The 487587-nt window shown below is 36.1% G+C and overlaps 17 protein-coding genes and 2 non-coding genes across 41 annotated transcripts; 6 read left to right on the plus strand and 13 right to left on the minus strand.

Moving 5' to 3' along the window:
* Window positions 1-42675: 42675 nt before the first annotated feature.
* Window positions 42676-176505, plus strand: LOC140742364 (visual system homeobox 2). Of its 5 annotated transcripts, none has more exons than XM_073073284.1 (9): window positions 42676-43403; window positions 83487-83540; window positions 98162-98182; window positions 111233-111322; window positions 112240-112367; window positions 149464-149644; window positions 173954-174084; window positions 174887-175066; window positions 175929-176505. In XM_073073284.1, exons 1-9 carry the CDS (start codon window positions 43106-43108, stop codon window positions 176049-176051), a joined length of 1206 nt encoding a protein of 401 aa, XP_072929385.1. In that variant the 5' UTR covers window positions 42676-43105; the 3' UTR covers window positions 176052-176505. The 5 variants fall into 5 exon arrangements, with proteins under 5 accessions (XP_072929385.1, XP_072929401.1, XP_072929393.1 ...); XM_073073300.1 differs by having other exon boundaries at window positions 175944-176505; XM_073073292.1 differs by having other exon boundaries at window positions 149464-149638.
* A 6685-nt stretch (window positions 176506-183190) lies between these two features.
* LOC140742394 (uncharacterized) lies at window positions 183191-190346 on the minus strand. 3 transcript variants are annotated; one of them, XM_073073334.1, is made up of 5 exons: window positions 190180-190346; window positions 185722-185827; window positions 184760-184945; window positions 183858-184011; window positions 183191-183421 (listed from the first exon to the last, which is right to left on the minus strand). In XM_073073334.1, exons 2-5 carry the CDS (start codon window positions 185800-185802, stop codon window positions 183327-183329), a joined length of 516 nt encoding a protein of 171 aa, XP_072929435.1. In that variant the 5' UTR covers window positions 185803-185827; window positions 190180-190346; the 3' UTR covers window positions 183191-183326. The 3 variants fall into 3 exon arrangements, with proteins under 3 accessions (XP_072929435.1, XP_072929427.1, XP_072929443.1); XM_073073326.1 differs by lacking the exon at window positions 190180-190346 and adding an exon at window positions 186098-186246; XM_073073342.1 differs by lacking the exon at window positions 190180-190346 and adding an exon at window positions 185890-185913.
* Window positions 190347-191210: 864 nt separating this feature from the next.
* On the minus strand, window positions 191211-193853 carry LOC140742450 (uncharacterized). Its single transcript, XM_073073382.1, has 4 exons — window positions 193645-193853; window positions 192069-192236; window positions 191535-191694; window positions 191211-191385 (listed from the first exon to the last, which is right to left on the minus strand). The coding sequence occupies exons 1-4, from the start codon at window positions 193723-193725 to the stop codon at window positions 191255-191257; spliced, it is 540 nt and encodes a 179-aa protein (XP_072929483.1). The 5' UTR covers window positions 193726-193853; the 3' UTR covers window positions 191211-191254.
* Window positions 193854-195928: 2075 nt separating this feature from the next.
* Window positions 195929-213585, plus strand: LOC140757786 (uncharacterized). Its single transcript, XM_073093659.1, has 9 exons — window positions 195929-196190; window positions 196963-197115; window positions 197507-197675; window positions 198000-198118; window positions 206657-207219; window positions 207881-208168; window positions 209563-209679; window positions 212783-212896; window positions 213292-213585. The coding sequence occupies exons 1-9, from the start codon at window positions 196113-196115 to the stop codon at window positions 213518-213520; spliced, it is 1830 nt and encodes a 609-aa protein (XP_072949760.1). The 5' UTR covers window positions 195929-196112; the 3' UTR covers window positions 213521-213585.
* A 4027-nt stretch (window positions 213586-217612) lies between these two features.
* Window positions 217613-225867, minus strand: LOC140742415 (uncharacterized). 2 transcript variants are annotated; one of them, XM_073073354.1, is made up of 3 exons: window positions 225637-225867; window positions 219245-224500; window positions 217613-219028 (listed from the first exon to the last, which is right to left on the minus strand). In XM_073073354.1, the coding sequence occupies exon 2, from the start codon at window positions 224344-224346 to the stop codon at window positions 221884-221886; it is 2463 nt and encodes an 820-aa protein (XP_072929455.1). In that variant the 5' UTR covers window positions 224347-224500; window positions 225637-225867; the 3' UTR covers window positions 217613-219028; window positions 219245-221883. The 2 variants fall into 2 exon arrangements, with proteins under 2 accessions (XP_072929455.1, XP_072929464.1); XM_073073363.1 differs by lacking the exon at window positions 225637-225867 and adding an exon at window positions 224908-225038.
* A 5325-nt stretch (window positions 225868-231192) lies between these two features.
* Window positions 231193-250676, plus strand: LOC140742428 (uncharacterized). 2 transcript variants are annotated; one of them, XM_073073381.1, is made up of 3 exons: window positions 231193-231493; window positions 241708-244319; window positions 250547-250676. In XM_073073381.1, the coding sequence occupies exons 2-3, from the start codon at window positions 241708-241710 to the stop codon at window positions 250656-250658; spliced, it is 2724 nt and encodes a 907-aa protein (XP_072929482.1). In that variant the 5' UTR covers window positions 231193-231493; the 3' UTR covers window positions 250659-250676. The 2 variants fall into 2 exon arrangements, with proteins under 2 accessions (XP_072929482.1, XP_072929475.1); XM_073073374.1 differs by having other exon boundaries at window positions 231194-231472.
* Window positions 250677-252433: 1757 nt separating this feature from the next.
* On the minus strand, window positions 252434-272334 carry LOC140757797 (uncharacterized). Its single transcript, XM_073093671.1, has 20 exons — window positions 272164-272334; window positions 270731-271816; window positions 269841-269892; window positions 269396-269428; window positions 269281-269307; window positions 268645-268835; window positions 268204-268368; window positions 267669-267782; window positions 267189-267289; window positions 266637-266743; window positions 266353-266465; window positions 265916-266012; window positions 265079-265191; window positions 264416-264493; window positions 263310-263432; window positions 256628-256771; window positions 255545-255726; window positions 254556-254691; window positions 253033-253144; window positions 252434-252572 (listed from the first exon to the last, which is right to left on the minus strand). The coding sequence occupies exons 1-20, from the start codon at window positions 272254-272256 to the stop codon at window positions 252535-252537; spliced, it is 3105 nt and encodes a 1034-aa protein (XP_072949772.1). The 5' UTR covers window positions 272257-272334; the 3' UTR covers window positions 252434-252534.
* A 503-nt stretch (window positions 272335-272837) lies between these two features.
* On the minus strand, window positions 272838-288567 carry LOC140742497 (V-type proton ATPase catalytic subunit A). 2 transcript variants are annotated; one of them, XM_073073398.1, is made up of 14 exons: window positions 288431-288567; window positions 286457-286566; window positions 285882-285994; window positions 285202-285429; window positions 284646-284783; window positions 283963-284114; window positions 278214-278338; window positions 277577-277723; window positions 276934-277149; window positions 276113-276272; window positions 275676-275745; window positions 275205-275341; window positions 274589-274778; window positions 272838-273810 (listed from the first exon to the last, which is right to left on the minus strand). In XM_073073398.1, the coding sequence occupies exons 2-14, from the start codon at window positions 286539-286541 to the stop codon at window positions 273718-273720; spliced, it is 1854 nt and encodes a 617-aa protein (XP_072929499.1). In that variant the 5' UTR covers window positions 286542-286566; window positions 288431-288567; the 3' UTR covers window positions 272838-273717. The 2 variants fall into 2 exon arrangements, with proteins under 2 accessions (XP_072929499.1, XP_072929504.1); XM_073073403.1 differs by having other exon boundaries at window positions 288354-288434.
* A 1231-nt stretch (window positions 288568-289798) lies between these two features.
* LOC140742466 (speckle targeted PIP5K1A-regulated poly(A) polymerase) lies at window positions 289799-297784 on the plus strand. Of its 3 annotated transcripts, XM_073073388.1 has the most exons (8): window positions 289799-290097; window positions 290200-290280; window positions 290999-291212; window positions 292211-292511; window positions 293982-294215; window positions 294601-294756; window positions 295375-295495; window positions 295899-297784. In XM_073073388.1, coding segments are annotated over exons 1-8 (2538 nt in total). In that variant the 5' UTR covers window positions 289799-290095; the 3' UTR covers window positions 297328-297784. The 3 variants fall into 3 exon arrangements, with proteins under 3 accessions (XP_072929489.1, XP_072929485.1, XP_072929484.1); XM_073073384.1 differs by lacking the exons at window positions 289799-290097; window positions 290200-290280; window positions 290999-291212 and adding an exon at window positions 293335-293811 and having other exon boundaries at window positions 292370-292511; XM_073073383.1 differs by lacking the exons at window positions 289799-290097; window positions 290200-290280; window positions 290999-291212; window positions 292211-292511 and adding exons at window positions 292737-292793; window positions 293335-293811.
* Window positions 297785-299421: 1637 nt separating this feature from the next.
* On the plus strand, window positions 299422-304322 carry LOC140742539 (speckle targeted PIP5K1A-regulated poly(A) polymerase). 3 transcript variants are annotated; one of them, XM_073073442.1, is made up of 4 exons: window positions 299422-299579; window positions 300393-300443; window positions 301221-301376; window positions 302689-304322. In XM_073073442.1, the coding sequence occupies exons 2-4, from the start codon at window positions 300422-300424 to the stop codon at window positions 303681-303683; spliced, it is 1173 nt and encodes a 390-aa protein (XP_072929543.1). In that variant the 5' UTR covers window positions 299422-299579; window positions 300393-300421; the 3' UTR covers window positions 303684-304322. The 3 variants fall into 3 exon arrangements, with proteins under 3 accessions (XP_072929543.1, XP_072929550.1, XP_072929558.1); XM_073073449.1 differs by lacking the exon at window positions 300393-300443 and having other exon boundaries at window positions 299423-299579; XM_073073457.1 differs by lacking the exons at window positions 299422-299579; window positions 300393-300443; window positions 301221-301376 and adding an exon at window positions 301383-302083.
* Window positions 304323-304434: 112 nt separating this feature from the next.
* On the minus strand, window positions 304435-319324 carry LOC140742516 (acid phosphatase type 7). Of its 4 annotated transcripts, none has more exons than XM_073073425.1 (10): window positions 318993-319324; window positions 316769-316963; window positions 316390-316511; window positions 315135-315319; window positions 314369-314569; window positions 313074-313192; window positions 310664-310799; window positions 306751-306812; window positions 305382-305473; window positions 304435-304939 (listed from the first exon to the last, which is right to left on the minus strand). In XM_073073425.1, the coding sequence occupies exons 1-10, from the start codon at window positions 319111-319113 to the stop codon at window positions 304853-304855; spliced, it is 1320 nt and encodes a 439-aa protein (XP_072929526.1). In that variant the 5' UTR covers window positions 319114-319324; the 3' UTR covers window positions 304435-304852. The 4 variants fall into 4 exon arrangements, with proteins under 4 accessions (XP_072929526.1, XP_072929515.1, XP_072929536.1 ...); XM_073073414.1 differs by lacking the exon at window positions 313074-313192 and adding an exon at window positions 311894-312012 and having other exon boundaries at window positions 318993-319323; XM_073073435.1 differs by lacking the exons at window positions 304435-304939; window positions 305382-305473; window positions 306751-306812 and adding exons at window positions 307677-308120; window positions 309381-309472; window positions 309685-309746 and having other exon boundaries at window positions 318993-319323.
* A 1862-nt stretch (window positions 319325-321186) lies between these two features.
* On the minus strand, window positions 321187-451829 carry LOC140742560 (uncharacterized). 2 transcript variants are annotated; one of them, XM_073073471.1, is made up of 5 exons: window positions 451293-451829; window positions 450118-450250; window positions 449106-449127; window positions 324343-324439; window positions 321187-324100 (listed from the first exon to the last, which is right to left on the minus strand). In XM_073073471.1, exons 1-5 carry the CDS (start codon window positions 451731-451733, stop codon window positions 321437-321439), a joined length of 3357 nt encoding a protein of 1118 aa, XP_072929572.1. In that variant the 5' UTR covers window positions 451734-451829; the 3' UTR covers window positions 321187-321436. The 2 variants fall into 2 exon arrangements, with proteins under 2 accessions (XP_072929572.1, XP_072929566.1); XM_073073465.1 differs by having other exon boundaries at window positions 450103-450250.
* Pits (Protein interacting with Ttk69 and Sin3A) lies at window positions 325802-335357 on the minus strand. Its single transcript, XM_073073531.1, has 4 exons — window positions 333537-335357; window positions 329343-329576; window positions 328601-328842; window positions 325802-328483 (listed from the first exon to the last, which is right to left on the minus strand). The coding sequence occupies exons 1-4, from the start codon at window positions 334201-334203 to the stop codon at window positions 328358-328360; spliced, it is 1269 nt and encodes a 422-aa protein (XP_072929632.1). The 5' UTR covers window positions 334204-335357; the 3' UTR covers window positions 325802-328357.
* On the minus strand, window positions 363793-372213 carry LOC140742573 (uncharacterized). Of its 6 annotated transcripts, XM_073073484.1 has the most exons (9): window positions 369979-370084; window positions 369508-369705; window positions 367930-368059; window positions 367292-367685; window positions 366168-366233; window positions 365612-365938; window positions 365353-365405; window positions 364981-365029; window positions 363793-364643 (listed from the first exon to the last, which is right to left on the minus strand). In XM_073073484.1, the coding sequence occupies exons 3-9, from the start codon at window positions 368040-368042 to the stop codon at window positions 364050-364052; spliced, it is 1596 nt and encodes a 531-aa protein (XP_072929585.1). In that variant the 5' UTR covers window positions 368043-368059; window positions 369508-369705; window positions 369979-370084; the 3' UTR covers window positions 363793-364049. The 6 variants fall into 6 exon arrangements, with proteins under 6 accessions (XP_072929585.1, XP_072929602.1, XP_072929619.1 ...); XM_073073501.1 differs by lacking the exons at window positions 367292-367685; window positions 367930-368059; window positions 369508-369705; window positions 369979-370084 and adding exons at window positions 371533-371604; window positions 371689-371869; window positions 372019-372213; XM_073073518.1 differs by lacking the exons at window positions 367292-367685; window positions 367930-368059; window positions 369508-369705; window positions 369979-370084 and adding exons at window positions 371533-371604; window positions 371689-371869; window positions 372033-372127.
* Window positions 445941-446012, minus strand: TRNAT-CGU (transfer RNA threonine (anticodon CGU)). Its single transcript has one exon. It is a non-coding gene; the product is annotated as a tRNA-Thr (tRNA).
* TRNAF-GAA (transfer RNA phenylalanine (anticodon GAA)) lies at window positions 449585-449657 on the minus strand. Its single transcript has one exon. It is a non-coding gene; the product is annotated as a tRNA-Phe (tRNA).
* Window positions 451830-452344: 515 nt separating the features above from the next.
* On the minus strand, window positions 452345-453328 carry mRRF1 (mitochondrial ribosome recycling factor 1). Its single transcript, XM_073073584.1, has one exon. The coding sequence runs from the start codon at window positions 453207-453209 to the stop codon at window positions 452457-452459; it is 753 nt and encodes a 250-aa protein (XP_072929685.1). The 5' UTR covers window positions 453210-453328; the 3' UTR covers window positions 452345-452456.
* A 302-nt stretch (window positions 453329-453630) lies between these two features.
* Window positions 453631-462453, plus strand: LOC140742732 (poly(A) RNA polymerase, mitochondrial). Its single transcript, XM_073073714.1, has 7 exons — window positions 453631-453790; window positions 453860-454035; window positions 458186-458503; window positions 458714-458842; window positions 459493-459704; window positions 460399-460619; window positions 461162-462453. Exons 1-7 carry the CDS (start codon window positions 453697-453699, stop codon window positions 461827-461829), a joined length of 1818 nt encoding a protein of 605 aa, XP_072929815.1. The 5' UTR covers window positions 453631-453696; the 3' UTR covers window positions 461830-462453.
* A 39-nt stretch (window positions 462454-462492) lies between these two features.
* Window positions 462493-487153, minus strand: THADA (Thyroid adenoma-associated protein homolog). Its single transcript, XM_073073739.1, has 27 exons — window positions 486957-487153; window positions 485802-485979; window positions 485293-485526; window positions 484656-484914; window positions 483723-483904; window positions 482807-483192; window positions 480886-481070; window positions 479668-479858; window positions 478738-478921; window positions 476857-477012; window positions 476352-476566; window positions 475598-475712; window positions 475018-475163; window positions 474074-474238; window positions 472769-472933; window positions 472058-472133; window positions 470482-470675; window positions 470023-470158; window positions 469443-469670; window positions 468815-468967; window positions 467978-468100; window positions 467461-467564; window positions 466375-466459; window positions 466084-466259; window positions 464590-465335; window positions 463302-463552; window positions 462493-463018 (listed from the first exon to the last, which is right to left on the minus strand). The coding sequence occupies exons 1-27, from the start codon at window positions 487057-487059 to the stop codon at window positions 462737-462739; spliced, it is 5418 nt and encodes a 1805-aa protein (XP_072929840.1). The 5' UTR covers window positions 487060-487153; the 3' UTR covers window positions 462493-462736.
* Window positions 487154-487587: the final 434 nt, after the last annotated feature.

Consider the following 487587-nt stretch of genomic DNA (forward strand, 5'->3'; position numbering starts at 1 on the left):
CCTAGGTAACTAAAATTTGCTATTGTTTTCAGATACATTAATCGGAAATCAATGAATCTAGAGTAGTTTGTCTCTTTAATACTCTTTTGGTTATTACATGAGTAACTAAAAATAGGCGTCACGTACCTACTTATACTTTACTGACAAGTATTATTAGACGATAGATGTTTTTAATTTGACTGACATACAAAGGAGATATTTTTAAAGGTGAAACAACATAATGAATCTTCTTAAATTACGATATCAATACGCGTCAATGCTGGCCTTTGAAAGCAATCGGAAATTATTTTATTTAGCTGTGTTTAAGTAATGAGTTAAAACAGGATCTTAATTCTAAAGAAACACCATTAAGAAAGGTTTGCATTTAATCAATCAATAATTGATCCGGTACATTCATTCTCAGACAATACGCATGGACAAAGGTACGCAACTCGATATCGCGATGCGAATTGAAAGGGAATCAATCGATCGATCAAAACAAAACGCGGGAAGTGTTGTGGGTCTCGATGGGTCGTCGCTGTGAAACTTGGCTCCTTCTTCATTACTAAGACGACCTTTGGAGATTAAGAGCATATTTTGAGGTCTGAGACCCGATAAATGATATTTGATTTAATGTCACTTCACATTTTTGCGCATTGATAAGTGATTATATAAACTAATAATAAAATAGGTATTTTTTATATTTATTTTGTGAGTGTGATAAAGTATTTTGTGGTGGAGATCTCTACAACATAACTTTACTTATTAGTAGTGTAAAAGGGAGGTAAGTTCCATGTTGGTTCTATAATATTTTTAACTTATTTCGTAGGCGTATAAACTACTCAGTTGTTAAGGTAAAAGATAATAGAATAGACATATAATAAATAGAAGCAGATTAAAAGTTATAGGAATATGGAAGGCACTTCAATGGGCGTTGTATTGCCACATTTTTCGAAAATTTTCATACTTAATAAGAAATAGAAAATTTGTCTGTAACCTAAATTGGAAGATTACATTTTTTGAACTTAAAAACAAGCAGATATAGATACATATGATAAGACTTAGACATCTTTTACCAATATGTTCATATTTAATATAGGCACATATAACCTACGTATTTTTCGAATATGTCACAAATAAACAAATCGAGTCACAATAAATACAATCGGTGTCTCAACACAACAATTATAATTCGTATTAAAGATGGGTCTACAAAAAGTGATGATTTTCGAAAAAGTGCCACGTCAATTAGAGCTGTCACAACAGGGAGGTGTGACGAGTGGCCGACACGCACACAATGCGGACATGTCTGTAACAATACAATTACCAACACAAAGACACGCCGGTCAGCGGATGGCCTTTTGCAGCTGCCTAGCAGGTATACGAATTGCTGATCGATTTGTTAGTGAGATTGAATGATTGTTGAAGAGGATAACATAATGAGGATAATATTTAATCAATAATAAAAATGACTTTCGATCTTTAGTTGGCAAGAGGATTGTTGATTGAATATTTGGTTTGATATTATTATTAATGACGGGCGTTATTAGTGAGATTGAGTCTTTGCTAAACTTGCCAATGAGTATCAATATTCTATTGTTATATTTAAATTAATTATTGGTTACGGCGTAAGTTTTGATTTAAGAATAGGACGCTCGTTTCTTTTAGTATTTATAAGAATCAATTGTGTAATTAATTAAAGGAGTTAATGCAGTAAATGTTCATTTAACAATCAAAACAGAGCTAACGAAAATGTTCCTTTTTAGAAGAGGGCCTTATTCAACTGTGGACTACTACAATATACGATGAGTATTGTTTCAATGTTTTAATAAGAACAGTGTCTGATCAGATTAAAATGTGTTATGATTTCGGTAAAAATGAATGTAAAGATTAATTTTTATAATTTATATGTAAGGATTAAGACTTTATTATGGTTGAAGCAACAACTAAACTAAACAGGAAATAAAATCTTGTCAAAATAAACACAACTCACCTTAAAATGACCACTTGATGGTCAGCAAAAAATGTGCTAAATTTAGAATTTTTTGCCCATCTCCCACGACAGCCGACAGACTTGTCAATGGGCGAAGTGCGACACGTTCACAAGTGGCTTTGTTACGACACAATGTCTGGTTATTTGAGGTACTTGTGACATGATGAAAGGATGCCCGTCAGCAAAATCCTGCAAGACAATCGCATCAGTTGCAACCTATTCATGGGACATTGTTGGGACATTTTGACGTGTCGGTGTTGATTTGACAATATCGGCTCAGAGTGGACAATGGATTGGAATAAAGATTATTGGATTTGTAAGGTACTTTATACGTTCAGACTTTGCGACGCTTTACTTTTGTAGTATCTACTTCTACTGTATTTTTTTCGTTTCGTGTATATTAGACTACTGTTTAATGGTGAGATATTTTTTTTGGATAATTCAATAATAATTTGTTTTAGTATAAAGTAAACCATGTTAGGTAAAATTTTACAAGTTGAAAAAAAATGAGTTTTTATTGTCATTGATATCAAAAGATAAATTATGCAATTAATATAATACTACTAATCTACATTAAAAATTTGTATTTCAGTTTGCTGAGAAAGCAAATAAAGACGAGCACATACATAATCGAGAGTCAAATCCTCGCCTTCTAGTGATCTGGGTAGATTTAACCACGGCTATAGAGTTCGTTGCGCTACACTGACTCTACGACTGTCGTAACATAGGCAATTAGATAAAGTATAACTGATATATTCTAAGTATTATATTATGATAAATATGTACCAATATATTTCTTTTATTTTAATCGATGAACATAAACCAAGATTGTTGGGAGTGTTAACAAGATGCGTTTTCCAATCCCTGCGATCCAATAAAACCACTCTCAATCAATTTGGGCATTCGATTAACCGTGCGTGTTCCGCCGCCATTTGCAATCGCAATTACAATTATACTTTCCACCCTTCAGCTCCGCGATGACTCCTAATGCCCTTAGGACCTCTGCACAGGGTCCAAATTGGATCAAAATCTTTGCAATTGGCGCGAAAAACCGCGAGCCCAGTGAAAACATGCTGTGAATTCAGCCGAGCATAATTTTTGAGATTCTTTTCTCGAAATTCGAGCTCTCATTGGCGGAGGCGGTTTGCAACGGGGCGCCGCGATTGGTCGAGCGCAGGAAAAAATATGGCTTTGTGCGAGTCGGCGATTTATTCACGACTATTAGTTACGGTCGGATGAGTCCGCTCGGCTAGGGCCGGCCGCTGCACTCGCCCTGTCGATATAATGCACTCGTCGATAGCGAGAATCCTTTTAGGTAATTTATAAAAAAAATTGTCTGCTATTTTTTTCTTTTTGATATTTGGGTACCTACTTTGGTTTGCAGTATTGCTATGCCACAGGCATACTATAGGCTATAGGGCGAAGGAAGCTGAATCATAGTGTATTCTAGATTGACTGAATACTAAAATGTTAATAACACTATTTACTCGTATAAGGTTAAGCATAAGTAAGTCTAACTTATAAATATTGTTTCTTATTCAAAGATAAAATGGTTTTAGATATCTAAATACCGACCAGTTGAGACTGCTCCTCAAGAGCTACATATCATATTACTACCTAATATTCAAATGATTCGCACAGATTAACCGTCGTAGAGTCAACTTGCTCTGATGATGTTCTGTTATAGCACGAAACACGTGTTGGTATGTAAGGTGGTGTATTATTTTTGCATGCACACGTATCCTATGTGGGAGTGAAGGTGGGTACTACACGGTTTAAATATATTATACCTACATACTATGATAGATATTACACAGGGACTGTTTTCATCCAAACTATATAAAATAAATTCCATCTTTAGTACCAAAACATTTACAAAGTACTATTGAAACGACGATACTGACAGCTATTCGGGCGCGGTGACAGCAATTTATCGATATGGCACCGCTCATCACGGCCTGTTTACAGTTCCCGGGGTATAATGGGCCCAGTGGCAGTTGGCAGTTACGTCTCAATCATCCCACCTTGTACTTACCCTTGGAGTGAGACGGCACCACCCTGACTGTGTGCGAGAGAGCGAGATGCAATGCACGCATTCAACCACATTGCGCGTACAATTCTACGTATGTTGTTGATAATGCAACAAAATTCGAATCACATATGAACGGGTTACGGTAGATTTTAGTTTGGAGATCACATGCGTGGTGTTGAAGTCTCGTTATTTAGCATGTATGTTTTCTTTAGATATGAATGCAAATAGTAATGGCGCATTTTTATTCGGAATGTTTACATAGAGGGGCTGCTTCGGGGGGATATGAGCGGGTAAATACGGCCGCCATTTTGAGTGTACTGTCAGCAGAAGTGGGATTATAGTTTGGTGCAAAGGGGTTTGTAAGTAAGAGCTACTGGTGGCGAGAGCTCTCCTGTTCTTTGCTCGAGTGAAGTCCCGTGTTCTGAGCTGGTGTTAGGGGAGATAATCGCGTTTGTCGTTTACTTTCGTTTGCTGCCTTTCTGTTTCGTTTGAGGTATTGTTTTGTTACAGAGAAACACTTGCAAGAGCAACTGTTGCAGCGCTCTGCTCTTTGACATCAGCGTGTCGTAAGTGAAGCATTGTTGTTCAGCAAGAGGACGTGTTTGCAACTTGCACAGTTCATTGTTGTTGCAATATGAAATATATAATTAATATTGATATGCATAATTAGTAAAATATCACCATATAGGTAATATCACCGCCGCTACATATTTCCTTGAGTAGTGCTGCTGATTCTTAATTTCAAGTTGTAAAGATGATACTTACACAACATTATAACATAGACTGGACCAACTTAGTCCTTAAGGATAGCAACGGATCTGTTTTAGTTGATATAAAGTAGAAATTCAATCCTATCTGGTTTATTACATATATCCGCAGATATAAGTGACCTCTTACTAAGTGGACTCCTTGCTCATAAGTTACTTTAACTTCATATGGAAATAAAATTAATATACGAATCATTATGACCACAATAAGCCATGAAGTGATCTCCGGAATACCTGTCATTAAATCAATCCACTTAAACACCTATTTACCCAAGCACTATCTGTTTAAAACATAGATTACCTTTCCTCTTTTTCCTCACTATCCTCCGGACTTTGTTTCTTTGTCTGGAAGAGATCGCTGCTAGAAGCTATAAAGACGCCTATTGCATAGGATTAACTTATATAATTGTGTATTATTGTCTATGACTTAAAACGATAAATTACGATTGATAAAACTATGAGTTTTCTTAACGTTCACTCTATTAAGTACCTAAGTGTACCTTATTCCCTTCGAACTCTACTTAATTTTAATTGTTTATTTTTAAAATTATATAAAATCGAAAGCACATTCATATTTCATCTGCGCCCACAATTGTCTTCCAAGTTGATCTAGTACAAGTTGGTAGCTGAAATATTTCCTGAAAATTTTATTACACACTTTCAGACGTTCCAGCTTTCTTCGGATGATGTTCTTCACCTTTGTGAAGTGATTATTTATTGAGACTCGTATAACTGCGACTGGTATAAAATCACAGTTACGAGTAATATTCGTATAAAATGAGAGATACGTACATATTTAAACCAAGAAATTCCACCAGGGTGGTTGAAGTTCTTGCCTGCGACTACTTTCACCAAATTACCTTTTTGCAATATAGAAGTAGCAAACGATCATAGATAGGTAACTAGCTGACCCGGCAAACATTGTGTTACCATATAAATAAAAAAAACGTTACGAGTAAACAACCCTTATCACTTAGGGTTATGAAAAATAGATACGAGTAGGAGCCGATTCTCAGAACTTCTGAATATGCATATAAAATTTGGTAAAAATCGGTAAAGCCGTTTCGGAGGAGTATGGTAACTAACATTTTGGCACGAGAATTTTATAAATAAGATTACTCTAAAATTGTAGTCATAAATTTGCCCACAGATGTGTTGCTATCCCTATCGGTTTCATTGGAACTCGATCCCATCCGTCAATTCAAAACACATAACTGTTAACACTGCTGTTATTAGGCTGAAATCGGTGTGCTGGCGGTTTGCCTCCTAAGTCGAACCACGAAGCGCTCTACCATTAAACCTTTGTTATACAAATACTTCTCATTTGCAATGTTTACTTGCATGATTCATAGGTAAATGCTCATATGTCGGAAAAGTAAATATCTTGTTAACATCTTATTAATCTTACAGCAGAAACAATCTCTACCATTTTTAATAGCACTTCTAAATTACTCCTTAAAAGCGTTTCACTTTCACAATGTTGCAATTTAATTGTATATTTATATGGCCTAAACACCTTAAGTTCTTTTAAAACTCTTTATGGTACAAATAGCAGGACATGCGGCATTTTAAGTTGTTTTGGCTAAGAAGAATACAGTGTATTGATTCAACAGCAGATTGCTTTTAATGGGTAAATGTATCAATCTCTCTGAGCAGTTTGCTCGATTTTAACTGGTAGTCAATTCAAGTTAAAGAAGATTCTAAAATCCTGTCTAAGATCAATATCATAGTAACCTCTAGAAAAGTGTAATACTTTGCGGTAGTAGTTGGTGGTAGTTGTATTGACATTCAAAAGGTGCTCTGTAAAGAACGTATTTTGAATAAAAAGAAATGATTTCATTTGATTTGATTTGCCTTAACACACGCTTGAACGAGTATAAAGAGAAAGCAGTAAGGCAGCTACATGTATTCCTTTAAGGGGCAGAAAGCCCTAGGCTTGATCTTTAGCCACACTGACGCTCGCAAAATTATGGGTTTCGGTTCATTTTCTTATATACCCACATAAGTCCACATCCTCGACATCGTGAACTCATTGCAGGGCCACTCCTGGCACGATTCTCCTTTCAGAGTGAGAGCAGTTTAGGCCGTAGCCGACCGCCCTGGCCAAGTGCGAATTGATAGACTTCATTATCCTTTTAGAACTTTATTTTTTTTAATCTTCAACGTGAGTAGTTTTCCTCGCGTTTGTGTTTTCATTAATATCTCATTAATTTTTATTGCGCATATAACTTTAAGAAATCGGGGATACGTAACTCGGATTCGTAATCCACGACAGAGGGAATCCTAGGGTAACCTTATGTGTTACTCCTGCAAAATAAATGCAATGGGTATAGCAATAAACACTTGAACATAATTTGTGCTACCAACTGATTCATAAATATAACAAATTTCAGGGAGATTCACATAATACTTAGGATTGCAATTACCTAAATCTATTGTACCGAATAAAGCTCACTGCCTCCAAATTAGAAGATACTTACTCCATATCTACTTAGGTAGCTTCCCATTAGGGGTAAATTTCCATTTAGTTTTTCGTAAAGTTCTGTCTTTATAAGAAGGAGGGTTCTTCGTTCGACTCAAGCAGCACCGCTGTTACACATATTTCTGAGTTTGGTTGTAAAGAGTGTATTCAGATAAATGATTAGGTACACATTTATATTTAAGCTATATTTTTAGACACGGTATAATACATGTGTTTAATTTTAATAAAGAAAAAACAGGTCAAAAATTAATAATTTTGTGTTTAAATTAAAAAGAGAACTTTCTGCTCGTCAAATAAAAATATGTAGTTCTCTTATTTAATCTTCTTCGTAATCATTCGAAAGGTGTGTTAAACAACACTTACAAACGAAAAGAGGTCTTCCTATTTAAATAGTTTTAATAATATTTCCAGAATAGTCTAGTCTACTCGTCTTATTTATATGACGTATGTAAATAATACAAAAAATCATCGAAATGTTTGTATATATTGCCTGTATACTGTACAAAATATTAGATTAATGTTTTTATTTTAAAATATGATCCATGGTTTTAATTCATTTGATTGTATTTAGACCCCGACGCAAATCACCCCCTATTATGAATGAGTACCTATGTCTATTTGCGGCATTTTCTGAAAAAGTTTTTGAATGTTCGGTGTAAGTGTGAGGTCGATTGATTTCTTGAGACTGACTTATTTGAGACCGGCTTAAAGTAGAATCCATGTTTTTCAAGGGCACTGTGTACCTTGTTATTGGCGACTTCATTCTTAAGTTTTAAAAAAATATAGCTTTTTAAAGTATTGATCCTTGAATTAGTTATTATTTGAAAAATCATCTTTTTATTACAACTTTTATCACAATTTTCGCTTTAATTACACTTGGGAGTTTTAATTTTTAATACATTTTGATATAAGTTTTAATTGTACGTTCATTAAATTAGTATCTCATTAAATTGTGTACAGGTACTTTTATTAATCATGGATTGTCTATTTTTACATCTCTTTACATTACAGATTCATGATGGAACACAATCAATTAAAGTTAAAATTTATCAGACATTTCATAGAAAATTACATTACAATACCTATACATTACATACAATTACATTAAAGATATATCTCTTTACTTATACATTCATGTTTGAACACAATTAAAATTAAAATAATCAGAAATTCATAGAAAATTGCTTTAAGAGTAAAGATACTTAAAAGTATCTCCATTTCCAGGGAAAATTACGTTGAAAATCCGTATAAGTGTGAAAGAAGGTTTAATAGGCGCATCCGGAGCGCTGCAACAAAAGGCAAAACGTTATGAAACGGCCATTATGGAGAAATAATGAGTTCTGCGTCACAAAGACGGTAATACAAATGAAAATAGATGAAGCGAAACTGCTTAGAGGTATATAGAGCCTCTGTAATTATCAAAGCTACGGTATATAGGGGTGGGAGGTGCGAAGACATTTTTATTGATTTAATTGTAAGAAAATGTTCTTTATTTATTAGGTGTAGAGTATCTGTATCACGGAATCATATTTATTTATATATTACAAATAATTAAATTATATTGCGTAATCTATTTGTGCAATAGACAAAGATAACGTGAAGGATGTTCTAGTTAAAGTTTATAACTTGGTATTTGAATACAAATGTGTCTTGCATTTTTACCTAATTAGTAGCTATGTAGTATGGTATACTAGTAAATTTTTTCTAATTATTACTATTTGTAACAATAATAATAAGTAAATAATGTGTGTTTTATGGATTTATAGAGAAATAAATATTTATTTTTAATAATGTTTCTTTAAGATAATTATGTGCTATCTGATTGATGACTCTATGTGCTATTTTATACCCGCTGCAATAGAGTCACGAAAAGTTCCCTCTTCTTGGCTTATCTATATCACAAGATTAATCAAACCATACATCTTATAGACTATGAGTTTCAGTTTTAAATTAAGAATTATTTATTTCAACAATATGAATATTGTTTATTAAATTTAAAGAGTTGAAACATATTTCAGTGTTGACAAAGTCTTGACAACTTTTTTAATTTAATTTAGTGTCTGTGGTGGAGCAAATTATGTTTAAGTTAGATACTCGGAATTTCATATTAAGACTTACTCGTAGGTACATGTGTAGGATGTAATAAGTATTACGAGGGCAAGATAGTACCTATTTTCTATTTCTTATGTGTAAGGTTAAGTATAAAAAGAGCTTGCAGGTCGTCTTATAATAGTCAATTCAATTGCTATACTTGAACAGTAAGGTGGACTGCCTCATTTAGTTGCAAAACTCAGTTATTCTTGCAATACCACACTATTCTGTTCAATATAGGTGCAGTAGTGCTGACGGGCGTACTGGGTGCTATTGTTAAAATGCAGAAGTAGGTAAATGTTGCGGTTCGTACTGTCGGCGATAGTCCGTGGACCGTGACCATCAGGAACGTTCGTCAGCGACTTTAGATGCCTGTCCCTGCCTGTCGTTACCCGCTGCCGTCGACAGTGTGTGATGATCATCAGCGAGGACTATTGCTAGTATTTATACTAAAGCCCTAATTCAAAAGACCGTGCTTCTAAGTTAACACAGATTATGTAATAGGTAGGCTAATAATACACGCTGAAATCTCAACCTTATACCGTACTAAATCAACACGAGTATCTTCAAAGTTGAAACGTCAATTCATCACGCAAGCACTCGCGACGGCCAATCATAAAGCCTGTGTCACACAGCCACCGATCGTAGTTCCCAGCCAATCTATAAAGCCGGTGTCACAGTGCGACAAGGCTCGTTAACAAGTAGCCGCCTGACACCCGCTCTCCACTCATTAGCGAGTTGTCCAAACTCGTTATAAGTTGACACCGCGCCCCCCACCCCCCTCCCACTCCACCCCCATCCCCGAATGCCGCGATTGACTCGCTCGTTGTTAACTAATTCGATGGTTGTAGGGCTGCGGATGTTAACAATACAATTTATATTTCTAAATTCCATTGCGGCCATTTTTTAAAGGTCTTATCAAGAATCATGTGTCAAGTGACAAAAGTCCTGCCATAATGATACTGTCACACATGATAAGCTACTTTCTATTCTGAAAATTCTTTGTAAATATAATGTATCCACCGAACTTTTGTTCTTACAATGTTTATTGTTGCTTATAGATTCCTGCAAGAAACCTGTAACACAGAAGTTGTCTGAAAAGTGTGGTAGAATCACACGTACATACGTGAACTCTGTGGGATGAGTAAGTCTACTTTATACATCCATTTACCGTCATCGCCCTCTCTATACCGAGAAAGACAACAGAAATAAGGTACATCCACTATTATAACACGTTTACTATCATCCTACAAATGTATTAAATAAATTAGTAGGATAATTTTTTTCACCTCTGTAGAGGAATAATTTTAATAGGATAATTTCTGTATAAAACTTGAAGCGTGAACGTGAACGTCACGTGAACTTATTCATAGTGAAGCTGTCTGAAGCTTCTAATATGATATCGACCGAAAATAAATTTATAACTTAGCATTAAGTAGATACTTAGAGTATTAGATTCACGAAAAAAGTGAGTTTTAAATAAGGGCTTGCTTGTAATCATATTTCTTCAAAAATACTGGTAAGTAGGTATTTTAAGTAACTTATGTAATCGTTATGCACTAGGAGGTATATAAATCAAGGAATCGTATCTGGAGTGCCTAAGTCACTAATCCTTACATCTGGAAAACAACTGTTATTTGTATTTACAAGCATCTCAAATGAAGAAAAGCATCTGTATTCGAGCCAGGAAAGGACGTGATACTGATGGCGTAACTGTCGAATCACAAACATTTTTACCCAGTGGTAATAATTTACAAAGGTTTAATGTAACAGTTAACATACTGTGTATTTTATTAAAAGTAATTTATATAAATGTTAGGTACCAATTTAAACTGTAACTACTAAAAAAACTCAGAATTTTATAAAATAGAAACATCTTTACCGTGTCACGCATGGCAGCTAAGTAGTTACTATCGCCCATGGTTAATTAGATAGTTATGTACTACGATCCTATAGAGATTATAGGATCATAGTCTTACCTGAGGCCAACGTGCGTTGCTACTCCTAAAGTAAACTGGTATATCATTTACGAGTGTCTTCCTTAGTACACCCTCAAGCACAGCCGCATTAGACACTATTGTTACAGGCAGAATGACCTGTAGCGTTGGCACCTCTAGATACGCTTCAAAAATTACTCTACTACTAAATGGCACATGTAATTATTTAGACAATATGTAAACGAAGGATTCTGTACAACTTTTCGATCAATTATTAAGAGGGTAGATATTATTAGTAGCGAGCCGGCAGCCCTGGCGAGCCCCGGGGCGCGGGCAGTACGTGAGATCGTGACTTTCGACCGCCGCGCGGCCCGCGAATTATTCTATATCGTAATGTGTTGCCGATCGTTTACTGCTGCGCTCCTACAGGGTGATTTTATTTATTAAATTGTCCCTCTCCGTTTGTATTTTATCTTCGTCTATGTAATAAAAGTCTGGCAAACAACCGATAGCTGAATGGGAATTTTTGAAGCATGAATTTTTGCACAGGAATTTGCTACACAAATAAGATATTTTTTATTACTTATGTTACCTTTTCAATATAATATATAATGAGACTAGTAATACCTCTGCTTATTCTCTTTTATATAGTAAAAGAAAGAAAATATAGTCGATTTAATCGGAGATTTTATATGCACACACAAACGTGAAGGTGGTAGAACCCTTTGTGGTTCGACTCCGGCGGCACCACCGCCACACCTATTTCTACCTAATAACAGCAGTGTTAGGCGCAGCTGTGTTCCGGTTTGAAGGGTGTGGTAAGGGAGATAGACTTTTCCGAGGCGTTCCAGTTTAGTCCTTAGGGGTAGCGGCGCATCTGTGACCGACCTCAGGTAGGAATATCTAATCCTATCTGGGGTTGATTACAGATGTCCATGGGCGGCAGTAGTCACTTACCATCAGCTGGACTGCATGCTCGTCTGCTACTCTCATATTATATAAAAAAAAAAAAAAAAACGTAGTGGCGATGCCAACACCTTTAGTTGCTGAGAGGTCGCTGTCCAACAGTGAACTTTAAAATTCTTAAAGATCAACTTATACGATGATCTAGTACCTACATGCTTCGGTACTTTCTGTTGTTTGTTATAATCCATTGAATGAAATTAAACAAATTATTTACTCAATTCGCATTCATACTTTAGTCATAGTTTAGTTTAAGTTTATAAGAAAGAAAAAATCACATAGTTATTAAAAGTGTCACCAATATTAAGGGATTACTTAGTATGTTTTATCCCGTGACATCTTACACACTCTTCTTACACATGTGCCCCATTTAATATTAAAATGTAAATATCAAAGAACACACCATACCATGGATAGGAACATTCATTAACGAGATAGGGTGATCTCGTTCGGTTTGATTGGCGGTGTAATCCGGTTCGAACCAGTGCTTGTTATTTTACGCCGTGACGCCGTGACGCTGTGACGGTAATGAGCATTAGAGTCCTATCACACAAGCGATTTCCGCCGTCATTACACTACAACGCCGCGATGTCATACTGTCAAAGTCGCCAGCGATTTTATCGATTTCGAAAAAGGACACATAAAAATGTATGTAAGAACACTTATGCAGTATTATTCGCCGCTTTTTCTGCGTAGTGAAATATCTTACGAAACGGTGATATATTGTTAACATTAGATCAATTTCAATTAATTTATGTTCGGCTGTATGTATTTTTTAAACGTAGTAGATATTGCAAATCTACATCCCAGTCCTTGTCGATTTCTTCATCGCTGCCCCACAAAACACTTGGATTTTTTTATAATATTGGAGTGGCAGACGAGCATGCAGTCCACCTGATGGCAAGTGGCTACTGCTATCCATGGACATCAACTAATATATCAACCGTAGATATATTAGTTTTCAATATAAAGTCACAAATGCGCCGCTACCCCTGAGGACTGAGCCGGACCGCGGAAAAGTATATCTCCCTTACCACACCCCTCAAACCAGAACATAGCAACGCTTAACACTACTGTTATGAGACAGAAATAGGTGTGGCGGTGGTACCCCGCAATCAAATCAAATATGTATTATATCCATATAATGAATATGGATTCCAATCTAGAAATATTACATGGTATTAGCACTATAGTGTAAACAAAAAAGATATTAAGAAAACGACGCTATAATACAACAGAAAAGGTAAGTACCCAGCGGCGACCAAAACGCCGTGATTCCGTTGCGTTATCGCGGCGATATTATCGCGTTCAAAGTGTAGCAGGAATTTATTTATTTGGCCGAATAAGGCCAACGATAAAAATCGCTAGTGTGATAGCTGCCATAGCGTGACGCGCGTGGAACCCAAGTTGCGGCACACCGTGGCCCGAGGCGCTGCAGCTGGTAATGGGGAAGATCCGAACGAGATGTACGTGACGGTAAAATCAAATGATTGATTATGACAAAACGTTGACACATTTTTTGATTGTGACACGTGATCTTACGCCTCGTTTGAGATAATTTGGGCGTTATATTTATTAGGGCGTAATATTTATTAGTTATGTTCATTTATGAGGCACGGCTGTCATCAACCACGGAATTTAGGCAATAGTTTACTGCGCTGGCCAAGTGCAAACTGCTAGAATTTTAGGTTTTTTTAACAATTTTCAGATGTGTAGCGATAAGCAATACCTACATTCCTTCATCATAAAAGCAAGTAATGATTAATACCTAATATGAATATAACTTTGAACAATCGGAGATGCGTGTTGACTAATTTATATTAGATATAGAGGTATGGAAGAGCGGAGCCTTCTGATACAGGCATTTTTAAAGTGCTTACTAGGATGGCACCAATCAATGCATATATAGAAGTAATATACAAAGAAATGTTTTGCATTCATTATGTTTTATTATGCTCTTGAATAAATTTATTTTATTTTTATTAATTATTAGGTGCCTTCTCTTATTCTTTAGCACCATTTTCAAAAAAACATTTTAATAATATAGGTAAGTATCTATATAGAGATAGCGATCAAACGTTGTAACTGATTGATTTGAATTGTCAGACACTGTGTCTGCAAACTTTAACAACTAAATTGTCGTTACAAACTATGTACGAGTACTTTCAGTTAGGTACCTAAGTAACTGTTGAAATAAATATTTCAGTGTTTTTGGGAAATATTATGGAAGTTTAAGTTTATTGTTCCTTCCGATAAAATTAATTTTAATTATGACTAAGATATTCTTTACTGCTGCGTACCTATAGTTTTTACTGGCTTAATACATATTCATGGTCACCGGGCTGCCGAACATAGAATTTTGAAATTGTTGAGATTGCTGACTAAAAATTAAAATATAAAAATTTGAAAACGAGATGCTTGTATATTATATGCTAAAGCAAATATTTTTCTCTTGGTATCTACGTCACATTATGGAACGTGAACAACAGTTGACGATCTATTAAGTACTCTACGTAATGAAAAAAAATAAGGCTATATTTTATTCATGAATATGTTATAGGTAAGACAATTTAAATATTAGACAATTAGGGACATTTATCCAACTTGTGCGAAAACAATAAATGAAAATAACTTCATACATTTAAAGATGTAACTTTGCCTTCATATATCACAAATTATATTACAAACCTTTTATCAAATACAGTAAAATATAACTCTAACTTTTTTAAAAATTGAAACTCGGAAGATTTTTCTGCAGACCCAAATATATAAGAAAAACTTTTTTTTAAATTTAACATAGGTATTATAATTAAATAAATGCGTATAACCTATAGTGGCCTTTTTTTGTTTACGAGGGGGAAACCTTCAAAAGGTACCCGGTGCCTTGGGAGCGACACAGGGTTATGTGGGACTCTTACCGCACTAAAACCCCCCCGGTGGCCGTCCTCAGCGCTGCGTAGAGGACTCCGGGATCTCGAAAGGAACGCAACCCGAGTCTTCTTAGCGCGTTGCCCGTCGGGCTTCGCCCCGGTGAGCTTATCGCTCACCGCACCGTCTGGTGCGTACGACGGTATGCGACCACACATACCGCTGTCCTTTTCGGGGCCATTGGCCGGGCGGTTCGACCTCCCACTCTTGCAACCCACGACCCCAGAAGCCCCCTTTTAGTCGCCTCTTACGACAGGCAGGGGATACCGTAGCCCTATTCTGGTCCCGGAACTACAGGGATAAACCTATAGTGGCCTATACCTATGCTAGAATCTATAACAGCTAAAACGAATTTGATGATTTCGGCTTCAGATCAAGCCCCTAGTCTATGCAGTTAGTTACTTATGTCCATGGGCGGCAGTGACCACTGACTACGAGTATAAGGTTGACTATATGCTCATTTGCTTCTGTAATTTCGATTAAGAACACGTAACATATGAGGCAAAGTTTAAAGAATGTTATTAACATTCGGTCTTGGTACGCAAATTAGAATCAATCGGTATACACGGAGATCTCCTACGCTGGATTGCTTCGTATCTGCGCGAGCGAAGCCAAGCCGTGGCAATTAAAGGGTTTTGTTCATCTTTCCTCCCTGTCACTTCCGATATGCCTCAGGGATCGCATCTTGCTCCTCTCCTTTTTAATTTATTTATTAATGACATAATCAACATATTTAATTACTCCAATATGTTATTGTACGCAGACGACTTGAACATTTTTAAAACAATTAAGAACCTCACTGACTGCACAAAGTTACAAGAAGACCTGGATAAATTTGTAATATATTGTAAAAATAACAATTTGGAGCTAAATGTTAAGAAGTGCAACATAATAACTTTTACTAGAAATCGAAACTATGTAAAATTTGATTATAACATCAACCATGTCACTGTAACTCGTGTAACTGAGAACAAAGACTTAGGGATAATCTTGGACAGCAAGCTGACATTTAATGAACATTTAAATTATACTATATCCAAAGCCCACCGTATGCTAGGTTTTATTTTAAGAGTCAGTCGAGACTTTAAATTAAGTTCAACACTTTCGCACCTATTTGACTCATACGTCAGACCTCTGCTCAAGTAAATAGAATAGACAGAGTTTTTAATTTATATTTAAAACATCTTAAGTTTAGATTTAACAATGTGCCAGTGCTTACACCCCTTACCCTTAGACGAATTGAGAGAGACCAAATGTTTTTGTGCAAAATATTAAATAATTATATTGAATCCCCTTTCATGCTAAGCATTATTGGTTTGAGATGCCCCCGAATCCATTCTCGTTGTAGAAGTCTGTTTCACGTACCGTTGTGTAAAAAGAAATATACAAGTAATAATTTCATGTATCGTTCCTCTAACTTTTATAACAAACGTCTACAAGAATTGGACATATTTAATTGCTCAATACTTGCATACAAGTGGGAACTGAAACAGACTCTTGAAAATTGCATTATGTAACGTTTTACTTTTTCCTTTCTTTTTTTTTACTTGTATATATATTTTATGATTTCACTATACCTACTCCTAAAAGTGTAAACAATTACATCTTTAATTCTTTATGTATCATTTATTAGTGGAAACTTTGGTGATTTTTGTCATGTCTATGTGAAAGTTACTGTATGTATTAAATATTGTATGTTTCCCAAATAAAAATAAAATAAAAATAAAATTAGGAAAACATTGATTAATTTTGTAGCGATTATATTGAAGAGCACGGTGACAGTAAAGGCACATAAGGCCTAACTGAGTCCACGATGGCAGTAGGTATTATATATTATATACTAGCAAACATTGTGTTGCCATATAAATAAAAAATAAATTAAGGGTGAACAACCGATATATGAAAAATAGATAGTAGCCGATTCTCAGACCTACTGAATATGCATATAAAATTTGCTGAAAATCGGTAAAGCTGTTTCTGAGGAGAACGGTAATTTACACGAGAACGGTAACGGACAGGAGAATTTTATATATAAGATAAATTAGGATTTTTTTAACATACTATAGGCTGCACAATGCACATTATTACTTCGTGTTAAATTAAGATGCAGCTTTGAACAGAACAAAACACGCTTGCCTAGAAATAACTTATTCACCTTTGACTTGAACAATCCCAGATTATCGGGGAACAACGAAGGCGGTGAGTTCCATTCTTTGGCGGTTCGCAGCAGGAATGAGTTGCTGAAACACTTAGTCCGCTTACTTAGACCGACACTTAGTCATCAAATTAGGTAGAATTTTTTATTAAGATGTTTGTAAAATATTATGGTATATTATGAGTTACAAAGTTAGTAGTTAGTTATAGTTAGTTAGTTGTTTATGTATTTATTTCAAATACCCCGTTTAACATGAAAAAGAAAAGGTCCCTATTTCTAGCGCGAAGCAATTCTTGCGTTTCGATGACAGGGTGTGGATGCTAGCTTTTATTATCATCGTCATGAACCCATTACTGTCCCACTGGTGGGCACAGGTCTCCTCTGGGGATGAGAAGGATTAGGCCATAGACCACCGCGCTGGCCAAGCGCGAGTTAGCCCATGGAACCATCCTTGTCCGCAGGAGTGGCAACGTATCTGCGATAGGTTGCTGAAAGAACCTGGTTCATATCAAATTGGTTATAAATATACCCACTTACCAACACTACCTTACCTTACCTAGAAGGTGGTAGAACCCATTGTGGTTCGACTCCGGCGGCACCACCGCCACACCTATTTCTAACTAGTAACAGCAGTGTTAGGAGCAGATGTGTTCCGGTTTGAAGGGTGTGGTAAGGGAGACTTTTCCGAGGCGTTCCAGCTTAGTCCTCAGGGGTAGCGGCGCATCTGTGGCCTATCTCAGGTGGGAATATCTTATCTTATCTTATCTGGGGTTGATTACAAATGTCCATGGGCGGCAGTAGCCACTTACCATCAGGTGGACTGCATGCTCGTCTGCTACTCTTACATTATAAAAAAAAACTACACTTACCATGAGTTTTCAAAACATCCCACAATTTTACGTTACGTTTACTCAATCCATTATTCTATTCTGTTTGCTTCAGTAGACTGAGTACACGTAACAATAAGTAAGTGCTCAAGTCTTTTTGTCTGCCTGACATGTTCGCAAAAAAGAGAGACAAAACATAAAGTGCCATTTTGTCATTTAGACAGTTAATGTTACGTAACTGACACTGACAGTTTTGATACAATCAAACAGCAGCGCATAACACTGCTGTTAACAGGTAGAAATAAGTGTGGCGATGGTTGCGCCGAAGTCGAACCACAAAGGGTTCTACCACCTTCTAAAATAGCATATAATAATATGAACAATGAGTGATAATAAACCCCATTAGCAAAATTGGGTACATTGTTAACGTAATGGGTAATTAATTACGACGGGTTAATTACACCGTGCGACGCCCAATCAATTTAATTAGGCCTCTTACGACTTAGGCTAGACACTTTATATTTCATGTATCAATATTAATATTTAGATTGAAAATTATGTAAAAGATGAAAACGAAGTATGTGTAGGGTGTACTTGATAATAAGTAGGTAATTGGTTAATATCGTCCTTGAATACATAATAATAACCCGAATATACTTAACTCAAATTAAATACAAACTTTACATAAAGTCGATCAAATTTGTTAGGTACTTTCACACGAAATACCTTTCGAATCTACGGTTATTGACGTTGGAAAATAATTCCGTAAAGAATGTACTAGGATCTAGATTATAGATTTTATTTTTTTTATTTATTTACTTTATTCTTCATATACCTAAAATATGGTACAAATGCGGACTTAATGCTTTGATATTGACTTTTCATTTTTAATGGAAGTTATGAAGGTTATAAAACTCTATGACGTAGGAACTTAGGTTTGTCTGAGGTGAAATCATCGCCATACCTACGTATTTCCCATACCTATTACCCTCCTACCATCCCTATACCTATACCTATACCTATTTCCTTTCTTAGTACCAGTGTTTTCATATGAAGGGTGCAAGTAATATTTCGAGGAGTTTTATTTAGCCCTCAGTAACTGCTTAGCATAACATGACTGTTTGTTCTTGTTACCCAACTGCGTTACAAAAGCCTGCGTTATAAAAGGCTTGATATTTTAAATGTTACAATAATTCTATTGGCAATTATCTATGAGAGAATAGTTATGAACCGCAGTAAAATGCACATACCGCTTTTTACTTTGAATTGAATTAGATATTATTTTAATGACTTCATATTTATAATTTATAATTAATATTATTATTTTATTTTGAAGCGATTCATTATCATTTATTTTTAGTTCGATTAGCAATAAAAGTGTGTTTTTTATTTTTTTTACTATTTTTTTTAATTTTTAGTCTGTGTCTAATTCATAAATTGGGGAATTAATTAATCTAATAAGGATAATGGGAAACTGTTATTGAATTTTTGCATGTCATCGGTTCTTGATACGTGTGCAAAGATTAAAATTTATCAAGCTTGTAGAAACGCGTGAAAATTGAGCTCAAAGATTCCGTTACATACATACATAGGTATATACATACAACCCAACCTAATAAAAGCGTGTTATAAATAAGGCATATGACAGAAATATATAGCGGCGTGACCGGTCGCAGTCGAACTACAAATAGCCGTACCATAACTATATATTTATTTCTTCTACCTACAGTATTATGGCTTTTAGTATTTTTTTCAAATTAAGTAGATATTCTAGATTTTAACCATGATTTTTTGACGATGGTAGAACCCGTTGTAGGTGGACTGCATGCTCATATTATGCTACGTGTATATGAGTAAATAACCCCCTTGGCAGTCGGGTAAATATTGACCAGAAGAAAAAAAAACATATGTGGTTAAGATTATTTTTGGAACCCGTAGTACAAAAATTTACACTTCAAAATATTGTAAATTCTTTGCAGTTAAACAGGGGTGGTACTATTGCCACCTCTATTTTTAGCGTGAAGCAGTTTTACAAGTATCTACGTTTTGGTGGAAAGTTACAAATGAGTATAATAGTCCTCATATGTAGCAATGCCACTCCAATCTTATAGAAAATAATGTGGCTATGTAGTCCGTATAATCAATTTCATATGAAAAACCTGATATTAAAAGTCTTAAATCTTTCAAAACTTTCTTTAGCTATATTATTTCTTAAATCGAGTGTCTTATGCCGTTTACTTTTAATAAATCTATGTAACATTTGTCTACCAAATACCTATGTAACTGTTTAGTACCTAAGCACAAAATAACAAATTTCGATAGATTGATTTAATAATAATGGGCAATCGCTACCTGTGATGGTTTATACTTAGGCTTGAAATGTGATTTGAAATTGTAAAGTATAGTTAAATAAATATAATTCTTAAATTTCAAGTAAACCTTTAGAGACATGTATTTTCAGTATTTGCGGAAAGAGTAGGTAGGTATGTAGGTTATGTTTAGGTTCTACCAGTAGTAGTAGTTGATTTATTAATATTTCATCTATTCAAAGTTACCTTTCAACATCTTTTGCACCGTTAGTTAAGTATAAATAGACTTCACTGCCTAACTTTAATAATTTGATGCTTTTCCGTAGTGCAGTTTCAAAGAGCTTTATCGAGGCGTAACGCTAAAATCGATGAAATGGAACCCACAACCACTTACCACTTAACGATTAATTAAATCATTAGTTAACGCTAAAGGGTGCCAGAGTTTTGAATTTGGAACGTCATGAGGTCTGGTGGTGATTGGCCGGCGCGTGTGACGGCCGCAGCCCGCTGATTGGCCGCGGCGGCTGCGCGGGTAATTATTGGCTGCTGGAAAACAATCGGCCGATTTGATTGTCGAACGCTAATATGGCGGGCCGCGGTCCATTGTTTTAAATGTGACGGTTAGGAGTCAGTTGACATGGCCGCGCTCGGTTTGATGGCCGTTAGATATTGGTTTTTCATTAGGTAGATTTTTTATTTTAATATGTGAAGGTAATTTAATTTAGAGCTGTGTAGACATTTGTGAAATTTTCATTCCTGTTGGCAGTTTTCCGGTTTCTACGTGGTAAGATTTCTTTAATTTTTTTTATTTAGTTTCATTTAGCAAGCAGTAAAATTGGGATTTAGGAATATTTCCACATTTTTTTGTTAATTTGATTGAATGAAGTTACAATATGTACTTTTAAAAGGACGCGTTTTAAGCTATAATCCGGCTATTTTATCCGTATTCTATTTAACATGAATGAGGAAATCAAAGGTCCTTACTTTTTAACCTTTAAAAAACCTTTAAAGTGGAAGGTCAAAATCAAGAAATCTACACAGAAATTTAACACAATTCGACGAACATTATATTCCTATCCCAAAAATGTACCTATGAATTTTAATAATAGCTTCGACTGAATTGTTTTTCTCCGATTTTTTAAATATAATATTAAATGGCCGGAATTATTAATATAATTATTACGTACCACAATATCTATTATAGGTATCTACCTTTTCCTATTACAATGATTTATTATTACCTATTAAATTTACAAAAATAAATTTATCCAACAATTTTATCCAACTTCTCCCGTTGATAATTCTATTTGATAGTTCTATAATTCTACACGAAAATAATGCATCTATTGACCTAAATAATACGTATTAAAAAAACAGAATCTGTTGTATGTAACGCATTCTCAGTCTGGTAGTAGATAAAATATTACAAACTTACTAAATCAACCTACATGTAAGTAGTACCTATTATTTCTTAACTTAGAACCTTTGAGTTTGCGGAGGGACATAGGTTCCCTCTGTGTGTTCTACCGACTTTACAATGGTGGGTGTTCCGAGGAACTATTTCACCTGGTGCCTACGTCACCATTCCTCCATCGCACCACTCGCCGTAGGTTGAAGTTCCATCCACACCAAGTTGACTCGTGGCGGTCCGCCACGATTCGGTTTGCACGGACGTTCTTGCCGCGGACGTGTAAGATGTGGAATGAGCTTCCTCCTGAGGTATTCCCAGAGCGCTATGACATGGGGCTCTTCAAAAAAGGTGCAAAAAGAGCTCTCATACAAAGCCGGGCATACATTGGTGACTCGTCCGTTGTTGCAAATGTCCATAGGCGGCGTTGACTACTTTCCATCAGGTAGCACGTCTGCCTAATCGTTAGGTTAAACTATAAAAAAAAACTTAGTTTCAAGTAAGCATGTAGTCCACTCGAGGTGGCCACAATTTAATGTCTATATATAATCTATTCTAAAATTTGTAACCAATACGTCCTCAGGATATAGGCGCAAACTTAATAAATCATAATAGATGTAAAGGCTTCATTCCGTGAAAACATCAGTTAAAATTTGAAAGTTAAGTACGATCCTATGACCTACCTGAAACGAATAACAGATGAGTCTATTACATAAACTACAGCTACTTAAAAGGCCCCAGCAGACAAGCTATGTGAGACCTACATAGTTTAAAGTAGGTACTTTAAACGTTATCGATGAACAATTCAGGTTTTTTATATATAATATATAAGTAGCAGACAAGCAGTTCACCTCATATTAAGTAGCTACTGCTGCACGCGGACATCTGCAATTAACCCCAAACAAGACCAGATTCCCGCTTGAGCTAAAAAGCGCGTTTTTGATACTTAGTCGTAGTTCGCTTTGAGGATAGCATCGCTATATACTATTGAATAGACTAGTAGAGTTATAGTTTACATAAGTATACTTTATGGTCGTTATGCAAAACGATCCAATGTAGTTCTTGTCAGCAGAAATGTATTTAATTCGCCATTTTTCAATCCAAACATCCAGCTGACCTGGCAAACGTTATGTTGCCATATAAATAAAAAATGTTAACGGTGAATAACTCTTATCACTTATGGGCATGAAAAATAGATAGTAGTCGATTCTCAGACCTACTGAATATGCACATAAAATTTCGTGAAAATCGGTAAAGCCGTTTCGGAGGAGTACGGTAACTAACATTGTGACATGAGAATTTTATATATAATATAGCCATGGGCTGCAGTGACAATTTTATACAAAGAATACATGCTTATCCACTATTTCTGTAACTTTTCAAAATATTATAGGTAATATTTGCATACCCATAATCTCTCTCAGGGTCGCAGGTCGCAGGTTGCAGGGTCTCTAATGCAAAAGCATCTCAGTGTCAATTATGACCTAAACCCTCTCACTCTGAAAGGAGAACTGTGCCCAGCAGTCGGACAATAAAGAGAGAGAGAGAGATATATCTTTAAAACATTTCAGCCACTTCGAAAGCTCTATGTACCTACAATTCAGTCGCGGCGCTAAGTAAATACCTGGTAGGTACATAATAAACACAGTAGGTAAACACAGCGCGGCGCAATACTCATAATGAAATTATTTTAAAAAACTTCTAGTATTTACTTCGTAATGAATGATTCAGTGGATACCTATCTATGGGCCTATTCCAATTAAAAAGTTCAGTTGGCTGGCCCCGCTGCCGCGGATTTCATTATCTGTGGTTATCAACCTAACGAATGCACTGCGAAATTAAAATGATAATATATGAGTAGGTAGGTGTTTTAATTGCTGAGGAGCAGGACGCCACGCTATAATGATCAGTGCTGCTGTGATGTATACCATAATTTGATTATATATAATCGAAATGATAGTGTGGAAAATCTTGAATAAGTAGCTATATTTTTGGCAAATTGAACTCGTCACTTTTCATTTTGATGATAAGTGATTGCCGAGAAATTTTGTTATAATGTATTATGATGAATTCAATCTCTCATAGGTATTTGTGTTTATTGTTTTTTCTTCGTTAATTTGTTTAAATATACAATGTATAATGTAGTTATGGTGTCTAATCTTAGTCAATGGGACATTCTCATGGTTGTTAAAATATTTATGGAATGTAGGTGCTATTCCAGTATGATTTGAAGGTGGGAGAAGGTGGGAGAGATATTTTCAGAGGAGTATGTTTTTTAAAATCTCTTCTCATACTCATAATCCTTTATGGTGAAATTCTGTTAAAAATACAAGGCTTATTGGCTTAAGCTGTGCTTCATTTGGCAATTTGTTGGTGTTAGTATGTTATTAAACTAAAAATGGCTGTGGATTATTGACCCGTGGCAATCTGAAACCTTCATATTGTATTGTACCTTTTTATTGTATTTCCGAAAACTTTATATTGGACATTTATTATTGTGTGGTAAGGGAGACGTACGTTTCCAAGGCATTCAAGCTTAGTCCTCAAGAGTAGCGGCAAGTCTGTCGCCGTCCTTAAATAGGAATATCTATTAATATCTGGGGTTGACTACAGATGTCCAGCAGTAGTCACTTACCATCAGGTGGACTGAGTGATCGTCTGCTACTCCCGTATTATATTTAGACAAAGAACAGGGATTCTATCTGAAGCTGGTCACAGATGAAACGCCTGTTCTGAAGATTAAGATGATGGCCTCATATGTATGTCAGTCGGCAGCCCCTTCCGCGAGAAAGCAAGAACTGTTTCACGGTAGAAATTGGTGTGGCAGTGGTACCTTCCTGGCCGTACTCGTAATATTCTACCACCTTTCAGACCAGTAACAAATGGAGCGGCCCCGAACCATCAATGAATAAATTTTCAATTCAAGTGGTAATAGCTCTAATAATAGTCTCGTACGCATAAATTATAATGAAGTTTCAATTTCTTACCATGATTACCCATCTTGTATAACTAATGACGGCCCGCATGGCGGAGCGGTCACAACAACCGGTCTGACGCGCCGGGAGTCCCGGGTTCGACCCCGGCCAGAAAGATAACGGAATAATGAATTTAGATTTCTGTTTCTGGGTCTGGGTGTTTGTGTACTTGTTTATGTGCATCTCCATGGCACCTACAATACAGGGAATCCTAGAGTGGGCCTGTGAGTGTAGAAAACGTTTATTGTTTATTTTTATTTGTACGTTACCATTATGGTCAAATTACAAAACGGTAGATTCACATTGCTATTATAAGCAAAGAATAAGTTTGCGCTTTAATTCTAATAAAATCTGCAACCATTAAAATCGTGGAAGAAAGAAAGCTACGCAATGTTTAACGTTGGTCATATTTGTTCTACAAACAATCGTTACAGTTTAAAAATATCCTTTATTAAATAAATATAACCACGACTTGAGAAATGTCATAATAGAATGTTCCCCATTAAAGGAACAGAGAGCTAGGTTTGCGCAGGTGACTTTAAAGACAAGACCTTTAAATCCTTTTATTCAGGAGGCTGAGTGGCAGCTCGTGCGGCTAAGGCAGCCTTTGTCCAGGCTTTGAAATATTAATACTGCGATAAAGTAAGTAGTAAACGATTCTGCAGTTCATCTGTAATTTGGTCACTGCCGTCCTATTAGGATTTGAATCTAAATATATGTAGTAAAAGGGTTCTACCTGAAACCTCATACCTTCGTTGCCACGTCTGGGAACTAGGGTGGTGGCCTCATAAGTCAGGCGCAATCTACATCCTAATTAAATAATTAGATAATTGATATCCATTCGTATTATCTTCCCTTCGGCGTCAAACTATTGTCCTACTGTTGGGCTGCGTCGCCGAGTGCGAAATGGTTAGGTAACTTTACAAACACTTGGGAACTTTTTTAGAACAGTCAGCCGTGCGGGTTTCTTCGTGATGTTTTCCTTCGCTATTTAAAGAAGTGATAATTAATTTATAATTTCTACTTACATACTTGAAAATCCAGAGGCGCATGCTTCGAACATGGGGCCCCCAGATAAAGAGGCTAAGTTTCTAACCACAACGCGATCACTGTTCTTTTTACCTTACAATATTATTATTATTATTTGGACATAGGATGAGAACCTTTAAGCAATCCTATGACGATTTAATGTTAAATGACTTATATATTATCTTCATAAATCTTTTTTCTAATAAAATTAATGCTTAAAGTTTATTATTTGAATTATTCTTATAAATAGTTAAATAATATTTTGAAACAAAGCAACTTGAGAAGCATATATACCTAATAGTAGGTAGATAATATAATATGTTTTTGGTTAGGTAGGTAGTTAGGTAGGTATTAGGCGTTATTTTGCGGAAGTCCATGCTATTACTACTTACTTGCTTAATAGGTACCTACTACTTCGCAACAATCCGCTACTAATATGTATGATTTTATGTATTTTAAACCATGCAGTATGTACCGCCCTCACTTTCACAAAGGATGTGTGCAGATGTAAAAAATATACACCATCAACACATGTTTCGCTCCAAAACGGAGCATCATCAGGATAAGTTTACTCTGTGACAGGTAATCGTTAATTTAAGACTTACTAATATGTTTTTACTTATAACTTTATAAATAAACACAGAAAAATATCTAAATTATGTAGAAGAAAATGAATTGAAAGTGAAACTTATCTGTTATAACCGTTAAAGAAATTGATATAATAAAATTAATAGTAGTTACTTCTCTAATCAGTTAAAAATGAATGAATATGTGATATAATAATAATTTTTAAATCAATAAAATTGTTAATATACCTACTGCATATTATGAAGTTATGCTGTTTCGTGCTGCAAAATGTGATATCTAATTCTATAAAGGCAACGTTCTAAATAATTCTAAACTTATCAACTATTAAATAAAAATATTCTCATTTGATTTTATAATTATTTTAACAGTGGCTTCATAGATATATGTAATAGGTAAGCGATAAATCTATTTTGAGATTTTAGGTTTTAATACATGAATTAATTACACTTTTTTATTACAATAACATATATCAGAATTGTAAATTAATCTTTGAGATATTTATCCGTTTATTGGGATATTTTTGATTATTTTTTGCGTAATAATTTATTATCTGTCTATTGACCTATTTACTATTATTATTAATCATTATGAAAGTGATTTTGTAATAAATACTTAACATTACCTATATCATCTCATTTACATTTATTAATGATAAAAAAAAATAAAGCATAATATGTTATTATGTTTAAATATTATTTTAAGAAAAATACCAAATGATAAAAAATATATTTATTATTTATTGTCGTGTACCTAAATACCTCCTCTAGATCACTCTCGCCTCACAAATAAAACCGTTATAGCGGCAAGCGCTATGAAATAATAATCTCGCCAACCTTCCAATTAACTGACAAAGACCTCGTAATTAAAATGATAAATCACGTACAAACTATAATTAAGCCAACCGATGCCACCGAGCTCATTAACTCGAGCCCCCAATTACCACGTCTTTGACTCCTCGTGGAAATTGAATGTAAATTACAGATATTGTAAGCACTCGATGAGTACTCGTCAATGTCAAAGGTGAGGTGATTAGAAACGTGTAATATAATTACAGCGGCGGTCCCGGGTGGCAGCCCTGCTCCCGCGGGGTCACCCCACCCCGGCCACCACGCCTTCAACTTAGGTTTTTTAATCAACCGCCCTCTATCATTAGTATTCCGTACTCCGCATAATGGAGTGCACGGACGCGTGCGTGGAGAGGCGGCGGGCGGCGGGCGGCGGGCGCTACCCGCTGCCGCTGCCGCTGCCGCTACCCGCTCCGACCACAACAATACCGTATTTACGAGCAACCTACAAGCGATTCGATGCTCCTGAGGTTACCTATATGTATCAGCTCCACAATAGCTCGTGTGTTGGGGTAGTTTTACGGTCTCATTTTAGAATTTTAGGGCTCGAAATGAAAGATAGCTAGAGACATAGTCACCCACTTGAATAAATGTTACCCTTATGGGGAATAACATGTAGATAAGTACTCTCAAGTAACTAAGGGACAGAGTTATGATGCTTTGATGAATATGATTTTTTTTCAGTAATATTAGGTACAAGAATTATGTCAAAACTTTACAATTAATTAATTTCAAATTTCAATTTCAAATATACAGGCTCTACTATTAGTAAATACTATAATTAACTGAAAGAATTCCTATACCATAGAAACACCAAATTGTACACCAGTAAAAAAATATAGAAGAAATCAAGGAATGAGTAGGACGACTAAATGTTTTACATTCTTATATTACCACTATTTTGTGGTGTAAATATGCAAAAATAAGTATTTTATAATTATTATTGTATTTGTTACAAAAATAATTTAATCTAAGTACCTTTTTAACCACTAGGATCAATCATAACGTTTTATATATATGAACAAATAAAGATTATTAGTGTTAGATTAGTAGTGTTAAAAAATATAAAATTTTTATGACATTCATAGCAATACATTAAAATGATACAATCATAACTTAATTAATTTATTTCAAGAAATGTATGGCTTAATCGACATTTTAGTGCTCTACCAATAAATATTACTTGCTATTATTTACAGTACACTGAATCTGAATCTAACAAAAACAAATCGCTCAACACAAAAAAGGTATTTAGTACAATCACCTTACACCACATTCCTGTCTAGAAAATATCACACAAACATCATAAAGCAAAAAGAATACCAGCGCAGATATGTGGAAGCACTTCAAAGCGACCTCAAAAACCCGCGAAAGTGAAAAGACGAGCAGAGTGGCCTCGAAGCGTGTGGCGAGGAGATTCGCCGCTTTGCCATTTCTTGTAACTCTTGCTTGTCAGACTGCCATTTTGTCGGCTATTCTTTTTTGCGCCAAGAAACTGTCTTTGAGCATTGAAAAACAAAGAGTGAAGCATGTTCTTAGGAATGATGTAGGAGTGATGGTATAGGTATAGGTACAGCATGCTTACTCAGGGTTACTTAAATTAGACGTTCAAAAATAATTATGTGTAAATCTATTCTACGTATTTTTTTCGATGTGATTTGAATATAGCTAAGTAGGTTGATGACAAAAATATTCAATTAATTAAGTGCTATATTCAATTAATTAATGTTGTGTTTAATATTTTTTTATTATACACATTAATCTTTATTAATTAATTAATTTATGTCAATATTATGATAATTTGTTATAATTTAAATATAACAATTTTTGACTAGGACACACACATCCAACAGAAAATGCTCAATTTTAATGTGAAAACATGAATTACTTATGTTCTACTTATCTATGTTATATTACTTTATGTTTAAATAAAATAAGGTAATAACATATGCAGTTATATTATAAGATTCCTTAATTATAAACGTGTATTTTAAAATTTATTATAAAACCTATAACAGTATTAGCTCTACCTGCAGAATATTCCATCCCATTCTCAAAGCCCGCAAACATATTTAGCAGCAGAATGTAAAGTGAATTTAACAGCCTAATAACTTGCAGCGTAAAGCGCTTGATGGCTGACAGCGGAGTAGCCGCACAATGCGTCGCGCGGAGCCGCAAAATGCCTATAACTCGGTTTGCTCCATCACAGGTCGCATAGAGGTGCACCGGCGCGCAATTATGCACCCTCGGGCGGGGGTTGGGGCGGGGGTCGCGGGGGAGGGGGACAACGCGGGCCCTAGGGGGCGTCCACCCCCCTCTCGCGACTCGATAAAAAAGTGTTGCGCGAATTTAAGGCCCCGAGTCGCCGCACTAGGGCTGCCAGTGTTGGCTTTCCTAACAAGTACGAAATTGCGGCCAGACGCAAATGTACGCAAAGCGAAACGCAATTATTTTGTTTACCGCACCTCGGATTACTTCCTTTGTTTGCGTTTTGTTTCATTGCTCGATACGCTGATTGCGCGGCTATTGTACTGCTGGTACATAAGGAGCTGTCTCTACATAAGATACCTGCAACATTTTATTAACATTTTCATATGAAAAAAATATGTTGAAGTAAAAAGTCAGATCATCATTAATATTTCCTGAAAACAAAGATTTCGTTATAATTAATGAAGTAAACATTTTATTTTTAATACAAAGAAATCAAAGTTCATAAAAATACTTGAAACGTAGCAATACTCCGCTTTATCGCGCTCACTACAATGCTGAGGTTTTCAGAAATAATTGAGTTTTCCTACTCATTCATGTCATAAATCATGAATTTTATCCTAACAAACCGCTACAAAATTCACTTGAAAACAAAATAAAGAAGAAGTTTACGCAAATAGAAATAAAATTTTCCATTGGCGTGGAAATGCAGCAATCATCAGCTTTAGCGTGGAAACGTCATGACGAATTGTTTGTTTTATTTCATCGTAATAACAACGCTAAACATAATTAATTCCTGGGAAATTTTAAACACGCTATTGAACAGCAAGTAGGTATGCGCCCACACGTCTACAACCTAATGGTACTTACTTCAATATACCAAATGTCCGTAACAGCAAAATCGTATATCTACTTTAATCAAGAAAAAAGCCATCTCTTAGGGAGCATGTTGCATGGCACATTAACAGCTCTACCTACAGGCCCTCTGGTTCTACAGTGAAGCTTCCTTTGACATACTATTTTCTGTCTTATAAGAAAATTGCTGTACATGGTTAGAGACAGAGGTCTCAAGGGAGAGCCCTTACCTCACCTCTCAGCCCAAATCTCTCATCGCTAACCATATTCAATCATATCTCTATAAGACACTATAAATCATTTAAACTTATTAATGTTAACATCTCAACGGCACCCTTCAGGAAAATGTCTAATCCTATTTGGCATTATTTATTGATTTATATGGGCAGCAGTGACCATTACCAACAAATACTTATTTGCTACTTTCATTGCATCAAAAGTATATAATATGTAAACAAATTTGCTGGTTAGCACTCTTAATATTTAATTAAACGTCATAACGAAAATCTATCGCGATTACGCAATTGTTTAAAAAAAGTTTCGCGATAAAAATCTAAAAACATTATTATGCAGAAAGCACACGCGCTACAAAATTGAAATAATTACATACACAGTTTGCTTGTTATTTTTAACTGAAGTTTCTTTGAAGTTGTAATTTTCAGAGCTTCGAGCGAACGTTTCTTAGAAGTAGATTGAGATCGTTAGCCACAACAAAGTTTTATAAGTGTGTTAAGTATGGAAAGAAATCGTTATAATGTGCAACAAATTATATTATCTACATAATCATCAGCTTCGCAATTAGAGCTATAAATTTCATTGATGAAAATATTTCACTTATGTAAACAAATAAAAGATGAACTTGGAGTAGAATACACTGGAAGAATTTGGAGTAAAATAACTGCATGGATCTGTTAAATTGATTCATTCCATTGGTACGAGTAAATACAGAATTTTCAATTTAATACTTGCTATGACTTGTAAATTATTTACATATAAAATTATCTACTGAAAGGTTTTAACATATTTACCATTTTTTCTTTTCTATCTGTACTTATCTAGAGTCAAATTAATATTTTTAATTCATAAGTTGATTATAAAGTAATTTGTCAAGGAAATCTTTCATATCATAGTAACTGTGATTAATATTTTAACTAATATCTTAACATGATTAAACGTGATACATTCCTTTCGAAATTCGACTAATGTTATTAATAACCAATCGATCCAATGTTTTGCCTACAGCCATCGACATTTACCTTTCTCCTTACTAGAAATTAATCTTGATCTACAGTAAAATTTCGATAGGGGCGTAAATAGACATCTCCGGCATACTTCGTGGTCAAACTATTACGCTTACATCCCACTGCTGGTCACGGGTCTCCTCTCAGAATGAGAAGGATTAGGTCATTGTCTACCGCGCTTCACATACTTTTTGAGAACTTTTTTAAGATCTCTCTGGTATGCAGGTTTCCTTACGATATTTTCCTTCACCGTTAAATGAAGTAATAATTAATTTCTAATACGTACATAACATTGAAAAATCAGAGTTGCGTGCCTGAGATTCCAACCTCGGACTCCTCGATCGGGAGGCCAGATGTCAACCACTAGTCTATAAATGCTTCATACATCCTGATTTAAGTATTATATCAGCAGTGTTAAGTGCCACGGTTCTGGTTTAAAACTTCGGTTTAAAACTTCCAGCTTAGTTCTCAGGTAAAGCCGCTTCTGTGATCAATCTAAGATAAAACTCGTGTGCTACTTGGGGTTGTTATCTCCAACATATAGGTGTTAGTAAATACTGCGCCTTTGTTGCTTCGTGTAAAAAAATGAAATCCCTTATTCCGAATATAAAATGTCATCCTTCATCCCGATAAGTTATGTGCAATTGAAATGATGGCTTTATAAATTTAATTTTGATACATAAGTAGTTTAGCTAATTCTTAAATTTAAAGTAGTGATGTTTGGTACTACTTATTTAAGAAAATGACAATGAATAATACATTACATTTACAATTTAAAAGATAACGATTTACATGATATAATTTTGTAATAGTAGTATCTAAGTAAGAACATGTTACTAATCTGCATTTGGCTCATTCTGATCTACAAAACATACGATGCCTGTCTTATATAATAATAATAATATTTCTTTATTTCTGACCAATTTTTTTTACAGTTTATAGATTTGGTTAGTACATATTTTCTTAAATCTATGTTAGTGTACAATATACATAGTATGTTTGTATGTGTATATACATAGTATTTTTAAATTAAAAGATAAAATGAGAATAAAGAAATAAGTAATTAAATACAATGCCAGAAAAATGCTATTTCTATGACGAACATTTTGTTCATTATTTAAATATTTCTATTAATTCAATGTGCCAAAATATCATTTTCTAAATGTAGAGTTATTTCAACGTTTCTAAATAATGTAAAACACGGCTAGTATATTATTCCTTCTTACGAATGAACTAAAATCCAATTAAAGAATTTAAAATATTTATTTTTTACAGAATTATTTTAGGAAATTCTAAAAATATTGCCCTGAATTTATTTATCTCGTAAGTAAAAAAACAATTGCAGTGAAATTATTTTTCATATTAAAAAGAAAAGAAAATAATAAAAATATATCCTATTCATGTATGTTATGAAAAATATAACTATAATTATATTGTAAGTTTATTAACGAATTTGTAGTTATAACATTCGATACAACAAAAGCTCTAAGCTACAAATAAATAATTAAAGAAACGCGTGGGTTATCATTAAATCAAATGTTTCGTGAAAGCGTGACGTTGTGAATCATTATAACTATTGTGTCGGCCGTCTGTCCGTCTGTCTGAACGGCTAACAATGGACACCTTGTTATACGCAGCTTAGATAATATCTGGGCACAGATGGGTGGTTTCCGTTCGTTTATAGATAGTGGTAGGTCGATAAGGTGTAATAATGTTATTCAGTTTTATAATAGGTATATTATTTAATTAGGTAAACCTATTTAATTTATGTACATAAAGGTTATCTAACTGAATTTAATTTTTCGTTCTTTTTTTTGTTGGCCTAATTCATGTTGCATTTCTCTTGGATCTTCTGGAGATCTCTTGGTATGATAAGTATTTTCAAAATTCCACAAAACATCTAATTAAAAATAAAAAGGAAAAGAGTTTTCCTTTTTGTACTTAATTTTGGAATAGCTTTATAATTTTGTCTTATAATTCCTAGGAATAATTATAGGTACCTATGACAAAAATAAACTCGATTCTTTTATACATTACATAAAATAACCTTACAGTAATAATAAATACATGTTATCTTGTAGAAATACGAAGTTATAAATATTTATGTATAATAACTGAATGATTTCCTTGAACAATGAAGGTTTATTAACAAATCCTGAGCTATAGCACTAATACGAAAGGACTGAGTTTCCATTTTCTGGTCATACCTAAATGAAATCCACATTCGATAATATTTCTAGTAGTAAGGTCTGTATGCACTTGCATATTCGATGAAATTGTATGTAAATATACTATTGTAAATATAGTTTATACACACTTGGATGGAATCCAATCGCATCTCCTGCTTGCATACACATCGCAAGACTCGGGATGTTGTAAATTTATGATAGAAGTAGAAAAATGGGTGTGCATTCTATATTTTTTTATTTAATAGCAAACAATGATAATACCTACCTGATAAGATATAATTACTGCCTAAAGACCAGAGTCAATTATTTAATACTTTTATTTGCATCTGTCTAAAACTTTGATAGAGTTAACAAGTACTGGCACATACTCTCATATCACATACATAGTTCTCTATCGAACAAAATAATGTTGCCAGAGCTCTGGTAACTCATGCTAAAGATATCAATTTGGATCTTTATTATATTTAATTTCAAATATTCTTATAAATTCATCTCATATATCTATTTTTATATTATTATTATATTTGTAATTTATGAAATATATTTTTCTAATTAATGTAGATCTAATAAAAACAAAAAATACCTATAAAACAGAAGTCTAACCTAAAATCCGTTGCTAAGCCTGAGAACTAAGGTAGAGTGCCTTTAATTCGAATCTTCCTTACCTTTACTAATTTTGAAATCAGAACACAAATGCTGGACTTTCACCATAAGTGAAGGTGGTGCCGCCAAAGAGATTCCTCATAGTGTTATATTTCGTAAATAAATGACAATTGCAGCCCATAGATAAGTGCTACCAAATCAAAATAGAACAATTAACAGAAAGTTGATCCTAGTTGCGATATTACCCTAATAAGATAAGGAAATATTCTCCGTGCGACTAGAAGTACCTTACTCTTCAAAACGGGATCGTGGTGGCTATACTTGAACCATGAAGAAATAATGATTGCTTTTTGTCATTGTACTTAGACGAAACATATTTTTTAAATATATGTGTTAATTAGTTTCTATTCCAAAAATTAACAACACCTTATGAAGTGGTGGTATTATTGACATTATAAAAGAATTCTGTAAATGATCTACTCTATTTTCATCTTATTTAATTTCATTTTAGATAAAATTTATTTTAAAGTTATTTAAACTTGTAAGTACTAATTGTACGTTCATCGTTCATATATAACCTTCGTAGTGATTGCGGTCTAAAAAGGGCGGTAGCTTAGAACCTTATTTTAAACTGCTGTACGGTTGTCTCATGATTCACATCAGGAAGAACTGGTGCCAACATATTTCTGCTTTAAAACAGTGTGGATTTCTGCAGTGCGAAGGTTTCAAAGATGAGGGAGACATACTTATTTAAGGCGTTCCAGTTTAGTCCTCAGGGATGGCATTGCATCAGTGGCCGACTTGAAGTAAGATTCTGTACCCTTACTATGAGTTTTCAAAACATCCCACACTTTTACGTTACGTTCACTCAATCCATTAATCTGTTCTGTTTGCTTCAGTAGTCTGAGTAAACGTAACAATAAGTAAGTGCTCAAGTAACAATGAAATTTTAGTCTACCTCACATGTTCGCAAAAAAGAGACACAAAACATAAGGCGCCATTTTGTAAATTTAGACATTAAATGTTACGTTACTGACACTATAGTTCTGATACAATCCGCTAGGGTTGCATTGGAAAATGTATGGGCAAATACGTAAACAAATACCAAAACAGTCATATTTGTCAAAACGTGAAAACTCATGGTAAGGGCACTGATTACTCTGAAATTGAATAAAGATGTCAAAAAACGTATATTTTTTTAGATTTATCATTAGGTGTACATGCACAAGAAAGATTAATGTACCTACAACTTTCTTTGGGTGCTGAAAAATTTACTCGCACTTTTTAAACGAAAACGAAAACGAAAACTAGATTATATTTTAATCGCAATGTCACTAATTTTGAGAACAGCTCATTATAATCTCACAGTTGAGTAGCCTCTTATGAAACTGAGAGAAGGGTTCAAAGATTTATAATTATTATATCTTAATTTAATCACATAAAAACTAGTTTTTAATTTACCGTCATCGTTAACAAATTATTTTTCTATTTCAAAGCGAGTCTAATATTGGAGTTATAATGCTTAAGACATCTTCCGCCACGCTGGCCAAGTGTTTTTCGATAGACAGTCTAATTATCTTTATTTTTATCTATTGCACGACTCATGATGCGAAGCATCAGAGAGTGCTTTACGATCGAAAAATTTTTTTCGCTTCATTTTGGCGGCTATTTTTATTATTATAGCCTTGATAGTTCACGGAATCAAGATATTTTGCATACTATTGTCGAGATAATTTAATGGAGATTAATTCCATACTTTTTAAAAATTGATTTACTGCAATAAAATTGGAAAAAAACACCAAAATAGGTCAAAATTTCCTGTCCGTCATGTGTGAAACCTGAAAACACTGTAACTTGTGAAAAAATCCATCATTTGAGTTAAAATTTTTTAAAAAAAATTCTAATCGACGATTGTAGGTCACTGAATGCGAATGATTAATTAATTCAGTGTCGTTTAATTGCAATTAATAAAAAACGAAAACTACAAGACTGTATAATATACTAATACTGTATATCTATAGATATTATGTACATTTATTCCACCAGGGGCGCTTGTGCAGTACCTTCTTCCTACTGCTGTTTTTTCGGCAATTAATTTTGAACGACTTAAGTTTTTTTTTTTTTTATATTTCATAATTAAATGAGCATTATGAGTCGTGCACTTTTGGATTTTCCAAACTTTTTTCTATCTTTTATGAAAAATAAAACAATAAACTTTATATTTTAAAACAAGTACTGCTGTAAAGTTTTCAATTAGCTGTTATATTAGAGTTCAATGTAGCGTCAAAAAAGCTTTAAAAGGTGGTCGTTCATCATAGTTTCACTCCTAAGGCACCGCCGTCATACCTATTTCTTCTTTAGAATATCTACCAGTGGTAAGCGCTGGTATTCTGCTTTGAAGGATGTGGTAAGGGACAAATATCTATAGGTATCAAGTGTTCCTACTTAAATCTTAGGGGTAGGAAGTTGCAACGTAAGATTGGCCTCTATTAAATGAGGTTGTTGTAAAATTAAATGTCCATGAGTAGCAGTGATTTACCTTGCGGCAGACAGAATCGTACTTCTATAAAGACTTGTGAAAAGAACCCAAAGTTTCGTTTAAGCCAATTCAGCTACAGCTCAATAAAGCTTCACAAACTATCCACTGTACTTACTACGTACACTCGATGATCTAATATGCAGTGGAATAGAGCAATATCGTGAGAGCCCTCGGCCGCGGGCGGAGAGCTGCCGGAGAGCTACCGGAGAGCTACCGGAGAGCCGCCGGAGAGCCGCTGCACTCCACGCCATTGTTGTAAGAACAACGCTTAAAGAACGCTGTTGTTCCACAGATTGCTCTCAGCGTGAGAGGTAATAAGCGGCTCTGTTCTGGAGAGTATGTTAAGATATCTACAGGTTTGTAGCCTTGTTTATTGGGGTAGAGTTTCCGAAGCCCTCAAAAGCTTAAAGAAGTATATTCCAATTTTCTATGTATCTATTTGCCTGATTATTGATACGCTATGTTAAAGTTCAAAGATTCTTTTTTTTAAGAATTAAAAAATCATTTTCCAAAAGTTCAATGAAAAGCAAACTTCATACGGATACTAAACATAATTTTACTTCAATTCATTTATGTACCTAATATTGTTTTGGATTTCCATATTAATTTTTTTTCGTTTTTTACTTTGTATGTAATATTTATACTTAGATTATTGTTTGATATCTAGTCAATTGACAAATCCGCTTGTCTGTGTTTCTTTGTACTATTTGTCGCTTTTGAAATATTGATTAAAATAATCCAAGCATAACTCGAAAATTGTACCTACAACTGATATTATTATAATTTATTTTTGTGTCAAGATCTTATTTTAGTGAAAGCTCCAAAGATCTTAATAGATTAGTTTTCAATGTGTATTTAAATTAAATAAATACTTTTTAAAGACAAACATTTATAACATAAATTTTGACAGATAATGCTAAGTTTTCAATATAAGTGAAGTATTGCCCGTTTCGGAGTTATTTGTGTAGGGGTGTCCGGAAAATGTAATTTAGTAAATAAGAAGAAATGATAATTAAAAAAAAATACATTTTGTTCCTTAAATCAAGTGTTACATTTGTTATATTATATGTTAGTGAAGGCTTTGCACGATTCACATATTATGCTGAACTATAAAATTGTTTGCCTAACTAAAGATAGAAAACAATCCAGATAAAACATTTTTATGAGTATTTCGTATTTATATTATATTTTAAGTAGATAAATAAAGAAACATTAATAATTATATTCTGAAAATATAAATTATGACGGCCCATCTAACCCTTAAACCTAAGACTACACAACAAAAACAAAACGTAAGCATTTTCCTTGCAAAAAGAAAACGCATCATCCGAGAGTCCATTTCAATAAGTATTGAAGAACACAAAGGTTGGGTTGGTGTTGCGCGCGGTGTCGTGTTACAGCCACAAAGACAGCGGCATTGTCCGCTGACAGACGGACCGAACCCAGCACCTTCACACGTAGCACAAAGGAGTGTTGTGTTTACGGCCGGTATCGAATTTGACAGCGAATCTGTTTAGCTGAGAACACGAATTGACGGCTTTTTCTATTTTTTTCTGTTTGTGCGTTTCGTGGGCTTGGATGGAATTGTTAGGTTATCATTGTAGGATTTAAATAGGTATTTAAAGAAAATAAGAAATAAAAAGGTAGGTACGTTACGAAAAATCGTATGTATTTTTAATAATTTAAATAAATTTAAGTAAATAATATGTATTTTTCATCGTATCTAAATTACAATACTTAGTATTGCAGTACTTTAATTGCAAAGGAATTTGTCAACATAGTGAAAATAAAATTAGATACATGATAAATGAAAAAAATACTAAAGTATGTACTAAAATGACTCTACATTTTAGTTGTGATGTATTCAAATTTAGCTTTTATAAATGTGTACCATTTGCTGTCAAAAGTGAATATGCATCTATATTGACTTCAGGTGCAAACTTCTGTCCTATATGAAGTTGTTGATGGACGGCAATGACCACTTACCATCACGTCGGCTGCATAATCATTTACTATCTCAATGTTATAAACATGTTATAAAAAATACAAGTATAGTATTCTTAATCCTTACTCCTTACTATAATATTATAAATCCAAAAGTAACTCTGTCTGTCTGTCTGTCTGGTTGTCTCTTCTTCACGCCTAAACCACTGAACCGATTTTAATGAAATTTTGTACAAAGATAGTCTGAGACCCGAGAAAGGACATAGGATAGTTTTTATCCCGGAAATCGCACGGGAACTAGGGATGGCGATCTAAGATCGATTTATTGGAGAATCGATCTTTTGGACCCAAAACATCGATTATTTTAATCGATATTAGTAAGGATTAAATCGTAAACTATGTATTTGATCAAGTGATGATCTTTAGTAAAGTTGAAGGTACGAATTTACAGTTTTATGTATGTTATATTTAAACGCGGGCGGAGCCGCGGGCATAACTAGTAAAAAATATTTCATTGGATACTGTTATCGAAATCTACATAAAGATTTTAAAAGCAGCTACAATCTATAAAAAAATCTTAAGAGTATCCACGATCTAAAACTAGTTTGTAGAGTAACGAGCATATCTTAAGTGAACTTGTAGAGCAGCAGGAGTCAGACACCGCCCGGGACGTGCCCCTTCATAATGTAGAGTCGGTAGAGTATGAAGAGGTAAATGAATAATGCCTGCTAAGATACCTATTAGACAACAGCTTGCTCTCTCCTTCTTTTTTGTCCTTTTCTCTATTTTATTTTTCTTTTTGACACCCTTTTTAATACCCTTTTTAATACCCGTGGTGTTATACTTGTAAAATTCATTCTAGAGTCTCTTACAGCGATTCTTATAGGTAGAGTTCTATACTACCACCTAAAGAAAGCTGTTGATTTTTGTGATGTTGCCAAGCGCAACGCACAGCCCTTAAGGTCTTTCTACCAACTCTTGAAGAGAAGGAGCAGGATTGATAAAACGTCGTATGTCCCACAAGAACGCATTAGTGCGTTAACCTATGACCAATAATGGAAGCAGTTTCCATTATTGGTCATAGCTACTATAAGGCTAGCTGCTACTATAAGGTAAACGCTATTAATAAATGCAGGTTAAGTGAAAATATAGGCATTTTCAAGATGTAATAATATCTATAGGTATACAATATGATAGAGATATATTTTTATTTATAAAGTTACTGTATTTTGTGGGAGAAACAGTTTTACTGAACCAATTTATCCTATTTTACCCACCAAAGGTCGTAACATTGGTAGGAAAATCTTAAGAGAAGTCATTATAGTCTGAAGTTACTCTGCTATAGATGCTTCACATCAAATAAAGGAATTTCAAGTGCTGAATTATGTTTTCTGTGTGACAATGTTATAAAATATGTTTTGATTAGGTAAATCAATTGTTTGAATAACATTTGTTTTTGTCATAGAGACTATATACAAAATAGGTGAAGAAGGTTAGGAAATGGGAAAGAGAAGTACCAGTATGTATAGCTTTGTACCTATTTGGACTACCAATATTATTTTATAAGAAAGAATATATACCTATTGGAGTAGCTAATTTAGAAATTAAATGAAAAAATATTCACTTTTAGATACTTATTGTTTTTGAATTAATATAAAATATTTTTATAGCAAAAATATTTTTATTTTTATTTGTGATATTTACCAGACTATCATAATATAAAAAGTAACTTCAAACCACAATAGATTTTCATTTTATAATAGTTTTTTATCACAGCTAAAGCTAAAAAAAATTAATTGTAGGAGAATTAGCGCTACAAATAACCAAGCCTGATTCAGTTAAATCTAATTTACACATGTCAATAATATACATGTGTTCTTCATGTCAATATCCATGTAAAGTCGAGGTTATATTATAATTGTTGCTAGTATCTTGGGTACATTTCCTCGGGGCAGCGATTTGGCTCATTTATTTTATTTATAAATTTTTCGTGTTAATCTTAGTATTTTTAGTTTAAATATTGTTTAACTGATTTTTTTATTGTATTGTAGTTCCTCTGAATAAATAACTCTTGTGATTGTCTTCAGATTCCTTGGTTTATATTTATGTTCACGGGTGGTAGTTACCACTTACAATCAGGTGGACTGCATACTCTATTTTTGTTTAAATTTATTTGAATCCTCTATTACTTTTATTTACAATATTTATAATATTTGAATGCTCTATTACTTATATTTACTATTTTTTATAAACTTATTCAGACAAAGATAAAACAGGTAAAGCATAAAACGAAGCAGCGTTCAATAACTCTTGAAATTTTTCTAATAGAGTTATAAACATGCATGTTGAAGGGTCGCTATCTGTTGATGTTGAGAATGGAGGAGGATTGACGATAAGGTATCTGAGTCGTATATTTATTACCTACATCAATCTTTAAATTGGAGAACGGCAGCTATTATAAACCTTGTTGTCCATTTCATCCATGATAGGCATACCTATCTAACAATAAATAACTAGTTATAAAATAAATTAGGTTCCTGCCTATATCAAATTAAGAATAATTTGGTATGATTTAAGTATCAAATGTTTTGACGTGAGGCGCTTAGAATCAGGAAAGTGAAAAAGTTTTTCGTTTCACTAATCGGTTAGCAAAGAACAAGGGCTCTTAAGAAAGTTCCCTGAAGTATCTGTGCAGCAGGTGGCAACAATGAGGTGCATATCTTTACATAGGTGTCTACCTATTGATACCTATAGAAGTAGGTAGGTATATTCTACTTTTATTATAATGGAATGAAATATTGGTATTAAATCTAATACCCGGTAGTAAATATTTTTTTCCGCAACTTACCCCTACTATTATTCAGTCATAACTTAAAAAACATTTCAATGCCTAAGTGAAATGTTAAGTAAGTTAGTTGAGTTTTCTTTTTTAATATTATCTCATAAATTTTGTGCCTTTGAAGAGTCAAAATCAAAATAGAGACTTGTAGAGCCATTATTACCTAAATTGTTGAAAATGTCACTAGTTGTGTCCTAATAGGAAATATGATTATTTTTATGCGTATTTTTATGTACAAAGCAATGCAATCAATACAAGTAGTTATCAAAATAAGTAAAAAATAAACAAAATAATACGAATATTTGAATCCAAGCGCCCACTCTCCTTATATAATGCTCGCATAGAACAAGTTCGGGTCAGGTGTTGAAAAAGGTTTTGTTTGTTTGGTTTATGTGCGCATATAATGGCGGTCTTTACCGAAATTATATCGCGGCGAGGTAATGATTGATAATGGGGCATTATGCACTCGTGTGGGAACGACGCGCGGCCGTGCAGGTAAATTAATACTCCCTCTAGGCCATCGAGACAACTAAATAAGGCGGAGGACACACTCGCTGGGAAATTACGCGCCGAGCCACCTGCCGCGCGGATAATACGCGCCCCCCCCCCGCCGCCGCCGCCCCGCACCCCCCGGACCTATTCATTTCTTACAATTAATCAAAATTAAATCAACCTCCGACCGCGCGATCCATTTCGGAATTTACGGCGCCGTACCCCACGGTCGAGATTCACGCGGCGTCGCGACGAGGGGGCGTGTCCCCCGCGAAGAAATCTGGCCAATAGAGTGCGGTAACAAAATATCCGTATTGGCTATTAACAGGCCCCGCCCGCGCGGGCGCCGGGGGGGCGCCGCGGCTCCGAAGCGGCGTAAGGCGGCGAGCGCCCCGCGCACATACGACGTTCTGGCGCGCGCGCGCCGGGCACGCCGCAGATCCGAAAGGGCCGCCGAGCCACGGGGCGGGTGGTGAATTAAGATTTTTCGACAGCGAAAGCTCCGGGCCGGCGAGTCGAGGGGGGTTTTCTCGTTTTTACGACGCGACGGGCGGCGCCGCGGGCAGAAGCGCTCCGGACGCCGCGGCGAGCGCTCGTGTTGCAGTTCCGAACGAGAGCCGCGATCTGAGAGATTTTCGCGATTTTCCGGCACCCCGGAAAATTTCTCTTTTACTTTTTTTTTTATTTCGACTCGAAATCGGGAGGCCTAATTTTATATTTTACCATTTACGGACGGTTCGAAAAGTGTTTTATTGACTTTGAATTGAGTGAGTTCGTCAAGAGAAGATCGTCTGGCCCGCAACAACCGGCAACTCGTCGCAAGCATCAGATCACGGTACCGGCGTACAGGGATGCAAAGTGAACCCGAGGCCGGAGCAGCATAGAGAATGCAAGCGATGAGCGCGAACGCGAGCGCGCCGCGGGCGCCACAGCGGTCGCCGTTCGCGATCCAGGAGCTGCTGGGGCTGTCGGACAGCCGCGACGGGCGCGAGCGCTACTTCGAGGGGCGCGACGGCGAGCGCGTGCTGAACCTGTCGGAGAGCCGCGAGCCGCGCGCGTACGCGCCGCAGTTCCCGCTGCCCGCGTCCGTGGCCTCGCGCGTGGCCTACGCCGCCGCCTTCAACGCGCAGGCCGCCGTCGCCGCGGCCTTCCTGCCAGGACCGCCGCTCCTACATCACCCACCTGGTAAGTACACAGTTTAGATTCCTTAACCAGTAATAAGACTAGAGGAAAGTTTTCAATTTAGATAAGTAGTTTAAAAGAAGCGTACGGACGTTTCAAAGAGTGAATTGCATGTGTAATTTAGCGGCACCAATAATACACGAAATATAGAGTACCTATGTAGGATAATGTAGAGTTCGTGTAACTTAAATAAAACAACATGTTCTTAAAAACTTTACAGTTTTGTCAGTTGGATAGGTAGGTTGGATACCTACCTACTTTAATAATAATATAGATATCTATATTATTTTTAGGCCCTTACTTAAACCAGGAGTAAAATATCTTAGAGTTTATTTTTTGCATAATTCAAAGTGTTTTAAAAGTTAAACGATAATCACAAGTAGGCATGCATGTGTATAGATTTCAACATAAATAAAATTAACAATGAATACCTTTAATATTGATAAGCTTTAAAACATAACTTAAAAGTAGAGTTTCAAAATTACTTTACCAAAGATACATGTAGAGTATTAAAGTCTGACATCACTTCAATTTAATGCTTAAATTAAATTATTAAACGTGCAAATTAAATAATGATAGAGTGGTGCGGAAACAAAGCGCACGCACACATACACACACGCACAAAAGTTTAGGCCGCAGACACACGGGCAGGCTTCGGTGACGTGCAACGGTTAGGCCGCGTCGCTTTGTGCTTTAATTAGGGTTTTTTATTTTATAATTAGCGTCTTTAGTGCGAGAGACAATGCTCGCTTTGTGCGCCGCGCGGCTCGGGTTACGCCGCTACACAATTCAATCGATCGACGATGTACGTTATTATTATGATTAAATCGATATTTTTTTACTTATAATGTGTTTGAGGACAAATAATATCATGAACTAATAAGTAGAATTATTACAAGCCACCAAACAGCGTGAATATCATGTCATGTCATGTCATCGAATTTGCATTCAATTTATTTAAGATTTTCTGGAATATGTCTTTAATAGACATGCCTAATATTTTTTCCTGGAAAACATTGTTATTTTAAAATTAAAAAGAAAAAATGTGAATTAATGTATCTGAATAAGTAAATGGAAAGTTAATCAAAGGATACAAAGCGTAAAACATACATTGTAAGATGTTTTCACTTATCGATGGCATCATTTAAAGTTTTTCCCTCAATCTGTACATTACAAGTATGTTACCATACAAGTTAAAACCAAATTGGTAACTTCTTTTAATTTGTTAATAAAATGTGTTACCTTAAAGTTGAAAAACTTTAGGTATTGAGAATAAATTTAAACAAAGTATTTTGATTACATATTAGAGACTGGATACTTATCCATCTATACTAGTTTAATTGTTCAGTTTATAATATAAACATTTTATATGAGACCAAACAAAGTGAACTATGATTGATAGATGAAAGTTGAATAAACTATGTATTTATTAAATTGTATTTATATACCACATACCATATTATTAGGTAAAACGTATTATAAAATTTAAATCGTAAATCAATTAACCTTTTACCTCTATTACAAACCTTTGTGTTTTATTTTTCACTCTAATGTTTTACCAACCAGTATATTTAGGTATTTAAAATGTATATTATATAAATGACATCTGAAGTGCAATATAAATAACATATTGGAGATAATCTGAAATAGAATATAATACATTTTATTGGGTTTAAGATAGAGAAACGCGCGCCGTCGGCACAGCGTCATAACATCTCAATACCAATCCGTTGCTCCGCTATTGCCGAAATATTACTATTTATATTACCTAAATATTACTTAATACAATGAATTCAATTATTTATATTTTCGTTTATACATTAAAGAAAATAATGGTAAAGAGATAATGGTATTTGACTCTACATTATGCACTGTACAATGTCATATATAACTTTTTCGTATTTCTTAAGTCATAATGCATGGAATGGAATGCGTGAATATTAGAAATATAAATATACATAAGGGTATGAAATATATTTACCTTATTTTCCTTAAATATATTGACTCTACAAATATTTTCAATTATACGTTTATCTCGATATTTAAATATTTTATTTATATTTTGTCAAAGTACCTTTTCTTTGAATGTTTCACGTATTATACGATAATAGGTCTTATTTTTATTTAAATACTAATAAAAGGAACCTATCTAAAGAGGGTTATGATTTTTTAAAACGGACTGCAAAATATTTTTGTGATTATAATTTGTTTCTGATTGGTAGAGTAGATATAACTATGTTAGTGATGCTTTACTACATACCTATAAGTTATATTATTATATATCAGTGTTTTAATACGAATTACCTTCTAATGTCAGAGGTCTGATATTCTTATAAGTTTATTTTTTAATCGGATAGATCTAATAAGATTTTTGGTGTAAATTAAAAGTTGATTCGTACCTAACTTTTTAATATCGTTACTTATGATAGAGCTGAAACAGTACTCCATACTCTTAATAATAATTAATACTGTTCAGGCAACAAACATGCAGTCTTCATAATGATAAGTTGTTACTGCTACCCATGGACATGCGTGCATGGTAGAGAGGTATCTATAATCCACTCTAGGCAGAACAGAAGTTGTACTTAAAGTTTACGACGGATGCGTTGCCACCCTTGAGTATTAAGATGCAAAGCCTTAAAAACATAATCAGCACCTCTAAAACCTGGACACAGTAGCTCTACATTGCTGTTATAAGGTATTAGTAGGTGTCACAGCGGTGCCTCCGCAGGCAAATGTTAGAGTCCTATCTTCTTCCATTAAAACTTATCAAAAAATCTATTTCAATAGTTAACTTCTTACAAGAAGTTAAATATTATTGTATGTAGACTCAAGTATTTCTTTATTTCCATTTCATTCACATTTCACATTTTGTTAGCATTTACTGTGCACTTAAGAACCTATGTTAGTAAAATTTGATAACACTTATTTGAAATGTGACACAAGTTAGATTTATTACGCACATTGCACAAATATAGATATGCTTGTTTAGTTGTCGTATCTTTGTACGCATACAAGTTAAGATAGGAAACTTCGACCTGATACATCCAATGTTAAGTGAACATTGCTATATATATGTGAATAGCAAAGGAGATATGAATATCAAATAAATAGACAGATAAATTATAATAGTTTACCAAATTCTACAAACCAGTCAATAACACGTGTCTCTATTAACAGCCAGGAATGTGTATATTGCAGTCTAACTACGTTACAGTCAATCTTCCTACAATTTCTACAACTGCCACAGCAACATCTCTTTGTGTCATGTCAGTGGTAAATGAGCATGCAGTCCTGCTGTTAAGTGGTCTTTATTAAGTAGATATCTGTAACTATTTTTTTTTATAATATGGAAGTAGCAGACCAGCATGCAGTCCACCTGATTTAAGTGGCTACTGCTGACCATGCACATCTATAATCAAATCCAGATAGAATTAGATATTCCTACTTAAGGTCGGCCACAGATGCGCCGCGACCCCTGAGGACTAAGCTGGAACGCCTTCAAAAAGTATGTTGGTAAATTAACTGTTGGGAAATTGGACTGTAGTCCTCTCTAAGCTAGTTAATTTTCGTTGCTCCTCCTAAGAAGTCAATTTGAGTGCCACAACACACTCAAACCAAGACACAGCTTAACATCAAGGCAGAAAAAGTTATAATATCTCCCCAATAATGACACGTTTTACCTTAAACCACTTATAACTTATCAGAAGTAAATATGACAATAAATACCTGATCGTGTTCGTTAGTACGCGGTGCCACAGAGCCCTGGGCCCTCGTGGCACTACAGTCTAATCGATTAGCGCCGCCCGGTGGCGCGACACAAAGCGGTGCACAAAGCAGCGTATTATTAATAAGTTCATATTAGAAGCTTTCATATACTCAAGTCAATTGAATTTGCAAATTTGGATTTAGTTGTCGGTAGGGATAAATGTTTGAGGATTGTGGGACGCCATTTGTAGTTGTAGTTTACCTACTTATCACTGATTAGTCAATCACTTTGGAAGGACTAATATAAAGATAGTAACTACCTTTGTCTTCGTTGACTAAATAGTGTAGATGGTGTCATAGATTACAGTGGCATAACAGACGTTTCAACGTACCTACGTTGTGTACCTACACAACAGAAACCTATCGACTTGAGATATTTTTGAATTAAGCAAATCAAATAGTCATGCAATTTTGCATTCATCATGTCTTTGAGTTCATGAAATCTCATGTAAACAGACTAGTCACTTTTTACGTTTAGTAGATTCCTAGGAAAAGAATGTTTCGAAAGTAAATGGGGGCATTATTACATATACAATGTGTATCTTATTTAAATTTAAAATTGAATCTTCGTATTCTTATAGTTACTTAATACGTTTAATCAATTAAATTACCGGACACATATAATTATTTTTAAGTTTCGCATTCTTAGGGATATTAAAGTCTTATGAGAAATAAAGATTCTCAAATCTAAACCTAACCTAAAATTTGGATGAATGCTAACGTATCTAAAATACAAAATTTATATTTAAGGGAGACACTACTGACATCTTCTAAATAAGTAGGTAGGTACGAGTATCTAATACCACTTACATCTGAATTGAATAAATAAGTAAGCATTAGTTTTATTAGGTAGGTATTTTGATTTGACTCATCGTGATATTTCAGCAACAAAAAATAGAAGACCTATACTAAGATAATTTAATAAATGTAATTTAAAGATCGGATTACAACAAGATGATAATATATGGTGATAGAGTCGCTTGTACACTACACTACATAATAGGAAGCATGGAAATACTTACTATGTCGATTTCGTAAAAGTAGCATCATAAAAGGTTTTAGCCTAAAGAATGGGGTAATCTTAAGTAAGTAGGAGTCGATAGACTTGGATATAATTTAAAAGAAAGACTAAGTTAATTGATGTGGTTTAAGGAACACTTCTTGCGTGTTATTATAGAGTTTTGAAAAGTGTGAAACCAGTATGGTTCGACAGGGAGAGTTGCAACCGTCATGTAGTGTGAAGAAGTTCTTGTTGTGTGGGGAAAGGATATGGATTCTGGCTAATTATAAGGCCGTTAGTTAGTTATGAGGTAACCTCTTAGTCTTCAAGAGTGGTAAGGCATCTATGATTGGCTACAGGCAGAAACCCTATTCTATCTAGAGCTGATTACAGATCTTCATCAGGCGGCAGTGATTGTTTACCATTAGGTGGACTGCAAGCTCATTTGCTACTACAATCTTATAAGAAATCTGTATTGGAGCAGAATGGTAATGTTCTCCAAGCGTCCTTCAACCATGGAGACTTGCTACAACCATAATATAGGACCGTATTGAGGAGCAAACAGGAACAGGCCAAACCGCGATGCGTCATCAAATTAATAAAGCGCATAATGAGGTAGTCACCACACGTCAAACAATCAGCGACACCTCACAAAGTGGGGGCACAAAAACCGGCTTTGTCCGCGCCACGTGAAGACAAGACATTGAGGGCTCACACCTCGCAGAAAGGCCTTTTGTGAGCCCATAATGAAGGAGGAACAAAGGGTTTTTGTTTGAAGATTTCCAGTAAAGGGTTAGTTGATACGGTCGTTAGTGGTCACTGGGTTAGGTATTCAGCGCTGGTGTGGCCGGTCTCGTTAGATTCCTCTTGCCAAGTTGCGGGAAGGTCGTCTATTGTGAACACAAAAGATCAATGAGATAGATTGATTTAGCTGTGAATCAATTGTTTTCATTCAAACGCAGGCTAAATATTTTATATAAATGGCTTTGTTCATATATTATGTGTTAACCACTACTAGTTACCTAAATTTAATCTTTTCGGAACAGAGACGAAGAAAAGGGAGAAGAAGGAGCGCTTAAAATGACAATTAGAGATCATCTATAATCAACACTAATCGGAAAGTACTTCGTTCATTATTGTCAGATGTTCTTTTAATTTATAAGGCATGCACAACTAAAGAAATCATAATGTAGCTACTATTGTAAGACATGATAACTGGGCAATGAAAAGTAATTTGGTAGGTAGACTAGTGTGTATGTATTTATGTAGGTTTTTGTATTCATGTAACTTAATAAAACTAGTTGATTAAGTTATATTTAAAAACGATTGTATTCATGTAACTTTATGTAACTAATTAATTAAGTAATATTAAAAAACGATTGACTAAGGTCTGTACGTAATAATCAATCTCAATCAATTTTTGTGAACCACAATTCGATAGAATTGATATTCAAAACTTTAATAGATTGATTATTAATAACGGTTATAATATTAAGGTTCCGTACGTCAATGTGTCTGTGCTATCTTTAAAAGGCTATCTTCATTTATGCCAATAATAATGAATTCGAGCAAAAACACTTGTGTGAATAGAGAGACAGAATTCTTCTAAAATGTAGTGAATTCTACGTAGCACACAAAATTTCCCATTGTATCATCTCTACTCAAATGAAGGTAGGTATATTATATATAGGTACAAACATAATCCCGTGGTTAGGTTCTTATTGTGATAAGTCAAAGAACTGCAATGAAATAATGGATAGAAAGGCTGAATGAGATTATTTATAAGATTGATATATCAATAGCATTAATCCTTTGCTAAGTGGTCACTGCCGTCCATGGACTTCTGTGATGAACTTTATGAAGAACAGAGAACCTATCTGAAGCAGATCACTGATGCGTTACCGACTTACGATTGCTTTGCAACCGAACAAGTACAACAAAACAACTTAAACAAAACTTAATAGGCTGTTTGAATATAAGCTGGAAGTAAAATACTGCATGTGTGTATGGGTCTTTATGGGTATCTATACTTATTATTTAGATTTTAACCAGTACTCGCATGTCCTTCGTTAGTGTAAAAAAAAATACCTATTTAGTTACTTATTTCATTTGAGATTTAATATTGATACGCCCATTCTATCTAAAATTATACTTACCAAAGGTCCAAATTTTACAATTTTTAGTAAGAAGTAATTGTCAAATATCGATCTTTGATAAGTAAACCAACAGATAGATTGATTATTAGCAATGGACGTAAGTTGAAAGCCGCATATCCTTTCTAATTCATTAGGATGTTTGTTGTAACAATGTAGGTACTTACTAGTGAAGTACATATGTTATTTGAAGGGTGAAGGCGGGTTCCGTATCGATCGGAACATTCCGGAACGTAACAAATTAGACAAGCACATTAGCGGGGTTATTAGCGAGCCGCGGACCCCTGCTTAGGCCTGTTCTACATCACCAGATATGTTTACGAGATTACAAACCTCTAATGGATTTGAAACTGATCGAGAGATTATTCTTGTTAAGTGAGTGGTGTTATATGGTAGGGTTTTAAAATAATGTCGCTTAATTTTTAGGGTTCCGTACCCAAAAGCTAAAAACGGAACCCTATTTAAGAATAGTAAAGGATGCAATTACCTAACATTATGTGGTCACTGCCGCCCATGGACATTAGTATGTTATGGCCAATGATGTTTGGAGTTCGATTCAAGGTCGATCGCAGATGCGTCACCTGAGGACTAAGTTGAAACGCCTCGTGTCTCATTTACCGTAACTTGAACACAAAAGCCTGTTATGACACAAAAAGTAGCGTTGGTGAATCCGGAATTCTACTGACTTCTCTTCCATGTAGTGGGACTAAGATATAAGAATGGTTAAGGGCCACCCACACACATTCAAACACGTTTACTAAAACAAAGTAAAACTACATATAAAGGAGCTCTATATCCATATAGAGTTCGAAATATGGTAAGAAACAAACATAAAAATGGTGGTTATTTAAGATAGATTACACTCAATATCTTATGGCTATGGCTTATAACTATGGCTTATTAGTAGGAAAAAATCTAATGGAAGTTGTGTGTATTGTTGTATTGAAGGTGGTAGAACCCTCTGTGGTTCGACTCCGGCAGCATCACCGCCACACCTCAATATCTTATGGCTATGGCTTATAACTATGGCTTATTAGTAGGAAAAAATCTAATGGAAGTTGTGTGTATTGTTGTATTGAAGGTGGTAGAACCCTCTGTGGTTCGACTCCGGCAGCATCACCGCCACACCTCAATATCTTATGGCTATGGCTTATAATTATGGCTTATTAGTAGGAAAAAATCTAATGGAAGTTGTGTGTATTGTTGTATTGAAGGTGGTAGAACCCTCTGTGGTTCGACTCCGGCAGCATCACCGCCACACCTCAATATCTTATGGCTATGGCTTATAACTATGGCTTATTAGTAGGAAAAAATCTAATGGAAGTTGTGTGTATTATTGTATTGAAGGTGGTAGAACCCTCTGTGGTTCGACTCCGGCAGCATCACCGCCACACCTCAATATCTTATGGCTATGGCTTATAACTATGGCTTATTAGTAGGAAAAAATCTAATGGAAGTTGTGTGTATTGTTGTATTGAAGGTGGTAGAACCCTCTGTGGTTCGACTCCGGCAGCATCACCGCCACACCTATTTCTGCCTAATAACTGCAGTGTTAATCGCTGTTATCTACTGGTTTCAAGGGTGCGGTAATGGAGACATACGTTTTGGAGGCATTCCAGCTTACTCCTCAGGTGTAACGGTGCATCTGTGGCCGATCTCAGGTAGGAATCTAATCTTATCTGGGGTTACAGATTTTCATGGGCGGCAGTAGGCACATACCATAAGGTGGACTGCTTGCTCGGCTGCTATTCCTATATTATGAAAAAATAATAAAAAATAAAATACGTTTAGAAACATAAGATTGAGCTCTCGGTTCTCAGGACACTTTTGTTATAAATAACTTGAAAAGTATTATATTACTCGTAGATATTATGTCCAAGATTCGCATTAGCTTCAATTGGACATTTGCCCTTATCGGCGATTGCCGAAAGGGTTGCCGGTTATCGGTCTATAACCGCTCACACACGCACACAGCCGTGCCGTAGCTGTGCATGTGTGCAGTTAACCCTTCGACATGGAACCAGTTTGTTGGTCTGTGGTCCAAGCTAAGAGCTCAAGAGGTTAAGAATTAAAATTTGAAGTAACATCGGGAAAATAATTTCAGAGTGGCAGTGGTCCAAACAATTAAAATATCATGAATAGTGTTTTTAACAAAATCCAATCGCAAACATATCTTGCTTTCAATAATCATTTGAAATAGTAAAATTTATTAGCTATACATTTTTGGAATATAATATTTAGATTAAATTTTATTTTGAAAGAAAAGTATTTTAGTGATTTACCTACCTACTTATAGGTGACTGTATATGTAGGCACCTACTTATTACGCTAGTCCGCTACCGAGCTGAGTAACATTGCTGTCAAATTATAAACACTATGTCAATTAATATCTATTTCTATATATCTTAGTTTTATTTAGTTTTTCAATTATTATTAGGTACACTATCTTGATAAGTCAAGTAAAAATAAAATAACAAACATTTTTTGGAAAGATGTGTAGAAAAGTTTGGTTAAATCTTATAGCCACTATACACACTTACACATTTTTATTATTGAAAAAACTTTCCGCTTCCGCTTTCACTTTTCACCAGCGGCTGTTGAGGCGGGGAGTATTCTTGCAAAGGCGTGAAGCGAGCGCGACACGTTTTGTTGCAGCACAGAACAGAACAGAACAACTAAACTTACAGCGCTAGGAATGTCGCGTATTGTGCTGTGAATGCGGCCCGATGATACCTCCACTGTGAATACGGCTTTACAAGGAAATGTTATATCACTGTGTTTTTTCATGTTAAATTAGCTCTTTGTGATATTATAAATAATAAATTTAAGTATCGCGGTTGTTTCATAGTAGAATATCTTTCTTGTACCTAATCATTCGTATTTTAAAAAACTTCAAATAGTGTCAATTCGAAAAATTTTATACTAAAATAAAAGAGCTTAACATGGGTCAATGTAACTACATATTAATGTAGAGGAACGTGCAATGTATATTAATCAGTGGGTTATGTTAAGTATATGTAACACCTTAGTGATATACATACTTTTCTTTTGTTGCCACATTGATACCAATTAAGATATGACCTTTCCTATCTACTAAGTCTAAAATACTCCTACAACGAAATATAAGTATTTTGATTGTCTCTAAATAGTTAAAAATTTCCACCCGCTACCGCTTATGACTTGGCCCACCATAATCGCAGTCGACGATGGCTGGGAGGTGTGAACCGAGTGCCACTGCACTCCGCGCGGAATATTATTTGCATTTTTATTTGTCGGCGTTGACAAATGTATTTCTTTGTTGTATTGTTCGTCGGTTAATGAGGAACGCTCGGCGGTGACGGCCCAAGTTTTGTCGATCACGGATACGGAATAGTTTGGAATGTTTACAGTTCTGAAATATAGTTACTTAGTTTAGTTAGTTAGTTACTCAGTTTGATTCGTTTAAGTGCATTAGGCTAAGGCGTGATGATCGAATTAGGTGTTAATTGTTTTACTTAGTATGGCTCCTTTAATTGGTAACCGTGCGATCAATATTTTACAATGCAAAATAAAAAATGTCTGTTAAAACTATTGTTCTCAAAGTAATAAATTATTTTGGAACAAACAACGTTTGTACAATGTTTTCACTCTTATCAATGTAATTCTTTATTTTAACATATGTTAAAATACAGAAAATGTTTGTATTAACTTTGTTTCAATGAGCTTTTAAAAATGTCAATACAAACAATAATGACAATGTCAATACGTAATCATATCTATCACCTTTATATTTACGTAACAAGTCGTCTAAAGTAAAGTACTGCACTGTTTTTATTTTCTCGCATAAAACTAACTGCGGTTAATTATTTAAATAGAAAAAGTCAACATTTACATTGTTACACGAAATAATCGTGGAAACGACGGATATTAATTTGAAAGCAACAGTATGTAAGTGTAATTGCCCGATCACTTACCGCTTAGTATTGACGATAATCGTTACAGCCCTCGGGGAATCGATCGCTTTGCCGTACACTGAAATATGTTACAATGATCGTGTAATATTAAACGCTGTCGCCCGTGAATATTTTTATGTACACAATATACCGATAAAAGACAATTTTAAAAGACCTTGCGGTGTAAAAATATTCTTTATTGAGCTATGAATTGTAGAAAATATATTGAGTAATTTTATTGTTTAGTAGGTTAGGTACATTTGTCCTTTCAGGTTTTCGTGATAGGAACTTTAACATTGATAGACTGCTTCAAACTTAATTTAAATATTAAGTGTAGTTTTATGTTCCTACTTCATTCAGTTCAGTCTGACAGTATAATAGGACTGACAGGACTATATGATATAAAATCTTCGTAGTTTTTGTATTAACTGGTAAGAATGTCAGCAGCTCAAATAACGTATCCAATTAATTATGTTTATCAATTATGGGACTTAGTGAACATCAGGTTTGTTGTGTCGTGTCATTTTCAAATGTGTCCTGTTTCATGTAATATGATGTACACACCACTACAGCAATGCACCGGTAGATGTATGGTGCTTCACAAAATAATTGAGTGTTACAAATCGCTTCCGCCTGCACCTTGCAGCGTGAGGTTGTGGGGAGTGCTTCGAAGGTGTGAAGCGAGTGCGCGGACATATTAGACGCGTTGTTTCAAACCACTCCCACGATGAGAGTGGGGTTGCTGGTCTTGGTGCACTATTGAAGGTTATGAAGGCAATAATATGGGGAATGAGTTTTGAGGATTGTTAAGGAAATGGTAAAGTTGTACGGAATGTAGTATGCGTGTGTGTGCTTGAAGGCTCTGAAGACATTTTTATTTATTATTGAATTTAAGGGTAATTAGTGGTATACTTCCATGCCTTTTTACCCGACTGCCAAGGAAGGGTTATGTTTTTCGCGCGTATCTTGTATGTTTGTCTTTCTTTATTTGATCCGATCTAACAAACGGGTGGATGAATTTCAACAGTTAAGGTGTCATTATATTTGTTTCAATGACCCGAGTGTCCTTAGATAGGTGTTAGTAAAAAAAAATCAAAATGGCGGGTTTTTGGCGCGAAATACTAACACATTTAAAAAAAAAAGTTAACCGAACCTATCGAGTAGGGTATCAAATGAAAGGAAATTAAACGGAGATTATAAAAACATATTCGTATATATATAAAACAGCAAGGTGACTGACTGACTGACTAACTAAATGACTTTTTCATTTTTCAGAAATCAACGTACAGCCTAAACTAAGGACCTTAAAGTTATGAAATTTTGCACATAGGTTCTCTATATAGCGTGAATAAGTACTAAGAAAGGCCTTTTGGAAATTCTACCCTTAAAAGGGTAAAATAGGGGAAAACAGTTTTTTTGAAATTCTTTAATTTTGAAGCAACTACTATAAAATTTTATATTTGGCTTTCTGGATAAGAACAAGGACGCACTAATTTATCTCCCTCCAAAAAATCAACCCTTTAGAGGGTAAAATAAGGGTTAAAAGTTCATTTGAACAATCGTCAATTTTGAAGCAAACACTGAAATTTTGTATCAGGCTTGTTAGATAAAAATAATGAAATTCTACCTCTAACGAGGTAAAATAATGACGGAAACTTTGATTTAATGAAGTTACATATTTTATAGACCATAAATGGTGGATTTTTTCGCGAAATAGTAACACGTTTAAAAAAAGTTAACCAAACCTATCGAATAGGGTGTCAAAATAACGGAAATTAAGAGGAGATTACACATACATTATATATCTTATATATAAAATTCTCGTGTTAGTTACCGTACTCCTCCGAAACGACTTTACCGATTTTCACCTAATTTTATATACATGTTCAGTAGGCCTGAGAATCGGCCACTATGTATTTTTTTTACCCCTAAGTGATAAGGGTTGTTCACCCTTAACATTGTTTTATTTTTATGGGAACACAACGTTTTCCGGGTCAGCTAGTACATATATACTCGAATATACACATCGAGATGACTGTCTGACTAAATGAGTGAGTTGCTGTGCCAGAGATCAACGCAAAGGAAAACCGCTGAACTTAAGCGTGCTGGAATTTTACACATAGGTTCTTTATATAGCGTAAATGAGCACTACGAGGATAAAATGGGATAATATTATTTGAACATCTTTTGTTTTTGAAGCCTACTACGCCTTCTATGAAACTTTGTATTTGGCTTTCTGGATAAAAATAATGAAGTGCCTATTTCACCGCTTTTGGAAATTCTACTTCAACCTTTTTGGTGCAGTCGGGTTTTTGATTTTTTAAATTAATTACTTGTTTTATTTTTAGCTGACGTTACGATTTGTGATACTTGCACATTCTAGATTTAACTTTCGATTTTTTTCTTCTAATTAAGTAGGTACCTACAAATATATCGCTTTTAGGGCAGGCTGTAGGCCCTACTAGTAATAACATTATACAAATAACGAATACGTTATATTATGAACTCGTAATCGGTATATAGTCTAAGAAAAAAAATGGCACCTTATATCATTGCCATACGTTCGTGACTGTTCATCCAAAATTTAAGCCAGATTTTGTTTGTATATTTGAAACAGGAAAAAATGAAAAATAGGTACCTAAACAAAGGTACCTTATAATGCAAACAATGTTTATCGTTCCAAAAAAGTTTGGAAACGCAAAACTTGCATAGATCAGAGCACGATTGAGACGTACGAAAACACACGTCAAAGCCGTATTAGACAGTATACGGGTAATTTTTCAGGCTGCGGCCCCGAGGGTGGGGGCGGGCGCTCCGACACCTCCGCACAAAGCGCCGCCTGCTAATAGCTAGTTTCACACCACTACCTTACCGCCCGGATATGTCTGTACACGTTTTGTTATACACACACAATGTAAGATTTTTTTTAATTTAATGGAAATATGTTTTGAGGTTTTAGTGGTAGCCTGTGGATGTGAGTCCCTTTTGGAATGGAAGCAAATGTCTATTACTTGGCCTTAGTAGCAAAGAGTACTGGATGAAAACGAAATCTTTATAGACAGGATGACACTGTTAGAAATTAAAAAAAAAATTTAGCTATTCTTATATTTGCACTACGGTGTAATTAGTATACAACAATGTAAATTTACTTTTTACTTCATCGGTAGTATCGGATTACTTATAGCACTGCAGACAACTACCTCCGAGTGATATACCTAGTTATCTCGTAGGCATCCTTAAATTCCTAGATTTTGCTTCAGATGAGCTGAAACTCGTATTGAAACTTCTTCTTCTTCATTTAATTTTTATAGTTATTTGGCTACATGATAACATACATTTACCAATTTATTAATTAAATATTGTTTTGTTACATGATTACAAACTCATGTAAAGTCAAATAAATTTAAGTATGCGTATTGGGTGTTAGATTTCAAAAGTAATTTCCATCACACCAGCGGCTCGTAGTTTTAAATTGGCGTTCTCACCTCCCAAATCCCCTGTACTCGGGGAAATTATAATAAATCCATTCACCCAGCACTCATCGAACGAGGGCATGCAGTCATGTAAGTCATGTAAAGGACAAAGGGAATCGGTTCGTTAATCCCGTTTTTGTAATTCCTTTGCCGATACATACAGACCGACTTAATTTCCTTCTAGTTGTCGGCACCGCGCACTTCGTAACACCGAATACTAAACCGCGGCTTAATATCACCGCATTAGAGCTCAAATTCGTTTACCCCCACACCTCGACTCCCTCGCCTCTAATTAGCCTGAAAACGAAACTATCTGGTCGATTTTCGAATGTAAACTTTATTTCCTGGATTTTAGATTTAATTTCGGACGATGTCGAAGTAACAATAATAGAGGACACTCGACCTCTCGGTGTCGCGAGATTTCCCGCGGATTTTACTTTTTTCTTTAAGTGCCACTGTGGGTACTTTGTGCTTGTGTTGTAAGTATAAACATGCGGTTCAGTCTATGTCAATTTTTAGTCAGAATAAGTAAGATGTTTTAGAGAAATCACTGTTAAGTAAGCCCTCACTCGGCTGCTTCTAGACTCAACTTACATAGAATCGTTGGTCTTTTTTGTTAAAACAAGAAGCTGATAATAATTTTTAAATTGTTCATAAAATAAACATTGGATAATTAAGGTCAACATGGGGCAACACTACGGGTTATCTCTGCCGAGACGGTCAAACACAAAGCATTGATTAAAAAAGATCCAAAAAAGCTTCCAAATTGTAGACAAAGAGTAAAGCAGGCCCGTAGAGACAGAAGACTCGTATCAAAGACCAAAGCCATGGGCTTATGGAGCCTTCAGTGGTTATGATGACGCCTATAAATGATGTAGAAGCTTCAGTTTTAGTTCTGATTGTGTTGGAGACAGTAAAATGAAATGTTGGTTACAAGAAATTAATCTTTATTATTATGTACCTAACTACAATTTGTAATAGATACCTAAATTTAGACTTACCTATTTTGATAGTAATTATACACATAAAATAATCATAACTAAATTAATTAATAAATTCATATCAGTTAAACTTCAACATTTCAATTTTAGGTATTAATGTATTTAAATATCAAACAATTTAATTTTTTTTCGATACAGATATAAATACTAAACTTCACTTTCAATACAAGTCACTGCTTTAATTATTATTTTATAAATTTTCTCTCGCATTAAAAAGTGTTCACAAACACATCACTTACCCATCCCAAAAGTCAAGGCGCTGACGACAGACGCTGAAAAACAGAGCCTTCCCGGTTACTTTATGACAAACGGAAGACTTTGATGACGCCCGGGTTCCTTCAGCCAGAGTATTTGTACGATTTTGAAAGTATTTTGATAATGAGGGCGCGAATTAAGGGACATTTTAATTAACAGATGTAACAATGACTCCCGAGTAATTACCTGCCCCGGGCGAGGGATGCTTAGGCTGAGAGCGACGATTTAACCCTCAAATTCTAAGCGTATTAGAAAGGGGGTTCAAAATTTCAATTGGTCTTTCGAGTAGAGAAATTATCGCATATTTAGACGGCATTGCTTTAATCTAACTCATATTTTAATTGAGTCGAGCCTCATTAGACATCAGCGACAACTCTAATAAAAGTCAAGTTTTGGCAAACATCTTGGTGATTTCGAGTAGACTTGTTATCTGTCCCTGTCTGTCCCGCGGGAGCGCGGCGCAGGCCGTCCCTGTCGGGGGTGGGAGCGAAGAGCAGCCGATTATGATAATTCTCCCCCGGGCTGAATATAAATTGGGCGCTTATTTACAATGAGTTATTTAATGCGAACGCTGCATGATCTTATTATGGAAATTTTATTAACGTTTATGGAGTACGATGTAGTTATTCCAGCGCTTAATGGCCTTTTACATATCTAGTTAAGCTATGAATTATTAAATAATGAGGGGATCTTCGTACATGTAATGCGCCGGCTCCAATTTATTGGTTTTGGAAAAAGTCGCTCCAGTTTTCGCATGAAACTAGGACGGATATATTAATATACTCGTTTCCTCTTTGTCAATTTATTAGTTTTATCTTTTTTTGTATAAGTATATTAAGTAATAAGAATATGTTATTTAGCATATATGATAATCTAATATTAGTTTCGCAGTACGCCTAAATTAATTATTCTTGAGTAATTTGTAATCTTGAATAGTTTTGTTCACAGTACCAAACAAACAAAATGCAATATTTAATTCCATTAAAACAGTCAAAAAGAAAATAACACCACTTTCGACTCCACGCCACTGTTGTTCTAATTCCGTGCCACTAATACACGGCCTAGTTATACATAAACATCGTTCCTAAACACTTATTTTCGCAGCGGTGAAGCGGGCCCCGAAAAATCCATACCTCACCCCGAGCCGCCCCTCCCTCACTTTTGGACTTTTTAGCCCAAGATGGCTTAATTTTCTTCAGAGCGTTATTCTGTTTCTTAAAAACTCCATTAGGAGGGTCGGCTGCGAAGGGTAGCGTTTGTTTCGGGTCAGACATGTGGATAATACGGTCTTGTCGGGGTGACTTTGGTTTTATTTTTGTAGAGTTGGCAATCTTTTAATATTTTGTAGGTAATTCATATTTATCTCATTTACAAGTCTTTGGTCGTGTATAAGATATTGCAGGCAGATTTTATTAAATGATAGATGTAAATAAAAAAAAAAAAACATCATAACATAGATATGTAAAAATTATATTAGATAATTATAAAGAAATAAAGTAACCAACCGAGTCTCATGCTATATTTTCTCAGTTAAGATCGTTTATTGATTATACCTAAGTGCTCCCGTAGACCCTTAAAATACATTTAATTAGTGAGAAATAATTTTACCTAAAATATATATCTATTAGGTAATATATCTGTAAGTTTTTCAACGTTTCAAAATTTAGTCAAGGTCATAACTGAATTTTAACGTTGCATGTATCTATCGGTAAGAAAGTCATAAGATTGAAAATATGAAAATTACTTTGTACTTTGTTATTTCTGGTATTGGATATTATATTTTGATTGCGTACGCAGAGGCTGTATGCCGAAATCTGTGTAGACGGAACTTTTGTCGGGTCTCGTATGGTCCGCGAGGGGGACATTCGCCGTTTCGAGAGCTTATGTTCCAAGAGCTTAATTACGAGCTTGAGATGTTTTGTGTTTTTGGGTAGCGTGTCGCTGCTACGTGTATGGTGACATTGCCATTTTTAGGCGATGCAAATGGGATTTTATTTTATGGTTTGTGGTTAAAATTGTTACAATGTTACAGAATCTATCTATCTTTAATAATGTGTAGGATATTATGAAAATTTTTTCTTCTTTTTGAAAAATCCTAGGATATCTACAGATGATATTATTGATATTTTAGGAGAAGTTAATTTATAACAGTACAAGGAAATTTTAAGATATGAGAGACATAATTTTAAGATATACTCGTAATAATCTTAAATAAACAAATCTTAGGAACTGAAAAAAACGTAACTACCTTCAATTTTTTTTAATAATTTATTTTTATTAATTTATTAGTTATATTAACTTTGTTTTATACCTTGATGTCACAATCTTCACAAACAATATAATTATCTTATAAGTTTTTTTCTGTCTAGCCAAAACAGGGGTTACAAACGGAGAAGTTAATTCAGTTGTAAGCAGCTAAAGGTAAGATCGTATAGATGTAACCCAATTTAGAGATCCACCTTCATCGTAAAGCGATTTCCTCGAGCACAGAAATGGGTCGTCGTGGATCCGCGCGCCGGCGGAAGGCCGCGGGCCGTCGCGCTCATTGTTAATTAACTTTGCGGCCCACTGCTTGACAATCGCTGCATTAACGGGTGTACTGGGTGTTCTGTGATATTCCAAGAAATAGTCTGGGGTTTTTAATACTTTTTGGGATTTTTAATACTTTTTGGGAATTTTTGATACTTTTTGAAGATTTTCATACTTTTTGGGATTCTTAATATTTTTTTATAATTTTAAGTTATTTAATATTTTTTGATCATTTAACTTTCTAGAATTTTCAATATTCGTGGGGATTTTTAAATTCTTCGTATCTTTAATATTTTTAGTAAATATGGTTTTTGATATTTTTGTGATATTAAACATTTCAGGGGTTCTGAATATACATGGTATTTTTCTAATATTTTTGTTAACAAATTAAAATAACTCTTAGCAGTTTGAGTTTAAAGTAAGCGGTAATAAAGGTCGTGCTAGAGGTGCTCATGTTCGATTTCATTTTGAATTTCGTTTTAATTTGAATCTGCTTTACAAAATATGTCGTATATTATACCTAATTAGATAGTTAGTATCAAAAATCGTATCTCCTTAAATTTATACTAAAAACCAAACACATGTAATCAATGTTTTATAAAAATATTCAACAAGTTAAAGGATAAATTTTCAATTATGTACATTTTAGCTTAATTTAATAGAAGATTACTTATACCTAAACACTAAACATGCATCTCCACGTGTAAACATACTTAATAATAATCATATCTAATCAAATTCACATGAAAACTTTTCCTTTTACCAAATAAAAAATAATCGCCGAGCTCGGTGTACCACAACCTGCGGGAAATCGTTTCATTCCGTCTCCGTATGAAGTCGCATTTTCTTATTAAGTGCGAAACTGAGGCAATCCACCGTTTAATGAGCTTCCCGCGAGATACAAAAAGCTTGCCGGCGCTTCCACTAATAGATTAATTGCACGCAATAAGGCTCGTAATTGCGGCCATTGTACCGTGCCTCCGCGAATGCTTCGCGTTTTGCTTTCGAAGGATTCAAATTTTTGGAAAGTCTCCAATGATACTTTTTTGTTTTAACTTACAATAAATGCACGTGCGTGTGTGTGTACGGTGCGTTTATTTAAGGTAGCACCACCTCTATATTTTTTTCTGCCTAATAACAGCAGTGCTTAGCGCTGCTTTATCTGGAACACAAAGTTCTGCTGTTATCTGCTCTGCTGTTCGAAGGATTTTATGTGGTTCCTACTGATCTAAGGCGTTCCAACTTAGTCCACATAGCCAATCTCAGGTGGGATTCTAATCTGGGGTTGATTGCAAATATGGGCATCAATTACCATCAGGGGAAGTACAAACTCGTTGGTTACATCAATATTATAAAAGGGTTTTATGTATGGCTGGCTTCGTTGTTGATCCGCAATGATCAATATCAGAAGTTGTAGGGTAGAAAGTAGTTTTTTGTGCTTGGATATTTAGCACCTACTTGAGTTTCTGGTACTTTAATTCTATCATGCAAACTCTACTTAGATAAGTATTTTATAAGTAATTAAGTATACCTAAATTATAAAATGTAAGTACCTTTTATTAGGCATACCTATATGTTTATCACCTTAAATAAACCTTCATTTTCATGTTGACTTAAAAATCCTTTTCATTTCAATGTCATTTTATTTAACATCTCGCAGTTGCTTCCATTAATAAATTAATTGCACGTAATAAGGTGTTAATCCGGCGAGCATTGTACGAGTACGGCGTCTCTCAATTGCCTGGCATTTCGTTTCGTTAGTACGATTAAAAAAATTTGGACCTTCTCCAAATAATTTCGACATTGCTGCTATAGAGAAATTTGTTTCGTCATAACTTTAAGGTACTCTACTACAAAATGAAACTGGAGGTTGACCGCTTATTATGTTTACGTTTTAAATACGTTCCTAGTTACTTAAATATTTGTTAAGAAGGTATAAGTTATATTTATAACTTAAACCTAATATTTATTAGGTATAAGTTAATTAACACTTTTCATTTAATTTTCGTGTCAGGAGTGCTACAGACACCTACATAGATAAGTATATCTACCAGCACCCAGACCTATTTCAGAAGTTTAAATTTATTAAGATATTTACTCAGCCTCGAACCTGGAACTTATGTGTTGAAAGCGTTCGATAATTTTAAAATAGTTTAATATAGGTTTATAAGTATAGTACACACTAGGTTTTGCCCACGTCTTAAACGGCCTAAGACTCTTTTACCATAGTAAAGATTATTCTATGTATTAATCTAGATCACAAACTATACCTATATGTGCGAAATTGCATCTAATTCCGTTCTGCCGTTTTTGTGTGAAAAAGTTCGCGTTTATTATATTTGTACCTAATTCAGATAATACAACCACTCGTATGTTTTATATTTCTTATAGAATGTATTAAATTAAAATGATATCGGAACATCACTCTGTGAGGAATTATAATTGCGAAGAGTGACGTCAGCAAGGGTGGTTGATTGTTCGACTGCATCGTACCATAAGGCGGTCAAGGGCAGATCTATTGCCTACTAGTGCTCATCTGTTTGATTATAAACAAATTATTATTGGAAAATGATAAATATTCCTATTTAAATTTAAAACGCAACATATTATTAAAGAAATCGAAACGTAGATATCTTTAATTAAACTTACATGAGTACAAAATTAATTACAACAGGGTCTGTTTTGGATCATAGTCCACCATGCAGCTCCATTCTGATATTTGATGACATTTTTACAAATATACTTCATGAAAAGTTAAAAAAGTTTGCAACTCTATACTAAACTATTATTTAGATAACTTTGCACGTACATTTGCCACATTTTAAAGTTAGCAGACGTAGCCTGGATGCCACGAATTACACTTATTAACAAATTAATTAAAACATTCTTATAAAGCGCCTTGGGTGAGCTCTAAATTGAAGACCCTTAATGACTGAAATTATATCATTTGCTTGGAGTAACAGCTTCATTTGAATTTTGGGTTTGAACCACGTGCCGCAACACACTTCCCGTGGCGTAACTAAACAAAATCGGACGAAACAATCGCCTCCCCGGATCCGCTCGCGGCTCCGTCACCTTGGAGCGGATAACTGTACACACATGTACGTACACTTTCCCACGCGGGATCGACCTAAACCAGATTAATCCTCACACAATTATCACCTCTCCCTTCTCTTAATAAGAGAGACATTGGCCTGGGCTTAACGCTCAGACGTGTGGAAATGATAGAGATGGGGTAAACGAGTCCACAACGCAGGAAACAGGGTAGGTCGCGCTAAACAGGTTTCGCACTTCCATACGTCCAGATTACCTGGAGCTCTCGCTGTCACTGCGATCGCCGCGCTTCGCTGTGCTTTATTTCGATCCGAGGGGAGGGAGGTAGGGCCGAGTACGCCGGTTGGCTCGGAACAGGCCTCGTGTGCCCTAGTGCTCACTTCACACATACTACAAAGCGCCCTAACTGCCTGCTATTAACATTACTCGACCCCCCCTCTCGGGTTAGTGATGTAACCCGATGTAAACGTATTTATTTAATTACATCCCGTTTTCGTGCGTGTCACTACATGTACACACTCTGATACTCTTCAGTGGGGTGATGGGCGATCTATGACACGCGGCGGAGGTGAATATTTTACTTTGCGTTCTATTACGTGTAAGATTTTTCTTGTTAGAATTTATGGCGGTTTTAACGAAAGATGATAAGTAGTGGTTTAGTAACAGTTATTATTTAATTCTTTTAAGTATTATTGTGTAATGAAATTAGCCATTAAGGATACTGAGTGTAACATTTTAAGTCCAAATGAAAAAAATATGATAGGTATTAAAAATAAATAAATTTATTACTTTACAATTACTTATTAAATTTTATCATTAATATTGTTATTTTGTTAATTTGTCATTATTTTAAAACAATCAAGCAATAAGATTGGCTCGCATCACTAGCGCACGCAGCCTGCGGCTTCTTTCTTTTAATCGTTCATATTAAATTAAACCTAAAAATTTTGCAATACGTTATAAAATACCTTGTTTTTTACCATTATTATTTCTACATACTCCCTCAAACTGAATTCAACTTTAAATTCCATACGAATATGGTGGGTTTTCATATGTGGCTCAATTCTGATTTCGGACGATGATTTCGGTGGCAGAAGTGTGAAATCTGGTGCCGACTCTCAAAAGTTTATAAGTGTCCTGCATAAAACTTTTCAAATAAAATCATGGCGCGGAAATAACCAATTACAACTAATTTCGGTACAGTCAGAATAAAATTAGTTTTTGAGAAAAAAATAGCACGAAATTTTGTAAAAAACTTTCTAGTTAAAAATCTAAGTTTGTGAGGTAACCGAGTGCTAATATAAAATTACCTCGTTAGCCAATTCCGAGATCTGAGACGCGCCAAAATCGGAGCTTTTAGCATGCAGAGAGCCACGTACGAGGCGCGCTCAAACAAAGCTCGAGAGGTTTTCCATCACAAAGAGCGCACAGAAAACTAGTTGCCTACTAAATTCTGTCGTACCTCTAAAGGCACTCAGACAAAAATAGCTCGTATCGCGTCGCTGTAGCCCCGAGAATGGGTTAGCTGGAGTTAACCGAACACACCTTTCAATCCAACGAAAAACTTTCAAATGAATTGATAATTGGAATAAGTATAGAACGGGCGCCGCACAAAGGCGTAAGGAGGCGTATTCTGCAACAAAATGCTATTTAACCCTTGCGTGGTCGCCCATTGTCGCAACTATGATTATTCATTCGCGTCACAATATTTTGACAACGGTCACACCTCTGCCTCTATTATTACGAGGGGTTTTGAGAAAGTGTGACACTTCCTCTGCCACAATGCGATGTCTGCTCCATTGACGACGGAATCGAGCGCCCGATTGTAACCCGCTACTGCTTTGTCAAAGGAGTTTTGTGCCAATGAAAGGAATTAATCATCTGATTTTATTTAAATAGGAGCTTGAAGAAGACACCTTTTTATTCTATTTTGGCTGACAGTAACGTCTATTGAGCTATTAAGTGATCATTGTTGTCCATTACATACTGACAATAGCTTGATATTTATTGTTAAACGAAAAGGACAAATTCCCTTTCTATCAACAGAATGTAAATAAAATATTTTGTCTTTATTTTTTGTTAAATTATTAACTTCATAACGTACAAGTTTAAAAAATATTTTTTTACAAAATATTCGTACCGCAACACAAAATTTATCAAGTTTTTAACAGTTTCAAAACTTAAGTGGCCTATAAAAACATCATTAAGTTCCCCGGTGGCTGTGTTTTGACAAGTTTTTGCAAAGACTTCATAGCCGCTTTGTTTATCTAGGTTACCGGTATTACGTATGAACAGAAAAAATGTTTTGTAATAAGAAAAATAAAACTAACCTGCTCAGTCAGTTCCAACAACTGTCCGAAAAGTACTTCTAAAAGAGAATAGGAGATGATTTAAATGGTAGGAACCGTATAGTTTGAGCCATTAGGTACCACTCCACTCAGGTGTGGAGTTTACGATAGTAATAGTACTATCGTAAATCAGTTCTTGTATATACTATTTATTTATTTTAACGCCGTGTACTATTTATTTATTTATTTTATATTTATTATTAAAACATTACATGTGCTAGTAGTCGTAGAAGGATGTGGATACAGGTTGAGTGGCCTACTTAATTATGAGGCGATCATTTTAATCCTCGAGAATGGCAACGCTGAAACGTCGTATAACCTCTGTTATACGAGTATACGGAGATGGTAACAGATGTTCATGGGCAACAGTGACTATTAACCATCTGCTTGTTTGATCCTTAAAAAACTTAAAAAATATTCAATGTTCTTGAAAGGCTAATTTACACTTTGCAAATTATAATACCTAAAACGGTCTTAAACATTATTTTGAAATAACCTTTTTAAAAACTCAAAATTGCGATTGATTGTTACATCACTTACGAAATATTTAACTAGGAATAAAATTAAAAGAGGAAATAAACGATTCGGAGTGGATGAGTGTCGTGGCCGCTTAAAGGGGCATCCACAATTTATTGGTCTTGCGAAATCCGCAATAAAATTTCAATTACCTCCGACCGCCGAGTTGCTTGCATCTCGAATTATAAGAGGCCTTTGTTGGCGGATTAGCTGGGAGTTGGGGGTCGCGGTAATTGAAATAGCGACCGGTATTAGAAAGCATTATCACTACCAGTGTAGGTTGACACTCCTCCCCGCCCGTTACCAATCTATTCCGGGTTTTACAGACGTAAATCCGAGAGATGTGGAGTGTCTGCGTACACTGGTTCGCACGCCACGCTGGCACACAGGGCGCATTCTTGTCGGATTACAAGTTTAGTGTGACAGAGCTCGCTTCAATTAACCAACCCCGCAATACGATTGGATATTAATTTATTGCTTTCATATGTTTCGTACTTTAATGAATTCTTTTAGGATCGTTAAGGAGTTTCATTGTTTTGAGTTTTAATTATATATGCATGTATATAAATAGTTATGAAAAGTCAATGACTCAACCTTTTCATCACTCTTGAGTGATGTATACTCATAAATAATTCAAGTTCTTAAAATCTTGAGAATATTCAAAAATGTTACATTTTCAAATAATAATTCATTTTTCAATACAGAAATTTATTTGCTTATTATAATAAGTTTTGAATCAATTATTATTCAGTAACTTTATGAAAAAACAACATGAGAAGGGATTTAATTTTACACTTTTTTAAAATCCTTCTTTTCAAAATGAAATCTGTGAACGATCTTCTAAACGGCAAATTAAAATTGTGAAGGGATGATACAATGAATTAAAACGCGTTCAGGTAGAAAGTGTAGACAACTTTAGGCTAATATTCTAAGGTCAAGGTTGAAGAAAACAAGGTTCGCAGTACGCAAGTAGGTAACTTGACAAAAAATAAGCTTTTAATAACTTAATTAATAAATGAAAATGAAAATAAACCTCCCAGAACAGAAGAACATGGATTTCCAAACGGTACCTGATGGATGGATGTCTTAGAAATTAACTTATTATATTTGATTAAAATTGTGATAGCCTGGCGGTTAAGAAACTCGGCCTCTCGATCGAAGGGTCGGAAGTTCTGCCTCTGATTTTTACTATCATCACTCGCTAAACGGTGAAGAAAAACATCGTGAGGAAACCTGCACACCTGAGAGATTTATAGAAAAAATCTCAAAGGTATGTGAAGTTTGCCAATACGCACTTGGCCAGCGCGGTGGACTATGGCCTAACCGTGGCCAGCAGTGGGACAGTAATGGGTCGATGATGATTTGATTAAAATTGAAATTCAGATTAGAACATTAAAATTCTTGATTCTACTAAGTAGCACATGACTTGAAAAACATATATTTTTCAAATTTGTTGCGGTTTGATAAAGCTTTTCACAGTAGAATTACATAATATTTTGTTTACGATTTTCCAGGCCATAATTTACAACTAAGTATGTTGATGTCATTCTAATGTCGTTGTGTTCTGCTGAAACATGTATGCAAATATGTTTACATGAGATTTCTAATTAATTATCAGACACATCCAGTTATTTGTGCCTGGGCATGTATATATAATTCATTTCTAAGATCTACGATTAAAATATTTAGATCACATAAAGGAATGTCGAGGTTCAGCATAATGTGTCATCATATTTAGCAGCATACTAAATAAATTCGTATTTAATTCGCAATAACATACAGTCATGGAACCTATTAAAAAGCTAAGAGTCTATCTATGGAAAAGCTATGAATTTTAGAAATGTATGCCTACAAATTAACTGATTTTCAACTGTGGTTCAAATAGGCACTTGTAATTTGTTGAGCAGCTTTTCTAGTGTCTGCTTGTTTATTGAATAACTTATTATGATTTTCTATGACTGGTTTCGACATCTTAATTTAAAGGCGGTAGTGACTAATTCGGATCAAGAAATTTCATCTACTTTTTTACTTTAATAACAAGTTTAACTTTACAAATAATTACAAAAGTTTGACTTTGGTTTCCAAACCACGAACATTTTCTTGATTAATAGATAGAAAATATCTATATTTAAGTCAAAGAAAAGAATTAAATCTGTATTAAAAAATGTCGCCTCTACGGCTAATCTTACAAAAGATTCGCCCTTTTTGACGTAACACTCATAAAAGATAGAGAGCTCTACCACATACAAATATGTATGTTACTGAATGAACAGTACCCTTCGTATGAGTAAGTTTTGACAAAAATGACTGTTTTGTATTTGTTTACGTATTTCCCATACATTTACAATCTGCTCTGATTGGAAATGTATGGGCAAATACGTAAACAAATACAAAAGCAGTCATTTTTGTAAAAAAAATGTGAGCCGTCACGGGACGCCTGGCAGATGTGAAACATCGACATTATTTTGTAAAAGTAGGTAATATGCAGAAAAAAACATATTAATTTTTTAATGTTCATATTTATAACAAATAAGAAAAAACTTTCGTGCGCTGCACGCCATCAGCTGATTTTGAAATACAATTCTGTCAGTCTTAATAAATTTATTCTCTGAGAAGAATGACATTAAAATTAATTAATAATTTAAAAACATTGTATGCAATGAAATTTATGTGAATTTTAATCTACCAAGATAGTAGATTTTACATTTGCTGGCGCTCAAAACACACCAAATATACGCGTGCTTAATGCACAGATAAATGCATACTTTAATTATAAAAAAATAATTAACTTACTGATGACTTGATGGTGTGTCATAGTGTGATTTTGCTTTCTTTGCAGAAGGCTGATCACTTTCACTCTCTAAATTATCACGGTCAGACATTTTATTATCAGAAAAATAAGCGGGCAATACTTAAAACATACAAAATACGTCAAGTGGTGTAAAACGAGTTAAAACGACTCCAGTCGCTCTCGCGCGGCGTAGTAATACACACGAATGTCACTGAACACGTTAAACGTCATTATTTTGAATTTTAAGCCTCAAAATGCCTTCTTGTGCAATGCATAAATGCAAAAATTATGCTCGAAAAAGAAACAAGATTCATGGAATCACCTATCACACGTAAATGAAGAGAAATTATTAAATTTTGTTTATTTTTCGTGTTCGATCCGCCACGATTACATGAGTAACCAGAAAGAGACAAAGTATGTTTTTGTCAATGAAAGTGATAAAGACGCAAAATGCATGACCATGCATTTTGCGTCTTTATCACTTTCATTGACAAAAACTTTCATTGATTGAATTGAACTGTCATAGATCAATGAAAAAATTTTCATTGATCTATGACCATAGATCAACAGAACAGAAGTGACATTTTATTGAAGCTCACGATGTTCATACGTGTATGTTATAGTTTAAGATCCCACTGCTTAATTTTTATATTAGTGTGTTTTAGTCAAAATATAACTTTTTATAGTTTATTTTAATAAAATAAATCGATATATGGGAAATTCTGTATCCTAATCTCTAAATTTTCTTCGATATCTGTGGTAAATAATAAAAAATATTACCAATAAATTTATATAGGATAGTATACGGTATTTTAAAATTTCTTTAACACGTTCACTGCGGTTCACCCACAATCGGCCCGACGCGGTGCCAAACCAATATGCGCACAGGAAAAATAGGTCTTTCTCGCTAGTGCGAAACCTGTTTCTTGGGTATTTTTACGGCAGGCCTTTTTCGACCTCCGCCGCATAGAACGTAAAAAAAGTTATCTCAGTGCGGGGGCAGGCCTGTTTTGGTGGATGACCGCTCGCGACCTGTTGCCGCACTGTGCAGATGCGTACGCGTTGACCCGCTAGTAGTGTTGTGCTAGCTTCGAGAGGAGGACGCGCTCGCGCTACTCGGTTTCCTGCAAGCTTCGTTACAATGGCGCATTGTAAAAACAAAATAGTACTAGAAAATGATAGTGATAACGAAGAAGAATACGGTGGTTCATATTTCGAAATCCCTAAGAAAAATCTTTGTAATTATATAAAATTTTGGTCTACCTTTATAATTACTATTTTTGACTTATGTGTAACACATTAAAAAGGCTCGGCTTGTGTTTATTAAAATTTAATAAAATTAATGACTCGATATTTTCTTTTCTTTTACTATCCCATCACTACAGAAATTACACTCTAGTGCGGTATCGGGCCTTATCGACCAGACATTTTTGATTGCTAATTTCTAATTTTCTATTTGGAGGAGCCAGGGGCGGGACTAATGTATAGACAAGTGATTCATGAGGATTTTAAAAGTATAAAAATTTATAATGTAAAATGCGCCTTGACTAAGATAATAGGGCTTCAATACCACCCAGAGGTGTCGGGTCGAAAAGGCCTGCCACGCACAATAAGAAAGTCAAGTGGATGCATTTTTGGACTGCCGTCGCACTAGCTGAAAGTTACTGTTTTTTTTTACGCAGCGAACGTGTTAATTGAATAAATTAACCTAAACATAATTTAATAAACAATCTTTGTATAGCCAGAAATTAATCCTCAAAAAGACCACGGTAAGATTATATAAAATTCGCATGTCACGATGTTAGTTACTGTACTCCTGCGAAACGCTCTTACTGATTTTCATCAAAATTTATATGCATATTCAGTAAGTCTGAGAATTGGCTACTATCTATCTATTTTTCATATCTCTTAAGTGATAAGGGTTGTTAACAACACCCTTAACATTTTTTTTATTTATATGGCAACACAATGTTTGCTGGGTCAGCTAGTACAATTATAAAATGTACACAACTTTGCAATTAATGGTCGTGTGTAAAATAAAACTGAAAATAATAAACATAAATTAGTAAAGATACTTCGCCGCCTTGAAATTGAATGAAGCCACAAACGGCTTATTAGTAAGTTTTTTTTGAATTCTTGACAAATAAAAACATTTTTAGAGAAAATTTACAAATAAATAACTAATACTGCGTAATTTACATAATAGATAAATAATTATTTCAAATATTTTAGGGACATTTTAGCACGGAGACGTGGCAAAACTTTTTTACGCAACTATTTCAATTCTCAAAACTGGGTACATTTTCTTGTTAGGAGTGAGTAATCTTTACTAATATACGATAATAAATATAAACAATTTTTAAATCGTATATTTTAAACCAGTCGATACATCTGTATAGATACATTCTTTCATCAAATTATATATTTATATAATAATAATTTATTTAGTTAAACTGTACTATAACATTTCTACGTAAACGATGTACTAAAACTATTATCGACAGTTCTGGACATTTTTTACCTTCTGTTCCATTATTTCATTGTCTTTGACAAGCATGAGTATCAATGAGAAATATACGTCCATACGTCCCGTTTTTAACGGGACAGTCCCTTTTTTCGATGCTTCGTGCCGTTGTCTCCGAAATGAACCGTTGCCATTGTCAATTAAGTAACAGTAAATATTATAATTGTGAAAAAAACATGGGGTGCTCCATTTATCAATTTTCATAAAGCGCCCCACATTTTTTGCACAATTATACTGTTTACTTTTCCTTAAATGATACCTATATTGAAAATTATTTTCTACTTTTTAGTTAATTTTATCATAAAAGCGCGTTTTTTATTATTTCTAACTATATTTTTTCAAGTAAAAAGTATTTGACATAAAAAAATCGATGTCCCGTTTTGACTGAAGTAATCATTGGTCACTATATTCCATGGTCAATATTTACGTTTGCGTACACTTGAAACGCAAGGTCAAACACTAGTTGTCTTTTTTTATCACATTGTTCTAATAGCTCTGTCCCTTAAAGAACATTTGTCTATGTAGTTAAAGGTAATCGTCGCCACGCCAGAAATCTTTTTTACGTGCGGCTATAGATGTTTCACATCAAAACTCATACTAAGGGTACAGGTTTCTTTAATACACAGAAGAGTCATTGGAACGGATGCTCGTATGTCATAATTCCACTCATTCTAAAAACAAACACAATCCGAAACTCGTTTCAAATTCACGTACGTCACTGTCACAAACAGTACATAGGCACTCGTCTACTAAACGCGCGGCATAAGCAGTGCGTGCAATAACAAGTCGCGAACGTGTTGTGAATTTAAATGTGACTGACGGTTGAGCCAAGATGGCCGCCGTGTGCGCGCACCGGCCCGCGATTAACGAGCTCGATAGCCTCGTTAACGTTACAACGCGTTTCCATAATAAGGGGGTGTGACGGTGAATTGGCGATTTGATTTACGCTGTAGGTACGATGCTTTGGGATTGGTGACCGGTCGATGGTGGGTCGATATGCTCCGCTCTAAGGGTTGTATTGACTTTTAAGTTAATGTCTTGTAGTTCGTCAATTTCTACTTAAAGAAAGTGAACATTTAGAATGTCTATTCGCCAGAGATGTGCAAGGTAGCTTATTTTATGGATGTATCAAATCCACCAATAATATTATTGTTTTTATTCAATATAATTTCCTTCAATCATGATCATGTTATTTGACAATAGCTTGCATGTCTGTAGTGGAAAGACACTTTTAAGCCTTTATAGACTAGATGCCTGAAATTTTAGGTCTTAGCCGCCGTGTGCGCACCGGCCCGCGATTAACGAGCTCGATAGCCTCGTTACCCTTACAACGCGTTTCCATAATAAGGGGGTGTGACGGTGAATTGGCGATTTGACTTACGCTGGGTGCCTTGGGATTTGTGACCGGTCGATGGTGCGTCGATACTCAATATACTCAGCTCTAAGGGTCTTATTGACTTTGTGTTGGTGTATCACAAAGTCAACTTGAAGAAAGTTAATCCTGGCTATCTGTCAGACAACGCTCTAAGCTTTTATTATTAAATTGTTAACTTTACCAGTATTGATTGTGCGCATATGTCCTGTCACAGTATAAGGATATTTGTACCCCATATCATAAATGAGTAGATCTCAACTTAAGAAAGGGTCTTTAAAAATGTATCTCTTAAGGAAGCTAATAAAAAATGACAGCTTGTCTTGCATAAGACAAAAGCTCCACCTAAATACGAATTTTAGAAAAATTGGTTGACTCCAGAGGCACCATCGTCTCACCTATTTCTGCCTCATAACAATAGTGTTAAAAGCTACTGTGCTCTGGCCTGAAGGGTGTTACCTCGGAAAAGTATGTCTGCTTTACCAGGCAGACATACATTTCCGAGGTGTTCCAGCGTAGGTCTCAGGGGTAGCGGCGCATCTGTGGCTGACCTCAGGTAGGTTTAATCAGGGGTTGATTACAAATGTCAATAGGCGGCAGTAGCCACTTACCATCACGTGGACTGCATGCTCATTTCCTACTCCTACATTATATAAGAAAAACTTAAACAAATATTAAATGATTATGATTGTCGCTTTTTACTATTGATTTGTTAGTTTAGTATGTTAACGATATATTTCTATGTATAAGATGTTCTTGAGTATTTCGTAATATACTTAGCTAATTGGCTACTTTACCAAGTATGTCATCTTCCTTTCAGACAAAGGTAGAGTTGAATTAGCTGCAACTCTCATAGATCTTATTCATAGCGTTACATTTAAGAATAAATAATTAAAGGAGTTTCACATTTACAATACATTACAATTAAATTTTATTTATTTGTTTACAGTATTATGCATTTTATCTACAAATTGCACCTCACACGCCTCGCTGTAAAAGCAATGATTCAAATTGAAAACGAATGATTAAGTAACGTAGGGGCGGAGTAACGGGTGTCTATTCATCATGATTCATTACTTCATCATTGACCCAGGCCTTGTTAAGACAGCCCCACTTGACGCAGAAACACACGGGATGATATTTTGTACAGACCTGTAGCGATTAGTGACTGAGGAGTTTGTCATAGAGCAAGTTTTTAATTTTATTGTAAGCAATGCTCTAGATTGTCGAGCAGTACGATGACTGGTAGGTACCTATTATTTTTAATATTTTAGTGAAATAACTGCATTATTCTTGTTTCTTTATAATAAAATCGACGAAACTAAACAAGAAAAACTAAAAAAGACGATTTATTATTCGATATATTATATTAAAAAAGGTGGTCAATTTTTCTATATCTGAAGATAACTGCTTGCTTGTACTTTTGTGATTGAATGCAGAAAGACTAAAGTTTATTTTCATACAAAAAATATTTTGTATTTATTCCACATTCCATAACTTATTTTCATAGTGAATATAGGTAAACAGATATACTTATCCAAATGAACCGATACAATTCTTATTCTCTGTAGGTATAGTCATTTTGATGTTATAAACGTTTGACTAGTTCCTTCAGTTACAAACACGATATCTCCCCGTATGTCCCCATTGTTACGGCTGTTAGATAACGTTTCTATTAATTGTAGAAGAATTCATAGGCGAGTGGAATTTGATACGAATTGACAATATTGGGCCTCATTAGGCGGGCTGTTAACAGTCCCTTGCGCAACTAGTAACATCGAGTACCATCGATGTCATGTCAACTAATTGGTATATTCTTATCCATTAACTATGCCATAATGGTTACATTTATAAGGCTACATGTTTTAATTTGGGATGAAAACTCATTGACACTTCAATTTAAAAAATACGCTTATTTATCAAAGAATATTTACAAGAATAATAATAATTATTTGTTGTCTTTATATCTTATTTTTTATATTTATACCATGTAGGTATTTTTCCTTTCTATCATTAAATTTGTCGATATTGACAGGTTGAATGAAAAAAATGACAATTGAATAAATGTTAATCTATAACATATGTTAATAATGTTAACCTGGATAATTTCGGTATACTTCATAATTTTTATATCATCACTGACTCATCCTAGACATGGGCCTCTTAAAAACAGTGTAGCTCTTAACCCTTTTTCATCTCTTTAAATCAGCTACTTTTGAAATTCATAAAACATCCACTAAATACTCTTGCATTGAAAGACTGTGTAGATTATATATTTTATAACTTGTAAATTCCTATTCCACAAATCTGTTATGCTCGTAGCTAGCCCACTAAGCCTAGGCAAGACCGCAACATTAAAGTGAAGCCTAAGTGGCCACTTCACCTTTTTCTCACATTTCTTAGCTCCGGTTGTGTAGAAAAAATCCAACAATACACTATGTCGCAGCTGAGCACGCGTATTGTGCGTGCCGGATTACGACACTTTATCACTCATATTGGCACACCCCATGCAAGACACCATGAGATTAACTCCTAAGGATGTCGATTTTCGAAGTAAAAGTGATTATGATATGTGGCTGCTCTACCGTAATATTTGAAATGATTACCAAATTGGACTGAAGTCCTGTACGAAGCCGATAATACACTATTTTAGTTGTAAACTAGCTGACCCGGCAAACTTTGTGTTGCCATATAAATAAAAAAATGTTAAGGGTGAACAACCCTTATCACTCAGGGGTATGATTTCTATGATTCTTTTGTATGAAATAGTTAATACTGTTAACTTTTTTAATTAGGGATGACTGAGAGTGTTATAAACGTAGGAGTAGACAAATATAATCAGAAAGCTATGAACTGCTAAGCTATCGGGAATTACACGTGTTATTGTGATTCAACCATAAAAGGTACACATATGCTGTCGTGGGATAAGTTTTATATAATTTTATGGAGAACATTTCCGTCATACATGATTTCTGTGTAGCTTTAACTATTTAGGTTGCACACGCGACGGAAGTGTAAAAATGGAGTAACTTCTCCCGTTTTCCCAACATTTCCCTTCACTGCTATGCTCCTACTGATTGTAGCGTGATTAAAAGTATACTATAACCAGCTCAGGAGTATGAAAAATAATTGTACCAAGTTTCGTTAAAATCCGTCTAGTAGTTTTTGTTTCTATAGGGGTTATACATACAGACAGACAGACAGACAGACGGACAAAAATTTTACTGATGGCATTTTTGGCATCAGTATCGATCCCTAATCACCCCCTGATAGTTATTTAGGAAATATATTTCATGTACAGAATTTACCTCTCTACAGATTTATTATAAGTATAGATAGTATAAAAAAAACACTAATAGGTATCTATTATAAACATAAAAACTCGACTGCCTAAAATATTTCGCTGAAGGGAAGTAAAGTAACATAAATTATATTGCGCATACAATTAAGATGAATTTAACGACACCTCATGTCAAAACCAGCCAAGCTATTTCAGGTTGTAGAGCGTGCCAAAGAAGGAGACATACATACGCTTAAAAACCGTTACCCTTCGCAGTGGGGTAATAATGTGTAAAACTGTTTCAGTCAAATGAACTACTGTTAATTAAATCAGTTCTGATACAGTCCGCTGGGGGCGCTGATTGGAAATGTATGGGCAAATATGTAAACATTACAAAAACAGTCTTTTTTGTTAAAACGTAAAAACTCATATTAAGGGTACTGTTTTCAACTTCAAATTTAATCACATCAACAAAATATCAAAAATTTAGTTATCTATAAAATTTAAAGTGACACTGAAGCTTAGTGTCGCCACTTCACCGATTTTTTCTCACCTCTTCTAAGCGCCGATTGTGGTGAAAAAACCCAACAATAGGGCATCGGGTTCCGGCTAAACAAAGCGGATTACGGAGGAGCACTCTGCCCTGACATTGGCCCACTCGATACGTCAAGTTCACTTCGTCAATGGATGCCTGGATTATCTATTCAGTACTCTATTATTAGCCTTTTGAACTGTTTTATAAAGGTACACTTAACATGAAATGGTAAAGTCTTAAAATATCATCAGCTCATATCAATTAGGTATCTACTGTTTATTTTGTAAACCAGCAGCGGAAAATGGGTGTATAAAATTAAATGAAATAAAATATTTTTATTTTCTAAACGAAAGAACGGGAGATTTATGTCCGTAGACAAAGGTCCCAAAATTTATAGATTTGTCTCCATACAAACTAGCCATGATAATCTATATGAATGACTTACCATTTAAAATATTGTAGTGTACTTAGCGCTGTTCATACCTTAGCATTTAATATGTAATTGTATTTGTTGCCTTCAGGCATATGACGTCACAGATATTGTACGCGACGTACGACGTCTTGGGAGTTACCACAAGAATTGATAAAACAACACTGTTATTAACATGAATATATGACATGGATTCAATTAAAACATTACTTCCCAGGCCACCAATTGGGTATCTACCATTAAGTCAAACATGTACAGTAACTGTAGTTACATAATTACATAACCTACCCCACTAACCGCACACCTGACGCACCTAATTCTGTTATCCTAACACACATTGTGTTTATTTTGCTCCGACGTTGTTCAACGTCAAAATGGCTTCATGCAAGAATTAAGCTGTCCATTACCTTAATGTTTGTCATGGGCCGTGAAAGCAGAAACGGTCAGCCGCGTCCGGGCGCGCACAATGGCGGCATTACACGCACCAATTCATTTATTTATTTTCCCGCCACCGCACATAATTGAGGAAGTCTTTAACTCGCGCCTTTGTGCTTTTTTTCTTAATATCGTTAAAATTGGACGACAATCGGCTTAGCTCGGGTGTTCCAAAAAAATAATAGACCCGACTGAATGTACCGTTGTCTTCGCTCGATTGTTTCGCCTCATTGTCTATGCTCGCGAAATTCGATTTAGTCTGTGCCGATACGATTACGCGCCTTTTCTGCGCGCGTGTTTTTATAATCCCCAGTGGAACTTGATAGCTCTCTGAATTCAAATTTTAGTGAATAGCGCCTAAAATTGGTTTTCGGTGTTGTTCAAATATTTCAAGTTCTATCATACATTACCTATTATTTTTATTTGATAATTTTATAATCTCTTACGAATCACATTTTGTTATTCAAAATGTGTAAGGAATACTTTGCGTATACTCATACCTATTGAATTTTATTTTGTAATTTTCTTATATATAAAATTCTCTTGTCACAATGTTAGTTACCGTTCTCCTCCGAAACGGCTTTACCGATTTTCACCAAATTTTATATGCATATTCAGTAGGTCTGAGAATCGGCTACTATCTATTTTTCATACCCCAAGTGATAAGGGTTGTTCACCCTTAGCATTTTCTTATTTATATGACAACACAACGTTTGCCGGGTCAGCTAGTGATATATAAATGTGCAGATTATAATTTATTTTGTTGGTTTAACTTCAAATCATAGTTTAATAAAATTATGTTTTACCTCAGGCCATCAATATGCACAAAAGAATTTAAACATAAAAAATATTACAAAAAATAATATAAATAACTAATACTATTTAGTTGAAGCTTTTTGAATAAATATGACTTTTAATGTGAATATTCGTGTTATGAAGTTTTTTTCAGTCGTGACTTAATACATAATTCATGTCGGTTTGAATATTTTGAGGTTATTTAAACACAAAAATATAGAGTCTTCAAAAAGAGATTTATACATTGACTGAGTTTATTTCTTTTATAACATTAGTTTAAAAATTGAACTAAGCAGGTATAAGTTTAGTATGAATCATTTATATATTACGAATGTGTTTACAAATTAACCTACATACCTACACTAAGATAAGGCGTATTATGGGTTACGAATACAACTTTTTTTTTATAATAACCAGTAGCAGACGAGCATTTAGTCCACCTTATGGTAAGTCGCGACTGCCGCCCATGGACATCTGTAATCAACCCCAGATAGGATTATTTATTCCTACCTGAGGTCGGCCACAGATGCGCCGCTACCCCTGAGGACTAAGCTGGAACGCCTCGGAAAAGTGCCTGACACTGCTGTTATTAGGCAGAAATAGGTATAGCGGTGGTATCGCCGGAGTCGAACCACAAAGGGTTCCACCACCTTCAAAACTATACACATACACTCAAACTGTTAAAAATATCATATGTAGGTAAGAAAGTAAGTATGAGGAAAAAATCCACAATCAAATTCCCACAACACCTGAGACCTAAGTTGGAACAGCCCGAATGAAATACCGCTGTGGTGACCACGAACTTACATGTTACATAACTTTTATATAGATACTGTGAAGTAGAGAAACATTCGGATATCTATTTTATATTTTTGATACTCAATTCAGGCGTGGGTTTGGACCGAATTGTGCATACTCGGTTTCTTAGGGCTCTTCACGAAACACCCCGCAAATTACTCAAAAATAGGGGTAGTTTGAGCAAATAGGGGTCCTAACAATTACATTTGAATATTACATACTACAGAAAATATACCTTTTTGTCACACGTCGGCTGAAATTAATTTTGTTTGGCAATACTGCGGAGCTGCTTGCGCTGGCTTTTGAAAAACTGAGAACTTTTTATTTATGGACAATTATATACAAATGGAAAGTATATATATTATCCCTATGGAAAGTAGGAGAAAATACTTAAAAATTAGGTCACTTTTAAGTTATTGTTAATAATATGTATCCAATATTCAGGTCTTTATATTCCTCCACAATTTCATATGATTATATTAGAGTAAACAAGATTAAAAAGTTTTAATAAATAAGTAGGTATTTAGGAATGTTTCAGTATAATGACATTTATGAGTCTAAATATTTGCTAGGCTTAGATAATGACCAAATCTACGAATTATAGAGTGTTTATTTCTAAATTTTTATGATTACTTTTACATAAAACGTTCTATAAAACAATCATTTTTAAATCACTAAAGCTATTTTAGAATCATATATGAACGACTATTTATCAGATATCCGTAAAGTAGGTATTTTCACTCAGTTTATTAAAGTACCCACTTCAATTATTTTTTAACGAAACTTCTAAAAAATAAATTGGCTTACATGCTGCCAATCATCAACTACCAAACGATGCCATAAAAGCAAGGCTATGATTGATAGATAGAATTGATTGATTAATTCAATTCAGTACCCTTAGTATGAGTTTCTACGTTTTTACAAATATGACTGTTTTTGTATTTGTTTACGTATTTTCCCATACATTTACAATCAGCGACCCTAACGGGCTGTATCAGAACTGATTGGAAATGTATGGGAAATACGTAAACAAATACAAAAACAGTAATTTTTGTAAAAACATAAGAACTCATACTAAGGGTACAGTAAGGTACGTAGTTTTTACGTACGTATATTAATAGTCACCATATTTTGACTGTTAAGAGAATACATTTTTGATAGGTCGTTACCGAACATACTGTGTAACTTTGAAGTGAAGTCGAATATGTTATGAAGTACAATAATTTTGATGCCAAGTATATCAAAGTCAACGATATGTATCTGTTAAGATACGATAAAATAAAACATAGATATGTTTTTATGATAAAATATTAGGTAAATTATGTGTAGGTATACTATAAATAATGGCAATTGTGAGAGCATTTCACTTTAGCCCACTTCACTTTATTAATTTTACTGGTGCATTTTGAATGCATTTTGTTTATTCACGAACATTTTTAATAATTAATTTTATACTTGCGATTTTATACCTAATACTAATGCTTATGTTATAGTTACTTTATATTTTACACAATAGTAGCATTAATATCATAATAATTTAAATAAAAGACTAAAGGATAACCTCAACTAGAGCTAGATTCATACCTGGAAATTGTATAAAAAGCAAATTGTAAAATGATTTATAACTAGACATCGGATTATATGCGATTGCATATTTGCATATGCAAATGCATAAAATGACACTTTTTTGGTGTTACTGCATATTTTAGCGCTTTTCATTGATAGTGCATATATCATTAGTTATATGTATTCGGCGTTTTGTTTTTAGGTTCATAACTGTAAGATTACAGTTGGGTGATGCCCCATTTATATTATTTTCCGAAAATAAGTAAAAAAAAAATTCAAAATACCACACCTATAACCTTTGTACCATAAATATAACATTTATATTACGATTAGTTACGAAATACTAAAGGTTTAGATGACGATGACCATGATTTTTCAGAAATTCGGAAAAGTTAAAAAAAATAAACAGTTATATAAAATTTATATTTTTTCAATGTTCCATTTTGTTCATTGTTTACAGTCACTTATTAAAAAAATGTCTTCATAAATATTTTTTTTAGTTTGGTAGATAGTTAGATACCAAAAAATATTCTCATATGTTCACACTTTAATAACATGAAAGTAAGGCTGTAATTATATGATAATTCGACAAAAATGAAAAATAATTCTAGATGTGTCGATAAAATTCGATCGTCATGCCAATAACTAAAGGCAATGGATTTGCGTAAAAAACGTAAAACTTAATAATAAATAGTAATTTGATAGTGCATATTTTGGCCATATTTTGCACTTTTAGTACATATTTCGTCCCTTTTTGTGCATATTTGCATGCATATTTCGGCATTTTAATAGTACATATAATTCGATGTCTATTTATAACTGATGTAAATGTGGATTAATTGAGAATGTATTGAAAATTGATTACTTAATTATTCAAAACATATTATGGTATCTATTCCATGTAACATATTTGATGTATCAGGATTTAATTACTTTTAAACCATTTAATACAATGTAAGTTAATTTAAAATACCCATAATCAGACTGCTATGCAGTTTAACTGATTGGTTATTGCAGTCCACGGATCTTTATAATGAGATAAATTAAATCTGAAAAAAAAATGGTTCTTGTTTATAAAATTGCAATCAACTTACTCTACTTTACTCAACTTTTCTCAATATTAAGTAATAGCTGACTAATATATGAAGCAAAAATCTTAGTCTTCTAAAGTGGCTAAACATCTGTGATTGACTTCAGCTAGAATCCTTGGTCTGTATGGAGTTGATAGGAGGACAGCAGGCATGTTTGTTTACTACAATATTAAATTAACTAACAATTAACTGAATATTTTAACCAAAAATTGATAGGCTAGCGAGGATACTAATGAAGCTACAGTATCATAATTATATCTATCAAATAGCTACATCTGAGTAACAATAGTAGAACATAGTCTGGAGTTCGTAAAACATTTTCATCCGAAACAGGCGACGTAACGATGCCCCGGCGGTATCGCTCTATCGCGAGCACTTTTAAATGAGAATTCCTCGGGGATGCGATTGTTTTGCTTAATTAATATAATTGTTTGTTGCAGGCTTCCCGCAAATCAAGTCGCCGTACAGCCCCTCCGCACAGCCGCACCTCACAGGTAAACACGGTTTTAATTAGTTATTTCGCTCATTTTGTTACTGCCACGTTTATTTTCGCTCGGAATTTTCTCACAGTGAAAAATACAGAGTTAATCCACCATTGGCCACTGTTGCCAATGATTACCACACCAGTCTGACACATAGGTTCCGGGTTCGATCCTCGGCCTGACAGACGACTAAATGATGAGTTTCGATTCCTGACGTATTTGTCTTTGAGTGCGTTTATGGCACCCAAGACGCAAGTAAATCTTAGTGTGGGGCTATAAGTATAGAAATAGTTATTTATTTTTTATTATCCCTGAAATTAACTTGATTTTAATTAAGATATGATTAAAGTTATATCTAAGGTTTGCCACAGGTGCATTGTTCGAAGACTAGTTTGGAATGCCTCGAATGAGTATCTCTAAACTAAAAAACAACAACGTTTAAAACTGCAAATAAGCGGAAAAAGGTATAATACGGTAGTGCTTCCGAAGTCCACTTAACCAACCACTAAAAATGGATAATAATTCCTTTATTATTTATAATAATAATATTAGTTAAAATATAATAGAGAAAGGAAAATAGTGATAGAGTAGTCATATAGAATTTAGGAGTTTCAGAATTTTAATCTATGCAAATCTATAACTATGCGAGTATTCAATCATCATCATCAACCTATTACTATCCCACAACTGGGCACGAGTCTTCTCTCATAATGAGAAGGATTAGGCCAAAGTCCACCGCGCTGGCCAAGTGCGTATTGGTAGACTTCAAATAACTTTGAGATTATTTTTTTTTTATAAATCTCTCAAGTATGCAGGTTTCATCACAATGTTTTCCTTCACCGTTTTAGCAAGTGATAATTAATTTCTAATACGCACATAATTTTGAAAAATCAGAAGTGCGCGCCTGGGATTTGAACCTCGGACCCCTCAGTCGAGAGGCCGAGTTTCTTAACCACTAGGCTATCACTGTCTTAAGTATTCAATACATAACATCAAATTAATTTATTAACAAATGAATCATTATAGTGCTCTATACTATGGATATAAATGAAAAAAAAACTATTGATTGGAACTTTTCTAGCGCTTTTTAATTTCATTTATATCTTAGGGTTTGGTTTTTTACTGACTAAATTAATAAAGAGGCACCACACAGACAAATTACTAGATAAGTAAAAATACATTCCTAGAGCCTAACATTATACAACAACTTTTTTGAAGTCGAGTAAAAGTATAATATCAGTGAGGTAATATGTAGTCACTACCGTTTCTGATATCTGTTATCTTCTGAAGACTAAATTGTATATTTAGTTAAGATTTAAAGCAATAATTGCCTAATGAGTCTCTACGATGATTGGAGAAATGGATTATCTTTTTATCAGCGCAGTAACATCGTGAGAGAACCTACACTCCTAAGAGTAAAAGAAATTTCAAAGGTGTGTTAATTCTACCAATTCTTTGCAATATTTAATATCCATCTCATTTTATATCATTTAATATCCATTTAATATCATCCAAATTCATCATCATCATCATCATCAACCCATTACTGTCCCACTGCTGGGCACGGGTCTCCTCTCAGAATGAGAAGGATTAGGCCATAGTCCACCGCGCTGGCCAAGTGCGTATTGGTAGACTTCTCATACCTTTAAGATTTTTTATAAATCTCTCAGGTATGCAGGTTTCCTCACGATGTTTTCCTTCACCGTTTAAGCAAGTGATAATTAATTTCTAATACGCACATAAATTTGAAAATCAGAGGTGCGTGCCTGGGATTTGAACCTCGGACCCCTCGATCGAGAGGCCGCGTTTCTTAACCACTAGGCTATCACTGCATCATCCAAATTACTCTTATAATTTTCCCAAACGTCTCAAAAGAAAAATAACTTCAAGATAAAGTAAGTTTGAAGGTGATAGAACGTTTTGTGGTTTGACTTCTACAGCACCACCGTCACACCTGTTTCCGGCTATTAAAAGTAGTGTTAAGCGCTGTTGTGTTCTGGTTTGAGGGTGTGGTAAGGAAGACATACTTTTCCGAGGCGTTCCAGCTTAGTCCTCACGAGTAGAGGCGCATCTGTGGCCGACTTCAGCTAGGAATATGTAATCCTGTCTGGGGTTGATTACAGATGTCCATGGGCGGCAGTAGCATCCACTTACCATCAGGTAGACTGCATATACGTCTGCTATTTCTATATTATAAAAAAATAATCCTATATATGAATATCATCCTTATCTCTAAGAATAGATATCAAATTCTAATACTAATGTTTTCGTTATAAGATAACAACACTATTCCATGTAGTTAGTTACCTATAGAAGTGTTGAGTGTAGTTATTTGTTTTACTTAGTTCTTATATATATGTTGTAATCAAAGTTAATCAATGTAATCAAAATATTAAGTATTTGTAGAACTGCAGTTGAACCTTTTTCAAAATTTTCAACGATGTTTTTCCAAAATGTTTTCTTAAAAGATTGATCTTATTGATACGAAAACGTGTGGGTAGAGCTATGTTAGTTTACCTTCTCTTCTTAGATTCTAAGACAGTTCTTCAACTCTTTTATTAGTTTTTGTTTGTTTTTTTTTTATAATATAGGAGTAGCCGACGAGCATGCAGTCCACCTGATGGTAAGTGGCTACTGCTGCCCATGGAAATCTGTAATCAACCCCAGATAGGATCAGATATTCCTACCTGAGGTCGGCCAGATGCGCCGCTACCCCTGAGGACTAAGCTGGAACGCCTCGGAAAAGTATGTCTCAAAGTTTAGTTTCAAAGACACCGAGATTTCTGAAAGACTCTCTCTATATCAAAAGTTGAAACAAGGAAAATGTGATGTACAAGATACAGGTTGAAGCAATTTGAATATTAATGTTATGTTTGCAACTCCCAAGGATTTTTATTATTTACCTAATATTATATATCGAAACAGTCCTTTAGGGATTATGAGAGATGAAAATTCATTCATCAATCACCATGAGGTACAATATTCTTTCTATATTTAAGTTTTTTTTTAAAGTGGTACAATACTTACACCCCCCGCCATACCTATTTCTGGCTAACATCAGTGTTAATTGCTGCTGTGTTCCGCTTTAAGGGCGATGTTTACTTATCCCAGGCGTTCCACTTTAGTCGTGAAGTCGTCGGTAGCCACGCATCTTTGGACAAGCTCACGTAGGCCTCTTATCTGGTGTTTATTACCTACAAATATCTATAAGTGGCTGTAGTCACTTACCGTCAGGTTGTCTACATGCTCGATTATGACTTCTATATTTAAAAAAAGGTAGGATTATAATAGGAATGGAGTAGATAAGGATTTACCTATAATAATTATTTCTTCCTGTACCTATAGCTATTTTGCTTCAGTAGCGCCTAAATTTGTATCTCTGTTAGCGACTATTCCCATCCCACATATGAGAGGATCCGTTATATGAACACAGATTTGCGTGGTGTCTTGAGTATGCAACAAGCATTGATGATAGTGTATTCTTATTATAATAATTTCAAAATTATTTTCAATAAACAAAAAGTTCAGTTACTAACTACTCGGTGTATAATGTATATTTTTGAAGATTTTCAATGTTATATTCTCAGTCATTCACACTTGTTCCTGGTCGGAGAATTGATTTTTAAGATTCTTTATATTAAATTGTACTTTGGTATACACAGATCCAATAAAGTATTTAAATTGTTTTGAAAGAAAGGTTGTGGTGTGTTTTTAGTGTCTGATTATCTTGAAATGTTATTTATATTTTTTCTTATGTGTATGAAAGAGTGCAACTCGGGGCGCATTCGAGGGCAATTACGTGAAATGACGAACGATGCATTTCAAAATGAAACCGTGGTCTCGATCCCGGCGTCTAGAAACTAATATCGAACAATACATGCCAGTGATTTAGAAAGTGGCTGGTGGTCGGGGGCGCTCCGGCCCTCCGGCCCCGCGCCCCTCCGCCTTTGTCTCAGTAATGAATCCGCCAAACGCCAAACGTCACCGCGCACGCTCCGGCCGGCGATGCCACAAATCATACGCCAAACCTACACCCAACGGAAACTCGACCTTTTAACCCACTCCGCTAAAACTAATTTCCTTACGACCCACCGCAGACATGATACCTTCCGGCGCGCAACGGCAACTTGCTTAGGTAGAACCTGAGCTTCAGAAATACGTTAAATGCAAATTAGAGAGGTCGCGATGGAAATATAACAGTGGAATTGCTTAGGATCGGCTTTGTGCCGGCATCGAACCGTATCGTATCCATGTAGGGTCGTGTAGTGCGTGGTGCGTGGTCCGTGGCCGCGAAGCCCGCATCTGAAAGGCGCTCGCAGAAAACAAACCACCTGACAGACGGGGGCCCGGCAGCCATTTGTAAAAATTGCCTTCGCCGCCATTTCTGCGCGGGAATTTCATATTTGGAACGTCGCGGGGTGGAATTCGCGAGTAGATTTGACATTTTCACCATCATGGCCGCGCCATTTTATTGTTTCTAAAACAATGCACGCCGATGGTCGTTTCGCCTTCCATTGTTTAGGCCGTCGCCATTTTTAATTCGAAAATTAGGGGTTGGGTCGTTGTTGTTATATACAGGGAACAAAGGCAAATTGTTGATACGCACAGTCGTCAGGTTATAAATAATTCATCCCCTGGAAGGTCGGTTTCGCTTACATAAAGAACCCTGAAAGCTAGGAAAGATACTTTCAAGTGACTGTAACATACCCACCTAAAATCTCGTTATTGTACACGCTTTAGTTTAGTTTAAGGTCAACTTATCCTCCATGTAGGAATTAGGCATCTTTCTTATACGATTGGAGTAGTAGAGGAGGAGTACCATCTCCGTAAAAAACAGATTCTATTTGAAGTCGACCACAGATGCGTCGCAACTCACAAGGACCTAGACGTTCGCCTCACATGTGAGTCTGCCGATTTCCACATTCTTATACAGAAACGCAGAACTGCTTCACGCTTGAAGTGGGTGTGGCGGTTGTACCTTCCAGGTCGAACCACGTCTGAACTGGCTCTACCAGCTTTGAAACGTATTAATATCCTGAAAACAGCAAAGTTACTCATTGCCCAAACATTATATTTAATACCAAACCACCGCAATACAGTTCAAAGTGACTGAAATGTAACACCTGCTACAAATTCAGATCCAAATGTTGCCGTTTCAAAACAAACATCCTCTCGGCTCGGAGCCTTTGAGCGCAGACAGATGTGTTACTACACTCGATACACTGAAAATTAACACGTTATTAACTGGTTACAAGCATCTCGGTTTAACTGTAGGAAGTTAGTTTTTGCTGTCAACGTTTAGGTGACAAACGCCTGATGGTGGAGCTCGTACGCTGTTTTATCACTTATGTTTTGACATCAAGGGTGGTTATAGTGTGTATTGTGGTTCATTATTGGACGGTGTTGGGTGTCAGAGGCGCCGCTGTTGGCTAAGTGGCGACAGTAACAATAACAACGTTAATATTCACCGCGGCCACTTCGTGTATCGGATTCCGTTACTGATTGAGCATGGGATTGCTTGATATTTTAGGATGTGAGAATTTGGCATGTGACATGTTTAGTACGGAGTAATTTAAGTTTGGTAAGTAGCGGCACGGTTTTATTTCCTAAATTGATATTATATAAGAAATATAGACAGTGATTCTAATTGTTGTGACGCAAATAGACATAAACATTTGTCTTAAAGTGGACACATATAGAGCAACTTCTTATTACAACGATGAGTGGTTTTTAAGTCTTTGCTCGAAACTATATATTATGCTGCCATTGAGAATCAGGTTGAATATGCTAATCGGCTATAAAAGGCTGTAAAAGTTTTTTAAAATCCATCATCAGCAATCTGTTTTTCTACGCTGTCCTGGAATACATCAGAAGCAGTGATAAGTGGAATGGTGGTACTTTGATGTCTAAGATGACTCCTGTATTTCTGTTCCGGGGTAGTATGTTTGAACTTTTTACTTATGTAAATATCTCTACTTAATCACACCCTTACAACCAAAACACAACAGCTTAATACATGGACAGAAGTAGTATTCTACTACTAGTTTGTTTATATTCGTGAAGACAAACCATTGACTTACATTATTGCAATTAACTTTTTGGAATGCTATCGATACGTAACCGCTCGATTTCGTCGAATTTAGTCTCTTTCAGCACAATTTCGTCAATATCGCGTTGCATCAGACACACCAATGTAAGGGAATACCGAAAACTAGTGGACTAATTAGCGCCGGGTCTGAAGTGGCGTGCAAATACGTGCGCAGCGGACACTCGAGCCGCGCGGAGTGGCGCGGAGTGCCGCGGAGTGGCGCGGCATCGCGTTACGCATTCAATTAGACCGGCCGAGGGATGACGTGTTTGCTTACATTGATTCAATTGCTAAATGAAGAGTATCGGCATTTGTTACATAGCTTCAGCCATCGGTGATAGGTACCTACATGACGGAGTTGTTAGGTACGCAACTTATATTTGGTTTTTACTGCCACTATAACGTACCATACATATGGATCCTCTATTTTCTGGGCAACTATTGTGAAAGAGAAGAAAATGTAGCACCACCGTTTAAACTATTTCCGCCTAATAACAATAGTGTAAAGCGCTACTGTGTTCTGTCACCAGAACAATGCGACGTAGAATTAAATCCAGCTGTCAAATCCATCAATAGGATTGCTTGACTTTCATTCCGTGCATTACCTCTCAAACAATATCTATTTCCAATACTACACTCCTGTACTGACTCGCACTTCTCTGGAAAGGCAAATCAACTTAATCCTCTGGGGTAGCAACGCATTTACGACGCTCAAATCTTTTTTGCGATGACAAATCTTCATGTACATTAGCGAGATAAGAAAAGAAGAAGTCATGTTTCCTATAACAGTTGAAAATCCCCAATCAAGTTGACCAAGAAATGTATCTACAATATCTCGTGCAGTTTTAAATAGCATTGTCTAATTTCTAACAATAGAATCCAGGACAGAAAATAATTTAGAGTATACAACAACAACAAGTCTAAACAATCTTCCTATTATCTACCAATTATTATATTTAGCGAGGAATTGCAGTGAACAAATATGTGCAGAGCGTTCACTGAGTGGCGAGGAATCACGTTACAGATTCAATTAGACCAGCGAGGGATATATGTTTACATCGATCCTAGCGATCAAGATACCACTTAGACTGACGAAACCGAAAATAATGTGGTCATTACCCTCAACTTAATAGGTACTTGTGTGTTCCCATCTATTCTATTAAATTTTTTTATAAGGTAAGATTGATTAGTGACAAGATCTCAACGTCTTGATCGAGCGGTGCGAGGTTAAAATCCCAGTTCAAATCTCTGATTTTTTAAAATTATGTGTGTATTACAAATTAATTGTCACTTGCTAAAAAGGTCAGGGACAACATCGTGAGGAAACCTGCATATCTGAGATATCTTTAATAAAAAATGTTTACAAAGGTATGTGAAGTCTATCAATTCGCACATGTCCAGCGCTGTGAACTATGGCCTAATCTTTCTCATTCTGAGAGGAGACCCGTGCCCAGTAATGGGATAGTAATGGGTTGATGACGAAGATTGACTAACGAACATGAAATTCCAAATTCCATTTCTATTTCTAGCGTATCAGTTTTTGTGCTTCGATGGAAGGGTGGGGATGAAGGCATATATATGAGATATCCATCTTAGTCCTCAGGAGTAGTTTCAAGTAGTACCTACCCCTGTTCTGTATGAAATTGGTTACATATGTCCACGGGCGGCAGTGACCACCTACGATCGCCATGCAAACATGTTTGCTATTTCAAGACAGTTTTTGCCAGTTGAAGGTGGTAGAACCCTTTGTGATTCAACTCCAGTGGTACTACCGCCACACCTATTTCTGCCTCATAACAGCAGTGTTCAGCCTTGCAGTGTTCTGGGAAGTTCTTGAAAGGTATGCTAAGGGTGACATAGTTTTCCGAGGCATTCCAGCTTTGTCCACAGGGGTAGCGGCGCATCTGTGGCTGACCTCAGGTAGGAATCCTATCTTGGGTTGATTACGGATATCCATGGGCGGCAGTAGCCACTTACTATCACGTGGACTGCATGCTCGTCTGCTACTCCTTATTTAAAAACAAAACTTCAATATTATGCATGAAAGAAGATTTCATTAAGTAACCAGGTTAATATAATTCACCACCAAAGACTTGCCCAGCTCCAAATTTAAATTACCCCAGCGTCTTAAAGGCGACAAAAATGATTTGTTAAATGACAGACAAACTACGTAGCTGTAGATTGGAGTCGGTGATATTTCGCCGTTTAAAGGCTAATGGTAATTGCTCCCGCCCATGGTCCTCCAGGAACAAAGGCTACCGGGCACCCTCCGACCCGCCGCCCGGCGCCCGCCGCCCAGCTCGCGACAGATACAATTAAAATGTTGCTACTGATTTTATATCAATTGTATTTAGCAAAGTTCCACTAAGAGCCCTTTTGAGTGCAGCAAAAGACGCAGGTCCATTGATTTTGGGCAGTTTTTGGCCCCAAGATAGGAGCTCTTTCTGACATAGATGAAAGATACGTTGCTCTCACCTCACATCGTATATCCTAACGACAAATCTCTAGTGCAGAACTAAAAATGTAAGACCAGGTTCAGTATGGATTAAATACGGGTCTTGATTTGCCTACCTCCTAATTTTATATGAACTAATATTGTTCATGTACTAACTTATATGATAAGGTGATCGTAGACTAACACATACTGCAAATCAGGACAAAGCAACTTCACATTAATATTATTCGACAGATCTAATCACAGACAGCATCACGGTGAATTTATTAATCAATAAGGAATAATTATGAGCCTGTAATAAAGAGTAAAGTAACAAACAAAACAAAACTTTCTACGTTTTTCCAAGTTATTCTTCTATATTTATTTAATATTATGATATAGTTAGTTGTCACCATATCTTATTGTTTACTTATTAGATTTTGGTAAATAGAGTCTATCGCGATAAGTAGGAAAATCTAAAAAGTATTCATAAAAAATATTAGTTTTTTAATTATATTTTCAACAGGAATATTCCAAATGGATGTATTACTAAACGTCGAGTACTAAGGCATTTTTTTGTTACAAATAATTTGATTGCACAATCAAAAATGCTTGTTCCCTCGTAGCATCCTCAAGACACCACGCGAATAAGCATTTTCGCTTTTTGCAAGCTAAAGAATAAATTGGCAACCATTTTCGTGTCATCTTGGGAGTTTCTCCCAAATTGCTGCATTGGATTTTTCAGTGAAATATAGTAAAGTAGAGTCAGCAGTGTTGGCAGCAAAATTGCGAATTATCTACCCCAATCAGACCGGGTCCCTTGGCTCTACCTGACTCTACCGAAACGGTGAGAACGCTTTTAACTTAGTATTGTTTGTCCCTGAGTGAATTATGAATTTGTCACCATTCATTCAACAGAAAATTGATGATCGAAGTGTAATTTAAATTGATGTGAAGACCGATTTTGAATAGATAGAAATTTTGAGTAGACACGCAAAAAATGATGATTCAGATGTATTTTACTTGTTATAGTGTATTTATTTTATGTAATTAAGAGTTCATGAAACCTCATCTTAACTTTCAAATCACCTAAATGCCTTATAACAAAGAATATCATGGAATCTTTCAAGAAAAATGGCCTAACTACAACTATATCGCACCTTAGCAAAAAAAGTTGTTAGTTAAATATTTGGAATATCCGTAGGCCGTCTAGTCCAACGCTAAGTCTAAAGCGCTCCTGAGCCCAGCCGGAGCGCCGGGAGCGTCAGGCGTCAGGACATAATGAGCAGGCACTTAAGACGGACAGTAGCCATTATAATTGCTAATGGCTCCACACTTCTCTTTGATATTTCGGAGAACGCCTCCGTCAACTTAATTGGAACCCCTCGTTCCTCTTATCCTGATGGGATAAGGTCTAATTTTCCGTATTCCACGGGTAATATAAAGGTGGTTTTATCGGTACTTAATTCATTATACGATCAGTGGCCTAGAGTGATGGGGGGTGGGTGGGGAGGACGGTGCGGGTGGCTGCTTCTAATCGTAAAATATTATTGTTGCCTTGTTATATACGTAACGAATCGATGAATGTTTCCTTTGTTTCTTTTGGATTAGCTACTGTTTTTAGTTTAGTTCTGTTTTTAAATTCTGTTGTATCTAATCGACTCTCGGTGTTATTTGAAGTAGGTTTTTTGGTATTTGCTTGATAAAAATTATACCTACTTAAATGTTTTTATACGTTACATACCTAGAAAAATATACCTTAACATTCTATTATTTCATTTCATTTACACAAGTTGCATGATAAATGGCGTAATAGTAGATTTTTGAAATGTTCGAAAATAGATATCAATATACCTAATGTGAAGATTGTGATAGATAATTACCAAAATTGTAAAAAAAGTTGAAATAAAATTTACTCACAATAAAATCTAGTGATAATAATAAATTACAGCAACAGAGATGATTAAATATCTCTATTATCCTGTATAATATTCAACGTTAATATTTAATCAAAAAGCTCTATTTACATATTTCCGTTTTAGATAAATATTTAAAATAGGTACTCTCTCAGTAAATAATGATTAAACAGAACTGCACGTTCGTTCCACTTCATTTCCACGGAAAAGAAAAGTAGTGGGCCCAGAGCGCCGCCTTGAAGAAACCTATAATGTTATTACCCCGCCATTATATTTCTTCGCTCCGCTGCGCGCCTGATCCCCTGGTACTTCGTCGTTGTACCTCCTTTTAATTTTGTACTTAAAGATTTTAGCATATTAATCTTGTTTCGTAGAATAGGTAGGCTACACTTAAACTATGATTGATTAAAATGACCTAAGCGTATTTTTTAGATATAGGAGTTATTGCTAACGTAACGAAATATAAAGACTTACCGAAAAAATCTAGCAATAGGATAGGTAAGCATCAAGATGCTTACCTATCCTATTGCTTAAAAAGTGATGGAAAACACCGTGAGGAAACCTCCTGAGAAATCTTAAAAAAAGTTTTCAATGGTATGTGAAGTCTACCAATTCGCGGTGAACGATGGCCTAATCCTTCTCATTCTGATAGAAGACCCGTGCCCAGCAGTGGGAGAGTAATGGGTTGATGATGATGATGATGATAAAAGTGATGCAAAATGATCTTCATTAGTGTCTATGTATGTTTAAACATTGTATGTAAAATCTAATAAGGAATAAATACCTACCATCGAAGAAAATGGTAGAAGAAGCAAGCCACTGATCACATAAATACAAAAAGGTTCCTGATAGAGCCTTTTTAAATTGTCCCGGTGTATCCAGGCGCAAGTATTTAATGAAACATGTCGCGTTGTGTGATTATGATGCTTTTTAAAATATTCCTCTCTATTGCTCTCGGATTTGGTTTTCCCAAAATTTTGTAGCTGTCAATGTGCCTAATGTTCTGATTATAATTATATGTGTATACCGACTTCTGTGAAATAAAAACAACTAAAGGAACTCAATTTGATATTAATTATTTCGTATATTATGGTAAGTATATAGATTTTTATAGTGAACAAACTGTGACATTTTCGGAAATTGTGGTACTTACAAATGATGAAAATTTGTTTCAAAAAATGTGATCTATAATCTACATAGAAGGGTTATTGTATCTTTTCTCACGTTTTATTTTTTCCTATTATTCCGATTTGATTGTAATAAAATCAGATTCTGACAAATTCGACCATAGTATAGGTCAATCTTCTGTCACTATATCTTCAATACAACAAATACCTTCAAACAAATGTATTTTTTGATGATTTAACAATTTTGATACCTATCTAACTTAAAAAAATATTTTGGGTAACATATTATAAAATGACCCTAATGCAGTCAAGAAAAAATAAGAATTTGGAACACGACAGTAACAAACAATAAAAAGAACAAACGCATATTAATCAAGGTGATTGACCTTTCAAACCTTTAAATACAAAATGCGTTTGAAAAGCTCGCAACTGGAAGCAACAATCAAGAAAGTTCAAGACGTCGCATTAAAAATAATAGGCGACATCCCCCACAATGGAATCATTAAAACTACACTCACCCCAAATTGGATAGCGTAATACAAATCCAAGTACATCCTTACATCATTATCGCGGCCCTACAACAATATCATTTTCAAAAAAAGGCACGCCCTCGAGCCCCGAGGTCGACCCCGAACCCGGGACCCCGGAAGCCCCCCGCCTACGTACCGCTCTAGCTAAATACACGATAATGTTGTAATCGTCTTACACACTAGAGAAGCAATTTCAAAATTACCGTCTAGTGAAATAGGTGAGTTGGTTAGGAAACTGTTATAATTGTGGCGACACACAATTGCCTGTTTTAAACTCTGTATTACTTTTACATTACCTTTTAATTTTTACTCGTGAATGTTTTACGATTTTTTAAATGAAATATTATGTATCTACATTATTATTTTGATACGATTTAAATAAATAGGTAAGTACTTACACTATTTTTGATAGAGATCTACTAACTTACAATTGAGGTAATACATCTTATTCCTTTGGCTTAAGATAAACATTACTATTCTAACAAAATAGGTGGGTACCTACTATAAAACGAACGATTGGCAATATAACATTCAAATATTAAAAAGACATTAATGTTACAAACATAATATCATATTCCTAACAAAATATTTATCCAAACTTTTTAAACCTTATGGCCTTCTAGAGGAGACCCCTGGCCAGCAGTGGGACAGTAATGAATTGATCACAGGGATACCAGTAGCCAATATTTTGTCGAAAAAAGCCCAATTTCTAATTTTAACTAAATTTATTGTTCGGGTTTTAACTTTACCTAAGTTTACATAATTCGAGTACCTACCAAATGATCATCCCAAAAATCGACAGCCCTGAATAAGTAGGCGTATAAAATAGGCAGCCAACGAGAAGCAAACAGTTGTAATAATTAAATAAAACCCAATAATAGCTTCATAGAACAATACGTAATTACACCGCCATCTTGTTTACGCCACACGCAACATGTTTCGGCATTGCAATAATTAAGCCATATTGTTTCTGAAAAAAGAATTGGTAATATACCACTAATTAATATATTCATACTTGTTTATGTGGTAACAATGGATTCTCACATCGACAAATTATTAACAACTGTATTAACTAAAGAGACAATTAAGCTCGAACTAAATTGTAAAGTAGGTAATAGAAAATTAATTATTCCATAAATGTTATAGGTGTTATGAGTGTGTAGATAGGTGTAGGGGTTTGAGTGTATTTAAAAAATAATTAAATTAAAGTCTACTTTGATGAAGTTAAAATCTACTGCTACGGGCGCTAAGAGTAAAAAAATCAATAGCAAAAAAATGTTGTTCTAATATTTACAAAAATAAGGTTTTGAGAAAAGTCCTCAACTATTAAATAAGATATCAGACACGCCTTGTTTTTATTCATTTCTTTTTCATTTAATTGGTAAGAAAAATCCCTACAATTAACTATAACTGAAAAAAAAAATCATGTGTTGCAAAATTAAAATTAAACATAGTTAATATAAAAAACTATTATGTTAAATGTCTTCGATAAACAAAAAGTAAATTCTTGAAAATTGAAAAAATAATAAATAAACGGCTTCAACCGCACTTACAGGCACTCTAGAATTGCCTGTTTTGTGGATTTTTCTTTTGTGAATCGAAACGAAAGTAATTTTTGCTTTGTTGTGTTCCGATATTTAAACATGCTTACCTGAGGTATATCAGCATCCTCCTCGGATTATCACTGCTTATACGAGCGTAGTCGAACCAGTGATAATAAAATAGAGACTAATAAATTCGCCAAATCCCCACGAAATCATCACAAAGCCAGAAGACGTGAACATTTGGACGAGGCAAAAAGCGAGATCACAATATCGCACAAAACCCGATCGCGAGTGGCCGCTGACAATCGCGTCATTGTTCGACCACTCTTGCTCCATTTTTGTTAACACCCGCGCCGTGTGAACGAAACGCGATACCGGACAGGGACAGATTATACGAGTGTTGTACGCTTTGTACGGCTCCTTTAGTTTTGATATCACGGAATAATCACGAATGATGGTTGACGATGGCTTAGGTAAATAGATTCGGCCGTAAGTCCTGCTCTGTTGTGCTCCTTTGTTTGTGGTCTCCGTTTTGGTGGATCAGTGCCATGTGTGTAGAATTTAATATATTATTTTACTTCTACGATTAACTGAGTAATTTTGATACTGAAGTCCAGTAGTCATCAGTAGTATTACAACAGTTTCTATTAAATTTGTCACAGTAGATAATATTTCCTATCTTGTTCATATTATTATCAGAAAATAAACGATTGTTGAAGATACAGTAAGATTTATAATATTGGCTAATACACAATTATTATTCCCAATCACCTTTAATTCTTCTTATAATCATTACATTCAAAAATATATTTTATTACTAAGTATATTGTTCTTAGTTATATGGATAGTAATAGGACCATTGAAATAACCAGTTTGTGATCTTCTGTTTAATATAAAGTAACTCATATACTGACTTGAATGTGTGCTTATTTTTCTGTTTTATTTGTTTGCTGCTATAATTGTGTTGTTTTTGTTTCATGTACCTACTTTGTAGCGGTTCGACAACTATACTCAGGTAACCTTTTTTATATTATTAAGATTACTGAGTCAATCGGTGGTTTTAATAAATTAATTATATTTTATCTCTATTTATTTAATTGCTCACTTTGTGTTATAATTGATTTGCATATTATTAAAAGCTTTCTATATTCAGCGTTATCATACTTTTTTGCTGTGTGAGTTAAACTCGTAAACAATAATTGTTATGAGAAGCTATTGCTACCAATGAAAATATAAACTGTAAGAGGGTATACATGTATCCATTATGGTAATTGTGATATTTTAGCAACAGTTCGGGGGTACGAAGGTACTTCTCAATTGTGAACTAATGTACTTGTATCTTTTTATTCTAATAAATAAAGTCATAAAAATACTTATTAGTATTACCTACATAAAATATAAAGTATGCTGATACTATTAGTATCAGCAAAATGCTCTATTGGACGACCAGTAAAGTTCTTCATACTGCTAATAAAAGGTTTTATTTGATTTTGCTGCCCTTTTTGACCTGGCCGTGTGAATCTCATCAGCAAGTGGTCACATTGGAGGGCGAAGGTCAAGTCAATCCAATGAATCCAGTATTATTAGTATTATTAAAGCATAGTCTGACCTTGTTGAAGGCAGAGTGGATGGTTCAAGAATGTCGGAACATATAATAGTGTAGTTAAGAAAGTAGATTTTAACGTTAACACTTTATTCAAATTTAAGATTAATTCTAAGTTAAGATTTTCTTTATCAAACTCTACCTACATTTACGTCTACAATCAGATGTTGTTATATTTACTTTCGTGAATATCACATAGGAACTAATTATGCTATATTAAACATACTTACTCTTATTAACTTAACAATTGACTTGACAATTCACTTGACTCTTATTAACTTGACAATTTAGATCTACATCCTTACACATAATTTGTCTTCAAAAATCATTTACATTTCCTATAAAATCTTTGGAATGAATACTAAATACTATTTGCCATCAAAAGCTGCATATTTATTATAATTAAAAGGCTCACTACCGGGGAAACCTTTGACAATATTAATCACTACTCAATCTCTAATTACCATGTGCGGCGTCTGGGGCGAGCTCGGCTGTGGCGAGCAACGCCATCTATTGTGTGGCCGCGCAACTCGTACTAATTTTACGCTTTGCATACTCGTGTCGCGTAATGACTTCGGTTGGTTCTAGTTTTGTTTTTGATGTGGTATTTTTATATGTACTACTAGATGTATGCAATATAAAATAATACGTTGATTTTTACCCTTTGATTTAAGGTATATCTTTTTAAATATTTTTACGGTACTATTAACAGCAAAATAATTCAGGATACCTACGTAAATTCATTGCCGAATTTTAATTTTGAATTTATTTTTATAATAATCAATAGTAGCCTATAAAATGTATCATATATTTCAATATTACATTTTTCCTAATAGGGAACTAATAATTATTGTATACATATCATTTGTGTGCTACTTTTGTATGAGCTGAGCTGAGGTGGAGCTGTTATATAAAGACATACCTACATACATATACTTAAAGATGTGTAATAATTTGGACATAAAATAATAAGTTTATTTAGGTACTTATGCCTGGCGTGCAGTTAATTAAATTGTACTAAAATAATGTAGACTACACAAACATAAGTTTTTCTACGCATATTGTATTTTACCGTAATCGGTAAATTTTTCAACATATACGTACCTAAAAGTTGCTCGTAAAAGTCGTTTCGTTACGTTTGTTTAATTTCACGCCTTTCAAGATGTCTATTCAGTTATCATATCTCACATCTAACAGTAAGCTACCACATAAAATATCTTGTAAACAATGTATCAACTATAATATTTTCCTAACCATCCAGTAAACAATCCAGATTTTTCAAGAAATCTCGACTAGAATTTTCAAGTAAATTATCATCCGCAAATAATTATTTTTAAAAACATGTTAATGTAGAGACTTGTGCAGATTTCACAAATAGACAATCTTACGCTGACGAATATATATGTTTGCACGTACCGCGATCTTGCTTCGAAGCTAAAAAATATCCTCAAAACATTATTTTAAAAACATCGTAATGTAGATACTCGTGTAAATCTCGCAAATAGACAATCTGTGTACGTGTATGTTTACACGTGCCGCATCTTGCCGCCGGTGGCAAATCAAATATTCTGCGCGGCGGTTCTCAAATTGGCTTCTTGCGGCAAAATTGGCAATTTCTTTCACTCGCACCGTTAATTGTACACCGCTACGAGCGATTGCCAAATTGGTTTTTAATGGCGTTCGCTCATATTGGGGATCGTGGCGAGCAATTGGCTGCAGCGGATATCTCATTTGCGAATTGCTAAAACGCCAAGTTAATGTTGATATGAGTGGGTATCTAGATCGTATAGATGGATATTTGAAGGCAAAGTAAATTGCTCGCACAAGATTGCTTGCACACGTTTTTACGTATCTAATCGAATTAAGGTGTCTTATCGCGATAATGGTGTACCAAATAGTGGAGTTAAGTAGTTTCAATTGTATGTGTCTAGGTGTGGGCATTTATAGATGACTGTAGGTATATAGGTATAGCCAGGTATATGGTATTTGTAACCATCAAAACATGTAATGAAATTATACTTTTCCTTTTAACATGTTCTAGTTTTTATGAGCTTTTGAATTTATACCATTATAAATAGGCAAGCTTCCTGAAGTAAAGTCCTTAATTAATGCTTACTATTTATTTAATTATAATTTTTGAAAATCTCGCGAAATTCTGATACTTTTTCAACATTATCTACTACAAATACTCGAATAGGTAGACAAAGAAATATGTTTTGAATAATTCAATACTTTATGAATTTTTGGAGACAAACATAGAGAAGCAGATTTGTTAAACGTAATACATTTTTTAAATGTTTTCACATACCTATATGTTAGCTCTCTTTTACTTGTGAAAACAAAACGAACACATCTATAGATAGTTAGTAAAGTCATCTCCATGCTGTCAGAGGGTGTGTGGAGATGTTATCTGAAAGGCATCAGTCATCTGCAAAGTGGGCTAGTTTGCGCGAGGCCATTTTCTTACAGTCTCAAAGAGTGGCCCTGCATCCGGTGCATTCTTTTGTTTTGTAATACACTGAAAAACTAGAACAGTTCTTTTCAAAGGTGAACTTAAAAGATAATTTTGAAATCGTTGACTAATTACCGAATAAAAAATAACATCTTTATCTATAAACAATTTGTTCAGGTATAAATGAAAGCTTTACATTTAAAAGGTTTAACGTGAATGATTATCTATGGTTTAATCATCGCCACAAGAAATTAATAGGTATTTTTCCGTATAACAGTAAAATAGTGCAGTAGCACTACCATGAGTTGGCATAGAAACGCCACTATAGAAATTGTAAATAGAAAACTATTGTCATTTTACTAGTGAATAACATAACTACTATCGTTACGGTATTTCTTGACAACGTCTGTCAAATTAATGACTCATGGGACCGAATTTGTATGGCAATAGATCATAATGACATTCGCTAGCGATTTGATTTCGATAGGTTTTTTACGTTACGATTGGCTCACACTACGGAATTTAGTTCTACGAGTAACCACCAGAGGCGCTGTACAATTTTTCATACATTTATTTTACGCAGTCGCTAGCGAGTAATACTTTTGTAAACTCATGGTAGTGCTACTGGTGTATTTACTGTACCTACTATTACTACTACGGCCAAATAATACTCTTATCATTAGCGCTTATGTGTTCAAGCGGACGTCAAAAAGAATGAAAGACATATTTTAATCATTCGACCGGAACACCTATTTATTCAATGATTTTACCTACCAAAGTCTGACATTTGACAATTCCTGCATACTGGAAATTGACAAATTGTAATCAACATCAACCCATTATTGTCCCACTGCAATGCACGGGTCTCCTCTCATAATGAGAAGAATAGACCATAGTCCACCGCGCTAGCCAAGTGCGTATTGGTGGACTTCACATATCTTTGATTTTTTTATAAATCTCTCAGGTATGCTCCTCAGGTATGGTTTCCTCGACGTTTCCCTTCACCGTTTAAGTAAATGATAATTAATTTCTAATACGCACATAATTTTGAAAAATCAAAGGTGCGCGTGTCTGGTGTTTGAATCGCAGACCCCTCGATCGAGAGGCAGAGTTTCTTAACCATTAGGCTGTCACTGCTGCTAATTTTGATCATTGGTACGCAATCATTGGATAGACTGAATATTAACATAGGATCCAACATATACGTTGTTTAACTCAACTTAATTATTAATTACTTGTTAATAACATGTTTCCTTTGTGTTTTTAATATTTTTATAGGTAATTGAGAAGTGGAGATAACAACTCAACGTGCATCTAGTAAAATATATTTAATGAGCACAAAGTTCGTTAAATATAATATGTTTTCTTAATGACCGAATCATTCATTTATATGTTAAAAGTTGCTTAAATTAATTATCGCATTTACTTAATTTTAAAATTTCAGTATTAACTTTATGTCATAAAATAACTGGTAATACAAAATATTTTCGTTTATTTTTTCTGTGTATTAGTAACATTTAGGTACTTAGACGGTTTAAGGAAATGATAAGAAATTTCAAACATACACTTACGTAAGTTACCTACCTGTCGTAATCTAGTAACAACTTAACAACAATATCGGATACGTTCCAACTTAGTTCTTACTTCAGTACCAACGTATGATTGATATTTTTAAGAAGAAATATATTGGGTTTATTATACAAAATTTCATCATAGATAAAACATGATTGATTGACTAATAGGTATTTAAGCCTTAGTACCTTAGTAGAGCTTAAGTACCTACCTACACTCAAACCAGACATTGATCGTATGCATCATTTCGGTTTTATCTTCGATATAAAGATATTCGATATACACTAATTAATAAATTGAGAACATTTAGATAATATCTAACTTTAATAGGTATTTATCGTGCGAGATTCATCCGAAACCATCTATATTGGATGTAGAGTGATCGATAGCGATATGGCTGTGAAATGGCATGGATTGTCAAACCGTAATTAAATGTAATTGTAAATTAAATGTAGCAAATCCTAAGATCGATAGACACAGTACAGAGACGTGGAAAGCGTGAGTTCTCAATCTTCGCTACAGAAAACAAGCTTAAACGAGCCGAGGTACGGTGATCCCATCACACGCCGCCAACAAATCTAATCGCGAAGACGTGTCGCAAATTGCCAATAAGACCAATTCGCGCGATTGGCCCAATACATGGCGCGAGCGATCAGCGCTCAGCCATCCGATATATTTTATCATATTTGAGAGCTCAAGAGAGTCCTTTGTGCGCCAATTTTCGCACTCTACGTCTGCTGCCTGCGAGCCATTTTGCTGATGTAGTTGGCCATATATTTATCACCCTAATAATGTTCTATCTATTCTGATTCTTGCTTCCTTACGTTTGTACATACGAGGTTAATTTACTTATGAAAATTATAAAGGAAAAATTAAATATTTATTTATTAACCTCGTACAACTAATGTGCCTTAGTTAGGTAACATTAACGGAACTAGTTTTATTTATCCATTCTTATTTGCCATTAAATAGTGAAAGAGGTTCTCTTGTATCTTAGTCCTGCTTATTCTATAAGTAAGATGAAATAAAATTTTATAGTGAGCTCCTTTAAAACCAATACATCTCCGTTTAAACATTCTACCAAGCCTAATAGCTTATTTCAAAAGTGTAGCGAAAATTCTTAGTATATGATTTTAATTCATTACCTGTTTTCCCGTAGTTATAACTTAAATAGGATTGTGATCTTCTGTGTTTAGAAATGCATCTATTTATTATTTTATGTCTTAAGATCCTAAACGAAATTGGGTACATAGACATTACTGCCTATGGACAGTAATTTCAGAGTAAGTGGCAAATATATTTTGTCGTTTTGATATAACTGTGCGTATAACTGTTGGATTTGGATTATTTAGAGGATCTGATTTTATACCCAAAAATGTTCCAATATTTTCTTCTATTCTTATAGATTTGGTTTTGGTTAATGAAGAACTTTCATATTCGTTATTTTATGAGCCATGTATAAAAAAATTGAAAATTTCTCTTGTAAAGTCCTGATAAAACATATCAAGTCAAAATTCAATCAACATAATGAAAGATGAAAATATTTTTGCGAAAACATTTTACATTGTAAGTCTGATTTAAAAACTAGCTCTCGCATAGACACCTTTAACAAAACTAGTTGCCTTAACAAAAAGGCTATCTACTAAGCGTTGCATTCCCAAAGAAACATATACCAACACGACATAACGCTTTATGTACTCACAATGTTGTAAAGTGGCATATCTCCACGACAAGTAGCTTTCCTTCCCGCAACTCATTTCCCCCTGAACTCTCCCTACTCTACAAAGTGTACACGATATTAAACCTTATACAGAAAATGTAGAGTGCGTTTTGTCAATTTGGATAGAGACGTGGCTACGCATACATTAAGAAAAGGTTTAGGTTAGCGTTTGTCGATAATAATTTATGCTCAAGACTCTACGTTGTTTCTTATACATCTGTAGGGATATAAAGTAGGTAATAAAACATTATTTTAGTTCGTAACTTAATCGACTACTTACTATCATATACATACTGCTAATACAAAATTTACTTTAATAATATTTAGCTGTTATGTACGGGCAATAAATATATTTTTAGAGAAGCCATAAAAATAACTCTCTATTAATTGAGTTTGACTTAAATTCGATTTTATTCCAATAGATTAGACAATGAGGCAGTAGAAACTTTTGGGACACCATTGTCACAATTATTTCTATTTTAAAACAGCATTATTTAACACTTTTATGTCCTAGTTTGAAGAATTTAACAAGGCAGATATTCTTACAAGAGACACTAAAATTTAGGCCGTAGTGCCTATCCCTAGGGCCTTAGGGCCTAGGAAAATCCCATTCCACATTTTATACCAATGACCCTTTACTCTGATTGATAGCTTAGCGATTGGAAATCGGGCTCCCAATCGAGTAGCCCGTAGTTCGAATAGAAATTAATTATCACTCGTTAACGGTGATATAAAACATCGCGAGGAAACCTCCACGTCAAAGTGTTCCTAAAACGTACTTAAGTGTGTAAAATCTCTACGTCTTTAGCTCTAAGAGAAGAACTGTGCTCAATACCCCTAAAGATTTTACGTTTTGACAAATATGACTGTTTTGGTATTTGTTTACGTATTGGCCCATACAAATTCCAAGTTCTAACACAATCCGCTAGGGGCGCTGATTGGAAATTGTATGGGCGAATACGTAAACAAAGACCAAAACAGTCATATTGGTCAAAACGTAAAAACTCATGGTAAAGGTACAGGAATGGACATGGGTTAACGACGGCATATTTTGAAACCAGTAATCATCTACCTACCATGAAATAAAATAGACCCTACGTCATAAAAACCTAAACCATGCCCGAATGTAGAGTCAATCAATCATACCATACGAGTCAATATCGATAAGTAGTGGTGTCTTGAAGTCGGGACACTTGATCGGCGCGAGGCAATCACTTACGTGACGTGCAATACACTTCGCCGTCCCGCGGGACGTCAGCTGTAGGGATGTCCCGGGACAACTAAACTCGAACATTTATAGAAACACCATGCGAACGTATGTGAAATGTACATGTGTCTCTTATATACTTTAACGAATGGACTATCTAGTCAATAAGTCCAATTAAATTAAAATAATAATATTATAAATCTTGTTGATGATGTGTAATGACATGTAATGGTATTGTTTTGTTAATGAAAACTGGTTGGTACTAAGCAAAAGAAAGAGATATGATACTATTTTTTAATAAATAACTATTCTGAAAGAAGTAGTTACTAATATTTTATTTTAATGTCGCATTTTCGCAATCCCAAAGTACCTATTGGAATTCTTCACAATATTATTTACTTATTTATTTCAAATAAATAGTTATTTATCACTAAAAATAATAAATTAACACAACGTGAGTTAAGTTATATAAGTTATTTATGACAAAACTTTATTTTGAATATACGAACAGAGGTTCCAAGGAAACATTTCACAAAAATGGAGTTTTTAGAAAATATAAAAAAGTTTAAGAATATTACAAGCTCTATTTCACACGGGTACGTACTGTATGTTTTACCTACATTTTTATAATTTTGGTAACTTGCATTCGTTTAAAAGTTAATAGATTAAAATAAATTTTATAAATCTAAGGAGATTAGAAATTAATTATCACTTGCTAACGGTGAAGGTAAACATCGTGAGGAAACTTGGATACCTATGAGATTTATAAAAAAAATCTCAAAGGTATGTGAAGTCTACCAATACGCACTTGGCCAGCGCGGTGGACTATGGCCTAATCCTTCTCATTCTGAGAGGCGACCCGTGCCCAGCAGTGGGACAGTAATGGTTTGATGATGAAGGAGACCTATGTCGAGTAGTAAACTTGCAAAGACTGGTTGGATGGAAAAACTTCAAAAGAAATATAATAGGAAACAAAAACAACTTGCTATCTGTCCATTAAGAAACTAAGCCGCAAACTCTATGTTACTATTTTTCCTCTCTATATTTCTCTTATTCTATTCTATTCTATTCACCTTCTCTTTTTTTCTACCTGTCTCTGACTCTCTCGATATATGCCATAAATATTTAAGTAAGAATCAACTCTACATAAATAAAAATACAGCAAGCAACTAACGTACCCTTTTATATTTGCGTTTTGAAATATCGGCGCAGCTTTGACATTTTAAATAAGCCTTTGAAGCTCTATCCCTGTTGGATTTGAGGTGCGTTTTCATTTTACCCTGGTTCATAGAGCAGAGCGTCAGTGAATTTAATACCTAAATTATTTCAAATGTAGAGTCGCTTAATTGCTTTCTAGATTGTTGGGAACTTTCATGGAACTATTAATGCAAATTTGATTTAGTCTTGATAGAGATTCCATTTTATTAATCAATTTCATAATTAATATCTACTATTTATTTGTTACAATATTTCCATATTCCAATATACAAAGTTTCCATTGCACGCGTTAAAATCAAACTATTTTATAATTGACGTTAGACATAACATTATTTATTTATTTACTCTTTATTGACCATGTTAAAACAATGTGGTGCAAAAGGCGGACTTAATGCTAAATAGCATTTTCTTCCAGTCAATCTTAGGGATGTGCAGAAATAATTAAATACGAGAATATTTTTTACAGGAAGAATAATATAATATAGGAAGTAATATAAAATAAGAAGTAGGTCTTCCTGAAATAAAAGATTGAATTAAAGTTCAGACAATTCCTTCGTTACAGCGTATTATGATTGTAAACAAAACGCAAGAGATCTCAGGGGATAAGCAGGATTGATACATCGTGTAATCGGTCTAATCGCGTGTAAATTCACAAAAAATATACCAGCGCTTTTAAGTTGATAGCTACTTTGTAACTCATTCATTAAAATATTTGAAAGAAGCTTATTTTGATATCAATGATACGTGTTTTTTAAATAATATTTACTAGTTTTTCTTAACTTTTTTATACAGAGCTCGGCATCTAAATTCTGCTTATTACTTTTTATATTAGCAGTACCTACACTAAGCTGCCTAGATATTTTTTCTTCGCAACCTTCGCTGTTTTGACTGACTTTTCTTGATGAAATAATTCTGCCGTGTATTGCTATATGATACACTGAATTTTTTCACATACTATTTTATTTATAATATTACTATTACAATAAATTGAGTAATTGGGGCATGAAATTTGAATTTGAATTTTTAGAGTATTAATGTTATTGTTTTAATTCCTGATTTATTATTATTGTTCCTATCGTATTTTATATTCTTTTTTGTTAATTGTCCATCATTTTAATTAATGTCTTGATGTTTTAGTACGTAGTTGCTTCCAACATGTAGTTTACACCGGTAATTGAGGTGACACATAGATTTAAGTTTAATGTGATATGTCTAGACAATGTACAAGTGTTCACTTTGTTGGTGTAACCCAATAATAAATTAATAAAATAAATATTATGAGTAGGTAAGATCTCATTTTGAAAATAATAAAAAACACGAATTTAATCTTACCTCTGGAACACTGCATAAAAATATACGTGCCTGAATAGTTTCGATATAATATCAAATTAAAACAGATACCCCCAAAATTCAATAAAATGTAAAGGGATGTAGCTAGTTACGGTATTCTTAAATAAACTAAAAAAGCGAAGGTACAAGCATAGTGTACGCGCGCCGATCGCTGCGTGACCAATCGATTGGCCGGCCAGTCCGGATTGGTCGCACTCTGACCGCGACGTGTTTATTATTTAAGGTATGACTGACGCCTGGATATTGGGTTATGTAACATTGTTCTTATTCTTGAGAGTAAAAAATAAAATTTGGAGGCTCGTACATAATGTTCTTGAACGTAGCTAAAACGTCCAGGAGAAATATTCTTGTGTCGCTACGATCGGCGCGTGACCAATAGATTGGTCGCACTGTCCCGACTGTCATAATGTGAACAGGTGTCTGCACTGACTTGGAATTTTTTTTATCTAACATTGTTCTCACTCTTGACAGCAAAAAAAACGTAAAGTATGTATACTTTGTGGTTCGTATGCAATTACAATGTTAGTGTTATAAAGCTAGAATCAACGAGCCCGATCTTGTCACTTGTCTGATTGTCGGTGTCAACTGTCAATCGAGCGCACGGTCTATATTTGTCGTATTACGATGACCGCGAACACGAGTTTGTTAACTTGTAACGCTTAGACATTGTGTTATGTTAAACTGTACTCGTTCCTTCAATCGTTAAAATAAATAAAAAAATCGTTAATAAATACAATTTGTAAGCCCTTAGATAGGTATTATCCGCGCCAAACTGCTAGTTCGCTCTGAAGTTGTTGCGAGCAGGTTGTACTATTCATAATGTATGGTCATACAATTTGTTGTGGTGACGCCATTCAGAGCGGAGTATCCGTTTTACACGAACTATATTGTGTTTTTAAATATATCTGAAAGAAAAGGAGCAACAATCTTGTGTTACTAGGATCGCCGCGTGACCAATCGATTGGCCGGACAGTCCGGATTAATTGCACTCCTACAACCGCGGATACGTACCGATCTGCTACTTAATTTATAACACTTCGAGATTGCTTTATGTAACATTATTCTCATTACTTAATATATAAAAATATATTTTTTAATAACCCGCGTAACGGAGTGGACGCAATACCGGTCTGATGTACAAATAGTTCCGGGTTTTCTGGGCCACTCACATATCTAAATGGTAAATTTAGTTATCTATTTTTTGTCTGTGAGTTTCTGTATTTTTCTTTGTGTGTTTATGGCGCCCACGACACTGGAGGTTCCAGTGTAGTGCTGTGAGAGTAGAAAACGTATTTTTAAAGAAAAATATAGGCTCGTGAGCAGTTGTTATTTTCTTGAAAATTGCTAGAAAGTATAGGAGCAATAAACTTGTTTTGCCCCGATCGCTGCGTGACCAATGGATTGGCCGGACAGTCCGGATTGGTCGCGCGCCGACGACCGCGAACACGTGGTGGACACTTAATTTATAACACTTGGACATTTTGTTATGTAATTTAATTGCTTTTCATGCTTGAAAATAATTAATTATTCAAGTGCCTTACTAAGTAGTTGTTGATGCTGAAGTTTCTATAATAACCAATACTGCTAAAAGAATTTGAACTTACATTTTGTTTGTGTTCATAAAATAAGTACGTATGTAGATTATAGATACGTACGTTGTGTGTGTTTTTTTAATGTTCTAGTTAAATTTAAAGTATATTTCCATGTTTTGATAGCCGCTTATGCGTTAAACTGTTTGGTGACAAAAAACATTAGGTACCTATTTAATGAAATGTTTGTAGAAAATGGTTTCTATTCCTTTTAATCGTCTTGTAGGTAGGTATGTTTTTGAGGTGTTTTTAAGTTATTCTTAATCATTCGTTTCCAGTAATCTTATAAACATTTTAGCTTGTAACCAAACTGGATAACTAGTACCATGTAACAGCAAACAAACACCATAACTCGTCACCGGCCAATAAACACGTCACCCTGTAGCGAATAACATTCGCCACGCCGCCGACACCACGGACGTTTCAATTGGACAGCATTCATTGCACGTACAACTGGCCAAACGGCGCAAATAGTTGGCACAGTCTCAGTAATGTACGCCGTGCGGCGATCGTTGACCCGCTAAGTGGATAACGTAGTACAATTTACGGCGGTACCCTTACGGAGCCGCTCTAAATTTAATAATTCATTGTCGTATTCATTGGCACCAAATTCAATTACCCGGCGTCCCGAGGGATCACCCCTCCCGCCCCGCGCGCCTCCCCCACCCGTCTCCGGGGACGCCCGATCTATTCTGTCACCGCTCCACTGTTTACTAATTCATTCGGCAATCACATTCGGTAATTATGTGACAAATCCCCGGGAGCCGGCAAACTGTTTTCGGATCCGGCGAGGGCGAGGCCTGTTGATTCCGCGAATTAGGATAGTGGCCGGATTATCCTGTTAAATCGTTTGACCTTACAAAAGGTTAATAGCCTGATTTGATTTCAGTTTGTTTTGGTTGGTTTCCAATTTTCTCACAGACAGTTTATAGACTTTATGATTAACAATGTTGTTTTATTAGGAACATGTTTATGAAAATGTTATGAATTATTTTCATATTTTACTTTTGAAGATGGTAGAACCCTCCGTGGTTCGACTCAGGTATTAAAACATTTAATTTTCTCTACGAAACAATATCGTAACCCAGGTATGTTCTGGCTTGACGGATATGAGAAAGGACACTTAGGTATATGAGGCGTTACAATTTGGTTAAATCTCGGTTTAAGAACACAATCCTATCTAGGATTTATTACAATCATATCCATCTCCATAGCCGACATTGACCACTTACCATCAATTGAACAGCGTGCTTTATTGCCTCTAGTATATTATGTAATTAGTTTTAAGTACTAGAAAAGTGCTTGTTTGTGTAATGCTGTTGTGTTAATTGGTTACTTACTGGTTTGTCATCAGGTGTGTCGTCATTGGAGGCAGCAAAAGACTTCACTGTAGACGGCTTAACGGGCTACAACGGCAAGAAGAAGAAGAAGAAACGCAGACATAGGTAACTATCAAACTCTTTAATATGTAACTTACTTTATTTCATAGGTATCTTTCTTAAATGCCTTATTAACAACTTAACGCACTTTGTATGCTACACTGGACGTAACTGAATTTATAATCTTATATATAAAATCCTCGTGTCACAATGTTAGTTTCCGTACTCCTCCGAAACGGCTTTACCGAATTCCACCAAATTTTATATGCATATTCAGTAGGTCTGAGAATCGGCTACTATCTATTTTTCATACAACTAAGGGATAAGGGTTGTTCACCCTTAATTTTTTTTATTTATATGGCAACACAACGTTTGCCGGCTCAGCTAGTAATAGTTTTAAAAATGTAATTAAAATGAATATCCCTTCAGGTTCCTAGAAGTCTTTTTCAAAAACGTAGATACATAATCTAAACCAATGGGTTTTGGAACATTTCAGTTCTAAGTACATTACATAATTTTGCATATATCTAGCAACTTTTTAAGGTTTTCCACTCTTCAGTTTGTTTTCACCAGCGCCACTCATTTTTCAGACTTAAGGTCCTTATAAAGTTATTAAACTAATTAATTTTTCTAATTAATCAAATTTGATTTGATTAATAAATTTAATGAATGTTAAGTACCTAAACAAATGAATTAATTGAATATGATTTTAATGATTATGATTATTTTTTTTAATTTGTTTCATTTTTCTTTAAGTTCTGGAATTTAACTCTAGTAGGCCCAGGTAGATTATCCTACCTAAAAAACCTAGATCTCGATAACTGCGCCATCTATCGGCTCCAAACGATACTTTCTTACTTAATATTTCTAGTACACAACATTTAATTAAAATCTCTTGACTAGTTTCGCAGTCAGTCTTCCAATGACTGACCGCGACCCGTTGTTGTTATCCAAGTCTACCCCTCTGTGTTCTGTTTCTGCGGCAGGACGATCTTCACGTCGTACCAGCTGGACGAGCTGGAGAAGGCTTTCAAGGACGCCCACTACCCTGATGTTTACGCGCGCGAGATGCTCTCCCTTAAGACCGACCTGCCCGAAGACAGGATACAGGTAAGTCTAGATACTTAGATTTGATATTCATGAGGCGTTATTGTTTATTATTCTAAGGTGACTTAGCAAAATATATTTTGTAGAATGTAGTTACAAATATATTTTGTAGAAGAAACAAGTATGACATCGAAGTATTTTAACAGAACAAAGAAATTATTTGTGTATATTTAATTTGAGGGTTAAATGACCTGACATGAAACTTTTGTATTTGACTACTCTACTTTACTCTGTGAAACATTTGAAACATTTATTTATTTTACTTCATAAGGTGTGTTACATTAATAAATGGCTAGAGGCTCCTTTTAAGCACACAGTGCCTTTAAGTTAATTTACCTAATTTAGCATTAATTAATAACATAAGTATGTAAATGTGTGAATGATCATCATAACTTTTGAGTCCGTCTATATCATAATGAACTAGATAATTATCTTGATTTCTTCAAGAACATGTGAATCTTCTCTTAATGTTGTGAAAACTTTATAACCTAAAACAATTTACTACATAATTTCAAGTTTTCAACATTATGATACATTGTTTACTTAAAGTAAGTAAGTAAATAAAAACATAACGAAAAAAATGACGTCACTTTTATCCAATAAATGCAAGAACTACTTTGGGGCAAGGGTTTAAAGATTTTTAAAAACATGAACAAAACATTATTGAAAAAAAAAAAACAATCGAATATTGGATTTGTGTACACAATTGAATGATTAATAATTTTAATAGACAAAGCCACATTTATTGTTTAGCTAACAACATAATGAAATTAGCGCGCCTTTCAGCTTTCAATCAAACTTTAAGCATTGCAATTCCTTCACAACAGCACGCACTACACTATCCCAGATTAGTAAACGTAAACGTGCACGCTCGATTGCTTATTGATCGTGTAATTGGATTAAAAAACCCGGTGTCGGGTATCGTACAACAAAAACGCCCAGGGTCTATTAATACGTCAATTGCATCGATTGTAATACGACACTCTATTTTCGATTTTGCGGGAAACGATCCGAAGGAACGGCCGAGACTCCAAACATTGTGGTGAGCTCACTGCCTTAGTTGTTAAGGATATATGGTATTTTAAGTTATTCTAACTCATTATAAATGCGAATGTGAACCTGTTTGGTTTCAACATTTTCAAGCCTTAACTACATATCCTTTTTAATGAAATTTTGTAAACACGTTAAAAAGCGTTTCAAATAAGGACATAATGTATATTATATCCCGAAAAACGTACCTACTGATCCCAAAGGATAGATAAAAGCTTTGACTGCGAGCGGAACCGCCGGTTTATTACAATTATAACTGATTTCTTGTGGTACTAGAGATATATTTTTAAAAAGTATGATTAATATAGGTATCCTATATTACTTTCACTATTTTAAATGAATCCTAAGGTACCTCATATGTTAAAATCTATCTAGCTGTTTGAGCTGCAGATCCAAAGAATGAATATAGATACATATGCTCTGAAAAATATTACCTTCTGCAGTGTATAATTTTATATATTGATTTTAAAAGAACTAATGTAATTATTAAAATAATTTTAGGCGGAAAAAGAGAATAATAAATTAAAAGAATTGCGGTACATATCATTAGTGCTTACATATTCGTTTTTAAAACACAAGTGCAAGAAAATAAGTAATGTGAATAAATATTTGTTGTACATAAATGCAGTAAATAGTATTAGGTAGGTACTTACATAGCTACTCATTAATAAATACCTATTGTTTTAGACATACTCGTAACAATGTCAGTTTAGGTTTTCGACATTTTTTATTTAAGTATTAGCCAGGAATCATTTCTATATAAAGTTAATTGGATTTATCTTTTTGCTATCTATATAAATATCAGTATATAACTGTACTAAACCGACTCTTTCTATGCACTATGCATAGTTTATTAATATATAAATTATACTGTTTATTTAATTAGGTAACTTAACAAAAAGCTCTACCTACTGTATGTAACATTACCTTAACTTTTAATTAATTATTCTTATTACATTAAGTAAGTATTCTTAATTAAAGCCTTTCTTAAAGTAAATATTCTTAAACAATTCCCGAAAAGTCTCAAAAGCTACCCACATGATGAACACACTAGCATCTTACAGTTGAACCTGACACCGGGTCGCAACACGATATTTTGCACCGAATGCTTAGAGCAGTTCACAATTCGCGGAAGGAAGTCCTACGATTATTTTTTACTTCAAGTGAAGTACAATTTGAACGTTTTGTATTTCGCTGGCTATCGGATGAATTGGATTTATTGGCTATTTAGAAATTAATAAATATAGAAGTAGAAGTAGAAATGGCAAGTGATAAAGGTAGTGGAATCTTTCGTAGTATTAATCCTGTGGGGCCACCGCTATACTTATTTCTGCTTAATAGCAGCAGTTTTTATTCGTATTTGTCTTGGTTTGTTGGGTGTAGTAAAGATAGTCATTTTTATACAAGTCGTTCCGACTTACATAGTCCAATTCAGATAGTTACTCACCTTTCCGACTTACATGGAGTGGTAGCTATGCATCTGTGGCTGACATCAGGGAGGACTCCGATCCTTTCTGGAGTTGATTACGGATGTCCACGACCGGAAGTGACTATTTATCGTCAGGTGAACTACTGAACCTTTTGCTGCGTTATAGGAAAACGTGACAAAATATCCAAATTAGACATAATAGGTACCTATATGGTACTGTAATCTTCCCCATGGATGTGTAATGTCAAATAAATACCACTAAATGTGAAGGTGGTAGAACCCTTTGTGGTTCGACTCCGGCGGCACCACCGCCACACCTATTTCTACCTAATAACAGCAGTGTTAGGCGCTGCTGTGTTCCGGTTTGAAGGGTGTGGTAAGGGAGGCAGACTTTTCCGAGGCGTTCCAGCTTAGTCCTCAGGGGTAGCGGCGCATCTGTGGCCGACCTCAGGTAGGAATATAATCCTATTATAATCCTATCTGGGGTTGATTACAGATGTCCATGGGCGGCAGTAGCCACTTACCATCAGGTGGACTGCATGCTCGTCTGCTACTCCTATATTATAAAAAAAAACCTGTACATTGTGATTTAGTTCTTGGCTTTAGAAAAAACTATGTAGAGCTTGTGAATTCGTACCAAACCAAACCAAAATAAAATATCAAACCGATTGCTATCTCCTTGAATTCGATTTCTTTAATACAACTTTTGATACAATCAACAATATGTAGATGTATAAAATTATTTTTGCATTATTATTTTTAAAACCAAGCATATTTCTAGGCAAGAATTTCTACCAAGATAAGAAGGATACCATAAATGAAAAGAAAATCAGGATCACAACCTAATCAATTGTAATATTTTAATCAACATACTTTACTTACAGCAACGCAAAGTAAATGGATCTCTGGGTCTCAACAATTTTGGGTAAAGGGCGCATCTTGACTGACCCCAGTTTATAACAGATCTCAGCAGTTATAATTAGACCTCGGCGCTCAAACGAAGTAATTGCCAGTTATAATTGTAACGCTGTAAATGTAACGGAGATGCGTGATCTCTAATTAGTAGAGTCGATAGAGACGCAGATAGCACGACGCTGAAGAGGGAGCGAGAGGGGAACGGTTACACTCACACCCGCCAATGATACCTAACCTGTCCATGTATACCTACTGCAATAATTACTCAGTACTAGAACCGTAATTATTATTAATAGTTTTTCCGTTTGCTAGCTACACACAACCGCGCTCAAGTATCGCCTTCCCTCGGAAACTGCGGGGAAACACAAATACCCCCCCGACCCCCGCCGCCCCCGCGCCTAACGCCCCTCTTCCCTTTTACGCATTTATGAAAATTTCATTTCCAAACTCAATGCGTCCACAATCTAAACTAAGCCCTAATCTGACCGCGTAAAGTTTATTACCACTTAATTTTCGCTGCAAACAAAATTTCGTGTGCCGCCACACTGAAATGCAATCTGTTGGTACAAGTTAGAGCTGGTTTTGCAGTTTCTGTGGCGGTTATGAGTGATGGTCGTTGAATTTTCGGTATAATGGCTTTCTGGAGATTAGGTTTCCTCGTCCGGGGCGCAGTTCGTGAGACGTTGCAATGAACGGATATTATGCAATCACCGCCACTGTTTCTACAGCTACATTTCTATTTCAAGAGCCTGCATAAACGATTGCATGTTATGAATAAGTAACGCGGCTTAGATTGAAAATTAGAATCCAAAAGCGTCTAAGTGCGATCGCATCAAAGGGAATACTATTTATTCTTAAACGGCATATTTAAAAAAATGTAGACATTTTGTAAAAAAATGTAGACATTAGAAAAATGTAGAAAAAAATGATAAGCTAGAAGCTAGAAACGTTTCTAGCTTATCATTTTTTTCTTTATAAAAATTATGAAAGTCTCAAAATATTTGCTACACTCTTGCCAAACAAGCAAGTAGCGCCATCTATCGGGCGCCGGAGGAAACGCGTTGTGGTAACCGCTCGCTGATTGGCCACTTTTGCAATCACGGCGCGGGGCGAAACAACGTAAGCGCCGTGAATGGCCACTCAAATTCTTGTCTTACTTCTTTTAATTTAGAGTTTAACTCCATTAGTGAGTAGTGGAGTAGTTATGGCTGTGTTACGAGCGATTGTTTTATTAGCCCCGCCCTCTGCAGCGGCATGGCGGCCGGTTTTGTTTCGGGCTTGTCTTTTTGCCACCGTTTTGTTTGTTCTCGCTCCGAGCTTGAGCATACAATATAATTTATACTCCATACAAGTAGTAATTCTATTTACACGGTGAAGGAGTGCACATTTTTTCGCAGGCGCTTACGTCAGGTTGTAGTGTAATGGAAATTGTTTTGAGTATTAGGCAGGTTATGTAGGTATGTTGAAACTACTTAGGTATGTAGTGAAGTAGGTATTTAAGAGTATGTGTAATCTATTCCAGTAGTACAAAATCATCTACACTAATATCTAATGTATCTTACAAGTGAACTCTACATTTTTATTGACTCTACTTAAGTAACTTCTAAATTATAAACGATCTGTTTACATCTCATTTTTTTAAGATACAATTTCCTATTGCGATTGCACAGATCTAGATAGGTATATACATATTATTAAAAACTTAAGCCTTCATATAAGCTAACAAAAAGCCAAGATGTGGAACAATTAAGAAATGTTAGATATTGATTATGAAATTATAGTTAGTTGATACCTACATATCTAATACAGAATTTAATTGAAATGAACGTACCTACCTACTTTGTTGTTTATTTTTTTTACTCTAGTTCTTTACATGTAGTTACGTGTATAATTTCCACCACAAAGTGAACATAGCCGGTTATCCGCGCGGTAATAGCCGAGAAATGCAATCGGCTCGATGTGACTGCTGCCTGCAGCGGCCGGCGTCTCGACCGGCTTAATATCCGGGCGCAATAGATACCACCGACATATTAACCTATTTATAACTAGTTTCAATAGTTTTGTATAGCTAAATTACAATATACCCGTATAAAGATTGAGCGTATCAGAGTTGTTCTAATTTAATGTTCAGGTGGCAAATAATATGTGGAATTCCGGAAAAACCCTTTTCTTATCTATGGTTAATTATAGATGACCATGGGCGACTGTAGCCCATTATTAGGTGGACTGCATGTTTTATACTTCTATATTAAGTACATAAAAAATCACACAGATCATAGATGATACAATGAATATGATAGTCGATATTAATCCATTAACACATTATTATTCGGTACATGAATACTACGTGAACCATGAATTAATTTCAGAAAGTGTAGCAAATTTCCCATTATCCTATCTAACGCAGGATTCTTAAAAGCTTTTCAAATTCAAAAACAGCCAGCGATTCCAGCGGGTCGAGCGCAGACAATGTCATTAACGACGCGAGACAATAAGCCGCTCGGCGAATTTGGCAATTAGCGAGCGCGTTCCGCTCCTAATGGCCACCTAGCGTCCGACACACATACACATCGTACGAATTTGTAAATGAGCATGTAGACTTTAGTATATTTCTAATCACTGCAAGGAGGAAAAAGAATTCCAGTTTTTATGGTGAAAAAATTACTGATGTGACTGCAACTGGTAATGATATCTTTCTGCCGTTATCCAGTGCACAGTAATTGCCGATAAATGCAATCAGCTCGATGTGACTGCAGCCTGCAACAGCCGGAGCCTCGGAAATAGATTAATATCCGGCTGCAATACACACCGCCGACGTTTAACCGTATTAAGATGATACCTATCTGTAACCAGGTTTCAATAGTTCGGAAGCTGACTGACAAATTCAAAAACAGCCAATGTCTCCAGTAGGAAAGCAGACAATGTCATTAACGACGCGAGACAATAAGCCGGCCAACGAATTTGGCAATTAGCGAGTGCGTTCCGCTCCTAATGGCCACCTAGCGTCCGGCCGGGTACACACACACACCATAGACATGTACGTACGTATCACCGTATAAACTTTTGTATCTTTTAGACGTAGTGAACGAACATACAGTCGACATATATCCAATCTTAGACACAAATCTAATCAATCATTGAAATACGTTCTGGATACCCTTCTGTCGTTGAGTACGATAGAGAGTTATACTTAAACACCATGGTGTTTCTCGCAGAGTGTCGAAGACTGCGGGCAAGAGGATTGGAAAGCTTACCTAAAGTTGCCCAAAGATACGTTACTACTCTTGAAGACTAAATTATAATTACCGTAGAGTCTTGCCCTAACAACAGCCTACAAATCTTGAATGTTTATTTTTAGATATTCTTTGTAAAAAGCAGTGATAGCCTGGTGGTTAAGAAAACTCGACCTCGATTGAGGGTCCGAGGTTCAAATCCCAGGCACGCACCTGTGATTTTTCAAAGTTATGTGCGTATTAGAAATTAATTATCACTTGCTAAACGGCGAAGGAAAACATCGTGAAGAAATATTTATAAAAAAGAAAGTCTCAAAGGTATGTGAAGTCTACCAATACGCACTTGGGCACCGCGGTGGACTATGGCCTTAACCTTCTCATTCTGAGAGGCGACCAGCAGGTGCCCAGCAGTGGGACAATAATGGGTTGTTGACTTTTTTTGTAATAATAGGTAGATAAGAAAATGCATTTTAATAACAATTTTATAACTTCTACTATTAAATGTTAAAATCATCGTATTTGATTTGATTTGCTGGCCACACTGCGAATTGATAGATTTCGCACACGTTTGAGATTTTTTTAAGAACTCCCAGTATAGCTATTACCAAAGTTAGTTGTTTAAATTTGTTAAAAATTGTGTACTCCACTTGACAGTAAAGTCAACTATTATATTTTAAGGCCCTTCATTATGTGTACAAAATTAAAGTAAATTCATTTAAAGTGTCTATTGAAAACCCGTCGTATAGGGGATAAAGAACTACTAAATTTAAATAAGATTTTCACTTTAAATATTAGAATTACACAAAAAATGTTTAAACTGAGGAAGGAATATATGTTGGATTGAAATTTTGGAGAGAGAATTAATTAGCTAAGTAAATAAAGCTAGTAAAATTAAAATCCATTAAAAAAAGAACAGCTCTATCAACTGAATGTTTGTACACTTACTCGTAGGTACATATAATATGATCTGCCGTTTATTTCACTGATTTGCACTGTATAAGGCGACTCCGCCCTTAATAAAATTCATACAGAGTTGGGCAAAAGTACAAAATGCTACAAGTTAATAGGGTTGTTTAAAAGCCAACACAAGCCAATGCTTATCCCTTAATAATCCCTTACAAGCTGTAGATTATGGCGACTCGAGTGGCTTTTTCATTACAAAGCCATATGTGATACTTATAACACATATAATACCTATTACAACGCACATGGGCAGTGGTCTGTTAAAAAGATTTTTTCTTTAATTAATCGTATAATTTTTCATCTTTCCTTTATTTAAAGATTAAGTAAAAACACGTTAAAATTAAAGTAGAAAAAAAGAACTAATTTTATTTCACTAATTACTTTTTTTTTCGTTTTTTCGTATGCTTGCTTTTTCTTTTAGGTTAAATATTAGAATTAACAATAACAAGCAGATATCTATTACAAAGTTGCTTATTTTAGTAGATACACAAACAAAATCATATGCCAAAATACTTTTGTCCATTAATCACAATTACAGAGAAACAAACCTCGTCCGACGTACTCACGTTATTAAGACAAACGACACACGCACCGGACCACTGATCATCGCATAAAAATGTACAAAAACAATTTAATAAGGACCGCAAACGCCGGCGCCGGGTGTGCGAGCCCCCTAATCCGATTACAGCTGATTTATCCCCGTACTCCATGTGTAATAATCAATTTATGAGATGAACTATAAATTACACCACCGCAACATAATATTTACATGTTTAAAGTACGTTATTTTGAAGGAATAAGCGTTAAAATCGAATGCTCCAAGTGTATAATACCGTCCACGCCCTCCGAAGCCGGCGCGGGATGCTCGGAGCTCGTTGCCCCAAACGTGTAATAATGACTGGTCCAGTGGCTCAAAGTTGTTTGTTTATCTAAAATTGGTGCTTTTAATAGGACCCTGTTTTTTGTGTTTTGTTTGGTTGACAATTTGTGTAAGTGTGTACTCGTATCTACTAACCATCATGTGACAAGTGGCAACTTAGATTTACGTTTTACTTTTAACTATTTTATGTTTGTTGATTAACTGGTTATAACACAATACACAAGTGGATATATTATAAGTTCTAGTCCTTCTCTTACAAATTTCGATAGATTAGGTACATAGACATAGTTTCTGCCCATGCATGCATATAGCAAATAGAATGAAATTCTGTTCTCTTTCTGTATTTTGCTATATTATATAAATATAAATTCTATTAAAAGTAATAACAAGTATAGGTTTAAATTTCTCTTGTAAAAATATGGAACTTTTTTTACTAAGATAAGACGGCTAAAAACCTGCACTATAGTTGTATGAAAACATTTCGAAACCAAATAGTGGTAAACAAAGTTCTATATTAATATTCGTTCCCCCGAACACTCATTTGGTAAATCTATTAATCACGATCGTTGGCGACCTCGTTCACAATGACTATAATTACCATAAACGCTCTTAAGGGAGAGTCGACTCCCTTGCTAATCGTTAATGTGAGAACTATGCATTTATGAGTATTCACATATTATTAGATTAAATTCGCATATTATAAGCAGTGATAGCTTAGTGGTTTCAAGTTCGACCTCTCACGGTGGGAATTAAAATCCAAGGTTAAGTTCCTTTGATTTTCCGAAATTATGTGAATTTTAGCGGCTATTTTAAAACGACATTTATTTTTATTTAGAAGTTCATTTTTTTTTCAATATATAGGTAAATTTTTAAGAACATTATAACACATATTATGGACATTCACCCGATTAAAAATAAACTGGCCCTAATTCGTTGGGTTTCAACGTGGTTGCAGTTTTCAAGTTACTACACAAATCCCTAAATATATAACATGTTTTCAGAGGTTTATGAAAACAAAATATTTATAACGAAGACAACAACGATTTACGAGTTAAAAGTGCCCGCAAACTACATGAAAACCAATAAAAATGCTACTCATTTATCCATAAACATTTCGCTTACGCGTGTCGTGTCGTCCCTACTTGTCGTCTGCACTAGCCCATAATGTCTACTATTAATATTCATTATCGTACCCCCTGCAACACAAACTCTAATAACATCCCCGAAGGACACACACTATTATCATCCCTATATGTTAGACATTACATACTATAATAGCGTGCAATATATTGAATCGAGGAACATAATTGTGTTGGCGTATGCAACGTTATGAGTGCTTACAAATCGAATTTTAAATGCGTTATGTTTTTAAAAGTTTAATTTGATTTCCTGACAGTTAGTTTAAACGTGTCAGAGATAATGGACAAAGTCATCGCATTATTCATCCAACAAATGTTACAAGTCAGCATAAACAGATAAAAAAAAAACTGCTTTGCTTTTATTATACTTACTACTATTATACTTAAAAGCTTTTCATAAATTAAAATATATAGTTAATATACATATTTGTGAAGTAACTGAGCTTACCACTATAAAATAATGTAAAAAACAGATTAGTAATCTAATTATGATTAATACAAAAAACTTAGGTACATATAAAGCCTAACTATCTAACAGTTTGAAATAAAATCAGTGCGAAGAATTGGACTGAACAAAGATTTTAAGAGAATATGTATGAAATGTGATAACAATAGTGGAGAATTTGAAGAAAGGATTCGCGCAGCGGGCGACCGTCTGGCTAGCTGCCACCCTCCTGATTAAACTGTCTATGTGCACTATCTAACCTATGCTCTGTCTCGCCATTATAGTATTAAAGTTGCTATAATACCAGTTTAAGGAATATACTGGCTTGTAATTGCATTGGCTTGCAATTTGCAGTAATACTTAGGTAATGGTAATACATACATTGAAACTCAACTACGACATTTATATAATACATCTTATTAGAAGAATGAAGGTTAAAAACTAATTTATAGAGAAATATAAAATTTAATAGAATTATTATGCATTTATAATATGGGCTTTTTATATCTCCCTGTTGGGCACGAGTCTTTTCTTAAATATAAGGAAGTTTACTTCAACACGTTTAATCTAGAAAGACTAATAGGTAGAGACATTTATAATCCATTTCATATGCAATTTTTTGTAAAAACATAAGTAGTATCTACAAACTATAACTCAATAGATACATGTTATAAGTAAACGCATACTTACAAAAAAGTAAGTAAACAATAATATAATAGCTATTATCACGCTCGCACAAGTATAAACCCGGAATCAGCGGGGCGTTGCGCGTGCGCAGCCACTAATCCACCGCTAATGATGACGGATCACACAAGAACTCTTGTAATTTGGGTTAAAAACTGATTCACCAATTTATTTGGTGATTTGTAATTTGTTTAGTTAAAAAACATGTTCAACCCACAGCTATAACTCATTTCTGGTTGATGGTAACTTACCGAAGTGGCGTTCTTTAATTTCAATTTTAAATAAAACACCAAAGTGTTCCAAAATATCAGATACCTGCACCTGATTGATTTAGCCACAGGGAAGCTTCTAGACCAACGTTGATTTTCGAAAAACCAGACATGCGTGAAGTACGCAGTTTCAGCACGCAGCGTGGACAATCAAAAGGGACTCTGAAAAAAGTCTTCTCTAACAAACAAGCACCCAATCGGCCGCTAGAAGCAACGTCGCAAACGTGCTAAAGGACTCCAAAAAGCGCTCCATCGCTCCACGGGCATAATTGCCGCGTCGCCACGTGGCGGCGAGTGTGTCCGCCGCGTAACGAGACGGGTTCCGAAGCCGGCGCCCCGCGGAGAGATACACGGTTACTGTTCTGTTGCTTTGCCATTAAATTATCATATAATATCTCTAATGACCTTGTTTGTTATTTTTGTTGCGTTCGCGCGTGACTTGGAAGGAGCGCTCCGCCCCATCTCGTTAATTTTGATTATGATGCTGTTATTTAATATGTTTTATACACTAATCATATCTACTCACTCTTCTCATGTATCTACTTTATTTAACTATTACGACAGCCAAATCGTGCAAGTAGAACTTCTTAATAATAGTGTATTGATACTATTATTGTAAAGTCTCTTCCGGTCTCACTGTCTGAATGGAACAAATGTTTGCGTGCGTTCCAAATATCTTTATTTCTAATCTGTATGTATTCAAGTGAAGTTCGTGTGTGTCGAGCACGTTCGTCGCTAACGTAAGAAATAATTCCAATTTTATCTGGGATTTATTACCATGTGTATGAGAACAATTTCATTTCTGTCTATACCATAAAAACTCAGCTTTAATTACATGATTCTAATCCCATTACCGCAACATTGAACTAAGATTTATGAGTAGGTAGATATTTGCCAATTCGTATTCCCGAATTGAAGACGATCAAACTATATATTCCCAGTAAATTCCGAATCACTCCCGCCACAATACGCCCAAATGAATTGAGTCGTAATGGAGATGTATCCACGAGTCGCGGACTCTACAATGCTACAATGGATTCGGGTACGCTCCAAGTTACAAGCGATAGCGGGGCGTATAGCTGGTAAACATATGTACTGAAATAGTTTGAGTTTATTTCTATAATCATATTTTACGATATAGGAAACTATGTGCCCTATTGGTTACCAATTTAATACGATTAATTAATATGGAAAATGTCATATTATTTACACGTATTACCTGAGTTCCGATTTCTTAAACACTTCGAATCAGGCACCCAAACACACAAAAATAAGGAAACAATGAATTTTCTGTTTGAATGAGCAACTTATATAAAAGACATTTTTTTTTGGGTGTCAACTTTTGTAGATTATAAAATGTGAAACTTGTCGGCTTTTATCCAAAAATCTTTTCATTTACTTCTTCAATATCAAATGCTTCTACAATAATTCTTCCATAAATACGTTTATTTTTATTAAGTATGTTGCGTAGTATTGTATTTTTTAATCTTTCAAAAAATGATTAACTGATTTTGGCAGCATTTTCTAATGAAAATATTTTTTTCGGAAAATATAACGTACTGTTCTGAAATTATTAAGTTATTTTTATACTGCATTAATGAGACTAGGTGCGGGAGTGTACATGTAGCTTATACGTAGACAGCAATCGCTAAATGAAAATCGCTAAATCTTCCACCATAGCCCCCCTCTCGTTAAACGTCTCGAATGGTCCGCTAATGTGATGGCAGGAGTCGGTTCCGCTGATTCGATTTGCCCGCCATTTCGTTATTGCTCGCCACAATGCGACGACATGCCACCACTCGGTTTATTGTGCGATACCCGCTTAAACCGACCATCACTTACTCTAACTAGATTTTCTTTATTTATTTGCGCGGTTATCTGAAACTCTTTTGGTGTATTTAGTTGATGCGGTTTAAATGTTTTCGAAGTTTTATTGTACTAGTAGATAATGGTAACAGTTTAGTATACTGTTTTATTAAGAGTTTTAATCGTATTCGTTAATTGAAAGTTACTATATAATAACATAAATGTTTTTAAACTTTTTTTAATTTAAAAATAACAATGGATAGGAATTTATATCAATACCACATACTTCTACAATTGCCTAGATATATATGTATTACTAACAAGGTTTTAATTAATTATATTTATTATTAAATAACGATTATTATTTTCTTGCTCTTCCTCAAATCAGTTTAATCTTGTATTAGGACATAAAAAATAATATAAATAATTTAATAAACAAGACAAATAATAATACGTACCTCTTAGTTTTCACTGATGTTAATCTTTGTCCAGCAGAGACACAGACGATGATTTTGTACATATTTGTACATCATTTGGTATAAATAAGCATAAAAATGACAGTTGCTTTTATATCACAAAATATGCCTTAAATTCAATAATGTAGATTAAAAAAAATGAACAGATCCTTACTTGGTTTATCCTTAAATTGTACAATAGTTCCCCTCTTCCATTCACAGTGAACCAGCGTTTAAACTATTCTCAACCATTTGTAATGTTATTTCCGAAGCCAACGAGGGGCGTTGGAGTAGTTGGTGAATGGCGAACTTTTAACAGCCAGCTTACCTTCCTAGCCTCCTTTCAACCGATCTAGCTTTGGATTGGTTCGATCGTCTTTTGCTAAACTTTATAATATTTATTTTAGATACTATTTTGGTGCAGTTACCCTATTATATTATTTAGTTTTAATGTTAGGTCGTTCTTAGAAGAGTTACATTGTTCTAGAAATTATTCTGTGATATTTTCTATAGACATACGATATGATGATTAGTCTTAAGTCTAATCAAACATTTATTAAACGTTTTAATTTGTATTAAACATTTCTTACTTACATTATAAGTAGATATGTTTGTTTGAAACTTACGAGTAATTTAATGTAAGCAACGTATGTACTCGAATAAGAAGTACGGACTGATATGTAAGATATATTCTTCTTTGACGCTATTAACAAAATCTTAAATACTATTTTGACCCTGTCGTTTTATTTATAGTGTCATATCATCGATAAATCGGTATTATTGAAAAAACGTAACACCCCAGCGTTGCATTCCCTTAAAGAAGTATAACTTCTATAACTAACTCCGCACACACCACTTATTTATGTATGTGTACAGTACTTCGTTACATTGCTGTGACCCAGTTGTCGTCATCAATTATATCATTCACATTCCGAAGCATCATGGTGAACGTTTTATGTATTCTTCAGCGGCTCGTACCGGCATTTCTTTTTGTTTCAGCCTCTCGTTTCAAGAGTCATAGTGCAAATTACATAATCGTGTTACGAGTGAGTTCCGAGCGGCGCGGCTTGCGACTGCGGCGTGCGGTACGCGACTGCGATTCTTGCGATCCATGTCTGCGATGCGATTTAAAACATACGTTATATATAAATTGAAATTAAAAGCGTACGGTTCCACTGACTTGATCACTTATTTGCTGCTGCCCTTTGTCTTTAATACAATACGTTGGTAGGACTCTTTGTAGTTGGACTTTGATAGCCACATCTATTTTTATCCAATTACAGCAATATTTTAAACGGTTTTAACGAAGAGACTTATACGAGGAAATTCCAACTTAGTCCTTAGGTGTAAGAACGCACCTGTGACCTTAGATAGATATTTTGGGTTAATTATATATGTTCAGTGTAAGTGGCTACTTTCCTTCAGATGTATTGCAAGATTGTTATTTCTATTACATAATAAAATCCATGATAAAGAACGATAGGAATTGTTGACGGATAATCGCAAATCGCAGTCGCAAGTCGCAGTTGCAAGTCGTGTCGTTGCTGGCTCCGCAATCGTTGCAATGAGCGGTGGCCTATTTCCTGTAACAATAGTATTGTTTGCCGTTTTCTGGCCTTTTGTAATCAAATTGTTCTATGGTGAGCATTTAGTACCTACTCGTATGCCTATTACCTCATGTTGCTTATATTTACCAGTAGCCTTAGTATGAGTTTTTACGTTTTTACAAATATTACTGTTTTGATATTTGTTTACGTATTTACTTATATATTTTCAATCAGCGCACCTAGCGGATTATATCAACTGATTAGAAATATATGGGAAATATGTAAACAAAAACAAAACCAGTCATTTTTGTCAAAATGTAAAAACTCGTACCAAAGGTTTTCGTAGTGGTAACCGCCTAAGGGTTGCATCATACAATTTTAACATTTACAATCAATGGTTAAAAAATGAATTACCTGCACCATTTTAGTTCAGCAATTATGTCATAACTATCACTTAACATTAACGGCTCGATTTCGATTGGTTAACGTTACAGCATTTGTCAAGTTCCCTATCTGCCGAAGTCGACTAAAAATTGTGGTGACAGCGACACAAATGACAAATAAATTGGTGCAACACAGAATTCTTACATTCCATCGCTACCGTCAAAGTTACTGTTATATTTAACTTTAACGCAAATGTTAAACGCTTTCGATAAAACCCTAAGTGTTGTTGTAAGTATAATTGGTACAACGATCTAGCACTTAAATTTATCTGCCTTAGTTTCTTTATAAATTGTCGTGTGATATTAAATACGGTGCCTATTTGAAATCTACCAATTCGCATTTGGTCAGCACGATAGTCTACATATATTCTAATCCATCTCATTCTCTGAAGAGACTCGTGCCAGCATTGGGCAGTAACGGGTTTACTAAAAAGAATATCCTTTTTAGTAAACACGTCAGACTAGACAATACTTTATCTACAATAGTATAATTAGGTAATTACTTAAAAACTTCGTGAGCGAAGCAATTTCTTATCCTTCTCTTCTTACTTAACAAATATAAAAATAAGTAGTTATATCCATATTATTGAATAATATTATTAAATAATAGACATTGTATTCAACCATTTCTCTCACAAAGTGAGTAGCACGGTGCATCGCATCGTGTTATCGAATCATTTATGTAAAGCAGCGCCAAATGGCGCGCCTAACTCGATAACACCCCCACCCTCTACCCCCGCAGCCCCTCCCCATCCCCTCGCAGATTTGTTCTACTTCAGGATATGACTGTGGTAAATAGATATGATCTATTAAGTCGTTAGATGTGTTTGCCTGTAGTTTTAACAATTATTCTAACTTAGTACGATACCAGAATATTAAACTGGTTTTTAAACTATTATCTGTTTGTCTATACGGGTTAGCCTTGGATAAAGCTTAATAGATTTTGAGGGGACTTTTATACAAAGGTGGTACAATACTTTGTAGAGCGACTCTGGAGGCACCACCGCCACATCTATTTCTACGTTAAAACAAGTGTTAAGCACTGCTTTCTCTTGGGTTCAAGGATGTAGTATGGAAGAGCCACTTATTTGAGGCGTTCCAACCTATTACAGGAGTAGGTCCTCAAAAGATGAAAAAATAATAACTGTTGACGATCTCAGGTAGCACTAAGATAAATATAAACAGACGGATAGAATTAGTTTTCACAGTATTTAAACGAGTTTCCACTTACTATAAAGTGGGTTGCATACTCGTTTGCTATTTCTACATAAGAATGATACAGCCACAAAATATCAGACAATTGTATGTAATAGAAACCCGTGCATCTAACAACCCTTGGCTACATAATTAAGAAACCAATATCAATTAACAAAATCAAAATTAAATTAATCACTCCGTAACACTGTCACAATAGAATGATTAGACGAAATATCAATCAAATAGAATGAAGATATTACGTCGCATTGTCCCACGGTTAATCAATTTGTGCAAACAAAGGGCTTGGGGGACGAGCGCCATCTACCGACTGGCACCGGTGTCGGCGATTAGTGCCAGTATTCGTCACGCAACCTGTATTCATTAATAATTATGTTATAAATGCCATTGTGTCCACTAGAACTTATCGGGCATGCTGTGCTTACTTGGCTACTGCAAGTAATGTTGGCAAAGACGTTGAACTGCCAGTTGCTGCCAGTCATAACATCCAGGGCCGGATTTAAGGGAGGGCAACCGGGGCGGCAGCTCCGGAGCCTCCACAAAAGAGGGGCCCCCACAATAGAGACGTCGGTTTTTTTTTTAATTCCGACTAGTAAACACTAGTAAAAAAATATATATATCTTTTCCTTTGATATTTTTTTTCGCTGTTTTACCTTTATCTCCAGTACTTTTTACAAACATGAATACTAGAAGAATCTAACTGCGTTTCACAATAAAATATTTATTGAAAAACTCAACTGAAAAAATTGTTCATTTTATTCGGAAAATAATTTGGGGCCAGGGGGCCTCCACTCCTTTGTTGCCCCAAGGCCTCTAGACCTCTAAATCCGGCCCTGATAACATCGTATCTCTCGCCGATTTTAGATACACTCCTATTAGTATTTGAGTGCAGATACATATCTATTGGCAACAGTCATCAGTTCCTTTGCTGCTGCAATTTGATAAAAAATCTAGTAGCCCCAACTCCAGTTCATTAAGATTTGAAGACTAAATTAAGACGCCTCATGTTAGTTTCTACATTGCCATTTTACTATGTTTGTTAAGACATCACACGCAGTCGAATAAAATTGTGTGGTAAGAACTACCAGTTATGTAGAGGAGTGCACCCGACAGTGTGACACAAGGGTTGTAGTGACGTCACAAGGGTGTATCGGAACGGATTCGCCGCGGACGTCCGCTGGTCCAAACTCCTCGGCGTTCAATGGCTCGCACTGAATTAATGGTGCACTGCTAAAGTTAGTTACCGCTCTACTGCTTGTATTGTAGAGTCGCAGCAATATCGCTATATTTGTATAAGAGTACTTTAACTTTATTAATTTAATGCTTATGTATAGGTAATATTTTATCATTAGCTAATTATTATTAATAGACAAATACATCGAAAGGTATAGAATTCAGGACAAAGACCGATTCAGGTTTAATAAGTTCCTAAAAGTGCTTGTGATATAGTGTAAAATAATCGCAAAATGAAATCAAAATTTACTTATCAAAGTATTTTGGGTACTTAACTAAAAATGTAACCTATATCAAAAATATATTGACATTTACATCGCGAGAATATAACAAGCTTTAAAATAAAACTATAAAACTACCAAGAGATAATGTTGCTTACTTACTTATAATAGTGTTGAGAGCTTTTATATCAAATGTAACATTATTTGCAACAAGCGCCGCAGATCAAAGCGACTTTCAAAAAAGAGCATTATGGACAAGAGGACAAAATAACCGATAAACAAAGCCCCGAAAAGCATCGGCGAAATTGCAAATGGCAAAACATTTTTGACTAATAGTCCTTTTAGTGCATGCCAGTGCCGTTACACGACTGAATACGCCGAAAATTTAGACGATCCGGATATAAAGGTACGGGTATACGACCGGTTTTCGCCTTAACCGGTTGGAGTAAAGGCTAAAGTAGCGTGCAATGAATGTCTGTCAATGCGGTAATATTTTACAATCGGGAGAGTAAAGTAAATCGTATGTTCTGAGGTAGTGTTTCTTTTTTAATTGGTGGAATACCGCTCATGACATAATTCTGAGTTTGTTCCCTTTCGCGATTGTTGCAGCGCATAGAATTTTAATAGCACAAGGTAATTATAACCATCTTTGTTTTGTTTATTTCCTTTTGATTGTTTAGTTAAGGCTTTTTTTTTGTTTTTGTGTTCGTGTCCTATTTTTCTCTTCAATTCATTTTTTTTTTATCTTTGTATATTTAGTTTTAAAATTTGTACTGTGTGTTGCAATTATCTTGAATAAATGATATTATTATTATTATTATGAATATAATCGGTTTTTCGGCCACTTAATTTAGCAATGACTTTTTCAACACGAACCAAAAAAAATTGTTTTCAACATGTATGATTCATCAAACAAATAATTATCCGTCTCATCGATTCAATATTTTTCTCTCATTGTGGTTTGAGTATGGTGACACCACAACAAATTGTTCTATCATTACCATTTTTTATGTCAGCAGTGTAGCGTATAAGGCTCCTGATTGTAATTATGAAAAAATGTTCAAATTCAATTTAAATAATTATTTCTTTCTATAATAACTTATTTTAAAAAGATTCATATAGGACTATTTTTGAACGTCAACAAACTGAAACCGCTTCATAAGGTGTTTCGCTATCGAAAAAAAGTGCCGAAAGAAACTCCATACGTGTGTAAATTTGCATCTTTTGAAATCTGATGGATCAAAATATGAACAAAATTGACCTTTTTTTTAATTAAAATTGTGACATGTTCTCAGGTCTCAAGTTATCGTGCACGCGTTATACCAACGAGTTATACAAGTGTATATAGAGTCCCACGGCCACTATCCGGTCGATTACCGGCTGCGACCGGTATTTACCGGTCCACGGCGCGCTCTATTTGCGACATTATCCGCCAGATTTACCGAGCACCGGCTACACTTTAGTTACCTTAAGGCGAAATACTTTACGAATATGTCATTACATAATCGATAAGGATTATTTTGAAAAATATGTCGGTTACCCAATAGTCTGGTTAATCAATGATCGGTCCATGGCCGCCAACAGACATTAACTAAAACAGGCTTACCAATTGTTAAATATTTACATTATTTATTTACCAGTATAAGCATAGAATAATGTCTATATATTATCCCTGAAGTCCCGGAACCAGAATAGGGCCACGGTATCTCCTGCCTGTCGTAAGAGGCGACTAAAAGGGGCTTCCGGGGTTGCGGGTGGCAAGAGTGGGAGCTCAAACCGTCCAGCAAGCGACCTCGGGAAGGACAGCGGTTTGTGTGGTCGCATATCGCTGTAACCACCAGGGGATGAGAGAGGAGCGTAAATTGCTCCCCCCAGGGTAGAGCCCGATAGAAGGGCATCGCGTTACGAGGACTCCGATTGTGTTCCGTTGGAGATCCCGGAGTTCTCCACCAAACGCTGAGGACGGCCACTGGGAGAGGGTTTTAGTGCGGTAAAAGTCCCACATAACCCGACGTCGCTCCCACGGCGTCGGCGTCGAAGGTTCCCCTTCGTCAATAAAAAAAAGGATATTGTCTATATATATAATATATATATATAAACTTAAATTTCTTAAAAACATAAACGAAAAATTAAACGCCATGAGCAAGTTAACGAAAAGATTTCGCCATAACGAGAGCATCCCGCAAGTTCTTCCCGGTTCCCGGTGTTTGCGTATTCCAAGTGCTCCTTTTGTGCGGTTAGCACAAGTTCTGGACTCAATTGAAGTTAGCCTCGCTCGAGGACACTTGCTGGATATTTTTATCCGCGAATACTGCCTGGAAAATGTTAACTTACACTCGATTCAGTAAATTACGCGACGTTTAACTGCTTATGGCATTTAAATATATAAATAGTGTTTACTTTTCTGGACATTTTTCGTAAACAACTGAATACAGTATACATTTTACATAACAAAGTTTTTTATATAACTGTTTAAATTAGTAAATGTAACTTTATGTACCTGTCTATTTTGAGTGAATAATATGAATTTCTTTGATAAGAACCACGGATTGCGCGTGAATTGGATTCGCCATCTTTTGTCACACAAAAACGACCCACTTAGATCATAGCGCATACAATCAATTTATTGTATATTACGTGTACGATTATAAACGATTGGGGGCTTCCTGTGGTATATATCTACGTACCTAATTTACCTTGATGAAATTTTTTCGTCTTCAACACTATCCCACTGCTGGGCAATGGTCTCCTCTCAGAGTGAAGAGGATTAGGGTCATTTTCCACCACACTGGCGTATTGGTAGCTTTTTAGGATCTCTCAGGTATGCGGTTTCCTCACGATGTTTTCCTTCACCGTTAAAGCAAATGATAATTTATTTCCAACCTTCTTTCTTTCTGCATTTTTTTCATTCGATATTATTATTATATAGGTAGACATATACCACTGACTTACTTACAGCTTAATACGGCTCGTAAAAGCCAAAATACCGATAACTACAGACAGATCTAAATATGTTAGAGCTAAGCAGTGAGCCTGACAATCAGCTCTGCCGGGCGCCCCCAATACATGTTTGCGCAGTTGCTCCTCAATTACTGGCCGAGCGCAGTACCAACGTTACATGTAGTATTAATTTGTCATCACACTTGCTACTAACAATGAATGATATACCTTTGTCGAGCATTTCATATTTAACTAATTTCAATTCTCCATGCTTAATACGGGAAACCGAAACCTATTGGTAGAAAAACTATTTAAAACGTATAAAAATATTGTACTTGTAATTTAAAATCCGATTAGTATATATGTAATTTGATATTTATGATATAAAATAATGATGATTCAAATTATGGTTTGATATGATTAACATCTTAGAGAGGAATTACCAAAAAGGATACACACACAGAATCAAATCAAATCAAACTTGTACTAGTTAAATAACATATTTTACTTTAACAAATCATTATTTATTTACAATACAAAATAGTGTTCTTACACTAATAAAACAAAAGAAACATCACATTTTGAATAATAGCCTACTTACGTAAATGTTAAAATATCAGCGACGCATATCACAAAAACAATTTCAAAAAAGAAATCATTATAACACAATATTCACTATCATCGCAAGTTTTCTAAACAAGTTATGCGTACACATCGTCAGGATTTCGCAAAAGGGTTGGCCCTCCAACCTCCAATTTGGAAGTAAGACGCACGGCGCAAATTGGACTCTACAGCGTAAGGACCGTGAAGGGCCGCGCAGTGACCTGTTGGACCACAAACTATATCTTGAGTTTGCCCATTATGTTATTTTCCTATATCCTTTGCTCTTGTTTGAGCCTTTTCGAAACTTGAAAGCTTTTCAAAGCATTTTCAAAGAGACACAATGAAATCTGCAGGTTGGAACATATTTTTATACGGGAAAAATTATGATATGATGGTACGATTTGATCTAAATTTAGGTATATATTATACGCTTGATCGTGTAAATATGTGGTAATATGTAGGTAACCTACATCCTTATTAATTTCTTTAAACTTATTCCTTATAAATACGTAATATTGGATTGGTCTTTCACGAAAAAATCAAAAGATTTAGGCGCATATTGAAAACTTAACATACCTACGCCTCGTTCTACCAGATGGTAGAGCCAATATAGTACGAACTAGGTGGTGCTACCTCCCTGGTCGAACCATATTCTTTTCTAACGTGAAGCAGTACTGTATTTCTATAGAAGGGTACCCATAAATGCCGCCTTACTTACACCTAAGGTGAAAATTAGTTCTCAGGAGTGGCAGTTGTCGGCTTCAATTCTATTTAGTACAGTCGCAGATTACATGTGCAAAATGATTTACCACTATGGAATGCAAGCTCGCTTACTCTTTTAAATCCTAAAAATCCGAAGATGTTTGCAAGTAGGCTCAGGTTAGTTTGGACAGGAGATAGAACCCGCGACTATACCCTAACGCGCGATCCGCCAACACTCGACCCTAAGCAAACACTCCACACTCTCCACACGTCTCCACTCGGCCAATTACACGCCACAGATAAAAAATATTTACTCAGCCGCTTACTTACATGTTTTTTTAACTATTTTAGTTCAAGGAATTGTTTGGAAACTTGATTTATTCTATCGATGCTTCTTGGTTGGCAAGCTAAGTGATTTGGCGAATTTAATTTAGGTGCTGTTAACATGGTGACTGTAGATTTTTTAAGAAAATTAAATAAAGTTTTAATAGATCATTATGCTTATATTTTATATCTATGTACGTAATCGAGGAGTAGCTAAATTAGCGTCTGTCTAAAATTTCTAAGGTAAATAAGGACTTTGATTAAAAATGTTTTGAAAAATTAGATGGCACCTAATAAGCTTAACACTACTTGTAATTGCATAATATCATAACAATAAAATAATTTTACGTTTCCTTCCAAATCATCTCTGATAATGAAATTGAAATGTATTTATATTTTGTTTTTCTCTTTATTTCGACGGAAACTTAGAACCATTATTATTTTGACAATCGAAAATAGATAGTGCTATAAATTGCGATCATAATGTTGATCAATAATAATGTTGTAATATGATTGTATATGATATGTCGCATTTTCATTTAACAATTAAAGGCACAATAAAGTATTACCTAAAAAACCCTCCCTTACACAACCTGATCATTTCGTGTTATGTATAATCGTATTTAAAACTTATTCTAAGACGTTTACCACTTTATAATAACAATTGTTAACAAAATTATACAGACGAGTAATTAATAAACCTTTCTCGGCCGAGCGGTACCACAATATTTCTTCAAACAGCAATCCACGAGCTAACAGCCATTTACAACTGAATGAATCGACTAATCATTTGTCTTCAAATCTATAAAAAGTATTAGCTATAACAAATATTAAGTTAACTGACAGTTTAAAAGTACCTACTAACAATAAAGTCGGACCGTCCGTGCGGGACACAAAGAGCCTTATTATCGGGTTATTATTTTAATATTGTTGCAATACTTTAACAATAAACGACCCTCTATTATTATTTATGCTTATAAGACACTAATGAGCGTGTAGGCACCTTACACAACACCCAATTTTTCATTTACAGCTTCATAATTTTAAGTTACAGAAAACTCTCCCTTATTCCGTTTGCCGTAAGGAAGTGAAAATTATTTCCGAGAGGTATTTCTAAAGTGGCACTCCACACAAAGAGTGACACGGGATGCATCTCGAACTGTCAAGTGAAGTTTTGAAAGAAAATAAATGCGTAATTATTATTAGTGGAATATTGTGGAGTGGTCCTTACTTCGTGGAAGCTGGTGTGTGTGGCCGCGCCTTTATGCCTACGAGAGCTATCGAAAGGTTTTTTACTAGTTATTTTATTGGCACCGAATGATCCGATAGATATTTTTCTTACATAATAATAATAAGGTAAGCAGCGTGCTTTATTTAATTACGGAGGTTTTTTTTATGTGTGATAGTAAACACGCTTGAGTTTTAACCACTAATTAAATGTTAGATTCATGTGGATAAACTTAATCAAATCGTGTTCGGTAACCGAAGGGTATAATGTCTTCTGAGTGTAAGTATGTGTATCTAAGAATTTACATGTGTATTAAAACCAAACCGGTTTAGTGAACTTTGGCCTCATATGTCATTTTTTTATTTCCTTTTGTGATTTTTTTATCACAAGGAACTAAGTGATATCTTTTCTTAATTAGTTTATTTGAATTCATTTATATTAGAATTCATTGTATTTATTTAATTAAAAAAAGCTTTGTGCCTTTAAAATAACCCCACACATTTTCATTGCATTTGTTGACTGTAGAGAAAAAAATACACCAAATTGGTCCTTGAATGAACTTTATATAAAAATTAATAGCTATATGACCAGCTACCAAGTTGAATGCAGACCAAATGAGAAGGATAAGACAAATATTTGCCCTTAAACACATCGTCTATCACAGCGAAAAAACTCACAAGCGCCTGAGCAAACACCTCGAATTGGACTAATGTTGAATAATGAGCCTGATTATGTTGGCGCAAGTGTCCAGCGTGACAATCTGTGTTTGTTCCCCGCATTCCGCCTGTCCCCCTGTCTGCCTGTCCGTTCGCGTGTTTGCCCCGCTGTCCGATTGTCTCCTTATTTGTCAAATTATCCAACTGTTTGGTTATCGTTAACCGCCTAACCAAATGTCGATGGTGAATAGCTCGTTATTTTGAGTTGGCTTAGTTTGGATGTTTCGGAGTTTTGGTGTGTTACACTTTTCTTTTAATTATAAGTATTGTTCTATTTTATTCGCTTCTAATTACGACACTTTATTAGATCGTACCTGTGGCCAAATCTTGCTACTGAATTTTAAACCACTTAACCATGATATGTGTGATAGGTATCAAATAAAAAGGGTATTGCTGAGAAGAATTTGTCCTATTTATTGGACGATCTCGCCCTAATAGGTCTATCTGCAAGAGTATGTCACTTCATAAAATATTAAATGAATTAAATATTTTCCGTTTCATTTCTTTTTTATATGCCTTTTTCATACTTAGTAGATACCTTAATACACTTAATTCAACCAGGAAAATCCGCCAAAAGTATCAGCGGGTTTATGTGTTAAAAATGTACTCGATAATTATTGTAGTTAAGATAAAAGGCAAAAATATATGAACACAATATAAATCTTTAAACAACCCATGTATTGTTCCAAGGCTTCATAATATTCTACAACAAAACGTGTAAGATTTTAATATGTCTGTATTCTTACGCTCGGTTCATTGTTTCTGTAGAGTCGCTTCGTGGACCACTTCGCTGAATAATACATACTCTACAAATTATGACAGTTGACGAAATTGTGCTTTTTGCATTATGTTGGTTTGCACTAGTTTACACACATTCATTTTTTTTTTGAGATTGAAGTTTAGCAAAAGAACATTAGTATCCTTAGTATTTGTTTTAACGTTTTTACAAAAATGACTTTCTTTGTATTTGTTTAAGTATTTCCCATAAAATTCCAATCAGTTCTGATACAGACCGCTAGGGGCTGATTGGAATAGAAACGTTTACGTTTTTACAATTTTTTCATTTTTGTAAAAACGTAAAATAGAACCAGTGTTCGATCGCCATTTCAGTCGTACACCTGTCAAATGCTCAATTACTTATTAAAAAAAATAAACTCTTTGTTAATGTTTCATAATAAGAATGACTTATGTTGTGACTTATTTCTTAAATATCAATCGCTTGAATATTCTGATTTAGATTTAAAATTTCATAACTTTCAACAAAATCCCCTTTTCCCGGTCGAATTGCTATGTAAAGCTTAACGTGTTCCGAAAAAGCGATGACTAATTTTTCCGATATGAATCCAAATGGCATTCCAGTATCGCATCCGAGTAATCTGTATTAATTCCGGTATTAAATGGAAACACGGACATAAGCTCAACTATTGAAATCAATTCGGCAATAACACAAATCCTCGACCGAGATATGATAATCGGATGTATGAATATCATATCGGTTGCATCGGATCTCGGCTCGAGTAATTAAAAAACATATTAAGGACATGTCGGTCTACGAGATACCGTTCCGCTTTGAGCCGGTAATCCGATTAGCGAGCGTTCGCATTAAATCGAGATTTCGGCAAGAATTTTCAAATTGCTGACGGAGCGTTTTTAACCCAATAATACGCTCCGGTTTTAATTCGTCAAACAAACGCTCAGTGATTAGATGTCAGCGGTGTCGGGCAAATTATCGGGCGATATTATAGCAATTACGTGGCGATTGGGCAAACCGCTCGCCTGTCGAGAGCGATTGCCCGAAATCGCTTATTCACGCCCGCTAGTTGCCTGGTTAGCGCAGCTGTCGACCAACGGCTTAAGGATAAAGTGACAGCGGATATATCGTTATGCAACTAAAAAAAATATGTAATTATTAATTTCGGATAGTGTAAACAATATATTAAAATATTTAGTTAGGCACTTTAAATAAAATAATTTTTAATATTTTTATTAGGACTGCTTAAGTTATCTTATTTTATATTTGACATTTTATTTATTAATTAATTTATTAATAAGTTTATTTTGAAGCTCTTTTTATATTCATCGGTAATTTTAAAACAATTCACAAAATGTTATTAAATTTCTTAATTATTAAGACACTTAAGTCTATCTTTAAAATGTAATCTATCCTTACACTATTCAAAAACATGTTTCATTCTATACATTTAAAACCTACTCATTTAATTTTTTACGCACCCTTTGCTCTGTTACTCGCATTTTTCTTTGCTCTTGGAGTAACCGCTGTCTCTCCTCACTTAGACCATACGCGCGCACAGAGCATGGAGCGTATAATTTCCCCGCGACATGGCCTGTCTTGTTTATTTTACTGCGCTGTCGGAAGTCGCCTCATTCTCTCGTTAACATTATATTTTCATTACTACCCTCGATCATTGTTAACGTGACTTGCGCAATTCGCTACAACGTTTTGTTGTAAATTGAAGCCTTTTTACGCTTCCGTTTCCGCTAATCATGTGTAATCATCGCTCGCTTTTGTTATCTTGTATGGAAAGCTAGAGCCCTACTACACTAGATCTACTTTGAACAGTATAAATTTTTTTAATGTTATTGCTATTGATATTATTACCAATAATGTTAGGCAATTTAGGAAACAGCACTTATAGAAATTCTTAATGTTATTATTGATATTATTGCCATCAATTTTAGGGAATGTAAGAATAACAATTATTGGCACATGCTCTACATTTTGAAGATGAAGTTTGTTCATTAGTTTTAGCATAAAATTATTAGCTTATTAATTATGAGTGTTGACCCAGTGGTCGAGAGTAGACCATAATTATAATATGTTCACATTTCAATTAATAATACTAAAGCTACTCAATAGCCACCCGGAAAAAAAGGTTAACAAACAAAATAGAAAAAGGTATAACTCTATATAAAAATCTGTAGTGAGATCCTACTAGAAGAATCGCTGGATAATATCTCTAATTATTTTTGCTCGATTAGAGCAACAGCTAAAATACCCTGTTTCTAGACGAAACCATCCTTGCCGAAGCTGTTAACTTTCAAAACTAAAACACTGAGCCTACTCATAACGTTATAAGTTAAAACATTTTCTTTTCCGAGCGGTACATAACAGGTTTATTTCGATTCGCCCTCGGATTAGGGTAAATGTCTCAGACGAGGGGAGAAAGGAGGTAAAGAGGAAATAAAATTCAGTTATGAAGTATGAAATCGCGCCGATATCGATTTTGTGCCGGGAAAGGTGAGCCGGCCCTCTTTTGGTAACTGGCTAAGGCTTTTATTGCATCGTTCGTTGACCCCGATATAGTATAATGTAAGAGATGTTCAATATTATTAATTTTACGGCAACAATTTCAACGCCGAAGATGGGTTGTTGACGTACAAAAAGAGTTCCATATGAATCAATTTTTAATTAATAAGTCTTGAATTTTAATTTTAAATTCTTCCTGTGTTTTTTTCAATCTGCTTTTTGTAAGGTTAATAAGCGATGTTATAGTGAACCAAAACGGATGACACGTGTACTCGTTTATATTGCTATCACTGCTGATAGCCCAGTGGTTGAAATTATACTTCTCAATCGGGGATCCGAGGTTCAAATCTCAGGCAACAACTTCACTTGCTTTAACGCCGAAAAAAAATATCTTAAGGAAATCTTATTTAAAAAAGATGTTCTCATATTTAAGTTAAATCTATCATTTCGCCCTTGGCCAGCAAGCTGGACCATGGTCTAAATCCCTCTCACTGTGAGAGAAGACCCTTATCCAGAAGTGAGTGCATCGCTTAACAATGTTGGTAACTCTACTCCAACTGTAATCAGATCACGGAAACAAAGAAACAAAATCACCGATATCATAGACAAAAACTCTAAAAGCATCTAGTCATTAATGTGATTGCAAAAACAGGTCTATTGTTAAAAATCATTAAAAAATTCACTGTTTCGATTTCGTCTTACTATTATTTTCCAAGATGTTATTACATTTTGCAATACAACCTACACTTCTCTAAACGCTCCAAACATCTGTTCGAGCCAGGTTATAATCATCATCATCGTAATGAGTATAATGCGCACTTACAATGGGTTAGTCAATTAGATGACCAATTGCATCTTTATTGGTCTGTAATCTTTTACAGGTGTGTGCGTGTTTAATGTATTCCTGTACATTTCTGTATGTTGATTTGTCATTATTTTCTATGTGTATGTGTGTGTAAATGTTTCCTAAAAATCATATAGGAAAGTTTTATTTTGTTGTACCTATCTAGCAGATACCAAAAGTGTACCTTTTGGTTGTAACAAGCTTTTTTTACGATCTACACTTTGTAAAAAAAAACACCATTTTGTAACTTGTAAAATATTGAATTTGAATTCTGTTCTGGATACATGAAATTAAAAATGTATGGTAAAGTAACTTTACTTAATAAATCAAAGTATGAAAGGGGAAGGCATTCAATCCAATTAGTCATTAATTTAAGTGGACATGACATGGCACAAATTTAATTTCTTTGACGTCAACCTTAAAAGGTCAAGTTATTGAAAGCACAAGAAACGAGAACACGGGAAATGAGTATTTGACGTAGTGGGTCGTCGGGGGCAGATCGACTCCGCTAATTACTACGAGAATCGCTTAATAAGCGGGTCGGTCCGAGCGCGTCAATTACAAAACGAACGCTCAAACCGTCACCTCTAACCGCGTATTAACTTATTGACTAATCAAAATGTGTCCGACGCACCCTCAAATTGAATAATAACCTGTTAAGGCGAGGCGAGACGAGGCTTCGCCACCGAGCGCCGTCATTGTGCCGCAAATTGCCGCCAAATTGGGAACAGACTCGCAATCGCAACTCCATTTAGCGAGCGCCTGCAGCCGATTGGTCGCCACGCCCGCCGCGCGCCCCGTTCGAAAAATCCATTCAAAGCCCACCGAAGAAATGAAATTATGCACTCCGTAAATAAGAACGCCTTTGTGGGCTCACTCGCCTTATTTAAACTGTCACCGGTTTCAGAACGAGTCCTTTGCCGTAATGAAATTGCTGACTGTCCGCCGGAATGACGCCGTCATTTGAGCTGAATGCGCTGATAAATGGAGGCCGGCGAGGTCGCCGCGACCGGCTCGGTTAATCAATTAGTTGTTCCGAAGTGTGTTAAGCAAATCGACGAGTGTGAACAAGGACTGACAAAGAACAGCTGATTGATAATAAACCTTCAACATTACTTGATATACTGTACTTGGTTACAATAGATTTTAAAAGCCAATAAAGGAAGCTGCTTAATTTATTACAGTTGAATGTTATGTTTTTGTCCAATTCAATACTCTTAGTTATTGGAAATACATAAATGGTTTAATCTACACAATTGTGTAATTAAAGCACTTGTTCAAACAGTTCTGTGAATTGTAGTTGAGACGTAGTTCTGACGTATTTAGGACAATTTTGTTGGATTAAACCGATAATGTTTATATTCAACGAGACTAAGGAAATCTAGTTAGAAGTAGATACCTGATTAAGTGCATTGTTGTCGTTATAGTTTTCGTCATCATCATCAGCATCCTCAACCCGTTATTGTCCCACTGCTGGGCACGGGTCTCCTCTCAGAATGAGAAGAATCGGGCCGTAGTCCACCGCGGTGGCCAAGTGCGTATTGGTGGACTTCACATACCTTTGAGATTTTTTTTTATAAATATCTCAGGTATGCAGGTTTCCCCACGATGTTTTCCTTCAATTTAGAAAAATTAGAAAAATCAGAGGTCTGAAAATGAGATATTTGAACCTCGGACCCCTCGATCGAGAGACCGGGTTTCTTAGCCATAGTTTTCGTTCCATTTGTTATTATATTAGTAATGTAACTAAATGAGATAAAATCTAAACAACTCAAAACAATTATGAGAATAACAAAACGATCACATTCAATTATAGTATTTGTAAGCGGGCCGAGAGCGCTACCCTGAGGGACCCGTCCCGGGGGAGCGCCGCTTAGCACCTTGATTGTAACATTCTGTTAGCAAAGCGTTATCCCCTTTGTGCGGCGGATTAGATATTGTAGGGGGATGTAAGAGCTCTCTTTTTTATTTAGTGTACCGTGTTAATACACAAATGTTTGGGCAAACGCACCGAGCTGGGGGACATGTGTCGCAAAATGATGTATCGATGGAATTTTTATCGTGTTAATGATTATAATTATGATAATATAATTAATTGTATAACTTTTTATAGCATAACTTGTAACTTAGGTATTAAATAATATTTTTGATTACATTAAATAGTAAACAAGCATGCAGCCTACCTAGTAAAGGGATTGCTGCCAGAAAATGATATTTGTAATTTGTAAGTACATAATATAAACAAGGCTCTATATGAAGTCGGTCATGAACTGGTTGCTAATTGCTGCTTCTGAGGCTTAGGATAGTAGCCTCATATGTAAGTTTATGTCCCAAAACTTAGGGATCTCAAAATATTCCTACAATGCTTTTCTAATATGCCGGTTAAGATCCACTTATAATCGTCGCTGGTCACATCGAAATGTCGACCGAGTCCATTGCTTTGCTCTGTAAATCAATAAAATCCCTCTAGCAAGGATTACGCGCGCTTTTCAAGTCAAGGTCACGTAATAAAATTTTATATTACAACGTCTTTTGAATATAAATGGACTTAGCTTTTAATAATATCTCCATAATAACGTCTATTAATTTTGGCAGCTCTAAAAAGTTACCACATTTAATTAGCAATGAAAACAAAACAAACCAACTCTCGTACGTTCCTTTCCAAAATTGCCCGTTGTTATTAGGGTTAGCTTCCTAACTCCAAATCCTACATGTGGAGCTATAGAATCCGCCGTACCCAACAAATTGTTTCACAAGCGTTACAAATACGACCCTTAAACTAATGCGACCAGTTACCCGTGACCTCTCCCCGTCTCGGCTGTTGTTCCAGGAGCCGAAGAGGTCAGGGGCCCGTCGTAATTGGGGATTGTCACATACAAGTAATAAATTGTCGGATGGGAGTAATTCCCTCGCACGGGCGCTACGCATCATTAACGGGCGTGAATGTGCTGCCAAATTAACAATTATACGGAACCTTTGTGCCTCTATGTTAATTAGGAAATTCGGAGATGCGTGCCGTGTTTATACGTAGCTATAACCCGTGCCAATTACTGTGTTATGCAGTCATTTCAGTGGAAATGTCTGTAGTTCGTAGCTCTTAATGATATGTTAAAGGTAATCCAGGTGCAGGTATCAGATGCCACGTCTTCATTAAAATTGATCATCATTTATAATAGCTTTGTATTAGAAATACCAGGTACAGTAAACCTGGTTAAGTGGATCCGGAGTTAGTGATCTCTACTAATTACAATAATGTTTAGGACATTTTTGGATTGAAATACTTTTGGGAAATTTTAAAACATTTAGCTCAATAGTCTTTCTTAATATGATAACTAGCAATTCAAAGCTGCCGCTTTGGGAAACCGGATAAATGAAAAGCTTCGATAAATAATAATAAAAAGTCCTAAGTCTCTTGAGATTCTAGTTATATATGTTACACTGAGTCGTATCTAGCTACAAAGTGTAGTTTGGTAATGTAGATGATAACTTATAGAATTCCTCTTACTTAGGTAAAATCCATTGCAATATTAATTTAAATGTAGGCAGTTAAGTACCTACGACTAAATGTGAAATTGATCTAGAGAAATGTCAATTCAAATCTCATTTATTAAAAATTGATTCGTAATTTCATTTCTAACGTCAACTAACTACCTACTAAGGTGTTTCGCTATGGAGAAGAAGCGGCGAAAGGAACTCCATAGGTGTGCTTGCATCTTTTAAAAAGTAAATAACAATTAATGTGTGTGAACATGTACTTTATTCTCTACAAATACATGCTTTGAATTGATTAATCTAAGCATCCTAGATTTACCGGATATCCGTGTAGGCCTGAAGCGTTAATTCCGTGTTATCCGGCTCTCCCGGTCTAATCCGGGCACAATTACTCTGTCACCGGCCGCTGGCACCCATCAATAACGGTTCTCGCAGACAGTGGAACTAAATTGGGGAACGGATAAGGAAGGTGTTTAGTTTGTTTGAAAGTCGCAAGTGTAGTAAAACAAATTTACACGTTTCAACTTAGTGGTCAAAGATTAAAGCACTAAAGATGGTAGAGCCCTTAGTGGTTCTTTTCCAGAAGCATAACCTGATAAATAAATAATATTTTTCAAAGGTGTTAGAGCCAGTAAAGTTCAATCGTAAAAGTACTATCTATTTCTAGGATGAAGTAGTTCTGCATAACAGTGGAAAGAGGTGGATGTCTTTGCTTTAAATATGAACCGACCATCTTTTCCTCAGTAGTGACTATGGAATTATGATTGGCTTCATGTACTCTCATTTATATGGAGGTCCATGGCGCGTAATTTATATGGAGTTGGTTACAAATGTCTATAGGCAATAGTAACCACTTACCACCACGTAAACTGCACGCTCATTGGCTATTTCAATGTTATCAAAAACAGTGTTCAACACTGTGTCGGCTTTTGGTGTGGGTGATTACCTGGATGACTACCTCAAATATGACTCCATTTTTCCTAATTAAACATGTTCATACCGTAGTGATCACTTACTTTATCGGTGTGCAACTTCGTTGATATTTGTAAATGAGGAGAATATTCGTAGTGCTCTTAAATAGTATACTTATTTGGTATCCGTGTTTAGCCAGCGGGCACAGCGGTTATTGATTAGATCCGTTGGGCCCGTGACAGCGTGGGCCGGGATTGTTCGCGATGGGTAATTGTTCGCCTCTGGAGGAAATTATCTGTCCTGTGGCTCACTGGGGTACTGAGCTCTATTTTGTTAAGTAACCCGAATTGAATTTTAATCGTAAAATGAACAAGAAAGGTTTTTTTTTATAAATTGCTACGGTTTTGACGAGCCGCGTGGCGTAGCCGTCACCATGCCGGTCTGATGCACAGAGGATCCCGGGTTCGATCCCCGGCCAGACAGATTTCTAAATGATGAATTTAGATTTCTGTTTCTGGGTCTGAGTGTTTGTGTATTTGTCTTTGTGTGTGTCCATAGCACCCACGATACAGGGAATCCTAGTGTGGGACTGTGAGTGTAGAAAGAAAGCGTTTTGTTAAGCAACGAACATGAAATTCATCTGATGTTGAGTAATCTTAACCTCCATACAGGACAGAGGATATACATACACGTATCCTAAACCGATCACAGAAGCGTTACCATTTCTGACAAATAGGATAATCGGTTGGAATCGGGTATTATGTAAGCACAACCTGTCATGGAAACGCAAGAACTACTTCAACAAGGAAATAAGTGTAGCGATGATAGTAAGCACAAAATACTTCCTATTTATTATATAGGAGTAGCAGACGAGCATGAAGTCCACCTGATGATAAATGGCTACTGCTGCCCATGGACATAAGTAAGCACCCCCAGATAGGACTAGATTCCTACCTGAGGTCGGCCCCAGATGCGCCGCTACGACCGAGAATACTACCTCCTCATACTACTACTTCCTCTAATATATTTAGTAATTTCAAAATAAAAAAAAACTACTTCAAGTAAAAAATAGGTGTAGCACTACTACTGTAGTACACACAAGAGTTCTACCACCTTTTCCATTAAGATGAATTCATCTTACCATTGTTAAACACTTTCATTCCACCTAACTGATTACTAACTTCTCTATCTTGTTGGCTAAGTAACCTTCGTCCCAGCGACCCTACGCGAAACAATCAGAGAATAAGTGGGAACAAATCGCGTAATCCACTTACAGGATAGCGGTGATTGTGGCCGCCTTCGATCACACTCGACACGATTAGGCACCGATTACTGCAAGGAGGATTGCTTGATAGAATAAATAATCCTGTATTGATACTGCTTTGGGATCTCTGTGTTGTGTTGTTCCTATGTGTTGAATAAGGCCACTTGTGTATTATGTAGAAAATGGTAATAACCATTATTAGGTATTTAGATAACAGTCATCAAAAGTAGTAGTCTAGTGTTTTTGAAACTCGGCCTCACAATGGTATCTCAGGTTCGAATCCGAGGTATGCAGGTATGCACGTCTAATTTTGAAGTTATATGCGTATTAGACCTTAATGATAGATTGCTATAACGGTGGTTTGAGGACTAGAGGACGAAGCAACAGTCAGACACATGACACAGTTGACATTCGTGGTGCTTTTTAAACCTTCTCATCCTAAGCTATTTAAAATGGAAACGTTTATAATTCCTTGCTAATGTTTATTCACTTAACGAATTACATGTCTATTTTATGCACTAAAATTCTCATCTGTTTTTAAATTGTTTCAATAAAGTGTATTTCCTATCCGACAGGAATTAAAAACTGAAAATATTACATTTAAAAGCGATCTACACAACATGTAAACTCCTGTAACTGGTGCTACTAGTGGTAGGTATATCGATATTCCCCCATCACATAAGCACAGCACGCATAGCGCATGCAGCAGACGAGCTACATAATACCGGTGGAGTATTAATTTGCGCGGAGAACGGATCGAGTTTAATTAACAAATTTAATTAGAAATTAACTGTTTCGCGCGCCAGGGCTGCCTCGTTAGCGCGAGGGATTTCGGTTACTTCTTGGGAAGTATAGTTTGTTTGGATGTATCGTGGGTGTGGATTTAAATGTATAGTTTTGTTGTTTTACAAAACTTATTTTAATTCTTAGTAATACAAGAAGTACTAGTTGTAAAGACGATTTGTATTGGACTTAAACTATAAGACAAACAGTTACAGAGACCTATCACAGACAGACGGAAATGAGATAAATAGCAAATTATTGAAAATAATTTTAAGGCCATCAGGGACAGACATAACCAATAATGGTTACTTATTGTAAAGTGGTGAGTGTGTTAGTTATTGCTGGAATATACATAGATTTTCGAATAGATTCAAGAATTTAATCGTTCTAAGATATTCAGACAAGACAATAGAAATTACCATTAGAAACATGTATATTATTTCGTATATTATTATTTTGACAAATAAATGTTATTTGTTTAATTAAAAAAAATACGAGAAAATCTTACTAAACTTGAAATCAGTGGCAACCCTAATCGCAGTAGGTAGAGACCGTGGCTGGTTGGAAATTTGAAAATCTAATTTAGCAGCGTTTTGTTCCTGCTAATTGGTTTGTTCGGCTCAGCTGCTACTGCTCACCGATTGGATACTACACAAACACTCAAATTACTATCATTAAATTGATACGTGGTTTAAAATAGCGCACCTTATTATCTATAGTAGGTTTAACTACCATAGATACGAGTAGATAATAGACCTTTCATTATATTTGTTGTTCGTTTTTCAAAAAGGATTCGATAACAAGTTGATTTACTTTGCATAATTCTTACAAAGATGTATTATTATCTACCTATATACTACTATCTATTGTTACAGACATATCGTATTGATTTATGTACAAACCACATAATTGCTGTTTATTAATAATTAATTTCACTTATTAAATACTTTCTCTATTTTTATATTTTTGGAATATTCAGTCTTGCTTTGAGTTCTGAATTGTCAACTGTTTTTTCCAATGTCTTTTACAATGGAAGTGTGATAAATTAGTTGATAATGACGTATTATTGAAAATGTTGATAATTATGGAAGAATATATTGTATTTCTGGAATCCCTTCTGAGCGTTATACTGTTGTAAAAGTACATATAATTTTAGCTGTCGTTAAGGTACCTCGAAAATATTTCTTATTTAAATTAGATCATACATAGCTCGAAGAAAACCTCCTATTGTAAAGTAAAAAATACATTTTTATATTCCCTTTTTATGGGATTCAACTTTTAATGCTTCCTAGTGGTCAAACAAATATTCTAAGACAGCTAGAGAATTTTTATATCTGGAGCAAAGATATTCAATAGGTATGCAAATAAGCAAATTCAATTAAGTCCTAGACCGACGGCGCAGCGTTTAATTCAAAGCGTTGCAACGACAAGTTATTTCATAATCATTCATTACTACGATTGAATATGCACATTCTATTGAGATTGGAAATTAAATACGGGACGTTGAAATTAATTATTGATTTGTACGTCGGTACCTTAACTATTTAGCACTAGTTGCCCTCTCATTCGGAGGATCTGAAGTTCAACTCCCAGGCACGCATATCTGATTTTGCAAAGTGATTTTACAAATTACCTATCACTTACATAAACCATAAAGGAAAGCAGTAAGTTCTTTAAAAGATCCCAAAGATGTGTGACCATAAATGTGTTTTATTTTTGATATACCTAAATATGTTATTCGTCATCAAACCACTGCTAGGCACGAGTCTCCTCTAAAGTCTCCAACCCCCTAGTTGAGGTCACCATGCTGGATAAGTGTGGATTGCCGATTTTTCGAATGAAAAGTGTTGCGGAGTTTCATTCACTGTTTCTTATCCGCAGCGAAACCCTGTCGAAGTGGTTATAGATTGACCTTCAAACAGAATTCTGTACATATTTAACTTTATAGATAGGTACAAGGTGCCCTTACTAATGCTCCGGAGTATATGCTTGTAGTCGTGTTTACGTGCGCGCAACAACTTCAAAGCTGACTAGCAGTTTGGCGCGGAATATACATCTCTTTCTATCGGAACTAACCTTGACCCCATTCTTTCCAGGTGTGGTTCCAGAACCGTCGCGCGAAGTGGCGCAAGACCGAGAAGTGCTGGGGGCGGTCCACCATCATGGCGGAGTACGGGCTGTACGGCGCCATGGTGCGCCACTCGTTGCCGCTGCCGGAGACCATCCTCAAGAGCGCCAAGGAGAACGACTCGGTCGCGCCATGGCTACTCGGTGAGTGTGCGTTATCTCAATATCTTATCTTAGATTGTAGAATAGAAGATAGATAGGAGCTGCACCTGGATGAAGGCGGACTTTTTGGAAACCAAAGGAAAGACGTTATAGTTATTTGAAGTGAAGAACCTCATATATAAACATGACAATTTACCAAATTAGACAACATTAAAAACTAGTAAAATCAGAATTTGTTGTCAACAAAAAACTGTTTGCTTGTTTATCATAATATACAAGTTTATGATCGACTTGATTCAATGTCCAATCTACAAAATTCTACCATTGAAAGGATAGAATAACAGCATGAAGGTCATATTTTTATAATATAGCATATATCTTTTTTAATATAGCTTATTTATAAATTATAAAGAGCATGAAGTTCACGAATGGTAAGTGCCTACAGCACATGGACATCTGTATTCAACCGCAGATAAGATTAGAATCATACCTGAGGTTCGACACGGATGCGTTGCAATGGAACTAAGTTGGAAGGCCTCGGATAAGTATGTATCACTTTCCACAACCTCCTAACCGGAACACAGCATCTCTAACACTGTTGTTATTAGGCAGAAATAGCAGTGCCTGAGAAGTGGAACCACATGAAATTCTATCAACATATATACGAAATATAGGTCGTTCATATAGCATAGGAGAGTTACTACGGGATCTGCTACAGAAACCACTATAACAGGGGCAGGCAGGTAAGACAGAACTAGCTTCGTATTGTAACGATCTAGAAAATTTAAGGTCAATTATAGACGTAAATGCACCTTATGGATTATGCGGTTAACTAAAGCTCCTACTAACTTTAATTTTAGGACAAATTGTTTGCTCAGGAAGTATAATTAGGATTGATCACTACATCTATATCAATTATATATGTAAATAGAAAACATCTTCAAGCATCTCCTCCCTTAAATGAGAAGTGTGTGTCCAGCATGTGAACATGTATGTATTGTATGTCACAATAGAAATGTTAGCGTTACTGTGTTCTAGTTTCAAGTGGGTGGTAAAAGAACACATATTTTGAGGAGTTCTAACTTAGCCCTTATGATTATCAACGCAATGGTTCGTGACGTAGACAGAAGTTCAATTATATTTAGAGTTGATTGCAATCTATGGGCGCCAGTGACCATCAGGCGTATTACATTTTTTTTATAATATAAGAGTAGCAGACGAGCATGCAGTCCACCTGATGGTAAGTGGCTACTGCCGCCCATGGACATCTGTAATCAACCCCAGATAGGATTAGATATTTCTACCTGAGGTCGGCCACAGATGCGTCGCTACCCCTGAGGACTAAGCGGGAACGCCTCGGAAAAGTCTGTCTCCCTTACCACACCCTTCAAACCGGAAAACAGCAGCGCCTAACACTGCTGTTATTAGGCAGAAATAGGTGTGGCGGTAGTGCCGCCGGAGTCGAACCACAAAGGGTTCTACCACTTTCAAATTATTGGTTGTCCCAACAAACTTATAGAAAAGTCAAGGAGTATAGTTAGGGAGTAAAATTGTATAAATGTCGCAATAGAATCTATTAGGTACCTAGATCCAGGTATCTACTGTTATAAATTCCATTTGTTATCCAAATAACGGTAAGTACGTAGTGTTTCTTATTTTGTAGTTATTAGCAATATGTGTGTAAAACCTGTGTTCCTTTATGTGTGCTTCATTTAGTTATGTATTCGACCCAAAAAACACATTGCAAAGATGTTGCAGGCTCTTATGTTAATAAAAGGACTTACTTAATTGAAGTCACTATTATGACTGATTATGACTAATGCCAAGATTATCCTAAGTCATATAACTAGGAATCTTACACATACTACTATTTCGGAATTTAGTACTTTTTCGAAATTGTACTCAATTTACGTTAGCCAATATAAACCGAGAACGTAAGGGGATGGGGAGGGGATATCAGTGTTGAAAATACAAAAGCTATATGGTTGTCTGATGATTTTGTTCAAGAGTCGAGCGCGGTGAGTGAGGCGGGCCGCCCGTAGCAAGCCGCGCGCGCCGGTCCACTTCGGCCCGGTGAGTTCACCCTCCTTACTAACAAACAAACAAAGAATGAAAGAAACAAACATGTCACCCGCGGACTTAAGTTGACGTAATTAGCCGACTCTTGAACAAAGTCCTATTAGTTAGTCGCTTAGGACTTTAAGGTTTAGGATTTTAATGCATCGTTATTTTAATTTGGGTTTAAGCTTTTTGTTTTAATTTTACTTTTTTTAGGGTTGTTGATTAATTAACATTTGAAACAACTTCGTATTCATTGTTTTGGGAGCAGTGGGTGCGTATTACAAGACCAATAGATAATTTTAAATCTATTATCTAGTGGTGTAGAAGAAATTAAACAAATGATAAAGTTAATTATAAAAAATATATTTCAATGGCCTAAAAAGTTTTATGTTTTTCTTATCTTAATTTGAAACAAAAATAAGTCGACCTATAGACACTGAAAGACTGTAGGTACATCCATTCAAAAATAATAAAAACCCACTTAATAGATATACAAATTAATATTCTAGGAACAGAATAAAACAAATCACTTAAAAAGTTTCACAAACTATAAGTAAAAGCGGTAGTTTTAAAAACAAAGTATCTGAAAACGGAACGTCGCTGAAACAAAGGTTCGTATAATTTTTAATCTCGACGACAAGAGATGCTCATTTTTCAGAGGGAAGCCTCCTCTTGACAACTCCCACAATGCTGAAACGTGCTGAAATGTATCTTATCTTGTTATTATAGGGTCTGTAGTTTGTTAGGCCGTTTGTGCACTTGTGACGAACAGAAGAATCTGTCGCCGGCTTATGAGGAGCCTTTTATTTGAAACAGCGGTTCGCAACCAGTTTGTTTAGGCTGACGGCTAAATAAACAAGGAAAATGTTACCAGTTAACTCAATTTGGATGTGTCTTTCATGTCCGCTGGGTTCTTTAACGAGTAATAAGATTATCTACACATACTGTACGTGTGTTATGCTTTAATCTCTTTGGATTTAGATTTTAATATTCTGGCTGCAATCTATTTCTTTTTATAATATGTTAAGGATTGGATTAGGAAACAAACATTCAGTTTTATGCGGACATTGCTGCTCGGATCTGCATGTTTTTTTTAATATAGGAGTAGCAGACGAGTATGCAATCCACCTAATAGAAAGTGGTTACTGCCGCGAATGGACATCTATAATTAATCAACCTCAAATAAGGTTAGATTTCTACCTGATGTCAGCCAAAGACACGCTACACCTGAGGACTAGGCTGTAATCGGAAAAGTTCACCCTTCTAAACAGATTACAGCAGCGCTTAAAACTTTTGTTACTAGGCATAGGTATGACAGAAGTCCAGAAATTCAAACTGCAGTCGATCTTAAATACATTGCCACTATGAGGACTAAGATAGTTACCTTATGTATTATCATCATGAAAAAAATCAAAGATTTATGAGGATCAGAATCTTATACGGAATCTACTGAAATATTTAAAAAATGTACAAACAGTGACACTAAACATAAGATATTCTTACTATCTAAGAATGTCACAAGATATTTTTTCTTATAAGCGTCTTTTAACATGATCTAGAAGTTGCAAACGGGTGATAATAAGTGATCACTGCAGCCCATGGACAATAACAAATTGAAATAAAGTCCTATCCGAGCTCTACTACAGAAGCTTTGTATTCCTTGAGAACTAATTTGGAGTATCTCGTATAATATTCCTTAGATTCTTCTACCCACGGCGAAGTAGCTCTTTCTACTGCTATAATTGGGCAAGGTGATGGTAATGCCCCTGCAGTGGAAATACATACCCAGGGTTGTACGATCCTTTTTGGCCTGTATATGGTTCCACATTATCATATATAAAACCATATATAAAACCTTTATCAGAAATATTTCTCTTTTAAAATTGTTATTAGAAACTTTTATAAAGTTGAAAGAGTAAACAAAATTTATCAGTAAATTCAATATATATTTCAGAAATATGATAATATTTTGATTTTTTCAAACCACCAAATAAACGTACAACTCAATATAGATAGAAATAAAAGATAAAAGAAAAATAAAAGACAGCACCAGCCACTCGCCAGGAACACCCACAATAGAGGGTGCACCGATTTAATTAATTTGCCTGCGCTCCCTAAGGGCGAGGACACACTGATACATTTTCAAGGGATTATCCCTACTTTATAAAATTAGTATGTCATCTTAGTATCTATTTAAATCTTTTACAATGTTTTATTCACTTTGTATGAGTTAAGTCTTGCAATTGCCTTTTACCCAACTACGGAAGGTAATGTTTTTTCGGAAGTATGTATTCTTTGGCAGATGCAGTTTAAACGACTTGACGGATGACCTATGCGGTGTAATTGGATTAGTTTTAATTGTAGGAGTGGCAAAGACGCTTAAGCAGCCGGGATTTTTTTTTGTATTGTTTATTTTTTTCCACATTATCAAATGAACTGAAATTTGGAGTAGTCGTGTGTTATAGACCCTGACATCTATTGGTCCACAGACCTGTACTGTACTATACTGTACCGTATACTGGTCGTAGCAACGTCTCAGGTAAAGATATCCTCTTCGTGTATAAAATTGTTGGTTAGATAAGAATTAGCAAGTATCCCTCTCTTCACAACGATTAACTAGGGCGCCATCATGCTCTTTCTTATTTTATAAAAACATGGCAACTCAATCCTATCTTATTCCTAAAACAACTTATTAATAAGATTTATGCTTGGATTCAGACGTAATAATTGGTAATGTATTACAAATTTTATAAAGTATTTTGTAATCGTTTCATAAGGGTAATTGATGAACTACCTATATTACTTTCTATTCGTCTGTATTTTTTATGATGTTTAATTGACAAAATACCAATTGCTAAATCGATTAAGGCTAGCTATATGTACCTATATAGCTTTACTTGTTATTATTTGGTATTAATTTTTTAGAATGTTCTTTTCACAACTAAATTCGAAGCATATAATTTCATGTTTACTGTGAGAATTTAAACATAACCCACCTTGAGAAAGCTTGAGTAACGATTTTAGTAGAGGTCAGTCAATGAACGCAAAGGAAATCATATAGAAAATAGAAATTGTCATATAGAAAACTGCAGGCTTGTACCAAAACATCCAATAATAACAAACAAAGGGACAGAGTATGTACAGACAACTATTTAGAAAAGACATATTATGACATTAACTCTTAGTGATGTTCACATTAAATTACCTACTGTGCATTGTATGCGCGATGAAGACAGTGGACAGGAAATTATTGTAAATATTAATTAAATATTTTATTTACACATTATTTATTAGACTAATTTTAAAACTATTGTTACATATTGATAATTTAAAAAAAAATAGAGCAAAACGTCAAAATAATAAAAATGTGTTTTTGAGGATTTTGAATGTGCCTGCATGCCTCTCTAAAGTCTTACTGTTACAATCGTTTCTAATAAAATATATTACTGCAATTTATGATATAATTTTTGATAGATACACAACTTGAATTTTGAGCTTAAAAACCTTATAAAAATCCAAAACCAAATCAAAAACAAACAAAAAGTACCCAAACAACTCAACGACTACATTAAGTCATCAACGCAACTTTAAGCACGTTTTCGTTGATATGCACGAAGCCTTACTTGCCCCCTAAGCCTGCGCACTGCGCCCGAGGAGAGGGGAGGGGTCGGCCCCCAAGATGGCCGCCGTATTGTCTAAGCCTTGATTAAGGCAGATTTAAAGGGCTGCCTTGCGCTTACATATTAATTATGTACTCAGTTCCACTCAGTTTTTACCTGAGTGTACATATTTAGACGCGCGCCCGGAAAATATTGTTCTTTATTATGTACGCATTCGAGCTGCTTTATGTAGCGCAGTAGCCTTTTGAGCTGACCTGGCTTGTAGAGCGGGGAGTTGGGCGAAGGGTGATGTAGAGTCCGATGGATACGTTTGTAGAGTTGTAGGCATAAAATACTTACTGGATAATCATTTATAAATAGTGTTTAAAACAAAAAATTGTATTAATTTTATACAATTATTTTTAGTATTTTGAGCTGGCTTGAAGTTTTTGAAAAGCGTGTAGAGTAACAAAATAGGTAATATAGTTCAATCAAATAGTTTTACTACAAATTTAAACACAAAATATTGAGCAATCAATAATTTAAAATAACGTTAAAATCCAATATAAATTTGTATTTCATAATACCTAATAATAACAAACCCTTTCATAGGAAAATATATAATAAATAATGGGTTGTTATTCTTCAAAAGCTTGTCTGCTTTACAAGAAATGGCAAGGAAATTTATGGTAAAAATATCACAATAATGAATATTTTACTATCATTACGTGTTATATAATGATGATGAATAAATAAATAATTTAGTATACCCGGCCAACATTGTGTTGCCATATAAATAAAAAATTGTTAAGGGTGAATAACCCTTGTCACTTAGGGGTATGAAAAATAGATAGTAATCGATTCTCAGACCTACCGAATATGCATATAAAATTAAGTGAGAATCTGTAAAGCCGTTTCGGAGGAGTGCGGTAACTAACATTGTGACACGAGAATTTTATATATAAGATAATGAGTAAATAAGTAGTTTAATATAATAATAATATTAGTAAAATTATTAGTTTATGTTCAATGACTTCCTTTATGTTTCACCTGAAATTTACATTTGCTATTTTTGGTTCAATCTCGAAAAGATTAAAATAATAGTATGATGATATCATGGGATCAACGAAGAAGTATTATGTAGAAGGATTATGTCGCAATTCAAATCTTTATTTATAAAACTAGGTATAAAATACTTATATATGGACTTGGTATTAAAGGGTAGGGCAAAGAAAAACTCAACAAAGAGGCAGTTTGAAGAGCATACTTGAATTTACTTTATTGATGTTATTTAGTGGTGACCACATGTCTTGTGAAGAGCATGAGCTTGTGTAACATCTCACTGTTTCTTGTAAGGAGTCCAAGAAAACTCCTAGCTGGATTTGATCACACATGTGTTGCCATTTCTTTGCTTTCCTAAGACTTATATACAGCAAATGACTAATAAATATATTTCTCTATTTTTATTTAATTTCTGGTCATAGTCTCTCCTTACAACTTAAAACCTGCAAGCAACATCCATATTTGTTTTTATTACAGAAGTAGCTAACGAGCTTGCAGTTATCCTGATGATAGGAGGTCAATGCCGCCTGTATAATGTTAATCAACCCCAGATAGTAACGGTTACAGATGGGTTTACCCCTGAAGACTTTGGAACGTCTCCCTTATCACACCTTTAAACCAGAACACTGCATCATTTAACATTGTTGTTACATAAGGCAGAGGTTTGGAAGCGGTTCCTCAGTGTTGAACCACAAATAATTCTTCCACTTTGTAACTACGCTGTGTAGGTGGAAGAATGCAGTGACAACCCATTACCAATGTGTCAAACGGCTCACGTGTACTATTAAATAATAAAAATTGGGACCAACGGCTTAACATACCCTTAAACGCAAGGAAGTAACCACTATATCGGCTATGATTTACATAAAACGTGACACTAAGTGCGATTCAAAGATACAAAATAAATCATCTGAAAAAATATATTATTTTCAGGCATCGATATTTTTCAATCTACGACATACCTTTAACAATAATGATTAATAGCTGTTATAATTTAAATTGCCATACTTTAGATATGCACATTTAAATACATATGAAAGGTTTTAAATTTTCCTTATTTCAGGTACACATAAGTACATCTTTTCATGTTATCTCATTATTTTTCCTTTCACGTAAGAGTGGTGTAAAATGAATACTAAATTTAAAACTTAAGGGCATTGGATAGCTCTTACGTCATTATACATTTACGTCACTACCCTTGACATGATCAAAGGTTTCTAATAATCAATTAATGCTAGCGTATCGACACTGAGGTGCAGGGGGTAGATACTGCCTTCAATTTTCCCCTATGATTACGGAAGGATTTTACGAAAGTATTTGCTTTTAATAAGTTCATTTTACTTTTACTTTTTGGAACAACTTCATTCGTTTTTTACTCGTACTTGTTTCATTTCAATGTTGTCGTGTAGAGTCGTTTTCTATTTCTCTATTTTCATTGTTTTAATTTTCTTTATTTTCGATGTCAAAGGATAATATAGTGGAATATGATTAAAGTGACTAAAGTCGGTCTTGGGCGAAACTTCTCCTTTGCATCGAAATCTCATGAGGCAGCTGGTACAATAAAATTAATGCAACTTTTAATTAACGAATTTATTATTTTGAATATTTTCATTTGGTTATTCAGCTTACTTGTCGTCATATTTCAGTTAAATTTAAGGATTTATAAATCGATAATAACCAGCAAACGATACTTACATTCGATTTATGGATTAATTTTTCTTTAATGAACTCATTACCCACTTCATAAAATATCTGCTTATACTCATGCCATATTACGTTATTTACTTAAAATTACAACTTTACTTGTAACCCAAAAAATAAAAAAAGAAGATTAAAATAACAAATAAACAAGTAGGTACTTTCAAAGCGCGATCAATTGTCTTGTAGGGCGGCGTTACAAAGGCTCACTTAACTTTTCGCGCCGAACGTTTCCTTCAAATCACTTTCACATTAAAAATAATCACATTTGAATATCTCTTTCGATTTAATTCATCACAATTGGAGACGAGCCCTCGGCGACATCAAAGTGCGGAGAGATTGCCAGATGGATAGTAATGCATCCAGAGTGCACCTTACTGAATTATTCGCCTATTATACACTTGCTTTGTGCATCACTCTTTTATCTCGGAAAATGACACCACCATTGTTAAGGTGCTGCCACACTAGGCGGGGCAACGCAGCGTTGACGCACGCTTAACGCTAACTTAAGCCTGGACAAAATGTCATATTTTTTTGTAACTAACTGTACTACAATCTGATTCAGTGAGTGTAATAATTACCGATGATTGATTGATTGGTTTAATTGATTGGAGATTTATATAAAAACCTTATAAAAATCCAAAACCAAATCAAAAACAAACAAAAAGTACCCAAACAACTCAACGACTACATTAAGTCATCAACGCAACTTTAAGCACGTTTTCGTTGATATGCACGAAGCCTTACTTGCCCCCTAAGCCTGCGCACTGCGCCCGAGGAGAGGGGAGGGGTCGGCCCCCAAGATGGCCGCCGTATTGTCTAAGCCTTGATTAAGGCAGATTTAAAGGGCTGCCTTGCGCTTACATATTAATTATGTACTCAGTTCCACTCAGTTTTTACCTGAGTGTACATATTTAGACGCGCGCCCGGAAAATATTGTTCTTTATTATGTACGCATTCGAGCTGCTTTATGTAGCGCAGTAGCCTTTTGAGCTGACCTGGCTTGTAGAGCGGGGAGTTGGGCGAAGGGTGATGTAGAGTCCGATGGATACGTTTGTAGAGTTGTAGGCATAAAATGATAGGAGGTCAATGCCGCCTGTATAATGTTAATCAACCCCAGATAGTAACGGTTACAGATGGGTTTACCCCTGAAGACTTTGGAACGTCTCCCTTATCACACCTTTAAACCAGAACACTGCATCATTTAACATTGTTGTTACATAAGGCAGAGGTTTGGAAGCGGTTCCTCAGTGTTGAACCACAAATAATTCTTCCACTTTGTAACTACGCTGTGTAGGTGGAAGAATGCAGTGACAACCCATTACCAATGTGTCAAACGGCTCACGTGTACTATTAAATAATAAAAATTGGGACCAACGGCTTAACATACCCTTAAACGCAAGGAAGTAACCACTATATCGGCTATGATTTACATAAAACGTGACACTAAGTGCGATTCAAAGATACAAAATAAATCATCTGAAAAAATATATTATTTTCAGGCATCGATATTTTTCAATCTACGACATACCTTTAACAATAATGATTAATAGCTGTTATAATTTAAATTGCCATACTTTAGATATGCACATTTAAATACATATGAAAGGTTTTAAATTTTCCTTATTTCAGGTACACATAAGTACATCTTTTCATGTTATCTCATTATTTTTCCTTTCACGTAAGAGTGGTGTAAAATGAATACTAAATTTAAAACTTAAGGGCATTGGATAGCTCTTACGTCATTATACATTTACGTCACTACCCTTGACATGATCAAAGGTTTCTAATAATCAATTAATGCTAGCGTATCGACACTGAGGTGCAGGGGGTAGATACTGCCTTCAATTTTCCCCTACGATTACGGAAGGATTTTACGAAAGTATTTGCTTTTAATAAGTTCATTTTACTTTTACTTTTTGGAACAACTTCATTCGTTTTTTACTCGTACTTGTTTCATTTCAATGTTGTCGTGTAGAGTCGTTTTCTATTTCTCTATTTTCATTGTTTTAATTTTCTTTATTTTCGATGTCAAAGGATAATATAGTGGAATATGATTAAAGTGACTAAAGTCGGTCTTGGGCGAAACTTCTCCTTTGCATCGAAATCTCATGAGGCAGCTGGTACAATAAAATTAATGCAACTTTTAATTAACGAATTTATTATTTTGAATATTTTCATTTGGTTATTCAGCTTACTTGTCGTCATATTTCAGTTAAATTTAAGGATTTATAAATCGATAATAACCAGCAAACGATACTTACATTCGATTTATGGATTAATTTTTCTTTAATGAACTCATTACCCACTTCATAAAATATCTGCTTATACTCATGCCATATTACGTTATTTACTTAAAATTACAACTTTACTTGTAACCCAAAAAATAAAAAAAGAAGATTAAAATAACAAATAAACAAGTAGGTACTTTCAAAGCGCGATCAATTGTCTTGTAGGGCGGCGTTACAAAGGCTCACTTAACTTTTCGCGCCGAACGTTTCCTTCAAATCACTTTCACATTAAAAATAATCACATTTGAATATCTCTTTCGATTTAATTCATCACAATTGGAGACGAGCCCTCGGCGACATCAAAGTGCGGAGAGATTGCCAGATGGATAGTAATGCATCCAGAGTGCACCTTACTGAATTATTCGCCTATTATACACTTGCTTTGTGCATCACTCTTTTATCTCGGAAAATGACACCACCATTGTTAAGGTGCTGCCACACTAGGCGGGGCAACGCAGCGTTGACGCACGCTTAACGCTAACTTAAGCCTGGACAAAATGTCATATTTTTTTGTAACTAACTGTACTACAATCTGATTCAGTGAGTGTAATAATTACCGATGATTGATTGATTGGTTTAATTGATTGGAGATTTATATAAAAAGGAATAAATATTATCACTTTACATTGCAATTTGGAAGGAATTTCAGCATCCATACTTCTCAAAAACTGCATCACATATTCAATTTTATGTTTTGCAACAATCATTTGTTATAAATAATAAAGAATATAGGTATATATAACAAGCTGATAAAGTCATGGTTGAAAATAATTTGAACAAAACCTAATTTCAGTGAACCAAAAAGGCTTAACCGTTTCATTTGCGTCAACGTTCGTCACAGCAAGTGTGTCCCCAGCCTTACCATTACCGCGAGTGCTCTCTGACGTAACGCCATCGAATTTCGTACTTCTAAAGATTTCCTTTTACCAGAATGTGAGCAACAATACTCGTTGTGGTAAAACTTGTCACAGAATATCTCGGGGACATCATAAGGATGCACTCACCGCGCGCCCATAGAGATTCCCTTTGATTACGCGGTGTTTTTTAAGTTTTTAATGGGTAATTCCTTTCATCATCGCCGAAATTAATAGCGGATTGATGCTGAAAGATGAGGACGGCAATTCAATGGTTCCATCTCATACTTTAAAGTAAAGTCAGGCGAGGGACGGCTCAAAGGACCAAAGAGAAAATTACTTTGTTTCGAGTACTAAAGCCTAAACAAGACAATATGTTATTCTCTAAAAGCCTGCGAAAATGACACCTGAAAGACTAATACGAGGGCTCTAAGTAAGTAGCTCGTCAGAGAAAAGTGGCTAAAGAGAGGCTTTATCAGGTTCGTTCCGACAAAGGTACAAAAAGGAACTCTACTTATTCTAAGTGTGGTTGCCTTCAAAAACTGCGTAACAATAAAGTAAGTCTTTTCAGTAATTCCTATCACTCACTCCCTAATTTACAAAGTTTGGTTACTGTGTAAAGATTGAAGAAGTTATTATCGGATTCGCAGACGAAACGTGTTAAAAGGAATTTAAGGTTTCAGGGGCTATACGAGTAAGATAATAAAATTTTCTTTGCATAAAAATACTGCCTTTAATACTTAGGATTTTATCAGTTGATTTAGATATTTTTTACTAGTTACTATTTCTACCAGTATTCAGGCAGGTTTATTATTTTTCAATTGAAAGAAATACGTGTAATAAAATAAACACAATTCTTCAGCTCTAAGCATTTCAACTACTGAAGGTTGTTCATGAAAACATAAATTCATTTGAAATTCAAGAGCTAGGTTCCCTTCCCCACATACAGGGGTTGTTTACCCCCATGAGCCATGGCGAAGTTTAATATCCCGCGGAGGTTTTACGAGATTTTTACAACCGGAGAGACATCACCCCTGAATACCTAATTCCATAATATTATTTATCGCGATGATGGAATGAGATGGCGCCTTGCTCTTCACGAGCTGGAATTTTGAAATAGTCGTAAATGGGCTTTCTTTGAGAGACTAAGAAATCGAATAAATTAGACGGCAGGGTAAGAAGTGTAATAAACGAAGAGAATGAAAATAATAAAATTAGTCAAGACAAGGCATGCATATAGCATAGATTGAAAGTTTGACAATGTCCTGAGAACGACTAAGAAGGAAGTAGTTTATTGCTGAGGAAAATTGTATACTTAAGCGCATTTTCGACGTCTACGACCAATGACCAGAAAAATACTAGATATCAAAAAAAATAAAACATTCGGCCGAGTAAGGCACATAAACTCTTATCATTTTAAAAAGAAAGTAGATAATTATAGTGCTCCTAGTCATCTTATATATGTATATCTTCATGCGTGCCTCGACCCACCTAATTTTGAGTGATTTGATATGATATGGGAGTTTCCATCGTCGCTTCTTATCCATAGTGAAACACCTTCCTTAAAGGTGGAAGATTTTTGATATTCAAAAAGAGTACTATATGAATAATTTTATTTATATGAGATTTGATATGATTCCCTGTTTATGTCTAAACTAATGATCTACGCTTGGGTGCATTTATTATAGAAAAGTCGAATCTATGACACGTATGAGCTCCAATGGCTTCGTAGTAAAACTATGTTAAATAACCTTGGTTTTTTAAATAATTCTAATTCACATCCTAAAAATCGAGCTATCTATCTACATAGCTTAGTTACTTGAAAACTTTAAGATGTAATATTAGGTAAATACCTTTTCATGTGAGGACGATCTAAAATTCTAAAAATCAAAAAGATAGATAAAAAAGAATTCTACAAACTTTGACTCAAAGTGTCAGCTTGCTTTATTATATGTATATAAAGGGTTGTGTACCCCGCGAGGCTCAGTTTAATATCTTTCACAAGGTTTTACGAGATTTTTACGAGTGTGCTCTCTTCAGCGCTGAATACCTAATCACTTCGACGATTTGGCTACGAACACAGAGTTAAACCTACGTTTTTTTATAATATTTTATTTTTATTACTTATAATAAAAGTAGCAGACTAGCATGCAGTTGACGTGATGGGAAGTGGCTACTGTCGCCCATAGACATGTAATCAACCCCAGATAAGCCTATATTCGTATGTGAGCTCGGCTACGCCGCTACCCCTTGCAAATGTCTCGAAAAAATGTATCTCCCTTACCATACCCTTCAAAGCAGAAGACAACAGCACTTAACAATGTTGTTATTAGGCAGAAATAGGTGTATCGGTGACCATCTTGCCACACATGCCCACACTCAAACACACAGGTACATGGACGTACACCCGTATCATTACGCGCAAGTAATTTTCAATCTCCACAGCATAGTAGAGTTGCAGAAAGAACCTTGGTTACCTGCAACATCAATTTTATAGTTACTAGATAATAATTTTAATGTTATTTTACTGTTATTCGTATTTCTATGGATGTTTACGTCTTCTTTTAATATAAAGATCTTTAACGAATTCCTAGGACACTCGTTATATATATTTAAAACTGTTTCACAATCATTGTGGACTTCATGAGTTCCTTTAGTTTCCTGATTGCGAGCCACGGTCCATTAATCTTCATTACCACTTATCAAGTGGGTCGTCAGCCGAGGTCCTGGCATTAGCGGTGGTCCGGCACCAACTTTCACCATTAGGCGAGTGGTCGACGATAAATCGCCTTGATTTACGCCGGGCGTTACAAACGAGTTGGCTGGATTAATTGCTTGCTCGCAAGAAGTGTTGGTTGTGTATGTGGAAGGGGACTAAACTAGGAAATGTTAGATCTAACTCAATAATAATATGGCCTATATTGTCATAGAGCGTCATGCGCAATCCACAAAAATGTAAAAATTAGATTTTTGTACACTTTCTGCGTGGTTGGATTTTTATTATTCCCCTCTCCCCTTTGGACCTTCTTGTGTGCCCAGGGCCCCGGTATTCTTAAAGACTACCTTGCTTACAAGCCTTTTTACACGTCCCACGTTTTTACAAGTCCACGTTTTTACAAGGGCACGAGCATAGTAGTTGAGTATCTACTTAGAAGTATGTATGTAGTTAATTTTACGACGGGTTACTACAAACACGCCACGAGGTTACAGGCAGATGCTTCTGGAATTCACTTGTAATTGAATTGAATTTAAAATCTTTCTGTTTGGAATCGTCTCCGTTTTTGTGCTACTTTTTTATTACAAGGTAGTAATTTAACTGTCTTTATAGTTTTACTAGCTGACCCGGCAAACGTTGTGTTGCCATATAAATAAAAAAATGTTAAGGGTGAACAACCCTTATCACTTACGGGTTTGAAAAATAGATAGAATATTTGAAACTACGACGGTAGCGAAGACTAAATTTAAAATTTATTAAAAAACCCTTTTCCCACGGACTAAATTGTGAATCTAAACCATTCTCAAGTCCTCTTGAACACACACAACAGATTTCATCAAAATCAGTCCAGTCGTTTAGGAGGAGTTCAGTGACATACACACGCACATAAGAAATATATATATAAAGATAGGTAATAACGCACTTATGATCGCCACGTGGCCACAGAGTAACCGTTTGAAAGGAGATGTTTCATTTTCGGCCATCTCATGTACACTATATCTAAAAAACACGAATAATTTGTATAATTGAAGAAAAATACACATATATTTTGATAACCTAAAGTATTCCTGTTTAAAAATATTTAAAATAAGCATTCCTCATTGAAATATTAAATATGGCGGAATACTGTCAATGTCAAGTTTTCAAAACTGTCGATGTCAGTCAGGGAACCTATGTGTACCCCACATATAGGTTAAGGTTACTATACTCTTTGGATGTCGATAATTCTGTATTTCGCTGTTTTTGTCGTAAAGTTATTGTTACCTTAGTACTTTACAACCTGGCTTTTGTTTTGGGTATCCCGTCATTTTTCTGAATTTAATTAATTATTTATAATAATTATAACAAAACCACCTTTTAAATAGTATCTGGTTTTATAGATGTAAGTGACATGTCAAATTAAAAAAGAAGAAGTTGTCAATTTGATATGTGTAAAAGTGGATATATACATTTTATATAATAGTGGACTCCAATGTAAACGTTGAATAAATATGTACTGATAAGAAGATTCCATTTGAATCCTGAATATGTTTCTGCTCTGTGCTGCTTACGATTTTGGACTGATTCTACCTTACTTGTTTACCCAGCTTATGGACTCGTGTGATTTTCGTGCGATCGCTGTGGATTGTGTTGACAAGGATTCAATATCATCAGGTAAAATATACATCAGTTAGTTGTATTAATCGTGAAATAATCGTTAATAATTTTAAACTAGAGAAGTTAATCTTTTTACATTTCTCTTTTTTTAGATAATTACATTAGCAAGACAAGGACATTCTTGGGATGACAAAATAATCAGTTATTATTGCAACTGCATCGCTGGGCAACAAACCGTACTCGTAGGTAGTTGCGCTCACATTATGGACATTGTTTGATGTTAAGGCTGAGCTCGTCACAGGATATAACAGAACCTGCTATATGATTGGATGAAAATATTGATAAGGGAAGATATTGAAAATGAATAAATAATGTATCTAAGTGAAGAATAAGTAAAATATTATCAAATGTGTACTTAAAGTTGTTTTATTTACACACTTAAATGTTTTAACTAAAATAAATTGATATAGAAGTACATATTTTAGTATGTTTGTTTTAAGTCAAGATTTATGAAAGTAAATATAATTAACGTTTATCAAATATAGGCATTGTTTCTCAATACATACAATACAATATTTATATATCTACGCCCATTCGCGTAAAAAATATATTAAAAAGTATATAATGTATATAGTAAGTTAAAATAGAATGACAGATGACATTATTACGGTAATCACTACCGCCATGATGTTTTTCCACTGTTGTGTTGCAAGTTTAAGTGTAAATTATTGTTTTTTAACAATTAAACGAACATGATTTGAAGGAAATGAACCCCTTCGAATTGTTCTTTGCAAGTTTTCTTAGTTTTTAGTATAGTGTACAAAAGGTGGCCGGGAGCCCATACATTTTGAAACATCTCCTTTATTTATCTGTTTGAAATTCCTTTTCTTTGTTTCGACAGTAAATATGACTGCTGTCTAAATCCTTCTGAAGTTCTCATATATCAGACCAGAAAGACGTTCACAAATTGAGATTCAAAAAACTCGATCTCGCGTTCATCTCGATTCCAGAGCTGAGTTTAATTGTTCGATAAGGACCACGTTATAAGGCGTCGCACACAACCGGGCCCCGGCATTAGGACTCTACTGCTATTCACGATTCAGTGGTCGGCTTTGGTTACGTTTCTAATTAATTGGATCTTTTGATCTTTTACGACATTTTACAAAGAATCTGGGTTCTGTTTTATCTTTTGATATGATTTTGAGCTTTTGGGTCTAGATGATTTTGTTGGCTCAAACTAGAATACAGAAGCGCTTAAGGCTGTTGTTATTTGATAGATATAGATGTGGCGGTGGTGCCTCCGGACTCGAACAACAAAGGACTCTACCATCAGAGCACCAATTTACACCGATGACATAAATTCCAAGCTAAATTTGGATAAAAAACTTGAAAAAATCTCAGTAATTATCCTCGGTCGGTGTGCATCTCCCTTAAGGATGAACGATGTACTCTACGTGATCACGCAGTACGCATTTTGCGATGTCATGCGAAATCGTTCGAGATCTATGCGCCATGCATGCGGTGCTAGACCGACCGACATACGATGCATTCATTTCTGATTTTTATTCCACTTATTTTGCAGTAAACAGCAAACGATATGCTCGTTTGTTGTTTACGGCGATAAATGCGTACGCGATGATAAAACGTTACAGTAAATATGATAAATGACCCTGCTGCCCTCTGTAACTAATGCCAAATAAGATAGGAACTCTACTTGAACTCGAGAATTCTTCTTGATCATCAACCCATCATTGTCCCACTACTGTAAAAGGACTGAGCCATAATAAGAAGATTTTAAGCCATAATTCATCGTGCCAGCTAAGAACGAATTGGTAAATTTCACGAATGAAAAAGGTTTTTTGTCGGACGTTTTATAATCCTGCATACTCGTATTTAAACGTGTAAGTTAAATTTAATGCTTACGAAGATAGGTTTGATAAAAAATAGCATTTACCTTCATATACTTGATTTTTTTGAAGCGTTCCAAGATTTTACATGCTTGTTACAACTTTCTTTTGTTATGTTTTGATAAAGTGGCAAAACGAGCATGCAGTTCAGCTGATGGTATGTGGTCACTGCCACCCATTGACTTCTGTAACCAACTCCTATTTTGTATGAAAACAGGGGCTAAAGCTTATCACGATGCGTTACCATTCCTGAGGACTAAGATTATCGCCTTATATGTAAGTCAGCCGGCATCCACTCTATGTATATTACTCAAAAGCAGTAATTGCTTCACGCTTGAAATAGGTGTGGCTGTGGTACTTTAGCCGTCGAAGTATGATTATGTGTGTATGTTTTGAAGGTGGTAAAACCCTTTGTGGTTCGACTCCGGCGGCACCACCGCCACATCTATTTCTTCCTCATAACAGAAGTGTTAAACTGCTGTGTTCTAGTTTAAAGGGTTCTAGTTCTAGTTTACCAAAGTAAGGGAGACATACTTTTCCGAGGCGTTCCAGCTTAGTCCTCAAGAGTAACGGCGCATCTGTGGTCGTCCTCAGGTAGGAATATCTAATTCTATCTGAGGTTGATTACAGGTGTCCATGGACGGCAGTAGCCACGTACCATCAGGTGGACTGCACACTTGTCTGCTACTCTTTTATTATATATATGTCGGAGAAGGACGGCTCTCATCGACATCATTGATAGAATCTATGGCTTTTGTGGGCGTTTTCATAGGGTAGATGCAGGCACAAATACAGTAATCACAGAATTTATTGTTGATAACATTTATAACTTCGGATTTACAAAATAACTATACTATACTACTACTATTACTTTACAAACAAAGGATTTGAGCAGCAGGTTCAAGGTAGTGACTACACGCTCCAAAGCACAACAAAATAATGATCCACCTCGATCACTCACATCAGTTCTTATCCATGTTTCCCCACCGCGCGGCCACATACCTCGACTCCGCTAGAGACCTCTTAAAAGTCTCTACTCTGATTCGACATTTAATACGATAACAATACACTGACTGTTAATTATAATTTAAAACAATATTCCCTTCGATTGATCAAGTATCAATAACATTACTAAAATACTAAAGGAACAGTAAGTCTAGCTATATTAAATAACTTCTATGTTGTATTCGACTCTTCCTCCGACACGGCCATCCTGACGCTTCACACGTCCTCGTGTGATCTTGAAGGATGAGTGCAATTGTTATCTGAAATAAAAAATGTCTTTTGGTAAAACTGTATGGTAGGAATGACCTCGAACGGGGATCACGTCTGAGCAAAAGGAGTCCAGAGTATTCCCCGACCAGGCCGCGCAGATTTGGGTAGGCCTACGTCTAGCTGTGGCATGGCTGATAGATGGATGGTTGAAAAGTTGTATTTTTTTTTTTTTTAAATATTAAATAATAACGAGTCTCACAACACTAAGTCACCATAAGTATTTTGTTGATTTATTGGTACATTTAACCATTCAACCAATCTTAAAACAAAAATATTGCAGTTAAAGTGTAATCTTAAGTGGGACCTTAACATTTTAATGATTAAGAAAGTCTCAAACGTTAAAAACAGGACGCCATATCACTTGAAATCTGTCATGGAACTGAGTAATAAACTAAACCCAACTTAGTTTTCAAGTGGCATTTTTGTATTATGAAGTGTAAAATGCCATTGTGTTGAAAATTCGTTGGAATTTCTTTTCTTTCACGACATAAGAGGCTATAAATTTGCTCTCTATGACCCTTGACTTTAAGAAATTAAGAATGTTGTGATGTGACGACGCATAACTAGCCACTTTACACTAATACTTAATCAATGACTGTTTCCTATTACTTTTAACAACTGACAGTTCACACACAGCAAGCCGTGCGAACTCTAGCCACTTGATTCCCGCATCTTGATTTTACTAATAAGTGTGTAGAAACTGCCCAAAAATTTTGTAATCAACTACGCCCCAATTTAAAACAACGTATCTCAATTTTAAGGCAATGAAAATCAGTCAATTACCAGTTGTTACAATAAAGTTATTTTACATCTATTGTATGACATTACTCATGGCAAAAAGACAATCTATACCACCGGTACGTTAGTAATCACACCTCAGTTAAACGGCCACCACGCCTATTTAACGTATACATATAAATACATACAATTGAAACGGTCAGTTAAATGGCCACCTCGCCTATTTAACAATACATAAATACATTGAAACAGTTAAATGGCCACCTCGCCGATTTAACACATACATAAATACATAAAAACAGTTAAATGGCCACCTCGCCTATTTAACACATACATAAATACATACAAACAGTTAAATGGCCACCTCGCCTATTTAACACATACATAAATACATAAAAACAGTTAAATGGCCACCTCGCCGATTTAACACATACATAAATACATAAAAACAGTTAAATGGCCACCTCGCCTATTTAACACATACATAAATACAATTCAAACAGTTAAATGGCCACCTCGCCGATTTAACACATACATAAATACAAAAAAACAGTTAAATGGCCACCTCGCCTATTTAACACATACATAAATACATACAAACAGTTAAATGGCCACCTCGCCTATTTAACGTACTTTTTTTTTTTTTTTTTTTTTTTAACGCTTTCTGAACGATCATATCGCCGTTAGAAAGTTTTCCTTTCGCTTACACAGCCTTCGTGCTGTATAAGCCGCTTTCATGCTATTTGTTAAAAAGCATTTGTCTCGTTTCCATAATCATCTCGTCCTCCCATTTGAATACTCATATTACCTTTAAAACTTATTAACCCCCTAAGTTAGTCAAACCATGATACATGCTATTAACATCACTACTATTCAACTCATTACACTACTAACTTACAACTCATTGCATAGTTGGTCCATTTAAGTATTGTGAGTTGTTCTTCTAATATTGTATTCTAAGACCTCACTCTCTAACATTTCAATAAGTCATATTCGCCTATTTTATTTGCTTACGTAGGAAAGTAACTATTATTTGTAATGCATATTGTAGATTTTGTAACAAGGGAGATTTCCGCAGTAACTGATAAATAATTTCTAATACGCATGTAATTAAAAAATATCGGAGGTGCATATTGGAGTTTGATCATTATATAATATAATCATATCTCTTATGTTATACATCATATAATCTTATTATAACTTATTCTAACCACAACGCCTATTAAAGAGTTACTTTCACATAGTTTAAATTTAATGGCATCTTTGCTTATACGGTTTCTTTTACCCTTAAATATGTGAAAAATAAGAAAGATGTTATTTATATGGAATACTAAGGCTTCAAAGAAAATATACACGGTATGTTTATGTGTATTGAATAATCTCTTAAACTAGGAAATATTTCAATGCCTTCATTTCTTACAGTATTCTTAATAAATACAAACTATATAATATACGATAAAAAGAAGTATTGATTTATTGCATCCATCACAGCGTCCAATATTAGGCTAATAACTCAGACATAATCTAGTAAAATATAATTATAATGGTATGGTTACGACTTGATGCAATAGCAGAACATTTTCAATAATAGTTGATAATGCTGTTATTTTTTTTTTTTTTTTTTTATATTTTTAAAAAATCATTAAGTTCGGATCAATTTATTTAGGAAACTCTAGAAAAAAAAGTGTAGCCCGAATCTTAGTTATTTTTATATTATATAGCGGCGCTATCTCGACAGTAAAAATATAGATCAAACTGCCTGAAACATTAATCCCATACGTAAAACGTTCATTTATCAAAATCTTTATGTATGGGTAACCAAATTAGTTATCACTTGTACGAGTATATCTAAAATAGTCAGTCGTCAATCAGATTTGATATATTAACAGTAACATTTTGCAATCCAAAAACTAAACTGTGAAATGCAATCATTGAAAATAAAACTGCTTTCCTATCAATTCCTTCAAAGTATTCGTAATTTAATTCCTAATTTCCTTCATACGTTAATAATTATCATGTCACAAATATCTCACCAAATACCATATGCTTCTATTAACTTGCATGAAACTATACTGGCGGCTTTAGAAGTGTCTCTTAAAGGAGATTATAAATGTGGTTAAAATTTTCATACAAAAATGTTATCTTGCGTCACACGAACAGTTATATTATTTGACTTATATTTCAGAACGACTTACGCATTTATTAATAAAATTGGTAACAACTCTTGGATGATAAATTTCCTCCCTTTGTTCAGTCTATTGCTGATTTAATTATAGTTAAATGTCTTTACACACCAAGCATAGTACCTACTGTCTTCTCCATTAAATTCGATTCTATGTTTATAGACTTACTGTAAAATCCATTAGCTATGTATGTATATCATCATGATACTAAGGCAATCCTTAAAATGTTACATATGAATGACAAAAGCGATTAAGAATTTTGTAAGTTTCATTATTTATGAACGCCGATAATCCGATGAACATGATATACAAAAAAACCGGTCATATATCTATTTCTAATAATAATATCGGTCCCCAAAATCTACTTACTCACAACTAATTTTATCGCATAATCTGTTCGTTTGTCAACACTTACAACCCGACAATTTTGCTAAGATTTAAGAGTCTAATTTTTAAGTTACCCGAATAATCCTAATACCTACTCGTAGGTTAACATCAACCTGTAATGTGTAAATCTACCAAGAACAGTAAGTATATTACTGTTAATATTGATTGAAATATCACTGTCTTATTCTATAGGTCTCGACATATCAAAATACAACAGCCAACATCTTATTCATTTAACTTACTAATCTATGATTTAACTATTTTATATTTATGTTATGAAAATTATATATTGTAACTCTTATGTTAATAACACACATTCAATCCAGATGTGGTTATTTAAACTTTCTTCAGTTTTTTTTAGCTTAAAATACAGTTATAATGTCATAAACACAAAGTACTTGAATGTATTTTACAATAAAATGCAAGAATCTACATTTTTTTTTATCATCATATCAGGTAATCATATAGGTATTTTAATTTCTGGCCATTATTTCTCTTTTGTTTTATCCTAATTAGCATCAAAATCAGAAACAAAATGAATATTGCTCACCAAATTGTGTGAAGAACTCGGGCCTTATACAACGTCCACTCGTGTACACCTCTATACAGGCAGATAATGGTTTTACTTGTTTTTAGCTGACCATAATCTCCAACTGCACGTTCTTATATGAAATTCAGCGGCACGCTTATATCATCAGGTGACTTGTAGCCTCGTCATAGCCATCGTCGTATTGAGGCAATTGGTTTTCGAACATAGTGTAGTTTTCCGTTGGTTTAACTGAAACATTTATAACAGCTATGACAACAAATACCAAATTGTCCACAAGCTAATAAAAAATGTAAAATCTGGGATAAGATTAAGGTCCTGTATTGTAGACTTTCATATTTTTCTACAAATAAAATGTCACGTTACAAAGGAACGAACTAATAACATATAATTTGTCCTGAATGGACAAAAATAATAAATTATCTAAACTGATCTATGCTGTAGTAATTATATAATATAACCCATCTCGCATAAACATATGGACAACGAAACACTCACAACATTGTAAAATATCACTAATAACTGAGAGAAAAAAAAAAATCTTAAAATTTTACAATATTTATGACAGAATCTTTCATAGTAACACTCAGAAAAGAAAAGATAGAGAAAAAAAAATACTCCCCTGACTTCAGCTGTTCATCAACCAAACAATCACAGTCGTCAGATTGCACCTCCTCAGGATGAAACTCAGGTGATGTATTTAGACCAACTTTCGCAAGTTGCGCAGCTCCTCCACAAGTAATTGTTATTTTACTATTTCTCGTTGAACACCGCCGCCGTTATTTGTTACACTCAATTCACTTAAGTCTTTTGTGCCTGCACAGATCCCGCTTCTGATGTCGGAGAAGGACGGCTCTCATCGACATCATTGATAGAATCTATGGCTTTTGTGGGCGTTTTCATAGGGTAGATGCAGGCACAAATACAGTAATCACAGAATTTATTGTTGATAACATTTATAACTTCGGATTTACAAAATAACTATACTATACTACTACTATTACTTTACAAACAAAGGATTTGAGCAGCAGGTTCAAGGTAGTGACTACACGCTCCAAAGCACAACAAAATAATGATCCACCTCGATCACTCACATCAGTTCTTATCCATGTTTCCCCACCGCGCGGCCACATACCTCGACTCCGCTAGAGACCTCTTAAAAGTCTCTACTCTGATTCGACATTTAATACGATAACAATACACTGACTGTTAATTATAATTTAAAACAATATTCCCTTCGATTGATCAAGTATCAATAACATTACTAAAATACTAAAGGAACAGTAAGTCTAGCTATATTAAATAACTTCTATGTTGTATTCGACTCTTCCTCCGACATATACAAAAAAACTTTGAAATTTAATGTTACGGAATTTATTTTGGTCAGTTACTTCTAACCTTGTTTATTTAGATCCATGTTACTCATAAGCGTTTTCTGTGCAGGCATGCACCGCAAGTCGCTGGAGGCGGCGCAGCACCTGAAGGAGTCCGGCTCGGAGCGCGAGGGCTCGGAAGCGGAGCCCGACCGCGCGCCCTCCGCCTCGCCGCACCGACACGACGTGCACGATGCACAGGTAAACAACTCTTCAATTATAAACGACAAGTAAAGCTTCATTTATAGGTATGTACAGATATTCACCGTGTTAGACATGGACTGTGTTAGGCAAATTCTGCCGCGCATGATCGGTGACGGAGTCTGTGCGTTACGGAAGATATAATTAGGAAGGTGCGTTCGTACTCAATGTATCAATTTTCCTATGCAACAATATTATTTTGTCTGTTACGGCCCGTGACTGACACGTTACATGTCTGAAGGTAATAAACTTAAACTTGTTTCGCTACGCTATAGAGATATAAATGGGCCAAGGAGCGTTACCCGAAGACGTTAGTTTTGGTATTTTTAAAACTACAGTAGAACTCTACGTTTCGCTGCTGTGTTTATCCTGGGTTTCACCATCGCTCTCTTACAGTCCATCACGATAGGAGACCTCGATAAACATAAGATTTACTTCGTGTTGTAGTTTGGATAGAGATAATGTCTCTATGTCTCTAGATACTACCTACATGGAGAACATCGTAAAACGTAAATACGGCAACTCGTGAATCACCACCAAATCCATTCACGAAGTCCTCCTTTTAAATAAAATCAAATTTATATATTCAAAATAGGTTCTTTAAAGAACACTTTTTGAATTTTATTACATCTATCACCACTTCACAAGGTGTTTCGTTATGGAGAAGAAGCCTTTAACCTCTCATTACCTCCTAAGAAATAAGTTTGGATGTTTTAGGTAGGCACCTTAGGACTATTCAGCACTTATGGCGATATCAATACTGTTCAAGAGTTCTAGCTTAGAAGTTTATACACTTCCCCAGGCGCAGAGTTCCCCGGGCAGCAGCACGACGGCATCATCGTCAGCGAAGGGCCGCGCGTCGCCCGACGGCCGCGAGCTGTACGAGGACCCGGAGGCCTTCCGCAACAACAGCATCGCCTGCCTGCGCGCCAAGGCACAGGAACACCAGGCCAGGCTGCTCTCCAACAATCTACTCCTTCAGGTAAACATTACTAAGGGGACTTTAAGTTGGATTTTGCAATTCTGGAGTTCTGTTGGGATTTCAATTTAAATGCTGTGATTCGAGGACATGTAAATCCTTCAGTCCGATTATCATTGGAGAAGGGTTCTAAATTTATTTATTTCTGCAGTATAAAACATTGCTTTATTCCGCTTTGAAGGGTTTTTACCATTATCTGAGACAATCGAACATAGTACTCAGCATATCTAATCTTATTTGGGGTAGATTAGAGACACGAGCAGCATAGCAGCAGTAGCATCTTACTATCAGGTGGTCTGCGTGTTCGTTTCTTACTGCAATATTATAAAAAATATAACTTTAAAAGATTCGACACTAGCCGACCACTAATCTATAGGTTTGTCACATTAGAGCAGTGTGATAGAGTTGCTTCAGGCCATCCCCAATGTGGGGAGACCCATCCCTATCATTGAGATTTTTTTAAATATAAAAGTAGCAGACGAGCATCCAGTCCACCTGATGGGAAGTGGCTACTTCGCAGATCAACCCCAGATATGATTAGATACCTAAATATCTGAGGTCGGCCATTGATGCGCCGCTAACCCTGAGGAATAAGCTAGAACGTCTTGGAAAAGTACGTATCCCTTACCACACCTTTCAAATCAGAACACAACGGCGCTTAACACTAATGTCATTAGGTAGAAATAGGTGTGACGGTGGTGCCGCTGAAGTCGAACCATAAAGAGTTCTACCACCTTCAAACTTTGAATAGATTAATGCTGCTACCTCTAGTATTTAACGACGCCCTCTCAGGGCACCACATATTGCCTATATTTCCTTGAGAGTTGTGTATTGTGCAATAAATAAATAATTTTATGAGTGTTAGTGTTGTTTTCCGCAGGTGCGCGGCCTGCAGCGGGCGGGCGGCGCGGCGGCCGCGGACGAGGAGGGGCAGCCCGACATCGACGTGGGCACCGAGCCGCCGCCGCTCGACACACGCCTCTACTGAGCACCACGACCTACACGCCCGGATCCCACTGCTAGCGACCTCTACACGGCCGGACCACACCGCTAGCGACCTCTACACGCCCTGATCGCACCGCTAGCGACCTCTACACGCCCGGATCACACCGCTAGCGACCTCTTCACGACAGGAGCCCAGACCGCTAGGAACCTCTGTACGCTCCGACAAGTTGCAAACCGCTAACGAATAGCGACCTCTCTTCAAACTCTTTACTCAACAACAGACAGCCAGCAACCTCTCTTCAAACTGTGACCACACAACAAATAGCTAGCGATCTCTACTTCCTATCTCAAGACCACTGCTGACCGCTAGCAATCTCTCTATTCACACAGACACTACAGACCGCTAGCGACCTCTAGCTTTCACGTGAATACCAGAGAGTAGCCACTATTCATGGAATTTATGAGCAAATATCGTTCACGACGAAAGCAATAGTTGGAGTCGTTGGCGGATAGTTGGATTTAATATAACAAACGACTTATAATGACGAGGTATGTTTGATCCTCGTCGTAAGAAGTGATGGGTAAAACAATATAGCGTGATTAAACACCTGTCATCGTTTCAAGAATATGAAAAATTCCACAACCCTCTGCTAATAATAAGTAATTTGATGATGGAAAAATCATGGGTCGCTGCGATTATTCGTCATCCTAACGCCATAAGAAGGCTATTATTATTTATTGAATAAATATAAACATCATAGATTACAATGATACTATGCTATAAGTTACAGAAAATTAATTGGTTATCTGTTATAAAATAAAACATGAATACAAGGTGAACAGCGACATCTAGCGGTACTAAGACGATACTAAGTATTCGTGGCTAAAGTATTGGAATTCGAAATATACAAGAAACGGGCGTGAAAGGACCGGTGCAGAACTCCTCGTATAAGTGTAATTATGTACATTGTAGTAGTGTTATGTACTTAGTAGTATTTAACTAATTCCCCAGTTTTTCGTGCAATACCCTTAGTTAAGTATTTATCCGTTTAGCCAGTTGTGTTAGCGTTGTATAAAGTTCTACGGCACTACATATTATCGAACATTCTATTATAAAATATTACTGTGCCCTCTTAGATGTTTAAGGAAATTTGAGGCAGGAAGACTATGTAAATCGAACTAGTGTAGGTTATGTGAAATCGGTACTAAATATTAATTTAAATAACTATATTCTAAGTGTTGGATACCTATCGAAAATTTTAAAATTGTACCTTCTATTTGGCTCGGATCTGTTCGAAACATTATTTAATAGTGTAATTACGTATACCTAAATGTATTATTTTATTGTTCTCGCCAGCCAGTAGATATTTGTGGGCTGATCGCGAATTCAACGCAGGTGGCAAAGTACATAATTTTATTGCATGTCATAGTGATGTTCGGTGTACCTCCGTTATTTTTGTACTTACAATTATGTACGTAGTAGTACTTTAACTTGTACCTTCATAATTTTACTTCGTGTACTTAATATTTACATTATCTGTGATTCTATGCGGTGGTCTCGAATGAAAAATCATCGTTTTGTCAAAAATCTTGGCATTAGACCTTTTAAAAAAGAATCTTAGCATTTTCTTCTATGCCAAAAATTAAAAAAGATAATACGTAGATTTTTCAAAAAGACCGCAACAGTGGCGTAGGTATACCTATATATCTCGTATTCCGAATTGTATTTATTTAGAAATTTTCCCAATTAGTTTTAAAATAAAAATTAATTAAAAAATATTTTTATTAAAATATCTGTGTATAAGTATATAGACCACTTCATTTAATAAATTGCTAACTAATATGTACTTATATCGAATTCAGTAAACGAAAATATTAGTAGGTGTATATTTTTTGTTTACTGAAAAAATTTGCCTTAACTTTCATAGGAATAAGAATTTCTTATCGAAATGAAGCATCGAAAACATTCCATAAGACTTGATCTCTGCTATCTATGCACATCTTTTATCTTTTGTTACAAAAGATACCGCGTGCTTAAAGGTAAAAGGGCCTATAGCTAAGGGTTAATAGGGATTTATGCTGAAAGGGCACATAAATTTTTTTTTTTGCCATTCGGTTTGAAATTATCTGAAACGTAAAAAAATTTTAGTTCGGTTTGAAATTATCTGAAACGTAAAAAAATTTTACGTTTCAGATAATTTCAAACCGAATGGCAAAAAAAAAAATTTATGTGCCCTTTCAGCATAAATCCCTATTAACCCTTAGCTATAGGCCCTTTTACCTTTAAGCACGCGATACAGTAACATGCTATTTCAATAAAATCTAGGTTGTATTCAGAGACAACTGAGTTACGCTTACATTATAAAAAGTAGTTTCATTTATTCCATGACCACTTTATTATGAAACTTGATTTTAAAATTACAATTTTCTATATGTTTAGCATTAACGCACAAAAATGTTTTAAATTATTTTAAGTTAAAAAAAATTAATTGCGAAAGTAACCACAAAAGATATAAAAAATGTATTTTCTTTTTTTGTACTACATTATTGTATGAATATATTATTTACAATGTATTTAATGTATTGTGAACACCACTAAACAGTCTAATGTTAGCCAACTGTAAACATAATAACCCAATATAATTTGTCTATGCTCTTCTTTTATAACTGTTTATTATAAATTGTAAACTCTCTGATAAACGTATTATTTTGTAAACCACAGTCATATAAATATTGAGTATTCCATTATTCCATCTACGCCTCATTCATGTACTTACCGATTACTAGAAATGTAACATATTTATTGAAATAAATCAAACGAAATCTACGTAATGTGACGTCATCGTACTTAAGACTATTCCGATGAATAAACCAACTGTGTAAAAGTTATTTGGATTTATTATTTCTTCCTGGAATCCCCCATTTTAATCTAATTAACCACTCACACGTTATATATCATATTCACGCTTCTTTAACTCCTATACAAATATTATGATTGAAATTTCAGACGATTAAAAAGGGTAGATTTTTTAATCGATTCGAATCGAAGTTTAATAAACCAATTCAAAAAAAAATCGAATCCTAAAAATCGACTATACGAAAAAGGTGGTCAGGACAAAACAATCACTGAAACACGAATCCGTCACCAAAAAATGTCTTTAACACATTTGTTAATATTCAATCAACTTTGAAAAAATCGAATTTCGATTTTATAGGATTAAAATAATGGATTTTTTGACAAGGATCGATTCATAGATTAATCGATCTCAGATCTCCATCCCTGCAATTAAATGCAAATGACATACAATAAAATTATTTCATACCCTTGTCAAAACACCGCCATGAGGTTTTTTTGCCATTATTATATATTTATACATTGAGGAGGAAAACGTACCTTTCCAAAAGGAGAATTTAAATGTAAAAGTATGTACAGGTACTATTTACTAAATATCAATAAAACAACATTTTCCACAACATTGAAATGTAAATATCATTTTATTAACTAAGTAGCACATTTTCATAAGAAAATTAATAATAATAGTCTTTAAGTAAGCAGACACGATTAACTTTTTCTCACGATTGTGACTTATTCAGATTTCATATATAATATTATAAGATGCGGTCCAAAAATATGTTAATAAACATTTTCAAGCATTTCAATAAAAAAAAAAAAACAATATAAAAAATAGAAATTAAATCATTATGGCCGCATTTAAAAAAATGATAAAAGCAATTGGTGTTAAAAAAAATAAAAATCGCATATTATGCATCATGCTCCTATATTTAAATATAATATATAGTTGCCTTTAATTACACTGGAATCTCTATTCCAATATTAAATAATTGGCATTTTATTTGGTATTCAAAATTTATTTTATATATGCTGTATTGAGCTATTTTTATGCGCATGATGTATGAAGTTTTCAAAATTTTGCAAATTCTGTACCGAAGTATTAACGAATCACGAAGCCTCTTCTACCTCTTCATATTAATTATTAATTAGTTTATTCATTAACTTAATATAAAGAGAAAATACATGTCTCACAATATCGATACGAAAATATTTTTCGTATACTTTTCAACACATATTTTTATTAGATATATTAAAATAGCAACCGCCAAGCATAATTTCTTCATTCACGTTTACATATTTATATTATTAATAAAAAATAAGTATACCGGTCTGGCACTCTTCATAAAACATAAATATATATTTTTAAATGTAAATTAAGGATTTTTTAAGTTAAATGCTATTTTGTTTGCTGGTAAAATTATGGCACTGTAATACATATTATTCGAACATTTTTACAGAAATACTTAAATAATATAAGAATAGTAATAAATTGCAGAACAAAAACTAAACGAAGATTCGAGTTAAGAGTTAAACCTAATAAAAATCGACAATAAATCAAGTAAATAGTTTGAAATAAATATAAATAAACATAGTAAAATAAAGCTATCAAAAACCATAGTCGAAGTAACCAGATAGAAATCTAATGAAAGTTATGTAAACCGCTGAAATATATGTTTTGGCGACCAGTTTAGCAAAGGTATTTTAATGTAACGAATTCCGGACAATGGTGAATTTAATCTTCAGCCAAGGATTCACACATCAATTTTCAATTATTACCCATATGTATAATAGAAGACTATATTGTGGTTACTTTGTCTATGTGTAGTAGTAAAATCATCGTAAAAATGGCAGAACTTCTTGTCCACAGACCTGTATTTGTTTCTGTGTTCTTGTCTCTACAATAAATGGCAGTTTAAGTAAAACTTCAAAAGAAGTTTGCGACGTCAATATAGGCAGCTAATCAACTATACCTAGTTCAACTTATAAAATATGCTTATATAAAGAGAAGTATAAATTATATTATATTGTATACAAGGAACATTGAAGTGAATATAATAAGGCTGTTTGTCCACTGCACCGACACCGAACCGATACCGAGAACGAGATTATTTCGGGCCGATTTTAATTATGTCGTGACGGCGATAGTTTGTCCATCGCGACCGATATCGGCGGTTTATTTTGTTTCAGCTGTCACTCGTGTGACGGCAGTGTATGGACAAGTTCCAATGTGTTTTATATTGCCGGCAAATCGGCCCGTCAAAATCTCGGTGCCGATCTAGCGGTCACGCCGATCTACTCGAAATATCGGCGGATGACGGTGTTCGGGTGACGGACGTGCGGTGGACAAGCTGCTATAGTAAATGTATGTACTCTACTTGCGCGCAGTCATTAATTATCGGTATCGGCTCGGTATCGGTGATTAGTTGACAAACAGCGTAACAGTAGTAGACACAATGAATAAATGCGAAAAGACGTCTTAAAAATAAACCTTATTATTGGGCCACTGTTTCAAATTTCTGAAATTTTATTAATGTTAATTAATAAAAAATGCATTATAAATATTACTTATTTTTCTTGTTTAGTATTTTCCCAATATGACAGTAAATATTAACGCGAAAAAGATATATAAAAATATCTTCATATCAATTTTATTATTAAAAATAATAGATTTTTTTGTTTTAAAATACTTTATAGTCAATTTGTACAATATCTTTTTGTACGATTTTCTTTCTGGACATTTTTGTAGAATAACAGCGACCCAACGGTTATTTAAAATATCTTATCCTATACATTTAGTACACAACTTTCAAAAAATACAACACTGACGTAACACTACGAAATAACAACGATTTTGAACATTATGACAATCATCTAAATTACATACTTATAGTCGAAAGCTGCAAATAACTATTTCAACATACAGCAAGTGTAATAGGTTTTGTAGGAGTATTAAAGAGTAGTAAATTTTAAAGAAAATTCCTCGTCTTTATATAACGAAGTCTATTGTTTTCGATATAGGAATTTGAAATTCACGCTGTAAGTTGCATGCATACATGCAATGCATGGTCATAACTATCGTCACAAGTTTCCACAGTTTCGAAATTATAAAAACGTGATAAAACGCTTAATTTTCTTTTCAATTAAACGTCTTTACCTTGCTTTCATCAACCATTAAGTTCATATTGCACTATTATAGTCCGCGCCAAGCTGCTAGTCCGCTCTGAAGTTGTTGCGATCAGGTGTAGTCATACAATTTGCTATGGCGACGCGACTTACTTGTATATTAGAGCGGACTAGCAGTTTTACGTGGACTATACCTTCTTGGACATATAATTCATGAAAAGGCAAAAATACTCCTTTTCAATATGAAGCTTATTTCTATACATAAGATAAACTGTTAAATGCTATCAAAAGCAACTACATTTTAACGTACCACTTATAAATTGCAATACAATATCGAAATCTTAATAGTAAATATTTAATTTTATTTCTGGCACACATTTAAGGCTCTCAATATATTCAATTATTAATAAACAAAAAACTAATAGCGACACATTTTTGGAATATATTTTTGTTTTTTAAAATACATTTTGTATTTTAAAAAACAAAAATATATTCCTCATAAGTACAGATCATTTGGACATAGTTATGCAAAATTGATCCAACCCACAAAAACCGTTTTTTTTAGTTACTATCAACTTTCGTATATGAAAAAAATATTCATATATATAATATATAAGCTGTATGGTACATGTTTCCTTTTGAAATATACAGATATCAGTGATACCAACAATAAATAAGCAATTTATTTAACTTTTACTAAAATACCTATTTTCTCAAAAGCTAGTTTTTGTGGTTGGATCTATTTTGCATAACTACGTCCATTTAATATACTTTGTTCATTCTTTTTTACAGAGAGGACTGGGTGAGTGAATGTCTTTATTGTCATTCAGTTGTCTTTTATTTATTTTTAACGTCAGATAGTGATAATGATAATGAATCTAAAGTAAAATTACCAATGTTCGTGACAATTTTCCCTAACTTAAATGAAAAATTTCGAAGTGTGGCACGCAAAAATTGTTTAAAAATAGTTATTATTATGCAATATATCGGTGGATTGGTTAGACAGCCAGTTAATTAATTAGCCGTCAACATTTGGCTCTAAGTTTGATGAAACTTATTGTTCAAAGCCAATGATACTAACCATGAAAATATATGGAGTAATAAATGCTAAGTAATAATAGTTTTACCTTCTCTTTGGCTCTACTGTCTGCTTTATATTTTGAAAATTTATTTTATTCGATTCCATTCAATCATAGGCGATATCTGTAGTTTGAAACATATTTTCACTTAACAATAGACCATCAATATAATTTGAAAACTAACATAGAAATAGTGTACTGATCCTCGAGACTTCGACAGCCATTTGTATAGAGCTTTCATTTCCATAAATTCTTAAGCAGTTCAGTAGTCAACCTTCGTGGGCCCTTCCATGTCCTCGGCGCTCTTCAGCAGCAGGTAGTAGCTGTTCACGCACAGGATGCAGTAGGCCAGGAAACCTGGAATTTTAAATAATTATTTATTATTAATTTTCCATTGCAGTTGTCAAAATTCGTCTGTAATTATATTAAAAGTTAAACTTTATATTCATTGAAGCATAAAACATCAATAGATCCCACCGTAGCGCAATATGGAGGATGTATCTAGAAATATGCATGTGACTGTATGTGATGTGTTTCGTATCTGTTCCTCCTCCGTTTTGTACTTTGAGATGCAGTGGTCGATGACGTCGATATAGTCGATTAAATTGAGCGGTTGAAGGAGTCCCAGTTCCACACACAAAGACACACGAACGCCCAGCCCCAGAACGGAAATTGAAATTCATCATTTAGATATCAGTCAGGCCGGGCAACGAACCCAGAACCCTCTACACATCAGATAGGCGTGGTGTCCGCTCCACCACGCAGGTCGTCAACTTGTGAGGTGTCAGCTCACCGAACAGCAGCAGCCCCTCCAGGAAGTAGAGGAAGATGTCGGAGCCGGACGCGCGGAAGCCGGACACGGCGCAGGCGGCGGCGGCCAGCAGCAGCGCGGCCGCCAGCAGCGCCAGCATCACGCACACCCACACGCGCAGCGCCAGCGTCTTGCGCTAAACACACACAACACACATTTTTAGGATTCGGGACCCTTTTTTTTCCCCCCTAGAAAACCTTCAAAAGGTACCCGGTGCCGTGGGAGCGACACAGAGAACACCCCATCGATCGTCCTCGGCGCTGCGTAGAGGACTCCAGAATCTCCAAAGGAACCGGAGTCCTCCTAGCGCTCGCCCCGTCGGGCTCCGCCCAGGTGAGCATAACGCTTGCCACACCGCCTGATGTGTATGACGATATGCGATCATACATACCGCCGTCCATCCCGGGGTCGCTGGCCGGGCGGTTCGAACTCCCACTCTTGCCATCCGCAATCACGGAAACCCCTTTTAGTCGCCTCTTACGACAGGCAGGCAATACCGTAGTATTAGAATAAATGGGGGTTGCCATACAAGTAACCGCTATTTTTTGACATTTTTCACTTTATTTATTGAACCGTAATATAGGCAGTTCAAATTTGCATTCGGTATCATTGCTATGATAATAATTAAGAAACTAAACATAAAAATAAATAAAAAAATATGTTACGAAGCTCTCCATGTTCGAGTTCGCACTTAGCCAATTATAATATAAGATATATTATAATATAAGAATTGCAGACGAACATGCAGTCCACCTGATGATAAGTGGCTACAGCCGCCCATAGACATCTGTAGTCAACCTCAGGTAAGTTTAGACTCCTGCCTAGAGTCGGCTACAGATGCGCCGTTACCCCTGGCCGTCTTCAAGTTCAAGTCTTCAACTTACCCGAAATGCACCATAAAACAGCGTAAACGCCAGGACGATGTGCACACCGCTGAAGACAGCGATGACCACGAGGGCGGTGTACACGGTGGTGTACACATGGTCGCCGATGTCCTCCACCGTGCCCACGAACCCGTGCGCCTCGCTCGCCATAAACGCCAAAGTCGCAGTCACTGCCAGGGACCAGGCCTGCGACATTTGTTTTGATTTTTTTTTTTTAATATTGGCGTAGCATACGAGCATGCAGTCCATCTGATGGTAACTAGCTGCCGCCCATGTAATCAACCTAAGATAGGCTTAGATATTCCTCCATAAGGTCGACCACAGATACACTAACCCTAAGGATGAAGCTGAAACGCCTCGTAAAAGTATGTCCCCCTTACCACACGCTTCAAACCAGAACACAGCAGCGCATAACGCTACTGTTTTGAGGCAGAAATAGGTGTGACGGTGGTGCCGCCGTAGTCGCACCACAATGAGTTCTACCACCTTCAAGTATATGAAACAGTGGTTAGAAACTGCTTCTCAAGCCTGGGGTCCAAAGTTAAACTCCCAGGCACAGATACCTCTGATTTTTCAGTCACGTTAGTATTAGAAGTTAATTATCACTTGCTTAAATGGTGAAGGAAAACGTAGTGAAAAAATCTGAGAGTTCTAAAAAAGAATTTCAAAGGTTGTGTGAAGTCTACCAGCCAGCACTTAGCCGGCAGGGTGAACATCTGTAATCATCTTCATATAAAAGAGCGGTCCTACCTAAAGTCGATCAAAGATGTTAGCTGGCATCGAAAACCTTCAACGAAACGCTAGAACTGCTTCATGCTAGAAATAGATGTGGCCGTGGTATCTCCCCGGTACATCTTCTTTCAAAACCCAATTAACATCACGATTGTATGCTCATCTTTTCGCAACATAAAAACTAATCAAAACTTATTCAAAACCAACAAAAGAATAGAGAGATATCTTACCAAATGCAGAATGCTGATAAGCTTGGTGCCCGTCTCCAAACTCATGCACCAGAAGAATGACGTGATGTATGGGACCCCCATGCTAGACTCTTCGCCTTCTGTCTCACTGGAAACACAATAAAGGTAATATGAATCTGTACTCAACCCACATTAAGATTAGATTACTACCTGAGGTTGGCAACAGATGCGTTACTATCTTACTACCCCTGAGGACTAAGTTGGAACGGCTCGGATAAATATGTCTCACTTACCACACCTTTGAAACCTGAACACAACTTAACACTGCCGTTATTAGGCAAAAATAGGTGTGACGGGAGTGCCTTCTGGGTCGAACCAGAGGGTGCTACACTATACCCTATAATAAAAGTGGACTCACTATGTGTCGGCCGTGTCCATCGCCCGTCTGTCGACAAGTGTACGATTCGTGACGGGCAATGGGGCGCAACAAACAACAAGAATAAAATTATGCTGTTTTTTCTTGCAAATAATGCAGTCTGCACTTTACAGCATCCAAAGCGCTTTCGGTGCAAGTGACGAGAACCGAGCGTTTTAAATATTTTTTTTATTATAAACTTAACATCTGAAATGAGTATTTCTTTAAAATTAAAATAAAATTTTACGCTCCATCTGCAACTTATTATTCAGCGACACTAAAGATAAATTATAATTTCGGACCAATACAAAAATAATTCTAATATTTGATTGTGATTTTTTTACATTTTAAATACGTAAAAAAATACTGACCATAACAATGTTTTTTGGAAGATTGTGTACCAAATCATCTTGTTTCTGATGATTTCTGTTCTAGTTATACAAAGAGAAAATTTTGATATTTTTTATTCTCGGACCATGTAACGAAAATTAATTCAGAAACAGGAGCCGTTTACTAAGATATCGGTTTTAAACCGGAGATAAAACTACACCTTTCATATACGAAAAAACAATTTATGTAAACAATCCTACTACAGTGTCCGTTTCCGCTCTTAACTTGTACCAAGCGCAATGTACCGCTCGACGAGTTATACTGACCGTACCAAGGACGCTCGTCATCACTATAATTAATTGGGCCCTACGCGCTTATACAGTGTGCTATCCAATGCTAACCTTTGTGGAAGTTCCTATTCCTCCACTGCGCGATGTTAATTATCGATACGATAATCCAGTTGTTACTGTTGGAAAAACATTTGAAATCCTACAAAAATAGAAGAATTCAAACTTATGCTGATAGTTTTTTTTCGCTTAACCAATAATTTATTTACAGGAAAAAGTACAATACAGTATTCCATATTGTTTTCGTCTCAATGACATCAAGTATTTACATTAATCAACTTGCTCAACTAGTTCCAATTAAAATATACGATGTAATAATTTCTTTCGATTCGTCTATAACACGTCATATGAAGCTTCCAAACAACTTGAGAAATAAACAGTAGCGGCGCTTGCAAATACGTATTATTAACGTTTTTACAATTGCGTTGAGAAACACTTGTTTACAATAATATATTTTTTTTGCAATAGATGAGTTGCTACACTTGATGACTCAATTTCAATGCGTCAAGAGTTTGTTTAAACCAGATCACGGCAATGCTATTACTGCCATTCTATTACAAGCTAGTAATACTTGTAGGTATGATAGTAGTCTCTGGAGTAGAACTAGAAAGAATTTTACTATTTTTAAAATGTTCCTATTGACGTTTTACAATGCTGCAACGGCGCGGTGTAAGATTGGAAGCCCATACTTAAGTGGGTTATCACTTTTTTATTATATAGGAATAGCAGACGAGCATACAGTTCGCCTGATGGTAAGTGGCTATTGCCGTCTATGGACATCTGTAATCAACCCTAGATAAGATTAGATATTCCTACCTGAGGTCGGCCACAGATGCGCCGCTACCTCTGAGGACTAAGCTGGAACGCCTCGGAAAAGTATGTCTCCCTTGCCACACCCTTCAAAACAGAACACAGCAGCGCCTAACACTACTGTTATTAGGTAGAAATAAGTGTGGCGGTGATGCCTCCGGAGTCGAACCACAAAGGGTTCTACGACCTTCAAAGTTTTCACAGACTTCGAAAAAGAGCGAAAAATTAAGTTCAGATTTATGTATTATATTTATTTAATTAAAACTTACTTAAAAAACATAAGAATCCCACACTCCCAATGCTGGGTATAGACTCCAATTTAAAATATCCATTCTATCGTATGGTATAATCATACCATCATCAATCATAAATAACATTCATTCTATTCCAATTATTAATTATCTTTGAGTGTTTTAGTAAGAACACCCTGTAGTTTCCATCTTGTCTTAGGTAGGGAAAAAATCTATGTTATTTCAATTGTATACCATGAGTAGTCCATGATGCTCTGGGATAGACTTTTTTAGAGTACTTAGTTAGCCATTACCACCAATACATTTAAAGGCCGGCGTTTTATTTTACAAATCCAGTCTAATACAAACAAAAGATCTTGTGTCCAATGTTAATGACCTGCAATATGTGTAGTACTTCAATGTACATTATGTCCCTCATTATGTCCATAGATTAGTAAAGATACTTCGCCACCTTGAAATTGAATGAAGCCAAAAACGGCTTATTTTAGTAAGTTTTTTTTTTGAATCCTTGACAAAAAAAAGCATTTTTAGAGAAAATTCACGAATAAATAACTAATTTACGTAATAATTACGTAATTTACGTAATAAATAAATAATTATTTAAAATATTTTAGGGACATTTTAGCACGGAGACGTGGCAAAACTTACGCAACTATTTTTACGCAACTATTTCATTTCTCAAAACTGGGTACATTTTCTTGTTAGGAGTGAGTAATCTTTACTAATCTATGATTATGTCTCATTGCTAGGTATAGGCCACTACCCACATATACAGGAGGATTTCAAATACTAGACTAGCCATGAGGTAGTAGATAGCAAATGCAAAGAACACCACGCATTAAGGGCCCCTTTCCTGTGCCCTGAAAAAAAGGACTATATAAAAAAAATCAGTAGCCAACCACAAAGCCACCACTAACCACACAAATCAAAGAAGTTAATTTTCCCAGTATAGTTATCCATATTAAAATGGGAACTCTTTCAGATTGAACTGCACCATTAACAGAAAAATAAATGTTAAGTTGTGTGGTTATTCATGTAAAGCAGTAAGTTAATGCAATTCAAGGTCCTGATCTTGATCTTGATCCTTGATCACATTTGCTAAGAGACCTATGCTGACTTATTCAAGTACTGCACTTAGGATATTTCACATTTTATGAAATACAGATTAGTGATAGAAAGTTAGGGTTAGCATCTACGACTAAATCACTTGACAACTAATTCAGAAGCCAACTAGTTAATATTTTCAAACTGCTTATAAGGTCTTTTACAAGGTTTCTCTACATATAAAGGAAGTCACCGTCATACACGAAGCTCTTAATTGATTGCTCTATTAAATGGTAACTAAAATCAAATCAACAATTTGCTAAATGAAACACAATGTGCACTTGGCGCTTATACATATACTACAGCTTAATACATACTGAATACTCTTGAGATATTTATTTCAGATGAAAAGTATATTTAAATGATTTCAAACAAGCTTTAAGGCCCAACAAAGCACTGGAATTCATGATCACCTTTGGTTCAAAATATTATTTATGTGTTTGTTTTAAAGGTGGTTTGACTATTAAGGCAGTATCACCACACCTATTTCTGACCAATAACAACAGTGTCAAATGCTACTGTGTTCTGCTTTGAAGGTTGTGATAAGGGAGACATACTTACCAGAAGAGTTTCAACTTAGACATCAAGGGTCACATCTATGTCTGACCTCAATTAGGTAATCTTATCTTATCTGACTTTGAGGCAGATGATATTGCAAATATCATCTGCCTCATTTGCAATCATGTAACTGTATGCTCATTTGCTAAATAAATATTATAAAACGAAAAATGAGATAAAAAAGAGAAGAAAGAACCTTATATTCAAAGGGAGTATATTATGTTCAACATTTACACAAAACAAAAAAAATCTAATACAGAATTAAATCAATTTACAACCTAACTACAATATAGGTACAAAACTTCTTTTGAATATGAGGTTTTTGAGATGAATAATAAGTTTTATCTACATATAAAAATAAAGATACGTAAATAACTGCCCAAATATTTTTAACTTTAATGTCCTTGAAGAAAGTCAATCCACCCAGCGAACCCACAGTAAGAACGCACTAAAAATGCCGCTAACATATTCGCATCTTCAATTAACTATTCCTGACGTGACCAACTGCGTCGCGACGGCGAAGGCCGAAAATATAATTTTAATCCGATACAAACAGACCTGATTCCAACACAATATTTTTATATACACCTTCAATTAAGAACATTTAATGAAATGGGAACTACTTTATCATGTTTAGTAAGTCGATCTGTAAATATTATACAAATTAAATTTAATATTTACTTACCTTTACTAATAGAAGTTAGCGCTGCAAACAATCACTCGATTTATTATAGTTAATAATACGCGCTTCAGATAAAATAAGTTTGTATTAAAATAATCATTAAAATACAATGAAAATTACATAAACAATTTTGTAGACAACTACTCTTCAAAATCTTTATGTTACTGACAGTGTGACAGTTGACAGTTGACAGCTATTCGCCTTTTGGTTGTAGACTGCAACTGTGTGGCTATCTTCAAACTCTGTTTCCCCAATATTTGCAATCCGTTAGTGATCGTAAAAAGAAATTGGAATATAATTATCGAATCGATACGACATTCTTGAATCTTGATTCTTTTTACTTTCACGTAACATCAGTGTTCACACTATATTTGTAGAGTACTTACTTTTAATATTAAATATTTGTCCCTTTCTGTATTCGATAGACAGCTTGTTTTGTGTTTTGAAAATTATAAATGGAGGTATGTAACACTTTTAAAAAGTGTTTCAAAATTCTCCAAGCCAACATTTTGCCCTTCAAATATTCGATCAAATCCACTTAGACCTAGGGTAAATTATTATGTTGGCTACACAGTAGTGAAGTGTAGTGAATATATTGGTAAATCAATACAAGGAAAACAGATGAAGTTCATTCACATAAAATATACGATTCATTCGAAACTGAATGACGCAATATTGACACTTCAACGTTCCGTTTCACGAAAATGTGCTTTTATTTAATTCGTTTTGTAAAAGTTTTCATTTTGCCTAGTAGAAAAGTTTACCACGTCTTTATTAATTTAATACACTAAATATTTTTTTTTTTTGAAATTTGAAATAATTAATTAATTCAAAAATCGTTTTATTAACTTACTTATCATATATCTATTTTATAATAACACAGACGAGATTATTAATATACAATAACATCAAAGTAATACTTATATAACTACGGTTTTCTCCATAAAATGTTATTATCTTAATTTAATACAGTCCACCATTTTTTTCACTTGGTTTATCGCAGTCAAGAATAACATCAGATGATATGACCATTACTTCCTATTTAGTTCATATCATCAGGTTTTTCTCTTCTAATTTACTAATAAAATGTTTCTCTAGTGCTGACAGCCTGATACAACTTGCCGGATCGCTGGAAGCTGTCCTCGTTTTCCTCATACATAATCTGCTTGTGTCGACTGTGGACCACTAATATACAGTACACCGATATACCTGCAACGAGTAACCGTGGAGGATTCATTTTTTAATTGTATAACATAAAAATAAACTAACTTGAGAATTGTTCATAATGTGCTAACAACTCGTAGTCGAGTGAGTAATGAATAAGTAGACAGTAGTACAGTAATTTGTATTATACTTACATGCTCTAGCTAAATGTACGAATATGATAATAGCCTCGACCTCCAACAATTCTCCTGAGTCTTGCAGGATGAGGCTGATGCCCGTCAGGCACATGACGAAGAATATCGCAGTTAGGATACCCGTTACAATAGTCCATGGCAGCGTGAGTGAGGCCAATTTCTGAAAGAATAGGTGAAATAGGACGAATTTGGTAACGTGACTCTTTGATGTGGGCTCTTCCACCTATTTCTACCTTATAGAAGAAATTCTATACTACTTTTTTGTCGCACATGTTTAGACGTTCTAGGTAGTTAAGATAACTCTACATCAAGGACGAAGCGTACTATTTACTGCACTGCTGTGTTCTGGTGTGAATGACTTACAGTAGCTACCTACTTACAATCCAATAATATTTGATAATTTTGATTTTATTAATATTTGATATATTTAGTTGACCACAGATGTCTATTACCAGCAGTTACTGATTGCCAGTAGGACGTGAAATACGTTTTCTTCTGCCATTCTGCCATTCAATGCAAATTACCCTATAATACCTTATAGGCAGCAACAATCAGCAGCATGGAACTCAGCAGCTGTATCCCGCTGACCACAGCAGCAGTGATGTAAAGAGCGTACTTATGTGTTGATACGACGCCATCTTTGCCGAGCGGTGCGAGGGTTACCAGAAGACAGTATGCTGTTAACTCTAGAAGAGCCCATACCTGCAGACAAATATATCCTTTATATGTGATATTCTTGGGTTTCCAAAAGATAGAAGGATAGAAGTCTTCATATTCCTGGCGTATTACAACGATATTGCTTTTATACGTAATGATTTTAAGATTTTGGTAATCTAGAGGCACAAGAACCAATCAAGGCTTCAAGGTAGCAATGATCACTTACTCTCAAATGAACATGCTACATTAAATCTCTAGTGACTATTGCTAATGGCGATATTTTCACTGCCGAGCAATTTCCTATTTGCAGAACTTACTCGATAAAAATGTGTGCGGCAGTTATCGCGATCCATATGACTAACGTTATCAGAACACTCGGCACCGAGTCCAAGGTCCTGACGTCACAAACAAACATTACACTCATCTCGCAAGAACATAAATATTCTCGACGCCAGCTATTTTCAGTCAGCTGTAGCGAAAGTAAAAATGATTTGAAATTTTTTTATAATCAAATGAGGTTTTACAATAATCGCTTAATTTACTAAAAGAAGCCATGTAAACTTTAATCTTTGTCGTTAAGTATTTCAATGTTTATATTTGTAATTTTATTTATATTTAACTTAAACTATTGAATTATCTTCGAGCAATTTAAAAGTATATACTTAAGTACTTATATATGTATTTACTCGTAAGTATAAGAAACTTATCAAGACCTATTTTTTACCCTATGTCATCCATGTTATTATTCATACAATTACTATAAATTGCCTTGAAAATCTTATGAGTACGTGTACACTGTACATGAATACAACAATTGCATTGAATATACCTATAGTTAATCTGTTTACACATAAGATTTGGCGTATTTGATCTTTCATGACCCACACTGTAGCTGTGTTCATAAATGAAACAAAACGATAAGTTTAAAAAGTTATCCAGCAAACCATAGATTAGCAGCCAACAGAAGATGAATTTTATTTCAAAAGTTAGTGCAGTATTGCAAATGACCAAATAATCTCAAAATAAACCACTCGTCCTATATATCAAGTATACCACATATATCTAATCTTATCAAAAAAATAAGCGATTTCTTCCGTCCAAAGACATTTAAAACCAAAGAAATAACATTTTTGTAGTCACATCATAATAATTATTTCCTGCTATAAATGCACTGAACTGTGGGACTTTATGAAAAAATAAAAATGAAATTAAATGTCAGCTGTTACATATATTATTATAAATACAACTACCGTGAAACGTCCTGCTAGAATGCGACATAAACATTCAATGTTTTCGAATACCTACTAGATATTTTTGATATACCCATGCAGACATCAATCAATATTGGATTCTACATATAAAAATAACACATTATAGCTATTACAACTATTGTGTACAATTCTATAAAATCTTTAATAAGTCGCTTAAACATAGGCAATAGCTATATCCTTACCGTATAAATATACCCAATAGTCAATGTACCAGTATGTAAGCTGACGCAGTAGCAGCAAGACTTCACTATAGGCACACCCATTATTATCCTATTGTAAAAACCACTAAAATATATTAACTAAACACAGATCTTCAAAACATACAATTATTTTTAGAATAACGTAAGTGACATTGTAGTGACGTGGTGTTAGATCGGGCGGCGCGCTATCACTACAGTATTCACTACTATTTAGTATTAAATATCGCTGGTTCATAGATTCGCTACTGATAATGATAAGGCACGTGCGAACTCGAATTAGAATAGATTTTATTATTGAAGGGTATTAGAAAACGGGGCTATACATCCAGTCACATGAAAACGACAGGATCAAAGAGCATATGTTTTCCGGTCCGGTTTGTAAATTGCATACAAGCAAGTCCATCTAATGGGAAAATATCGCCTATGGATCTCAGTATTACCCTGTAAATAAAGCCAATTACGATTAAAGTCGTAACTGAGGTCAGATAGAGGTGTGTTACTACACCTAAATTAGTCAAAACACCGTAACACAATCTTCAAACAAGAACACAGCAGCGCTTACTGCTGATATTACAATTTAGAAATAAACTTGACATAGCTCGTTACTATTTTAGGATTGTATGTATAGTAGTAAATAATCGTATAACATTTTAGTACGTGTACGTGAGATTAGTACGGAATTACAAATACCTGGAAAAATATAGGATTTTTTTTTATCAAATACTGTGTGTCTGATGTCATTTAGACAATCAGGTATCGTAAATTTTAATACAATAAATGTTTTATTAGGTGAGGTAATAATTATCATGTAGATAATTTAATAGAGCGCATTATCAATTACGAGTAAGTAATAAATTCTTTGGGCTTTGCGTAAAATGAAACGTAAAAGTTGGATTTTTTTTTTCATTAATATGAAGAGCGTTTTAAAGTATCTTTTGTAATAGAGACTGATATTTTTCTTAAATTTAGTATCGTAAATTACTTTCATAACAATGATTCATTTTACTGGTTTTTATTTAAAAGCCCATTTAATAGTAATAATATGTAGTAGGTCCATATGTATAGTCCGCGCCAAACTGCTAGTCCGGTCTGAAGTTGTCGCGAGCAGATGCAGTCATACGATTTGCTATGGCGACGCGATTCATTTCTATATTCAGAGCGGACTAGCAGTTTAACGCGGACTATACCTACGTTAGGTTATAGATAGTCACATTAAGTAACAAGATGTAAGTGTATATGAATAAATTTTTCGAAGAAGAGATTAATCAATTTCTACTAAAACACTGAACATATTATTAACTTGATAACTATTATATCGATGACAACATTTTCCAGAAATCAATACATTGCATTATAACTCGTCTTAATAAAGAATGTAATTATTAACGGTGTCTTATGTATATGTTTCTCGCTCATACACTATATAAAATGAACATGTGGCTAATAGAAATTTTGCCATTTCAGATTACATTTTTTAAACTAGTTATATAAGCCTATCTAGATAGGCTACCGAATCTGATTAATACAGAGTATCTTTAATTTATTTACTGATAAAATACCGTTTTAATTACTAACAATTATGTTATGACTATAATAGGAGCGTTCAATGAAAGTTATCTATTTGTCTAAGTTAACGATTAAATTTGTTATTTTGGCGATATATATCGCTTTACATAATTAGTACACCTAATTATTGATCTGTCTTTTTGGCGTCATATAGGATTCCCGGTTTTTTTTATCATTCTCGGCATAAATGCAATATGTTTATATTATTTTTAATGCAACCTTATAATGCAATTTTATAATATTCGCATAGGTATCAGGGTAGGTGGATTTCCCTAGTCTTTTTCATAATCGAGACTATAATGTAACTGTGGTGTAAAACGCAAAACAACAAAATTTAAAATTCACCGGGCAGAAGTCTTTCCTTAGATCAATTGTAGGTGAGTTCCTACCCCTGAAAATATGTTGAAACACCTCTCATCTCATTTTAATACCGTCTCTCCCATACCACAGCCTTCAAATCCGAACACAGCAGTGCTTCACATTGATTTTACAATGCAGAAATATGCGCGGTGTTGATAATACCGTAATGTATGTAACCATTGCGCGTTTACCATTTAAAGTAAATTCCCAAACAATGAGTAAAAGGATTACGTTTAAACAATCCCTTTATCTGTTTTCAACTGTAGAAGTATTTATCTAACGGAGTGAGATAACAGTTTGATTTCTCGATAAAACTTCAATTAATACTGGTCAGGCGATTACAACACTCGTTTACTTTTAAATGTGAGAATTTTCGCGATAAATAAATGAAATCGAATATTTTTATATTAATATCATAAAGTACATTTATATTTATTCAATGAACAATAAATAGTAGTACGTATTATTTATAATTTAATTCAGAAAATAATCTGAAATAAGGCTCGAGTTAGAATTTGTTAAAAATGTGTTTTACAATGGAGAAGTGTTGTTGCTGTGTAACTTTGGAAAGAGGGACAAAATTAATTGCTATTATGAGTTTGGTAAGTAAAAATATATTTATTAAACAGTGTTAAGTTTTAGATCGAACTAAGAGTTCTCAAAAAGCACACAGCTCAATATAATATCACTTTAACTCAAGCCACATAAAGTATAAACGTCTGGTAATAAATAGTTTTACTAATAACGAAATCAGTGAAATATATATCAAAACGCCTTATTGCGAAATATAGCAATATCTTCCATTGAAGCAATAAATAATGTGCATGGCGCTTTTTGAAAAAGAAAATAATGTTCATCCATATTTAGCACTACAATACAATACAAAAAATGCAAAAGTAACCTTTCCTTTTTTAGTAAATTCCATTAAAAGATCAAATTCTTCATAATATTATTAAAATTCTATGTCCATGACTATAGTCTACAATTTACAAATTTGTCTCTTCTTACCCTCTGAGGAGACCTCGTGCCCAACTGTGGGACAGTAACGAATTGATGAATTTGTTTATAATGTTGGAGTAAGAAATGAGCCTGCAATCCACTTGATGGTAACTGGCTACTGTCGTTCACGGACATCTGTATTCAAACCCAGACAACATTAGAGTCTTAACTAACATCGGGCACAGGTGCATCGCTACCCCTGAGGACTCAGATGGTACGCCTCGGATATATACGTCTCCTCCAACGCAGCAGCACATAACATTAACACTCATATTATTAGACAGGCTAAGGTGTGGCAGTGGTACCTCCGGATTCGAATCACAAAGGGTTCTCACACCTTCGATGATTTTAATGGTAGTTTATAAATTTTTCCAGGTCAGTTCTTTATGGACAGCGGCGGTGTACGGAGCTGCAGCACTGTACTTGCCGTCGATACCACAGACCAAACAGTCCTTCTATCTTCTAATAGCATCAGCTGCCGTGTGTCAAGCGGGCTTTTGCTGTCTTCTGGTTTATGGCGCTTTTGGGGTATGACTTTCTATTTTATGGTATAGAATATAATTAGATATTGCCGTCGCGTCGGAAGCAGCGATGTTGTCGTCCATGGATATCTAATTAACCCTAGATAGGTAAAATAGAACAATGATATATTCACGGTAAATGAAAAACAAACAAAAAATACATATCAGCAACACAGACTAGAATATTACAGACAATCAAACCAAATACTATATTAACTAAAACAAATAAAAAAAGATAGGATTAGAGTCCTACCTAAGATCGCTTACAGGTGCGTTGCTATCATAATTGGTAAGCCTTGTTTATCTCCCTTACAACTAAAAATAAATGAGTTTAGGTACCTACGTTTTCGAACAAAATTAACTTAATTAAATTTCCTTGATACTTTCTTCAATTCCAGCGTAAACCTAGCTACCTCTGGCCGTGGCTGGTGGCCTCGTGGATGTCCTGCGCAGGCCTGGTCCTGCTGTCCTTACTAGGCGTGCTACTGCTCGCTCTACAGTACCACGAGGACATTGAAACCTCGGTGGAAATAAGCACCATGTCATCCATCTACTTTGTATACGCAGGTTTGTTTTAGATTTTTAGTCTTTTGGCGCGTTTGAAAAAATGATTTAAGCTAATTTTTATAATGCACAGCGACATCTAAAATCCACACCAAAATTCTGTAACCATTGCCATCTATTTTTGAAGCGTTAGGTTTATAGCACTTTCGCAAGGAGGTTTACCAGCTTCAAGTAGAATCGGTGGATTATGTAGTTACTCTTTCCATTGCATAAATACAATTTTAAAACAATTTGCAAATTAAGGATTAAGTTAGGATTAAGTTTTCCACAATCATCAGTGAGAAATGAGAACGTGTAACTTTATTCAATTGTTTTTTCTTATTCCAGTGATACTATACTACTGCACAGCAATAGTAAACAGCAGAAGAGAACAGATGATACGAGAGGAAGAAATAGAGTCTGCGGAGCAGTTGATGAGGCCAAGAGACATCCCCAAGAGCCTGCTGGTTTAACATTTTACTCAAATTAGTCAAGATCTGAATCTTATGGTGTAGTAAAATTTTCATTTTTTAAAAGTTTCTTCTAATAGAAACTATTTGTAATATTTACATAGAAAGAAGAATATGGCCTGAAAACAGAAACACTAAGTGTATCTTGAAAATAGCGGGCTCGTGTACAGAATTTTGTCTCTAGTGATAAACCTTTGTTCTAATAAAGATACTCCTTGTGTACGAAATTGTTGGAAGGATAAATAAATTTAAAATAAAATATTCTTCAGTCTTTTCTTTGTAAAAACCTTTACTATCCTCTTTGTCAAGACATTCAGTAATACATAATGTGAATTTTAGAAATTTTTAACCCTCCACCTTCCCCTATTAAATTTTCAATGAATCATAGATGACATATTTTTTTATAGAAAAAAAAATCTGTCTATGCACGGAAGCAATCGCAACTTGCGCCCCGAGTGGCTCAATCCCGTGCCACTGATTTCAGTTCAAAAAATGAATAAGTAATACTATTATAAATACTTCCTACTCAATGTATATTAAAAAGAAAAAGTAATTAGAGTCGTAAGTTACGTACAGCGGGAACAATTATGACATGAGTCGCGGTGGCGCGCGACAATGCCGCGCACACGCCGGAAAATTGTCGCAGGTAGGCGTGGACCATATAGTTGTTGTCGATAGTTCGTATGACGTAGTGGTCATAGCGGTATGAAATAGAGAGACACACAATCCCCTTTCATACACATCTAAATGTATAGTTTGATGTATGTAATACTTGTTTTAGATTTTGGTGTTCATCTTTGTGTGTGTCCATGTTTCTATCATACCTTCATGTCCTAAAACACAGGGAATTCTAGTTTGAAGCTATAAAAAATGATTAGCATACATATAAGTTTCATACACTTATTTTATTTACACATGATAAAACCATTGGAATATCCAGTCATTTCTAAATTTCCTGCCCTTATGGTACACGCTGAACTGCATGATAAAATTTAACGTAAGTATTAACGCTTTGTTAGCCTAAAAATATGAAATGAGAACCTTTAGGTTATATTAAGTAGTATTAAGCAATAAAACAAATAAGCAAATGCTTATTTCATAAGAATTTTTAAAAGTTAAGTCTACAAGAATAACTTACACTAAAGTAAATGAATTATTTATTTAAGATTAGATTAATTTGAGTATAAAATATTTAAAGGTGAATTAATATTTCAATAGAAATGTATAGCACTAGGTATTCCGCAATCCTGAGATTTTATCGATAATCTTAGCTCATCCCTCGTGTGCATCTGCTTAGCTTAGACAATAGACCACGTTCCGACCAGAAGTGTCGAGATATTATAAGTATGGGTCCGAACCCACACCACACATTGTCTTTGGGGAACCACCGAGCACGCTAAATGATGGTAAGTAACTTTCTTATTATTAGCTTCCATAATATACTCATATTCCTAATTTAAATTGAGAATACTAACAATTTTAAGTAATTTTATTTTTGATTGAATCGATGTGTCACTTAAAACAGTACACGTTAATTAAAATTGCTTGTATTTAAATAATTTTGAATGCAATTTGTATAAGATTTGGAAAGTCACAATCTATCGCTGGCTGTAGGAAGCGGGCAATGAACTCGTGTTTTTACAATTGAAAAAACTTACATAAAGAATTAAATAAACCAAAGAGTGGAAGTTTGTATAAAATTAAATATTTCGTCGAAATTCTAATTAAATTAAATGCTATCTTCTATCTACGCACATTTATGATGTTACAAACCTTTTCAAATACCTTAAATGAAAGTGTGTGCCACAAAAAATCCTGTGTAATTTAATTAAAGAAGCGATCAATATAAAAAGTGTAATAACGAATAGACGTAACTCGGATAACAAGTATCGGAACAAAAAACCAACGTAAAAACTTTTGAAGTGCTCTATGACCGGACATATTCCGAATTCTTTTGACGACGTAACGACCAAGCTATGGTTCTACTGCGATATAAAAGCGAGAATAAGTTAAACCATAAAATATTTAAGAGATTGTCGTTTATTATTATAATGATCCCTAGACAAAAAATAAAGTATTACGACAACATTAGTTAATTAATCTACTTCTGAATATTTGTTCTACAAAAGTTCTACGTCACTTCACTATTTCTCTATAACTTACTTCTGTAGTGTAATTTACAGTAGTAAGAAACAATAAGAACTTAATAATTTATCGTATTTGAAGAGAGAGGAATTTCAAACATTCACCTCTTATTTTTCCCAAGAGAAAATAGAATTGGAGACCTATGTATGTTCTGATGAGTCCCAGCAATTGAGGACTAAGTTCTGACGCCTCATTTTTAATATCCCTAAAATACACCACAGCTTCATATCCAGGTTTCAAAGTAGATAATAAATAGTTAAAAAAATAATGCAGCCGCATTTGAAATAAATAGTCTGACTACATTGTTACTCTTAACCAATATACAACATTAACAAAACATTCGTCTTTCTCATCCCTATCTAAAGTAACGAGATCTTAAGCAAAGGGAAAAGTGAAGTTATCGAGCGTATCAAACGAATGTCAGCGACCTTTTGGAAAATGGCGTCGAGGTTCTACGCCTACGTAATACAGGTCACGTTCAGAGCCTTCGTTTTGATTTATCTTGCGAGCTAGACTTCTAAGAATTATTTGAGAGTACCTAAGCATTAAAAATACTAAATAAGTAATAAATATATTTTTAAAATAAAATGTTAAGTAACATAACAGTTAATTGTTGAATATTTTCGTAATATTTCTCACAAAAATCAAAGATCCAGTACACAAAGAGTACATAAATAAGATACTACTTTTGACTTCTAAAATATCTAAAACAATGCGCAAGTACCAGGGTTCGAAGCCGGCGAGGCAGACATCTAATTGTTGAATTTAAATTTGATTTTCATTGCCGCCTAATTCGTACATAAACACACCGGGAAAATAAAGTTTGTCGAAATAAAATGTCGTTGTTTTTGAAATAAAGATTTCCCAAACACATTTTGAAAATAAAACGTCAGTAATTTTCTTAATACTTTAACAGCAATATAGGCAGGCGGCAGACGACAGGCGAAAAAGTCGCCTCCAATATGACAAGTAACTAAAAATCGGCTTCATAACGACACCACATTATAAATTACAGCATCATTACAATATCGACGAATCTATAACTAGAATCTATCCATCTCTTAATTTTAAACCATCGATGTAGCGTCGTTATTCTTGACCGAAATCGATCTTACATCGTGACTACATCGCTCGTAACGATTTAGATTTAATAAGAAAACGTTATTTTAATTTTTATTACTTTTATTTTGTATATCACCCTTGACATTTAGAGATCTATGTAGGTAACTTAGATTTTATGACTCTGTTTAATAGAGTTAATTAATCGGTGCATTTTATTGTTTTTAAGATGGCTTTCTTAATTATTCATAGTTATTTTTTTTGCTGACAATTACAGCAAACAGTTTTATCGATTTATTTATACTGACTTTATACTGACATTTTGAAATATATAATTACCTATTAAGTAATAATAAGTGTAATAATTTGCAAAAGTTAGATTATTAGTTTTTTTAGAACGAATGGTTAATATATTATCATTTGCTGGCAATAATTCTGTTTTAGTGCATAATAAATACTTGGATAAATAAAAAAGAATACAATACTAGGTAATAACTAACTTAACATTAAAGATTTAGTGATTTTACATTGAAACTACATACTACATATTATAGTTATTTGTAAGTAATAATTTTAAACAATAAAGTAAATCGATGTAAATTAATTATCGTAACGATATCGCATCGATGGACAGGAATAGTCCGCGGTTGCGTAACGCGCATGACTCAACATTCCCACGGCTCGTGCGCTTTCTCCACCTGCTGCAGCACAGCCTCCCGGGGCCTAGGGTAACCACTCCAACATATATATTACAAAGGTGATAAATCTAGCCAGAATGAATTTCAGCCATTCAGGCGTCCCGTTTTCAAATCCCAAGCTCTATTTTTTCATTAATTGAAATAATCATTAATTGAAGATGAAGGACAACAATGAAAACCTACAGGGTTATTTAATAGTTCTCATATTTATACTTACCTCAAACGTGTGAAATCCGTTGGTGGGATAATATTATCCATCCGATGCCCACCAGTGGGATAATATTTTTCCCATTTTGATTTGTGAGAGCCTAGAGATTGTAGCGAAAATAACGTAATACTAAAAGAAAGTCTAACAAAAAACCCGTCTAACAAAAACATATAGTAATTATTATTCCGAGAACATTAACATAATATACATTAAATATTCAGGGGTAGAGAAACAACTCTAAATTGAACAATATTTGTAAAAAAATTATTCATCTATTTCCCGACACTTCATAAAACTAAATGAATATTAATATTTCAATGAGAAACCACCTAACATGCATAAAATTGCATTCTCTCCGCCGACTCTACCAATGACCCGTGACATTTAATATTTCTGTGTGAATTTAAATGCACTTAACTCAGTTTATTCCGCTCTCTCTACGTAGAGTCTTTTGTCTAATAACAGCAGTATAACTGCCGTGTTCTGATTTGAATGGTGTAGCAAGGGGGATACATATTCAAGGTATTCCAGCTCACTCCTCAGGGGCAATAGCGCATTTGTGACCGAGTTCAGGTAAGAATCTAATCTTATTAGGGGTTGATTAAAGACGTTCATGGGTAGTAGCCACTTACTATTAGATGGACTTCATACCCATTTCTTATTTCGATATTATAAAAGTAGCAAATAATTTAAAAATAAAAACATGAGTAGTTACAACTCTATGATTACTACGACAATTAGACGAATACAACGACACCTCATACGTGAAAATCTGTCAAGCTGTTTGATATGTAGAGCGGCCAAAGTATAAGACATAAGTACATAAGCTCGAAAAACATTACTCTCTTCAGTCGGTTAAAAAAAGACTATATTAGCGAAGCGTGTACGAGAGAAAGAATAATTACTTTGTCTTGGTAAGCTCTTACGAATAATTAATATAATGAATCGTTAGCAACCCATTACTGTCTTATTTTTCGACACGGTTCTCTAAGAAGATTTAAAGCCATCGTCTTGTCTGATGGCTTAGTGTAAGTCACAAATTTAAAGAAAATTATTGAGAGCTCTTATGAAGTTTTATTTTCGTACACGATACTTCCTTTACTTTACGAGGACTTTCAAAAGAATTTTCAGATATAAGTTGCTAGTGCAATGTAATAAACTAAACACACAACTTCAGTGATCTGAGTCGAATCATATCAACTAGGATTACTTCTATTCTGTAATAAGCACGCTTAAAAAACTATTTAAATGTTGCTTGTGATTAGTAGTATATCGATGTGCTTGTGTATTATGTATGCTAACGAGAATATAACTCTTTTTAGGAGACAAGCACGAAATCTAAAACCATTATCCCAAAATTACATATTAACATATTTCAATTACTTAAACCTTCGTGTCCTGGATAACTTTGTATTGTTTAAGTACTTTTAATTTTCTCATTTTAAGTGACCAATGTTTTTTATGAGAAATAAAATTATTCAATCCAAATAAGAATCTAAACGGATTAATAAATGTCGTTCCACAACCGTCTTGCACTTCCGACCAACACATCCAATTAAACAGGACATGTCTTTAGCCGTCAAGTCCGAATAACCTACAAAATACCTGCAGCCGGTTGTAATAAATAAATGATAAACAGCGTTCGCGTTACATAACAGAGAGGGGCTCACTTTCACCCAAATCGGTAAGTCACTGACCGACCTCGCGCCGACATGCGCTCGCCACGACAGTGTCCCACTGCTGGGAACGAAGCCCACTAATAGAATCTATCTAACAAGAAACCTTAATGCGTTTTACATGTTATGTTAGTAACTTGACGTTTACAAATGTTGATCAAAGATAACATATTTTGATTTTTTGTAGCCTTTTGAGTAGAGACAAAAAAGTTTGGTTTCACCAGAGTCGAATGTATTTTCGGAATGGTTATAAAATATTATTAAAAGACACCTAAATATTTAAGAAATGCAAGCAAACCATTGTAAATTTGTTAATTGGTGATTACCTGTGGTGTTTAAAATGAAAAATAATAACTGGTAATGATGTAAAATGGTGCACGCGCTATTTAAATAAATTCTTTAAATAATTAATTCTCTTACACTCTCTCAACCCAACACTTTCTAACATAAAAACGTGTTATCGACAAATTCTTCCACGTCGTATGTCGTTTAACATTACATTTATTCCTACACCTATTGGAATGTTAAAACAAATAAAGCAGTGCCTTGGAATTCTCTCCACGTTACCTTATTTCTGACGAGTGCAGCGATATGTCTCAATTTCGATAATATCGAATCCTAAATATCTGTATTTATATCGATAAAGAGACTATCACTGATTTAATATAATCATATCGATAAAATTTAAATAGCGATATCGAAAATTTTACATACTTTATTTAGTTATATTTGATATACCTAGTAATAGGTCGACGAAAATAAAAGTTTGTCAAAATTGATAGTCGTAATAATTAAGTCTTTGAATTTTTTCCGTAAGTAGTAGGGAAAGGTAAATATTTCTAAATTATCGATCATCGGTATTTTGAAGCCTTCGATATAAATATCGATATTTTTAAAAAATCGCATCCCTACTTCAGACAGAAACGAATGTGAAGCGCGTCTTATTTCGTAACACTCGTTCAAATTCGTAAAGCATTTTTTCACTTTTAGTGTCTATTAACTCATTCATCTTTGTACACTTGTTAACAAACTTGTAATATTATGTAGATATAAGATAAGTTTAACAAACACAAGCAAGTTTCATTTGGCTAGATTTTGTTTACATAATGTTATGCTAAACAACAGCCGAATATTTAGTGGCATTGCAGTAGAAAACTGCTCAATGTAGTACATCTTTTTTATAAATATAACATAGGAGCAGCAAACGTGCATGCAGTCCACCTGATGGTAAGTCAGTACTGCCGCCCATGGATATAGGTAATCAACCCCAGATAGGATAAGATATTCCTATCTGAGGTGGTCCACAGATGCGCTGTTACCCTTGAGGATAAAGCTGGAAAGCCCTGGAAAAGTGTGTCTACTTTACCACAGCCTTCAAACCAGAACACAGCAGCGCTTGACACTACTGTTATTAGGCAGAAATAGGTGTAGCGGTAATGCCGCCAGAGTCGAGTCACAAAGGGTTCTACCACCTTCAAACATTTTGTAATATGTGGTCACTGCCGCCATTACATTCGTGCAATCAATCCTAAATACATATTTCCTACTTGAAGCTAGTCACAGTAATTGCTACCTCGATAACAAAGTTCTAACGCCACGTACAACATAAAACCACAGAAACGTAGAGCCTTATAGTAATAGGGCATGGTACCACAGAAGCGAGCGGAGACCTTACCCCGCCACAACGCTTAAAAATTTTCATGTCGGCTGTATTTAATACGCGTTAAGTATAAAAGTAACATTTTCAAAAAAGTGTTTTTACTTACTTTATTAACACTTAGTAGATTTGTATACAAAATACGTTGCATGCATGCATTGTATTCTTGATTCTTAGCATAACTAGGATAGTTCTACCGGGGGTTACCACCGTCACATGTACTTCTAACAGCAGCAGTTTTCCGAAGTATGGATGCCGGGTGACTTACGTGACCTGCTTCACGCAGAACTTCTGTTCTACATGGAGTTAGTTACTGATATCCATAAGCGGCAATGTCGACTTACATCAGGTGGACTGCATGCTCAGTTGTTCTTCAATCTTTTAAAAAAATGCATTATTAAAACGAGCATTACATATATAAGATTAATCACAACGTCCTCCCAGGCTTTTAAAGCTCTATACAACTTATTGCTCATATAAACTTGAAAAGGTTATTCGATAAAAGCAATCGATAAGGATAAATGCAGGTACAGAATACAAGAGCCAGTGCGGTTTTCATGGCGCGGTGACCTTTCACACCCTCTGGTAATTTCACCGGACCTTTCCCAGCTGGGACTGATACCATCTTTTGATGTTTGTGGTAAGAAAGCTCTGGGATTTTATTGCCGTTACATAAAATATACCATGAACTTGTATTTTCAACCTTTTTATTAGGTACTTATTTAATTAAAATGTCAACTTGAAACGTCAATTCAAATTTACATGTACATTGTTATTTTGCTGATATTGGAGAGAAATCACTAGTCTTCTGTTAAGTGCAGGCCATTATTTTATGGACAACTAAGAAAAATGTTAATAATGTTCATCATTAATTACAAAGACACCATTGCAACGCCCATTCTGCCTTATAGCAGTGGTATGAAACATTACAGTGGTCTGGTATGAAGGAAGTCATAACGAGGGGAGGAGACATTCTTTTTTATGGATCATAACCATTTTAATTAAAACACTTTATATTACTATAAGTAAATCACTACCAACACTTACATCCTTGTGAAACTAATAATAATGAATTATTATGAATTATTTTAGCGTATGCCATGGTTTCTGTTCCTGATCTCCACCGCTGCATGTCATGAAGTATACGAAGACAGCGAAGAAACTACTCCAAAGTACAATATAACGACACTTTATCCAGTTACGAATAAGACTATCCATAGTAACAAAGACACAAAGAACCAGACAGACACACACCCTGACAAGTATAAAGCTATAATTGAAAAAGAGCAAGATGATAAGGAAAGTGATAAACTTAAAATTCCCGTACCAAACAAAAGTGATAAACTTGAAATTCCCGCACCAAAGAATAATATCACAACATGGAAAATAGATTCGACCTATATACAACCAAAGGACTCAGAAGTAGTCGTTACGGAACCAAAAGGCATTAAACATGAGGACTCAAAGAGCACAGACTATACAGAAGAACTATCAATTGATAAACCAAAAAGTAAGACCGAAGAGAAGGAATTCAAACCAAGCCCACATTTAGGCAGCTTTTTTGATGACGAGAACTTGAAGTTGCTGAGGTTTTCTACAGCCGAGCCTGAGCCTTACATACTGCCCGACAAGAAACCCACATTGGATTTTGTTAGGTATATTTATTTACGTACGTATTTAAATAAAATAAGGGTCGTTACTTTTGACATTACATAAAATAAATCTATCAAACTTGAAACATGTGAGTGAATTGTTATTTACGACTTTTTTATTTGTATGTTTTTTGTCAGTTGCTCTTTTTTATTAAAGAAGCTATCTTTAAATACTTAATAAATTTAAGATTAGAGAATATTTAGTATTTTCGAAAATAACAAGCAATTTTGAACTACGTTTTGTCCTCAAAACATCAGGAATATGACACTTTTACGTGCGTAAAGTGTGTAAAAGGGGCGGAACCCGTCGCACATGTTTGTATTATATGTAAATTGATATTAATTATACTAATAGACGTTTTATTTTAATCGTCAGAAATAGAAACGCGGTTATAACTGACTTCAGATATGAATCGAATCCTATTTCGGCTTGAATACAGACACCAAGACATATAGGTAGTAATCACTCTTATGAAGTGGACACTACTTGTTAACTGTTGTGGTAACTGATAGAAAAAGAATAATCAAATTGATTGATTAACAATAAGTTGTGATAATTGTAATCTAGTAATGGGTACAATCTACACATAAAACATAAGATCAGTTAGGTACATTTGAGGTGTAATCAAGCAATTATTTTTATGTGAATTATTCAATTTTCCAGCTCAAAAGACCTTTACATGCTGAATTACAAAAGCCCAAAAGACACGTACCGGGATCAAATTGATACACCGTATAGGTATGAAAGTACTTATTTCCCACAAACAAAGTATTGGCAGCAAACATTGGATTCCAACCCAACCGTGGAATCCCCTAAGAAGATTCCAGCAGGAGGCCTCTACAAACACTCGGATCCGTTTAAAACGAAACCCGGTTCGAATGGAGATGATGAAGATTTTGGACTTAGTTTTCATGAAGATGGGAAAGAAAAGGAAAATCCTGTCAAGAAACGGTAAGAAAATATTATTAATAACATATTAATATGAAGTTGCAAAATTCCGTGGTTTCATCATTTGATTATTAATTACTAGCTGACCCGGCAAACGTTGTGTTGCCGTATAAATAAAAACATGTTATGGGTGAACAACCCTTATCACTCAGGGGTATGAAAAATAGAAAGTAGCCGATTTTAAGACCTACTGAATATGCATATAAAATTTGGTGAAAATCGGTAAAGCCGTTTCGGAGGAGTACGGTTACTAACATTGTGACACGAGAATTGTATATATAAGATATTTCCAAGGTTTTGCCTATTATAGATCGACATTTTTAGCACTTGACATTGAAAATCAGCATTAAATTATAACAGAAAAAAACTTTAACTTTAATACTGTTTTTATAGTAGGTACATCTGTTATCATTAACTATTGGTATTATACGATAAAAATTTTGTACCAAAATGCCATCTGGTATAATGAATCAACCTGTTATCTCTCTTTGTTATCTTAATATGTCTTATCAAATAACAAATGTACAATATAGTCCATTGAAATGTTACATGAGCTTTGCATTTTTAGAGGACGCAATTTTATTTTTGGGACATGTGTGGGGGGTCAATAGAAGTTTAACTTCAAGTTTGTGGGGTCGCCATCCTTGTTCCGCAGCTGCCATCTTGAAAAACTTTTTTGAGATATCTCGGAAACTATGCGTCTTAAAAAAAATTGCGAAGCCATAATTTATAGCAAATTGTTTTGCCTACAAATATGTTTATATACATTTTTGCTCTAAATTAAAAATTAAAGAAGTTATAAGCATAAAATTGATTTTTTCCCCTATATTTTTTTTTTATTTTATTCATTGAAAATGCTGTTACAGCGCTCCTAATCCTATCACTTCAAACATTTCGTTAAGGAAAACAAACGTTACATTGTAACATTATCACGTCGCGGGCATTTCTCCGATACGTATAAGACAGATGATCTATTTTTAATAAACGCAATTGCAACATAATTTAATAATATAAGCGTCTTAAATATGAAAGTGTGTTCAAAGCTAACAAGAAGTACAAACAAAACAGAGGTCGAAAGTGGCCGTAATTGCCGTTCTCTCTGCACGCAAATTCGGGTCCTTTCACTGATCGCCAAATTAATCATACTCATTACTCCATGAAAGTCATAAACTCGGGAGTAAGAGTATAAGAAATAATGTAAGTATGATGATTATACATAGCAGTGATAGTGTAGTTGAAACTTAGCTCCCCAGTCAGGCTCTTAAACTCGATCTTACTCTGAGAGGAGACTCATGCCTCGGTGCGACAACAATGGGTTAATGACGTTGATGATTCACATGATGTGATGATGACAATGTACCACCGACCGCCATAAATAATGTAGAAATATATTCCAGCTCAAATCCATGGAAGAACCTCCTAAACCTGGTGACCGCATTCCTGCCCGTGGGGCTCATCATATCAGCTCTCACGCCGAGTGTCATCACTTTACAGAGTACAAGCAATGACCCACAGTAAGTAATACGAATTACAAGTGAAGTGATAAAATCTACATTATTAGCTAGCTAGATGATTACCTATTTGATCACATAGTCCTTTGGTCAATTGTTTTTGTAAGCGATAAATCTAAATGTAATCATTCGAAAGATTTAGTCGTGTTTGTTGTATTTTTGTTTTCTAAGCCTTTTCGTTTGAGTTATGTCTTGTAATATAAATAAATATATGCGTCAAGTTGACAACATCCTTCTTTGAAAGCCGGTCAATAATCAGCTTCTACCGGAAATCGAACTGGAACCTCGGCTTAAGAGCAACAGTAATGCCACCATATCACTTGCCACTAGTCTTAGTATACGGTATACTTCCCGGTAAAAGCCAAACTCATATCTGATTTAATTTTCCTGTTTCATTTCGTGTTAGGTATTAGCGTCAAGATAGTAAAGTTCGGTTAAGTTACTGGCACGCATGCTTTATGCAATCTCTAGATTTGTTAAGACGCATGTATACTGTACACGGGTTTCTTCCCACTGCTGGGAAAGGCCTGGAGCAGTTCAAGCCACTATTCTTGCAAATTAGTGGAAGAACAATAATTGTTTATAAAAGTATAAGAAAATATTATTAATATACAGTCGCCCTTATTCCTTTCATGTTTCTCATATTTTGTTAAAATATAAATGCAGTTAAAAGTCATGGTTGCATTAAAAAACATTAAACTAGTTTTAGTGTAAAATTAGTTTCTACCTAATAGACTCTATCTATAAGTATCCATCATGTTGGTTTGTTTGGGGTCTTATTTCAAACTCCTCCACCACCACGAATGGTAGAGAATTTCATTAAAAATAAAAATAGTAAAACGAGATATTCAGACAGAAATAGTTAAATTTGCACCGAAAATATACACAGAAATAGTAGAAAAATCCTCCAAAATTCCGTTTCAAGTGGATAAGTAAACGCGTCCTAACACTATCAGAAACATGAATACCGTGACGCACAGTTGCGTGCCAACACCCACAATGATATCCGCATGAAGCGCATGCAACGCGTTCATTTGTAATTAACCACCACACGCCTTGACGGTGACAAATGACACGTATATGTTTGGTTGAAGACTTTGGCAACAATATTAAGGTGGCAGAACCCTCTTTGGTTCGACTCCGGCGGCACCACCGCCACACGTATTTTTGCCTAATAATAGCAGTGTTACGCGTTGCTGTGTTGTGGTTTGAAGGGTGCAGTAAAAAGGACTTAGTTTTCCGAGGCATTCCAAAACAGTCCTCAGGGGTAGAGGAGTGGAAGAGAGATAGAGCCCTTTTACAGACGGACAAACAGCAGACGTTTAGTAATAGGCTTCCGTTTTTACTTCGTGGGTACGGAACCCTAAAAAATGCCTTCCTAATTGTTGGGAAATACTCACTCCAAAAAGATACTTTTTATTATATCGAATCATTGACAGAATGACAAATCAGAAGAAGTAAAATATATGTTTTTCAGCTGCCAGCTTTATCATATATAACCTACTTGAATATTATACATTATAAGAGGCTTGAGTTTTTGCTATATTCCAACACTAATTTTCACTTTTTACATCCTATAATTGAAGAATTAGATTAATAAGCTACAACGTGTCGTGCATTAGTGCATAACATTATAACTAATACCCGTGTATCAATAAAATAGCTTTTCCACGATCGTGTGAACATAAATGAAGAAATGCGCACGCGCCGGAAGGACGCACGTCCGCGTATTGCACAAGCGAGAAAGCGGACAAACAGATAACCACTTGCGATATATGAAGCGATTAACGATAAGCGAACTCGCTTTCATCACCTGTTTATGGAGATGTGACAATAGTTTATTAATGGATGTTTTTATGCGCGATCACTCAAGTATTGTAATCTGTAGAAAATGAAGAATCAATCATGAATGAGACTTCAATGAAGACTTCTTTGAAGGTGGTAGAACCCTTTGTGGTTCGACTCCGGCGGCACCACCGCCACACCTATTTCTACCTAATAACAGCAGTGTTATGCACTGCTGCGTTCCGGTTTGAAGGGTGTGGTAAGGGAGACAGATTTTTCCGAGGCGTTCCAGCTTAGTCCTCAGGGGTAGCGGCGCATCTGTGGCCGACCTCAGGTAGGAATATCTAATCCTATCTGGGGTTGATTACAGATGTCCATGGGCGGCAGTACCCACTTACCATCAGGTGGACTGCATGCTCGTCTGCTACAATTGGATGTGGTTCTTGTGATTACGACACTTACGTCTCTCACCGCTACCGGAGTAGGGCTGACTCGTGTCGACTGACGGGTGGCAGTCACACATTTATGATACAATATATCTTTTTGTACCGTCTGGTGTGCACGACGTTATGCGACTACACATATCGCCGTCCTTCCAAAGGTCGCTGGCCGGGCGGTTCGAGTTCGCTTATACACCTAGTGTAGGACACATACCTTATAACTTTGGCACGTACATACAGTTTCATCAATAACTGCGGAGAGCAGGTGATGACAGCCGATAGAAACCGGATTCTGACTTTAGCACGAAGTCTATTTGTCTTTCCCGCGAAATAAATTAAGTAATTTCTGCGAAATACCAATAGATCTACGGAGATAGGAGAAATATCCGTGTTCCGCCTGTTTGCACAACAAGTGTGATTCAAAATATTTTACGAAGATATTTTTTGTTTGGCAAGAGTATAATTGCACTATTCATTGTATGTCACTGGGTTTCAAACAGCAAAAATGTACTGCGCATGATTTTCTAAGGCATCGAAAATATATTTTTTACACAATTGTTTGTAGAAGTTACCTAACTCTCACTCTCATAGGTACTAAGTATACTTTTTAGTATAGCGTATGCAGTAGAAAAAACGCTGTGGCTTTTTTTTACTCCTTCTAGAAAAATAAGTACCTACTTAATTTCGCAAATTACTATTTTTCACGCATTGTATTTTTAGCCCATTTTTTTTAAAATAATATATAAGTATTTGGTAAAACAGCTCTGAAACCCACCGCTTAACTATAATGTACATTTCCTTGTGTAACAAATATACAAGCACCGTAAAACTCTACAATATATCGACTGTGTGTTATCGCGTTAATGTCTTTTCCACCGCAGCGTCAACCGCTTCTCGCGGCGCTTGGGCGGAGGCTACGCCGCCGTGCCGCCCATCAGCGAGCGCTGCAAGAGGCGGCTCTTGTGCGAAATACATTCTGACCAAAATTATATTCGGTAAATATATTTTACACTGGATTTAACCAGAATATTAACTATTGTTGTAGTTAAAATCCTCGTGATTTACGAGTTTATTGCATATTTTTTAATTAGGGAAATTGTACTACCTTCTTATTATTTTAATTCTTATTAACGCAAAATTTATGGATTTCCTAAAATTTATCTTTGATTTAAATTCACAAATTTAGGTTTTACTTCCAAATCGTATTATAGGGTTTCATTAATTAATTTTACGGTTTCGAAAAGGTCGTTAAAAGTAATCAAAAGTTTTATTATGTTTATGATTAAAATATGATATGCTAAAGAATATCCGTTCCTCTTCGCACACGTATCAATCTGCCTAACAGTGCACAGTTGTTAATTGGGTAACAATTCGATCAAATCTTCCACAGATCCCAAACAAAGCCACCAGGATATGTCCGCAAACATTGCTACAAGATCCACTGCGAAGACCCACAAGCTTTGAACAGAGTGCTACGTTGGTTGCTGTCCCACCAACCAGGGTCCAATCTTCAGGCCGGACCGAGCCCCCAGCCACATCCGGCACCACACCGGTACAGAGGCGAGCAATACTCCTCGGATGCCTTGAATTACCATCATCGAAGCAATGATTTCACTTGATATTGTTATATAAGTAGCTGTGAATGTTGTGATATAAATAAAGTGACTTTTTAATATCTGTTTTATTTTGGAAATATTGTAAATAGGTAAAATAATGATGTAGATATAAAAATATAACTAAATAAATAAAATAAAATATATCTATCATTCACATTTTGGGATCTATCCCGTACCAGATTATATACGTAAATATTCTGAGTTTTATTTCAATACGTGAACACTACAACATAAGGAGGTAAGTATCTCGACTCCAATCCTATCTGGAATCCTATACTTACGTCCATAAAGGACACTTACGACTTACTATCCGGTGGACAACACGCTCATTTATTACTTCTAGAATATAAAAACGACTGGAAAGCGGCAATTGAATTAACTCCATCACACCATAAGCCGGTAGATACAAAGAGAGTCTCATCCCGTACCGTAATTATACATATATGGGCTAAATAGAGACATTATGACCTAACGGAAATAAATGTTTAGAAGCGAGAAAAGGCATCAAAGAATGATTAGCCTTTCTCCTATAATTGCTCTTGACATAATTTATATCGATTACCATTGAATTTCAAGCTCGTTAGCCGATGTAAGCGCTTAATACCCGTCTCTCCGATGCTTACTAATGGGGTTAGCGCGGTGTCGGCACGTCCGGTTGGAATTACATTCGTGACATCCTTTTTTATAAGATTGGAATAGCAAATGAACTAGCAGTTCACTTGATGTTAAGAGTGACCGCTGCCTGAACTAGCGGGTCGTTTTAGGGTAAGGGGTCACCGCCGCTCATGAACATCTGTGACAAGCGCCGTAGAGAATAAGTTTTACGTGATGACGAATTAGGACTAAGATAGTCGCTTTATACGCAGTAGGCATCTGCACCGTTCTTCAAACTAGAAAATGATGTGGCGGTGGTACATCCCCGGTCAAATTGAACTGGCCCGACCACGTTTCAAATTCTTGATAACTTTGGCAATTATTTATTGATTGAAATCTCCTTAACATTTAGAATTAACCCACGTGGCGGAGCTTTCTCCATATCTGTCTAATAATGAAACTTCAGGATTTGATCTTCGGTCAAGCAAATATCCAAATAGACAAAATGGTAAATATGAATTTTAGTTTTAACTGCTTATGGATGTATAGCGTAGCACCTATGACCTAAGCACCTAATCCTAAGCTATGCTATATACATAGTGTTGTATCAAAATCATTTACTTTTATATACCTACCGTTTATAATATATGTAGTACCTATATGTAGTACATATTGTAGGTAAGTATATCTAAAACAGAATACTAATATTAATCTATCTACTACTCATGCAGACTGTTCCACAATAAGTTTTTACAACCATAGACCCAATCTAAACAAAAGTGCTCAACAATACCTAACCTCGAAACCATATCGCACTACCATCCACATTGTTCATATAACCATCAAATTGTGTATGACCCCGACCACATTAAATTTCATAAGAACGTAGAAATTTCATTTACACGAGAAACGCCGGAAACCGCGACAAGTTACGTAACACTTGGTTTGCTGCAAAAAAATCACACAACTAAATGACAAAACATAAATAGAAACGCTTTCTACATGCAAATCCCTTTACTGTATGTGAACGCACACGTAATAAAACATATAACATCCGAAATCTAGTTATTTCAATGAAGGTACCTAAATATATCTAGATGGGAACTCGCAATTAAATGTAGGAATTAATAGCGACCTCTCCGTCCCGAGGGTCGACAGGTTTTTTTTGCAGATAATATCTGTAATCAGCGCTATATAGGATTAAAGTTCTATCTGCGGTCGACTGCAGATGAGCTGCTTCTCCTTAAGTCTAAGTAGGAACCGTAAAAAGATTAACGACTTTTCGACACGTAAAAATACTTTGGTCTCTAAATAGCATCGTTAAGTAACTACGCACATTTTAAATTGTTTAGTAGCAAAAGCAATGTCATGGTGCGGTTAAGTAATTAAAGTAATAGAAAGTTGGAGATATTTGTGTAAAAGCAAACTCATTATTAACTTACGGTGCTTAGAGCGAAGTAGAGAGCACTTACTCTTACTAGTGATGCGTAGGTTTAATTATTCCGATTATAATTATTTTCAAGAGTAACTCAAATACTCGAGCAGTCATGACGCATCTGTGATTGACTTCAGTTAGAACCTGTTCTACCTATATTCGAGCTTATTTGAACAGATTTTTTTATCAAACCTTAGGATAGTAATTTTAGGTTAGGTTTGGAGATAAGAACGGGAATAGTCAATTATGATCTATTAAGGTAATAAATAACATAACATAATAAATCGCATGGAGCTCTGTTAGAAACATACAAAGAGAGACCTTCAAAGCCGGCGATGCATTGAAGACGGCGGTTGCTTTTCATCAGACAGCCGGTCTACCTTTTCGCTAGGTTAACTTGGACTAACAAACTGTCCAAGATTGTAGATAACTTGATAATAACTCCCTTGACATCCAAAAAATAAAATTTCTCGTTCTGACTCTTGCACGCTAGGATAAAAAAATATAACATTTCAATCGATCACACGGCTCACGCGTTATGAGCGCTGATTTCCGAATAAGTAATTAATTTTACCCGGTTCTAAAAAGGGTTTGAATTTGACATCAATAACAATAGAAATGAAACACAAGACACTTGAAATATTAAAATATTCAATTTAATAATATAAATAACCTAATACTAAACTAAAATAATGGGGTTATTTTTATTATATTTGACAAAAAAAAGTAAAAGTAAAACACGATACACTTAAAAAATGCAATTCAATGGTATAATATACTTAATATTAACTAATGCTTAACTAAAATATCTGGTAATTATTTTATTGAATTAAATATGATAAGGAATAAAATAAAAACAAGAGACACTTAAAGACGGTCGGATTATTTTTTAAATTTAAGTATGTTAAAAAAAATAGCAACATATAAATGTTTTATGACATATACATTTAAAATAAAATATTGGCCATGATTTTTTATTAGCATCACATTTCAAAAAGTATATAGCCTATGGCACTTACACTGTAGAGGTGAATCAATCGAGATCTTATATGTGACGATATATCAAGCCGTTTGGTGGAAAAACATCACCCTCCATCTGATTCAAACAGGAAATGATTCACCAAGTAGACTTGACAACACATGCCGAATGTTATGACAAACATTAATAAACCTTATCTTGTGTAGTTGATAATAATATTCTAACCACAAACTTATACAACTCAATCACGTTAAATAGATTAGTAATATTTTATTCGAGTAAACTAATTATAATTCATGGGTTGGCAAAACCACAAATAAATTCCTCATAATATGTAAAAACATATTTTGCATGGAATGCGTTCCACATTTTTCATTTAAATTATTTTCTTGTTATTTACATATAAAAACGTCGTATAATAATATATATTTTTTTAAATTAAATACTTATACAAAAGTATTAATTATTTTTATTATCTATTTAAGTACATTTTATGTTTTTTAGTCTTGGGAATGTAAACATTTTTTTTTCTCGGTTTTGTCATCCGAATCGACGATAATATATTTAAAATGTAAAGTGTAAAATTTATTACAAAACTCAACAAACGGACGTAATCCGTTACAAGTTACAAATTAATAGAAGCGTTGAATTAAAATATAATCACTTAATTGTAGACATAGGGAAGTTACAATATTAATTAGTTGTTATGTTCACTTGACGTGCATCATTAGTAAGTAGTAAATGACTTGCTTTACTTATACCTATATCTTTATCAATACGTAAAAGGAAAATTTCTGTACCCTTTTAATGAATATTGCGCACATGCAGTAGTGTGAGATTTTGTATAATTAAAGTTTATATGCAGAAATATAAAATGTATGTATAATATGAATAACATGTATTACAAATATAGTCTTAATAATATAAAACATTGTTTACATGCACTGAGATGTAAGAAACACTGATAATATATTATAAAATAATTCTAGATAAGATACACATTATGTCACATTAGATAAAAGTGTTTTCGAATTATATTTATATTATTATTTATTGAAATTGAGATTTAACTTCAATGAAACTCAGGTTTAGTTTTAATTTGCTTTTATTTTACAGTCAAATTTCAACCATTGCGACTAGTATACAATTAAAACATAAGATTAAGGAAAGCTGAAAACGATCACAAAAATCGGTAGGAACTGTATCGTAAAATATAATTTATAAGCTAAACGTTACGTTGCAACATAACTATGGCATGGGGCTGCAGCTCGACTGTTGTCTCATGTTGCATCAACTAATCTCCTATTGTCGTAAGGTATTCCTACGTCATCCTCCAGTACGAAGTCAAAGATCTCATACTCTTGTTCGGCTGTAAAGGCAAGACCATCGATCTGCTCCTCTTCAACGCACTCATCGAAAGTTAAAACATTAAACGTGTAAGATTTTTCTTCGCTGACGATGTAATTGATCAAACTTGAAATAAACTTATCAATGTCGGCCTTCAGGACGAGCTCCATCGCATGAACAAGATTGTTGTTCCAATCTGTTTCAACAAATTTGTGTAGGAACTCATTCCTGCTCTTGGTTTTCGGGTTAACTTCGATCATTGTAACGTCCACTGTTTCAGATGACAACTCACCAAACAGTCGATCTCGCAGTTTCTTCAATTTGACGATTTCCTCCAAAGCAACTGCGTCTTGCCTAAATTCATTTATGAACTTCAACATGATATAAAATTTTAAGTGTTCTTTCTCTGCTGCAAAGTTGTAGGCGTCAATTTTATTGTAGCTAAAGTCTTTGGATATATCAGTGCTGGCAAAAAGCTTGTAATTGTGATAAACTAAGCAACGGCTTTTGAAAAAAGACGCCGCTACGGAAAGATCTATATTATCCGAGTCTTCAGTGAATGCATGGAAAACAAATGTCTCGTAATGCATCAATTCGTTCAACCTGAAACATTTCTTCGCACTCTGGTTACTTATCAACCCATCCGTGATAATATACAGCAATTTGATTTTATCATTCTCATTGGCCATGTACCTTTTTTGAAGGTGTCGTATAATCCATTCTGGCTCTGAACCCATCTTTTCACAATGCCGGTTTAAGTATGCTGTTCGCGTCCCGTGTTCATCCACTTCCCAGCAGTCGTCGCCCCAGTGCAAGTAAATAATCCTCGATTCCGTCGGGGGCTCCCCGGCAGCCGCTTGTTCTTCTTTGATGTTTTCTACATCCCTTTTAAATTGTTCAAGAGTTTTCAAGCCATTACTGTGGTAATGCTCATTATTGAAAGTCGAGAAAGAGCAATCTCTTGCGTAAATGAAGTAATTAACCATTTTTGCGGTCGATCAGCTTCTTCTACTTTGGAATTGAACTAGATTACGTTTGTTGAAGATTGATAAAGACTAATTCTGATTTACCGATGACAATGTATGCTACTCCTACTTATACTGCTTAATGTATCAACAGAAGGTGACGAATGAGCTTCGATGTATGAGGAGAGATCCTGAAATAATAACACGTATTAGAATCTGAATTAAACTTATGTATAGTCCAAGAATTACCGAAAGATCAAAAAAATATATAACGGCATAAGGCCCACCCGGGAACCGAACCCGCGACTTGCACCAGCTTCGACTACTAAAACGTTTATTCACGCACGGTTTTACAATAAATCACCTATAAATTGTTAAAAACCACAAATATGAACTATTAAACTTACCGATATGTATTGAGAAATCACGAAGAAATGCATATTTACTGATTAAATCTTAGACCCACTGGGAACAAGAAACGTATGTATAGTATGAAGATTAATATTGGACTGAATGAAGCAGTATCGGCCGGGCGGACTTTATACGGCGGAGCGACTGACGCAATGGCTGATGTAATTTTATTTCATTTTAATCAGACAGCGCTTACAAATATTAATCAAAAAGGTGTTTTTGTGGATTTTTCCAGAACTGGTACAATTTATTGGTTATACCCATGATTACCTAAACAATATTTTTTAAATCATAAATCCATTATCATATTTATTATGTATATGAGATGTTAGGTGTTCTATAACGATGGATGATTTATTCACGAAAAAACAATACAAAAATATAACAAAAAATACACACAACAGCAACAATAATTGTATTTTTTTTCCAAACAAATTTACGTAATTTATTTAACAAGTTAAACATTTTTTAATTATTTAGGTAATTTTGCTAATGGAGTTCAAGTTGCGAGATATATTATTTTCCTGCTAAAAATAAGGGAACTAAAAACAAATTTACCTAATTTATTTAACAAATTAAACAATTTTTAGTTATTTAGGTAATTTTGATAATGGAATTCAAGTTGCGAGATATATTATTTTCCTGCTAAAAATAAGGGAACTAAAAACAAATTTACCTAATTTATTTAACAAATAAAACAATTTTTAGTTATTTAGGTAATTTTGATAATGGAATTCAAGTTGCGAGATATATTATTTTCCTACTAATAATAAAGGAACTAAAAACAAATTTACCTAATTTATTTAACAAGTTAAACATTTTTTGGTTATTTAGGTAATTTTGCTAATGGAGTTCAAGTTGCGAGATATATTATTTTCCTGCTGATGAATTCCATTTATTGTTTGTTGCTATGAGCAATGCGTCATCTACGGGGAATCGTCTAATGAGCATGCGCGAGTGACGTCTGACATAAGAATCTGATGAAATAAGTCGTCTTCTTTCATGAACGGCGGTGATCGCCAACTGATGGACTTCAAGATTGTTGGCTACTGCTATAGTGTTAAACATATATCCTATCCTAATATTATAAAGGCGAATATGAGTTTTTTTGCCACAGTTCCACTACATAACGGAGGGCGTGAAATTTTGTACCAACGTTGTCAGGGTTTCAGAAACATACGGTATTTATTACCCCAAAAAAGAACCGTTCCCGGGGGATAGATAAAAACCTCCGAATGCGAGCGAAGCCGCGGGTAGAAGTTAGTATTTACACAATTCCATCGCATTACAAATCTTTCATTAGTATTATTAATAAAATTTAGATATCAGTTGTCACAATGAATCATTTGTTGAGCTGACACTGTTATCACAATAATAGAACATTAATCATAAGGTCAGTTGTATATCGTAATATTAATATGTTATATGTACTTCATTTTACAAATCCTTCCGTCATATAGGTCGAAATTCGACCGTAATTAAATCTAAATAAAAACTATACATGAGATTCACTGAAGTTTACCATGAATAGCACTCAATTTCAATATATTATACAGGGTAATAGATAATAAGTAGAGCTGTGCTATTATTACAATATTTATAAATTAGAAGTAGCACACAATCGACTTATGTACTTACATAATATCTTCGTACTTTTTGTTGATAGTGCATATTTTAGTGGTTTAATGTCAAGTGTTAGATGTCTTGTTTATAAGGTTAATTACGAGTACTGCAGGATTGCAGTAAGATTGTTTTGTGGTTCCCTATTTGAATTATTTACATGTCATATGCAAACTACCTATTATGCATATTCTGTAATATTTACGAAATCTAAATAACTTCCTTTTTTGAAAAAAAAAACATGATTTCCAAATTAATTTTTTGGTTACATAAAATGTGTTTGTAATAGTAATAGTAACTTACTAATAGTAACTTTAGTAGATACCACTAAAATATCATATATGTTTACATTTTGGTATAATAAAACTGTAAATAAAACGGCTGTCATTTAAAAATGATAAGATAAAAAAGATACCTACATAATTTGTGTTTTGTTTGTTGATAAAAATGACCATATTGCACATATTTACACTTTTTATGCGCGCCATGAGAGATAAATAAGTAGACACAGGATTTTTTAATCTTATCTATTTGAAATAATACTAAAATATATAATATAGAAATATAAAATACCATCAAACATAATTGTAGAAATGAAGAGGTATTATTTACTGGCTTTTATAAATGCATGGGTAAATAAAAAATAATATATTTTTGAATAAAAATGTATGAAAAAGACCAAAAGCTTCGGCGGAATTTCCTCCCTTGTAAAGGGAGCCTACCAGGTAACCCTCACCAGCATAAATATTTTGGGTTTTACCCAGGTCGTAAAGTCCACACGGGCACTGGTTAACTCTGTTCAAAATTTTACATATTTCTAAAGCTATGTTATATTATTTGTATTAAAATATTACAGCTAGGCACAGCTACATAGTTATACGTACATTATATATTTCCGTACTCCACTATATAAACTTTAATTATGCCATATCTCACACTGTCTCGTGCGCGCAATATTCATGACAAGTTATCCAAAGTGTTTCGTAAAGTCGTCGTTCCTTTACTAACTACTTTGCTACGTTTTCTTCTTCAAATTAACTCTTGTCTCCTCGTTCAAAATGAACTCGCTAATTTCGTCGTCATCATTGAACTTCACCTTTTGTTCAGCTTTGATACGTGTAAGACGTAAAACATTGGATTTGCTCGCCTTAATAAAGTCTTTGATGTCGACATTATTTATTATCTTCTGAAATTTTTCATACGTACGTGTAATGTCAGTGTAAATATTCTTTGGGAAAATAGTCACCTCATATCCGTGGAACTTTTTTTTCTTAGAAACATAATTGATATACTCAGTCAAAGTGGGATAATTCCCTGAATCTATCACGCAGTCACTGAACAGTTTGTATAAAGACACGATTCTGTCAAACTCGAGCGAGTCGACTGCCTCATAAGTTATTTCAATTTTATCTTTGTCGTGGTCGTTGTTGATAACTACTTTCCTAGAATTATTTGACAGTTCCGTGTAAAATGACTTGTTACGATCGATGGCAAAGAAGGGACGGAACGTCTTTTCACAAATTTCAAACGTGCCTTCGATTTCATAGTACATCAAGTGAACATAGTTATTCAGATGAACTTCCTCGTTGACTACATCGTCGAGCAATATTTTTTTGTGATCAAATTTGAGGTAGTTAAGTTTGTACAGATTAAACGGCTTTTCAATTTCGCTGATTAGAAAACCTTGTTCAGTCTTGAAAATATTCTGTACTATATAATATACTTTTTCTCTTTGTGTTTGGATTCTCTTCAAAGTCATCACATAAGTTATTAACTCTCTACGTTTTTCAATAGCCTTCAAATCTAGATCGTACTCAAAGTGCTTCAAAATATCGATCATATGGTGGGATACGCCGTGATACATGCGTAACCGTTCTTGTTTGAAGTTTTGGGCATCATCTTTAAAAATGCGTGATGACATTTCAACGCAGTACCACAATGCAGTAAGCAGTGATACGTTTTCTTGTGGGTCTAGCGGCAAACATGACAGCCCGATCTTGCACACTGTCTCACTAATACGTCGCATAACATACTTCTTGAACTGTTCCACCACGTTTCTGTCCATCCATTCTTTATTTTCACAGTTTTTCCATAACACATAATAAAACAATCCGATATTGTACTTGACCTTCTTGCCATTGAAATACGTTAGTGACAAAATGTAGTCATTATATTTATCAAATTGATCTGTGCTTGTCAGCACAAGGCCGCCATGGAACGGCTTTCGTGTTCGCGGCTCAGTCTTCTTATTGTTTGCTAACAACTGTTTATAAACATTCAGAGTGTAGAAGTAACCTATTGAATCACTAATATCTTGGTCGTTCACTAGAAACAGTGGACACTCCATAGCCGTTTTGAATTTACTAAAACTTGCAGTCGTCACTGGCTCCGACGATTCCCGCTCTCCATGGAAAATTATTTTATCCATCAACTTGAACTCCGTCAGGATTACAACAGGAATTCCTTTGTCATCGGTTAGAATGATGTCAGGAAACTCAATTTCTTCTTCTGTTGTGATATTGGTATCATCGATCTCCTCATTTTCGACAGGCTTGACAAATGTCGTATCGAACTTCAAAGCGTCAAAAGAATAAGATTTAGCGTCGCTGACAATGTAATTAATCAACGTAGCAATGGTCTTCTCAATTTCAACTTTAAATGTTTCGCCTAGGCTCTTGTACCAATCAGTGCGAAAAAATTCGCTCAGGAAAACATTCCTGTCCTTCGTATCTAGGTTGACATTTTTTGTTTTTTCATCGTCTCCTGTTTTCGATGACAATTCCTTAAACAAGCGACTTCGAAGTTTCTTCAGTTTATCAATTTCTTGCAAAGCTCTTGCATCATGTTTGAAGTTTCTGATGAACTTCAACTTGATGTAAGACACCATCTCATCTTTTTCGTCTTGAAAGTTGTCTACATTGATTTTGTCGTAGTCAAAGTCTTTAGAAATATCAGTACTATCATAAAGTTCGTAGTTTCGATAAACCATGCAACGGCCCTTGAAAAATGATGCAGCTACTGAAAGATTGATCGTTCTCAGGTTTTCATTTAATGCATGAAAGACAACGGTTTCATAGTGCATATTCTCGTTTTTCTCGAAGCATTGGTTTACACTGTCAGAACCAATCAAACCATCCGTAATGATATAGAGCAATTTGATTTGATCATTTTCATTGAGGATAAATTTTTCTTTTAAGCATTCGATAATTGATTCTGGGCGTGTACCCGACATATCAGCTTGCAAATTTTTGTATGTTCTTTTAACGTAGCCTTCATCGACTTCTACACAGTCGCTGTTCCAGTGCAAGTAAATGACTTTCGATTCTTTTGGGGGTTCACCTGCAGCCAGTAGATCTTGTTGGATTTTTTTCACGTCATGTTCGAAGTCTTCAAGCGTCCTCATACCCTTATGATGATAAAACTCAACTCCTTCAGTTGATCCAGAATAATCTTTTGCGTAAATGAAGAAATTAACCATTTTTGCGGTTTTACAACTTTTCTTCTTTTAGAATAAAACAACGTTGCGTCTATCAAAAAAATGTTCTGCTTACGATAGCAGTGGGTTCAAGGTGTCCCTGATGATAAGGCACCGGCACGCGACGACTAACAAACTCTGACTCTGGAGGGATGTCCTAAAACAAAAGCACTCATTAAAACTATGGAAATTACTACTTAGTTACATTGTAGATGTACCTAATAAAGACAGTTCCATAAATTTGGATTACATTTATGGTAATAATGGGTATTACTTGTGAATTTATTTCGATTGTGCAAATCCTCGAAAAGAACATAAAACGAATTCACGATTGAAAAACGCATTAAAATATTTGCAATGCCAACCTCAGAGCACTTTGAGAATTTACAAAGTTTTACAGTTATTTTAATTAATTTTTTTAACTAATATCTAGATAACTTTTGTTTGCATTAACACTACATGCAACTTCACGTAGTTACAAGTACATATAACTCTCTATCATTTATTATAGGTACTATAAAAACAAATTGACAAACATAAAAACCAACAAACTTAAAAACTCACTGTTTAAAAATAAATGTCGAATCGAATTCGAATCCGCTTCGAATAATGTCAAAAAGGAACACTGTACTTATTGTATGATAGCAGGTTGCAAACTGAATGAAACGATGATTGGGTTTCGACCGGAATTTATACTCAGATAAACCGCCTGACGCAATAAAGCTTAGTTTAGCTCTTCATTGTAAATAATAAATATGGTGCAAAAAGATATCATTGCATAAGGTTACATTATCTGAGCTACCACCTACGGCACAAGATAAACAAAGATGAACATATTTTTAATTATATGCTTGTCTACTAATTATACTTTGTCTCCCAAGTTAGAAATTTCACAATCTTGCTGTGTAATTTCGATCTTTATTATACAAAAAAGTAATTTATTAAATAATAAGAAAGTGTAACGACCGTAAACAATAAATTCTGATTCATTTTTTGAAAAATGAGATTGTGGTTATGATAAATGAGATAATGGTTAAGATAATGGTTAGAGTTACTAACATCTTACATTTATAGATACAAACAAAAAGCGCCATCTGCACGGCAGCGTCACTAACTACTAAATTTCGGCGGATGACATCATCGTCAAAAATATGGTGCAAGTATTGTCTGAGAATTCATTATCGGAAGGGCTTTTCCGAGACTGTGAAACAAACATGTTCATGACGCATCTTGGGACGAAAATAATTCGATAGCGAGTTACTATTTGTAAACAAACCGGTATCAATCACTTACTTGCACTAATCAGTTTCGCAGGTAACACATAACACGTCGCTTAAAAAATAACTTCACTGTACTATTTATTACACTAAAACTAAAGCCAATACGTATTTAGACATCAATCTACATTAATAATATTATTTCGGCACCATGAGCAGATGGTTTTGCAAATAAACACTGCGAAAAATGTTGTGTCCGCCTATCTGTTGCGAAATGCGAATGTGGCCGGCATTCCAAGGTCTATGTCAGGAATATTGCCACGTAGAAATAGTCTCGTGCCGAAACGAGTCAATATTCTACTCATTCGGTCTAACTATTGATGGATACGTTGTCATTCTTTCTTCGTGCTCGTAAATATTTATCATAAAAATATATGACTTTTAAAGGTAACGTTTTGTATATTTTACATAAATAAGTATCATAAGTATATCGTACAGAATTTAATTAAATAAACCAAATTCAATTAACTTTTCCGGGATGTAGGACAAATCGATAACGTTTGAATCATCTAAATTACATCATATATGTGTATTATTACTAAATAGTTAATTATGTTGCGAAATTAATTATGGAAACACCACTTTAAAAATTATTCTACTTATAATGAATATTTAAGGTATGTACTCGTACTATCTTTAGGATCATATTTTAGTTAGAAAATATTTATATTTATATTTATATTTATATATCTCATAAAACACAGTAATGCCATCTGTTGATAGGTAAATGTTCTGACTGTAATATTAAGTTAGTTATCACACTAAAGTTAATTAAACCGTACCTATAGTTAATAATGTAATAAATGCTCTGCTATTACAAAAATGCTACATACAAAGCTAATATTCATGTTTAAAATAGGCTAAGTAATTTGTAATTACAGAAATATCACCTGTTTATAACTTAGCCGTACTAGTAAATTATTAAAGATTATTAACATTGAAAATAGAATAATAATACTCATAATTACAACGCTTTCCACACCCCATGACCCACTCTGGCATTTGTCCTGTGCGGTGGATGCTATAAATAGACACACAAAGACACAGTTATCTGTCAGGCCAGGGTCAAACCTGGATCCCACTGCGTGTCTAACCGGTACAGTGACCGCTCTGCCATGCGTTTCCTCAAAATGATTACGGGTCGGTAAATATAATATCTTATATATAAAATTGTCGTGTCACAATGTTAGTTACCGTAGTTCTCCGAAACAGCTTTACCGATTTTCACCAAATTTTATATGCATATACAGAAATTTCCGTCCGGTGTCCTATAAAAATTATTATTTTTACCACGCTTTTATTAGCTGGACCTTTATGTATGTATGAAGCCGAATCTTTGAGCTCGATTTTTACCCATTTTGAACGGTCCGATGAATTTAAAATTTTGGACAATTATGAAGAACCCGTGACAATACACGATTTTTATAATTTTATCCCATTCACCTCATTAGGATCGTTAAGAATCAGGATTAATGATTCCTTGTGCGATTTTAGCGTGGTTTTTAGTTTTTAAACTATAGTTATTTATTATAAAAATGCATGGGTAATTTGCATAACCTACTGTTGTGGCTGACGATAATTTAATGTTATGACTTGAATGGATATTATTCAAAAGTTTTTTTTTGTAAGTGCGTTAGATTTATGTGAATTCTATATCAAAATTATGGACTCAAAGACTATTGCAGTTTTTATTCTCTACTTCGCATGAAAATTCACCAAACGTAGTAAAATTGTCATTAAAAAATCTCAGAACAAGTAATGTTCTCATTACTAAAATATTTTTTGTCACATAAAATACAGTAACGCCATCTGTTGATAGATTGTAATATTAGGCATGTAGGAGGCGCCATTTACCAATACGTGTCATAGAATTTTTTCGCTACACATATGTTAATTAACAGGACGGCTGTCAGATTATAGGTGACTTCGTGAATCGAAAGGGTAATAACAAAGATTTTTTTTTTATAAATTAAATATTTAGGTATCAAAGTATCGACTTAAGTAGTTCTAACTTAATTGAATTAAAGTCAATGGAAAGCTAAGTATCTAGTTTATTAAAATTAGACATTTATTCAATATATTGTCAGAAATGTTTTAAATACGCTAATTAATAAACATAATAATTATAAAGTATAAATGGGTATGAACTGTATATTAGTATTAGGTATCGTAATGAATATATTATTTTCCTGTTCTGAAAACCCACATTGTTTAAATTTATTACGCTGGCTCGCGTCATTAGATACGGATTTTATAGGTACCTAATATATAAGTAACAAACTTATGTAATTCGTCTGATAATAATAAGTGACTTCTATCGCCCATGGACATCTGTAAAATCAACCCCATGTTAGATAACAATCCTGTTTAAGGTCTGCCAAAAATGCATTTGTACCCCTGAGAACCAAGTAGGAACACCTCGGATAAGTATGACTCCCTTACCACTACTCCCTTGCCTTCAAAGTGGAATATGATTTAACACCTGCCATATATTGGAGCCAACGCCAAGGGCCAAAAAAGCAGTGATAGCATAGTGGTTAAGAAACTCGGCGTCACAATAAAGGAGTCCGAGGTTCAAATCCCAGGTACGCACGTCTGATTTTCCAAAATTATGTGCGTATTAAAAATGAATTATTATTTGCTTTAGTGGTGCCTGAAAACATCGTGAGCAACCCTGCTCACCTGAGAGATTTATAAAAAAAATCTCAAAAGTATGTATCTGCAATCTACCAAGTGATGTATACAAATTCGCGCATGACCAGCACGGTGGACTACGGCCTAATCCTTCTCATTCCGAGAGGAAACCCGTTCCCAGCAGTGGGACGATAATGAGTTGTTGAAGATGATGATAATATATTAGGAACACGGAATCAAGAGGTCACCGACGAAAATATTATAAACTAATAAGGAAGTTTTGTGAAATACATTTATAAAATATAAAACGTTTGAAAAATGTCCTTGCGATTCTGTTTAGTTTTCCTTAACCTATTATAGAGTTTTTATAATAATTGTTCCTTATTGTTTACCTAACACTTGAAAAACTGTATTAATTCAGAAAATTTATATTTATTCAACCCTGAAAATATAATTCCAAGTACCGTTCACATTAGAAATTATTCCAGTTGATTGAAAAGAAATAATTTCATAAATCTTTATTCGAGACAATAGAAACATCACTGTCCAATGTTAAAGCGATAGAGACATATTATTATCAGATCGATCTCTGACAGAGAACACATGTAATTGGTTATGTAAAGTGTACAATCGAATGCACTCTTCGAAGCGAAATTGGAGAGAAAGCGAACGTCCTTGCATTACTGTTTAGACTCGGGCTGCATACTCTATCAGTAAAGAGATTCCATGTAGAGACGGCATACAATGTTGAGATGTAAATGGTCACTAATTATACACTTACATTTAATATTCTATTAAACGTCTAGTTTATTTATTTAATTAGACTATTCGCAAAACATTTTCCGCTTTTGTTTGAGCTTTATGTTTAACAATAAAAAAAAATAAAAAATAATTAGCCAGTTCGAATTTTAGGTATATGATGTGCAAACTACTTAACATATTCAATCCAAAGTAGTATAGTCCGCGCCAAACTGATAGTCCGCTCTGAAGTTGTTGCGTGCAGAATTCATTTCTATATTCAAAACGGAACAGCAGTTTTTACGCTTTTACGCCGACTATACCGTGTATACACAAAATTAATAGATTCATCTTAACTTTAGGCACAAAATTATTCTGACGGAAATAGATCGACTAATAATCTTTCACTTGCCCTGGATAAAACTGGGGTTCTTAAATTATACCTACACATTTTATGGGTTTTTATTATTTTTCTACTAGAAATAATCAATCCAAAGTTCTAAGTGTACATAAATACATAATGAAAAGCAACATAAAGTACGTGCGGTTGTCCGGCGTCAGTTTTCACCGACGCGTCCCGCGGCGCGTTACGTCATCACGCACCGCCGCAACTAGCAGAGTAGAAACAAATGTACAGTCAGCTTCATTAGTAGATCAGCAACTCAACATTTCTAAAATACCAATACACCCATACGTTCATAAGTAGCTAAACACCCCTAGCATCATAATTAGATGAACACTAACGCGTCAAAAGTACTTGAACTCGGTATGTGCAAAAAAGCTAACGTCACTAATATTCGTCATTATTCAGCTACTTTTGACACTAATGTTCATCTACTTTTGAAACTTTACGACGTTCATCTAATTATGGCATAGATAAGTATAGATATCTCACCGCCTTGTAATTGAAGGAAGCCATTAAATGGCTTAAACGGCCGACTATGTGTCAGCCATTTAATGGCTGGCATGCTGTAATTTACGCGGAACAATGTCGACATGTGCAGTTAAGTGCAAAAACACGAAATCGAAGAAAAAATGCGGAGAAATATCGTTTCATTCTTAAATGATCTAAAAACTACATTTTTTTAAATTTTCAAACACGAAAATAGATGATAGTAATAATTTCAATTGTCAAAACTGGTTACATTTTCTTGTTAGGGCTGAGTAATCTTTACTAATCTATGGGTGTTAGTTGTATTCAGCTTCTTATGAATGCTTCGATGTATAGGTATTTTTGAATCCTTAATATGTTCATCTACTTTTGGAGCTGACTGTACCTTATACAATATGATCGTCGTCAACTCATTACTGTTCCACTGCTGGGCACGGATCTTCTCTCAGTGTAAAAGGGATTTAGGGCGTCCACCACGCTGTCGAAGAAAAAATTGGTAGATTTTACACACATTTAAGAAGTCGTTTTATATAACTCCTAAGGCTGTAAGTGTCAATAATATGTCATCCTTAAATTCTTATATGCACATAACTTTAGAAAATCGTAGGTGCGTGATAGGGCTTGGATCCTCAAATTTTCCAATTGTAAGTCCGAGTTAAAGCGATTAGGCTAGTAAAAAGGCTGTTTACAACATGGTAAAACTCTTATGTCGAGTCTGGAAAAATGAAATACAAGTCATCGTAACCTTTGCATGTTGTCCGATGTATTTGAGTTTCTGAAGATGTCTTTAGAAACTAATACAATGAAGTGTTTGTCGGTGATTTGAAAATATTTGATCTTTAAGCACACAAGCTTATTTGCTTGAAACTTAAACGTAGAGATGCTTTTTAATTTTTTCGTATGAATGTGTACAGATTAATCATAAAGACGGACAAACCGCTTTTGACTAAGTTTTCACGAAGTACTCTATGACAATATACTGAGCTAAATTTATTGTATTATAACAAATTGTTAAATGTCTTTAATATAAGTCTCTATCTATCTCTACCATTTGAATACAATAATTTATAGAATTGAATTCATTCGAATCACAGAATTTGTGTGGAATTGTGAATCTTCTCTTTTTATCCGGCTCCAAATTCCCAAGTTATTTACGTAAGTTAAAAATCAGATTTTTGTTAAGCCCCAGTTCAATTCATACAATAAATTTTATATCCGCAAAATGTATGTCAAACACCAAATTGTTAAGATATCTCCCGCCACTCGCACCAAGTGAATGAGCTTACACAACACGCGGTGGCGGGCGCCACCGCTTTCCTCCGCCAGTTGCACCTGATCCGCCGGCGCACCAACCCGACACCACGTGACATCACGTGACACCACACCACCAAGTGACTTTGACAGCCAGTGACTTTTACTATAAGGATTTTTTTATTGTCTGTGGATTCTTTTTTTTTAATTGGGATAACGGTTGTATTTTTGAGTATAGTTTGAACTAGCGGGTTAGTGAGAGTGGTTAGTTTGAAAGTGAGACCGGAGCATGCGCCTGCGCTGATTTTCACTTTCTACGCGACGGGACACAGTGACGGTGAGTGTCCGATTGTGTAATGTATGCTCTAACTTACCATTGAATAATTTATATTTATGTTTTAGACATGTTTATGTAATTATGATATTTTATCAAGTACTTAATAGGTTTTAAGTAGTAGTAGTAGTAGTAGTTTGACTAACTTTTTAATGTTTTCATGAAATTATTTAAATTACGAAAACTTTTATAAATCAAATTGTAAACATTACCTCCAGTTACAGCTATAATAACTGTTATTTATACTTTCTCATACTTTTATTTATTTTATTAACGAATCACTTTTGTTCCTTGAAAACTTACTTTCGGCAATTTTAAAAATAGAAATTTCTGGTCTAAATTATAATAAATTATGAATTTATATTGAATTATTAATTTATTTCAATTTTGTCAGTTTTAGTTCACTTAATATTAATCCATCATACCCAAACATCAAAACATTAAGCGTTCTATAAACCTCAAATGATAAGACCTAATTTTGTACCAAGCGCCAAACAAAACTTAAATCGTAAACAAACCACTGTATATTACAATTTAAACCTTGCCACTATAACGACACGACATAAACTCATTTAACAAGAACATAGGATCGCTTTCCTACCCAACAACAAAATACTCTGATTCGATGTCCACACGCTCATTACGAATAAACTAAACCAAAATGTATTATATATCTTATTCATAAAGTATCAACATGAACAAGTGTATCCTATTGGTAATCGATGTACAGACAACAAAAACGATGGAATTGTGTAACATTATTGAGCGGGTGATGTGATATTGCTCATGGGAACTAGACCATAAAACCATTGTAAAGCTGCCGTTTCACATAATGTTTCCTGAGCGATTGAATTTGACAGTAGCTACTGCTTTTTAAAATCGTCACAGTCATCACTAACAGGTTACTATGGTTTTATAACGAGGTACCTATAGGTTTTTTTTTCATAATGAGGACGTTTATGGTAATAGAAGTAATAATATGCAATGCAACTGACCAAGTTTGGATTAGTAAACTTCTTATTACTAGAACTTTCGAATGTGTGTTCCTTTAATATTTTCTTTCACTGTAAAATAAATGAAATATAATTTCATATACCATGCGCGCATAATCAGACTTCAAATTTAGACACTGGGTAATTTCTTACCTTAAATATGTCGCGTTGCTGTTTAAGATTTAGGAACCCTATGGAATTAATTAGGTATGGAATGATTACGAGTGAAATTGACTGAAAATTCTCTCCTGCTCTTAAGCATGGATCTCAGATTAAAAACCATACTTCAATACTCTGAGGCTGTTTATTTAATAGGAATATTATTTTCTGGCAAATCTTCCTAAGGTCTTTCCCTTCGCCGTTGAAAAAAAATGATGAATAATTGTTCCTAACGCACGAAACTGAAAACAATGTATGAATTTAAAGCCTCTGAAACATGTGTTGAACTAGGAGACCCAGCTAGGAGACGCTCGGTTACACCCGAAGATGGATAATTATATACAAATACTACGTCTTTCGTCTACATTTACTAAAAATCACATTGATTATATCGACGTTCCCAAGAAACAGTTATTAGCAAACTGTAGCACGTCGAATGGCGATAACATCAATTGTTACACACCATTAACCATCCCATTTTGGGTCAGGCTCTATCAGTCATTCGGCACACTCCGCACTCGCCACGACGAGAAGGTCACGATGGCCGCACTGACCTAAATGTTTCAACTCATTTACATAATTCACATACATACACCTACATACTGCATTTTTGATAATCTGACCACTTATCACACAAATTATTTATGTAATAAAAATGATTGATGATTCCAAATAATGGATTACTGGCCTAACCGCGATCGATCACGGATGACATGATAGAAATATGTGTGTGGCTTAGTAAACATCGACAATTAAAATATGTTTGCGTAGTAGTGAGGTTTAGAACGAAACCACTCTTCTCGTGGAAGAGGATTCTTCTAGCGAAGTTATTCAACCACTAATGTACTGCTATTATCAATGCATAGCATTGGACTCTATGACTTCTATGACAGTTTAATAGACTATAGATAATTTAAAGATAACATATTTTGTAGCTTGACTGCGGGCACACTGTAGACTTAACGTTATTGCTTAATTTTGAAGAAGGCTTTCTAGCTTAATCCTAATCTATTTAGAAATCTATTGTGATTTACAGAGTCACTCACAGGTCAAAGGTAGTGTCCATTTCTTAGGTTGACAACACGTTTGCTACTTCCATTTTAGAAAACTATGTTCCAAAATATTCCTATGACCTTTTTCCACCATTACCGTCAACCCATAATTGTCCTTTCTGATGCATGATGATGCATGTCTCGCAGAGCGAAAGGGATTTAAGCCATACTCCACCGCGCTGGCCAAATGCGAATTAATAGACTTCACACATACAAAAGAGGTGGTTATTTCCTCCGCCGTTTTAGCAAGCGATTAAATGAACTCCTAATACGCTCCTAACTTGAAAAACCAGAGCCTGGGATTCGAATCTCGAATTACTATTGAAAGTTTCTAAGCATTAGCTATCACAGCTTTTCCACCACACAAACAAACAACACGACTCAAACGCTGAACAAGCCAGTCCCGCCCACCAGATAGCTACCGGGAGACCGGAGAACCCATTGTGCTTGCAACCTGCTGGTTTCTATTGTCTAATTCAACGCGGAGAAATCGCATGCAGATTCAAATAAACTCATTTATTTGCATGACATCCCATCTCATTGTTCTCGTATATCTTTATGCTTTTATTTGGTAAGACTAATGATAATGAAGCTGTTAACTACAGCAGACGCTGGAGATCTCTAATAAACTAAGTATCGTAGTCTGCTCGTGGATTTAAGAAAGTTTTAGATTCCCAAACAAGGAATCAGCATAAAGAATATAAGTTTGAAAACATTTTACGTAATCAATGAGTCGATTTTTATAAAGATGAATGATATAAGTGATTTTACAGTTTAAACTTTAACCCTATTTTGTGTGGCTTTAAGCTCATCCAACATTTTTTCTGTCTGTTACTCGTATTCAGACATAAATATTAAATTATAATTTGACGACGGTGAATATTAAGAAACTTTTGGGCGGATAAAAAACTGTTGACGGAAGTACCTACATAGTTATACTTAGGGTTAAGGTTATTTAAATAACTTACAACGAATTTACTTATTGAATACACCTTTTGTTACTTGTTTCTATATTCATTTCTTCTATTCTAATAAATATAACTTGATTTTATTTCGATTTTTTTGATAAACAGGTATATAAAGCACTTAATTATTGATTGTAAAACTTCCAGCATTTGCTAAAATCCATAGCACAGAGCTGACTCATCTCAAGTCGCGTAACGCTCATTAATTCGCAACCTCATTATAACGAAAGTGAAATTTAAAATGGAATTAGACGTATAAATAAATCATAATTATATTAATTTATATGAATGTTAAGTCATCATTTTAAAGTGCATAATTAGGCAGTATTCGCGATACTAATTAAATAATAACAGCGAGCCATGTGTGGTTATAATTGGCGATTGGTGGTAAATTTTGTTTCGCAATCACTCAGCGTGAGAACTACTCACGAGGTTCATCAACCTCTTACTATTAAAGACCTGTGAGTGAGGATCGCCTTTCAGGATCTGCGAACTTGGCCATCCATTGCGTTGGCTAAGTCCGAATTGATAGGGATCACATACCATAGTGTTCGGAAGATCATGGTATAGTCAGTACGGTTTGACCAGGAGGGCACCGCCACATCTATTTATAACGAGAAAGACAAGAAGTCTTTCTCGTTTCAGTGAAACAGCGTGAATGACAGCTTACATATAAGAAGACCATCTTATTCCTCGGGACTGGCAATGTATCTTTGGTCAGCTTTAGGTGGAGCAGGGGCTATATGGAGTTGATTACTAATGTTCATATAGACAATGACCAGTTACCATAGTATGGACACGTCTACGGCTTCAAATTTAAAAAAATCTTTGCAAACCTTACGAAAAAAACCTAAAAATCTGGAAACACCTACGGAATTACTGAAAAGTCACACCTTATACTATAATATACTTAACCCAGTTAATTTCTTGAATAATTACCGACAGCAAGAAATAGGTAAATAAATCACATTTACATAAGAACATATGAAAAGTAGGTTACTGGTCGCAATGTTACTTTCTTATCTACAGAAAATTGCAAGATAACGAAACGCAATTCACCTGATAGATAATTTAACACTCTACCCTCTACCTTTATTCCATTTGTGTTTACTCTTAAAATCCTAATTTTAAATCACCTAATGTTTGTCCCAATAAAAATATGTAGGTATTTTATATTTTAAAAATGTACTTTACAACCTAATGTATGTTTAATCACATAAAGGCTACTTACTCGATAGAAAAATTATCGTAAAAAGTGTACTAACAACATTATTTACCTACATACAGAAATACTTATATCGGCAATACATTTTGAAACATATGAGAGGCAAATAAATGAGACTAGTAAATTATTTTATGAATGAGTATTTCCAAAACTGCAAACTTACCTAAATCCGTTTTTCTTTTGATTCTGAAACTCCTACTTCACTCTCGATATCAATATCTTTCAGTGCACTCGTTCGTGAGTAATCGTGAGTCTTCGGCAATTTCCGTGCGCCGCACGCGCCCAATCAGCGTAACATGACGTAACTGCTTTCACTGTTCGCGCCCAAACACGTCGATCGATTCCGATTTTGTAATTATATCGGAATGCGTTGCGTTGCTTTCTTATTTCGAATCGATTCAGTTTCCTTGGTTACGTAACGTCCACTCCGTGGCCGACTTCCGTTTTTGGAGGCATTCTTGACATGATAACGCCATAATACGCCATGTAGAATGTCACCTGGCTTAGCCGCAACGTGGGCATAACCTTGCGTCTGAGTGCAGGTCAAGAGCATATTGGTCATCGCTGAGATTGTAAACATCAGGTTATAAAGGATGTCTTAGATGTATAAATAAAGTCAATGTCCACCTGCAACTTATAAGGGAAACAAGTTAGAATGCAAGTTTAAACATCTTAACAGAAAATGAGCCTCAATTCATTGCGATGTTTTTCTAATTTAGTAAGGAATCCAAAATACTTTCAGCATTTTAATACATACTTTATTATTCAAAGATATGGAAAAAATTCCATAAGTAATAGAATCATAACCATTTCTTCTTACAAGTACTTTTTAAAAGTTCTGTCTTAAGAGGCTTTCCCTTTCGTTTCATAATTCTAGATACTTCGACCAGCTTTTCTCTAGGGAATTACACCGCTTGATGTAATAGTACCGAACGAGGCCTGCAACCAGTTGCATGTGACATGAATAGATAACTATCTTCCAGCAACAGTTCGCACGATGCCTGAACAATCGATCACATATTGTGCAACGTTGCCTTAATGCCACAAGCAATGCTCGATAATGTGGCAATAGTTGCAATAGTTCACTAACTACGGGGCCCTACTCTGTTACAAAAGGCTGCCTTACAATTTGATGGGAAAATGCAGTGGTGCGCTTTGCTAATATTAGCATAGGGTTGCTACTTCAACCGTCACGAAAGATAATAGGGATGCGAAATGATTTTTTTTTATTTAGCACCTAAAACAATGTTTTGTCGACATTTTGATTTAACTATCAATTATAATATTAAATTCAAGCTGGGTAGAATTTTAATAGTAAAAACATTCGCCATCTTTACTTATCTACAAAAATAGTGGCTCTACATATCTAAGATGCTGAGCTTAAGACACATTTTGGACAAAATAGTGACTTTAATTGGATGGACGAGCTGGCCTCAAGATATTTTTACGAATATAACCAAAAATAATACTCTACGCTTGGAGTAGGTAATAAAAACTCTACTTACGATATATTTCTTGTCTGGAGCTCATCATATTTTTAAGTAGCAGCCCTTTTTTATAAGAAAGAATAATTTTATAAAACTAAGAATCTTCAGAGTATTCGAGGAATCCGTATTTTTGAATGAAGTTAAAAATAATTTCATTAAATTAAGTTATTTTCAAACATGGTGCCAACCCTTGTAGAGCTACACAATTCTACCATAACAATGCAGGCGTGCCAGAGTGCCAACCGCCAAATGCCACCGCTTGGCATATTCGCTTATGGTTATAATTGGATGATATTGTTTATAGTAACATAGCACATGATTGAACATAATAGCATAACACTGCACGATTTGTAAATGCCAGTATTTAGACGGTCTATCCATGCGCTAGAATAATGAGAATTGAATGTGCTTTGTTTTTATTAGGTCGTAAAGAATTATTCAGATTCATAACAGATTAGAAACAATTATGTATTGAATCCATTTATTTTTAACTTAACTATGGGAATAGATTGCATAGATTTTACTAACAGTCAGTATGACCAAATATAATATTAAATTAAAATAATAAAAACATATTTTATTAAGAAATAATCAATTCAAAAATCGAGAAAAATATTAGATTTTTATTTTGTAAAATTAGCTTTTCAATAAAACCAATATAACTAACTCTACATTGTACAGCGCTGCATACAACCATAGTATAACTCTGTTATAATTATAATTTATTATTCTGCTATAATTTATTATTGAAACTACAAATCCGATTCCGAGGTGGGCATTCTAATGAGCGGTATCACTTTCATGGTGGCCGGGGTGGGTCGTTCACCCGCCACCGGCCACGCGGCCACGTTGCCACCACTCTCCACTTTCCTTTTGATGGACCAAATCATGTTGATGGAGAGCTTTTCCACGTATGTGCAAACGAGGTAAATTATATGTCGTTTGAGTAATATAATATATTGGATGGTAGTGTAAAATTGAATGTAACATTCGATCATCGAGTTACTATGAATAGTGAAAATAGTGAAAATATTACGTAAGTGATAATGAAATATATCTATAGTATCTTCTAAAGTTCAATTTTGGAATAAGTGAAAAACTAAAACTGTGAATAAAAAACATAACTCAAATAAAATAGATTGGTTTCGTACATATTTCTGAAGTCGGCGCTCATATTGGACATGCTGTTTACATCCTTATACAATGAAATATATTGATTGACTTCAGAACTATGTACTTAACCAACATATTTTATTTGAATTATTTTTTACTTTGTAGTGACAGAATTCGGTTGTATTTTTTGTTAAAAAAATTTGTAGAGTCAAAGTTTTGTACTACATATTAGTTAAAAAAATAACTCAGACGTATTATTTTAGATGTAGAAAAATATGTACCTAACATAATTTTCTACCGAAACGTTTTCATTATTCTGCTATTAAACATAGTTTTTTTTACATAACCTCTTTACTTTCTCATTCGCAGATGCAAAAAAAACTACAAAAAACTCGAAATACTAAAAATCATTTTCCTTAATAACAACTGTAACTCATTCTCGTAAATACTACAAACTTACTATAGAATAATTCTCAACGTTACACAACGGTAAAAAGCAAAAAAACTTCAACAACAAGCATTTTGCGAAGCGAATTTGCGTGTACATTTTCCTTAACCCAACAAACCGTATCTAAGGAAAACCACGGGCATTGACTTTCATTGCAGCAAAAACTCACTCGGCTACGCGAATATGGGTCAGTTTCTAAGAGATACCATGTGAAACGCACCACAGTTCGCGGGTTTCCACCACAACGCACAATCAACAAGAAACCTTGTGTGAAAGAGAAAAGCCAAGAAGCCAACGGCCTACTATATGGAGTAATGGAGTATGGCATAAGCGACTGAATAATTAGCGTAACCACAAGTTCTTACGGCCTAAGGAACGAGTTTAGCAGATACTATTGTGGTTTCATTGTGGTCGTCGCAATACGTAAGCGTACGTAAACAATAATAGTTCGTAATGTTACTTGGTCGGACAATAGGTAAAGGAAATAAACGCGAAGAAGCCTACATGCGTGTGATCTTCATAATGTAATAAAATGTGTTCAGACTATTATTACAGCCCTCAACCTTTCTTAAATGGAAAGAAATGCATTATAATGAATTGTATTTTTAAACATAATGGACGAATCTTTATAATGGACAAATACTTACAAATGTGCGTATCGAAACTTTCGGACAGATTTGACGCAGACGAATAATATTTAGTAATTTATCATCTGGTTATATTTACGCTACTCCATACTTTAAGCTCGCCCTAAAACTTAAATTTGCTTTGGAAGACAAATTTCAGTGTAATCCAAAACATTTGATATAAAAATAGACTTCCAATTTGTTCAATTTTGCATAAAACCTACCAACAAACCAGTCAGCTACAATTAACACCTTTCTTGTGTAATTTCCCTTTTTAATACTACGTAATTTCGGCTTTTCATTTAGTTAATTGACGTGTCTTGTTTGTTTTTGGTTAACCGAAGTTTTTTCCTCTATTATTCATAATTTACCTTTCCAGATTGCGATGCGTATCTTAGCATCGCTACTACAATTATGTCTGCTCTACTTCCCTACGCCTACACTTAACTGAATAAGTGTGTTCGTTATCATAATTATCTTTGTTTAAACTTTACGCACTCTTATTTGCCATCCAAGTTTCATTTTACGTATTGAAAAACATTTTATAATTAATTTTATGTTTTATTTTTCAAATGCATCTTGTAACGTCTAGAAAGTGAAGTCTTATTAAATATTTTTTATTCACTGTCATATTTAGAGGCAGAAAGAAAACTGCAAAGCAATAGAGCCTTATTTTAATTCAACACATACATAGAAAACAAAACAAAATATTACACGTAACTATTTACTTATACAGTAGGTATACGTATGTTTTAACAAGAAATAACATTGTAATTAAACATAAAATCTTGTATAAATATTTCTTAAGTAAGTATTTAAATTTCACTTTTTCTTATAAAACATTGGGCTTAGAAAATCTTCATTGTATTGCTCCATCATTCCTACAGGTACGATAATATTTATTTACAATATTGAAGATGATTACTTGAATTTAAAGTAACTCCAATCCACTTAGCACGTACTCGTAATCTACTACCTACTAGGTCTATAATGGCCGGTAAGTGTAATGTATTCGTGGCAATGCAGTAAATATGTCTACACTGGTCGTTCATAACGATTACCTGTGAATTTTACGAGAAATTCACGCGAATTCAATCCGTTTGATTGTCGCCGATGCGTCTGTTTGACTAGATGTGGTAAGCTTGTGCTAAAAATGACTATATGCTACAAAGGTGCGAAAATTGCAAATACTCCGCCATGTACTTAGAAAGCGATTGAAGATGCCGGTATCACCGATGTTTTCTCTGTAGGTATATCTTCCAGAAGCTTCCAAAAGCAGATACTATACGCACATAAAGATACCGAACATCATCTATTCCTACCTGAAAACTATTTTATTACAACTTATACCACATATTCAGTGACCGATGAATGGAACAAGAAAAGTCACTCTTGCAACACATCCACTAAGACGCTAATGCGATAAGAAATAAATAAAATAGGAATGATTTATAGCTAACACGGTATACGTGCGACCAAAGACGATGCACGTTAATGGTTAGACTAAAATTAAGATAAACATCGCCTTCTTTAAACTCCACTTATTTCAGAATTCTTCAAGTTCCATGGTTTCCACACTATCATTTAACGACCGCAATTTATTCCATCAATTTTATACAAGTAACAATCTAATGAAACAATTACTGATGCTCATCACTACAAATTACTTAACTAGATATTTTTTTCTATTTCAAGCATAACATTAGTAAAATTACTTGGGTAAATTGGACAGCAAAAAAATTTAATCAGTTAATCGTACATTAATGACAGAAGAAACATATCTAAATGTGGTGTAAATGTCACATATGGTCATAACGTTAATTAAACACGTACATGACTTTCTAATAAAGAACGCATCTTTGCAATGCGCAATATCAGTATGATACGTTGGAAAACCCGCACACCCCAATAGTTTCCACTGTTGCTTTCTCTCGTAAATCAAATTGTAGCAAATTCTAGCTTTCGTGTTTCTGTTTGAAGACACGCTCGATCTATTTTGCAATCAGATAAACGCAATATTTTACTACTTAAGTATGTTAGCATTATTTAGTTATGTTTTATACTTTATGCTAAATTGAAGACGATAGTTAACGTATTTATATAGATATTATCCGAATCTACTGTCGTAATTCATAAAAACAAGCAATATAAATTTATGTCTTTTGTTTCAGATGGCTCCCGTAAGCCAAATACGGATATGTGCTGTGGTGTGGCTGTTCTGCACGGTACTCAGCACATCAGGAGAGCCCAGTGAACAGAACACCACTACCACGAAGGCCATACGTACGACTATTCTGCCATCACGGACCACGCGGACAGAACTCAAAGTCTCAAGAAGTTTGAACCCCCACGACACGCAGACGCTAAACGTCAGAACAAAATCGGGTCATGTCACTCAACTAATTGTGAAGAAAAAGGATAAGTCAACCACACATAGTAGCAGCACGACTGTAGCCCCTACGACTATACCAGTGAAAACCACGTTACCGAATGTCAGGGTGAACAATACAAATGACGAAGTAAAAAATAAAACAGACTCAAGAGATCAAAGAAAACTTAACTTCGGATCCGTCAATAGCGAGCTAGCAGGATTTGATTACTATTTGAATCGCAACAAACATGACGAATTCAGTGACATCAAGGCTGAATATGGAAACTGGTCTCCGGTTTCTGTGTATCCGGAATCTCATATTCAAGAAGATGGTGGAAAGCCAGAAACTGATCCAGAAACTTCCAGCTACTACCCAACGTATGATAACGAGAAGAGAACAGATAATAAGAAAGTATACATTACTTCCACCAGTTTTATGGACTATGGTGGGCCTATTAAAAGCTATAGGTTTGATCCCCATAACCCAGTTATAAAGAACGATAGGAACCCAGTTTATATCGAAGTTGTCAGCACTAAAGTTTCGCCTGATGGCGAAGCAAAGTCATACAATGTGCCAGACCCAGTGGTAGTCAGCTCGGAGCCTATGTACATAAAAAAGGCCATAGAAAAATACAACAAGCGTGGAAGGTCTATTCTAACATTGGGTGATGATGGTATTCCAGAAATACAAGGTATCAGAGTGCCCGATGATGAATCTGATAAAAAGACGTGGCGTAATGCTCGAGTTGTCAATGGAGAACTGTTGCCTTACCCTGAAGGTTACACTCCACCGAAAGCTATCCCAGAAGCGGATGTTTACCCAGATTTATCAGCTACTGAACCTCAACAAAACTTCGGGCCGTTTACCAAAGAAGACAATTATGAACCTAAAGATGGTCCATTCACCAAATTCGATAACATAAAATTCAACTCCGATGATGTAATCGGTACATATATTGCAACCGACAATAATTATCCTTATGTATACAAACTGAAAAAAGACAATCATTACTTGAAATCCGGATACGGTCCGTTCACTAAAGCTGATAATTCGAAAGTTGCTAATTCAAAACTCATCGAGTACATTAAGCAAATAAACGAACAAGAATCAAAACGAGATTACTTCAGTGGACGCAGTTCTAGAGCTCATACAGGCGATCTGGATTATGCTGAGAGTCACATTCAGAGACGCATGCTTCAACACCCTGGTGAAGTGAACTTTCCTAACTCAGTAATGTACACTCCTAAGAACGCAAAACCAGGCTTCGATGAGAGCGTTAGAAATCCGGTTCTACAATATGCTCATCCTGAACTCGGCGTGCAGCCTGCGAAAGCTACTAGAGATAACATCGAGAACTACGAGAATAAAGAAAGGAAAGTGAAGTACTACACAAATGTCCCTAAAAGCGCTCATCCTTATCCAATTGAACCAGTTAACGGATATGGTCAACAACGATCCCAAAGCACGATTCAAGCTCCATCAAATAGATATTACGAAGATGAATACAATAAATTTTCTTATTACGACCATAGCCACAGCCCTAAGTATACGCCGTACAATTACGGTTACATCAAAAGAGCGCCTGAACCATCGTTGTGGAAACGCTTCACTGATTCTATGAAAGACACCATCAATACTGCAAGTCAAACGGTCCATCAACTAACCAGGCCTATTATAGAGCCTATTGCTAAAGTGACGCAACCTGTTTTTGACCCTCTTGTGGAAGCCACGCAGAAAATTACACACAACTTAGGTTTATATCCCTCCAATTCCATACAAAGTCAAAGATATGCTCAAGACAAGATAGGTGTAGCGGCTGCAGCATCAGGAGCGCCCGCAATGCTACCCGCTCTCGGCCTTATGGCCGGAGGGGCAGCGCTGGGTCTCGGAGCGGTAGCTGTTGGTCGTCTTTTCGACGTAAATTTAATGCGCAGTGGCAATCTTGACGATGATATTGACGATAAATTAAATAAAGAACACAAAAGATCATTTGCGGATGCACCTTATGACATTGACAGGAAAATCTTAAGTAGACAAAAGTTCTTCGACGATAACTACAAAATGCCCAGTGAAAACGTCTATGTAGTTATGTCTCCCGACGGTTCTGATAGTAGTCGTGCTAAGCGTGATGTGTTTAGCATCTTCCACGAGCCCTACCAAGGTGTATACAGGACGGTGCGACGCAGACGTAGCGTCAAACGGTCTTTGGCGGAAGACATGTCAGATGAGCTGCAGCACATAGACAGTAACCCGACACCGTCAAGTCTAAACGCAGCAGCCCTGGACATAGTGAAACAAACAGATTGGAGAGACTCGCAGTGCGCCAAATTGACATTCTGCAAAGTTCTCACGTCGCAACCTTCGGACTCAATGTTCGCGATGGAAAAGAAGATGGAATCGTTGCTTAAAATGTAAGTAACCATTCACATTCACTATAGTGTGTGTCTCATTGTTATATCACTAGTCACGTAGCACGTACGAATGGCGTAAGAGAATCAAATGTCCATGTCTTCGTACCGGTTTTGTTCCGTTTCATTGCCGTCTCTCTAATGGCTGGAAACGAGTTTGAAATCCGTGTTGACATTCCACGTACAATTTCTACGATGTTACGAAAGCATAATCCCGGCACTAAATAAAATGTGTTAAGCCATTAAAAAACCCATAAAGCATAAATAAGACGAGATCTAAACACATACGACTTTCTAGGCGCGAGTACATTACTCTAAGCAATATAAATTCAGCATTAGGGAAAGAAGTGCGCCATGGTACCCATATCCATTTCTTATGTAGTAGGTACTTACCTCACCGATATCTTTTTCGATGACAGAAAACGTTCAGTCTAATCTATAACTATATTTTTATTCAAATATTAGAGAGCGTATTTATTAAACAAAAACAACACATAACAGTTTAAATACAATCCTATTAAATAATAAACCATTTACTATTACTCTTTTATTATTGTAAATATAGTATTTGAAAGTATTTTGTTAATATTCTGATTGTTTTATCACAGTTTTCTCGATTGTTCTCGAAGAAAACAATCTGCTGAAAAAAGCTAAACTAAGTTGATCAACTAGAACCGCGATGAAAGCGAAAGCGATTATGCAGTTTCAATAAATTAGTAATTTGCATTAATTAATTCATTAATCCGTCGGCGACTCGAAGTCTAGATGTTAAAATAATACTGGTTTCTATAACGTCCATAATATTATAATGAATTGTCATTGGCGGCTGGACATTTACATATCTAAACAACAATTTCCTGACGTGATTGACTCATAACACTGAACAAATTGATATATAATGATCACATCTGGGATCTAACAGTTAAATTGAGTAGAGTACGGACAATCACAGATGATTTACTAAACAAGAAAGCCTCATAATTAATAAACTCCTATTTTTAGCTAATAACAGCAGTGTTACGCGCTGCTGTGTTCCGGTTTGAAGGGTGTGGTAAGGGAGACAGACTTTTCCGAGGCGTTCCAGCTTAGTCCTCAGGGGTAGCGGCGCATCTGTGGCCGACCTCAGGTAGGAATATCTAATCCTATCTGGCGTTGATTACAGATGTCCATGGGCGGCAGTAGCCACTTACCATCAGGTGGACTGCATGCTCGTCTGCTACTCCTATATCACAAAAAAAAACTTGGTGGGTTATCACAACATTCAAACCAGAACTCAGTAACACTCCATCTCAGATAGAAATAAGTGTGGCAATAACCAGTTTAGATCCATATTAAACATTTTATATATAAAGAATCGTAGACTTGAGATCATTCGAAAAACAAGACAAAACATGGAAAAAACATAATCGACGCACATATCTACTGTTTCGTAAAAAATATCTCTCAATAAATTTAAAGTCGCTTCTGTAGTATTCTATAGTAATTAGTATTAGCTAATTACTACACACTACTGTTGATGTTAAACAGTTGTTTTATCTCATAATCAGTGACTAGCCAGGCGCAACAACCTCGTGTACACGATAGTGATGATAAAAAGGCTATCTTAGATGACCTCCATTTTGAACATATAAACAAATACTTATGTACGTGTGCTTAGAATGTTGCGTTAATTTCATATATTATTAATTAATTAAGTTCGGAACCTTGCAAGCAATGGAAAATAATTGTACCTCAGATGTTATCATATGTTTTAGAATTATAACCTCACGCAATTCGTAAACATAGAAGATGTAAGGTGGCTAGATCTTTCGTGGGCAACTGTATTCGCTACTACAATAAAATACCCGACCACATTTTGAATCTCACAGAAAAAAAGTTTAAACATGTCGTTAAACTAACGCTATGTAAAAAAGCGTACTATAAAGTAAGTGATTATTTGACTGACAAAACGGTGTGGTCTGAATTAGCTCCAGCTCCACATGTACCATTACGTTAAGTTAACATTGTCAAAAACATTTTTTTAAAAAGATGTGTGTTATGGAGTTTCTTTCGCCGCTTCTTCTCCATAACGAAACACCTTGTGAAGTGGTGGTAGTTGCTTTGTCATTCAAAAAGTGATCTGTAAAGAACCTATTTTGAATAAAAAAATTTGATTTGATTTGATTTGAACGTATCATGCAGAGCTTCCAATGTTACACTGCGCCGTTGCAGTTTTGAAAACGTCAATAAGAACCTTTTTCAGTTGGTAGAACTTTTTGTAGTTCTACTCCAGAGACTCTACCGTCATACCTACAAGTATTACTACCTTGTAATAGAATAGCAGTAATTGCATTGCCCTGATCTGGTTTGAACAAACTCTTGACGCATTGAAATTTAGTCATCAATTTTAGCAACTCATCTATTGCAAAAAATATCTACATGTAAACAAGTGTTTATCAACGTAGTTGTAAATACGTTAATAACACGTATTTGCAAGCGCCCCTGGACAAATGCCAATTTATGACTCGAAAGGAAAAACAATAAATAATGAAATTCTTTCAAATTTGAATTGCGCTGGTGATGCATCCCGAACTGAATGATTGAAAACATTTCATTATATTTTGTTCTTGGTATCCCGTCACGTACTTAACGTCCGACTAACCCTTGGGTGCTCTTCAGGATCCTGTAACCACTATCGGTAAATATAATGTTTATTCCGATTACGGAACCTTTCACAATGTTTAGTGCGGGTGTCCTACTGCATTGCACGGATCTCCTCTAACAGTGAGAGCAAATTAATTTATAGTATTCACATAAAAGAAAATCAAAAGTGTTTGCGGGATTCGGACCTCGGACTCCCTATTTAACAGGCCGAATTTCAACCACTAAGCCAATTGCTATTGATACCCAATTACAATTAATTTATTTTTAACATCTTTTAGCATTACATCCTAGCAATATTCCTATCATTGTTCCAAGCACTATACGCATGTGGCTACCGATCAAATCTGCGTGAAGTCCCCATCGCGCCTTCGGCAGAGCTTTCATAACAGGGTATCATCATGCAAGCAGTCCACTCGCCACTTTCTCGCGTCACGTAACTGTCCACTAGTTCCACACGACCATGTTACTAATCGCCACGAAATTCACACCAACGAAAGTGCTTTGAAAGTAAAAGTTGATACGGAACAATGGACACCGCGTGGAAATCGTATGGGATTGTGGTTTGCTAATAGACACTTTGTTTGTAATTAAGTCATCAAAATAATTCGTGGAACTGAGCTCCCACGATTAAAACTGTCATTTGTCCCTCATTACAAAGAAGTTAATAGTACTATTTTGTGATAGTAGTGCCATCAAACCTAGTCGAGATTTTCAACAGGCAAATGCGTCAATGATAGTTGGGATTACCTTATTCTACATAAACTATTCCCATTCTTAGCTCACTCGTATATCCCGTGCTAGCTTAGAAACTTGGCATCTCAATCTGGTGGTCCGAAGTTCGAATACCAGGCTTCTCCCGCTCAGTTTTGAAAGTTATGTGCATATTGCATTCAGAAATTAATCATAAAACACTGTCATAAAACAGTGAAAAAATCATCGCGAGTGGGAACTCTACCAACGCGCATTTGGACTGGAAATACCCCTCTGACTCTAAGAGGAGACTCATGCCCCGAAATGACCAACCAATGTTCCAATTTAGTTATTCCGGGGTGCCAAGATACCAACGCATATCTGGCCGTTCTCAAGTAGGAATCTAACATTATCTGGGGTTGATTATAGATGGCCATGGGCGGCAGTATCCACGTGCCATCAGATGGACTGTATGCTCGTTTGCTACTTCCATACGATACAAAAGGGACAGCTTGTGGTTTAAAGTAATCTGTATAATATTACTCGCTCCCAGCATTAAAATGTTTACATTGATGTAAGTACACCATGTTGGTACTAACACTGACTCATCAGCCTGAAATAAGAAATAACACAGTGGACATAGGTACTACAATTATTATGGTCAACGATTATAGAGTTACTGTTGCCTTTATTTACTCAATAAGGTTTTTTATTAACGTAGTGATCGGAATTTCATTATAACAATTAAAGTAATGAGTTATATTTTTTTGGTTTGAGAGGAATTTTAAAGCTAAATAAAGAGTTAAGTAACAACTGTTACAATACTATTTATAAATAATTTAAAAAGTCAGAAAGCATTTAATAATTGTGGTATTTATTCTTCTTGTACCTATTTCTTTGATTAATGTTAATTTAGGTAGGTGTATAATTATTGTTTAAATCATCTCAAAAGCATACTTTCTTTGAGACTGCAATCCAACGATGAAATGAAAAGACCGCTTCTAAGTAGCTCAATTTTAATGAGATACAGGCAAAACTCGTATAAAAAATACCGTCCAAGGAAAACCGCTGACCGCATTTATTTAATTAACATCCGACGACAGTCACACACGTAATATCACATAACGCTTACATCACGTTTTCGAATTCAAACGGCGAATAAAAAAACGAAATGATCATTTTTTTGCCCCGTCAGCCGTCAGACCGCTTGCCGCCAAAACGTAACCTACTGAGTTACGTAATAAAGATGGCGGCGCGTTCGGATACGCGCAAACACACGACAGTGAAAGTGGTCATGCCGCATTCTGTCAGTGGAAAACCTGTACAAATAAACGTTTGTTTATACTGTGAAATAATGTCGAAACATTACATAGGCTGACTATGGAAAGCTTGACTTATAGTCGTGCCATTAAAGAAATGGTCTTTTATGTTAGTGCGATAACAAATATTTAGGTAGGTACATATTTTCATATATAAGTTACATGGATAATCAAAGAACTATAATTAAGCATTACGAATTCATTATTGATAAATAGCTGATCCGTGTGAGCAACAAAAAAATAATTAAAGCACTTCATAAGTTTCATGACATATTTTTTACTATTACGAACACACATACCACCTCATAAGCCACTATTTTAAATATATAAAATACAGCAACTTCTAACTAAATTTATCACAAAATCAACCATTTGCAACAACAAAAAATTATGTCTGAAAATACCGATCCGTGAAATTCCGTGAAAGCGGAACCAACCGCACGCCCTTCAATGAATCACTGAGCGAATCGCAACACACTTCACACACCTGTCGCAAATACTTTTCCTTTTTAAGAGACATATCTACATTAAATAAAAATTACGAAACATTGTGTGTTAAATAAAAAAAGTCGGTCAAGTGTTCAGTTTGCTATTGGTTCCGCGAGGGAAATACTTACTTCCTTTTGTAAAACAGCAGTTTATGGGCGAATGACTGCGCATAAATTATGAGTAATGTTTATTAATTAACGTTATATAAACCTTTGTCAGTCAGTGGACACGTATCTTAGTTAATTAATGTCAATTTAACGATAGTCATGTCTTTGATGATTGCGTAAAATAATCCTAGGTGTGTCTAATAACATTCATGTTTAAAGGTTACTAAAAATATAGATTTGATTCCTAGTTATTATTTAGCGAGAAGAATATAGACAGTAAATTAGCGCTGTAACGCCAGGAATATCTGTGCTGTAACACATTAACAGTAGGGTCTTATAATGCGGTTGAGTTACAGTAGCAACTTACTTTAATAAATCCATAAAAAAAAATCTACCCGAACTGTGCTCTCTTGGCGGTTGTACCTCTATAACTTCGAACAATTTGCCAAGGGATAAAATTACGTATTTTTACTCGCCTAGTGGCGGTAATGTGTTGGGTACGTACGTGTGTATCATTCTTCAATACGCCTTACCGTCAATACAACTTAATGAATTGACGAAGTGACGTTTAAATTATGGAAGTGACACATGTATATTTTTAAAAGTCTGGTTGTTTGCTTTATAATAATACTTTTTCAATACTATTACATACATTTCCGAGGCGTTCCAGCTTATTCCTCTGGGATGGCGGCGCATCTGTGGCCGCCCTCAGGTAGGAATATCTAATCCTAGCTGGGGTTGATTAATACTTAGTATCTAACCTACAACTTAAAATTGCATACCTTACCCGGTGAAATATGTTTGAACTTTATAAATTGTACATCATCCTATGTAATACCATATTTATGCAAAAAAGAATTATGATTATGATAACAGATGTCCATGGGCGGCAGTAGCCACTCACCATCAGATGGACTGAACGTCTTCTACTCCTATATTACAAAAAATGCTAGTATTAAACAGTAGTGTATAATGTTTCCAGGATATCGCACGGCGGCGCGGCGAGCGCGGCGGGCGTGGCGCGCCAGCTCGGCGACGTGATGGCGGCCAGCCGCGACCACGACTGCGCGCGCTTCCGCTGCGACGCGCACTGACACCCGCCGAACATGCGGTCGGACACAGCTCACCAGTTTTACAAAAAAAAAAAAAAAAAAAAAAAAAATCGCGGCATAATAATTTATTTATCATAACAAAAATTTCGAATTTTGTGAGCATAAACATTAATTAGCAATTTAATGTATTTTTGAAACTGGTCAAAGTATCCGATCGTGCACTGATATTTTAAGGCAGTTTGTGAGAAAAATGTTTGTGCTTTATTTTTTTAACTTGTTATTCCAGTGAGTAAGCTTTATGCGATTCGATTCGAAATATAAATTTAAAATTAATATTTTATTAACGATAGGATAGTATGTAATAATGATATATTGCGGCGGGCCGCTATCGGAAAGTGCATGTAAATTGCCAGAATATCCAATCATTATTAATTTTTTAATTAATTACATATACAATTACATTTATAAAATGTCGCGAAATAAAGCACAAATTCAATGTGAACTATAAAAACATGGCAACATTGTATCCGGTGGTTGTGAATATGCAGAATGGGTTGCCACTATCATCGAAGGTTTACTATTTTAGTAAAGTTTAAGTAAGATAAATATAATTTATAATGGCTTTATTCAGAGTAAGAGCCCGTTGTTCGACAAAATAATGTGCCGTGACTCGATATTAATAAATTAAAGTGATGATTATATAATAAAATATGGCTCTCTTGTCTCAGTTTCTATATTTTATGTTCTTATGAAATCAATATGAAATGAAACGAAAACGAGAGAAACTTAGGCAAAGAGAGTACAAATTAGCATAATGTTTCTACGAACAGACGAGTAAGCTTTTGTATTTTTATAACGATTAATAAATACTCGGGTTCGTCTCTTACTGGGGACTTCAACAAATAATCCCATGAAATAAGAGTAAGGCAAGAAATAAATAGGGTCCTAACATTTAATAAGAAAATACTCAGGCTGACTGCCCATTGGCTGCTATCGCCCGAGCGATAGTTGCGTAACCCACGATATTGTCTCTTAAGCTACTGACAAGTTACTTATTCAGACAAATCGTTTGAGCAACCACAGAACGGCACATATTCGATTTATACCGTGTAACGCCATCGAGTCTGCCGAGTCGCCGAGCAACTTTTAAAGTCGCATTAACCACTAATCGCTCAGTTGTTGGTTGCTCAAGCGATAGTATTAATTGGGCGGTCCATCTTGATATATGATGACTTCAAAACAATTTCGCCCGCTACTAAGCACATGTCGCTTTTGAAAATTACACCTGAAGCCTACCCTCCCACATTGCTTTCGCCTACTATTATTAATTATAAATTAACCCAATTTTTACCCACCAAAGATCGGAATTTGACAACGTCTTGTATGAAGAAATTGTCATATTGTGTCTTATCTTTGGTAGGCAATAAATTGGACAAATTGAATATTAATAAAAATGGGCGTCTAGCAATAATGGATGAGGTATTAGGTAAAAGAAGTCTTAACTTTTATATTATAACCGGCTATCACCGCTATCAGTAATAATTTCTAAAAAATACATTAATAATTAAGTCTAGGTATTCTTAGATGTACTCCTAGTTTTATATTATCCAAAGTTCAACTATATTTAATCAATTGTAAACCTAAAATTATATCCTCTATGATTTACAATCGGATTTATTTAAACATATTATTTATTCTAAATGTAACCGTCCAATAATTTATTTATTTAAATTATTTTAGAAGGCGCTCGTAAGTTGTAAATACGCTTTGTTAGGAAAATGTAAATTATTTATTTATTTTTATAATAAAATAAAATATTACAAAATTATTGTGAATTTTATTAAAAAAACATACAAACCGCATGTAATGTACAAATATTTTTGCAATAATGCAAAAAATGATTCAAATTTACGAGTCACTATTTGATATCGTGTGTGGTTATCGATTGTCTTGTTCCTGTAAAAATAATTAAATAACTTTATTATCATTCATCTTATTGTCACTATCATAAACTTTATTATATATATCATTATTTAACTTCTCTAAGCGTAAAACCTAATCTATCGAGATGATGATAAGAAATAAGAAGATGAGAGTATAAGACTAGATCAAAATTGACCTATGTGACCAGACTTACTAACCTAACCTAACCAATTACGTACTTAGTTTCTGAAAAAAATCAGACATTTATTTCTTTTTCGTTACATCTATCAGGTTTTCTTAACCTAAAGCGTTAGAATAGCTAATTTATAATTGCTTTAGATAAACTGTAAGTGCATTAATTGCCTTACATATTAATATGTATAAATTTAAAATTATATGTATAAATTTTAAAATATCATTACCATCAAAGCAAGAGATAAGCCTTAAAACTCCTCATGCAGTATAACTCCACTAAACAGATAACGTATCCTACCTTGGTCTCCCGCGCCGTCCTCCCCCACGGGAGGCAGCCTCTCCATTCCCTCCTTGGCCAGGATCTCGTTGCACTCCAGGCACGGCTGCAACTCCTCCTCCATCATGTATAGCTGCAAAATTACACTGGCTAGGCTGATATTATTTTTGATATCATAATTTAGGCAATAAAGTCGACCCATAATTAGTTATATAATTAATGTTAGCTCTTAAAATTGACCCATTAATTGGTGACATATTTAATGTTAACTCTTAAAATCCACCCATAAATTGGTCACATATTTAGCTCTAAAAATTTACCCATTAATTGGTCACATATTTAACGTTAGCTCTTAAAATCGACCCGTTATTAATCACATGTTTAATGTCAGCTTTTAAAGCCGACCCATAATATAATTAGTTACATGTTTAGTGACAGTTCTGAAAATCGGCCCATAATTGTTTTCATGTTTTGTGTTAGCTCTTATAGTCGAACTTTAATTAATATAATATCAGTGATTAGATCTGATAATCACATTATGATTGTGAATAATGTCTATCAGTAACTCATAAGATTGACCTGTAGTTGCCATATAAGTATAATATAACCATACCACACCATAAATACCATAAATATGGTACAATATGCTTTTAAAATGCGTCATATTTTACACAGTAATAATAATATACTTAGGTAATTAGAGGTAATTATTACAAACACACAAAATGTCATATCTCCTTGCATAACATTTCAAATAAACACTACATAATCGAAAATTAATCATAAACTTGACAATAAACCATTTGAATAAATACATATATTTTCCGCAATATAAGTTTAACGGTCGCCACATTAAAGCAAGCCGTCAAATGTTTTGCACCCAATTAATTATACAACAGTGTTTGCTTTTTATTTCCGCTATTTAAGATACTGTTTAATATGCTTTATCTCGGCTTAAATATCTGTGTTATTTGCAATTTACGTAAATACTTTAATGTTTGTAAGAGTGGGATAGGTTTTATTTTAAGAGTTTTATTACTGGTGGGCAAAATACTTCGATCACTAATAGGAACTAGATATCGAAAGAAAAATATAAAAAATGAATAAAATATCACGAATTTATTTACTGTTATATGTGAATAATTATGGGCAATTTTAATAATGGATAGGAAGAATGGGTTTGGCATAAAAGTATTTAAGTTAAAGGATACGGACAGCCAGTCATTAAGAATTGAGTGTAATGATCGTTTTGCTGGAGGCAGTTTCCAGGACATAAATGTCAGAGATGATACGATTAAAAGGCGTCCTGTCTTAAGTAAAGCTTTAATCCTGGCTTATTAGCTTTACACTACAACCATTTGTATAGTGATCAGACATACGTAGCAGTTTGTTCAATTTAGTTGTTTGTTAGAAACATTCGGCTTCGGCCGCAACTTCGATTTATTTTGGTCATAGTCACATGCAGTTTATTGTGGCCGATACTGAAGCTACGGCCGAACACTATAATGTAGATCTGGTAATTTCTTTGAGGGTACGATACTCACCCGTCCATCCATCCCGTAGCCGACGTAGCGTTTCGTAGGCGGAGCGCCGGTATCGAAGGGTGGCGCCCTCTCGCGGGCGGTGCGCTCCGACAGCAGCGTGTGCGAGCCGCCCACCCAGCGCTGGCAGATGTGTCTGCTGGAGGACGACGCTCACATCAATATATTGTGAGATCACGTCTCTTAATTATTATGCTTAAATAATTTAATGTAATAATGCGAACTTACTTGCCTATATATTTTTTGCAGATTTCTAAGCGACGTTAGTAAAAAGTTTAATTTTTTAACTTCTATGTATATACTTTTTCTTAAAGTGGGTAATAACATTCCTTTGTAGGAATTGGAGATACAAGGTTCAAGGTTAAGAGGGAGTCATGGATAGTTTAATTTTGTGAAGCTTTTTAATTTTTTAGGATAATCAATTTTAATTGAGAATGGAACATTGATTGTTTATACTATAGTGTATTCGATCAAAAATTTATATATAACATAGGTTGGTTTCACCAGGGTCGATAAATTGGCTATAGTCGTAACTTTCAGTCGAAAACGAAGTTTCAATGGATATATAATAATTAGATTTGATCAATAGGCTCCAGCAGGAAATTATTTGGAAAATGATGCTTTTTGGGTCGAAAAATAAACTCATAATTATAGCAATACTTTACCTACCGAATTTATCTAAAATCATCCGGATTCGAGCCGAGTTCCCACTACTTGCAGGGTTTCTTAGGCGGCAGTCTCACGAAAGTAATCGCGACGATGCTCCATCAGCGGTGCCATGGATGTCCACGAGTGCCATTGCGTTGTACACTGTCAGCTGCCTTATTAACAACATGCAATACTGACTTGCAATCATCAGCCTCGGCGGGAACTTCTTCAAACGGCATCATCGTCAACAGCACATCAGTTACCTCTGATCGGTTACCTCTGATCCTTCACACGGCAGAACTCCTCTGTTCCTAAGGCAACCTCCTTAACAGCGCACAAGTTACCTCTGATCGTCGGGCTCCGGTCCCAGGGCGGCGGGCGGCGCGCAGGGCTCCGGGGGCGGGGGGCGCAGCGCGGGCAGGCGCGGCGGCGCGCCGGCGGCCGCGTCGCGCGCCGCCATGAGCGCCGCCGCGCCGCACGCGCCGCACGCCGCGCCCGCCGCCAGCCGCCGCGTCAGCAGCGCCGCCTGCGCACACGCACGGTATGTCACTCGCAAAGATAAAGATAACAGACGGCGCTACGAGCCGCTGAAGATGGCGTTTTAAAGAACTCTTTGTGGTTCGACTCCGGTGGCATCACCGCCACACCTATTTCTCTCTCAAAACAGCAGCGTTAAGCGCTACTGTGTTCTAATTTGAAAGGTGTGGTAAGGGAAACATTCTTTTCCTAGGCGTTCCAGCTGAGTCGTCTGAGGTAGTAGAGTATCTGTGGCTAAGCTCAGGTACGAATAGCTAATCCTATCTGGGGTTGATTGCAAATGTGCAAGGGCAACAGTAGCCACTTACCATCAGGTAGACTGCATGCTCGTCTGCTACTACCATAATATAAAAAAATACATGTACGTTACTGAAGATTATTCGCAAGCTTGACATAAGATAATACCATTATGACTTTTTTATTATAACAATATTGCAGTAGCATATAAACATGCAGTACACCTGATGGTAAATGGCTACTACTACCAATGGATATCCGTCATCGACTCCAAATAAAAATACATTTTTTACTTGAAATAGACCACACATGTATAACTACCCCTGAAAACTTAATTAAAAAACCTCAGAGAAGTATATCTCCCCTACCACAAACGTCAAAATAAAATAACACTGCGCTAAATACTGATATTAATTGACAGTAATGAAAGTAGCTGTCTTGCTTCCGGAGTCGAATTACGAAGGCTTCGCTGACCTTGAAAAACTGGGAGTAGTTATTCCGTTCCTTCATAAGTTATACATTTCTATCACATATAAATACGTGTCTATCTAATTAATTCAAATAAATACTACTCTTTTACTTCTCCCTTTAAAAACAATGCTTTCCATAAAAAACCTGTCCTTAAACAACCTACTCCGATCAATAAAGGGTACCTTCGGTTCCCCAAGGGCTGCAGCCAACACCTTCAGCCTGTCCTGCAACGCCTGCAACTGCCACTGCGTATCGTCCTTCATGGACAGCAGGTCGATGATCTCCGCTTTCAGATCCGTCGTCTTCAGCAGGTCTTTTATAGCACCCTATGATTTGGTGTAAATTATTATTTATTAACAATTTCTTTTTATATAAAGCAACAATCAAGATTATTGAACTTTCATCATAGTGATAATATATACATTTATGAGTGTTCTCCTGTAGACGAGTAAATGTGTAATAGGTGTTATCCTAGGACTGGCTGTAACTTTTTAAGGGTGTATAAAATCTGCCAGCAATTCACGAACCGATGTTCGTCGATTCGAATCGACGATTCGATTGCGACCTGATGTGACATAATTTGCTCAGCAGCAGCAAGAGTGGATTCGGAATATTTTTAGTGAACGATGAGCTTCACTTATCCCCTCCGATGATGTCAAGAATTTGGATGGTACAAAAATATAGTTGTACCTAATAAATACGGTGACTCGAGATAATAAATAATAGTTAAAAAAAACTAAAAAATACGCTTTTATAAAAAATTCGACCAAAAAATGAAAAATAAATAATAGTTTAAAAAAACTAAAAAAATACACTTTTTATAGAAAATCCAACTAAAAAATAGAAAATATTTTTTTTTAAATTTGAATTAAGAATAGTGTAAATAAGATAAAAATATTATTTTCTTCTCTTTGTGTTGCTGCTGCCTGCAGAGATTTTAAAACTGTTAGTAGTTTAATTAATTTTACAGCTCGAGTTAATAATATAAGTTGTGACTATGACGATGAGCTGAAATCATATATGCCTTTACATTTGGCAGCAAGAAATGGGAACAATGAAATAGTGGAAATCTTGTTAAAGGAAAGTGCAGATGTTGAAGTGCTGAATGAATAAGGATGATGAGACACCGCTTCATGATGCTATTAACAACGGACGCGTCGAAGTTGAGGTCAGGTCAGGTCAGGTCAGGTCAGGTCAGGTCTTTTTTTTTTTTTTTTTTTTTTTTCCCGCTGAAGGCGGATTTACAAGATTTCTACTGTTGGAGGTCCTCGCAATTTTATACGGGCGGCCTGAAACAGGATTTTTAGTTAAAGCTATTAAAAAGCAGAAAAGTTTTAGACAATTTTGGCTATTGAATCTGAGATTTGGTGAAAATAGATATATAATATGTATATACATACGTGTATAATATTATTTATTTTGTAAGAATAATATATATTTAGATATATATATTGTAGCAGTAGCACTTCTATTTAATGATTAGTAATTATTAACATAATCAGCTGTGATTAGAAAAATGACAATAATTATAAGACAATATATGACGATAATATTATAAGACGAGAATAAGACAATATATATATATATAATTTTTTTTTTTTTTTTTTTTTTTTTTTTTAATAAACAAAAATAAATAATAAAACTGATGACACTCTAATGAGTTACTAAAAGTACAAATCAAGTTTCGTTTAAGTTTTTGAGGCTATTTACAATATTGTTCGCAAGATTTAGAAATGTTTGCAAGCATGAATTTTGCTTGAGAAGTTCAGACAGACAGTAAGGATCAATGTTGATATTATTACAAGTAAATTCGTGTTCTTGACGTACATTTGCGAAGACTGGACATTGTTTGAGTAAGTGATCGATTGTTTGGATTGAGTTACCATCACAGGGGCATTTATCGGTGGTGGAAATTTTGAAACGATGCAGATAGTGTAGATGGTAACCGTGACCAGTTAAAATCTGAGTAAGCTGAAAGGTGAGTGTCGTGGATTTGAGCAGATCTCTAATAATATCTATGTTAGGGCACCAAAGTCGCGTGTGCGCTCCTTTGGTTTCAGCCTGATATCTACTATTGATTATTCGGTCGGTTTCCAATTTTTGATGGTGTTTCATATAGCTAATAGGAAAGTTACTAAAGCTGGGAGGTGAGTGCAAGCTGGCAGCTGCTTTGGCAGCTTGGTCAGCTGCCTCATTTCCTGCGAGTCCTACATGTGACTTGATCCACAAGAATCGAATCGAGCCTAAAAGTTGAATTTTGTATATATTTTTATGTATTTCTACAGCCATTGCGTTGGTTGAGTTCCGATTCTGCAACTCCATGAGAGCAGACATGGAATCAGATAGGATGACGACTTTAATTATTCCTCTCGCAACGCAATGCTCGCAAGCCCTCTGTATTGCAAGCATTTCTGCTTGAAATACAGAGCAGCTGCCGTGTAGTTTGAGTTTCTTGGTCTCTATTTTGCCATTCGGATGATAAATAACAAAAGCAGCTCCGACTAAACCATCATGTTTACTGCCGTCTGTATAGATTTGGGTCATATCCGGTGATGTGTTGTTGTCAATTTCATTCTGGGTGCAAACAGTGTCGAAGGTGATGCTGATTCTTGTCGAAGGATGTAAGAGATAAGAGGGGTTAGCTGGACGATCGCATGTGATGTCTGCTGGTAGAAATTTGGTGTATCCTGATCTCTTGGTTCTTTGTATTTCAGCAATTTCAGTGATTTTAATATCTAGCGGGATAAAGTCAGCTAAGGCAATGGCGGCAGTGCCTGAGATAGTTTTAAAACCCCTAATTGCCTTAAGGGCGAATCCTCTCTGGAGTGATTTGAGATTATTGCACACTATTTTGTATTTGGTTGCGGAACTCCAAATTTCCGCAGCATATGTGATTGTGGGTTCAATTACGCTATTGTATATGATAATTATGTTTTCTGATTGTACGCCCCAAGTGGGTCGTACAAACAGACTTAACTTTTTATAAATCTTCTGGGCTTTAACTATTGCATTGTTAACGTGTTTGATAAACTTAAGGTTTTTGTCAATTATTACGCCAAGATACTTAATTTCGCTGGAGAAGGGAACGTGAGTATTGTTAACAATTATTTTTGATTTAGAGGCTTTGGCTGTGAAGGCAATTGCTTGAGTTTTATTGGGAGCAAATTCCAATTTAACTTTACATCCCCACTCGGTGATAGTTCTTAGAGCATCGTTGGCGTCGTTTTCCAGTTTGGTGAGACTGTCTGTTGAAACGATAAGAAGTAGGTCGTCGGCGAATGCTTGAAGATGACAAGTAAGAGGAAGATCTGTGTTTAAAATTTCGTCTATTATTAAGTTCCAAAAGAGCGGTCCCAAGACAGACCCCTGCACACAACCTCGAGACAATACTCTTTGAACAGTGGCGTCTGCGTAGTTTAAAGTTACGGACCTGTCACTGAGATAGCTCTGGATCATTCTGTAGAGATTTGAAGGGCATTTGACATCATGCAACCTGTTCAAGAGAGCAGGCCACCAAGCATGGTCAAACGCTCCTTTAATGTCCAAAGATATCGCAATGACAAGTTTCCCACTATTCTTTGCATTTTTTATATGGGTTAATGCTTCGGCCAGTGCGTCGTTAGTTGATTTTTGCTCCCGAAATCCAAATTGATTTCTGTGTAAGTTATTGGTGATATTGAGATGATGTATGAGTCTTTTATATATTAATTTCTCCAGCAATTTGCCGAAAACATCTAACAGTCCTATTGGGCGATACGACGAAATATCCATGTAGTCTGGTTTATTGGGTTTTGGTATGGTCTTGACAAAGGCATTTTTCCAAGCTGTTGGAAAATGGGCAAGATGTAGGCAATGATTCATTAGTTGCAAGGTTAATTCGGGAAAGGTTTCGGTAAATTTGTTGCAAATATCTGCAGTAAGATGATCGGGACCAGGGGATTTATGCGGACTCATAGAAGATATGCAATCGATGACCTCTTGGAGTGTAAAGGGCTCCTCGCTTGCAGTGGTCGGTATCGTGTTTGCCCTGCATCTAAGGCGCTTTTGCGTTTCAAGTGAATCAGGAGTGTCAATTGGGTAGAATCGATTGATCAGGGCGCTTACTGACTCTTCGCTGGATTTAGTGAAGGTGCCGTTGCCAAGGTTGAGGGTAGTAGGAGGCGTGGGTTGAGGGGAGCACTTTAGCAGCCTGTTGGTAAGTGACCAAACATCTTCTTTCCCTTGTTTGCTGCAAAAGTTTCTAAAGTGCTCGGTGGAGACTTTGGATAAGGTAAGCTTATATTCATCTTTTATGATTTGTCTTTCTAGTAATATATTTTCCAATGGTTTGTTTTTCCTTTTCAGATCCTGAATGCGGTGATGATAGAACACAACTTTCTTCTTAAGACGGTCCAGATCTTCGTTCCACCATGGTATGTTCTTTATTTTATTTCTTTTGGCTTTTAAGGTTCTGTTGCAGGCTTTTTGTATGTTTTTCGTGACTGTGTTTATGTATATGTCTAATTCCGTGTTATTTAAGTTTTTAATTTCAGGTTCAGCAAGGACGGAGGTGCTCATTTCACTAATTAGCGACTCCTTCACCAGGTTCCAGTCGGCGCTGAAGGTGTTATACCGGTAAGTAGTTAATGTGCTCTTGTGTTTTAGTTTATTTTTATTAATATTTAACGTAAATTCGATGGCGTGGTGTTCTGAGGTCGGACAAGCGTCGTAGTTAATGTTCCATTTGTCAATCTTGGATGCAATGTTGTCAGAAGCGATAGTGAGGTCAATAATGGAGGTTCTCAGCGTGCCCAAAGAAGAGGACTCAAACGTGGGTTTATCTCCAGTATTACAAAGGGCGAGATTGTGCGACGTTATTAGGTCCAATACCTCGCGGCCTCTCTTGTTGGAGGTATGTGAGCCCCAGATCTGGTGCCAACCATTGAAATCGCCGCATATCACGGCTTGGGAGTTATCAATGTCTTGGAGAAGAAGGTCAAGTTGAGTCAGTGTGTTACTATCATCGGATTTAGGCTCTATGTAGACGGAAACAAGGTAGATTTTATTTAGTTTGTAAGTGATTTGGGCAGTGCTGATGTTGGGTGACGAGTGACTTGCTATGCCAAGAGCAGCGCCTATGCCAGTCTTGACTGCAACGACTGCTTTAACGCGCGTGTCTGTGGTGAACTGGAATATGTCGTAACCATGGATGTTCCTCATGGTGTTGCGACTACCGACGTACGGTTCTGTGATAAACGCAACATCATACTCATGGTCTGTAAAATATCTGACAAATTCCAGTTCACTAGCGTAGCTCCTGCCCAAATTACATTGGATCATTTTTAGGCTATTGTTTGAGTTAGTAGGAGCGATTTTATGAGTTTGTTGACAATTTCTCTGGACGGCACGCAGTGATTGCTATAATCCATAGTCGATTTTAGCAACCACCCTGCACATCATGTCCTCTTTTATCGGGCATGTGTATGAGAATGCCGAGTGCTTGGTGTTGAGAGTTGTATTGGACCTGTTGTTTTTGCGGGAGCAATTGTAGCAGCTTAATACATCTGCGTTGGTTTTAGATGGGCAGTTTTCGAATGTATGGCCCTCTGCGCCACAGTGCGTGCATAGACTCTCATCACTGGTGCAATGTTTTTTCAAGTGCCCGAACTGCAGGCATTTGTTGCATTGCAGCAGGGGCACAAATTCCTCAACGTGGATCTTTTGATGATCCACGTTCAGTCTACCGAGTTCAATGACTTTCTTCCAAACTTGGCTGGAGGTTAAAAATACCGCATTGTACAGTTTGTCATTTTTGTTACGCCGTTGGAACCTAAACTGCAGATCTTCCGCGCTTGGTCTCAGCAAGCCCACTTCCGGGTTCTGTTGAATGATTAATTTTGTAAGTTGGTCAGGTCAGGTCAGGTCAGGTCAGGTCAGGTCAGGTCAGGTCAGGTCAGGTCAGGTCAGGTCAGGTCAGGTCAGGTCAGGTTAGGTTAGGTTAGGTGATCGGCGCGCCTGGTAGATTCCTTTATTGGTCTTAACGCAGACCTTCCGGGTCTCAGGAAAACAAAAATCGCTGATCCTGATTATCCTAGTAAGGATAACGGGTCAGAATGTTTAAAATATTGAATTGTCATCGGTCCTTAATAAGTATGCCAAATTTCAAGTTAATCCGACGTTTTGAAGGGGGTTAAAATCATGTTCAAATATTCCGTTACATACTAACATACATACGTCTGAAGCTAATAAAAGCGTATTAAAAAGAAACGTTCTTCTACTTTGTTATCATTATGTTGCCACTTCTACAATTTTATGGACGGACTTAAGTAGAGTCTGCACCAAATATTAATCCGTTCTGAATATAGATGCGAGTCGCGTTGCAACAGCAACAGCAGCAGCAAATTGTAGATATGAGCGGGATGAAGACAGTGCAAGACCACCCCGGCACCCATCGCTGCCCGCTCTCGCCCACAAGTACATAGCTTCGTTAGTGTGCTCTTACCGTTTTTACGGAGTATAATATGCTCATAGTTATGTTCGACCGCATTGTCTCTCTAACTACACCTGCGCGCAACCATACAAAGCGAACTAGAAGTTTGGCGCGGACTATACACGACTCTAGATTTGGTGCTAACCCCTTTCCCCAGTAACAAACAAACAAACAAACGCTTTCTACACTCACAGCCCCACAACAGGATTCCCTGTGTCGTGGGTGCCATGGACACACACATAGACAAATACACAAACAACCAGACCCAGGAACAGAAATCTAAATTCATCATTCAGATATCTGTCTGGCCGGGGATCGAACCCGGGACCCTTTGCGCGTCAGACCGGCATGGTGACCGCTCCGCCACGCGGGTCGTCAAACAGTAAGCAGCTCACCATCCAGACGGCGTCCTGGCGGTGGAACTTGTCGTGGCAGACGTCGAGGCGGCGCGCGAGCTCGGCGCGGGCGCGCGCGAACTCCGCCTCCGCCAGCAGCCCCGCCAGCCGCGACGTGTCCGCCTGCGCACACGGTACTCATCAACACAACGGCCATCATGACACATTTTGAAATCCCCTTCTATATATTTTTTTTATAATATAAGAGTAGCAGACGAGCATGCAGTCCACCTGATGGTAAGTGGCTCCTGCCGCCCATGGACATCTGTAATCAACCCCAGATAGGATTAGTTATTCCTACCTGAGGTCGGCCACAGATGCGCCGCTATCCCTGAGGACTAAGCTGGAACGCCTCGGAGAAGTCTGTCTCCCTTACCACACCCATCAAACCGAAACACAGCAGCGCCTAACACTGCTGTTATTATATATATAAATACACCTGCTCGCAACAACTTCAGAGCGGACTAGCAGTTAGGCGCGAACTATACATGTCTAATGATTCGAAAAATTAGTTATTTCGGCTATAAATTCAGTATTAACGAAAATAATAGCAATTTTCAAAACAAATTTTATATTAAGCGTGAAGACGCTCCCGGCTACCATGACATCCACAAGTAACGTCACGTTACGATATCCCATAGAAAAGTTCAAACGATACAGTGACACGCCAAAAAAATGACGTTAAGTTGCCCCGGTCAGACATTTTTAATACTGTCTTCATACCCATTTTATTTTTAAGAGATTCACTGACTCTACTCTGCACGGATTTGTTTCAATTATCAAAGTTTAAAATTCACTACATGATGTAATAAAAAAGACGTACTTTTCATATGACGTAACTTAATTCCTCATGGACCTCAGGTAGAAATCTACTCTTATCTGGGATTTATTACAGGTATTAATCATAAGCACTTCACTTACCATCTAATAATGGTGATCTGATGATGGTAAGTGACTCATGTCGAGTATATTTTAAGGAACAGGCATTCCATGATATTTTAACCTAAGTTTATTCCAACGTGAGAAACAACTCCCTTTATAAATCATGGAACTCTTTCTCTTTTAGTAGCGATACCACCACTACACTTATTAATAACAAATCTCACCTTGTCTCGAAGTCCATCGATAACTTCATCTCGATCAGCTTTTTGTTCTCGCAACATCTCTACGCACTCCACCAAACTCTGGAATATTCATAAAGCAATATCCATAATTCAGAATTGCTTACTATTGCTAACTATAATCACATTTTAATCCAAGTTTTCTTCATCTTTCTTTATGCAAATCGAACTTAAGATTAACAGATAATTTAGTCCAAAAGATAATTGGCAAAAATAGAATTTTCCGACAGTATGGATTGTCCCCATGAAGACGTTTTTGCAGATTTTTGCTTGGCCAGCTAATTTAACCAGTCAAACTCTCTACGCCACTGACTCCTCACCGCATCATAGATTTAAAAGGTGATAGAACCAGTATGGTTAGCTACAGATGTCCAAAAGCGGCAGTGATCACCATCAGGTTGACAGTTTGCAACTTCAGCCTTGTGAAGACAGTATCTTATATATTCTATTCTCGTGCCACAATGTTAATTACCGTACTCCTCCGAAACGGCTTTACCGATTTTCACCAAACTTTAGCATATTCAGTAGGTCTAAGAATCGGCTACTATCTATTTTTCATACCCCTAAGTGATAAGGGTTGTTCACCCTTAACATTTTTTTATTTATATGTCAACACAACGTTTGCCGGGTCGGCTAGTGCCGCGTTACCCTGAGCTCGTCGGCGAGCTGCGACTGGAAGGCGGTGAGCGCGCGGTGCGCGTGCACGGTGCGCTCCAGCTCGCCCACCAGCTCCTCGTGACGCTCCGTCAGCTCCAACACCGCTGGAAACCACATTCATACAGTAGGCATGATGACAAATTTTGAAAACCCATTCTATAATGTACGTACTACTGATTGTACGTCTGTATGTACGTCTACTGATTCCAAAAATCGTATTATTTCGACAATAAATTGAGTGACATACCCAATAATGACGTCATTCGCGGCCCGATAAGCGTTTCAGACAAGATGGCCGACTGCAGTATTTTATACTTTCACTTTATTGAAAATATAATAAATCTTAAATCTTTTTTTAAACTGGGTCATTTTTGAGAATAATTTATTCTTTGATTTTTAATACTGTCTTCATGCCTATTATAATAATAATATTATAATAATAAACATAACTCGCCTACTACACTCGCAGCCCCATGCTAGGATTCTATGGGTCATGGGTACTACACAGTAAACACAGACGTAGATACCCAGACCACACCCATAAATAAATAAACACCCAGACCAAAACAGAAATCTATTCGGGAAACGAACCCAGAGTCAGACCGGTGACCTGGTGATATGGTGACCACCCCACTACGCAGGTCAGAACATCACCCAGTCAGAAACACTGGTTGTGCTATGTCGCCACAATAGGATAGAATAAAACGCAGCTTAATCAAAACTTACAAAATTCGTTACTATGCGACAAAAAATGTTATAGCAGTGGTCAGATACCATACACAAAAATGATTCCGTTCTATTCTATTATTTATGTTTGGTCAGATATACCTGCAGTTTCAGCATTATTGTTAACGGCTTCCAACTGCGTCAAACCGCCCTTAAGATCGTTGCGAATTTGCCCTATTTGCTCTTGGAAACTTTGCATCTGCAAACATTAGAGCACACTGCAAACATATTTGTATGTACCTATAGTCCGCGTAAAACTGCTAGTCCACTCTGAATATAGAAATGAATCGCGTCGTCATAGAAAATTGTATGACTATACTTGGTCGCAACAACGTCAGAGCGGACTAGCAGTTCGGCGCGGACTATAACTATCTTGATAACAATAAATTTCACGCCAGGCAAGATGGCAATAACTTGGAAGCAACCTATCTTCAATGATCCAAATAAGGTACATTTACATACAAGACATTTAAAAAACTTCGATAGCGTGATTCAGGATCTCTTGTTGATGTCGAAGACGTAGGTACATCATAACCCACCTGTGTAGTGAGTCCAGCATCGAACCCGCTCAATTGTTCCGCGTAGTCAGCCACCAGGGAGTACAGGCTGGATATACGGTGATCAAGCTTCAACGCGACTTCGAGTTTTTCGGCTACAATCAATAAAAACGCCATTTTACTAACAGAATCAAAGCTTCATCTTCGATAACTCGATAAAACGGAGGCTTTTTAAGACACGCCACACTTCAAGCCAAAACACACTACATTTCTGGTAAATAATTCCAAGGTATCAAAGTTTTCTATATTAAAATATGGTCTCGTACCGACTGATTTAGCGGTGTGCATCGCACTCTCGGCAGCGTTCGTAGCCTTGTTTGTCATGCTATTCATTCTTTTCCACAGGTCATCCTTTACAGACTTTATTAGGTCTCTGGAAATATCATCAAATGCAATTGATTTCTTCATTAGTAGGATTCATAAGTAAGGACTTAAATCGCCGATATGAAGAAAAGAAGCCATAAAAACACAGTTTGAAACTCCTGTCATACCTAATTATCTCCCTTACCTCCTGATTTGGTATCAACCGATTTCTTCGATCACCCCATTAGATCTCATTTAAATGCTATACGGGACATTTCGTTTAATACTGCAGAAACGAAAGCGTGGTAAAATTATTTTTTCTCCTGGAAGAAAGACTAGGTTCTGCCAACGATAAAACTAATTATGCTGAACATTGAAAGATATTACTCGTATAAACAATAAATGTATTCTTCATACATTATTGATGAAAAACTTACTTACTGTTATGAAAAAACCCACATTATTTATTTTAAACAAATGGCGGAAACTTAGTTGCCATCCCATCATCAACTTACTCCATCTCCCCTCTCGTAACTCCTGGTTCCGGTGCGGTGGTGACGGTAGAGGACGGCTGCGACACCACCGAAGCTCTACCCATCACGGTGCTGATGGACCCCTAGGCGTAGGGATGTCGGAAGTGAAAAAAAAAATCGATATAACGATGTATCGTAATAAATTAAAATATCGATATCGGTGTCCATACATCGCGAAAAATATCGATATATCAATAAACGGTAGAATTTTCACAAGATTTGGCGGTTTATAAATAATAGTATATTTAGTTCAACATAACTCAATAATATCAATAGAATATTTTATACAAAGTACTTCTTTTTTGAAGGCAAATAACTAAATTTCTAAAATTTGCCCCACAGCAGTACTGCTGGAATAAAAATATATCGTTTTTTATACAATTGGATTCTATGTTAGATATTTTGTATCGATGTATCGATATATCGGATCAAAATGTATCGATATTTTTGCAACATCCCTACCTTGACAGAGACGGTGGACGGGCGAGCCGTGGACGGCCGCGCCAGCTGCGACTCCTTCACCATCGGGTCGATCGCCACTGACTTACGCGCCGTCGACGGGCGGGCCCTAATTGGCTGAAAATATCGTGACTTATATACCGTGAGATTTTGCTTTTATTATTTTATTGTAAAACTTTAAAGTACTAGTTCGCGGTGCTAAATACCTACATATAATTAACGTATAGTCCGCGAGGTCTAAGCTGAGCTTTGCATTTGTGTGAGTGCACATGGATAGTGTAAGTGTGAAGTCAAATTACGTCTTTTAATTTTCATGATACATTTCTAAATGCCCAATAACATTTTTTTTATAAGCTAACAATTTTTTTATATTTCTTCAAATCACTTTCGCAGCGTAATTTTATCATTATTTGTTGCACTTCTAGGTTAGACACTTAGCGGTACAATCCTACCGACGGTTAGTTATCAGGTTACCAAGTTACTATTGAGTCATCAAGTACAATCCTACCGATGGCAAATTATCAGGTTACCAAGTTACCATGGTGTCATCAGTATCGGAGGTGAGCGCCCTCTCCGCCTCCCGCCTGGCCTCCTCCACCTGGCCGTCCATGCCGGGTGGCAGCGCGCCTGCCGCCGTCAGCTGCGTCAGAAGCCCTGCCATCCGGTCTATCGCTTCCTCGGCTGCTTTCACGCGAGCATTCACCTGATTAAACGTCACTTTCTTACCAACCGAACTAACAAAACAGCATGCAGTACACCTGATATTAAATCGATAGAATGAACCCGAGATAGAATTAGATATTCCTACCTGAGGTCGGCCACAGATGCGCCGCTATCCTAGGACCTGAGGACTAAGCTGGAATGCCCTAGATAAGTATGTCTCTCTTGCCACACCCTTCAAACCAGAACACAACAGTGCTTAACACTGGTGTTATCTTACGCGGTGGTAGAAATTTATGCGGTGATAGGTATTAAATACCTGCATAGCTTCCATAGTATCAGTGAGCGAGGCGCTGCCTTTCACCAGGTCGCTCCTGAGCTTCTTGTTGTCGGGTAGCCGGAGCTCACCCATGGGCGCCGCCTTGGCCATTAGCCCCTTGACCGCAGCCTCCAGCAACGCAAATTGGGACTGAGTAACCACGTCGATACTGGCCCCTCGTGCACGGGAATCTACACGAGCAATAGAGAATCGAGAGGGATTTTTTGACGACATCTATTTTCATTTCCAAAACATGATGAAAGTCAAACTTTATTACGATTATTACAAGAAACGAAAATACAACGCTACCGATATACGATTACGATAGTTGCAGACTTCAAGATTGATTTTTCATTTTAGTACCTATACGATTGCAATTATAATACTTTGGTACAACAACAACACCCAACAAGACGTGTTAAGCACAGTCAAATAGCTGAGTATAGAAATATAACTTATACAGAAATTCTATAAATTACACAAATTAACACTGAGGATTTATTTTAAAGTGTATAAGAATACAGAAATAGTAATCAAAAATTCGTCATTTGTAAGCAATACAATTAGTTAAATTCGTTAAAAATACATATTTTACGCGGACAAGGTGACAAGAAAAAATGTAACAATTAAACTCACCACTACGCGTGGTTGGTCCTTTTTCAACTGGAAATTGATAACACAGTTACTTTACATTTTTAGGTTTTAAAATAATTACATTGTTAATTATATGTAAAATAAATAATTGACTTACCAACAAGTACTTTCCTCTTGTCGCGGTCGATTTCTTCAGTGAAACAAAAATTAATAATGTAAGTAGGTAGTTTTAAAATAAGCAATTAAATATATGGTAAATATAAGCACTGTAGTATTTTCCTATGGGTCTCGTGCTATGGATTCTACCTATATACGTCTCTAATTTTTAAGCTTCACATATTTAAATTAAATTTTGGGTTGTGTTGACGGAAAAGTAAAACATTTTAAAGAAACCTAAGTCATCATTTGAAATGTGCATGAAAGTTGGAACTCCACAAAATTCTCAAAGGTGTGTTAATTCTATCGAAACACAGTTGGTAATCGTGGTGAGCAACGGGACAACAATAAGTTATTACGAAAATAATTATTTTTTTACATTAACTGATGATTATTGTGTCAGGACACCAATGATTTATGTTAGAATAAAGTATTGTTTTAGATACCTGTTATAGATATACTTGATGTGCTTTCCTCTTTTACTTTTATCTTTTCTTTCTGAAATATATTCCTGTTATAAATACAATAATATCATTCATAGAACTATAATGTTAAACCTAATATATGTCAGATAATCAAAAACTACTCAATTAATTGGTACCTTTTTTTACCACAAAGCCATATTTGCCTACAATAAATAGATGGACAATGTAAATATTCCAGAAGTGTGAAACCGTTGAGCATTCGCTAGAAATGTCAAGTGTGCACAGAGCGGGCGCCCGCTTCATACGGCCTGGGATCCGCCACGCGTCCGTAGCGTGCTAGCTTGGAACTGTAGAGTCCGTGCCAAACAGCTAGTCCGCTCTGAATATATAAATGAGTCGCGCCGCAACAGCAAATTATAGACATTAGCGGAACGAAAATAGCGCGGGACCCCCGGCAGCTTCCGCTGTCCGCTGTCGCCCACGGGTACATAGCTGCGTTAGTGTGCCCTTATTCTTGCTGCAGAGTATATGCGTGTGGTTGTGTTCGACCGCATTGGCTCTATGACTACACCTGCGCGCAACAACTTCAGAGCGGACTAGAAGTTTGGCGCGGACTATACTCAACTGAGAAACAATAGGCGAGCGGGCGCCTGCTGCGTTTAATAACCCATCACACGCGTGCGCACTATCGACGCTGCTCAGTACAAACGCGCGCCAATTTTCCGAAAACCCTCCTACACCTCTAAATTAGTTTTAAATTTTCAATGATATTCCAACACGCTTGTACATATTAAGATACTTCTTATTTCTAGCAATCACAATTTTTAGGTTAGGTGTTTGTCTGTATCAATGCCTCCGCCCTCATACAATTTTCAAATTAGTTTTAGAGATATAATTTTATAATATATTACCCCTTTAGTCGCCGGCGATGGTGTCCTATCACGTTCAGCCCGCTCTCTCTCCTTCGCTGCAGCCCTCTCGGCCTTTTCTTTTTCTTTCTGAGCTCTCTCTAATTCCTTTTGCTCCTCCCTTTCTGCCCTTTCTTTTTCTTTTCTAGCGCTTTTTTCAGCTTTTTCTAATTCTTTCTGCTCTTCCTTTTCAGCCCTTTCTCTTTCTTTTCTAGCGCTTTTTTCAGCTTTTTCTAAAACTTTCTGCTCTTCCTTTTCAGCCCTTTCTCTTTCTTTTCTAGCGCTTTTTTCAGCTTTTTCTAATTCTTTCTGCTCCTCCTTTTCTGTCCTTTCTCTTTCCTTTCTAGAGCTTTTATCAGCTTTTTCTAATTCTTTCTGTTCCGCCTTTTCTGCTTTTTCTTTTTCTTTTCTAGCGCTTCTGTCGGCTCTCTCTAATTCTTTTTGTTCTTCCTTTTCCTTTTCTTTTCTGGCACTTCTATCAGCTCTCTCGAATTCCTTTTGTTCCTCCTTTTCTGCCCGTTCTCTTTCTTTTCTAGCGCTTCTATCAGCTTTTTCTAGCTCTTTCTGTTCCGCTTTTTCTGCCTTTTCTTTTTCCCTCCTAGCGCTTCTATCAGCCTTCTCTTGTTCTTTTTGGTCGGCTTTTTCAGCTTTCTCCTTTTCCTTTCTAGCACTTTTCTCAGCTTTTTCAAGTTCTTTCTGTTCCGCTTTTTCTGCTTTTTCTTTTTCTTTCCTTGCACTTTTATCGGCTTTCTCTTGCGCTCTTAATTCCCTCTCCCTTTCTTTTTGTGCGTCTTTTTCAGCCTTTGCTTTTGCTTTATCACCCTTATCATGCTTTTCTTTTATTTTTTCTTCTCGATGTTCCTTAATGTCTGCCATTCGTTTCTTAGTAGGGGGTGACCTTGTAGGACTCTTTGAAGATGAGCTTTCTGAAAATTCCTTCATTTTCGTAGGTTTTTGTGCTGGGCGTGTCGGTGGGGAGGCGGTTCTCTGTTCGGTTATTCTTATTTCCACCCGCTGCTGTAGCATGCGCTGCTGTCGCGCCAATATGTGTAAGATTGTTTGTATTATTTTAAAGTCCACTTTATTTACCTGCAATCGATAAAAAAATCCATACATATTTAAATTATGCGCTGTAATTAGCGAACAGGCATGTTCACCAGTCTTTAAGTGCCACTGCAAGCAATGGGTCATCAAACTTAAAAAGAACTTTAGTCTAAACCTCTACATAAACTCCATTTGACGGACTGCTATTCCTAAAGACTTAGTTCGGCATCACATGATACCACGCATGTTCCTTAGCGCAAATTAAAGCAGAAATCGATGTGAATCTATGATTGGCCTGCTAGTAATTAAGAGATTTCAATGCATTTATATTTTGTAGTAGATACTTATATAGTACTAAAGATAATCTTTGTATAGTTCCCATCTAGACTTACGTCGGGCGGTCCCAACGCCATGTTGATGAGGTCCTCGACGCTCATGAGGAGCGTGGAGTCGCTCATGTTAGGTTCATCAAAATGACGCGGCATTTTATTTAATTATTATAAGATTTTACAAGTAAAAGATCTCAAAATTGCTTTCAGGTTTGACAGCCTGCTGTCAAATGATCTGATAGAGGCGAAGTAATTCTAGCTTATTCTTTACAATTATTAGGCTAGCCAGTTTCATAAGTTGACGCAGAAATACTGTTAATACTTCGTCTGACTGCGTAATTAGAAAATTATTAGGTATTTACTACGACTACTTATATCCTTTTTATAAAAAAATAAATTAATTTTAAAATTGTAAGGAATTTATAAGAGAATAAGATTCTATAAAGAAATAATATTCATAAACACTTTTTTCTAATCTACAAAATAAAAAGTCGACCGTAAAATGTAACAATTTTCTAAACACTTCCCATTATTTATTAACTTTGTAACATTTTTTAATCATATTGTACTACAATTATAAATATTTCTACATAATAATTATTACATTACAATTATGTATCTACATTATCGATTAGTGATCCGGATAGCATTAGAATTGGAATTTTTCTTTCTTTACAAACATCCTTATTACCGGGTTAAAATCACAAAAACAAAGAGATAAACAAATAAAACACCAATAAATTTTATCCTTTAATTATAATAACTTTCGTCTTCTAACATGAAACATCAATTTCAAACAGTAAGATAATATGATAGCATAAACACTTGTATACGTTACGGAAACGTACCGCCGAGGGGCGGCGCGCGGCATAATACTGAAACATCAAGACATCACGGCGGCGAAGTAACAAATAAATAGAAAAATGCTCAAGTTTATATAACGAAAAAAACTTTGTCGATTCAATTCTAAAAATAACGTGGAATGCACGAGGGATCATTACAGATGTAAAATCACACAAAATATCAATGGGCAAAATAATTCCTTTGTTAGTGTATAAATAGTATATTTTAATAATAATAATAATTATATAAATAACAACTAATTAGCATAAACAACTCGCTACGGGCGCTGTCGAGGCGCCGGGAATACGCTTTATGTACAGGGGAGCGACGTTACTTATACCCTACAGAAAGGTTACATCCAGTTGAAGTTTAAGTGTGGAATCAACATTTAAACAACTACGCACATTAAGACTTGGATAAAAGTTGAAATATGTCTAAATAACCGTCGCAGGACCGATGTGTTGTGCTCATTCGTTTGTGGTGTTCACTATACGGGTACTGTAACACGCGCTAATGCGGTAACTTCTTTTTATAAATAGTAAGTTAGACTTCACACTTTTGTGTTTATTTAGAATAACGCTTATACGATCGACATTGTCTTTTTTATAAATTTGGACGCGTGAAGAATTATTTTTTTGTTCTACGCGCCGTGTCATAGTACCCGATATAATTATACCCTATATAATAATTCTCAGTAACATTTCAAGATATATTTTCCGTTGATGGAAGCCATCGATCCTCGACACACCGACGGCTGGTCTGGTGGTGAGTGGCCTAGTCCTCGAGGTTGCGGAAGGCCGCGGACATGTCCTCGAGCAGTTGGTCGAAGTCTGCTTTGATCTTCGCCTCGCCGTCCTTTACTGGGTCCTAGAAGGAATTTGTACAATTCAGTATTATATAATTTCTACTTAATGAAACTCCTTGAAATTTTTGAGGATTCGATTGTGGCATACCGCCTTCATTTCTACGTTATTAACCTTCGTTGGTCGAAAATGTAACATAATCATTACAGAGGTAATTGTTTATTAACACTCAGGCTGTCGTCAAAAGAAAAATAATAAAAAAATATAAAAAAAATATAGAAAAAAATAAAAAAATTGATTGACAAACAAAAGCGAAAAATGTTGAAAACTATTTTATCTCAACCTAAATAGATAATAATATGATAACCTGTTCTGATTTCAGGGGCGAATGAGGCAGAGATATATTACATAATATTAGACGTTCGACATCATATTTTTCAGCGAATGATACGCATTTATGATCTAATTTATTGGAAGATAAATGAAATTAGTGATAGCCCAAGTAGTAAAGGGTTCCCGATCATGGGACATAATGGGACATAATGGGTTGTGGTCTGGGTAATTCATGTGTTAGTTTTTTTTGTTTACAACACTAACGATACAAGGAATCGTATCAAAATAATGTAAGTAGAGCAGTAAAATTCATTTTAGTTTCTTTTTTACCTGAATGTTTGTATGTCTCATTCTTCAGTACGTCCAATAGCCTAAATGGCTTGACGTAACATAATAATGATGTTTCGTTAGATTCGTTTTCATTGTGGGAGTGATATAGGCCACATTGCTAAACAGTCGAATATTTTCTTTTAACAATATCTCTCTGATTCATTACAAATTTCGCTCACCTTGAACTTCATGGAGGAGAGCTGGTAGAGCACGTTGCCCATGGCGTCGCGGATGACGTTCCACGTGACCTTGTTGTCGGACTGCGCCGTCGACTCCACCGCGTGCCGCGACATGTCGTAGAACGCGATCATGTTCTTCAGCATGCCCACGGTCTTGTAGAACGGGCAGAACCGATCGTACGACGAGTAGCTGGGGGTTGAGTGGAGTGTTACAATCAGCTATAGTTCAATAGGATAATCTGCCCTTCGAAAATGTCCAACATAAAAATGTTTCAGACTTCAGTGCTACAAAAAGGGCGAAATATTACAATCGCGCTCTAGTCGTCCAAAACAACAAAGCAGCCATAAACTATACTTTTGTGTGATAAAATTAGACAATCACGTTACTTGTGTAAATTATAATATTATATTCCAGCGTAATAGTAATGGTACATTAAAATAAAAATCTATACAACCGAAATGACTATATTTTTAATGTCCTTGTAATTCATATGAAGAACCTACCATAATATTAGTATAATTGCATTTTCTCATGGATGTTTTCACAACTTCAGCATACAAAAGTAGCTTAGAAAACTTCCATTAGCTATATGCTAAAACTTAACATGAGTGTCACCTGTTCTGTTGCAGGAAGTCGTCCTTGAGCAGCTTGGCGACCTCGAGGGTGATCTTATCGGTCTCCGCCAGCGACGCCTTGCCGACCAACTGTACGATTTCCGACAGGTCTTCCTCCTCCTGCAGGATCTCCTTCACCTGGACGGCATAACACACTGTTAGTTCATACCACAAATCGACCCCTATACGTGCGAGGGGCCGAAATACAACATATAAATAAATCTATAAAGATCAACAACATCGTGCGCGCTCTGAAGTTGGATGGGTGAAACATGAGCGTTTCCATACCTCTGAAGACGTATTGATCCATCAGTCTCTGTTGTTATAATTGGACAACTTTTATAAAACCTTATCAAGAACTTATGCACTCAAGGTAAGATATACCCTTTATCCATCCATTTTATTTTAAAGCAACCTTTAATTTTTTTAAATTTTTGTAAATTACTTTTTTCGTCATATATGTTAAGCTTACCTTAGTTCTGAGGGGAACGAATTCGGCGTAGTTCTTCTCATAGAAGTCATCAAGAGCGCGCATGTACTTGCTGTAGGACAAAAAAATATTTCATAAAAATCTATTGCAACACTTCTAATTTTTAGGTGATAACTTCACATCCTTCTTAAGTATTGTCGAATATATAAAAACACTCAATAAGTGCTTAGTTATTATATAGAACTCAACTAACTGATATTTTTGCAACTTTAGATCCACTAGTAAGAATTTGTCCTATATTAAGTATATTGTATATTATTTGTACTGTATTAAATACATTATATTATTCACCAAATCTACTATCTGCAATGGAGCAAAATTTGTGGAGAGTCTTGTACTAGCTGAATTTTAAAAACGATTAGGTTCACATCTCCACCATTTACATTATTCCACAATTACATTAATGAAAAGTTATTCACCTGTAAGAGATAAGCCAGTTGATGGAGGGGAAGTGCTTCCTCTGGGCCAGCTTCTTGTCCAACCCCCAGAACACCTGCACGATACCCAGGGTGGCGGCTGTTACGGGGTCCGAGAAGTCACCTCCGGGGGGTGATACGGCACCCACGATGGACACGGAACCTGGTCAAATTAAACCAACGAGTACGTAAGTAAAATGAAAAAAAAATAATAAAAAGAAAATATAGAAAACCAATTTGCTGAATGTAGTCTGAATCTTGTGACTTTAATGGCCCTGTGGCTTGTTTCGAAATATAGAGAAAATTATGTGTAATATGCAGGGCCTGATGTGATTAACCCTTAAGCTAATTAGGCTGCAGTCTAGGGCGCGAGGAGTCTAGGGATCTGGGGGCGCGCCAAAATGGTGTCTTCGGCACTATTACTTTCATGCTAGTAAACAAAGTCAAAACTAATATATTACTTTTGAGGTCTATCGTTACGTTGGGGGCGCGTCTTCGTAATTAGCCTAGGGCGTCCGATCCGTCGCTGGTAATATGTGTGTAAGAAAATTATAATGTGAGCTATCAATTAAGTATCATATTATATCAATTTTCCAAATTAACAATTATGCCCAACTACATATTGTTCAAAGATGTTTAAAAATTAATAGTAATGGAGAGTACCGTTTTATACAACTTCTATTGACCCCATAAACATGCTAAACTATAACTTGTTGAATGTTAGAGAGGGGAAGGGTTAAGGTTCTATGTAGGTTTGAAGCTCCTAGACAGAGGAGCAAAACGTGGAAGTCTTCCTTATGAAGTGAACCTGGGGAGGCACTAACCCTCGCGGTCGGGGTTTCCGAGACACTTGACACGTCCAGCACGCTCGTAGAAGGAGGCCAATCGGGCACCCAGGTAGGCGGGGTAGCCGGAATCGGCCGGCATCTCGGCCAGACGCCCAGAGATCTCACGCAACGCCTCGGCCCAACGGGACGTACTGTCGGCCATCATGGACACATTGTAGCCCATGTCACGGAAGTACTCCGACAGCGTGATACCTGCGAACGAAAAACAAGTTAATTATGTACAAAAAAAAAACATAAAACCGAAGGGGCAAACTTACAAGATACCAATAAATTTGTAAAAATCAGGGACGTAACATACTAAGGCAAATTTTTGGAAAGGCAAAACGCACATTTTTAATCTGTTCCCATTTACCAATTTTATGTTGCCACCCCCTTTTTGTGATATCTGTTAAATGAAGTGCCATATTTTCGATTTACTGCTTTAAACGTAACATTTTCAGGTGAACTTTAACAAGATTTTTATTATTTTTTAGAATTTCTAGCTATCATTCAGCTACCAACCAATTTCATAAACTGCCATCCCAATTTATAAGAGAGAAAAACCTAATAATAATTAACGTAATGATAATTATGGCAATATTTTCAAAGTAAACTAAGGTATCAATAACGCGAAACTCACCAGTGTAGATGGAAGCCTCACGGGCAGCGACAGGCATGTTGGAGGTGTTGGCGACGAGCGCGGTACGCTTCATGATGGACTCAGTCACGCCCTCGATCTCAACAGTCAGCTCGGGGAAATCACGCAGTACTTCTGACATCTCATTACCTGGGAACAAGTGTAATGTGTGTTAGACTGTCATACAACCTGGAATTAAGATTTGTCGCGAATGGATTAGTAATAAAAGATACATCGTATGGACAACATGTCTTATACTTAATGCATTCACACCACATTACAGAAGGCAAATTTATTATAACAATATTCTGGTGGACCCTTGTAGTCTAGATGTAACATCACCGTCAGCAGTGTCAAGTGTTCCATTAATGTTTAAAGGATATGTAAAAGGAGACACTTATCCGAAGCGTTTCATCATAATCCTCAGGTATAGTAAGGAATCTGTTGCTATATCTGAGAAATCTAATCTTATCAGGGGTTACAAAGAGATTGCAAAAGGCTATGGGCGAGAGCCCAAATTTATTTCTAGTAGACAGAAGTTCTAAAATTTCGATCTTTGGTAGGTAAAACATTAGATAGATTGATTATTAAGAACGGGAAATATTAACATCGTTGCCACTATCTCGTGCTCGGTACTCACCACGCTCCCCGCAACCGACGTAGATGATGACGTCAGAGTTGGAGTACTTGGACAGCGCCTGTGAGATGACAGTCTTGCCGCAACCGAAGGCGCCGGGGATGGCCGTGGTACCGCCCTGCACGCAACTGTACACACATTCACATAAAATGTATTTATTATTATAATCAAACTTTTCCTTGCAATTTTCCTTGAACGTAAAATAAAAAAAAGAAACAAAGATGGCTTTTAGTTATATATCCTTAAAAATTTGTATTTTTTCTCTAGTTTGTAATTAATTATTGCTTCCCAGAATTTGTTCCTTTTAAATGATACTACTCGATAGTAATACCACAGGGTGTTTTTATTTTGTTTTTAACGAATTTGTCTCATTCCTGGATAGCCAATTTTTTTAATCGGCCTCGTGAAATCTTTCGGCTTTTTTTTCCATACATATAATTCCAATTTCCAATTACCCATTTCCAGTTCCAATTTCATTATAGATGGACACTTAAAAATTTCAACCTTTTTGAGGGTTCTGGGAGAAAATTCCCAGGGGCATAGCCCTGTGCCACCCTCCGCGTCGCAGGTTGCGGATAGCGAAACGGCCTTCAGATATGATGGCTAGCTGCTACGGCAGTCGCGGACAGCTGGGCGGTCCATCTAGAGGGGTGCTGGGTATTCTTGTGGCGGAGAATTCCCCATGAAAAAGCACAAAACCCGATGAAAGAGGACGACAGTGGCGAGTAGGAGCCGCCACTATAATCTAAGCTCGGACCCGGTGAGACCAACCTCGTGAGCCCTGGAACGGCAATTGGTCTAGGAGACACAAACTCCGAAATTAAAGTGTAACTGCTGCCTTGTAGACAGATGTTGGATCATCAAAGGCTAGGGTGCCACCCCGAAATAGTGGTGTGTAGTGCCTTGGGAAAGCACTGCTCTACTCTCCCAACCACCGTAATGAAATGAGTGATAATAATGAGAATGTTTTGCCTTGCGATCCGGCTAGCACCCGGCGCTTGCAGGTACCCGGGCCTGCAAGTGAGAAATTGGTTACCGAAGACTGTAAGAGGGTGGGTACCCAGGCCCCCTTACCAGTGAATGCTACTGGTCTTAAAGAAAATAATAAGAAACTTACACAGCAAGTTTTTCATCCTGGTCTATTTCTGGCTAGACCAAGAACCTCATCTCAGAGTTATGTATCGGATACTGACATGCAAAGTCCCAACACCACTCCATATACCATGGATAGCGATACAGAAAAATCTGACCCTCCTACGTGGCAAAGAGTACCAGAACTACGTAGTTCCAAAAAAAGGAAAACTGTTTCATCTCCACCCACAGAGAAAATAGTGACTTCAAACCAATTTAGCACTCTCCCAATAGATCAGGAAGAGAACACCGAGAGGGAAGCTCCTGCTAAAGAACCGAAACCGCCTCCTATAATTCTATATGGAATTGAAGACCTCACTAAGCTCACTGAACTCTTGGAACAAGTTGTAAAGAAAACTGAATTTGTGTACAAAATCATCAACAGAAATCAACTTCGCATTAACTGCACCAACACTGAAGTCTACAAATCTATATTGCAGGTAATTAGAGAGAAAGGACTTATTGGACACACATTTAACAGAAAGGACAAAAGACCCTACAGAATCGTAATTAAAAACCTTCATCACTCAACTCCTATTAGCATCATAAAAGAATCACTAGAGGATACAGGAAACACAGTAATTGGAGAGATAATAAATGCAAAGTATGGACCTGAGAAAAAACCCACCTCCACATTCTTTGCAACCTTACAACAGAGTTCAAATAACAAAGCTATAAAGACCATCAAACATATAAATCATCAATCTGTGGTCATAGAGGAACCCAGAAAACGGAAGTCTATAATTCAATGTCAAAAATGTCAGCAGTATGGGCACTCTAAAAACTATTGTATGCGACCCTACCGCTGTGTGAAATGCGCTGAAGCACATAGAACAGCAGATTGCCCTAAGACCGATCGAAACACCCCAGCAAAGTGTGCTCTATGCCTTGGGGCCCATCCAGCCAACTATAAGGGATGTGAAGTCTACAAAGAGATACTAACACGAAAATCCGTCAAACAAGCACACCTAAGAGCAAGGGCTACAACAAAAGAACCTGGAAAGCGGAACAACGATCACAGAGACGTTAGCACGCCGACAGCTAACGTAGAGAACCAACTGCCACCTCAGTACCAGTACCCGGAACTCCAAACTCAACATCCAGATAATAATAGGGTAATACAGAACTCGAGCACCAGGAGGGGAGCAAGCTTTGCGGATACTTTGAGAGGTAGACCAAAAGCCACTAACATGGACCAAACTACACCAAGTAAAATTGAAGAGATGCTGCTCAAACAAGCTGAAAAGTTTGATCTTATCTTACAACAAATGAGTACTCTAATTAACCTCATAACAACATTGGTAGCCAAAATGACATAATGGCTTCCCTCAAGATAGCAACGTGGAACCTAGACGGTCTATCTAGTAACCTAGAAGAGGTAGAAGTACTACTAAACACACACAACATAGACATTTTATTAGTGTCTGAATCTCACCTAACTGACAACAGCAATATTAGTATGCGCAATTTTAATATTTACGCCACAAACCATCCAGATGGCACTGCACATGCAGGAACGGCAATAATTATAAAGTCAAAAATTAAACACCATGAACAACCACAATTTAGAAAGCCACATATACAAGCAACAACAATAGCTGTAGAAGATGTAAATGGAACGTTTAATGTGTCCGCCATATACTGTCCACCTAAGCATACAATAAAAGAAGAGCAATATGAGGAGCTGTTCAAAACACTGGGACTACGCTTCATAGCAGGAGGTGACTGGAATGCTAAACATGTACACTGGGCTTCAAGACTTACCACCACAAGAGGCAGAGAACTCAAGAAAGCTATAGACAAGAACCATCTCACCACAATCTCAACTACAGATCCGACCAACTGGCCAACAGACCCAAACCGCCTCCCAGACGTGATAGACTTCTTCATTGTAAAAGGCCTATCGAGACTGTCTCATCAAATAGAAACATGCTTGGACTCGAACACCAATCATGTTCCGGTGATCCTGACTATAGGCAATTCTGTTCTAAATATGGACAATAATGGTAAACTCTACAATAAACGCACTGACTGGAACTCCTACAGGGAAGCAGTTCAAGAAAGTTTAAAACTAAATGTACCATTAAAAACAGAGACAGACATCGACTGCGCCGTACGCATATTAACCGCAGTAATACAGGAATGCTGTTGGAGGTCCACTCCTGAAGTCACCGAACGCTCCCCCCAGAGTAAAACATACTCGGAATCCATAAGACAAAAAATACTAGAAAAAAGGCGACTGCGTAGAGTATGGCATTCTAGTAGACACTCAAGTGACAAAAAGAAACTAAATAAATCCATCCAAGAACTCAAGACGCTTATTAAGGAAGCAAACAATATTGCTGTAGATAGCTATCTGGAAGGACTAACACCAACAAAACACACCAATTACTCACTATGGAAAGCCTGTAAAAACCTTGGTCGGCCACTACAACAAACACCACCTTTACGGTCACCAAACGGTCAGTGGATTAGAACTGCCCAAGAAAAAGCAGAGGCATTTGCTAAGCACCTCAGCCAAGTATTTACACCAAACGATGCTGCACCAGATGCGGATGAAACAGACATCGACCTCACTCTCAGCCAAGATCTCCAACTGGACACACCTCTGAAATTAGTGACACCCAGTGAAATATATAGAAACCTCAAGTCACTTAAGAGCAATAAAGCCCCGGGATACGATATGATCGACAAAAAGGTCCTTAACGAATCACCGCGAAAAGTTATGGTGTACTTAACGATGTTATTCAATGCAGTAATAAGAGTTGGATACTTTCCAGACCTATGGAAAGTATCAAATGTTATAATGCTGCAAAAACCTGGAAAACCCATTCATGAGATCACATCGTACAGACCTATCAGCCTCTTGCCGATAATGTCAAAGCTTCTGGAAAAGTCACTACTTCACAGAATATCACACGTCATTGAAGAGAAGTCAATCATCCCGGAACACCAGTTTGGCTTTAGGAAAGAACACGCGACTGTAGAACAGGTACACAGAGTCTGCAGAGTGATTAGAAGATCAATGGAAAAAAAAGAATATTGCTCGTCAGTCTTCCTGGATATACAACAAGCCTTCGACAGAGTTTGGCATAAGGGTTTGCTATATAAAATAAAAGCAACATTACCACACACATTCTATAATGTCCTCAAATCGTACTTGTCTGATAGATTGTTTCAAGTCAGGGAAAGTGACTGCACCTCATGTTTTCATGAAACATCTGCAGGCGTCCCACAGGGCTCTGTGCTGGGACCGATCTTATACACGTTGTATACGTACGACCTACCCCAAAACGATGATGTTACCATAGCAACCTTCGCTGACGACACAGCTCTACTTTCATCGAACAACTGTCCGATTAAAGCTTCTAAGGTCCTACAGAACAGCCTAAATGAAATTGAAAAATGGCTAGCCAAATGGAGGATTGCAACTAGTGTATCTAAGTCAGTGCACGTAACATTCACACTCCGAAAGGGCGATTGCTCACCAGTCAGCCTAAATGGCGTCCAACTACCACACCAAAACACTGTAAAGTACCTCGGCATGCACTTGGATCGTAGACTCACTTGGAAAAAACACGTCCAAACAAAAAGGGACGAAATTAATTTAAAATACAAGGGTCTCTACTGGCTACTTGGACGAAACTCAAAACTATCCACTGACAACAAGCTGCTCATATACAAAACTATACTGAAACCCATTTGGACTTATGGTATACAGCTGTGGGGCACGGCAAGTACCTCTAATGTCATGATCATCCAACGAGTACAAAATTACATCTTAAAACAAATATCAAATGCACCTTGGTTTATTAGAACAACAGAGGTCCATGAAATCCTGAACATACCCATGGTAAAAACAGAAATAGAAACTCATGGAGAAAAATATAAAAAACGCCTACATAAGCACCCCAACCGACTGGCGGGGCAGCTGGCAACTGCAGTCACTGAACGTCGCCTAAAAAAGCGGCGGGATATGTTCGATGACGCGTGACTAATAGTCCGAAAACAAAGAAAGGGTTGGCTCCGCTGGGAGCAGTTCCCTACAAGCCTTATAAGACTCACAAAACATCTGTTTATAGTCGCAGACAGACTGATCGCAGATGCTAACACAAAAAAAAAAAAAAAAAAAAAAAAAAAAAAAAAACCTTTTTAACCACTAAGCAACCCAGGTGAACCCGCGACCTGAGGTTGGCGGGAAAACGCTGAGGGGCACGAGACTAGTTGGGCAATCAGGAGAGGCCCATGTATGTATGGGGAAGGCCCCATCTAGGCCCCAACTAATGGTTAAGAAAATCGGCCTTCTCGATCGAGGGGTGAGAGGTTCCAATCCCAGGCATGCATCTCTGAATTTTATGTGCATATGCAAAGTTACGTGCATATTAGAAATTAATTATCACTTGCTAAACGGTGAAGGAAAACATCGTGAGGAAACCTGCATAGCAGAGAGATTTATAAAAAAATCTCGAAATTATGTGAAGTCTACCAATATGCATTTGGCCAGCGCAGTGGACAAAGGCCTAATCCTTCTTATTCTGAGAGGAGACCCGTGCCCAGTAGTGGGACGTTAATGTGTTGATGATGATGATGGAGGATTAAGGATGGAGTGGATGGTACGCACGGGAAGAGCGAGTCGAGCACCCGCTGGCCGGTGAGCAGCGGGTGGTTGGCGGGCAGCTTCTCGGTGACGGGGCGCGGCTGGCGCACCGGCCACACCTGCAACATGCTGTACTGCGCGCGCTCGCCGTCGAACTCCGTCTCCAGCACCACGTCCTGGCGAACACAATGATCCATAGCTTAGCATGATAAACGGTTCAACTATACGCTTGTGGGACACTATAAAAACAATAATAGGTTTGGCTAAGGGAAGTATCTCGCCAGGCTAGGTGATTATGACCCAGCGGTCGTGCTCAGACTATGAGATATTAAAAAAAACGCCGATAGCGTGATTCAATAACGCGTGGCGCCGTATTTTAAAGAGTAGCACTAAGTCGCCACAGTAGATGGTCTTATTAATATAGGGCATGTGACAATGTGAATATTAGATACTAACTTTTGCCAGCAACTTCATATACAATATTGCTACGCATTTAGCATTTAGTTGCTCTTTTGACTCTGACATTCGACTACAGACTCAACGTCCAATGTATACTTATACTCTTTACAGATACTATTGTATATTATTATAGCTTGTTTAACAATTTGTTACTTTCTTAGCCCCAAACACTTAGCCTCAAGCCGAGCATCCTACCACATATGGCACTATAAGCCAAACACATACCTTCACGCACACATGATACTCACAGTGACTTTGTAGTTGCCGGGCGCGGCGATGTAGGTAACTGTTCCCTTGGCGCGCGGCGGCATCAGCATCTTGTGCTTCACCAGCGTGTTCTCGTGCACGATGCCGTACAGGTCGCCGCCGGTAATGTGAGACCCAACCTGATAACCAACAACACTTTTAATTTACAAACACGCTATAACCAGCTATGTAATCACTGCCCCTGTACTTTTGTACTTAACCCAAATTTAATTGGAAGATTATCAATCATCAAAACCCTAAGAAAAAGTATCAAGGTTTAAAGTATCATAAAATACCTTAAGCTTTATATTATAAATAAAACCAGGTATTTATATAATCACAAATAAGCCATAGATAATCAGTTAAATCTAATTTCTGCTACTGTTTGACTACCCTCAAGTAGGTAGAACAAACAAAAGCAAGCATAGAAAGGTCGAAAATATTCAACAGATATGCTAAAAAGATAGTATTTTGGATACAACTTTATTTACTTCAGTTTTTGTATTACATCACCATTATTTAGCGACATTTAAAAATTTTATCAAATTCACTACTAACCTTAACATTGAGGGGGTTAAACTCCCAATCGACATCGCGAGCGAGGCAGGGTACGTTCACACCCTTGGGAATGTAGATGGACTGTGTGAGTTCATTGATGTCCTTCAGGGGACGCTGGATACCGTCAAAGATGGAGCCCAGGATACCAGGGCCCAGCTCGACGGACAGTGGTTTGCCGGTACGCAGTACTGGATCGCCCACGGTCACGCCTGAAGTTTCTTCGTATACCTTTCAACAAATGGTTAGGTTAGGTTAAGTTAAGTGTCATTTTTACTGAAAATAAAATATGTTAATGTTACATAACATAACATATTCAGTTCACTTGACTGTGATATTTCTGCATTTGATATCTCAATAGAAATTGATAAATGGATGCATATCTTTTTAAATAAATGATGAGGAAAGAGGATTGCCTTTTTGTAAAAAATTAAATGAAAACGAAACAAATGTGATGTTTCTACATAGAGGATCCTTTCGAAATATGATTACTATTCAACAAACACATTTTTTTAGGTAAAAGAAGTAGTATTTTATTTTATACGTATTTTATAATGACATGCATGCAATGCATGCAATAAGTGTCCATGGAATTCTGTAAGCAACGGTTTCCGTGGCCTAAATTCAATCGTGCGATTTAGATTAGATTAGTAAATGCAGGTATTTTCTAGTGGGTATGTTACCTGAATGGTGGCCATGTCACCCTCAAGACGAATGATCTCTCCCACGAGCTCGTTGTAACCGACGCGCACCAGCTCGTACATAGCGGAGCCGGACATCTTCTCCGCCGTCACGACTGTGCGACAAAACCAGAATTGTTTTTAAAAAGATGTTTACACAAATTAATAAATGTCTTGGTGATTTGACAATAATTTACGTATTTTATATTGAGACAAAGCACGATACAAAGCTTTTACTTTTTTTTTTATGTTAACTATATTAGCAGGACTTTTGTATTTTTGACATATTAATCCTAATATAGGTTATATATCCTATATAATAGGTTTAGAAAACAGTGTAAGTGAGAAAAAAGTGCACTTTCTCATCTCCTAAGATCCATATTCGCGTAATATGCCTATTATGGGCATTTCCTGATAAGTTATCCAATTTCTAAATATTGTACAGTTATGTGAAGGTGCTTTACGAAATTGTCAAAGGAACCACATCTTTTATAAGGTCATAAAACATCCATTGCTGTTCTTAGGTCACATAATAAGACAGTGCACCTTATAGCCAAAATGGTCCTCAAAGGGCTTACCGGGTCCAGACACCGCGAACACATAGCCGAACCTCTCCTCGTTCTCCTCGTTGGCGATCATTTTCAAACCGCCCTTGGCCGCCATGTTGAATTATGTAATTCTATATACCCTGCAAATATTACAATAAATACATCATTAGGGAAATTTACATCATAAAAAAGAGGAATAAAGTCAATCACGAGCATTTATGCTGGATATTTCATATTTTCGACTGTGTCAACACATTTTCTTTTTCGGCGACATTTTTCTTTGCGAAATACGCATACGCGCGTATTCACCTTAATTGAGATAATTATAAATCTGATTTGGAATAACTTTGTATCCTGGACTAATTAAATGTGTTATTTAAAAACAATACAGTTCCTATTTGCAACTCAATTGGTGTCTAATAAGATTTTTTGGGACAAATATTTATTAAGCAATTTGGACCTCAACTTTAATTTTAATTTTAAATCTAATGTGGTACAAAATTATTTAAAAGCTAAATATTTTCATTATAAATAAATATTCGTATAAGAAGAGTAAGGTAGCTTTACCAATTTTATGGTAAACTAGGGACAGATCAGCTGATCAACAACTTTATCTACTCCATGATACTGATAACAACCTCACCATCAATCAATGTCAATAGAAATTTTAGTGTTCTTTTTAATATAATAGGTTATTCAGCATATAATAAGTTGGTCATTTACCCGCATTAATGTATTTAGAGGACTTTGTAGAATATTTTGAATGAATGGGGTTAAATTGTGGCATAAGAAAAAATAATATGGTTTATTGCAATTAAACAATTGTAGTTATAATACACAATTTAACACATACACTAAACAATAATGTAAGTAAATGTTATATATTTTTCTATTCAAGAAGTTCACTTCACAGTTTAAATCGCAATGGTAAATTAAATATCTACTAAATAATGTGCTCCGTACGAAATAGCTAAGAATTACGAAGATTTTGTTAATTTTTTATATTCGGAATACTTTTTTTATTTATTAAGCAGAAACTTTTTTATACTTATTTGACAATTCTAATAGAAAACTATTGACAATGTAGATATTTTTTTTTTTAGATTTTTAAACAACTCTCATTCCTGTTCATTTATAGTATCTAGCAGTAAATTTATTCAATATCTAAATATCTGATCATCATAAGCAGGCAATTAAAAGTTTAGTCCCAGAATAATATGTAATAAAAAGAATTTCAGTGTTTATTCTGAATGTGTTTGTGAACTAAATCTACTATACAAATAAAATATTAGTACTCCCTTGACCCGCTTCAGAATACGAAACTTGAATTGAAGAATAAATAAGAATCCATGATGCTGGACCAAAATTCAATGATCAATTAATTATTTTCAACAGGACAATTGTAAAAGATTTTTTTTTAAATTTATAATCTGATAGCTGGTAAAGAAAAAAGGAGAACAATAAATTGAGTGTAATAAAATTTTAGATATATATTTTTTTTATTTCAAAGTAGGTTGTACTGGACAAATATAATTTAACAATATAATTCATGTTGATGCAGGGCTTTGAAGAGACATGATAAAACTAAAATTTTGTAGAGACGATGTGGTTTTTGTTATAAGGTCACCATTTTCATGAAAAAATAATTGAATTGGAATGATCAATTGGACTACAGGAGAACCGCCTTCATCTTCATTAAGTACCAACCAAATCACATGATAACGGATCAATACAAGGAGCAAAATTTAGTGAATCTCCATTGTCCTGGACCATTTTTGTAAGAATTTCGAAAAACGAGACTAGAATACTATTTGAAAATAAAATTACACGAAAATATAGCCCAAATGCGTGACAGAAGACAAAAATTGACAATGATGGAAAATAGAAGTAATTCAACGAAAAATTAAATTATATTATTCATACTTACAGTTAAAACACAAGCACAGTTAATACAAAGCGAAAATAATGTTAAACATACAACAAAATTGTAAAAAATGAACTCACGGGACGAGTTTGATGGAATAGGCGATCCAGGAATGGCGGAGATCACAACTTATCACAAGACCAATGATAAAAGTGAAGTCAGCTGACCTGCCTTACTCTATGATTTTTGTCTATGGTACCCTGGTTGCCGATTTATTGATTTTCTGGGACTTTGTACCATTGCTGCCATATGTACAAACTTGTCCACATTAATAAGGATTTTTATCTAAAATATAGTAAAGGTAGTAAAGTTTTTTGTACTGAATTATAATACGTAATGCTTTCTTTAGACAATCGCTTATTTCACGTAGAATGCAATTTTACTATTTCATTTATCTACCCTGTAATTATAATGGGAGAATTATAATTACAACGTTTAAGACTTATTATGTTTTGGAAATTACTTAAAATTGTTATAGCTGAATGAATTAATTTTAAATATACCATAGATACATACATATATGCCTTCACAAGTAAATTCATACTTAGTAGATTTTGTAAATAAACAATGAACACTTTATAGAAATAAAAAAAACAGCTTACTTCAGTAAATTTAAGAGTTTTACGAGTATTCTGAATGGTCATTTGTACATAATTATTATTTTCTAGTGGAGAGCTAAAATATTAGGTTAATTAGAACCATTGTTTTTTTTTTATTAGATATATTAACATTATAGTTAATGCCAGAAGTACCTAACGTATTTAATTTATATTTATTTTTAAATGATACTTTCATTTGCTATTTTAGAATGTCAATAAAATTAATTACTAAATAAACACTTACCAATTAAGATAAGAGGTTTGTAATGGTATGACTCTAATGAATTTATATTCATCAGATAGGATAGCATTTGGTTATTAATAAGTATAAAAATAAGAAACCAAACTACTAAAGACGTTTGGCATTTGCTATCTTAACTCTAGACGGAATTGATGTTATATATCTCTAAATTAAGTTAATAAAATAGTAAACAGTGGCAGTAGTAACAAGTGGTAAGTTTAAAACGTTTTATCATATATAGAAAAAAAATATTATAGTCTTAAAATATATATCAGGAAATTATATTTTAAACCATGGCAAGGTGTGAACCATTGTGACGTTTGTTTATATTGTCTATCTCTGAGGTCTTTAAAAAGTTGAATTAAAATAAAATCCTAATTGCGGACTTGTGATTCAAACCAGACGAAAAAAATATTTTAATGGACTCTTATAAATTTCTACAAGTAATTTACTTTTAACTCATAATATATTTTCATAGATGATTATTTATTGAGGCATACAGATAAAGTATAAATGATTTATAGTTTACTATATCTTAGCAAGCAACAATACTTATTGATTATTTTTTTAATCTGTGACTCTTAGTCTGTGGTTACAGCTATTATTTATCTGTGAAAGTGGGACCACTTGACACTTCGTGATTATTATTCTTTACATTCATTCACAATAATTTTAAAACAACTAAACTACATATTTGTCGTTTGTATCACCAATTCATTTTTGTAATTCGGGGAATAACCGTTAGCAATTCAAACCAATAATAGCATTTTGCAGCTGAAGCAAACGACGCTTGAAAATTAAAAATCCATGTGAAGTAATAAGTATTAGATAGTCGATAGTGAAGCTATAAAATTTTATCCGTTTGCATTTTGCAACGTCAAGATTTCAAGACTCGTCAATTATTAATGTGCGTTGAGGTTATTTAAACGTTTTAGGAGTTTCCAGTGCTTCGATATTGTTTATTCAATTCTGTTACAATCGAATGTTATATACATGTGGTATTTTGCAGGAATAACAGTGACATTCAGCTCAGCAAATCATTGTCTTGGTTGCTGAGACACGGGGCTGTAAAAGAAGGACTAAGCATAAGGTAAAACCGTGTTTGGCTAGTAAATGTAAGTTTTGGGGCAACATCATTGCTGTTGTATACCTATCAAGTTGCTGTCTACATCTTCAAAGTACCGCAATGCTTCTCGCAATATTTACGTAGTTCGAACATATTTTAGTTAGTTAAGCGTTAAAATCTAGCGGAATATAAATCGCATTGCACAATAATAGTATCGATAATGCTGAGCTATATAACCAGGGATAAATTGCGATTGCTAGAAGGCTCGTGAACAGTAAGTACCGGTAGATTTTGGAGAAAAAAAGTGCCGAAATGTATTATTTACAGTATTTCTTTTTGAGGTTAGTAGTGTCGTGGATTAAGCAAACAAAACTTTTCATATATTCACTGTTTTGTGTTGTAAAGGCATTGAACTGTCCAATATTTATCATGATGTGTCATACATGCAATATTAAGACAAAGACAATTGAAAACAAATGGAGACAAAAATTATGGAGACAAATTTCACCCCATTCCTGATCCCTCTATTTAAGTCTTCTCAATTATGTGGACAATCTGGTTCTCTTTAATGACACAAAATGGTTTAGTTATACTAATATGAGTAACATGAGGGTTTTTCCTCAAGTCAATCAAATATTTATAAAAATGGTAAACTATAAAGTCCATTCCCACTAAGATTTCTCTATGCTACAAAAACATAGGTCAATATTAAATTTATCATCTTCTGAATTCTCTTTTCCAGCCCTGAAGGTTACATACAAGTGGATGAACTGCTGCGCCATAAATCATTCAAGGGGAAGTACAGTATTCGTGATGTAGAGAGGGTTGTAAGCAACAACGACAAACAAAGGTTTAAGCTGCAACGGAACCCACTCACCAATGCACTCGAGATAAAGGCTACTCAGGGACACTCCATAACTCAAGTTAACGACTCTGAATTAATACCTCTATTGGAGGTAATGTATTTCTTTTTATCTCTAACATGCTTATATTATGCTTAAGCTTATTTCTGCATTTCAATTTTTTATCACTAAAAATAAATTATCTGTAAGAACAGATAATTTAGATATTTATTAAGAACAGATAAACAGATAATTTATTGAACTACAATACAATTGAACAAAATTGTATAGGCCTTTCAAGAGAAAGGCCCATACAATTTAGTTCAATTATTCATTACTTACCTGTACATTGACAATTTCTAAGTACTTGATAAGCCTATATAAAATAAATATAATTTCATAACAAATAGTAATTTCAAACATTTTTGTTTTGGTATCATATGAATATCTATTTAAGAAATATATTTAGTGCATATTGCACATATGTTTGTCCAATTTATTGATAGCTAGTGTTCTCTAAAAATTAAGTCTTTCGTCTTTATTACTATCTTGTAAGAGTAGAGTAAAAATAATATACACAATGCTTATCACATCAATGCAAATTAATAATATAAACAATGTTTTACTTAATTGACTTGTACACAGAACTGAGCCCAAGAGTCCAAAAGATAATATGTGATAATGTCATAGATTAGTAAAGATTACTCACTCCTAACAAGATAATGTAACCAGTTTTGACAATTGAAATTGTCACTCTCATCTATTTTCGTGTTTGAAAAATATTTAAAAAATGTAGTTTTTAGATCATTTACGAATCAAACTATATTTTTCCGCACTTTCTCTTCGATTTCGTGTTTTTGCACCACTTAACTGCGCATGTCGGCATTGCTCCGCGCAAATTACATCATGACAGACATTAAATGGCGGACAGGATTGTCAGCCGTTTAAGCCATTTAATGGCTTCCTTCAATTACAAGGCGGTGAGACATCTATACTTATCTATGGATAATGTATGTAATATTGTGTGTAAAAACATATACAAAAGATGCAATTTTAAATAACACTTTCTGTTAAAAGTTATTTTAATCTGATTATATGAATATCAATTACAGCCAAAATATTCAGTAGCAGTACATGGAACATACCTAAAACATTGGCCGTTGATTAAAAAGCAAGGTCTGAGTCATATGACAAGAAAACATATACATTTGGCCAAGGGAACCCTAGATGACCCTGGAGTCATAAGTGGTATACGGAAAAACGTCCAAATTTATATCTTTGTTGACTTAAAAAAGGCATTAGCTGACGGCTTGAGATTCTACGAGTCGGAGAATGGAGTGCTTCTGACGGAGGGTAATGAGAATGGATATCTAGAACCCAAGTACATATCGAGAGCAATAGAAATTCACACTGGTATGTTCTAGTTATTGCCATTTTTAATTAGATATATATTTTTTATATGTACCTACAATCATCTACAAAATATAACAACAAATAACAGGATAATTGATACATTTTTACCTTTTTCCTAGTAGAAGCTTCATACAAGTTTTAGGCTTATACAATGTTATGTCAGTGTAATTTTGACCTGCATGATAGACCCTGTTTTTTGGTCTGGGTGTTTCTGTATTTAACTATTTGAGAATGGATATCTAGAACCCAAGTACATATCGAGAGCAATAGAAATTCACACTGGTATGTTCTAGTTATTGCCATTTTAAATTAGATATATATTTTTTATATGTACCTACAATCATCTACAAAATATAACAACAAATAACAGGATAATTGATACATTTTTGCCTTTTTCCTAGTAGAAGCTTCATACAAGTTTTAGGCTTATACAATGTTATGTCAGTGTAATTTTGACCTGCATGATAGACCCTGTTTTTTGGTCTGGGTGTTTCTGTATTTATCTTTGTGTGTGTCGACGGTACCTACGACACAGGGGTGTGGGATTGTAAGTGTGACAGCTTCTTATGCAAGAATTTTATATATATTTAGAGGTACAAATAACGTCTGTTTTATGTACACTTGTGAAAAAAGTGTGTGTATATTTAATACTTATATATGTGGACATATAGAACCAACTATATGTATCGTTATATGTCTATTTTCCATCACATGGCGCTTGTACCTTAGCTCCTAACTTCAGCTATATAAATTACCATATCTGTACGAACATTCTATAGTTATATTAATTAAAATTATTTTCATAATACATAATTGTTAACAGGAAAGCAACTATACCCATGATCAATGGAGGGGACAACGGCTCAGGCCTCACTATTATCAACCATGCAGAATGTTCCCAGCCAAGCATCTATATCTACAACTCCATTCCAATCTTCTCCCTCACCTGATACCACCCCCACTGGATTTGCGACCCCACCTGAGAATGGAATACAAGCATCCCCCGTAACCCAACCCGTAACTGATCAGCCAGCTATCAAACCTGTAATATCCTCTGCTTCTAATGTGTCCACACCCTCACCAAAACATATGAAACAGTCATCATCCGCGAGCCAATCCTCAGCCTCTAATAGTGCAACACAGTCACCAACAAAGAAACCTCGGTCGAAGACACGATCGAAAAAGCAACCGGTGCCTGGAAATTCAAAAGATTCCACATCAACTTCCGGAGAGGCGGCGGGCTCGCCCGAACACGAGCCTGTAGAAAAGCCTATAGATGAACGCAAAGTAGAAGTTTCAGGTGAGAAGAAATGTTGCATCTGTTTTGTATTTTAATATACGTGTCCCAGCAAGGTCCTATATATGAGATCCTTTAAATGTCAGCTATTTACAAGATGGCAAAAAGAGTTTTGCCTTTTTTTTTAATTTTCAGTTGGAGTTAACTTCAATTATAATTAAAACTAATTTCAGGGTACCCTTCATTTTGCAAGCCACAAGATTTGCACAAGCTTTTCTCAAACTATGGGCACCCCAGAGTAGAGCACATTGGCAAGAAATTTGCAGTTGTCAGCTTCACAAAAAAGGAGCAGGCGAGTGCAGCCATAGAGGATTCCACTAAGCTCTGCTTGTATGGACAATTTGTTACTATTAAACCATTCGCTGGCTACGAAGAACCTAAGAAGAAAGAGCAAAAGAAAAATACAGGTATATTTTTTTATAAATTGTATAAGGAGTACTTTACTTTTACCGTCATTTAAAAGCGTAAATAATCGGGAGATTTCATGGGTACAAATGTTTATGGGTGGCAATGGCTACTTATCATCAGGTGGACTATTTTCCAATATTGTATAAAAAAAAAATTCCTATCTAACATCGGCTACAGATGCGCAGCTACCCGTGCCGACTAAACAAGAACTCTTGGGAAAAGTATGTCTGTCTTAGCATACTCTTCAAACCAGAACAGCAGTGCATCATACTTCTATTATAAGGTAGAAATAAGTGTGGCGATAGTGCCGCCGGAGTCGAACCACAAAGGCTTCAACCACCTTCTTATGATGATGACCTCTCTAATGATGATGTTGTGTTGCAGTGGCGATAGTGGACCCCGCGTCGTTAGCGTTGGAGGGCACGTTCGACGAGCAGCTCGGCGAGCTGCTGGCGGCGGTGCGGCTCTCGCAGGAGCAGGTGTCGGCCGTCGCCGCGCTGTACGAGGACCTGGAGCGCGTGTTGCAGCCCACATGGCCCGGTAACTACATTTTTTTTTAAACTATTGCATAGCTTTTATCGCGGGCTTTATGCGCGGCGACCGAATCGAAAATTCCGTAACGAAAAATTCCTAACACTTTAATTCGTCAACTTGAATAATACATATTTTTTTGCAGTAATACATATTTTTTTATAATTCTTTAAATTGCGTTCAGTCTTTTTTTATATTTCTATTGTATTGTATTCAAAAATATATTACCACATTATCCAAATAATATGTTTTATCAACCTAACCTATATTGAAATTCTGGATTAATAAAATAACGTAGAGTGTTTGTAATTTTCAATCATTCCATGAGTATTTATTATTACTTTTCGCTTTTGCCACCAAGGTTCTATTATTTTTAAAATAATTATAGGCAATTTAGTAAAGTAAATTAATAACTCATATTTGATTAAATTAATAATGCTCTATTCTTTTACTCTCTCCAATTCACATTCATTACTGAAAAAATATTTCTGTAAAATCAGAAGTTGCAGGAATGGAGAGAAGAAAGGCGATGATTTAAAATATATTTGTTATTTTTTTGACAATTGAATTAGCGAATATAATATTTTTCCACCACCTTTTAAATTGAAAACAATGTAACTGTTGCAGGTTGCCAAGCGATTCCTTTCGGCTCCATCACGACGGGACTTGGCGTAAAGTCCAGCGATGCGGACTGTTTCATGTACATCCCGCCGCAGTACCGCCACGCTCAGTTCAGCTTCGTTAACAGGTCTGTTCGTTCATACATTATACTGAAATTATAAGAAATATAGATCATGTTTCCTACAATTATAATATGAGTTTGATCATTTGAATGTTTGAATTTTGTCATAGTTATCAACCAATTATAGTTTCTATGTTGGGTATTGATGTCCTCCTACAAATTTACTTTACTTTCTCACAAATATCACTAAAGTCCTTATTAGTAAGTAGGATTTCCTTACAATACTTTCCTTTGCCATTAAAATTAGTGATAATTTCTTATATGTATATAACTGACAAATCAGATTTCCTTATTTCGGATTCGAACCTTAGATGTATTTAGAAGCCTAGTTAACAAACCGGAGACTTCTACTTCTCATTTATGTGAAGAAAGCGATCACATCGCAAACTACAATCACAATGTCGGGCAGGGCGAAGCGCATCCTGCAGCAGCACCCGCAGCTGTTCGCCGAGGTGTTCGCGATCCCGCGCGCCAACACGCCCATCGTGAAGCTGTTCCACGTCGCCACGCGCACGCACTGCGACCTCACCTTCAAGACGCCGCTCGGCGCGCTCAACAGCAAGCTGGTGGCCTTCCTGCTGCACGCCGACCCGCGCCTCGTGCCCGCCGCCGTCGCCGTCAAGTACTGGGCCGCCGCGCACGCGCTCACCGGCACCGGCCGCCTCACCAACTACGCGCTCACGCTGCTGCTGCTGTTCTACCTGCAGGCGCGCCACCGCCTGCCCGCCGTGGCCGGCCTGCAGGCGCCCGCCGCGCCCGCCGCGCGCGTGGCCGTGGACGGCTGGGACGCCGGCTTCGCGCACGACTACGCGCTGCTGCCGCCGCCCGCCGCCGCGCCGGCGCCGCTGCGGGACCTGCTCGGCGGCTTCTTCGCCTTCTACGCCGCCTTCGACTTCGACGCGCTCGTCGTGTGTCCGCTGCTCGGCCGCCCCGTCGAGAAGGCGCTGTTCGCGGAGCCGGCGCGCCTGCCCGCCGAGCTCGAGCGCTACCGGCGCAACGTGGCCGAGAACCGCGCGGCGCCCTTCCGCCACAAGGCGCCCGTCTGCGTGATGGACCCCTTCGAGCTCTCGCACAACGTCGCCTCGGCGGTGTCGCCGCGCCTCGCCGCCGAGTTCGTCGCGCACGTGAAGCTCGCGGCGGAGGCGTACGAGCGCGAGCGCGCGACCGGCTGCCGCGGCTTCCTGCGCGCCGCGCTGCTGCAGCGCCCGCCCGCCGTCCGCGCGCGCGCCGGCCCCGAGTACCGCGTGCACCTCTACCCGCGCATCCTCAACGCGATCGTGCGCGACGACTGGAAGGCGGCGCTGCGGGCCGCCGCGCTCGCGGTGTTCGAGCGCATCCTGCGGCTGAAGCTGGCGCCCGTCGGGGAGAAGGAGGCGGCCGGGCGCGGGCGGCTGCGCGAGTGGTACGCGACGAGGATGACGAAGCCGCTGTGGAAGCGGAAGCGCTGCTCGCCGCCGACGGGCCTCGGGCGGGGCTTCGTGGAGACGCACGCGCAGATCACGGAGGACCTGCTCGCCGCGGAGGGCGACGCGGCGCCGGTGGAGTTCCACGTGATCCTGTCGTTCTGCACGAAGATAAGGAGCGCGGGCGTGTCCATCAAGCTGCTGGACGGCGACGTTGACGCCTTTCACGCGTTCGGCAAGTGCTTCCTGTCGTCGATGCAGAACTGGATCCTCGGCGTGTTGCACGCCAGCGGCAGCACGTCGGCCGAGGAGGACCCCGATGGGACGGAGCCGCCGCCCGCGGCCGAGGGAAGTGCCGTCGACGGGGAACCTGAGGGCGAGGACCCCGCGGACGACGCCGAGCCGCCCTCCGACCATGAACTCGCAGCGGAATGACGCACTAAGTAATCCCCTGATGTGGGTGTGATGTTGATAATGGTGATCAGGTTACGAAAACTTGGATGAACACAAGTTGTGTGAAGTTTTTTTTTAATTATCGTCGAGTCCATTTATCTTTTTCATTAAATTTAATATTTTCCAACGCTTAAGCAAACGTTAAAAGTACAAAATATGTAGCTGACCAAATGTGTCTAAAAAGTAAATAGAATTTAGAAGTAACGAATCTCGCCCGAAATAAGGATTCAATGAGCCACATTTACATTTCTCACGCACTGATTGCGCGAAATGAAGCACCGAACGCTATCAATATCTTTCTTCAATTATTCGAATATGCTTATCAGCATACTCCTGTTGACTACCATTTTCAACAGTTTTAGAATGAATTGATTTATTAGGCTAAGTGATTTTTGTTTTTGATTTTATACAGTTTACTAGAATCGTCTTGAAAGTCTGATTTTTGTTTCATTTTCCTTCCCCTATAAACATAACTCATTGGATTGGAATCAGTTTGATAGGCAGTGTAGTAAAATGCTTAATGACATTGTTGGATTAAAATTATACTTAAAAAACTTTAATTTATATTTATTATTGAAATATGTTTTACCCTGCGTAATGCTACACTAAGGATAAGCAATAATGTAACCATTCAATTTTCATATATAATCTTGCTGAAAAAAGAAATATTTCATATTTATTTTAAACTTTCAGTACATTAATGCAGACGTAAATATCCAGTACAAACGATGCGGTCATTTTCGAAAACAATACTTGTATTACGTGGTTACATATAAAAACGAATTGTTAAACGTGTTAACCTGATTTTAAAACAAGGCCGTGTTTGCACTATACAGATGTAGAGTATTTTTATGAAAGCTAAAAGATTTTCTGCCGCTGTCTGTAACAATGGTAGCACCGATTCGCAACCAAAGAGTAGTCCATATTTGAATTATCGTGGTTTGGGCATCTAGCCGGTATCATACGGTACCGGAAGATTTATAAAATTGGCATGTACTTAGGCCTAATTTTTTGTCCTTTGGGATGTACCACCCTGTCCTGTGATGTGCCACCGTTTGGCGCTAAAGGGACCTGAGTAAAATGATCGAAGAAAATGAAAGGAGCATAGAATGTCTGAAGACCCAGTTTTTCACATCATACTTACAGTTCTTCATATTGACGACCCGCGTGGCGGAGCGGTCACCATGCCGGTCTGACGCGCAAAGGGTCCCGGGTTCGATCCCCGGCCAGACAGATATCTAAATGATGAATTTAAATGTCTGTTTCTGGGTCTGGGTGTTTGTTTATTTGTCTGTGTGTGTCCATAGCACCCACGACACAGGGAAGCCTAGTGTGGGCTGTGAGTGTAGAAAGCATTTGTATCAACTACATATTTGAGAATTATCGACGATTGTTGTTGGGCTGACGACGATTTCCCTTTTCACCGGGGATTCCACATTCTCCGTAAGTACATATTTTAAATAAAAGCAGTTAAATCTCATAGTAACATTTACTCTGAAGGTCAAGTGTATTATTTTTTAGACTGGCAACATTGCGATTCTAAGAAGTGAATAATTCTGAAGTAGAGTTGTAGAGATAACCGTTTCTGTGTATTCAAGAGTGAAATAAGCTCCGAATGTTGTGAAATAAGCTCATGAGTAAATTGAATAAAACTCCAAAAATATCACGTTAATATTTATTAACCTTTATTAACGTTATTAATATTTATTAACGTGATATTTTTCAACGCAAATAGTCCTTTTGCTACTATAGCGGCAATTTGGAGAGTTTAGGAAATGTTATTACCTACTTAGAACTAATAGATCCGCCATATATATTTTTTCCACAACAAATACAATAAATCGAAAGAGATGGATGACTCCTTTAGTAAAAAATATACATGTAATAAATATATATGTTATGGTTAACATAAACATAAATTTAAACACGAACTCATCTCCACACGATTTTTTGTAGCAATCTTTTTTGTCACTATACTCTTTGGTATCTTGTTAATAAAAATCACTTAATCTGGCAACCCAGTTCAAAGTACTTCCCCCTTTCCTGTCACTAAAGAAGTGAATGAATGAATTTTAATTCCGTTTATATTTAGTCATTGTTCGTTGTGTCGCAGTTGGTCGAGTTAGTGTTCTCAAAACTTTCAATTTCTAGTACTTTACATTGCAGTGGTGAATCACAATTTAGAAAACAAGAAGCATAACTCTTCAAATAAAATTGTACGAAAAGACTTGCAGGTACGATTTAATGACTTCTTTGCTTTCTTCCAATATGAAATTACGCAGTAAAGGCATCTATAATTATTTCAAGTATGTAAAGTTTAATTTAAAGGTCAACGAAAGGATAAATGGAGAATAAGTTCTTTGTAGACACCTTTTGTATCTAGTTATTAAAACTTCAGTGATTCGTTTATTGTCAAATACTTACATTTACAGATGAATTACGATTAAATTTTGTTCCATATGGAACTAACAATATACCTACTATTGAAATACAAAAAATACGTCTTATTACGTAAATCCTGAGTCCTGAACCTGTTAAATAAATTAATTAGGCCTGTGACACACTAAATCTGCAAGTGTATTTCTAACTTTACAGCTACTAAGCTTGCAAAATTTCAAATCATATTAAAGGTGTGTAAATAAATGATAGCTATTATTTTTGGTCTTGTGAGTTGAGATAATGTGATTACAGTTCAGATCTATTGTGATCCTCCCCTTTTCTTATATGATTTGACCTAGATATCAAATTATTAATATGAATTAATCGATTCGAGTGTTCTTAGGCACTTTAGTTTCAAGGTCGATGATACTTACCGTTTGGGATAATCTGAATCATATTACAAGTTATTTTTCATGGTAGGCGTTAAAAACATCCTGTCTGGGTACTTGAATAGCAGTGTATACATATAAACATCTATATGGGTTCATAACAACTCTTGTTTCGCTATGTTTATTCTGTGAATTCCATTATGTACTAGGGACTGGTTACAATTACAGATTGGTTATTGACAGAAGATTAGTATTATGTATTACCCCTTTGTTTTTTAGAATAAACACTCACATCTAATTGACATAAAATGGATGAGCATGAGGAAAATGGTGAGTCATAACTTTTTTAATATAATTCTGGGCACTCATTTTTGTTGGAAAGTTTAAATACATAATTGTATGTATAAAGCTATGGCCTTTTTTATAATATTTACATACATTATGACATCTTTAATGCAAATGTATTATTTTAACACTTCAAATAAATTGCCTAAAGAGTACTTAATATTTGGTAGACTGTTTGTACCATTGACACTTTTGTAACTATCCTTTATCCTAGCCCACTGCTGGGCTCTGGTTTTCGTGGGCAATCATTGAGGGGAAATGGTGATTGGTAGACTTTAATACATTGGTTGACTTTATTTATAGCAGTGATTGCCTAGTGGTTAAGAAACTTGGCCTCTCGATCAAGGGGTCCGAGGTTCAAATACCAGGCCTGCTCCTCTGATTTTTCAAAGTTATGTGTGTGTATTAGAAATTAATTATCACTTGCTAAACGGTGAAGGAAAACATTGTGAGGAAACCTGCATAACTGAGATATTTATAAAAATAATCTCAAAGGTTTGTGAAGTTTACCAATACCCTCTTGGCCAGCGCGGTGGACTGTGGCCTAATCCTTCTCATTATGAGAGGAGATCCGTGCCCAGCAGTGGGACAGTAATGGGACAGTAATGGGTTGTTGATGTGATGTGATAAAATTGCAGCAAATATCATCAATGTGTTTCGAAGTTTATGCATTCAGGCCACATATGATCTTATATGCATTAAGGCCACATATCCTATATTATATATTTCTTTCTTAAATAATATTATGTTAATATGTTTCAGAGCGTATTCTGGATCCCAAACGTTTGCGACTACGAGGAGTTTTTGGAAATCAAGTCAAGATAATTTTCAGAACTATGAGAATGTCTAAACCTGAACTTGAAAATTTAGAAATAGCAATGAAAGACATTCAGGAGACTCTTAACAAACTATGGAAAGGTAATTAATTGCCGCAATAATGCATGACATATTTCAACATTAAGGTCCAGTGGAGGTCCATTTTCTGAACGTCACAGAGACCTTAGAGTAGCCACAGTATAGAGAAGCTAGTCGAGCGGTGAGTTAAGTTACTCACGTTGTCGTTTGTACTACCAGTACTCGTATTGCCAGCGATTTTCTATCGGTTTTTAGCGCGAGTCTAACGAGCAGCAATACGGACACGAGAAAACGACCATATACTCGCGTTAAACTGCAGTTAAAATAGAGTCCTCGGTTCGTTAGCATAGAGAAGTAAATTAACATTACGTTGTCGTCTACGCCGCAGCTGCTCTTGAATATGACTGAAAGAAAATATTATTGACTTATGAGCTACTGAGAGTGCAATTTGGAATCCAAAACAAGCAGCCCATATTAAAGCGTAATGAACACGCCGCTACAAAGTAGTTGTGTATTGCAAAGTGAGCAGTATTGATTTCTATGAACGTCGCGGGTCCGGGAGTGTGTGGCTGCAAGGGCAATATTCGCGGCAACGGGTAGAGCTATTCGAGGAGAATAGTGCCGCTGAAGCATTATAATTTGTTCTCTGTATGTAGTATGTACCTTTCGATTAACATACGGGAAAACTCGCGTTACCAGTGCTGCGAGAAATCAAAATAGTTTGTGCGCCAATGTCGACGAATAGTACGTGGATTTCATGCTTATATTATGTAAGTGGTATCTTTTTAACACATTTGCACATGATGGTAGTTTGCGGATCGGTTGGTTAGACAAATATATTTCTATTTTGGCCATTTCTTTTTTTTGAAGGTGGTAGAACCCTTTGTGGTTCGGCGGCGGCACCACCGCCACACCTATTTCTACCTCATAACAGCAGTGTTAGGCGCTGCTGTGTTCCGTTTTGAAGGGTGTGGTAAGGGAGACAGACTTTTCAGAGGCGTTCCAGCTTAGTCCTCAGGGGTAGCGGCGCATCTGTGCCCGACCTCAGGTAGGAATATCTAATGCTATCTGGGGTTGATTACAGATGTCCATGGGTGGCAGTATCCACTTACCATCTTACCAGGTGGACTGCATGCTCGTCTGCTACTCCTATATTATAAAATAATAATAATAATAATAATAAAATGTCCATATATTAATGGAAAGACTATTTAATAGTGTGAATTTATTGTTATTCTTATCCTTAATTAAATTACTTTGTGTCACGAAAGTAACAAATACGCGCTTAAAATAAACAACACGGATGTAAACTAAAATATAAACATCGCAAAAAAAATAGTGCTTGGTACTTACGTATTGTTTTTTGTGTTTGCAGGCTGCGTAGTCAAGCCTTTTGGATCAGTAGTAACAAAGTTGGCACTGAAGAGTAGTGACTTGGACTGCATCGTCGATGTGCGTCCCCCGGAAGATCCTATCCAATGCGTGGAGAAAGCTTTCCACTTCCTTAGCAATACGGAAACACAGTTTCAAGTAGTTTCTAAAAAAACTCATACCAAAGTCCCGTGTATGCGTATATTTCATAAGGGCATGAACAAGTATTGTGATATAAGTTTCAGCAGCCCCATAGCTGTAGAGGTCGCGTCATTATTTGCATATTTGTTGGATATCGACAAGACTCGCTCATTAGCCCTACTCTTAAAATATTGGTCTAAAGTTCATAAGATTGCTGGGACGCAATTGTTGCCGAACAGTGCTTTGACTATTCTTCTTATAGTCTTCTTGCAAAGAGAGAATATTTTACCCCCGATTGCCATGTTACAGAAAAATGTTCCACCAGTTATGATGGACGGTTGGAACGTCGCTTTCGAACGCATTAATTACGAATCGAATACAACTAAATCTATTTATCAGTTGTTGGGAGAGTTTTTTGAGTTTTATAGTGAGTTTAAGTTTGTAAATCTTCTTATTTCGCCCTATTTAGGTGGTTTTGTAGACAGAAAGTGTTTTTCAAACATAAACACGGTTCCCCCGGAGTTTGAGTTATACGAGGAACGCAACGCGACAGGGGATCGCGGAACTATCGCTGTCCAGGGTTGTATCGTGTGCGTGCAATGCCCCTTCGACCACAGCAGAAACATCGCCATCGCCGTGAAGCCGCCGCTCGCTCACAGAATTATCCAGTGTTTTCGCGAGGCCGCAGCGAGTTATCGCAAATACCCGAAGCATGATTTTCTTAAGAGTATTTTAAACGTGTATGAATCTAACAATACAAGACAGTTTAATCAGGGGGCTGGTAGAATGAGGGGTGGGCGGCGCGGACGGTTGCCACAGAAGGCTCGAAAAGATCGTAGGAGTGGCTATATTGTTTAAAAAAAACATACTTACGTATTTTTAAATGGACAGTTTTCAGTCGCACAAATGTAAACCGTGGCATTTCACAGTCAACAGTCCATGCACAGGCTATTACAAGTTAAGAAATAAATAATTATGGCCTGGGTTAAGTAAATATATCATGATCAAGGTTGATTTTCAATGCTCTCGAGTCAATTAAATTAAGCTCACAAAAAAAATCAGAATTGATTTAATCTTTAACAAATTAACATAACTATTCTTAGTGATTATTATAGTACACTCAATTGCACTCAATATAATGTCATGATTATTGGGTCCAATCCTTGCGGGATAACTTGAGATCTGCGTGAAATGAGAAACTTTTTTTTATAATTTAAATAAAGCTATACTGTTAAGTCTCTTAAGAGGTTATGAAACTTTTGATAATATTCAACAACATTCCGATGTGACGTCATCACGCTCAGGACTCCTCAAGTATCAATATAAAAATGTTCTAACATTATAATTTTATTCGATTGTTTTTGTTTTTACTTTTGATATAGTTTTATGTTTGTTGCTAATAAGGTCAAATAAGTAATAATGTAAGGTAACATACGACATTATATTATTTTTTATATTACTCTTGATATATTTTGATTTAATAAATAATATCAGTAATTATGATTTTTATTTATCTAATGTGTCGCTGTCTAAATTTTAAATCTTTTGGCTGGTCTATCATCTAAGTACATGGACCGAAGCGGTGGTAGTTCATTGACATTCAAAAATATTTCTTTCATTTATTCTTTATTATATTTAACAAAATAAATCATTCCCTACAGAATTATACTTATGGTTTAGATTCAGATAACACATTAACAAAAAAATACAACAATAAATTAAGCCATTTACTGATGTGAAGGCATTTTATTCACAATATTAAATGGTAATTGTTGCCATGAACATCTGTAACCATCTCCATGTCGGTTACAAGTCTTGAAAATATAATTTCTTTGTTATGCACAGATATGTGTAGGTATAAGACTACGAATAAAACAATATCTATATAATTCAGTTATTCTACTGAGCTAAATAAATATCTATTCATTATAATGAGTATATCATGAAGCTAACAATTTGGTCTATTTATTTGGTTGTCACGACACGTTACAAGAACGCAAACCTACTTATTCCTACATTGTGCAGTCTCATAATAGATCGTACTTATGGTATGAGGTGTTCGTTTTAATGAGCCAAAAACCATCGATCACCTGACCGTTCAGGTCGACTGACACCTGAAAACGGAAAACTAATATTATGATAGGTGTAATAAACGAAAACTGCGAAAAAACTATTCCAGTAGATAGCTACGAAAAGTAACATAATACGTAAATATATTTTTAATGTTTTCCAAATGATGTAAATTAACCATGCATATTGCAATTATCAAAACAATTTCATATTCGTTTCGATCAACGTATGCAATAAATATGACAATTAATTTCTACCTAATAACAGCAGTCTTAAGCTCTGTTGTGTTCTGGTTTGAAGGGTGTGGTAAAGGAGTCATATTTTTCCAAGGCGTTCCAGCTTAGTCCTCAGGGATAGCGGCGCAACTGTGGCCGTCCTCAGGGAAATCCAATCCTATCTAAGGTTGATGACAGATGTCTATGGGCGGTAGTAGCCACAGGTGGACTACATGCTCGTCCGTTACTGCTATAATATAAGAAAACTGACCTGTTCGACATTGATGTGTGTTTTGTTGTAAGCCTTGAACCGCGTGTACCCGAAGTCCTGCGACCGAAACGCCGACCACTTGAAAGCATTATCTGGAATAATGTACGAATCTTAGTTACTTAAAAAAAGATCTCGATGATATGTGAAGTCTACCAATACGCACTTTATCACCGCGGTGAACTATGACCTAATCCTTCTCATTCTGCGAGGAGCCCCGTGCCCAGTAGTGGCACTGTACTGGATTGATAATGATGATGGCATGCTTTGGACATACTTTTAAGAAAAGTAACAGTTTAAGAGTATAAATCGTAATTGTCTTTTAATAAATTTATTTGGCAGTAAGAATAAAACTTTTACCGTTATACATAACCGAATTAAGTGGCAAAACCTACCTTATCAACCCATAAGGTAGGTTTTGCCACTTATAGGACTACAGTATCTCCTGCTTGTCGTAAGAGGCGACTAAAGGGGGCTTCTGGGGTTGCGGGCGACAAGAGTGGGAGCTCGAACCGCACAGACAGCGGCCGCGGGAAGGACGGCGGTATGTGTGGTCGCATACCGTCGTGTACATCGGACGGTGTGGTGATTCAATCTTACTTAGGCGGAGCTCGACGGGGCATTGCGCTGAAAGTACTCCGGTTGCGTTCCTTTGGAGATCCTTGAGTCCTCTACGCAGCGCTGAGGACGGCCACCGGGAGGGTTTTAGTGCGGTAAAAATACCACATAACTCCTTGTCGCTCCCACGGCACCGGGAACCTTTTGAAGGTTTCCCCCTCGAGAAGAAAAAAAAAGGTAACTCTGATCTATTCCGGGGATCCAGATTTCGAATCCAGAAAAATCCTACTTTATCCTTAGTACCCATGTTTTTTTACGTTTGTTCCATTCGACAGAGTCGTTCCGGATATCGAGTTCGCCCTACATGCAGCGCCTCAGGTGGATCGTTTAGGAACTAAAATTTGTCTTAATGTAACGGAGATCGCTATCGATCTCGGTTACATCGACAATCGAGTATATTCGATTAATCGAGTGCTCAGTATTATAAGTGCTAAGGATAGTGCACAGAGACACCGACCTCGGCAATATATGCATTTCATTATTTTGAAGTTTGTCTGGTCAGGGATCGAATCCTGAACGCTTTGGGTATGAGGTACTGTCAGCGCCACGCGAGTTGCAACAATTTTATAAATCTCTCAGGTATGCAGGTTTCCTCACGATGTTTTTCTTCACCGTTTAAGCAAGTGATAATTAATTTCTAATACGCACTTTGAAAAATCAGAGGTGCCTCGGATTTGAATCTCGGACCCCTCGATCGAGAGGCCGAGTTTCTTAACCACTAGGCTTCAGTTAAATAACAAAATGCAATACTAACGTCTGAAATGGTCCCGGCCCTCCTGGCAGCCCGCTGACCCGGTCACCACGTGCACGGGCGCCCTGAGTTTATACATGGATACATCATAGATTAGTAAAAATTACTCACTCCTAACAATAAAATGTAACCAGTTTTGACAATTGAAATTGTCACTCTCATCTATTTTCATGTTTAAATTTTAAAAAAATGTAGATTTTAGATCATTTACGAATGAAACGATATTTCTCCGCACTTTATCTTCGATTTCGTGTTTTTGCACCACCTAACTGCGTATGTCGGCATTGTTCCGCGTAAATTACACCATGACAGCCATTTAATGGCTGACAGAATTGTCAGGCGTTTAAGCTATTTAATGGCTTCCTTCAATTACAAGGACGGCTGAGATATATATACTTATCTATGGGATACATATACATATATTGAAAATTAATATAATAGTTATACTAAGGCCTGAACGTTCAAATGAGGTGGTTAAATGCGATTATTATAATAGGAAATGGCGAAAATATTACAGTAATCGCATGTTTAACTTCCATAAAAAGTACAAGTATTATATAATAATATTTAAGAATATATCATTTTCTAGTTGGGAATTGAAGAACAACTTAAATTATGACGTCATTCGATTACCTATATATTTTTAAACCTTCATAAATCTAATGTAAAGTAGATCTTAATCTGTCGTTATTATTACTAATTAATAATTAACTAGTAATTATTATATAAACACAACTTTTAAGCATTTTTTTTAAAATGAGACATACATACAAGCGAAAAACATTACATTACATTACATTAGGATAAAAAGATATAATAACTTTTATTTAATAATAAATCTTATATCTGGACGACAGTTATAATATCGTGTCAAATTTAGTTAAGAGTGGGGCGATACTGAAAATATATTTGAAAAATATAACACAAAATATTTTTATAATTATTTTTATTAATAAGAATTAATTACTATAAACTACAGTTTAAAAATGTAAACACTACCAATACGTTGTTATAAACATTGTAGAATAAAGTATTTCAAAATTATTTTCCATTAGTGTTTTAATTTTCATCATGATCGGATTAACGTTAAAATCAAAGTTAGATTTGAGTCATTTTTAATCAGATATTTTAGTTATAATGTACTAAACGTGTTGTTAAAATTTATTTAACTTAATACTACGTATCGGGCAAGTAAGGAATGTAAAAATAATCATACATTTAAGCTAAATATCACTGTCAATTCATCTTTGGAAACGGTTCCACATTCATAGTGTTGTTGTTGAGCTCTATCGGCGCTAGAGGTCGTAAGCGGCGTGGCGATGCTTCACCAGCCACATGGAGTCTATCACTCGACCTTTCAGATCCACATCCACCTAAAATAGAAAAATGGATATTGTTTATATATAAAACTGGCTGACCCGGCACACGTTGTGTTGCCATATAAAAAAAAAATAAAAATCTAACATCGAGCGGTATGAAAAACGATGAAATAACTGAAATGGCTATTAAAAAATAGGTTGGTGATAAAAGGGTAAAAATTAAGGGTTGTATGTATTTTTTAATGCCACATTACAGAACAATAAAAACAAAAAAAGTGGTTCAAAAATTAAAAAAAAAAAGTTAAGGGTGAACAACGATTATCACTAAGTGGTATGAAAAATAGATAGTAGCCGATTCTCAGACCTACTGAATATGCATATCAAATTTGGTGAAAATCGGTAAAACCGTTTAGGAGGAGTACGGTAACTAACATTGTGACACGAGAATTTTATATAAGTATAAGATAATACATGAGTTAATCGTTATGTTGAAATGTAAGTACATATAGCTATTTAAATGTTACATATAATAAAAAAATATATTAAAATTTCAAGGTCAATTTACTTTAAATCTTTATTGAAATATATTAAAAATTGTAAAATTTTAGTAATATTAATCATATTTATAATATTTTGCAAACATTTCCATACTAATTCCTAAATCATTTTATGACGTTCTTTTTGTATTGCAGTTTGCGCCTATAATTGAGGCAGCACTTGTACTCGTGTCTTACTGCTTTCTGTACCTTTACTGTTTGTTGATATAAACTAGCGGTGGTCGTTGAATCAACGAACTAGTTAAATCAACCGTCGATACGTCAACGTTGACGTTGAACGGAACGTTTCATTATTTTCAACGTAAATTGTATTGTTTAGAATTAAACTTATGTTTTTTTATAATATATGAGTAGCAGACGAGCATATATCTTGATTGTCGGTATAATAGCATAATTTGAACTCCAATTATGTAGTATATATGGAATTATTTCCTAATAAAAAATATAAATATCGAGATTTGATATTTACATCATTTCTTGATATTTATAATTCACACTACATCAAATTGTTTCTAAAATAACATTTACCGCACGTCTGGTCTGGCACGTCTGGCACGTCTGCAACGGTTTTTAACTCGACTGTATTATTGTTATCATAGCGCGTTTGTTAAATTGTGAATAATTGTAAAGTTTTCGTTTTTTGTTGAGTTTGTTAAAGTTTTTGTTTCTTGTTAATTTTGACAGTGACATTTCTTTGTTTACATTTTGGACACCTAATTATGAATCAGACTATAGTAATAAATAAATGTGTAAACACCTGTTCGATGTAGAGGTGCGTGCGGTTGTGTGCGCGGAGCCGCGTGTAGCCGTAGTCGCTGGAGCGGAAGGCCGACCACGCCGGCGGGTGCGCTGCGGGACAACTCCGTACAATATATCGAGATTAACTAACAAACATTTAGCCTAACACCCTATGTTGATAAATGAATCTATCTAATATTGAAATATTGAACATTACTGTATACTAGAAAAAAATGCGATCTTTAGTAGAAAAAATGATTTGATAGATTATTGATAACCAAGACCTAGTGGCAACCTCTTGCACCTTCGATTGGGATACTTACGAACAAACTTGTCAGTGTCCTCCTGGCAGCCAGCAGAGCCTGTTATAATATGAACGGGTGCCCTGAAATATAACAAATTGCCTGAATACTTATAAATTTATTATTGAGTGCATAATTATATTTAAAAAAATGTGATCAAATTCCAATAGTTCTTAGGACTGCCACTTTTAATATTGGCTAATATGATTATCAAAGTGGTCTTAAATGCAAATAATTATTGATTTTTCATTTGTAAATGTTTACACGCATTCTATGTCATAAATATAGTGCATTTCAATGGCTTTCGTTAATTTAAAAAAATATATTATATGGACTTTAATTTACTTCTGCAAAATAAACACACTAAAAACAAAAGAATTGGAGTCGAAACAAAACAAAAATGTTGACACAAGAAAGATGAACAAGGTTTACCTTTACTATGGAAATTGCCAAAACGTATTTAATAAAATTTCTTCTCACTCCAAAACATTAATTACACAATTAGTATAATTTTAATAAGAAATGCATCTGAGAACCACAAAACACACTTTAACTTTTCAAAAACACTCAAAAACACTAAAATCTTACAAAAGGCGGATATCAAATGGATTTATGCTCATAAGAACTAATTTGGAACGTTTTGTTGTATTCAAAAATATTTTTTAGATTATAATAATATAAGAAGCAGACGAGCCATTCCACCTGACGGTACCTAAATCGCTACTGCCGCTCAAGAACATCAACAACCAACCCCAGATAAGATTAGATTCCTATCTGAGGCAGATGATCTCCTTGTGGGCTAGTTGATTATGCCCGGGAGCGGCCGCGCTCCGACAGTCTCAGTTCGGAATTTGTATATATGCAAGTTATTTAGAAAACTTCGATAGCGTGATTCATTCAGCAGCGCCATCTCTTGACGAGTAGCGGGAAGTTTCAATACCATCTTTAAGTAAAACAGTTGTGTGGAGAGCATGACTAGCAGTGGGGTGTGTGGACTCACCCGGGGTTGAGGTAGGGCTGGTCGTAGGAGCCGTTGTAGACGCGCTGGTCGTAGAGCGGCCAACTGCGCTCGTACGAGTGCTCGTGAGCCCACACCACGAGGTCCACGCCGAACTCCTTCAACAGCGGCTCCAGACCTACAACACACGAATCAAATCAATTTTTTAAAATTCAAAACTAGCTGTGCCCCGCGGTTTCACCCGCGTTAAAATGAAATAACGCAGGAGAAATCGCGGGGCACAGCTAGTTCTAAAATATAATATAAGTTACTCCTTATTACATCAGCTACCCGCCAATAAACGTCCCGTCAAAATCGGTCCAGCCATTTCAGAGATTAGCCAGAACAAACAGGCAGACAGACAAAAACTTGAGAAAAAATTAAATTGGTGTAAGTACCGTATTTATATTCATATGCATGTAGTGAAAAGCGATTATTTCAATATTAAAAACAGACACTCCAATTTCTTTACACAGCATTTTTGAACGTCAATACGACTACCACCGCTTCACAAGGTGTTTCGTTATGGAGAACAAGCGGCGAAAGAAACTCCATAACACACATAACAAAACTAAATACTTTTTACAATGGCAAACTTAACCTAATCGTACAATGTGGAGCTGGACTCGTACAACATTTCTTTTATAAAGTAGAAGAAACAAGCATGTAGCCTATCTGATGGTAAGAGGCTCAACCGATCCTCCGACATCTATAATTGACCCCTGATAGACTCCAAGTACTCATTGAGATCCATTTATATCTACAGATGTTAAAAAAAATCTATATAATATTTTGGTCCTTGGAGGTCGTATTAAAGTAGACAAGAACCCAATATTAATCCCATAGTATAGGAAAATACTATTTTTTCTGCGACTGCACGCTCTGTCTGTCAATTACTCAAAAGAAATGACAGTAGTACCTCGGAAGTCAAACCACAACAGGTTCCATCACTTTCAGTGCTTCTATACTATTCCCTAAGGTCAGCTGTAGATGTGTTACTACCTCTGAGAACTACGTTGAACCATTTCAGAGACACTCATATTTTTTTATATATATAATATGGGAGTAGCAGATGACCATGCAGTCCACCTGATGGTAAGTGGCTACTACCGCCCATGGACATCCGTAATTAACCCCAGATATGAATAGATATTCCTACCTAACACCGGCCACAGATGCACCGCTACCCCTGAGGATTCTTACATCCCACAAGTCTTATTCAATGATACTCACTATACAATCCGAGGAAGGGCAGCCCCTTGCGCGTGTACTCGACGCTGCAGTCGATGTCGTCGGAGTTGCTGCAGTACATGGGGCGGTGCCCCATCAGCACCAGCCACGGCCGCCGCGCCCTGCAACCGGCGGCCACACACTCGACACTACGCACTATGTCAACACTAATACTACATGTATCCTATCCTTCATAACTTATACCTTCTCTAACTTCACGCACACTATCCTTCTTTCTTCGCTTGTCTAGATAGACAAGATACCCGTCCAGTCCCGCTACCAACAGATGGCGCTAAGTGAACCCTAACCACCCCCTATCCCCCCCCCCCTTAATATAAATATGGCGAAGGTCGATGACAACACTGCGTACCCTCTTACAGCAGCGACTCAAGATATCGAATGGATCTGACATCTGTATCTGAATGATGAATTTAAATTTCTGTTCTGTTTTTGTATGCGCCTGTTGATGTGTGCTTGGCAAATAATGACAATAGAGAAAACAATGGACTCCAACCCTGCGCAAAGAAATAGCGCTGCATAGAAGGGAGATAGGAGGGTGGGAAGCCAGTTCTTTGACGTCTTGTACCTAAAATAGGCAGCGTTACGCAAAGCCTAATCGCTTGCTGCAGTAAGTAGACGGATAATGTATATGTATGTTGTAGTGTGATATGGATGGACTTTTCTAATTCCTTATTGGCAATGGGAAGCTAGGCTTACGAGACGTGACAAGCTATTTTTTAAAACGTTTGACAACCGGGTGCTGACGTCACAACCATACATTCAATAGAGTAGAATGGAAATTACATGTTGAATATTTCGAAGAAGTAGACTGAATAATAACCAATAATATTCTTAGATAAGACTTGACAGGACCTATTTGACCGAAATAACCCTCTTGACTAGATTGTCGAGATTATAACCGAGTGGCCGCCGGTGCTGTGGGCGGGTGGTGGAAAAGGCAATACGAACGAAGGAAGATGGGTACGTAAGGAGAGAGCGTAGGGAATTGGGTGGGGTACGTAGGGAATGAGGAGAGGGTACGTAGGAAAGGAGGCATGGGAGAAGGAGGGAGGAAGGACGTAAGGAAGATGGAGGGATACGCAGGAACGTAGGGAAGGAGAGTGGAAAGAGTGAGGGGTGTGTAGGCTCGTAGGTGAGGGGGAGGGGGGAAGGGGGAACTCACCGCAGCCGTACAGCGGCAAGCCGACTCGGTTGGGCAGGTAGCGGTCCCAGCAGTCGTCGCCATCGTCGCTGCAGTACATGGGGCGGTGGCCGAACAACACGATCCACGGCCGCTGCCGTCTGTACAGGGAGCGGGTTAATAATGCTTTGCTCCTCACAGGGTCGCAACTAGGGCTGGATTTGAAGCCCCAGGGCTGGGAAGCCCCCAAAATAGAGGTAAAAAAAATCCAATTTTGGAAGGGTCGATAAAAAAATCCTTTTATTCGGAAAATAATCAGGGGCACCTTCTTTTCCTCAGGGCCTCCAAGCCTCAAAATCAAACCCTGACACCCACCATATTATGCGATTAACGATACGACACAATTGTCTTATAGTTTTACTTATCCATTGACAATTAATTATTAATCTAGTCTGTGTTTTTTCCATGTAATGGAAACCATTCCTACACTTCGACGACAAAAACTCCACAAACAATTAGATGGGGAAAATCTAAAATATTTTGGTTTGCCGCGTATTTGTTCGAAAAGAAATGTCATCTATAGCGCCATCTGCTACAAGCTTTAATATAAATACTCGTTAGATAAATTACGTCTCGTATAATAATTTCTTGCTTTCAAATTAACTCTTAACAGTTTGTATTACGTGAAAACAGGTGTAGCGGGTTTTACCAACATACAAAGGGTTAATTGTTAATCCATCATTATCTTACTGTTGCACAGGCCATATTCCAGGCCACAGAATACACAGGCGCTGAGCAAGTGCGGATCAGTCTACCAATCCTCACAAACCTTTTAGAACTATTTTTTTAAACACTTGCAAGCGGGTTTCCTTTCGATGTTTTCCTTCACCATTAAGCATGTGACCATAATTTCTAATAACCACATAATTTTATTAAAAATTATAGGTGTCTGGAATTCGAACCTCAGACTTCCCGATTGCGAGGTGGAATTTCCACTACGCTATCGTTCCTTTTTAGTGTTTTTTTTTATAATATTGGAGTAGCAGATGAGCATACAGTCCACCTGATGGTAAGTGGCTACTGCCGCCCATCGACATCTGTAATCGACTCCAGATAGGATTAGATATTCATACCGGAGGTCGGCCACAGATGCGCCGCTACCGCTGAGGACTAAGCTGGAACGCCTCGGAATAGTATGTCTCCCTTATCACACCCTTCAAACCAGAACACAGCAGCGCTTAACACTGCTGTTATAAAGCAGAAATAGGCGGTGGTTTTTTCAACACTTTCAAAGTGTTAAAAAAACTTACAAATAAATTAGTTTCCTTTCCACTGACCTGTTCTCCGGTTGGTTGGCTTCAGCGAGATCGCGTTTCAGCCATTCGAACTGTGCGATGAGCATCTTGACGCCGTAGTTGAGGAAGTAGTAGTACTCAGTTGATATGGAGATGAAGTGCACCGGGCCGAGGTCGAACGAGTAGAACATGCTCTCGTGGTCGCCCGGCATCGAGAACCTAGCGCGGTAGTTGCTGAAGTTGCTGGAATGAGAAGGTAGCTAGGTTAGCTTTCAATACTGAAGTTACTGATATGAATTTCGGACCATTAGGCTTCCATATACAAAAAGTAAAAACTAAAAACAGAACCCTATTAGGTACTAAGCCTTCGCTGTCTGTCCGTCTGGCACGGAGCTCTAACGTGGCGTCCTCAAGCGTAGTAGACACTTCAATTTTTTATATAGTGTGTAGAATAGTGGCCGTGATAACAACAAATCTGGTTCGACCCCGGTGGCATCAGTGCCACACCTATTTCTGCCTATAAGGCAATATTAAGCGCTGCTGTGCTCTGGTATGAATGGTGTGGTTAGGGAGACACACTTTTTCGATGTGTTCCAGCTTAGTCCTCACAAGTAGCGACGCATCTGGGCCGACCTCAGGTAGGAATCTAATCCTATCTGGGTTTAATTACGGCAACAGCCAATTACCATTAGGTGGACTGCAATTCTTGTCCGCTATTAATATATTATACAAAAAATGGTTTCAACTTTTAACCATGAGAGCTTACCAAACTCGAAGGTATTAGCATTAAATCAGTACATGCACTCACTACTTCTCCTCGTGGTTCCCGGGGCAGGTCATGTAGGGCACGGCGGCGGCGAGCGGCTGCAGCTGCCGCATGAACTGGTCGCCGAAGCGCGCCTCGTCCGTGTCCATGTCGTACGCGAAGTCGCCCACGTGCAGGATCACGTCGAAGTGGCCCCGCTCGGCCTCGTCTTGAAGGTACGCGAGCGACTATGGGTGAATGATTATATCGTCACTGGAAAGGTACTGACACGCAAGAAAGCCCCTGTGTGACTTTGTTTGACCAAAGCTTTAGATTCGGCCAAAAAACATAGGCAAATCCTTCGGTTTTAGGGCTCGTACACAAAACTGCGATGCGACGTCGCATCGTAAAAATCTGCGAACTCCCTCGACGCATCGCAAGAACTTGCGAATTAATTCCGCCATATTTAGTTCGTTCTGAGACAGCGTGTGGGAAAGACGTACAGACCTGTATTTGTTGGATGGGAAGACGTATGTAAAAAATGACAAAGTACGTTGTTGCCTTTTTTATATTACTGATTGAGGAACGCCCTGTTCTTTGGGAAACTAAATATAAAATAAATGATGTATGATAAATGGATGAACCCAAAAAAAAATCTTTGTTACTCTTTCCTGTATCTCTTAAGCAATAACAAAAGTGCACACTTCTTTTTACGATCCATGTCACGACTTAATTTTCAAAATACGTTCCGTCCGGACGGTTGTCGAAAGAATGGTCACCCTGGGAGACGGTACGCCGCACGATATCGCATCGCAGCAATTCGTGTCGCAATTTTCTGCGTTGCGAATTCGGATCGCGTCGCATCGCAGTTTTGTGTTCGAGCCCTTAGTTATGGCCGAAGCCGAAGATTACTACTTAATGAACGTAGCGAAATTGCACGATCTCTTATGAATGGCCGAAATAGCAATAGATATGGTGGGTGTTTTGCGGACTTACACGGTTAGTTGTATTTTAATTCACATTATTTTAAAATATTATCACTTTTGACAAATCCAAGATAACTTTAATAATCTGTGATCAACACAAACTTTAAATTTTAAAATATTTTCACTTTTAACAAAGCTGGAACTGAATTTCTTAGGGTTTTCTGACCCTAACTAAGTATGTATTTTAAAACAATTAAAAAAGAAATCGTTATAAAAAAAAGACAACCAAGATTTTTTTATTTTCAATTTTCGAGTAGCCATAAATTCGCTCACAACTGGCACGGTTGACATTAAATAGGGCAGCCTTTACATAAAGAGCAGTATGTCCTTACGTGTGCGTTCTTGTTGCCCATGTCGCCGTATATGGCGGCGCGGACCACCCAGTCCTCGCCCTGCGGCGGCGTCTTGAACGAGAACAGCTCCGACCAGCCGTACTCCGAGCCCGCGTGGTACACTGGAAGCATAGATTAGAAAAGATTACTCACTACTAACAAGAAAATGTAACGAGTTTTGACAATTGAAATTGTCAGTCACCTATTTTCATGTTTGAAAAATATTAAAAAAATGTAGTTTTTAGATCATTTACGAATGAAACGATATTTCTCCGCACTTTTTCTTTAATTTCGTGTTTTTGCACCACTTTCCTGCGCATGTCGGCATTGTTCCGAGTAAATGACAGCCATTAAATGGCTGACACGTTTGTCAGCTTACCATATTTCGTGTCAAACTTGAGATCAGGCAGAAGCACTCTGTGGATCCACTGGCTCCTATGCTGGTGGCCACCATCCGTGAACAGAGAGCTGGTGCCTACAGCTTCCTTGTCCATCACACCCACTCCATACTGCACCCTGGACTCCTGCGTGTCGTTGAACGTCGACCATGTCACCACTATGTCGTTGGATTTTGCTGAAACATTCATGTTTGCATTTATTTGAAATTTCAAGGGCTTCACTAAAATAACTATAAAAATTGATAATTGTTAATGGTAATTATTTAAGTTGATATGATATAGTTTATATTAGTATTTACGTAATATAATATTGTATTTAAAGTTAAAGTGCAGGTGCAGTGTGAGGAATGATGAATACCACCAGTGACTTAATTTTATGCATTTTGTATGTACAGTGCATCCAAGGTAATCTGGCCCCTGTCTTATCCGTTACCCCCTGTAATCCGACATGGTCATTACTTATTACATATGTATTGAATATTTTTTGTGAGTTCTATAGCATTAATGGCGTTAATTTTATAATAAAATGTATAGTCTCTATTGTTTTGTTTTATTTACTAAATTTGGCATAAAATAATGAAGTATGATTTGTACTTCAGAGTACATAACATCTTATATATAAAATTCTCGTGTCACAATGTTAGTTACCATACTCCTCCGAAAAGACATTACCGATTTTCACCAAATTTAATATGCATATTCAGTAGGTCTGAGAATAGGCTACATACTATACTACATACATTTCATACCCCTAAGTGATACGGGTTGTTCATCCTTAAAATTTTTTATTTATACGGCAACACAACATTTGCCAGGTCACCTAGTATGTATATAAAATATAGAATCTTATCATTGGAATGTAATTTCTCAGATAACAAGGTACCCTTTCGTAAAAAAATTCGGACTATAGGTGGTCATAGGCAGTACTATATAATCCGACAAATTAGATAGTCCAACACTGCCCTGCAAAATGATTGTCGGATTACTGCAGGTCTACTGTTGTAATTTTTGTCATATCACTTGTTTACCATTTTTCATGTACATAACAATTAATGTTATTTATTATATTCTAAATATTTGTGTTGTATCAGCCAGTGGTTCATCCACTTGTTATCTAGCGCTCTTATTATCAATTATGGTTCATCCTGTACTGGGTTATCTGGAGCAAACATGTTATGACCTCTTCTGTATTATAATTTCTAATGAGGTTTTGTTTAAATATATTCCGTTAAAGATAAACATGAACAGCAACTAGATAATTATGAAATATTAAATGGTATAATGTTTGCAGATTTGCCTTGGAGCCTAGTAATAGACTAGAGGTCACTCTTATCAATTATATCTTCTGTACATGAGAACCACCACAGCAGTCATCGATCATCAGAGAAATAAAAAATGTCTTTAAAATTTTTATCCACCCTCCTAAGGGGAGAAAAAATTAATGGTTTCAGAAATTTGTCAGTAAAAAACGAGGATGAGACTTACTAACACCCACTATATGTTTATAAACAGGATACATATTTCCTACATGGAAGGGAATCATGGAACTATTGTATTAGTTGTAGTTAGATCTGTAGATAAAGCACATTATGGACAACTCTTTAGTGTGTAAATTTCCTTATAAAAGCAAATAATTTATTCATTAATAATTATTTCTAATATGTACATAACTCATGACAAATGAAATCATTAGTCACAAACATATATCAATCAATATAGAATAATACAATAACATATAGAACATAAATAACAATAAAAAGACAGATGTTCTAGGAAAAAACACCTGCACATAGAAATAATAACAATGTGATAATAAATTATAACTAGTAACTCTCTTCTTTGTTTGATTTCAAAGGCGCCATCAACATTACTTTTCTTAATTTAATGGTATAATAGGTAAAAACGTCACACGAGTTATTTTTAGTCCTAAATAGGATAGCTACTGTGATTGACCTTAGAGGACTCGCACTTGGATTTGATTACAGATATCCATGAGCGGCAATGACCACTTATCATCTGTTGTTTTTTGGTACATGTTGTTTTGAAAACAGAACTTTTTAAAAAATACTAAAATCATCATTTTCGTTTGCAAGCCTTTATTATGCAACTAGTCTGTAAAAGCAACTTACATTTTAATCAAACACTGTACAAACAAAAATAAATCTTGTTGAATAAAATAATAAGGAAAAATTTAATATAACTTACATCCAAACGCGATATGTATTTGTTCAGGCTGGCAGTACGGACAGTCGTAACCAGGACCAGCTTTTGCATTTATTGTATCACAACTTAATCCAAATATTAGCAAAAAGTATATAAAAAACATTTTTATTATGTTTGCAAGCTAAGAAGTATGTTGAAAAAACACCTGTCAGTTTACCAATTAATCAGTAAAGTATGTGTTAGTTATGTTTCTTTGTTCAACGAAGTACCGACCTCCAATTAGCGAGTTTGCAAAATAATTAAATCAAATTTGTACTGCGATTGAACACTGTAATTGTAAACACGACAAAGACAAACGGAACTGACAGGAAAAACAGGAAAATACGCATGACCAGTGTTGCCATAACCGTTAACAATTGGTCCCTTAAGTCTTTTATGTAACGACCTGTATGATTTAACTTAAACTTAAGCCAGTACGCGTTTGCATCTTTCAATTGAAAAATAGAATGAAATCCCACGTTATGTTATGGCTGGACTGAGGACGCCCACTTTGCCCAGAAAATAATTCACTAAAATTTATAAATTACTAGCTGACCCAGCAAACGTTGTATTGCCATATAAATAAAAAAATTAAATTAGGGTTGTACTACCCCTAACATTTAGGGGGATGAAAAATAGATGTTGGCCGATTCTCATAGATACCGGATAAGCACAAAAAATTTCATCAAAATCGGTCAAGCCGTTTCGGAGGAGTATGGCAACGAAAACTGTGACACGAGAATTTTATATATTAGATAGATGTACTAAGCTATTTTTTTGGTAAATATTACGATAAATGTTTGGCAACACAACATTTCGGCAAATTATGGATGTAAATTATAAAGTTGCCACTAAGGATTGTCAAAAATACCAGAAGAAGTAGTTATGAGAGCTGGGCGTCGAGGAAAAGAATTGCAATAGTCTATTTCGCGAACGAATTATATTTTTTTATTTAAATTTAAAACACAACTTGTAATAATAAGAAATATAATTGCGGACGGCCACCTGCACGTGGGACGCGCCTCGTCAGCGTTGACCGTTCCGCGAAGGCACAATGCAGCGTGAGCACGGTGTAGGGCTGGCGCGATCAGTGGCGAATTAAAAAAAAATAAGGTCTAGGCTGTACAGTTTTTGCCGCCCCTGCTTGTCATGTCAGGTAGTTTATCGGATTAGGTAGTTTTGCTCGCTACGTCGGCTTAGAACATGTTACCCGTTGTTTTTTTTTTGGCTCGTCACCTTGTAATACTGTTCCGCTTTTTTATTTGTTCGCCGCGCCGGCTCATGATACGGTTCCCTTTTTTTTTTTGTTTTGCTCGTCACGCCAGTTCATGACACGTTTTAAGGTATGAACGAACTAGCTTCCTAATTAGCAAAAAAAAAAATGGGTCCCCAAATTTGCCGCCCCAAAATTCTGCCGCCCTAGGCTGAAGCCTACTCAGCCTGCTGGTAAATCCGCCACTGGGCGCGATGCAGCCTTAACGTATTGGGTTGTCCCTTACACGTAACTAAGTAATCAATATTTATCTTATTATAATGTTAAAAATTGCCTCTTTTTATTGAGATATATCATGAGTTCCAGATTTTAAGGTCATAATGTTATAAAATTAACGTTAAATGGGGAAATAACCTGGGGAAATTTATAATGTCACTGTCACTTGTCAATTTTATCTTGGTCTTGACTCTTGACAGTGAAGTAGTTAATATACTTGTAACTTGTGTCAATTGACATTATTGAGTATTTACTATAAGTACTGAATACTATTATAAATATAAACACTTCAGTTTCATACAAAATTTGGAAACTATCCTGACGAAGTTGTGACTTTTAGTAACTGCTTGTTTGTTTTTCTGACATTCGTTTTTTTTTAAATCCGAGTGTAGTATGTTCTGTTATCAGAGGTAAAACTGAATAGTTTCATCATCATTTATTAAGGTAAGATTTTTATAATTATTTGTTGTGATAAAAAAAAAGATTTTTATATGTAGTGTGTATGAGTTCAATTAATTCATAGGGATTGAGCAGTACCTACTTTGTGATTGTTGTCTGGTGCTATTTGAGCTTGATAGTGGATTTTCATGCTCAGCAGTGACCACTACACATTTAGTAGACCACATCATTGTTTCAAATACATACCCAAAAAAAGGAAACCGTTCTACTGACGTGTACCTCAGATATTAAATAAATTAAAAACAAAACTTATTCACCAACTGTTTTATTCAGTCGCAATGCAAAAATATTCACTTAGGACTACCTAACTAAATGGCATAGTATAAAATATATATGTACACTTAAGCATTACCTTAACTATATATAACAAAATATCACAAATTAAATTGCGATAACCAATTTGTACTTAAAGGTGAGTAACAACTAACACAGGCAACATTAATTTAAAACAATTGCATGGATTCGGGCAAACAAATGGTTAAGACACAAGCTACATGTATCAACGTAACCCCAAACTCACTTCGCCTTCACTCTTATTATGTTTGTTAGATTTCCTTCTATCTACTTGGCCCAAACTAACCTCGCCTTGACTACGACATGGAATTATAACATCAGAAGAATCTGAATAGTGGTTTGAATGAGAAGTGGAAGAACTCAGTTCCGATATCGAAGGAACTTTTAATTTCTGCAGCCTTCTTTTGAGTTTAAATCTTACTTCTCCTAAACTACTGATATCTGATGAAGAATAATCACCATCCACAGAACTGGAACTACTAACTGTATTCTTTCTGAATACCCTCGATCCTCGTGTATTACTAGTAGGATGATTCCGCTTTGATTGTGTATGAGATTCAAGATTAGATATGACTTCATGAGATGTTTGGGGAAGTCTTAAACTGAAGCGTGGAGAAGACAAGTTTATGGATATGCCTAAATCGTCACCATCTTCAACATTAATTTTCAATTCTTCTATCACCAATGGGCTGGTTTGTTTATCTACTGTCAAGGATACAAAAGGAGATGTTGTACGTGTTTTAGTTCTGGTAGGTGAAGTCATAACACTTTTGACATGTGCTGGTGATGTCTGAGTGTTCTTCTGGGAAGCTACCACATTTTTCTCATTACTGGTTTGAATGTCTCTAGAAGTGGATGGTTTATTTAAAGTTTTATCCAGTAAATCTCCATACTCATCAACAATCAGCTTTTTAATGAAGTCTTTCTCTAATTGAAATAATTTTTCTACCTCTCCTTTTGGATCTATTGATGGCCATAGATCATTATGAATAGTTTGCTCATTACATCTATCATTTCTAGGCGATGTTTGAGTTCCTTTTAAAGAAATCTTTTGGGCACCGTTACTTTGTGTACCAGTTTCTTGTGTATCCACCGAATGAACAAACTCAAATATGTCAACTTTATTTTTGAATGACAGATTCAAGGTTTTCGTAAAAGTATTATTTTGTATATTTTTTTCTTCACTATCTTTATTAAGAGACTCATTATCATTGTCGCTTGAGTTTGAATTTATTTCTTTGGAATGTGCGTCGCCAGATAGACTTTTCTCTCCACTTTGAGCTGAATAATTTGATTTGTCATCTTCAAAGTCATCAACATAACTATCTTGATCATCAATAGGGTTTGAATGTTGGTTTTTTTCAAAAGAAACATTTTTTTCATAGACTTTTTTTGAAAGGGTATTGCTTACTTTTTCTTCAATATCTAATACTTCTCGAAGTAAATTTTCATCTGATGTTGTAAGAATTTTAGGGCTCTCTTCTTGTAATTCTACATGCGCACTTTCTGTGTGAAACGAATTTTCTCTACTTAAAATCTTATCTAAAATAGGGCTGAGAGGTATGTCATTTTTATTAGGGATGTCTGATAACTCCTTTTCAATATCACTCACTCTGACTCCACCTAAAGTTAGTTTTGAATAAGGTATATATTCAGCGTTGTTTAGGGTATTTCCATTTTTCTTAGGGTGGTTGCAAGTGGTGGAAACAGTCGTCGCTTCCGCTTTTCTTACGGTATTTGCAGATTTAACAGTTTTTGCCTTTCTAGAACTTGTAGGACAGCCATAAACTGCATTTAACTTTTTCTTCCATTCGTCTAAATTAGAATGTTTCGTTGAATCTCTTTTACTACTTATGTTCTTCTTATGTTTAATATTTTCATGTCGTGGTTTAGGTGGTAATGTAACTATTGGTTTAGTTTCTCTATGATATTTTGTATTATGGCGAGTATGATATCTGATATTCATGTTATTACTGGAGTCGCTACTTTCACACGATGACATTTTAGAAACTTTCCTCGTCGGTTCTTTTAAAGTATTTACAGGAGAAACGCTAGAAAATTGTACTTGGTTATAATTAATAGGAACTGCATTTTGGACTGTGACTGGCTCATGTTGGAAGGAAACAACTGCAACATTATTATGACTTGCCAAATTCTCAACACCATCAATAGTATTAGGTTCAATATTTAGCTGTAACACTTTTTGCTCTTTTAATTCACTTCTAATGTTTATACTTGGCATATTTTGTACTTGTAAAGGTTTATGAAAACATTCTTTCATTTTGGGTTCCACATATTTAAATGAAAACTCGTTATATGCTACAGCTGGTCTAAATCTCTTTTCTTGTTGCTTTTTGTCGTTATTCGTATTGACCTGTTCATTTTCATTAATTTGGATTATTCTCGTCTGGGATATACTTAAGTTATTATTCCTTTTCGGTTTTTTAAGTATTGTGTCGTTATTGACTTGGATACCAGTACTAACGACCTTTTTTGGTTTCTGCATATTAGTAGCTATTGATTTGATTATTCCATCTATCTTATCCACTTTTTGCGTAGCATTAACCGGTGTAGGTTGAGATTTGTCAAGAATTTTATGTCCATGAAATTTAGCATTAACTATTTCTTCGATATGTACTTTTTCATTAAAATCCTCATCTAACGGCGTAGGTAACGATTTCACTTGTACTCCTGGCTCGTGATATTTCGACAGTTCTCCGGATAACAGCTTCAGGTCGTCTGCAGTCGATTGCAGCATGTCATGCAACTTTCTAAGTATGATTTCATCTTCAGGCCTCAGTGCTGGCTCTGCATTCCATAAACCATCATCTATGATGTTAACCATTTCCAAATTATTGCTGCGCTCAACCTGCAAAAGATATATCATTTATTTAATTGTGATTAGAATATAGTAAAAATAATAAAATAATACTGTTTCAAGATATAAATAAATATAAATACAGGAAAAGGTATACAAAATACAAACATTTCCGCTTATTGGAAAATCAAAACTAATTGCATCATAGATAGAACAGTGACCTATATGTCACGAACCTTCTGGGAAACTGGGGAAATATAAGAAAGAAATGAAGTCGAAAACATAATAGTTACCAAATATCGATCGACTGGATAACGAGGGGTCCCGGGGTTCATCTGTTGGTCAGACACAGCGGCTCCGGCATCCTCTCTGACCCCGCCGCGCTCCGTTCTGTCAACAAATAAAATCAATTCATTAATATTACATATTTTAAGGTAAAACGGAATAAATAAGTTTTTGTTTGTATCATGGAAATATCAAACGAGCATACGTCGACCTAACAATAAAGGGTTGCTGTCTGCCATAGAAACCTATAACAGACTGTACCTATATAGAAAAGGGATTCTACTTGAACCCGATTACAGCTTGATGTTCCACCTATTGACGCTCCTGAGGATCGTAATCCTCCGGCATTTATCTTAATAATTGCCTCGTACGTAAGTCAGTACGTGTGTGTTTGTGTGTTAACCACAAAAGGTGGTAGAACCTTTTGTGGTTCGACTCCGGCGGGACCACCGCCACTCCTATTTCTGCCTAATAACAGCAGTGTTAGGCGCTGCTGTGTTCCGTTTTGAAGGGTGTGGTAAGGGAGACTTTTCCGAGGCGTTCCAGCTTAGTCCTCAGGGGTAGCGGCGCATCTGTGCTCGACCTCAGGTAGGAATATTTAAGCCTATCTGGGGTTGATTACAGATGTCCATGGGCAGCAGTAGTCACTTACTATCGGGTGAACTGCATGCTCGTCTGCTACTCCTATATTATAAAAAAAAAACATAGACCTTATTTTTGCTTTTGTTTTTACTGTTTAGATTAAGGCGTGACAAATTATTTTGTGTAGTATTAGATAAGAATAAGAAGACTATACACATAAAATAGAATAATTCTTGAAAACACCCCGTTCTTCTCGACACAGGACAGTTAGATCTAGAATGTTGTTTTAAGCTTTAGGTAGGTATTAACCAATTTAGTTTCATTTATTGATCTGCAGAGTCATGCGGCATCCACGTGCGATTTAAAAGGAATTTCAGGTGTGGTTCCAACCTTCATTCTAGAGTCAATATATCAAGAAAAGTGTATTTAGTGTGAGACGTTAAAAAATTGGTATAATGTTTATGAGATATATACGGAAATCATTACAAATCAGAATATTCATCTTCTTCTTAGTTACGCTAAAACCCGGTACGCTATTTAGGTAAGAAAATAACTATATCATGTGAAAAAAAGATATTAACATTTCGAATATCTTATCTGTAGATTATGATTGGACTATCTAACAGCATATGTAGATAAATGTCTTCGCATTTTAGTAGTCTTTATAATGAAATATTTTTCGTTCATTTGTAAAATCTTTTTGTACAAATGTAAAAACTGTAGATATAATACAATAATAATTTATGTTCCACTACTGGGTACGTGTCAACCCACAATAATGTTTTAACTATGCTCTGGTCAGTACTGGCCAATATATGGCCATATAACATGGCTGATATAAGTATGATGGGTGATTTGGGACATGTAGGAAATAAAAGGACAATATTACAAAATCACATCAATTGTATTTCACCAACATTTACATTAACGTCTTAGTCGAAGCATTTCACTTGCTGGTTACAGTAAGAAAGATACAAGTCTCAAAATTATTTTTATGTCGATTCTCCGTCGACATATTCTACAAACAAGCCTATGGTTACAGGCGGACTATAACATTTGTAATTGAGATATTAAATGTTCGCGTAGAAAGTTTCAACGCTTATTCCATTTACCTCTTCCTAAAAATAAGACCAAAAACGGCCGCCTACAATACATTGTAAATCTTTAACCTACTCGGTGCAGCATCCAACTTTGTATAGCAAGAACCGAAGATTACACAAAACACACAATTTAATCCCTTCCAATTCCATTAGGTTAAAAAGAAGTTAAATTTTAGTACTCCACCGAGTTGGTTACAAAGGCCAAGACAGACAAAAGGTCACGAACATTTAATATTTCAAGTGAGAAAAGTAAGACGCACCTTTTGTGCTTACAATTTTTACCAGCGCCACATTTTGGCGACAACATTTGACAAAACCCGATTGCTGGGTATACTTTCGCTGATAATACTAATTATCAATTTCGAATCTATCAGAGAAACTTAAAGTAGCTCCATAAATTGACAAGTATTCTCGTTAATATAATGTTATCACAATCTGCAAATATTAAGAACATCAATACAAAAACACGATAATCGACGTTTCTTGAAAATAATAAATATATATCCAGCTACGGATAAAATGGGTCAGATAGCACCCGAGAAACGTAAAATGCATGCGATCCAAGCTTTACATGTAGTAAATAAAGTCCTATATATACATTTCCTGTAATGGCAAAAGAGTTTCATATTCAGCGAGATACATCGATAAAAACGTTCAAGTAGCAATGTAATATAATAAGAATTGTATAAATAACTACAAGGCTCACAGTACTAAATAATACTGACGGGAATTCCCGCAAGATTTCAATGGCTACTCCGAGTAATCTAAAATATGTACAATTAGACAAAGTATATACAACGTACGTATATGTACACAAACATCTAAAATAAATAATGGACATGTCAATTTTATTGAATGTTCTATAATACGCGGCGTTTAAAGACTCTTCACGTCTCATTTGAAGATACGAATCCACTGTGTTCATCATTGCGAAAGATAAACAACTCGTAATGAGAAATAATCATATTCAATTATTGTGCATGTACGCAAGCTAAAAATCATGCCTTTAAGTGACCAGTAGCCGGACCGAGAGACGAGCCCTCACGAGCGCGCTCGCTGTGATGTCTACACCATCGCATACCACCCTAGACGACTCGAGTCCATAAAACAAGACCCATTAACCTACCGACAAGTAATTATGCGAAAACAAAACCCGACAAGCCGACCGGCGATCATCTGATAGCCTTCGAAATTGACACACACTACAAATCGTTTAACATTATGACATATAATGACAATAATATAATGATAATTACTTCACTTTATACAAATATAGCAGCGAGTTTTAAGAGTTCCTATAACGGCCGCGTGCTCGCGGATCTGACAATTTGACATTTCACAAAATTACTAGGTACGCCCGACGCAGTGCGACGCGGCGCCCGCCCGCATCGTGCGGCAACTTATCCTTACCAAGTAATCAACCCAAACATCGACGGCTCAGTAGAGCAGAACGTATAAAAACTACAATTTTGAATCACTTCCGATAGAAACAAAACAAAAGCTACGGAAAAAGAAAAGTCAACATCAGGCCGAATTTAGTCATCCAATGAGATACAGTAACGGAACTCGAGCCACTCTGAATAATCGCTTCATAGCGTAAAATAAAACTATTTCGAATGCGCCGTATGTAATAAATACAAATATACACCGAGCTAACGTCTGTACAGGGAGCGAAACTACTCCGAAATCCACAACTACGTTTTACAGTCTGCAATCGACTACATAAAATATGTCATGATCATATATCGTATAATACTCGTATTATAATGTATAAGAATCACATAAATAAATGCCAAGTTCACTATGGTCGGGACCTAAAGGTAACTAAGAAAATGGCATCCGAAGAAATTCCTGCTCGCAAACGCACAGTTGCGTCGCCGAGGACCCGAGAGTCACTTCAGATCACAGAAACTGCGTTCCCGCGTACGACGTCCTTCGACGTACAAGAAAAAATAATCGTAAAATCTTCCAAAATGGATATGTACTATATTCAGAATATTGCATAGCTCACGTTCGATTAAAACATTAAGAACGCTACCGATCCTTCCGACAGCCAGTTCGGTGGCGGCAAACCAGAAATCCATTACACTGAATACGGTCCATATCCCTGCGACCGTCACCGACGTAGAGCCAAACCCGAATCGTTGACTTCGGTTAGCGAACTTAATTTAGTTTATTTACAGAGTTATGTACAAGTGATCGGTCGAACGGGTGTGGCCGGTGTGACCGACCACGCCCCCGCGAGCCGCACTGGCGGCCTCTTGCCGCGGCGGTCGCTTCGCCTCCCGGGCATCGCCAACGAGAGGGACAAGAGAAACAGTCGGGGCGCCGTCGCGGCGCCCTAAGTCTCCCGCTCCTTCTTAGGTTTGTACTCCTCGCCCAGGATCGTCGCGATCTCGCCCTGCATGAACGCCCACGGTACTGTCGAGTTAGCCAGTGGGCATTTTTCCCCGCTCGGGCAGTATACCTAAAACAAATAAAATAAGTTTTGTAAACGTTCAAAATATACTATTTAAGGCGAGTTACTGTGTTTGTCTTGTATTTTAACATTACAACTGCGAAGAAGAAGAAGAAGTAAACTCACCTCAGATCCTTGCTGCCTCTTAATGGAGTCCCTGGAGCAGGGGAAGCAGAACTTGTGGTGCTGCTGACTCGGGCATTGCACGAAGTGGGTGTCCTCGAGGCGCTCCTGGCACAGCGTGCACTTGAGCAGCGGCGCGGGCGCGGGGGCCGCCGCCTCGGCGCCCTCGCCCGCCTCCGTGGACGACACGGACGTGGTGGAGGACACGTGCCGCGAGCCCGACGACCGCCGCCCGCCGTTCGACCCTGCCGGACGGGAGGACAACTTTTTACTACGGTCTGCTACTTTTGTACTTTAATCGATTTCAAAGAGAACGTTCGAGAGCGTATCGTCAGCAGACTGTAGTGGGACAGGACGGGCGCAAGCGGTCGTCGGGCGCCTCGCCGAAATCGGCCGGCGCGGCGATCGGACGCCCGCCCGAGTCCGACCTCTCGTTAGGCGAGGGTAGCCAACGTTAACGGATCAACTGAACGATATCGATACATTTACTAGAACTGGAGTAGTTTTTACTTTACGAATTCTCGAAAATATTTGCTTCGACAAATTGGATACTTAAGATCGCATGCTTCTGTCAGATCAATGAAATATTTTTGAATTCGGTATCATCGTGTTCCCAGGTCCTAGGCTCGAAAGTAGTCGCTGTGTTCTCGAATATAATATAATCTATCCTTGCAAATCTCTTCGTGTATTGCAGAGCGCAAAGCGAACAAAAAAGTGTCTCCGAGATGTAGCGACGTCTCCTTACCCGAGGAGTTGGGTGAATGTTGGCTGGAGCGGCTTGCGGAGCGCTGCGGGGGCGGCTGGGGCGGGGAGCCGCCGGCCGAGCGCGGGCTGCCGGGCGGCAGCGTGTCGGCCACCGACATGAGCGCGGCCATGGGCGACGGGCCCGCGCCGGCGCCCGACACCGGCGGCGACCCCGCCGCGCGGCCCAGCGGCGACCCTGCCGACCCGTTCGTCAGCGGCGCACTGTTGCCGTACCCTGAAAGGTTATATCATACTTCTTAATATGCTGCTTCTTTCACATTGCTTCAATAACGTAAAGTAAGAACAAATACTATATTCTCTGAAATAAGCTATAGGCTAGCCACATATGTATAGGTATAGCTTAACAAAAATATATTATTTGCCAGTTGAATGAAAATAATTACTAAAGTTGATTTCCATTTACAAAATATTATGGTCGTGAGTATAATTTGTCGCTTTATCGCATGTGTATTTAGTTTTTTTTTTTACATTGTAAAAAATCCAATGCATGATTTAAAATAACTGTAACAGTGTCTACATTATAAACATTATTTGCATTATAAAATAACTTTACATGAATACTACGTACAATACAATTAAGCAATGGTTGAATTAGTATATTTTATTTAGTTTCATAATAGTTCGAATTTTTTTCAGACTTGCAGCCAAATAAAATAGCGAAACCCTTATAATGTTGTCCGGTTCGTGTAAATGGCAGTTTAATTTTAATTCAAATATTAGCACTATATAAATGAAATTTGGAACTCTATTCCATTCTATATAAAAGACACCCCATATTACTTAGAGATGAAAAAAATCAAATGCATAATATGCACATAGTATATTATAACTATATTATAGTTGTATTGAGGTTTAAGTTTTAAAAGTCAATAATTGTGCCCTCGCTCCCGAAAAATATGGCAATAAATAATAAAAGACGCGAGCAAAATTAATTTAAATAAGATATGCCGTGTTATATTTGATTTGTGAAGTATTTTTTATTTAAATATGTATTTTATATGAAATCGATTTTTACCGAATTGTATGTTTATGAGTATAGAACTGAGCGTGATTTCGACTTGCACATCGTCTCTTTTTATATAATATTTAACAGTAATAAATATTTTTGTATAATTATACTGATCGTAGTTTAGTTAACGCATCATGTTAATACGTCATTCAATGAGTTTAATAGGGCAACGTTGAGAATAGTTTCTGGCACGAGACGAACGGCACTATACCACGACAGCCCTGCTTTCGTCGCTGCCTCAACGGCATCGTTTCAATTTGTCCGAATAACCTCACATTCAATGTTGGATGACACATCGTTTGCGGTGGACCGACGAATAGTAAACACACGTTCACACACGCACATAATGTTTTATAAATAGAATTATGTGTTAATACGCGCTTACGTAGCGCGCGGTGTGTCATTGCCTGGTCGCAACGTGGCGCTGGCGGGTTTGGGGCCAACTGCGGCAGTAGACGGGTATGTAAGTACGATTGTACAACGATACGAGTGCCACACTCGAATATGCAACTGAACGTATCGCAAATGCGACGTTGCCAAACGAATCGCCCCCGATGCGGGTACCGTATGTGTGCGCTGTTCAACTGGTGCCGAGTTGTGGAACTCTCGTTGTGACAACTCGTGTAGCTGTGCACCGCTCCGTGTAATCAGCTCACGACCGAGATCCTACGATAACATGTGGGAATTACGACGAACGACGTATTGTACTTTATTGCACTTTGCGTCAATACGCCCTGACAATTGTTTAGTGTTTTATTATAACAGATATTTATATGAAACATCTATAAAAGAAAACGTAGTCTGTGCACAACTGTACAATTGTCGAACTGAGATAAAGCGCGTACCTAAATTCAACTAGCTCATGAAAGGAGTTTGTAGTCTGCATACATTGACCACGTACACTTGTTAGCAAAAAATGCGAGCGGCGCATCAAATGTCACGATCGAAATGGAACGTAAACAGATAATTTATTAGAGTAACGTGCGAAAGGGCGCGAGTGATGGTCGGGCATTGCGAGGCGCGGCCCATATGGCGGTGGTGACGTCACGCGCGGTGACCTTTTTGGCCGACGGCTCGTGGCGGGCCGCGCTCCCTACACACACGCCAACGGAATGTGGTCGAGCGACTCTGCCAAGCGTAGGCAGGCGCTATATTTTTTCGCTCGACGGCCTACCTACATACGTACGCGAGCGAAAATGTCGTCACGCGACGTTGCCGCGCCGGGCGCTGTCGTGCATGCATTCACGGCGCGGTGCCGCGTTTACATTATGTGGGTGTTCGTACGTAGCGCGGTGGTGTGCGAGAGGCCGCGAGCGCGGGCTCGCTTTCGAGAACGCTCAACCGGTCGGACCGGTTTCGTATTTATGGAGCGAGTTAATGCACCTACCTAGATATGAATCCCTTGGCGGACGCTTGCGCAAAACGCCAACAGCGCTCCGAACACGTACGCGCTCGACTATCACTCGTGTTATCGCCCCACGCGTGACTCCTCTCTTATAACTATTTTTATAATGTTAACCCACATTGTTATTGGTAAACAACGACATTTCTGTTGAATTACATCACCTCATACTGTTAGTAAAAACAATATGTAAGATATATACTTATAAAACTACGTATGGAGGACCCGTTTGACTCAAGTTTGCTACTTGACCCAACTAACACCGATAAAAAAGAAACAATACCGGTTTCTTTTTACTCAATACTTGCAAATTAAAACATACTAAAATATTTAAATATTAAGTAACGCCCTCACTTCGAAATATTACTTTTTTCTTTTTCAGCCTTGTAAATGTAAATAAATATAAAGATTTTAGATACTGTATTACATATAAGGTATATAATATTTAGATTTTTCAATAATATGTAACATTTTTCAATTATAACGGTATAATAGTTTTGATTATCTACGTAATACGTATGACGATCATCAATTACTTTATAATTTAAAATAAATGAATGCAGATACCCTAAAAGTTTTCCTTATACCTTAGCATATACTGCTATGAAAAATACGTAATACGTAAACCTTAAAGAAGTATCAGTTATCGTTTCATTAAATAAAATTATATCAAGCTATTACAATGTCGATTGCTTTTAAAAATCCTAGCATACTGATCTCCATGTAGACCACTTTAAGTAGTTAGTAATCCTGCCAACACTGTCTAAATAGGTACAATGCCTTAAATTACGAAAAAGCCTTTATTTTAATTAAAAACAAATATCATTTTGGTCTAACTTGTCTCATTTCCTACAGAAATAATATGTTCTTTACAAAGCAAAATTTAAAACCGTCGTTGCAATTGAAATAGGTTTTATTCCTTTTTTTGATTCCTTTACCGTTAATATTCAAAGGAAGTTGTATTTTTCAATTAAGTATTTTTAATCTGTTGTAATCTGAGTAAGCTTTTCTGTAATTTCCTTCAAATTCCTGGAATATTAAGTCAAAATATTATTAAAGCAGTAGAAATTTTCTCCATAGATACTTCATAAAAATAATGAGTTATAAAATAATAATAAAAATAATACATATAAATAAATATTTTGAACAAAGGATTATATTTTTGGGGATCAATACTTCCAAGTTATTTCATGAGGTATTTTATAAATTTCGCATTTTTAGACCTAAAGCAATTCATATAACAATTTGTCACATATTGTAAGATTGCCCTAATTTTGTTTTTATTTGATTTTTGAGTTGAAAATCTGGAAACAACTTTTTAATAAGCTACAATACCAAACTGTACCCAACCCAAATGTAATGACAATTGATCGACATCTTTATATATTTAGATTTATTTTGGTACGAGAGTTATATTTAAGAAACTTATTTTTCGTAGAATAAAATTATTTAAACTACAAGTAATTAAATAAATCACTTGGCCTTTAGTTTACGTCGTTTTATTAATTATGCATTTGATTTATAATTAGAGTTAGCCCTAAGCATGAAAACTGTGACTTCATTATATCGTAATATCTATTATTAATTTATTACTACAAAAAGTATACCTGGTCGCTAATTTTAAAGTCATTTTGAATTGACTCACTTTTATGTATCTCATTTAATGAATGTTACAAATAATATAAAGGAACTGGAAATCAACTTATAAGAAATGATTTGAAATTAAGATAAAGTAAAACTTAATAAAAATATTTCGCACTTACCATTAGACTTGAATGAAGCATCAAAAGAAGGTGTGCGTAGGGGGTGTTTTTCTTGTTTGAAAACGCGGTCGGGGGCGAATGGCGCGGCCAGGGACACGGCGGGCAAGGAGTCTCCGCGGGTCAGGGGCGGTCTGGAGTGTTCTTCTAGAAGCCGTTTGCCCGGCTCGTGGTGATTCTGATGATCATCGTCATCGAGCGGCCGCTTTAACGTTAGTCCGGGAGCCAAACGAGCACCGCCGTGCGCGGGCAAATGAGCCAGTGGCAAGTGGGTCAGTCTTCTGCCTTCATGTTCCTCGCGGCGGTTTGTGTACTCTGCCAGCAGACCGGCCCCGGCCGTGGGCCGCGTATGGTGTAACGCAAATCCAGTAGCCGGTGCGTGGTGTGCCGGTGGTGCGGGCTGCCCTCTTGCCGCGGCATCCGCTCCGTTCTGATGTGCTTCCAGGGGTGCTCGATGAGCTCCCTTGGCATGCGTCGGTCCACGACCTTCCTGAAATCCGTGGGCGCGTTTCAACTGCCTAGCCGTATCCAGCACCACCTCGATGCGATCTGCACCTTCGTAGTTTACACATCCGCGACACACTGCCTCCGAAAACTCGTGCAACATGGCCCACGGCATGCGGGGCAAGTCGCACAGGTAGCAATGCTGCCGCTTCTGCATCACCGACATCTCGACGCCGGGGTTGGAACCGTGCGCGAGAGATCGGCACTCCTCTATCCTCTTATAAATTGTCACTGATTTACGTCACTCCGAAAGAGAGACACCGTCACCATGGTACACGGAGCACTGGTATCACACGAATCGCGGACGCCGGGCGACGAAAAGTTGAGGCACTCGCTCGGGTAGCGGGTCGAGGAGAGACTGAGAGCGGCGCGGCGCGCGGCCGCGGGGGGTCGGGCGGCGGCGGCCATTATCGAGCGGTGACGTCAGCGCGCGCAGCACGACGCGCCGAGGACGAGCCGTTAGCCCGACGCGGATGCGCCCCGCCCGCCGCCGCCGCACCGACACCCTGCAACGCTTATCGCGCGATAACGAACCCGATACATGCACGATGCACGGATGCACGAGGTGCGCCCCGGCAGATGCATTCGCCCTCTTGTTTGTTATTGATATGATTACATCAAACGATACATTTATATAGTCTAGTGCTTAACTGTGTTGCAAGCGAGGTAAACGATAAGTAGCGCCGTAGCAGCAAAATTGCAAATTCCATAAATGTTTATGTGTAGAAATCGCAGTAACAGTTCGTAATAGTTGGATGGTCGGTTAAAGAAAACTAACAAAAAATGGCATAGGTAACGGTAGAATGAATTTATAAACAAAAAATGATTCACACAGTACAATAACTGTAAGAAAGCTGGGTACTTAAACATTCCAATAGAAGGATGATATTTGACTAAATAAGCTGAAATTGACTTATGCTATTCAATAAGATTTAAGATTTGAGCAAACCAGTAGTTAGGTGTGTCATTTAGTAAAACATAAAGGAGCCACGGTTGTAAACAAATGAATAATAGGTACCTAAAAGATGTGTGTGAACATAAGCTGTAAGTACATGGCGAGAAATGAATCACGTTCTCACAGTCGTCACACATTCGATCGGACCATGAATTCCGCTAAGAGAGCCGATATTATTCAACGAAAGTAAACAGCTGCCGTTGTAGAATAACAATTAGCGTTAAAGCGTATAACCGACGTGCTCGATGCATTAAATTTCAATCTATTCTCGCTTGGTTTCCTTTCGGACGGTTGCATTCTATATTATTATTATCGAGCAACACGAACGCGAACGGATCCGGCTGGAAGACGGGAGCGGGGGAACGCGACCGGTGTGGCGGCCATCTTGAGACGTGACGTCACGTGACGAGTCAGCCGAGCGTGCGGTGTGGCAACGTCGCCCTCCGTTCACTCCGACGCGTTGCCCGTTGCCGCTCATTTCTGTTGTGCTATAATAATAATAATGAAGGCGGTTCATCGCTTTTTGTATGCGACCGAGGATCGAGAAAAAACAGTTACGTGGCCAGGTAAACGCAGATGACGGGGCGGCCGTGCCCGCGAGTACTACGGAGTGCGGACTACGGGCTCCACGAGACGTTACCGTATCGCGCTATCACTCCACCCAACAAAATATACAATCACAATCGACTCTTATCCAATTATTAGATTGTGTTTCTTGTTATTCTCTGATAAAGTTGTCGTTGTTACTGTAAATAAAAATAAATTATGCTTGTTACGTTTTAAGGATTTTTAAGATTCAATATTAAAGCAGTGTAACATTTTCTTTAATCACAATTATGGCCTTAATCCTTGCTTTTTTATTGTATAAAATAATTATATTTAACTTAATAAGATTATACAACCTGCCTCGCCATTATCATCGATTTAACATATAGTGGACTAATAATTTAGTCTACCTATCTAGTTATTGAAAAATCATTTGAATGAAAATTTAAGAAAGTTTTCGTCGTATTTTTTGTTAAACTTTAAAAATTATTATGGAAAAAATGTAGTTCTAGGTAGTGGGCACCGAAAACTTATTTTAGAAGGTGTGTACAAAATCCATTACCCTTTGATGAACTAAAATAAGCTAGGGACAATTGGATTACTTGATTGCAAATTTTGTGAGCACCGAATGTTGAGCACAGTCCTTGGGTTTCTATCAGATTCCATCTCTCCAAGTTTAAATTGGTTAACGAAGCATTCAACTTGTCAAAAATTTTAATCATAAGGTAGACAGTTTAATCAAATAATAAATATAATATGTAATATAAAGTTTCTGAATATATTCAGACCGGACAGAATCTTCTTGGTAATTCGAATTGTGCTGGGTTATCTCCTACATGTTCGATTAGAATATAATTATAATCACTTAGCTAAATATGTATACATTTTACAAAATGTTACAAGTATTTTTAAAATATCATAGAATTTACATGATGAAATTTCAATATATAAATTGCGAAATCGAACAGGTATTATTTAGAAAAAGTTACGCATAAGACCTGTTCTGAGAATATTTTTAGTCCAAATCAACAAATATAATTCGGCGTCGCTACGAACCTGGCGTCCTTCGCTTTAATGTTCAATTAATTTTAATGGTTCCACCGATACGATGAACTCCAAACATGCATTATAATAGACCAACCACCACAAAGCAATTGCGTGACGTGCCCGTATTCGCAATAACAATGTATTAAAACATTTTATCCGAAATTATTTAGGTATTAACAAGGAAATGGTAGAAAAAATAGTAATTTTAATAGTAGATTCACCAAACATATTATGAATCTTTGAAATTGAGGTGTAAATGGTAATTGAAGAACTCGTGTTGACATTTCTCTTTGTAAACGGGAAGACTGATTTTTCTTTGAAGTTTTCAAAGATTATACATATCCTAATGCTCCAAACGCTTGCAAAAGTGCAAAATGAGCAGCTTGGAAAAGCAGCTTTTAATTATAAGAAAGCATTTCAGGAGTCTATCCAGAAGTTATACAGTAATGAGGTGAATCGCATGCCGTCACTTATGCATTAGTCAACAATGTCAATAACTATAATACTATTTACCTATCTCTGTCGGTTTCTTTGTAGAGTCATAAAATTAACTACAATAATAACAATTGAATTGATTGGAATTGATTTATTCAGATCCGAAAGCCGCTACCGAGTACTTAACTTGCTTTTCAAAGGACTGAAGTGCATGAACGTCTCAAGATTTCAATTTGAGAAAATTGCTAGTAGTCAACTATCTAATGTTGTAAGCATTCCTAAGTTCGCGGATCTTTTACAATCGGCCAGTATCACTGTGCTATTCGTGCAGCTAAACAGGAGTTAACAGGACGCAGTCTACGTAGTACGTAGGTACATACAAAGTACCTACTACCTACCAGCAATGTCGACGAATCTCCTGATTGCAAATATATGTAGCCCTAACAGCATAGGTGCGCCGATCGTTACTGATAAAATATTGGTGTAGTCGAACAGGCGATTGGTTCAGAGCGCGTGCGCGGCACCTTCCCTCACCCCTAGCGCGCCCACCCCCTCAGACGCGGAATCTAGATGCACGTGCAATTTGTTTATTTACATCTATCTACGGATACGAGGAACAAAGCACGCACGTAGATTGTTATTGTTTATACTAAACCGCGAGATAACTAAAGGAAATGTATGTATAGTTGATCTTTGAAACAGAATTACGCGTTGCTTCTACACATAAAATGTTATACGCTTCAAAAATTTAAAGAAAATCATAAATTTTAATTCCTCTTACGGTTACATTTAAATATTGTGAAATAAGGATAAAAACATTAAAACCTATTCAACTTCGCTATAAAAGTTTCATAAACATTGTTGAAACCGTTCCCAAAAATTTGTCCCAACAACAGGCCAGACAGACAAAAAGAGGTGTTTTTGGTTTTTCGAAGAGCGCAAAACAGATTTGTGCTCAAAAACTTATTACATATTTCGAAATTACAAAACATAATTGCATACAACATAATGGTTTGTATCTTTTTGTATTATTCTTTAATATTTAAAGTTCGCATATATTTGCAAAGGGTTTTCTGTTCAACATAGTTCTCATTTTATCAGTTAGGCTGAAACTAAGCTTAGTAAATATTATTATTTAGTAATCTTTCAAATGTTGCGTCTTAAATTTGGGCGATAAAAATAATTTACGGGTTTGCTTGGAATTTAAGAGACCCCGAAATAATCCAACCACTTGTTTTGTTTTGTAATTTTATTATTTTGTCCATAAATAACTACAATAAAGCCAGTTTAACGTACCAAGCGTTAAATGGACCAAGAAAGTTAATATTTTTCCTTATTGTAGTTTTTCCTTAACGCGCGTGATGTCATCAAATTATTTAAAACTCACTGCAATAGTGATAAATATATAATTGTGTTGCAAACTGTCATAATGTCGAATGAGTTTGTAATAAATTTCAATAATTAAACCAATAATATGACACGTTCAAGCAAGATGCCTAAGAACTGCTTTGCTGAGCAACCCTATATCTTTCCAGATATTATCTTTGGGTTTCTTTTCATGAATTCAATACAACGATGGCAATTAGTTACAAAGCCAAAGATAACAAAAACAAAGGTTTTAATTACAACTGTTAATACCTTTCCGAGCACGGCGGCTACAACAAAAGCGTACCGTTATCGGCGTTTCGTATAATTACGGTAACTGTCAGTTACGCTGACGTCACCGTTGTAAACCGGTTTCATCAAATAAATAGGATGGTAAGGAGAGGCCAGCGAGCCATCCACGCATTTGTCTAATTAAATTAATACGGCCGTTGTATTTATATTAACTTGTAAAAAGGTAGTTACAAACGTATGCCGCCTGTCTAAAGGCCTACAAATCGTGGAAATTGCCTAAAATGTGGCAGGAGTTATAGGAGGTATGACGGAGATTGTTCTTTGAAGGTGGTTCGACTCCGGCGGCACCACCGCCACACCTATTTCTACCTAATAACACAGCAGTGTTAGGCACCGCTGTATTGCGTTTTGAAGGGTGTGGTAAGGGAGACATACTTTTCCGAGGCGTTCCAGTTTTGTCCTCAGGGGTAGCTGCGCGTCTGTGTCTCAGGTAGGAATATCTAATCCTATCTGGGGTTGATTACAGACTTCCATGGGCGGCAGTAGCCACTTACGATCAGGTGGACTGCATGCTCGTCTGCTACTCCTATATTATAAAAAAAAACCTATATCATACTCATGATGGTAAAATGATGGTACCCATCACTTTACCTGGATTAGAACGCCAAAATATTTTCTTACTACACCCGTCAAACCAGAATACACCAGCATACTGCTGTATTGTCTTGGTGACTTAGCTCTCTTATTATCTAAAATTTATTTCTAAATATAAATAGTTACATATATAACACGTTTATTTTCATAAATTTTCCAATTATTTAAATGAAATAACACCTGGTATTTCTTGCACACATATGTTAATTACTTTTACGACATATTTAAGACCTTGCCGGTATAGCAATAATTTTTGATCATGAATAATTTCGGTACGCAAAAATATTTAAGAATTTACGTATGTATTTACATTATTAGTATCGCTAACACCGCTTGCAAGGTTTTGCAATGAAGAACAAACGGCGAAGGAAACTCTACGTCATACACAAATTACTTAGATAATTATACCTGTAACAGAATACACTGTATTATCATGTCTTTACATAAAAATATTAATGTAAGTGTACAATGAAAACACAAGTTAAAATTGTTCGTTTAAAATTAATAGATTTGCGGCAGTAGTACTACCACCGACAAAATACATACGGCTCTACCATCATCGAGGCTGCTATCGACTATTGATTTTGCCAGCTTTACAATCCGGTATCCATGTCTGTGTATGCACATAGCTACATAAGTACCAACACGCGGCCATATCAAGGACAATACCGGTTTGCACGTATATTTTACCGGCAACTTTTGCTTTATTATCTTACCTGTGTTAATACGAAATTATGATATCGGTCTATACGGGTACTGGTACCATCTTCGTTTTTTTTTGTTTTCATTGAAATATTTAAGTCAGCATTAAAACTTTTATTATTATTTATAAATATTCAGCGAACGGTCAAAATCTAATAGTAGATATAACTAAAGCTATAGGATGAACTCCGATTATAATAGAGATTGGTACCTATGCATAAACGGTAATGTAATTCCAGAAGGGTAGCGATTTCTGCACCCTCATCACGACGTGGAGAGAATTGGAGTGCGTTTCTAGTTCCTAACAACTACATATACGATAAGTGTAAAAGATATAGGTAACTATCGAACATAAAATACTAGTTGTCGTTATTGATAATCATCTATCCATTTTTGGGGGTTATAAAGAAAGACGTGGAGATGAAGATACTGACAAAAATAAGAATCGTTAAATTGATGAAATAACGGCAGAATTTTTCGTATATTAAAAATAATTAGCTTTTTGATTCCTTGAATCTAATAATATTAGTGTAAGGAATTCTCGTTTCATATATAATTGAGCCGAGGAATGGCATTAATGCGTGCTTCATAAACGCTAATGAAGTCGTGGGTGGCAAGCTCACAGACGTAAATATGCATACAAATCCATCAATACAATAGTACCATGTAAACATAACACAGATATAGGTGGAGTAGGGAGTCTAGGGAGGCTTACGCGACCCCACTGCAATTTGATTGAAGTCTGGTCAGCCCTCGCACACCCACTCAAAGTAAAATATCAATTTATGTAGATATGCAAATATGAATAGCGAATAACATGTATCAAACTGGGCAGGTGTTTACATGATAGTGGTAACGATACATGAAATCCGTAATGTGTAGAACTTAGCTTGGCGTTATGCCTATTATTTACATTTGTAGCCTGAATGGCACGCAGTCAGTGGCATGCGTTAATGAGTTCTACACATAAGCTTTATTTCGCCCATTATTTCGATTCCACTATTCTTAGTCTGTTTAAATACCCTATTAACCAAAGCACGTTCGCGATTTCTTTTGAAACTTCTGAACTAAAAGTGCAATAAACGGACAAAAGTATGATGGCTTAGAAGCCATTGACTATGCTAACCACGAATCGCATATCAAAAATGTTATGTGATGAAATAAAAAAAAAAACTGCAGTAGTGATAATAAATTCATTCATTAGAAACAAAGAAATAAACAAAAATGTTTTAACGGCTATGACAGATCGAATTAAAATGCATAGCAACGGTTGCATCGCTAAACGTTTCCATATTCAAACATATGAATACTTAGACATATTTTTTATAAATTTAGCACTGGTTCCCCATGATACACACAATGTTCACAACATAAAAAGATCAATGTGTATATGCATAGGGGGGTCCCTTCTCCTGGCGCGGTCCAGTGCGGCGCCCCATCACGTATAATGTGTCGATCGATGGCCGTCGCGTCAGGGCGCATGCGTCCTCCCCCTAACACGTGTCAATGTTTATTTACGTTCCCCGCACGTAGAGCGAAATGTACAAACACTCACAAACTCCATTAGCGAACGTCCATAACAGAATCCGTTTAGATGAGACGTTATGTCCGAGCTTAGGGACTTGATACTATTCGTGCAAAGATAACACCATGTGATGTGATATAATAATTCAGATGAGCATTATAAATGTAGACGTTGGTAAATACCTCCACCCTATTTAAATAAACAGTATGATACGATTAGACATTAAAATTAATATTAAATCTATTACTTAGAGAGATCCTTAATAAGGTTTTAGCTAACACCGGTGATTTGCTTGGTCTTGTCGATAAGGAAGATGGTATCTCATTAAGATAAGCGACGTTCTCTGAATTTCAACTTGATAAATTAAGTAACAATGGTTCACTCTGATTCAAAAGTATCTACTGCTTACGATCGGAAATTCCTTTTGTGTAAGGATTTCGCTTAGTAAGTAGTAGGATTATAATGGACTTACTTTATCCACTGAGAAATTACTTGTATCTTCGTTAATACTGAATAGGAGTCCGTAAGCTTCTTTGGATTTATAAATTCGCAGATAATTCCAACTGGCTTTGAATTCCAGAGATAATATTCAAAAGTAAGTACTTGACCCATCAAATGCCTAAAGGTAAAAATAACAATTTCCATAAAACACCTGAATTCCATTTTGATGATACTTATTTTGTACCTGACTTCTTTGGCGGCCACTTCAGATTTAAGATCTCGATAATTTTCAGACATCAAAGCTAAAAATAATACTGATAAAGGAATCTGTACGATGTATACTGTCAAAACGGCACATAATCTGATTTTGAATTAGTAGCTCAGCAAGTTCACCAGACAAGAAGTTGTAGGCTTAGACTACAGGGCGGTGACATTTCAGCGACCTCTCGACTGACCAGATAATTATGAACAGGCTTTACCTGTTTGGCTGGGTGTGCTACGTGAATAGCCATGCCTATACATAATAGAAATCGTATTACATAATAGTCTGTAAATAGTTACTTGAACAATGTGTTGAGTATTACAAATCTGTACGAATAACGGACCGCATCAAGTTCCCGCCGACCCTTGAAACGGTAAAAAGCCAAATAGAGTGTTGTGGGGTTCACGAAAACACGTTACATCATGGTTTAGAGGCACGGGGTGAAGGGAGCTTGGGGTAGTAATGTATCGATCGGTGACGTCACGCCCCTCGACGGCACCCCACGGAAGACAATTACAGAGGCAGTCTCGAATATTTAGTCCAGGATATCTACTCGTATATAGCGCATGGATGGTTATCATAATATGTACCGTTAAAACAAATATCCAAATATTTGTAATTGTAGAATTTTAAGTATGACATTAAGATACTAGATAATTGAGATAAGAAGATTTAAGCTACAATTAAGTTCTTCACTTACATACTTCATAATGATCTTCATTGGTGGTGTTTTTGTGAGTTTTTAAATCTTTTTATTTACTTTTATCTTAAACTAATAGATATTTATTTATTTATTTTATTGTGTAAAGCATTTAGTACTATAGGTCAATAACGATACATAAAGTCCAATTAAATGCTACCTTTACAGGTGTTACACATGTCAAAACTTAGATAAAATGTTAGAATCAACAATAACAGTGTTAAAGGTAAATGTTATTAAGATTAAGACGGATGCCAACATGTCAAAATTATTTGCTGAAGAATACGAAGAAGAGTATGCAGGATACTGCTGTCATTCATACGTGTCCATCAAACTTTGCCAATACGTACTTATACATGCTGGAGATAAAATATTACTGTTAATAAGTAGTGTCATTGAAATATATACTTCACGCAATCTGTGATGCAACGCCACTGTAGAGACGGGCGCCCTCTCGAGGATGCGCTGATACGGCACTCTAGTTACTTTATGATATCTATCTACATTAGATAGCATTGACCATTATCATATATTGATAACCCATTGACGTAGATGCAATGCCACTGATACTAACGAATCGATAGGATGATATCTGCGGGAATAGATTAATTTTGAAAAAAAAAAAACAAAATTTGCCTTTCTCTTGCTGTACACAGTAGGATAATATAGGTACTAATTTTGTGTTCATTATAACGTCATAAATGATAAATATTTATTAATCTGCATTGAAGGAGCCTGGTGGTGTGTACTCTAGGCTTCCCCCAGTTGCAGGGAGCGAGCGACCCGTGCTCAGCCACGTTGAACAAAAAAAGGATTGTAGCTATGTAAATGTTATATCGTATTGGAACTATTTTGCGTAGCTAGTTTAGTGGTTAAAACTGCGTTTCAATCGCGGGATACGAGTTTGGAATTCCAGTCTAAGAAATTAATTATCACTTCCTTCCTGAGAGTTCTTGAAAAGTTCTCAAAGAGTCTCTCTCAAAGAGAGAGCTCTGTGTAGAGCTTGCTAATTCACACTTGGCCAGTTGGGTGAACTATGGCATAAACCGATCTCACTTAGAAAGGAGACCGTGCCCATTAGTGGGACAATAATTGGTTGACGACGACGAAAACTATTAATTACTCTCAAATAATGGGTAGGTATTATTTGACCAGAACGGTTAAAGTCGTGTTTTGGTTAATCCACTTCTTATCGTTTTAATAGAGTTCCTGCGAATGAGAACAATTGACTCCCGTTCACTATCGCTGGTTTCATTTTTCAAAAGCATCGAAAAGAGTAATACCAGGAAGTAATTCACGTAATCCTTCTTAGAATCATCGAAAGGTTATGTAACGGTAATGTGCGTAAGCGTTTATATATCTGTGCAATAAACCATATTGCACAGATATATAGACAATAAACTGCCGTAAAGTTTATCTTCGACGATCCGAGATAGGATGTTACATTTACGCAATCGAGCTAGAGTTATCGTTCTGTGATTAGAATTAGATAGTTGCCAACCAACCTTGATGGCATTACTGGAAAATTTGACGATCATCATGCCACAAAAAAATTGCTTAGCAACGTCAAAATTTCTTCGAAAAATATATTTCCAGATAATATTGTACATGTTCAGATCAATTAGAATTACATATCTAGCTCGAATTAGCGTCTATCTTTATGAACAAAAAAAATCGAGATAAAATTGTAATTTTATACGTGGCTATAAACCAAAACCTGTAGGTAGGGAGAGACTGAAGCCCTACTTAATATTCTTAGGGCATCACTTGTTCTAAATCCGGCGCTGATTGGAGCCTAAAATATCTATATCTGAGACTCTTGCATGAAAGATAATTTCATAGGAATAGCTGTCATAGGAATAGACGCTGTCTCGTCAGGACTAAATAATCTATGAGACCAAGCTCTTAAATAATAAATAGTCAATTATCACTTATTTCATATAAAATAAATAGATGTTATTAAAATAAAATATGTTATAGAAATTGATCTTAATAAAGTAATATTAGTTAAGTATCATTACATTGAGTAATTTAGATTAATTAACATTAGGTACCTGCTTATATTATTTGAATCTACTATTTGATTACAACTAAAACCAGGCGATAAAGGGTCATAGAAATAATGATGATATATTTCTGCGATTGGAAATGATGGATGAATAAATCACGGACTTAATCTTAATTTATATTAGTAACTATTAATTACGTAGATAAATATGACATTTAAGATAATAATAGAGGTATAATAAAATGGGAGACCGATACACGTGATATATGGAACGGCTACAATTTTTTAGAACCTATCTGTTAATATGAAAGATTGAACAATTACTATGTCTAGCATGAAGAAATTTGTAAAATATTAAATTTCGATAGTCTAAGCTTTGGGTTTGGACAGATTGGATAGATTATTAATAATGGGCGTTAAATAGACTTGGTAGAATATAACTATTCAGAGATTACTGTGTATAAGCTCAGCTTACATTTTGAGAAATCATTGGTGGCCCTCGGACAATATGACCATTTTTTTTTGTTTACGAGGGGGAACCTTCAAAAGGCACCCGACGACGTGGGAGCGTCGTCGGGTTATGTGGGATTTTTACCGCACTAAAACCCCTCCGGTGGCCGTCCTCAACGTTTGTTGAAAAATTCCGGGATCTCCGACGGAACACAACCGGAGTCCTCCAAGCGCGATGCCCCGATCCTCCTCCCCGATCCTGCCTCCTCCCACACCATCCGGTGTTAACGACGGTATGCGACCACACATATCGTCGTCCTTCCCGGGGTTGCTTGCTGGACGGTTCGAGCTCCCACTCTTGCCGCCCGCAACCTCGGAAGCCCCCTTTTAGTCGCCTCTTACGAAAGGCAGGGGATACCGTAGCCCTATTCTATTCCCGAGACTACAGGGACACGGATAATATGACCTAATGACTAACGACTAATTCTTGATGAACACAATTACACAGACTTCTAAACCTTCAAAGATAAAACAAAATAAACAAAAAGCAATACCTACTAACGATGAATCAGTACTTAGTGTAGTGCATAATGCACACGAAGCGTAGTGTTTATCTTTTAATAAACGAATGATTGATGTGGTAATTAATAGTTGACGTATCTTAATTATCTACTGGGCTTAATGGATTTTCTTTATGTATATAATCAAATAGAATGGAGTCATCAATCCATTGTATTATTAATTTTTATACATACAAAGAAAAGTTTACCATTTATCATTTGATATGACTTATGTGCTCATTCTGCATGGTTTAATCTTGCTAATCTAAATCCAGTATCTGTTGTTGTATTTTAAAATGGCCGCAGTTCATACAATACGTCTACCTTTCATCTGAAGCCAAGAAAAACTAACCGCTTTCCAGCGGCACGGCTGGCGTTGCGCAATGTGATCATAATTGAAGCAAGTCTGCTGAGGTCGTGATGGATATTCCGCATTTCGTATACGGTTCTAGACCTATCGTAACGTTCGCGAGTCGTTTACCCCGGGGTGACGTGGCCGGGTATCGAGCGGGTTGACGCGCATGCGCTCACCCCGCCCGGGTACGCCTGGCGTGTCATTGTCACTGCTCGATAATCGCATTCGATCGTTATGTCAGCGTTAGGCTCGGAAGAACTACTGACCTTTCGTTTTTCATGTACATATTAGCTTTTTCTCTTTCGTCGAAGTGTCGTCGGCATTTTTCTTAGTAGATGTATGTCAGACTTCTACGCAATCTTTATGTAATTTAAGCAGGAATCGATATGTGAATTCTTATGTAATTTTACCTAAGATGTTAAATTGTAGGTACATTGTAAGAAATAATTTATCAAAATGTAGGTATTGGATTGTATTGATAATTTAAAATATGTTAAAAATAGTTATTATTCGCCGCATTTCTGCTATCTGTCGCATATGTCGCAATACTAACCTGTTATCACTATGATAAGGTCAATTATCAAGATATAGATAGAAATAATATTAATATAAAATAATATAATAATTAACTTGCACTAATTTTCTTTTTATTGATTAAAAAAAAGAAATTTAACGTCCTCAAAGGTGTGTTTACCAACCTACACTCTGATAGGTAGCCTAAATTCTTTAAATTCTTAGAGAAGATGCGAGTCCAGCATTTGAACGGTCAATATGATCAAGCCCAGAAAGGACTATAATTCTATCTAGGGTTTATTATAGATGTCCATGGACGGCAGTTGTCGGCATCAGGTGGACTGCATTCAAAAAATAATATAACTTTTTATTGTACGCTCCTAATTAAATTATTATATACCTACCTACCTAAAATCAATTCTTTAAGCAACGGTCATTCCTATTTTGTTTTAAACATATTTATCTCCCTGCCGTTCTAAACACATTCATTCATGTACAGGCGATTTTATCAGAGTGAGACAATGAGTGTAGCTGTAAGCACGCAGACAGTTGCACGCAGGAACCCGCAACCCCAGCTAGCTATATAGCTACGGTGCCTATAACCGCCCGCCCGATCAATACCGGCGCGTCACCCCCTACCCCAGACACTGCACCTTCACTACAATAGGGATTCAGTCGTTATGTTTATCGTCTGACAATTATTACGATTTTTAAATGCACTTTACAGTAATTTGACCATAACATCAAAATATGTCATGGAACTTTTCTATAGTTTCTAGTCCTTATAAAGATACTATTTTGGGTACTTCGGACACGGACAAAAGAAGATCTGAAATGGAAATTTTGAATTTAAAAACTTCACACAGGATCAGACGCTGAATCAGTGGCATTGCAACTAATGCGGATTCCGCAATGAAAACTGTACCTAATTATGTACACATTAAAAACAATAAATCTGCAATTTGATTTGCCGTATTTTTTATGCGCACGCTTATATGCACGATACCAAAATTTAAACAATAAGTTGCAAAATCATAGCTGATCGTAATACTGACAACCAATGGAGAAGGAAAGCAGGCAATACAAAACGTCCTTCGTTTTGGTACGCTAACGATCTAAAGAGAAGTAGTAACTGAATTAAGAGGACAAAGGAACGGTTTAGGTTATGCTCCAATGAAAACATATCTATCTTCCGCAGTGGAGTTGTAAGGTGTAATGGATTGCACGTAGGATGTTATCTCGAAAATATCAAGGGATTCTCCATAAAAATTCTTATAAACACTAAACCATCGAGCGTCTACAGCCCATTAACAAACAGGTTACAGGCAAACAGAACAGGATTCCGCGGAGATGTTGTTCCGGGAAGCGATTGTGATTACCATCTCATCGCGAACACCTGTGGGACAGGTGGGAAGTGCATGCTTATTCCACAATTAATGAGGCCACAGATTACCAAAGGTGCAGATATGTCTACATAACAAGAGTACAATAAACGAACTTTAAATAATGGTTCGATTTTTAATTGAATTGCAGACAGCTCTACTTATACTTAATTCTGTTTTCCTTGGCAAATACTCTGAACAATAATTATTCTGCTGAGTACAGCTTAATTTTTCATTGTATTCTGATGGGTGATTGGATCCTGGCAGTTGATGTGTGCATAAACTTAAAACCAAAAATTCCACGAAAAAGTTTTAGGATTTACAGTTTTCCTTATACGATCATGTATTTACCATAACTTTGACCTGCAAAATTTGAATTCCAATAACATCCAAATTTGGAGAATTATTATGCAGGTTACCTAATATTTGGTATCGGAAAATGAAAACATGAAGTCATACACTGGGCCTGCGGCTTTCTGCGTGCAACTGTGGCATGGTTACATCTACATTCATTACATATTTTGTTTTGGTCATCGGAAAAAATCACGCAATCTCCTTACTATGGCACATATGTAGTTTTGATAAGGGTACTTGAAGTAACGTCCCGAGTAGGCTTATAATTGAAGCCACGAGTGACAGTATACATATATCAAGCACTTAAAGCAGCATAAGTTGCACGTAAAGTAGCGCCTCGATCGGCGGTGGCCAGTCGATATCGTACCGCAGAATCCTTGGCCCCGTTCCCGTCGTGACCCGGTCTTTGCTCCCGCCCCGGGTGACCCCAAGTCAAGCAGCCTCACTAGATCAGTATTTGAAAGTGAAAAAAGCTACTCGCACTCCGACAGGTTTATCAGACTTTTAGAAAATAATTTTATATGTTTTAAATTACAAGAAGTCCTGTGATAATTTATATTGTATGTCCTGTGATAAGTTATATTGTCATGGACATTTTAATCAAACGTGAATAAAATTGCAGTACAACCTGAATCAGTAACAAATTCATTGCAAACTAAAGGATAAAATTAAGTTAAGAAAGCCATTGAAAGGTCTTTACCTTACCACATCCATTAAACCAAAAGGCAGCGCAGCAGTGTTACCTAATTATAATTGCTGCTAAAAGCATCACGCAAGGAAGTATCACGAATGGTTCTACCACCTTTACTGATTTCTACTCAATTTAGAGTGGCACTGAGAGCCATAGATTTTTTTATGGCCCCTAGACTTGTCCGAAGCTAAATAGGGTTCTCGTGTAAAAAATTGAAAAACCACGTTAATTAGAAGCCCGATCCTCGGAAAACCTTATCTTCACATCGTCTCTTAATTAATAGAACGTTTTATCCAAAGTTCTGAATACATTCCTTTTACTCAAAGGATATACATGCCAACATGCTCGCGTTGAGGACGACCTGCCCTTTCGTCCTTGGCCTATTTAAATGCCAGCCCAGTACCTACCTACTGTAAGTAATTTCCCTTCGGATTACTTTGAAAACGAGCGCGAAACTTTGAAAACGTTTAATAAACGCGCGAGAGAAAAGCCTTAACTTTTTTCTATTATATGTATTATTAGTCTTGTTGAATTTCTAGTACTTAAACATGAATTCGGCTATGAGTTGGAAATGACAGAAGACAATGGGCATGATGACAGTATTAAAAAATCGAAGAATAAATGATTTACTTAAAAACAATATTTGTTCGTTTCTGGATATTACAACTACCGCCATACTTTTGCCTTAACAGCAGTGTCAAACGCTTCTGTATTTTTGTTTGAAGGTTGTGGTAAAGAATAGATGATTTATAAAAATTATACTTTCCAACTAGTGCACAGGGGTAAGAACGCATCATTGATGGACATCTGGTAAGATTCTAATTTTATTTTGAGTCTATGAAAATTGTTTATGAGCGATAGTGATCATTCACCATCAAATTTGAACCATTTGAAGGTGGTAGAACCCTTTGTGGTTCGATTCCAGCGGCACCACCGCCACACCTATTTCTGCCTAATAACAGCAGTGTTAAGCACTGCTGTGTTCCGGTTTGAAGGGTGTGGTAAGGGAGACATACTTTTCCGAGGCGTACCACTTTAGTCCTTAGGGATAGCAGCGCATCTGTGCTGACTTCAGGTAGGAATATCCAATCCTATCTGGGGTTGATTACAGTGTCCATGGGCGACAGTAGCCACTACCATCAGGTGGACTGCATGCTCGTCTGCTACTCCCATATTATAAAAAAAAACAAATACACTTAGGTCGTTTACTGCTTGAAATTTAAAACATCGAAACAACAAAGATTCAGAGGTTTTATGTGGAAAAACTTAAACTCACTCTACAAAGAAACCCAATAAGTCTAGTATCAAAAGAAAGACCATAACCAAGTCCTTTCAAAGAGTACGAACAAGAATAAAACAGGAAATAGGCACGTGTTGAACTTTGCGAGATGAGTATCCTTGGCCCCGTGGCCCATTTAACTGAGGCCTCGCCAAACATCCGCTCTTCGAACACGTGTGTCACATATAATACAATTATGTAAGAATGAACAAGTACTTAATGCCTACGCTTGTAATAACTTAAGACCAAATAGCAAATAAAATTCTATCGTTTGCAATTTACGACCATTTCAGTAGACACTCATTTTGATATTACATAAATGGCAGGTGAATTAAAAAGATGAATTCCGGATGACAAGAGATTTTGAATGCATACTCCGTAATTGAATTAAGGTTTTGAGATTTTAGTTTGGATAGCAAGATATTATTCATATTATCTGTTACTCGTACAACGCTTCCAATTTAGAGATATGAATAAAAACTGAACATAAAACCACGGGTTCCAAATTTTTTTAAGTCATTGAACCTAACAAAATTCACTATATTTACTACTGCCCTATATATCTGGGTACACAAGACGTAGTATGACATTTCACAAAGCATAAATACTACGCGCGTAGCGGTGCCGAAGTCTGTCAGCTGTACGCAGCATCTGCAGATCAATACGGGTGACCGCGCGACCCGGGACTGTCCCGGTCCTTGGCCCGCTTGTCCCAGCGCGAGACGTATCGACCCACGACTATCCCGTTGGGCATAAGTTGCAACACACGATCTCTAATGAACCCCAAATAGAGTGCAACTTAAAATTGGTCACAGGTGCTTTGCTAGAAAGACTCGAATGGAAACGTGTGAACGTGTCTTACGCCGTACCCTTTAAACCAAAATACAGTAGCGGTTCACTGCTGGTATAAGGTGGAAATTAGTGTGACAATGGTGCTGCTGCAGCCGAGTAAAGGGATGTTCTACCTTTACAACTTATTCTCTTTTGGTTTCTTATAGTCTAAGAATTGACTTTCTAGCGGGGTAAAGGGTTAAGGGGGGCGGAAGGGGCGGTCCGCCCCGGGCCCCCGATCCTGAGGGCCTCTAAACACAGTTGCTAAAAAAACGTCAAAACCAAACAATCTATGAAATGTGTATCAGTCAAAAAGGGTCACCGAATCACAGTCACAGGCGGACTTTTTACACTGGGGGGCACCATTCAACTTTCCGCCTCGGGCCGCCGACGACCCGCCACTGCGGTTACCATTTAATTTAATACCAATTCGACAGTCTATCTGTTCGATGACACGGTTAAGATTGTAGCTACCAAAGTATTCACATACTTTCCGGTATCAGTTACACCACAATCTCCAACTTATTTCATATGGAAAATAAGACTTAGTAACACTGTTTATTAATTCATTAGGTATTTATTAATTAGGTACCGAGTGATTCACGAGAGTTGTAATTAAGCCGCGACGTTAGTGCATTGTGCGGTTTGCCTGTTTTTGTAGCGGCGGAAACCGAACCGGTGTTCAATAGAAATAACTAATTAATGCTAGATTATATTGCGAATTATTACAATGGTTTTAGGTACATACGATTAGGTAATGTTTTGAGTTTTCCGTAAAACAGCGCTCGAGAGTAATGTTACGTAGTACGTTTAATAAAGTAATATTAAACAATGGACAAATACACCAAAATTAAAGGTGCTGGTGCCTTCTATGTTTTCGTTCACAATATTTTTCTTTCAACAAGAAGCCTAAGCAATATGGAACTAAGGACACTTAAATAGTTAAAGATTTTGATAAAGATTCGAGAACTAAGGAAAAAATCTGGTCAGAAATACATCTCTGCCATTAATCACTGCCACCCTCGGACATCAGATTCTAAGCATACAAACATGTTCGATCTCCGCCTTAATGAAACCATATTTACATTCGATACAAAGTATACGGTGTAAGGTATATTCTATTATGTATGAATCATAGGTACGTGATAAAATCGTCGCCAATCTATTAACGTCCCATTGCTGAGCATGTAACTCCTCTCACAGTAAGAGTGGTTCAGGTCATAGTCAACCGTTGACCAAGTAAGGTTTGGTAGACATCACCCTTGAAAAATCAGAGATGCGTTTGGGCTTGGGATTCGAACCTCTAATTCTTCTGACTTAGAGGCTGATATTCAACCATTAGGTTAACAATGTGGCGGTATATTATAATGTACGGTGGGTCCGTCACGTTAACAACAATGATGAGTGCATTTCTGGAAAATTACACATTCCTGTGTGACTAGTATACTTAATAAGTTTTATACTTAGGCATTATGCAGTATAAACACATATAAATAGTTAAATTTAAACATTGACCTAACTTTTGAAGTAACACGCTTTGCCTAATAGCTGACTCACGATGACTTGACCCGAGTCTACTGTCGACATCTACACAAATAAAATTGAAACGTCTGTCTGCGGTTTCAGTAATGCCTATTTTCTATGTTGATTTGTTTATGTACTTATGCACTTAGACGGGAAATGCGTTGCGATTTTTTAATATTACAGAAATACCAAACGGACATTCAGACCATCTGATGGTAACGGGCAAGTACCGTCCAAAAACACACTCACACATACGGCACACATAGACAAAGAGATCGGCCACAGATGCATTGCTACTCCTTAGGATTACATTGGAAAGCATCATAAAAATTTTGTTGTAAAAATCCTGTCAAAATGTATGTGTGAACTCGAATGTTTTACGTCTATCTTTTTTAAAAGTTACATAGAATTGACTGAAAACATCAGAAGGAATTTTAAAACAACAGGTATGGATTTTTTTGCTGCGTGTTTATACTATTAAGAATTAAGATTATAAAAAAAAAGGTTTTCAAAGGTATGTGAAGTCTACCAATACGCACTTGGCCAGCGCGGTGGATTATGGCCTAATCCTTCTCATTCTGAGAGGAGACTCGTGCCCAGCAGTAGAACGGTAATGGCCATGGGTTGCTGATGATTGTTTGTACTATTAATATTGCTTGCAAAACTGAAAATGCAACCTTTGTTCGTAGCTTAGCGTTATCGCGATAGATACAAATCTTTCAGGATGTGCGATACGCCATTCAGAAGTAAACACCATTATCGCAACTTCGCAAGTCGTTCGCGGTATCTGCAATTCCGGCTAATCTGATAGGACTTAAAGGTAACACTTCTTCATATTTGAACGTAATAAATGTATTAATATTATTATTGTATGTTATGAATGTTACATACGTCTACCAATAGATATACATATGATTATATAGTGAAAAAACGGATTTTATTATAGTCAATACGCTTGGATGTGTTGGTCATTGCAGTAACTATAGACCGCTGTCAACCCGTCCACTGCAGGACACAGGTCTCCTTTTAGAGTGAGGGGGATTGGGCCCATAGTCCACTGCACACTCAAGTGCCAATTGACACTTTTGTGAATTCTTCAAACAACTCTCAGGTGTGTCGTTTTCTTTATGAGGTTTTCTTTCGCCGTTAAAAATGGTAATTCATCTCTAATACGCACATAACTTTGAAAAAATCATTGGTTCGACCCTCTGACCTTTTTTATGAAACTACTTCATATCGCCATGTTGCTCGTATATCGACATCTGTAACTAACTAAATATAAGCCGCATGCTGTTCACGGTTAATTGTATTTGTTTTCTTGTTTGATATAGGTAATGTTATAAAAATGTCCATTTTCATTTGTATGTTTAAACTGTTACATTGGAATATCAAAAAATGTTCACAATATCATCCACTGCGACGTATGTAGGTGAGTACGACGTTGCATGAGCTGGCAGGAGCAGTGATAAGAGATAACAGCTTCCGTCCGCAAATAGACACATCCTCTGAAAAGTAACTCCATATATGATGTGGCGTGCAGTCGTCTGCATGTCAGATTAAGGTAAGGCTTGGTACCATATAATCAGGTAGGTATAGGTAAACATAATTACCCCATTATTCTCCTACTTTTACTAGTTTACTCTTTGAAATTTTTTCTCCACCACTGAACCTCTGGGGTTCGAACCCAGTGACGTTAATATTTCGAGGTTATTTATGTTTTTCAAACAAATAATTATGGTTTTTTATAGGATTAAAGTAGCAAACGAGCATATAGTGTATTTTAAAGGTCACTGCCACCCACGGACACCTGTAATCCTGCATATAAATAGGGTTTCTACCTAAAGCCGATCACAGGTGCGTTGCCACTCATGACAACGGCTACGGTATCCCCTCCCTGTCGTAAGAGGCGACTAAAAGGCGACTTCCGGAGTTGCGGGTGGCAAGAGTGGAAGCTCGAACCGTCCAGAAAGCGACCCCGGGAAGGACGGCGGTCTGTGTGGTCGCATTCCGTCATAAACACCAGATGGTATGAGAGGAGCGAAAACTGCTCCCCCAGAGCAGAGCCCGATCGGGGCATCGCGCTTGGAGGACTCCGGTAGCGTTCCGTCGGAGATCCCGGAGTTCGCCGACAAGCGTTGAGGACGGCCACCGGGGGGTTTTAGTGCGGTAAAAATGCCACATAACCCGGCGTCGCTCCCACGTCGTCGGGTACCTTTTGAAGGTTTCCCCCTCGTAAACAAAAAGAAATGGTGACTAAACAATAACCTATTCCCTTCTCACTGTGTCCAGACAGAATGGGTAAATGATGACATATCCAATGAGGATTTGCGCGAATCAATGTGTGAATTCTGTCGGTCACACATCAAAGCGTAGAACCGCGAACATTTGCGTTGCCACCCACACATCAATTTTCACAGTCTTACACGTGTATAACTGTTTGTCCATATGTGAGCGACCCAAGTTTTTATAAACGCAATAGTTACCTACTTTCCTGGAGGAAAACCACCAGATGATCTAATCCGGGTCGTTTTACAAAACAATGTGCCGGCCAAGTGAGAGTCGGACTCGCGAACTAAGGGTTCAGTACATAAAATAAAACTAGCTTTACTGTTCTAGCCCTAACTACAAGTGATAAGTTTGCAAATAGTAAATATCCTTTGTTTTGTAATAAAACTACATGTTTACGATTTTCAGACTTTACCTTTACATTTGCTTTAAGATATTTTTTTGCAAAAAATCGTGATTCGTGGTCACCGGGAAGTAACCGACGGGTATTCATTGATTAAGTTTTGGGCTCTGCTCTAGTGACTTTGATCATTGCCGACTGCTCCAGTCACTCGCCACACTGTCTGGTATGTTTGACGTTATGTAGCCACACACACACCACCGTCCTTCCCGGAGTCGATGACCAGGTGGTTTGAGGTTCAATACTGGAACGGAACGGAACCCTAATGTGCCTAATATTATGAAATAACCATACTATATATGAAATATACTATGATAAATTGTATAATTACAACATGAAATTACATTGCTCTTTTTCTGTCAGACTTCGCGCACAGTTACGGATTTCACGCAAGACCTATATTTGGGACAATAAATAGCCTGTATCATTTTCCGTGAATTCATTACCATTTGGAGAGTGTCATCTAAATTTGTTTACGTGAATCTCAGATTTATTATAATTCGGAATGACTAACAAGTATTACATTCAAAATTATTTAAGTATTATTGCGTAAATTTGATATTACATACAATTGGAGGAAACCTGGCATATAAATTAGCCACTAGCGGTCACCTATACCTAGAACTCTCGATCTGACGATCTTAACTTAGCATGGTCATCCATGAGCAATATTATTCTCAGTGACAGCTACTCTTAGACAAGCTGGAGACGGGGTGACATGAAGATCGACAAATCATCCACCAAGAGTTACCAGAACGGGGACGACTTCCAGTAATAAAGATAATGATGAAGAAGAAAGTAGCGTAAGGCGATCTGTAACATACAGCATGTCCCCCGACCCCAGCGTGCCTCTGAGGCGAAACACATCGCGAATAGATTCGCGAAAGATAACATATTACATAATCAATCGTAACTGGCAAACATCGCCATATCGTCGGCCACATTGTCGATAAACAAACTCGCTGCGTATTTACTTTATCGCTCAACATTGTACTCGTAGCGATATAAATACATTTGTGTATCGATGAACTCCTACTTGTAAACAAATTTTCGGTTCGGTCGAAACTAGAGACGGAAGAAGTGAATTAGTTATAAACACCGATTCTTAGCTACCTAATTCGAAACAGTTTTACCCATAACGCTCTCGTAAGGTTCCGGGAACTCGTCCGGGATCCGGGAATTACCCATGTTATGTATGAGTGAAGTCTAAAACGTAAAGCATAGTTTTAGATTTGAAGTTTGATGACAAAGCAAGAAGAAAAATGAAATGAAAATGAAACGACTATACGTAAACATATTTTTTTAATTCGGAAATAAATCAGTTTCGGTTTTCTATTAGCTACTCCGATGATATAATACGTATAGATAGCACTAAGCTGTAATAATGTAGGCTATATCAATTTCTATATTTATTCTACGCTATGCTGAAACATAATCTACATTTCTAATCAAGTGGCTTTTTCAGCTGAAAATGATGTTTCTCAAAATTCCGTAACTACACTTCTACAAAGCCTAAACAAATTAATGAACATTTAATTGAAAATTATCTATTCCTGGTTGATACGGCATACATTGCACGCATATATCTGGCTGATACAAACATCCGGTTGGACGAAATCGCACGTCAACAGCGATAGGTTAGTGCGGGGTTCATATCGGCTGATACGGCGAGTGGAAAGTTCCCGGCGATACCGTATCAGCCACGCGGGCCGGCCGTGGTGACGCGCCACCGGTACACTAGGGCTGGACGGGATATCGTTTGGGATACATCATATTATTGTTTTTTTTTTATGATAAGTACAGAAATAGCAAATGAGCGGACAGTTGATATTTTAAGTGGCGATTGCCATGGACATCAGGTAAGATTAGAGTCTACTGAAGTCAGCCACATATGCGAATAGCCTATAGGGCTGAAACGCCTCTGATTATAATATTTATGTATTTATAAAGGACAACTACAATACCTGCAATAAGCTGACTAACCGAAGGCAAGGAGGTATATAACATTGTATAAAACAATTTACGTAAAATCTTTAGTAAATAGGACATATAAAATGTATAAATATCTTTCTGTATTTTCATTGTATTCTAAACTATAAGAATACTATAAGGATAACAGATAGCAAATTATATTTCACGCACTTATCTTTGGCTACAGATAAAAGCGAAGATTTGGTTTCTTAAAAAAACAACATCGTAAATTGTAAAACAACAGTTATTAAAACGTAATATAATATGGTGGACTGCATGCTCCTTTGCCATTTCAATGTTGTAAAAGAATTACCGGAACCTTATGGTTTTGGATATTATATTTGATTCGGATATCCGATAGTTTCGTATCCGGATACGACGCAGCGTGACTTCACTTCCCACATGTATATACAGCCGGATAAACATTACTCTCGGGTCATCTAGACACCGACCTTGGCAATGACTTCACGTTTAAGAACACTTGTCCAAAATACGTGACGATAAACTATGAGCTGACGCGCGTTACAACTGAGATAAGTGTATTAGCTTATGAGGACTACGTTAAGATTTTTATGATGTTAAGTCTAGTGTTTGGGTAGATACTAGGTATATAACAAACAGAGTTATAAATGGCGAAAGTATTTCTGATAGCCATTCGGATATTGCCAAAGATGACAACTATATTTCATAGTTGCGCAAATGAAACTGTCATAACATTAAATATAGCTGGCAAAAAATATTATTTTCTTGGAGATGCTACTGGGAAAATCTCTAATGTTGACAAATGTCTGTGAAATACACCGATTGACACGTGGCCAGTGTGGTGTATTGTGGCTTAATCTAACTAAGCAAGGACAGTGAACGAATTACTTCGACGAAGCAGGGGCAAAGCGATGTGTGGCATGACACTACATTTTACAATATTTTCCTGTTCGATCCTTCCTGTTCTTTTGTTTGATATGAACAGGTTCGTTTGTTCGATACCAAAGTTCTTCAGTAAAAATTATGAAAGCAGCAATTCATATGAGAGATAAGCGTTCTGTTAAACAAACAAGTGATAAGCGATAAGCTGTTATCAGGTATAGGAACAGATACCCTTTGACGAGCAATATGAATAAGCATACAGCAAAATATAACACTAGTGATTAGGCAATGGGTGTAACGCAATATTGTAGAGATAAGAATATATTACATGTATATAGCCTTATAGCAATAACATCCATTGTATATTTAAGCTCGTGTATAATATAAAATGACATTTATATATTTTGTGGCACTTGAGATTTTGTCATTACAGTACCTACATACTTTACGACGATATTTTAGTCAACATTTTAATTTAATAGATGGGTGAAATAAATACATAGTACAAAACGTTGTGCTTTCTTATTTGTTATGGACGTGAACAGATTTGCATGATTCAGTTAAGTTTTTTTGTTTATTATGTATAAAAGATATGCATGCGAGCAGTGGCGAATTTAAAAAAATGTAAGGTCTAGGCTGTACAGTTTTTGCCGCCCCTGCTTCTACAATGTCATGTCTTACTAGAGGTGAGGCGTATATAGTGGAACAGGTTCAGGGACTAGTTTAGGTAGTTTCTGGACTAGGTAGTTTATCGGACTATGATACGGTTCCCGTTATTTTTTTTGCTCGTCACGCCAGTTCATGATACGTTTAAGGCATGAACGAACTACCTCCCTAATTAGCAAAAAAAAATATTCGGTCCCCAAATTTGCCGCCCCAAAAATCTGCCGCCCTAGGCTGAAGCCTACTCAGCCTGCTGGTAAATCCGCCACTGCATGCGAGCACAGTCTCTGAGGTTAAGTTGTCACTGCAATCAATGGATATCTATAATCATTATCATCATCTTTATGCTATTCCGAAAGATAAAGCTGGTACTCCTCGGGTTCAGTTCAAATTCCACCTCAACATTGCTACCACTGAAAGGTGGGAACAGGTCTGGTGGAGCTAAGTCAGCGAATGTTATAATGTCAAAAGATTCTTACAGCTTTACAGGGTGCCTGGTTTCTACTTCAGAAAGGTATAAATTGGATACTTTTGATTGAGCAGATTAAAACAACCTACACATGCACATATTATTACGGAGCATCATAAATCTGATATACCTCAAATAAATTACGCCTCCGTCCACAGACACTCGCAGTCGTGTCAGGTCAACACGTAGGTTACCCGTATCTCTTACATGATTCCGATATTACATTAATTGTGGTTTAATGGCGTCCACTATATTTATAGCTGTTACCGATACTCGTTGAGATAAGAACGAAAAACAGTGCAATACACGCTATCTCAGTGTTATGAGATATACGCTCGCGAGTTAATTGGGTGACCCTGGCGCTCCGACAGCAATCAACACATTTAAATGACTCATTATAATATCCGCAATGGACAATACGACTTACGTTGTACGCTTCAAATTCTATAATCGAGTAAATAGCGTTTCTGTAATTAAAAAACTTGTGGGCACCAACACTGGATTCAAAGATAAGTGTACTATAAAATTGTTTTACAAATAGTTATCACGTGATTAATTTGCGATTGCAATACGCAATAGCGTGGTGTCTCCTCGATTGTTACGATTCGCTTACAGTACATTTAGTTAGCAGTATTCACTTATTCAGTATCTATAATTAATGCATTATTGAATATGTACCTAACAAGCAGCGTTTTGATAAATGATGATAGTAGTATTATTATTTATACTGTTTTATTTGAAATAAGACAAGTTTAAGATTAGAACACAAAGCAAATACGTCATATAAAATAGAAGTAGAAAAAATCTAATTTAAATAAAGATGAACAAATTGTTTTAAGCCAGTTTCACATATCATCGTGACTAAACAAACCATAGAATTACCTAATATTATATCAAAACTTGAGGCTTATCTGTTATCTATTTAATATCGCGCGATATCGTTAAGTGTCGAGTAACCAACCTCGTGATCCGCAATCTATAGCCATCGGCCAACTAAAAATATCGATCTCTGATAAGATAATCCTCATTTGCGTCAATCCTATGTACCGCCACCACTTATCTTGATGATATAGAATCGTATTGATGTCATAGACCTTTATTTAGAGCATTTTTATCCTTATCGCATAGCACTCCATCGCGTATCGAATATTTGACTTTATGTCGCCCTTCATAAGTATAACTTTTGTTAAATACCTTCATAGGTACTGTAGTAGATTTAATTTGTGTAACCGAATTTCCAAAGGAAAGAGGTCATTGTAGCAGGCAGGTAGGTAAGTAAATATTCAATTGGTAGATATAAGGGCTAATGATTATCGACGTTCCGTCGCAGAACTTCGCCTTCTAATCAATACACCTATTATCTTAAAATTTTTGAATTCCAAACCGAAAACTAAATTAATGACTCCAAAGATAGATTGAATTGAGGAATTTGTATACAAACTGGTATTCAGCGAATTATCTATTTAACTTTTCATATTTATTATCATATAAGTATATTCGAAGCTTCCAGTCTGAAAACATTCCGTCCTTCAGAAATTGGAACTGTTTGCTCATACTAAACACATTACAAATATGCCTTCTGCAATTATTAGCATTAATTTACACTATGTCGCAAAATTCGAGATTTACTCCTAGTAGTTTTATCGCTAAGTATGCTTCAGCTCTCACTGTTGCCGTGAGAGGGTCAATCCCAGCAGTGGCACTTTAAGTGTTGCCGATAATGATTTATAATTATTATCGATACTTAATTCAGTGAATTGCATTGAGAGGAACTTTATGTACGATCCACTCTGGAGATCTAGGGTTCAAATCCCAGAGAAACACAGAGTTTAAGTTACGTACCAAATTCTTTGTCAAATTGTAGAAATTCATAGACACTAGAAATTCACATTCATGGAGTCTACCATTCCTCTCTTAGCGTGGTGGACTATGGCTCATTTATAAACTACATTTTTCTATATTATATTTTTGGAGTATTTATGATCTGGTCAATAGTCCTTAGTACGAGTGCTTTACTTACCACTAGTGTCTGAGGAAATAACCACCGCACCTCAACGATTTCAGGGTTATCAGTAAAATAAATATAGGTATGTCTAAGTGTCGTCCAAATGCCACTTCCATGCCTGTGTTTGAAAATTGTGCATCTGATAAGTAGATACTGTCTATCCCTGATGTACCTACTTTACTAGATTTGAAATATTCCAAAGTACGTACTCGTATTTATTCATGTCCTCAACTTCACTTTATGTAATCAATGTAAACATATACATACAAATGTTTACTTACAACTTTATTTAAATGTCAGGGTATTTCCGAAATAAATTATATTATAGTGATCGATAATATACTTAACAAATATTTTGGGACCAATCATGATACCTACACGATAGTACCAATATAGTTTTGTTGACTGGGATTCCCCTGAAGATTATCAGATAATAACATGAAAGACAAAACCTACATTTTATCTGATAAATGATTTGATAGAAATAAGGTTGTTTTTGCCAGTGAGTGTGTATTTACGATTTAGTAATATGCCTAAATATATCTTCAGACGTTTTTGATAAAATTTGTTCGCTAAGCCTTCAAGATAAATAAGACACAAACAAAGAGCTCGACATATTTAGTGATGATAGCATTTCACCCGATAAGTTCCACCTGAAGATGATTCCAGAAGCCTGATGTACACGAGGCCGGTGTTTTAGCTCTGGACAATATTGATGACATGCCGGTAACCTGTATAACATGTATTTTTAAATTATGAAGCCAACATGCGAGTCTTGTACTTATATAATATGTGCGTCGTTGAATAGACCATGAAAGGATGATTCGGCAAGCTAGAAAGCGATTTTATTTGTGTACTTGTAAATAAGTGAATTTGATTTTAAGCTAATTAGCAAACGAGATAGCTATTAAGCAACTGGCACTACTAAGCACTAAGCTTTGCTACTGTACACAATTCTGATAAATTCACCATTGCTGTAGCAAAAACAACAGCACACTTGAGTTATTTCTTCAACTAATTGGCAGTGTCATCTATTTTTATTGAGGTTGCGAACATAATTGACCGCACACAAGGCCACAAGCTGATGTTAGTTATACTGCATAAGCGTCTAGAGACATTATTAAGACAATTCTGAATTTAATGTAACCATTCACAACTGCCTCAAAGTTGTATCAAGCGAACCTAAATGTATTCTTATTCTTACTTTTTTAAACAACTGTAAGTATCTTTTGTTTCTATCCTGTAAGATTTCAAATGTTTATCAATCGGACAGTCTGTAATCTCTACTTAGTGGTGTTCGTAAAAGTCGTGATGACGTCACGAGTGTTCTCGGTTCTAGGTCAACACCACGGCTGCATTGTTCAGTAATCGCTGGCGATAAGCACCCACGTCATCGACTATTAAGACAATACAAGGACCATCGATATCAGTCGTGCGAGATGATTTACGTGCTTCTGGCACGCCTTTGTCTAGGTTAAGGCGATCAGTGGAACGAGTTAATGCTTATTCTCACTGCTTTGAGTTATTATGCTTTGCCTTCTGGTTATTTAGAATATATTTACTTGTTATTATCGTTTTATCACTAATTTCCCTCTTGCATTATGTATTGTTTCGTAAAATAGCAGTTATTTCTTAAAATAAATCTCTTAAAAAATTAAACAAATCAAAATCCCTGGATAGGCGACCAAACCATTCAACCATTTTTTTTTTCAAATTTCACATTTAATAATTAGCAGATACGTAGTGATACGTACTATATTTAAAACATTAAATTACAATTATTATTATTGTCATTCAACAATTGAGTATATAAGTAATGAAATTCAGAATTTAGACCCGTTCGAAATCGTATTTGTTAAAATCCTACTATAAATATTAATTTATATTTATTCTTAGGATTACCTAGGAAATAAACTGCACTTACACTACACAACACAAATGAAGACAGTTACAGGCTAAACGATAAAGTTGAAGAATGTATGATGAATAATTTTTATATTGTAATTAAATATTTCTTAGAATCACAAATAGTGAAATAGTTTACAATTCGTCAAACGAAATCTTATTTTGAAAATAAACAAACAATATATTTATTTCAAACCGGAAACACGTTGCCGTTGAAAAATAACATTAAAACAAAAAATATATATTATAGATAAGTTCTCATTATAAATAAACGTAAATTCTTGTGAGAAAGAAGCTTTTTAAATCGAAAACAAAAATAATAAACTAAATAATAACTAAAATTAAAAAAAAATACAATAAATGACTCATTAGTCTCACAGCTCACTATATATGTAATTAATTAAATTATCAACATACAAACACTTTAGTAGCATCAGATCGTACACCAGATCCTTTTGTCTTTTTCCATTGTTAAGAATAACTTTCTCACTTAAAATAGTAGTAATTTAGGTCACATTTATATTTTTCTTCATTTGTTATTTAATTTTATACTACTTTTTATATTTTATACTTATTATTTAAGTTTAAATAATAACATAGTATAACTTTATCTTTTGTTCACTCATTTTGTTTCTGTGCTTGGATTAAATTAGATAGCATTGTTGGTTCGATTTGAACCGCCTGAGGAGACATTTCTTCATTCGACGTCCCCTGTTGAGGTATCAGTATTCCCCCCATGACTGGTAACATTGACGGAACAAATATTTTCTTGTTCGGTTTAACAAACGACTGAAAAACTGCCTCATCAGATTTTGAATGTGCGGTTTTCAGACTCGTATTTGCATCTTTAGCTAAGAATGCGTCAACTAAACTTTGTGTAGCATTCAATAAATTTACCTTTTCTTCAACATTTGTCATAATTTTAATCTGATTTGCAATTTTCAGTGCCCATTTATCGTACTCGTCCAATACATTTGTCGATTTATACAAGATATTAGTTTGGTTATCAGCTTCCATGGCTCCATCAATTGGTGGCAGATCGATGGTAATCATGTTCTGAGTGCTAAGAATCGTTTGGGGAGTAAATACATTTTCTTGCTGATTTCCTGCCGTATTTTCAGCATAAAAACTATTTCCAGCTTCGATGTCGTTTTCTGAATCATCAATTACCTCCAACTTAATTGGTATTGAATCCTCCATAAAGTTATGTTCCTAAAATAAGAAATATTTTGTTAAAGACATTATACATTCGTTAATGAAATTATTATTTTAAAGTGTTTTTTGTTGTCTAATTTTGACACTGATGATGACATTGATGATAGCAAGGCATTCACTGCAGCAGTTGTAATTACTAATTATCCATTCAGTATCGTTAGCTCACTAATGAGATCTCCTGTTAGAACGGCGTTCCCTCCAAATATCTTAATGGGTCCACACTTTATAGCATAATGGGACAAGCTTATACCCGCGCATTATGATATGTGACGTTACGAATATACTTACTGTATAAAAGTACGTAAGGTATATAGAGGAAGATATGTAAACTTACATTAACCTGTAACGAATCCTTTTCAGCCTCTCTTGTAGGTGACAGTTCACTATAAGGGAAAAGAGAATACTTTAGTAAGGTTATCATTTCTCTGAATTTAAAGACAAAAGAACCTTGTGTTTTGATTTCGTAGTCATCACCGGAACATTTTTGTACGTAATAACAGCAGCGGTCAATGCTGTTGTGTTGTGGTTTTGAAGGATATAGTGAGGTGGACACAAGGTTGTAATGTTCATATAATTCTGTAGTTTTATTTACATATTTCATACCAGAGCTAGATGCAGCCGACTTAAGAATAGTTCTATTACCTTCAAAAATCATGGCAAAAAATTATATAATAATAAATAGAGTATTTCAAGGAAACAAACTTACTTGTCTTCAATTTCCTCTTCTTTTATGTCTAATAAATCTTGATCAGGCCGGTCCTGTAAGGACAATACTTTGTAAATTATATTAATTAATAGAGTAAGATCAAAAATAAAATGCTTATTTTGTAATAAAGTCCGTAATCAAACAACAACTGAGCAGCGAGATGGCAGATCAAAACAGCAGGTAGATAGAAAATGAATAAGAATTACAAGTAGTGAAGAATAATTTGCATTTTGATAATACAAAAGTATCAATCAGTTACCTCCGTAACATGGAAGGATATCTCCCGAAGAACCAAAGGATCCACATATTTATTTCTCTTAAGCATTTTTAACATATTCTTCACTATAGTATTTTTCTTGTGGAGCCTTGCATTGATTTTTTGCAAATTGTTTATTTTTTTGTTTTTCATTAATATTCTGGTTTTGTACGCAATTTCATCTTTTTCCCATTTATGCTTCATCATTGTATCCAAAACAGAGCCACACAAACATTTGCCTGGATCTTTGCTGGTGGTTTTTGACGAAACTTCTTCTTTAACATTCGAATCATCTACATGACTTGCGTTGGATGATTCGTTCTGTTCAGCCTAAAAATAAATAATCAGCTGCCATCAACACACCGAAATAAAACATACATAAAGTTTTGAGTTAATTTTAATCTATGAGAGTTTTATGAAATTCACTTCAGTAGTTTCTGCATTATAGTTACTTATTAAAACAGATAATCAATTCTAATAGTAAAGAGGACGGTTATGATCAAAAGGAATAAATTAGTATTGTGGCTAAATATTTAAATACAATTACAATATTACGTACAGTATTATCTTGCATTGACACAATAGGCTCCACAGACTCATCAATGTCACGGCTATCATTGTCAGTCTGAAAAAAAGTAATTCCATAAATATTTACCATCGGTTCTTTACTTATATATTTTAAGAGATAATACGGTTATATTTAAATGAGCATTGTGTTTAAAATTAACGAAGAATGAGTTAAGTAAGTACACAATTAATATCGATCTACGAATTGCAGAAATCGGGTCACGTAAGGACCATAACATTTGTCTATAAAGTACAAAGCACTATAATTAAAATAACGAAATGGACATTAAAACTAACTGAGGCGTCGAAGAACGACGGATGAACACGTTGTTTCTCGAAACTATGCCAGCAAAGAAATGAAATTGCCTTATTACTATCACTTAATATACGGGTGGCCATAGATTTCCTTAACTTTAATAAATATTATGTTCTCCTGGCCGAGTTCTGTCCTTGACTACACCTCATTAGTCCAAATCTGAAATGGAGGCTTAATACCCTAAAATTGTCCGACGATGGTTCAAATATATACACAAATCACATGAATCATTACTTTCAACATCAGAAAAGTGTTATTTCTGTTAAACAAAGCAAAAGTGTATTTTTGCAGAGTGAAATTAAAAATTATTATACTTCTTTCGTACAGAAAACGTACATTAGGAGAACAGTGGGAAATATAAAATGTGACTTTATCTAATAGATTTTATTAGACAATGATGTAAGAGAAGCAAACAGGCAAACCATCGCGATCCAAATAACCTCGAAAAAGTAGTGTTTTAGTTTCTTATGCTACACCATTAAGCATATGAGTAATTGAAATTAATCACAATTGTTGCATTTTTTAAACTGTTAAATCAAACAGTAAACTCCGATTTATATACAATCGTTTTCAATGTATATGATTCATACCAGCTTCATCTTGCGCCAAACCATCGAACAAATCGAAATAGCAGAAGCTACATCACTAAAGTTCTTTACCCTTTATTTTTCACCAAGTACCTCATTTAGGAAATAAAGATGCCGAATATGACTAACAGGTAACCAGGCTCAACTGTATTGTCATGATATTTATAATAACTAACGAATACCCACAAAGAAATGTGAAGTGAAATAAATTACATTTTGTCGACGATGCCTGCTGTCTCTTCTACGCTCGTTAATTTCCTTCCCGTGGCGCTTTCGATAGTTACGATTACGTTCAGCAGCTGTAGCAGGAATTGCCTGTAAAATGTTATGCTTTCCCCTACTGTCTTTTTTGCGCTTGTTTATTTCTTCTTTGTGCCTTTCATAGTATCTTTGTTGTCTCTGAGTACGTGAATTTGGTTGATTTTTCAATGTTTCTTGAGGAATTTGTTCAATTTCGTAGTTCGATGAATGAATGTAGTTCAGTTCAAAAGACGCAGTACGGACTTGGTCAGCTTTTTGTTGGCGTTGTTGTTTTCTACGCTGATTGATCTCTTCTCGGTGTCGCTCTCGATACAGACGACTTCGTTCAGCAGCCTTATTTTCCATTCTAAATTACAAATGTAGTATTTTAAAAATAATGAAAACAGTAGTAAATTTATATTTGTGATAATAATGTATAGTATAAAACAAATTTCAATACCTAATATATGCTTCGAAGTTGATGTGTTCTGGTCATCTTTAGTAAACAAACGTATAATAATAAAAGAAGCCACATACACACACAGAAAAAAGTTAAAACGTATGCATTAATATTATATTTCGCGTTAAAAATTAAAAAATAATTTACTTACCTTTGGTTTGAATCCGTTGATTGTGTTTCGCAAAACAAACGTTTGAAATCATCATTTTGACCATCATTAATTTGTTGTTTATTTTTGTTCACTTGAACTTCACTGTCACTCATATTTCGATTAACAATCCCTGTTACGAAAACAACAATAAGTTTAAAAAAATAAACAAACTAAACAAGCGGTAAACGCGTCGATTAGGTACACTACAGTCGAATAATAAGGCGATACGTACACACACCTTCACAGAGAACCGAGAAATGTATAGAATACGCGCGTGCACATACAAGGGATACGAAAGTGGCGACGTAGAGGGGGCATGACGGCATAGAGCGTCACGCCATTTGTCGAGATATAGGGATGTGCGATATTTTTTATTCGATCCGATTTCTTGGACTGTAATAACACTGGATGTAATAACAACGATATTGATAAGATCGATCGTTAAGATGAAGACCAATTAAATTTATGTGAGTTACTTACCCATCTCTAATAAGTAAACTTTTAAAAACATTTTTAAAGCTTTAGATTCAACCTGATTTGTTTTTCACACCTAATTAAATTACTTTTATAACTAACAATGTTTAATAACGGAAATTTAACAAGCGCAAAATAATTACTTCTTGTGTAGATGATACCTACAACTTTTGCTTAAAGTACCATAACATGCCTTATTACTTAACGAAAAAAGTTCATATCCAGAAAACATTATCGGTATTAAAATATGTAAAGTTATAGTTCTTAGTAAATTCTATAAATGCAATCTACTTTCTAACGTCGAAGTGAAAATCTAATGAATTTTAATCGTCCCAATAATCGCTTGATCATAATTTTGCGATTCAATCTTCCGAAAAAATAATTCGGAGCAACGCATCACTAGCAGCATGTATCACAGCATTCACAGCATAACAGAGAGACGTGGAAATCCCGCAGCTGGCTCTTGTAGTACGACGCTCGCATGCCTAGTGGAACCGCCGCGCAGGTCAAACATGCGCGGAATGGATTGACGGAACGTGGAAAACATGGAGTCGTATTTAATACAAGGTGAATATTTATAATTGTTTTATAATTTTCTTGTAATAATTGTATGTGAATTGATGACCCGAATGACGGAGCGGCCACCATACCGGTCTGACGCGCAAAGGGTTTCGGCTTCGATCCCCGGCCAAACAGATATCTGAATAACGAAGGTAGATTTATCTCCTAGGTCTGGGTGATTATGTATTCGTCTTTGTGCCTCAAATAAGTTATCTGTTTCTTTAATAGCGGATAATATCAAATTTATAATTAAGCCTACATATATTCATAATAGTAGTATTCCAATTAAATAAAAATGTATAGTAATTTTTCTGCGTGATAATAACGGTTTTTGTGAAGCTAGACAAATAAAACTAAACAAGGAATGAAATTGACATGGTTACACAGTTACCTTAGTGTGCTTAGCAATAAAATAATAATTGCGGCTTAAAGCATTGGTCTTTGCACAGAGAAAAATACATAATTTGCACATAATTTTGAGTATAGAATTTAATAATGGAAGGAAAGGTAGCACCTAGTCAAAAATAGGATCTATGAACTTACTTGAAATCTGGGTATGGATGTTTTTTTCAGTCTTCTTAACCCTTTATCAGTTATGTACATATCGGAGTTGACAAAGTGGTCAGAGCAAATAACATTTGACTTTTTTGGATTAAAATATTCCTCTCCTTGCGATTGGGATATTATATTTACCCATTTTGCGCAACGTAGTGGATCTCTTGGAAAACTGAAAATATAAATCTATTGAAACAATTTAATGTTAATAATAGTATTTACGATTAATAGTTTTAACAGTGACCACTACCAATATAAAATTATTTTAAAGAATAAGAAAAATATATATGAGAAACGACTCCATTTCCACTGTCCGTTAATCGTACTCAGTTGACCAAATTTACTGTTACATTCTGGCTTATGCGTACTCATTTTCTTATGTGTAGTACGAGCAATAAATTTAAATATACTGAAAGGCCCGGCAAACTAATTTTTTTGAAAGATAAATAACAAACTTACCGAAAATAAGATATACCGTCGTTTTTGTTAACTTTTGCGGTGTAATTTTTACAAGACTTCACTACGCAGTTCGGCATAGTTGACGTCCTTACCGTTGCCCGGGCAACTGACGACTGACGCGCTATTGTAGCATTTGTAGCACATTTGTCGTTTTGTACAAGTTTTCGTTCGGAACGTTTTGAACGGTCTCGACGTCCATTAAACTCAATTGGCAGGTCAATGTACAAGTACCGCGATTTATCGTCAACGTTTTATAAACCATGCAGTATTGGGCATGATTCCTTATTCAAAATTAACGTTTACGTATTTCTTAGTTACATAGTAATTTAAACTCAATTGGAAATAAAACGACATTTGCTGTTATAAGATAATAGTAATTTATTAACAAGTTCATATATACAGACGTACTAATATGTTATAACATTCTTTAAAATAAAATATTTTACAGATGTTGCATTGAGAATTATGAATTTATGCACTTTATTTTCGTATATGTACTTAAATATATCAAATTTGTACTTACCTTACCAAAAAGTAACTATTTGCCGTTGGAACAGCTAAAGTTTTAAAATTCCTTTGTTTCATTTTTGATATCAAAATCTCTGTTTCTGAAAAATGCTCAGAATAATTATGGTGCTTGTTTTCTTTGGCACCCAATTGATTTGTCCAGTAGTTTTAACCCATTCTTCTTTCCTCCTTATATCTTTAGCAAATCTTTGAAACATATTTTTACCAATATAACCGTAATATTCGTATATTTAGGAAAAGTGCTAATATTTTTCAATAAAAAATCTTTCTTTTTCTGAATAAAAGAAAATGTTCTAAAAAATAGTAGACTATGTCCCAGCGATGCTACTGATATAACTACTCACAATTCAAATGACTAAGATTAATCGTTAATTGAATTACTTTGTAAAATTTTTAATTTCGTACATGAATAAATCTAAAATAAATATAAAACTACGCATACCTGTGGTACTAAACACCTCCATATATATAATTTTTGTACTGTAAAACTGCACCATATGATATATTTTCGTTATACACAACATTTATTTCACGTATTACACAACCGACAGCAGTGACGGATCGACAACCGAGTTAGTGGAAGTACGCATACTATTGGTCGGTGTTCTGCAAGCCCTCAATCACATCTCATCCGCATTCGCAATGCCTTAACGTGTCCTCCGAAGCACGAGTCACACTACAATACAAATTGCACTACTAAAATATATCCAGCCAAATTACAATCATGCACGTCACTACAACAAAATGTCTATGCGTCGCCTCGTTAAACTGATCTAATAAATAAAACGGTTATTACAATAACGGTTTACTTACCGGTGATAGGATTCCTTTAGAATTCCTTTGATTTTGTAATTACACAACAAGTCTATAATAATATAATATAATGATAATTGTCGGCAACACTGATATTGCTGAACACACAATCATTACAACTTATCATCGGATACCCGTACAAAACGCACTGGTAAAATTCGGAAGTTTTATTTTTACGAGTTTTTAACATTATTGTAAAAGGAAATAACATACATCACTTGGTACGGAGGATGTGCGTGACAACGCTTCGGTCGTGTTGGTCAAAAAATCTTCCAATGTCAACATCTAAAACATTTAAAAAGCAGTGTAGCTCTCATAACAAACAATTTATTGAAATTATGTTCTTTTACCATTAAATCGGATACATACTCTTTTGGGTATTCCAGTTTTAACCACGCGACGATATCCACTATTAGTTATATACAGATCATTGGGGTCAAAATGATCAGAACAAACCACACTGGTTCTACATGGTTGCCATTTGGGTTCATTTCGGCTAAATCTTATAATCTCTACCCATTTAAGTCTTGCACTAGTTTTAGATGGAAGTCTAAAATGATAAAAAGAGAACAAAAAATAAATTATAAACTTACTACCTATCACTTTGTTGCAATATTATATCTAATATTTGACAACACTTATTTGTTAAAAACTTGACGCGTTTTTAATAATTACAAATGGTATTATTTCTGTACTGACAAATGGTACGTTACTCCATCATTCTTCTTGTTAGTTTTGCTGTTGTTTTTACACAAATTTATCGCGCAGGAAGGCATGTTTCGTAGCGTTTTGACTCGTCGACGCCGCGACACAGACTGAACATCGAGAGGTTGGGGGGATGTGGGCGAATACACCTTGTATTGATTGAGCATGGTTTGAACGGCTTATGTGGAAGGTATACTTTATAAGTTATACCTATATAAGTTAGGTTTTCCTTACCTATAATAGGCATAGAAGGTATCTGCACATTTTAATCGTGCATAAAATAACTTCATGCCACGGAGCTAACTGTAAATCAGCGCCAAGATCCAGTCTACCTGCTCACGCCATTCGCTGAGTTTGTCCCCATTCACGTTTGTTGCAGCACATAGCACGTAATAATAAACTCATTCATTAATAATAAAAAATAAGTTTAGTTATGTATTGTTATTTTACTCTTATTTTTTTAAGATTTATTTTCTTAATTTATCGTCTTATTTATTATAAATTACTTTTATAACGGCGCAGTTTGTTTATTTATTTTGTCTATTTGCAATTGTACTGTGTGTTGCAATTTTCTTGAATAAAGTATGTTCTTTCTTTCTTTTCTTTCATTCATTTTAGCTTAAGACATTATTGTGAGGGTAGACGACTTAAATGATATATCGTTCTTTTCTTCTGGTCTTTTAGTTTCAAAAAATATTTAAATAAAACCCAAATCTTAGATCATATATTTATGTCTGAAACTTACCGTTAATAAATAAACTTACTAATGTTAACTAAAATTGTGAGTTGTTTAACGATGAACTCAATCCTAATTAAATGTTATGGAAGCAGTGTTAAGTACTTGGTTGTTATATATATAAGAACGTTACTTACTGAAAATTGTCACCACATAAGTTTTATTCACTTTCGCTGCAATTTTTGGGAGTCTTTATCCAAAGCGTTATCGACATTCAGGCTCCAACACGGAAAATGATACTTTTGGCTAGGATACTTTTAAGACTAGGGCAGTTTGTTAACGAGGGGGAAACCTTCAAAAGGTACCCGATGCCTTGGGGGCGACACAGGGTTATGTGGGACTCTTAGAGCACTAAAATCCCACCGGTGGGCATCCTCGGCGCTGCGTAAAGGACTCCGGAATCTCCAAAGGAACGCAAACTGGAGTCCTCTTAGCGTGTTGCCCCGTGGCTCCACCCAGGTGAGCATGACGTCCACACCGTCTGGTATACACGACGGTAGGCGTCCATACATATCGCCGTCCTTCCCGAGGTCGCTAGCCGGGCGGTTCTAGCTCCTACGCTTGCCACCCGCACCCCGGAAGCCCCCTTTTAGTTACCTCTTACGACAGGTAGAGAATACCGTAGCCCTATTCTTGTCCCGGATCTACAGGGACAGGACCAGGGCCGACCTTGCGTCTATTTGATAATGTTTTATAATGGTAAGCCTTTATAAACAGATATAATTTCTAGTTAATGGAACATATTTTCTTGTTGTCCTTAATCTACAACTTGATTAGCGGTCTCTTTTTTAATATAAACAATGTTCGGAAAGTGGAATCAAAGATCAATTTCTATAAGGAATACCGGCATCTACATCTGGACTTTTTAATGAACAAAATAACGGTAAGATCGTGCTCTAATGAGGGCAGACTAAACATTAACTAATCTTCTCCGTTTCCACAAGAACATTTTCGTTACTGAAATTGTAATTGATCAATGATGCTGATCCTTCAGTTCCTAGCAAATGTAGTGACGGAAGGGCTATTTTGTTTATTTTCATAGATAAAAAAAATTTAAATAACATTTCTAGGTAGATACTTCACGTCACTAATATCATATTTATTTACTGGCTTTACCAATATATACGTCCATCACAGGAGAGGAAAAGCGTCGACGAGAGGCGTCAGTAAATATACGAATAATGACTACTTTTAAATTAGTTCAAAGTGATTGCAATTTTTTTTAATATTGTCTTCTACCTCCTTTTAAAGTACCCTCCGAATCCGGTTAAATTACATAAGAGGGTAGAGGGCAAACAAACAAAATAAGAACGACGGGTAACGCATATACCTATAATGATTAATTGGCCATGCAAAGTGCAAGAATAACTGGCACCCGGAGGGTAGCGTACTACCAAAATTTTCATATTTATTCAATTTTTAGTATTTTTTATTAAAGCAGCCATTGAAGCATTGATATCATGCATTGTGAAAAATTTAATGGTCTACCTATTACGGTCCAATAGATAAACGATAAACGCCAAAAAATTGCGGTTTCTTTTATGGCGACCCCCATTCATTTTAAACGATTTCTTATTTTTAGTATTTCTTGCTATAGTGGCCACCATTATATATAAATTCTATATTTTCAAGTGTCTATTTATTGGTATTTATTGACGGACAGTCAGGCGAGGTTTAGTAATAGGGTTCCGTTTTTACCATTTGGGTAGTACGGAAACGGGTACGGATTTTGGGTACGGTTTAATATGTAATTTTACTTAAGTATAACTATAATTTCATTCTAATGTGTTAAAGAGCGTAAACTAAATATGTATTTTAGATATTATCGGTGATAATAGTACATTACAATACGAGGACGAAAAATTTTTTTCTGACAAGTGTGAGTTTGCAGGCCGAGCCGCAGGCGAGGACTGCAATCACACGAGTCAGAAAAACATTTTTCGTCCGCGTGTTGTATAAAATTTTATATTACGGGGTCGGAAATGGGGGTTTTGCGCACGCGAAGCGTGCGTAAAACGTCCATTTACGCACGCCGTGATATAAAATGATGTTTCGTTCCATTGCAAATCTTTAAGGAGTCACTTTAGTAAGTAAATTCTATGTTATTATGTAATACTCTTTTATACACCGATTGCGGGGAATGTTCAGATTACACATCTCATGAAGCCGTTCTTCAATACATACTCGTACAAGTTACTGTGCCGTACAGTCGGGTGCACGGGGCGTACTCGACACGACGCAAGCGACGGAAGGCACGCAAGATGGCGGCTGGTGACGTCAGCGCGCGTTTCCTTTCGCGCCGCCTTCACCTTGACATTTGGATTTGATTCTCGAACGTGTCGGTGTCGACGCGGCCGATCGTCCGCGACGCGCGTTGCATAAATTAGAACTATCTGCATACTTCTCACAAATGTGCAATTAAATTGGCGTAATGGTGATTGTAGCAATACAACTGTACATCATTTATTATTTAATCATCAGCAAACATTCGGCCTGAATAAAGAATTTTTTTCATATAAAAGCAACATCAGGTGTAGCTGTGTTCTGTTTTGAAGAGTGTGATAAGGCAGAGACATGTGCACTAAACGTTCTAATCTATAGTAGATATTCTGCCAGACTTCAGCGTGCGGCGTTCAAGCAATGAAGAGTTACCTGCACGGTATACTGCATGCTCGGTTTTTACTTCAGTATTATAAATTGTAAAAGATTCAAGATGATCTACATTGTGGACTAAAGCAATAATGTACGAAAAAGTATATTTCTAATCAAACAAAATTGTTCACGTCAAATAATAGCTTTTTAGATTCTTATAATTGGGTAAAATTGTAATTTTAGCATTCCTTCAACAAGATCGCTCTACTATTTGTTGAATCAACACTAACATGCACACTGAAAACAATGATTCTAGCGTTCTCACGTGGTTCGCTTGCATGAGCGCAGATCGTCGTAAATGTTAAGCAGTTCCCGAGACCATTATACGAAACAAACCGAGTGGAAAATGTTACTCCAATTATCTGCCGAAACGATCCTGCCAATTTTTTTGTCAGATAATTGTTACATTGTATTCGATACGCTCTTAGACGCGTCATTGTTTAAAAATCAACCATAGGATTTCCTGTTATTTCCACTTTTACTGCTCGTAGTGCAAGAATTGGACCTTCTTTACTATAACTACTCATTATTGATTAATTAATATCAGAAATTAATAATATTAATAATTAATATCTAATCAGGAAACAGTGGTACCTAACACATTGGTGTTACGTACCACTGTTACCTGATTATAAGGATGATATGGATTGTCAAATTCATAAGTTGGGGGACAGTGGCAATCAGAGTGGATCCTTGCTTATGAGGGTACATTACGTGATTTGATTTCCTTGATATTATGAGATATAAATCGTGAAGTCTTCTCATAGGCCTTTAATTCATTGGAATATAATCGATACGGTTATCCGATTAGTCTTATATACCTTTTAATGAAAAGAATTGCACCTAGCAACATGTGTTTAAGCAAATTCAATTCACTGTGATACAACTACATCAGACCAGATACACTAATCCTGCGAAATACATACAAAGTGCACGATTTCATCAGCGGTTTAACAAAAACTGGTGTTGCCAGTTCGCTGCGGCCCGTGCGAATATTCCCACAATTAAAACCAATCTTGAAACACTTCAGCACTTTCTCAGTGCCGTTTTTGTGCTAACGACCGGTCCCTTACCTTGGGGAGCGCTCTGCACTCTGGTAAGGAATCGATTCAATAAATTATTATAATGATACCTCGAGAAGGTCAAGGGTTCTTTAGATTTCGAAATGTTATTTCAGCATTCAGCCACGTGCAAATATTCGAGCAACGAAATATTTGCACCTAACATGGAATTATTGCAATGAATAAAATAAGGTATTACTTATTACGATAAATAATCATATGCTTGTTGCTCCGGCCTGACAATGCTCCTTGCTCCACCTATATTATTATATATATTGTGACTCGTAAATTTATCTAGTTTTTAGTAGCGAAGTGAAATGACAAGGAAACTATGATTTGTAATTTCATTATTTTATTAAATAATGAAATATTTTATATATATTTCATTATTTTATTAAATAATTAAGTCAGTTTTTGTAAAGTAGCATATACTTATGTTTCTTGTTATGTGTTATGTCCAGTTTAGTGAACCAATAAAGAGAAAAAAAAAAAAAAAAAAAAATAATTCATAAGTTATGATATTATAAAATCAAGGCGATTGGATCGTTATGAAATTAAATCTTGAATAAGAGTCTCTCAGTAATGTAAACAAAGGTATAAACCTTGGAAGACAAGTTCGAGATGGTGAGAACCGAATAAACCATACACACTGGCCTTGAACCCACATTACCATGGATAACAACAAACATGTTTATATGGCTAGTTGATAAACAGGTCCTGCTTTAAATATCAAAAAAACAAGTTTAAAATATGGACCGTCTTAAAAAATACACAATGGGTACCAGTTTTTTTTGCGTTTGGCCCATTCTTGAGTTATAAGCAAGCGGGAACAAATCGCTGTATAAGAACCTGATGAACTTATGTACTCAAAAGTCAAAAATCGTCGTTATTTTTTTTCATTCATTTGTACCAATTATGGTTCTAGTCCCAGATTCTAAAAAAAGATTTGGTAAATTTAACGTTTAAGTTAGAAACGAACTAAAAATCCGAAATAATACGTACTATAAACGCCGTTCAAAGTTATAAGACGCAAATATAAAAACACCAGTCGCTTTATTTAACCTACATCTGCTAAGCCACGTGATGTCTTATAAAATAGAAGCCATTGAAATCCAAAACTCGAACAACGGCTCTAAATATAATACCAACGAACCAGAGGGGACTGGAATAAAAGTTCCGAAAGGGTGGTGCCGACCAAAACCAGATTATAAAGAAATTTCGTACACATTCTACATCTAAATACTTTCCAGCTTGTTTTGAGCCAAAAAGAGATCCGAAGAACGCAAATTATAAAGTGGATCTTGAATGGTAATTATTTGTAACGTATTGGTTAAATCAAGATTACTGTGACACTTATGATAATAACAATACACAAAATTTAGGGCGGTTTTGTTCTAATATTTATCTCAATGGATTCTCTAGAGATCGTTCGGTGCCTCAGCAGTTCTCATATAGACTCTACGTTGAAATGTAGAATGGTTATATTATAAGTAAAGGAAGCACTCAAAGACGCATAAAAAATATGATACTTTAAACAATTTTAGAACTGCCAAAGGCTTCTCTTTATTGTTTCATGTTATTTTTTTTTTTACTTTTCTTTGAATTTATGACCTTATGACTATTTTTGATATCAGTCGCTGTAATTCCGTAAAAGTTCGAAACAATTGGATTGGCCAGCATCGCATGAGATCGTTTACTGCTAGGTTTTAAAAATACATGTCAAAATTATTAATAACATATAAATAAAGACACAATCAAATAGCTAAAATATAAACCGTATGCCCCCGACATGACGTGTGGTGTCCAATATCGGCAAGAATTAAGGGTATGGACAAAGCACTTCTTCTGAATTACCTGAAACAAAAGAACAGTACGTTGTTAATCATCGTCAACGTCATGGAATGAATAATGAACGGTACACATGCAAAAAGAAGTCAAATGATGCTAAATACGGCGACGTTTGTGATTTTCAATCTCCTTTCCCATTTGTTTGGTCTGAGTTTGTCTTGTAGGCAGTGCGTAGCCAAACCAATTTTATGAGACAAAGGATGCCACGAAATGAAAATAGTTTTTTGCTTCAACATGTAATTTTAGAAAATAAGTTTTTGAGAAAATGAAAAGAAAAACCCGTTATAAGCTCAGACATGGATATATTTTAAAAATATTAAACGAAAGATAAACTAGAAAAACAGAAAATGAATATCATAATTTGCTTACAGTTTCTGTACAGCAAGAGAGTTAGGTGTGCTGCAGTGCTGTTGACATCAAACAGTAATCTCGATAGAAATAAAAATAAGAAACGCAATTTGCAATGTGTATAAATAATATCAAAATAAGTCATATGGTATTTTTATCAAATGTTGAGGCACGTGGTTCGTGGTTTACCAATTAAGGCTAGGTAAGATTCACGATATCATAAATGTATTGAGCATGTAGCTACAATACACGTGATCGCCCAATCTTACAATCCCGTGACTGGCGAGACGATGCAGAATGCATATTTCTACGAATTCACATTCAGTCCCTATGTATATTTTGATGTCCATGTTTGGTTTAATAATAGCTGTGACACACTGACACCCAATGAAACAGAGTTGGTTTCGTATTTATTGATAGACTACTCTGATATGATAGTGGGAAAAACCTATTATCTTTTATTTACATCTCAACAAGCCCCATCAGTTTTTCTATAGAAGCCTCTGGTATCTGCAGTCTCTTCCATAATTTTCTTACACTTATATATTCTTACGAATTGTCTCGTCGTGACAATATATGTGTATAATTTGTGTAAGGATTGAAATGTATAGAAACTCTAAATTAGTCACGTGTTTCTAATGCAATCGTCGTAACTCAAGAGTACTCAGGACACATTAAGCTACATAATTAAGCATTTTTGGGTGCGTCCGGGAGTTTCACGTCGGTCCCGGTTATTAACATTGGATAGTGAACAGTTTGAAAACATGTAAGACAGGTTGATAAATCCTTTTCCTCACACGGATTGGAGCTTCGGTTGCTCCAATCCGTCCTAATTAGCGGAACGAGCCTAGTTCGATAAAAATGATTACAGCCTCCTAGGAGTGCTGCATTTGACATCCTCTCACAACCGAAGCTTCTCGCCTCATGAAGCAACCTATTGTTGTGAAAGTCTCAGAGCGTTGACCCGCACAACAATGGCCGACCACATTTGCACCGCGGCCTGAGAATTCCGAGATTGCTTCAGTGAACATCTGATACGGATTTTGACGGTGGAGATGTTAATGTTGAAGATGGTGACGCAATCCACATAATTAATGCTTTTTAAAATTGTGACGCATTGCCGACTGTTTCATTGGATTCTTATATGTAGGTACATAATAAAGGTAAATATATAATTAGACTTGTATTTCATCCAATGTAAATTCGTCACGGCTTTCCCCAAGTAAAGCCGCGACCTACCTAATACCTAGGTACGTAAGCAACTCCAAAAAAAATAATTCTATGGGAAGTCAATCACAACATATTTCATGTCAGGACAAGATCAAACCAAGATCAAATATAATAACAGTCTTAATCTTTATTATACTATAGGAGAAGCAGACGAGCATGCAGTCCAGCTAATGCTAAGAGGCAACTACAGCCCATTGACTGTATCTGTAATCAACCACAGATAAAATTACATTCTTACTTGAGGTCGGCGACAGATGCGCCGCTGCCCCTAATTATAAGCCGGAATTCATCTAATATCTGATACACCCTTCAAACCAGAACACAGCAGTGCTTAACACTACTGTTATTAGCCGCAAATAGGTGTGGCGGTGGTGCCCCTGGAGTCGAACCACAGAGGGCTCTACTACCTTTAAAATCGTAAGCTTAAATATAAGCATGAAAGGATGATCAATAATTTCGCCTTATGCACTAACAAACAGGCAAAGTACCGTTAAATAGTCGTATACACGCTGTAAGGCTACAAATGTCATCATTACATTAACCCTTTCAGGAAACTAGCGCAATAGCAGTCCCTAATCACTCCGTAGGCACAATTACGAGTTGTCCAGAAAGCATCAATTAGGAGCGAGTTCCCCGTGGACGCGTGCCAGGCGGTCACGAGCTTCCCAGCGCATGACACACGGCGCTTCCCGCACAATTACCTCCTTCATCTACGTGAGAGGTTACACGTTGACACGGCACGGACGAACACCTAATCTACTCCTAATGTAATGCTTTTGATTACATCAGTCTAGAGATGTGATGTGAAGTTATGCTTTCAATTCAGGTACAATTAGGATAAGTTTTTTGTTGCGATTTTTTATGACTTTATCAAAGAGTGATCGTTGCCTTACTATACGAAATTCACTTCGTCTTGTTAGACGTCCCTTGTATTATTTCCTACTAAAGTATACATAGCTTTTATCCGATGTCCTGGTATTCTAAACAGGTAAATCTACCTATAGTTGCATGACTTAGAAAAACCCACGCATGTCCCTCACACGTAAGATGATCATTTTTACAAGTTACAGGGACATTTTGAGTTAAAACGTAGTATATTACCTCAATATTATACTAGTTCCCTATTCACTACTGTACGTGTTTCATTACAGAGTAATGTTCGTACTGCACGCGGATTCGCGTGTGAGATATAACTCGCCCGGACACGCGACTGCCTAAAATAGGGATACCCACCAACATACGAGTATAACGACGACACGCGTGGCGGAGCGGTCACCATACTGGTCTGACGCGCAAAGGGTCCCGGGTGCGATCCCCGGCCAGACAGATATGGAAATGATGAATTTAGATTTCTGTTTCTGGGTCTGGGTGTTTGTGTATTTGTCTATGTGTGTGTCCACGGCACCCACGACACAGGGAATCCTAGTGTGGGGCTGTGAGTGTAGAAAGCGTTTATATACATATGTAACTAATTTACGACAGTGAATATCATAACACTCATATGGGTTTCCTAATACTTGGATTCTCTTATGTTGTTGAAGCTATTAACTAACAAAGAATAAATGATACCCGTGAATGGTACTCCTCTGAAGGTACCACCGTCACACCTATTCCCTCATTATAACCATAATGTTTCACGCAGCTGTACTCTGATTTCAAGGTTGTTGTAAGGACGAGACTTACACGAGAAGTTCCTTAGTAGTAGAATTAGTGTCCTTATAGGTAACAGTGCAATTCAATTCCTTTCCAATAGACGGTTAACAACGAACTGTGATCACCAGTGAACGATTAAATTTGCTTTGTACGCTCTTACCTCAGTTTTTTATAATAAAAGATGGATATAGTTAAGGTTCTCATATGTCATGCTTATACAGGAATATTTTAAAGCAAAAATATGAAAGCAACCAACTTTAACTCCTGACAAAATGATCTGAACTGTTACCAGTATTTTTTATTAATATTTTGGTATGGTGCAAATAAGCCTACATGAATTAGGACAGTTCCAATAATCAACAGCAAACAATTTCATATGAAAAGAACTTCGCTCATGACTAAGTTTAATACAACAGGATTTTCTGGATATATCTATATCTAGAGTATAGTTATATGTAATAGCATTACATTTAACAGAAGCAGGCGATGGGCGTTGGTCACGCGAGGTGGTAGAAAGCGCGCAGTGTGCTCACACGCCACTCGTGTTACGAATGACCCGCGACGGAAATGACTTACTTTCAGAAGGCATGACGAGTTGATGATATGCGTTTTATGACGAATGTATTGTGGAGTGCACTAGAAAATACCGTTACTCAGCATTTAGAGACCAAGGCATCAAAAAGTCTATGTGTTGCAGTATTTGTGGTGATGGTAATTTAACAGTCTAACAACGTTTTAAGCTTTCCGCACACATATACCAAACATAATAGCAATAAGGGCTACGGGTTTTTTGTCCTATTTCTGGACATGGGCAAATGTCGATGTTACACGTACATTGTTTTTTAAGCAAGCGAAATGGCAAATAGCAAAACTGTTTATCTATAACCAAACTCCAATAGGTATGAAGTCATATGGCTAGTTACAAATATGCGGGTACTTAATGTATATATCTGAAATATCTTTAATCTAATCCATCGAAGTGATTACGCATACCTGCGTCAATTTCGACCCTCAAATGTCAATAATATATCTACACAGCAGTCCAATTGCTATAGCTAACTATATTGTATACTCCACAGTGAAACAGGTTATTTCTCCACCGTCGCATGCGTCCTCATCGCGTGATCGTTAGGCTTCCTTATAAAAGTTTCAGCGATAGTGGCATCACGCCATCGGAAACGGGTTGCCAGACACGAAAATGTCAGATCACGGTGCTCGGGTCGACGCGGGGCAGAATGTGACTTTCAAATGTCAGTTCCACTTCTTGAGGCAATTTGTCGGTTATCGTGAGGTTAGATGACTATACGTATTGTAATGGAGTAACACACGGAAACTGTTAGAAATACACGGTTAAATTTGAAAGTATATCTTTCACTAATATCAAGGGTTAAATAGAGTTTGGTTAGGTCAGCTTGTAACTGTAGTATTTTTACGGTCTATGACAAAAATAGCGAATAACAATCTTCAAAAAAAGTATGTGGATACAGCAGAAAATTTAGTTGGATCATTAGTTGCTGTCAACACTTTCACACATGATAATATGTAATTTCATAGGTAATGTAATTCGTTTTAGGTTTCCACATCTGTATATTTTAATTTTGTAATTATAACCAACATTGATAGTGAATCACACGACTATAGCAGCACATGGCAATATTATTCGGTTATCATAAAATATATATAAATGAAATTTTATCATTTATGATTCACAAATGATTAAATCTCATGTCATAAATTATGATATACCAATATTATGTAACATAATTCGGTATTGTATACTTGTTGGCGTGCGCAGCATTCATCACACAAGATATTGATTTGAAAAGTAAGTACCTATGTACAAAACCGAATAAATTGACAGCTACGCCCTGCACTAGTGTATCAATTATAGTTATCCATAGAACAGTGAGCCCAGTAAATATATAGAAGAAATAAAATTTAAGGCCTATGTTTCCGTGCCGCAGGTTCGTGACTGAGCAGCTTAAGAGCTTTCGTCACGAGAGCCCGAACATGAAATGTCACGGTTGGATATGGTAACTCCTCAATAATTTGTACACAATATACGTAGAACCGGCATTTATTGGTCATTCTCATGACATTTAGTTTAATGAAAGATGACAAGGTAGGTTGCTGTAACTAAGGCACATCGATCCCGACAGATGTCGCAATACCAGTCTAACTGTCAGTACCTACCAGTATTTCTTCAAGATATGTACGCGATTGGTAAGTTCTTTGAAAGAAAATTATGCCTACTTATGGGAGTATGTAGAATTGTTTTAGGTCTGTATATCTATAGTAACAAAAGTAGGGTAATGACATTTTTAGGTTCCAAACGTGGGGTCAAGTCGTAGACATTACCACGTACACATATTACATAAAACACAGTATTTTCTTATAAATCGCTGAAGTGGCATTGAAGGCAATGAATCATGTGGAAGAAGTTTAAACGATGATGTATAAAAAAGGAAATTAAATTAAAATTTCGGATTTCGCTACATTTTAAAAAGCTATACAAGGAAATTTATAAAATCAGGTATTTCTTCGTAAATAAAGGTTGGTGAAATCCCAAAGCTCAAGAACTAGGGGAAAGAACCATTTTAAATCAAACGTCTTCACGTTTGATTTAAAATTTTGCGGTTTTTATGGGGATAAATATGCAATCAAAGTATTAAGTGGAATAACTAACTTAGGATTGACGAACTCATCATGTTTAAGTTTAAAATTATCATCAAGGGGCACATCAAGTTTCTTATTTTCGGTACAGAAATTACGGTACTTTTTTCCACGATCATTACATTAACTTTGTATACTTTAACTGCGACAGCATCAACTGCCTATATTGCTTACATTACAAAAAATAATGTTATTTACTTCACTTTACTTTTCATATCCTGCAAAGTATTTATCACTTCACTTTTAATTTACGGGTGTAGTATTGGAATATTCCTGTCTGACCCTCAACTTAATATCTTATCGCCGGGTCAGCTGTTCCAGTTCGACCTGACCCGCGGGTGACTCGCGGTCACGTACGATGTCGTAACGATCGTCGTTTATCTAATTTACTTTCTTGTGAATGTAGTATCGAACCTAACTCACTCCCCTCTGTGAGACCCAGTTCTATGTTCTTCATTTTTAAATATCAGTCTTCAACATATCAGAGATTTGCTTTTAGTGTTGTATGTCCCGTTATATGCAATATCTTAAGCAAAATTAACAAGACCTATCAGGCATATTTCTGTCATAGTGACCGTATCCATACGCTAATCAACCCGATGTTGAAATCAATGTGAGGTGAAAATAAACTCTTGTAGTTTAATTGAAAGAAAAAATCTCACTTCACTAATTTAGAAGGTTCTTTGTCTGTATTTATACTGTAAAGATTATGGTCGCAAAGCATTATATTTATTGCATGTAGGTTGCTTTCGTTTATGGATTTACTCGTCTCATTGTTGATGAGAACACGTTACCAACTTGGCCACATTTTCTTGTTTCTTGCTTGTCCGAAGAAGTATTCGTAATCTCAATAATTTGAATTAAGTGCTTAGAATATATTACTGTATATGTCTTCAATATCATATAATGGTGTTCTGCAGTTTTTGGTTACTAGTCCGTGAATAAATAAGTACAGAAGTTAACATAGAGTACATGGGTACTCAAATAAACAATATTAATTGTAAATATGAGTAATAATAAACGCAGGTTTTTCCAACATAACATTAGTTACATAAAACAGTTTACTTCGAAACTGCATGACGTTACAAATACCTATTCTAGTAACGTGTATATACAAACCATTAATTAATAATTGCTCATATTCAAGGTCGAAAGTTGACTACCTTGGAAATATAAATATATTTTTCATTCGATTAAAACTAAAATAATATTCTACATCTAAGCTATAGGTACTTTGAAAGGTGGACTGAACTGTAAACTGATTTAGCTACTCAAATCTTATAAAACAGCTTGGCTCGGCTCTAACAAGTACGTTTTAGTAACTATCATGTGTTGGATGTGTCAAAGACACCCGTACGGCCTCATATGATGTTTAAAGTCTGCTTTATAACGATAGCAATGGAGACCGACTTTTTAACATGCCTTCCCAAGCACGGATGTACGTGTAACCGCTCTAGATGCTGCTTCCCGTTGTACAACGTTTATAATCAACACAAGCGCTTAATTCTCTATTTCTATTTCCCTACAACGGATCTTAAATAAATTTCAATTGGCACAAACTAATCCTTAGTTTATTACACCTGCCAATATGGCAGAGGTGTGGAAACCGTCAACATGGTCATAAATACGTGCCGGCAATAAAGCCGACTGTCGCACGCCACCGACAGCACGGTTTTTGCTTAAACGAGGTTGAACGTGATGTGGTAAAAATAACTTACTTTTTATAGTGTCATTGTGTAGGTAACGTAAGTGGTCAGGTGGATTAGGCACGCGTGTACTAGGGTTCCATGGGCGTAGTGAATGGACGAGGACTATAATATATTATTGATATTACAAGGGAATCAGAAGAAGCGGACTTAATCCTGCTTTTGTAGATCTTAAACTATGTACAAAGTTAATTAACCTCAGGTATGTCGAGATTATTTAAAGGTTAAGTTTTATACGTGCTTCCATTTTAAAAGGCACATTAAGCATCAATCCTATTTACTGATAGACCAACAATGTGTACCATAACATAAATATACCAGACAGTCTGCTAGCTGCGAAACACATAAAAGTGTAATGACCGGAATGACTTCTCTATCAAGAGGATAACAATGAACGCTGTAAGTGTAACTGACGTAAAGAGAACCTTTTTGAAATATGCAATTACCAGAGACTTAATATTACCTTCCAGCTGAAGACAACATAGACTGAATGGAATAATAAGTTAAGCAGTAAACAGGAGTAAGTTCATTAAATGTCCTCAACACTTTTCGAGACTAAAGTTGCATTTCATGAGTTAAACAGGTTTCCAGACAAAAAACCAAAGTATTTCTTAATATTAATGATAATGTTACTAATGATCTCTAGAAAGAAAGCATAGGTCACTACACCAAGTTTATTTAATTGTATACAGAACACCAAAGCGATTATTGCAAATGGCCGCCATTATACCATACACCAGTAGGTACTGAGTTCGTGTTTGTTTATATTGCGCAGCGTTTCAACGCTTTATCTGTAATTCTATGACGTGACGATATCCGTCCATGTTGGTCGTAATGCGTTGACCTTGAGTGTCGTAAAAAGTATAGGTACCTACACTAGCTAGGAGGTATTGCTGTGTAAGGATCAGTGTATTATGCCTTGTAATATGGATGGAATCTCTATGCTCAGACTATTGTCTAGAGCATTTTCTGGCGCGCTTCAAAGGTAAACTTATATCGTCATCAGCTTAAGTTTTTATTGAGAACACTACGCGGTTTGACATTGGAGGCAATAAAGAAATAGCTATTTTTGCTAAATAGCAACAGTGTTAAACGCTGCTGTGTTCAGCTTTCAAGGGTGTGGCAAGGGAGACATTTGTATTTGAGCCATTTCATCTTAGTCCTCAGGCATCTGTGGTCTACTTCAGGTAAGACTGATATTATGTGAGGATAATAAAAATATGATGTAAATAGACGTCAGGTTTGCACGTGCTGGGTTATTATAATTATTTGTATGTATTAGTCACGTTTGAAATAAATACAAATCGAAAGCAATAACCAACATAAGTTTCATGTGATTCTATTGAAGGAAGATCCTTATGAAGTAAATTTATTGATGATTTATGTGTAGTTTTATTGGTTTTTAAATTCTGAGGTACAGTGGTTAGTGAGAGAACCAAATCTTGAAGAAGAAGCTGACGCCCTTTAGTATAAGTAATAGATCATAGACAATTTCAGTCTACCACAGTTCCAAATTTTACCGCATGTGGTTAATTAGCGTCTATTCAAAGTTTTGCCTACCAAAGGACAATTTTTTTACAATTTCTACGTATATGAAGGTGGTAGAACCCTTTGTGGTTCGACTCCGGCGGCACCACCGCCACACCTATTTCTTCCCAATAACAGCAGTGTTAAACACTGCTGTGTTCCGTTTTGAAGGGTGTGGTAAGGGAGACATATTTTTCCGAGGCATTCCAGCTTAGTCCTCAAGGGTAGCAGCGCATCTGTGGCCGACCTCAGGTAAGAATATCTAATCCTATCTGGGGTTGATTACAGATGTCCATGGGCGGCAGTAGTCACTTACCATCAGGTGGACTGCATGCTCGTCTGCTACTCCTTTATTATAAAAAAAATCCGAATTTCTTAAATTTTCATCCTTAGTCCATTTCATTTCATAAGAAAGATTTGGTACGCAGATATTTGGTGGGCTTAATGATTAAACTAATACAGACGTATATACATAATATTCTCCGTATTAATTCGTATTTAATATTAAAGGGAAAATTGCTGATGGATATTTATTTCTAGATTCACGGAAAAACTATTAAACATACGTTATTTAATGTTTCAACATTCAAAGTTTCGTAATGTTGTAAATAAATGTGCATTTATATCTTTAATGAAACATGAAAATTTTAATTTATTCTGCTGCAACATAAATCATTACCATTATAATAATTCTAAGAACATTAAAATAATAAAATATACTAAGGTATAAATTATAATTTAGCAAGAAGAACTTAATAACTTGATTTATGTGTAGGTAATAAAATGTCGGGTGACATCACTCTCATCTCATTCCCTGTCGTAGAAGGAGGCTAAGTGTATTATCATCAATACTTCATTCATATAATATTAAGGTTATAGACCCCTTAGTTTAACCCCGGCGGCACCAACGCGACATCTATTTTTACCAAATAGAACCAATCCTGCGTTAAAAGTAATTAAAGGTAAATAAACACTCAATCGAAGCTGTTCAACTACTACGGGTCGCAATTCTATCTGGAGTAGATTATAGATTTCCATGGTTGGTAATGGCTACTTACTATCAGGTGGATTAGATATCCACTTGCTACTTGTATGTGAAACAAAAACCAAGAAATTTACGATCAAATGATATTAAAAAAAGTTTGAAGATAAATTAGCGCTTTTAATTGACTCTATAAAATATTGCGACATTACTTGAAATTTATTATATGTTATAAACAAATATATTAAAAAAATAATATTATAAACTGACATGTTGTAAATTTTTACTATTATACAAAAAATGTTTATTAAACCATTAGGTAATAAAATTTATTATAACGAATACATTTTTTAGGCCACCTGAATATAATTAGAAGCGTTACATACGTTTTCATACGATTTTCGCTGGCTTCTGTTTGTCTAAAGATCGAGTCCTAGAGAATAGTCTAGTAATTTAGTTTAGTAGTCAAGTAATAACCACCTTTGTAACATCCTTAGAGCTACTCATGCTACTTATAGAATTGGCGATTCGCGTTTTGGTACTTGCATGGATGTTGGATCACCTATCGCTCGCAGTATCGAAAACGTATCTTCGATTCAGCGACTACATTATGCTGCACCACGTTTTTCGCATTCAGTTGCACAGAGCACCTAAAAGTGGCTGCGATCGGCACTCAAACGTGTGTGGGATGTACTTCCACTTTTTCCTTTAACTATAGCAACGTTTTGTCTTATAGCAACGTAGCTGCAGTTTGCAGATTGTGTAGGGTAACTGTGCTTTGGCCTTACATATAAAAGGTTCTATCAGCAGGTAAAATAACGCATCAGTGGTTGATTTTAGGAAGACCTTTTACTTAATTTCTTCAATTTAGATTATTTTCAGAATGAGAAGAAATTTAAACTTTGCAACACAATTTTAAACCAGACGCTTAAATTTTTCTTTGGTTTACGTATAATAAAGTCATTTTCAGAAATTTTCGCATTCATCGGTCACTACGGAAACTCCAGGGAATCACTGATCGTTCTGGCGAGCTGAGTCAGTTCTGTCCGGGCGCCAGAGTTCGATGTTTCCGATAATTTGTATCATCCCGCCCACGCCGTGGCACCACGCCAAGTGGGAAAAAATAACGCCACCGACGTTTCTCATTTCATAACTGTCGGTTAAACGCCCGATGATTGAAACAGATCCGCGGTGCTGACGTCACGTGGCGTACTGCGGACACGCTCGAACGGCGATAGTGAATTTAGACTGACTAAAAACTGTAAGGTCCAGATAATTGCTCGTAAATTAGTAGATTTGCTAGTCACAATCTAATGGTCTCTTACGGCGATTATGTCCCAGCCACTACACCTTATACGTAGCAGAAGAAATGTGGTGCCATGATCTGGTTATATTCAGCTTTTGGCAATTATCTATTAGGTCGAACAACGACTCTATAATGTCTAGACCTAGTTTATTCCTCTCATTCTAATTCATTGGCTACCTCTTTGTTTGAGAAAGAAACAAGTGTTCTCTTTGGGAGCAAGTCACGGGAATTCTTGTGGTCATGTGACCACCGTCCTTGTAACGGTCCAGTAATAGATATTTGTAGGGCTTTTTGAGTTACACGTTTACACTCTGTTGCTATACTTCTGTCTATACATATTTAGTTGCAGTCATATGACATCTCATAATCCTTTTTTCAATTCCACTACGTTGTATAGAAATTTAATCAACTGTTTTTCAAATTTCAACTATATAGTGCCAATAGATTCAGGAATAATTTATGCAATGTCCTATTTAGTTATTTTCCTAGATTGAGTCAGAAGTTCAATTATTATTACGTGTCAAAGTACCTACTGACGATATCGTGAGGTCATTTTGTACTATATATTTTCTTCCATCATAACTACTAGTACTGAATAGTACAGTTATCAATGGTTGTTTAGTGTCAATATTACTGATAAGAGCAGTTGCAACTCAGTAAGCAGTTTAGATATCTAATTTGCTGATATATCAAGTTCTACTACTGATAGACATTACGACCTTTATGACGTCATTGCACATGACAGATGTGTCGAGGCCGCCTTCCGGACTAATCGTGAGCAATCGTCACCATTGTCACAAATACAAGCGTTTTAATTAGTAGGTAGCGTCAAACGTTGTGTTAGTAATTTAATACATAATCACACAACAACATTATGTAACGTTCATATTAATAAAATTAGAAATAAATAAATACATATACAGATTATAGAAATATATACAGTGTATATTATCGAAAAATAAGGGTTAAAAGAAATAGAAGAAATGAGGAATTAGGATACGGAACACGAATAGTATACGAAGATGAAAGTATACGAGTGAATAGTATACGAAGGTTGAAGGTGGTAGAACCCTTTGTGGTTCGACTCCGGCGGCACCACCGCCACACCTATTTCTACCTAATAACTGCAGTGTTAGGCGCTGCTGTGTTCCGGTTTGAAGGGTGTGGTAAGGGAGAAAGACTTTTCCGAGGCATTCCAGCTTAGTCCTCAGGGGTAGCGGCGCATCTGTGGCCGACCTCAGGTAGGAATATCCAATCCTATCTGGGGTTGATTACAGATGTCCATGGGCGGCAGTAGCCACTTACCATCAGGTGGACTGCATGCTCGTCTGCTACTCTTAAATTATAAAAAAAAGGCCCGCATGGCGCTTGCTTTATTTATACCATTCTAAAGCTCAGCTTTGATGTAAACATTTCAGTTTTTGGCGACACCGGTTGGCTGCAATTGAGTAGCCAGTTACATTGAGCAAGAAATGATATATTACTTGAAAACTTGTCGTCTAACCTGCTGTAGAGTGAATGTTTATGACGAAATTCGAGTAGATACCTACCTATTTTGGGTACGTATCGATAGCGCTCTAGTGTCTACGGATTTATGGTATGAAGTTAGGTCAAATTCCATTCAAGTACTCATAAAGTCAATACTTTGATCAACAATTAGTAGTCACAAAACGTTTTAAGCTCAAATACAAGTGTAATCATATTTTACTATATTGGAAAATTTTAATATATAAAAAGCAGTGTTAATTTACAAAAACCTTTCAATGATTGACAGTAAAAATGCGCTTCAATTATTATCTACTTACGACGCTATCAATTTGTTTGTGAAACTTTATCTGATGCAAATTGTTGATCGAAGTGTCAACGAAACATCCGCGGTATCTCAACGAAAAAGACTTAGAAATATGGTTTTAGCTGTTCTGTCATAATCTTTCCTTCGCAACTTCATAGCTAACCAGTATGGCGCAGTTAGTTGAAAGTCTCGAGTGTGTGTAATGTTATTTTAACCTTAAGACCCACGAGCCGTAAATTAAACAACAAGGAAATAAATATCTGAGATGTTTATAAATTCTGTTGGAAATAGCGGCGGTTGACGTCACCGAACACCACTGTCAAGTGTACGCCACGTACTCATAAAATCTTAGAACCTAGTCGAAGCAAAGGGATACAATTCGACTAATGTAAAAAGTAACAATACAAATAAGGTAGGATTCAAAGTGACAGTTTCTGCTTATAATTAATCCGAATTTAAAAGCAGTAAAGGTGCAATGGCACATGCAAAAGACTATCTCGACAATACACACATTAATTTAATCTTATATACAAAATTCTCGTGTCACAATGTTAGTTATCGTACTCCTCCAAAACGGCTTCACCGATTTTCACCAAATTTTATATGCATATTCAGTAGATCTGAAAATCGGTTACTATCTATTTTTTCATACCCCTAAGTGATAAGGTTTATTCACCCTTAACATATTTTTATTTATATGGCAACACAACGTTTGCTGGGTCAGCTAGTATGTAATAAATTCTTATTTGTTGATGGAGAAATAATTGTTTATGTACGATCAACATTTTATCAATGAACATGGATATGTTCTTTATTGTAAAATGCTTTTATTTTTAATTAGCTTACATTCAATGCCGTCACTATTCCACGTGTTCCAATAAGAACGTAACTAGATTAATTATCTTACATTCATTACTTTAATGAGGTTTTATTCGTGAGTATTATAATCTGACTTTTTTATTGACAAATTCAAAGAGGCGTAGATAAGTGTGTGTAACTTTATTTAATTAGATTTCTCGAGAATTACAGCCGTTCTTAGAAACACTACACAAATGTTTAGTGCCGAAATGATAAAAACCAGAACTGCTACTAAACATTGATAATTTAGTGGAAACTCCAACAGTTTCACACTACTATAAAGTATGTACTACAATCGTACCTACTAATATAAATAGGTATATTAATTTGTTTGTCCTTGGGCAAAGCAAAACCATTGGAATACCATTGTATTCCAATGGTTTTGCTTTGCACAGAATAGGTGTAGCGACCGTCGTCAACCTTATAATGAGCTGCTGCTGGGCACCGGTCTCCTTTCAGAGAAAGAAGGGTTTAGACCATAGTCCACTGCCCTAAGTGCGGGTTGGTACACTTCATACACCATTGATGACATTTTTTAAGAACTCTCATGGATACAAAACAAGTACATGTATAGGTTTGCTCGCGATATTCACTGTTTAAGCAAGTGAAAATTATTTTATAAAATGCACATAACTTGAAAAAATCAGATGTTCATATCTAGGATTAGGACCATAGAATCCCGATTGAGAGGTCGAGTTTCCACTAACTCCTCGGAATAAACGATGGAAAATTCTACCAATATTTTCCATTACTTTATATACGAATATACAGCGAAAACGGTACGCACACGCGGATACACAAATCTGCATGAATCGAGGATTAATAAGAGTTGCAAATGCTCTCATCAACTTTAACGAGGTTCGTTTCTCAGTACATTATACTATTTATTACTTAAAATAAACAGATCCGTCAAAAACAGTATTACGCAAATTGATTTGAAGCGTGATAAATAACATCCAGTGAAAAATCCGTGTGAAAAAAATTCATGGAATTTTCTTCTATGTTTACGTCCGTCGCCCCGAGACCATCTATCGTATGCCAAGTATTTTTATTTCGGAACTATCACTGAAATATACGAACGCACTCTCTATCTTGTAACGTCGACAGTAATATCCGTACTGGTAGGTCAGTTATTTACCAGAATCAACATTTAGAATTGTCTTTGCTAATCAACACATGTCACGTAAACTCGAAATCTTTTTCTATTACAAATACGTACTTTGAATATCTGAAAGCAAATGACATAATCACAGGGAAGAGTTTTACTTACTTCCAGCTTCACGTAGAATGTTGTAAAGATAGATTTGAATCATGATGCTCTATAATACGTGCACATTTTTATATTACGTTATTACGTAAGCATTAAGCATCCTAAATATTTCCGAGATAAAAAGAAGAATATATCACATAATGTAAGATCCTCAACCTTTGCATAGTGCTTCTGTTTTCGTCGTCATCAAGTATTAAGAGCAAGCATTAAGAGTAAGCAACAGAAAACAATAAATTATCAAAATCCTGAGAGTTTACGTTTTACCGACGTGGAAACGAGATAAAATGATCCTACTGAATATTTATATTATAAATGACATTACAAAGTATTTTTTTATTATTTTTGTACATACAGATGCTGGTTCATGACAACTACAAAATATTCAGCTCAATCAGGAAACAATCATACATCTATATAACTGCTACAAAGCATTACAGACGTATCGATCGCATTCAAAATTTAAAGATATTTTCATAATCCAGTAACAGAACATAACAATGAGGTCAAGTACGAATACGAAAGACATGCCGCGACACCGAGGTCAGCGGTGGAGCTGGTCTGACGTCACGCCGCTCACTGCCAAGGCCTGCACGTAAATATCAGGATTTTGTCAATTAAACGGAATCTGCTGTAGATTGTGACTGCTTATCGTCATACGGAATCTGGCATTCGAAACCTGCTTTTCTGATGTCTGCCTAAATACTAAAATATCATCATAAGGAAAATTATATGTCTAGCAGTTCGTCTTGCATCATGTTGCGTGTTTCAAAGTTCTCGAAGTAAGTTTATCAATCATTCTAGTCTCAATAATATACTCAAGAATAGACCATCATACAGTACCACGAAGTGTGGGTTAGCGAAGGCTTGTGAGTTATTTAATTAACTCAGTGTCCATACATTAGCTCAATCAGTTCCCATATTCTTAACATCACCACCCATCAATATTGAGAGATTGGTCTGATTTTATGTCTTATTCTACTGTGTATTGGTGTGGTATGACACAAATGGATGTTCTTACAACGGGTGAGTCTCCATTGCAGTTTGGTTTGGCAAAAGAGGTAAACATCAACTTTACTGCATATTCACATTCCTTATGCTACTTAATATTAAACAAAATTAATCGTCAAATACTTTGCTTTACAGAATTTGATATACCAACGTATGTTTGTCATAAAGAAACTATTTTGGAAGACTGTACTGAGCGGCGCGAGTTCTGACGTCAACGTTCTTTCACTGTCAAGGTTCTTAGCGTAAATATCCCAAGAATTAGATAAATCTGCTTGTGTAATATCCGCTCCGTTATTTAACTCGTTTGCGATCGTCGGTTTACTAAATTATGCATCGATTTATATAATAACTAATACAAACAGCACGTTCCTTACTAACCCAGTACACTTAGGTCGTTACTTAACGTTTGACATTATTTTAGTCCCTGGAAGCAACGTTTCCATCATGTATCCTGTAACCATCTTCTAGTACACATCGGCAATTGGTATTTTTTTTTATAATTATACCTAAACGATGAGGCAGACGGGCTACCTGATGGAAAGTAGTCACCGTCGCCGATGGACATTTGCAACACCAGAGGAGTCGCCAATGCATCGCCGACTTTGGAGGAGAGCTCTTTAAATAATTAATAATTTTAACCGTTTAACATCAGATGAATTATTTATATACGAATTTGGTACTTCATCTCTGTGAAATAGCATGGTGTGGTGTAGCAGAGTGCGTCGATGTTAATCCTCAAATCGGTAGTTAATCCTCTGATAAATGGTAGAACCAGTAAGATTCGACCAGCCACTTGAAGACGTACCACCGCCACTCATACTTCAGCTTAGCAATTTTGCGTTTCGATGGTCGGATGTACATCCCAAGTGACTTACATATGAGACGAGCTTACTCCTAAGTGGTAGCACTTGTAATTAACTTCAGCTAGAGCTTACCATCAGGAGTGCCTGATATTCGTTTACGTCTTCTATGTTATTGGAATAAAGTCATAATTGAATAATTTCGTACTTCAAACCTTCTTTAAGTAAAATGTTCTTAAATCAAATTTTCTAGTAAAGTAATAAAATTCACTGTCCTCTGTTGTGGGCACTCTATATGTATCTAGTCGCAACGGAAAGAATTATTAATAAGTTTTCAATGAAGCGTATCTAGTTATACTAGAACGTGCCTTTCGCAATTCTGCTATTGAAAGAACTATTTCAGGAGACACGGCGTTGAGGCCAGCGGAGCGAGGCCCTGACGTCACCACCGTTCACTGCCAAGGCCCCGAGTAAACGTGGATCGATCGAGCCCGCATCGTAAACCGATACCGAGTTCCAAATAGCACCGATAATGGAAACACATCATGGTAATATTGGCTGATGAATTTCAAGGGGCGTAAGGAGCGCAAGAAGGTCTTAGGAAATGTATACATGGTCCAGCAGAAGCGATTTTTAAAAGTTTACTTTAGAAATCAATGGTACTAGATTGAGTCGGATTGGACTAACTAAACTCTATTGAAAAAGTAATTTAAGATATAAGTAATTTCTTAAATCATAACTATTATTGATACTGCTCCACAATTGAAGTTCCTCTCATAATAAGAAGGATAGTTTAGTGACTAAGAAATTGAAATAAATGTGCAAGAGGCACCAATAAAATATGGATCATAAATGCCATTTTTTGCATCCATCTTAAATATTTTAAAGAGCTTATAATGTCATGTATTAGGAAGTGGAAATAAAATACGATATAGCAGAATAATCCTATTAGATTGCTTTTCGTAAGTACTTTACACCTAAATAGAAAGAAAGAAAGTAATAAACAGGTTATTTATTTGCACAGCAAATCCGAGTAGTATTATGTTAAATATATTTTTGTGGACATTATGACAAACATTAGAGATATGCTGAAGCAGTTGCGCCGTGATTATCTACTGACTTGTATTGTATTGTAAGTATACTTGCATTATTAAATGATTTAATAATTGGAATCTTTAACTAACTTATTCGTTTGGACAGTTTAATTGTTAAGATAATAACAAGAAATATGAAGATATCAATCACTTAGTAGGTCGCGTCATCGTTGCATAATTTGGAAATTTGCTAGTAATAAACGTTTAAATCCATTATCATAGATTCCATTAATATCCTTGTATATATAATTCTTATCTGTTAACGTAATGTTATTTTTCATAAACTTTCTCTTATGGAACAATGATGTAATACAAAAACTTCTTGACGTAATACAAACGAATCTTATGACTTTATGTAGGAAAAAAAAGAAAGTACAAAATGAAAGATAAATAACAAATTCCGAGAAGAGTAAACAGGACTTACTATTGTTAAAGACGAACCTATTCAAGAAATTCTTGGAAAGATATAAAACAAGGTTATTTCTAGAGAAAGGGGCTCTATTGTGGTATATTGCGTTGCAATGATGTAGTTAAGTAAAGTCGGTATCTGCCATAATCTACTTAAATATTATTATCATCATATTTAACTAAATCTAAAAGGATAGACGTTATGTCAATATTTACAGACAATGTAACTGACGTAGTTATAAAATTAAGTGAATTTAAATTTTCCCTTTCTACACCAAAATTTTATTGGGGTACCTGGCAGAATAGGTGACCGTACCTGTCATAATTTCCTGTTTTGCCGCCATATTGTATTTTTTATTATTTACTGTCCTCTTTATTCCAGTCATGTTGTAAGATTTATAACCAAAGGCATTCGCATTCATGCTCCTAAGCGTTTCCGTGAGGCCCGCTACGTTGGAAGGATAACGGCATTCAAACCAGTTACAAACATCAAGTTTTATGATCAACTTTTACTTTTCGGTCCCGTTTAGTTTTTTTTTTTCTTTTTGTCTTTACTTTTATCTTGGATTTAAGAATTTGGTTGTAAAACTAAAATAGCGGAAGACTTGTTAACGTTCTAGAATAGCGTCGGTGAATTCCATATTCACTAGTTTATGTTAGGTCATAAATATATGTATTTGTAGGATTCACAATTAATAATTAAAGTAATACTGGGAACACTGAACAATAGAAACGATATTGAAACCGCAGACATGACTAGCCTCAATTACCAGGAACTGACCAAATTATCTCTTTAGCCCTACTGTCCTCTTGTTGGCGTACATTGTTTTAAAATGAAATTCTACTGAAAGCAATGAATTCAATAAACAATTTATGTATGAAATAAAGTACTAACCGGTTCTTTAAGTGCAGAATGTGACATGTTGCATACATTATGTATATGCGTAATACGTATCGAACGAATTAAATTTGGTAATTGAAATATAGGATCATTTATTATGTGAAAAACAGTCAAATGTACTACATTTAATTCCATTGAAATTAAATATATTTAGAACACACATTTCTGAGATTTACGTGATAGTCAACACTCAATCCGAATCTCTGGTGTTAATACTAGGAAATTTAATTTTGTATATAAAATTTAAATCAGATCAGATCTAATGGTATTGTAGCTATATTTTTGTATTTTACTTCTTTACAATATAATATATTGTGTTATGTTGATATATCATAATGACTTCGAATATTAAAATTGCAGAACTATTACTCAGCAACATGTATAAGGATCTTAATAGTTCAGAGCATACGACTTCTGTCATTATGATTCGCCGTTACGCAAACAAGGATATTGGCTCAGGTGCACCTTACGTAACTTCAGGTGGTAACACCGAGCCAAGTTACCTCAACTGAGTCATTGAACGTCGGAGGCGACCGCGCACGTCGCGGGGGAAAACCAAAAGAACTGGTTTAGAGGTTCATGGAAACCATATTGTAGGTGTTAAAAAGGAAACACTGATCTTAGAGACTCAAACTATTATGGTTTTGGTAAATTGGTAAATAATGATGATATTTCACGTTGATGTTACTAGCGAGTGGCATGAAAGAGGGGCGTCTAGCTAACAAAGTAAAATGACGTTGTAATTCAAGGGATACATTAAAGATTTCTTATGATTTATGCCACGTGCAGAATGCAGATTCCTTAGCAGTATTAATCACGATGATTTCATCCTTCCTTCCAATATTCAAGAAATATCTTCATTTCCACATTCCACGATGACATTATATACTACACGGACGCAGGCGTTCAACGTAGGTGACTAGTAATAAAGCAGCCCACAACATGTTAGATTAATGACGAAGCTATTAATATTATATATTAAAAATCCCGGTCGGCATCAGCGTCGGTAGATTAAAAATAAATAGCGGTATGTCTTGGAATTAAACGAGTGTAGTGTTCCGTAACAAAAAGGGGAAAACCGGAAGCTTCTCAAAAATAGACTTGAGAAGTGATACTGATTAGCACGATACTCTATAATGGAATATGACACATTTAAATAAATCAAACGATGAGTTCAAATTCGTACTACGTAAGATCCATCCATCCATCAACACATACAATTGTACAACGCATACAGTATTGTACAGTATTTTCTTTTTATTTATTTATAATATAGGAGTAGCAGTCGAGTATGCAGTCCACCTGATGGTAAGTGGCTACTACCGCCCATGGACATCTGTAATCAACCCCAGATAGAAATAGATATTCCTACCTGAGGTCGGCCACAGATGCGCGGCTACCTTTGAGGACTAAGCTGGAACGCCTCGGAGAAGTATGTCTCCCTTACCACACCCTTCAAAACGGAACACAGCAGCGCTTAACACTGCTGTTATTTGGCAGAAATAGGTGTGGTGGAGATGCCGCCGGAGTCGAACCACAAAGGGTTCCTACCACCTTCATTTATTACAGCAAAAAATAAGTTGCTCCAAAGAAAATTACAATTTGTGTTTTGAGCAGCTAGTTACTTTGCGAAGTGCATTAATCTAATAAATTGTTTAACAAATGCAGTCCAACGTATAAATTTGTCACGAACGTATTTTTCTTAACTAGTCAGCGTCTCCTGTCAAATTAAAAGAAATAGTGGTACACTTATAAATTGCACTGGCGTCAAACACTTATAAATACGAACAGTTTACCTACGGATATAGCCCGACTCGTGCTTATCCGTTTTTTCTAACGACCTTAATAAAGAAGGCATAAATCATTGGGAGTCGTAGTTTTTTGCTCTCATCAGTCGTATATTGGCGTATTTCTTACGTAGCGGTAACAAAAACACAGGCTATTTACATCGCCATCTCTTATGTAACAAAACAGGCTTCTTGGAATTATTTTTTGAACGTAACGCTGGAGGTTACGTTAATTCATTCGTGTTTGTTGATTTTTCTTTAGTTACGGCTAACAGTGAGACGAACTGCGAGTGAAGGTAGTATTTATAGGACGTACATCTATAAAAACACATGTTCATGTTCATAATATTAGTACACATTAAATAATTCATCATCATACCATTTGTTTTTATGGTGAATTCTCATTTAGGTTCCTCAGGTCGGAATGGAAGGTTGAAATTAACAGTATTTACTATTCGTTAAATGTACCTCTAAGCCTTTACAGATTAATTTGTTTATTCTTGAGAAAAACGGCAGCATGACTTTTGGTTCAAAACTAAGTATCGTGAGGACAAAGAGATGAGCTTCCATCAATCAAGAACCAGTGTTGACAGGCACCAAGTGTGATGGACGTATCACTGCATGCGTCATCACGAGTGGACGTGTGACGGCAACACCACGATCGCTGCCACTCATCGGATCGCATTACAAAACAGCCGTTGCGCAAGAGGCAAGATGTTTCAATAAACCTAAGCATTCATATAACCGCTGCTACGTCAGGTATAAATTTAAGGAAAACAGGCGTATATTGTTCAGCGCATAACATAACGTTGCGTCAGGATATAGTTTCCTGTTGCTGCAAATTTCCTCAGTCGCACTAAATTGCACATGTTGCCTAGAATCTTTTACCGTGAAATTATTGGAGCTAACTAATGGATAAAAAATTAGAGATTGGCAAGCAGCGTCGCCTTGAGAAGTTATCTATCTACTGTCATCAGCAAGCACAGCTAAACGTGATGACTACGGCAAAACTATTGTTTATAGGTTTAATATAACGCGACACAGAAACGAAAGGAGGAAGAAATGGATGGTTGAATGGAAATAATTTCCACTCTATTCATTTTAGGGACAGATGATCCTTTTAGATACGGAATATCTAAGTGACGTGACGTAATGTTAACCGGAAATTATATGGAATTCTGGATAAACCTTAAATTTGCACCAAACCTAAATATTGTCATAACGCGTAACAAAGCGCGGTAGCGATCGGTGTACAAGGATTTCTTTATGTTAACGGCAACGTTACTTCGCACATCTGCCGCCGCAGCTGGCCCCAAGGTCAAGTGGCCCAGGCTTGCCTTGCCTGGCCAATTTGAACAACTTATCTGTTAGATAAAGTGCTACACGAATATAAGTGTGACATTGAAAATATATAGAAATAAACTCCATCTATATGTTTTTTTTTGCTTTAACTCTAAAGGAGAATGCCCATTCTTGGTACTGATTTTTCTCATGCGTCAAAATGAAAGTAATATTAAAATTATTTTTTGATTTTTTTACATAATATGTCGATCAGAATAGTTTCTTTGAACAGGGGATTCCATTTAAGATAAAATAAGACAAAATGTGGATTGTTGTTCTTAAAAATTAAAATGGCGGAATTTTATACTCGGAATTCAATAAGATCTATTAGTGATTTGATTAATGATTTTTCTCATGCATCAAAATGAAAGTAATATTAAAATTATTTTTTGATTTTTTTACATAGTTTGTCGATCAGAATAGTTTCTTTGAACAAGAGGGTTCCATTTAAGATAAAATAAGACGAAATGTTAATTGTTGTTCTAAAAAAATTAAAATGGCGATATTTTATACTCGGAATTCATTATTTTAGGTTTTCTTACCTACTACCTTTAAAAGTAAATGGAATATGTTAGTCGAACTACAATTTAGATACCTACTATCAGTTAAAACCGACCATCAATCTATCGTCGGATATTTTCGATTTTGAGGTTATGTAACATTTCGGTAAATAACTTCAGAACCCGGGTGCTGATCTAAAAAATAATTATTGGTGGTAGTATTTGGTTAATTATACATCGTCCACAACAAGTTTCAATTTGATGCAACTCTGGACGGCGGTCCATACTTTCATGGGCATTGTCCTTTCCTGATAGAAAATTATGTGGAAGAACGTTTGCTTAGAAACGCGTACTCTCGTTTTTTAACAACCCCATGACACTAGCAAGGTAAGCAGGTTCTATTACTTGGCAATCCTATTTAAGGACAGGATAGCACGTTTTACCTGGGCTAATAGAAGATAATCTTGTGTCAATCCATCGTATCTCTTGATATTCGCACATAAAAAGAGACTGGTAAGATAATGTTTTTCATATCAAATAAAAAACTTACATGGAAATAATGATAAACGGTTACTAGGCTGACCTGTCAATGATTTTATTTTAGGTTATATTTCTGGTACAATCAACAAAAAAAGTACAATAACAATTAACATACGTGTCTATTTTAAGTCTGAATACTTCAGTTCCTTGAATGAATCGTTTAGTTCGTCATTAAAACTAAAAACCAACAAGTGGCTCGGGGAGATAGTGGCGAGCAATCAGGCATTCCAATATAGAGCGAGACTCATTTATCTGTGCGAGTAAACAAGATAGGGAGTCGGTATCAGCGTATAAACATGGAAGTGTTGACGCCACCGGCCCGTCACGATCACGAGGCGGCCGCGTGGTCCCGCGCAGTCTGTGACCTGACGCGTCGTGGCCACAGACGGTTAGAAATGGTAGGATTGCTATTAGACGCGTACAATTAACGAATGACGACTGGTCTGACTGACAGGTATCTAAATGACAAATTTAGATTTTTCTGTTTTTTGGGTCTGGGTGTTTGTGTATTTGCCTATGGTGTTCGTGGTACCCACACGTTACATATAATCTAGTGTAGTAGTGTAGTCTAGTGTGTAAAAACCTTTTTTAAAGTGTCACTTTTAATTTAAGAATTAAAAATGAAAATGAATGAATTAGAATCTTAAGTTGCGTCATTAATCGTATCATACGCCCTATCTTGTAATCTATGAGAACTGATGATAAATTATCTTATATCAGCCTAGGTATTAATGTAGTTGTTTTTGTAAGTTAAATGCATTTATTTTTTCATTTTAAGTACTGCTTACCAAGATGATTCCTATAGGATAGATATATTCGTCCAGATAAATACAGAGTTTTACTCATAGTTATAAGAAGGTTTTCTTGCATTTAGATGCCTTCTTAAGGATGACGTATATTATTCTTAATTTTTACTACAATATTATTTACCAGAGTTAATATAAGGCAGCAAACAAACAAACCCTTAACCCGTGAACATCTTCAGGTGTTTCACATTATAATTTATGACCTACTGATCTTCTTGTACTGTGTCAATAGAATGATCATACAAACGCGGAGATAACGAACTCAATTGACATTGTTATTGGCGCAGTTCGGTGCAACACAGTTTCCCTTAGGCTAATGTTTGGCCTTTCAATCAGCGTCTCGACGGACTATCTAAACGACTTTGTATCAAAATGAAATTATTCATGATTATGAATTATGAATGAATAATTATGCAATTATAAGTTGTGTAGAAGATAAGCATGAGCTCGAATAAATCTTTACCTACCTTACAGTACATTTTTAAAGGAAGCGTTAAACAAGATATATTTCATTAAATATTGTGAATCTCAGTCGCGTGTGTAATGAACAAATAGTATATTAAACTTTTTTTACGAAAGGGAAACCTTCAAAAGATACCCGACGACGTGGGAGCTACGGGTAATGTGGGATTTTTACAGCACTAAACCCAAGTTGGCCGTCCTCAGCGCGTGGTGGAGAAATCTGGGATCTCCGATGGAACACAACCGGAGTCCTCCGAGCGCGATGATATCGGGCTTTGCCCTGGAGGGAGCAGTTTACGCTCCTCTAGCACACCTGGTGTTTACGACGGTAAGCGGTCAGACACCGCTATCCTTCCCGGGGTTGCTTGCTGGACGGTTCGAGCTCTTGCTGCCCGCAACACGGGAAGCCCTCTTTTATAGAGTATAGTAACCTATGTCATGAACACAAAGAGTCAAGTATACAATAAAACAACCTTAATATACGTGGTGGTAGATCTATCTATGCAATAGGTATCTGACAAAGATTGAAAGCAGGATCGTCCACTCAACAGATCGCCATAATAAACAGTACAGCTGCTGCTGTAATATAAACCTAGATATATATAAATAAGAAAGAAAGACAAATTACTTTATTACGTAATGCATTGTACACACACATAACAACGACAAATTATGTTAATTATTTACAAAATAGTGGGATATAGGTAAATAGAAAACTTAAGATACATAAAATGGCAACACAAACGAATAAAAACAATATACAATATCCACAGTATAAGGATAATTATATGTGTGATACTGGTGAGATTAAGACGACGTAGATGCAAACTCCGGTCTGCGCGACGTGGCCCGCTTTGGTTTAGAATCCTGAGCGCGATAGATTTTAGTGGACGATAAAATCATATTAATATTATTTTCTTTGACCTATTTCGAGAGGGCAAATCGAACTTACACCACGCGTTTTTGTTATGTAGGTATTTCGGTACATCCGGTACTCTGTACTACCACGAAATAAGTGGTACTACTTAGAATTTTCGTCCCACCCATCCACCCATCCACCCATCCACCCATCCACCCATCGTAAACGATGTTAGCTATAGCTAACATCGTTTTTGTCCCGAAACATCCTTATTGTGTAAAAAAGGTCACCCATACCTGTACTAGACTAGTAATATACATAAATGCGGTATTTTCACATTATTTACATATTTGCGATACCATGAAATCCAGTGGCGTAACAATAGGGTGGCAAAACGGCAAAATGCCACGGGCCCCGAGCCAAAAGGGGCCCCCTGGTCAGACAGGGCCGCGAACACAGAAGGATCCTAATCTGTATATTAATACGTCCAAAGCTTTGGACTCCTTTTTACGAAAAATGCGCGGACGCAGGAGCATAAAATTTGGCACACTTATAGTTTATGTGTAGGAGAAGTGCAGAACACTAACATTTTTCATTAATAATGCTTATAAAGTACATTAAATCAATAAATAAAACATTACACACACTACCATGCATTTCACACACACATGTTTCTTTTGTTTTTCAATTTGGTCAGAGACATAGAGAACTGCCATATCAAAAATATATATTTGCCTATACATACTCTATGGTCAAATTGTTTCTTTTGTTTTTCATTTTGTCCATAGACATAGAGTACTAAAAAAAAAGTTTTACTTGCCTCAGTTAATATAAAAAAAAATAATTATTGCAATATGCGATAAAAATGCTCTAAATGGATAATATTTTTAACGCGTGATTTTTTTGTTTTGCATCCTCTTATAGCATGTTTTGTTTTTATAAACATTTTTTTAAATAGGTATTCTTTATTTTACTTCCTTTTAGTTTCATATAATTTGTTCAAAAAAGAAATTGGCAAATAACAGTCTTGGTCAAATCTGTGGTTATAGTAGTTTAGTTTTCGAGAGTAGAACCTTAATAATGTTTGAATATTATATTTTAATAATGTATATTAAGTCACTTACAATTTAAATTTATTATATGGTCGAATTTAGACCACTGGGCGACCACTAGTACTTATTATTAGTACCTACATTTAATAAAATTTATTACTTTTATCTTTAATTTATTTAATTTACCTACTTGAGAACATGTATTTGTAAGATTAATTAAAGATTAGCTGGGAGAAATTCAATTAAGTTGTTCGTATTTTTGCCGCAAGACTATTGTGGCGCTAGCCCTGGTAATACTGATGCTAGGGAAATCCTCGCTTTATGTTTTGTAAGTGAGCTACTGTTGTGGCGCGGGCTGGTAATACTTATGCTCGGGGAATGCCCGTTTTATATTTTGTAAGGACGTATAAAAAAAGCTCCAGTCCCACTATTACGCCTACGTACGTCATCTGATTGTAAGAATTGGTTGTTTGTGTGCAATTCAAGCAAATTTAATAAGTGAATTGTGAAAAAATTAGTTACAATAATGTCTACTCGGTAAGAATTTTATTCTAATGTTTGACATAATTGAAGAATAATAACTATTATAATTAACCTATGAAAATAATAATTTACATCACCGATGGTAAAAGTTGAAATTAGAGGTGATATTCATATTTAAAATCAAATAGTAATGATTGTCATGGTGATGTGCATTTGTAAATCACAAATTACTATTTTGTGATTTGTTACCCGAACCACTAAAACTGCTTACGTTTGTTGTTAATTTTATAACCCTAAAATTTTACAAATTATTAGTGTTAGGTAATTCTTTAACAATAGGTACATACCTATACGCTTGAACAATCGGTGCAGTTTTTTCTGGCCGCTTTTTGGATTTTGTTAGCTTATCAGTTTTTCATTTAATGAAAAATGATTATAAACATTTTACGTTTTGTTTCCAGAAAATATATGAGTGGAAGCGAAAAACGAAAGCGAAAGAAGGAGTCTGAAGAGAAAATTATAAAGTTACCCAAAATTAGTCAGTATTTTAAGAATAACAATTTTATTGACCAAGAGTCAAATGAGCAAAGCGATGACAGGGCTGAAAATGACGTGCACAAAAGTGGCGGTATTGCAGAGCCCGATAACAGTGAATATTTAAATCTAGATCAACAACAACCAAGTACGAGCACAACTCAAAGTGATTCATTTCTGGATATAGAAAAATTAAAATCTTCGCCATATGTTACCGATAAGGGTAATTTTAAAGAACTCAATCATCAAGTAAAACGGTTTGTGATTGAAAACGGACACTGTAAACCTAAAGGCCCCTTTTTAAGGGACAGTAACAATAGATCTTTCTTGGACAAATATTATTACACTGTTTCTAAATCTGGCGTAAAATTAGAACGTACATGGCTGTCTTTTTCTCTGTTGCTTCAAAAGGCGTACTGTGAACCATGTTGGTTGTTCTCAAATAGAACATCTAAAACTAAAAATGCGCAAGATGTTTGGATTGAAGGCTATAGCGATTGGAAACATATTGTTGAAGCTATAGAAAGACACGAGACATCGAAAGAGCATTTGCATTGTTGTTTCGTATATCAACAGTGGAAGTTACATGGAACTATAGATGAAGAGCAAGAGTCTATTATTAAGAAAAAAAAATCTTTTTGGCGCCAAGTACTCACTAGACTTCTTGATGTTACTTTGACGCTTTCAACGTGTAATTTAGCTTTTCGCGGGCACAGAGAAAATATATCAGACATCGCCGTTTCCAGTTCAAAAGGAATTTTTTTAAGTATTGTGGAGTTATTAGCCAAATACGATCCTATTTTACATGAGTTGTTGAGCAAACCAAAGGGCCAGATAAAATACTTAAGTCCAAAAATACAAAATGAGCTGATAGCTGTTCTGGTTCAAAAAGTAGAAAAAGCTCTGATAAATGAAATAGTCACCGCACCATTTTATTCCATTATATTTGACACTACTCAAGATATTGCCAAAACAGATCAATTGTGTGAACTTTACCGTTACTGCGTTATCGAGAAAGATGAGAATGGAACTCCAAGGGCGCTCGTAATTAAAGAAACATTTTTGGGATTTCACGAAGTTAAGGATCAAACTGCTTCAGAAATATTCAAGCAGATAATAAAATCCATTGATGACAAAAATATTTCTCTGCACAAGTGTCGTGGGCAAGGGTACGATGGAGCTAATAACATGAAAGGCACTTATGGCGGAGTTCAAAAACTGATAAGAGATATCGAACCAAATGCGGTGTATGTTCATTGTGCTGCTCATAATTTAAATTTGGTTGTTAATGATGCGGTAAAAGAGGTTACAGAAATGCAAACATTCTTTGAAACTGTGCAACAGATTTATAATTTTTTTGGGCATAGTATAAAAAGATGGAATATATTATCAAGCTTTGTAACTAACAAAGAAAGCGAGATGGGGGTGTCTTCAAAACCGTCAAATCCAGTAACATTAAAAACATTAAATCCAACCAGATGGGCAGGCCGTTTCGATGCCATTTTTGCTTTAAAAGTTCGGTTTATTGAAATTCAAAAAGCTCTGACAAAAACTATTTTATTAAGTTCCAAAGCAAATGAGAGAAATGAAGCTATTTTACTGAAGAAGAAGCTGGAAAACTACAACTTTATTGTTCTACTGGTTTTCCATTGTAAAATATTACAGACCATCGACGCGGCTTCTAAAGCACTTCAATCTAAGAACATCGATCTTTCCATTTCCTCAAATCTTTTGCAAGTCTGTCTGGAAGACCTTGAAAAGTACCGAAAAGAATTTGAAGATTTGAAAATGCAAGCGAATAATATTGCAGTAAAGTGGTCTATAAACCCGGAATTTTCAAAAACTCGTCAGAGGAAAGTGAAACGTCATTTTGATGAAATTTGTGAGGATGAACGTCTCCAAGATTCTGAAAACTTCTTTAAAGTGAACATATTCTATCGTGTATTAGACATCATCATTAATCAATTGAGATCGCGTTTCCTTGGAATGAATGAAGTTGTTTCCAATTTCAATGTCTTGCAACCTGCCACTTTGCGAAATTTAAATGATAACGATTTATTAGAAAAAGCTTTAGTATTTGTCAATCTATATAACAAAAACATATCGGTCTCGTTTGCTAAGGAAATTCTCAGTTTTAGATCCGCTTTTCGACACGAAATAGAAACATCATCTTCTATAACAGAACTTGCCGACTTATTGATCATAAAAAACCATTTCATTTCTTCAAGCTTTCCTGAAGTGTGCACTGCATTTCTGCTATTTATAACCATCCCTGTAACTACGGCTAGTGCCGAGCGATCATTTTCGAAATTGAAATTGATAAAAATTTATTTAAGAAATTCTATGGGACAGGAAAGGTTAAGCGGCTTAGCTATTTTATCCATCGAACATTCCATGGCCCGAAGTTTAAACTTTGATGATGTCATTAATACTTTTGCTGAACAAAAAGCCAGAAAAAGGAATTTTAATAATTGTTTGATACTAAGACAAAAATTGTTATTTCATTTTAATTCGCTCTCAATTATTATGTTTTTTTTTTATAATTATATCGTTCGTACCTACTTCACATAGTAATTTATTGTAAAATAAAAAAATACTATATCATTTGTTTAGGTTCTTTATATTGGGGGAGGAGAGAAAGAAGGGAGGGCCCCATCCGGCGAATTTGCCACGGGCCTCAAACGGTATAGTTACGCCACTGATGAAATCCCTCGTTTTCCTTGTCAATCAGAAAATTATACGACTTATATGGATTATTTAATTACCAAATGGCGTTGCAGTTATATTAACTATATCAGGTGTGGTAACCATGGTTCGTCATGTGGTTATGGTACATTATGTAATGTAAACACTTTTGGAACGAATGAAAAATTATATCTATGCGTAAAAATGTTTAAAAAAATAAAAAGTATTCACAGCTTTCCATTTTAATAACTCCACACCAGGATTGTATTGGTAATGTAGTCATCATCATATTTTTTTATAATATAGCAGTAGCAGACGAGCATGCAGTCCACCTGACGGTAAGTGGCTACTGCCGCCCATGGACATCTGTAATCATGCCCAGATAGGATTAGATATTCCTACCTGAGGTCGGCCACAGATGCGCCGCTACCCCTGAGGACTAAGCTGGAACGCTTCGGAAAAGTATGTCTCCCTTATCACACCCTTCAAAACGGAATACAGCAGCGCCTAACACTGCTGTTATTAGGCAGAAATAGGTGTGGCGGTGGTACCGCCGGAGTCGAACCACAAAGGGTTATACCACCTAATAAACTCAGACGCAACATATAAGTCAAAACCTTGAGACCAGAAATGTAAATACATCATTAAGACAAAGCATTGATCGAATCGAACCAGTCATCTGTGTATCATAACGGTATGATGACCGCTCTGCCTCGCAGGTAATCGAGTTTGTTCATTACCGTGGAACTCCTCCAATCGAAATAACAGAAGTCTGATATACTATTATAATCACGTACTAAACGAATATGTATGTCCATTTGACAGCCAGCCACTGCCGACTATTGGTATCTGCAATGAACCGAGAATAGCATTTAAATTTACGTATGATAGGCAATAGACATGCTGTTACTCCTGAAGAAGTTAAATGCTTCATGTAGGTGTGTCTGCTAGTCTATTTTATAATGCTCTTCGAATGAAACAGAGCAGGACTTGGGACATTGTGTAATGAGATAGGTACAAGTACACTGCAGTACGACATTTCATGAATATTCTGTTGTTTCTTTAACAACAAATCTCTGTCAAGTATTCCCAGTAATGGTGTTACATTAGACAACGACAAGCTGGCAACGAAAACCTGGCACGACAATAACGGAATTACAACGCAAACGGCGCACCACTCTTACTATTCACGAAGCAATTCACCACCTAAGCCACTATAAATCCATCCATAGGCAATTAGAATGCGTTTCTCGTACACTCAAGGACCATGTAGGCAGTCCTGTAGGCATTCACCGCATCAGTATGCGGCGGTGGTCGCGGGAGCGTTGGCATTCCGCCGGCGTACAGACACTACGTCATGCCTGTACCAAGGTGTGTAGAGGACCAGGGCCGGACTGGGACACTCTTTGAAATGCAATTACATTGAGCGCTAGTGTCGCTTCATTCATTTTAACTTTTGTTGTATCATTTTCTTTATGCTCGAATGATTCGATCTTCACTTTGTGTTTTTATTTTTTTTAACTCCTAAAATTAACAGTCAGTCAACAATAGATAGAATGTTGTGAATGGAAATGAAAATAAAGTATGTCAAAAGTACACGCTTGGATGATTCTTTATTCATTTGGCAATACATTTTTATTTCTTAAACTCTCTAAACTATGTTGCAGATACGAATATGTACGTGTAGGTATTTAATTGTGGAACAGTAACTAGGATAATATAAATGAAAACAAATTAATTACGTCTTTAGATCGCTTATTTTTAACAAGATTCTTCATAAAATAATCTGGCATCTTATTTTTGTGCATTCATTTCATGCAAATCATTAACTTAATTTAAAACAAACAAGAAATTACCCGTAATCTTATAGTTCTGCGAACTAGTTAAATCAACAGTCGTGGTGCGGAGTGATTGCTAAATCATTATACATAATGGAGCGCTGGAAATTTTCAAGCACAAATTCCGCAAAAGTCACGACGAGTTGTTTCACGACTTTGGACTCGGTGCAATTGCCTAAAGGAAGTCGTGAGCGAACAATTGAAGTACACGCGGTAACGCCATATACGCGTTAAATATATTAATCGATCTGACGCTAAACGTTCATTCGCGAGAAAAGTTAGGGCGTTTCGCGCAACGACGCTAAAAGGTGAGCACACAGAGTTTGACGCACATCGGAGGCGCTGGGAAATATTAGCAGTACTTTTATAAACAAACAGCAGCCGGCATGCGGTCCTTGCTCCGTTGTGCGCTGCCAAGTGATAAATGATAAATTTACGAACGCTTGACCTCTGAATTAGTAGGTAACGACGTGACTCCGACACCCGTTTGAGCAGCGTGTTATTTATCACAAATTGCATGCTTTTATGTAACAAAAATAGTGTTATGTAACGATTAAAAATGTGACGCATAACGTTGGGATCATATAATCTAACATATAATAAGACAATAAGATTAATTTTACAAGGAATACAGAAAAAAGTGTGGGAAGTACTATAACGGAAGACTCTAGTACGCTCCCAAAAAATGCGACTATAAAATGCAATGTTTAATATACCTGTCAAATACTAGCTAATAAAACAAGTAATGCTGGCAAAACATATTATGAGATGATATCTCGCGAAAATGTTTCTCATAATGCTCACAGACGATAAAATAAAAGATGATCAATAAAAGTAGCAAAAACGAGGTGAAACACATGAAAAATACAAACACGTTGAAGATAAAACCGTTTCAATCGAGCTTTCAGCGGGTCTCGGACGTAAAGCGATTTGTGAATGCTCCGAGAAACCTTTCGTACAAACGTTATAATAGAACCAAACAATTCCTAATTATACGTTCGTCGAAAGATTGAAGCAAGAGCGTGGGCACGAAACGATTGAGTAAATTTGCCCGAGTCGACGACGAGGCGATGCTAAATACGTCAACGGGAGACGCTTCTCGCTAGCCACGAGATCACTGCGTTATTCCTATTTATTAAAACCGTAAAATACTGAATGGAAATACCAGGTTCTGCTGTGTAAATATAGCAGTGGATACAGCTGACGTTGATTAATGTATTAATAATGTGAACCACTTTGTTCATGGAACAAAAATTGGCAAGGCCTACTGTTAATGATGAAATTAATACGTCATCCAACGGTTTTTAGCAATCCAGAAATAAATTCAAATGATATTTATGATAACCGTTGAATAAATATAATAATTTATATAAATCTAGGATTTCGTAATATCAATTTTGCATGAAACCGGATATTTCCATTTTTATACTGACAACTAAGTTAACAAACCTAATTTATTTTCTCTGGTGTTGTGTTATTTTCTCCCACAAATTTATTGTTTACGATAACGCCATTACGTCAATGTTTCGATGAATGATCCAATGTAATTTTATTACGTAAAATAACTTATACACAAAAACGTACACTAGTCATAATAAAAATAAAATGAACTGAAATATATTAATAAATGTTTCCGTATACAACAACATAAATAGTAATTAAATTCTGTAGGTACATTTATTTAATGTATAAATAGTTTGTATTTATAATACATTATATTTGGACATAAATGCAAGTAACTGTAAATCATAGATAAGATTTATTTGTTGCATGTAAGAGCAAAATACATTAAGCTCAAATGTTCTACATATAGATAAGTGCCGTGTATTATATGCAAGGAAACAATTAAAAAAATCTTAAGCAATTCTATTATTCTATTATTACATATAAGGTCATAAATTTAAGAGAGATAATGTTCTATGCTGCTATATACACTAGGTCTAAGCAACAACCACTCCATGCGCCGAAGGTATACCGCCTGGTCTTAGGATCCGTATCACGTTTATAGAAAAGACTGAATTTCCTATGAACTTTGTTTTCCATGTGTTCTGTTTCCTGGGCGGCAAAATTTAACACGCGGTGTGCCGCCGATCTATGGAGTGATTTATGCATTTATTATCCTTAAATATATCCCGCAGCTTAAATAATAATGTAGGTATATGTATAGGCAATACATGGTTCACAGAATAAGTTACAATTATATATTATATGTACATGGTAAAATACTCAAAACCTGGTGCAGTAAATTCAAAGTCCGTCCCTGGTGTCTGTCCGTACGAAATTCTGGCCGCGTACAACAGAAGGACGGGGCGTAGGGGCGGCGGGGGGCAGATGCGCTCGAGTAAGCCGTGATCCGAAATCATTGCGACCCCCAGCCCGCCACCAGCCCCTATTGGTGCCATTGTGCGATCAAATTTCGCGAGAGGAAATTGTAATGAGCGTTTTGGCGAGTGGGGAGTCGTGCTATACATAGTGATGATATTGGTATTTTTATAGATATATCTCTTCGTGTAATTGTCTGTCTGTACAGAATTTTAATCAAAGAAAGCTCTGAAACATCCAATTCGGAAAACGATATCGCGTAATGTCGGAAATATAATTAAAAGATATTAGAATCCTTTGTTGTTCGACTGCAAAGGCACTAACGCTGCATATTGATTTACCAAATAAATGCACCTACAGAATATACCTATTTCCTATGGAAATAATGTTAGGTGCTATTGTGTTCTAATACTGCACTGTAAACAAGCAGCATTTCCACTTAGTTTTAAAGGGTAGACTACCAACGCCTGACCGACTTTAAGAAGAAATACGAAACAGGTTAGATACGTACAGGTTGATTACAATTATCCACGAGCGGCTAAATATTGACTACTCGAACTGTATTTCCGAATCTACTTTAATGTCTGAGACAATAAATGTAACCGACTATGTAAAAATAATTTAAATAAATGTGGGTTTCTTAGATAGTTCTGAAGTCGGCACATATTTCGTCACTGGATCACGTCGTATACAATATGTCCAAAATGAGCGCCAAGTTTACATACATACATACATAAATACATACATACAAGAAAGAAAAGCTCTACATAGGTCCCTACATCACGATATAAGAAGTATGTTCTAGTAACTACAATCTTTATAGGTACTCTACAGTGTCAACCTTTGAGCTAAAATCAGATAATGTTATTTACGGAGGCATTAACAAAATCACTCCACTCCGACACTGATTGACATGTCACTCGCTGTTCCTGCCGGGTGACTTGTAAGACGACACCTGACAGCATCTGACAGCGTGCTCGGTTGCCACTCACTGCTCTGTTTGAAATTGAAGTAGGAATGAGCCAGTCCAGTGATGGTAAGGTCACTTCCGTTTATGGTCATTTGTAAGTATTACTTATTGTGTTCTTAAATCCAATAGGATCACAGACGTTTTGCTTTAACTGGACAATACTTAAACTCTTTTACTTGGCTGTGGAGGGTAATGTTTCGAGCGTATGTGTGTATGTATGTCACATGTTTTGGCACCGCCCTACAGTCCAAACGGCTTGACGGATTTCAACATATGACGTGTCGTTGGATTCTTCTAAATTGTAAAAAAAAAATTAAACCATTTTTATGCAGTCAGGTTTTGTTTTTATAATAATTGTTAGTCAACACATTAATACCGTGGATGCACGAAAAGGAAAGAAATATTTAAAGATTTATATTTCTATATATTCGGAGTATTTTGGACCCAAACAGAAGCACTACCTACAAAGAGGATGACGTATCCTTATCGCTTATACGTACCAATATAAGCGTAGGGATTATTAAATCATTTTATTATTGTTATCTGGACTATAAATAAATTAATTGGGTATAACAGGATGTTTACGGAGATAATTAAATATTTCGTGACAAATGGGAATCGATGTCCAATTAGGCCAAAAATAGCCACATCCTATTTCGTTTAAAAGTTTAAACGTAGTAGTGGTTCAACTCTGAAACTATCGATACTATTTCTGCCTTATAACAGGGTCTGCAATTTTCTGGTTTGGAGGGTCCCGCAGTTCTCTAAATAGCACTAAGAACGGCCACCAAGTGTGTTTTAGTGGGTAAAAGTCCCACATAACCCGGTGTCGCTCCCACGTTATTGGGCACCTTTTAAACCTCCTGTCACCAAAAAAAAGGTTTGACATAAAGCGACGCCTTATGTTCAGTAACACATGTCTTCAGGCGTCAAAGACTAATTACCGTCAATTGGCTTGCATGTTTATTTGCTGCTTGAAATATATTGCAAAAACGTTTTTTAATACAAGAAACACCAACACGCAACAATTATCCCGCGCAACAGTGTTGCAGATCGCAGATTGTAAAGGCGATGGCACACCGGTCGCGCGTGGCCGCCTCTCGGTCAGTGGCGTGGCGGTCCCACGGCGGCGTGACGTCACGCTCCGCGGGACACGCGCGGGCGGACACGCGCTTTCTAACTGCACGGAACTGTGACCACTTTGACTGAAGCAATGGCGTTGATGGGTAAAGGTAATTGGATGCATTTTTGCATATTTTTTTGCAGAAAAATTGCAGGCTTATGCACAAACTACTTGTTGTCAAATAGATTCGATTAGAGTGTTCTCCACTATGCTGCTACAATTGATATAATATGTTACAATACGTAAGTTTTTATTTACATATAAATAAGATATATGATCTTATTTCATCATTACAAATAATTTTATACCTTTAAGGTTGATTGCTGATTCAAAAGAATTTTTCCACACCTGTAAACCAAGGGGCAAATGTCTCTGTTTATTATTATATTCGTTGTTATGGTTGCAGGTTACGAATATAGAAAATATTAAACGACATAATTTAAGCGTTTTGTAAACCCTCGAAGATCGGGTACAAGTGACTTGCTCAATCGAGTACTGCGTACGTTTCCAAGAGTACTTGTAGACGGTAATTACGAAAGAATGGTCTTTGAGTGCGGTTACAGACGCACTAACCGTAATGAGGGACTGCGTTGGCTCTTGAACGTTTGGTAATCACGCTCAACGCTCCAGCGTAATGGCACTTTGCTGGACATAAATAAAAAACAAATGGCTACACCGATAGAAACACAAAAAAGTCTGCAGATTATAGTTACATCAGTATAATTTTTGTAATTTCTAAAATTAATCACATTGTATTTTATCATTTGCATACGTGGCCTCAATTTGAGTAATTTTCCAGGTTATTTAACATAGCGCAAATTACTATTTAAATTATAATACAAAAAATCTTCTAGTAAAGTAGAGTAATGGTTTCAAATATAATTTTATTCTAATCGTCTTAATTTAATATTTAACTACCATAATTTAGAGACATTAGTGTATAATACAAAAAATAACTATGTATACTGGTACGTAATTTCAAATAATAAACCTAGATAAAACTGTAATAGCAAACAATTTTAATCTATTGTTCCGTTTTAAACTAAGCTAGATAACATTTAATGGATGATATCATAAAAACACTGGCTCATAGTAACAATTTTAATGACATTTCACAGTATCATAATGTAACCAAAGCGTTATCAAATATCACGTTTTAGCATACAGAAGGACCTAGTTGTTAAGTAAACGTATTATTCGGATTTTCACACTTCTGTTAAATAATCGCCAAGTCTCATCATCTTAATAATCAAAAGGATTCATCAGACTTTGGCAAAAATATAAAATTTACAATTTGTTCTACATAGAAAAGGGCTTAAATGATTGTAATATTTTGTATGAAACGACTTTAAAGTATAATCATATATATATTTAGTACAAGGAAACTAAGTTTTCCTGTACGCTTATGTAATGATAAACACACAATATTATTATGCTAATTGTTGGATTAACAAAATTCAACAACCGCCAGTCAACAACCATAAAAACAAAGGCTAATAAATTCTCTGCAATTTTGAAGAACCAGGGTTGTTCCACACTATATTGCAATGGCGACCAGCGTCGACCAGCGTCTATACAACCAAATAGTTGCTATGAAAAATGTTTGATCTTCTTCGTCAATCATATCCACATGTTTCTATTATTTTAAATACATCCAATTATTTATTATTGGATTTTGATATCAATAATTTTGGGTAACAAATTGTTTTGGTAATTGTATGAATTTATTTTCAGACGCAATGCTTACCACATATTCAAATTACGCCATAGAGCGGATCGTCGTTAAACCTGTGGATGTAGTTATCGGATGCAATCCTTTCGTCATGCATTTTTGCAGTATGGCTCAGAAATGCAGTATTTTTATGACGATGTAAATATTTCTTCTATATTATATAACTATAACGTTGAGCATTCACACATGTTTAGGATATAGATATACGAACGTTGATCTTTCCTATCTACTACTAATATCCTTACCTTTCCTGGCCGAAACCTTAATAAAGGTTGCCGGGCGCTTTGGAAACATCAAATATTTCCAGAGCAAATCGGTCGAATCATAAAAAAATCGCAGTAACGACAGTGTGAACTAAGTCTCGCAGCGTTGCCATCGAACGGAACGGTCACGCGCGTCGGCCGGCCGCGTCCCGTGACGCGCGTCACGCGTCGCCGCGCTGGTGTGAACGCAACTTTACATTTGCATATGCCGATTGCCAGTTACCGTAGCATGGTTTGACGCTTAGCATACGTGTCTAGGTGCAGACGTTCAACTACATGGAATAAGGTAAGGTGTTATTGGAAAAAAATACATCGACGGAGTAACTTATGGAGGTAATGGATGAACTGAGACTATGAATAGCTTAAAATAGTACTATTCAAACCACCACCAATCTCACAGGTCTTGTAATAGGATATTAAGTAAGGGGATGCTTCTCGCTAGAAATTAACTTATCTTCTATGGTCGCTAACACACACCACCACACGAAGAAAATTATTAAAGTAAGCTGCCCATCATATAACATAGGTATAAATAACGCAAAATTTATGATTTTGAGGATCTATCGAAGTAAATACGTAAATTTAAATCATATACGATTATATATAAAATAATCGTATATGACTGTGATAACTAGTAAATATTTCATCTATACAATAATTTTGATTACCAAAATTTACACGTTAATTGAACAAAGAAAATACCAGCTATATGGATATAAGTAAATAATAGCCATATTAAATTTTGTATGTAGTTGAACATAATGTTACTATTCACTCTATGGCTTTCCGCTTAGTGACTTTAAATAAACAACACATCTTTGGGCTAATGGCCATATAAGACGTGAAAATGCATACATTTACTCAAATAGTCCCCAATTACAGACATTATGATAATTTAACTAATAAATAACTAGTAATATTTCAATTTGTTTTACGAGTACAAGTAGTTACGTACCTACTAGGTACTTACGTCCTCCTATCCCTAAAATAGATAGATATCTTCCTAAAACTCGGTAAAGCCCGGAACATAAATATTGTATATCCTTCATCCTGTTTTTCCTGTATGCACTGAAGGAGATAATAATGGAATCGCCGTCTTTTACATTTTTTTCATTTAAACAATCAATTCAGTTCATTTAATTTAATTCAATTAATTGAAGTCAATTAATCGGATGCCGAATTACAGAACGTTTAGTCCGACATGGCACTACCATTATACCGATTTGGGGCTAACGGCAATAGTGTATGCACTTCTGTGCCTTGCATTAGAAGGATGAAGGTAATTAAGCAATCCTTCTTGTCTAGGGCGTATCAACTTAGTCCTCAGGAATAGCGATGTATTTTCGATTTACTTTACTGGTTGATATCTCTAGAGTAATTTTACTTCATTCATATTGAACAGTTGTGATTCAAGCTTTACAAATTCAAATCTTGAGCAATTCTCGCAAGAAACTATTTTATATGCAATCATTATGCGAAACGGATTTTAAGGAAAGGATACAAGAGGAAAGGCATTGATGATGACCAATACGTGGTGAATTATTATTTCCTCTACGTTGGGGAATCACGTGGGGAAAGGGAATATTTTAACCTACACAAAATGAATATAATGAAATTTTAACCAAATAATAATTATTATTAACTCATATTAGTCAACCCTTACTTGCAAATAACATTTGCGTTGATTTAATTTGGGTTTTTACTAGAATTCATTGGGCGTGACGAGGCTGACATACGCTATGAGAATTTTATAACTATGCAATTAGTCGCACACACATGAATATCTGCGACTAACTCTGTCAACCTCTGTCTCTAACAGTGCAACGCTTCGACGCGTCGTTAAGACTAACAAGAAGTCAGTCTTACCACATACTTCAAGAGAGCAACCATCACTCCTTCTAGATCTAATCCAGAAACACAGAAAAACGTTTTAAATCAAAATAAACCAGCGCTATAAGCCGACCATACTTCTGAGTAAAATACGAGTACTTTATATTAACGACATAGCACGCATCAATTCTTGCCAGAATGCACAAATAAATTATTTTACGTAATCGTATTTTCTATGATTTTTGTACCGTCAAGAAAGTTGTAATATTCGTCTATAAATACTTTTCTCATGTTAAATACATTTTTTTATAATATAGGAGTAGCAGACGAGCATGCAGTCCATCTAATGGTAAGTGGCCAGTGCCGTTCATGGACATCAGTAATCAACCCCTGATAGGAATATATATTCCTACCTAAGGTCGACCACAGTTGCGCCGTTGCTCCTGAAAACTAAGCTGGAACGCCTCGACAAAGTATGTCTCCCATACCACACCCTTCAAAGCTGAACACAGAAGCGCTTAACACAAGTTATTAGGCAGAAATAGGATTTCCCAAAATGATCCAATCAAGAAAATTCCAAGACAACTTCTTACGTACCAACTCGACCAAACTCCAATTAGCTTCGGAACATTTCCGTACACAGAAACTCGGAGATAACGTTACGAGTGGTCGCTTGTGAAACAGTAATTACATCCATACACACGCGAGCCCGTCATCGTGAAATAATTCGGCGTGGAGGTGCGTGTTGGAATCCACTGTGCAAATATTTCCACACGAGCGCTCTAATGGCGCCGATAAGATACGAGATTGACGATAACAGTGTGTACTGTGCGCGTTAATGCCGCTACGAACCTCTTTTGAATAAGCCTTTGCTTGTGCTCTGCTTCAACATTAACCAACTGTCTCAGTGCTGTGCACAGGTCTCCTCTCATGAACAGAAGGGTTTAGGCCATGCTCCATCATGTAGCAAGCATACGAGTTGGTGAACTCTACATTATCCAAATATGTATTTATTTTAATGTAATTCCCCAACAGTCATAGTTTGTAGAATTTATTACTAAGCTAAACTAAAAATACACAATTTATCCAATTTTCCGTTATACGCGGCAAAAGATGCCAACTTCGTCTTTAAAGGCTGTTTAACACATACCTATTCCAAAATAATAGCTTGTAGAATGATATTGCAAGCCATGAGTCGCGTCTTAAATTCTTGTTCTAATGTGATAAATTTAAAAACATAATGCTGGTGACTCAATCACAACAAGACATTTATAAAAAGCGAATTTTGCAAATCCGCGCGTCATGTCACAAACGTAACGTTATGTGGGAAAAGACAATCCCGGTATTCAAGGGGCTATAAATTCAGCGGCTGATGAAGATTTGTATTCTCAACGTGAATCTTATGTCCCACACCCGTTTATCACCGGCCTGGCAAATGTCCAGAATAAAGATGGTGCCTGCAACTCAATTGAGTTCGTCAATTCAATTGTGTACCATGAGAAAATTTCAAGAGCTCAATTTGAAACGATGACTAAGAAATTCATGGATGAATCGCTAGCGAGGCTTGAACGGTTAGTAGAGTGAGGTATAGGAGCGATAACGGTTCTCAAGGAACAAAGATCATTGTGTTAGCGGAGTCAAGTTACGATCAAAGGTAATTTAGGAGCGTGTGGGGAGGAGCCGTGTCCCTTCGAGCAGGATAAACTTTCACCGGTGGAAAAAAACAACAAACGTACGAGCGCATCGTCAGTTATGACCAGAGGTGTTCTAAAGTGGTCGGACGAGAAGCGTAGGAAATAAAAAAGAAAGTTTAATGTACCGTTCATCGACCCACATGCTCGAACGGCCGTCGGAGCCGCACGAAGCACGAGGCCCGGGACGTGACTGCGGATAAAAACGAAATTGAAAAACGTTACAACATAACTTTAAGAGCACGTTCCATATAAAAAAGTCTATAATAGAAGTAGTGAAGTAATAGAACGTAATATCGAATGATTGACTCCGAATTCCGTTGTAACTACTGCTTTGTCTCGTTGTAACTATAATTTCAATGATTGAAAATATAAAACGGAAATCACCTACATAGCTTCATTGTTATTCATACATTAAAAATAATTGCAAATTATGTTTGTAGAAATTGTTATGAGAATTTTAATTTACTTTTATAACAGCAGGTAAATTACACGGAATATAAAGGATCGTGACATTGTTAATATTTGTCTTGACTTAGTACCTATATAAATAGAAGTAAATGAAAATTTACATTTTTAAACACTTCTTTATAGTGAACTAACATTAATAATAATCGTTTTAAAACAATTAAAGGTATTCGATTATCTCGCATATCTTATGTAGCAGTTAAAAACAAGAAGATTTAATTGATATTTCTCATAAATTATTTCATCTAACATTAAGAGTAAATACCAAAAGATCCAACAATCCTAATTAGGAAAGAAAAGATTTATTAGCAAAGCAAACCGAACTGATTATAAGAGAAGCCGAAAATAGAACACGCCGCATAACAATAACCATAAATTTATCGACGAAGAATCTTGAATCCCAATAAATCTCGAGTCGAGATCTGTTTCCATAAGCGAAGGGACTGCACTTGACCTTTTTGAATGCACATTTAAATACCAAACGACTACACCCACCGCGCCGCTCACTTGCCTCTAATGATATTTTCATACTAGCGATTTATATAAGCATTTTTAAACAAACAAGACGTGGAAACACTGCATTTTTATCGCAGTTATGATCCATCTATTGCCCTTAAGTTCTGTATAGAACAAAGTATTCACATCGAAAATAAATGCAGATATCATTTTGTTTTCTTTATTTCCAATTTAGTTCCCTTAAGTAGGATTGAAATATGATCAAAAGGCTTATTTTAGCCGCTAAGTATAAAGTCAGTGGTAACTGAAAAAAAACTATGATTAACCTTCCATAGTAACAAATTGCCTTCTTTATTGTAGACATCATTCAAAACGACGTTAAAGTTGACAGACACGTATAAAATAACCACAACTAACATTATCAATGTCCACATATGTACGTGATGGAATTTTATCGCGCATGTACTCGAGAAAGTTCGAGGTCATCGCATGCCATTTATTATTGTTTTATTAAGCAACAGGTGGCAAGCTGTTAAATCAACGTGCGCGTATGCAAGGTGTTTGCGAATTGAATACAATTGCAACAGCCTCATGTAAAACCACCCTTAGGTTGGGCTTATCTTTATTAGGCAATACCGTTTAGTTGAAGCCGAGAATAGCGCATGCAGTATTCGTTCTTATCGTGGAAGCATTGAGGTGGTATCGGCGTGCATAAATTGCATTTTTCCTTCCACAGACCAGTTCGTTCACCTCAGCCGCTTGACATCTGAAGTCGATTGCCACTTGAAGCAGAGGTTGAAGCTATATCAAATATGCCTGAAGTTGCTGTTCTAGTTTGGGGTCACGGCAGTCAATATAGTTTGTTCTATTTGGGCTCGGTGTTACAGATGAGAAAGGTTTCCAGCAGGATTGTTTAATGATCATTTACTAGAAAATCTTTCACTTATTCTGGGTTTATCAGGATTTAAGTAGGTACTTGTGTTCGGATGCAGAGAGATTTATCAATTATTTCAAATTATAAGAACAATATATTCCGTAATATTATTTCGTGGGATGCTGTACTAATCTCATTTCGTACTTGTTAAGCATGATTTAGAAATACAACATCTTTAAAAACTATTAAATCCTTTTGGTACCTGTAGGCCTTGCTCAAATATTCAATTCATGAACTGTCTTCGATTTGAATTACAAAGAACCAAATTTTTGCCGGGAATAAATAAAATTTACAACACGAAACAACTGACGTGATTAAGCTTTAATTTGTAAACGTGATATCATATCTGAGATAAAAGTGAGGTAACGATAATAAACTTAAACCTTATTCAAAAGTCTCAAAAATATATACGGAAAAATAATGTCGTGGGGATGGGTAAAAACAAAATTGGGCCGCCATATTTATTTTAGACTGACGAGAGTAAGCTAACGATGCATTGTCATCCAAACCAAACATATATGCAGAATTTCAGCTCATTCGGTTGCCGTCAACTGGTTAAAAATGCACTTGCAAGCTTCGTTCCTGACAAACACAATTATAAACTAACATGGGAAGACAAATAAAAGCCTCAAAGGGTAACATTTGCTTTTAATGACAAAAGTGTTTCAAAGTATACTTTGCTTTGCTCTTACGAACATCAAAATTCTGACATACATTATTGTCCGTATGTCTCATGGAATCATGGAAAACCAACCTGACAAACAAAATCTAGCTACAATAGATCATACTGGTCGCAGGGGCTATTTGAACGCAAGCGCTTATTACCAAATAATAACCACATCAGTAACCCGATTCTTCTTTCCACTCAGACACCTCAACAGCAAGATCAATGCCCTGGCTAGCACAATACCAGTCGAGTCGAGTGAAGGTACCGGCCTTATGACGTCGCGGCGTTAGAAAGTCTCGTTTGCGTCACGACGCCGGTCGACGACCTCGCACGCGCCCTGCTTGATGATGCCAGGGTTGGGTTAGCGCTGGTGGGTAGACTGTGTTATGTTATATAGTAGCATACCATTTATAAAACACCTTGCGAAGTGGTTGTAGGTTGTTGACGATCAAAAATATTATGTGGTAAAGACTACTTTGTTGTTATTCTATTTTAGTTTTATGTAGTGACCTCCATACACTACATAAGTAAGTAACTAAATTTTTTAGTCCTGTTAGTAAGAATACTTGTAAGCAGTATTTATACGGGCTATTAAATACTATGACAGTAGAAATAGAGGAAAGTATGATGTTACTTAGAAACCCTTTATCATTGAGCGAAAGTCACGAAAAAATTGGTTCAAACATCCATGCGTGACCGAAACGCTGCCAAAAGTTATAAAACCGGATTAGATCTTAACAGTCATTTCAAATGTATAGTTGGACATTCAAATAATTTGTATAGATGTGTGTACGTAGCACAACTAACCAGCACCAACAATAATGAGCATAACAGTTTCAAGTAAAAGCTTTGTACAGTTAAATCACAACATTACACATCCAGCCTCCTTTCTCTTTTGCACCGTTGCACTGGCTTCCTTTCACGCGGCGGAATTCTACTTGTTTGTATCCTTCCACTTTAAGACCTCAGTGCAACCTACTAACTACTAGTTAATTGTGTACGCAATAATCAATAATATAGGTGAGCAATATAAAACGTTACGTTGTCAGTTGTTGGTTCTTTTGGCCTTTAGCGGCATAATAGCAGCAATAATAAACAATCATGCCCGCGTTATATTATGTGGTCATGACCGTACATAGACATTAGTACCTGATACCGATTAGGACAAATGACCAAATGGTTCCTACGAGGGACAGATGACGTATCTGAGGTCTGTCGCAGTAATTGCTTTGGTTTTGAGGAATCATACTGGATGCCTGAATGAGATAGACTATGACACTTTTTTATAAAAAGGACGAGGAGGAGGAGCTGTAAAACGGTGGTGGGGTCCCAGAGGTTGAACCACGTGTGAATATGAGATGTGTCCTTGAGATGTCCGGATCCGTATTTTGCAGCGTAGTAGAGTAAGAAATCCTGCTATGAGGATCATTGGTCACCACCAGTTTTGTATGTGTCGGGATGGTTCCGAATCTAACAAACCCACTGTGCTCAGTATAGCGTTCCTAACATATTGTTGCTTACGCCAACGCCACTCATACGCTTGTCTCAGCATAATTAACACGTACATGTAAGTTCGCTTTCTTGCCCCTACCACGTCGAGGTGTTGCGTGAGCGAGCGTGGTCGACGGCCGGCCTTAGCCCAGTTGTGACGTGAAGGGCTGCTCCCTGCACGCGGCTTGCGTTCGATGAAGCGATTATGTGTCGCACAGAGTCGCCACACGAGTGAGGCCAAGTTGCCGCCAACGTGTGAGGAATTGTACATTATTTATTATTTATATATTTATCGTTACACACAAATGTCCCACATAGAAGTGGGATTCTGATAATAGATCCCTTTACACTTCAGTAGATTAAAAGAGTATGGACAAGCAGTTACACATATCAACTACTTTACCACTGTTGAAACTAGAACACAGTAGCGCCTGACTATCGCCTATAGATAAAATAATTTAAATGGAAATTAATACGTTGAATATATCGGGAACTTTACTGAAGTATCGGCTTGCTTGTATCATAATGCATAAGCAAAGTACGAGATCTGCATGATAATTGATCACTACCACTCTTGTTTATTTAATTTACCAACCTAGATAGCGCCATGACTTTTGCTGGCTATTCACTACGTTACTTCATTGTTCATCTTTGACTGACAAAAAGTCTTTAACTTAAATCAAAGTCTTCGCGTCTTTACGCATCAATTCTTCTTCTTCTTTCCAACTATCTAACTAGTAATGGTTGGCTATCAGCTTCCTGAATCTTCTTCGTGAGAGACAACAGAACGCACAAATTATATGCACTTTACTCTCTGCACACTTCTCTTTGCAACAAGTCTCGTTCAATGGAATAAGGTCGCGCTCAAGCGTGGCATTTTTGTGAAACGTTCTCATGAGTGGTTCTGGGCAAAAACTGAACGCTCGTTGCATTCCAAGCTCAGTATGTCGTTCGGTTTTGCTATAAGGCTATAAAGCTCAATTCACACCAAACGTGCTATACACGTAACAGCACAGGCGTTAAAATATTATTAATTAATATTATTTTTTGTAGACGTATTTATATGTTGCGTAAATAAGCGGAATGGATTTTCACATACCCGAGTACCAATCATCATTCTCGGTAATAATATTTTGTCCATATCGGCGTGTGTCTTTATGTTTCTACCCGTTGTTACTATAATAGTTATTATATATCGTCAAAAAAACGGGTTCACTGTACGATTTGTTATATATGTTAGTGTGACATACATACCTAAGGCGTTCCAACTTAGTCATCAAGGGTGGCAAGTGAGCGTTGCATCTACTCGTATATGCAACGCTGGTCTGTATAATCGTTTTCCACTTCTATCCTTCTATACTGGTGTATTGCCACCCTGGTCATGACACATAACGTGTTTACAGCTGGTAGATGTGAATCCAGCTTAAGTAGTTTATGGGAATGTTGTTCGGCAAGCAATTTAGTACATACGAGTAGCTAGTAGCTACGTATTGCGTTACACGTGCACGTGTAATATTTAGTGTTATTTCATTACATACAGTCATTATTAAGTTTAGATTACAAGCTCATACCATAATACACAACTTTGCTAATTATTATCGAATGAACTTTACATAAATAAATGTTTTTGCTGTAAGAATTTCGCATGCGGTTCCTAATTTAAGCTTGAGTTGTATTTATAAAATAACAATATTAATTAAATTTATTAGTATAAATTAGTCACTTACCTCACTACGAATTCAAGTATCAGATATTTATTTATACGTATAATGTTAGTGTTTTTCCTGGTTTACGTTATCAATACATTTTATACTAGCAGTAAATACTGTACGTAAATATAATTTAAATTTAGAAGTCTTCCGTATAATACCAGTAACTGCGTCCTGTTTTTATAAAAATAACGTGAATCATCGACCTCCAAAGATAAAACAAAACAAAACAAACATATAAACAGATCACACACAAGCTATTCCTTCTGATTTCCAAATGACATATACAGACAATCCCATAGTATCGTTTAGACTTACGGTGTAACATAGGAATTATCGCCAAACCTTCATGGTAGATTACCTTGGAAGTGGTTACCATCTTTAATGACAAACGTGTTATGTATGGTGAGAAGAATCATCTGTAAGGGCAGGTCGCATAACAGCTTGTTCAATAACAAGGAAGACAACATTGATGCATTGGACACACGCTTCAAGAAGTATGCAATGAAATGTATCGAGGGAACTGCTTCTTGACCAAACAAAACCCAAAAATACGTGCTGGTAACAGTTGTTTTCCACACTACCATAGTATGAACACTTGAGAGGGATCGAAAATCATTTCCCATATTCCCAGATTATTTCCCATACACTTGCATTTAAAAGTTTGATATCGTAAATTATCTTAGTTACTTCCACCTTGTCTTTATACTATTTAAATATTTATAACTTCATAAGCGTTACTTTGCTAACCTCTAAGATAATTCAACTTAATAGGCGAATCTTCTCGTATACCGATGTGTATACCAGAATTCTATAAACAGAAGATAGTGACAATGCACTATATACATGCAAGGCATGCAGTAAACTAATATTTCCGAAGCCAAACATACAAATATAGTTCTACCATATCATGTTTAAACACACTTATAACTGCGCCTAGGCCATATCACGTATCAACACCGTGTCTATTTGCCGTAAAATATTCTCGTGTTAACATATTTGTCATATTTGACATTTAGTTTCGCCAACATATTTGCGCAACAACAAATTGATCATGTTGCAAATTAGATGTTTAAAGCAACAAGTGATGTGTTAAATCCATATAAAGATATAGAATTTCAACATATTGATTACTATTATCATGACAGTGTGTGACATATAATTGTATATGCATATGAATTAAAATATAAACTAACAGTAGAAATAAAGGTACCGGTTGAATATATTGAATTGATTCTATTATGTACATTTACGATTGTACTATAACAGGTGACTGTAATACCATTCAATAGTATAATTCAAATAGTCTACTAGATCATTCTGAAACTAGAACAGCAGGTGTGTAACAAAGTAAAGACTTAACTGACGGAGAAAATGACTTTGAATGGAACAGTGATGAGGAGGAAAATTACTAGATATAAATAGAAGTAGACGCCATTGAGCGAGAACTGTTTACTGACATTCACAATTGCATAACAAGCGGAGATCGCACGTTTCATAACACATACTTACTTACAAGTTTATATTTGCACTGCGTAACATACATGTGCGCTGAAGTAACGACATCTAATGTAAGGGATGGCTATTTGTAGAGATGTATAGATACTCTGTACAATACTCTTGCTTATAAAGTCATTATAAGCTTACGTGTATTCGTACTATGTATCTTTGATGTTTCAATTGTTCTCCTCGTTTTGATGTTGTAGTTTCCTTCGTCTTACCGTCTTTCCATTTTTATAAAGTCCGTCTCGTGGTTTTATAATCCAATCCACCGCATCAATCACTACTCTGCAATCCCTTGCAACGACTACCTTATACAAGAACCTTAATTCTTCTAAGACAGAAAGAGTTTAATTGTGTAACTGCAAGTCACTTTGACGATTAAAGTCAATTCTAAAACGATGCAACGTCCCGTACATTAACACAAGACGCACTCACGCCCGTGGAACTTGAAATTATAGCAGTATTTGTTTCTCTTTAGTACCATGGAACAAAAACAGGTATGGCAATGATACAACTTAAGAACTTAAATAAAATAATTATTTATTTTTTTTCCGACATGGGTGGACTTCAAGAGGAATTCAACATGAATTTTTATGATATCTTTGTTAAATGTTTATTTGGGGCTATTAATAATTCTTATATAAAAAATGCCATGTAATATATAAATGTAAATCTATGTAAAGGCTGATGGATGGATGGATGGATGGATGGATGGATAGATGATATAAAAAAATATAATATCAAATCACTAGACATTAGTTGAAATTGACAACCCTTAGAAGTAACAGAAATAGCCACGTCATCCATAAAGATGTGTGTAAATAATATTCTAAGTGATGAATTATGTAAGCAATTATTTGCATATGCATATTTTCATGAGTTACACAAATCGAGAATAAAATGAAGTTCCCTGTACAATACTCTTTAATACCATGGGTGGCTCCCAATCAAAGTTGTCCAAATACTGACAGCATCATACTTCAATCGTAAATAGAATGGTGCTATAAAACACGGATACAAGTGGAGAGTAGGTGAATAATAAACAAAGTGAGTATATAGGTAAAACTTGAGTAGGTATTCTGCTCACGACAGCACCGACAAACTAACGCTCGTGTTGTGTACAGATAAACTTGGTCGGCCTTGCCACGTAGCTGCCTCATTTTCCTCCTCGCTGTTAGGTATTTGCATAAAAAACCAGTACACTTTGTTACAATTGTCGATTCGAATGCAAACAGCAGTATTAATAAAATAATAGAGTTCAGATTCGAAGGTCACGCTTCAAAACCCTCAACTATAACTATCAAAAGCGTTACAGACGGCCAAATAAGTTATGGCACACGTAACGTCGTTATTGAAAGCAATATAAAGCAAAAGTGTTGCGGGCCTTTGTTGTGGAGTGTACGTATGGCGTTTAACCATGAGTCACGGCTGGCCGACCTTGGCAAAGACAAAGACCACACTATTGTGTATAACGAGCGGTATTGCAATGGCGATAAAAGTATACCTAAACGGGCAGGCAATCGTGTGTCGAGAATATAAATTGGCATGCAAATACAATGAGCACATTTGCGAATTAATGAAGTAACTTGTTATTCCAGATGCGACCAGCGAAATGATCAATTGATTAAATATTTATAGAGCCGATGAATTTGTGGCTCGGAGATCACCAGTAAGGAACAAGGATTACTCGTTTAGTAATAAATTCTCGATACTTGTCAGTTTGACTCACAATTTCCAAGAAACTTGACAGCAAGGAGCTGACGAGGTTGTAAATAACGTTGTTTAAAATATTTATTTACGAAGTGAATACCAAATTCAGCAAACATTACCGTCCCTGAACCTACGACAAGGTTGAGAGCACGAGAAACGCATTTTTGTTTAATGACTAAGTGATTTTATCATACTAATAATAGACTGACCAGATCTATTCACAAAAATAGGCAATTGAGAAAAAACTTCGTAAACAAAGCAAATGAATCACTAGTTACAACAGTATACAATAGATCGGTACATAAGAAGTTGTTTAAAAAAACAGCAAATAAAAAAGGTTAAGTTTTCGTGATTCGGAGCGACCGATAAAGTAAACAAGAAACGAAATTAAATAATGTTTTTCTATTTGGTTATAACTAAATTAATAAAGGAATATTCCTACAAATGCAGAATCAAACGTTTTATTTATCGTAAAATGGCACAAAGAAGACATGAGTGGCATCTTAATGTTGGCCAGTTAAGTGGATTACAAAACTCTTTTCGAACGTCAAGTATACCATTATTTAGGAAAGTACATAATACGAAAATAAAACGCGGTCACAGAAAATGGTAGAAAAATGTGGAGAACTCAGTTGAGATTGTTTTACAGGTTTCTTGTTTTTACAAATACGGACGAACTTTAAGCAGGGAAACTTTGTCCCGAAATATTATTCATGGTTCGAACAGTTTGAGCGATTTCGATATAAAAGTTTCACGAAAATATTTCACGTGCAAAAAACAAGTTTTGAAACTCGTTACACTTCAAAAAGGTGACCTTTTGACCTTTTGGCTGTCAAAAATAACTCGTTTCATTTTTCAAATACTTCTAACCATATACCATCTTGGTATATTTGCACTATAAACGGCAAAGCGAGACCCTATATTTCATAATAGTAAATTTAAGCAAATCAATGACATCCGGTTCAATGTGTAGGCAATGTTTGCAATAGTAGCCACATAAGGTATGTTATTCAAACAGGCTATCTGAAAAGTTACGGCAAACACAAAAAGAGATTTAGCACGTCCCCACAAGTGTTTACAATATGAATAAGCAAGTAAACATTAGTCTTGACCAGCAATTAGATATAATGGCAACAATAAGTGAATATAACACTATACATACATAAATTGTAGGAAAATCACGAGATTTCCAAGCAAAGGCAGGAGTTACGCAACCAGCGCGAATCATTCGAAGCGTTTGTTGGTGATTTGTTGTATTACTACAGTGTACTTAAGTTCTCGGAATGTTGTTTCCACAATTTAAATTCCGTTTTAATATTCTGCCGATTGCGGTACATGAGGTTGCACGGTACATGGTGAAAACCAAAGTATCAGCTTCTTTATTACGAAAATACCAGCTACGTGCGTGTCAGAGTCTTACTCTAGAATTGTTTACCACTACACAATATATTTGTGATATGTATACCAAAAATTTTGAACGTTTATTCCGTTCCGAATTCATAGTCCGAGCCTGACTCATACTTGGCTGTTTTGATTATATAACACTACCTACCTTGAATATAATCTACCTTGAATATAATGCAATTTAGCTTGCAATAGTTAAATAAATTATGAAGTTTAACGCTCTTTACATAAGGCTTGACAATTAGAATGAAAAAGTCTTCCCGTATTACATTAACAGACGGATCATGTTGTCCTTTGTATTGCACATTTGAGGCTCATTAATTCCCAGCATTTCTTCTAGATGATGAAATTCAACTCTTAGTTATGCCAATTCTCAGTAAAGCTCATGAAGCTCCGTGTATAGTGTATACTTTTACATTCGTAGATCTTTCTTGACTCTTCATTTTTCGAATTGTAGCACAGTGTACCACCCTACCTTTTTTTTTTTAACAAAACATCATACCCTACCTAACCTAACCCAGTAGACACAAGTGTACTGCTGAAAGATGTCATATACACGTGTATATGGGTGACTTGTAAGCTTAATTAAACATCCGGCTTCATTTGATAGGATTATTAAGAGTGGCAGCCTCATACACGGTCGTCACGCACCTTGCATGCAAGAAAAATGACGCAATACTTAATAGTGTCGCGTAATGTTATCCATTTATAGACCAACTTGTTGCATCCGTCTTAGAAAATGATAGATATGTACTGCTTAATCGAAGCGAGACCTCGTATACAGGTACTTGAATATCTAATTATAGGAACCTTTAGGAATTAATTTTCAACGTTGTCGCCATTCATTCTTTTAGAACTCTACTCTACATGTTACTCTATTTCATAGAGTCCACCTGATGGCAAGCGGCTCAGCAATAAAACTCAAATAAGAGCTATATCTCAGATATGAACCTCATCTTACTGTCGGCTACAGATACGTAGCTACTCTCGAGGACTATAACGGAAATCCAAGCTGTTATTAGGCAGAAATGTGTAACAAAAGGTTTTCCCATCTTCAGCCTCGCCTTTTAATGTATTCCCAAATTCTGTTAGTATAGCATAATACAAAATATTGTCAAAAACAACGCTACAATAATTGTACAATTACTGTGTTCATATAATTAAATGGACCATTATCACCACAACTAATTTTTAATATGAACGATTATCCATAAAATTACACAGCGTATTAACAAGAAATATATAAAAGAATATGTTCCACTGACGATAGTGGGAAACGTGGAACAATTCGAAGTAGAAAGTAATTGCCCACAGTAATTATGATCATATACACGTTGCAAGAAATATAGTAAATAATAATAATAATAATAATAATAATAATACACTTTATTGTACCAACACAACATGAAATAACAAAGTAACATACAAATATAAAACAATACAACAGGCGGCCTTATCGCTAATCAGCGATCTCTTCCAGGCAACCCTAAGGTGAGGAGTAAAAGTAAGGATGAGATAAAAATAGGTAGGGTGCAAATAGAGTGCAGTTTTAAATAACAGTAAAGTAGTGAAGTTAACTTGATGATAGCATAGAACGGAATAAAAGGAAAAGGAAGGTAAAAGTGAAAAGAAGTAATAACAGTTATGGGAAAAAGGAAAAGTAACTAAATTGTTAGATAAGATTAGAGATAGCGTGAAAGAATGGGATAGGGATAAAGACAAGGTTAGAGCTGCAAGTAATGCGATTTCACGAGTCTATTGAACAAATGCAAAGATTTTGCTTTACGTATTGTAACAGGAAGGGAGTTCCAGAGACGGATAGCTACTGTAGTAAATGATTTTTTGTAAAAGGAAGTTGAGTGGGAAGGAGTAGTGAGAGCAAGGTTTTCAGTAGAGCGAAGGGATCGATCATGGGACAAGTGGAGAAATTGAAAGCGATGTTTCAGGTAAGGAGGGGTATTCGGATTAAATAAAACGCCATAGAGAAGAGATAGAATGTGAGCATTCCGGCGAAGGCGAATTGGGAGCCACTTGAGTTTAGCGCGATATTCAGAAACATGGTCATATTTTTGTAAGCCAAATATGAAACGTATACACAAATTTTGGAGACGCTCAAGCTTGTTCAATTGCTCCTCGGTAATGTCAGGATAACACACATCAGCATAGTCAAGTATTGGTAGAAGAAGAGACTGCGCAAGCGTTATTTTAGTGGGAATAGGTAAAACATTTTTTAATCTTCGCAGGAAGCCCACTGCAGCAAACAGCTTCTTGCTGACTTCCGTGACTTGCGGTACCCACGATAGACATTGGTCAATGTAGATACCAAGATTTTTTACTTTATTACTATATGGAATAATCACATTGTCTAGTAATATCGGGGGTAACTGTTGCCAATCAATTTTAGATACCAGACGCGAGCTTCCTAAGACAATCGCCTGGGATTTGGTAGCATTTAATTGGAGGCCAAAATTTTTGCTCCAAATCGAGATAGAAGCCAGATCCGCGTTGGTAATCCTTATGGCGTTAGCCAAGTTGTTCAGGCTGGCATGGTTGTAAATTTGTAAATCGTCTGCATATAGATGGTAGAGAGAAGTGAGATGTAGATTAACAGAATTTATGAAAATAGTAAAGAGAAGTGGAGACAACACGCCACCTTGAGGAACGCCGGCAGTAGTACGGGACCAGTTGGAAAATTTATCGTCCACTTGAATACGTTGCCGGCGCCCATGCAAGTAACTATGAAACCAATCAATCGCCGTCGGAGATATGTAGAGAGAACTCAGCACCCCGAGGAGGACTTCAAAGTCAACGACGTTAAACGCGTTACTGAAATCCAGCAGCGTCAACACCGTCAACTGCTGATTGTCCATCCCCATGCGTATGTCGTCTGTGATTTTTAGCAACGCAGTAGCCGTACTATGACCAGGACGGAAACCAGATTGCAAAGGATTAAGCAGTGCGTGAGCAGAAAGAAAGGAGCTAAGCTGCTGATGGATAAGGCGTTCGAGAGCTTTGGAAAGGAAAGGAAGTATGGATATGGGTCTATAATCAGAAAAGTTGGATGGATTGGATTTTTTAGGTAAAGGAATCACGTGGGCATCTTTCCAGGAGGAAGGAAAGGTATTATTTCGAATGGAGCTGTTTAATATAAACGTCAAGGTAGGTAGAAGTAAGTCAAGGAGAGGGATGATCATTTTACGGCTAATGCAATCGCTACCGACCGCATTAGATGTTATCGAGAGTAACGCCCTCTCTACATCACGATCCGAAAATTGACTAAAAGAAAAACGCGAATAGTTAGGATTGGGAATATGAGAAAGGTGATTAAGAGTATTTTGTTTAGTTTTGCTATCTATGCAAGAAGAGACGGAAAAATGACAATTTAAATTGTTTAAGTCGAGATTGTGTGGAAGAGATTTTTGCCTTGATTTCCCAATGCCTAATGTTTTAAGAAATTTCCAGACACTACTAGGATCTTCATTCTGAACAGACTTATGGATATGGCGTCGTTGTAGATCTCTACACATCATATTACAGCGATTTCTTGCAGATTTGTACCGTTCGAGATTACCATCGCTGGCATCTTGACTTATACCTTGATTTGGCTGAATTTTTCTGGTTAATTAATTGTCTGACATCGTCAGTGAGCCATGGAGCTGGTGGATGCCGGATTCGGACTGGACGAACAGGGGCGTGCAGGTCGTACAATTGTACTAGCAGGGAATTAAAAAGTGCCACCTGTTCGTCTACAGTGTTTGCGCTCTCTATGACACTCCAATTAATTTTGGCAGCGTCTTGCCGGAGTTTTTCAATGTCCATCCCACTAAAATTCCGCTGAAGGAGAATTTTTGACTTAGCTTTCGGAGGTCGGATTTTATAAGACAAGAAAAGGAGATCATGGTACGAGAAACCCTCAGCAGCGCACTGACCATGCTTTGCAACGTGATCTAATGATGAAACCATCATTAAATCAAGCAGAGATGGGTCGCAGTTGGGAAAAAAGTGTGTAGCGCTGAGAGGCAATATATGTAAGTTAGCAGCGTCGACTAAGGACTGTAGTTTTAGAGATCTGACATCCTGCTTGAGTAAACAAGTGTTAAAATCACCCATAATAATTGTATGGTCGAAAAGAGGACAATGATCTTCAAGCAGTTTGTCTAAGCAGGTGAAGTAGTCGACGCTGAGTGAAGGGCTGTAAAAAGCACCAAGAAGTAGTTTGGCGTTTGAAAGATGGACTTCCAGGAAAAGATGTTCAGCTTCGTTCCCAGAAACGCCCTGCCCTGACATACTATATAATTGCATGTATTATGTTGGTTAAGATACTAAAATTTACAATATTTCTCTTGACGTAGTTGAAAATGCTGCAAAATGATGCCTATTGAAAGACAAGATGGAAAAATTAAAATGGTAAGTAAAGAGTTCAGTTATATTTGATAATAAAGTAAACATTGTGATATTACGTTACTTTTAGGTTTTTCAAAAAACAGGTAAGAAGAGGTCCTTTAAAGCCAGCCTGGCATTTACGACGGATGATGATCGAGTGATCCATCTACCGGTCACAGGTAAGATTGCATAAAATCGCATCAATCAACATTACTACATTATTTAGAAGGTGGTAGAACCCTTTGTGGTTCGACTCCGGCGGCACCACCGCCACACCTATTTCTGCCTAATAACAGCCGAGTTAGGCGCTGCTGTGTTCCCTTTTGAAGGGTGCGGTAAGGGAGACATACTTTTCCGAGGCGTTCCAGCTTAGTCCTCAGGAATAGCGGCGCATCTGTGGCCGACCTCAGGTAGGAATAGCTGGGGTTGGTTACAGATGTGCATGGGCGGCAGTAGCCACTTACCATCAGCTGCATGCTCGTCTGCTACTCCTATATTATAAAAAAATACAATTTCCATAAATCCGCAAAGAAACCAGCAGGCGAAGCTAGTGCACCGATAAAATAGGCTATCCACGAGTAACAATGAGTTCCGGTGGGGATAGAGAATCGTGAAAAAGTCGTGAGTAATCGTTAATAATGGAGTGAATGCATGCAATCGGGCGGCCACGCTCCACCGGCTCCGTATCACACTCCTGCAAGGCCAGGCAATGTCATTGCCAAGGTCGGCTGATAAGCTGTTCGTCACGGCACCACATATAATTGCATTCCAACGCTATCGCCGATTGCATCATCTGAACGTGGAAGCGAAATGTACCTTTTACGGTCACCTGTTATTCTAGCACGTTTTTCCGTGCGCGATCGGTAATAATTTATAATGTTGTTCAGGTTTATAATCACTTGTATGCAAAAATCAACTCTCTGAACTATTACAGAGAGTTGAGCACTAGTGGTCCTCGTCAACTCCTCACTGTCCCACAGCTGGGCACAAGTCTGCTCTCATAATCAGAGGGGTTTAGGCTTGTAGTCCACCGCGTTAGCCAAGTGTGGATTGGTAGACGTGGCACACTTCTGAGAACTTTTTTGAAAGAACTTTCTGATTCCGTTCCTTCACCGTTATAGTACAATGATAATTGCTCCTGTCCAGCTTTTGCCTTGCTTTCAAGAAAACCTAGCCAAGCAAATAACAAAATGATGAATTTAGATTTCTGTTCTGAGTGTGCGTGTCTGTGGCACCAACTGCCATCGTATAACGATAGCAAAAATATTAAGCGTTATAAACTTGCGACACATTTAAAATATGCTATGAAGCAATAAATACAGCATTATCGGTGTTACAGTGCAGGGAAAATAATTTAAATTATATTACGTGCAACTGAGTAATGAAATAACTAAAGATAATTCATAAACCACTTTATAAAAAGAAATGTAGAATCTTGCCGCATGACTACTTCTTTCTTGTTGACTAAGTTTTCTTTATTCTACTTTAAAACATGCGCTAAGGCAGAATTGATAGAATTTGGTCTGCAGAGGTAGAAGCAGGCCTCGGTTCAGGTCAAACTATAGTCCTAATTGAGTTACCTACAGATGTCTATCAGTGGCATCGGGTGCGCTATATGCTCGATCACACTTATCTGAATTATATTTCATTTTTTTATAAGATTCAAATAGCAATCGAGTATGCAGTCCAAATGGTACGTGACCACTCGCTCTAAATCGCCTATGGACCATCTCCAACTCTTTTTCTTTTCTTTTTTTTTTTGTTTACGAAGGGGAAACCTTAAAAAAATAAATTAAAAGTATCTTTATTATCCCGGGTGAAAATCTCGTTCAGGCGGTCTAAAAAATAAGTTAAAATGGTAACCCTATGTTTGTGCCTGTTCGTGTGTCTATGGCTGCCACGTCACAAGGAAGCCTAGTGTGGTAAGACGACCACGAGTGTAGAAGGCATGAATTATTTATTGAAACTATAAATACTTGTGACGTAATAATTGATGGCTGACCCCTTGATCTTCATAAGATCACCGGCTTTCGAATCCTTCATAACCAGCGCTTATGTCACCAATTCACATTCGTGTTGAGTGCTCACGTGGAGTGTTGGTCACGCAACGCCACCGTTTGAGCAATAGCTGCAAGTGGAGACACGCAATGCCATCTGTATTGTAGGTATAATTGTTAACATATAGGTTGCATGCATGTATATGTATAAGAGTTCTATGAGCTTGCATTAAATCTCTATTTGTACCAACTCTCATGCTTTCTAAGATCCTGTATTTATTTATTAAGGAAACAAGCAATCATATAATTCAGTTATGTTCACTTACAAATAATACTTAAATCAGTGAAGCTTCCTCTAGTTACTCCTACATAAATGGCGTAAAACTTAGTTTTCTTTAAATTACATACAGTTATATATTATAGTCATAGTTTAATGGAAATGGTCTATCTTAAACTCTCCCCACTCGTCGAGTATGTGGCTCAAGCATTACCTCATCAGAATGGAAATGAATTCTCCGTGAAATTAAAAGTCAATAGGTAAGTACAACGTGATGGTGGATCGTGACCTGAGAGACGAATCCAGCAGGAAATGTCTCCGGCGTTCGGAAGTATATCCTTTATGTAACCTTCCGTCAGAACCTCTGAGGAATTAATGATTAGATTGGAGTGAACTTTATATTTTTTCTTAAGTTCATTCAGTTCAGGTTCTAGAAATAAGTAGATACATTTGTTAGAAAAAATAATTTAGAAATTAATTAGGTTCATTAAAAATATTGAAAATATATAATGTTATAACCTCAATATAATATTATAATGGATACCAGTGGATACGGAAGGATATATGTGTAATGCAGGGAAAATAGTAATGGATTAAACACAATTTAATTTTATATTTCTTATTTATAATTCCGGACTATTAGGCAAAATATCTACCAAAAGGTCCAAATAATAACATCAAAATTAATCCAGAATACCATTTACTTACACCTTTTCCCTCTTCGTAAAAACTCGTATGTACTTAAACCAAGTGCATTATTAACATAATTATATAGAGTATATGTCGGCAGCCAACATACATCTATAACATTAATGATTAGATAGGAGAACTATTAACGAGGCATGTTTTTGTCGGCCGTCGGCTGGTGTTAATGACGGCGATGTAGGCTAAGGTGATCACCAGTTTTTGTGCGCAATGGAACGCTGTAATGGCAGTCGTTGCTGACTTTAATTTTTATATTAAGTTAGATTTAAAACTACCTATACAATACAGTTCTATGATAACGACTATGAGAATTTTGCAGGGGCAAACGTATAAAGCTCTCTTTAGATTATTGGTCTTGATATGGTTGCGGCCAACCCATTAATTTTGAAGGTGATACAATCCTTTGTGGTTAGACTCCGGCGGCACCACCGCCACGCCAATTTCTGCTTTATAACAACAGTGTTCAGCGCTGCTGTTCTAGTTTGAAGGGTGTGGTAAGGGAGACATAATCTTCCGAGGCGTTCCGGCTTAGTCCTTAGGGGTAGCGGCGCATCTGTGGCCGACCTCAGGTAGGAATATCTGATCCTATCTGTGGTTGATTACAGATGCCCATGGGCGCAGTAGCCACTTACCATCAGGTGGACTGCATGCTCGTCTGCTACTCCCATATTTTATAAATAAAATGAACATCTGTAACCAACTGCATTAAATTACAAAGTCCTACCGAAAGTTATCATGTCTGTCCTACGTGGTCACAAATCAGGACTAAAAAAGGAGGAACCTGCCTATGACATCCTCCAAAATAGAAAATAGCAGAGCTTCGTGCTAGGTAGAATAGTCTACTTGAAGTTTAATAGAAACTGACAAGTAGATTTAGATGTATGACATTTTACACAGATGTTTCTTAAATGTATGTTTGTTTAATAAATGTTTTTTTTTAAATTCATAACTTGAGGGAACTAAATCGGAGATGGAAGTTTGTATTTCATAAACACTATGCTGTGTATAGACAAATGTTATTATGGAATTCACAACTTTGTATTCACCAGGTCACTTAGGCATTTGGGTTGTTTCATTGTTCATTCATATTACTATGTACATACGATCTAACATCAGAATGAAGAAAAGCTCGCGATTACTTACGTAAGCAATATATCTAGAAGACTGTAATCCCGTCCTACAAGTAATGTAAGATTACCTTTCGATTACGTAAATTACGTGAACCTCTTTCCAATAACCTTTATATACTGCTTAGGTACTTATTGCATTCAGAATAGTTTAGCGGTATCACGGATCTCCGGTATGTGGGTTTCATTCCTAGGTTTTTTTTTTCGATGTCATTTGCGTATTAGTTGTTGGTGGTATAACTCTTTGCGCTCTAATAGCACATCTGCTTCAAGTGTCTCTGCCTTGAAATAACATTGCAAAACGCTGTTGTGTTCTGATTTGAAGAGTGTGGCAAGCGAGAGTTTTTGTATTTGTATGGTTTTTCTAATACAAAACCTTACAATATATTTTTTCTGTCACATATATAAACGCCGATTTATACGTACAAGGTCTATAAGCGTCCACACCTCTAATTAAGTTGAGTGGAAAGCCCTTCACCCTTCTTCCAGCGCGTGCTGTGGAAAACATTAAAACAGTCAAGAGATATCAAAACCAAATAAGTTAAGTCCTTCCCGAGAGACCCCTGAGATCTATTTCCCTTAACTTAACTAAAATACAACAGTGCTTAACATTGTAGTTATTAGGCGGAAAAAGAAAATTCGAAAATTCAAATTTAAACTCCTAAGCTTTAACTGATTGGCTAAATAGTAATTAATAATACTTTATACATATTAAGCACACACGACCAAGCAGAAAACCAAGCCTTTCCATGTAAAGCTATCACACATCTGGGAACATATGTCGCGGCTCTTGAATCGAATACAAATAATAAGGTGGTTGATGAATAATGAATTATTTAACAGTTTCTCCATTTGCAATTCTCAACGTGGGTGCAACCAGTTTGAACCAGTTTCAAAGAGTAATGCCGGCTTAGGAAATGTATGATTGGTGTAAGCATGGTGCCTATGATCCGATGATGATATAATAAAAGGGTTTCAGTAAGTATACTCCCTCGGAATGTCCTAGTGAAACGTAGTGATACTTGTCAGTACATCACTGTCATGGTCTATCGAAATTTTCAAGTTTTGCCATGAAGCAAAAGGGCCAAACATCAAAATCCACAAGATTCCCATAGTAAGTTACCCAACCTTACGAAATAAAGACTCAATCTCGATGTTATCCTATGGTGCAGGATAACCACGGCCTTAGAAATCCGATATAACAAATCTCTAGATACAATAGATCAAGGTTCAAGTTATTGCTGATTAAGATGCTATTTCAAGTAAAATGCCTGCTACAACTTTCCACCCAGAATAATACTTCGGCTTTAAGACAGAGAATATAGCAAAATGGAAGCGTTTATGAAACAGTAGAACCTTTAACAGAAACACGACAACTAAATAGGAAGGTGGGTACTAGTACCTAGGTTCTAGGTACCGACAAACTTGAGGTACGGGTTTGCTGAGTATATAACAATAAAAAGGTGGGGCCAGACGAGCTGCAATTTGCACGCGAAGTAATGGTAAGGCTGGATACTACACTATGCACTTTACAGGATTTAAATATAATAAGTGCCACCATCGCAACTTTTTCTTTATAGGTAACTACTGCTTTGACCTAGAGCCAGATCCGAAACTTATGCACCGGACTAAGGGGAGGATGGCAGGAGCGTTCCGCCTAGGGCCTGGAGGCGTCCAAAAGTCTACAAGTTCCCTTGTAAAATTAGATCAACTTCTTAGGTCCACCTAGAAGCTTAGTCCGCCACGGGACTAATGTACAGCTTTTCAAATTTTCCCCTCATATGTAACAAACACATCAAGATATGTTCGACTGACGGCAGCACTTTACAGCAGAAAATTTAAAAACTCTCATCTTTGCACTACTTCTGAAGAAGACCTCAAAAACAAATGTTATCAGCTCTTTGGAAGGTAAAACGCAGGTCGTCTGGTGTGCCAATCAGGATACAGCCGGGAAGGCGGGAGGCTGCGCGGGCGCAGGGTCAGCGACCGCGGTGACCTTCGCCGCAAACCATTGTTGTGCCGCTCGACCTGGACGAATATAATACTCGTCGAGCACTATGTGTAGTAAGAGGCTTTCTCTTTGGATCGTAAAATATTTCCTCCTTTATAAATTTCATTCTTCTTTTCTATCTGCGTTGTTGTACTAACGAATGAAATTAAATATTTACTTATTTTATATGAATTCGGTAAAAATCAAAGTGGTAAAGTTTTTTAATAATAAACAAATGAAATATGACTAACGACGCCTTTTGCACTACATACCGTACGTATGTACAGCCTCAAAAATCTAAACACATTATTCGTCTGCCTGGCCGAGGATCAAACCGGAAACTTTTTCGTATCGGACCGGTAATGTGACCGATCCACTACGCGGGTTATCAGTATTTCGTTTTAGAGCACGAAAACTCGACGATCTTTTTTTTCTATCCGTCTATATGGTATAATCTGAGAATGCTGCAACATAATAACTTGGTAACTTTTGGAGAAAGAGTGGATACAAGATACAGAGAAACCTTATTCATTCATAAAACATTTAATAACATAATTTGATAACACTAACATTTATGTTAAACGTACGTCGAAAAGTTCTACTAGTAAAGGGCAAGGTTAGGCATATACTCGTACCAAAACTTTACTTGTTATAACTTCAACAAGTGCTTCTATGTAAGCATTTCATAACAATAACCAAAGGGCACAGAAGGCCCTTCAGACGTTAAAGGTTATCAAAACAATATCTATCAATCACTATTCCCTTGAATGAAACGTGTACCATTCACTTAATTCCCTAATTCAATTATGTAAATAACATAAGACTTACGACTTACTGTTAGTGCCTATAATTAAAAAGACAAACTTATATATAAAATTCTCGTGTCACAATGTTAGTTACCGTACTCCTCCGAAACGGCTTTACCGATTTTCACCAAATTTTAGATGCATTTTTACTAGGACTGAGAATCGGCTACTATCTATTTTTCATACCCCTAAGTGATAAGGGTTGTTCATCCTTAACATTCTTTTATTTTTTGGCAACACAACGTTTGCCGGGTCAGCTAATATTGTATAATATTACATAAGTTCGGAACATACTTATGACCGAGAGAAATTCTTTTCAATAAATAAAATCTCATATTTTACACATACCATTAGACTTACAACCTTCCAGAAATTGTAAATTTAGATTGGAGTAACTAAGTAAGAGGAAATTACCTATGTGTACATGATGGTAACATTGAACGAGATGAAAAGATGACTGAGTTGGAATGAGTATTGCTTATATTTCTTAACAAAACTTCTTCACCTTCAAGCTGGAACACATCAGCGCACCTCAGCAGGTTTCAGGCAGAAATAACATATGATTGGAAAGGTGCCACACAACGTAGCGAAGCACGAATCAATTCAAGGGAAATTGCGTCAAATTACACAAAACAGAACATTGGCAGTGCAACAACTGCACCACTGAATCACGCGGACCAAAATACACGGTCCAAATTTAGAATACACTCACGTTACGCATCTCTTTTTATCCTGTGAGATAGAAAGGGATGGGATGACTTGAGAGTAAAAGGGCCTGATGTTCTACGTCGGTTTCATTCAGGTCCGGCGTGCGTCACACCGTCACGGCACTTGGAGACTTGTCCTAATATGGGCAACCACTATTTAAAGACTACACGTCTTCAGACTTATTTTGATGGTTGACACTGACGTGCTGGTATCTGCGGTGACGATCGTGACGAGATGGAGTAGAGTATTTAAGCAGATGACAGCATATTAAACTATATTTATCCCGGAATAAGAAGTAGCATACGGGAATGAGAGTAGTAAATCTAGCATGCAGTACTTCAAATACTGCTTTAATTTAACTATTTAATATATTAAAAACATAAATGGGGCTGACGTCTAGCAGAAATTAAATACTATACCTTGATGCCTAAATAAAAGAAAGATGGAATAAGGAAAAAGTCTACAAAACTGCCATAAGTCTTTCAATAACATTATAGTTCGGAATGCTGGTCTCTTAAACAGAAACACGTCAACAAACTTAACGTCACAAAAATGAGAATGCTCAGATGGTCCGCGGGAGTTACACTCTAAGACAAAATGCCTAATCTTTACATAAGAGGAACTTTAAAAGTACACCTAGTGAAGATATGGTAGCAGAAACACGTCTGTGATGGTATACATACCATGGAGGAGACCAGTGGACCATATGACGACCAAAGCCGAAAAACGTGAGGGACCTGGACCTCACATGGATAACGACCTTAAGAGTGGTAATATGACCCCTAAAACGATCCAGAACCGTCAGCTCTGGAGAAAAAAATTTAGGAGAGCATACCCCAATTAAAAAAGGGAAAAAAGCTAGTAGAAGAAGAAACGGAAGACTGAAATAGGTGGAACTCTACGCCAAAAACAGCAAAATTCTTATTCTTACAGCTTTCGATGCTAAAATTTTAATAGTATTGTTAGCAGGTGGGTTACATTCACATAAATATGCGCAGGAAATGCAACTAGTTCGCTAAGCTGTTGGTTTTGGGTGCAGTGTTGCTGGACGCGCGCCAATGGCCGCCGGAAGAGGATGTGACGCATTCCCCACAGATACTAGCGTACGAGGTACACTTCCCAGCGATACCAAAATATAAACACTTGGTATTTACTATGTATGTACGGTATGTATATAATAGCGTAAAGACATACAGGTATTTTATTATGATTTTAAACTAGTATTATCGCCGAAATGAAACATTATTACATTTATATTCGCCATCACTTAGGTATTAACCAGGATAAATGTTATTATAAAACTGTTTGTACGTTTGAGTATGTATATAAAACTTTTTTTTGCTAAAAATGTTTCGATTAGATTTATGCATATGATAATTAATAATATTTTATCTATTACGTAATTATTTTAGAAATTAATCATTACCTACTGAAACGGTGAAGGAAAACATCGTAAGCAGACCTACACACCTGAGAGTTTTTTAAAAAACATCTCTCACTCTTAGACCCGTGCCCAGTAATGGGATGGGTTGACGATGATAACGGTAACATAAAAGTTAAAATGATATCATAAGGCTACGAAGGCCGATTTGATATTTTTTTATTCAGTACGGAACAAAAGTTATACCTCATAGCCATCGCCAGGCTCATAGCTAGCGCCATCTACATACAGCTTCAATATACAAAGATGGTTGGATAGAAGTAGGAAACCTCTACATCGCAATGGTAATAACGCTACTTAGGTATATATATTAGTCTATGCCCTTTATAAGTATATTGCTAAATATGAGTCACCCCTAGCTTTATAGGGGTGACTCATGTTTAGCAATAGACTCTTATTACTGCATTGCCTCTCCTGATTTCCTTCCCAAAGAGAGAGGTGTAATAGATCATTAAGATCAGAAGTAAAATTCTGAATTCTGAATCTGAATTCTGATCTAAAATTCTGAATAATGTATTGAATGCACAAAAATACATTAAAGGTGGTAAAACCAGGTGTAGTTCGACTCCGGCAGTACCACCCCCACACCTATTACTGCCTAATAACAGCATTACAGGTAAGACTAAGACATGCTTATACGAGGTATCCCAACTTAGTTTTACCATATATGTAGCGGAGCCCAGGTCGGACTCTAATCATCATCATCATGATCATCATCATCAACCCATTACTGTCCCACTGCTGGGCACGGGTCTCCTCTCAGAATGAGAAGGATTAGGCCATAGTCCACCGCGCTGGCCAAGTGCGTATTGGTAGACTTCACATACCTTTAAGATTTTTTATAAATCTCAGGTATGCAGGTTTCCTCACGATGTTTTCCTTCACCGTTTAAGCAAGTGATAATTAATTTCTAATACGCACATAAATTTGAAAATCAGAGGTGCGTGCCTGGGATTTGAACCTCGGACCCCTCGATCGATAGGCCGCGTTTCTTAACCACTAAGCTATCACTGCTGTCGGACTCTAATATCGGATACTTATGTATACCTCCCTTATCGCACCCTTCTAACCGTACCATAACATCGCTTAACTCTAACGTTATTAGGCGCTTATAAAATATTAATGTACAATAACATAAATCGATATTTTTATAGTAGGTATATGCTTTTTAAGTGTGATACATTTGCATCAAAGGCTCGCAAACTTATTTCGTTCTCATATCAGTTTGATTAATCAATTAATTTTTACGGTCCACTTTTTTTTAATTATTAAAAAAAACATTTTAATCATTAACCACACATAAACCATTTTTAATATTTTTTATATGAATATTTATAAAAAAATATTATGTTTCGAAGAATACTAAACAAGAAATGAAATATCTGATTTATATAAGGAAATTTGTATTACAGTATTTTTTAATAATAAAAATATCATTTTAATAAAAAAAAACTACAAATGGCCTTAAATGCCTCCTGTGAGGATTGAACTCACGACCCCTGGTTTACGAGACCAGTGCTCTACCACTGAGCTAAAGAGGCTATGGGAGCCGCTGTGAAATTGCGCAATACATTTTGCAAACCAAGTAATATGTCTGATAACTTTTTATCGTGTATTTACAAAGGCAGCTATTCAGGCTTTCAATAAATGATACTAATGGAACTACTTGTCTATCTTGTGGTCTAAGATCCGAAGCTAAATCGAACTGGGCCGAGCTGATAATAGAATGAAACTCATTTTATAATGAAATTAGTACATTGGGTAATACATTAAAAATGGGTTTGCTAAAAAAATCCTGGACAGGATAATTTTAATTATTTTTTGAAAAATTAAAATTTAATTGAAAATTAAATTTTGCAACATCAAGATAATAAGAAAATTCTATTCTGAGTGAATGTTAAAAACATACAGAATGTGCAGGCTTTGGGTTGCCTATTATTTACGTGGACGAACTACTGGGTTGTCAGGTATAAACAGGTATTTCGCTGGCAACTACTTCCACTCATGATGATAATAGATAAAATTTTATATCAGTAGAAGCGCTGTTTTATTGTGAACACGTTGATATAGGGTTGTCTGCAAAATGAAAATTAATTTTTCAAAAAATAATTAAAATTATCCTGTCCAGGATTTTTTTAGCAAACCCATTTTTAATGTATTACCCAATGTACTAATTTCCTTATAAAATGAGTTTCATTCTATTATCAGCTCGGTCCAGTTCGACTTAGCTTCGGATCTTCTACTATTGTATTTGTCAGTACTCTAGGAAAATAAAATATGGTTCCCAATATAGTATTGGGTTATGGTTATTAATAAGTTCAAATGCCGATATACGAACACTTAAGTTATGAATTTATAATACGATGCGAAAAGTGCTTTGTTTATAAAGAAGTGTTTCGTCCTCTACTAACAACAGCACTTTCACCAAATCAATAACTACAATACAGCAGCAATATGATAGTAAGCAATATCACTTAGGTTTTCACATATAGTTTTTGTTGGTTTTGTATCAAAATAATAAGTTATTTATTATCTGTATACTGCTAGTGTTAATCTGCAATATTGTCTGTGCCGCAGACCGTCTGTGCTCTATACTTTACTTTGTACAAATTCTTTTTCGTTGATTAAATCTCTTCTACCGTCACAGTTCAAATAGTTAAGTCGTATTTTTTATTTATAAAGATCGTATTTAGCAAACGAGTATGCAGTGCCTATGCGTGTTGGTAAGTTCATATTGAACAGGTGTTCTAGCTGAAGCTGATAACAAATGCGTTGGACCTTGTGAGGACTAAACGGCTCATGTGTAAGTCAGCCGCCATCCTTCAACCGAAATGCAAAAACTGCTTCAATTAGGTGCCAGAATTAGGTGTGGCCGTAGTACCTCCTCAGTTTCAATTCCGTGCCGGCCACAGCTACGGGCGGTGCGGCGAGCGGCGCGGTGAGCGTAGTGGCGACTGGCGAGCAGAGCGGCGGCATGCCACAGCTCGCCGCGGCGGCGACGGCGGTGGGTGTATTAAGGACTACATAAATTAAAAAAAATATGTCGCCTTTGCCTTAGAAATGAATGCGTTCTTCGCTCAAGATATTATTCAGTCAAGAATAGAGGCGCACCCACTTAACCAAAAAATAAAAGAACTTAGCGAATATCACACTCATTATTATGAATACAGGAACTATCACGATATTTCTTTTGAACATACGAGAACAAGTTACTGATAAAATGTCCCGTATTCATACATTTTAAATTAACAGGGGATTCAAAATAAATTATGTGCTTCAAATAGGTCCGCCGATGCCGCCGCCGCGCGACTTTTGTTTCAACCGCTCAACTCATGCTGCGCCGGTCACCGCGCCGCTCACCGCCCCGCTCGCCGCGCCGCTGTTGGCTGTGGCGAGGCGGTTAGGGTATGTGACAATCGGCTAGATGTGTTTACTTGTATGGTTCCAACGTAAAATTCAGGGGTAGCAACTAGCAACATAATAGTTTACATATAGACTTTAGGTATGAATCGTCCACGGTGTCCACGATGTTATCGTCATATTCTAAACCAATATTTGCTTGCACGATACCAAAACAATTTATCTTACAAAAGCTTCCTTTTCAAATATTTATCTGACCTAACTTTGAACTGACTAATTGACTACCGTAAAATATAATTTTATTGAAGAGTGACATACGCTAATTTTAAGTTAGTGAAAATCTAATTATTAAATTTCAAAGTCAAGACTTAGCGGTTCTCTTCTTCAAACCACGGAAGGTCTATGAGCCAAGTATACAGAGGAACGTATAAAAGCATTGTATATTCCTTAAATTAGCGAAAAAACACACATTTGCTCCAAATCCGCAATACATATTTTTCTCTAAATTATGATGCATATTTATGCACTAAATTAATGTTTAAGATTATAATTGTTTGTACTACATTTTATATGGACAAATGCGTGATGCATGTTCAAAAAAAATCCAATAATGATATAATGCTCAATTTAGGCATATAGTTAGGTACTTACGTATTGACATTAATTTAAGTTTATCTGAATTACCTACTGCCCAACCAGTTTTCCTGGTTTTGTCGAATATTACTCTGATAACGGATTTGTTAGCATCCTATTGTGTGTAACGCGTATCCTTGTGTAAACAGTAACACGCGCGATAGGAAAAGCGCTAGACGAAAAAAAGCGTTATAGTTCGCGCCAAACTGGTAGTCCGGTCTGAAGTTGTTGCCAGCAGGTGTAGTCATAGCATTTGCTACGGCGACGCCATTCATTTCTATATTCAGAGCGAACTAGTAGTTTTACGTGGACTATACTTCATCCCTGTGACAGTCGTTCCAAAGAAATCACTGTAACATCACCGTGTCTTTTTTGACCTCAATCAATGACGAATCATTAATATAAGCCTTACAGGATAACGCATTTTAAACTTTAGCGCATTCCTGACCATATGGAATGACCATATGAAACTCAGGTACCTATTCAATTTCACAACGGACATTAGTCTTAGAGATAAAATTTCAGACTTAAAAAGGCAGAAGGAAAAAAGCTTGTAAACAATAAGCATTACACAGATTTAAATCATGAGGTACACGAACATATTACAAAATCAAATATATGTACAGTTCTACACCACTTACCTGATATCTGCGGGCGGCGATTCTAAAACAATGAAAAGGGCTATGTTATATACTGGATTTTTTATTATTATTTTCCTTATAGTACAAAAATAATTATAAATTTCATGTTTACTAACATTTTTCTTAGAATTTCGATAATAAATTAACCATTACAGCAGTGTCTTTTCTTTTTTTTTGTTTTTAATAAAATTTATTTTTGCTTTTATTTCATGAATATTAAAGAAATAGTACATTACAATACGAGGACGAAAAATTTTTTTCTGACAAGTGTGAGTTTGCAGGCCGAGCCGCAGGCGAGGACTGCAATCACACGAGTCAGAAAAACATTTTTCGTCCGCGTGTTGTATAAAATTTTATATTACGGGGTCGGAAATGGGGGTTTTGCGCACGCGAAGCGTGCGTAAAACGTCAATTTACGCACGCCGTGATATAAAAGTCATTTTTCAATAATCCAAGTGAAAAAATAAATGCAAAAGATTTGCCGAAACCCGGGATCGAACCAGGGACCTTTAGATCTTCAGTCTAACGCTCTCCCAACTGAGCTATTTCGGCAGATACACAATGATGCAAAATTATAGTACACAACTGAAGTTTACGTGTCAAATCTTATAAATATATTTTTTTATTTATATTTGCGATTAAAAGAATCTTTCACAGTTATAAACATATCTCACACGTAAAAATATGCCATGTGGATAAGTCGTTATACTAAGAATTAATAAATCTACTTTCGAGCGCCATCTACAATTCTGTGACGGAATCATATTAGACAGTACTTAACAAGGGTAATAATTTGTTTCGCATACTGCCAAGAGATGGCGCTGTTACCAATGTTTTTATATGATAACTTTTAAATGTGTAATTTTGTAAAAATAGCAGTTTTTTTTAGATATTTAATTATTGTAGTAATTAAATTAAAACAAGATTACCAATTTAAGCTAGGTTCACTAAGAATAATTTAAATATTTATTTAATCTCTATTATAAATAGTAACAACCTTTCATAATAGTACCTGATCTTTCGACCTGGACTGCCTTGTGTTCTGCCACTCTCCCGGTATCATCCAACAGAACTCCACAGCGTTTGTAGAGTCGATGCTGTAACTTTAATAACTCTTCCTTTTCTTTGTATGCTTTTATTTCACTCTGAAATGTTGGAGGAATTGTAATTATAATTATTATTAGACTTAAATAATCATTTTGCATGCTCATTTACACAATACGGCACGATTACGATTCTTACGGCGCCAAAATTTGAATGCGGATCCTTATAGATCTCGACGAGACAAGACGAAAAGTAAGAATAAAATTTTTTGATATCTCGCTTAGTTTTCGAGATATCGATATTTAAAAATCGAAAAATAAAAAAAAAAAATCTTTTAATGATGTATTTCGATAGATTTTTGGAAAAGAAAACGAAAACAAAGAATATTTTTTTTCAATATATCTTGCTTAGTTTTCAAGATATTAATAAATACATTATTAAAAATGTTGGAATTTTACTGAAAAATTTTTTTGAAGATATATTTTATCCTTTATTATGATTATCACTATTATTATGATAATAATAATAATAATAAAAAAAAAACCTAACCTAACCAATACCAACTCAAATTTCAATCACCTCTAACTTCGTTGTCCCTTGCCCGATTTCTAATTATTTTATACCATCGTACTCTTCTCAACGATACCTTTTCGCACATACTTCCGTTTCACTCCGTTTTCTAAATTTTTAAATATAATTTTCACCGTTTTTCAAAAATCAATTTTTGGTTTTTCTCATTTTTCTCCGCCGTTTCTTAACGAATTCTTTTCATTTTTCTTCTACCGTATTCTGCACGTCCTCCCCTATCCGGAGATACCAGTCGCACCCGTTTCCGCCGCGCCGTTCCTCGGCAATTTCACTTTTAGAACGCAAAAAATCGAAATTTTCGAATAATTTTTGAGTATCGATATCTCGAAAACTAAGCGAGATATCAAAAAAAAATATTCCTACTTTTCGTCTTGTCTCATCGAAATCTATACGGATCCGCATTCAAATCTTGGCGCCGTAAGAACCGTAATCCCCCCCACAATACACAAAGAGTGTACTTAATAATATTATAGAAAGAAGCATAGGATCTGAAATACTTGAAATATCTATCTATGTTATAGCTTTAGATTAATGTTATAGTTGATGTTTGTTTACCTTTAATTCCTGAAGTTTTGAGTGCGACCGACTTGAATAACACTGTCTAACGTGCGAATCGGACCAGCCAACAGCCCTATCGTCCAGGAGAGAAGGCGCTGACGCTGGGACACGAATATTTCGACTTCGTTCACGCACCTCACGAAGTTTAACCGCAGACACGGGAGGTTTCACTGGCTCTAAAGATTTTAAGGTCCGCTTCGGCTTAACTACAAATGTTTGCCTAGGAGGCTTATCCTCCGGAATGAAGTCATCTAACACGAACGGCAACTCACTAAAAACACTACAGGAAACATTCGAAACACTCTGTTTCCCGCCAACGCGCGCGGAAGTGTTTTCATGCCGCGTAACACTAAAATTAGGCTTGGGATTCACACGAACCTTGCTACCAACCCTGGGCATCACTCTGTCGTACTTAGGAGTATGCTTTTTGGTACTCATATTCAGTAGACACGGCTCAAAACAACACAATATGCTAACAATAACAAAAAGGCTCACTGTTACGTACGTATAGTAGGTATAGTTCTACTAAACAGTCATAGAATAGACTGACATTGAGACACTGACAGCTGTTTTTGTTTACAGATACCGTTGTTATGTCAACACTCAACAGTCCAGTTTTAAGTATGTCGCTTTTAAAAAATGGTTTACATTTTAATTATAAATAATTACCTCTATTTAATAGAAATTTAAACGTGAATTTATTGTGATATGTAAAAATGATTTCTTTTTTTCACCAGCTTCATTTTATTCACCCTATATGATTTTATTACTATCCTTAGTAGCTTTTTGTAATAACAACTCTTTCACATAATTTTACGTTTTAGTTCCCTAAAATATGATATTTTTTCCATGCATAAGTTATTATTTTCAGTTAAATAATAAAAGTAAATGCCTAAAAAAAAAATTAAAAAACAGCTTGTTTCAATAAATGAGGTATATGCACATTGCACTGGGTTATTTTATAAGGATATTTATTTTTATTATATAAACCATTATGAATATGACTACACAGTCATACAAATTATTAGGAACCATTCAATAATGAAAAATAACACTACAAAAAAATATTTATTATGAGAAATAAATGCTTAATCATTCTAAATCTATTTGTTTATGTACCTTAACAATAATAAATACATTTATTTCGATAGCAAACAAATTTTACTTATTGAGAAGTTCATTATGCTTGGTTTCATAAATATTTTTAGCTTGATTTTGAAATTCATCACACATTGCAATAATCTGCTTGTTCACAGAAAATACTGTATCTTCAGAAACACCTGTTTGCTTCTTAGTTTTCTTGATAAAATCATTTTGGACATCCTTCATGGCATCTCGGCATTTTATGTACAAAGCTTTTGCATTCTTTGCTAAAGCCTCCCGATGTTCCTTGGTCACCTTGGGCACCGGCACATACAGTGTTGTACCATCCTGTTGAGGATTAAGATTCAGGCCTGAGTTATATATAGCTTTCAAAACATCTGGTATAGCCTGTGGGAACGATGAAAAGTTAATGACTATAGTTTTGGGGTTTTTCCTAACAATTTGAGCTAATTCTTGCAGCTCATAGTCCTTGCCGTCATGTTTCACGGGCAACGAATCTAGGGATCCAGTTGTCGACCTCAACGAAAGGTTCTTGGCAAAATCTTCCTTCATTTTCTCAATAGCGGATTGACATCTATCTTTAAGTTTATCGACCGGTACGAGCTCTGACATCTGCGTGATATTTATCTCCACTTTCCCTCCCTTGCCCTTCTTATCCTTCCCTTTGTCCTTGCCCTTTGCATAATTTCTAACAGCTATATAATTGTTTACACATAACACTCTTTCTCTTGTATTGGCTAGGTTAGGATGAGATTTTAGTGATTTGATAAACACAGGAAGCACCAACCGCTGTAGAAATCTCGTCCCCATTGTATATTAAATATATATTTCCAGCTGCACCGTTTTTCTCTTACAAAAGTTATAAATAAACATGCATAAAAAATTTGACCGGTTATTTTTCAGTTCGATGTCAGCAGTAATCTATAATCTATGGTCACCGGACTCAGTGACATTAGTTTACTTCAGTTATGTCAGTACTGTCATTCTTTTATCAGTCCCTTTCGTTCAGTTTTATGTTCAGTTATTATAAAAAATATTTCAATTCACATCATATTCCGTTTTATCATCTCAGTAATATCGGTTTCTGTTCACGTTTAATCAGACCAATATATTGAAAAACGGTTCAACGGTTTACTGAACTAGCGGTTTTCTACGTAATCTCAACATAACTATGGAAATAAGCACATTATAGACTATGAAACAAAACTTTATGGTAAGATAATATGACGTTATTGACATTGTCATTTTGACAAGTTATGCTGTTATGCAGTTTTTATGATTTGATTTGTATTGCAAAATGTCCGTATTATTTCAAACTGGGAAATTATGTCTGTACAAGAAGTGCCTTAAGACATCCTTCTGTAAATACGTATTCTTAAGGAAAGCATCAGGTAGTGATTTGAATGAGTTGTATGTGATAATTTAGCGAATTTAACTGAGTTGAGGTTATGTTCTTGTAGATGTTCCTAGACAGTTTGTAAGTTTCGATGAGATTGTGGCGCAGCGGAGGGCCGAGGCGCGCAGGAGCCTGGTGGTGCAGGTCAACTCGGAGTCGTCCTTCACCGAGCTGTACGGCTATTGCTCGAAGTACGCCACTGTGAATGATATACACCACTACAAAAATTCTGGTGGAGAGGTACTTGTTCTAATGTAGTCTGTATATTTAGCATGAATACAAAGTAGAGCCCAAAAATACTTAAAATGGTATATTCTGTTATTATATTGACAAATGATTATTGTTGCATAAAATGGATCGGTTATTAGAGTACCATACATATAAAAAATAAAATTATTAGTATGCCACTGTGCCGTGTGGCTCCGGCGGCGAATAGACCACCCCATACCTGCCCGTGGGTGTCGTAGAAGGCGACTAAGGGTTTTTACCGGGTAGATGGGCAGCAGCGTCTACTCGGGCATTTAACATCTTACTGCGACGGTCCCACTGGTTGCTGGATCTGACACTGCCTGGCGTAATTCCCAAAGGTGTCCCGCTTGGTGGTAAGATCTCTTCGTGGGATCTGCCTGGCTAGCTACCACCCTCAGGCCGAAGTCTACCGCTAATAACGACTCTTCGTGTTTCGGTAGTGCGCCTGGGAGCCAGTTCATCCCCTATCCTCCCTTCCCATCCTCTGTGGTGCTTCCGACGGCGTACCTTTCTGGTCCGGTGGGTCCTTCTAGGCGTCGTTGCTCTCGGAGGCGTGGTGTATTGGCGCGGGGGCCAGGGAGACCCGGTGAAACGGTTTTCCGCTGGCCGCCCGCCGGTTAGTTGGGGACCCGAACCCGGGTAACACCGTCAACCTCTGGCCCGGGAGGCTGTCCCGCCAACCGGCGAAAAATCCCGTTGCACGATTACCCTGCCGGAGTAAGAGACCGGAGTGGAGCCGGGTAGTCGTGCACGGGGGGGACCGGGGGCCCTTCCGTCCCCCGCGCCAGCATCCCACATTACCACTGTGAGCACGGCGCTACGGGATCCACACCTTGTCCCGAGAGGCGTCGAAGGAGCATCGCAAGTCCTTTCAAATTCCTCCTCTTTTTCTTATACCACCAGAATGAAAAGGCAGAATAATAAGGGAAACGTTTACTCAGCGGCGACCTCCTCCACACTTACTGTGGACATGTGCAACATCAGGGGGCTCCATTCCAATCTGGATGCCGTCCATCACCACCTTGAGACGGCAAAGCCGGCTTTTCTCTTTTTGACGGAGACGCAGATATCGCCCTCGGGCGAAACATCGTATTTAAATTACCCCGGCTACAGTTTAGAACATGCCTTCAGGCGTCGAGCCGGGGTATGTGTGTATGTTCGGGATGATATCTGCTGCCGCCGTCTCAGCTGCCTCGAAGACAAGGACCTATCCTTGTTATGGGTGCGCGTGGATATTGGGGGGCAGACCCGCGTCTACGCGTGCCTTTATAGGTCCTACAGCGGAGATGTTGAGACAACTCGACTATTCGAGCACGTCCAGTGGGGGACTGACAAAATGCTGCAGCAGTGTCCTTCGGCGGAGTTGGTGATTCTGGGTGACTTCAATGCCCACCATATTGAATGGCTAGGCTCCCGAATCACGGACTTCGCCGGAAGAACTGCGTATGACTTCTCCTTGGCATATGGACTCTCCCAGGTCGTACCCGGTCATACTAGGGTACCTGATATTGAGACCCATACTGCGTCTTTGCTGGATCTTCTGTTAACCAACCATCCTGATGACTACCAAGTGATGGTCAAGGCTCCTCTTGGATCTTCTGACCATTGCTTGGTAAGTTCTTCTGTGCCCTTGTCGCGTCCCACGGGGGCTCGACCACCGGGGAAGCGACAAGTTTGGCACTACAGGTCAGCAGATTGGGACGGGCTCCGGGAATTCCTGGCCTCGTACCCGTGGAGGCAGCTATGCTTCGTCTCGGGTGATCCTAGCACGTGCGCTGACTCTGTGGCCGACGTCATACGGCAGGGTATGGAATGCTTCATTCCAAACTCTGTCGTGTCCGTCGGTGGGCGGAGTCAGCCCTGGTTTGATGGGCCTTGCGCTAAGGCTTCACGTCATAAGCAAGAGGCCTACCAAGCCTGGGCATCAGCACACGCGTGCAAGGATCCGAAGACCCCCGAGTTACGAACCGCACTTAACGCTGCCTCCCGTTCAGTAAAGAAGTATATGGCCAAGGCGAAGTCTAGGCACATTGGCAGAATTGGCGAGCGACTACTTGGTTACCCCTCCGGGAGTCGAGCCTTCTGGTCGCTGGCCAAAGCTGTCGTGGGTAATTTCTGTCACTCCTCACTACCGCCCCTGCGGAAATCAGACGATTCTCTGGCCCACACGGCAAAGGGGAAAGCCGATCTTCTGGGCAATCTCTTTGCCTCAAACTCGACTCTTGATGACAAGGGGGCCACACCGCCTACCATCCCGCGGTGTGAGGGTTCTATGCCTGATATACGCTTTACGCAGAAAGCTGTCAGGCGAGCTCTATTGTCCCTTGATGTCAAGAAGTCGAGTGGGCCGGACGAAATCCCCGCAGTGGTGCTGAGGACGTGTGCTCCCGAGTTGACTCCCATCTTAACGCGTTTATTCTCGCTTTCCTATACCACAGGTGAAGTACCGTCTTCGTGGAAGGTAGCCCTCGTTCACCCGATTCCTAAAAAGGGTGACCGCAGTGACCCGGCTAATTACAGGCCTATTGCGATAACCTCCTTGCCCTCAAAGGTAATGGAGCGTGTGGTTAATACCCAGCTTCTGAGGTACCTCGAGGATCGCCAGCTGATCAGCGATCACCAATATGGTTTCCGCAAGGGCCGTTCAGCTGGTGATCTTCTGGTGTACCTCACACACCGATGGGCGCAAGCCGTTGAGAGTAATGGTGAGGCGTTGGCGGTTAGCCTGGATATCGCAAAGGCCTTTGACCGGGTCTGGCATAGAGCCCTTCTCGCGAAGCTTCCATCTTACGGTCTTCCCGAGAGGTTGTGCACATGGACAGCCAGTTTTCTGTCTGAGCGGCAAATCAAAGTCGTAGTTGACGGGTGCTGCTCAGACACGAAGCCTGTTAATGCTGGCGTGCCCCAGGGCTCTGTCCTCTCTCCCACGCTATTCATTCTGCATATCAATGACATGTTGCAAAAATCTAGCAGCATTCATTGCTATGCAGATGATAGTACGGGAGATGCTGTGTACACAGGCCGTGCAAACACCTCTGGGACTCTCGTGGAGGAAAGCAGAGTCCGACTTGTGTCTGAAATCGAGAACTCTCTGGAGCAGGTCTCGACATGGGGTCGACTTAACCTTGTTGAGTTCAACCCCACGAAGACGCAAGTCTGCGCGTTCACCGCTAAAAAAACCCCATTCGTCATAGCGCCACGGTTCCAGGGAATTCCACTCACCATTGATAAAAGTATAGGGATCCTAGGAGTTGACATATCGTGTGATGTGCAATACCGGGGTCATTTGGACGTTAAGGCGAAGTTGGCATCAAGGAAGCTGGGCGTCCTGAACAGAGCGAAGCGGTACTTCACTGCGGGGCAACTCCTTCTGCTTTATAAGGCGCAAGTGAGACCCCACATGGAGTACTGCTCGCATCTCTGGGCAGGAGCACCCCAATACCAACTTAACCCACTTGACTCCGTACAGAAACGCGCAGTACGAATCGTCAACGATCCGAGGATTTCCGATCGGCTAGAACCTTTAAGTTTACGGAGGGACATAGGTTCCCTCTGCGTGTTCTACCGGCTTTACAATGGTGAGTGTTCCCAGGAACTATTTGACCTGGTGCCTACATCACCGTTCCTCCACCGCACCACTCGCCGAAGGATGAAGTTCCATCCACACCAACTGGACTCGTGGCGGTCCTCCACGGTTCGATTTGCGCGGACGTTCTTGCCACGGACGTGCAAAATGTGGAATGAACTTCCTTCTGAGGTATTCCCGGAGCGCTATGACATGGGGCTCTTCAAAAAAGGTGCAAAAAGAGCTCTCCTTCAAAGCCGGCGATGCATTGGCGACTCCACTGGTGTTGCAAATGTCCATAGGCGACGTTGACTACTTTCCATCAGGTAGCACGTCTGCTTTATCGTCAGGTTCAAATATAAAAAAAAAAAAAAAAAAAAAATTCTACTAGTTTCAATTATATATCTAATTTGTTTTGTCCAGTAGTATTAGTTTAAATATAAATATGTTTAAATATAAAATTGTATATGGAAGAAAAATGTTCACATATGTATAATAGAATTTGCCTGTATTTATGTATATTTTTTTGGTAAATTTAGTATATAACCTTGTAGTATCTTACATGCAATTTTTCAGCACTTCATGCTAATAGAGTGCAGTACAGAAGAGAATCTCAAGGATGTCCTACAAAACTGCAGCTCACACCAAAAGGACCTGGACGTTATGGCAGTACCCTCCCCATTCCTCTGGTTCCGAGCTGCTCCAGGCAAGGAGAAGTACCCAGTCACAACCAGGTCCCTAGCAGTCAAGGATGGGTGCAACAAAGTGGATGAGGATGCATTGTACGAAGAGCTGCTGAACTGTGGGACTGTGTCGGATCAAATACAGTTATTGTATGACAGAACAGTGTTGAATGATCTTGGAATTAGACTGAGATATATGGTGGCAAGACAGGTGAATTTAGCTTATTTATTTGATACAATTTAGTTGGTCTTGTACATGTTCATTTAAAAATATAGAATATAAAAAATAAAAACAAATTTACATGAAAAAATTGGCTAATAACAGGACTAACTAGTAAAGTTACATGTATTGTGTTATCTTACTTTTTATAGTAAGGAGATATGAACATAATTTTCAACTAATAATATTGTTTTGTTTCAGTTGGAAGTGATATTCAGCAGCCTGTATGCCAATATAGCCATCCAGCCATTTGGCTCTTCAGTAAATGGATTTGGCAAGATGGGCTGCGATTTAGATTTGGTGCTTACAAATGCATTAACTAATGAAATGGTACATAAAATATTGCAACTATATAAAAAATATAAATTGTCTTTTATCACCTGGTTTGTGAATCTCCACTTTTGCACTGTTATTACCAAGCTTTTATTAGCTTGACCTGTATGTATATATGTAACAGAAACTTTGAACTAGATTTTTACCCACTTACTGTCCAATTAATTTAAAATTTTGAACAATTATCAACAACCGATGACTATATGAGCAGCTATTATGCTATATCATAGGTCTTGAGGACCTGTCTCCAATATAATGTGTTAATGTACCCTAGATCTCTCGAAATTGGGGAGACAGTTGTGCCACCTTCAAATGGTCATACTTTTTTATGTCGTTTTGAGAGTGGACCCTTTTTAAGCCTCTTTTATCCCCCAAAGAATTAATCTGTGACACAAGTGAGCGAGTTGCCTAAGATCTAAGCCCTTTTTATTTTAGAGATCTGTTCTCATTTATTTATTTTACACAAACACAGCTATAATTACAGGCTATTCCCAAAGTGATAGTGTGGTTCAGTAATTTTTAACAAAATAGCACAGTACATACAGTGTTGTATTTGTAAATTCATTCAGAGAGCAAGAGCAACGACGTTTAGAGTACGCCAGGCGCGTAATCGGGATACTAATAGGTTGATGAACGACTTTTTCCAGACGGCAGCGAACCGTCGGCTAGTGTACCAAGAGAAGAAGACCGAGGGAGGGCGAAGCCCCTGGCAGCGGCACATGGAGCTGGTGGCGGCGCTGCTGGAGCTGCGCGCGCCCGGCGCCGCGCGCGTGCAGAGGGTGTTACACGCGCGCGTGCCCATTGTCAAATATGCGCACGATATGACCGATTTGGACTGCGATCTGTGCTATAATAACACGTATGTATTTTGGCAGGAGATCTTCTGTTAGGATAGGTGATCATATCCAGCAAGCGATTGTGCTGCATCAATCTCATATTAATTATGTAAGTTGTTGAGTAAACTGTAAAGGCGTGTTTTATGTACACCTAAGGGTATTGCTGCGCGACATGGCATCGCAACACGCCGCTAAGTTGTGCATTATGTCTTTAAAACACTTATGTAAATAAATGTATTTCGTGAGATTATAAACAACTTTAGGGTGTCAGGTTAGGTGTTTACGTATCAGAGCTACTTGCTACAGAATGATGTAAAGATATGATGTGTGAATTAGACCAGCGTTTCCCAACCTTTTTCAGTCCACGGACCCTTAGGAAATCAAGCACATTTTTCACGGACCCCTTTAATAAAATGAAGAGCAAAAAAAAAAAACAATCCCCGCCAAAACATAATTTGAAAGACCGATTTATGTATTTTGTTCTTGTTTTTGTTTTTTTTTTTTAGATTAATAATACTGTTATACATAATTGGATGCATCTTATTTAATCTTTTAAAATACTGTGTGCTTATATCACGTTTTTCTAATAAAACTGGTTTGCTGATTTTTCGTATGACACCGCGGACCCCCTTACATATACTCGCGGGCCCCCAGTGGTCCGCGGACTACAGGTTGGGAAACGCGGAATTAGACTACAGCTGTAGTATTGTGGTGCAGGTCGGGCGTATACATGTCGGAGTTGCTGTACCTCCTGGGCAGTATGGACAACCGCGTTCGTCCACTGGTGCTGGCGGTGCGGCGCTGGGCGCGCGCGGTGACGCTCACGTGTGCGCAACCAGGCCGCTGGATCACCAACTTCCCGCTCACACTGCTCGTGCTGTTCTTCCTGCAACAGCAACGCCTGCTGCCCTCTGTTAGGCAACTCGTGCAACTCGCTAGTAAGTTTATACGCAGTAGAGTTTATCAACAGCGAATATCAAAATCAAATGGAGTTTATAAGACATACAAATCAAAATCATACTGGAGTTTATAAGGCATATAAAAAATAAAAATATTTGCAATAATAAAGGTTATATCTTTCGCTTCAAAACATAAAACCGCATTGCATATAATTTTATTTTAGCAATAAAGAAACGAACAGTTAACCTCACTATATATTGACCTTCATAATCACCCAATTATAGTCTAAAGAAATAAGTACCGTAATTTTTAATTACCGTAGTTTTATTATTTAATTATAATTTATGTACCAAGTTTAATTATTTTTTCTACAAATTAAGTCTAGCACTATAGTTTTAGCACACAGACTACAATCTATATATGAAATAGTGAATATTTTTATAATTTTCTTTACAAAGTTTATCTCTTTATCAAAGATCAAAGATCTCTTTTTGCAAGTTGATTTTGTTTGAAATTTTAATTTTTAAAATAATAATTAAATCATTTACCATATCTTACGTGAATACCTTACAAATTATAGGAAAAGGAGACATTCGCATAGCAGAAGACAACCTCAACTGCACATTCCTGCGCGACGCCAGTAGGCTGCCAGCCGCCAGCCGCGGAGATCACAACCTGCAAACCTTACTCATGCAGTTCTTCGAGTACTACGCGCAGTTCGACTTCCAGGACAAGGCCATATCCGTGTACGAGGGCAACCCGGTCAGGAAACCCAACGCGCTGCCACTCTACATTGTGAATCCCTTGGAACAAGCGTTGAATGTTAGCAGAAACGTCAGTTACGAGGAATTGGAACGGTTGCGGTTAGAAGTGAGAAACGCTGCGTGGCAGCTAGAAGCAGGTTTGGAAGGCAAGAAGGGAGATGATTGGGGAATCCTGGGACTGATAGAACAAAGATCGACCAGAAGTCTGAAAAAACTACTACGAGTCGGCAACTCTCATAGATTAGTTTCCGTCAAAGATCTTTTCAATGATAAGGAGGATGATCCAAATTCGACCGAAATAAAATCCAAGGTTCAGAGGCTGTCTAAGACTGAAAAAGATAATGTGAATGAGTTAAAAGATAGTGTAGTGAAGGATGAAAAAAATTCGCAAAATGTTAAGGAGAAACAGACTCAAAGTATGAAGTATAAGAACACTCAAGTCAGGAATGAGGTGAATAGGATACGGAGAGGGAAAATTGTATGAGATTTACTTGTTACTAGTGTAAATATGTAGTCGAATGTGCGATCAATTGATTTATTGGATAAGATATTAGAATGTACAGTGTGCCTAGAGTGTGGGTGAGAATAATTGGTTGGAATTAAGTTGGAAATGCATGTAAAGGGTTCCATACTTCTATTTTTGGTATTGCATAATAGTATGGTCTAATTATGTATATTTTATCAATATACATTTTATAATAAGCTTTATCTTATATATAAAATTCTCGTGTCACAATGTTATAACCGTACTCTTTCGAAACGGCTTTACTGATTTACACCAAATTTTATATGCATATTCAGTAGGTCTGAGAATCGGCTACTATCTATTTTTCATAGTGATATGGGTTGTTCACATTTAACACCTTAATTTTTTTTATTTATATGGCAACACAATATATTTGCCGGGTCGGCTTGTCTTTTAATATTCATGTAATTCGTTACATGATTCATATGAAATAAAAATAACTCTTTTAACTTCCACCAAAATAATCGCAATTCAATTTTTTTTCATTTACTTGTTTAATTTTCTTAAGAAGTACCAAATTACACCATTTTGTTCAACTGAGTATGGAACCCTGAGCAAATTTTGTATCTTTTTGGGATCTGTTTGTATGTGTTATTGTTGGAATGTAAATAAAACACTATATTGACCAATAAAACATATTTCATTATAAAATGTAACAAATAAATGCAATCATAAATATTTATAAGACACGAAAAAATACTTAAAAGTACTTTTATCCTTCCATTTTGATGACTTTCATTTATAGAAAATAAATAAAATATATATTTAAAACTTTTACTTTCGCCTATAACTCATATTTGAAATTCATACATCGTTTCTTTTGTTTACAATATTTGAAATTAAAAAAATATTTCACTATATCTAATTAAATGCATAAATTCCTAATAAATAACTCTATCTTAGGATTCACTACAGATGATATGACGGCATCTCCTGAACACATATTTTTACACAGAACTAAGTTAGTACTACAAAGTTTCTGTATGGTTTCCTTGTATGTTTTATGCTCCATCAAATTGAGCAAGTATGTGACTAAATTTTGACCCTTTTCATTACAAATGTTCTTAATTTTCTCTGTGGCGTCTCTAGTCCATATTGTTTCTTCAAGATATACATTGTATCTCTCGTTTTGGTCGAATACACGGCACTGAAATCAGTAAACAATAATTAATGAAAAAAAGTCGTTGTAGAGATTTATAACAATTGTAACCTTTTTGGTATGTAATTTATTACATATTTTAGTTAAATAAAAATCTAATTTCATCTTTTTAATGTTCGATTTATCACCCTTGCGAGGCTAGCATTACATAAAGTTTCTGCAGGAAGGTGTTCCTTAGGAGATGAATAACTCACAATTTGTATGATTTGTAATATTTTTTATATATTTAGGTATATTTTTTAGGAAATTTCATAGTGTATGAGATGCATACCTCATCATTTTCTTCATCAGTCATGACCACTTCAGACTTAAAGTCCAAAAGCGCTAAAACTACGAACAACAGTACAGCATCTTTATCTTTGCAAATGTGATCTCTTAAAATCTCTGCGCATTTGCTCGGAATGACATCACTCGTGACTCCTATCGCTCGACAGAGAAGGTCGCACGTCGTTTGGGCCAATGTGACGTCATCGTCTTCTAACATCATCACCAATATGCAGTACAATGTTGCTTTGTATTCAACTGAAAAATATAATTTAATTAATGCAATAAATTATTTACTTTAGTTATCTGGTTTCCATTGAAACATGTCTTATAACATTATGGTCCTTCGAGCCAATGTAATTTCTTGTAGCAAGATGCAATTTATAATCCTTACTAATATTATAAATCCGAAAGTAACTCTGTCTGTCTGGTTGTCTCTTCTTCACACCTAAACCACTAAACCGATTTTAATGAAATTTTGTACAAAGAGACCCGAGAAAGGACATAGGATAGTTTTTATCCCGAAAATCCCTAGGGAACTAGGGATGGCGATCTAAAATCGTTTAATCGGAGAATCGGTCTTTTGGACCCAAAACATCGATTATTTTAATCTATATTAGTAAGGATTGAATCGTAAATTGCATTTGATCAAGTGATGATCTTTAGCAAAGTTGAAGGAACGAATTTTCAGTTTTATGTATGTTATATTATTTTCTATTAACGCAGGCGAAGTTGCGGCTGAAACTAGTAATAAATAATTAAAAAGCATTATTTTTATACAGACGTTATAGTCCTATGGAATTTGCCGCAATCCGCCAGATCTAAACATTATAAGGCCGTTTTCCCACCGCCATCGTCACCGAACCGATACCGAGACGGCGCCGAAGTAGCGGTATATATATTTACTACAGCCACTTGTCCACCGCACATCCGTCACCCGAGCATCGTCATCCCGGCCGCCGATAGTTCGAGTAGATCGACGTGACCGACACCGAGATTTTGAAGGACCGATGTGCCGGCAATATAAAACACGTTGGAACTTGTCCATACACTGCCGACACACGCGTGACAGCTCGAACAAACTAAACCGATGTGAACGATGTTATCGGTCGCGGTAGACAAACTGGCGATAGTTTGTCCACCGCGACCGATATCACGTCATATTAAAATCGGCTCGAAATAACCTCGTTCTAGGTATCGCTTCGGTGACGGTGGCGGTGGTGGACAAACGGCCTAAGAATTAAAAAAAATATGAACGTTAGTTAAATAAGTTGATAACTTAAAATATTCCTTACATTGTTCCTCTTCCTTCAAGTCCAGCAATTCTAACGCCAATAAAACCTCTATATTCGTATACAAGAAGTCGACTACAACGCTCCTTGTATCATCACTGTTATCAGACGAACTGCAAGCGAATATCATTCTTATTGCCTCCAAAATATTATACCCATTCACTACTGGGTTCCTCAATATTTTTGTCAGGAAATTCGACAAACTCTGCAAGTATATATGGGTTAGATTGTCGTGTTCTGTTTCTATGTAATACAACAGTTTCTGTAGGACAATATCGTCTGTTATTTCGATGTTTTCTTCTTTTGAGCGTATAATGTATGTATGTGTGTTTCCACTCAAAACCAATACTTTTAGAGCCTTCTGGTTACATTCGAGATACTTATGTTTCATAATGTCACATAGTATATTGAAGAAGGTTTGGTCTTGTAGTGTCTGGACGTTTATATTTGATACCAATGATAAATGCTCTTGAAATGTATCTTCAATATCAATATCTTTGTACATAATCAATATGTAATTGAGTGCTGCCAACACAACCTCGTAGCTCTCGTGTCGAAGGCATCTATGAACCAACTGACAAACATTTTCCTTTTTGTATATATTCAAAATGATGAAGTAGAGAAATGCAGCGTTTGCTAAGCATAAGTCCTTGCCTGAATTGATTACTGGTGGTTCATTCTTAAAAAGTAGCGAATCTAAACCGTTAATAATAATTTCAATGATGTGTTCATGAAGTAATGTAGGGAATCTGAAACAAAACAAAAACGAAAACAAATCTGAAAAAAAAACGATACATGGTTACTTCGGTGAATTAAAAATAACACTTGGAAATACTTATTCTCTCTATAAGTCCATGGCTGGATGATATAAATCCCCATTTGTAAAGACTGACTGATATGACTATGATTTTAAAGAGTTACTTCGCAGAAAGCGGTGATAACCATTTTCTAAACATTTTAATAGATTTTTAAAAGATATCATAATAAAAGGTCTTAAAATGATACTGATGCAGCTTTTTACGGGTGCATGTACCTGTGGCCGACTTCAAATGGGTCTCCACTCTTATTTAGCGTTCATGATAAATGGCCTCACTGTGATAGACTACATGTCCATTTACCAATTTATAAAAAATAAATAAAAACAGTAATAGTTTAAGTATCTAACATACTAATATAGATAAGTATAGATATCTCACCGCCTTGTAGTTGCAGTAAGTCATTAAATGGCTTAAACGGCCGACACCATTTTCAGCCATTTAATGGCTGTCATGATGCGCAACAATGCCGAAATGTGCATTTAAGTGGTGCAAAAAACATGAAATCGAAGAAAAAGTGCGGAGAAATATCGTTTCATGCGTAAATGTTCTAAAAACTACATTTTATTAATATTTCTTAAACACGAAAATAGATGACAGTGACAATTTCCATTGTCAATACTGGTTACATTATCTTGTTAGGAGTGAGTAATCTTTACTAATCTATGCATACTATGTTTACCTCCACAGCAGTAAATTGATCATCTTCAAATACTCATCAGCGATCAGGTAGCACGGTGCCCTGCCGTTAGCCTGCCGTAGTATCCACACCGTGCCTTCTATATTCTCTTTTAGACTACTTTCCGCTTCCTCATCTATATGTAAGTCATCCGGCTTATTGTCTAGTAGACGAACCACCTAGAAAGTATGTTTGATTAGTTAAGGCGACATTTCACGATATTCACGCTATTGATATTTTATATTTTGCACGAAACACTTTATGGTATATTTTTTTATTACATAAATGTTATACCTGTAGTAATATACCGTGGCAAAAATTCCTTTTTATATTTTCATTGCACAACAATTTTAACATTTCTTCTATATGTGAGGCATATCTGTAAAATAAGATTTTATTAGAATAAGATTTTTTTAGTCTTTTACCCTATGAACTTTTAATTGGGTTCCAACAAGTTTTGCCAAGAGCTCTTGCCTATCATTAATTTTTAGAGTGTAACCAAGAACATTTTATTCAAATATAAGATTAAATTGTAAAGAAGTTTAACCCAACTCATCCTTCTTATTTCTACGAAGACTCCGGATGATGTAGTTTTGCTTATATATCCATAGCGCCCAAATAAGTGTTACCAGTGCCTCTGATGATGTGTACTGTGCGCTTAAGGGCCCCGTCAACTCGAGTGAGTACGATCACAGTATAAGGATCTATACAGTACTGTAACTCGGCCCTGTACTTGCATTATATACCTACAGGGGCGCTGGGCGAGAGTTCGCGTTAGGGCTACAGCGCCTACAGTATTTTAATTATGTCTGACTTTCTTCTAGGTTTTTTATTGTAAATCTATATTTAGTCTTTACATAGCCGCTCCTTAGTAGGCGGTAGGTTGAATGACATTTTGTTTTAGTGGAAAATAATAAAATTAATAAGTTATAATAAATAAGTTGCAAATTAGTTGGTATGAAAAGTGTAGTTATAATTTGATCATGTTCAACGAGAATAGTTTTTGCTAAATTATCATTCGTATGTCATTTTCTTTCGTTCTATCGATTTATTTATTTATGGATCCAAGTATTTTGCTCGGTAAGAAATCGAAGTACCAATCTTTTAAAAAAATAAACAAATTATGATGGTATGGTAAAATAGCTTTTGTACCTACTAGTATAGACGCTATTTAATTGATTAAATAAAAAACACTGCCTAAAACCGTCACACCGACCGCTGCGGCACATTCGCGCCTGCTCGCATACCGAGTACATACCAAAATCGAGGCGCGTAGGTATAACTTGCGTTCCATACATTTGTATGAAGATAGAATACTGTATAGATACTGTGGTACGGTGTTCGTGGGCCCCCAGCGCACCAGAACCCAGGTAATGTTACCGTGTGGTCGCGAGGAGTGGCGGTAAAGCTCTAGCAGCGAGGCGCCGCGCCGCCAGCGCAGAGCTACCCGCACATGACACCACGTGAGGGATGAACGCCACCAACTGGAAAATATACATATTTTTAAAGTTCCGTACCCAATTATTATCCAAGTGCGATTCGAACTCACAAACGAACATCTGTATCACAACTTTTTTATTTTTAATATTTGCTACCACAGCAACTACAAAAGTACACACATTGCGAAAATTTAAAGATTATACGTGTTATCGTTTAATAAATGACCGGAAAACGCCGAAAAATATCTGAGTTATTGGGACCAGCCTTTATATAAACTTCTTTATTTTTAGTTTTTATTGTTAAAGCGGCCATTGTTATGATATATTGCTATATATACTCTGTAAGGCCCAAGAGATCGAAATCATAACCCATATTATTGAAAAAAAGTAATTAAATATTCATAAAATATGCTACAAAAAATACTTTAAACATTTATTTTAATTTGTATTAATCTCACCTTCAAGTTAGACACAGTTCCTTCAAGAGAGGAAGGGTAGAGACGCGACAGCAACAACAGAATAGGATACAGAGACGGCCGCAACTGAGAGTCTTGGCTACTGCTCACTTCTTGCAGTTTGTTCTGGAAATGTATTAAAATTTTTATAACAGTTTTTTATATTACGAGTATAATTAGCTGACCCGGCAAACGTTGTGTTGCCGTATAAATAAAAAAACGTTAACGATGAACAACCCTCATCACTTAGGGGTATGAAAAATAGATAGTAGCCGATTCTCAGAACTATTGAATATGCATATAAAATTTGGTGAAAATCGGTGAAGCCGTTTCGAAGGAGTGCGGTAACTAACATTGTGTCACGAGAATTTTATATATAAGAATATGTATATCTTATGTATTATAAGCATGAGAGAATTATGACAAATAAAAGGCAATTAATCATAAAAGCCGTGTAGTCATGGTCATTGTACTAATATATAATAATACAATAAAACACAATTTTTTGCTTATAATATAGCCAAAAATGGATTACATTAAATAATAACTATGGGAGTTTACAATTACAAGTAGGTACAATAAACTTAACAAGTTAAAGATTGTGTTTGACTTCAATAGTATATGTCAGGTGCATGTACATGTGTGTGTTTGTGTGTGGTGTATATAACTGTGGTCATAAGGCCTAACTGAGCCAATTTATTATACTTATAGTAGTATGAAAGTCGTGTCACCACTTTCGACCTACGCTGAGCTACTTACCTTCACCGAATATTTTTAAATACGTGCATGTGTGTGTGTGCGCATGCATGCATGCGTGTGCATGTGTGTGTGCGTACTGACCAGCATATAGTCGTAGAGTTGCGGGTATCGCAGGAAGAATATCCGTCCGGTCATGCGGTTCCTAGCGCACAGCTGTTCGTAGTCCCGCGAGCGTTGTACGCCGAATATGCGCACTGTTAACGCGCTGAACAGCAACGTCGACGAGTTGCGCTCCTACGGGCCAGGAAACGATGGTAACGTTTAATGTAGAGTGAAATTTAGAATTGTGGCATTTTTATTTGCTTTCCGCACGAAAAACGTCATCCGTAAAAGTCCCCTCAAGTTATGACAAACATCGAAACAAAAGAAAAATATCAACTCTTAAACAATTTGGCCATAATAATAATAAATCAAATTCAGGAATTATTCAAAGATTTTTTAAACGAATTAGTAAATTTTAACCTAATATGAGTTTTTATTATAGTATTTATTGTAGTATTGTAGTACATTATAGTATTTATTGTAGTATTTAAAAATTATAAGCATAAATTGTAACGTTTCACAGATTTAAGTCGTTGTGGATGTATCTACGTTGAAACACTGTTCACCCCATAGTTCCTCTTGATATCCGTCAAACATATCTACGTCGCCACCTCGTATCCCGGCTCCACGAACACGCCGCCACTAGTTGCACCCTCATGCCACTGACCTCCCAGGAGTTCCCTTCGAAGCCGGTCAAGGCCAGCAGCAGCGCGGGCGCCACGTGCGGCGCGACGGCGTCCTGCAGCGCGGAGCTGCGCACCAGCGCGCGCAGCACGTTGGCGCAGTGCACGCGGCTGGTGACGTCAGCACTCCCGGCCAGCTGGAGCAGTGTGGCCGCGCACTCGTGGAAGCAGGCGGGGTTGCCGCGCACTTGCAGCTCTGTCGTTACCAGCGCCTGTGTGGATGTTCATAGCTGTTAGTGTACCAAGTTATCAACAAGTACCCGTAGAATTATGATTTTACTTCCAGATAGGTGGAAAGTAAAGAAAATGAATATAGAAAAATAATTGAAAGCGTCTTGTAATTTTTTAACATAGTAGACACAAGTTCAATAAGAAATTTTAAAAATAATCAATATACAATGTGTTACTCGCCAAAGATCGACGTTTGACGATTTTTTTTATAATATTAAGACATTGTCAAATTTAGATATTTGGTCGGTAAAAATTGAATATTTATTAATTAATTATTAATAATGCGTTAGTATATCACTAAATACAGTTTAAAACCAAAGGGTCAAAACGTACTTGTATCATGAAGGGCAGGCCAGCACTGCGCCGGGTAGCACAGAGTTCTTCTGGAGGCCGTTGGATGGCTAGCATCAGCTCGCGTAGCCAACTCCGGGGCAGCTCGTGAAGCTCCGGACTACGGCAACGCCATAACCTGGCAGAAATATTAAAATATATCACATAAATATTTATTTTTTTTTTAATAATGTACAGAACGGTCATTGATGATGCTTTTTTTATAGTATGGAAGTAGCAGACCAGCATGCAGTCCACCTGATAGTAAGTGGCTACTGCCGCTCATGGACATCTGTAATCAACCCCAGATAGGATTAGATATTCCCACCTGAAGTCGGCCACAGATGCGCCCCACCCCTGAGGACTAAGTTGGAACGCCCCGGAAAAGTATGTCTCCCTTCAAAACTACTACTACTACTGAGTTACTACAATCAAATTACTTAGGGTTAGAGTAAAACGTACCGAGCCAGTAGACTACAGAAGCCCACATACGCCTGTTCGAAGGCACCTCTATGTTTGGTACTGGCCAGCAGCGCGGTGAAGTGTCTGCCCACTCGCCGCAGCTGAGCGCCGCTGAGTGACCCTTTACCCTTAGAGCCCTCACACTCCTCAGCAAGGACTAGTCGGGAACACATGCAGCCCAGGAGGAGCGACACCTGTATAGATATAATATAGGGACTGTAGTTATTGATGTAAAAACATAGAAATACCAAAATTATGTATAACTAGCTGTGCCCCGCGGTTTCACCCGCGTTAAAAAGAAACAGGGGCACAGCTAGTTCTAAAATATAAGTAGCCTAAGTTTCTCCTTATTAAATCAACTACCTGCCAATAAAAGTCCCGTAAAAATCGGTCCAGCCATTTCAGAGATTAGCCAGAAAACAGACAGACAGATGGACAAAAATTGTAAAAAATGTTATTTTGGTGTATGCACCGTATGTATATTCATATGCATGTAGTAAAAACTGGTTATTTCAATATTAAAAACAGACACACCAATTTTATTTATATGTATAGCTTGGTTATTAAATCTAATTCATCATCATCGTCATCATCAACCTATTATAGTGCCAGGCACGGGTCTTCTCTCAGAATGTGATAGGCCATAGTCCACCGCGCTAGCTAAAAGTGAATTGGTAAACTTGACATACCTTTGAAAACCTTTTTTTAAAGATTTCTCGGTAATGCAGGTTTCCTCACGATGTTTTTTTTACTGTTTTAAGCAAGTAATCATTAATATCTAATACGCACATAATAGAACCTCGGATCCCTCGATCAAAAGGCCGAGTTTCCTAACAACTAGACTATCACGCTGTTATAAAAGTAATTATGCGTAATTTCTGAATTTTACAATTTTTTTGTTATTATACAATTGTACAGTCGTACTATTGTATAATATTGCATGCTTGCTTATAGTAGAATTACTTGTAACTAGGACTAAACATTTAAGTGTCTATATTGTTACAACATAACACGTACTTATGTTAGTAATTCAATAAATATATAAATTAAAAAAAAACGACCGAATACTAAAGCTCTCTTCTCTACGTCATTATAATATTTATGATGAATCAGTTTTCGAAGAACGGAGCGTTGCAAGGTGAATTACATTGCGTCAGGTCCGTGGCAAACAAACCACAAACATTTGAACATATATGTTTGAACACAATGAAGCACGGGTATTTGAGTATTTGTTCAAAACTTGCTTCAAATATTGGCATTTTGCCATTTGGTGTCGGTTTTTCGAGCGCACATCAAAGCGTTAAAACTTTAAATATGTGCGGTTCCTGCTACACATGCGCAAAGTCCAGTTGCTAGGAGACCACGACATGAGTGATAGGTTAAATTTAAACAAATAAGCGTTCAAATATTTGTTTATGTCTGGCACGGGCCTCGTAGACATTTAACTTTTAATGACACATATTGATTCAACCTCCATAAGTATGGAGGAAAGCTTAATTGTAAAGTCTTCACAAATGAACCATATTAAGCTGTACAGTAATTTGTATAAAGTTACGTAAAGGTATTTCCAGCTGACCTCTTTAACGGAGCGCCAGGCGCACAGCAGCACCATCTGCGCCGTCACCGCGCGACCGTCCGACAAACGCACATTCCTACAAACAAATGTTAGTCAAATTTTAATGCAGAGTTAAGTTTTAATGTTTTTTTTTTAATAAATATTAAATTTATATTAAAATATTAATATATATTAATTTTATTATTTATTTATATTAAATTTATTAATTTTTTTTAATAATATTTATTTATAATTATTATATGTAGATATTGTATGTTTTTTCCATAGTTGTATTTATTGATATTTTATTACTGCTTATGTTTATGCCTACCACATGTTATCGCCATCACCCAGGGTCGACTGGCAGAGAATGCCATTAGGCATTAAGTTTACCCTTTGTAACCCTTAGTTTAAGGTGTACAAAAATAAATAAATAAATAAATAGATAAGTATAGATATCTCACCGCCTTGTAATTGAAGGCAGCCATTAGGTGGTTTAAACGGCTGACAATTTTGTCAGCCATTTAATGGCTGTCATAGTGTAATTTATGCGGAACAATGCCAAAAGTGCGGAGAAATATCGTTTCATTCGTAAATGATCTAAAAACAACATTTTTTTATATTTCTCAAACACGAAAATGACAGTGACAATTGTCAAAAGGTTACATTTTCTTGTTAGGAGTGGGTAATCTTTACTAATCTATGGTTACATACCTAAATTACGTGACTCACCCGGAGTTCCCATGGTCACTGAGGTCCACACCACCCATATCCATGGGCAGGTGTCCCTCTGGCGACGAGTTGTTCACCACGCACGCTACCGCCGCATTCACTTCTATACACGTTGTAATTATGTCTTCTATGAGCTCCGACCATGTCGCGTCTTCGGATATTCGTCTGAAATTTATATCGAAACTAACTGACCCGGCAACTAGGGGTATGAAAAACAGATAGCCGATTCTCAGGCCTACTGAATATGCATATAAAATTTTGTGAAAATTGGTAAAGCCATTTTTCGGAGGAGCACGATAACTTAATGTAAGTTATCGTGACACGAGAATTGTATATATAAGATATCATAAAATAAGATTGAATAAGATATAAGATATATATAAGATGTATATAAGATATCATAAAATAAGATGTTTTTTCTGTAAAGGAGCAAGGCGGTTGTCATCCAAGATTTGTTATTAACTAAAAATGGGAATGAGTTGTCGGAATGCGTGTAGTAACGGAGACATCCTCAGGGGTAGCGGCGGATCTGTGGCCGACTTTACGTAGGAATATCTAATCCTATCTGGAGTTGATTATAGTTGTCCAGGGGTGGCAGAAGCCACTTACCATCAGGTAGACTGCATACTCGTCTGCTACTCGTATATTATATAGAAAAAAATCCTATAACAGGTTTCAAAATTATTAATTAAACTAAATTGGAATATTTGCGTTTACCTTATCACATCCTTAAAACTAGAATACAGAAATACACGTGGCACCACTACTATTTACATCAAATCATTTTTTTTACAGTTTTAGAAAATGTATTGTGTTTTCTACGACGTTACAGCCGTCACATTAATAAACACACATTTGCTTGTGAAATTACCAGACCTTATTATAGAAAAACGTTACGGTGCGTTACAAGGGGGGGAGGGTGAGACAAAAATCTTCAAAAATTGCGTTACGTAATACTTGTACGCTTGTTACATGCTTAGCGACAAGGAGGATCGCTGACGTTGCCGTGTTCATCGGTTCACGTGTAACCCAGATGCAGATCGATTCATCGTTCATGTCAGCATTTCATCATCTCTTTAATATATTAGATTCGATTTAGATTAGTTAATTAAATTCATTATTATTTGACACACAGCATCGGTCAGACGATAATTAGGTTTAAGTTATATTGTAATTTTATAATTAATTAAAGTTAGTTTAAATAGTCTTTGGTTTTTTAAGTCCTGCGGTTGTCGCTAACGTAATTCGCTCCCTTCGTAAAGGCAGACAATTCATCAATTTTGTTGGTAAATATAGAATACTAACTCAGCCCGCAGCTTATCCATAACATGCTTCATACAGTGCAGCGCGCCGTACATGGGCGCGTCTCTAGCGGCCGAAAGTATGCTAGAGCCACACAGTGCCAACTGTCCTCGTAGCCTTTGGAGTAACACACGCAGCAGGGTGAAGTCCACCGGCTCGGGGACAACACTGGGAACCAAGAAAAATAATACTTCTAAGAATATTCACAGGAGTTATAGTCTGGTTCATAATTAATGTCCAAAGTGTCCAACAAAGAAATGTCATCGTCAAAATACGATTACAGGTATTGTAAACCTTAACAAATTAATAAGAAACTCAGGGGCATTTCACGCCAATCGGACAGGAAAAAAAAAGTGAGGTTCTGAATTTTGTTCATATTGGGGTCAGTTATATTCTGAGTGAATAGGAATGTGACCATACACTATTATTTTTATATAGTGATTATTTGTTGAGTTATGAGCTTCTAAAGAATGGTGAAAATTGAAATCATGATTTTTTTAAAGTATTTTTTCGTATAGTAAAAAAACTAAATAAAGTATTTAATTAAGCGGTTTGTATAGAATTATATAAGTATAGAATATCAATTCTATAATTATATAAGTATAGAATTGATTGAATTTTTTAATAAAAAAATCGATATTTTTCAAGATAAATCAGCAGAATATTGAAATAATACTCGTAATAGTATAATAGATCTTATTTTATAATGTTAACTACTTTACAATGGGAATCTATAATAGATATAGTCATTTTTATAAGCTGGCCTTCGGTTGTTGGAACAAAAGCATGCCACTTTTTGGTTCCTGAAATGGTGATGCATGGCGCGGACTATACATATATGTATGTATATTTCAATAAACCGTTTGATTCAATCGATTTTGTAAAGCTCAAGTTTATCGTTATTGTAAATTGTAAAAAAAGTAATAATAGTGGTTTAAATAGCTTACCAATGTTCTCCTTGAAGAATATTCTCAGGCAGTTTATTCTTCAACAAGTTCAGTTTGTAGGCAGCGGACACACAATCCGTGGGCTTCACGGATGACGCTTGACGCAATATATCCTCCAACTCCAAACTCGTAGAATACTTTTTACTCTGCAATAGCACACATTATATAAATTAACGTTTAGTTAAAATTTAAGAAAGGTTAAGAATTTAGATAAAATAGAGGGAGAAGAATCGGGTCTATCTAATATACCAAATTCTCGTGTCACAGTGTTACGGTACTCCTCCGAAACAGCTTTACTGATTTTCATCAAATTTTATATGTGTATTCAGTATATGTGAGAATCGGCTACTATCTATTTTTCATACCCCTAAGTGATAAGGGTTGTTCACCTTAACAATATTTTTATTTATATGGCAACACACTATTTGCCAGATCAGTTAGTATTTTATAAAAGTTACCATTTAATTCCATTCACCAATGGAACAATTCCTTAGTTATATATTTATATATCTTCTATGAAATGCTACATCTTTTTAAGTCTTGATTTCAGTCAGTTCATATACATATAATAAGTTAATACCTTAAGTAATTCGACGGGACACTGGTTTAAAACTTCGAGTGCCAACGCCTTGTTGTTTTCATAGCTATCTTCTAAGTGTAACAGCAACTTTTCCACATAGTCTTCATTCCAATGCCTAAAAATTATTCAATACATAATAAGATTGTATTTATATAGCCGGTATACTGACGTACGGGAAAAGTATTTTCTCTAATAATTTGTGATAAGAGGTTATAGTCCGCGTAAAACTGCTAGTCCTCTCTGAATATTGAAATGAATCGCGTCGCCATAGCAAATTGTATGACTACACCTGCTCGCAACAACTTCAGAGAGGACTAGCAGTTTGGCGCGGACTATAATGGGCTACGACCGTACATTTTGTACCATTAGCAGTTTACGCTGCATCGATGCATTTGGGTTAGTGCGCTAATGAGCCCAATTAATATAGGTCGCGAACTTATCTTACAATGCAAGTTTATAATAAATATTATTTATATTATTGTCTCTATCATTCACTATAATCAAAATATAGTATTGGATCAAGTCTCAACCCATACAAGTATCCTTAGGCACTGCATATCACGTATCATTTACCATACATAAATTCATTTACCGCACATTAATAGCCCTAAAAGCGCGTATTTACCGTTACACTTTAACACATATTGCCATTTCATAAAAACGATTTAAATTCAAACCATAAAATCTTACATGGTCCTCCGAGCCGGATATGTAATACGATAGTATGTGTGGACTGTGGATAATTCGCGATCACCTGTCATATCCGTCCATGTGTATCTGCCCGCACCACACCAGGGTCTGCAGCGCGGTGCCGCGGCGTCCGCAGTGTGCGCCGGGCAGCAGGCTGGCGAAGCATTGGGCCCGAAGTCTTTCCAGGAAACTCACGTAGTAATCGCCCTTATTGTTATCGCCCTGAGGCCCTTTTTCCCGTATTAACACCTTGTAGCTGTCTTCCAAACGTTTTATAAACTGGAATTCACAATTATTGTAATTAGTACCACCATATCTGTATTTATTTATTGACATCATTGTCTTTAAATACACTTTTAGATAAAATGGAGCCTTAAATAAATTGCAATAATACTCGTTCTACCTAGACTTTGTTCGACCGAAATAGTCATAGTTAGTGAACCCAAAAAGTGAGTAACGCTGGAGCCTATCATTTGAATTATACTCCTTATTTCCTAGCCGTCTACTACGACTATCTATCGGATCTATCGGAAGAAAGAAGTCGTACTATTCTAAAATGTAAATCATACCTTTTTCACTAAAGACAACATAAGTTGCCTAAAATTGGGAGCTTGTGCGTTCCCATTATACTTCAGGAAGTACAACACGAAATCCAACTCCTGGGGCGTGAAGATTTCGGTGGTCTTCGGCGACTCCACGATCAGGGATAGCGACAGGATGCGAGTCTGTGGACAGAATCAATCATGTAGTGTAATTTTCAAAGCTTTGGGCAGTTGTAATCAATAGGATACCCTATGACTATAGTGAACATATCAATCAAACTGCTGTTAGCTTAAAGGCAAATATTTTTATAAGGCAACTAAGCCCAGAAATAATTAAAAAGTCCGTGTGATCTTTTTAATAAATCAATAATAAAATCATTCAAATTCAAATCTCATTTATTCAAAATTGATTCACATAGAATACTTTTTGAAAGTCAAAAAACTACCACCGCTCCGGAAGGTGTATTCCTATGGAGAAGAAGCGGCGCAAGAAACTCTATACGTCTACAAATTTGCATCTTTCGAAGAGTAAATAATATACAATTTTACATAGGGGTACATATAATTAATTATTGATGTTGAAGCTGGTGTTGTCATACCATGCGGATTTATCATTTAAATACTGATTTACATTATAAGCTTTTTAACATTAAATTTTCATGTTCATCCACATGATTGAAAACGCACGGGATTGGCTGAAGCGAAAGGGACGTCACCTACTTGTAAACATTAAATGTCGAACGTTTGTTGGGTGGCTTATTGACAATTATTCGATTTTATTAAGTTTATATTTCTCAAAACGTTATAAGAGCTAAATAAACTTCAATGTTTATCCCCTGAAGAACGCTTATCTTTATCGTAATTTCGTAATTAACTTCTTTAAAAATAACGTAACGTCACTTGCTGACATACGAGGCATGTCATATGACCGAGTGTTTTCGCACAACATTCCGTTTAACGTAATAGAATATGTTTTTTTGCTAATAAATATCTCTAACTTCGAAAAAAACATCACTGTAACGGATTTCTGATATACGTATGTAAATAATAAAACACTTTCCCAAAACCTGTCAAATACCCTATTGAAGGGTTTTTTATACACTGTAATATCAATACTAATACAATATGTGTTGGAAAGTAATAAAATAATCGAATATCGATACTCGACTATGGCGGCATTAAGGTACACCATAATATCTTATAACATACAGCTATATTTAAGACTGCGTAAAGATATCCAAATATTACGTTTATTAATTTTCAGCTGGACAGTATACTTGTTTGCATTTGCTATTAAACATTAAAGAATTTTAGTTTGAATTTCCATCAGAACTTATCTTTTCAGAGGGTTTTAAATACAAAGGTGGCTATGCCTACACATTTTAGCAAAATATAAACGCCTAGAAAAACACTACTAGCATACAATTAAAATAATTAAATTTGGATTAATGATGTGCCGGGTCGGCCATTTTTCGTATTCGAGTACTTTAGTACTTATATAAAAAAGAATCGAGTCGGTACTCGAGTCCAGAGTATTCACAATGTACTCGAGTTAGCATGAAGTACTCGAGTACTTTGTAACACACAGTCCAATAGCACGAAGAGAAAAAAGGCTCTCACTAAATAAAATTAAACAAGTTTTTACTTCCACAATTCCTGTTCCATTCATTCATTTGCCTATATAAGGTACATAAGACTGGAGTCAGTGTACGAGTACCGTCAGTATTCTCGAATACTGAGGGTACTTGTACACACTCGTGATACTCGTATTACTTGTACTCTAGTATCACTTATTAGTACTCGAGTATGCAAGTTTATGTAAGTAGGTACTCGAGTACTGACTCGATTCAACCTGACTCGGCACATGTCTCATCTGGATATTGAAAAGGATAAATTGAATCCACTAACCTGTTCAAGAGAGTTGACAGCGGCTCGTTGTAACACATCATACCCTATGATGTTCCTCCACTGCCCGGGTTGTGGTGCTATATGGCTAATGACCCCGGATTTCCGAGCCACACCTAACAACATTAACACGCACTTCAGATCGTGCCCTGCTCCGTCCTCGCACGCTTCTTTGATATGTGGCACTCTGTAAGAGAAACAGATATTAAAGGTTATTTATAGTAAAGAATGTTTGGTCTTTATTATTTTTTTTTTATAAAATAAAAGTAGCAGACGAGCATGCAGTCCACCTGATGGTAAGTGGCTACTGCCGCTCATGGACATCTGTAATCAATCCCAGATAGGAATAAATATTCCTACCTGATGTCGGCCACAGATGCGCCGCTACCCCTGAGGACTAAGCTGGAACACCTCGGAAAAGTATGTCTCCTTTACCACACCCTTTAAACCAGAACACAGCTTAACACTGCTGTTATGAGGCAGAAGTAGGTGTAGCCGTGGTGCCGCCGGTGTCGATCCACAATGGGTTCACTAGGTAAATATCTTATTTGGATATCAGAAAATATTTTCATAAATAAATTAATGTCAAAATATAGCTGCTTAAAATAAAACTGTTATCAAGTTTATCAACATCTTGATGAGACATGTCTCATCCAATGGAACGTTTTAATTTAAGACTATTGTTAGTATTGACCACTCTCCCACCAGTCTAGTACTACTACTTGTAGTAGTAGTAGTAGTAGTAGTACTATCTAGTTGTCCCACTGGATACGAGCCTTAACTCAGACCGGATAAAATAACTGCAAACTAGTAGATTTCTTACTTTCGATAAGTTTATGGACCACTTTTAAGCATTCAAGCTCGCTATCTACTTTCACTGTTAAAGAGATTGCACGCAACCTCAAAAAATGAAAGCCTTAAAGGGTTACTCACATAAAATTCATAATATTTTCATCAAGTTTAACAGCCTTAGCCAGCAGCCCCTCCAGAATGGTAAGCTCCGAGGTGTCGAGTTGTCGCGAGGCAGCGTGGGCCATGATGGGCGCCACCCAGTTACGATACGTGTCCTCACTGGTACAATTACTCATCTGCTTCATCAGAAGGGTTTCTAATGCTGTTGTTGCCTGAAATTTACCATTTCAAAATTAAACATAAAAAATTGTCAGCTTCAAAAACATATATTTCGAATACACTTTACATTTTCAAAAAAATGGAAACTTAAATATTGTTCGAAAAAAAAAGTGGGAAAATATTTCCATAGAATATAAGACATGCCTAAAATTGGTAATATTACTGGTTTGGTTCAAATTTATATTTCAATACTTTCAATGTTATCTTTTACCATCTGTAAATATTAATAATTTCTTGTAAAAGCAGAGGAGCATGGGATTTGAACCTCGGACCCCTCGATCAAGAGGCCGAGTTTTCTTAACCACTAGACTATCGCTGCACAACTGATATTAATTTTAAAGTAAGCAATACAGAAAATAGTACTAGGATCAAATCAAATATTAAAATTATACATAGAAATACCACTATAATATCCCAACCACTGCCCAAAAATATGCTCCTATTATACAACTATTCTAAAATATTGTATTAAAACAAACATTTTTAGGGTTCCGTAGCCAAAGGGTAAAAACGGAACCCTATCACTAAGACTTCGCTGTCTGTCCATCTGTCATAGGGCTATATCTCCGGAATCGTAATAAATAGACACATGATTTTTTACAGAGGATGCATAACGGTGGCCGCTATAACAACAAATACTAAAAATAAAATAAAGTCGAATATTAAAGAGGGTCTTCCATACAACAAAGAGAATTTTTTTGGCATTTTTCGATTTAACTGTTAAACCGTAGTAGGAAGACGGTTGAAATTTATACAATACATTTACCATAACTGGTATTATAATAAATACAAATAAGAACCATAAAACATATTTTAATATAGTTATTTTAATTTTATTATACATTGTTTACGTATCATTCATCATCACCCCAACGCCATCTATTGTTGTGTCATATAACCAAATATTGTTGAAAATAATAAAATGAATAAACACAAGTCAAATATAATGAATATTTGTTGGTACGGAAGCCTCCATGTGCGAGTTCGACTCGTACTTGGCGAATTATTTATCCCACTCACACTAGCTTGCACTGCTTGTATATGCAGTTTCCCCATCACCTGGGCCACGATGTCGGGCAGCCTGGCCAGTACGGTATCGGCACCCAGCTCGAAGGTGAGCGCTGTGAGGCTCACGTAGAAACTCTTACGGTTGCTGTCCAGAGACTTTAACGCCACGAACAAGTTGTCCAGGGCTGAACTGTCGCCTGAAACAAACCAGATTGCAATTTGAATGGAAATTGTCACTTCAGATTATCAATGATGCCCATATCTCTAGAAATAAAAATTACATTAAATTTATTATTTTCTGAGTATAATTTAAGTTAACTTACTTAGTTTGATATTTATTGACAACATAAAACCTCTAATTTTCAGTTCTCAGTTCTCAAATCACTTTGTATCAGTAATAATGTTTTATTTATAATATAATTCCATTCTAATAACAATGGTGCCAAGCGGAGCTGTGTTCTGGTTGGCAAGTGTGGTGTCGTAAGGGAGACATACTATTCCGAGGCGTTCCAGCTTAATACTGAAGGGTAGCGACGCACCCGTGGTCGACCTCAGGTAGGTATTTAATCCCATCTGGGGTCGATTAAAGGTGTTCATGGGCTGCAGTAGCCAATTACCATCAGGTGGACTGCATGCTCGTGTGCTACTCCTTTATTAAGTATATATCAATAATTAATTGGAAAATTAGGTGTACTAACGACTTGGGGTTACCAGTAATGTTAGTTTTAAGCCTGTGTATGTATTAAATAAATAAATAAAAATTAAAAAAAATATATACAGGATGAATTTTTCAAACGGGCCTTCATAGCCAAATCCTAAACTATAAGGATTAGCGAAAAATGCTGAAAGGAGTTACGAGACCGACTTTGATAAAAACTAAAACTGCATCATTACTTTTTTAAAATAACTTTTTCCCTAGCCGGGAATCAAACGAGTTCATTTTGGAAAAAAAATACACCCTCTATATTATTTACTAACTGATAGTGTGGCTTATAAGGATCAAAATCTGGGAAGTAATGGTAAACGATAAACTAAAGGAAAAGGCTCAATTTTAAGAAAATACATATTTTTTCATATTAATTTGGCAGTTAAGTTCCCGCCATTTATCAATTCAAATATTTCGCGTATTAACAATTTTTTGGCTCAATGTTTCAAATCATTCGAAACGTTTTTTTCTCCAAGAATTTATATTTTTATGTTCGACTTAGTTAAGGTTATTTTAAGGACCAATACAATAGATTTAACTTGCTATGGGCGGAGTTTCGTTTAATACAGTTGACAGTTTGCGAGAATGACTTTTTCGAGTCAAATCCGAGTGATTACTAAACAAAGAGATATAGAAAATCATATTTAACGTTGAAACTAAGTTGTAAACAACAAACAATTAGAATTTACTATTTAATCAGTTATCTATTTTTATAAAAAAATAAATCCTGCAAACGGCGGTAACTTAATTGACAAACTATTACTCTCTAATACTAAGCCGTATGTCATGGTCATAACATCGAATAATTAGTTGATTAACCAACAAATTCTTCAATGGTATGACTTATGTATGTTTTTAAAGAATTATACACAAATAATTTGTTATGTATAATCCTTAAGGATTAGCCAATTTATGGAAAAATATGTTTATTCAAAATTTTCCTTTTCCTTTAATTTGTCACATAACATTACTTTCCAGAATTTGATCCTTATAAGCGACACTATCAGATAGTGGAATAATATAGAGGGTGTATTTTTTTTAAAAATGGACTCATTCGATTCCCGGCTAAGGAAAAAGATATTTTAAAAAAACCGCTGATGCAGTTTTAGTTTTTATCAAAATCGGCCTCGTCGGCCTTTCAGCATTTTTCGCTAATCCTTATAGTTTCGGATTTGGCCCTGAAGGCCCGTTTAAAAAAATTACCCTGTATATTAAAAGATTATTCACCTTCCTTATACAACGCGGCGCAGTACCGGACGATATTCGCCAGCGCCTGCGCACTGAGGTGTCTCACGCTATCCGCCGCATGTTCCAGGTGCGGCCACACGTACCGCAGCAGCGCCTGCGCCAGCCGCGTGCCCAGCCGCACGTCCGGCCGCATATCCAGCTTGTTCGGCCGCACGTCCGGTGTACCCTGCGGCACGTCCGGCCGCAAGTCCAGCGTTTCCGGCCGCACATCCAGCGTGCCCTGCCGCACGTCCGGCCGCACGTTCAGTGCGCCCGACCGCACGTCCGGCGTGTCCAGCCGGACGTCCAGCGTGCCGTGGAGCGCCTTGCTTAGCTGCAGCAGCGTGCGGGCCGCGCCCAGGCTGAACGTTGAGTCCGAGGACATCCTGGAATTACGAATTAAAATCCTAGAGTTGATATTTTATGACGACGATTTTTATAGTATAGAAGGACTAAACAATTTTACTGCCTGATAGTAAGTAGCAACTGCCGATAATAATAAAAATAATATATAAATATATCATATAGGAGCTATTTCTTTAAGTTAATTCATAACCAGTGATAGCCTAGTGAATAAAACTCGGTCTCTCGATCGAGAGATCCGAGGTTCAAATATACACCTATGAGTTTATGTGCGTATTAGAAATTATTTATCACTTGTTTTAACTTTGAAGGAAAACATCGTAAGGAAACCTGCATGCCATCGAAAACTTAAAAAAAAAAAAAACAGTTCCCATAGGTATGTGAAGTCTCCCAATGTGGATTATGGCCTTATCCTTTTCATTCTGAGAGAAGACACGTGCCCAGCAGTGGCACATTAATGGGTTGATGATGATGAAGTCCCTCATTACCAAGTTATATAGTACTAAAAATAATGTGACATCTCATTAAAAAATTATAACAGTTTTTAAATAACCTTTCATCAATAGCTATCACTTTGTCAGTCAAAACTAATATCGCTGGAACATCATCAATCATTGTATTTTGCAACTCATTTGTAGGAATGACGGTAACCACTGCTGAGTACAAGGAAAGTCTGGATGCGTCATTATCCAATAAGCTTTCCAACATTCCATCTTTCTCTTCACCTTTTAATATCTGAAAGAAATTTTTCGTAATAAAAATCTGTAATTAATAAGTGTATTATTTTTGGGTATCACTTGATGTTAGCAGTTCTTAGCATTTATTCAATTGTACTAAGTGTTATTATTCGTATCGGAAACCTATATATAGTATAGTACACAGGAAATAGTGTAATTATTTTTAAGAATGAAATAGCATACAGGATTTTCTTTATAACATAGGAATAGCTGACGAGCATGCAGTCTTGATGATAAGTGACTACTGTCATCCAGAGATATATGTAATCAATCCCGGATAAAATGAAATTCCTTCTTTAGGTGGGCCACAGATACGCCGTTACCCCGAAGACCCAAGTTGGAATGTATGGAAAAAATATATCTCCCTTACTACGCCTTTCAAACCAGAACACAGCATCACTTAACACTGCTGTTACTAAGCAAAAATAGGTGTGTCGGTAATTTATTCATTTATTTTATTTATTTATCTATTGCTTCATTAACATAATTAAATGCAACAAAACTTATAGATAACACCGGCCAAAAAAGAATAACATGGAATTTCAATTATAAATGAAGACAGATAATATATAAGAGTACATAAACACACATAGATGTACACAACTAATAACATAACAAAAAATACATTACAAATTGGAAATTAAAAGGTTGCCTGAAGTTTATAAAGAACAAAAAAAGAACAGGAATTACACAGCTTAATATATCCAAGCATAATATATTAATCTGGGATGATTTTTGCTATTACTTACATTCATCCATGAATCTGGATTATGTTCCAAGATCTGCATGGTGACATAGACAATCCCACATACTGACTTTGTGTCCATGGGTACATCGTTATCAAAGAGTAGGTCTTTCATACAAGATCTTATTACCACAAACTTAGGAGTCAGGTAGGATATATTATTTGAAGAAACTTTTTGTACTATATACAGTATTAGTCGTAGTATTGAATGAGCTAGGTTGAATATTTCATTCTTCTCTGTTGGAGATAAGGTTGTAACTTCTCTGGAAATAAAGATATGTGTTTATTAAATCATTATATTATTATGATTTATCATAAAGTGAGCTATTTTTTTCTACTTAAACGTAATGACAAGACAGTTATGTAAGTGTAACTGTAAATGTTCAGATACCTTTCGCAATTTAGGTACTCCTTTTAATATAACACTAGATGACCTGGCAAATGTTGTGTTGCCATATAAATAAAAAAATGTTAAGGGTGAACAACCCTTATCACTAAGGGGTATGAAAAATAGATAGTAGCCGATTCTCAGACCTACTGAATATGCATATAAAATTTGGTGAACATCGGTAAAGCCGTTTCGGTGGAGTACAATAACCAACATTGTGACATGAGAATTTTATATGTAAGATGGACCTTACCTGAATGTATTAACAATATGCACCAAGCCATTCTTTAAATACTCTGCCAGTTCTATTTCAACTTTCTTCACAGCCACAGCACCTGTGGGGAAGTTCTCCAAGCAGCTGGCCACCTTCGTCACCACATCTGAGTACTGTTTGTAATTTGTGTGTTTATCCGTCATAAGCGTGGCTATTGCTTCCGATAATGCTGTTGAGAATGGTTGCTGTATGCTCTCACATTTTGTTATGTATCTGTAAAATATATTTCAATAATTATAATAAAAAACAAGGCAGCTCTTGTATTATATTCTTACTTACACATCAAATACCTTTAAACAAGCAATTCTTGTATATATAAAGGATTAAAATTACTAAAAAATTAAATGAGTAATAGAAAATATTTCTTGTTGGGTGATATAGAAAGGGATAAGTAAGGGAATAATTTTATAAGGGTTTCCATATTGTAATCCCTGCAAAAACCCAAAAAGAAACAAAGCTATATAAATGACTTTTAAGTTATACATTACCTGGCTAGAAAACATTTTATTGGATGTTTTACTTCTGCTTGTAAGAATACAAAGACCAGAAATTTTACTGTTTCTTCATTAAAACAAATGTTAACAGAATTTAAAACATTTCTTAAAACCTCTAGTTGCTTATCCACAGTGGAGGATTCTATAAAATCAATGATTTCCTTAGTTTTGCCTGCAATGAAGAATAACTTTTTTATTTAAAGAAGAAACAAGCCAGCCTGCAATCCTGTTGGAAGTCAAGACTAACTTGGAATGCCTCATGTAACAGTTCACAAAACATAATATTGCTATTATTAGGCTGAAACAAGAAAATATTTTAAAAAGCTCATATATACACTCACACACACACACACACAAATATCCTAGGACAAATTCATAATCGGTACATAACTGGTGACTACAAATAAGAGAGACACCCTAAGTCAATGCCGAACTAAGCTCATTGGAGGCTCGAAGCAGAAGTATTAAGGGAAGACCCTAGTCAAAAAAGTTGATGAAATATTACAAGTTTTTACAAATGTCTACAAGGGAATTTGTATATATTTGGAGGCCCCCAGGCAGTGGCGGACTAAGGTCATCAAAGGTCCCGGGGCGGAAAGTGTAAAAAGTTGATTTGATTTTACAAAATGACAAATATGTCATAGAATTATTCGTGATTTTTTTTTGCTGATTGATAAACATTTCATAGATGCCCACCTATTCACCAGTGCCCCAAGTGGCAATTCTGATTCTCCTATTCTATTCCGATTGATTTTAGTTAAATTCATTCAGGTAATTTGTACTTGTCAGGGAGAATTACAGACATCTATGAAAAAAGGAATATATTATTGGTAAATGGTGATCACTATATTGTCATATGATAAATGTAGTAATAATAATTTTGATTGTTATATAGAACTCTTATTTGGTGCAAAATGCGATTAATAAATAAATAAATCTAATATCGTGATACACCACTACAAACGCAGCTCTTAATAAAAATACAAATGTAAAATAATAATAAGGCATTATTAGAGAAATTATTCAGCATGTAGTGCAAATAACCCAATACATTATGCATCTCATGTAAACATTATAATACTATGCTAAATCGAATACGTACAAATCTTTTAAAATATAATCAATTTCAAATAACATGTTTTAACTTACCAAAACAAACGATGTAATTTTCTGGAATGGTAACAGTAGCGAAACCAAAAGTATTTTTCGTCTTCCTTCCTTTCCCAGTTATTCTGAGAGCCAAACCATTCATTTTTACAATTAAAATAACAAAAACATAAAATCACAAACGAAACATAACCTCACAGGACCACAAACACCTGTCTTGTCTTGTCAATGTCAATTGTCATTGTCACTAGGGGATGCACGATGATCATCGATTTTCGTTGAACATCGATGTTAAACTCTAAAATATCGATGTTAAAATAAGACATCGTAACATCGATGTCAGCAGGGACACATAATCGAAATTTGGTATTGGTCCGAAAGTATTGGGACATATTATAATGTGTTTCTATGCTCTAATGTTTTCAATTATTAATAACTTCTTTGATTCTTGTTTTAATTTAAAATGTCGTGTGATAGTATGGTTGTTTTATTGATTAACGACGATGCAATAAAAATATCGATGTTGGCTGTCATCGATATTTTCCTTTCGATGTTTATCGAACATCGATGTCATGATCGATGTTTTTCTAACATCGGTCATCCCTAATTGTCACTGTTTGACATGTTTTTAATAGTGTTTTACGGCTTTCGCTTTTTGCCTTTCAGCCTAACT

Source organism: Epargyreus clarus, unplaced genomic scaffold (genome assembly GCF_041222505.1).
Source record: "Epargyreus clarus isolate Ecla_fem2 unplaced genomic scaffold, WU_Ecla_fem_2.2 ptg000001l, whole genome shotgun sequence".
Classification (NCBI taxonomy): domain Eukaryota; kingdom Metazoa; phylum Arthropoda; class Insecta; order Lepidoptera; family Hesperiidae; genus Epargyreus; species Epargyreus clarus.

Coding starts and splice junctions, on each gene's coding strand:
- LOC140742732 (XM_073073714.1), top strand. CDS start 453,697: ATGTCCGTATTATTTCAAACTGGGAAATTATGTCTGTACAAGAAGTGC. Junction 453,791..453,859: donor ATTCTTAAGGAAAGCATCAG/GTAGTGATTTGA, acceptor ATGTTCTTGTAG/ATGTTCCTAGACAGTTTGTA. Junction 459,705..460,398: donor GATCTGTGCTATAATAACAC/GTATGTATTTTG, acceptor ATTGTGGTGCAG/GTCGGGCGTATACATGTCGG.
- mRRF1 (XM_073073584.1), bottom strand. CDS start 453,209: ATGGGGACGAGATTTCTACAGCGGTTGGTGCTTCCTGTGTTTATCAAA.
- LOC140742428 (XM_073073381.1), top strand. CDS start 241,708: ATGGCTCCCGTAAGCCAAATACGGATATGTGCTGTGGTGTGGCTGTTC. Junction 244,320..250,546: donor ATGGAATCGTTGCTTAAAAT/GTAAGTAACCAT, acceptor TAATGTTTCCAG/GATATCGCACGGCGGCGCGG.
- LOC140742516 (XM_073073425.1), bottom strand. CDS start 319,113: ATGTTTTTTATATACTTTTTGCTAATATTTGGATTAAGTTGTGATACA. Junction 316,964..318,992: donor AATACATATCGCGTTTGGAT/GTAAGTTATATT, acceptor TGAATGTTTCAG/CAAAATCCAACGACATAGTG. Junction 316,512..316,768: donor CAAGTTTGACACGAAATATG/GTAAGCTGACAA, acceptor CTATGCTTCCAG/TGTACCACGCGGGCTCGGAG.
- LOC140742450 (XM_073073382.1), bottom strand. CDS start 193,725: ATGGGTGTGCCTATAGTGAAGTCTTGCTGCTACTGCGTCAGCTTACAT. Junction 191,695..192,068: donor TGATTGTTGCTGCCTATAAG/GTATTATAGGGT, acceptor CTATTCTTTCAG/AAATTGGCCTCACTCACGCT. Junction 191,386..191,534: donor CGTACATTTAGCTAGAGCAT/GTAAGTATAATA, acceptor TACTCGTTGCAG/GTATATCGGTGTACTGTATA.
- LOC140742497 (XM_073073398.1), bottom strand. CDS start 286,541: ATGGCGGCCAAGGGCGGTTTGAAAATGATCGCCAACGAGGAGAACGAG. Junction 277,724..278,213: donor CGTCGGTTGCGGGGAGCGTG/GTGAGTACCGAG, acceptor ACTTGTTCCCAG/GTAATGAGATGTCAGAAGTA. Junction 274,779..275,204: donor GACTTCCTGCAACAGAACAG/GTGACACTCATG, acceptor CTCAACCCCCAG/CTACTCGTCGTACGATCGGT.
- LOC140757797 (XM_073093671.1), bottom strand. CDS start 272,256: ATGCCGCGTCATTTTGATGAACCTAACATGAGCGACTCCACGCTCCTC. Junction 256,772..263,309: donor GCCAGGACGCCGTCTGGATG/GTGAGCTGCTTA, acceptor ACCAAATCATAG/GGTGCTATAAAAGACCTGCT. Junction 252,573..253,032: donor GGACGGCGCGGGAGACCAAG/GTAGGATACGTT, acceptor TTATTTTTACAG/GAACAAGACAATCGATAACC.
- LOC140742415 (XM_073073354.1), bottom strand. CDS start 224,346: ATGGTTAATTTCTTCATTTACGCAAAAGATTATTCTGGATCAACTGAA.
- LOC140742394 (XM_073073326.1), bottom strand. CDS start 186,117: ATGGACACGGCCGACACATA. Junction 185,828..186,097: donor ATGGACACGGCCGACACATA/GTGAGTCCACTT, acceptor TTGTGTTTCCAG/TGAGACAGAAGGCGAAGAGT. Junction 184,946..185,721: donor TTATCAGCATTCTGCATTTG/GTAAGATATCTC, acceptor CAAATGTCGCAG/GCCTGGTCCCTGGCAGTGAC.
- LOC140742466 (XM_073073388.1), top strand. Junction 292,512..293,981: donor AGCAATAGAAATTCACACTG/GTATGTTCTAGT, acceptor AACTAATTTCAG/GGTACCCTTCATTTTGCAAG. Junction 295,496..295,898: donor CAGTTCAGCTTCGTTAACAG/GTCTGTTCGTTC, acceptor AATGTCGGGCAG/GGCGAAGCGCATCCTGCAGC.
- Pits (XM_073073531.1), bottom strand. CDS start 334,203: ATGTCGGTGATGCAGAAGCGGCAGCATTGCTACCTGTGCGACTTGCCC. Junction 329,577..333,536: donor TGCTTCATTCAAGTCTAATG/GTAAGTGCGAAA, acceptor ATAACCTTTCAG/GGTACGGCAACAGTGCGCCG. Junction 328,484..328,600: donor AGAGGCAGCAAGGATCTGAG/GTGAGTTTACTT, acceptor TATTTGTTTTAG/GTATACTGCCCGAGCGGGGA.
- LOC140757786 (XM_073093659.1), top strand. CDS start 196,113: ATGTGTTTTACAATGGAGAAGTGTTGTTGCTGTGTAACTTTGGAAAGA. Junction 197,676..197,999: donor CATCTACTTTGTATACGCAG/GTTTGTTTTAGA, acceptor TTCTTATTCCAG/TGATACTATACTACTGCACA. Junction 209,680..212,782: donor AGTACAAGCAATGACCCACA/GTAAGTAATACG, acceptor TTTCCACCGCAG/CGTCAACCGCTTCTCGCGGC.
- LOC140742539 (XM_073073442.1), top strand. CDS start 300,422: ATGGATGAGCATGAGGAAAATG. Junction 300,444..301,220: donor GGATGAGCATGAGGAAAATG/GTGAGTCATAAC, acceptor AATATGTTTCAG/AGCGTATTCTGGATCCCAAA. Junction 301,377..302,688: donor TCTTAACAAACTATGGAAAG/GTAATTAATTGC, acceptor TTGTGTTTGCAG/GCTGCGTAGTCAAGCCTTTT.
- LOC140742573 (XM_073073484.1), bottom strand. CDS start 368,042: ATGAGTGACAGTGAAGTTCAAGTGAACAAAAATAAACAACAAATTAAT. Junction 367,686..367,929: donor TCAACGGATTCAAACCAAAG/GTAAGTAAATTA, acceptor TTTGTAATTTAG/AATGGAAAATAAGGCTGCTG. Junction 365,030..365,352: donor GAAGAGGAAATTGAAGACAA/GTAAGTTTGTTT, acceptor TTTCCCTTATAG/TGAACTGTCACCTACAAGAG.
- LOC140742364 (XM_073073284.1), top strand. CDS start 43,106: ATGCAAGCGATGAGCGCGAACGCGAGCGCGCCGCGGGCGCCACAGCGG. Junction 83,541..98,161: donor CGCACAGCCGCACCTCACAG/GTAAACACGGTT, acceptor CCTACTTTGTAG/CGGTTCGACAACTATACTCA. Junction 98,183..111,232: donor GGTTCGACAACTATACTCAG/GTAACCTTTTTT, acceptor GTTTGTCATCAG/GTGTGTCGTCATTGGAGGCA.
- LOC140742560 (XM_073073465.1), bottom strand. CDS start 451,733: ATGAGTACCAAAAAGCATACTCCTAAGTACGACAGAGTGATGCCCAGG. Junction 450,251..451,292: donor CAAAACTTCAGGAATTAAAG/GTAAACAAACAT, acceptor CCAACATTTCAG/AGTGAAATAAAAGCATACAA. Junction 324,101..324,342: donor ATCCAGTCGATCGATATTTG/GTAACTATTATG, acceptor TATCTTTTGCAG/GTTGAGCGCAGCAATAATTT.
- THADA (XM_073073739.1), bottom strand. CDS start 487,059: ATGAATGGTTTGGCTCTCAGAATAACTGGGAAAGGAAGGAAGACGAAA. Junction 483,905..484,655: donor ATCCAGATTCATGGATGAAT/GTAAGTAATAGC, acceptor AATTTCTTTCAG/ATATTAAAAGGTGAAGAGAA. Junction 470,159..470,481: donor TTCTGTAGTCTACTGGCTCG/GTACGTTTTACT, acceptor TATTTCTGCCAG/GTTATGGCGTTGCCGTAGTC.